This window comes from Phalacrocorax aristotelis, chromosome 3 (genome assembly GCF_949628215.1).
Source record: "Phalacrocorax aristotelis chromosome 3, bGulAri2.1, whole genome shotgun sequence".
NCBI lineage: Eukaryota > Metazoa > Chordata > Aves > Suliformes > Phalacrocoracidae > Phalacrocorax > Phalacrocorax aristotelis.
Window position 1 is genome coordinate 74,121,353 of NC_134278.1, and position 570,894 is coordinate 74,692,246.

Here is a 570,894-nt window from a genome sequence, read left to right on the forward strand (position 1 = left end):
CTGTCTTCCAAGATATGGTCCTCTCTACTGACAGCATCCTAAATTTCTTAGAAAACATGAGCATTTCTCCTATAAAGAGAAATGCATGCTTGCATTTCCCATATAGCGTGGTTGTGCCTGTGTACATGTATAAAAATTAGTCCCACTGTCCCAGAGGTTGTTTAATACAGGGAATTATTTCTTGCCTGGATATATATTTTTTGAAATATTTTATCTTGCTTTTAATCATTTTCACATTATAATAAGGCAGAAATGGAAAACTGCATGTCAAAGAAAGCTGCTTTTCTTTCATGGAGAAATCACTGTATCATACATGAATAGGAAAAATATTTGTTTCGTCTTACATTTTCTTGCCTTCTCCCCTGCTCCTGTCTGCAAATTGTTGCTTATGTACTTGAAAGATGAATTTTCCCTACTGCACGCAGAAAGCAGTCTGTAGCTAATATATTCATAGGAAATATTCATAGCATCCTTGAAATTGTTCATACTGCATTGTTGGAAATGCAGAGTACAGTTTTTGTAGATAGACTTAAAAAGAAATTGCTAAGAAAGCTTACAGACCAGCGCAGCACTGCCGCAACTGCCAGGATGTAGATAAAAGACAGTGTCCCGTATCTCTTCTGTTTGATTGGGCATTTCACAATGCTGATGAAGAAACCAAAGTGACTGCTTTGTGCTCTACTTCCACTGTGAGTGAAAGGAAAAAAAGATGTTTTATTTTACATAACCAATGACTACTGTGACTCTTGTGATTAATGTTAGAATACCTTTAAATCGAGGGGATTATCTTCCCTTAGAGTTTATGCTTTTTGTTTGTTTTGGTGGGATTTTTTCCTCCTCCTCACTCTATTACAACTGCAATCTCTTAATTATCTGCCTTACTAATTATTAGTCAGGTCTATAGGACTCCTTCCAACCAGACATTTTCTGATTAAAAGCTCTTTGCGTGGTCTTAATATCTATACATCGAAGTTTTTTAAAAGACAGACTAAAGATTAGTAAAATAAAGATTATGTGAAATAATCTGGTAGACGTCACTGAAAGTAACATTTGTATGGTGTTTTGCAGTGATTTTGTTAGTCTTATAATAAATCTCAGGGAGACAATCAAATGTTATGCATAATTTACATGAAAAGTTGATGTCTGCTGGGGCTACCTGCAACCATATTTTGACAGAAACCATAAATGAAGCCTGGGCAAGAAAACTTCAATCAAAGGACCAGTGTAGCCTGAGCAAAAGGAAATGCTACCACAGAAGTGGCAAGAACTGAACTATTTATCCTATTAAGTTCCTAGTGCACAAGTGTCCACACCAACAGAAATGGCTTTCCTTGGAACAAACCTCACACCCCTCTTCTTATTCTGTCCAACTAAGCAAACTCTTCTGTTTCGCACTGAAACATGTTAGCCAGGAGAGGTACACAGGAGTATAAACTGCTTCTCACCAATAAGAAAACTATTTCACCCTTCAAGTCTACAAAGAAATTTTACCAGTACTGGATTTAAGACAAAAACAGATGAAAAGCACGGTTCCAACTGTGTGATGATTTTGTACTGCCTTCCGTTAAAGTAATGAGACATGATTTATAGACAGAAAATATCTTTTTATTAAGCAAATTGATAATAAGCAGGGAAAAAAGCAGATAAGAATGAGGTCTTTCTGATCTAAAGACTAATCTGGTTTAATAAGAGATATTGCCTCCCTAAAAACCTTGCCTTGTTTCCTTTTTTTTTTCCCCAAAAACTCCAACATCCCATCTACATATCACCGAAGCAATTTCCACAGAGACTCAAAAGAAATGGTGAGATCTCTAATGGACCCACTGAAGGCTGTAATATGTACACACTGTTGGAGTCAAACTTCTCAGGAATTAACATTTTGTGGCTTGTTGGCTTAAGAGTAGAGGGGCAGATGAATATCCTGTTGTGGTGGAAAGACTTCCAAAAGCTTTGCAGAATTCTGTAAAAACAGCTTCACATTGCTCCTTCTCACAAAATAGCAGGAGAGGGCAAAAATCAAGTTGAGTTGTCTTCTCATGGATCATAGCTGTAGCCTAATCTGAAATTAAGAAATAATTGTAATAAAAGAGAATTGTGTAATAAATGGAGCAAATAATGACTAATCCTAAGAGTTGAAATTTATCTATGCTCAGTGGGGCATGCTCTCTCTGTTAACCATCATTGTATGAAAGCAAATGCCCATAGTACTTTAAGTATAGCCATGCAGTTTCGAAACATCATGAAAAATAAGTCTACTTCTAGGTGAACCGACTGTGTCATTCTCCCAGACTGCATACACATCAGTATCGTGTGCATCGCCTCCTGGCATGCTCAGCAGTTTTCATCCTGGGATAGACGTTACCATATTCTCGCATAGTTCTGCTCATTTGGGAGTTGAGACATGACATGCAATTAACTTCCAAGAGAAAGTGTTTAGACTAAAGCTTAATTACTGGGAGTACCGAAATCCATTCTTCTAGGTGCCACTGTAAGGAATGCTTTGAAAATCAGGATGTTAGACCAATAATGCCTTTCAATGGAAGTTTAGTATTTTAATATCTTTGGCTTGGGTTAGGTGGATAATTCTGCAAATATTTTGCATACATATTAGATTTCATACACTGTATATAATCCCAACCTACCTTAAGTTATAGCATGCATCTCAGGCTACAGATTTAAGACAATTGTGTTGAAATATCAGATCAGATGTCATTACAGCACTTCCTGAATAACACATTTCTCATTTTCATATATATATGTAAGTATAGGGTTGTTAAGCTATTTCTGACACAACACAACTCGGTTCATATAAAAATAAATGTTATGGCCTTTTTCCAAGCCACAGTGAGCTACTGGGTGATAAACAGTGCATCTGCAGAAAAAGAAAAGTTATGGTTGCATAGATGGAAATGAAAACCTCAGTGTCAGTTAGGAAGCTCTGAAATAGAATATGAAAGACATCAGTCATCTAAAATCTGTCCAAGGTTTACCAACTAACCAGTAATTACAAATTATATAGTAAGAAAAGAGACTTTGTGTATTACAAAAGAGGGAATGAGGTTGGACAGGTATTAGCTGCAAAATAACAAAGCAGCTAGAGGAAGTAATCATTCAGCATTCATAAAGATGACTCCTACAGAACTAATAACTACCTGTCTGGTACAAATAAATACAGAATTCCTACATTTTGTCTCAGTGACTGTTTATGTCCTCAGCTTCTGCCTTCGACTGTTTTCAGTACAGGAGGATCAAAATCCATGGAAGGTGTCCCATTAGCACAGCTTATATGTTGTGAAGCAACCTGTTAAATGTTGCCATAGGGTGACTGACAATTGAAAACAACAGCTAAAAGCCAGTGAAAAGTGAAGCTCCATGGGAAACTGTTGCACTGAACATTATAGTATATGCTTTGAGAACACTGGACTTTTTCAGGAAACTTGTGAAACTAAGTCCTCCTTCCAGATAACTTATTTTATATGATAAGAAAAGCTCTAATAACTTGTGTGCTTGAACAAAGTTGGAGGCTCCTGTGTGCATAGAGCTGAATAATGTCACTGACAGAGACAGATGTGGATAAAACTGGGGCAAAAGTCATCCTGAAGAAACTGGGGTACGTGGGAAGTTTTGTGATAGGGAGATTAATTTCAGAGAAAAAGAAAATATATGTATGCTATAATGCAAATAATAAAAATGAATCATATTTCTATTGATGCACACAAATTCTTCCACAAGCTTGAGTTGGGTTAATGATATGCATTCAAGCTTTTCAGTCAGTTAGTGGCATTACATGGAGTAAAGAGCTAGCTGATGCTAGGGGCGTGACATTGTAACTGAACAGTTTGAGTTTCTCAGTTACACAGTTAACAGCCAAAAATTTAGAAACTTGGTTCAGAAGCAGATCCCTGTGTCCCATATGTACATGCTGCCATAATTTTAAATAGCTGTTTATGTATTACTTCCTTAATACTCTATTCAATAGTGTAACAATTATGTATTTGCTTGGTAAAGGCGTATGATTTCTTGAGAGTGTGTGACTGTGATTTCTTCATGCTTAGAATCGTTTCATTGTTACTGCAGTAGCATATGTATTTTTCAGTTGCTTTCAGAACTTTGACTGTTGCAAATTCTCCCCTCAGTAAGGTATATACCTTAACCTTTTGGAGCTAGCCGCATTTTCCCTCTTTACAAGTGCCCAAGACTGTTGGGCCCCATATACATAAATACCGATCTTTAAAAAAAAAAGGAAAAGCATCACAGAAAAGTTTTCTTAAAAGGGCCTAAGACAGTGCTACACACCTTGCCTCTCTCTGCTCCATTGCAAAATTTTTCTCTAGAACCCAATCTAGCATGAAGCAGCTTGACTCTGCGCCTCATTAGAGAAGAGACTGACTGTACCTACTTCCGCTGCAGGTGCAGAAGAGACACCTCCACTGCTCCCTTTGGACAGTAACATCCTGACACGTGGTCTTGGCCCTCAGGGGCAAAGGACTACAAATGGGAGCAGATTAAAGGGATGAATTCTAAGATATTCAGTGGTAAGCAGTGAATTGCCAGGCTGAGGTAGTGATGCAAACGAACCTTCAATTTTATTTCGGATTTTTGTGCTAGATGAAATGGAAAGTGACATGGTTTTCTGAAAATGAGCCTGTCTTAAGTTGTTTCAAAAGTGACCTTAAAGAAAATTTCCTGCGGTTATTTCTTTCTTTTCATGACTCAGGGAAAAAAAATAGATATGAATAAAATTCATGTTTCCAAGAAGAAAAAAAAAGTTACGTTTTTTATATAAGAGAATCCGGTTGCAGACTTTCTTTGCCAAGACCAGATGAAGCCTGGATCTGCCTGGAGAGTACATATAAGGAAGACGACATTCTGGAGAATTCATAACCTACAAATATTCTTCATGACTAGACTTTTTTTCCCCACTTCATATCAATCAAAGCACACTGGGAAGTTTGAATGGCTTATGAGGATTCATTTCAGATAGAGTTGAGCTAGAGTTTTCCAAAATCTAAAGATTATATATTGAAATAACACCTCAGCAGTCTTCAATTTTGCAGGATGTTGATATGGATAAACAGGATGACAAAGTGAGAAATGAGTTCAAGACAGACATGATTCCTGCCAGCAGGACTCCAAAAGCTGCTTACAGAATGGCTAAACAGAAAAAAAGTTAGAAATAACATAATCAGTTGCCTATCAGACCTAGGGATCAGTGTAAGTCTGATAGGACTGCTGTCAGAATTGTTATGCTTGGGGAATTTAATGGCAGTTTTGTGCCTATGAATGATTACTGTACAAAAAAAAATTTAGACTGCTGTTCACTCTCACTCGGCACTGATGTGATAAACCATGGGCAGAATATGAACAGGGATTTGATTTCAAGTAAAAACAGAATGAAGACAAGAAGTTGTTACCTTGGGATAAGGCAGTTTCCAATAACCAAGAACTTGCCAAATGAGACATCCTTTACGCCTACACCAGTCCCTCAACTCCCTATAAGCATTTGACAAGAAACAAATAGATGCCTCTGGGTGGTCTCACCAAAAAACAAGAGGTGGAATCAGTATGTAATGAGTTAGACACAACTCCTAAAATGAGCAAGTTTCTCAACTAGAACCATTACTTTTGAGCTGAGGTAGCTAGGAGCTTAGGGGAGGCTGTGGCAGTTATGCTAAACCACACTTCTTTTCCTCTGTGCTAGCCTGATTCCCTGGGTTGCTACAGCGCTCCCCACAGAGGGGTAGGAGTACCAAAACCTGCAATTCAATTCTGTATTTGGCAGGTTGCCAGGGTGCAGTGCAGCGTGCTACTCATAGGGAGCTATGCTGTCTGAGAGATACACATATTGAAATACTCTTGCATTTTTGTGTCTGTCTGTCCCCTTAAGGTATTTGAGAATATCATCTTCCTACAGTATTATTACTGGTAACCTTACCTCAATTCCTATCATGTTTTTACAAGACCTATTGGTATTTTAAAAGTTTCAATTTCTATTTCAAAGGTAACTTAATCTTTCACATCTTCAGGTGTTAAAAATAATTCATTACTATGGATAAATCAGATTCACTCGCATGCGTTTTCATTTGGATTTAAAGTGACAGGTGATTAACCAGAGGCAAAAATAGTATATCATGGATTCTCCACAAATAAATAGAAGTTCTTGATCTTAAGTTCTAAAACAGTCTGGTTTTCGATTTAAAGCAGGTGGCAAGGAGACCTATGGAGTCCAGTGAGCCCTATAATATGTCAAATATCTCCATGACGGTAAACGCTGCCTCTTACACAAATAGCCTTTTAACACAAATAAGTTACCTAAAAACTCAGAGATTAAGTTTCTCAGCAAACCTGTTCAACCTTAGATCCTTGATCCACAACAGTATTACTACTGTGAACAAAAGCTAATGCCCAAGGGATGCTCCAGGGGTGCCCACTTCAAGTGTCAGCAAGATATAAAGAATAGGTCGTCGGGGAGGGCTATACTTTTTTGACAGGAAGGTCAAGCATCTCTTGTTCTAATAAACACCAACATGATGACACAGCAGCAAACTGACATCATTCCTCACACAGTGGTCATGCCTGGAGCGGGGAGCAGGATTCAGCCTGGTTTTGCCAGTCTCCCACTACAGCAGATTACTGTAACAGCTGAGAACCTCAGACCAGAGCTTCTTGGTAACTTGTTTACAAAATGGTAGAAACCCTCAGCTGTGCAGTTAGCTCATCGTACACCTACCTTCTCTGCTTTTTCTGAAGCCAACACCACAGAACATCTCTGAGGAAAATAAAGAGGACATGGCTTGGTCTCTTTCCTGCTCTTTTCCTTATTCTCTGCCTACCTGGCCGCTGTTATCTTGCCACATTATTTTCAATTTCTATGGTTTCAGTTCTTTCATACTGTTCCACTTCTTACTGCTACCCAGATAAGCTGAGCTATATTTCCCCTTCCCATTAAACCATTTGATATATTTAAGGCAGATAGAAAATCTGGCTCAACCTGATTTTGTTCAGAGCAAGAATTGTTAACATACTATCCTCACAGAGTTTGTTTTTATAAATTTAAGCTTTAGGGAAAAAAAAAGTTCCCATAAGGCCTGATTATGTAATTTGCATGTTTTGGATATATCTGTGACCCAGCAAAAAGACACAGAGGCTACTCTTGTATTCCTATTTACCATCAACTGTGCCTGTGACCTAACCCTTGTTCTTGGGGTTTGGCTTTTTTTTTTGTCTGATTGGTTTTTCACTGTGAATTATTATACCCATCAATTCATCAATGTAGTTGAGACTAAATAGCACTAGAGTGCATAACCACTGGCTAGTGCTGATAGCTTCTTTAAAAAAGAAACCTACTGACAAGTAAGATGGACTCATACAATAGAGAGTCCCCCGATTCTGTTGCTACAGTGTTTTTTTAGAGTACAGCTACGTTGACTATCTTGTATTTCACTGTTGTGAATTGTCTACGGGAGTATCTACCACCTTTCTCCTGCCCACCCATGAAAAGCTGGGGTGCTGTGGGCAGTGTCATACCTGTTCTTTCTCGGGAGTCACTATTTTAGCTATGAAATTCCTGGAGCTGCAGGCCACAGGGATTGCTGTTGAGGACAATCTGATAAGCACAAGACATGAACTGGTGTTCAATAAGTAGTAACTACATGAACAAAAAAAAGTCACAATAAAAGTCCTCATAATGTTAGAAGAATATTCAGATTGCAAAATCAAAAGTGAGAACTTCTAGAAGTTAAGCTAGACTATGCAGAACTTTTCATTCCTTGTGCATTTGCACTGTGATGTAGCTTTAATTAAATTATTGTATTTTATTATTTCCTGTCTCATTCAATGAGTAAGGAGTTACTCAATCTGTATGTATCCTTGCTATTCATAGTATAGCCTCTGGTCTTATTCTCCATGCATCAGTTAAGCCTAGAAAAATGTTTAATTTCTATATGGACACCTCTTGCATTTTAAACAGGTTGTTTAAAATGTATCACAATCATCAATAAATATTGTGTTTGTGAGAGTAGGCAACATATCCATTTTACAGGTAGGTAGAGGAGTCATAAAGAAATTCACACTCAAACAATTCAATGTGCCTGTTGATTTTTAGTGCCCAGCTACGCCTTGCTTTACCAGCATATTTAGTATTAATCCATTCAAATCACAGCTTCAAATTATCTTCTCTACTTGTATTAGAAACTTTAATTCCAGTTCATCATAGCTTGCAAACATTTATTTTTGGAGTGTTGAAATTCCATTAGCAATATATTTCTTGTGCATAATTTTCCAGATAAAAGAACTGTGAGGAAAAAAATCAGCACTACTATCACATGGCATCTTATCAACACCTGCGTATGTTGGACAAGTTGGATCTGCCTCATGGACCTGTACCTCTTGAGCTAACAGAGTACCTTATAGTAACAGCAAGTAATTTTTCTCTGCTTGCACCTACACTAGAGGGAGCTGGCAAACTTCACCATGGCGGCTTTCCACATGTATTTGCTGATGGTATCAGGGTGGTGCTCCCATGAAAATATTTGAAGTGCTTCATAAATATGGATGAGTTTCTTTTGTGAAACTAGACAGTATGAATCACCCCATTCCATAGCCAAGGAACTGTAATGCAGAGAGATGGCTTTTAAACTCCCCAAATTATTGGAAGTGTCCTTTACAATTGCAAGCACAGTTTTAATTATTCCAGAGCACTTAAATTTTTTCTTCCCCCCCCCCCCCCATTATTTCTAGGTAAGAAAGGCACTCCCACTGAAGTCAATTGTATTTGTGAGCCATCAGCACTTCCACTTAATATGGTCTCAAAGATCTCCCTTAGAGCACTTGAAAATTTGAATGGAACATGATCAGAAACCACTTATGCCATAGGTGTCATACAGGAACTCCAAGGTCAAGGATGGGAAAGAAACCAGTTCTCTGGTGTGACATCTGGCTACTTTGGTCATGAGGCTCTATGTTTGTTTTTTTTTACAGACCTTTGCCCCTGCCATAGACACTTGTTACACCTGCCACACCAGCCAATGACAGCAGGAATCTAGCTTGGATGCTCTGAGAATAATGTGAAATTGCTGGCCGGGGAGCACTTCTGTGCTTCTGAACACTAGTGTTCAAGCAAACACTATTGTTAGTGTTCAAGTGGGCACTAGCTGAAGGAGAGATGTGCCCCTGCCAGCACTCACTGTCTACTGCGGCTTCCTTTTACAAGATAAAAGTGAGCTGCAGTATATCCCAGCCAGGCCCTCTGCCTGGACAAGAGGATCTCACCCTCTCCATCTCAGTCTAGGCAGAGCCAGCATTAGCCCTGGTAGAAGGTTATGGAGATTATGGAGAACCCACAATCTCCAACCTCCTCACAGAGACGCCCAAGTTGGATGCCTGATGTTACACTCTAGCAAGATTCTACATTTTATCCTTGTAGTCCTTGGATGGGCCTGGATATAAATGAGCAGATGTAGCCCAACATGGACCTACCATGAACATACCAGGGCTGCTAGAAACAGAGGTTGGAGGAATTGTGAAGAGGAGATGGTTTTGGCTCATTTCCCAAACGTCACTATAATTTTATTGGCATTTAAGACCATATAAAGCAATATTAGTACCATATAAAGTAATATCATGCAATACATTATGATTACATTACTATGTAGTACTATAGCAATAGTGTCTTCTTTCCTCCAACAGCCAGCGTGGATTGGATGAGACCTCTGAAAACTTTCAGAGAGGGAGGTGTAAAAGGCACATTTGCATAGGCATACATACAGAGACACAATTTAATGCTTCAGTTCACTTGGGGGGGGGGGCAGATTTCTATCCCTTTGACGCTGCAAGAATTTTTATCTACTCATTTCAAACATATTTCTTCATGTTCTTTAGTGTGTGGTCTCAGTTGCTGATCCCCACTTGGATATTAAATAGTGAAAGTGGATACAAGTTGCCAGCCAGTGCTGAAACACTATTTACCACAGAGAGTCTGTAAGAGGGAACACTTTGTAGTTTTGAAGATCCTCAAAGAGGATGGCAGCTGTGACTCTCTACCCAGCATCAGCTAGCACTTGGTCATGTTGCAGTCTTCATGGTCAAGCCAGAGTCTTTGCAGGCCTGGTAAGAGCAGTCTAGCTCCTGACATCTCCCAAAGGACTCTCAAATGATTCCTGTTATCAGACATATTCTGTGTGCTAGCAGTAGCAGGCTGTCCTGAAGATGCAGATATTTCTTCTTTCAGTCTCTCCATCCCACCTCCCCTCACCCCCGGCCCTGCATTTAGACCAAGTGTATCTTCCCCATTTACAAGTATCTCACATTATGCTTTTGATGAAAGCTTAAGTTCATTATAGGATGGTGTGGATAGGATCTTTTACTTTAAAAATATAATATCTTTGGTATAACTTTAAGATCTGACTTTGAAAGGATATAAGACTGAGCTTCACAATATTTTGAAAGAACAGTGACAAATCAGAGTTGGAAGTTCTCTCTGAGGATTAATTATATATTTTTAATAAATCATATTAAAGCTGAAAGACTTTCTTAACAGACACATGTGAGGCAGAATTCTCAGTCCTTTTAAACACTGATGGAGCTCAAAGGACATACTGGAATACTGGAAAAAGGACAGAACAAAAGAAAAATTAGAAATTTAACATTGAAGATCTTCTGAGACCTCCCAGCAAAAAAAGTCAAGTAATATAGGCATCAGAGAGACAGAAACACTATCTTTCTGTACATAAACTTGAAATAATAGCATTAAATAAAATAATTCATTAAAATAAGTAAATAAAGATAAAATTAATGATGCTAACTAGATTTTAATCTAACCACACCATCTAACAATGAAGTAATGAAAAAATGAGTTGCCTCAGCCTAATTAGAGAAAGCAAAAGCACACTCAGCTCATTCCTTCAACCAGCCAACATTCATCATAGCTCTTCCTGTTCATCTCTGCTCGCAACAGCAGCAGCAATTGGACAGAGAAGGAAAACAGCAGCAGAAATAAGCAACCATCCCACCCAACACTGCTCTTTAATCACCCAGTGTCTGAAGAAATTAGCCGAAACACTACTGAAGAACTACATTTATATTTTCATTTTTGTAATTTTAATGAGCGACTGACAGGCTACTATAGCTTCAAACATTAATGGTTAGGCTTGCTACGTAATGGGTTATGTACTCCAGAAGATAAGATGGCCTGCATAAGCAGGGAAAAAGTGGAATTAAATATGAACTTTACTGGAGCTTTAACCTTCTTGAATATTTATTCATTTACTTGTCTCAAGAGAGCTGCCTGGTTTTCTTATTTTACCTAGATAGTTTAATTGTTTTATTCAGTTTTACAGAGCCTGGGTAAGACCACTGTCTTTTATTGGTGGAACTGTTTAGGATATTCTTTATTTATTAGGAGCAAGAGTCAGGACCCTTCTTGTAATTATCTTGCCCAGTTAAAGCTCTTTTGCTTCTCTCTTATTGATTAGGACAGGACTATTTCTGTCTAAATGAATACTGATTTGGGGGATCAGATATTTTGCTGCCCTTACAAGCAGGAGATATTCTCAAAAGTGTAACCTGAATGTGAAATGTTCCATATCTACAGGGAACACTATTGTTTGTGTTGTGTCCTATTTTTTTTTTTTTTTTCTTTTTTTACTTTTCCTGCCTGGAGTTCCTAGGACCTTAAGGCTTGTGCCTCTGTGCAGAAGGACCTGTGACTGTAGATTTTAGAGGCCCCCTCAGCAAAGCAGCCCTCTAGAAAAGCTGGCAGACATCTTTGGCTGTGTCACCACTAGAGCTTCTCAAAACCGGGATGTTTACAAGACATTTCTGTTCTAACAGACTGCAGAATTTCCCTGTAGCTCTGGAGGGTGTCCAGTTTCCTTTGATATGGATGCCGTTTTGCTGGATCAAAACCCTTGGCTCTTTCCCAAGAAGTTTTTGCACTTACTAGCCTGAATTAAATTCAAATCTTTGAACTGAAAGAGGTCCTTTTTCAAGTTATCTCAGATTGTGCCCCTCACCATTTTCTAATAGGAGGCAGTGGAGTCTCTCCTTATCATTGTTAAAACAACTGCACAGAGATCTGGGAAATACTGTATGAAAGCTACCTGGAAGCTTGTGTTAAAATGATCAGGCTGATGAATGGCCAGGGTCATTCTCTTCTCTCCCCTCTCATCCCCAACCTCATTACCATTAGGACTCTTGGTTTTGGCTGAGATGCAAAGGACCCTTTTAGAGTATTTCCCCCTTTTGCTCATGCCCTCTGCTTACTTCCTTCTGTAGCACTCTTCCATTAGAAATAAAAAAAAAAATATTCCTTTTTTCCTTTAATTAAAAAGTACTGAACAAGGCCAGCTCCAGTTCTTGCCAGGCATCAGTCTGATGATTTATACTGGCAATTTATCATCTGAGTCACTTGCCAGCAGGGACAACAGTCCCTGAAACTGACCTTTCATAGCAGGCTGAATTTCATTATGTTATTTTTCCAGTAACGATTCAGTTTTTAAGAGGAGAAGAAAGGGTTATAACTAGATTAGACGCATCTCAAACCCTCAGGGATCATTTTTACAAACTTAGCTATTTCTTTAATCCTGTCTAGCAAATAGCATTTACCATTCTTCATATTATGCATATTTTAACCAATATGAGTACCTAACTTCAAAATTATTTACCACCATCAGTGCTAATATCACTCTTAAACACAGAATATCTGAAATATTCTCACACTATCTTAGGAAATCTCAGTGAAAAATTTGGTTTAGCATACAAGGCTTGAATGCATCTCTCTTCTAAACCTTCTAGGTCTGCAACAGTGGCCAAGGAGACTCAGATGAAAATACTTTTTTCTAATAATTTCTATCACATCCTTCTCACATAGAAATAGCTACCCTCCTGATGTTCATTCAGTTTTGTCCCAGGTCCTCAGCAGAACCAGAGAACTTTGCAGAAAGAGAATAACTAGAAGGAACAAAAATTTTCAAATGCATTAAAACATCTGCTTGATGTTCAGCCAGACCAAGTGGATGGCAGCACAAGTATGCTTTTGTTTACACAGGTAGATAAGAGTTGGTTCACTCATCTTAGTATAGTAAGTCTTAGCTGGTGAAGAGAGGAGCCCAGTTCTTCAGCTCAAGTGAAAATATGCCAGAGAACTGAACGAGGAATATGGTGCAGCTTTCCACAGACACATCAGAAGATACATGAACTGCACTTATATTTTTGTTTTCCAATGTCCAACAAAAAACTGGGATATGGGGGAAATCTCAAAAAAAAAAAAAAAGGGGAATGACAAAATATATGAGCAAAAGCCTGAAATATGATTGTGGTCCACTAAAGATGTCGAGCCTGAGTCCTCAAAGCCTTCATTTTCCTTCACAGAGTGAGTTGTGTTTATAAGGAGAAGATTATACTGCCTTCTGGGAAAATGCAATCTGAAGTCATTTTTACGAAATAAAAGCTGCCATTAAGAGATTTTTCTCAGTCAAAGGAGACCACTTTATGTCGAAGTTTGAAATTAATGGAATTTTTATATTAGTTCTAACATAACTTAAAAACTCATATACAGACCGCTATCACATGTAGCATTAGAACATTCTCAGAATTAACCCCAGAGAGGAAATTAGATAATAATGAATAATTTCACCTGTAAGCACTATTGAAGATTAAACCCACAAAATTTCTTTATCATTAACTTTCTGTCACTGGCATGCACACAAGTACTCATAACTGCTCAGGACCATAGCTTGATGCCAGCTGGATCAGCTTGCCTATAGTCAAGCCTTCATGTCCCACAATCTTAGGTGTCTGCCATGTAGATACTAACATCTGAAGTGGTCACCTGAGGCTCCAGTTACTTTCACTTCCCCATCTTTCATTCACTGATAAAAAGGGGTTTTTACCACTTGATTCCTCTTTGTGTAAATATTATATGCTAAATTCTGTAATTTCTCAGAGCAAATATCCCATTTAAAACAATGTCTGTTTCAGTACGATAAGTTTTTAAATTTGTATAATTATTCAGTGATTAATTATTATGAGAAAAGTATGTATACTATTATTATGTTTGGTAAAATGGAATGGCAGTTTATGTCTATGTGCAATACTTGCATGCTGCAACAGATAACTACCAGCGAAAAAGAACAGATTTTACATACACGTATGGGACTGTCCTGGTTTCAGCTGGGATAGGGTTAAACTTCTTCGTAGTAGCTAGTATGGGGCTATGTTTTGGATTTTTGCTGGAAACAGTGGTGATAATGCGGAGATGTTTTAGTTGTTGCTAAGTAGCGCTTACACTGGTCAAGGACTTTTTCAGCTCCCCGTGCTCTGCCGGGTGCACAAGAAGCTGGGAGGGGGCACAGCCGGGACAACTGACCCCAACTGGCCAAAGGGATATTCCATACCATATGACGTCATGCTCAGTATATACAGCTGGGAGAAGAAGAAGGAAGGGGGGGACATTGGGAGTGATGGCGTTTCTCTTCCCAAGTAACCGTTACGCATGACAGAGCCCTGCTTTCCTGGAGGTGGCCGCACACCTGCCTGCCCATGGGAAGGAGTGAATGAATTCCTTGTTTTGCTTTGCTTCTGCATGCAGCTTTTGCTTTACCTATTAAACTGTCTTTATCTCAACCCATGAGTTGCCTCACTTTTACTCTTCCGATTCTCTCCCCCGTCCCACCAGGGGGGAGTGAGCGAGCGGCTGGGTGGTGCTTGGTTGCTGACGGGCTAAACCATGACAGGGACACCAGCATATGATCAGCAAGTGTCCCATTATGCTACTGTCATGCAGTATGTTTTCTCTCCACTGCTAAAGCAATCTGGAAATATATTTGCTTAGCTCTGTGCTCTGACTGTCCCCTTTATCACAGAGAAGGTCATACTACTGTTGTTCCTCTGCCCACAGCAACAACACATTTTTGTGCAAAAAGTACTGACATGATGCTGGTGATCAATCCTTTCCAAAACCTGCCTGCAGTTTCACAGATGTGACCGTAAGGCATCCATGGTCATTGTCATGGCAAGAACAGCTGCACCAAAAATATCCACTATGGAAGCACTTAACTACAGAAACCGGAGCTAAATAAAGTTGAGGAAGCTGGTTAGAAGGATATAAAAAAGGAGTAGCTAAGTGGGCAAAATACCTGCAGGGCGTTTTGTTTTGTGTTGAGTTTTACAACAAATACATTCCAAATATTAAAAAAGACCACTACAGAAGGGATTCCCTTCCCCTGTTCTCCTACATCAGTGTGGTTAAACAGAAGAATCAGTGAGGCTTAGTAGAGAAACAAACAAAAAAAAAAGCAATGTCCAAACAGAGAAAACTGAAAGCGAGTCATATGTCCCATGATTTGGTTGACTGAAATATTTTGAAGACCAGCTTATTGATGCTGAAAAAAAGAAAAGTGACGGCAGTGGCCAGAGGTCTACCAAAAAGATGATGGGCTGATGGATGACCAATTTGTAGAAAAAATAAGGTAAAGGTAAAGCAACAGAAGTACAGGTAAAATGGTTTGCATCTGTGTTAACATCTAACTAGGCTTTTTTTTTTCACCAAAAGTCTGAAGAAATTAGAATATATGATTGCTAAACTAGTTGCTGTGTGTGAGGTATGACTTCAGCTAACCTCGGTGCTGGAAGAATGGAGTATGACAAACTTGACACCAATCTTTTAAAAAATTTTTTAAAAGGAGCTTAGGAGGAACCCCAAAATTACAGACCAGTAAGTCCGATGTTGCTGCTGGGCAAAATGACAGAAGCCAAAGCAGAGAATGTAATCTGTGGACACATGAACACACACCATAAAGAGGAAAGAGTCACTGTGTCTTCTACAGTGGAGAGGGATATCTGTCCATTTATGCCAGTTCTCTCTCTCAGTATATAATTGATGCTATTTTTGTATAGGCCATTCTATGCCTTACTGTTGCTAAAATTTAGCTGTTGCTGGTTCTTGATTGTAACTGATGTCATTCATGTTCTGACAGTCCTGATGAGCTGTTCATATTTTCCCTATTCCCCCTAGGTGTACATGACACAAATCCAGATGATCAACTCATTGTTTTTTCCTCTGCTCCAAGAAAATAAATACATTCTCTCACACCCAAGAAACCATAGCTTCATGCTTTTCATTCTGATAATTAAAAAATTCTCTATGTTCTTCAGCCAAGGAATAAAAAATTCTTTGCAAGCTTAGAATGCTTCCTCTAGCTAATTTAAGAACATCAGGTGTTCTATTGTGTTTTTCAATTATCATTAGAAAGCAGCCATTGACAACTGCAAACTTTTATTTTGAGATAAGAAATTTCTGCCTCTGTAAACAATGACATTCAAAATTATGGTTTAGACACTTTGGAGAGATGTAGCAAGGGAGGGGAGAGTAATCATATGTTTGCTTTAGTCAAAAATAAACTCTAAAGAGCCATAAACTATAACAAACTGAAAGTAATTCTAAGTGATTTTTTGGTATGCATAAAATTGTCCTGAAAGTGAAATTCTGTCTTCAACAGGAAAAAAAGAAGAAAAAGAAATTTGAGAATATTTGTTTTTAGAAATTTGAAGTTCTAAAATTCTAGTTTTCTCATTAAAAACTTTTTCAAATATGTCTTTTTTCCTAAAGAAAATTCTTTGTCTTGAAATTGTTGAACAATTTTAATTATAATATTGTTTAAATAAATTAATGGGATTTTAGAAATTTTTTCTTCATGTTAGGAATTCTTACTGTGGTTTTCTTCCACTCATTTGGTGAAAATATTAACATCATCCCAAATAAAAATTTACATGGAGATTTCCTGAGCCACTTCCCTCGTGTTTTTCACATCTATTATTACTGTGATCTCAACATTAAAATAATCAGCTTATTTTTTATAATATTTATGTAATTATGTTTTGTGCTGCTGGTGCTTAATTCTTTATTCAGTTGATGAATGGTATCCATTACTATCTCTGTGAATCTTGAAGTGAAAAGATTTTGAAAAGCCAAACAGGTGGTGAGATACTGTTACTCCTTTATTCTATTTGAATTTATCTAAACATCCCAAGCCCTGTTTTATTTTCTGTGTAAGAAATTGGCATGATTCACTTCTTATAACTTCAAAAAATATAATCTCACAACACAGCATTTCTATTCATAATGTACAGGATGTATGTACCAAAACTGCTAGAGACAGTAAAGTGATGAGGGTAGCATAAGAACCTAGTAAGAGATGAATAGAATGAAAAAACCTTTATTATTTGTCTTGTTTCTAAGAAGAATTCTCTGTATATTCTTCAGAAATCTCACACTGCAGGTCTAGATTGTCTGGAATGGTCGGAAAGCGCATTTGCCTGTGTACTGCTATACTGTCACCCCTGTGCCTAGCCTTGGTAAACCTGGACATTTCCTCTGGCACAGGAGCCTACTGTAAAGGAAAAGGGGGACTCAGCTTCTCTGAGTCCAGTTTGAAGTTGCTGTGCCACAGGCAGTTAGGTGTTTCTCAGCCTGCCTGAAAAAATAGTCCTTATTTCCCGAAGAGAGCAGGAATACAGGTTCTTTGTTTCGAAAAATCTTTTTCCAGACTAAAGAAGGAAGGGAAGTGCACCACAAATGACTGCATGGAATTAAATTTATCTGCTACAGAAGGACTAAGGGTTTAGCAATCCCTTCCGAGGTTTGAGTCAGTGGTGGGCAGTGTCAGACTTGATGCTTGAATATCAAACTCTGACAGCTGGAAAAAGGAGGATATAGAATCTGTAATGTACCAAATTAAGTGTGACCTCTTATCTCACAATCAACTCAGATTACCAAATTAATGTTGAGATTATTGAAAAAGTCTTAATAAACCTAGGCTGCAGGTAAGCAGTAAGGATAATCCTTCTGCAAAGACAGGAACAGAGCAGTGCTGTGTACCCCAGCCGGAGAGTGTCTCTGCTCCCCAAACCATGACAAGGTGAAAGATCTGTAATCAAACAGTTAAGGGAGCGCTTGATAATGTTCAAGCACAGAAACATTGTGAAAAACGTGCTAGCCTGGTACGCAAACCATAAGTGTATAAGGCAGTCTTGCACTTAATTAAAACTAGGTAGAGGTATCAAGGCTAAAGTCCAATGATTTGTCTCAATAGGTAAGGCAAATTATACATAAGCAACACAAACTAGAAAACTGAAGGAGAGTTTGGGGCATCCTTTGGGAACAAGCTAAATAGGCCTCTACTCAGGAGCTCAATAATCAGTAAATACCTTTCCTGGGTGATGTTATTTACATCTTACTGAGCTTTCAAAAATTGTTTTAACACATGAGTCTTTCATTTAACTTGCATCTCACTGCAAAATCTTTATCAAAGATGTCATGCGATGCAACTTCTTTTAGAACAGGAGCTTCTGTACAGTAGAAGATGCACTTGACAATGGTATCTATGTTAGAGGTCTAGTTCTCAAACACCCTTCATTTTGAGCACTTACTTATATGTGAACACAGTGTGCTAAGTTCACATTTGTGTAAATGATGAAGGAAATTCTTGTTTAAGAACATGTCATGCCAACCTTTCCCAGGTACAAATGAATAGAGAGGTTTCAAAGCAATTAAAAATCAGTCTCAATAGTATTCTGTTTTAAAATGCCACCAGGGGTGTTTTCAGTCACTGCTTTTAACACTAGTTCCCCTGCTCTCTTTGTCTCTCTCTCTTTTTAATAAACATTTTGGTTGTCAAAATTGGCTTGGCCTGAAAAAATGCAAGTTTGCCCTGAGGACCAAGGAGAATTTTTCTGCAGAGTATAAAGTACATTGCCTGAACTGTTTCAGAGCTACAGATCATTAAAAATAAATTACTCTGTTTGAATATTTTAAAAGCCATTGCTATAAAGATTAGAGGTAGCTATCAGGCTTGTTTTTAACTTGGGAAATCACCATTAACAAGAAGAAATAATATAACCGGAAGCAAATGAGGACTTGTTTATAGTGCATGAAAGATTAGTCGGAGGCATACAACTTACACGGGTCATTTGTATAACAGGTTAATAAACATTTTGTATGCTTTTTTACTTGCCTTTTTATTTTTTTGTTTTGATAGAGGTAAATGGAAAACAACAGGAGTTACTTTTTGTCATACTTGAACAAAACTATATTTGTCCTGGCAAAGTCAACTGATGAATGAGGAAGGCTGGGAGGAAAACATTCTCACTCTCAGGTATGTAACTCGGTCACAGCTTTATTCCACACAGTATCATAATTAACTTGTGAAAATAACAGAAATGTTCATGCAAGTCATAAACCTTCCTATGTTCATTCACCTGCCCACGCAGCTGAGTTCCCAACAAGCTAATGGCATCTGTCTCTAAAGAATTTTGGAGAACTGAATTGCCTCAGCCCTCCTGGGGACAGCTTTGACTAGTGAGCATCATCTGCTTGGAAAAGCTTAGAAAAAGTACCAAAAAAAGAGGCATCTCTGCCTCCTTCATCTTCCTCTCAGCCAAGGCAGGGGCAGAGCAGGTCAAGAATCTGCAGGAGGCAGTGGTCCTCCCAGCAGGGACATCACATCCTCCCACCGCCTGACCCGACCGCCCAAACTGGGCAGGTAGCTACAGGAGTTACACCTTACCTGCCCAGCAACCTACTGCTTTTGAGTAGGCAGCACTGACACAGAGAGCAAGACACATATGTGTTGGAGCAGAGGCAAGGAGGAAAATTTTTGCTTGGTTTGCATCTAGTTTGTTTTCCAAGGAGGCAAATCTTGTCAGAAAAATGCAAAGAGATGTAGAGTGACAAATATGGGGGTAAAATTCATTCCCACTTTCCTGCTTACCCCTGGATGGAAATTAAAGTGCAGATAGTTCATTTTGTTTCTTTGCACATTTGAAGATAATAACCAAGCTGCAAATAGTGGGCTGGATAACAAAGATTTCTGACTATCTAACCTCTTTTCCTGCAGTTTCACATGAGCTCACTGCATATGAAGAGGCTGTGGTGAGAAGGCTCCAGCTTTTTGTTTTTAAAAAACAGTATTGGCATAGGCTCCCCAAAATAAAAATACTCATTTCCCAGTTCAATTGCACTGCAGTGGCTCTACTGCCCTCCTTCAGAGAATACTCTGGCAATGTCTAAAACCGACTTTTGCTGACTACTTTTCTGGTGTAAACCTTCTTTCTCAGTGAGGGAGCAAAAATGAAAGATCTGAAGACGATTTTCTATTTATTTTAGAGGCACAAAGTGATACTTAGACTTGTAGTCCATGCAGAATTAAATGTCACAGCAGTGCTTTTCATGAATGCTGCAAAGACTCTAGTTCACCACCTTCTCAGCAGAAGAGAGAAATTTATATTTGGATATTTATATCTGTTACCTTAACTCATTGACTTGGTTATTTGTAAGGGGGAGGAGAGGTGTCTTTATTGTTAAGCTCGTGCTCAAATATGAATGAAGAACCACATCCCCTTAATTCAGAAAATGTAGACAGATAGACAGACAGGAAAAGCTTCCTCACTACCTATACAAGGAAGTATCATTTTCTGGTAACTGTGGGGTTTAAGGCTCTAAGCAGCAACATCTACTGACATCTAGAAGATGCACACAGCTGCCCAGCTTTGCCTTGCCCTCTCCCTATCTGCACTGATGACAAGACTTCAGATATTCAGCTTCCTGAAATTCTGGTTGAGCATCTCTGACACAGAAGAAGTAGGCACCAAAGCTCTGAGGTTTCTTTATAGCCTGGCCTTATCCATCAGAAAAAGCACTTCTAAGCTCAACCCCAATTAACTAGTATCTTCTTTGCTTTTTTCCTTCGCTGACCACTGCCTTTCTTTACCTCCTCCTCTCTGTCTGAACAATGTGTGGGTAATATGAAAAAAGTTGGCTGTAGCATCTTTTGTTTCTAATATTTTGCTTCCCTGAGTTTTCTTTTTGAAAATTAAAGGCTTGACAATGCAAGTGACCAACATCTGAATGTGGGGTTTTGTCTCAACATTTGATAACCATGTGGAAGGGTTTCACTGTGATAGGATTAAATTTATTCTTGGCCTGTGGTTGTTCTACTTTTGTAAAATGAATACATACAAAAGTGACAAGTTATTTTAGGACAATCAACTTAGGTATGAGAATCATACTTGATTCTCAGAAAAGTATATGAATTTTTTAACGACTAGTTTAAATAGAGCTCTGTGCTAATAGCTAAGCAATGGGTATTACAAAATTGAAAAAAAAAGCACCTTTTTTTAAAAAAGGACAGTTCATATGAAGTGCTAAGTGAAATGACTAATTGCAGTGCTGAGCATTCAGAAAAGAAAGTACACCATCTTCCAAGGTCCAATGGATACCCACATTCATGTACTTTTCCTTGCCCATGCATGCTCTTTGGCCATCTCTTGAATACTCACAGAAGGGAAATATAAATAAGCTGACATGTATTCTCCAGCTCAAACAAGTTACTGAAAAACTCAGGACAGAAAAGGAGGCTTGTACAGAGAGACAATGTGGTGATTACTGCCTTTGGAGAAGAACATATGGGCTTATGTGATGAGAAGAAGGAGAAACTGCTAGCAGGGGAAAGGATATCAGCTTCGAAAACACTACACAGGGTAAAACAATGCAAGGAGTTACACAAGTGGTAAGGAGGTCATGAGAGGTGGTAAAAGGTGAAGTTCAAAACTAGCTACAAATGAACACAGATATAGGAGGATGGCATTATGAAGCCCAGCAGCTTGAATTTGATAGTTCAGTTGAGGCCAGAAGCCAAAGAAGAAATTCAAGCGTGGTTGTATAATTGCTGTGTATAAATATAAATATATAAATATAACCCATATTTATGTAGGGAAACATACAGTGTGTAAAACACCACACAGTAGTGAAGATAGAGACAAACTGAAGAGCGTGTGGAATTATGTGTCTTCAAAGAGATTGCTTTTTTTAAAACCTCAGAAAGGATTTAAATCCTCAAAACAACGCATTGCTAAAGTTGCCTATGGTATGGAAGTAACTAGGGTAATATATGTTTATTTACATAACGTAACACAGGCAATACTGCATGACTACTGTGTACCATTACAGCATTATAAGGCATCTGAGTCACTCTTATGTGCGGGCTTTTTTCTATTTCCTATTAGAAGTATATAATATCCTAGCCTAACAAGATCTATATTGCATTATATCCTCCTATATTATATAGGCTGTATTACAGACGACTACATGATATACTCAATTATCCTAAAACATGAAGTACAAAAGCTGAGAGGTTTATGAAATAGCTATTTGGCTTGTACAATCCAGTCTCTTTAGCAAAATTCTTTCAAATTTATGCCAGTCATGTACACAGAGTTTTTCCTCACGATATTTACTCTAGCAGAGAATGAGAAAGAAAGAGTGAGCTTGGATTTGTCTCACTTTTCTCTCTTCCAGCTTTATACTGAAACAGTAAAAAACAATTCAGAGTATTATAATTATTCTGCAGCCTTGGGGAAAAGCATATTGACCCTTTCTGTACAAGTAGTGGAACAGTTATGTCAGGAATGACACAATTCCATGCTAATGGTACTGGAGCAGTCTGCCATAAAAATGTCACCTGATCTTCTCAGTCTAGCATGGCACCCAATATCTCAGGCCATTATGTACATATAACTTCCAGCAAATTACTTCGGCACTATACCAAGGTGAAAGAAATACATCGGAACTTGTGCTTTCTGGAAAAAATTTTAAAAGCATCCTTTTCACAAAATCTAACCCTTCAGGCTGATAATACTGATGAGCTATTGGCGAAAAATGTGTAATATGAAAGATCTAATTCCCGTGAAGGGCACAGATAAAGCTGTTAAATCATTTGAAACATTAAGAGGTAACAGATTAATACACTGAAGAGTAAAATAATCAATAGGACTAAAGAATTTTATGGTTTGCTGTCCCTTTTTAGATGCACACAGCTGTTTGACATGCAGCTGTGTATGTGGCTGCCTGCTACCTCTACATATGAAATATTATGTCTCCCCAAAAGGCCCTTCAGTAGGCAAAACTGCTGGCATGCATGTAACAATAGCAAGAACGAGGGCATCACTCCAGGGCCTTTAAAAGCACAATTACCACAAATAACTGACTTGCTCAGTGTTGAAGTTAGAATTAAGCAAAAAATCCTAGGGATGGAAACAAAGGAACCGCCAATTTTTTGTTATTTCAAGTTCAAGATGGAGATAAAAGGAGATGCCCCATAACCGCCAGAATATGCAAAAACAGCAGGGGAACCTGGCAATAAGAAAAGAATCGGTCTTGCTGATTTCTTACAATTTTTCCACTTCAGGTTGCCCACCATTCAGTTCAGGCAATTATCAGTGGAGAAAGACAATGGAGAAAGAAAAAGTCTCAGACAAAAAAGGCAGTAAAATATGAGAGGTTGATTAAGTATCTTAAAATGCATTGGCAATGGCTGTGCTGAAGGAAAGGGATGAAACGTAAGTCCAAAATTCAGTATTTGTTTTGTGAGGCGCTGCCAAACCACTTTGAGATATAAGCAAAGCAACTACTGCCAAACTACTCTGGAGTACTTCCCTTTCCTAATATAATTGTGGGATGGGATACTTATTCCCATCTCAGTAAAGGCTGTTGAGTACAATTACGGTGTGTATACTTTGAGGGTATTTTCTTAGTACTGGAACTTTCTAATAAAAGGATCTGGAAAGCCTTGACCACTGCAGCATGATAATTTTAAAATATGGCCTGCAACTAGTGCCAATCCATGTCCTTTGGTTCAGCATTTTAAATACTTGATTTTTTTTCATGGAAAACTGGGCTGTTGAAGTTCTTTTATTTTCTTTTCTTCTTTTATAGAAAAACATCTGGTTCTTAACAATTAAAGCTCCACCTGGAAATGGTGAGGCACCTTGGCTGGTATTTGTTTCAAGAATAAAACACTCAAATTCATGCTTATGTTCAAGCTTCCATTACAATTAATAGAGACCTAGGGCTCAGTTCAGAAGCCTAAATGTGGACCTCTAGTGCTCTCTGAGTTACTTTAAGAAATCCAAAATACCCATTCAAGGGTTGCAGATACGGATGTAGTCAGTGGAGTCTAGCAAGCAATTCGGCTTTCCCTAAAGGATACGTGTAGGACCAAGTTGTTTAAATAAAGACACAAAGTGCCATTTAAGAAGACCTAGGTTACCTCTCCTGTCCCTCAGTCACCTATGTAGAGGTGCTCTGGTCTTTCATAGCTCCCACCTCATGTCTGATTATGTGAATGTCTCAGAAACTCTAGGGTAACCCAAAAGGCACCTCTCTCAGGGCAACTATCTTGCGTCCAAGACCTCCATTGACTACAGTAGGAGCTTAGATAGCTACCTAGCATGTAGACCCCCAGTACATAAAGATATTTTTTAGCGGTCATAGTCACAAATGGACTCTCCATCTTTAGTAGCTGTGGGTGGAAAAATCCTTAATTCACATAAATTCAAAATGCAGGCTCCTGAAGCACAGTACTGTTGGTGTGATCACACTTTGCTCGAATTTGATTTCCTCTTGCTTTGTTGTCTTGAAGACAAGAGAATTGGTAAGTGGCGTTCTCAGGACTATTTTTCACCTGAAAAGTGGTCCTTTTTTGTTGCTGACTTATACAAACTGGAGATATAAAGAAATGGCAATACTATTTGCCTGGTTTCTCTCAAACTTAGCCATTAGATGATTTCTGGACTAGCTTTAACTGAAGTATGTGTTGGGATTTTTTTTTAACAAATCAGGAAAGGTGAGAGTCATAGGGTTGGTACTCTTCTGCGGTAAGAAAAGCTGTCCTTAGAAGAGCTATCAGTGTCCAAGCAACAGCCATTTGTGTCCAAGCAACAGCCTCACTCACTCTGTTCTTTGACCTCTTCCTCTTAAGTGACTGGAAATGTTCAAACAATGACGAATAGGAACATAGTAAATCCCCTGAAAAATGTTGACATTGGTGGGGATGGAGCTCACAGTGTGAAGGTCAGGAAGCATATGAGACTAAACATACCTCAGGCAATAATGCTGGCTCTCACAGCGCTAACATCCACTGTGACATTAACAAGACAGTTGCACAAAAAATTCTTACATCCAGCAATAAATGATAACACAAATGCCTAAGGACAGGATCTGGGAGCTTCTTGGTAATCCATTCTAGTGCCGATTGTGAAGCATGTGCTGATACTCAGAACCACCACCTGTGCACAAAGGCAGAGCTAAGGAGATCTATCAGCCTCTTTTCTAAGATGGTTGTAAACAGAGGCTTCAGTAAAGTACCTTAAGAGCTATTAATTTTTATCCAGTGCCTGCCACTATGGCTTTTTGCAGTGAAGATCTACCTGACCTGCTGTCTCAGAGCTGAATACTATTCAGCTGAAATGTCAAGGCTTTGAGCACATTACAGGGGTTTTGCTTTGGGGAGTTTTCACCCTTCCTGGCTAAATTTTGTTGCTTCAATAACAGGGAGACAAGCAAGATTTTAGCAATATGATGCTGTATCCATGCAGATGTTTTTTGTCTGTCACTAATTCTAGCTCTGATGTTTATGCTACTTCTTCAAGCTAGTTGGGATATATCTAGGAGAGGTGGCAAGTATCTGATTCTATTCCTAAAGGGTTGTCGTTAATTATCAGCGGCAGATGAAGAGGTGAATTTTTGAGCTTCATTCCGAACACAGACCTGTTTGCTGAGGGTTTTGGAAATTTGAGTTGAGTCTAGTTTTACTAAGCAGGGTGATAGGACATAAGCAGTTTGAAAGGCTTCAGTAATACACAGCCTGCTACAAGTTTATTCTTTTTCAAGACTTCCCATAAGTTGTAATTTTATTTACTTGAGAGCCAGAGGCATTTTCTTTGAGTCGATCTCATTAACAGAAGTGAAGTAAACCAAACATAGTGGGGGCATATATTGCCTTTTAAATTGCAGAGCTCCCAGAGCCTCAGTAACATGGCTAGAAATTAAAGAGCAGAGTGAAAAATAAAAACAAAAACCACATAAAACCATAGAAAGAGGAGTCAAGAAGAGGGATGGTTTATTGGTCTTGAATAATTAACAGTTAAAAAAGGAAGGAACAAATCAAAAGAAAGTTAGTTAAAACTGGCGTGAATACTATATGTAAAGAAAGTAAAATAGCATCAAATACAGAATGTGTAAAGCAATAAGAATGAAAACCTTCCTGTTAGCACTCTATCTTTTTTTACATAAATATTTTAGAAAATGTTGTTATTTATTTAATCTTAGCATACCACAGCCATATAGACTGAACAAAGCAACAGAAAGCAGCCACATGCTTTTACCTATGCATGTGCTCTCTGCTTGGTTAATGTCTTCTTATTGTATTGCTGTTCTTCAGCACCACTGACTTTTTTCCACGAACAGTACCATAACCCTCCACATGACTCCTCCTCTTACAGTCACCAATGCTGTCCTACTCAATCCACTTCAAATTGCAATCTAAGGTGCTTTGGAACTGATAAGCTGCTGCTCAGTTCCGTTTGATATTGGGCTAATCATTCCAGGAGCACACAATAAAGGGTTTAACAAGTGGAGCACCACAAGACTGAAATGATGGTATAAAAAACATCTTGTACGTAGTGTAGTCTCAGGATACCAGTGATCTAAACCAGGTGCTCAGCTAGTCTCTCCCCCACCACAGGAAAACAATATTCCTAGCAAGTGTTTAGCTTCTTCCTAGAAATCCTTCTTTCCTTCTCCAGCATTTTCACTGTCTTCATATTTCTCTTATTTCTCTCAGGATTAAATTACTTTTATATCAGTTGGATTTCAAAAACCTTGAGCTCTTCTCCCTCTATATCACATATTCAGGGAAGGGAAAAAATATCTAGTAACAGAGTTATCATTTGAGAAAAGTTCTTTTTGTACAAACCAACAAAAAACCCAAAGTAAAGCACAGGGTTTTTCTTTGGAAATCCATCAATAGAGCTGAACCAATTAAGAAACAGGCCTGGATATTAATCCCATAATACATCTAAACATTTCTTTATGTTTCCACACACAAAGGGTGGCAAGTACCAAGAAATTTAATGCTGTGTACTTTAAACGCCTTCCATTAGTTATTTTTCCCTTCAGGTCATGCTAAGTGGCTTTACTAACAAAAGATTACAGTTACTGCACTTCTTACATTTCAGATAAGAGCTGTGGTTAATTAACACGTTGTCTTAGTAATGATCAACTGTTTGTGACAAGCTGAAGACATAATGTTTTCCACTGTTATTTTTACGATAACAGATGCCAGCAGTTTGATACTAATACTTCTCATACCATGAGTAGCACAGTAAGTCGCTTATTAAATGAGCACTAATTTAAAAAGACACACTGTGATCAAGTTTTAGGTAAACAGAACACTTCCTAAAGTTTAAAGAACCAGAGGAGAGGAAGATTTGGCCCATTTCCTGGTTAGGTTTGTGACTATTTCTTCCCCCAAAATTGACTTGACTGGTGAAAGGAAAAATATTCAGGTTATTCAGTAACACAGATTGCACTTGGTGACCTTGAGTCAATGGACACAGAAATATTTGGGCTTATATTCTAGCAATCTAGGTGAACATGTTAAGAGAGCACCTAATTTTAAATCAGTTTACTATGAGTTTACATAATTCTCCTATTTTTTCTGATTCTTTCCAGCTAGTTGTCACTTTGCAACTTGGTAACATAATATAGAAGTCCAGCAGAGCAAAGGCAACAAGAGATCTGTTCTTATCTTTATTCCTTAATAGTACATATGTACATTTAGTAAAACCTTTATTAAATTTCTTCATTACAATCTGACTCAGGTTTTCACTAATACACTTGTTGAACACTGACATTGAGTTTTATTCAAAAATGAAAAAACATTTTCCAAAAATCCAAACTAATTTCAACAAGGGGAAACGTAAAACCCTTGTCATATTTTTAATGCTTTTTTTGTGTTTTTTTTAATGTTGATTTATTTTATTTTAAGGTTTCAGTCACCAAATTATGGGAGAGAAAATACATCATATTATTTTCATGACCAGATGCATATCATATGTAATGCTCACTAACAGTTAAAATAAATAGCCTATGAATAACATACCCACACTGCTCCATGGATACCTAGAAATAAAAACTCTTGCAGAATGTAAAATGCTATACGAATCATTTGCAGACAGAAAAAAAGGGAATTCCATGAGCCCCAGTTATTAGAAGATAATACCATTTAATTTGGGATTGAGAAGGCACACATCATTTAAGACACTCCTGTTTATAGAAAGTTGGGATGACCTATCATAAGATCAGAGAGTATATATTTTCATATACAGAGTTCATGAAAATTCTTGCCTATATCTTTGTGCTATTTTTTTAAATTTAAATAATTTAGTGCAATCTGACTATCAAGACTACTCTTGGAATTTGCCGGTATGTCATTCTCCTTATGGGCTTCTACCGAAAATCAAATATGTGTAGGTACTTTTTTCAGAAGATATCTTTTTCTAAGTAAAAAAAAAAATAATCTGACCATGATTAGCTCTTCTGTGTTTCTGGAGTCATTAGAGGACCTTAAAAAGGTTTTGTTTATTCTGTTTAGGCATTTAACCAGAGGATATCTCTTTTCCGATAAATTATTTCCTTTCCTCAATTACGAAGCACTTAAAAGTCTTTGGTTTCATTGTAGTAAATCCTGAAGTTTTCTTTCCATTATACAGTATATCCTACCCACTAGATGAGAATTGCACAAAAAGCCTTTCAAAAGAATTAAAGGCAAAGGAAAGGAAGAAGCTATTTCCCACAAAGGTAATCTGTCAACTGAAACTAGAAAGCAGTCATAACAGGGAAATGTTTGTAGTAACCTGCAGACGCAGACTTGCTGCAAAGTATCTTTACTTTCTCCTCCAGACTATAATGAGCAAAAGTAAATGATCATTTTAGCTAATCATGCTAAATCCTCCATTGAATTTTGTAATTTTAACAGTGCTTTTCTGATATATGAAAAAAGTCAGGCTTGTAGGGCGAAGTAGTGGGAATTATCTTTTATGGAAACAGATGGAATAATTTGGGAAGGTGGACAAGGTTTTCAGCACTCAGAAGGCAGATGAGGAAGGTAACAGGTTTTACCTACTCTAACAGAGGTTTGCTTCTCACTTTATACTGTGTCATTTTCCTGATTCTCCTTTTGGAATTTTTCTGCTCAGCTTTAGCACCATAGACAATTGAAACCAGAAATCAAGTAAGACCTCAGAGAAAGGTTTTCAGGTTCTTACTTGTTACTGGTTGGAGCTGGTTCAAGCATGTTGTAAAAGCAACGTGAGAAAAAAAAATGTTTGAGTTAATGTACATTTAATTAATATGCAGGGACACAAAAGGAAAGAGGACAGTTATAAATACACACAGCTTCTGAAATGCCACATAATGTTATCTTTAAGTGGCTAAAGAAGATGTGTGAAGGCATAAAGGTCTCTGTAAGCCATATTACTAAGAGTTCTTTCCTATGATTTACATTCAGTGCTCTGTCACAAAAGGGTGCTGCTTACCGCAAGAAATCCTATGACTCAGAAAGCAAACTAGTGACTTGGGGTCTGGATTCCAGCATCCTGTCTGCATGCAGAATTTTTACCCTGCAACTAGATTGAGAAAGGTCAATGGGCAACAACAAAAAAAAGGAATTAATTAATTAGAACAAACAACAAAACTAGGATGGTAATTCACATTAATTACAATCATCCTGTCTCTTGCAGAGAACTGCAAGGGAGTTATTTTTTCTGTGAAGCATAAATTACTTTCTAAAACTGCCCTGCTCAGCCTTTTTAATGCCTGGGTCCCTTGCATTTTTATAAAGGATCCAGGAACCTCCAAAACTTTTCAGAAAATACCAAAGGCCATCCTGTGGGGAATTGTCATAAAAGTTTTCAGTTACAATCTAGTAACAGTTTGGTGAAATTTTCATATCTGTTTAATATTTTTATTTCCCCAATTTTGTTAGCATATTTGCAAGCAGGGGACTGTGTATAATGTAGCTCTTTATTTTGCTTGGAATAATTTTTGACCCATCTCCTGAAGACCTATGATTCCTTCAAATATAGGAAACAGGTCACAGTTTAAGAAGTACTGGTTCAGACACATTAAAAAAACTCTCCATTGACTTGACTTACTGGCACATCACCAGTTTTAACTTTTGTTGGCTGCAGCCAGAATCTGAAGGTCTCACAGGCAACATATTGCCCTTGTATGAGGATCATCCTTCAGCTTTATGCTTGGTTCTGTAGTGTCGATAATCAACCAAGTCATGGTCTCACCTTGCCCAATTCAGGTAACTTATCACACCCATGTGATTTCCAGCTATCATACCATTCACATTAGTATGAACGTATCATATGAATGAAAAAGACCTTCAGTCTTATTAACAGGAAAGCTTAATATTCACATAATAATAAACACATACCATGCAATCAGTATCTCAAACCCATACAATTGCTTAAAGTTTAATATGCAAGAAGTTGATTATCAGAAATTGGGAGTCAAATCCAATTTCAAACCAGCACAATACTTCTCTTCTATTTGAAACAGAAACTTCGCAGCTTGACCACTCAATGTAGATAACATATAGAGGAATCAGGAATTTTTACCTATAGCCATTTTCCATAATCTGAGGCTAATGTAATGTATTGGGTAAAAGAGTTACAAAACCTACAAAAGCAGGAGCAGCCAAATAAAAATATTGAGAACTGCCCCATGTCTTGAGCCCTGTCTTCAGGAATGGCCTGTGCAGAAATTCAAGTATTAACACGAAAACTGGTAAACAAGGGGAAATTACATCTGCATATTTCCTTTTACAACCTGTATCACTAGAGTGATCTTAGCTCTTCCAGCTCTTCCATTGCTTTTGGCTTCATCCAGGTGGCTGATGTCATCCTTCTTGTGCAATAGCATCAGGTAGACCATTGTTCACCAAAGCGATGTTTCTGCATTTGTTTTTAGGGTGGTTTGGATCTTCAACCACTGAACTTTGGGAAGCTGCTAACCCCTATGCACAAGCAATATAAGATGCAATCCTCCTGAAATGGTAGCATTTATACTTGTGGCTGTCTTTAAAAAAATGAAAGGCAATGGAGAATGAGAATCTAGTAAATCTCCAAGGCCATGAGATACCACAGCTTCACAATTTTCCTTCTGAAAATCCATCATAGAAAAGCGGCTTCTTTCATCATGCCTCAGAAAGTACAGGAAAAGAACTCTCTTTAAAAAATTCACTTTCAGAAGTGTCTCTCAAATGGAGGGGATACCTTCTTGAGTTTTGTCTAATTCAGGTACTAGTTCTTGTCTTGGTTTGTGCCTTCATCAGCTGATCTTACTTTCATTTTCATTTGGCTATGCAAGATGAATATAGGACTGTTAAGAAAGAAATTTTTGCCTTCACTTCAAAAACAAATTACTCTGAATACAATGCTGTTACAGTTTTACCATCAAATTGTTTCATTCAGTTTCTGCAAGATCATTGAAGCTCCACAGATTTGGTTTTAAAAGGCTGACTTAATTAATATGAACTGAAATTTCCATTACGAGCTCTAAAACTTCCTGTTTTCAAGTTAATGTTCTTAGATGAATGTCTGCTTCTTAAAGCAGAGATCATAAAAAACTGAGAAGAGAACAGAAAAAGAACAGTTAAAGGAAAAGCCTGCCACTTAATATTATTATGAAAATAATGCTTTTTAAACCTAGCTGAAAATAAGCACTAGTGGCCCTAAAAACCACCAGCAATGAAAGCTGATAAATGAAATCCCTCCCACTGTGTCAATATTTGTGGTGTTTTCAGGTCCTGAATAAGAAACAAAAAATAAAGTAACCACTTTATTGGTCGACCATCATTCTTCAAATGACAGCCTTGGATTTGGTGGAAATCAACATGAATCTGTCCAAAACCCAGGCAACTGTCTTCATGGTCCCTGTCAACCCAGAAACACCCAAGGTGGGGGAAAAAAGCATAACATTAGGGAGAGTTTCTAGGGAAAATATTTATATGGTGTTGTTGTGGCTTATTGTCAGGAGGAAAAACAGTACACAGAAAGGTTAATATTATAATTCATGAACTTACTTGACAAGTTTTCAAGGTCAGCTCTGAGATCACTTGTGATCAGTCGTACTTGCATAGATAGCTCTTCATGTCCAATTCTGCAAGTTGAGGCTTCCTAAGCAGACTGTCGGCCTTCATTGCTCCACACACAAGTGTTGCCCCTTTTACTAGTGGCAGAATTTAGAGGTTTTGTAGCCCAAAGGAGAAGTCAGTGACACAAAACCCTAGTTCCCACTTGAGTGGAGCCTGATGTGCCTTCTGCAGACTGCTCACAGGCATTGCCCTCTTTGACATCTACCAAACCCATGATGCCCAGGTCCTGGGAACCATCCCACTGCAGGAACTGCCCCTTCACAACTAGAGCAGGCAGCAAGCAGTCAAAAGTGATGCCTTGCAAACCTTCTTCATCCAAAGTAAAATGTAACATATTGCTTCTCAAAGCAAATGACAGAAATCTTACAATGCAGGTTTTCCTTAACAGCCCCACTGGGGGGCTTCACACTTGCACACTAGGAAGCTTGAAAGTGGGGAGAAAGAAGAGCAAATACTTTGGGATGGCCAAGTACTTCAGTCAATGGCAAGAATACAAGAGAATCAATCACATATTTGCTTGTAACAAGTTCATCTATACTTTTTCCTGTTATCTTGACACTCTTTGCCATTAAATAATTAACATATAAGAAGAAAATAAAAACTGACAAGAATAGCTGAAGAGAAACATAGTTGCCTTGTGAGGCAACATTAAGAATTCTTTCACAGGAAATGGGTGATGTTTCTTGAAAGTGCCACCCTAAAAATAAATCTATAGGGAAGGGGTCATCTTTACAAATTTGGAGTTACATGGATATCTGTAAATAACGGCTAGAATTTAACACAATTTCCCTCAAATGGTTTGTAAAATATTATGTCTAGTGCCACTTCCTGTCATCCTGTCTTTCTAATACCCACAGGAATAAATGAAGTTCAGTTAAAAAAAAAAAAAAAGTATGACCTAAAAGAAATTGCTATTAGAAGAAAGAAAGTTGCTATTAGAAGATGTGTGAAGCTGTTGCCAAATGATCTTTTGTGTGTCAGCCACTAACAGAAACTGCTAGCAGTAATTTACAGTAATAATGAAGAATATGCTGTAACTGGTGGACAGAGTCAGAAATAGCTCTTCACTGTCTCCTACACAGTCCCGTCACTGGATAGAGAGGCAGTAGTGCCACTAAGGAAAGTGAAATTCACTGTATGGGTCATTCGCGGTTATGCCCCAACACAAGTTGCTGGAGCCAATGTAACGGAACCCCAGCATGCTTCCAGCTGACCAAGGGCTAAATCAAGAACCCAAGAGCGCAAACATCACTTTCGGCACTTTGTTCCTGCTTGTACTGTATGACGAAGAAAATATACCTAGTTTCACTCAGGGGTCTGGTATAAACATAATCAAGTAATTTTAAGTCTGGTTGAAAGGAGGAAACGACATTTGCATTCATGAACTCTGCTTTATCTATCTCTGTATACAAATAACTGCATGCTAAAAAATATAGGAAAAATATGAAAAGAATGTTCATTTTCCAGCGAAAACATGTTCCTCATTGTTGAGTGACTATTTGATTTTTTTTCCTCTGCAACATAATAAAATTATTGGAAATTACAAGCATAAAATGGTTAGAGGATAAGAAATCAAAGACAGGAAGAGAATAACTGCTTGAGGCATAGGTCATCTGTTATGGTATAGAATGTATTAATACATTGACTTTGTTGTATATCTGAAATTTCTAATCTGCAAATAAGGTCAGATGTGCGTTCCCTTGAATTCAGGTTAATTCAGAGCACTGTCAAATAAAAAAAGATCTGAGAAGACAGAAAGCCCACAGTTCTACTAAGAAAAGGTTTTGCAGTTGCTCTGCATTGTCTATTGTCCATGGTCATTTTTCACACTGGAGCAAAATTCTGTCATGATAGGCAATACCTGCATCCCTGGGCAGTCATCCCTGGTTGTCTTCTGCTGTGATCCTCTCTTCCACCAAACAGATACTGTCTAATTCACTGTTGCCCTGCACTTTAACAGCTATTTATGCTTGTGCAGTCTGGCTGGAAAATAATAAAAACATCATGAGTGAAGGTAGGATTATGGTTTGGCAGTATTTTGCCTACCTTTGTGCCTGATGTAGCTTGTGGAGGAGAGGGAAGAAAGGGGCTGTGGCATTGCCCTGTCAAACACCTGGGAAGATCTGCCATTTTGGATGCTACTACTTAGTGTGGGAGGAAAAGGGGTCTCCTCCCTCTGCTGTTATTCACCCCTGCACTTTACAGAAGCGAAGATGACTATGCAAACAATATTGAACATCAGAACATAAGTCAACAGCTGTAAGTAAAAAGGAATTGAATTCTATTGGGAAAATATTGAGATGTCAGACTACTCAGGCTGCAATAAAATTTCTGCATTTGACACACCTGTCTGTTGATGTTCAGACTTACTGCCTTTGGCAAGAGGATTAACATTAGAAAACACAAGTATACTTAGCTGCAAAATTAATGTTTGTGTAGCTTTTGTTTTTTACCCCCATAAATTGATCTATTTGCCTTTAAGCCATTAACAATCAAGACTAACAAGCTGCTGTTTCTGATGTGCCTGGAAAAGCTTACCATTATTAACATGTAGAACATAAGAGATGCTTTTGATGCCATTTCTCATTTTTTCTTCAAGTTTACTGAGCAACAAAAGGCCACATTACCAAGGCAGCCATGAAGAAGGAAAGGGTGAGACAGCAAAAACGTGAGTGAGTGAGCGAGCAAAAAAAAGACAGACTCTGGGAAAGTAAGTCTTATCTTTGTGAATTGCACCAGTTTATCTGCAGCTCCTTTAACACACACACACCCAATATTTATGCTGGGGGAGAGGTGAGCAAAATGGCCATAAAGAAAAAGTAACATTGAGATTGCAATCCATTAAAAAGTCATTTATGGGTGGGTTGCAAAAAGGCCTGTGCAGAGGTATTAAACTCTATAGCTCCTAAAAGCCTAAACCAAAAAATCACTATAATCAATGACATTTTTTTCATCAGCTTCAGCCAGAGTTGCGGTATTTAAAATGACTAAATTTCTTCTTTCTAGGCAGCCTCCCAGAGCACTCAGCCATTCCTAATGCCAGTTCCAAGCAAAAATGTGATCGGTGCAACATACTCTGGGAACAGGTTGTTTGCACATGCATCCCATCATTCCCCATGAAGAACATGTGGCTGTCCCTTGCCTTTTTGTCCAGTGGATCTACATGTCTTCAGCTTTATTTCACTCTTCAGAATTTAGGGCTTCAATTCACTAGAGTAATTCAATGCTGAGTTAAGCAGCTACTTAAGTCTTTTGATCAAAAGTAACCGAGATATCAGTTTTAAGCTCTCACATAGGAATCTAACTTCCCACTGGAGGCTGCTCTGGTTGGAGCTGCCACCATTTGCGCTGCCACAGATCAAAGTTATCAGAGCATTTTCCACTGAATGCTTAATCTGCTTAGCCTACACCTTTAACACCTGAAGTTACTGCCTCAATGCATTGCACAAATTCTTTTTGTGGGAATAGCGTCAGAAACTTTCATTCCCACTTGCTTTTCTTTACTGATTCTTTGTGTTAAAGACAGCTCAGAGACTAACAACGACTCTATACAAGTGTATATGAACTCGCAGACATTACTTATATTAAATAAACTACTTAGTCTGCTTTTCATTATTGTTTCTACAGAACACAATTAATGTTTTAACTGTGCTAGCTGGGGCTCACATCAGCGTATGCTCCAGCACGCAGCTGTGTTTCCATTGCAACACAATTTTTAGTAGCAGCCAAAGTTAAGACAGGTTTTCCTCTTTCACTGATGTTTTCAAATGGTTTAGGATTTACTCTGGTCAAGCTTAGTCTTTGGTCAGTGGAATGCCCTTTTCTTCTTATAAAGCTTGCACTGCATTCTGCAGTCATTTTAAAAGTTACCGTTTGTATATTTCTCTTGTGTTTTAAAAATAGCCATCTGTAAGTTCCAGTTGTACATTCCTAACACTCTACAGACTCTGAGACTGCTCTGGCCAGCCAGATTTGTTGCGTAGACTATACTGACAATTAAGAAACACAGACAATGTAGAAAATTAAGCAGAGGGCTCCAAAAATTATAAATACCGGAATGTGTTTCATGCCTGTCCAACAGCTTCTGCCAGCTGGGACTGTGTATCAATAGTCCTGCACTGGATGTGCCTTTGATGCAGTTTTTCAGGCATACATATTCAAGCAGTTACGTATCTGGAAGGCTTTGCTGGGCAAAACATGTTGTCTCTTAACCGTTGCTCCAAAAAGTAGCCTGTTGTGGTTTAGCGGCAGCTCAGCCCCACACAGTCGCTCGCTCACTCCCCACCAGTAGATGGGGGAGAGAATCAGAAGGGTAACGCTCGTGGGTTGGGATAAGAACAGTTTAATAATTAAAATTAAAAGAAACAACAGTAGAAATGCAATGTAAAGGAGAACGAGAGGCACAAAGCCCCGGGGGAGGGGGAAAGGAGGGGAGAGGGGGAACGAACTGCCGGAACAAACCGCACGCGCCGCAGCCGCTCGCCGCCCGCCGACCCGACGCCGCGCCGCCTCCGTGCTGCCACTGCCCCCCCTCCATATATTGGTCATGGTGTCACATGGTATGGAATGAACCTGCCATTGGCCAGTCGGGGTCAGCCGCCCCCACCATGGCCCTGCCCCTCCCAGCCCCCCCCACCACGCGGCAGAGCGCGGGAAGCTGGAAAGGTAGCTGACCCCCACAGTGAGGAGAATTAACCCCTTCTCAGCCAAAACCAGCACATTCTCCACCCCTTATTCCATACCATTTACACCATGCCCAGGTCCCATATGATGCAATACAACCGTACCAACCACCACCCCTCCCCTTCCCATCCTTTAACATAATACACAGACATCATTCCCTTAGTTCATGGATCTTCCCTGTAAAATGTCCATTAAAATGTCCATTGAGTTCACCCAGTCCATGACTCTGGGCTCCATCTGTTGTATCAGTCTTTCCAGGTGGGAGAGATGGTGTGTGGCGTTGGGTTGCTGCATACCGAGTCAGTCATCGTTCCATCACTGCTGCACGGCTTGTTTCATAGTTGATCTTCCATGGGTTGGGAGGCTCGTACTCTGATATCATTGATACAACACAGAGGTGACACACAGTATTATATAGCAGTTCACATTGTGCCATTCAGTTCATTGACTGTTTTCACCCAAAATCAAATCCCCTTGAGGCACACATCGGATTTCTCCATCCTCCCGCATCACCCACCAAGTGCACCCAGGTCCTCGAGCAAAAGCAATCCCACGAATGGGTTTGCCTTTGCCGGAGGCAGGAAGAACCCAGACTGTTTTGCCCAGCATACTTTTTGTGTGCACTACAGGGACTCTATCCCCTTCCACAGTGTGTAGGATTTCTGACTGGGCAGGGCCAGCTCGCCTGGCAGATCCCCTCGTGTTGACTAACCACGTGGCTTTTGCTAAATGTGTATCCCAGTGCTTGAATGTTCCACCCCCCATTGCTCTCAGTGTAGTTTTTAACAGTCCATTGTACCGTTCAATTTTCCCAGAGGCTGGTGCGTGATAGGGGATGTGATACACCCACTCAATGCCATGCTCTTTGGCCCAGGTGTCTATGAGGCTATTTCAGAAATGAGTCCCATTGTCTGACTCAATTCTCTCTGGGGTGCCATGTCGCCACAGCACTTGTTTTTCGAGACCCAGGATAGTGTTCCGGGCAGTGGCGTGGGGGACAGGATATGTTTCCAGCCAGCCAGTCATTGTTTCTACCATTGTAAGCACATGGCGCTTGCCTTGGCGGGTCTGTCGGAGTGTGATATAGCCAATTTGCCAGGCCTCCCCATATTTATATTTCAGCCATCGTCCCCCATACCAGAGGCTTTACCTGCTTTGCTTGCTTGATTGCAGTGCATGTGTCACATTCGTGGATAACCTGTGCAATAATATCCATGGTCAAGTCCACCCCTCGATCACGAGCCCACCTGTATGTTGCATCTGTCCCTTGATGGCCTGAGGTGTCATGGGCCCACCGAGCTAGAAATAGTTCACCCTTATGCTGCCAGTCCAGATCCACCTCAGCCACTTCAATCTTGGCAGCCTGATCTACCTGCTGGTTGTTTCGATGTTCTTCAGTGGCTCGACTCTTGGGGACGTGAGCATCCACATGCCATACCTTTACAACCAGTTTCTCTACCCGGGCAGCAATATCTTGCCACAATGTGGCAGCCCAGATGGGTTTGCCTCTGCGCTGCCAGTTGCTTTGCTTCCACTGCTGCAGCCAGCCCCACAAGGCATTTGCCACCATCCAGGAGTCAGTATAGAGATAGAGCACTGGCCACTTTTCCCGTTCAGCGATGTCTAAGGCCAGCTGGATGGCCTTTACCTCTGCAAACTGGCTCGATTCACCTTCTCCTTCAGCAGTTTCTGCTACTTGTCGTGTAGGACTCCATACAGCAGCCTTCCATCTCCGGTGCTTTCCCACAAGGCGACAAGACCCATCAGTGAACAGGGCATATTGCTTCTCATCTTCTGGCAGCGTGTTATACAGTGGGGCTTCTTCAGCACGTGTCACCTCCTCCTCTGGTGATAATCCAAAATCTTTGCCTTCTGGCCAGTCCATAATCACTTCCAAGATTCCTGGGCGACTGGGGTTTCCTACTCGAGCCCACTGGGTAATCAGTGCAACCCATTTACTCCACGTAGCATCAGTTGCATGGTGTGTAGAGGGGATGTTTCCTTTGAACATCCAGCCCAGCACTGGCAGTCGGGGTGCCAGGAGCAACTGTCCTTCAGTACCAACCACTTCTGAAGCAGCTCGAACCCCTTCATATGCTGCCAATATCTCTTTTTCAGTTGGAGTATAGCGGGCTTCGGACCCTCTGTATCCCCGACTCCAAAACCCTAGGGGTCGACCCCGGGTCTCCCCTGGTGCTTTCTGCCAGAGGCTCCAGGTAGGGCCATTCTCCCCGGCTGCAGTGTAGAGCACATTTTTTACATCTTGTCCTGCCCGGACTGGCCCAAGAGCTACTGCATGGACTATTTCTCATTTAATCTGTTCAAAGGCTTGTCGTTGCTCAGGGCCCCATTTGAAATCATTCTTTTTCCGGGTCACTTGATAGAGAGGGCTCACGATCAGACTGTAATTTGGAATATGCATTCTCCAAAAACCCACAACGCCCAAGAAAGCTTGTGTTTCCTTTTTGCTAGTTGGTGGAAACATGGCTGCTATTTTGTTGATCACATCCATTGGAATCTGACGACGACCATCTTGCCATTTGATTCCTAAGAACTGGATTTTTCGTGCAGGTCCCTTCACCTTACTTTGTTTTATGGCAAAACCAGCTTTCAGAAGGATTTGGACTATTTTCTCTCCTTTCTCAAAAACTTCTTCTGCTGTGTTGCCCCACACAATGATGTCATCAATGTATTGAAGGTGTTCTGGAGCTTCTCCCTGTTCCAGTACAGTCTGAATCAGTCCATGGCAAATGGTAGGACTGTGTTTCCACCCCTGGGGCAGTCGATTCCAGGTGTACTGGATGCCCCTCCATGTGAAAGCAAACTGTGGCCTCCACTCTGCTGCCAGAGGGATTGAGAAGAATACATTAGCAATATCAATTGTGGCATACCACTTGGCCGCCTTTGACTCCAGTTCGTATTGAAGTTCTAGCATGTCTGGCACAGCAGCACTCAACGGTGGAGTGACTTCATTCAGGCCACGATAGTCTACTGTTAGTCTCCACTCTCCATTAGACTTCCGGACTGGCCATATGGGACTGTTAAAGGGTGAGTGGGTCTTACTGATGACTCCTTGGCTCCTCAGTTGGTGAATGAGTTTATGGATGGGGATCAGAGAGTCTCTGTTGGTGCGATATTGCCGCCGGTGCACTGTTGTGGTGGCGACTGGCACCTGTTGTTCTTCGACCTTCAGCAACCCCACCACAGAAGGGTCCTTTGAGAGACCGGGCAAGGTAGACAGCTGTTCAGTTTCCTCCGTCTCCAAGGCAGCTACACCAAAAGCCCACTTGTAACCTTTTGGGTCCTTGAAATACCCTCTCCTGAGGTAGTCTATGCCAAGGATGCACGGAGCCTCTGGGCCAGTCACAATGGGGTGCTTCTGCCACTCATTGCCAGTTAGGCTCACTTCGGCCTCCAATACAGTTAGCTCTTGGGATCCCCCTGTCACTCCAGCAATGCTGATGGGTTCTGCCCCTATATAGTTTGATGGCATTAAGGTGCACTGTGCGCCGGTGTCCACTAAAGCTTTATACTCCTGTGGGTCGGACGTGCCAGGCCATCGGATCCACACAGTCCAGTAAGCCCGGTTATCCCTTTCCTCCACCCGGCTGGAGGCAGGGCCCCTCTAGTCCTGATCATGGCAGTCACAACTCACTTCCTGTAAATGTGAATCAGGAGTCCCTCTATTACACTTAGAAATAAAATCTGCGCTTCTACTCCTCTGTCTGGGGACTTGCTCGCTGGAAACTGGAGCAGCAGCTTTCCTGGAAGAGCCTCCCTGAGTGACTGTTCTTCCTTGCAGTTCATGTACTCGTGCCTGTAGGGTCGAAGTAGGCTTGCCATCCCACCTCATCATGTCCTCTCCGTGGTCACGCAGGTAGAACCATAGGGTGGCCCGTGGTGTGTATCCCCTTCTTTGAGCCAAAGGACGCTTATTCCTAACAGCTGAGACACTGCTCTGTCGAGGTGGGGAGTAGGACAGATCTTCTTTGAGTTGCTGGACCTCTTGGGATAGTTTCTCCACAGCAGAGACAAGCGAGGAAGAGATATTTGTGTCGTAATCCCGGAGTCTATCTATCACCTCTGCCACCGTTGGTGTCTCGTCATCTTTCCAGGACATCACTGCCAATGAGTTTGCATGCGAAGATGGTGCGCTCCGTACAAACTTCCGCCACATGGGTCATGTGCACTCGGCTTCATCTGGATCTTTGGATGACCGTTGATCATCCAGGTCACCATAAATCACCTCAAACACAGCTAATTCCCTTAGATACTGGATGCCTTTCTCCATAGTTGTCCATTATCCTGGGCGATATGTAACATCTTCTTTAAAGGGATACCTTTCCTTCACTCCAGACAGGAGTCGCCTCCAGAGGCTGAGGGCTTGTGGTTTTTTTCCAATTGCTTTGTCAATGCCCCCTTCCCCAGAAAGGGATCCCAATTGTTTGGCTTCTTTTCCCTCTAGTTCCAGGCTACTGGCCCCATTATCCCAGCATCGGAGCAGCCAGGTGACAATGTGCTCACCTGAACGACGGCTATAATCTTTTCGCATATCTCGCAACTCACTTAAGGACAGGGATCCGGTGGTCTCTATTTCATTTATTACTTCTCCCTCCTCTCCCCGCGATGGCCCTGGTTCTTCATCATCCTGTTCTAAACGAGTTGATGTCAGCTTCCAATATTTCGTCTTGTGTATGGGGGCAACTGATACTGGTACGGGTTTATTTTCTGAGCTAGCTCCGGTACTTGTTGTGGGGGTTTGAGTGGCTGCAGTGCCTGTCGTCAGGGCTGGATTGTCTACAGTGCCGGTCACTTTGCATTTCAATCCAGAGACATTCTCTTCCCCCTGGGGGCACTGAATACTGTTGAGCAGGGCTCGGTATGCATGGGCCAGACCCCAGCACGTTGCAGTTATCTGTGTCTCTCTGGAGTTCCCAGCGTAACAACATACTTTCTCCAAATATTCTACTAGTTTTTTAGGATTCTGCACTTGTTCGGGGGTGAAACTCCAAAACACTGGGGGTGCCCACTGCCCTAGGTATTTGCCCATGCTATCCCACATGCCCTGCCACTCGTAACTATCAAGCCTCGGGGCAGATTTCTGGGTGATATTCTTAAGTTGCTTAGTCAAAACCAAAACAACATGCCCAAAAACTAACAATAAGTGCACCTTAACCACCCAAGGATGTTCAAGATACAAAAACGTTGTTGTAACAAAGGCACAGACATCATAGAACAAAGTTGCAAAGGTATTATTCTGTATTTCCTCCATATAAAATCTCTCAGAGGGGGAGGTATAATTGCTAATTGCCTCAACAAGGTGGTATCCGAAGTACAGTAACGGTTTCAGCAAAAACCCCAAATACCAGATAAAGCTGAAAACGAGTGTTTGTGTAACAAATCTTGTAGGCAAAACATTACTAATCACAGCGGAACACAGCAGACTCAACAAACCAACACCGATTTTTAACACCAGCTGCAAAAAGGACAACATGGTGCTGTGACCAGCAGCTGTTGTTATCTCCAACCCTTGAGCCCCACGTTGGGCGCCAAAATGACTGTTGTGGTTTAGCGGCAGCTCAGCCCCACACAGCCGCTCGCTCACTCCCCACCGGTAGATGGGGGAGAGAATCAGAAGGGTAACGCTCGTGGGTTGGGATAAGAACAGTTTAATAACTAAAATTAAAAGAAACAACAGTAGAAATGCAATGTAAAGGAGAACAACGAGAGGCGCAAAGCCCCGGGGGAGGGGGAACGAACCGCCGGAACAAACCGCACGCGCCGCAGCCGCTCACCGCCCGCCGACCCGACGCCGCGCCGCCTCCGCGCTGCCACTGCCCCCCCCCCCCCCCCCCCCCGCCCCAATATACTGGCCATGGTGTCACATGGTACGGAATGAACCTGCCATTGGCCAGTCGGGGTCAGCCGCCCCCACCATGGCCCTGCCCCTCCCAGCCCCCCCTGCCACGCCACGCGGCAGAGCGCGGGAAGCTGGAAAGGTAGCTGACCCCCACAGTGAGGAGAATTAACCCCTTCTCAGCCAAAACCAGCACATAGCTCCAGGCAGAAACCAGTCTTTGCTCTTTGAAGGTCCTAGCTTGGCCCAATCTCACCCTCAGAGAGATTCTCACCTTGCAGATCTGCGTAACAGGGCCCAAAACTCCAGAAGAAGCTGGTTGCCTAAGGGTTAAAATTATGCTTCTGTTAAGAGCCTGAGCCTTGGATAAAGTCTTCAGTTGCTTTTCAGCATTTTAAGTAGTAAGTTACTACCACGAGTTTCCTTTAATCTTCCAATCATTCAGTAAAGTATTTCCTGTCATTCTTATAGATGTTTATTGGCTTTTGTTTGCTGACAGCTTGTTTTTACACTGGTGCCCTTCTGAGATGGTCTTCCAGAGAAGGGAAGCTTTTTCTGAACAAGCTACTGGGATCTGCTTCCACAGCACTTGAGGTGACTGCAGTATGCTCTCTGAAATATATCGCTCCCATTTGCAAGCCTGTCTCAAGCTCATCCTCTTATGGAGAAATGAAGACATAAAAAAAAACTGTCTTTGAACCAATCAGTCATTGTATTCAATTTTCTCTTTTGTTGCTTTCACCATGTTATCAATTTTATCACAAACACTCACTCACATATATTCACTCACAGAAGTGGATGTACTCCTGAAGTATTTAAGGGGTTTGCTATACTTCCTTTTTTATGCCTAATCTGTCAGGGAACATTTACCAAAGAAATATTTTAGCTATAATGCAAAACTAGAACCAGTCCCAAAAGCTCCAGAGTGGAATATCGTATAAAAATGGGATTTTTTCTGGGTGACTCTGACAGTGAGTCTTCACTGGGATTGCTGAAATTAGAACACTGCAATTTTTGGAAAAGTTGAAATAGGATATTTGTATTTTTGCAGATTGTGTCTTTCTACTTGGTTCCAAGAAGTCCCAATTAATCTGCCCCTCATTAGCAGAGCCTACTTAGGCATAAATGTTTAATATGTGAAGCTTTAAAAACTTTTCCTTGTTTGGTTTTATTTTTAGATCACATATTTTTAAGGACTGAAATGTAAGAGAATCGAGACTAGCTGAAAAAGCTGAAAAAGCAAATGTGCGCTGGAAAAGATCAGACATTAACTTCTCCCAAAAGTACAGGGCAGAATGTGTTGGATTTTCCCATTTTGTAGGTACTGTTTGTAGATGATGGCACTCCAGTGAGCTGAAGCACTGAAAAAAGTAGATGCCTGCAAGTTTGTAGCATACTACTGTGAGTGGTATATGCACTGGCAACCTTCATGCCCTACTTGCCCGCCTTGTGACTGGATCAGGCCACTCACAGCTCTCAAAACCCCTTTTTTTCTCTGGAAACTAACGGACAAATTTTCAAAATGAGGAAGAAAATAACCTCACACCTTTACAAAAGAACAGGCCAGGGAATCATCAGAGCTTGTCTGCTACTCTTTAATATTAGTGTTTGACTTAGAGGGGAGATAGAGCTTATCAACTGGGGGATAACGTAAAAGATTTTCCCTTCTTTGATTTTGACAAGAACCTGTTTATGCCTCTGTGTATCAGCAATAAAGTTCCTGAAGGATTCAGGGCTACTGTCATGCACCGTCTTTCAAGGAGCAACTTGTGTTTAAAATCAGAAGCTCATCTTCATTCCTAAGTGTCACTGCAGCAAGTAAACATTAAATGTATGGGAACACTGCTTGGAAACACTATATATCAGTTAGTTGCTGGGAGTATGTTATAATACTAATTCGTAATTCAGAAGACAAATGTTTCCAGCACCATGTAGTAACTGCAATGTCAGCAATCCTCCAAAGAGTAGAGGGTTTTTGTCTGATCAGCTGCACAAGTTCAGATCACTGTCTCATAAAGTATGGTCTGAAGCTTGAATTGAGAAGGATCTCAAGATACGCTGTTGCACACACTGGGAAAATGTGTGCTCAGCAATCTGTGGGCTGCTTTTTTCTTTTTCTTTATATTAATTTTTGTTAATGTTGGCCAAACAAAAATTTGTATGTGACTGACTATTTTTCCCAGAATACAAAACATGTCTTCACGCTCAATGTTAATATATGTAAATACTGTATCTGTAACTGTTGTATGGGACAAAAGAAGGTGATCATCTCAGTCTACTAGTTTTCATATTCTCTCTGTCATTCAAGCAAAATTAATCTGGCTGGTTTGAGTTTACTCATCTATAGTCTGGCACTCAAAATACAGGAAATAACTGCATTTCTAAATTGGTTGCTGATTACTAAATTGGATGATAGTTACAAATATGACCCTAGTTAAATCCTGCTTAGATATGAAAATTAATTCAATTAACAGAACCCATTATGAAAACAATTCAGCTGCACTCCAAGTGCAGACACCTTTCTGCTCTTGATGATTGACTAAGCTCCGTTAATACAAGCTGCTTATCTCACTTGTACTAGTGTTGAATAAGTTCCCTCAGTAGTGTTCCTCTGATATAAAATCAAGCAAAAACATGTCAGACCAAGATATGTTGCATGCTTCTGGAATTGCTGGTGTCTGTTGTCAAGTGCACAGTGCAAGAAATTTCCAAAACTTGGTTTGCTAAACTGAAGGTGAAAATGTTTCCTTGTACTTTGTTTTCTATGGAAAGCACAATATTCTTTCTCTAGCTTCCACAGTGAGAGGACAGCATTATAAAGGACTTAGAAAATTAGGAGAAATGCAATATTCATTAAAATTCACAAGGTATTTACCATCTCTGCTCCAGCACCTGGAGTACCTCCTCCCCCTCCTCTTCACTGACCCTGGTGTCTGCAGAGTTGTTCTGCTCACATAGTCTCACTCCTCTCTTCTAACTGCTGTGGGTGTTGTGCAGGGTTTTTTCCCCACTGCTTAAATATGTTATCCCAGAGGAGCTACCACCATCACTGAAGGTCTCAGCCTTGGCCAGCAGCAGCTCCATCTCGGAGCCAGCTGGCACTGGCTCTGTTGGACATAGGGGAAGCTTCTAGCAGCTTCTCGCAGAAGCCACCCCCACTACCAAAACCTCACCACTCAAACCCAATACACACTGTAACTGAGAGCTACATTGCTATTCTGAGCGGAAATGTCATAGGCTTACCTAGCCTAGACTGTGAATAGTAGTCTTTCCAAAATCATGGTTCATTAAGTAATTTTTCTGTTGTTTTTGTTGCAGGGTTTAGTTAACAGTGTCTGAAACATACATCATGTTTTTCATAATAATTATGTTTCTTTCCATAGCTTCCAGAATCTGCCTTTCAACAGGCACTACATATATACGCCAAAACATTTTAAAATTAATGAATGTTCCAAAATCACTATCTCTTGACCTGAAAGTCTGGAAAAACAACCTATAATCCAGCCCTCCAATTGCTGTTATTGTAGTGTCATGTAAAACTGCCTTCAGACGGAAGAGGTAGATAGGAGATAGACAGAACCTTCCCAAAGGCCTCTGGGAATCTTCCTACATAGTCCATGTTGTGGTTTAACCCCAGCTGGCAACTAAGCCCCACAATGCTGCTCACTCTCTCCCCCCTGGCGGGATGGGGGAGAGAATAAGAAGGGTAAAGTGAGAAAACTCATGGGTTGAGATAAAGGCAGTTTAATGGGGAAAGCAAAAGCTGTGCGAGGAAGCAAAGCAAAACAAGGAATTCATTCACTACTTCCCATCAGCAGGCAGGCGTTCAGCCATCTCCAAGAAAGCAGGGCTCCATCACAGGTAACGGTTACTTGGGAGGACAAATGCCATAACTCTGAATGTTCCCCCTTCCTTCTTCTTCCCCCAGCTTTATATGCTGAGCATGACGTCATATGGTATGGAATATCCCTTTGGTCAGTTGGGGTCAGCTGTCCCAGCTGTGCCCCCACCCCTCCCGGCTTGTTGTGCACCCGGCAGAGCACGGGGAGCTGGAAAAGTCCTTGCCTAGTGTAAGCACTGCTCAGCAACAACTAAAACATCAGTGTGTTACCAACATTATTCTCATACTAAATCCAAAACACAGCACTGTACCAGCTACTAGAAAGAAAATTAACTCCATCCCAGGCAAAACCATGACAGTCCAGAAGCAGAATAATCAGAGGGGTGAAAGTAATTAAAGAGGTGATACTAGTTAAGGGAGAAAAAGCAAGGGAAGATTCTTGAGGCTCGTTTTTGCTTATTTGAAAGGGAAAAGAAAAGGCCTAGCAAACACAAAAGTAACACCAACGATGAGAAATTGGAAAGAAAACCTAACCAGACTGTGAGGAGTGCAAGGAAAGGTCTGAGTATGCTCGGAGATTGTACCTTGCCAATTACCATTCAAGCTGATAACGCAAAGGACTCCTACTTCTCACCAGGGTCCCATTCACCTCACTATCTTATTTTCCTTATACTTAGGCCAAGAAGAGCAAAGATTTCCAAAGACATACATGCAGAAGAAAGGCTAACAAGATCACAGGACAATCAGTGACATACAGTTAATCATTAGTTTGCAAAACTGGGCTTAAGAAACAAAGAGCTGAAATTTGTGTAGAAATGGCTAATCCTTCTGTATCAGCTTCTGTGAATGAGAAATTAAGTTTTTCAATTTATTTAGGGTGATCAGATTGAAAAATTCTTGCAATATTAATCCAGGTAATGAGGACAAAACAATTTTGTACTTGTCAAAAAAAGTAAAAAATTAGAAAGTATACAGAGTAAATTTTATCCTGCAATGATTTGCTGTTTCTAGTTGTGACATGTAATGAATTAACCTGGGGATCTAGCAAATTGGGAAGTAAAGAAAACTAATCTAATCTAAAAGATGTGTATTTCATAATGAGAAAAGTTAGAAAAAAACACTGCAGATAAAGTGAATAAAACACTTGTTTATTTATTTTTTAATTTATTTTTTCATTATTCAGTTATTTATTTATTTGACAAGAAAACATTCCTATTTCTTTAGGAACTAAACAAAAAGATAGTTGAAACAAAGCACCATGGCAGCAACATCGTCATTTGAATGTAAGGAAACATGAGCATCCTTTAGCCAGAAGACGTATAAAGTGTTTCCAATACGATTTTATGTGTGTGCATGTATGTACAACTATACGCTTAAACTAGTTGGGGTGTATGAATAACTTCTAGGAAAAAAAAAAAAGAAAGATAGATTCTTGAATTGAATGTAAGCAGAAATAAGATAGTGGACCGCACTGTAGGTACAGAAAGTGATCAGGTGGAGAAGGGGCACCACTCTTAGATATCATGAAAGATGTCTCCTTTGCATGCATTTCTTTAACTGTTTTTAGAGGAAGTTATTCTGAAAGAAATGAGTCCTGAGAAAGAATTCAAAGATTAGCAGGTAAAAGAGTCAGCAAGGATGTTCCAGGAACAGAAGGCAGGATGAAAACCAGCAACTAGGGTTAATAAAAACCTGACAAAAATATCACATTTTAAAGCATTGATGACCTGGGTATCTAAGAAACAATTCATGTTGCCTGTGGCTTGTGTTAAAACAAAGAAGCAGTTAACCTGGGTTTGAAGAGTGAGAATTATGGCAGCCTGATGTCTTGTTCCAAGCTGATACATCAGTCAAGGACAATAACAAACTATGGTCTTGGAGAATGTGAGATCTGAGAGCAAACTCCATTGAAAGCATTAAATTATAAAAGCCAATATCTCTATACTTGTGTAAAGGAAAAGTTTTCTTATCTGGTAATCACTGACTATGTCATAGAGATCTTTAGGAATCTGGACTCTCAGCTTTAGACCTATTAAACTTAGCCTATGATATTGTACAACATGAAAGATAATATAAGGAAGTGGTATAAAATAAATTTCCTAATTATTAATAAGAAATGAAGAATTGAAAGGTATTAAGAAATTGTTAAAACACCATTAAGAACATTAAGAAATGTTATTAAATAATACAAATAGAGCTCAGCAAAACAATAGTGAGAAATGCAGGCAGTACACGTATGCCCAGTTGGGTTTTAGCCTTGCTAATGAGTATGTGATTAGAAACCCCCGGAGATAGGAAGCAAGAATCAAGTTGGGCGTTTCCACAGTCAGAAAGTCAGTTCAAGCAGGATGAGCAGCACGTGGATTTATTTTATGTAGTACAAGATTGCACTGGATTAGGAATAGACACAATTATTCAATGATTATGTTAGCAATTAATTTGTTGCTGTAAGAGAGAATCGGTAGATAGAAGTAATACTCAGTAGATAGGAAAATGCTGATTCTTCTACATCAACTCTATAGAGAGTTTGGGTGTTTTATTTTTGCTATACTGAGCCTGTTCTAAATGTCTCCACCACACCGGTAGTTTGAAGCTCACCAAAGGACCAAACGCTCTTTTCGACCACTTTGTCACCGTTGAGGTTGGGGTGCATTTGATGTATTTCTGGAGCAAAGCTTCCAGTCAGTTTCCTCTATAAAGGCTGTATTTCACATGCATTAGAATTGTTCTGCAAACTGAACTGAAGCCAGGGAATTCACTTCAGCATCATGCTGCCACTCTGAAACAAAACACAGCTTAATTTACCTTACATAGAAGACAATTTTTATGCAAAATAAGACTGCACTTTTCTAGCAATATTCAGTTACTTCGTACAGATTAAAGTACTGAAAAAATAAAAATAAGAGGGCTTTAGCTTCAAGACAGTGTTCATCCAGGGTTCCCATCTACAGATGCCCTAAGACTTTCCATATAACTTCATTTCTACACTTTAATTAATTAAATAAGATCTGTTCTCCAAGGGGGGTGGCTATCTGCTAGCACTCTTTAACCTAACATTTTTCCTTTTCATCTAAACTTATGTTCTTTTTCTTTACCATTTTACATGTGTTCCTGGAGTTGAAACATACCATGACTGCCAAACTACCTGAGATATTCTATGTCTTATTTATATTGCATTGTTTTTTGTCTTCTCAGGTTACTGAGTTTTTCAAAACGTTACCTAAATTTCTTTTCTTGTAAAATTCCACATTCTTGAATTCTCTCTGTTCTCAGCTAATACCTGGGGGTAAGCAAAACAGACCTTTGAAACAGCAAGCCAAGCAATAACTTAAATGCATTTCCCCCACCACAATAGTGTAGAAAAAAGGATAGTTTTGACAACTAAATACTTTGTGATTTCAACTGCATTTCCTCCTCCTGTTTGTTTGGAGAAACGTACAGGTGTAAAATAGAAGAGCAACTGTCAGGAGACTTGTGCAATGACAAGTTCCTGCTGTCCTGTAGGACTATTCTCAGATCAGTCACCGGAGCAAGCTCAACTGAGTTTCTTGTGGGTTGATTGATGAGAAAATGCTGTCAGTCTTACAAGTAAAACATTGTCCTCAATCACTTTAAGAGAGAGCAATTCAGTTGCCTGAAGACATACAGCTGAAGGACACGAGTTCTAAGAGCTGCAGTTTTCTTTTTTAAGACTCAGAATTCAGGTTTAAGCCTACCAAAGACCAACTCCAAGGTCTGCCCAAGGCTAAAGATGAATGGCAGCAAGTACTGACCACTAACCACTGCTGCCAGGTATTGATGTCCCGAGAGGTCTTTGCATGGTCAGACTGATTGTGGTATTCAATACAAAAGGGAACTTTCTTCGAGGGCTTCAGATCCAAATTATTTACAGTAAGACCCTACTGGTAATGGTATTCACATGACAGCCTTAGTAAAGAGAAATAATTCTTAGTGAAAAGGAAGTTCTCTATATATGTGGGAGCTCAGGGCACTGATAATCACTTGTGCATAAAATAGACAAAAATATCTTCAAAAGCTGAATGACCAAAGTGATATCAGGTTCAAATCCAAAGGCTTATCTGCATATATTATTTCTTATTTTTAAATGTGCTGTACAGAAAACAGATAATGCAGATGTCAAAGTGAGAAGTTGATGGGATAGCTATTCCTTTTACTTTGTAATATAAAGCCATGAAAAGAGGAGTTTGCTTCAGAGGAAGAGCTAGACAAAGACAGTTTTTACATTTCTAAAAATGGAAAAAGCAGGTGGCTACAGTAATTTTAAATACTGAGCTTTTTTAGAGTTCTCTATGCCTCTCCAAATCATTTTTTGAAGTATTTTTGTGGTATGAAATGGTTTTTTGGTATTTTGAAGTTGGTTTTTAAAAATATTTTTCCATATTTTTGTAACAAGAGATAACTGAAGATTGTTTTTAGGGGATTTATTTTCAAATTTCTAAGATTTTTTTCCTTTTATATAATTTTTCCAAAGGTAAGCAAATCTGGTAAGAGAGAAATGTGAAAAGTGAACACTTTTATGACTCTCCTATTGATTTTTTTCTATGGAGAAATGGAGAGAAAACTGGAAAGATACTGAAGCAATAAAGTTCTTTGTTCATTCTTGAAATGGAGGAACTCTTCTTGTAATTTTTTGTTACTGCCATGTAATGAATATTCTTTGCAAATAAAAATCTTCTCTCTTTTAAATCAATTGTTATGTATGGCTTTTTATTCTATCACATACAAAGAATATGAAATATATAAATTTCCATTCAAACTTTTTATAAAATCACTACAGACATAAAAAGATAATAGCCCCAGTTCTATGGCCTTTGCATTTACAGGTTTGTATTATTCTCACAGTTCTCATTGCATTCAAGAACAATATAGGATCTTTCCAATGGATAATTTAACATCCATATGTCTGCACATTTTCTTATCAGAGACTTCTTCATTTATTAAACAAAATACAACATCATAATTCAAAGTAATTGACTTAGAATCTTATGAAGATGTAATTCATGTGAAATATTTAGCAGAAGCTTTCTCTACATTTTACGTATATCATTAATAAGTCTTATCTTTCAAAGAAATTACTAAACAGTTCAGTTCATTTTTGGTAAGTATCCTTAAGGTGTTATTTCAGAATTAACTAAAAAGACACATTTAAGACTTTTGATAGTAACACAGGCCTTTTCAAAATGTTACTTTAAAATCATTATAAGGTCAGTAAAGGACCTTAAAATATATCTTTTCCTTACTTAGAATATACTCTCTAGACAGGTTATCTTATTAGACTGAAAATACAAATACGTATTTACTATCATTTGCTTTGGCGTAGGAAATTCATACAGCTTTGCAAGACACAACTGACTGAAACAAAGTGTTTCTGATTCATGGGAAATTTCTGAGCTTCATAACTTTAAAAAGTGAAGTTGCTGTAGTTATTTTTAAAACCCTGTCAGCTAGATAAGTCTTTTTTTCTCTCAAAAATAGAGAAACAATGTTTCAGCAATAGTCAAAAGCAAATTCACTCTGCAAAAAGCTTTTGAGCTGGTAACATCCATACTTCAACAACAGATCTACCAAACAGACTGCTCTCCAAGCGGCCAGGTACCCTGACTGAGACTGGCTGAAAATTTATGAAATCTGATAAGGTAGGAACAAATGTCAAAGACCCAACAGGCTTTCTTTTTCAAGTTTTCCAATATGCTGTAATAGGAGTGGACTGTACTTTATATTCATCATGAAAATATTCACATAACTTCACTACATACTTAACTCTATAGGGTTTAGGGATGAGCTCTGTGTTTAACTTTCTGCTCACACACCCTCCATTAACAAAATAGAGCATACTTTCACTTGTAAACAGAACCATTTTTCTAGAGAGATGAATGTACAATATCACACTTCATTTCTCTAGCACTGATATCTGTTGCAGAACTCAGCACTTCTAGTGCATAAATGTAAAAATAAGGGTAAACTCTGGTGTTAATAATAATAAATAAATCCATGTGAAAGTTAGTGTTTGCTTCAAAGATGAGTAGTCATGTCCTAGCTCTAATGAAGCCAGCGAAACATACCTAAGAAATACACAATTCTGGGAAAAGAAGGGTTTGGCAATATAATGAAATTGACATAGCCAGAACAGACCAGATTGTCCTCATAGCGCTTCCACATGGAAATAGGAGAACCTCTATAAAACACAGTAAGAAAAAGTCTCATGAGATTTCTAGCTCGATTTTTGCAAATCCTAGGTAATATAGAAATCCTAGATGATACAGAAATTTCAAAACCATCCTGAGCAGTAGGAGGTTTATTATCCTTTGCAACAATTGCACCACCGCAGCTTATACTGATGACTTCCATGGGCAATTTTAAGCTTTGTAATTTAAGAAAAATATGAAAAATTACATAGAATTGAAAGGCCAAGAAACAATTTCACTCCAGGCAAAAGCACAGGAGGAAAGAGGAAAGGAGGTAGATTTGCATGACTGTATAAACCACTCAGGAGGGAACTTTATCACAGCCTCATATCTCCTCCGAGCTAACATAAAGACAGAAAAATAATTATTCCCAGGTGGAGAAGGAGCCACCGCTGGACACTATGTCATTTCATATGCAAAAGACAAACTAGGTGGGATTTAAAACATTTTGAGAGAGGCATAATCCTGCATAGGATTTTGTGAGAGGTCATCAGGGTGCATTATTTACTTTTCCGGCTTTTCCTATCCATGAATTGATTTCATTCTGCTTGTCCGGGCTCTGAGGGCACCACCAGACCCCATGGACCCTCCCCAGCCTCCTCAGGAGCCTTCTTCAGCTCTGCCCCCTATGCCCATGGCCAAGGGGACAGTGGCTTGTGCTGAGGTCACCTTGGCTGGCCCGCCCTCTGGCAACAGCTGCCCTCACCATGCCCTGGCATCATGCTCATGGCACTGCTCTTTCATCAAAGCTGGTCTCCAAACAGGGTCAGGCTTCCTGTGGGGGCAAGCCAGGCCAAAGTCAGTGCAAGCCAAGAAAAGTGAGAACCCAGCCTGACTCACCAAATTTTGCCATTGTCATCCAAAGAACTAGGATTCCACAAAGAAGATGATGTCCACAGAGCTGAATGCTCCTTCCCCATATCCCTGCACCCCAAAAAAGGGCTGCCTTTTCCACACTGCTTTTGGGAGCTCCCACAGGTTCATGCAAGCAGGGCTTTCCAAACTTATGATAGATTTCTGTTACGGACCCATGGTATCTTTCCAAGAAAGATGAAAATATGTCTAGAGAAGGAGTGTGTCAGGGTGCACATATGCAGGATCAAAAATATGTCTCTAGCTGAATGCCTTCCCACTCCGAGGGCTGCAAGGCATTTCATATTTTCATGGCTATCCTGACACCTTAAAATTGAAACACCTAGACTTCCCAATTAGTGTAATTTTTTTCCTCAGGTTATGATATCATAAGTAGGTTTGTTTTGCCTCAAAACCCATAATTAAATCTCTTTAACCTTAATGACATTTATCGGAGCTCCTCAATAGTAGAATTAAAATTTCCCTCTAGCCCAAGACATCTCTAATTGCCTTCATAGAATGGCAAGAATATAATAATATTCATAAAATAGCAAACATTTAATTGTTGCAGTATTGACTCAGGATTTGATTGTCTATAAAAGTTATCTTAAAAGAGTATGTATTCCTGAGTGGGGTCTTTCCTGACTCCCTACAAGCTAACACTGCACTTCCACAGAAGCAGCACAACCAACAGTAGCTCTGCTCACTGTCCCAAGGCGTTAATGGGATCAAATAATTCCACCGCAATAACAGTGAGCACTATGCAAATGAATGTTTTCCAAATGAATGGAATATTAAGGCCATTATGTTCTGACTATTAAGGCAATGTCAGAATTTTTTTTAAGTCTGGTATATAAATGAAGTAAACACATTTTGTTGTGGTTTCATTAAGCCACAAGAAGCATAAGAGCAAAACCAAGTAGCTTTTATGACTGACTCTGAGTTTCAGGATGCCCTTTAGAATATAGACCTGTCAAATTCCACCTGGACATTAAGCTTTACCAGTGAAAGATTTGTCAAAGTGGATTTTGAAAGACAATATTTTGGTTACAAAGAATTGGCTTTTCCAGAAATTTACATTATAAAAAATCCAGACCAGCTCTACACAACCTGCCCACTACAGAATAGTGAATGTGCTTAAAATATAACAGCGAGGTTCTGCCCTTGAATATGCAGGTATTTGTAGGAAAAAAAAAATCATAGCACTCAGAGGGAGCATGTTCTTTTAATTACAAGTACTAGTTTTAAGATCAGGAGAAAAGCATCCTATTCACCATCTTTTCTTCTGGGTCACCGTAAGAAAATCACTTTACTTCCCACATTCAAAGCCAGAACAACAACGCTATATCTTTGCAAACAGCTGCAAGATCTATTGCTACAACACACAGTATTTGACTTAAATATCAGAGCACTTTACTCAAGATGCACATCTTCAGAATCCTCTAGTTCACACTAAACATACCTAGATACTTAAAAAATGTAACAATGGGCAGCACTGAAGATCTTATGCAACCCATGGGTTTTATGGAAACACGGGACACAGAACAGGTGTCAGTGGCTGTTACCTGACACTCAGAAGGAGGTGGTGATTTGCAGTATCTTAGACATAGACATGGACTACACTTATATGTTAGTGTTTTGCTATGTCCAGTGGGCAGAAATGGGCTTGAAACTCCCCTAGTAAAATTTGCAACACCCTTACCTCTCAAAGTTGATCAGCACAACACAGGGAGCGAGTGAGCACAGCGAAGAAAATGGGAGTGGGAGTACTGACCAGGACTGATTTGGAAGTTGTTACTCCTAAAATGTAGAAGCATTTGTCTGTGCTAGAAACAGCAGAGGATCCTGCAGTTCCTGGGCTGATGGCCCTGCCTATGCTTATAGTGTTTAAACTTCAGTCCTTATAGGTTGACCAACATACTCAAAATGCATATAGCAGAGCACTCCACAGGACAAGAGATATCCTACATGCACTTTCCCAGCAAGACTCCGTCTCGATGCACGTCCAGCAAGCACAGCCTGTGACTAGACTAGTACACACTATACAAGGGTCCAACACAGCCCCTCAGCCTCTCTTTAGCTGGTGCTGCACAGCTATGCTCCCTTTTGCTGACTCTTGTTTTCCAGAGAAAATAAAGCGAATGAGGGACAAAGCCCCAGACAAGCAGCCCTGTGTTCCCGCTTTTCCTCCCAACACTTGGTACCACCATCCATAGCCTAGTCAGACAGAAAACATGCTGGGCAACTCTCACCTCTTGAGTATCTACCTTCTGGAGCTTCTGGCAGCTCAAATAACAGCTGAAGAGTTCCTCTGTGGGCTGTGAGGCACCCTGCCTCAGTAAGTTAAGATGTTCATCAGATCCCTATCTTCCTACTTGTCAGGCTCTAATTGAGTGACTGCCTGCCCAGAGCCTTGCAAGCTCTGCTTAGGCCACAGGCATGCCTTGCAGCAGTCTCCCAGCTCTCTGTTGGTTGACACGTAAATTGCTGGTTTTTTGCTGAGGACTGGCAGCAGTGTGGCAGGAGCTGGGGATCGAGCAAACACAGACAAGCAGAGAGTGGGAGGAACTCCCCTGCCTTCGCTGCCAGCTCCAGACTGGCCCTGCTTCTCTGCTGGGCCTCTGTGAAATAACAGAAAACTGGTGGAGAACGTCCTGCTGACTTAGGTGTCCCCAGTGCAAGGCAGGCACCTGAGGCCAGTGCTGGAGTACCAGCCATGCTTGCTGCAGAGCTAGACCTGCCTCATGATAAGAGCGAGAAGTCGGGCAGGGCAGGATGAAGGTAGGTTTGTGTCCCTGGCAAATGTCGTTGCATTGTGTGAGTACTAATAGTGACAACAGGTTCAAGCAGATAGCATGTGAAGAGGATAAGATTATGTGCATGTTTGTGCACTGGGAGGCTTGAGCATGCTACATGGTGGAGGATGGCTCATTTGGTAGTCCCACCAAACCTACCTGGGCTCTAATTTACTGCTGTGCAAAAATGTCACTGAGACACTGCTCCTCCACAAAGCAGCTAGAAATGAACCACGATCTCTGCAAAGCCTATAATTCTCCATTCCCAACAGTGGAGCAGGGCAGGAAGGCACGTGGTGGTTCTGAAATCTCCACATCGGGCTGCCGCATTCCCTCACCACTAGAGGCTGCTTACTGTGTTAGCCAGCTTAGGGCCCTCCATACAGAGTGCGTGTCCTTGATCCCCTCTGTCTCTGCTGTGATCAGCACAGGTACCTGTCTCAAGACATTTGCTAAAGCTGGGTTCCTGAGTCATGCCAGAGGATTGCCCTTGTGCAGCTGATCTTGCTTGGCCTTTGACAGAGAGAAAATGTGACTTTATAATCTGTGGAGAAGGCACTGGCCCAGCAGATGTTAATTAGCACCGTTATCTCTCTCTATACACATCGCATCACCTCACAGCATCCTGCTAGAGACAGCATTCTTCAAAGCCCACCAGGGCCAGCTTTCTGTGGTGTGAGGCCAAGGATGAGGCACACAGGCAGCTGGGGCACTGTGTGGGACACAGAACTACTTAGATATCTTTGGAGGACTGGAACAGCAGGGCACAGTCAGACCTGGCAGAAGTTGCATCTATGTTGTATTAATGGTCTGGACCTCAGCATGCCTTACGTTCTGGTCCTCACCCAGATTTCCCTAGATGAGAAGTACTTCCTTTACACAAGGATGGAACCGAAGCATAGACCAATGTGGATGTAGCACAGGACCCAGCATGAAACAGCAAACCCACCAGCACAGCACTGCTCAGCTATGGAGGACCTGTATGAGCACCCTGGGCTGCTGCGAAAGGGGACAGCGTTTACAGCTCTCTCACTGGCAGAGCCCCAGTGACGGGACACCCTGCTAAGATCCCAATGGAGCTGCAAGGGCAGAGAGAACAAAAAGCTTTGCAAAGGTCACTGTAATCTTTAAGGTGCAATTTTGGACAGATGTTAATGGCTTCTCTGAACTCATCTCAACTATTAGGAAGGTTTATTTTGAAAAGAGACCCCTGGGAGCTTTAAGGCAGGTGTTCTCACTTACTGTTGCTTTTACAAAATAAACCATTATATTTAATGCCCCTGACTGGATTAGCTGAAGGAGTCATTGTTTCCGTTTTGAATATGGCTCTAATGTCAAAGATCTTCTGGTTTCCATGAAATATGGTCAGGTGGTAGACTGAGAATTAAGTGCTGGGAACTGGAGTAGAAAAAGCATATTTTGAACCATCCAGCTTTTCACAGATAAAGAAACTCCATTTATTGCAAAAGAAAACTTTCTAACATTAACAAAGGGATTTTTATTCATAAATAAGGTCACAGTTTCACTCTTTCTTCCTTTGGATGGATCAGTCCAGTGTTTGCTCTGAATTCCCTGAGGAAGTCTTAATTTCCAGTTAATGCAGGGAATTGTTACCATACCACCCATCCAGTAAAGGGACTGAACCCTGTATATCAAGCAGAATCAACTAAACTGGAACAGAAGTTTTTCCATTGCTTTTTAGAATCTGAAGGTAAGTTATGCAGATAACCTAACTGCATCTTTCTCCTGTAACATGGGTGCTCCCTTGACTTCAGTAATTGGAATGTTGGAGAGAATCTAACTACAATTTTAAAATTAACTAGCTGAGAATTGTGGCACTGTACAAGTGACTTCCTCATAATTTCAGCTATACCTGTTCAGTAACAAATATTAACAAGTATTCAACTTGAAAAATACAAAAGCCTACATAACTGCTTTTTCCACTTCATAGTAAATATTGGTTCTGCAGTACCAGAGATGAGTTTTGTAAAAACAAAACAGCATCCAGAATCACAGCCTCTATGGTGGGTTTATATTTTACCTGGATAATATTTTATATGGGGGAATATTTTTACATATCTGAACAAAACTGATTTGAGAAATAAAGCCTTAAACCATTCGTCCTGCAGTCAATGGAAAGACCCCCAGCTGGCTGCTGTAGAGCCACCACAAACTGCATCCTGTGGTAGAGTCCTGACCTTGAAAGGAAATGACGATGTTTCACTTGCCAAAATGAAGATCACTGCTGAGTCATCCAGGTTCTGTTCAAGATCCACATTTGCTAAAGTTATGAGAAATCTGTGCTCGTGACGTAGAGGACACTGTTGCAGCAACATTTGTTCACTAAGGCAACTGATTGTATATTCTTTTTTGACATTTCGTGTCATATTTCCTGGTTTTTTTTTTCCACTTCTGATCCCAGGGAAGACATTCAGAGGCAATTCCTGGGCACCATAAGAAATCTAACTTACCCAGTGACCTCAGCGTTAGCAAGGCTCATTCTGGTTTTATGCGACCTAAGACCCACTGAAAAAACACCCCTGAAAGAAAAAAAGGTATGTCCGACTGACATCAGGACCAGGCTACATATGCTTTCCCACCCACAGACTAGAACAGGTAAGCTATCCTCAGTGGTTGCATTCTATTTACTACTCTTTTTCGTGAACAATATTGCTTCTGGGCTCTGTGAAACACCAAAGTGAAATCAGGTGTATCATCTCAGACAAAGCAACATCAGCATCTTGTCACACAAAACAGCAGTAGCCTGAGGCATGACACATATTTGTCACAAAAAGCTGAAATGGGAAGCAAAGATAAACTTTTTTGAAATGAAGGCTATTGCTTCACCCACAACAAATTATTAACCAGAAAAGGCTAAGAAAATGTTTTCCATTGGAAAAATGCTTCTTAGGAATAAAAAGTATGGAAATACAGTCATAACCTCTGGAATGAATCTTGCAGAAGCTAGACATTTCCACTTTTTGATTCAAAATAACTATAAATTACTTTCCTTATTTATTTGGAGCTAATATCTCCAAAGCTTATACCCGATTATTTTTGCCTGGAAAAATTATATGGACAGACCTATGATCCAGATTGTTTGCGTATCTTTATTCTATCTTGATCTAGAATAATGCAGAAATATATTTTTTCCAACATTTAATTATTTTCTAGAAGAAGCCCGAAAGTACAGAATCATATAAAAATTTCCTTTTCTTAAAGTTCATCAAATTTCATAAAAAATTGTTTTAGGTCAGTAATGAAATACATTCTCATTTTATCTGAGTTATTTTACCCAGAGCTGTCTACATATTAGTAGGTCATTTTCAATTAAAAGAGACTCTGGGAACAGTTCATGTACTGGTAGGAGCCAGAAGGGAAGGTAAAATCACAAGTGTATGCTGCTTATCGTGTCTGTAATTATACAAGATCACTTTAATCCCTAATATATTATTATTAAGATATATTAAGGAAATACCATGTAACACAGCTGTACAGAATCATTATTGGGCCAAGGGCTACTCATGAGAAAATATATGTACTTATATTTACATCTATTTGTACAGTGAATAATGGGTTTGATTTTCACAGAGTGTTGCAGCTCAGTTATGATGATCAGGCCCTCAGAAACTGATAAATAACTTAATTATGGCTGCCTGGTGGCTTTTGTGTAATAAACCAAGAAAACATATGAGCATATGCTTTTTATGTAGGGCTTATGGCGTGCGAGTAGCAGTGGCGATCCCTGGGTGGGTCACCACACTTCTTCCTACTTCTTCCCTGCTCCCCTCATCTTCGCTCCCACCTCAGCTATTGTCCGTACGGCAGAAACCTGCCACCCATTCCTTTCAGGATCCCCAAATCCTTCCTGGTTTTCCCTCTGTTTTTTCATTACTCTGAATGGCAGCTGCTTTCTCCATGTGGGCTGGGTGGACTACTGGGTGCCCTGCATGCATAAAGGGTATTTTCTTACCTGTAGCTGTAACAGCCAGGAGGCAGAGAACAGCAGGAAAACTCCTGAGCTAGAGCAGGTCTCTCACTCCACAGAGATGAGCTGTAGCCTGGCCGGTCAGGGCAGAGCACCAAGGGTGCATGTCCCATGCAAATTGCTGGTACAAGGGGTGGTGGTCAGTGATGTACAAACTGAGGTGACGTAAGCAGGGCTGCATGGTGGGGGCTAATTTATTGTTTTCATTCACCGTCTTTGTAGTAGATGGAAGTTACTGAAACTTATCATTTTATTACCATATTTTTCACTTATATATCAGCCTAAGGAATAGAGGTACACTTACCTGTGGGCAGTTTGACACATGCTTTGCCAGCTTACATGGGAACTCTGCGGAGGAGGAGAGAGAACAAATTGCTCTAGTGTAGTATTCCCCACTACAGCTGTTTACTCTCTTACTTCATTTCTATGCCAGTTTACCCTCCAAAGACACAATTAACTGATTCATCCGTAACAAATCCACAAAGTGACCTGTAGTTAACGAACAGCTTAGTTACCTGAAAGTGGATGCTATCTGAAAAACAAGATTCCTTTTGACAACCTGGGTGTGAGATGAGGAAACTATGGTACTGAAGAAAATAAATTAATGATTAGCACACTCAGGGACAACAGGAGCTTACAATTAAAGTTCCATGTGCTATAAATACCCACTTGTTTGAAAAGTTTATTTTAAACTTGACTTACAAAGCCCAAACTGTGTTGAAAGTATGCTGACCTATTTGCTGCTGCTTTGGTTCACATACTAAGTTATATTCTTTAGGCTAAACTCTTCCTCATTTATTGTCTCTTGTTTTACCGGCTGGATTTCCACATCCACAGGTATGTGACATACAAATAATTAATGCTTCTTTAAATATTCAGAAGCCACTTCCTGCACCTACCATCCTGTACAAGGAAGTGTATGAATAAAAATTTTGTCTAAAAATAATTTAAAATATATTTTTTTGTGGCAAAGAAAGTATGACTTGCCCTTTGGCATTTGAGGTCTCAGGCTTCTTATCCTCAGTTTTGAAGACTCCAAAGGTGTCTTAGCAAATGGAATCTGTGATGCTCATCTAATCTGAAGATTCGAGAGCTAAATTGCAAAATCTGAAGTGAAATCATCAGAAAGAAAAATCTAACTGTAGGTGGCATTATGGTTTGCCTTTTCTTCGGCCTTCTTCAACGTCTTTCAATGTTTAACACCCAATGTTATTTGCGTCTGGTTAGGGACCCTACTGCAGTTCTTCTGTTTGCTGGGTCTGAAACCTTAAACTGCATACACTGCGATGGAAAACAGCCCAGTAACTGCGTGGGGAAAGGCTCCTCTCCCCTGCTACAGAAGTGGTACTGCCTGGGGAAAAGGAACACAATTTAGAAGTCAGTAAAAAAACTCAGAAGTGCTTTTAAGGCAGATGGAGCTTTGGTCCCCCAACACACTGTGCGTTTCATCAGTGACTTGCTGGAGCATGATGGACCACCAGGTGCTTCCCTGGGTCAGAAGCATGGTCTCTCTTGTCTGTACTGTCTCCTCCACTATGGACTCTAAGCTCTCAGCCAGGAAAGGTGCTGAGAGTGCCGCCAGGTAAGTGTTATGACACAGGCTTGATTCCTTTCCACATGAGGACAACCCTGGCACCCCATCACCTGGGCCAGTGCTACAAGTATTACTCACCTCAGTTGCTGTCCCACCTGCCTTTTGGGAGCAGCCAGCTCTTGCTGCACACTGACAAAAACCTCAGCATTACAAGAAAAAGGGTGAGATGATTGACCATGACCAAAGAAAGGATGTCAGCTTCTAGGATGAAATAGATCCGAGCTCTGGATGCCAGGCTCACATCAGTACTCATTTGTGAGTCAAGCAGCCTTCAGCCATATGCGTCCTTTCTACATCTGCTCTGTGGGGTCACTTGGGCATCCCCCCAAGCTCACCACACCAGCTGCTGTGTACTCCTTCTCTGCGTGCCTACCTGTCTGCTGGAGCCAATTCACCTAGCACATATTCATGAGCTCTGCTGCAAAACCTGGGTGCTTGAAAACCCAGTGGTGTGACAGTCAGCACAGATATGCCTAAATGGCTTTGTGCATCTGGCATTTAGGTGATAGTGCAAGTGAGAATATGACTTAATTTGGAAGAAAATCAGAGGCATCAAGTAGAAAATTATTGATGTACAATGTCTTATTACTGCTAGTGATGAAACATTCATGAGAAAAGACTCAAACATTGATGTGTCAAGCCTTTCTGCTAATCTAGGACACACCATTAGGATTTGCTGTAAACAGCTGTCAACTGTTCCACTGACAACTTCCCTCTGCCCTTATTTGTAACACATCCATGATCAAACGCTAACACCCCAGACACCAGGGCAAAATGAAAGTTCAGTTAGAGCTGCGTAGGAATTTCGCCTGCAGTCTTTCAAGAAGGAAGCTGAGAGGTGATATTTGCCCAGGATCAAGCAGGGAGTCTGTTAAAGTAGTCCAGATACCATGAGTGCTTGTGTTAATGACCTCTTAGTTAACAGTCAGCAGCTTCATATTGCTCCATATGCCAGCCTTACTAAAGGCCTGATTAGCAAAAAGCAAAATTCAGAATTCTTAAACTTGTTGAGGAGTGGACTGGAAAGGCAAGGAGAGGAAGGGTCTAGAAAAGTCTCCATCTGTCTTGCATAAAAGCTTCCTTTAGCAAAGAAACAGAACAAAAAACTTATTAATTCCATAACCCTTTGCAGCAAAAATTGGTTCTGGCCAGAGTAGACTAACAGCAAATCATTAGAAGTAATTTAGATCAATTGCAAACAGCATTAGTTCAAATGGCTTTTTAAATTCACCTGAAATGTCTCCACTTGTATTCTGAGCCTGAATTAATCTTATGCTTTCCGAGATCTGCTGCATGTTTAATTCAAAGTCAGATATTACACAGAGTTCATGTGTCTGCACTTGTGGTTTTTTGGTAGGTTTCTCAGTGTGTAAGTCAGTTTTCTGGCTGCTAAATCTCCTCAGTAAAACAAAAGTCAACTGGGAGATATAACAGTTCTTCGCTTTTAGGGTACTCCAAAGGATAAATAGGACAGAGCGGCCATGGAGAGGCTGCCACTCAGTTTAATATTAGGAAGGGTCATTAGACCCTCTAACCCCATTCCATGTATACTACCAGTTTTCATTTGAGGACTTAAGAAAACACAGAATCTGCTGTTGTAATTTATTTTGGTAATTAATCATGCCTTCTGGTGAAAACAGGCTTGACTTTCACTTCTTGCAGTCCATCCTAGGCTCAACACGAGTCACAAAGGGCCACTTCAAGGAAGTTGTGCCACACCATACATGATTTGTGATATGCAGCTGTGAAAGCATTTCAATATGGTTTAGCATTCTTCAGAAATTGTTATACAAAATAATACATTTTTAAAAACAAACAAACAGTAATCTTTACAATTCCAAGAGTTATAGAACATTTTGATAGGAAAATAAAACTCTGTCTGAACAGAGGGAGCAGGTAAAGCCAGCTTGATTGACAGCTACAAAATAATTTTACTGCAACCTTTAATTCTATGGCAGATATTGCCAGTGTTTAGAAAGATCTTCAGAGTAAGTAGAGGAATGAAATCAGGTCTAGGGCTTGGGGGATTTTCTAAAGCATTGTGCAAATTTTGCACCAGCTTTCTGGAACAATCAACTGTTAACTGAGCATATTCTATACAACTCATAAGTGATTGCCAACGATAAAATTCTCAGTTGTAAGCCTAGCAATTAGAGATCTGAACTGAATAACATGTGCTCTGACTCCTTCATATTAACAAGTCTGTACTTGCAGTTATTTATGGATAGGAAAATTCAGGTCGATTTGAAAACCAACAAGATAAATCTCTGGTGAGACTCTGCATGTGGCAGAGCCACTAATGGTAGCCAGGTCGATGGGTGGTGATCAAAAGCTTTATTTTTCAGGATAATTACAGTAAATAGAGATATCAGCCGTTGTAATGCTACTGGATTCAGGAATACCTTTTCAGTGTACTCATTAAAGACCTGTTATACAAATAAAAAATCACACTCCACTTAATAAAACAAAATTATTGTTATCTGTTAAGAGGCCCAAATTCATGCCTAAATCATACTGGTTCCAAGTCACTTATAAAGTATGCCTACAGATAATCACTGTGGGGAACGAAGTGCAGAACAAGGAGGTGTATCAGAAGTTAAAGGTTATAAATTGGGTTGGTGATCAGAATGAACTCATAAGCTAAGGAAAGAGCTATCACTTCAGGTAATTCAGAGCAATTCAAAATTGCAACCTTCTGGAAATCTGTTCCATTAACAGAGCAATGGGAAAAGATGCCTGCTTGAAAAACTGTTGTGAGACTACGCAGTGATATGTGATTATGAATAATTCACTGTAAATATTTGCGGTGCCTATTTTAATTACAACAAATTTTAATTTCCCCCCCCTCATCACAGTATCCTTGTTGTAAAGATCCAAGGCTATTTGAATGCCTTAGATCTCTATTCCCACATCTTATTCCCTCCTGTCACTGCAGTGGATTAGGTCTCTTCTAAGAATGTTCTGTATTATTAATGATATGTTTTGACTTGTGAGACTTGACTGCGATATTTCAGATGTCCTGTGCGCTGGCAGTGCAGTGAGATGGTGGTGCAGGAAGAAGCTGGCTGCATTGCAAAACAGGATTGACAGAATCATACGTTACCCTGTCTCACTGGAGACTGGCAGTTCCGGCTGTTGGCATTAAAAGATGTTTGTTTCTCATTCAAACGGTTGCCTACATTAAAGCCCCAAGTACATACAAGGTAGTTTCCTCCCCCGTTGGACTAAATATGCTATTGGAAAGTGAAAGGATTTTATGTTTTAATTTTGGAAAGGTCCAAGAGTAGATGTGCAGTTCTTGCTCAAAGGCAAGCACCAGTAAGACTGTGTCCTGAGTGTATAAGACTCCCCCTATATAAGTGTATAAGTCCCCCTGCTTTTTCCACCTTTTTTCGCAGGAGCAGCACATGGTTTTGTACTGGGTCTCTACATGCGGAGCAAGCACTGGGGTTAACCAAGTACATTCACCAGCAGCAGGCCTGGCCCTGGAGTCCTCCTCCTCCTCCAGGGGACCTTCTACCAGTGGCAACCACTTCCCATCGAGCCAGAACTCCATACTCTCCTCTTTCCTTGCACACGGACAGCTGGCTGACTGGCTGAGTCACTTCTCTGCACATTGCATTAAGCACTTCCTCACTGACTTTAGAAGTTGGGGTTTTTCCCTCTAGTCTCCTCCAGTTGTATTTTTAGCCCTACTCCACAACTGACTTTCTGAAAATGGCTATTTATGAAAATACCTCAAGACACTGGCATCATCTGTTATGTGCAAGGTTGGGACCTAGTCAGTCGAAGTCCTGTCAAAACCAAGGCAGCAAGCAGGCTTTGTTTATCCTTCTTTCAAGAGAAAACAGAAACAAAATAAAAGCTGGATTTGGGGCTAAGGCTTGGATTTTCTTTTGTTGTCCAGGAAACAGTAGCATGGTAAAAAGAATTTAATAACTAGTCTCTGGGAACACAATCCAAGCTTAACTGTCTCTCTAAGACTTAACTCTAGTGGCTTTCTTGTTTGCAGCAAACTAAACCCAGCACAGCATTACTGCTGCTACCAAGACGTACAGGGACAACTTTTGTGGTCCTTCTACAGTAAAGCAGGTTACAGACCAGGTTTACAGGTGAGACAGTTTTGATGCATAGCTGTAACTAGGTTCTAAAGGACACAACTTGCTGCACTGATATTTGTGTTTATTCATCACCATCATCTGCTCAGAGCAGCTGCAAAAGCCAGAGCATCCAAACCCAAGTTAATGACTGATCATCTTTGCAGAAAGGAACTTCCCTCATTTACTCTTTGCCTTTGAAGAGGTAATAAAGCTTAAATCCCATTGTTGTCTAAATCCCATTTACCCAGGAAACAAATGTGGGAGGGGGGTTTGCAGCTAGGACTCGTTTTATTAAATTATGGAGCCAGAGCCAGAGCCTGAACTTGGACTCCTTCCCCAGTGCTACGGTAGTAACAATGTTCCCATAGGGAGCAAGGGTAGGAGCTGCTTCCTAGACGACTCTGACACCTGTAATGTCAAGTGAATAAAAGATGAAACCAACTGTTTTAAGTTTCATAAATGACATATCTATTGGCTGAAGGAAGATCATACCATGGTAGGAAGTGCAATTACCTGCAAGCTACAGAAATAATCAGTAATGTTGTAAGGGAGCAACCTCCCTTGGAAGGAAGAGGTATTGACTATGTTAAATTAGCACAAATCTAAACTCCTTTTTAATCCAGCATTGCTATGTAGTGTTTGATGTTTTCATATTTAACCTGAGCTTAAAGACAGGATATCTTGGCCATCAGCGTTAACCATTTAATCACAGACAAACATTCCTTTTGGAAGAAAATAAAGGAGAGTTGGCAAGAGAAAATAGCCTTGAGTTGTCCTTAGGTGACGCATGACCATATACAGATAAAAACAGTTAGGGTACTTCATCTGCGAAGACCATCAGAGACCAGCAAGGATCCCTGAAGAGAGGAAGACATGTGCAGAAGGATCTGAAGTGGAGCCAAGAGGAGTGACTTAAAGTCATCACACAACCGACGTAGATTAAAATTAATATGTATTAGATAGGTGGAATATGTATGAACTTATTGTATAAATATAATGAAGGAGTTGGCTTCAGTATGCTCGACTTGTGGAAAACCACCGAGCACCCACGGTTGTGCAACCCTGAAATAAATAAGCAATGTCTCTCCTGAGTGTGGGATTGATGACTGTACCTGAGGCAATGAATGTGAGGTACCATAACAAGAATTCATACAAAACCATATGAGTCCATATCAATGTCAATGATAAACAGAATTACGGGAGAAAAAGAAAAACAACCCTATCTGCCTTTGCTTGAGTTTCTCAGTGAAGTACTACAGTACACAGTACTGTGCGTTACAGCAAACTGCCTATTCCAAATTTCTGACTTAACCTGTTTTTATCAATTAAGGGTCGTCTTCATACCTTGCAGAGATGCTCCCTCTCCACGTTCAGGAGAAGAAAATTAACAGGCATATCAAAACTTTCCTAAATGTGGTTCATTTTGCAAAATAAATAAAACCCCAATCAAACGAAAGAACCCAAATCCCGCACATAAACAAGAAAAAAGTCCCCATTGCCTCAAGTGCTCTCCCCAGGACAGCATCTCATCAGGCAGAAAGTGGAGATGGCATGGGAAGTCACACTCCCCTGCTGGGCTCCTGCATGATAACCTCCAGCCCTCCTGCCACCTCGCAGCAGCCTGAGCTGCAGATGTGTCTCTCCCTGGCTCTCCACAGGCTGTGCATCGAGTGTGGTGGCACAGACGGGTGAAACGCGGCACGCACGGTTGAGCTGTCAGCAAGGCGCACTTCTTGTGTCCACCTGGTAGTGGTTATGGCCCATTCCAGGGGACAAAATTCAACGTGGCCTGCACCTCTGTGTTGCAAATTTAGGTGTGCTCTGTGAGGGAGCCCCAGGGACCTTGCTCCTAAAACCCTCCATGAGTTGAGGACAGGGTCAATCTTTGATGCCAGACATGCTAAAAGTAAGATGGCAAGCTTCAAAAATCACTAAACCTAGCATGTTTGCACTAAGATTTTAATTCTCTTGGTTTCACTACTTTGCACTGTTATCTCGGTTACAGCGTGCGTTAATTTGCCAATCAATTAAAATATGAAGAGAAGCTATCTTGGAAAATGTTTTAGACTTGAACTGAGAGGCTAAAACAATTCTAATTTGAGGAGATATTTTCAAAATACATCACAGTAATTGGAACAAAACTGTCTGAAATTAAGCCTACATTGGATATTTTTCACAAGTTTTACTTGCTTTAAGAACAATTATTTTTTTACTTTTTATGATAATTACACAAGTCTTCATGCTCAGTCAAAATCTCTAAGTGAGCACTATTTAAAGAAGAAACATTTATAGTTATATTAACCTGTAAATCTAGTTTGCAGTCTCTGTTTTAGAAAACCTAGAAGTTAGAACTTTATCATACCCAAGTGATAATTTGCATCATCCCTGTCGATCATCAGACTCTTTACTACTTCAATTCACCTGACACATCAAAAAGAGTGTCTTGAACAGCTTACTAATTTATATAGCTCCCATTCTGCTCATTCATCCCACTCCCCATGGCTATTGCTCTTACACGTAGCCACGACTCCCACAGAACGATAAATTAAGTAACTGACAATCAAAATAACCTTCAGCTATATCTGATTTTAAAGTTATTTTCTCACAACTCATTCTGTGTAGACAGTGTCAAGGGTTGGGGCAGCCAAAGGGAGACATCAGTTATTTGCACTATATTTTGCCCTCCCATCAGTATAAAAATATATATATAAGAAGAAAGTGACTGGCACGCACAGCAGCTCTCTAACAATCCTGTTAGCATCAGCAGAGCTATTAATGATACTTCATAAATATTTGTATAGCTTCACAGCAAAGTGTTCCTAGCGAATGGCAAAACCATTTCCAAAGGAAAGCTGAAAACTGTCCACTACCCAACCGTAGTATCCACAAACCAAAAACCAGGAGTAATGAGAGTCCTCTATCTGTAGCCATCGCAGAGGAATATTGGTTCCAAAGGCTACTACGGTGTTAGTCGTTTCAATGTACAAACAGCAACAGTCTTATGTTCTTTACAATATCTTATTGACAGGGGTCAGCAAGCACCTCAAGTAAGCAGAGTACGTGTTACACATTTTGTCAGCAGGGAGCCAAATGAAGACATAGCTTTTCCAAGCAGGATATTGGCTTAGCTCTGATGCTTACTGAGTAAGCCTGACTCATTTTAAGCATTACCAGTTGTCCTGGGGCTTCTATTACTATTATTAAGTAGACCCCGCACAAACCAGAGAGTCAAAACAAGAACTTTGCTCCAAACCATTTTTTCACATATGTATGTATGTGTATCATGAAACCATATGAAATACCTGGGATATCTAGCTAACATTTCAGTTGCATCAGAAAGTATCACATCTGGCAGTTCCTGGTGGAGGCAGCATTAGCAATACAATAGGAGCACTTGAGGACTCCAGGTAACATGCAGCTATTGCTTTACCTGTTACTTTAGTTTGGTTGAGTGCCGTTTTTCTGACACTTCCTAGGAGAGCGAAGCTATGCTGAAGGGGGTACACAAGGCTTTCACACTTCAAAATAATTTTTTAAAGTCACATGGGACTCTTGCCTGTGTTCATAATGGTAAAAAAATAAAACAACCCCAACCAAAAAAAAAAACAAATTAAAAATGCAACGCATTAAGTATTGAAACCCAGCTGACTTCTGCCGACAGTGTGACTAATCACTGCTCTCTGGCATTTTTGCACTGCTGAGTTAAGGGAATACAAGAGGTGACCTTCCTCCTACTTTACTCCCAGAAGCTTGCAGAGAAGCAGTACGCTTGTCTGGGCACAGCAGGCACTGTGAAAATAAGGAGCAGTGATGTTGGACCTATGAGATCATCTAACCAGAATGTGACTAACTAACTAATAGACCGTCGCTCTGCTGCCAGTGGAGTACTGGTGTTCCTGGTAATATTTGAACTGCAGATCTGGCTGCAGCAAGACTCTGAGATCCTCCCTTGCATAACCTTTACCGCACTTTGGTTCTCTGGGGTTTGCTTTTGCCTCCTGAGATGTCAGTGCCTGCTCAGCACATGTCCAGGCTCCTTTCCCATTGCCAGGTTCCTGTGTTACAAGTCTGGCTGTCTGCTTTCCTCAGACCAACCCTGCTGTGGCCTGCTGGGTACAGGCTTGGGAGCTCGGACCTTGTGGCATGAACCATGGCTGTGTACCCCCACAGCCATGCTGGACCCCGAAGGCCCAAGCACTGCCTTGCTCTGAGCAAGGAAGGTGTAAGCTCCTTTCAAGTACACAACGGGTGTCCTTGCTCTCTGCTCTTCTGCAGATTACCCACCCACACTCACCACTCAGGAATTTCTCATTTTAACTACAAAACTTAGTGTAATTCTTTCTCCCACCTGCTTGATAAATGTAGGCTTTCCAAACCAGAGCATTTTAAGCATCAACAGGTTCCCAGACACAAGAGTTTAGGATGAAACACTGGCAAGAACACGTTGCTCATATACAGTGAATAACCAAGGGAGCAGAAGGTTAGGCATTTCTTTGTAATTGTTCTCTTCTAACTCATTGAAAAATATCTCCCAGATGAGTTCTTCTACCTAAATTTCAGCACAGTAGATAATACAGTATCTAGCACAAATATCTATTACACTTCTGTTAGAAATCCTTGAATAACAGGGTTTATAAATAAAGGGGCTAACCTAACCTTACCTGTATCTATCCTCCAAAAGCATATCACTAACACAGAACAATAATCCCAGCTGTATGTTTTGAATTGTGGGGGTTTTTTAAGTCAAGGAGAAAAGAATTAATAGAAAATTAGAAGCCTTTACTTACATAGTCAAGCACAGATTGGTACACGTTTCTCAACTCTGCTTTATTGCTTTTGCAGAAACAAGTATTATGCAAAGTGTGTTCCCATCCATTAATACCGCAGGGCAGCTAGCTAGCATGGAACAGCTGGTTATACCTAAGCAAGGTGATGTTTCTCCTACGCCAGTATTGATCTACTGCCTTGGAAAAAGGAAGATTGCTTTTTTCTAAGCTCTAGTACTGGAGTGACCTGAATAACACGCTTCAGGTTCAGTCATCCAGTGATCACTCAGACCAACGGAGCCTGGTGGGCCTTGTTTGATTCATTGCACGTACTTCTGGCTCCTCAGCTTCTGCACAACATATAACAGATCGCAGCAAACAAACTTATTTCAGAGCTTTTAAAAATATGAAACCAGCACTTTATTCCAGCTTTAGAATGGCTCATCAGATCAGCTTTGCCCTGCTCAGGACACTGTTGTAACATTTTTGACACATTTGAGGCCCTGGAAAAGTGAAAAAAACCTAAACTGTCCCTAAAAGTGGATGCAAAAATACTATAATGCAAATACTTTTCTGCAATGTATGTCACATATAGTTTAGATGACGATGAGTGTGACATAGATTTTCATGGAACTTGTTTCAGATTACCTCTGTAATTTTTAGTAAATCTCTTCACAAACATAAATATACAATTTACATTTATGGACTTCAACTGTAAAATGAAATGGTATCTTTATGTTATACATGTATCATCCATACCCCCAAGGTAACAATTTTGACTTGATTAGACTACACTCAATGAATCTAGATCAGTGGAATTTAGACTTGCTAAGTTAAATTTATAACTGGTGAGGCACAATCTCTTTATCTTCAGTGACGTCTTTCACCCTCATCATCAGAAGTATGTTTCAGCAACCCTCAGGGGAATAAAGATCACAGACAAAATACAAGATAATCAAATCCAGCACCAAACTTTTCAAAATTAAGGGTCAGCTTCAATCAGCTGAAGCAGCATTACGATAAGCATTGCTAGTCGGGAACCCTCAGCACACAGCTCAGGGACATTGCAGTGCCAGCATGGTGGAAAAAATCATCTGACATTTGCTGAGAAAGGCAGAAGGCTCACTTACTCAGAGGCATGCTCTAATGTGAGTTTTGAACCAAGATAAGCTTTCCCAGACATCAAAACAGGGCTACATCATATATCTCCCATCTGCTTTAGTCACTGCAGAGACGCAGCTTTACTCTGCAGCTCAGCCACCAGCTTCTCACTTTCCCCAGAAAACAGTGAAGTTGTGCCAGGAGCACACAGGGGACAAAAATTTTGTAGGGAAGAGCAAAGACAAGACCGGTGCTACAAGCAGACAAGAGCTGTCGTGGTTCATACAAGCCCTGCAAGGGACTGTCCTAGAGCAGGGGCAGCTGGCCTGGGCCTCAGCTGTGAGGGCTCAGCCACCTCCCAGCTGTGCCTGATGAAGCAGCAATTAGCCCTTCGCTGGCTCGTTTTGCTCGCTCTTTGTTCTGAGGTTTGCTTTGGTCTGTGTGCAAGCAGCTCTTCGTGGGGATGGAGTTGATGGTGGTGCTAAGATGGGCCAGTGCATTGCCGTGAGGTGAGAAGGGTGATAGTCTTGGGGCCTGAGGGGCTGGGGAAGGTAGTGGGGCGCAGCCCAATCTGGAAGGGGAAGGGGACGGGGATTGGAAGGGGAGTGCAGAGGCTGAAAAGTGGGTTGTGTCTGTGTGGCAATGATCCTCCTCTTTATCTTTAGGAGACAGAAGGTGAAGAAGTGGTGTCTGCTGAGATATCCCTTATCTAAAACACTAGATTTAAAAGCTGAAAACAATTTGTTCCAACTGCAGTAAGTCCATGTTGTTTGTCACTATGGTTTTGGGTACTTTGTAGCTTCAGATGCCGGTGCTAGTGAATTGTAAGGCTAACTAACGTATAAGAGGGCTTTGTTTTGGTAGCTGCCTGGTCTCTTATAGGATGAAGTCAGAAGTAGATGATATACTCTTGGGGCCTCCAGAGATTATTTACTGCTGCAGGGCAAAACCTGATTATGTTCAGACTTTACCAGTAATAGATACAAAATAAATAGACTGTACTAAGATCAAATCATGTCAGATTTGTAGGTAGGGGGTGGGATTTGATAACAAATCATGTGGTTTAGGAATATTGTATTTTTTTCCAAAAATCCCTCTGGCTTGAAATAACGAGCTGGTAGGAATAGCTCCCCTTCTCTGAGTCTGACATTCTCAAAACTGAAGTCACCTGGGAGTACTTGTAGCTGTGAACTGTTGATGGTGTGAAAGCCAGAAAACTGTCTCTGAATCTAACTTACAGTACTGCAGCAATCAGGTCTGATCCCTCTTAAACCTCCCATGACAGTCAAAGGGTTCTGGTTTATGGCTCCTTTCAATTTAAAACGTGGATATTTGCAGTACAGGTGAAATTTATCAGTTTGTGTTAAAGTGAAGGAGGGGCTGCCTTTTCTATTGACTCTTTTACAACTTTGGTATCTTTCTCTATTTAAATGAGAGCTGCAGCTCACAGCTGACAAATCTGGCAATCCGTGAGGCTGTGCTGATACTGAGTTTCCCAAGAGCAAAGCAGAAGTGCAATCTGGCAAACCTTTCCTCAGCAGTTTTTTACTGAGTGGACTTCAAAGACTTGGGTTGGTGTTGGGCAGCCAGGGAGGAGAGTAGGAGGAACTGTAGGGCTGCTTGTGGTTTAAAATGGAATAATTTAATTTGTAACACCCCTGGAAAATAGCAGCTCTGTGTACATGTTGCTGTTACTTTCCCCTTGTTTCAATTAAAGGTGTCACAAGCTGGAGGTAGGGTGTTAAGTTCTGGCATGGCCCGTGGGGCATCTGCAAAGAAAGTTTTTCTGCCTAACAGTTGTTTTATGCTGTGGGGCCCAGGTGAAGACAAGAGCCTCACATAAGCAAGTTTTGTGCAGCTGGGCATTTTACAATGCAGTTGGCTTCCCCAGGCTTTTGCCTGATACTGCTTTGGACCTGACAGCAGCAGAAGGCTGTATCAGTTGCCTCCCCCTTAGCTTTCATTTGCCTCCCTCCCTCTCTCACAGGAGCATCCACATGACAGTAATCTAGCTTTCTGGAAGCTAAACTGCCTGAGGCAGGTTCTAGACTGAAAAATAATCTCTTTCATTTCATATTAGCACATCTTATGGCAATCAATTTTATACTGAAACACAAAATAGTTAACATATAATTTGTAGTAGGAATTGGGGTGTTTATTCTGTTTTTAATAATTTTATTATCCTGCTTATGAAGATGTTCTTAAAATCTGAAAGCATCTTAACTTTTTTTATATTGCCACCTCTTTTACATACTCCTGAATCACTTCCAGAAGAGTGACTGGGCTCACTTACAGCTGTGCCATTACTGCACCTACATGGGTTGAGGAAGAGGCTACCTCACTATCATTAATGGTGAAATTACAGGTGTGTGACATGGCATGCCTCCAGTTGGTTAGCAGTGCACCTCTCACGTATGAAGGTAGAAATAGATTTAAGTGCTCCATATCAAATGGGAATGGGTATATGAAAATTATACCAGTAATTTTGTAACTCTGGCAACCAGCATTCTTGGCTTATGCCACCCTTCCACCATATATTGATGTTCAGGATCTTCCTCTCTGGTGAAGAGGAAGGCAAAGAGCAAGAAAGACAAAGGCTAAAGAGCTGTTGTGTTTCCTGCATTGTGAAGCCAGATGGGTGAAGTGAAGGAATGCATTAGCAAGCTGGTGCAATGATTCAAATAACCAGAGATGAGGCTGCCTCTGTTTCTACGAAGCATGTCATTGAACAATGTGGTTTCATACTTCATTACTTTTTTAATTGTGTACAAAGGCTTATTTGTAGCATAAAGCCTTCTAAAAGACTAAATAGAAAGCTTTTTAAACTTAAGATACTTCCATAGACTCATAGAGTGGTTGAGGCTGGACCTCTGGAGGTCTTCTTATCCAATCCCCTCTGCTCAAGCAGGGCCACCCAGAGCCGGTTGCCCAGGACCATGCCCAGACAGCTTCTAAATATCTCCAAGGATGGAGACTCCACAACCTCTCTGGGCAACCTGTGCCTGTCGCACTCACAGTTTGAAAAAAAAAAAAAAAAATTGTTTCCTATTGTTCAGAGAGAACTTCCTGTGTTTCAGTTTGTGCCCACTGCCTCTGGCCCTGTCACTGGGCACTGCTGAAAAGAGCCTGGGTCCACCTTCTTTGCACCCTCCCTTCAGGTATTTATATATATTGAGCTCCCTCTTCTCTGGGCTGAAAAGTCCCAGCTCTCTCAGCCTTTCCTCATAGGAGAGATACTCCAGTCCCACAGTCATCTTGGAACTGTGTTCTTGGTAGTCCACAGTTACAACAGCTAGCATGGATGGTAACCCAAGCATCAGATTCAGGTTATGTACATGAGTCTTACAAACTAGTGAGCACTTAAAATAAGACAGACTAGCAAAGAGAGCTTCTAACATGCAGAAGCATTAAACAAATGCAGACAAGGAGTGACTGTTTTGTGGATAGTAGTAGACTCTAGTAGTAGGATTAATTTCTTTCTGTGGAACACCTGGATTCTTCAGTCTACACACCTGATACATGGATTTATGGGGTTTTTTGAGGTTTCATTTTCTAAATGAGACAAACTAATCTTTCTTCCCAGCCGTTGTTTCTGTTAGAGGAGCATCTCTGACAGTAGTAGTTGTTGTCGACAGTGAAGATTGTTTGGTCATTTAAACGTTGTTTGTATTTTATATATATAAATATGTATTTTTAATGGCATAAGAGAGTTTGTTAAAATGGGATGTGTAGCTACTAGAAAACTGTGCTAAATTAAATCAAGTCTGCATTTAAAATTTTTCATTCACTTCTTTAAATTACCTCTTTTAAGCCTCTACCTACCTGCTTGCAGAGTGATTAAGTGAAATATCCTGTAAATACTTTGACATAGGTTGCTAATCCTGGACTGCAGTATGTCATTGTGATAAAACTAAAAATATCTCCCAGATAGATAGAGGTCATAATTACTGCCATACTTCTATCCTTCAGTATTTGCAACATAAGAGGAAAAACTGGATGTATAAAGCCTCTGAGATTAATTCCTTAACAGAAAAGCTTTAAGTACCACAAATTTCAGGGAGAACGCCAAGAGTTACAAGTACGCACACAATACCAATGAATGGAAGAGAATCTAACAGTTATAAACGTCCATGGACACAGTACAATGTTTCTACTGAAGATACGGTAAGGTGTGTAAAAAGCTGGAGGGATAAAGCATACTAGAAGCAGGATCAGTATTACATTGTTTAGGCTCTTCTTGTTTCAGGGTGGTTTGATTATTTTTTTCTTTTTTTCCCCTAATATGAACATGTTGAAATTATTGTGTGAAGCCCTGTTGAGGAAAATATACCATGGCTATGAAATACATGTGGGATTAACTCCTCTGGATGGAAAATGGAGTGAAACCTGAGCTGTCACCTTTCAGGGAGCTTTGGTACCTGAATTGCTTGAGAAGCCAAACAAAAAGGTGAAGTCGCCTTTGTTCCTGTTGGCTGTCTGGAGTTAGATGTGCCTGTGTCTGGAAGGGGGCTGTTTTTGTAAAGCCTCTGATGTGATGGCAGGCTCTTCAAGTGCTTTTGGAGTTTGACCTACAAATGAGATGAATGGAGGGATGCTTGTTAGCCACTGCAAGTCTGAAAATGAGATTTCTGCCTGTTCATGGCTACTGTGAGAAATTCTTGTTTGGGCTTAAAGGCAGAATTCAAAGAGTGTGGGAAATTTTGTAATGAATCTTAATTTCTAGATGCTGGCTGCTCTCTGGCTTCGGTAGAGTCTTTGAGAACAACAGTTTTAGACTCTGGGCCTTACAGTGCTGATTAAGTAATCTTGTCAGTATAGTTCTTGGTGCTTTTTTTTTTTTCTAAGTATTTCTATGTAAAGGTTTGTAGCTGAGAAGTAAATACCTCAGAAATTAACTCATCGTTATGAAGTCCAGTGCCCTTAGGTCAGTGGGTTATAGGAAATCAGCAGTGACAGATGGCAAGCTCTTAATGCCTGTAAGTGAATAGCCAGGACCCACAGCTAGAGCATAGCTCTGGTTTTTAGAGTCCTTGTAAAAAGAGCGTCTCTGAAAAGTCTGTCCCTCTGATGCTTGATTTAATTTTTTAAAAATCAGATTTAATTTAGAGATTATATTGTTGTTGGCAGCACAAGAAAACAAAGGCAAAAATCTGGCTTAGAATGTCCTTAATTACTCACTGGCAACCTAATTTTCCTGAAATTTGGTTTTCACTGACACCTTTGCAGCTACATTAGCATTAAATCTGCTTAAGCCTGCTGAAAATGTCATAGGGACAGAGCTGGTTTGTGAACCCATTCCTTGACTCTTACTAAAAGTATGTGCAGTATAGTACAGTACTGGTGAAATACCAGGGGGAAGGAGGGGGTCGTTCCAGGCATGTGCTCAGGCGGGCAGAGCAGCTGTCTTCTGCCTCTTGTGCACTGCCTGAGCGAGGGGGTGGAGAGAGATGCCCCCTATTCCCGAGATATTTCTAGGATTTCTTGGGGGAGGAGGAGGATAGCAGTAAGGAAAATTCTAGCAAAACCCCACTTCTTTAGTGGATGCTGAAACTCCTTGTTGGAATTCTAAAGTGAATAGTCTAATATATGTGTTAGTATAGCATCCTCATAAATTTGCCTACCCAGCCCTGTCAAATCAAGATACTTTGGGAATCGAAAGGGCAATTTGTTCCATGACAGACCCTGTGCTTATATGTATAAAAGATGGCTTGTGATGACAGAAAAATAGTGTTTCTCACACGTTCCTACTCGCAGAGGCGTGAATACAGATTGTATTGACATTAAGCAGTAACTCAGGGATAAATTTTTAATGCGGAGCCAGTTCCTATATGGCACTCTAAATAGTAAGCTGAAGGCTAAACATAAATGTTTGCAATCTTCGATCAAGAAACTTCAATGGGGATGTGGGAATAGGTAATTGGCCAAATTATTTACTAACTTGGATATGAATGCTTATTTGGTGCGTGGCTCCCTGGAGCTAAAGGATGAGATAATTGCCCCAACCTTCAGTCTCTGCTGTTTCTCCTGCTCTAAGATAAGGGCACATTTCTAAGGTGATTATTACTTAATTACCTACATTATGCTGCTAATACTCACCAGATAAACACAGCTTTCCTTTTCAAGTGTTGCTGAGCAAGAATATTAAGTGGTCCTGGACTGGGGTTGGGGAAGCCCAAACTGGGATGTCCCCCTTCCCTGCCTCGGCCGGCAGGTGGCTGATGAGGTGGGAGCCCTGAGGGGCTGGTGGTGCCCCTCCTGCCAGGAGAGACTGGCCATGACCATGACAGGGAGTGAGCTCCATGAAGGTGCCAAGGCAGGTGGCCTAGGAGCCAGTTGTGATGGTTTTGGTTTTTAATTTTTATTTTATCATAGATAAATGTTTGGCATAACCCTGTCCTGTTATACACAGTTGTCTCCAGTATATATGTAAAATAAGTGAAATAATGTCATATCATCACCTATATTGCTTCTTCAGGCATTTCTTACTGGAAGAGTAGTCTGCAGGACTGAACTTTTAGCTGTATTTCATTATAGCATTAATATTTCTGATTTTGCCTTGTCACTTCTGCCAGTCTAGGAGAGGAGGGGAAATAGGTGTGGAATATCTTGGTTTTAATTACATCACTTAATCTAATTCTTTTGCTAGGTACATATTGTTTGAGAGAGTTATGACTACTGCTGTTAAAAACTAGAAGAAAAACCCCACTAATTTTCTTAAGCAGCTGTCTATATCAGCTATTCAGGCAAAATATATTAAGAAAAAATCACTCTCACCATTTAAGCTGTTTCCTGCATCAACTAAACTGCCATATTGTATCCAATCTCTAAGGAAACAGATGTGTTATAATCTTAATTTATCACTTGTCTTTCCTTTGCAACTGGTTTAAAAACTAACAAGTACATGCAGCGACTGCAGACAGGCTGACAGGCTTAAGCTGCAGTATGTATGCTAGTATATTTTTCAAATTGCTTTGAAAGGTGTGATTATGCCTTCCTGGTTTGTCTTATATTGAACCATAAAGAGCCTTAAAATCAACAGTGACATGAAGAGATCTCATTTGACAGTGTTTGTAATCAGCCTTTAAGAAATGTAACTTAGTGGTGTATAATGACATTGTACTCTTCATGAAGTTGTTACTTTAAGTCAAACTTTCCAAGAAGCTTTCAATGGGAGCGTTGCTTTGGGCCAAGAAATGGGAAATGTACCAGCTTTGTTGACTTGGTAGTAGTTTCTGAGGCATGGGAGATGTCATAAATAATAAAGTGAGCAACAACATTCACACACTTACAGAATTTTTAATTAAAAATCTAGGTGTGCTTTGGGTTTTTGGTTTTTTTTTTTTTTAATGTTCAAATGCTGATGAACCCTGAACACGTGAAGGGAAGAAGCCACCCAAAACCACATGCGAGTCTATACCTGGGGAAGCAAGTCTATTAAGAAAAGCAAATAAATGAGTGTGGCATTTTAGGAAATATTTATCTCTTAATCCCATTTTTCTAAATATTGTTACAAGTACTGTGACTCATAAAAGAGGACCAAAGTGTCTGCAATAACAAGAATGTACACAGTTATCAGCTGAATTTTTTTTGCCAAGCGCTAGCAAAGTCTCTATTAAGTAAGTTATCCTGGAAGGCAGCAGCCTCATCTATCACCTCCTGCCTTTTCCGTGGAGGCTTGTGTGTTGTCCTGAGGCAGTGTGCTCTGGCAGCAAAGGGGGGTCCTGGCAAAACTGTAATCCACAGATCAAAGGGAGTGACTGTTCCCTTTTATCTGGGGAGACGGGCTGGGGTGCTGTGCCCAGGTTTGGACACTTGGCTCTGCCCCTTGCCACCGACTGGGTAACACAAGCTACACTGTGAGAAACCAAATGAGAGTTCAAAACAAAAATAATTTTCTTTTACTAAAGCTATCATTAATTTTCCTTCTTCGGCAAGCAAGCAGACATCTTGGGGAGGAAAAAATACAAGTGTAGGCAGCAGACAGATGGATACCATGGTATATCTTGTTTGTGTACAAAGCCTGGCTCATATTTCATAGTAAAGTCAACTGTTATTTTGATGGTTTACTGCCATTTCAGCTACTTTTACTTTTCAGCTTGCAAGCACCATCTTTACGGGAACTGGGATTTAGGGGATGAAATAACACTCTTATTCTGCTCATGTTTCAGCCACTCAGGTCTTCCATTTGTTCACATCTGTATTTTTATAGAAAATTGATAGGCTCTGTAATTACAGCCTGCTGAAAGCAAGTAGGTCAGAGCTACGCGTTCCATTCCAGAGGGGCTGCTGGGACTGGAGAGACAGAAATACATCTGGACAGTTTTTCTTCCTGCGTGTCGCAGCCGTTCATTAGACTCATCACAACTGCTCACCAAAATACTTTGAGAGGTATTACAAGAAATCAGCCAAAGCATCTGTGTTTTAAAGGTCCCTCCCTACTCCTCTGTCATACTTCTCTTGGCAAAAGATTTTTTTCATGGCATGGTGCAAGCTAGTGCATTGGCTCAGAATTATGCTAAATTTTGAGGGAAAATTCTTTGGGGTGCACTGATGACAGTTTCCTGGCACAGGTGACTGAGGAGCAGAGACTCTGCTGGACCTTCTGCTCATAAAGAAGGGAGAAAGGGTAAGGGATGTGAAGGCTGGGGGCTGCCGTGGCTGCAGTGACCATGAGATGGTGGAGTTCAGGATCCCAAGTGGAAAAGAGAAAGGCAAAAAAACAGGATTGCATCCCTGGGCTTCAGGAGAGCAGACTTTGACCTGTTCGTGGACCAGGAAGACCATAGAGATGCTGTCTGACTGTGCAGGGATAGGGTTAGGAAAGCCAAAGTCTGGTGAGGGATATGAAAGATGGCAAGATGGACTTCAGCAAGTATCTCAGTTCCAAAAGGCAGACTGGGGAAAGCATGGGTCCACTGCTGAAGAGGACCTGGTGACAAAGGACACAGAAAAGCCCAGGTGCTGAACTCCTTCTTCATCTCAGTCTTTACTGGTAAGACTGCCCTTCGGGAAGCCCAGGTCCCTGGGGCCAGAGGGGAAGTGCAGTGGGAGCTGGTTGACGTCACTGCAAGGCCACTCTTGATTATCTTTGGAAGGTCATAGGAATTCGAGAAGGATCCCCAGGACTGAAAGACAGTAAATGTCACTCCAATCTTCAAGAAGGAGGATCTGGGTAACCCTTAACTTTCCCTCCTCTTGCTTGCATTCAAGTCAAGGATGTGGATTGTCAGTGGCAGTTACTATTGTATCTTCTGTCTGTTCTCTTATTTATGCCTGAATGTCATTTGTGGGTTAGGCAGCAGTTGCACATGGCAAGTGCATACAGAGAGGCGTAACGGTCCTGAATGACTCATGATAAAAATAATCCTTCAACATGCAGCGTGTCATGTCTAGTAAAGAAAAATCAATGGTTTTCCTACCTGTTTTTACAGGGCCAGGGTTACACTCTGCCTATTCTGGTTTGTAGTCACATGAGCTGTCCACTGGACTTCCATTTCACCTGGGTTGGGATCCAGAAAGGCAACCATTTGATCAAATACAGGAACCTATTTCCACATAAATTTCAGGTGGATCATTACAGTCTTTCATTCATGTGGCTTTTTTCCTAACTCCATTAAATCTAGCTTAAAAGACTCTCAAATTGTTGGTAAGGGATTCTGTCCCTTCCTCTATATTTTTTTCTCATTTTCCAGAGACTTTAAATCATAGTCAAAGAGGTGTCAGTTACTGGGGGGGGAGGGGGGCAAAAGAAATTCCGTCATGTGCAGAAGAAGTGTTGCTGCAATGCTGTTTTGTGGCTTTCTGATTTTCTTGTTTGTATTTTAATAACAATGTCACTTTTTCTAGCTGTAAAAACACCACACTAAAAATTCTTTATATTCTCCATTGTTTTCTTTAATACCAAGGTGGGATCTATCCCCAGAAACCAGATTTGTAAGCTGCAGACCTCTTGCTTTGAGCTAGTTACCCTAGCCTCTCTTTTTATAGTCAGGAAATAAGTATTTGAGAACTATAGTATCTCCAAAATAAATATTAGTTATTAGAGGTCAGAAAACTAGACATTTTTGAAGTGCTATTCTGGTGGTATAACAAGAGTAGCTAACAAGAGCATGAATAGTTCATATGTAAACAGTGTGTTTCAGAGATGACAATGAGAAAAGACAGTGCCTTGTTTTGGAGTTGTTTGGGTTTTTTTTTCCTGTGTATGCATTTGTCTTTGACTGGCACCTAGGAGTTCCGTTCAGCTCTCCTGGTTTATCATTCTGAATACACATACTACCATAGAACAGTGTTCAATTTAAAAGATCCCTTTGTGTTGGCAGTGCTGGGATGCCAGGAAAAACGAGCTGAATCAGCACACTCCTGGCAGCTCCTCCACTGGCATCTCTGAGAGAGGCGCTCAGGAAAGCAGTTGTTGAAAACACAACCTTCCCCTTCCGAAGGTGGCTGCGCGCGGCTGTTCTTTCTAACGCATAGATTTAAGTCACAAAGAGCGTAATTCTTGCTGGCACATCATGAAAATGTAAGTAAGTGGCACTAAAGACAGAAGACAGGCTCCCAAAGACACGTGAGCCAAGAAAGATTTCACCTTTTGCTGACCACAGGCACAACATTTGTGAGGAACAGAGCATATAGCTGATCACTACAGAGAGGTGTGTTTGCTTCTAAGATGGAACAGATCTCTTCCTGTTCAAATACGTTGTGTTTTTTTTTCCCACACCCTGCTGTTATTAATTTACACCTTGACTGGATTTGTAAGACTGATTTTTGTTGCTGTTGTGGGAACGGAATGCTCAGCCATATGGCATGACATCTTCATTTCTGCGTGACAGCAGACAGGATCCCTTACTCAGTCCTGCAGTGGTGCAAATGTTTACCTACAGAAGGGTTTTTCTTAGGGCAACTCTGTACCAAAAGTAGAGAACAAAAAAAATACACAGAATGAGCAAACCTTCGCCAAAGCACAATTTGTACTGTAAGTAAGTGTTTAAAATATTTTGGCCTGTTGCATAACAAAGCTTGTCTGTTACAGTAATACATTTTTAATTTGGTTGAATTCAGCTTCCTCCCCCGCTTTTTCAGCCATAGAAGTAACAGAAGAGAGGACAGAACCCTTGACACTCAGGGGTTAGGAATTATGGACATATTGACAGTTTGCGTCTGGGGCCAGTACCTCTGACCTAGTGGTGCTGGTGTCTCATAATTTAACTATCATCTCATATATTGAGATTTGAACATCAGAAGAGCCTTGTCTTGGTCCAAAACATTGCCACCAAGGATGAGGAAAAGGCTGAGGCTTCTTTGCCTCAGTCTTTAATAAATAGCCGGACCAGTTATTCCCATTCAGCCCCCTGAGCTGGAAGACAGGGACAGAGAGCAGAATAAACCCCCATAATCCAGGAGGAAGCAGTTCATGACCTGCTGAGCCACCTAGACAATAACAAGTCTATGGGGCTGGATGGGATCCACCCAAGAGTACTGAGGGAGCTGGCAGAGGAGCTTGGCAAACCACTTATCAGCAGTCCTGGTTAACAAGGGAGGTCCCAGATGACTGGAGGCTTGCTGATGTGATGCCCACCTACAAGAAGGGCTGGAAGGAGGATCCAGGGAACTACAGGCCTGTCAGCCTGACCTCGGTACCAGGGAAGACTAGGGAGCAGGTCATCTTGAGGGAGCTCACCAGGCAAGTCCAGGACAACCAGGAGATCAGACCCAGCCAGCATCAGTTCATGAAAGGCAGGTCCTGCCTGACCAACCTAACCTCCTTCTATGACAGGGGTGACCTGCCTAGTGGATGAGATCTACCTGGGCTTTAGTAAAGCCTTTGACACTGTCTCCCACAGCATCCGCCTGGAGAAGCTGGTGGCTTGGACGGGTGTACTCTTCCCTGGGTAAAACACTGGCTGGCTGGCCAAGCCCAGAGAGTTGTGATGAAAGGTGCTAAATCCAGTTGGTGGCCGGTCACAAGCGGTGTTCTCCAGGGCTCAGTTTTAGGGCCGGTCTTGTTTAATATATTTTGCAATGATCTGGACGAGGGGATAAAGTGCACCCTCAGTAAGTTTGCGGATTACACCAAATTGGGCAGGAGTGTTGATCTGCTTGAGGGTAGGAAGGCTCTGCAGAGGGGCCTGGACGGGCTGAATTGATGGGCCAAGGGCAATTGTATGAGGCTTAACAAGGCCAAAAGTGTTGTGTCTTGCTCTTTGGTCACAATAACCCCATGCAACGCTACAGGCTTGGGAGAGTGGCTGGAAAAGCTGCCCAGCTTTCCAGAAGAAGGACCTTGGGGGTGCTGGTCGACAGCCAGCTGAACATGAGCCAGCAGTGTGCCCAGGTGGCCAAGAAGGCCAACAGCATCCTGGCTTGTGTCAGGAGTAGTGTGGACAGCAGGAGCAGGGAAGTGCTCATGCACCTGTACTCGGTCCTGGTGAGGCCGGACCTCAAATACTGTGTTCAGTTTTGGGACCCTCAGAACAAGAACAACACTGAGGTGCTGGAGCGTGTCCAGAGAAGGGCAACAAAGCTGGTGAAGGGTCTAGACAACAAGTCTTATGAAGAGCAGCTGAAGGAACTGGTGGTGTTTAGCCTGGAGGAAAGGAGGCTGAGGGGAGACCATATGGCTCTCTCCAACTACCTGAAAGGAGGTTGTAGTGAGGTGGGTGTTGGTCTCTTCTCCCAGGTCACTAGTGATAGGACAAGGGGAAATGGCCTCAAGCTGCATCAGGGGAGGTTTAGTTTGGATATTAGGAAAAATTTCTTTACTGAGAGAGTGGTCAGGCATTGGAACAGGCTGCCCAGAGAGGTGGTGGAGTCACCATCCCTGGAGGTGCTCAAACAAACATGTAGATGTGATGCTTCAGGACATGGTTTAGGAGACATGGTGGTGTTGGTCTGATGGTTGGACTTGATGATCTTAGTATTTTCCAACCTTAATAATGCTATGATTCTAAGAAGAAATAATAGTACCATCACAACCCAAGAAGAGCTGTTTCATAGTGGACGTTCCCCTGAAGATGAAGCTCCAGTAGCAGAGGAACTTCTGCATTGATTTTAATTAGATGCATCAATCCTGTATCTTCTCTGAGAAAATGAACTGTGCTAGATAGTAATGTTTCTGCTCAAGAGTGTTTCGTAATAAAAATTTAAACATGCTGTCAACCACCCCATCTACTCTGGGCTGTGCCAGGAGGGTCTCTCCCCCAATGAGATGGATAGACATGCATTTTGGACCAAGAGCTTTTTGGTGCAGGAACCTAATTCTTCTCCTGAGAAGTATCACATTGGATTTATTTTGCTTGACAAGGTAACAGCAGAAGAGGCTGGTTAGCGCTCAAAGGAAAAGGTTGTGCCGAGAAGTGGGGGAGTGCTTACCCTTACATTGTTCATTGAGGACCAGAGGTTGCCATGCCCTGCCACTGACCTTCCCCAAACTCCTTGAGAAAAGCCCCACATAAGCTGGTAGGAAGCAGGTGCCACCCGGTTCACCCCTGGCAAGAGCCAGGGCGCTCATGGCACAGTACTGAAGCATGATTTTAAGCTGAGAATACTTTCCTCACACACGACAGCATTACAGAGCGCTGGCACTGCTACCTTAGCAATCAGGGTACAGGAGGCATAAGTTGTAGAGGTCAGCAAGTGTTCTCAGTGTCAGGCCCTGGTACTGATCCAGGCCCCACCTCTGCTGCTTTTAACTCTACAAACATTTAATTAAAAGGTGTACTTTTAAAAAAAGAAAGATTTTTGTGGTTTAATAGATTCTTTAATCTACCAGTCTCCTCCTCTTTGACACATTTATTGTTCTAAATGCAGACCTTAATTTGACTCAATATATTGCTATTTCTATAATTAAATTCCTTCTTAACTGCTGAATCAGTGAAATGCCAGATAAGACAGCTGATTTTTCCTTACAACTCATTTGTTAATCATCCTTTTACAAACTGAGGGAAAATGCCATTACTCTGACACATTTTACATGTGCTAGGGTTTGAAGAAAAATATTTTAATAAATATTAAACATGAAAACAGTGCCAACTATTACTATAAGGAAACAGACTTGATAGGGTTGAGGACTTTTTTTTTCCTCCTTTAAGTGCAGTAGTTCTAACACAATCATTAGGACCATTTGCATTAGCTTAATGCAAACCCCTAAAACCAGCACATGGTAGGGCTAGAAAGTATGTATTTCCTGAACAAATACCTAATGCTGTGTTTCAGCTGAGCACGTTGACTTAATGCCATCAAGACCTGAAGAATAATTTACAGTTCTAAAATTTGACAGGGCTTCATACATTATTGCTGTTTCATAATATGTATATATAGCATTTTTTAAATAAAAGCAGTCTGCTCTCAGTCATCAAATTTAAAATCTGTTGTGAAACTGAAAAGGATTCCAGACTAAATCGCTAAAGATGGAAAACTGGAGAAAATATGCACAGATTTATGGGGAGAACACTGCTTCGTCTCATTTATAAATGCAAACCACACTCCAAAAGTGCTAGCACATAGAAATGGACTACAAGAGCACTCCTGTGTTAAAACTGATCTCTTTCAGAATGAAGTTTTCAGCATTTAGCCATCCCTGAAGACCACAAAACTTGAAAGAACTCCGTACTTTTTTCTCATGTTACTGCAATATATTCCTTTTATTTATTATTGTCTCAGAGGAAGAATGTTACAATGTAGTGTTTGAAGTAGCATTTACTTGGCAGCAGAGGACAAAGGATGCATACAAACACAGGCAGAAAAACAACTTTATACATAACCTCATATCAGAACAAAAAAAAAGCCACCAAATTCACTACTGAGACCTCTTTTACTTATGTAGGGGGATATTTTTAAGGATTCTTTGCCTAGAGCATGATGTAGCTTGATAAAAGCGAAGTACTTTGCAGAGAACATAATATAAAGCTATTTCCAATACTACTCATGAAGATAGGTCTGAGGTAGAAAGGTGGTCATGGCTTTCCTCTTCTGCAAAATGTGGGTTTTTTTCTTCTCAAAATAACTACACTATTTTTTTTTAACAGATGAAGCATTTATAGGAGCCAGCATCTTCTCTTCCCACCTTGACAATTTTGCTCCACTCACGCAGGAGTAATATTTAGCATTTATATAGAGCTTTTCAGACACTAACTAAGCAAGCCCTACAACACCTCTGAGAGGTAAGTACTATCATCCCCATTTTACAGATGGAAAACCAGAGGCAGAGTGGTTAAATAATTTGCCAAAGGGTTCAGAAAGAACTGTCACCGGAGCCAACACTAGAATGTGGTCAGCGCTGTGCCCAAATCACTCCTTGAGCAGCAGCACCCAAGAGCGAATACTGTGGGTGCAGGACAATCTAGCTGGCAGGACTTCACAAAAACAGTAGAAATTCCTGACCTGCTGTCTTAATGTCCCCTAGCATTTTTTCGGTTGCAGTAGAGAATTTACAACTCTTCCAATACCATTTTGAGATATTTTTTTTTCTTCAGTAATAATTAATATCACAGTTTAGTTTCTCTCCACTATACATGAAGTATATTGCATGCAGTTTTACCAATTAAAAGTATGTCCCGATTTTAAAGCAAGTGTCCATGCAGTGTTGTAAACTCTGAAGGCATTAAAATCTCTTGTGATAATTTTAAAACTTGAGATCAGCTGATCAGTGACATAACCTTCCCTAATTAACCTTACGTGAAGTACATAAATAAATGATTTCGAAGATAAAGATGAGTTGCAAGATTACAATGCCAAAAGGTAATATTTAAGTGCATTGCAGTTTTGAAGAAAATGTTCCACTGCTAATAGTATTGGAAAGGGCTTTCTAATTGTCTCTTCATTTCCAAGAGGCAGACAAAACACTGGTGTGTGTTTAGATCATCAGAAGGGGATCTCATGGAAACCAGCTTTACTTCACAGACTGCAAACTCCAAAACTTGAAGCAAGTTTGGCACAGCAGGGAACAGTGAAGTTTTGTCTCTCAACAAAGTTGGGAACGATTACACTAACGCAGACCTTACTAAAAACAACTTAAGCTATCATCTAAGTCCTCTTTTTAGCTATCTCCTGATTCAAAATAAAGTAACACTTAAAAAATAATCCTCCAAGTGGAGTGTGTTGGCTGGAAATAACGAAAAGAATGTTAAAAATACTATCTTGGTGCACGAGGATGATGATTATGACTCAAAATGAGAATTTACCTTGTTTAATGGAGTTAAAATACTGTAGCTTTCACCCAACAGCAATTTTTGTTAACCAGTAACAATAATGCAGATTATGGGAACTTCATATGCCAATCCTGAAAACAATTCAAGGGTACTCTAAAATCCATGTGGTTGGATGGTTAGCATATAAATAATCAGTACAGAATATTAAATGTGTGAGAATATAACTAAGGGTATTTTACAACGTAAAAGAAAAGAGCTGAAAGGAATGTATAAATGTAACATTTTGCTCCAAACTCCTTACGCAGTTCTCTTTACGATTATCAAAAAGAACGTATATAAAGCCCCTGCGCCCCTTTTCCCGCGGCTGTATATTTATACAAATCAGTGACAAATACTCCACTGCTCATTAATTTACAGTTGCATAGAAAGGGAAGAAGAAGAAGAAGAAAAAAAAAAACCCCAATACTATAAAAACAACATCCTCGTCTTTGGGTATTCAGTGTTTTACTATTTCAAGTAGAACACGCAGTCAGAGCAAACAGCATGTTCCAGGGTCCCATGCAGCCTTCTGATGAAGTGGAACTCGCGACTGGTGGTTTGTAGAAAAGGGCTGTACTGCACATCAGGAAGCACTGGTCAATGTCCAAGTGAACGCTTCACATTGCCTGTCATGATGAGAAATAACCATGTCAGTACCACATTAACATGCACAGAGAAAGCTCTAAATACTCTGTGCTCAGTCAGTTAAGGACTCCGGTATCATCTTAAAAAACCACTGTACTTTAAAAATTTAGACGTATTAGCCCAAGACTCGGCAAATCACTGAGTCATGTAGTTAAGAGAAACCTTGTTTTACTATACTGCAGTCTTTAAAATTCTTGTGGAGTAAGGCCCAGAGGATGTTAGTCTATAGAGCAGTAAATATAACTTGTAGACTCTCCATGTTCTGCACCCATAGAAAAAAAGTTTAGGCAAGCTACTGTCCTATCTGAAACCTAAGTGGTAAAAATTGAGAATATACAGAGTCTGGATTTGGACTTGGCCCCTTCAAAGACGATGCTTATTTCCAGGCTCCTGCTTCAGGATTCTGTTCCTGAACAGACAAACGTGCCTCCTCTAATGGCACATTCCAAAAGGAAGGGTAGATTTGCAGTGAGACCATTTGGGAATCATCCTGTATTTGAAAAAATAATCAAATGCTTTTTCAGGAAAGTTAATATTATTCACTGGTAACACCAAAAGCTCTCTCTGTGCCTGCTTAGAGGAAGGATTTCTGGAAAATGCTAGTTTAATTCACTAATTTAACTTATCCAGAGACTGAAACACAAAGTCTGAGTTAACTGAGTGTGGGGCATGATTCATCCTATTCTCTTTAGGAATTCCTGTTTGGGAGAGCAACCCTACTATCCCAGATACTGCGGTCCAAGAAAGCCTTTGCACAGCAATACTTCTGAATTTTTAGATATTCATTTTGGGGAGGTCTGACCTTGCAAACTGCGGATTAAGGGACAAGGTGAAGCAATTTGGGGAAGCAGACTCTTTCCCTACCACTTAATTCTTCTCAAGTCTCACACAGCAATTTGTGGAAGTCTTTAAAACTTAGTTAACAATGAAAAGAACTCTACAATGACACAAGATTATGCCATTCTTTATTTGTCACCTGTGGACTCTAAACCTATAGCAAGTGTTCTTCCTATTTCTGTTACTTATAGCAGAAATTTAACTGGCCGTTGATACCAGTTAGACTTTCCAGTAGCCAGATTGCTGCTTTCGGTTTCTAAAGCGGTTGCCTACTGGGAGAAGGTATATTAATCTAATGCCTAAGATGCTGTGTGGCTCTCGACCTTCGTGCCCTGGTGCCCATAGCTCTTGGAACTGAACCAATGGACACCAGGACACAAGGAGATATGGAAGTCTTTTCAAGAACTAGTTTTGGTCTTGCAGAGAGCTGATGCTGGCTTAGAACTAATTGGCCCTGATAGATTTGGGCTGATTCCATCTGGTCAGCAACCCAGAACTGCACACCATAGTATCTCTGGTAATGCGTGAACTAGCAGGAATTGTCTATTAACCGGCATATTCCAGAATTTAGCCTTCCTGTTACACTGGTCTAGCTTCCAAATAGACCTCTAGGGAAAAAACACAATAAAAAAAACCCTGCCACTTGGCTTTAATGGAACTTTTACACTTTCTGTACTTTGTTTCCAATGGCTATGCAAGCATGTAAACATGTCTCATACCTGTGGTCTGCCAGTGAAACTTGCTGCAAATAGGAAAAACAAAAGAAAGTTAGAAATGTACATGGTTCTGCATCTTGGTAGTTTAAAAACAAAGGAATCTTTCTGTTCTTATGTAGTACATATTTTCCTGAAACTGGCTATCTTAAAAAAATCAACATTTAACTCGAAGTGTGTTGTAATGGTCTATACATAACTTTCTTTACAAATTTACTTTTCTTGTAACAAGTTTATAGCATCACGAATATATAGATTATATTAATTGTTCCTTTTTTACCATTTGCAACCATATAGATCTCTGAGTGCTGAATGATAATATAATCTGTTCAGAATGCCCTGGAACTCACTCGGATGCAAAGGCAAGAATTCTGCCCAGTGTTGCACACCTGCCTAGTTCTGAAGGCCAACCTCATAAACAAGGCAGAAAAAGAGGCATTATATCCATTATCAAAGGGTCTGGGGACCAAAAAAACCCCCCAAACCTCATTAAGAGCAGTGCTGGCCTTACTATATGAATAACTGATTCATAAGGGATATTTGGACTAAGTGGAATTGCTGATTTCAAGATTAATTATAACTTGAAAGCCATCAAAACAAATACAGCAAATAAGAAGACTGGCTTTATTTTACAGTCAAGATGGGATAAACATGACCTATGTAAGGCTCAGAGGCTCGGAACTGTCCTTAACAAAAGCTGCGGCCAAGGTAGGAGAGATCAGTAGTGATGAGGTGGTGGAAAAATAGCTTTTGTTTGTTTTAAATGTACATGATACATTGAACATAAGGGATGTTTGAATAAAATTTAGCGTGGGTATAATTAAAAAGGGTAAGAATATTATTTTTTAAGATCAGGAATACAGTGATGCTCTTAAAACAGATTGCCTAGGGAGTCCGTGGAGTCTGTGTGACTGGAAGTCTTACAGAACAGGCTGGACAACTGCCCATCCAGAAAAACAGATCCATCTCAAATAGCCACAGGAAAAGATAGTGGACTAGACAGTCTATCATGATCTCCCCCAGCAAAACTCATTGACTTTAATGCACTCTGTTGAGAAGACCAGACTAATAATCCTCATTCCAGGCTTCTAAACCAGTATGTGAATCTTACGTGGTTAAAAAAAATATACTCCTAGTAAATCTCCTAAGTAAGAGATATTATAGAATGACAGAAGAGCAAACATAGCTTGTACCTACTAGATAGGGCATACTGGTGTGGTTTGATTTCTACAGCAGCATGTCAATGACAAAGGGAAAAATCACATGAAATTTGAAACTGTGACTTCTTTTAATCCTAAATGCTCAGAAATGCTTCAGAATATGAGAGGATGTGGGGCCACGGTTTTCACTTGCTGTCCCATTCTCCCTCATCTGGGAATATTGTTTTACTGATGCTGGATTTTTTTTCCCCCCGTGTTTCCTGGTAGTGGAGAGCAGACATCATTATCAAGCTTGCCCTGACACAGGAATGCAAGGGAGTATTTCTGTAAATTTGCTGTAAATTAATTTGGGCCAAATGTCCAGTAGCTGCTGTACTGCTTATACATGCAAGACAGGAATTTGCAAAAACAAAAATTGATACTTGACTTGCATTTTCTCTACTGATTTGTATACATACACACCCTTGAGCTGTGGTGAGTAGCTCCGCTAGCTGTTGACTTCAAGAAGAGATGCTCCTTAGAATCAAATCCTTAATTTACAAAGCAATGGGCTCCGAATTATTCAACTTACTGAAAATATCAAAGGACTGCCTAAACAAAACCCTTTTTGCTAGATCCTAATTTGCTTTCTCAAAATGTGCAAAGTGCATCTTTGATGCAGTTCTTCACAGCCAAGCAATGTACATGCAAGACAGAAAAGGGGTACTTTAATGAAATTTATTTACAAAATAGAATAGAGTTCAAGCTCGATGCTTCCAAAAGGACTGGGCGTAAACACCCTCCCTCTCACCTGTGCCTTTTAAAACTGACCATCGTTATTAGATTTCATTTGAAAGAACTGTTGAAAATTTAAGAATATATCAAGGTTTTCACTACTGTTTTTCTAAGGCAAAAGAGCTGAAAGTGATGATGCATATGTATGCATGAATTTTTAAAAAAACAAAATACATGAATAACAAAGTGCCACTTCACCTCCCCTGCCAAAACCAACAATCTGTATGAAATACTGCTGGAACCAGAGAGAGCTGCTCACTCTTGTAAGTGCAGTGACACTCTGCAAGGAACAGGATCAGTGGAAATGTGAAGTATGCCTGATATAAGCCATGCATAGGAAACCAATTGGTTTTCCTTTTGATCTCTCTTTAATTAGACATTGAACAAAAAAATATCAACTTTCAATGCTTTTAAGCAGGTAAAGGTGTTATGTGCTGTGTTAACAGTTATTTCCTCTGGTCAATTAATGACTAGTTCAATAACTAGTTCAGGCAGTCAGGGTTGGGCTATGGCCCCTCCTGTTGTCTAAGGCCTTTTTTTTTTCCAAGTTATATTAGAGAAACAGCATTCAGAATTTCTGAATCTACATTCACTTAAGTTCTACATAGGTTTGTATCAGCAGCTAATGGGATTCTACGTCTCTTCTCCCTTATGTCGGCACAGCTGGAAATTCCTTATGGAGCTCCAGGCTTTTCTTATAGTGAATCACTTCCACTTAAAACATGAGAATATTTGCTTATTTACCTTCACAAATAGTGTTGGTTGAGGAACTTTAAAGAACAGAATTATGTAGCTTGCCTATCTTGTCAAGAAATCTGAGAGAAGGTTTTTTTTCCTAGTCAACACCACAAGAATTACCTTTTTTTTTTTTTTCAAAGACTGCCTCAAATTCAATACTAAGTCATATTTTGTTACACTTACAGCAGCAAGCTGGAAATGTGCTGTTGATTTGCTCCATAACATCTGTTAGATCTGTGTTGGTATCATGAGGTGGAACTAACAAGTCATCTGCAGATATGACAACAAAAGAGAGCAATGAATTTAGTAATGAGAGGAGAAAAAAAGAGTCAACATTATCAAAGTCATTCTCATCCAACCTTCTAGTTAAATACTCCTTTATATTTCAAGAGAAACCACTACCTGAAGCCTTTGTAACTTACTGTGCAGGAACTGTCATTGATAATTGCCAGCCTTGGGAGAGGAGGTGAAAGTTATATTACTGATTTGCAGCAGAACTCATTTCTCTTTTATTAAAGCTTAACAATTGCACCCAAGATTTAACCAGAAGAAATTGCCAAGAAGGAGCAGTATATAAGAATTTACAGTTAAAATAAAAGGTTTACAAGATGAGGAAATTATACTCAGTAGCTGCTCAATTAAAATTCTGTTCCATTTTCAAATAATTTGTCATGTAACTTTCAGAGCGAATACACCATTCTTTTTCTGAAAAAAACATTAATCTTTTGATGGTCTTTATCCAGTATGCACCAGCAATTTTGCTAGTGTCCTCCTTGCCATTTTTTTTTTTTAAATGCTGCTTAAAATTAGCCAAGGAAATGGTTAGGGAATACAACAGCTCTGTTCCTGGCAGTGTTATTAGACAGCACCTCTCATAAATCTACCATTGCATTAAATCAGACTCCAATAAGTTCCATGTATTTCCAGATAAATTAAAGTAAAAACACATGTCAATGCTGAATGAAAACTTTTCAGTATGCAAGAGTATATATTTCCTGTTTTCCATAGAAATAAAATAATTTTGTCATCTATGACACAAAGGCTTGAAAAAAAAACAGGGAGGAAATTGCACTTAAGATAATTAGAGAAAAATCTTTTCCTTTTTTCCCCTATTTTTGAGCATTCAGTGGTCTGTGGTTATTTCTGCTAATTCCCAGTGGAATTAGTGAGTTCTGATATTGGAGAATTTAAAATAATCTTTCAAGAGAGAAATCCCCCTCACATGCAGAGGCTGTATACTGGAAGACTCAATAATTCCTTAAGTCATTGAGGGGTGGGGTTATCAAAATATCAGGATAAGCAGAGGATACCCGTGAATTTTTAAAGCAGCCATCAGGAAGCTTCGATTACAAGCTTTGGACATTTGTTCCTGTATCTGACAGATTACTTGGGTGCATGTGTGTATTGTAGGACAAACAGCTGTTGGCTATTTCAGTCCAATGAAATCTGGTTCCCCTTTTGGTGAGGATTGATTTGCCCACTAAATTCACTTGCTCAAAATGGATAAGGCCAAGGAGTCTATGGACAGAAATCCATAATTCAGAGTTACATGGATTTTTGTGATACTGCAGCTCTTTGCAAGTGTGGGGAAGCAACAGCTCCAGCAAGTCTTGTTTCCAGTAGCATCACAAAGATCAGTTTCTTTTTATTTATGATTCTTTTCAGGAAGAGGCCAACAAAACTACTCAGCAGTCACCTGTAGACCCACACAGCACATTATCTGATCAAAATACTTACCTGTCTGATGAAACTGTGAGCTTGTCTCTTGCTCGAGTGGGTAGCCGAGGGCAGAGTGCTGGGGTGAAGCACAGGGGGAGGCGCCATTAACCCGGGCGTCTGACTCAGGCTATAATAGAGACAATAATACCCAAATTTAGATAAATCTTATCTATAGAATTTAAGTGTTGGCTTCTGTGCATTTTTCCTGCTCCTTTCCTTTTTTATGTGCTCTTTCTCGTTTGTTCTCCAAACTATTGAAAGTTGGCTTAGGTCTATACAACTTCTGGGGGGGAGAACCCTAACTGACAACACGTTAAAAGAAAATTTAGGCTTAAGTGTGATTCTTATGAGTTGATGGTCTTTTTAAAAACAATGTTCTGTTGCAAGAACACACAATAGAAACACAGTGTCGTGTACAACTCAAAGTTTGCCAAGGCTCTCGGTCCAGCTATGCAGAAAGACTACACAATGGTATCATTTGGGTTGTATATGTATGTACAGATATAGACATAACAGAGGACATTCAGCTAAGGTCCCCTAAGAAGCTTTACTAGGATGACTGATCATGCTTAGAAACAGCTGTTAAACTCCTTCACAATCAAGCTGAGTGAAGACAGAAGATTCAAGAGAACTTTGTTACATCTACAAAGTGGTAGCTAGACATTGCTCCTGCTGACGCTGATTCTCAATAGTGTAGAGGACACCAAATTTATAGGAAAACTATGTACTATGTAATCTCCAGAAAATTATTAGGAGGAACTGTGTTGTAGGCAAGTCTTTCTGGACTCTTAAATTTACCTGAAGAATTAAACACACAAGTTCCAAATTACATTTAGCTACAACCATGTATGTGCTGGAGATTATGTATAAGTATACATATATGGACATGAAATAAGAAAAGACCATAAGACTTCTTCACTATAACTGAGAAATATCAGAAGCGATCTTGTTCAGGTATTTTTTTCCCTCTTTTCCTTCCTTCTTGTAAGAAATCCTTTGAGGAAGAGAGTAGTAACACAGTATTTGAGCTCCAGAAGTCATTGCTCCGAAAAACAGAAGCACGTGAAACAGAATTTACACCTGAGGGAGTTATAGAATCTTAGCTAAAATGGTTGCCCCTATCATTTATCTTTTCGACTGCAAATCATCAGATTACTTCCAGACAGCTTAAAGAGCAGATTATTTAAGTAAACCTGTCAAAAGCAGATACAGAAGTAATAAAAAAAAAAATAATCTTTTTCTTTAGGATCTTTTTGAAACCGACACCGAACAAGTACCTATAACATCTATGAGACTTAATGTAAAGAGGTAATATAGAGAATGGCAGTTAATTTGCGCACAAGTTTGCTCCTTTGCAGAGCCTTAAGTGCGATATTTCATTTTTTGAGACAACTTCAAGGTAAAAAAGAAAATAAATCTTCAGCAAAACTGAAGACTGTTGTACAATGAAAGATACTTTTTCTTCCATACACAGTGGTAAGAAACAGAAGGAAATGTCTCCTTGAGCACTCAGCAAACATCTTTTTTCTCCTCCAAGTCTCATCTCTCTTTCAGCATGACAATACCAACTTCCAGCTCTGACAAAGAATAAATCAAGAAATACTGTTCTACATATAGAAGACAAAGAAAAATATAAATGTTTTCAAGCCAGCCAAGGATTTTACCATCAAGAAACTCCTATGGACAGTGAATGCCTATCAAGTAGTTAAGTAATTTGCTATCCTGCATTACACTTCAACCCAGCTACCGGGCCTAGGTAAAATGAGTGTGGTGCCTTTAAATAGGCCAAGCCTGGGGTAACCAACTCTGGATAATTCTGTATAGCCAGGAACCTCTGTTCAAGATGGTAAAGAGATGAAGCCAACTCTCCAAAGGTTAAGAGTTACTTCAGTACAGAACAACAAGGCTAACTCCAGCACCAGAGTGGCTGCTTGCCCACCCACAAAACAGATGGACAGAAAGAATTTGAATCATCCAAAATACAGACTTGCACCTGGACTGGATCTCTGTCCCTCTTCCAGCAGCAACTGTGAACAAATGGTGCAGAGGTGACTTGGGGTGGCTGAGGAAGGAAGATCAGTGCTGGTCTTGAACAAAACTGTGGTACAGCAACACAGAGACTAGATCAAGGATAGTGAGGCACTGTAAAGTCAAGATCAATTAGGATAGAAAGGCGATGCCTACGAACTGAAATGATGAGTTAGTAGTGAAGGTTATTTAGTACCACTTAGGAGTACAATTGCAAATGACAAAAAAACCTTGCACAGCATGAGGACTCTAACAGTGGATAAACTGAGAGCAAAAAAAGCATGCATGGAATACTTTACATTGATGTAACATATATTGCTGCAGCAGTCAGAATGAAATATTGCAGTTGGAATAAAAAAAAAATACATACACCAAAAACCTCACGAACTAAAACAAGAACCTAAAAACCACATGCTCTTCTAATCAGACGACAGTGTCCAAGTACTTCATTTTCATTTAATTATACTGGTAAATGTTACACTACACAGTTCCAGTGGCGGCAAGAACAAGAAAAGGCAAAACAACCCAAAACCCTCTTCTTCCAAAATCAGGATGATACAGTTAAGCAAATGAAAAGTGGGGTTTGGAGCAGAAAGGGAAGGGTTCTGGTAGTGGCATAAATGCCTTAATATAATAAATAGATACTGAAAAATGCAAAATCATTGAGGATATAGGTGCATGTATTTACATGATTTGACAGCTTTACTGGGACAGAACCTGAGGAAAAAAAAACAACTGTAGAAAATCATATTCTGCTTGACCCAGTTGTGTAACATCTACAAAATCTGATCACTTCCTTCATCGACCTCCTTCAGGCACCATAAAGTTCATGCCTTCTTATTCAAAACCACCTAGAAGACAGCCCTTAAGCCAGAAACCATAAGAAAATAGCCCCAAATGTTACTACACCCCTGTTGCTTCTTCCTGAATAAAAGCAGAGGGTTTGAGCACACCTCTACAGGGATGAGAGGGAAGTTTCAACTCCAGTGTCTGGGAGCTTTCAAGCTTCTTTTTTACGCAAAATCAAATAAAGATACAAAGGGACAGATAAGTTCTTCTCCAGAAAACTCTGAAATTGAGGGATTTTTCTGTGTTACAGCAGTTTTTAAAGCATTTCAAGTGAGACGCTTATTTTAACCAATTTTGATCTACAGCACCTTATTTAACTGTCCCTCCCTTCTGGTGTCTTTCCCAAAGAATAGCCTGAAGTGCTCTGTGGCTTAATGGGTAGATGAAACATACCCGTTCTTCCCTTGACTTCTGTTGCTTTTGGTAAAAAAAACCAACAAAACAAAACAGAAAACTCCCCCCAACCTCTGAATCAAAAAGGCCATTCCCTTTCCACATCCATTACAGATGTTTCTTCTTGTTCCAGACTTATTGTCCCATTTTCTTCTTATTCCAGACCTACTCTCCCAGCCACAAAAGAAACAGTCTCTTCTGCTCTTTTGATAAAACTCCTCTGCTTTCAGTTGGAGAGGGAGCTGCAGTTCCTATTTACTCTCTTTGAGAGTTTGATCGTATAGCCATTGACAGATGATTTTAGCTCCTGTTAACTTCAATATCAAATCCAATATGAAACCCTTATTCACTAGCTCAGACAAGCAGAGAAAAATCCAAACAGACTTTAAATAACCTTCGTAACAAGTCTTACTTCTACTTTGCACATGCATTATCTAAAAGGGCTGAAGACAGAAAAGTGTAAATGGATTTGGTTTTTTTTCTTCTCTGTATGATTAACATGTTGATATCAAAGTTGTCACAGGTCAGTTCTGTTTCACCTTCCTCTTTGGCACTATAATCAATCAGGCAGACAAAAATGGCAACATCGTGTGACAGCCACCAATCCTTTGGGCTTGCTAAAATAAAAATAGTATCGTAACCTCAGAATTGTTACCTGGAGGAGGCAAGCATATTTCTGCTAAAGCTGCTCCCCAAAGAATGTCGTAGAATGCTCTCATCTAGATTAAACAGTTACTACAGGGAAGTTTCTAAGTTTCATTAATTCTCTACCCAGATATCTGTATGTAGGCAGACTTACTCCATATCTTTCAGACAAAGAAGTCCCTGTATTTTCGATTCAGTGGCAAGTTACAAAGCTAAACAACAGTCAGCAGTCTGAGTGGAGAAGAGAAATGGAGAGACATTGTTGACAGAAGACAAACACAGATGGCATGAAATGCCAGTCACAGCAAAGAAATTGCTGTAAAACGATAACTATTATTACAGAAATTACAGAGTAGTTATATATTTTGACATTGGGACTTACGAGAATCTTCTACTCAAATCATCCATCTCATTAATGAGAAAAGGTATTCCTTATATCCACTACAAATAATTGGGCCAGCCAATAAAAGCAAAAGAAACAAATAAATATACTTAGATCCTCAGCTGGCTTCTAGCTAATGTCCTTCCTCAAGCAGTGAAAGAGGTAAATATTATCCACAGCTACATTAGAGAAGAGAGATTTTTAGAGGGTGAACGTGTTCCTGCTTTAAGCACTAAGCTGAAAGTGACTGTGGGTTTGGCAGAACTTCTGTGCTTCTGTTCTACAGCTGTTTCTTTGGAGATTTTACACCCCTCTCTGAAACACCTAATGCTGCCCACAGTTCTCAAGATATTTATTTTGTGAATGACTGTTAACAGTTGCATCAGTTGTTATCTTCCCTGTTAAATATTTAAGCTACTCAAATACTGATTAAAGATACTAGAATGACATTAACAACAAAAACACCCTGCTAGAGGGCTAGGGAAGCCATTGGAACAGATGCATCTTATTGCTATTCAGCCAAAACTGCCTAGAAACATGACAAAGCCAGTGAAACAAACAAACAAACAAACACACACTCTCATCACAGTGATAAAGATTATCATCTACAGTAGGAATTTATGCCATTTTGATACCTGGTTTATGTGATGTTTCTTGGCTTAGTTAAATCCTCTACTATGTAGAGCCTGAATCATGGAAGGCACGAATCATTTGCCTTACTGGACTCTGACCCAAACATAACAATTACTTAGGAGGAAACATTTGCACAAACTTCTCTTCATCATTCAAGCTTCCACACACGATATAGTACAAACTAACATTTCTAACAACACCTTGCAGATGTTGCTGCTGTTACTTTTATAATCTAGATGTGCGTACGCTGACTTAAAAAGCAGTCATTTCTTCCCCCAAAGAAACCCTGCAATCTCTAGCCACTGATATTTGCTAAAAGGCTCTTGCCTTCAGCATTACTTGTGAGCAGACCATTTTGCTGTAGCTTATCTGTCTAAATCTGCTACTCAAGAGGAACTGGATTTTTAATGGCATGAATTGCTCCTTTGCATTTTAGACATATCTTTGGCTATGGGTCTTTGGCATGCTAAGAAATATTTCAGTAACTCACCATGACAATAAAGAAACAAATTATTTAAGGAAAAATAGGAAAACTGAAGTCAAATACAGGCTGCGACTGGCACTACTATTTGGAATAGGGTATATATATTCTTCCCCCGCTTTTTAATTAATGAAAATTTTTTGCATACTTTTGTGTTATTCTCAATATGTCAGAAGTTACTACGATCACTCCAGCACTTGTAGTCATCTTGTGCTCATTTGACTTTCACCATGGTTTATACTAGACGGTAGGAAAGAATATCTCTTAATCCTAGAAATAACTAAGTGCAACAGACCAAGCTAGTGTGGTGAAAATATTTGCAGTAAAATTCCAGTGCCTTTGTTCCACCAAGAAATCCATCATGCAGAAACAACATGGGGGAAAGACATCAGCGTATACTTACCTGCTCAAGTAGCTGCCGTAGCCGGTGAAGCTGTGACTCCAATTGTTTATTGTGATCCTCCAGTATTTGCATCCTTGCTTCCAGGCGACCTTTGTGTTGCCTCAGGAGTTTAGCTTCAGCAATGAGCTCGGCATCTTCAGAAGCATGCTGAGGTGACACAATGGAGTCAGGAGGTGATGCAAGAGGGTTTATTCCTCTCCGAAGGTGTTGCTCCTTTAGTTGCTCATATTCTATCTGCAGACTCCTGGTATATTGAAAAGAGGAGGAGAATGATGACTTAAGCAAATTAAAGCAAAAAACATCCTTAGATCAAATTATGTTATCACCACCTCCAACTAGAGAACACAGGTAGCTCATACAAAGACAATGTCTTGACTGGGTTTGTGGGGAAAAAGCCTATAAAACAAACAATAAAGTAGAGGTGAAATGAAGGTATTTTATCACAGACCCCCCCTCTTCTACCTAACAGCATCAAACTGTGCATGACATATGCCTCGATATGTTTTTTCTTTTTTGTGTGTTTTTTTTGGTTTTGTTTTTGTGTCTGTCCGTCCCGCCCCCCAAATCATCCATCTCTTCTCATTCTCCAAGAACTGTACATGGTTAATGGATGGCTCAAACAAAAATGAGGTGACAATTCAGACACCAGGTAGGATGATTATGAGACCTTTGCTCTTCCTCGAGGTCAGCAATGATGCGCTCCAACTCTCCTCGCTCTTCCTTTTCCACTGACTTCAGTATCTCAGCAGGACTCTGTGGCTGACTCACAGGTGACTCTCCGCCCAGCGTCTGACAATACTGCTGGATAAGGGCATGCTCATCCTCTCTAGGGCAATAAAATGACACAGATAAAGACAGAGCAGTAAAACATTTATTATGTGAGCAAACATCTTTGTCAAGCTGAGGGTTTTTGTTTGTTTATGAAAAAGGACTAAGAGAGCAGGAATCTAGCATATAAGTCTCAGATCTGTGTGCCAGCAAATTGTATTAAAATTTTTATGAGTTGTTTCTAAACAATACACTACAAAACCCATGTAAACATACAATGCACAGGAAAAAGACTGATCTGTAGTAGTGTAGAAGACCAGCTTACTTTAACGTATGCATAAGGAACAAATGCTGTTGGTTATTTGAAAAGAAATAGTGAAAGCAAGAATCTGAGACAATATAAACAAAAAATGACTGATTTGGAAAGCCTTAAAAATAAATAAAACCAAACAAGCTATCTGATAGTTCCTTTTTTTTTTTTTCCATAAATAGGTGACATTTTTAATAGTCTTTAGAAAATAATTTTGGTGTTCTCAATTTACATAATAAAATTAGAGACAAAAAATCCCCACAGAATTCTTCAAGAAGTCATAGAATAATGAATTACCAAGTATCTAGCTAACACTCTGCACAGCACAAAGGGACTGACAAGGCTGCAAAAATAATGCTATAGGTTTTGAATTAGCATTATATTTCCAGTTTTTTTTCCCTTGTTTTGATATACACATGTGGTACCTTGAAACTGTTCAAGGGTAGCAGATCTCCTTACAGATTGAGGAACAGGAATAACCTATAACACTGTCCTTCTCCCGACTCACACAGAAATTACCTTCTGGTAAGGAGACACAGACGTCCTGACAGTTTCAAATATGCTATAATGTCCAAATGAGTTTGCTTTTATATAGGTGCGTGTTTCTTCCCCAGTTGCTGGCTTTTCTCCATAAGAAAAGTCAGATGGATAGAAAGTGAAGGATACCATGTCCTCAGAATAGTTCGCTTGCTTGCTTAACTCAAAAAGGATAAATCAGCAGCAGAAAAACATACACTAGTCATGGTTTTTAAGAGAGAAATTGCTGCAGCAGTATGAATGCTGAAGAAAACCTTGCTTAAATTCTCTTCTTTGCTTCACTACAAAACAGAGACTGCATACCTTACAATACTGTGAAGTACTGTCCCTACAAACTTTATACTAAAGATCATCTACAGTTAAAGCATGGTCAACAACAGAGAGAAAAACACAAGCAGTGTGTGTGTGTATATATATATACATATTCAGATATCATTTAGAAAAGAGACTTCTTCATACTAAAAATATTTATTGTGCTGACCTTTTCCCTACAATTGTTGGAAAGAAGCAGCTACGAATTCTGCTATTAAGTGATTGCAGTCTGACATAATGAAAAGTATTCTCAAGGAGAGCCTTTGAAAGCACATACAAAAAAATTAGGAAGTTAATTATATGCAAAGTATTTATTTTCCAAGTAAAAGCATAACGGAGCTTTTCAAGAGGCTTTTAAAAATTGCCTGTCAGTCAATTTAACATCTTTCATCACAAAAGATCCAAACGTACAGTCCCATTTGAATGAATAGTAAAACCAGTTATTTAGAAATGTATAGCCTGGAAGAAACAAAAGTTATTTCTGTGGTGACAAATGAACTATAAATAAGTGCATGCACAAGTAAAACACATCAGGTGTTTTACAGGCCATGCACATGGATTGGGATTTTTCTCAGAAATAAATTCAAGCTCTTGGGGCAAAGGGAGTAGATGCCTGTGACAGGAACAAATGAGAGTTGCAAACATACTGTTTGTGTAATGGAAGACCCTATTTTATCCTGCTGAACCAAGATTTTTTTGGTAGCTCAGTACATCAATACCCATTTAAAAGCATCACCAGTATTAGAAGCAAGCCAAAATAAACACAGATTTAATAAAAACTGATTCATGGGGTCTCTCTCTCAGAAAACCACTTCCATCATGCAGCAAAGTGATGTGGTTCTTTGTAGTACTGCTTAAGACCACCTTTTTACTGAAGACTAATCCTGTGGTAGAATGAACTATTTCTTCTCAAGGATAGCTATTCACTATCTACCCAAAGCTATCATGTGGTCTTCCACTTTCTGACTTGTCAACGAGATTTGAAAATCTAGACTATTATAATCAAACAAATGTGCATCAAGTAACACTATACGTAAAAAACCCAAACCAAAGCAAAAGAAAATTATAGCCGGTGACAGTTCTACCCACTTCAGAAGTTCATGACATTCTATTCCACATAAGTTCATTTACGACATAAGGGTTAAAAACAGTCAGGTATGAAGACATCTCCCCACAGAGCTCTGGTTACATATCACTTTCCTTCATCCTAATGTTTGTGATTTACTACTGGTTTGCAGGAAGTTTACATGTAAAATTGAAACAGGAACCTAATTAGTGAGTTCTTCCACTTTTAACAATGAGTTGGAAGTTTAAAGGAAGTAATACACATTCCCTCATTTCTTACCTGTCTCGGCTGTAGTCAGTACAATGCTCACAAGAAGAAACAACAATACTGATCTTCCCACACAAATGAATAAATGTAATGAATTTTTCATTCAATATAGCTATATAATTAAAATACAATTGAGGTTGCATGTGTATTTAAGTCCCTCAAAAATACAGGGGATATCTGACAGTGTTAGCTGAAAAACAAACAGATCAGTGTTCCTTTTTTTCCCATTACCTACAGAAAAAAGCCCCTAACTGCTTTCTCTTCTCCACTGCTTGAGTGATCTCAGGGAAACATGTCATCACTTCCTTTGTTATTTTGCATTAGTCAAAACTTAAGCAAGTACTAGTGCAGTTAATGAAGTTTGGACCAGGTCCTGATGTGGTAATGAAAACTCATAGTACTTCTCCATTGTACCCTTTAACCATCTTGGTAAAAAAAACCCAACCCCTTATAATTAAATTTTTGCCAAAGTGAAGTAATCCCTTTTGGGGCTTCAAACTCTGCTGTCTGCAGCAGGGATCCTACAGCCCTGCAAAACGTGACTGGAACAGCTGCACTAAGCTGGGAAGTGCTGTCAATTCAGTGTCACATCTTCAGCGAGCACAGAAACAGTGTGTTGAAGCAGACTAGAGAGAGAATGCAGCTTTATCATTCAGTTTCAAAACACTGTTTACATATTAATTTAAATGATACAGTGTAGCTACACATACAGCCTTCTTTTGTGCAAGGGTCTTGATGTTGATCACGTGAACTTTTCCTGACAAGTAGTTTAGTCTGGTTGTTTTAATTAGGCATCAAAAAGCTGCTCTCTACATTTTAAGATGATGAATTAATGTATAAACAACTATGTAGGTCATCTGAAATGGATTTTTTTTTTTAATAGGGCTCTGTAAAGCTGGATTTATTATATTTATTTGAATTCATTAAATCTGAAATTCTGTCAAGATTATACATTAGGTGTAACTTCATTTTTTAATGAAACTAATAAAGCAAAGAAAGAGTTTACCCAGTTAATGCTTAGATACTTTTGTCTGTATTGTGGTCGAGTAGGTGAGATCAACACAGCTAAATACAAATTGTTCAGGAAGGATTCTAGATAATTTAATAGTTTGCACTCCCAATTATTCAGTCCAGAGAAAATCTCATTTCTCTCCTCTCTCACTGGTTCAGAGTCTCAGAGTCTGCACAGGACAGACTGTCAATACTGACTGATCTTTTTTGGGGGATCACACCTTGCAACTGACAGCAGGCTGGAGGAAGTGCCTGATAAAAGAAGTCTTCTGAAGGAAAAGTCTATTTTTACGATGTGTTCCAGCTCTGGTCTGTCTTGCAAAATTACTGGTTCAAAAACCCCGAACCTTAAACCTGCACCAGCAAACCTCATGACTAATTAAGACAGATTCATTAGTAGCACAGGAGTCCCAGGGCAGGGCTTCACAATGACCTACAACATAAGGGAGTGACACATGCTCTATGGCACACACACACTTTCATTTTGAGGAACCGGGACTCTCTTTTGCAGAATCGGTGGAGATGGCAATCAGTAATCAAAATAAAAGCACAACATCAAAATAAATTTGTCGTCCCTCTTGGTGGTTATTCTCCTGGAGACCCTGCATGCTTCGAGAAAAAGCTGGAAGTACACAAAGTCCTTCAACAGCAGAGACTGCAGTTGCTTTTCAGCATTTCACCATAGTAGAAAGCAGTAAAAATGACATCCCAGGAGGTCAGACTTGAAAGAAGTATATCTCAAGGGAAAAGAACACCCCAACAAGGAAACCAAGGGAAATGGCCTTTGAGATATCCTGTTGTTTTTGTTGATATGTATTTTCAAGAGGTCTATTCCAAAGCATGCATTATGCATGGAGGAAACAAGAGTCAATGTTGCATATAACTTCCCTTGCATCAAGACTACACTGTGGAAAAAAAAATTCAGATTTCCTGACAACGCTTTTCATCAGTGTATTATTTTATCTGATTAAGGAAACTGATTGTTAAATTAGATTTCAGATATTAAGCTGTGGGTATTTGTGATCCTCCTTCACTGATCATTTTAATTTTTCCTGTGGCTGTCCATGTGCACCATGCATTCTAGTCCAAATAAAGTGTATCTTGACCTACTGGTGCTATAAGAAATATTAGAATAAGGTTCAAGAAGGTACTCTAAAATGCTTTGTCTTTACCTTACTTGTCCAAATTTTATCATCATGTGGAACTGATTTCTCATTGTGACAAGTTGCTTTTTAACCACTTACATCATGTCAAAGTATTCAGGTACTACATACTGGGGCTCCGGTTTGACTTATGACACACTGAGTGGCAATGCCAGCTGAAAGTACCACTGCTCTTCACTGCTTGTTCCTACTCCTGCACCCGAATGCACAGCTCCCTAACAAATAAAATTTCAGTTGAGTGTAAAGTGGCATCAACAGTGCTGCAGACGTGATGATGACTGGTGGTAATCACATTAATGAGAAAAGATCTCTTAGTTATACAGAAATTATTCATACGATGTCCAGTGCACTTAACTTCAGTATGGGCTAGATAGGATAGTTTGCACATACACAGGAATAAGAGGGTTACGTTCTTGTCCTATTTCCTAGCAAAGTTTTTTGCCTTTTCATTCTACTACACCATGATTTGTCAAATTGTGAGGCACAGCTTTCTGTTAGGAAAACTATTTATCATTCTTTGTTGCAAAGTCTTCAATTCTTCTTTATGCTCACCTTCAATTGTGAAGAGGCCAGTCTGCTTTTGAGACATAGATGTTTTTGCATGAATTAAAGCCAAAGAAAATTCATCACGACAGTCTAGCCTAAACATTTAGAACTCCCTAATGTATGGAGAAGATGACATCAAGGAAGAACATTTTTGTTCAATGTATTTCTATCAGAAAACCCATGTATGAGATCATTAGAATGTTTGTAAAGAAGCTGGACATATTATAGTAGAAACTATGACCTTTTTTTTTGCTATCTACAAATATTTTTCCAATTGAGGAAAATGTGTTTCTTTAATGGAATTCGCATACCCTTAGGGGAGGGGACGGCTAGAAAGGCTTAGTTAGGGAGACAGAAGTAGTCATAATGACACTCAAGAGAACAGGTTAGTTAAAAACCAAGAAGTTTCTTTGAATGTTTTTTAACCAAATGGCATATTGCAGAACATTCCTGCAAAAAAATTCACGATGTTTAACTGAAGGTAGAAGTTCTTTTCTTGTCATTCAAATGTAGACAACTTCTTACTCATACTCTTTGGAGCATGAAGAGTGTTAAAATTATTGTTGTCAAACTTGTTAACCTGACAAGACTGAAGCAGTAATTTTCCAATGTTAAGTGCAACTATGCCTCTTTTCTAGGTTCACAGTAAACTGAAGAACTCTTGAGAACTGATAAAAATAAGATTATGGAACAGAACTCCAATTGTGAGAACCAGAGAATTTGATTTCCAAACCAGTGATCGTCTCCTGACTGTTTGGAAGAATACCATAGGAAAATGATATTTTGCTCAGGTAGGTTTCCAGCATGGGCATCTGAGCTGAAAAAATGTGCATCCAAGTTTCAGATTGCTCCTTCAAATTCAGTCTATAAAGAGCGATTACACCATGCTCATTTCTATGTCGAACTGCATTTAAACAATAAGAATAACTATAATTCTAAACTCCTAATGTTCCATCTGTAGGTGACTTATGATCCAAACTGGGATCCAAACTTCATAGCTGTGTAGATCCCTGCAATAGTTTAACTCCAAGCTTTAAACCACAGTTGTTTGGAATTCTGTGAGTACTTTGGTATGTACCTTAACGAAAGCATGCATTATTACTTGCAAATAAAACAGAAGGTGCCATTTGGTACAGATGTTACTTCCTTGTCCTCCCTGGCCTCTAAATATCTGCATATTTTGTTTGTGTAACAGTCCCCTTTTGACAACAGGACTGAGAGCCAAATTCAGAAGTCCCTCTCACATATCGGTACATAAGTTCACCATGTTAATTCTTTTTCTTAAGATGAAGTTCACTTTTATAGGTGAATGGGGAAACTGCATTAAAATCAACAGCTAATTTTCCAGCAAAAATTAAGCGAATACACCCCTTTTTACCATTGGGATGGATGGCTGTTTGGTCTTTGTATATGAGTAGACTCATTAATTGCGAAATAAACAATTTGATCAAGTGTATGAGTATTTAGCTGCTTTCAAGTTTTCAGCTTTCCCTGCCAAGTAGCAGTAGTTTGCTGCCTTTTTTTTTTTTTTTTTGGAAGGGAAATGAAAAGGGAATAGTTTGGCTGCATTTCTGTCATTGGTGAGCCTAACAACGACAGAAACACATGAGAAGAATTACATATGAAAAAAGTTTTATTAGTTATGTAAATAGAGTTAATTAAGCAGGAAGGAGGAAACATTTAAAGATGATCACAAGTGCTTCTCTGAAGGAAAATTTTTAAAATCTCAAATAGTATATTCATGGGTAGAATAATTTCATGATTAGATTTTAAAACAGTAAATGAAAGTATTGAGAACAACAGCATTTCCTAACTAAAGCTGAACAAGAACAATTTCTGTTTCCTCTTTAAAAAGCTGATGACATCCATTAATAACTTAAAAGGGGGGAATCCTACTACGCTGATTTAACGAACAGAACTGATGATACACTGAGGTTAAAACATTCATATATTTCTACATTGAGAAAAATAATATTTAATTCATCAGTAATTTAAGGGGTTCTATGCTTTCCAGGTTCATCAATGCATTTTAATGAAGGCTTTTACCATAAAAGTGACACATAATTCAAAAAAGAAAATGGTGTTGGTAAAATTAATGTTGGACTATGTTTATATCCCCAAGTACAAACAGATCAGCAGCTGCCAAACTGAAATCTAAGAAAGTAGCAGCAACACTGTTTGGCTCTGTGGAACCTTCAATATAGATTTTAAAAAATTTTTTCAATGAGAATATTTTCCTGGGATTTCTCACAAACTATCGACCCACTCCATTGTCCACTTTGACATAGAAAGATTTCTTTTCTAATCTGATAAAAGCAGAAAAGGAATACAAACTAGAACCTATAGAACTGTGACTTTTTTCCAGTCATATGAAATGTCGTCCCTTTTGAGGCAGAATGGGTGACTAATTTAGTGTTCCCTGACATCATCAGAACATCACCAATTACTACAACTGGTGCTTGGAATAATGACATTTATACAGGCATCCTTAGTGTCATACTTACTAGCTAGTTCCCCTGGGTCTAAGTCCTGTGTTACAACTTATGAAGATTATACCATGCAGCTATAAGCAAAGTTCCTGGCAGCCTTAATGAGTATGAGTTACTTACACACTTCCTGTGGTGGAGCTACTGTCTGTGAGGAAGGAGCCATTGGTCCTTTCCATCTGTGCGAGCCTGAAAGGCAGGGAAGGATCATGACTTTCAGAGAACATGCTGCACAATTTAAACAGAAGCACTGTGAAGATCAATTCTACTTAGAAACAGCTCAGATATGGCAACCTTGGGATACGTAAATTGGAATCAACTCCTAGATTTTGTGACAGAAACCTATAATCCAGAAGACTTTTATGAGAAACTTGTGCTATGATTAACTAATTCTACTTGCCAAGCAACAAAGAACAAGTATATTTTCTATCTCTAGTATAATTATCTTCAGCACCACCACAACTCTCATGGTAAAATTAGTTAAAGAGATGTTTTTGCAGATGGTTTTCTTTTTGAATTTTGTAAAGCTGGACTAACAAAAGAGGATGAATATTTTTTAAATATAGCACATGCAACATCTGAAATTATGCTTGGCAAATAACATCACACTGTGGACAGACAAGTCTTGGACAACATCGGAAAAAACAGTGTAATTACAGGGATTCGTGGCCTATGGTTCTCATTTGGAAGGAATTAATCTAAAAGGACTGGATTATTACATTGTACATATAAGGCCATGCCACTAAAATTGCAGCAGGAATTTTCTGCCTATTCAGTTTTCTAGGAAAGATATACCTTGTTTACGTAAGACATACATAAAAATCTAGGAACGCTCAATGCCGTGCAAATACACTGGACTGCAAGAAACACAGCTATTTCCTTTACTATAAAGGTATCTTAATTTTACGTATGTTTTTGCAAGTGTGTTATGCATTATTGCAGACATCTTCAAGCTTCTTTTTAAAAGCACTGTGCAAGGCCCGTAAAGAAACGGGATCTCTGGTGTCTTTTAGCATGGAGCAAGCTTGCCCATCCGCACATTTGTTAATATTCCTCCAGGTTGAAGGAGGATAAACAAAAGCAAACACAGGATGAAGTTGTCTTGATCACCTCATCCCATCATGGCTCAGGTGGGACATTGTGTTCCAACACCTCTCCTGAAGGGCAGGACAAACTCCTAAGTAAGTAGAGACATTCAGACCATCTCTGCTCTGGGCCATCTCAGAGAGGTCTAGTTGATGTGAGTAACAAGAGTGAGTTAGATGCATACAAGTCACCTTTGTAATGCTGCTTAGCTCAGCATCCCTAAGTCTTTGATGAAACACCATTTTCAAAATCAGTCTTTACAGACTCTTTGTCACATAGGGAAGTAGTACAAACCCTGTATTTTTCAGAGAGGAGAGCCTGCCCTGAATCTCTTAACGAGCGAGTAATAGATATCCTGTCTCACAAATGCAGATTCTACCATGATCATCCTGTTTTCAAACTCCATCATTTAGTCAGGATTTGCTTGGCAGAGCATGTGAGGCCAGGAGACAGCCCTGATCACGGAGCAGAGGGAGACAAGGGAAGGGATTCAGAGTTGCCTTCAAGGCAGGATACAAACTGAAAGCTGTGAAAGGGAATTAGAAGCAACTCAGAGGTGACACAGCACAACAGAACAGGGAATCATGACTTGATTGCAGGTAGGGGGCTTTGTTAACAGAAAACTGAGAATTGAGTGTTTTTCAATCAGTGACAAAAAAGGTTTATAGAGTTTATGTAACTAGTTTATATGCAAAATCTGAACATAACAGATGCAACTAGGAAGCACACAATAAAAATCGTATGAAAGATACAGATGGAGTTATGTCTTCATTTCTTAGATTTTATTAGTAGAGGGGAAAAACACTTGAATAGCTTTAGAAAGTTAGCATATAGTAATTAGTATTTTTTAAGTTTGTGGTTTTGTTAACCAACTGCTGCACAGAGCAGGTATAGATTTTAGTTTTGTAGCCTTAGAGAGATACATGGTCCACCTTCTTCCACCTTCAGCAAGTCTAACCATGAGCAGAGCTGCTAAGAGCTGAGGCGGAGGAGAGGGAAAACAGGTGTTACACCCGGGATCTCCCTTGATATTTAGTGTGGGTCCAGAGTTTGTGCTTCATCTAGGCACAGAAAGCCACAGCATTCTGGCACCACAGGCTGAAAAAAGTACATAGGGAGACAGAAAATTCTCACATCTAAGTTATAGATTCAAAGAAATGTTGGGTGATTTAAATGAATTATATGTTCCAAATAATGGAAAAGCGCTACAACTTTGCCTTTGACAATGTGCTTTATACCACTTACGTAGGATGAAACTATTCATTATTTGGGGATGGAAGAAGAAAAAAAAAGGAAAGAAAAAACATGGAGGCTGACAGTAGGCAGCCCTTTAGGGTTAGTTTCTGCCCCGTTTTTCCCCTGCTACAAAGATAATCTGTTGGGTGTCCCAGGTATTTAACCAACTGTTTTGAATCTTTCTTATGGTGCCCATAAGTTAGAATTCAGTTAATCATAAGCTCTGAATTTTTATTCAAAAAGCTGAAAAAGTTAACATTGTATCTGCTCTCCACACCTAATAAACAACAATAAAAACACTGAAAGCAAACCCATGTCAGTTCCCATGGTAATATGTACCAATTTCTTTGTTGCCTAGAAGTTAGGTGTTTTTACTTGTTTTTGAGAGGGTACCTCTGGTTAGTGCTTAACTATCGCCAGCTCTTAATTGACAGAAGACTGTTCAATAAAACACAGAAGCATTGAGATGGACTTGGCAGAATCAACATTTTATCATGAAAGGACTAGGGTGATCCCCTAAAAGCCGGAACATAAAGCATTTGTAGTTATTATATGTTTTCTTAAAAGTCAATGGTAATGGGTAGTGTCAACCTATCATAGAAGAAAAGGAAAACCTGGGTCTAAAATCCTACAGAAAAAATTTATACGTCCAGTAAGTTCGGTTTATTTCCAAAAGTTAAAAATGAAGAAAGAAAAGGAAACCAGCACATTTTAGAAATAATGCACAGTAATTCTCCAAGTTTCCATTCTGTGTCACAGACAGCAGATTTAATGCATCTAATTTACATTTAATATGACCGTATTCAGAAGCTGATGATTTAAAAACACAGAGAATTACATCTTTTTACTAAATAATGCCCAGCCAGTAGAGTATATTAAAATCTGCAGGAATCAATCACGAAATGCAGTGTACCAATGAGAAACTGTGCATCTCTTACCTAGTAGCATACTGCTCTATCCTGGAGTGTGTGTCATCATGAAACAGCTGTGGAGACTGGGAAGGACTAGTTTACCAAAAAGAAAAAAAAGTGGTGCTAAAGCAATTCATGATATAGTCAACATTATTTTTAAAGTAAGTTAGACTCATGACAAATAAATACATTCACAATATTGCTGAGGGGGTTATTGCTTTGAGTCAGCCATGCCCTGTAGCTCATGCACATCGGATTAGCAGCAACTGAGCTAAAAGAGAACAACCAGTGTACTAAGCTTTCCAGACAAAGGGGTTCTGCATACTCACTCATATTGCTCTGGCCACATACTGATGAGAGTGATAGGACTGTAAGGAAGACAAAAAAAAAAAAGAAAAAAGGAGAGAAAGAAAGAAAGAAACTATGAAACAAAAACTTTAGTGCCATTTGAGCAAGAGAAAGCTGGAGAAACAAAATATTTTAACCAACAACCCGCCCAGATTATTCGAATCAGCAGCAACTGATGTAGAAGCGACAGCAACATATACTGCCATGTATCATGGAGAGACAGGAGACTGACTTTCATACTTAATTCTGTTAAATAAAAATAAATTTTTAAAAAATACCAAATCAGTGTTATTGGTTGAATCGCAGTACGTAAACCATAATCAGTTCATTTAAATTCTGCTCAAGTACTGCAGCTTTCTCTTTAAACTAATAAGAAAATATATTTACAAAAAAACTGAGGGGAAAAAAAACCCACCACCAACAAAAATACCCACCGTAAGTCAGAGTTCTCAATGTTTATTTTCCTACTGTATAGAAATAATCAGAGGTAAATACATATCATATTACATTCTGACACCTGAGTGCTTAGGATTCTTTTTTTTTTTTTCATTTTTTAATTTAAGGGAACATGTTGCTGAGTTTTGCCACCTGCAGGGCAGAGAACCAATACCAACGGTTTCCTCAGCATGATGCTGGCAATTTATGTGTATATTTCCCACATGACTGGACCAAGCGAGTTTCATCCTGACCTGTGATTACAGTTTTGACATTCCAATTTCCGGCACCATTGTCAAACTTTCATCACAGCAAAGCAGTTTTGCCTCCCTGTGTTGGTGTCATTTTGTTTTGTTTTTAAATACGGACCATCTGATGACTGCCCCAGTGAGTAACAATTTAACATTTGAATGTGCGTTGCTTCCTTAGAAGCCACGCCATCAATAATGCCAATTTTCAGATAACTTCCTCCCGTTTTTAAACCCAGTAATGAGCAGGCTTTGTTTATTGTAAAATGCACAGTCCTCCGGTCATGAAAACAGAGCACGGACAATGGCACAAGGCTGTTGTGTGCAGGCAGAGCATATATGTTGCAGCTTCACATTTGCTCTTGCTAGATAAGCAGTGCTGTGTTCAGATGATATAGCAGTACCGCAGACTCCAGGATGTCAAGAAGAGTCAATCCATGAAACTACTCCTAGCGCCCTGTCAACACATCTTAATTTTGCTCTTTTAAGAGTCTCCTTTGCTTACAACTACCAAGTAAGTAAATAAAGTGGAGCATTTCTGCCAGCACCATATGTAATACTATGGAGACACAGAGTTCTCTCTTTTATTAGGCCACCTGTGTTTCTGAAACCTGTAGGAACCTAATTAGCTCAGAGATTTCTAACTCCAGCAACTTTGAGATAATCAAATAAGCAGTGCAGTTCCAAAAGCCCAGTCTCCCTGAGCTATAAAACTGTTGTCTGTAAAACAGCCATTCAGCCCCCTCCAACGTTACCTGCTAAAGTCCATGGCTTTATGATAAAATGCTTACAAAAATCGAAGTATAAAATACCTTACTTTTTCAAAAACAGGCAAGACCTGCAAATAACGTGAAACACTACATAGAAAATAATACAGCACAAGGCTCTACAACTGCTGCTGATTATTTCTCGGGTTCCACTTCTTTGTTTTAATCGAATAGGCCAGTGACCCCAGGAGCAATTACTCTGTAATCAAGCTTACGTCTCCAGGTTGTCACCCTCCAATACTGTTTGCACAGGTAGGTAGCCAAGTCGGGGATGCTTTGCAAAATACTTCTTTGATCGGAATTTATTCTTGAGCACCTTCGTGAAGTCCCGTACATCTTCCCCAGATGTTGTCTTAAAAAGGGAAAAGAAATTAAATTGAGCATTGCTAAATAGCATTGAGATAACAGTGCTGCTACTGTCCTGATAAAGGATACATGGAAGAACTTCAAAATGTTAATGATGCTAAAAATGCCTTTTTAGCATCCTGAATTGTAGTACAGTAATAACAGTAATGCATCTACAAAATCTCTTCTATTGGAAAAAACAGCGAGGTTTCAAATTCCCAGCAATAAATGCATTGGATTTACCAATTACTTTATAAATTAGAGAAAAACCAAAACAGGTTCAAGTCTTAAGCTAAGCATTTATAACCAGTCTAACAAAACACAACAATTTAATTTATCAGGAAAGAAAAAGGCAAATCAGTTTGCCAGATATAAGGGGACACTCTTAGCCACTGAAAGTAATCTTGACTCATACACATGGAGCTTGTGACTTGCCCCACAGAACAAACCTGTAATGGCTCTGCTGAAAAAATACAGCTAACAGTAATGGCTTTGTTTAAAAAAAAAAAAACAAAGCTAACACAGCTCTCCGTGTTCATGAAGTGCCACAAAATACTCACTGCCTCCCATTCTATACCTAAACTGGAAAACTTTACCACCAGATGGGAGCAGTACATGCTAAACCATTCTCTGTTGCAATGGCCAAGTTTTTTACAAGCATTTTCTTAATTTACCAGCTCTCTTCCTTCAAGGTTTCTGCCACTATCTGTATCATTCCAGAGTATCTGTATCCCCCCAGGTGAAGTGCAGCCATTGTACAGGCACTGTTCAAAGGCACAGTCAGAGACAGGCCTGATAAGAACAATCACTGCCTGAAGTGAAACTCACAGACTAATTCAGTCCCCTCTTCATTACTGGAGGGTAAGACTATACAGAAATTAGCCACAGGATTCTGCAAGTCTAAATTTACAACTCCTTACCCCACCAGCAGCCTTTTTACCGGTCCCCACTGATGCAGCCCCTTCAAAACTGACAAGTGCTTAGCCCCGTCTCTCACCCCACATAAAATTAGCTGTGTTCTTTAGAACGGAATTAAAATTGACGCAACTGCTTTTAAAGATCTATTTAACTGGAAATAATCACAGCAATAATGGCAGTACTGCTTTGGTAATACTATTCAGTTAACTTCTGCTACAAAAGTAGGGATACAAGCAAAACATGCAGGCATAAAATACAAGGTGAAAACAGCAATAAAGATACCTGCAGGAAAAAACAGTAGCGCACGGTATGCCTTTAAAGTATAAGTGCTTACAGGCTGTACTGAGTACTTAAACAGAACGGTCCCCATGACATGTAGCAGTTACTATTAAGCATTTCTTCTTGCAACTGCAGTAAAGAAAAAGTGGCCATTGACTTCCTACATTAGCTGAAGATTTGCAATGGCTTCTACAGATTTCCAGCCCAAACTTGTAACAAACTACAGGCTGTATTTCTGTACCCTCTGCTTTGGGAGAAGCCTGTTAACGTAAAAGGATGCCGAAGCGGATGGGTATCCATAGGGAAAACAGAGTGAAAGACTTTTCAGTTTTGTACATTTTTTCCATGTTGTACTACAAAGAGGCCTAGGCGCAGGTCTGACAAACTACACTCTGATTTTATTCTCTATTGTCAAAACATAAAAATACTTCCCTATTCACCTATGTATTTTAATGTATGCATAATACATACAGTTACAAACTCTGTAACCCAGATCAGAAGAGCAATAAAAATTGTAGGTAATCAAACTGATGTTGGCAGGAGTTTCTCACATCTGGCTTTAACAAGTAACAACAAACTGAGTAAATTTGGCATTAAGAGGTGTTCGAACCCCTGAATTTTAATACAGGTAAATTCAGGGAGGGCTCAAAATGATTCTCGGAAAGCATCTACTCCAATCGCTGCATCATTCAAACACAGAACATTAGGCAGCTCAAAGGGCTGCTTGTTCTCACACACCAGTAACTCCAGCAGATGGAACTCTGTCCCAAGGCCAAGGATGAAAGTTTTAGTACCTACCCATTGCAGAAATAAATGTCTAATGAGCTGCCAAACTTTTTCTCTGGTATATTCTTTATTTGGTATGACAGCCTGACCTTGGAAAGTCTAATATGACTCTGTACTGACTGAGGACAATAAATACAGTGATATCCGAGCAGATTTGGAAGAACTATTTTAATTTACATGTAACTAAGATGCAACTCTTAGAAGTATTTCTCCTATGTTTTTTGCATATAACCACACTATACAACCCAATCCAATATCATGCCAAAAGAGGTTTACTATACTTTTATAAAAGAATAGCCAGGCACCGTTGTATAGAATCTATCTATTAAATTAAAGCCAACAGGTAGCTTGTACACTTCATTACATCGTGACATGTTGACTATTTTCACACAAGTCAATAGCATAAATGCCACCGTAGTTATAGAACTACTTCAAAAGCAAAGAAAAAAATCCTTTCATTCACTGAAAATTTCAGCCAAAAGATGATGTTTTCAAACTCCACTTAAAACCTCCGTTCTTAGAAGACAACAAAGTTCAGGAAGGAATGACTAAGATCCATGGCTGGCAGACATAAATAACTAAAAAAACTTCTGTAGCAGAAGGTCTCAAGGAGAAAATCTATAACAACTGAAAAACTGGCATTAGCACTCTTCAATATACCAGCCAAAAACAAATGGAGTCATAAATCACAAACTGAAACCAGATAAAATTCCTTGTAAACCAACGCAAATTTTAAAAAACTGGGATTTACATTGAAAGCAGTGGAAAAAACAGAATAAGCTGAGACATGGTTTTCATATCTAGGTTAAAAAAGCAGTTGGTATATATATTAGAAACAGAACAAGCCTTTGTTGGGAAAAAGTAATACCAAGAATGTAATAAAGCAGTTGGAGAGGACTAAAATAAGATATAAAAATTATAATAATCAAACACAAATATTAAAACATGTGAATATATAATACTTACAACACATATATATATTTATTTATATTTCTCACTATTCTCTTTTTTCAAAGAAAAAATACAGTGATAATAAAACCCAAACAATTTTCCATTCCGTTCACTGCACCTGCCTATGTTGAAAGGAATAGTTGCACCTAAGTCATCATTCTCTTAATTACATTTCTTATGTCGAACACAAAACCAAAGACATACACACAGAAACTGATTCCCAGAAGAGATGTGAACCTGACTAATGAACACTGCCACTATCCCCAGCCAGATTCTGTGCATTATAAGGAATCTGGAGAGAAATGTACACAGACATTCAATACACACAATAATCAAGCAAGTTCCAAAAAAATACATTTCGTGTAATAAGACATGCTCAGTGATCCAAAATTTACAGTACAAAAGAACATCTATGTCATTTAAAAGGACTTTAGTTTATTCTTAATAGAAGCCCCAGTAGACATACCTGAATTTGATACCATTTGATGCTCAACAAATGCTTCAGCTAATTTTAAGGTTTGGGGTTTAAAAACAAACAAACGAAAAACCACCCCAAAACCCAAACAAATGTTTTTACATTTCCATATTTTTATTTCTTGACATTTTAGTTATCTGTAACACTTGGTAGAATCCCTACCGTGAGCCTGACTGCTCTTAATGGAAAACAAAACAAATTCTTAGACCTATTTATGGTAACAGCTACAATATGCGCAGGTATGGTGATAGCTGCATCTTAAAGCAGCTGTCAGCTAGGTGACACCGGGAGGCTGGGAAAGTCCCCAGTGGAGGATATGGGGTAGAGACAGATACTTCATTCCTCTATTTTTATAAAAATTGACACTTAAGAATGCAACTCACCCATAAATTAAGCACTTGTTTAAGTGCATACATTCATTCCCATTCAACAAAACACCCACACTTTTAAAAAGCATTTCTTATTCCTTGATAGATGCATGACATAAGGTACCACAAAAATTAGGTTATTAAATATATAACAACTGCATTTATGGCTGCCACTGCCACATTGGCGATGTCTCCGCTGTGTAACATCGTGAGGATTACCCTTCTAGGACCAATTCTGAATAGAGGCATTTCATAGCAGTTTCTCACCAAGAGATTGATTATAAATTGTGTGCATATTTTAGTTTACTCCAATGAAATCAAGTTCTAATTTCAAGAATACCTAACTTACCTCAGAATTTCACAGAATTTAACAAATTAAATTGCAAAAGTGTAGCTGATCACATAAGCCAGCTATCTGAGCAACTCTAAGAGCGAGACCTAGAGGAAAGCATATTGCCCAGATGCTAGGTATAAAAGACTGCCCTGACCAGATACCTATTCTTCTCAAGGCAAAGAATAATCTCTGAGCTCCACAGCTGGAAGCAATGTTCTGCATGCAAAATAGTCAGGTTTAACCATTCTTGCTGCTTTCTTTCATCTTCCCCACAGAACAATCCCATTTTGATAACAGTGAAGCATCATGCTGGGTGCATTGATAAGCATGTCAAGATGAAACCACTGACTTATGTCAGTTTGTTGCTTATAAAACACTGAGGCTGCTTAACGTTCAGGAATGTATCTGTCTTCTCTGGATGTCAGTAGCAATTACATTTTCAGATGACTTACCTAGAGAAGTCTTAACAGGCACTATTGCAGATAAGCTTTATTGTGCCTGGAAAATAATTCCAGTCTAGGGTAAACTATCACTCAACCAAAAATTTCTGACTTCTTGCCTGTCATGTTCTGAGCTCTTTCAGGGAAATAGAATTCTGGTTATCTGGCAGATGAAGGGGTTAATCTTTGCTGCCATCATTTTGTATAGAAAGGCTACAAAAAAAAAGTTCCCAAAATAAGGAGCTGTGCCAGGTGAGTGTAGTGGCACAGAACTACAAAAATTGATTATACTTGCACTGAGGTCAGGAAGTAAGACTACTTGCAATGAGAAAATTTTCAGAACTGCTGATTTGATATTTGTACGTTACCTCAGAAAAGCTGCTTTTAAGGTTTTACTGTAGAATATAGGAGTTGTGAAGTGGAAACAGTTTGGAGAAAGAAAACTGATGCAGTAACTATTTCCATCTGAAATTCAAAGGACCCGTTGGTACAGAAAGCCATATTAATATAACACAAGTACCACTACTGAGAGACCTTCCATTCCAAAAAAGCTAAAAGTAAATCATGTAGGTATTTAATGTAAGAATATTCCTGATTAGATGCTAGGAAAACCTTACAGATTTTTTCACGTCTCTCAAATTCTACATTAAGAATCCTATTTCTCCATCTTTTCTGAAAAAGACTATTTAAAGGTGAAAAAAACCCTATAACAACTTTGCATTTCTACTACTTAGAGACAGTAATGCTTTTACTTCCTTACACCATCCATCTCTAAATCCTGAATGAAAGAAAAAAAGACAACGGAAGCCATGATCATGAATTTTTGTATTTCCAGCATCAAGAACACTAAAATGCAAGCCAGGATGAACGCTAAATGTCAGTACAGATTAGGATGCAATAACTACACAATTATCCAGTGTAAATAGCCCTATTCTGAAATTAAGAAGCAATTCTCACCTGATGCAAGTATTGTGAAACTCATTAAAATGGAGACTGGTCCCCTTGCAAATTTAATTTTAAAAACAGATTACTTAAGCCATTCTCCAAATTATTTTAAATTTAAGTAGAAGTAAGTGAGCTTCTGAGAAATCTCTTCATACCCTAGACTGAACTGCTTACTTGAAGACAATTAAAAGGTCTCTCCATCTGCAGCTAAGCTCCAGCTCCAAATGCCAGCTTCACTAATCAGGGATGCATTTTTTTTCCTAATTATTGCTAGTACTCTTGATATTAATGTATTAATACACATTAATAAAGTCTAGCTTCCCTTTCTTACTGTTAATGTGGTTTGATGAGTACATGTATTTGTATTCTGCAACACCGGCCACAAAAGTGACATTTTAACAACAACGGCCTTTCAATTTGGTTGAAAAGGTAGAGTAGATGCACTCTTCCTATTCAGGCTAACTGTACCATAATAGAATGGATTCTAAAGAATAATTCATTGGCCTTTGGTACCTTCTTTTCATTTTTTTTTAATTTAATAGAACCAGCTCTATGCTATTTTTGGGGCATTATCCCATTTAAACATATAAACCGTTCTACTAACTTACTGCAAAGAATTTTGCAATCCTTCACTGTTATATTGTGCTAAATGAGCAACAAATTAGCACACCAAACAGTGCATTATTACAAATAGTAATAATAAACAATACTGGATTCTTGTTGTGAAATCAATTCTTTATTCCTGACTTAATTCAGTTGAGATTAGCTAAAATGGATTGCATGTAGGTACTGACTATGGAAGTCAGAGGCATAGAAGTAGTCTGTTCATATAATGGGTCTTTTCTTACAGAAATGGAGCTAGCAGAATGTACTTACAGAAAGACCCAAGAAAACCTGCCACCCCCATATTCATCTTCCAAATTAATGGGGGGTAGTACTGGACTTCTAATTTTATGCATCACCTATATTATATGCCAGCTCTTTTATTCTGCTCTACTTTAAAGTAAGTGAAGGAAGGCAAGTGTATAGGAGGTAAAGGAAGGAAATTGGATGAGTTTAATCAAGAATGTAATCTTATTCCCCTTATTATCCCATAGTGGATTCACCTCATTCCTCCTGTATTTCATGGAAAGAAGGGACTTTTTCCTTGGGTCACCTTATTTTGCACTTAATATTGCTTTAGAACTATATTGTTTTTGCAGCAGGAACAGACATCTTCATTATAAGACAAGCTGTTCCTAGTTCCAGTGGCAGTGGAGATTCCAGCCATTTCCAGAATATATTTTTCTGTATGACAGTCTTTACTTGTAAACGAAATGGCTCAGTTACATAATGTGAACATGTTTAACGAGAACTGAAAATTCCTCTCTGATATCAAATCTGCTGCTTCAGACAAAACCCAGAAGTCATCAGAAGAAATATACCATCCTGTTCTAGGGAAAGTACCATACCCCATACTAGATATAATCTGTTTTATTCCCCTTCAATTTCCCAACATGTATTTGACTAATGCAATGGGAAGGGTATCTTATTACATGGAGCAGCAGCATTATCTATTCTGACACACCTTATGCCTTCATTTCTGAATTTTCTATAGGCTACAGATATTAACAAAGAACATTTCTGCTCTATGACCGTGATATAAACTGAAGATGAGTTTGGAGACAACTTTATGAGGAAAAAAAAAATCTAAGAAAAATACATCTCAAATATGTTCAGACTGTTCTGGCTACACTAGCTAAGGAGGCAAGTAAACAATCAGTTGTGGGTATATCCTTTTATTGGCATAACTGTTAATGTTTGGAAGTAAAATAAAACTCTATAGAATCACAGACTGGCTATGGTAGGAAGGAACCTCTAGAGGTTGTTTTGTTCAACCTCCCAGCTCAAGCAAGGCCATCCAGAACCACTTGTCAAGGACCATGTCCAGGCAGCTTTCCAGTACCTTCAAGGATGGACACTCCACAACCTCTCTAGGCAATCTGTGCCAGTGCTCAGTCACCCTCACAGAAAAAAAATATAATTTCCTGATGTTCACAGGGAACTGCCTGTGTTTTAATTTGTGCCCACTGCCTCTGGCCCTGTCACTGGGCACCGCTGAAAAGAGGCTGGCTCCCTCTCTTCACGTATTTATATATACTGATAAGATCCCCCCTGAGCTTTCTCTTCTCCAGGCTAAACAGTCCCAGCTCCCTCAGCCTTTTCTCTGCAGCCCCTTAATCATCTTTGTGGCCCTGCACTGGACTCTATGTTTATGCCTCTCTTGTACTGAGAGCCCAGAACTTAACCCAGTACTCGAGGTGTGGCTTTACCAGTGCTGAGTAAAGGGGAAGGACAGCCTCCTTGTTGGTGACCTTGACCAACCTGATAGCCTTCTATGATGGTGTGACTGGCTGGGTTGATGAAGGGAGAGCAGTGGATATTGTCTATCTCAACTTCAGTAAGGCATTCGACACTGTCTCCAATAGCATCCTCACAGGCAAGCTAAGGAAGTGTGGGCTGGATGTAGTGGACAGTGAGGTGGACAGAGAACTGGCTTAACAGAACTCAGAGGGTCGTGAACAATGGAGCAGAGTCTGGTTGGAAGCCTGTAACTAGTGGTGATCCCCAGGGGTCTGTGCTGGGTCCAGTCCTGTTCAACATATGCATCAATGACCTGGATGATGGGATGGAGTGTAACCTCAGCAAGTTTGCTGATGATATGAAAGAGGGAGGAGTGGCTGATATGCCGGAAGGCTGTGCTGCCATCCAACGAGACCTGGACAGGCTGGAGTGCTGGGCCGAGGGGAACCTCATGAAATTCAGCAAAAGCAAGTGTAGGTTCCTGCACCTGGGAAGGAACAACCCCATGTGCTAGTACAGGTTGGGGGCTGACCTACTGGAAAGCAGCTCTGTTGAGAGGGACCTGGGAGTGCTGGTGGACAACAAGTTGACCACGAGCCAGCACTATGCCCTTGTGGCCAAGAAGGCCAACAATATCCTGGGCTGCATTAAAAGGAGCGTGGCCAGCAGACCAAGGGAGATTATCCTCGCCCTCTACTCTGCCCTAGTGAGGCCCCATTTGGAGTACTGTGTCCAGTTTTGGGCCTCCAGTTTAAGAAGGACAGGGAACTGCATGAGCAAGTCCAGTGGAGAGCTACCAAGATGATCAGCGGACTGGAGCATCTCTTATGAGGAAAGGCTGAGAGACCTGGGTTGTTCAGCCTGTAGAAGGCTGAGGGGGGATTTCATCAATACCCATAAATATCTAAAGGGCAGGTGTCAGGAGGATGGGACTAAGCTCTTTTCAATAGTGCCCATGACAGGACAAGGCCAATGGGCAGAAGTTGGAACACAGGAAGTTCCACCTCAATATGAGGAAAAACTTCTTTCCTGTGACGGTGCCAGAGCAGCGGCACAGGCTGCCCAGGGAGGCTGTGGAGTCTCCTTCCCTGGAGACATTCAAAATCCGCCTGGATGCATTCCTCTGCCCCCTGCTCTGGGTGTGCCTGCTCAAGCAGGGGGGTTGGATAAGATCATCTCTAGAGGTCCCTTCTAACCCCCACCATTCTGTGATTCTGTGACCTTCCTCCTAACACAGCCCACAATACCATTAGCCTGCTTAGTGGCAGGGACACATTTCTGGCTCATGGTCAACTTGTTGGCCACTGTAGCATTAAACAAATTGAAAAAAGTTCTACTTTAACCATTTTGTATCAAAACCAACATATTTGACCATCAAAATAATGAAAAAACCCCCTGTTGTATAAATAAAGTTAGAGGCCAGGCAATGCTATGAATTATGCCAAGGATATTTCTATGCCCAGGCAGCAGGACAGACAGGACATCTTTTCATACTTCTTCAGTTCCAATAAGAAAATATTAGGTTGTATGTCAAGAAACATATCAAACTTGTAGCTACAGCAGATAAAGAATCTGCATTGCAGAGATATATAGGCTTTTATATTCAACACACCCATTGTTACATAAAATTCATATTTTGTACATGCAACATTTTCTCCCTTCTAAATATTTGTTGTAATTTCAAAACATAGCCTTTAAACAGCCAGTAAGTGTCTCAGGTAGGTGAGAAGGGACAAGAGGAAGCAGAAAGAAAAAAACCACAGTGACAGAATATAACAAAAATTAGAACTTGCCGAAAAAACAACAAAGCTGCAATCAACTTAAAAAATTCTTGAGTATGTAGCCTGGCATACCAATTTATCAATCAAATCCTATCATTAAGTTATAGAATTAATGAAGATAAGACAACATAACTGATGCTTTCTTCTGATAACAATAAAGTGAAAATACTACTTAATTGAATTTGAATTACGTTACAGAAGACACATTGGGTAGAAAAGAGCAGGAAAACACAGATAATAGAATCATAGAATGTACTCAGTTGGAAGACACCTGCAAGGATCATCGAGTCCAACTCCTGTCCCTGCACAGGACAACCCCAAATTCACACCATATCTCTGAGGGCACTGTCCAAGTGCTTCTTGAATAGCATCAGGCTTGGTGCCGTGACTGCCTCCCTGGGGAGCCTGTTCCAGGGCTCCACCACCCTCTGGGTGAAGACTCTTTCCCTAATATCCAACCTAAACCTCCCCAGGCACATCTTCCTGCCATTCCCTTGGGTCCTATCGTTGGTCGCCAGAGAGAAGAGATCAGCGCCTGCCCCTCCTCCAACCCTTGACAGGAAGCTGCAGACCTCGATGAGGTCTCCCCTCAGTCTCCTCTTCTCCAGGCTGAACAAACCAAGAAGTGACTTTAGCCTCACACAGTTTCTCCTCTAAACCCTTCACCAACTAATAAGCCCAACTACTACAGCAAAGGACAGTCAAATAACTCTGAATTTTTTTCCTAATAAAAGAATCCACAGAATCTTGTAACACTATTGGAAATCAGCTCTATTTCAGTTACATTCTGGTCTGAATTTGTTTTTCTGAGCATACAGATGTTTCATCACTGTTGTTTAATTTACATACCAAATATCCCATGAATTTATTTGTGACAGAGTTAAAATTCTTAAGAATATAAACAACTATCAAATAAAAAAAGTGAAAGGGGTATTTGTGTGAAGGAAGTTACCCACTCCTCCACTTAAAGGCTCCTAGAAACTTCCTTAGAACATTCCTTTGAAATTTCATCAAGAAAATACTGTGTTGTAAAATTAATTTTTATTAGCTAATGCAGGCAAACCTCTCACACCATTTTTTCCTTAGAAATTGACAATTCTGTTCATTTTTCTTCCAGCTACACGCCAATTTTTAAATATCCCCATAAAGAGTAATTACTCAGGGGAATAAAGCATGACATATTGCAACCACATTTTCATGACGTAAGCAAAATGTTGGACCTGAAAGCAAAGATCAAGCACCTTTAAAAATATTAAAGTGCATTATTGGAATATTAAATATTCTTTATCACTGTATAGCAATAGTAAAGTGAGTCCCTTTTCTCTGACATTTTCTCACCCTTATAGTGTGTGTATGTGCGCGCATAAGTACTGCAATTATATTCCAGCTTTGTTTTTACTAAGCAAAAATGAAGTTCTTCTCTCAGAGGTGGATACTTTACTAATTTCTACAGAACCCAAACACCGCCTACATAAATTCAGCAGCACTAGAACAGTCCCCGATGACTTTCAGATAGAAAGGCAGAAAGACAGGCCCCACTAAAGATATGAAAAGAAATCCTGGCAAAATATCTAGGTGACAAAAGACTACGAAAGAAATTTAGACCTCAAATAGTGCAAAACCAATCCCATACGAACAGTCAGTAAATTGGTACTCACAGGTATACAATACTCCACCATTGGGTAATGCAATTTATGCCCCTTTGCTGTACGGCCGGAAAAGAAACAGCTCTGACAGACATCATAGTTGAAATGTTTTAAGCTCCGGTACCTATGGGGACATTAAACAAAGAGATTAGAGCTTCCTAGGTTTAGTTCTAATATTTACTTGTTATTAAACCTCACAAAGCAGATCATTCTCTGAAATAGTGTCACGTGCTTTTCAGCAGCAGCAACACAAAGACACAGTGAGTTTGTTGGGATTAGCTTAGAAACCACCTTGAAGCGCACGGGAGTGCACAACCAGGACACGGCAGGGCCAACACTCGGCACAGCAGCAGACCCAGGGGCACCGGTGCCGCTGCTGCAGCGGCACAGGACACAAGAAACCCGCAGCCCTCTTAGTCTACTTCACACAATCTTCCTACACTATACAGGTCACCTCTGAGTTTTTAAAAAGAAATTCCTGCCTCGTATAGCCATATAGAGAGCCAATGTCAATCGTCTATTGCCCAAGTTGCTCGGAAGCAGAAAATCTTACAGGCATCAGCTTCAGAGATGGAATGTGAAAGGTTTATAATTCTCAAGTTCAAACTGATTTTAAACTATGTTGTTTTAGTTTTCTTTTCATCTCTCTCGTATTCAGATGGCATCTCAGAAAAAAAATTTCTAAACCAGACTAGTTTACTTTTCTGTGTTTCTACATTCAGCAGTTAGCTTAAATGTTTTTACATTATTCTGATGCTCAGAAATTCTAAACATGTTTCAGAAAATAAAACTCTTGAGAATTCATGAATTGTAAAAATAACATAAAATTAAGTTTTAAGATTACATTGATTTATTTACTTTTTTTTTTAAGAGCATGTACAGTTATAAACAAGCTACTAAATTTATACAGTATCTCTTGTATTAAATGTAGGTACCAGGAGCATGATATTTTTTTTTTAAAGCTAAAGCTGACTAAAGCAACAATTCCATTCCAGATTCCACCCACTGTTTTTTGTAGTATGGTTGTTCTGACCAGAAGAGGTTATATCATTTGTATGAAACTAAAATGAGCCAACTCAACCAAACTGAATAGCTACTGAGTAGCTGAAGTTTAAATTAAATTGCTTCCTGAGAGCAGTTTTCAGTACCAACCCACATTTTCCCTCTGACCAGTTTTATGCTTTGTTTTCCAAGACAATATGTGTCTATAAATGTAAAGGTTCACTTTTAAGGATGCCGATGCAACTGTTCATAATCTTTACTCAGAGCCTGTGTATTAAATCTGCTAAGATGCTAGATGCCTTTGTTGTTACAGATCTGAATGATTTCTACAATGAAGTTAGAGAATGAGCCATTCTTTTGTCTTCCTTTCTTTTTTTCTCTCTCTATGCCCCCCTTCTCCACTCAAAATATTTCAGTTCAGACAAGATTCATCAGCCCCAACTTAGGCATCTAAAAGATATCTGAGCTGAAGCTTTGTCACTCTAGGCTCCCTCAAGCCTTAATTAAGAAAAATAGGATGTTTAGAGAAATTTAATCTCCTCTTAAGACAGGCAACAAAGTTTGATCAGATGAATTACTTTTGAAAGCATTCACATATCTATATTTATAGTAAAAGAAGAGGGTTGCTAGCTCAATCTTATAAGACTGATTAAAGCCAGCATGCCTAAAGCTAGGCGAGATGAATCTGACCTCTGGATTCATATTATCATTCTTTAAAACAACAAAGAAGGAGAAACAGAAAGCATAGGGAACAAAAATTACTCATTTGACTGGATATCTGAAGAAAAGTCTTAGAATCAGTTACTAGAAACACTGCTTTATATCGTTCCTAAATAATACACTCGGCTTCATGACCACAGCAGAGGAAAAAGTTATGTTTAGCTCTAGTCCCTATTGTTTTTTTTTTTACCATCATTTTATAGGCTGGAGCAATCAATTCATAAATGCATGTTGGTTGTAACAGTAATCACACTAAGGGTACCAACTATCTCATGACCCATGATGATAATTCATAGTAAAAATCATATTGTTTAGGAGGATAACATGGAGTATATCCCTGGTGACATTTTTTTTTTTCTTTTAGAATTCACAGCTTCCTTTAAACAGATGGAAGTTAGATTACATTTGATGCTTTAGACAGGAACTGTGCAAGTCTCATCACAGTAACGTATCAATGTTTGTGCTAAGCAAGGAAAGATTGCTGTTGAAGGATGTTTAGCATTGCCTGGCATGAGTTAGTTTCCCAAGCCTTATGCAGGAGAGCAGACAGCCCGCCCACATTTTTTCTTACTGATCAGCTCCTTTTGGTCTTGTGCTTACAGAACACACGGGGTGCCTTTATACTTCATTTGCTACCTATTGGATCCACCAATGCCAAAACACCCGATGATAGCCTGCCCTGCACACCTGTCAGCCACAGGACCATTGGATGTCTAACAGCGGTACTGCAGGAGACAGAAATGCACTGGCACAGGCCACACTGTGGCCTCACCATGGGTGGCAGATCCCATCTTAAAGCAGGAAAACGGTGGGAAAACAAACAGGAAGAATTGTACTTGTTGGAAGATTTACAAGTGTGGATATTTTCAGAGAAACCTAGCACACAATTCCCCTTCTCTTACCTAAAGCCAACAATTGGACACTCTTTACAGATGTTGCACTTGGCCTGATGTTTTGCTGTTTCTGCAGCTGCCACACGGTGTAGAACTGGTAGCCATACCATAGACTGTGGTTCTAAGCGCATCCAATCTATAAACTCCTTTACAGTTATTTCTGGCTTATTGTGGTTCTATGGAGAGAAAAAACAAAAACAACATCCAAATTAAAAAAAAACAAACAACAAAAACCAACAACAAAACACCAACACACACAGAGAGGCAGATCTTCCTTAGAATTCAACAAAAAAAAAAAACAAAAAAACTGTGTCAATCCTTTCCGTGCCAGGTTAATGTAAAGCTACTTACAGGGCACAAGAAACAACCTCAATTAAAATACAAATAAAGAAAACAAGCTAGTCAGTAAGAACAGAAAAGTTTAGCCACACAGACTAAACAGCTGTGATAGTGGAGACAGATGGTAACAAATATGGAGTACATAGCAAAGGAGTAATGTGTTCCATAGTAAAGCCAACTTTGAACTAGAAGGACTTGAGAAAGAAGGGAGCATGAAAGGGAAACATTCTGCAGTTCAGACACACTAAAGACCTGGTTGTCTTTTGAATTAAGATTGATGCAAGACCGCTAAAAGTCAGTAGTCCTTGCATGTGCCTACTAATTGCCATGAGGCTCATGCAATTTTTTGTATTGTATTCTGAGCCCATGGTGTTCTTTCAAGTTAGCACGTTAAACAAAGACATAAATAAACAGGAAAATAAATAATGAGAGAGAAAAATCTGTCACTTATAGGTGATCACTGCAAGAATACAGCAGAGCTGAAGTATTAGTATGATTGTTTTAAGAAGCAAACACACTTCCACGTTCTTTTTTTTTTTTAAGTTGCAAGCACCAGAGGGGCCTAGCTTTAAAGGTACTATATTAATCAACTTTGTCAGCAGTAAGGCCAGAGGTCATCTTTCTGAGCTCACTGGAAGTAAGGGAACTCAATTTAAAATGAAAGTTATTCTTAAATGGTAACACATGACAAGAAGCAACACTAGGCTTCTTAACCTATTCACAGTCCAAGTCAAGTTTTACCAGTAAAAGGGAGCAGCATGAAAAAGAATAACGTGCTTGCCCCACCAGAAAAATACTTGTTTTCACTAGACTGAGATAACTCTGTCCTGCAGCTGCCCACTTCCTCTAAGCTCTCTTAATGACCAGGGACTGAACTTGAGCTATTCACCTGAGACAAGGGATGCAACCTCATCATCAGTATAATCATAGCATCACATGAAGTATTTCAACACTACCTCGACAGTACCCCTCACCCATATTTGAACAGCATAGGAGATGGGGCAGATCCTGGAGGGACATGAAGATCATTCCTCTGTGGCAGAAAAAGTCTGCCACTAACAAATGAATAATTTATTTCAGTATGACTTGAACCACTCAAGACCAGTGGTAGCTATGCCAAGCACCATCCCTTACCATCTGAAGAAGCAATGTTAAATCCTCAGAGGAATTTTTGCACGGTTAATTGGTCAAACCAACTTCCGTTAGTATCTACCAAATTATTCATGATCTGGACATACATTCTTCCAATTCCAGTCAGCTCAGACTCCAGAAATGAATCTAAAAGTTCTGAGAAAAGCTAGCAAAACTGAATTTTTCAAAGCACAGGATGAAAATGTAGAAATATCTATGACAGAATGGCAAAAGAAAAATGCTCTGAAAGTTCACTGTAACATTTAATGTTTGAGTCAATAAAATCAGAAATACTAAAGTCAGTAGATTTATATATGGATTAAAAATTCAGTATGGTATATATAATTTCTTACAATGCTCAAAGCAGCCACTTTCACAGAAATAATACACTCAAGCAGTATAGTTATCACTAGCAAGCAGTCGGAGCCTCAGGCATCCCTGACGAAGTCTGAGTTAGGTTGTGTTCCATTACAACATCCTCTTTTTAATTCTCATCTTCTTTAAACAGACAGACACTCCTTGCAGCCTCATTAACCCCCTGCATGTTGCGTGCAGCTGAACAGCAGGCTGTAAGACAGCTTTATTCCATGTTCTGATCTGCTGCATAAAGACCCAGAATATATAAATGACTATGCTTGAAGTTTTGTGCAACTGCAAGCTCTTTTGTCAGTAAAATAATGCTAAATAATTCCCTGATGCACCAGATCAAAAATTACTATCAACATCGTTCTTTTGTTCTGTTGAGATCACGACTTGTTCCAGCAGGGGAAAGCACGTTGTTCTCACAGTACCAGGTTGCTTTGAATGATGCAAAGCAGGATAATTGGCTGCTACAAAATTTTTAGCAGCTTTTAGAGCAGCCAATATTGTCAAAACCACAAAGATTTATATATTCTTTTTGCTAAAAAAGTAATTTGCTTGATCTTCTCCTAAACCAAAAACCATCTTTTACAGCTGCATTTTCACAATAACTTCCCACATTTAGTTGCCGGAACATATTAATTTCTTTTCAAAAACTCAATGGATGTTTTCAAATTCCTCACTTTTTATACCATGTAAAAGTGAATCTTAAGACTTCAGAAAGAGGGTTTTTTTTCACATGAAGGTCTTTGTTATCTTACCTGTTGGAAGCAGCTGCGCACGCTGGGTTCAATGTTGCTGCCACCAAAGGCTGCCACTTCCCCAAGCTGCCGTGGGATCTGGATAGCGTCATGAAGCAGCAGGCCCAGCTGCCTCTGGTCGCACATTTCTGTGGGGCCTGCCACTTCCTTGAAGAGATCTGCAACACCAACAAGAAGCACCGACTCATTTCATTTCCATGTACACCCCTTTTTGTTCAGTAACACTGCAGCTTGAGCTTTATAATTTTTGTAATCCAGACATGGTTACAGATGTCCTCTGTCCCATTTACAACAGTCTACCCTCATCTAATCTTGATTACTTTGACTATGTTTTCTTGGTCCACAACCATACAAATGAGAAAAGGAAGGCCAAATGAATAGAACTATACAGCTTCTTATGGCATCTCTTTACGACACTGTACGTTGCAGCTCCTGTTTTACCTAGGAGCAGCTGTATGAAAAAATAATAAAAAAAAGACACCACAAAAATCAGAACAGCTTTTTGTTCTAATCCACCATTACCACATTGCTACCCTGGTATTTACTAAGTTTTCTACGTTATCACTAGAGAAGAAGGAAATAGTATTTCAGAAATCCATATCTTATGCTAAAATCTATGCCATCCTTCAGCTGCTTGGGGACAGAAGCACATTTGCTCTGAACTGAGACTAGAAATTACCACAAGTCACAGCTGACCATGTGAAACAGCTTAAAGCAAGAGCAGCAGCCAGCAAGACAACTTTTGCTTAACATTAATCACATTTGCTTGCCAGATAACCATGTCTGCTTCCATGTACTTTCCCTTTTCTGATTCCCTTTTCCTAAGGTAGGTGTCAAGCCCTGTAGTATAAGCAGGCATTCTGGGACAACTGTAATGACAGAAAAAATTGAGGCTGAAAGGATCAAGAAAATTGTTCCAGATACAGACACTTATGGGGAAGAAAGATATTGCTTGTACCTACTTAAGAGGCACAGTAAAGCACTGAATTAATAGGCCTGTCTGCAGTACAGATAGTATTTCTCAAGTGTTTTCTTAACACATTTATTTGATTGGACCTTTTTAATTGTTAAAACTGACAACTAAAATTTTTAACGTGTTTCTCCCAACAACACTTATTTATTTTTTTATTTTATGAACTCTGTAGCTGCGTACATTAATATTTAGTCATGAGATTAATATCTCCTTAAAGTATCTTAAACACTGAGTTCATCTTAGAAATATTTTTAAATTCTGTGATTGGTATAAATTATAGAAGAAACAGAATTGAATTCTTTGTGTTCGTTCCAGATGGCTTTTACATTCTCCTTTTGCACTCAGTGGCCTGCTTGGATTAAAGCTCCAAGTAATCTTAAATGAAAAAAAATCCATTTATACTATTCTACTTTTCATGTTTCCTACCAGAACACACATTAATAGATTAGAAATAAGTGAAATTTGACAATTCAGTCTGACTGCACTTCTGATTGAGAAACAGACAAGCTTTGTTCAGAAACAGCTGAGAAACTCTTTTATTATACTCTGTAAATTGTTTTGCCCTTCATTTGGAGCAACTGTCAAACTTTGTCAGCATGCTTCAGGAAGTCTGGTGATACTTTTCTTCTTGTCAAAGGAGGTTGAGGCAGAAGAAAGGATTTTCACAAAATAGAAATCCAGCTGACTGAATTTTTAGTTTCTTGTATTTTTCTCGTCCCTTTCTTGCCTAGTCAAACAAATGCTACAGCATCCTCAGTGATGAGAAAAAAACCCTACAACCCTACAACAGTGGTGACAGAACTAGTACTACATGGCTGCAGGCTCATCTTGGCAATCCCAGATCCTGGCTAGCTTCTTCAGCTGCGGGTGAGAGTTTTCTAGTTCCTAAGATGCAGTTTTAAAAAAACCTGACAGGATTAAAAAAAAACCAAAACACCTGTTTTATTCTCTTTGCATCAATCTACAGTAGAAACTGGCACTACAAGAAGAACAATTAATTAACTGCTGTAGCTGGGAGGAAGATGAAGTAATTTCCCAAGCCCTAAACCTTCAGTTGATGGGGGAGCTAGTAAGTAGAGGAAAAACAATATGGCAGGAGAGGGAATAGGGAGAGTGATCAGCTAGGGTTGACCCACGTAGGAAATCAGCAAATACCTTCGAAGAGCTCAAACTCCTCTAAAACACTCCACTTAAAAACCAAATAAAAGTTAATGCTGGTAGCCTTGCCATAACCGATGAGTTTCCAAGTGCAAGGGAGTTCATGGATGGTATCTTCTTTTCCCAAAACCCTCAATGCCTTCAGTGTGACACACGGGAGGAGAAGCTCCTCAACCAAAGGCATGGAAAGCCAAAATGTTCTTGCTATCTGGCCTACCTCCTTAAAGTAACCCACAAGATGTTCCCTGCCAAAGGAGGCACAGTGAGAGCAGCTCTCAAGTGGCAGACATACGGGAAGAGAGCTCGTTTCAGGTCTCACAGGGTGCACCCAGACACCATCCTCGCCAGTGGGAAAAGGGACCTCGTACATCACCCACCAGTAATGTCAGAAGCCACAAACTCTTATAAATGGAGTTTGTTAGTATGTACGTATATACGATATGAATTTATACATAAAATACATTGGTATTGAGACTAAACTGTACAAGGGACTCTACCAAAAGGACAAGGATGATTGGGGAAGTCAAAGAAAAGATTATTCAGATCTGAGCCACAGGAAAAAACCAGAAATAACAAAAAAAATCAGTTAACCTTAAATTTAATTCAGCCTCACACTAGTATTTTGAGGATGACAGCCAGCAGGACTCAAACTGCAGCTCCGCTGGACAACAATCACCAGAAAATGTACTTACTTGCTGATATAGAAGGTGACACTTGAAAATGTTGAATAGTTTATTAAATTCCTACCAAAATGGTAATAAGATAGTAGTACGATGTCCATGACACACATCTTATGTCTTTTGCTGAAGTTGCCAAGACATCACATCACAAACCTAGCACTGTCAAAGCTCAACCATCCAAGCAGCTCCAAGGAATCCAGTCATAAAGACACCATAGTTACACTGGAATATAATTAAAAATATGCCAAATGGAAAATGTGCCATCGTCTCTTCATGTGCATTGTTACAAACAGGATGCACATTCTTTTTTCTTCCCCTTCAAAACCTACAAATCTACACACTAAATTTACCTTTCAAGAATATTTGGGATACTAAAATTGAGTGGTTAAAAATATTCCATTTTTCCACAGTATTCAGAAGTTCTGTAATAATGTATGAACAACTAGTGGTAAAAAGGAGTAGTGTTGTGTTTATTGTGCTCTGAGTATTTTTTAACCAAGCTACTATTTTATCTTTTGTCATGGGCACATTTTTTTTTTCCTTTTCCATTTTTTAAGGCTACTTCTCTACCCGCGAACTGAGTGGCACATCAGGGTCTAAGCCCAAACACTAGAATGCTGTCACCTATATCATTAAGCTGCTAGAAGTATATCCATCGTGCTTTTGATCAAAGACAACTGACTCTCACCCCCAAAATAGCCAGGAATGATGTGAGAGTTAGGTAGCATCAGAGATAATTTCCAATTGGTAGCTCACATGTGGCCCCCATTTTGGGGAGAAAGGAGAGCATAACACTGACACAGCCAGACCAGGTCATTGGCCTCGCCAACAAAAAGAGGCTCCAGACTATTTGTCCTACAAACACAAGTGTAACCAGCTCACAGCAACTCAATTACATTTTCAGGTCCATTTTTACTCACAGGAGCACCCAGCCATGTGCTTGAAGTTAAGTATGTCTTCAAATATTTTCAAGAACAGGCATTCTTTAATTGAGGCTTCAATGTTTCTTCTAAAGTAATTGGGACTTTTTTAAATCAGAGGTCCATTCTCATGCCAACCCTGAAGTCTAGCTTCTTAAAAAGAAGCTTAATTAAATTAAAAAAAAAAAAGAAATCACAGAAATTTCTCTGGCAAAATGTATTTTAAAAATGTCAAGCAAAAAGATCCTACATATACTGGAAATGAACGTACAGTTAAAAAAAGGCTCCCCATTAAAGAAAGAAAACAGAACAAAACTTTGATTTCCCTAAAAAGGTAAGACAGAAAGATGAAGGTCAACTGTACTGGTAAACTGAAATTGTCTCCTGTCAGTTCACCATATTATTTCATAAACCCTGTATCTCAGCAGCCCAGAAATTATGTTTCTTCAAGTTAATCCCCAACAGACTGGTCTCTGGGAAGGCTGAGGTAGAAAACACTTGAGCAGACAGTCTCATTAAGCATTTTACAAAAGATCAAAGGGTTCATCCAAAAGTTTTTAAAACAAAAAACTTGCCTGTTTTTCTACCAACTACTCTGAGAAGAGTTTGCCCCTCTAAGACTACCACATTTAAGGCATGGCCTGTGCTCTGCTAAGGTCTTCAACTGCAACCATAGGACGACTGCCACGCTCAGAGAAGCCTGGGACTGACAACGCTTCAGAAATGCTTAGAAGAAATATAGCCAGAAGGAGCAGTAAACGTCAGGATCTGGTCTGAGAAAGGTAAAAATCAGAAGGCAGGTAATTCATTTTAAGCACCCATGTTTGGGGTTACTACTCTTTCTTCCAAGTGGCATCTTTTCTTGAAAATACTTAGCATTTCCATTATTGTTTTCACCTAAGGATCTGAACGCTCAATAGATACGACAAAATTTCTCTCAACAGTAGATGATTAGTAGGATGTGACAAAATCAAAACAAGCAAGGAAGCTCACACCAAAGATCAGTCTGTGGCACAGCTGGTGCCAGAGGACCCCAAAACACTGACTGTGTAGCCACCACAGGCCTCCAACCAGTGCATGACACCATTCCTTCCTTCGTTTGGCAAAACTTCTTTGAGACTGAAAGGGTTCTTCTGTGACAATTTTATGGTTTGTAAGGACTATAAAGTTGATAATAAAGATATCAAAGCCTAGCCCACTGATCAGAATAGAAGTAACAACAACAACAACACACAGGATGTGTTATCTGACTATTAATTCTCTGCTTTGAGAACTGAGCAACTATTTCAATTTCAGATGTAATTCAGGTTGAAGTTGTCATCACTTGGTACAAAAGTCTCCTGAGACCTTTTCTGCACTAATTTTTTAGGACTTTTCACAGCAATCTTCAGGAAAAAAGCCCACCCTGTTAACACAGATTGTGCAAATCTGTAGCCACCATCGGCTGCCATTTTTATTTTGCTACTAGACACAAAGCAACAACATAAAAATTAATCTGACAGTTATTTCCTTGTTCTGCTTCAGTTCCTGTATTCAGTAATTGTATGTATACCAATTCATTACTGATAGCCATTTAATGTGAGTTTATTCTGAGGTTTGGAGTTTTTTTTAAACCATCTTTTCGTATGGTTATCATTCTGTTATCCACAGACTAATTCCTATACTTTATGAAAGCTTTTTATTTCACACCAAATGACACCACACATTCACAACTCCTGAATTGTCATTACTGAACAAATGTCTGCCTAGTTCTTTTAGTTATGGACTAACTCACAGATATGTCACATGACATAAGGAAACTCAAAACCCCAAAGTCTTCGTACCGGCTCAAGTTCAGGTACCAAAATATGTGCCAATGCGTAAGACACCTGTACTTTTGCTCAATGTTAATAACCAAGATTACAAGATTACCTAAGAAATGCTTCCAAGAGAGCAGAAATTGTTGCAGAGCTCCAATGGTACACAGCAAATACAGTCTCTATACGTTTTATATGTGTTTCTGAAAGGTATCAGGGAACTACTGCAAACAATAGTAATTTAAGATGATGTGCATAACATAACTGGCCATCACCTCTGATGCTCTTAATCTCTTGTTCTGTATTTGTCAGGAGGTTTTGCCACAGTTACTCAATTCCATTCTGCTCCTGCAATTGTTTTTGTGAAATATTTTTCTATTACTTGGTATTTCTCAAGCTTGTGAGATTACTTAAATCAACATAATTTAAAATTTCATTGTACAATTCTGGCAGGAAGCACAGATACTGGAAAACTATTTTCCATGTTTAGATCATTTTTTTCATAGACCAAAAAAATAAAATTGCTGGATATTAATGTATTGCCTTGTTTTATCAGACATATCAATCTGTTCCAATCAACACTGACTGACTTGATTTTTCCCTAACCAAAACATACACACAGAGAAGAGAACAATCAGTCAAATAGAATACTCTCTGGCTTCCACATGGCTACATTCTCCTTTGCTTTTGGGGAGTGCAATACTGTGCATTATGACAATGCATAATTGACATCAGTAGTTTCTGGTCAGTACTTTCTCTGTTGTCATGGATGATAATGAAGATGACAATTCTATTTTACTTACAAGAAAACTGTCTTGCTACAGGCATGAGAAATATTTTACTACAAATTTTGCTACAATGTGTGTTGTTATCATTATAATGACAGATATACATATATATAACATTGTGATAATGACAATTATGTAAAGTAAGCATTTTATAAAATACATTCTTCCTTACATCTGTACTTCTCTTCCAAAAGGCCCTTCGAAAGAGACATCAAGCCAATTTTCAGGGACTGCACTCGGATTTTTCCAGTTCGGCCGCTGAAATTATAAAGATAAGACCATTTAATACAGTTTAATTTTATTTCATTTCAACTCAAGTCTATTAAAAAATGCAAAGGCATTGGTGAGTTCTACTTTAAATACACTTCAAATCTCAAAACAAATTAACACTACAAATCACATTAAGAATGCTTCCCTTACAAAAGCTCAGCTCGCCTTCTAAGTGGTTTATACATGTCAAAACAGTACATATTACTCCAAAAGGGGAGACATTTAGCTCTGTAAAGCTCTCAACATGATTTAATAATGTGATATACACAGAAAAAATACATGATCACAGAGCAGGAAAGCCTATTACTCAGTGTGAAACACAAGGACTGCAAAATAAAAGCAACTTTTCATACCACAGTAATTCATTCATTTTTTTTCACTTCGTTTTTTCCTTTTATGTTTAAAATGCTCTGATATACATGTCTGTCAGGACATAAACAGCCAACCACACACAGTAATTAAATGACGTGGAGCTGTCGTTCTCTTTAAGCAGTGTGACTTCACGCTCATCTTGTCCAACATGAAGAAAAAAAAGAACGCCCAAACCCAAAAAACCACACATTAACCTTAAGCAAATTGAGAAGAAATAATGGGTACCAAAGCAAGTGATTTTAAACCTGCCAGACAAACACTGTTCAAAAAGGTACTAAATTAATAAACCCAGGATTCCTGGAAAAGGATAGTTTTAAAGGTCAGAAGATCAGTGCAGAACCATATCCTTAAAACGTCTGATGATTTCTTCTTTCAAAGACCAAAACATCCATAACAATTTCTCTTTAGATGAGACATGGCAAAAAAATGAGAATAGAGTTAAAGAGTATATATCATACACAAACCCCTGCATTTAAGGTTAGCTGGTGAAGGACCCAGCAAGTAAGATAATACTAAAATTAGTATCACCCCAAACATTACTTTGGTCCCTTCTGTCATGCAGAAGGGATAAATTACTTCTGGAGTGGTTATTAGATATCTCTTTCTGTCCTATCCATTCAACATATGGTCTGCTGTCTGATTTACTTCACAAATGTTGTGCTGAATACAAAATTATTAATTTACTCCACGGCTTGTGGTAAATTAGCTAAGCACCTTAGAAAAATTAATGCATTTGTCTTCACAACCATCACCTAATCTAGTGAGACTAGACAGCATTATCTTTCTCCATTCCACAAGCTGGAACACAGGTACAGAGAAATTATTGCTAAATTAATCAAACACACCCATTACTTTTACTGCCTAGTTTGAAAATCAGGACCCAATTTTACAGAATGTTATAAAAGTGTCACGTATTTTATACATTCAAGCTTAGCTTCCAATTACCTCTTTCAATCACAGACACTACATCATTCTGGCATACCTTAACATGTAAACGGCTTACTTTGCAACCTTGATAAAGTTCTTTCCCCATTCTTTCCTGTGTAGTGTTGTCTGTCTTTTAACTTTGTATTTAATGGAAAAAAACAAAGCCAAACATACACTTGGGTTTGATTTAACTCAGGACTGACTAGAGCATTTGTTTATTAAAAGGGAGAAACTCAGAAAATCTTTGCAGCTGAAAGGTCAGGGCACATATGTGGAGGCTTCAAACTTCTCCAGCTTTCAGCATATTGTTAAAGGGACTGAAAAACTTCGTTTGCATAATATGCATTTCCTCAGTAAATTATAGAAAGAATTACAAAGCCTGCACTATTACATTTTCTTAAAGAGCAACTTATTTTCCCCTAGTATTTTTCTTGGAAACAGCTGAATATTAGCACTGGATTTATATATACAATAAAAACCCCACACCAAACCTAAACAAAATCCCTCCACCAAACCTACAGAGGTTGTAGCATTGACATTTTCAATTCAATGGTTGAAGTTTGCCCAGCTTAGAGAGTTACAAAATCACTGAGGTTTGGAGGGACCTCTGGAGATCATTTAGACCAATGCCCCTGCTCAGTCAGGTAGAGCAGGTTGTCCCAGAACATATCGAGTCAGGTTTTGAATACCTTCAAGGATGGAGACTGCACAGCTTCTTTGGGCAACCTGTCCCACTGTTTGATCACCCTCACAAAAAAATAAATCCTTTGTTATATGTTTAAGCAGAATTTCCTGTGCTTCAGTTTCTGCTCGCTGCCTCTTGTCCTATCACTGGGCACCACTGAGGACAGCCTAGCTCCATCTTCTCTACTGCTCCCATCAGGTACTTATGCACATGGATAAGATCTGCCTGAAACTTCTCCAGGTTGAAGAGTCCCAGCTTTCTCAGCCTCTCCTGATACACCAGACAGTCCAAGTTCTTAATCATCTTCATGGTACTTCATTGGACTCACTCCAGTTTGCCCATGTCTCTCCTTGTCCTGGGGAGCCCAGAACTAGACACAGAAGCACTCCAGAAGTGTCTCACCAGTGCTGAGTAGAGGGGAAGGATTACCTCCCGCAACCTGCTGGGAAGGCTTTTCCTAATGCAGCCTGGGAAACTGTTGGCCTACTTTGCCACAAGCACCTGTTGCTGGCTCATGTTCAACTTGGTGTTCACCAGGAGCCCCAGGGCCTTTCCTGCAAAGCTGCTTTCCAGAGAGTTGCCCCCCATCTTGTACCGGTGTATTGGCTTGTTCCTCCTCGGGGGAGGACTTGGCATTTCCATTCATTGAACTTCAGGAGATAACTGTGGTCCCCTTTCTCCAGCCTGTCAAGGTGCCTCTGAATGGCAGCACAACCATCTAATTTCAGTGTGCTTACAAATGTCTAAAAATCAAGGCCTTACACTGGGAAGGTTCAGGAAAATTTTTAATGCTTGAGTTCATACAAAATTTATGGGTCAAGCATTTAAAATTAAGTGTCAGCCACTATTCAGATTCACTATAGCAATACATACATGCTTGTCAATTAATAAGACCACTTTAAGCAGCTCAGATATTTTTTGCTCTGATCCTGATGCATGGAAGTCTGAACCATTATACCTCTACTAACTGGTTGAGAGCAAAGTTGTCCATTCTCTCTCAGTACACCAGTGAAAGACAGTACAAAAATGGCACATTATTGACCTCTGACCTATCTTCAAGTGAAAAATGTCAAAATCATTATAGCTGCTTGTCAGAAGCACTTTTCTTGTTTACTAAAGTCCATTTGTCCTTCTTTCCCCCAGGCAATACAAAGCCTAAGGATTCATTGCCCTTATAGTGTGATGCTGACATTCTTCTCCTTCCCCAAATGAATGGGAATTTAATTTTTTTAGTGGGGACGGGGAGAGGAAAGAGGTGAGGGGAATGAGGAAATAAAGAAATCCTTGGGTTTGTAGGTGATTCCATTGTCTCTACATATGCACCAGGCAGGCTCTGGCCTATCTGCCCCACGTACAATGTCCCTGTCCACCTTCAACCACTGCCAGTCAGGAGGTGGCACAGAACCCAGAAGTAACTCAACTTTCACACATGCTAAAATAGGTGTTACAAAAGGTGCGCTCCATTTCCAGACACGGTAAGGAGAGTGCTTTGAAAGCATATACTACAGAGAGGACTAGTTTAGTGGGGAATCAGCTAACTAGATCATTTGATCAAGGGCAAGGGATGGTACCATGCTGCATGGGTAGAGAGGCTGGATTGGGATTGGAGCACATACAACTTTGTTGCATAGTTTGGACTCTCCATCCAAGCAAAGAGCAACCATTCAGTTGTTTCAGAGACCCAAGACAGCTGCAAATAATATAAAAAAAGCTACTCTATGTAAAAACTGATGACTGTCACTACTGTACAATAACATAAGCAAATGAAGGAAAAAGGGGTAAGCTAGAAACAGTTGTAGTATTGGAAGAGAAAGGGGAAACTTATAGTATATCTTACTACAGGACATACTTAAACTAGAGGATGCAGAAGAGAGGAGGGGCAGAAGAACAGGTAGCACACAGCTAACAGGAGCAGTAGACATGAGCCACGCCTCGCGAGTTCCCTTGCTAATCCTATAGCAACTGAACTCCAAACAAACGAAACAATTATGATCCAAACCTCACTGCCTCAGGCATAAGCTGTGTGGAGCACTTTGGAATCACATAATATAGTTTAGCACTACTTGGCAACAGGAATATCTCAGCTGCAAAACAGCATGCTAAATCCTGAACCTTCTGCTCAAACACCTAGGAAACTCAATGACAGACATTAAAGCAGGGTTAAAATTATCTGAAGGTGCATCTTTCCAGGAAAATGAGTTTAGCGAACTTTCCAAAAACATTCCATAATCATGAAACCGTCAAATGCAAACTTAACTCCTTTCTCTAATTAACAACCTGATACAGAATTAGGACCCCAAACTCCTTTAACACGCAAACAGAGTCTACACCATAGTCAAAACAGAGGCTTGTGACACCTGTAAATTGTAAATGTACTAATCAGGATATAATTTACATTAGATGGTTGAGTATAAACATACAAAACTCGTTACCAGCAATGGTATGCAAGTATTCTGTAGCATCGCAATGGCATAACCAGACATAACAGAAAACATTTTACCTAAGTGTGTGAATAACGGGAACACCAAAGGGATGAACAGTGATGGGCACAGCTGCACACAGGAGTTAGCCAGATAACAAGAAGTTGCCAGAAAGGGGACAAGATTAAGTACAAGAGATTGCAAACAAGAATACATAAAGATGACTAGCAAATCAAAAGAAAACAAGATAAGCATTATCAAGTCCAGAGGAACCCTATGTCCCCCGGGGTGGGGGGGCAGCAGCATAAAAACATCAGGCACTAGCAAGGAAAACTGCAGAAGTAAGATGATGAGCCCCCTTCAGTTCTGACTTCCATCAAAGAGCTGTCAAGCCTAGTCAATGTTGACACTACAATTAAGGACCTCCAAGGACAGCAGCTATCAGTTATCTACATAACCCAGCAGCAGGAGGCAGCCTAGTAGATTCTGACGGTCCCCACAGATGTCTCCCCTTGATCAACCACAGAGGAGTAAAAGGAGCTCATTTTCCTGCCCTACAGAGGACCATGTCCTTCCTAGAGCACTGCTTACTACTATCACAGCCTGCCAAGCTGCTCACGCAGCGTCCTCTATGAATGAAGACAACTATCATCGACACAAGGAATGCAACTGGAGTGCATGCAGAAAATTTCCATCAGCTACTGTCAAAACCAGGGCATAAAGTTAGGGCTGACTGAGCAGGCGTCTCATCCTTCTCATTCCTCAGAAGTTCACATTTTGCTGAACTTAACATGCTGGTAAGGCCTGGGATATTAACTCAACCTGGCGTTAGAATTTGTCAGGTGTATAAGTGCAGCAATACATAACAAAGCTGTAATTCTTCAGGGAGAACCTGGGCCATAGAAAACGATCAGAAATGACAGCTTTGATCATATGGAAAACATTAGCATATGTGCCATACCATAGATACCCTTAATAGATTAATGTGCCAAATAAATTAAATTTAAAAGAACGCATTATCAAAAGCATCCTAACATTACCAAAAAGGAGAAAAAAAAAAAAAAATCAAGAGAAGTTAAAAGTTGAAATACAAAAAGCCAGACAAACATTGCAAGACTTTAAAAACAGTGCATGTAAAAGTTTCTTTATGTACATTGGTAATTTTGATTGAAATAATGAGTCATCTCTCACAACTAGTATATGTATTCTATATTATGTATAGCAGACTAAAATATCTAAACCAACTAATTTCAAGGGCTGTTGAGTTATTCCATTACTACTGAAAGCTACATTTCATATAAACAATTTTTGGAGATTTTAGCAAATTTAGAAGTATATAGCCCAGAACTATAACCACCAGCTATTGCTTTTGGATGATTCAAACACAGGCCTCACCAAATGGTTTCACAGAGCAATTCCCTCCACAGTCATCATTTTACACTGTAACGCATTTATTTATGATTAGATTAAAAAAAAAAAATCTCAAGTAACCAAAACAAGGAGCTTTAACGTTGGCAAAAGTTTACCAGGCAGATGTTGCTGCCTGCAACAACCTTGGAGTCCTTGAGGGAGTAAAAGTCACCAAGTAAATGTAATGTTTCTCTCCTCCACTCAGCTTGAAGAATAAATCGTTCCTGATGCGTCAGAAAATACCAGAACACAACAGACTTGCCTACCATTTCTAAAAATAAATTGGTTCTTTTTAAGGGCCAAAGAAATCTGTAGGTAAGTCTGAAGAGCTACCCAGTTTGCCATCAATCTGTGCATCAGTAATTAAATCTCAGGTTAATTGCATGCAACTAACATTTTTAGGCAGTTTAACGATTTGAAACATTGTACACGTATAACACCAGTGCAACAAACAGTGGAAATGCCAAGACACAAATTAGTGCTTTCTTAAAGGCCAAATGAAAAAAAAGGCAGCTCAAAATTGTGCCGGTTCCTTCAGCTTTTTTTTTTTTCCCTGGACTGGATTTGAAAGGGGAGCAAGCAAAAATGCTGTAAAAGGTAATTTTATCTCAGAAAACCTTCATCCTCCATTAGTCAAAGTTTGAGTAAAGATTAGTGTCTTTCATCAGCTTGAAGAATCATCTACACTAATGCTTTCAACATAATAATCAAGGGAAACAGGAGCATGAGGAAACATTACTGAAAGAAAGGTTTGTTGATTACTACACGCATTTTAAATATGAACAGATTAAACAACTGACTTCTAACTGAAGTTAGGAAGCAAAGGTAAGATATAGAAAATATAATGGATTTGTGATCTGGAAAAAACCCAACCAGTAACTACAAAAAGTTATCTGACATTATTAAGTCTTTTATTCTAAATAACCAATAACATTTAAGTCAAGCAACCCATTTGACCTACTCCTCTATTTGCAAGCGATGTGTTTATTCACCCACAATACAGAGCTCTGCAAAATAAAAATAATTGCCATTTGATGGGCTCTCCAGTTTCCCAGCAGGAATGATGATGAGTCCAACTAACAGAAATGTTACTGTAATAAAAAGCAATATTTGAATGGCAAAGTATAATAGGCAGTCAGCACTTAAATGATAAATGGTACGTACTTTGTTCTCTTCTTCCCTCTCCTCTACCACAATATTTAAAATAAAAATAAAGTTAAATATCCAAAAAGTATAGGAGTACTGGTGTGTAATCCTCTGGGGGGAAAAAACAAAAAAAACTATGAACTGTTAGAATTTGGCACTGATTAAGTGAGTGAATGTAGTGAAGATAATACATACACCAAGAAGTAACAGCTCTCTTTTGCAAAGCCAGGTATAAGAATTTCTATCATTACTCAAGAAATACTTTCGCTCTTTCCATCTTCAAATGGGGAGAAAGGACAGAAATTTGCTAGCCAGCCTCAAGCAGCTTAGAAATTCTAATCTGTAACTCTGTGTATAACTCTGAACTAAAGCCCATATTCAATTAGACACACTGAAGCGACCACCCCATGTGTTGCAGTGCTGCATCTTTAGTCGGCTCCAGAAGAGTCCTGAAATGCCTTTGCTCAAGCAATGTAAGGTTATACCTTATAGTGAATGGAGCAGCTGATGGGAATCAAGTCTCTTCCCAGTTTTTACTACAGAAGGGAGATAAAAATAGTAAACACCACTAAGAAAAATGAGCAACAAACTCATGACTCAAAGGCACAACTAAATAAAAACAAACTGACTGTAGGTCATGCAGGCTGACATGGGGCAGATCAGAGAGGTCAGAGTTTGACATTCGGCAGAAGAAAGAAGTGTCTGGGGGCTCAGAAAGGACTGGCCAAAAGCCACAAGGGACTGCTGGAGTGGACTTCATGTCCTCTGAGACTCAGTGCTCTCTCTAGAAATAGCAGATGTGCACTTAAATAAACCCACAAGTTCTTCCTGTAAGCATCCAGAAACATTCTTGAGGCAAACTCACAATCCACCAGGGAGATCCAGCTTTGCTGCCAGGACCAGGGCACGTGAATTACATAGCACCAGCACTCAGAATTGATACAAGGCAGGAGCTGACTCTGCTGGAAGTGAACCAGGACCAGGACACCACTAACCCTCCAGAATCAGACAGGCTTTAGCACTGAGATCAGAATAACCACTATTTGACAGAGGATTCAGCACAGGGAGCTCAGCCGGGATTATGGCATGCAAGTAACTAAGTATAAAAGAAATAACAAAACTGTCCCCACCTGTGGAGAAATAGGATCTGGTATGAATGGCAAGCAATCTGGGAAATTTGGAACATTTACAGCAGGAACACAGCCAGTAGGAATTTACAGTAGGACCACCACCCAGCCAGTCGCTCACTCTCCCCCAGTGGGATGGGGGAGAGAATCAGAAGAGTAAAAGTGAGAAAACTCGTGGGTTGAGATAAAGACAGTTTAATAGTTGAAATAAAATAAATTAAAATAGTAGTAGTAGTAACAATAATAAAAACATACAAAGCAGGTGTTGCATGACAAAATTTCTCACCACCCACCAACGCCCAGCCAGTCCCCAGGCAGTGATCACCACCCCCTGGCCAGTTCCCCCCAGTTTATATACTGAGCATGACATCATATGGTATGGAATATCCCTTCAGCCAGTTTTAATCTGCTCTCTTGGCTGTGCCCCCTCCCCTCCGGCTTCCTGTACACCTGGCAGAGCATGGGAAGCTGGAAAATCCCTTGTCTAGTGTAAGGACTGCCCAGCAACAACTAAAACATCAGTGTGTTATCAACACTATTCCCCTACTAAAGCCGAAACACAGCACTGTACCAGCTACCAGGAGGAAAATTAACTCTATCCCAGCTGAAATGAGGACAGCAGAGTATCAAGTTCTCTACATTTCTTGAAATCCTTTCAGTGTTTCTTTGGTAGTAACATAAAAGCAGCGTAACATCGGTTAGTTTATCTCAGCAGGACAGTGTAAGAAAGATCTCATTGCAAGCAACTGCGCTTTCATTACCGAGCAAAAATATCAAAAGATATAACTTTTTATTAAAGAGCTTCTTATGGCTTTATTTTTTTTTCTATTATCATAGACACTTCCTGAAGAAAGTAACTCAGAAAAAATATCCAACAGTCCCATAAGTCTAATATTTTTGATAAGTCGCATGTGCAAAAATTAAGAATTCTGTCTCCATAGTTCATACTTCGTTAATATTACATTAAATTCCTGGGGTACACACTGTGAATAAAGACTTGTTACTTACCTATCATATACATTGAGTAGCCAGTTAAGACACATGTCTACACAGAGAGGAACGTTCACCATATCTTTGTGTTTCTCTTCAAGTCCACTGTAGATGGTAGTGAGACAGCTGATCACATCCTGGACACCAATCAGCTGGTCATTTTGACTCATCTTGTGCTGTTTGAAAACTTCACTTGTTACGTTCAGGTCCAACAGGTCCACTAGCAACAGGTAGAAAAAAAAAAAAAAAGGCATGAATATAGATGCCCACACAATACTTGTCATGTGCATATTGTAGCAAACACCGCAAACAATTAGCCAAGCAGCAGCTTTCATTTAGTAACATTATAGTGAAAAACTGTTCTCTGTGAGAAGTCAACAGCATTTTGGTATTATATATTTAAAAAAAAAAAAGAATGAACAAGAACACCATAGTGACACTGCACAGCTCAGAAGAACATTTAAAAAGCCACCATGCAGAGGATCCTAACTTCAGATGTATGCACACTGGGAGTCCACTAGGCTTAAAGGATTCTTAGCATTTACCATAGAGCAGAAACCCATTAAATGACTATCACTTTTGATTAAATGTAAAGCAAAGCAAATTCTTAGGTAACAATATTCTCTTAAATGCAGTAGGAATGTACTGAGGGCTGATTAACTGAATAGCAATTCCTAAATTAAGGGTAAAAAGCAAGCAGGGAGGGGCACAGGGCAATTATTCATTGTAGTTGTCCAGAACACAAAATGCTATGCTTTCATGAAAAATATTTTTATCTCCTTTATTACAGCATGCTTTCGATGAGCAGGTTGTGATGCTATAGACATCTTAGAGGTGACAGGGGTTTTGCCCCGAAAACCACAGAAACATGATTGCAATTGTGAAAATCTGTGTTTTCCATGGTGGAAATAAAAAGCTGTCGATGAGTTCTTCTAACTCCTTTTGCAAAACGAAGTGGAAAAGAGAAAACTTATTTTGGTGTAAAAGAAGGAATAGTAATGTAAGACAAAGACTGGTATAATCCTCAGTGATATATTTTGATAGAAGCAAGATCTTTAGCAAAAAAAATAGTTGCAATATATCAGTATGCTTACTACAGTGTATACAACATGAAGTTGAAGTATATTCTGAGCTCATACAGAGCTGTTTCTGGAGAGCCAGTAACACATTTACACTATAAATGTCATCTCTCAAAGGAAACGAAACATGACAATTCAGATGTGTTGTAAATTATTCTGCACCGATAATGTTAAATAAGGACCCCAGAAGGGCAGTCTGTACAAATCAGGCAAGTCTAGCTTGGGCTGGAAAATAAGTATAGCAGAAAAAAACAGGAGCAAGACGACACTAACCACTATGAGCAATCCTGTCAAGAACTCAGTGAGCATCTACCAAAAGATAAGGTTATAGGCCAAAAGAAGGTCACATTCCCAATCCCATTTCCTTCATCTACCCTTCCTCACATCACTGTTATACTTCCTAACATCAACTAAAATGAGAAACAGTACCCTCACAGTCCTTACTACTTCTCTCCATCACTGACACCTGTACATTCTGTTCTAACTTTACAGCATCAGATTTGCAGACTTTCATGTTTGTTTGTTTTTTTATTTTCTTATTCTCTAAAAGCCCATCTCTTGCGCTTGCAAACAAATGCCAGCCATGTATTTACCGAACAGGCAGATTGCTAACTGCAGCAAAATACCTTGCTATTAGTTTGACCTGAGGTATTTGGCAGTACACTGCAGCAGAATCTTCTACAGCAGCTGGAAAATATGTAATACACTGGGAGGAGGTTCACAGACACATTTAAAAACAAAAGCAAAAAAACACACACACAGTGCAACACAGGCTATTTTTTTGACAGGGGTGTGTGTGGGGTGAAGCCAAGTGCAAAACTATAACACGCTATCCAATCACATAAATATTGCATTCGGGAGAGATGGCCACTTTTCATGCTTTTCCTTCATGACCTACAGGGGGAAAAAAAACCCCAAACTTCAAAATTATTGCAACCAGTTTGGCAGTGATATTTTTTCAACCTGTTTTTGTAATGTACTTAATGGTTGGCTAAAAGCAGGTAAGCCGCTTCCTAAAGCAGATTGACAGCACCCAAAATCTGCCCTTTTTAAAGCCAGTGAAAACTTGGAATGTTTTGGAATGCCAGAAAGTTGCAGTCTTTGGGCTTGGCTTAGCATAACCATCCTTGCACTGGAAACAGCAATTCAACAGGCACTGGAGTAAGCCTGCTAACTTCATGTCTTGATCTGCCAGCATAAGATCTCAAATTCATGTTTCTGCCAAAGGATTCTAGAGGGAATTAGGAGAGGTACTTTCAGTATTTTCATACTAAAAGGAAGCTCTGCTGCTGTACTAAAGCAAATTAAGCAAAACTTACACTTTTGGATGGCACCATTCATGGAGAACAACCAGAGGAAATTACTTCCACCCCTGCTTACTTCAGCACTCACCTGGCTGAATGAACTTTGGATACAGGCAGTTATCCTGCCATGGTAAGGTCTACCCACTAGCAGCACCCCTGGATTGGGCTGACGTAAAGAAAGATTATTTTCTCATCACATTTCCGCTTCTGAATGTTTTTAAACAAACTGCGTTTATGCAGATGGGGAAAAGCTAAGCTGAGACTCACATGTCATTGCTGGCATGAGACCTACTGTACACAGCTTTTCATGTTTTTTGCAGTATCATTCTGCACCTGCTTAAATGTGCTGAATGACCAATCCTGCTGTTAACCAACAAGTGGACACAAGGGTCATTTCTTTCCTTTCTGCAGTGAAGAGGCTTTCCAAAAGGAAAACTATAAACAGAAACCACGTCATTCAGCAGAGTTCAAGCAGATGTGACTGACTTAGGGCCAAGTAATGACATGCAGTTGCTAATGGCAAAGTTGAGGCTGCTGTAACCCCACAGAAAATAGGCAGGCATTGCTATGGAGCTTTTGCATTAGAGAGACCTTGTGAATGATAGCAGTTCCTGCAAAAGACTGGATGGCTGAGGGAAGTCTACACAACTCTCCCTTTTAGTCCTGTGTGCCTTAATGTTCATTCTTTAGCTTTGTGCAGTTGATATTCCCACTGGCATTCCTAAATTTTAAATCACCTAGAGGAGCTCAGTGACTGAATTCTGAATATACATGGTGGTTTTGTTCCCTTTTTCCTTCCTAGTACTACACTTCAGTATCTGGGGCAATATCATTTCTTGAAAACAAGCTACAGTATGCTGCATGAGAATAAAATATTTGTAGTCAGGGTCTGGTGCTACATAGCTGCCCGGTACAACTGCAACATGGGATACTCTCTCTGGCCCCATTCTTCTCTGCCCCACATAATCTGAGACAGAAGCTAAGCATTTGTTCTTTCCAACCTGCAACTTTCCTCAGCTTCCTGAAAAAGAAATACACATATGTAGGTACATACACACATATATTAGTCTCTGCAGAATTTACTTTCCAAATAAACAGAACAAGATGAAACATGACTATTTCCCACTTCTAAAGGAGGGTGGGAGGAGTAGGAGGGAATAACTTCCCCACAACCATGTTTTTTTGACACTGACCAAGACCAAAGACTCAGAAAAGAGATTTGGCAACAGCAAAGTTTTCCAAAGTGCAGTTCTCAAATTACATACTCCGCAACCTGCTTGTATAGCACTAATACTGTGTTACCAGTCCTCACTGCAAAGTCAAAAATCTATCAAGGTGCAAGTGGAACTGTGTATCCTGCTCCAGCTGTGCCCTTGAAGTTCTCACCAAAAAGGCCTTTGTTGTTACACACACACTGCGGCTGCGACAGCAATTTGTCACATTTTACAGTTTACGATGACCTCATTTTATAGTGATTTGTTTTGACATTTTCTTTGCCTTAGCGCACAAGCCTTTCCGAAGTATTCTGCATCCACACATCTTTAAAAGCCATCCGCAGCCAAAATTACAGGAAATGCAACAGAAGACTAAAGTAACTCAGACCAGAGGATGAATGGCAGGGGCACAGAAGACAACTCTTTCCCTACCTTAAAACAAAACCACCAACAAATGGGTCCAGAAAAGAATTCTAGATAGGGCTTAACCACTCTTCCCTTCCTCAGAGAGGAGGTGCTAGCACATGCTGTGTTTTGGCTGTCTCAGCAGCCATTCATGGAACAGAATCAGGCCAAGAACCATCAGTCAAAGGGAATTTGACCTGTTCTACGGCAAGAAATAATCAGCTAAGAAAACAATGACAAAAGGAACAGCACTGATTATATTTTTGAAGGTGGTCTTAAAGTTGTGTCATCATAATGAGTTCCTGTTCGGAGACAGAAAATTGTTGTAGCCTTTAGCTTTGTGGCCTGCAATGTCTGTCTTAAAAACCCACAATGTTGGTTCTCACAAATCACACTGATTCTTTGTCAAATATGTGTAATAAAGACAAAGACTTTTTTGCTGTTGTTGCATCCCATGCGGCAGAGAGATGGAGCAAGCAAAGGGCTTCATAAATAATGAGGCAGACTGGATTTGTAAAGATGACAGTTTTACTCCTAGCTCTTTCGAACTGGAATATTCTCTTTACTTCTAAAAAACTTCCCTCTGTTCTCCGTTCAACCTCCCTCCCCTGAAACTGGAGACAATATTCAGTTTGATAGGAATGCACTTTTGAAATCTGTGAATGAGGAGAGCTAACCATTACAGTTATTACAGAAACTGATATATTTTGCAGTAAAAGCAAGAGCAGGAAGTACAATCCTCTTCAAAGCTTATAAGAAGCAATGAAAGTGAAGTTTGCTCTATACAGGTTGTTAGACAGTCTGTATGCCTGTCAGAAATAAGCAGCATGATTAGCACCCATCATGTGCAGTCTGTTTTTTCACTCTTCCCTGGGGAGCAGCATGCACAATGAGAATTTTACTTTGCTTTCTGGTTTCTTGATTTGGTTTTGATTTTTAGGTATATGTTGATGCATACTTTATACCCCGTGCACTGATAAGCAGAAAGCCTATAACGCTTTTGTGTCTTGCTGGGAGGTGAAACAATAGCCTTGGGTGGGACCATATCTCTTGCACAGAAAAGCCCTAGGCCATGCCAAAGAAATACAGTTTTTCTTTCAATACCAACAGAAAACCTTTCAAGGAACAGCTTCTGCTTTTTCCCAAATGTAAGAACTTGAACCCAAGATCACGAACTTGATTTGAAAGTCTGTGAGAAGCCAGCACAGTATATGAATGAGTGGCAAGAGGTACTCCCAAGAGCCTGTGCTGTCGCATGTATGTGCTCTACCTTCCTGCAGTAGCTAGCTAGCACCTCGGGCACAGCTTCATTTGGTATAATGCATATCTGAAGTCCAGCCAAGAAGCTACTGCCAAGACCAGACCGCTGTCTTCTAAGACTGGAAGGAAAACTAACACCTGGAGGGTGGGAAGGGACCTTGCTTTCTACAACTCCTTCCTTGCTTGCATCTTTAGGATGGCTTTGTCTTTCTTGTGTTCCTACTCAGACTGCAGTACTGTACACCCTTCAGGGCTGAAAAGTCCCTCCACAGCAAGGACTCGAGTTTAAACAGGAATATTTGTTAGCGTTGTACAACATTTTTATACCAGCTGTTTATACCTTTCTAAAGTTCTATGACCTTCACACTCATTCACAACTCATGTCCTTCCAAAATTGTCCAGTTTCTGTTTTTTCTACTTCACCCTATTTTCTTTCCAGTAGATGTGTGTTTCTATGTATTTTCTTTTCCATTCATAGTCCTAACAATTTTTAAAGTTAATATTCTCATTATCTCTACAACAATTTTGCACTTTCTTTTTGTACACCTTAATCTCCCCAGTTGTTTCAGCTAGTTTTCTTCTCCACACCCTCTCTTCTATGCCTTCTCACAAAATCTCACTTCCTTCTAAGCTTTTTGCCCGTTCAGTTATCTTCCTCGTCTCCATATCTTGCCTCTATCTGTAACATAAACAATTTCTGTATCATGACAAACTATTAGTTCCGTAAACATTGAACAGTTACAAGCCAGCTCAGCTCCCCCTAGGAAGTATCATCTTTCTTTTTCTCAGCCTGATTCTCAAGGACAATGCAGAAATACCAGTGGCAGGATGACTCCAAAGAGTACTCTGAGTCTGCGTTGAACAGGAGACTCCAGCAAGAGCCCAGAACCACAGTGTGGTACTTGCTGTGTGACTCAGAGAAGTCCCAAGTCCAGAGGCCAGGACAAGACCTCCTGATCCATCACTTCTGAGGCTGCTAAACTTTAAACATGGTAATCATGCAACTTGCTGCTGAATTAAACCATAATTGTGATATAATATGAAAGGCTTTTTTAAATACCTAGCAAATCTATAACAGAAAATAGGATACACAAACATGAACCTTGGAAATGAAGTAGTTTAGACAGCTGAGCCTACTCAGTAGACACCTATCCTTTCCTGCTGACGAAATCTGTGTGCTCGTCAGTATGGACTGTGGCTGAATTATTAGATTGCTTAAGAACAGAGACAAATGCCAACACAGGTCTGGGCAGAATATCCAATGTGCATACTAAACGCATTGTTATTTCCTATCTAAATTTAAGACCCTTCCCCACATCCCCAAAATATATATACATACTTTCATTGTTATAATATTTTGTTTTGTCCTATTAGCTTTTTGTGATTAAAATCTACAGCAATACTAACTACAGAGATCTGTATCTTTTCCTATTACACTTTGAGTGGCCTGATCTCCTCTTTAACTAGAATCCACACAGCAAGATATTCTCTCTGAGAGGGAGGAATATTTTCTAAGTTATATGTAGCAGCAGTAAACACACAAACCCCTCTAAAATATAATAAAATACCTGAGTTTATGTCAAAAGTCAGGGTTTTACCTCACATCATATCACATTGCTTTGTGTCAGCTTGTATCAGGAAAGTTGTGCAATAGCCAAGAGGTCCAATATTTATTTTCCTGCCACTTTTCAACGTATTCTTAGGGGGCATACCATTTCAACTTACCTGCTGCACCCCTTTTTCATTATTTCATTTTATTTGCAATAATGATAGCTACTATTGGCAATTCTTCCTGCCATTTTGTTGGTTGACAATCTGTCAAGGTTGTATACGGTCCCTTGTTAAACATTAATGTTGTTAGACTTAAGCTGACCCTCCCTTCCCCAAATACTGCAGAAAAACAATTTTTCTCAATGGCCAAACTCACAACACAGTGCTTTCTGCAGTCTTCGGATTTTGATGGCTGTACGGTAGGCAGAGAAGCGTACGTTGTTCAAGTCAGCTGAAACAGCAGAACAGAAATATGAGCAGCCCTAAGAAGAGAGTCCATAAGTTTCATTTACATATACATTTTGGAAGAAGTCTGATATCCCTTCTCTTCTCTGCAATGAATTAATAGGATATATCAGAATAAATAAAACAAACTGAGAAGTCAGGACCTCAGTCCAATCCACCTGCAGGGAAAGCCTCCTGACTCTGACAATCCAGGGCCTTCAGAGACTGGCACACCAGAAATCCTGGCACCATCTTGGTACATGTAATATACATACATGGAATAAAAGTTTTACATATATATTATGCAGTATCAAGTAGTTTCCAAATGCAGTATGTTTCTCAAAAATTTAAAAACTCCATCAGGCACCATACAGGAACAGGAGTGTAGCAGTGGTCACAGTAACAGAGAAACAAATGTCTTTTTAAACCATAATTTCTATGCCATGACTTTGTAAACAGTGCTTTGAAAGGGACAGTCAGCTAGCCATAAGCTTTATTTTAGAATAAAGCTCACGTAACAGTGCTATACCCTTTCACTCCTTAGAAAGGGAGATTTCACAGTACATGTAAATGTTAGCAGGGCATGTTGAACTAGTTGTACCATAATATGGTCTAACTTCTACTGATAGTGTAGCTGCTCTGATTTATTACAAAAATTAGTTCCCTGCAGACCAGCGTCCTGCTTTAAACATGCAGGCAGCCCGCATCATTGGACAATCCCTCATGGATTTAAGAGAAATAAGCAAGGTACTACATTAAAGTATAGGGTCAGAGCATATTGTTCAGAATTAAAATTGGTGAAAGGCAATAAACATGACATGATCAAGGCAGTAGGTCTCTTGCAAAGCGTGTCTCACCGCAAAGTGGGAAATGCTCTGTTACACACAGTTCATGGCAACTCAGATGTGGTCAGCAGACAAATGCAAGCTTTTGCTCATGGAATGAACATCACATAATGGTTCATTTTAAGAAATAAACTCACCTAAGGACTGGAAGAGATCAGTCATTTTAGGATGATCCCAACAGGTGGTCTGTGTCTCATGACTACAAAGGAATGAGGTAATCAGTTTCAGGCAACACACATACACACATAATGTGAAGGACAAAAACCCGAAGACATTCTGATTTTCTGTGTTTAAGTGGCAAGAAACCCTTCAACTCTTTAATTAAAATACATGATCTGTGCCACTCAGCTCCTTGATTTTTTAATCACAAAGTAGGTTTGACAATAGTCCACCCATATTTAACAGTATTTACTTTTGTTTCTAAGTGTGAATTTATCAGTTGAACTCTGATCCTGAAGCTAAGAGGCACACTGATAAGGTAAAAATGCAAAATGTCATGCTGCTGTAGCACAATTAAAATATTTGTAAAACCACTTTAAGAAATAAAAAGCTTTGAGGTTTTATTTCAGACTTCATTGCATATCTGAACATATGTATCAGAACACATACAACAGTTTTATACTTTACCATTTAATGGAAAGCCTGATCACTCTTCATTCACCTGATCAATACGTATCTTCATTTAGGGAGTGTGTTCTACACTAGTGCTCACAGAAGAGAGATTCAATAGGCAGCATTGCTTAACCCATGATTTAGCACTGCTGTTTTAATTCACCAAGGTTTCAGGTATGCAGATGTAGGGGTTAATGTGTATTATGTCAGGTCTACTGAAATCCCCAATTCCCTTTTGTCAAGCCACTTTTTACTTGTGTTTCTGAATATTAATTGCCAGAATGATTGCATATTCTTGCCTCACTTTTACATTTGAATTAGATTTGTAAGAAAATTAGAGAAGTTGTGTTAAAAAGATCATAGCACACCCTTTAAAGGTCAGTAATGAAAATTAAATTACGCTAGATTAGCAAATCTAACAATGATGAGCAGAGAATACTACTTATTTCACCTTTGTTTCTATTTAAAAACATTTAAAGCACACACCTTTTTTTTCTCACCTACAGGTGTACTTGGTTGTAAATAATGGCTTTAAATGGCACTTTGCCCTTAAATATAGTGGACTGTAGCATCTGTTGGTATATATAAATGGCTGTACCTCAGTGGGTGCTCAATAATTATATTTTTTTTTAATTGAGAAACCAACCAAGAATGAACCCTTTTATATGAAGTGATGCAAAACAAATGGGATAGAAGGTCCTCTTCCAAAGCACTACAGATACAGGGCAGGTACCACAAAAGGGAGGCATTACCCTTTGAGATACGCTAGTAGAAAGCGTGTGCATTGGGTCTCTGCACTGAGGATATGATCCCCACTTCACCATTGTGACCTTTCCAGCCTTGCGTATGGTCTAGGTCTCTACAGTCAGCTTCTCTCATTAGGCTTAACTCTCTCTGCCATGGGGCTCATTTGTATATCTGGCACCATCACAACTTTGTGATGTGTTTTTAGGAAATACATACTTTGTATTCAATGAATAATACAGTTGGTACAAACCCTCTTTTCTCTCTCTGTGATTATTCCCTAGGAGATGACTGAAAGGAGAGAATAGCCCTGGACACGATTACATTTAAACAAAAAAGAGCTATACAATGTGCAAACAAAAAAACATCTGTTAGACTTCCATTAACTCTGAAATACTATAGTAAACCAATGCAGAAGAACACTGAAGTACATTTTCACATCTGAACACATTTTCCTTAACTAAAACTACTATTTGGTTTCAGTTTGATAATAATATCATGTGGATTAAGTTCATGTTTCAAATTCTGAATGAGGTGGTCAAGGCTCTGATATGCTGAACTCCAAAGCTATGCCATACCAGTATCTAAAACAGTGTTTTTGCAAGTTTCTAGAAAGACACTTTTAAAACAGCACTACATTTATCCTTGTCCAGAAATGCCATTTCAAAAACAAGTAGCTTGACAATTATTTCCCTGGAAGGGGCACACCAATAAATAATCACAAAGCCAAGACAACAAAAAAGGATGCATCTGGATTCGGTGCTGTGCCAAGGTAAAGGCAACTGACTGTCCAGCATTCTCAAAAACCTTAGTATAAAAAACCCCTACTGTATTGTAGAAAGAAGATCATCATATACAACTTCAGCAAACAGGAACAGAAAATACAACATAATGACTTGTCGTGTTCAATTTATTTAATAACCTCATCTCTTTCAAGATCTAATTGCGATTTCAGCTTCTTCGTATTTATAAATCCATATGCAATGAGTAAGAGCTGATATTACCAATCAATCTTTTTCCTTAAATCAGGTTTCCAAGGTTCAAGAGCAAACAACAATTTCATTACTGAAATTGTATGCTTTAAGTACATAGTTTCAGCAGCAGTTTTATCTGAAAGACTAAAACCTGCTTTAATCATGACAACATACCATGCAAAAATATTTTTTTTTCTATTTTGTGTGTGCTTAACATGAAGCAGAAAAGAAGTGGAGATACCAAAAAATCTCTGTATCCTGCACTATCATCTTACTTCTCCACTGAATGAGGTAAATACTGGAATAGCTAAATTTTCTCTTTAGAGAAAAAACATAGAACATGAAACATATACCTATTAAAATAAAGACCAAAAATATTTTTATGTTTCTATTTTCATTTAAAAGAGAAATATATTTGTGTATGACTGTGTATAGACCAATGGGTTTTCAAAACTTATCACTCAATTCTCTTGTACACCACACATGGTAGCTACCTGCCGCTAGGATTATGTGAGGAAGGAGGAGTCATGAACATCATCCGGTGGGACAGAAGAAAGGCGAGAGAGAAGCTCTTCATCTGGGCTTGTTCATAATTACCCAAAAGTCAGTACTACCTGTCAGTGGTAAATGACTACACAAGGTAAATGCGATTATGTCAGCCCCATCCTAAAACACCAAGCACAAAAGCATCCGTAATGGCTGAGCAATCCTGTACATGGGTCTAGCAGAGAAGCGGAATGGGCTTAGAGTGAGTGAATCACTGGCTGAATGGACATTCAGGTCAAAGGAGGCAGCAACTCCACCGTTACAGGCAGTGCCACTTCCACCACTGAATATATTCCATGGATAAGCTTCATTTTTGAGATTGAAGATGCAAAATCCAGACTACTCTGGACAGAGCTGAGGAAAAAAATGTGACTGTAAATTTAAGAGCGCTACAGAAACTGAGGGAGAAGGGAAGAATCAGTCTCAACAGTGAAATTTCTTGAAGTTTAGTTTTGTTTGATAACAATTCCATAATATGTAGGGACTTTTATGTGGACACAAATTGATTTTCACAGGAAGAAAAATGGGTGTGCAGATAACCTTCCTACGCTACAAATAAAACTGTCAGATAAAGGAGTCACTTTATTAGGTGTCCAAATAGGAGGCATGGAAGACAAAGTGCTTTCTGGTGATTTGGTTTGTAAAGCAGCTCTTTGAAATAAGATCCATCTTTTCTGCTGTAGCTACAGTAGCTTTTGTGTTATTGATATACAAGACTAACGCAAGCAGATCAAGCACTGAGAAATGTGCTCAGAAACTTTATAGTTTTGGATGGTCTGTAATAGATAAGACAGACTTGATGAAATTGGGGGAGATCTTTCTGACAGGGACCTAATAGCTCCTTTTTATGCAAGCTCATGACATAGCAACCTATTCTAAAATATGCACCACAGTATTACAACTGCCTGTCAGTTATTGCCCAGCAAGTAAAAGCAGACTTGGATATTCCCCCTTCTCTGAAACCTTGCTCAGTAAACACAAATAAAATACAAGACCTCAGACCTACAAGAACAAGGAAAATGATAAACAGAAAATTGTAGGATTTCTTTGTATTTATTTCACACGTATATGTGAAAGATGTCATCCTTCAAGCAAAGGACCAGAAACTGCTAAACTGCTAATTACCAGAGCTGCTAAAACAAGGTAAGCAACTAAAGCGGTATGCAATTCATTCACAGAAGTGCTACAGTCATTTTCTGAGATTTCCAGGCAAAATGATTTTACTACATCATGAAGCGACCTCCAACTTGATTCCTCTGGAGGCCATAACTTCTGGTAAATCCCAGAAGGCAATTAGGTAGAATTGGATGGATTGTTTTCACCACAGAGACACAACAGGAAGTCTTCAGAAAATTCAGCCCTGCTAGCAGCTGCCTGCTAAGAATGTGAAGAAATGCCATTTTCTGTATTTTTCTACACAAAACAATCTGCAACCCCCAGTGACAGAAAACTAAGCCTGCAGAGAAGCTAATGGAAATCTAAATCTGGAATGATGCTGATGTTAGATAGAAAAAAATTAATCTTGTATGATAACTTGTGAAAGTACATGAGAAGTTGATAATTTTTAGTCACCTCACTGAGCTTTTGAAAAGACTCAAAACAAGCATTTAACCAAGAGCAGACGAATTTACAGTCTTCCCTCTCTGTTACAATTACTGTGGCACTTCTGTCCCAGGTCACAGCGATGCTCGTGCCGAGGAGCACCTTCTCTTTCAAGTACCCTACTAGCTCCAGGAAGAACTACTTGTAGAATGAGGTGATGTTTAACTTTGAGTGAACAACAGTTGGGCTCATTATTTGTCTTGCATGTAGATGGCACTGGAGAAAAAGAACTTTTCAAGGTCTGCAGAAGCTGAGCCTACAAGATTTCATTCTGCACAGTGGGTGGTGTAAGAAGGGATTTCTGCTACGACAGAAATTAGACAGTCTACAGGACAGTAACACAAGTGGTGTGAACATGTTACCTCTTCCCACATGCATCAATCAGGGAAGAATTAAAAGTGTGTCACTGACTGAGCCACAAGCGAATTCATTCAGTATTATTTTTTTGGTTAGTATCAAAAGACTGTTATTCAGAATAAGATCCTCCCAGGTCTCTTCTGCCAAAACTTCCTGACACAATATAAGCCACGCAGCAAAACGTGCATCCATGAATAGATTATATGGCAAAACAGTGTAATTTTTAAAAGCCTAAATGCATTTGTGTGAATTTCACTTAAAAAAACCCAAACCATTTTAAACAAGATATTCCAAATCTTAAAAAACCTACATACTAATGAAGTGCTTTAAAGCTGAAATGACAAACATTTATCTTTACAATCTGTTTCTTATCCATTATGTTTGCTGGCAGCTTTCTAATTATAATTGGCTAAGACAATCCTTGTTAAAAACACTTCCTGCCTGTAAATAAAGAGCTAAGAAATAGTTAGCATGTCATTTAGCTTATGATCTCTAGAAATAAGAGAACAGTCCTGTTGAAATGAACGGAGTAAGCTGTACCTCTCCATGTGTTTCAAGCTGCCCATGGAGTTGTGAAAAAAAATTCAATTAATCCTTTTTTGGCTTTTTGTCTACAAGAAAGAAAGCTAGAGACAGGTTTGTGGGATTTTAATCATTTCTTAGCACAGACAAGGCCTATGTCTGTGTTGATAATCACTCACAAATTCCACAAGAGCAGACACTGAAGCAGTGCTCTGGCATTATGTTAAGAAGCTTTCTGATCCTGTAGACATTTGCACAAAAAATTAACTGAAATCAGGATGTTTACTGATCATCAATGAATCAACAGGATTCAGAACTCTGACTTTGCTGCCCTGGCCAAATTCTAAATGGCATAATAACAACCCCACTTCATAAATATGTCATCGTTCTTTATCTAAATACTGTATATTTTCTTTATTTAAGCCCATTAGAAAATACTGTTTTGTGGTGAAAGAGTTAACATAATGCATTGCAAGGGTAAATGTATATTAGAGGTTGGTGAAGCAATTTATATACAAATATTGTGAAATCCCTCCAGAGAAAATGTACTACTGCATTTCTTTAATAGAAAACAAAGATCAGCACAGGAACTGGTAATTGAAGAAAGTCCCCAAAACTGAATCCTGTATTATCTCTTTCTGCAAATTGTATTTCCCTTAGAAGGGAAAACAAAATACTTCTTAATATTTCGAAGAATGGGATTATGGATACAGCTAGAACAAGAAAAAAGTTACATTTCCCAGTTCCATTAGTTCTCCCCATCTTCCCCAAACAGGTATAAAACAAACATCAGGAAAGGCTTCCTGAAGAGCCTTGAGAAATATGGAGAAGCAGAAAGTATTTTATTCCCGTCCCCCATAAAGTTGAACGTGATATAGGAGGAGATAAAATGGGATTTTTAAGGTGTTGGTGATGCTAGTCTCTTTGCAGAATTACAGAAAAGCAACCAGGTCACTAGAGAGTTTGATATTGATTAATTTAATGATTACACCAAGAAATTGCTCTCCCTGTGTAATGTCCTGCATGAGATTAAACTCACTGTGACCCGTTCTGTATTACCCTTTTGTTTTCTCTGCACAGTACTAATCTAATAAATCTAAAAATTTATAGCATTGAAAGGTACACAGCTGAAGGACACCTAAATTACAGTTAAAAGAACAACAGTAAGAAATGCCAGGGCAATTATGTTTTCTGCACATTCCTTTCAGTTCATCATGTATTCCTCAAAGACGTTTAACAATGACACAGTGCCTCCTTTATTCTTCTGTTTCTCTTCAGAATATCTTTATTGAAGTGCTATGTAATATAGGTTTTATTTTTTCATATTCTGTTACATAGGCCAAGCATGCCTTATTTGTGCGATTCAAATAGTTATAAATGAACAACAGCACAAAACTCTCCTCAAATCTCAAACCTTTGCAAACCGACCTAAGAAATACATATTCAACAGCAAGTTTGCCAAACCTTTGGTAATAAAAGTGTGAAGCCTGGACAAAAAGTGCATTAGTAAATACTGTGCCTGCTTTGCTGTATCCCGCTCCATACTGATCACTAGTCCCACTCTTTTTTATGAAGTATGAATGACTAAGCTTTTTTTCTTAACAGCATCAAGATTTCACAGATTCAGGTTTTTGTTGATTGAATTCTACTGCGACAGAGGACACTCAGACTACAGAAATACAAAAACTTCTATCAACTGTCATTAAGAAAAATCAAAACAGGAGGCAAAAAGGACTAAATAAAATCACATCAACAGAGGCAAAACCATTTGGGAAATTTGGTTTATATAGTAAGATAATTGAAGAGGAGAAGAGAGACAGGCTAAATCGTGTGGGTAGGTTCAGTTCAACCAAATATTTGCCATAGCCCAGGGAGCACACACCTTGATAAACTTGGGCTCAATGAATTATAAAATCCTTCTTCCAGCCAAGCAGAGTAGTCACTCCTTTCCAAAACACTCCAAATCCAGGCTGCCTCTGTCTGAACTTATTGGGCAGAGGGGTTTGTACACCGGCTTTTTCCACACGCTTCCATTACATCCCCAGAAAGGGCAGACATGCCAACTGTTAGTAAATAGGGTGCGGAGAACAAACTGCACTCCAAAGCCAAGGTGGTCTGCTGGCACATTAAGGACCTCTTTCTTTGAGGCTCCTTTCCATGCATATAGGTGCAAGTTACCACTGGCATCAGGAAACAAACAGAATAAATGCTGCTCCTCTGAAAACACAGACGCCTTGAATCATTTTGATATCCTCCTTACAGATTCATTGCTGCCTAAAGTGCTCCCTCCTGCCTTCTCAGCTGCAGCTCCCTAATTTCTTTTTAAACTCCATTTTCTGCGTGCAATAAACCTGCGATGAGTGCAGTATTTTTTTTAAATACTCATGTTAATAGAGGTACAACTACCTCATTACCTACAGCTATGTCACTTCTGAAATTTTACATTTCTCATTCAAGGACACTCACAAAAAGCAACCAAAATGAAATAAAAGTTATGAATTTATGGTTGTCTAAAAAGAGCGTATGTTTGGATTCAGAACTGAAGTAGCCTGGTTTCAATTAGCATTTATTTCCCTTCCAAAATTAATTTTAAAAGATTCTCATTTTTCAGCCACCAATCATTGAATCATACTTTTATTCTCCTTCTTCTGCTGTTTTTTTACCCTTACCCCATAAAATGAACAACTGGTACCTTGAACTTCCTCTCTGAACATACAAGTCTTGCTGTAAAAACAGTAAATATAATTGCTCTTGATTGATAGAGTTATTAAGACTGTTCCTGCTACTCGTGTTTTACGTCAAAGGCACAGCATTCAAAGAGGTTAGTACAATTAAACAAAAAGTAAGGAAATCAACCTAATCTTTGCCTCTTTCCCAGAATTTTTTTATATAAACAACCATCATTAAATCTTGTTGACTGTTCTCTTGACTTATATAACAAAAACTCATTTAATCACTCCAATCAAATAAGGGGTTTTTTTTTGTCAGCATCGTTTTCCTCTCTTCTTTAAACTATATCTGAAATTAGGGAATAGATGAAAGTTTAAAAGAATATTTAAAGCTAAGAGTACTTTCCAGCCTGATCAACCAAAGTAAATGAAGTTCAGAATCAGCTCTTTTCTGCTTTATTTTCCACAACTCTGTGCATTATCTAGCTGCTGCTGCCAAAATTAAGTTTAGATCAGTAAGCAATAAGATATGAAGGGAAGTGCCAGGGTCAGTCTGCTTGTCAGACTGTGGAGCTACTGAAATTCAGTATTCCTCTTCAAGCTTTCTAAAATAAATAAATCCTACCAGTTACACATAACTTTATTCTTCTTTTTCAAGACACAAGAATCAAGACATTGCTTCAGCAGCATGTATTGTTTTGAAAGTAGGGAAAGACAACTGGAAAAGCCTTCTTCGAGATGCAGTATTTAATTCTGTTGACTTCATTAAAGTCATCCTCAAATAAACCAGTGGTCTGCTTCTATAAAGGCCTCAACCCTCAGAAAACTTGCCCTATGCTTCTGCCCTTTTATCAAACTTCCTGTGCAAGACCATTAAAAAAGTTTGAGAGACACTGGGGTTTGTTTCTCAGCCCTGACTGGCTTCGTTCCCCAATCCAGCTCCAGGGAAGCCAACACACTACTATCAGAGCAACACCACAGTATCGGTGGATACTTTGCCACCAAGTTGTGTGCTTGCAGGATTGCACCTAGTGCACACACTGGAAAGACTTACTTTCTTCTGAATGAGTCATCATAAAAAAAAAAAAGATTTCTCTAAAACTGAACTCTGGCTGAGGTGGAACAAGGGATATGCCCAGAAACTAAAAACAAACAAACAAAACCCCAAAACAAAACACCAAGATGCATTATGAAGTATGAAAAAAAGGATATGCATATGAAATATTCAAGTTAAAAATCCTTTCTTTGCTCAGCACAGATCAGAAGCTTTAGCCGTAGTCCGTTACATCTGTTTTTGTGGTAGGACTATCCATCCTATCTCTATCCTCCAACTCTGAATGTACCCGGAAGCTCCACAGACCCCTCCACAGGCTAACTCACACGCAGTAAACACTCCCAACTTCAGCTACCAGCTCTGATCAGGTAGAGCAGGAATATGAATTGCCATCTTTCAATGCCCAATAAGGACATATCCACAAGAAAAAAAAAAAGTCTGTTTCAGGGTAGTTTCCCTCTTGCTCTCTGTAGTTTGATACTTCAGCATTTTCTTTGAATTACTGCCATAGGTGTGATCATTTTAATTGCACTGCTGCCTGAGTCCGGGCGGTCAGTGTGCCTCCACATCCAACCTCTGCTCTTTTCCCTTCCACTCAGGGCTGAGGGAGGAACCCCTCCTCCAGCACATCCCAGCCTTCTGTTGCCTCCTGCAAAACTTTTCAGCAGAAGTTCAAATGCTTTTATAGAGAATTCAAGGATCTTCACAGTAGGTTTCTCCTTTCTCTAGTTACCTACCCAGACCCTTTAAAAAAATTAATCTTCATATTACAGTTTAAAAACAACCGTCACACCTCAAGAATGGTGACAACAGGTTTGATCAACATAGATTTACCGTTACCTGCTTTTCAAAGTTCTCAAGCACTCATAAATTGCTTGAAACACAAAATGTGGCTCTCAGATTTATGACAGAGCAATACGCAATAGTACAAAGTCCTCACTGATGTTATTCTAGAACGAATTATCTGTAGCTCCAATTCATAGTCATCTTACCGACTTAAACCTGCTTTTTTTCCAAACTCAAACTGATAACAAACTTCAGCAAAAAGCTATCCTTCTGTCAAAGCTGCAATCTTTGACCTTTAAATTATTGGCAAACAGTACCTAAATAAATGCTGATGGAATGGGAAAACCCAAGTAAAGGACTGATCTAAGTGGAACACATCAAAATCTCCATACCTCCATGACAAAGTATTTCTTATTATCTTCAAAATAAAGGTCTTGACCATTCCTCTTGGTAACCAAGGTATTTGTACAATTTTTGTCAATATGTATGTTAATTTTACATTTATGTTAGTATCAAGCACTATAAAAGTTTCCATAAGGTAAAGAAAATGACAGGACAACCACCATGTATCCATTTCCATAAGAATTTTGCACAAAATGATGAATAGGATCTAAAGCTATTAGTCAGTACTGTTCTCTTATGGGTTATACATTTTGTATTTTTAAATACATTAAAGGGAAAAAAGCTGAACATGTACTTACCAGTTTATACTCTGGATGAGCTGCACACATAAAAACAAGCCTAGTTTGACTATTGATAGAGTATTACACTGGACAATCTCAGCTGTGTCATATCTGAGTGAGGTTTTTAGGTAGGGTTTATCATTGAATTGCTTTTACATATTTCTAAATTACACAGTATGAAAAGCAGTAAATATGAAAATATATAGTATATGCAGCATAACGCTATGTAGAGAAACTCTTAATAACTTTTCTAGTTACTACTTAGTACCTATGTTTTTCTGCCAGGTTATGGTGATAAGACCCTCTGTTATGCTTACGGACAAAAGAATCAAGGCAAACTTACTTGATATAATAGGGCACTTTGTTATGTGAAACAGATCTCTGCCATGGAAACTGTACTGAGGCTGAGGAAATAAAGAGAAGATAATTACTAGAAAGCACCTGTCAAAACCCCCAACTTTCTTTTTTAATTTATTTTACAATTAAAGCAGATATAATAAATTAAATGGGAACAGTCAAAATTTCCCAGACAACTTTCAGTAATTGGAAAGATCAGCTGGAGAAAACAACGGCAATCTATCGAGGTGGTTCTAGGCATCTATTTGACGCCAAGCTGGAAATAAAACAAACGCGGTGATTCTACTTCAAAGAAGGATAATAAATTCTGAGCAAGCAAGCTATCCATCCAGGGAAAATGAGACACTGGTTTTCCTACCTCCATAGAATTATTACCAGTTTAAGCTTTGAAAAGAAATGTTTTCACTACTATAATTAATGCTCTGCAACATAACTAAAGGAGACATATCAACCTTATTTTTATTAGTTACAATCTTTAGCTCCTATTTGCAACTGAAATTAATATTGATTAACACCGTATGACCAAAAAAACAGGCATTAAAACCTGCTTTTGCACTCCTTGCTGAACAGCAGTAATCTTTGCAGAATTTATGCAAGTCTGATATGTCAACAGATATCATCCATAACATCAAGAAGCCTTCTGCACACTGAGTTGCAAAAGGCATGAAGTCATACCTGACACTACAACTCTGCTTATCTAAAGATCCCAGGAGATAAAAGGGGAAAAGGTGTTCAGGCCAACAGGACTCCTGGTGCACAACTTAAAAGTAGCTATTTACTGAAGAACCATAGGTAGACGTATATGTCCTACCACAAATTAGCAGACTAGTGCCTGGTTAATTAGGGTTTTATCATAGAAGGAACTCACTTCACTAGATTCACTGTAGAAGCAGAGGTTGAAAGGACAGGTAGGAATAACTGATCATCACAATGCGATGAATTTGTACTGTACACATATGCCAACACTTCCAATACAGAGTGCCTACTCTTAGGTGCTAAGACAACTGTTTAAAAACCTGGTAAAATGCAACACAGCTTTGATCCACATTGGATCTTAAGTAATTGAACTCTCAGTTAATGTTATTTTCTGCAAGCACGGCCCACTTTAGAGCTCATTGCTCTTTGGGAAAAAAAAAAAAAAACATTTAGAAGTAACTCTCTCCTCTTCCTCTAAGACCTCTCAGGCTGCACCAAAGACTTACCAGCCATGTAACCCCTATCGGCTGGTGCTGCTGCATGGAGAGACAGGTCTCACCCTGCTCCCAGCTGGCTGTTCCCCGAGTGGTTTAACTGCTGTAACCTCTTCCTGGACCACACAAAATTTCATGGCTTATAATTTAAGAAACATTCATGTACTGAAAGACAGATTAACTGGGAAGCATATTTGGGAAACTACAGGAACCAAGTAAACCACGTTATTCAGATGGGGGAGGGGAGGGAGGGAATTGAGAAAATTTCATATCGCTATTTAAAGAAGAAAATAACATTTGCAATAGAGAGATAGGTTGTTACCCAGTATAGAAAAAAACATAGTAAAGGCTAAGTGCTCAAATAGAGATAGTTAACTAAAAAGTAATCCTTAAGCATTCATAACTCTGAAGAAAAAGAATTTAAAAAATCAACCAGATAGGTGAAGGTGGCCATCAGCTTTAGGGTTTCATTCTTTGCTGTTGCAGTTTGACACCTATGGTGGCTCCAGTACTACTACACTAATTATGTCAGCTAACTAAGAAGAAAAATCTGGCCACTGTTTGCTTAGGTAAAATTTATGTCCTATGACAGACCACAGAAATTTTGCGCTGACACAGATATGGACTAAACAAAATAATAAATTACATTGTTAATTATTACGGACCAAGCCATACTCTATTTATTTGGGAACGACCTTTCTAAAAACATTGCCAGTTCTCTGCCACACAGAATTTTGCAAAATGAAATCCCCATTCTTTTTATAAAATCAGTTTCTCGATGAAAACTGAACAGAGTAGTTATTGATTCTGGCACTCACTAGCAGGTCTGCAGATATTAGTAAGGCTGGACACCACTCAAGAGGTGCTTTGAGCAGGCCACATGAAGACCTAGGCTATTTGTCAGGGAACATGTGGAGTCAGCACTTCATGGATGTTCACGGATTTTTCTAAGAAAGCATACAAGAAACAGAGGGGAGTGGATCTTGGGCCTTAGAATATAAATGAATTACAGAAAAAACAAGTTACTGTTTCTAAAAGCAGGAGAGTGCAAAACAATCTTTTTGCAAAGAATAACCGATTATAAGGATTCATCTTTATCTGTATTAGGATGTGTAAAATTGACTGATCAGCAACTAACTTGCAAGGAGCTTACTCCCCATCTCAAAAGCACTGAAAAAAGAGCAATCAAATTCTGTCTAACACTGATGGGAGGAGAAAAATAGCTCAGCAAAGAGAGGGATCATAGATTGTAGTGGCCTACTGATGCTTCTTTAGCTCAGCCTCCTACTGCAGAATGTTTTAGGAAAGGAAAATGCCATATTGTTTGCTAGTCTTCAAAAATATTCTGAAGCACTTTCTTAACGATGGTCTAGCTGAATCCATGTAACTGGTGTTCCAAGAACTCCAACAGCGGTACTAAAGGCTGCACTGTGTCTTTTTAGTAGAGAAACATTACTAGCCACTGCCAAGGTGAAATCACTGTATTAAGGGGGCTTGAATCAGGGTGCTAGATAATCTCATCTAGGCTCCCTTCCCCATGAAAGGTTGGACCAGATGATCTTCTGAGGTCCCTTCCAGCCTGGGCTATTCTGTGATTCTATTAATCTGATGAACAGGTAGAAATAGGTGTTTTGCTAGCACAAATTACTGATTAAATGACAACTGGGAGCTAGTCAGCTGAACATGGTGTGATGGCAAGCTACGGTGTCTTGTTAGGATTTAGAGGAAGAGTGACAGGGAGGTGAGGTAAATTTAAAATAGCTGCTGTCAAATGAGCACAGAAAAAACCTCCCCTCTAATAAGGAAGTGCAACTTTGGAGATAAAGATTTGCACGAGACACACACATCACAATCTCAGTTTTAGGAATTTGAGGTTATTTTATTCAAACTACCACTATTTATTCCTCAGAGTTAGAAGTAATTTATGGCTCCTAAAAAGGTTTGAAAATTTTGATTTAGAATACGCGCTATTTCAACCTGTCAGGATAAAACCTTCATTTCTCCAGATTTAATGATTTTTTTTTATTACTTTCCTTTTGAAGTTACTTGTCCCTGACTTCCATTTAACAGACTTTATATAAAGTTGTAGGGATTAAGTTCTGTAACTCTTTCTAGTTTAAGGTCTTAAACCAGATTTTTTTAAAAGAAGTTTTTGCTGTAGTTTGCGTGAGGAAGAAGGTTCTTTGTTTTTAACAAATAATTTAAATGGATAACTGCATATTATTTGTTTTTGCAGGACGGCAGTACTTGGCTATAGCTCTTTGCGGTATCTACCAACATGCATTCTGGAAACTTTCCCTTCTTCACTTTTGTACGTAATGTAAACTGAATGTCCCCTTAAGCCTGGAGAAGATGCCCTAAGCAAGGCTGAGGCATGCTGATAAGGCACTGAATAGTCTCTCTGGACATAATTCTATGAATGCTTTATCCAGCAACAGAGCCAGTTCACCATTCAGTCTTGTGAATGCAATTATTTGCTGTGGCATGCTGTAAGACAAATCAAGGAAATGATCCAGGTCGAGGCAAACAAAACCAGCCAGCATTGCCTGGCAGGCTTCCTTGATTTACATGTGGACTTTCTCACTGCTTCTTCATCCATTGCCCATCCGACCCCCAGATCAGGGACCTGAACATTTGCATTGGTCCAGGTGAGGAGAGGTGAACAGCCTTAACAGTGACAGAGGAGTGATGTCAGGAACTTCTCAAACCAGCTAGAGTAGGGGAAACTGCATCTCCTCTACATTGCTTCCTAGCCTGTTTTAATTACAGAGACTAGACTGACTACTCTCCCAACAGTTAATCTGGTGTTTTTCAACAGTGCCGAAGATACTACTCTATCTATATTCTTTTTAGCAAATTATTACATAGGTGTACTGTCCAGGTCAAGGTTACAAGTTTGATTGGATTGGAAGGGCTACAAAGCCACTGTAGCAACACTATGCCATACCTGTAATGGGGTTTAAAACAAAACAAGAAAAATCATATACTTTTAAAGTTGTTTGTTTCTGTCAATTTAAAAAAAAAAGGACAAAGTGGCTCCAGAAATAGTTATTTTGCATAACAGCTGTAATATTTTAAATACACTGCATCTCGTTTACTGTGATGTTTACTGAAAAACTAGTTGTTAATTTAAAATAAGAACACGGTTGTCATGTAACTCAAGAATAAATCAAGGTTTATCTATTGTTTTAAATTACATTAGCTGTTTAGCTATATAGTGATATACAGCACTTGAGAATCTCTGAGACAGAGCTGCTCATTTTTATGTTCACTTCTCAACTCCTACAATCATTTTATCTTTATTATTGAAGCCCTCCGTTAAAAACCAGAGATCTGACTGGGTTAACACTTTGTATCAAGAGATCTGATGATGACAGATAGGCTAGAACATCAAGAAATCAACAGGGATCTTGATATTACAACCTACCTACCTGTAACAAATAAGTCAAATGAGAATGAGGGAGCAAAAGCATCTGCTTTTGCCCTCTTAGTACATGGGAGATTGTAGGCTTACATCCTTAAAATTGTCACTAAATAGAAAAAGATGCAAGGATGGGTCTCAAGAGGAACTGATGCAGGTTTGCTTTCCGCACCCCTTTATTTGAAGTTCCGGGAACGTATGACATGAAGCCTTTAATAAAAATAAAATATCCAGATAGCTCTTTCTTTGTGTCATCCCAGCAAGTGTGGAAGCAACAGAAAACTGCGGAAAAATGTAGCATGGGATGAGATGATGTTATGAACACAAAGATTCTGGAACAGCCCAGGTCAGATATTGCAGCAAACAGAGTAATGAGGGGCACAGCCGTAACCCAACAAGACATTAATAGTAATCCTTGAGGGAAGCATGCCAGTAGAATGTCAGTGGAGTTACGAAGATGAAGGACCCCTACAAAAATAGGGAGGTAGATAACAGCATGGAAGAGGAAATTCCTGTTTCTCAAGCTATAGGGAAACCTGCAATAAAGAGCAGTCAGTGTTTGAGAAAGCCATCATATCTCACATGCATCTATTAATTCAAAGAACTTACTGGAAAGAAAGTGCTGTGATGCAGGCCCAAAATCTCGGTGTGCCTCCTGTAACTGTTTAAGGCGATCCTCTACAGACACCTACACATAAACACACATACACAAAATTTACATTACGTTTACTTTGTAACACCAGGGCCATGATAATAAAAACACCTGTTTACATTTGTTTGTAGTTAAATAAATGTAAGTTATCTGTGTGTCACAGCACTTACTTGACATCCGTCTATTCAAGGCTACTTTTTTCCCTTCCATTTGCTTAAAGTCACATTCATACCTTGCAGTATTCTTGTTCAAGTACTGCAAATCAGTAATGAACAACAGTAGTTTCATGGTGACTACAGCTGACTGCTGAAGTTTCTGACCTCCTCCCAACCCTTCCATTGTCCAAATTTCCACAGTCAACAGGTCTCAATTTGACTGTATTTTTCTCACAGCTACCTTTCCAGCATGGAACCATTTTGGAATATACCACATCAGTGGCTGACATGACTCTCCCTGGTTTCTTAACTGAAACTGTACTAGCACACCCAGCAGCAGTTTGGCTGCTTAGTTAAATCAATCTGAGGGGACAAAAAAACCCAAACAACAAAACCCAAACAACCAAACAAAAACATACCCAAAACGCAAAAATCCCGCTACCAAATTGCATTCAGAAAGGGAAGGACTGATAGGACACATTAATAGTTTTGCCTCTCAGGAGCAACCAATTCAAAACTACTAGCCCAGAAGCTGATGCTCAGGTTTTGAAAATTCAGTCCCACTACCCTCAGCTTGAGAGGCAACAGATCCTCCATCCTTCCCCCAGTTCTTTCACACACTTAATATCACCCTTAGAAACTAGATAAAGAACTAAAGAGTAGCTGATTCACAAGAAGTATTTTCTACGAAAAAGACAGTGACAAAGTCCAAAAATTGATAAATGAATGCTAGCTAATGTAAGAAAATTAAACCATTTACTGTGAAACTGTGCACGAGTTTGAACTGTAATCAGGCACATTGATTTAACTTTCTCAGACTGTTTAAGTACAACTATCATAACTAAGCAACATGAGTCTCACAGCATACCCTCTTCTGTTGTATAATGCTGAATGTGATATTGCTTACATCTTGTTATAGCTCTACTAATACTCCAGTCACTGAATTCCCTGCAGAAACTGAACAGATTAATACAGTCTCCTGATTGAGTAAACTGCTGAGACAGCTTGAAAGGAAAAACTTTTGGTCAAGCCACAGAAGGAAAGACAGCTCCCTTTGCTGCTTTGGTACCACTAAAGTAACACCTTAAAGATAGAAATAATGAACAAATGGTCATAATGAATCTTTTAAGAGAACAGAAGAGAGTGAGAAGCATCCCTCCCCCTGCCCCACCTACTCTACACTTTCAGAAGAATACCTGTAAAAGTTTCCACCGCATATTAAGATCATCCAGTTGACGAGACATCTTTAATGATGGATAAAGGTCAAGTGGAGACAGCTGACTGGACAAATCATTCACTGTTTTAACCTTCAAGTTGATGGGAGCAATTTCTTCTCTAAAAGCCTAGAAGAGTAAGAAGCATACATTTATGCTTAACAGACATCTGAGCAGCACCAAAGCCACCATAAACTTAACAAGGTGCTGACTTGCCCAACATGGCAGCTTATCCTACACACGTGTACACAACTCTGAGTTCTCCAGCAAAGAAAGTTGAGTCAATATTCTTAACTCCTTCATATTAATCTTTAGAGAAAAACAGTATGAAATTTACTCAAATGCCCATATCCAAACTGTGCTCCTAAAACAATTTAAATAAGGTTTTTAGTGGTGCCAGAAGGCTTTAGATCTTTTCTTTCCAAAAAGAAATATGCAACGTTCTATCAGGAGTTTTAACAGCATACAGCCTGTCAAGTGCTCTTAAGAAAAAAATGTGTTCAGTAAATACAGTTTTCCAGTATTAAACAGCTGACAAAAATTCAATTTAAAAACTATTATTGAATTAGCAAAGCATGAAGGAATGTATCTTCTAAGGCAAAGTACAATGTTTTACCTGATTAGAACTGCAGAGTAAAACTATTGCAATGATTAAAAACGGAAATCAAATGGAACTAAATACAGTATTAAGACAAAATTGATGCAAGTTTTAGTTACAGTTGAAAAGATGCATCAAATGTCTTTCTTGCTGTGAGCAGTTAATTGTTCAATCCTACAAACGGCTTGATTAAGCTTCATGAAACAAGCCAAAAACAACTGGAAAAAAGATTTTCTTTGGACAATTCAATTATTTACCTCCCTTCAAAATCTCTCTCATCAGGCCCAGGAACAGAAGGCACCTACTGGTACGAAAGAAGCGTTTGGCTTCTGGACAGGCAGCAGGCCCCTATTACTTCAGCAGATGTTTCAGGTTTTCCACAGCCATGAAAATCTAAAAGACTTTACTCTTCTTTACAGAAAAAGCCATCAACATATGACAAGTCATTTAATATGAGAACAAAGAGCTATTCAGCATCAGCATCTTAGTGCTTGCTTTAATATCTATATTAAAATGTAAAAGGAGGTGCATTACTCTTCTCAAATCAACAGCAGTCTGGATATAAATCAGCTTTGCCTTTGTTTTAAAGATTTTTGTTCCATTAAACCTGAAAGTAACAACAAAATTTGGAGAACGAGGATGCTTACATTGATATATGTGAAATTAATGTGTTAATTTCATGACAGTCCAGAGACCATGTATATATAGAGAGAATGTTTGCAGAAAACTGTTTGCAGTCCATGGCCCTTCATTCTTCTAACACCAGCATCCCATGCCGAAGACATGGATGGTTAGGTACGTGATCCAAGGGTCCTCTAATGTTTTGCCATATTAATTCTTGAGCTTAAAAACTGAAAAGTTGTGTTTGTGAAACAGATGCTTGATGTTAACTGCTAGATTTGCCTGAAACAGCAATTTCCTCTACCTACGTGTGCATACCTACATGTTCTCCTGGAATCCCTGACACTCAGGCACTCCACCAAGCACCGTGCTGTTCCCAGCCAGCTTTCCTGGACAATGGTAGTTATCAGAAGGTATTCCTTCTTTGGGGAGCTCTGCATTACTGGGTCCCTACCCAGCGCATGCAGCTAAGCAGGGGATGACTACTACTCATCATGAGCAGCCATGACTTGGGGTGCTGAGCCCTGCATGGGTGTCCTGGAACCCTGGCTGCAGGAACTGGCCTGTCCATAAGGACATGATACAGTAGTATGTGTTCTTCACCTTGAAATAATCCTGAAGAGAAGCCAAGCTAAAGTAAAAGCAAATAGAATTTTTCACTCATACAAGCTAAAATAGGCAATAGATATGTGAAGTGTGTGAAAGTTAACTAACAGAAATTAAAACTATGTACCTACTTCTGTATTACCGAAAGAGCTCTAAGTATTTTTCTGAGAAGAAAGCAATACATGATGGCCAAGCTGATCTGACAGCTCACCACTACAAAAAGGAGGGGAGCCTACTGTCAACTGCTGGGTAGGTAACTGATTCAGTTCACTCCTACTCCAGTGTCTAGGCAAAGCTCCAGACAAACCCATAGCCTAACTATGGATTAGACAGTATTTCTAGGATGAAAATATTTAAATCCTAGAGCACAATTTTTTCATGTAATGACTGTTATATTCCATACACATCTGCAGCTTGCTGATCACCTGCTTATGCAATCACAGCTGACACAGCAAATGTGGTACAGTACTGGGCTTTAAAGGCTAGATCTGACGTCTCAAGAAAGAGCACTTAAAATTGTACATGAGAATTTAAGTATACAGTGTCTACATGTCTACCGTGACTAGGGGTAGAAGAATGGAGGGGTCTGACTCTCACACAGGCTAAATATTTCCCAGGAGTTCCACACTTACTGTAGTTTTCTCAATTTGATCCGGCAATGAATCTATGAGCAAGTCTCCCACAGGCTTCCATCCATTCCTCACGTTTTCAGCCTCCTTCAAGTCAGCATCAAGGTCATCCATGGCACACTGCAAATCTTTCAGTTTCTCTAATGCTTTGTCCACTTGCTTCTGCCAGATACTGGCACTGGCATTTAAGTTCTCCCATTTCTCTTTTACCTCTGATGACTGCTTACGCATAGCTTTGGCAATCCTCATGGCTTTCTCCTCAGGGGTCAACTCTGCAGATGGAAAGAAAGTTACAATGTGTATTCTTTCTCTTATTCATGTCTAGTTAAACAGGCAGTGCTCCAGAGGTACATGTTCAAGACAGTAAATCCAGAGTCAACAGATAAGTTATTTCAGCGGGTACAAGGTAGAAGGAAGTCCAACTTGCCGTAAGTGAAATAAACCTTAATCACTGCTGAAGCTTGATCAGAAGATAGGAAACAATTCCTGACTTCCATGTATTATGATATCTGCAAAGGTAGCTTAGTGCTGATTTGTTATTTTTTGAGGCATAGGGAGAGATCATTCTTCCCTACTAGAAACTGCAATAGGGAATCTGGGGACCATTTCATGTAGAAAGAATGAGAACAATGCTTTGTTCCTAGATCACCTACCACCACCTTTCTCCCCACCCCCAGGATGCCACTTCTCTTCCTATTCATTAGCAATAATCAAGGTGTACTGAGTACCACATGGTGAGCGGTTCTGCAGCTCTACATCCATTTTTTTGTGTTAACACCAAAGTCCTAGAAGGCGGTTTTAAATAGGTTTTGCAAATCTAAAAATGTTCAATGAACCTGTTGACTGAAAAAAAGACAAGTGTATGGTGAACTTTCTCACAAAGTTCAGTCTTACATGCCTACATTCCACATAACCTGGCAACCATGGGAATCCCATTCACATTAGCAAAGACCAGCTGCCACTGAATAAGCAAAGCCAAAGTGGGCACACACACAACCTCAGAACATAGTCACAGAAGATGATACTGATTATTTCAGTAAATTGCTTGTATTTAAATCCCCAGTCCCTGCTAAGTCTGCAAGACATCAGGCAGAACTCCATAGACATGCTTCAGACCTCTTTGACAAGAACTGAGTCAGCTGGTAGCTATTCTCTTCTCCACAACAGATGATTTCTGGAAACCAGTCAGGTGGTCTATCAATAAGAGAACATGCTGCCTTTCCTGGGTCTTCAATTTGAGACTGAGCAAGACCCAGACGGTCAAAGCTAAAAAGAAAACCCTCAGACATCCTCAGCAGGTCCTGCTGTCTACTGCTCAGACAGGCCTTCCTGAAAAAAGTCACAGGTAGCTTCCTTCACTAGGGAAGAGTTGCTTCATTAACAACAAAGCCAGTCTCACAGGATTACGCTTCTACATAACAACCTTGCAATTTCTGTAGGCAGAGAAGCAAGACCAGGGAACTTGATATAATGCACAAACCAGAGAACAAAAGAAGGGGGAGAGACACGGCATACACCACAACCAAGCCAACTGGCTTCCTATTCACTCCTATGTGAGACCCTTGGAAAAGGTTTATCACAGTATTCTTGTGACTAAAATTCAAGTGTTGTCCATGAATAAATTATACACAATCATACAAAGATGAAAGCACCATTTTTGTCAGAAGTCAAATGAAACATACAGTCTTCCATTTAGTGATATACTGCCTTTAAAATCATTATGACTGACTAAGCTTGGAGTTGCTAACTTGGGGGAGGAGGGCAAGAAGGGAACATACAAAGATTAGGGGTAGGAAGTTTTTGCTTTTCAAAGGCTAGTTGAATGTCAAAGTAAATGTACTGTTATGGTTGCAAAAGTTCGCTTACTATGCCTCTGGTGATATAACTATTGTTTCACAGCACCCAATACAGGAAAGCACACTGCAAGTAATTAATACAAAATAAATCATTAGAATACATTAATTTGTTGCTGAGAAAGGCAGGCATATTTTTCCCAAACATAAGAGGGAGCTGTCTGGATCAAAAACAGAGTTTCTGCCTACCAATTCCACATTTATTTTTTTTTTAAGTTTTTTCAAATCTTGTTAGCCCATATTAGTCTTGATACATGCTAGACTACAAATACTAGAAGAGCACATATGGTTGAGAGAGTGTTGCCAAATGACCCAACGTTGCCCAAAAGCACAAGGCAACTTGCTGAGAAGTGATTACATAGGAGAAAAAAGTACCACCAACAGTAACCAAAGGAAAATGGGAGGCAAGGACAATCAACAGGAGCCAACATCACCAAAGGGAGACAAATACCTACGCTGTAGGTTGCAGAGAATGTTTTCACTTCTAGAATTAGAAAAGCTCTTTTAAAAAACAGACAGCCATTTGAAGAAAGAGTGGAGCTGAAAGGGACGAAAGAAATTTTGAGCGTACCAATATATTTCAGTGACTTGCTGGGTGTCATCAGCTAGTCACTGCCCATGTGCACTCTGCCTGCAAAGGCAGAGGCTAGCCAGGCTTAGGGATACTGCAATGGTAAGGGTATATTTGAGAAGAGGAATCTGGGGAGGAGCAGTTGTGACAAAAACCTGCAATGCTTAACTAGATGCAAAAGGATATAAATTACATATGTAGCTCTGGGATACAGAGATATAGCAGTAACCCACAATTTGCAACACTGACAGACCAGAATAAAGATGAAGAACAAAGACAGGCTATGATAAATTGTACCTTGTCTCTGAAATTCCAGCAATTCACAGTAGAATAAACTACATCAGAGGACAACACAGTTGTGGGGTGATCTTTACCCCAAGTTTTACAACAGGTTTTAGAAAAAGGAAAAGAAATAAAGCTTAAGTTCTATGCAAAAACCTCAGATAAAACTGTTTTACACAAAAAACAACAGCTACAAATTGCTTACGTAAAGATATCAAAGAAGTTGTTACTGGAAGTAATTTTGGAATTATTCACCATTAATAATATACCATTGATTAATGAATGAGAATCCATTACAGTCCAGTGACAAAGGGACTGTGAACAATCTACAAGACAAGCTAAACTGCAGCATGTAGGAAAGTTGCACCTAGTGGCAGAGTTCAGTATCGTAGGATACCTCATAGGTTGAGGTATCCTGTGATATCCTATGTTACAACCATAGGTTGAGGACTACCAGGCCTCAGGAGTAAAGGCTGCAGGACTTCAAATGAGGATTAAAGGAGCACCTAGAGTTGAAACACTTTACGCAAGGAAAGGGAATACTGAGCTTCATTGAAACGGGACAGAAAATTGCAGACCCAGTGGAGGAAGCCTGCTTTGTTGGCATCTTGAGTGTGTGAATATAGGGGATGTTATACCCAGAAATTAGACTAAGTTATGTATATGCAAAGCTGTAATCTGTCATTTTTATCCAACATCATGTACTTGCATCATCCTTTACCTGTTATCAGAGCCAAAACCCACCCATTCTGCATGAAAGAGTAGGAAGTTTCTAAACTGGATTATTAGCAGGTCATGTAAAATGATCAGTCACTTGACAAGGAACATTCTGGAAACATTAGTAAGAGCTGAAAACCTTGCAAAACTTTTTGGTTGTTCATAAAGGTACTGACACAACAGATTCAACAAGTGTTTCTCACTCCAGCAGAAGCAATAACAAAAAAAAGCAGCTGTACCAATAAATGGGAATAGAAGATGTGAACAGCTGCCTGACATAATTTGTCTGGCCAGCTAAAACAAGGTACCTTTACTCATGAACAGACTAGTCACATTTTGGGAGTGGAAAAAAATTCCCGATTGACTGGGTTGATAAAAGTATCCCAACAGAACTGAAAACCGAAACATCTTTTAAGATCATTTGTCAAATCAGTGTCACTGTGCAAGGGTATCTGCCAAATATTCGATTTGAAAAAAATATCAATTCATTGCAAGACTGCTTTATTTTACAAAAGCCTTGGAAGTGCTTATAGATTTTCCTTAAAAATACATTTACTAGGGAAATAAAGCAACACACATGTTTTTGAGCTATAAAACCATTCAGCATCTATTCATTTAGGAGAGAAATACATATTGTGTAAGGTCATGTTTTCCATCATGAAAACCCAACTTATTATCACTTTTTTCCAAGCAGGCAACATGTTCTCCGAGATAATGGGTCAAATAGCATAGAATTGTAAACCTCATTAAAAAAAAAAAGTCTTAACAATGAGAAATTTCTTCTGTGAGTTTGGAATTTGTTTCACCAGTCTGTCATTACACACACTGACAGACCGAGTTCCTTTTTGCTGTGAAAAAATGCTATACAGTGGTTGTTGCTTTTTTGTCCCCACTTAAAAAATTTTCTCATTGATCAGCTGCTTCCCCCTGCTTTTTTTAATGGCACTTATTACATTCTAAGCAGCTGCTGAAGTGGAGATAAAGTAAGAAAAGCCTATATTCACTGGACCATCTGTTTGCTGGAAAGATATTAACTGACCTTGCAGTCAGGAAGAAAGAGCATGAAAAAAACCAGTCTGCTTCTGTAGTGGAGAAACCTTGATTTTAATAAGTATTTTTGGTCACAAACAAAGCAACGGAAGCACTAACAGCTTTTCTGTGTCTCTAGCAAAGACAGAGTGCCATGGAAATAAAACTTTCATGCCTGAATTTTAGTGTATAGCTTCCTTAGGTGCTTACATATATGGAGAATACTGACCCAGGAAAGTTAACAGTGAAGAAAATTCTTCTTGCTTAAGAATTTCTTTTACATCTCAAACTATTCCTGGCTCTAGCAGTTTTGATTTTAAGCAGTTTTGCTTGATCCTTATTATGTGGACTTGAACTAGTGATTTCTTTCCATCTTGCCACAATTATATTGATTTCCTTTCACTTTTGCTATATTCTTAATAAAATTTACTAGAACTGGAGCTGACTTCATGCCCCCTCCCTCTCCCATTATGTCAAATCTTGTGTCTTCCTTGGTTCAATCTTTGCAGCAAAAAACAGCGGGTGACACAAACTGTAATAATTACGAACACTTTCAGAGCATTTGAACAGACACAATTGCACCTTGTTAAACTCCTAAGCAGAAGAACCAAAAGGAGCGCTATCATTGCATGGTGAAATCTTTAGCATCGCTCCAGTGAAAGCATTCTCAGGGTTTATAAAAATTTGGACAGAAAACTTAGTTCTGATAGGATGGGAATAGGAAGTTTAACTAATAAGCAGCAACTGGTTAATGCAGAAACATTGCAATTAGTGAGGCTCCAAGCACCCAACCATGCAAGCATAACCCAGGATGTCACCTTTTTCTCCTATTCAAATATCTATTGCATATGTAATTAAAACAAAGAAAAAGCACAGTCATCTTCATCTTAGTCCATTTAGGTTTTCTGCTATCAAAACTGAACATTCTTCAAACCAAAGAAATATCATTAAATAAAGTGTGAATGAAGGAAGTCTCTGCAGGATAAAAGACAAATTACCTTTGGTCTGCAGAAGACAGAATTGCGAAAGCAGAGAAAATGAAAGGTGTTAACCTCATGTATGATGAATACTTCTGGAGAGGACCCAGAGTATGGGGTCCAGATAAAGACAAATGAGAACAATGCTAGCAAATATACAGATCCTTTAATAATGGTTGTTGATATTTCCCAGTGGGTGCTGGTGGGGAAGACACAGAAGAACAAAACAAACAGAAAATAGCTTCTAGTTAAAAGAGAAAATTAAGCCATCCCATAGCATCTATCTCCAGAAAACTAGAGAAGATTACAGCAGTCTTGAGAACCATGCATTTATCCAGCATAACCAGTGTAATTTGTCAATCTAATCAAAACACACAATACTTTCCACTGAAAACAAACTACCATTTTGTAATAAATGGTGTGATCCAAAGCAAGTTCACAATACTTTTGCACAATGGAAGCCCAAAGTTTGTGTTGCTCCAGGAGCATAAACCAGGTATGAATTCAGTTTAGGCTCATGCCAAAAACCAGAAAAATCCAAATATAACAGCGCTGTTATATCATCACCAAGCTACGACGTCTGCTTCCAATTCCTGTTGAAGGGAGAGTACTAATGGAGAGAAGGCTATCACCAGTGTATCCCAGTTACTCTGGGCAAGCAAGGAATTAATGCTATGTTTCTTTCCAAAGCACTGCGACTGCAGAGCGTAACAGGCCTTTATTTATTCCGAAGATCAATAAAGATTTTTTTTCTGGCACAGCACACATGGCAGGTAGCTCCTCAGTGAGGCTGCAGGAGACAGACATACATCCCCTAGCAGCATTTCAAAAACAAAACAAAGGCATCTATTTTATTCCAAAACAATACAAAAACAGAAAATAAAGACAAGTCAGGCAGCACAAAAGATAGGGCACACTGACTTGATGGTGTCCTATAACACCACAGAACTTTAAAACACCCATGGTTCTGAACTTCTATAAACCTTCTAAGCAATTTTCCTCAGCCTTTTTTCTCCTCTATACACTTTTTGTTTAATATTCTGCAATTTTCAGTTTGCTTTCTTGAGGATCATTTACAACATTTTTAAGCTATGCTTGTTCTAGAGTGTAAGGAAGGAATTTTTTTTCAAAGAAGGTCCTAAACTTCGACGTCCATCATGCATCCGCATTGCTAGTAGTGTAACAGAATTCTCTTGCAGACAAAGCTTTACTGGTTTCTGGAGTCTTTAAAACAAGACAACAGTTAAACTTTAAGAACACGGCTTCTACCTGGGAAGCATCCTCTGTTTCAGCTAAAACCAGGCCATAACATAGTATACAGGCCAAGAATTAATATAACTCTGCTTGTATCCTGAGGTCCTCATGGTTAAAAAAAAAATAATAAAATTAACCACTATGGCCTCAAGCCAGCCTGCTTCCAATACGCAGCTGCTAAAAATTCAGGCTTAAAACTCCTCTGAGTTTGCACTGCCCACCACTCAGCAAACAGGAACAACTACCTTGAACTTTACCAATATGACTCCAAGCAGGCAACCATGTAGACCCTACCAGAAGAAACTCAAGGTTCTACCCAGGTGACTAAACTTCTAGGGTGACTAAGAGATCTATTTGAAAAGGAGAGAGAGACTTAGTTTGAGATTCTCTCATGGGTAACTGAACACTTCTCTAACCTTATAAAGAAACTCTCAAAAGTCACAGGTGAATGAGCTCCAACTAAACAGAGGCAGCAATGTTCAAAATAGTGTAAATAGTTTCTGGGCATAATTCCACTGACCTCCAGCTGGCCGTAGCCTCTTTGTTCTCCTAAGCACTTCTAATTTTCTCACTCTGTCCAGCTGCATAGCAGAGAACAAAAAACTATGCCAGTGGTGTGTGATAGCTAGTGGACAGGCACAAGTCATTGGGAGTAGAAATGCTGCCTGATATATACATTAGAAAACAGTAAATTGCCCATTTCCAGTGAGATCTTCCTTGCTAAGAAGAAAAATTGTGGCAAAGAATTTATCTGAATGTGTTCAGTGGTAGGAAGCAAATAAGTTTGACTTTCATTTATGTCTGAAACAGGTGAATATGTTGTGTGTCTACAAGTTTAAATAAAGTATATGCATGTAATTCACTGATATTAAGAGATTTCTCTTATAACACATGATTTATGGGGTTTTTCTACACTTTCAATTAAGAGGAGAAAACAGACGGTAAATAATTATAAATGTGGTGTTTATCACAACAACCTTTGCTACCAAATAATAGCTTTCAAAGCTAGGAACCTGATTGCCATAAGAAAACTTGAATCTACTGAAGTACTTTGACAATACTGCAGACTCCTGGAAACATTCACTATTGCAGTGAGAATCAGTGCAGTGGTCTGTGGTAGTCTGCTAAGATGTTAGTTTACGTTATCTTCTAAAAAAAATTACCTCCACTTCTTCACTGCATCAGTGGAATTTTAAGGACAGAATTTCAGCAAAGCCGTATCATCGGTTCATTGAACCCTAGGGACAGAAAATAATTTCTGCTTTCCTTTGTGTTTTCCATGGCCTGTAACCTTGCTAACAAGTACAGGGATCTAAGAAGCCAGCTGTAACTATGCCACAGAGAATTATAATTAACATTTCTAGATCTAAGTTTTCTCCTATACCATGGACAAATGACAAAGCTAAAAATGTGAGCATTTCCAATTTCCTTATCCTGTCCACCTATAAAATTCAGCAGCTGACCTGCTGGTTTATCAATCGGCTCCACTGAGATGCTGAAGCAGCTCAAAGGCAAGAAGAATGTAAAGCTTGCTTTTTTGTGATGGAGCCTCCCTGCGGGAACATGACAAAACAAAATCAGAAGAAAAAGACAGATAGGAGAGACAATTAACTTAGAAGCAAGTTTCCTGGAAGCTGAAGAACTATCTTTGAACGTGCCAGTTACTCCACGGTACAGCAGAATGCCAGCACGAGAAGCATAAGGCCAACATGGGAAAGAAGAAACCAAGGCTTGTTCATAACCTGATTTTACTTTCTTGTGATATATTTGAAATTAACAAGAACACTATAGACAATAATGGGTTATCATAAAGCATCCTATAACAAATATTCTCTTTGTATGGAACAATAAATGTATGATTGCACAGGTCCTTAAAACAGTCTCGGTCAGTCAGGTTCAAAAGTGATTCTTATCAGTTTTCTCCTAAATCTTTCTCATTCCTCATCCTTGCAACAATGCCCTCCCTGGCACAAAAAGATCGGGGGGGGGGGGGGGGGGGGGGGGGGAAGTAGTGGATGGAAAGGGAGAAGCTGAAGAAAACAGAAAGCAATTTTACAACCTTTATCCTCATTGGGTTAGCTAACCCTCCCTGCCCTGCCACTACACAAGGTAAGAACTAACCTCAAGAAACAGTGATTTTTCCAATTACGTGATTATGATTTATAGAAAGCTTTTATTTGTTTTATAGAAGCAGCCAAAATGACCGTACAATGCTGTGTAGTGCTCACTAATATATTTTTAGAGCCAGACTGTCAGCTTACAATCTAAAACCATAATCCTTCCCCTTTAGCAACATCAAGTGTACTTCACTGAAGTTAATGCGTTAACTTTAATCTACTGCAGAAAATACCAGTGATCGAGAAGCTGACAGTAAATAAATAATTTAAAAAAAACATCTTAAAAGCCAACATAAGCCTGCAATCACAGCCTTCACTGAAAATGGTTAACCAGAAGAAAAACTGTGTGTGTCTGGATGTCTTCAAACCCAGAGATGCAGCTTTCTGGAGATCAATGGCATTACTTGTCAGAAAAAATTTACTAGACTGAGTCCTGGGTAAAATTTAACAGCTTATGATATAGAAGAGATCAGAGCAGATGATTCAAAGATGCCTTTTAGCCCGAAAGTCTATTAATCTACAGAAATTGTGACACCGCTCCGTGTGGGGTGCACGTGCCCGCTGCTGGCAGCAGGAGCTGCATGGGGGCCTCTGTGAGGAGAGGCTGGGACTGCCCTGTGCCAGGGACAGCCAGCCCCAGAAGACCCACCACAGGGCACAGCTGAGGCCCTCGACCACACTGGTAGCACCTCAGGGAAAGTGTATTTAAGAAACAGCAGAAAACACCAAAGGGAGGAGGAGGAATGAACAAGAAGGACAAACAGCAGAGGGAACACCAAGGCCAGAGGAGGAGGAGCAGCTCCACAATGGGGTAAATATTCTCCATGGAGAGTCCACACTGGGGCAGAGGAAAGATGTGAGAGGAAAGAAGCAGCAGATAGAAACTACTAGGCTGACTGTGGACCCACCACCTTCCAACCCTCTCATACCACTTGCTGCTCTTTGAAGGGACTGAGCATGACCTGCAGTCATAACAACGCAGGAAGGAGACAGGAATGAAGAAGTCAAGTTAAACCTGACAAAGGGAGGAAGAAATTTGTGGTTTTAATATTTGTCTTTTTGTTTCCCACTACTGAATCAGGAATTAAATATTTATTTTAAATTACAATAAATAGTTTCTTTTCCCCATGGTAAATCTGCTTGGCTCATAAGAGTAGTTTATAAGAGCTCTGCATCTGTCCCCATCTTGACCCATGAGCTTCTCACTCCTGTTCTTCCTACCATCTCTGCTTCCATCCCACTGAGGTGGAGGAAGTGAGTGAGCAGATGGGTGGGAGTTTGGCTGCTAGCCAAGACTAACCCACCATGTGCTCAAAAAAAGAAAGTCTATGGAACTACTGAGTGAAGAAGGAAGATGAAAATAAGTTCAATGCACATCTATGAAGCTTCCCAGTCTGAGCATATTTGATCAGTTTTCAGGTCTGATGACTAGGCAAGAGATACTCATACATCATTTCCAGACCATCTGCCTGGCCATTATTGTTAGGCAGTTTACCATGTTTATCTAATTCTATTATCACTGCCATCTGTATAGCACAATATAATAATACACAATAATTAATAATTATTAATAATTTATATAAAAAGACTTTATTATATATCTCATCATCTGAATTTTGCTCTTGCACTCTTAGTCAACACTAGATCATTGGTATCAACCCCTGTTAGAAAAATTAACATTTTACACTGGTAACATTTTATGCACTGACATAATTTGTGATAGGTGGCTCTAGAGCTTTTGAGAGTCTGTGACTTTAAACTTTCATGTGAAAGAATGAGCCAATATAAAGCGACTATTCCTTATTTTTCAGCTGCAAGCTTGCTTGCAATTTAGACCTACTAAAACATTGGAAATGCAATATATCAAATCAGTTTGAGTGTAAAGACAAATAGAATGTTTTCAGGAGTCAGGAGTTCAAAAAGGAAGTAGTAAGATACATTACAGCAGCTAAGGTACCAGAACTAATCACAGGGAAAAATGGTTCATCAGCTTTAATCACCAGCTATTTAAACTTTATCACAAAGTCAAATTAGGGAATAGGAAATTGCATAAAAACTTGCACAGAAATAACACGAAGTATGGATGCAGGAAAGATTAGTTATTTCCATTGAACAAACTTTAAAAGTTTGCTATGGAGTTGTACAGGAAGATGTATGTGAAGAAAAAACTAACTCCTGATCCAAGCAGTTACACTGTAGTTTTATAAATTATACAGACCAGTTACTCACATCTTACAACAATGGATATTTCTGTAAAAGTAGATTACTACCTTTTCCAAGAACAGTTCTGACATAATTAAAAATAAGATTTTATAATGTTGTAGCTTATATCAGAACCATAATTACACTGATATTTTGTATATTTTTCTATTTTGTGATTATAGGGGGTGAGGTGGAGGAAAATTATGACCTCCTTGTTGGTCTCTGATATCGACAAATATCTCAACAAATACTATGCCAATATCATTTCTAGGATAGGTGTGGTTTATTCTTTAGTAATAAGTCATCTGGTATGCAAATCTAAGATTTTGTAATTACTGCCTTCCTAAAGCGGATTCCCTTTACTTCTAATGAGATACACCACCGAATAGATTTATTTCTATTTGTGGAGTAAAACTTTGCAATAACAACATATATACATTTGAGTGTGTATCCTTGAACTACTATTTAGACTACATTTAAGGTGCATATGTTATCATGTTAAGAAAAAAAGAACTGATGACTTCAGTGTTTTGAATCAAAAACTGGAGAAGGAAACAGAGATTCTTCTACTTCCTCCATTAAAATGTGAGAACTTACAAAGCAGATTAGCAATACTTTGAGGCTAAATCATAGAAATAAAAGCAATCAGGATGTCGCCTGGAAAATTCTGAAGTCTAACCAAGTAATTGGGATATAAAATATGTACTAGAGACACGTAAGGCCTTTTTCTGTCCTTTTAACCATTCCTAGAAGAGAGTATTTCTGACCTGTTTTTGAATGCAAGCTCCTTCTAGGTTCCTCGGGCCCCTCAATTGGTTGGTCAGCAAGGAAAACTCGTGCCTGGTCCACAGCATTGAGAATGGTTTGCTCTTTATCCTTCAGTTCACGCCTCAGTGCCTTTTGGGAAGGGAAAGAACACCATTTGTAACTTGATCTTGTGAACAACAGATATTATACCATTTTCTCTGTTTTCACCTCTCTGGCCAGACCTGTCCAGGGAGTAAGTAATAGCCAACATATCATTCAGACTGCAAGGTAAAATGTAAATTTTACAAAACAGAAATGGTAAGAAATAAATTAAGGCTAGGAGGGTAATTTTTATGTGTTTATAGAACACAAGAAGGATGATGATGGTAGGTTTTAAAAACACTCACCTAACAGAAATGGAAACTACTACATTCAGCTTAAAAAAAATAGTAAAAATTAAAGGGTTTATTGCTATTTAACAGGATTGCTAATATAGAGTAGTTTGCTACAACAGACTTTTTTCTTTTTATTGATAGCTGGAATAACAGAAAATTGCATCTGCTGAAAACTCAGAAGATAATTACACAACTGCTAAAAAGAATTGTAGAAGTACTTTACGTCCCTTAGAAAATGTTACCTTTTATCTGTGTCTCCTATTTATTAATGTTTTCAAAACTTAGAAGAGATATAATCAGAAATTTTATGATCATAATACATTCTCAAAAAACCATCCTTCAAATTAGCAAAAAATATTTTGAGTCTTACTATGCAGAAACAATTGAGCCTTGTACACAACACAAAAAAAATTTTTCTTTAAGATGCTTTCATACTAATGGAAATTAATTTCAGGACATTTTGTTCTCCAGCAATTATAACTTTTTTTAAAGGGTTAAGTGTAACCACCTTTTTTTTTTCTATTAAAAGGGTGTTCATAAATAGTCAGCTGTGATGTTTCTTATAAAGCATTTTCTTCCATTCAATTTTTTAAGTATAAATCTGTCCCACCTAGAAGGAAACTGCTTTGCATGTTTTATTTATATTCCTTTCAACCAACAGAAACACAAAAGAAGACACTTCAAACTTTATTCAAATGCTATGTTTACTTTTTCCAATACATTTTTTAGCTCTAATTAAAAAATAAAGGTTTATTTTGCTGACACAATCTGCTCAGGCCCCATTCCAGCTCAAGAAAAGCAGTTCGTCAGCGTTCACAACATTACATAAAACAAGTGCTTTCCACTACAGAAAACTGTGAAAAACAGTTACCAAGCCTCACAAATACTACCTTACCCTTCTCATCAGTGAATGTCTTGATGCCACAAACAGAAAAAACACCTACCTCTTGACTTCAGCTCAGCAGGGGGCAAGTTGTTATTTTTCTCCCCTTTTCCCCCACTTTATTCCTTTATCCTCACCTTCCCAAATCCTTCCATTCCTTCTCACTCTACTTCGGCTCCAAAATAAATTAAAAACCCCAAACCCAACAAAAACCAATCACTGAAAATATGCTAACCTACATTACATTTAGGAGCTTGCATTATACAGTCCTATCTTCAGTAACCATTAACTATTGTCTTTACACAAAAAATGCTTCAGAACACTGTTATCTCTACATGCTTTTGTATAGCAAAAATAAAAATAAGCACCAATTCTCTACAGGATTCAGTATATAGTATGTTTAATGAGAAACAAAAATAGTCCTATGAAAAACAAGCCCTATTTTGTAAAAAAAGAAAAATATTTTTTTAAAGAAACTGAAGTATTGTAAAAGCAATATTCCTGAAGAATCCCTTCAAATCAGTATGTATCAATATTTTAATTTCACATAACACATTAGAATAAGACTGTTCAAAATCATCCATATTTTACAAATCATGAAAACATTCTCCCTGCAAGAATTTCTTTCAGGAAAGAAGGAAGACTGGAAGCCATTATCACTACTGTGCAAGTAAGGCTTAAAAATTATGCATTTAAAAAGCTTTTGGCTAGTAGAGCCTGTGTGGATGCATCATTAGAATACAGTCTTAACTTTTCATTTCAAAGATTTTGTCAGAAATAGATAGATGATTACTTCAGTGTGAAGTAGGAAATCTTTCTAGAATTGCTTTTTTTCCCCCCTCCATGCAATTTCCCAAAATTTCCAAAGCATAAAAGAAAAAATGAGGCTGACAGATTTTGAGCCTACTAAGAAATTTCAGCAGTTTGATATAATCTAGCGATGGATCTCTTTTGTTGTGTCTCTCCTGTTTACCTTCACATACTGTGTTCACCAATTTCTCCTGATCACCCTCAATAAAACTTCCATCAAGTTTGGCCTAAAAGACCTTGGATTTAATTCTCCGTCCCCCTCCATCACCCCTGCCACTGGAGCTGTTAAAATTGAGGTTGACAACACAAAGAGTTTAAGACTTCGGCCCATCAACTCTAAGTCATCCATGGCGTTCCTTAGTAATACATCTTGACAAAGAAATCTTTTAGCATGGAAGAAACCTTGCACATGAAATAATAATATTGAAATAGTTTAGGAGTAAAGACTCTCTTGAGCACACCATAGACTTGACTTCTTTCGTTATGGTTTATACGTTTTTTTTCTTATGCCACAGATGCAAAAATAATTTTTGGAACTCAGACTTGCATAACTTTATTCCTTGTTTCTTAGCAATAGTCAATATCTCCCTGTCTCTCTATTTCTGCCAGTAAACAACAACAGCAATGAGAGTACTTGATGGAAGAATAACCAAATATATCAGTAATACCCTCTTGTCCTCCCAGACAAACCTCTCTTCAAAAGAACAAAAGAGAAACTCACTTATAAATCTAATCTTGATCTCAAATATCATCTGACTTGAGTGAACTGAAGAAAGATTTCATTGGAAAAAAAATCACATCTACAAGAATGCCAGAGATTAATAGTAAATCATAAAAAGCCCAGCAAGGAACATAAAAGCTGCAACAATTAATTTGATCATTGTAATAAAGATTTTTATATAATACGAAATACAATCATGTATTTTGGTGTTTTATTTAGTTTTGCAAAAGATACCTCTCCAATGGCTACTCAGAACAGGCACACCTCTCTCAGCAGGGAAGCATATTACTGTGTCACTTCATTCCCCCGTTTCTCATTAAGGACTAAAACAGTTAAAGCATTTGTACAGCTCTGAGTGTAGCACATGTTTTGGTAGCAGGACAATTCTTTCCCTGTGGCTAGCTATACTTTTCAGGGAGAAAATCAGGAGAAAATGAATACTAGAGTTTTGGTATAGATTAAAAGAATAATAACTGAAGGTATGACAAAAGACTTGAGGGGCATCTCAAGACTTGTCACTGAAGCTGTCCTCTAATAAGGTAAACACACGGATACAAGTATGTTGTAAGTCCTGTTGGGTATGCAGATGTGAACACAAAATGAAAGTGTGAACGCTGAGCAGACAGCACAATTTTTTTCCACAGTATGCGCCTTTATTTTTCTAAAAGTACAATGATATTTTAAAGCTACAGTGGTTATACAAAAAGGGACTGCATGCAACTTTGGCAGTAATTCGTACCACCATATTTCATACTACAATTCTAAACTGTACAATTACTGGACGCTTTAGGTAAAGGTTTAAAATGCAAGCTTCACTTCCCTCAGTAATCTGACAGGTGACAGAGTACCAAATCCAATGTCTATGCTCCCAGCGGTTTTATTGCATTTGCAAATTCATTTTTTTCTTTGCTACATAAAGCAGGACATGGATTTTTAAAGATTCCTAGAGAAATCAACAAGAAACATTCTTGATTCTTGAAGGGAAAAACACCCTGGTAACCTAAAATCTGGTGTGCTGTTGCAGTGTCAATGAAAGAATTTTCAGAGCTGATCATAAGTAACACTAGCCACGAATAATTTAGAAAATCCTCCTTTGGGACCTTAAAGAATTCTTCCATGGTAGATGGACACGGGCTCACAAAACTACACTCTTGAAATGTTTTATACAGCATCACACAAAGCAACAACTGATTTTGCAGGTATGAGGGACATCCTTCAAGTTACTTGACTATGGCAGAGTAACCCAGGATGCCACTAACAGAAACCTTCTCTCAGGGAGGAGAACAAACAAGTGTTAGCTCTCTGATTTACAACCATTAGCTGACAATTTACTCTCCCCATTTTGATTTGTTCCTTTTTCAGTTAAACATATGTTTTTCCTATTATAACTTTGGAAGTTATATACCATTTATTCTGTTATACCAAGGTAATCTAACCCATTTGCCCTCTCTTCGTTAGAGATGCTTATGATTTCCAATGTAAAAACTAACTCTTCTTACATGCTAACAATCTTTACCTTACTGTCTGAATTCATTGTCAAGGAGTTTGCCTAAACCAAGGCCTTCCAAAATTTCTCTTGGAAATGCTTTGTAGCTGAAGCCTTTTCCACTCTTGAAAAATTAAAAAGGTAGAAAAACTTTTTCTATTCATGAATTTTTACACTGTTTAGTGTATCCTGTAAGCACCTATTTCTTTCAATTGCATCTTAAAATTATTTTTTGAGCATCGTAAGTGGGCTTCCAAAATTATGCACTGTTGATTTACAGCCTCTTTTTTCCTCTTTTGAATTGTACAGGCCTGTACAAAATTATTCAAGGAGCAGATCGGCTTAATAGTTCCAACAGATGAAGGCAAAGCTAATTTCAAAGAAAACACATGGGATGTTTCTTAAAAACAGAACGTATTTAAATCAGGTTTCATTATGCACTCTTTCAAGGAAGTAAAGATGCATGTTACTGTAACTCATATCAGTTTATCACATTGTAATTTTATGTGCCAATCAGCAGCTCCTGTAGCATTTAATTACTTAGTCATCTTTATTCTGCACCCAGTGCTTGAAAAACTCGTTTTATACACTAAAATGAAATGGAAAAATCACCCATGGTATATAGTTGGATGGGGAGAACAAGTAGGACGATTGAGAAAATTTGAAGAATGGGAAGAGGAATTGTTTATAAAGATCACACAGAGACCAAGGTTGTGACTGAGTCTCTGCCGGCTGTCTGCATCATTAAATAAGCACAGCACGTTTAAAAGCTGCTCCTTCATGACAGGCAATTTAACATATATACGTAAAATTTCAAAAGTAAGTATTTTGGCCTCTGGACACACTTCTATGTGAAAGTCAGTTTTACAATGTATCTACCCCAGCTAATACAGAATACATTCAAATAAAGAGCAGTATTTAGTCTGAGATGGTGCGTCTCACCATGTATTTACCTTTTATTAGCTCATACTTAATCTATGTGACAAGAGAAATAATGGAGGAAAATGGTGCCTAATATACAAGCATTAATAGCTGCAGACACGTGTAGCAAATGGGACCCCAAAGATGAGACCCAATCCTACATGTTCTGATAATCAGTGACCAACACCAGAATAAGGAAAGGAAGGCAAAAATCGGGGGGGTGAGGGAGGAAGCTATTTGCCTTTGTAATAAATATATATTCAGTATTTCAGAATTTTTTTTTTTTAATAGAAGAATCTAAACAGAAGTTTAAATTTTGGAGGTTTATCCCACATCACTTGCAAAAGTCTTCTCTAAAAGGACAAGAGACAAGTGAGTAGCAAGGGCTGCATTTTTTCTAAATTGCTTCTCAGCTTAACACTTGCTGCCTCTATTGCTAAAAGCGGCAATACAGTGTCCAAAGAGGGTGGCAACTACTAGGGTTCAACGTGAGAGTAGACCTGGAAGTCACATTCATAGCAAATTCCTTTCTTGCCTGCATGCATGGAGAGACTAAATTGACAAGAATATAAGAGCACACATGTGGGCAAAAGAGAAAATTAGGCTACGTATATCGGTGACCTTTTACCAGAGGCCAATAAACGTTTTTTATGGAGGAAATACAGAATGGCACCGTAGCTACTATCTTATGTAATGTCTCCTCCTTCATTACAACAACTTTTCAGTATCTTGAACATCCTTGTGTAGTTAAGATACATCTGTTGATATTGCTTTGGCAGGTGGTATCAGATCTGTCTAAGGTTAGTAAGCAAGTTAAGAATATAATCCAGAGATCGGTCCCAAGGCTCGATAGCTATGCGTGGCAGGGTATGTGGGAAAGTATGGGCAAATGCCTAAGACAGTGGGCACCCCCCATGGTGTGGGACTTCACCCCTGAACAAGTGCAGAATCCTGAAAAATTAGTAGAACGTTTGGAGGAAGTATGTTGTCACCCTGGCAATTCCAGAGAGATACAAATCACTGCCATGTGCTGGGGTCTGGCTTATGCCTATTGAGCCCTATTTAACACTATTCAGTACCCCCAAGGGAAAGAGAAGGGAGCTACTCCAACCCCCGTGACAAGCACTGCGGCCACTCAAACCCCCACGATAGACTCTGCAGCTACTCCAACCCCAGCGACAAGCACTGTGGCCACCCAACCCCCTACAACAGATACTGCAGCTACTCCAACCCCAGCGACAAGCACTGCGGCCACCCAACCCGCCGCGACAGATACTGCAGCTACTCTAACCCCAGTGACAAGCACTGAGGCCACCCAACCCGCCGCGACAGATACTGCAGCTACTCCAACCCCAGCGACAAGCACTGCGGCCACCCAACCCGCCGCGACAGATACTGCAGCTACTCTAACCCCAGTGACAAGCACTGCGGCCACCCAACCCGCCGCGACAGATACTGCAGCTACTCCAACCCCAGCGACAAGCAGTGCAGCCACCCAACCCGTCGCGACAGATACTGCAGCTACTCCAACCCCAGCGACAAGCACTGCGGCCACCCAACCCCCTACGACAGATACTGCAGCTGCTCCAACCCCGGTGACGAGCACGGCGGCCACTCAAACCCCCACGACAGGCACTGCAGCTACTCAAACCCCAGTGCCAAGCATTGCAGCTAAACCAGAGGACCAACCTGTGCCAGTATCAGTCACCCCTATACGCAAGAAGAAATCATGGAAGAGAAGGTCAACTCGTTTAGAAAGAGATTACGAGGAACCAGGGCCATCATGAGAAGAGGAGGAGCAGGAGGAACCATGTGTACAAGAAACGAAAACTACCCGATCTCTATCCTTGAGTGAGTTGCGGGATATACGGAAAGATTTTGGGCGTCATTCAGGTGAACACGTTATCACCTGGCTGCTCCGATGCTGGGATAATGGGGCCAGTAGTTTGGAATTATAGGGGAAGGAAGCCAAACAACTGGGATCCCTCTCTAGGGAAGGGGGTATTGATAAAGCAATTGGAAAAGGAACACAAGCCCTCAGCCTCTGGAGGCGGCTCCTGGCTGCGGTGAGAGAGAGGTATCTCTTCAAAGAAGATATTGTATTTTGCCTACGAAAATGGATGACCATGGAGAAAGGCATTCAGCATCTAAGGGAATTAGCCGTGCTTGAGGTGGTTTATGGTGACCTGGACGATCAATGGTCCTGCAAAGATCCAGATGAAGCTGAGTGCACACGACCCATGTGGCGGAAGTTTGTACGGAGCGCACCATCCTCGTATGCAAACTCATTGGCAGTGATGTCCTGGAAAGATGACGAGACACCAACGGTGGCTGGGTTGACTGATAGACTCCGGGAATATGAAGCGAATCTCTCTTCCTCGCTCGTCTCTGCTGTTGAGAAACTGTCCCGAGAGTTCCAGCAACTCAAAGAAGATATGTCCTACTCCCCACCAGTACGGACCAGTATCTCAGCCATTAGGAGTAATCATCCCTTGGCTCAAGAGAAGGGATACACACGACGGGGCACCCTATGGTTTTACCTGCGTGATCACAGAGAGGACATGAAGAAGTGGGATGGAAAACCTACCTCAGCCTTAGAGGCACGGGTACGTGAGCTGCAAGGGAGAACAATTACTCAGGGGAGTTTCTCCAGGAAAGCTGCTGCCCCAGTTTCCCATAAGCAATTCTCCAGACAGAGGAGCAGAAGTGCTGATGGCCTGACTGATCTTAACAGAGACACCCGTGATTCATATTTACCGGAAGTGAGTGATGAATACTATGATCAGGACTACGGGGGCCCTGCCTCCAGCCAGGTGGAGGAAAGGGATAACCGGGTTTACTGGACTGTGTAGATCCAATGGCCTGGCACATCTGACCCACAGGAGTATAAAGCTTTAGTGGACACCGGCGCACAGTGTACCTTAATGCCATCAAACTATATAGGGGCAGAACCCATCAGCATTGCTGGAGTGACAGGGGGATCCCAAGAGCTAACTGTATTGGAGGCCGAAGTGGGAATTCCTCACTGGGAATGAGTGGCAAAAGGACCCTATTGTGACTGGCCCAGAGGCTCCGTGCATCCTTGGCATAGACTATCTCAGGAGAGGGTATTTCAAGGACCCAAAAGGCTACAAGTGGGCTTTTGGTGTAGCCGCCTTGGAGAGGGCGGAAATTAAACAGCTGTCTACCTTGCCCGGTCTCTCAAAGGACCCTTCTGTTGTAGGGTTGCTGAAGGTCAAAGAACAACAGGTGCCGATCGCCACCACAACAGTGCACCGGCGGCAATATCGCACCAACAGAGACTCTCTGATCCCCATCCACGGGCTCATTCGTCGACTGGAGAGCCAAGGAGTCATCAGTAAAACCCACTCACCCTTTAACAGTCCCATATGGCCAGTCCGGAAGTCTAATGGAGAGTGGAGACTAACAGTAGACTATCGTGGCCTGAACGAAGTCACTCCACCGTTGAGTGCTGCTGTGCCAGACATGCTAGAACTTCAATACGAACTGGAGTCCAAGGCAGCCAAGTGGTATGCCACAATTGATATCGCTAATGCATTCTTCTCAATCCCTCTGGCAGCAGAGTGCAGGCCACAGTTTGCTTTCACATGGAGGGGCGTCCAGTACACCTGGAATCGACTGCCCCAGGGGTGGAAACACAGCCCTACCATTTGCCATGGACGATCCATAATGCTTTGGAACAAGGTGGAGCTCCCGAACACCTACAATACATTGATGACATCATTGTGTGGGGCAATACAGCAGAAGAAGTTTTTGAGAAAGGAAAGGAAATAGTTCAAATCCTCCTGAAAGCTGGTTTCGCCATAAAACAAAGTAAAGTTAAGGGACCTGCACGAGAAATCCAGTTCTTGGGAACCAAATGGCAAGATGGTTGTCGTCAGATTCCAATGGATGTGATCAACAAAATAACAGCCATGTCTCCACCAACCAGCAAAAAGGAAACACAAGCTTTCTTGGGCGTTGTGGGTTTTTGGAGAACGCATATTCCACACTACAGTCTGATCGTAAGCCCTCTCTATCAAGTGACCTGGAAAAAGAATGATTTCAAATGGGGCCCTGAACAACAACAAGCCTTTGAACAGATTAAACGAGAAATAGTTCATGCAGTAGCTCTTGGGCCAGTCCGGGCAGGACAAGATGTAAAAAATGTGCTCTACGCTGCAGCCGGGGAGAATGGCCCTACCTGGAGCCTCTGGCAGAAAGCGCATGGGGAGACCCGAGGTCGACCCCTAGGGTTTTGGAGTCGGGGATACAGAGGGTCCGAAGCCCGCTATACTCCAACTGAAAAAGAGATATTGGCAGCATATGAAGGGGTTCGAGCTGCTTCAGAAGTGGTTGGTACTGAAGCACAGTTGCTCCTGGCACCCCGACTGCTAGTGCTGGGCTGGATGTTCAGAGGGAACGTCCCCTCCACACACCATGCAACTGATGCTACGTGGAGTAAATGGGTTGCACTGATCACCCAGCGGACTCGAGTAGGAAACCCCAGTCGCCCAGGAATCTTGGAAGTGATTATGGACTGGCCAGAAGGCAAAGACTTTGGAATATCACCAGAGGAGGAGGTGACACGTGCTGAAGAAGCCCCACTGTATAACACGCTGCCAGAAAAGGAGAAGCAGTATGCCCTGTTTACTGATGGGTCCTGTCGCCTTGTGGGAAAGCACCGGAGATGGAAGGCTGCTGTATGGAGTCCTACACGACAAGTAGCAGAAACTGCTGAAGGAGAAGGTGAATCGAGCCAGTTTGCAGAGGTAAAGGCCATCCAGCTGGCCTTAGACATCGCTGAACGGGAAAAGTGGCCAGTGCTCTATCTCTATACTGACTCCTGGATGGTGGCAAATGCCCTGTGGGGCTGGCTGCAGCAGTGGAAGCAAAGCAACTGGCAGCGCAGAGGCAAACCCATCTGGGCTGCCACATTGTGGCAAGATATTGCTGCCCGGGTAGAGAAACTGGTTGTAAAGGTATGGCATGTGGATGCTCACGTCCCCAAGAGTCGAGCCACTGAAGAACATCGAAACAACCAGCAGGTAGATCAGGCTGCCAAGATTGAAGTGGCTGAGGTGGATCTAGACTGGCAGCATAAGGGTGAACTATTTCTAGCTCGATGGGCCCATGACACCTCAGGCCATCAAGGGAGAGATGCAACATACACGTGGGCTCGTGATCGAGGGGTGGACTTGACCATGGATATTATTGCACAGGTTATCCACGAATGTGAAACATGTGCTGCAATCAAGCAAGCAAAGCAGGTAAAGCCTCTGTGGTATGGGGGACGATGGCTGAAATATAAATATGGGGAGGCCTGGCAAATTGGCTATATCACACTCCCACAGACCCGCCAAGGCAAGCGCCATGTTCTCACCATGGTAGAAGCAACCACCGGCTGGCTGGAAACATATCCTGTCCCCCACGCCACTGCCCGGAACACTATCCTGGGTCTCGAAAAACAAGTCCTGTGGCGACATGGCACCCCAGAGAGAATTGAGTCAGACAATGGGACTCATTTCCGAAATAGCCTCATAGACACCTGGGCCAAAGAGCATGGCATTGAGTGGGTGTATCACATCCCCTATCACGCACCAGCCTCTGGGAAAATCGAAAGATACAATGGACTATTAAAGATGACACTGAGAGCAATGGGGGGTGGAACATTTAAACACTGGGATACACATTTAGCAAAAGCCACCTGGTTAGTCAACACGAGGGGATCTGCCAGGTGAGCTGGCCCTGCCCAATCAGAATCCTTACGTACTGTGGAAGGGGATAGAGTCCCTGTAGTACACATAAAAATATGCTGGGCAAGACAGTCTGGGTTATTCCTGCTTCCAGCAGAGGCAAACCCACTCGTGGGATTGCGTTTGCTCGAGGACCTGGGTGCACTTGGTGGGTGATGAGGGAGGATGGAGGAGTCCGGTGTGTACCTCAGGGGGATTTAATTTTGGGTGAAAACAGCCAATGAACTGAATAATATGCTGTTAATTGCTATATGATGTTGTATGTCATCACTACTATGGTTGCATCAATGGAATGTTATCATGGTGGGAATCTCCCAATTAATAATAATAGCGAATGTACCTTCAATGGAACCAGGCAAAGTGCAGCGGTGATGGAACAAGGACTGACATGCAACAATCTGACCCCATGCACACCGCCTCTCTGAAGGACCCTTACAAGAGATGAAAACCAAAGTCATGGACTAAATGAACTCAATGGACATTTCACAGGCATTCTACAGGGGTGTTCCATAGACTAGTGGAATGATAAATGAAAATCTGTATAGAGATATATATATATATTGTTAAAGGATGAGAAGATGGATAGGGATTATTGAATTTGTACTGAATAGTATGGGACCTGAGCACGATGTCAATGATATGGAATAAGGAGTGGATACTGTCATGGTTTCAGCTGGGATAGAGTTAATTTTCTTCACTCTAGCTGGTATAGTGCTGTGCTTTGAAATTAGCATGGAAAAAAAAAAACCTGTTGAGATAACACACAGACGTTTAGGCTGTTGCTGGGTAGCGCTTATACTAGTCAAGGACATGTCTAGCCTCCCATGCTCTGCTGGGTGCACAAGAAGCTGGGAGGGGAGGGGGCACAGCTAAGAGAGCGGATTCAAACTGACCAAAGGGATATTCCATATCATGTAACGTCATGCCCAGTATGCTACCTGGGAGGGGCTGGCCGGGGGAGGGAGGGAGGGAGCAATAGCGGCTCTGGGACGGGCAGCGTTGGTCGGCGGGTGGTGAGCGGCTCTATCGTTCGTGTTTCTGCGTTTTTTTTTCCTGTTTTCCCTTTCCTTCCTTTTCCCTTTTATTATATTAACACTATTGTCATTATTATCATAATCATTTACCATCATCATTTTATTGTAATCATTAAACTGTGCTTATCTCAACCCACAAGTTCTTTTGCTCGTCCGATTCTCTTCCCCATCCCACAGGGGTGGGGGGGGTGGTGAGCGAGCCGCTGCGTGGTGTTCAGTTGCCAGCTGAGGCTGAACCACGACACTTACTTAAGGCTTTTCCTTTGATTTATCAAAAAAGGTGCTTCAGGCCAGAAGGAGGGATATTTCCTCACTGAGACTATTTCTCCCTTGATAATTTCCTTTCCCACTCTGGTCCATGGATGAGAGCATGTGGTCATGGCTATTCAGCCACCTCTGTATATGCATTAATAGATATATAGTATATGAAAAATTATCAACGTACTTCACCATAGTACAGCCAAAGAGATAGAGGATTGAAAGTACGCTTTATCACCTACTGTTCAGACTTACAGACCTCAAATATGAAGCTGTTACTAACATTTTAAAAAAAAAAACTAATAAACTGAAAATCTCAAACTGCATCTATGTATTTATGTGGTGTCCCCTTAGTTAAGAAAGTGTAACTGACTTCCTTCTGAACTTGTTAAAGCAGTTCAAAAACGGTAAGGCTATTTTCTTCTTTTTCCTCTAATGGCATTTTAAAATCAGAAAAAGATGCTTTGAAGCCAGTTTGGAAAGTTTTCACTTACAATAACCTTGCAGAGACTTTGAAAGGACTCATTTGTCCACTAGAAAAGAATCCAATGCTACATCATAATGGCAGAGGTAAGCTTAATTTTCATCTAGATTGCATCAAAAAAGAGACATTAAAAAAGCTCTTCTTGAATAAAGAGTACGCGGCAAAACTCCTTCTTCAAAATTAAAATAAAAATTGTTTTACGCACAGTTAATGATCAGCCAAGAAAGAACTTCTCTAGTCTTTTCCAAAAGAAGAACTGCTGCAACTCCTGCATTCCCTAGTGACGCTACAGGATCTAAATCCAACTAGGGGTGAAGGGAGACACTGCTTAATTGAGCAAAGGTCACAAAAAATGAGGCATAATGATGGTCATTAATGTGTCTTCCAGCACCAATAACCTTATGTAACTGGATTTCGTATTTCCTAGCTCACTGAAATGAGACTTTGTCATTTGTGTTTCTAGGTCAATGATAACCAAGCCTGGGCTGTCCTGAGAAGTTTGCTGGACCCGACAGAGCAGTTTTACACACTAGAAAATGTGAAATGCTTCAGCTTTTTTTTTTTTTTAAATACGATTTGGAACTAACTGTTGGGGAAAAACAAGCAAACAAACCACCCCCAAACACCCACACTGTGGATCCCTGAGCTGTTGCCAAAGACGTTTTCTTCAAAACAGTTTTTCTAAAAATATATTATTTTTTTTATTTTACACAGAAGTAATCTGAAAAGACAGAGACCTCAGCATATTAACACAAATTCCCCCCTGAATGAACTACTGAAATCCTCAGTATTATAGCCATTCTGGATTTCTCCAAAAACTTTAGTGGAACCCTGTTGTGATGGCTTTGCTACACACTTAGCACATATCCATTGAATTTGCTTTGCTAGGTCTTTTTCCCTTCTTCAAGAAAGCCATTTTTTGAATATTCAACTCTTACTTTGTGTTTCACTGTACCAAGAGAGGAATCTCCTTTCCATGGCTAAGCTTTCTCTCTTATCAATGACAATATTGACCGTGACTGTAAAAGGGACAGCACTCTCTTTTATTTTGGTTTTATGTGCTCTAGTTTTTTACTGGAAAAAAAAAATAAGTACAAGTATAATATAAACAAAATAGAACAAAACCTGCTGGAATACAACGCCGCCTTTGCTCATCCAGCCACTTACTAAGCTAACTGAGCATATTTTGGTCTGAAGCCGTTGTAATATGACTGCTAAAAAAGGGTATGAGAATCATTAAAGTTGATGGCTTGAAACAAAAACTACACAAAAGAAATAGATTAAAACAGGCTTTTTTTGTCATTGCTATGCACAGGAAAAAAAAGTAATGTTTCTAGCAGTGCTTTTAGAAAAAAAAAATCTGTTTAACATACCTAATCAGGATTTAATATAAGAATTTCTACAGGTTGCACCCCAGAGACAGCAAAAATGCCTGAATCAGAGTGCAGAGTCTGACATAGAGGGAAGCTCTTGAAGCTTTCCAGTCTTCGCGTGATAGAAAAAAGCAGTATTTTGTTTTACAAAGCAGCAATCATCCTGCTAGCAGTGGAACCAATTTCCAAATGCCAATCTACTTGTGATACACATTCAGTTTTACACCAAAGGACTACAGTGTGCTTTTAGTGAAGGAAAATTAATCCCACCAACCTCTACTATGGAAACATGACAGCCATCCTGTATCAACAGGAAATGAACATGCAACTTCTGGTCTGGATTTTTCCTGGAGAAGACGACACAGTTCATACTAAAAGGATTAACTGGCAAGTTGTGACGTTAACACGCACGCTTGCTTTTAACAATTACAGATGAACAAACCTTCCATTTTAGTTCCGAACCAAACAACAGCACTTCAAAAGTTAAATATCCTTGAACACTAGGCCAACGTTCAAAATAAATGGGGAAGAAAACACCATCTACATATCATCTATACAGTCAACAGAAATATTTTCAGGATTTTTTTGTAAGACACAAACACACATACATACAGCTGTAAAACAGTTCAGTGTGCCCCAATGAATTATAAAACAGTAATATGCTCAATGAAACCACTTGAGTCCTACAGTTACCAATCTGCAAACACATTTGAGGCCAGACAGGCAGCAAGTGCTCTGCGTCACAGATGAAAGACCAGGGTATATAGTACTGATGTGCCCCTTGCTTCAGTAAGGGCACACCTAAGCACCAACCCATAGATAAGGAAAGCTGAACAGCAATTTGAAACTTCCCATTTTATTCTTGACTTCATTACTGGTTTTAGAAATGCTGTTGATGAGACATATTCCCATAAGAACCCAACAACTTAAAAATTAACAGTTTAACAAATATTGTGTTTCCAGTTATTCCTTTCAAGCATTCAGGTACTGCTTTGTCATTGACTAATATTGGCAGATTAGAAAGATGACAGGTTGTGTGATGTAGCAATCACTTCACAATTATTTTGTAATGTGTATATTTTTGTAGTTAACTGAAAGGACAGAACCATAATTAGTATAAAATCAATTTATACCACCTCTCCTGTCTCAATCACTTGAGCAAGACATGGAGTCTACTTTAATAAGGGCTTCTCCTTTACAGATGACCAGATGGCAAAAGTGATTTAAAAATCTGATATAAGATGCAAAGGCTTTAAAAGCCTTCTAATAACTATTAGACTTTTAACATTAGTTTATGATCTAGAAACCCTGAACTCCACTTTAAAAAAAACCTCTAAACATAAAACAAAGCCAACCAAATGGAAACAGTATATACAGGAAACCCCAATAGTCTCCTCATTCCTCCATCTTCAAAGCAGCCTCTTTTTTTCAGGAAAATTTGTTGGCTTCCATTCCTACCACAATTTTTTTATTCTAAAAATACAAGAGTAGCAACCTTTTACCACCTGTGAACTGCACTGAATATTTTTTTAATTACAACGTTTTAAAGAAAAAAAGGTTCACCAACCATGATGCTTTATATATGTGCGCCAAAAGGAATAATGAGAGACCTTCTGCCATTTTATGTGAAATATTGGAAAAACATCCATCATTTCTACTGTTATAAACGATTTTTTAGATTTTGAATACGGGCAGCATATACAAACTGAAGGCATCTCCTGCATAGAAGAAAACAAATGTGATTTGATGGTATCTGTGGAATTAGCATGCAAATGAATTGTCAGTAATTTTTAAGACAATTCTCCATTCTCTAAGTATATGGAATTAGTTCCACTATCTATGCAACTCTGGAAAAAACACATCACAGATTTTCATGAAGACCCCAGCTTCAAATTCTTGAAGACAGATTCGCTGAGAATTCTGTAATCCAGCAGAAGTATCATGGGCATTCATGCACATCTCTGACCGACAGAAGGTGGAGAGAGATGTAACCCACTCTGTTTGCTCCATTTTCTTTTGCCTAAGGCCCCAGCCTCTGCTACCGGCTCCTGTCAAAAACAGGACAACAGCTTATATGAAGCTTAGGGGCAAAGCAGAACCTTTACTCTAACATGTAAAATAACTGGTGTCCAGACAAAGGCGACTGACACTAAGAAATCAGCAAAGATGTAATGTCATTTTAAATTGTCTGCAAAAAAACCTCCGAACAACCCCACAGGAAAACATCGCTGTACAATGCCAAGCAAAGCATTGCTGTAAGTCTATTTCAAAGCCATTAAGAGAGATTATAGTGTCTAAAACAATCAACCTGCAAGACAAGGCAATATATCATCAAAATAAGGATCCTTCCCTTTCAGATGAAACTGTTCTGTAGAGCTATCTACAGAACAGAAGTTACATTTCTTCTACAGTCTTCAAAGTTTTACCTCCTTTGAAGAAGCAAAGGAAATTTGTGTCCTCGATGCTAACTTTAATTAGGTTCAAACTGTGAAACTGTGCAGTGCATAGCATATAACACTATAGCTTTGGACAAGTTTTACTACTCAGTTACATAAACCCCAACAAATGAGGTTATGGTGGAAACACTGTCAGAGGGTCAAATTTGCGTCTCTTCTTTCTGGGTAGCAAGTCGTACAGTTGTTTTTTACATCAGAAAATACTCACAGGGAAAGGTGGGGGAGGGATAAAGAACAAAAAATCATTTTTTTTAATACAATCTAAAGACGCAATGCCTCCAGCCTCACACAAGACACACAAAGTATTTGCTGCATATTAAATTGCTTATTACTTAATTTAGCAAGAACATTCAAATATTCTATTAGCACTAGTAACCACATATATCTGCAGAGTCTTGCACTATTTTCCTGCACCATGCAATGGTAACCATCTACCTCTTCAACATAAGAGAGAAATTCTTCTTTCTTTGCTTGCCAGCAACAGACAGGCTTGGGTTTCTTTAGCTTGTGTTACTACTGAGCACTGATGAACTGTCAATGTTAACAGCTCATAAGATTCTTGCTTCACACCAAGAGGATAATACCATTAACAAGTTGGGTGCTGCATTGTTGTTAAGAGCAGCTAAACTCAGGTCACCTTTTGCTCATTTTGGGTGATTAAAATTTCCCCTGCATTTCTTCAAACATCAATGGGACATGTCTAATATGTTTAGTCTCATAAACTACTTTACTATTAAATGGTACCTACCATATTACTGCTGAGGTCCTGAGAAAAGTTTTTAATAATTACAGTTCAAACTCCAGACACTCAAGAGCAACTTTATAGTATGCAGCACTATGAATATTCATTCAGTATATGAAGATAGGATGCACTTTGTGAGCATGCTCACGTCTCGCATACAAGAAAGGTTTCTTGTAACATAAGCCTCCTCAGCGCAAGTGTACATCAGGGTCCTCACTGATGAATTGCTATCACCAAAAAAATAGGTTGTACTACATTACATCACCTATGAATTATAAATAAGTCTCAGAGGAGCACCTCCTGTCTGACAGCTGTGTAAGGGGAAGAATATTTCCTTCTGAAGGAGGAAGCACAGGCACCAGAGCCCAGCTGAATGCTAAAGCAGCAAAATGTTAGAGACCAGTTGCAATCTGAGACTACCTCCTGTGTTTCTGTTCTGGTTTTGGGGTTTGGTTGTGTGTGTAGGCATGCATGTATGCATACATGGTAGAGGACTGCAACTGGAAATCCTTTCAGAAGCAGAAATCCCGTCAAAGCTAATGACTTCTCTTTCTTAGAAACAGTCACTTTGGTTTCTCTTCAGAAGCAAATGACCTAGACAGTCAACTGAAAAATTACTGGACAGTCAATCTGTCCTCTACTGATGGATTATCCCTATGCAGCAGAATACCAGAGTCTCGGGTACAGGCAGCAGAAGAGCAGCTACATGGGCTCAGAACAAAGATCCTGTGTCACCAAGACCAGCTGCAAAAGTCATGTCAACCAAATGATGCTCAAAGTAGGGGAAAAAAAATTACTGAGAATTATCAGAGCTCAACCCAGAAAGTTTTCACCTCTCAAACTACAATTCCTGATTTTGCTTGCACCATAATTTATCTCGTGGTTTCTGTTACATGCTCCTCTCTCCCTAATCATTTCTCTCTTGGTTATTTTAGATCACCAGGGTCTACCTCTCCCTACCTTGTATCTTTTTGCTCTCCGCTTTTCCGCTATAGCTTCCTGTTTTCAAAACTTTCTAAACTGACAGAGTCTTTGTAAAGCTTATACCACATATTTGGTTAGTGTGATATGACAGATTATACTGGATCTCTGGTTTTGGTAACTTCTCCAAAATTTCCTGTCTATGGATCACGTGCTATTATTTCCAACATCTGCTCAGCAGAGAAAAGTTACTGTAAAACCACCACTGCAAAAAATAAGCAGTGTTTGAGATAGGAAATATTCTACTCCAGACAGTTCTCCAGGCTTATTTGGGAGAGACACAAGAAAGGAATACCTTAAGGGCAACAAGACTGTTTCCCTCTGGTTAGGCACCTCCTTCAGCTGGTTCTAGTTGCCATCAGAAGTTACAGGAACATGAAAAAGCAGAACTTGGCACCTGTGCCACATCCATACAAGGCAATGGCATTAAAAAAAGAAAAAGAAAGAAAAAAGACAAAGAAAAAAGCAATCCCCAACTGTGATGTGTCACATATTCTATGGCAGAGCAGCAATGCAGCAGGTATCACAACAGAGTTGTGGTGGGTTGGGAGTGTGTGTGTGTATTTTAAGTAGCGGAGGACTTTCCCTCATCGTTAATCACACCAAAACCAAATGACAGACAGAACTTCAGCAGGGAATTTTAGCCCCTTGTCAAACAGCGATCACCAAACTTGTCACAACATGCAATAGTCTATATTACTTTATTAGTTTCACTTCTGCCTCCCCACAACTTGTCCAACACAACAGCCTTACTAGGTCTTTGCATTTTCAAATAGGTGATCTAATAAAGTCTCATAAGAAGAACAGAAAACCCAGCTGGACCGGGAAATTAAACTAAGATTAGCAAAAAAAATATGGATGCTTTCAGTCAACCCTACCAATAAGAAACTAGGATTAAGACATTGCTTGGCATTCAGTATAAAATTATTAATAAAAAACACTGGGCAAGCCTGCTTGAAAATTGTGTTCTGCAAATTGTGTTAAATCATCCAGTTACAGGGTTGTGCCCTCCTACTATTCAACTGAGTTCGTTATTTGACTTTAACTTAATCTGGTTTTCTTTTTTTCCCCCCCAGTGAAAAAACCTGAAATTCAAATAATCCAGGGAAAGTTCTTCAAAATATCCATGGGCACTAAAAAGAAATCTTTGCCTTATTTTTTCCCCATCACAAGTTCTTATAATAGCTGTTCGCATAAACCATATTCCTTGATTAAAAATAATTCTATAAGGATGATTAATTGTTAGTTTGGGAAAAAAAAGGCCCTACTGAACCTTACTGCAAATGTTGTCGTTAACTATTTTTTTTTTTGAGGACTACAAAGTGGTTTTCCATTTATGAGAAAGAAGTCATTTAATATAACTGGTACTAGTTTGGTGTCAATTAGTGGAAGAGACTAATACTTAAAAGCATGCTTCCATGAAGCAAGGCATATTAAAGTTAACTCAGACCCACAAATACTTTCCCACAGAAGGCAGACACCTCAGACAGATCACAAGACTTATTACTTATTTTTACACTCTCAATTTCCTTTCTCTGCTTTGTTTCTTACTGAAAAAAAAAAAACAGCTTTTTTAAAATCAAGCGCTTCAGGCAAATAATTGGAATATTTTACATGTAGTAAAACCAGCATCTATTAAATAGGATTTCTTTTTCTTTAGAAGCCATAAACAATTTCTCATTAAGAAGCAAAAAAAATGCTAACAATCAAACCACCATTTTTAGTCCTCGATGCTTAGAAACAAGCTGCATGCCATGGTAAAGATACCTGGTATCTTTACCAGATATCTTTACCAGATGGAGAGAAGTAGAAGCAATAAGTAAAATGCTTAAGGTATAAATAATAACACTGAGAACCAATACAGTGAATGTCATAAAACCAAAAACTAGAATTGGTTTTACCGACTGGATGCCATTAAGAGTAGCAAATGATGTTCTGACATATTGAGAGCAATATTTCACAGAAATGTAAATATCACCTTAAAGCCATTTAAAATAAAAAGTGAAAACGCGCAAACAAGCAGTGCAGCAAGACACCTATACACTGGCCCCTTACCCCAACAAACCCTTAACAAAAACTACACTATAAATACAGATTTTGAAAACAGTAAAGGAATTTCACTTTTATAGTTCATTTATACTGTTTTTAGTAATGAAGTGCTCTAGCTTCAGCGCTTCTAACTCAGGAAAGAAGTCACTGCTTTCTTAGAAATCTCTTCACATTCCTCTACAAGTATAATCAAAATGTAGTAAGTATGTTTATTTGCTATATATATAGCTTCTTTTACCACACACATCATCATAGTACCCAAACGTTTTCCAGGATAGCATCAAGCAATGATTCACATCTGCCCTGCATTTGTTCTTTCATTTTCTCTCTAGCAAGCAAAGTACCTTTGTTTTTACATATGTGGGGTTTTGTTTGTTTTATGTACTGTGCTGTGTTTACTACCAGCCATTCCTTCATCTAAGTTTACTCCACAACTTTAGATCCAGTGTTAATATAAACAACATCTTCCTTCTCTTCCAGTGCTGCTGCACCACCACCACGAAAAGCATAAGTAGGAAGATATGGGTAAAAAGAGGGTTTGAGTAACTGCAGCTAAGCAACTCTGCTCACCAGACTAAGAATCTCTTGGCAGCCAGAAACGTCAGATGGCATTATCTGCATGCTCACACAGAAGAGTACAAGATCATCAGAAAATCAACCCAAATGAGGCTGACCTATTGAAAACAAGTAATTTCACCCAAGCATGACTGCCTCATAGCTTCAGACTCCTCATGCGTTCCTCTCTGCCCTTACATATCACCTCCTCTCTGCTCAGCTCTGTCCGCTGCATCCGAGCTCTGAGCATCACAAATACAGCATGACAAAGAAAAACGCTGACTGCTTGCCCATCGCTGGTGTTGGAGAAGCTGCTGCATGGTCAGTTCCCATACTACCTGCATGCAGTCATCAAGCACCACTGCAGAATGAACCCATCTTGGCAGAATGACAACACAAAACTAAATTCTGAATATCAGAGATATAGTTTTCAAGGAATGTTTCATTGGGCTCCTTGCTCCAAGAAAAGCTAGTACCATCATAGCACATCACTGGGCACCTCTACCAGTGCTCACAGAAGAAAAGCAGAGTTTAGGATTTTTCTTTAATAAGCAGCGTGGGTTGGGTTTGGATATTTATTGTTACAAATATTAGTTCGTCTTCTAACTCAGTTTCTCAGTGAAGCCCTTTGACATGGTAGACTGGATATAAGTATGCACAACTATGCAAGCATCTTTTTGGCTAGCTTATATTTGTGTATGTCCGGCACTGATCATCTTGTCACTACCAAAGTTATAGTTTCATTTAAAATACACATAATGTTAAGGATGCAGAGTTAATCGAAGTTAAGGCGTTACAACAGCTTTGCTGCAGTGATGACAGCCTGACCATAAGCTTATGCATTCTTCCTCCTGCAACGTCCTTCTTTCTTTGAATGACTAATGTCAGTCAAATGCAACGAACAGGAAGATTTTTTCTGTATTTCCTTTACTACCTCATTGTTCAGAGAACAAGCCAACCACCACATCCATATGACAGAATAGGCAAAAATCCTTGTAACTTTTCAAGTTTGTAGACTCATTAATTTATTCTCTACCTCGTAAGCATTGAAGGTGCTTTTTTTCTAAAACATTCCTTTCCAAGTTCAGGAAATATAACAAAAATGTTACGCTACATTTATGAATGTGGCACTAAAATGAGGAATGAGGAAGCACCAATGCCCTAAAGGAAGTTACTGAGTTCAGGAAGGAAAAAAATCCCAGTACTTGTCTGAAGCTGGGCTCAGGTTCCTTCAGGTGCCTCAATCCCAGCTCTGCACAACTGGGACTGTACCCAACTCAGACAAGTGAGCACTGAATTTCAAATTCTGTATGGGAGTCATCCTCCTCCTCATATCCACAAAGTGAACTGAACAGAGAACATCTAAATGGAACAAAGTAATGCAATGTGAAAACTGCCCAAGTTTGTGTATGCTGCAAGAACACTACAACTGCTGTCAGCTAGATCACTACATAGGCTAATTTCTCTTACTGATAAGCTCATTCGTTACTATCATAGGTATCTGTGCTGCACTGCTGGATGGACGTGACCTATGCGTTATGTATGAAAGGAAAAACAGAAATAGTTTGATCATCAAGAACTCTCAGAAAATGGAGAGCTAAGACAGACTTTTTAAACGTTCTTCAGCAAGGGAAACGACTTCTGCCAGTAAGATACTATTCCCTCTTCGGTCTGGATTCAGGACCTCTCCACTTTTTAAAACTTCAGCAGTATGGAGCTTTACAGATTTGCCTGGCCACTGGAAGTCTGTCAGATTTTCAGTGCTTCCTACGCCTTCTACTTCTTCCCTGGGGAAGAAGCCTGCCACATGGGGTTGGTGTGCAGGTACCCAGCCGATGGCACAGCTTCTCTGCGGCTCTGGGTACAGCCACCGAAGCAAAGCAGAACGTGTAGATGATCATGCTTTACATGAAACTACTGTATAAGGCTGCATATGACTGCACAACTTCTAGAAGTCCCCCAAGGCCTCACATGCCAAATTCAACATCTACACCTTTCAACTCAATCCACAAAAGCAGTGCCAAGGACTGACATGGTTTGTGGATATGGGCAAGTCCCTCCCACACAGAGGAAGGCAAGGGCACGATGCCTGTTAGGCAAAGGTAAAGAAAAGTACCCAGATATTTGCCTTGGGGAGAAGCGACACTTGAAGTTTCTAAAGTGCAGGTTAAGTGGTGGTGCTAACAGACAGCTGTCAAACCTCTGAGACACCAGGAATTCAACTATGGGAAAGCATGCCAAAATACACAAAAAAAAATTGATTATGTATTTACCCATCTAGAATTCCAGTAGAAGAAAAAGCACATTGTTCAACTAAACCAACCTGGACCCAAACACCAGTTTAAGCTCACTTAGCAGGGATATTATGAGCATGTTCATTATTCCAAGAGTAGAGGTCCATATAGGGGATTTTATCATTATACGCAAGTATTCTTGGCTTTTTGGTTTTCTCCCTCTTCCCTCACTTTTTATTAATTCCAGACTGTGTTATAATTAGTAAATTTGTAAATATAGCCTTATATTTACAAGCAACAAGTGCACAGTTTCAACACATTCCAGTTTGTGCCACTCAAGTAAAAAAACCAAGCCCAAAACCAAAACCCACGTGCTTCTGCAGTTTCCCCTCTAGCTACTTACGCAGCACTCAGAGCAGCCTCCTCCAGCTTGCTTTTTCTTCCAACAGCCCAAAAGAGCATCACCAGGCTTTACAATGTCAAAGAAAATAACTAAAATTTAAGTAGTATTTTCTGTCAACTTCACAGGAGTAAATTAGCTCCAGGCACTTTTGACAAGTAACCAAACGCTGTTTCTGTCAGCTACATTTTTTGATTCAACCTTGAAATCATTAGCAATTTGGAGCTCAATTCTGTGTCCAAAGCATAACAGACTTAAATTTTATGATATTGAAATAAAGCCCTCCAGCCTTTTTGATGAATAAACATCTCCCTTTTCAGTGTATGTAATTAGAAAAATATGTAGATTTCTACATATGCTAAAAGCACTGTTGAAAATGAATCAATATATCAATAGTGCTCTACACAAGAAAGCTAAGCACTACCTCTTTTAATGGCTCAAGCCTAGAAACTTTCTAAACCTTCACAAATAAAAAAAATAAATACCATCCCAAGATCTCATTCATTTGTAGGATTAGTAACCACCTAGCTCTAGAAAAAGTCTAATGAACTTAGAAAACATGACTTCTCATATATGATATTTAGGTTACAACTGTTCAGTAATAATTTTTACTTCTGAAAGCATCCACACCCAGGGTGCTGGCATACACTAACCACAGCACTGATGTCAGCGTGACACACTGCACAGTGTCTCTGCTTCAAAACTCTAGATGGAAAGTCATGTGCAGAGAATGCACAGGGCATAACTGCCAGACACCATCAATAATTATCTAAAAATGACACCCTCCCCCTCCCTTGCATTTATTTTATGATAAAAATATTTTCACATCAGTCTTCCCTCTTTTCATATCAGGTTGATTCCAAGGTGAATGAATATAGACTGTATAAAACGTAGAGCAAGAGGAGAAAAAAAGAAAATTTCTACATGACCTAAGGTAATATTTAACCAAAAAAAATGTATTTGTTCCAGTAATTTCTTTAAAACTACCTCATTTACTATTCTCTCTTCTATTACTGCTAATCCTAAATTCGTACTGACCTGTTTCACTGACTTAATGAAAAAATGTACCATTAAAAGTAATGATTTGATTAAATCACTGAAGTCTCTTGTTGGAACTGAAAATTTTAATTTACACCCAAGTGAACCATACATTTATAACAGTACGCATTTTTTAATGACTCTATAAAATCATAAGCATCGTCCTTTCATTAATCACGAGATTTTACTTTAGATTTTAGAAAACCTTCAAGCATGTAGGTTGCAAACCAGCTGCTTCAAGGGAGAGGAAGTCTTCTGTGGTTTTTTTATTAATCTATTGTTTTACCTATATTAGGACTTTTCAACTAAAAAAATACTAAGTAATACTTAGTAATATATTCTATAGAATACTGTAGTAATATAGAACATATAAAACTCACTCCAACTTCAAAAGTGAAATAAATTTATCAGAATGTTTACTTAATGTTTATGGCTTTAGTTTACTACTCTCTCTAAAGCATACGAATACTTGATTGCAAAAACAAAACTGCCAATGGCAGTGTTATGAATCTAACTGGGAAGTATCATTGGTTTATTGTGTTATACCACTAAACATTGGCATAAACAGTTTTCGCTCCATTTACACATTCAAGAAGAAAGGTCTAAAAGGTGAAAATCATACTGTAAGTTACTGGCATCAGAGCTATTAAGTTCTTTGAGAAGACCTTTAAAATGCCCTCTCTCGCTACAGGCTGTGTCTGTTCACGTAAACAACAGCCCACATTGGCTAGAAGGTCAGCAGATCTATGCAGCTTCCTAAATGCCCCTGAAATCTGTCCTGCAGAGAAACAGTACAGGGATACCCTGTAGCAGCCACCTATCATTAGGCACAATCGTGCACCAGCGGTAGTACGGAATCTCTGACAATCAAAAACTAAAGTTAATCATTCACTGCAGAACCAGAAGAGGCTGCTCATGTCACAGAATTTACTGCACGTGTATTCTCTATTTGGCAGAGGGGGCTACAAAGCTTCGCAGCCACTTATAAAACAGTGCTTGCAATCACTTTATAAAACAGTCGCTTCACTACTAGCCCTAAAATAATGTTACACCATCATTAAACAACAAGACAGAAAGGACCTTCGAGAAATCTTTGGTTTTGTACAGAACGCTTTTAAAATGTCCTCATGCATTACAGGGAAGTAAATTATAAGATGAGCAACCAAGCATGTAAAATAGCTGCTTAGTAATAAAAAGGTGATTGTGAGGACAACATTGCACTCCTTCCAGAAAGAGGTGTCTAAAAAACCACCCCAAAACCAAAACAAAAACCCCAGGCCCCACAAGCAAGTAAAAGCCACCTCGCACAAGCAGACACTTTCTATCTAAATTACACCATGCTCAATAGAATTCAGTAAACTGTTGATATAAACAGTAAACAAAGCGATCTTAACTCTACAAGGAATGACTGCAGACACTGCAGGCCTACCAAGCACTCCACTCTCTAGAGGAATTGTACCTTATTACTGATGCTCAGAATACTCTCAAACCTTCTGATGTGGACAGCCACTGACAATACTTTAATGGTGCTAGGAAAGGAGTCATGTTACTGGCCTCACAAGATGAAGACTGAGGATTCAAATCTGATTAAAAGAAAAAAACTCAATCATCTTTTCCCTGAAACAACTAACCAGTCTCTAAATCTGTAAGTAGTACATAAGGACCTCTAGTAGCTGAAAGTGCAGGAGTGGGATGCCTAAACCCAGTATGACACATTTCTGAAGCACAGCACTGATCTTACTTTGCAGGAAACGTGTGTTAGCACAAACATAACCTCCAGCAGTTTTCCTAAAAAAAAAAAACAACCTCCAAATCTTTGAGCACCATTTTAGGTTTAGACACCATTTAGCTGCTCAAGTTGAAAGACCAGAGCTTCAGAAAACAAAGTTGAACATTCCTAGCAGTTTCTCAGCCTCTGAGACTAACCAGTCTGGATGAGAGAAATTCACGGAAAACCAGGTCAGACGATACAGGTGTATGGCAACTTTCTAGGAACACCTAACAGCTGAGATTAAGAGTTCTTGGAAAGAAAAAAAAAAAAAACCCAGACACACTCTGCAAGGTTACTTTGCCCATTAAACCAATACCTACCCTTTCATTTCTTCAGCACTCTAAAAGCGCAACAAAACAAAACGGGGAGAACTAACAAAAACACAAGAAAAAGCAGAATCCCATTCCCTCCCCTACGTTGTACGTAACATTCCGAAGCCTAGCCTTTAATCTTAAGAATCTGCATGAAAACAGGAGTGGGCGGCTGCCATGGCAACACAGTTATTCCAGTTTATTGCTGATGTTCCTGGGGTGGATTACTGGCTGTGATAACAAGGGATTGAGGATCCAATAGTTCAGGAGTTAACGGAATAAATATTCTCCCCTGAAGAGTCTGCCTGCAGCAACAAGAAGCAGGATCTAGATGAAGATATCCTAACAGAAAATAAGACAGATCCTTTGCCAGCCCATGCCTGCAAATGCAGACAATGTTTCAGAAGGATCCTAAAGTGACGGCAGTCTCTCTCTCACTGTATATTTAAGAATATGGAGTGCATCATAAACTAATGCTCCCATTCAGCCTTCTCCGAAACAATGATGCAGAGGGGACTCTGCGCTTTGAGAACACATGATGAAAGAGGATAAAACTCTGTAGCACTTCCACAAAATTCATATGGAAAAGTTATGTAAAGAGGTTCTTAAAAGATTTGGAGTAATCCCTGCAAACTCCATTCCATACCTTGAATGACAAGTGAACAGCTTTGCTAAATACAGTATGTTTCTTCTTACTGGTCCAATTTATCAAAACAGATCACAGAGACACCGAGGAGACCTGAGAAGATTCTGTGATCATACAGAAAGTGTCTCAGGCTGGTCTCAGAATGAGAAAGGTACAAGCAGGACAAAGTTTTCAGCTCTACCTAATACAGGCTATGAAAGTTCCTGAAAAAGGTATGGCAACGGCCACTGTATCATTGTGGCTCTCCAGTGGTTCTCTGCAGTTGGAAAAACAGATTTGCTGCTGCACCAGTGTTTGTTTCCCCTGGCTCTCTTCCTTTGGAAAAAACAGACTGCAGCAAAACAATATTTGCATTCAGAGAAATGTCCTGTCTCATTTCCTTATACCAGTCCATTTCTGTGATGCAGTGTGGGAGCTCATCTGTTGATGTACTGTCCTTAGGTTTCAGGTAATACCCAGCACTTTTAATGCAACTGAAACACAATCTTTTTTTTTTAAAAAAAACCCCAAACCTACACTATATTGAAATCCCTGAACACTTTTCTGAGCAGTTACAGCTTAGAAAAAATGTCTTGGGAGTTTCATTGACAGGTCTCTGAAGTAATTTGCTCAATATGCAACTGCAACCAAAAAAAAAGCCAATAAAATGTTGAGCATCATCATAAAGGACAAGACAAAAAGCCATTGTTTTACTACAGTATAAAACACTGATGCAACTTGATCCTAAGTATCACATGCAGTACCAATCACTACACCTCCATAAGGATATAGCAGAGTCAGAAGAATGCAGAGATGAACAGCGGAAGTACTTAAGGGAATAGAGCAGCTGTCTTACGAGTAGAGATTAAAAATGGGTCACCAGTATGCTTGTGCTCCATCACCTTCACTGGCTATGCACATGGCTCACCTTTGAAGGTCAGGCCACAGCCAGTCAGGGTCTTCCAGCTCAAGACACAGATGTGGAAACAGATGGTCTGGCAGATCCTAGTGCATCAAGGTGTTCTGGGATTTCATTAGCAGTAGATGGGCTACTACTAATAATGATGGGAGCAGAGTGGACTTTTGGGATGTGAGACAAGATGATACCGGAGAAAGAGGCACTAGACGTGTCGCAGCGTTTTAAGGGACAGAGAGAAATGCCGATCACTGTGTTGTTTCTGCAGTGTAAGCCTGATTTCTGCCACACATGTTTCCCTCCACAGCAGTGTCAGAATGCCCTTTTAGATATTTAAGGATAACTATAAATCTTCAAGAAGAATAGGCTTTATTCAGTGGTTCAAAAAGACCCAGTGAGGTCTTAAAAGTTTATATAGGAGTCTGATTAAAACAAACAAGATGCTGGATTCTCAGAAAAGAGCCACATGAGACGTACATACTGGTAAATACCTATACCAAAATGACAGTATTAAAAAGGCAACCCCACGGAAGTATTTTATTTATTGCTCTAAAAAGTGCCTTTTTTTCCCCCACAGTAAGAAAACCTGTTTTGCTCCACATTAGTGACAAAATATTTTTTTCTTTCATTGTCCAGGTTGTTATTTTAAGAACTGATCCACTGCAACTTTCCTGACTTATCAAAAGACAACCACACTTCTGGGAACAAGCTGAAATACAGCCAGAAGCAACACTTTTTCTGTTGAAGTTAAAAATACACTGCACTGACATCCTAACTGAACACTTCATTCTTTGAGCCATGCTTTTGTTTACACATCATTCTTTTGGAGAAATAGCCCAGGCGTGATACACACCTGAATAGTTCATGTAACACACAAATCAGTTTGTGTAAATGCTTAGCAAGCAATGGCTTTAAGTCAGACAGGTCCACTTGAGAACTCTCATTTAACTTCAGGCATTAACTACACTCTTCCTTTCCTGTCACAAAATATTCCCACACACAATTTCCACCTCTTCCTCCTAAACACACCTCAAAGAGCCTCAGTTAAAGCTTAATTATAGTGTCCTTGTATAGTACAATTTTTTGTACAGTACAATCTCTCTTTTTCACCAATAACCAAAGTTCAGAATTCTCAAATATGCAGAGCACTTAAAACTTCAAGAGTCCTTAAAAAAAACTCCTAACCATTACAAGTTTACTTAAGCAGCTCTCAAACTATTCAGCAATGCTTACTGACTAGTGGGGAGGCTATTTCTCCTCTTGATAGTGCATATAGTTTTTGAAAACACATCCTTACTTTGAAGAGCCACTTCACAGCAGCATGGTATAGAACCCTCAAGCTCCTGCTTCAATCGCACCCTTGTCCATCGGACCAGGTTGCAGCTCCTCCTCTAGGCAACGGCTCTATTGATCCTCCTCTTCCAACCACAGACCATTTTATTCTCTCACCCCCCCCAGCTCACATCTCAGTCAATGTTTCAGCAACGTAACGTAGCTGATCACCTCTACACAGCACAGAATTCCTGCATGCTTCATGTCTTATGCGATGAGATGTGTAACAAATTAATGAAGCCCTTTCTAGACTACAATTAAAAGCATAGACTAGAGCAGCACTGATATAACACCAATCTTGTGGTTCTTATAGTTAACAATTCCTAACATGGAAGCAGATTTTAATATAGAAAATATCCAAGAGAAACAAATCTAGAATAATTAAGTTGGAATTAGTTTACGAATAAGCCCTTTGCCCACAGTCAGGCAGGTGCACTGAAAGAGCACAGAGAAGTTAAGCCTAGAAAAATGTTTTTTCCTCACAGACTTTTCCTGCTGGTGAAGAGAACAATGGAATTACAGGCACCCTGAAGGGATAACAACAAATAGAAAGCAGCTTCTAGTTGGCTATGCGAACACTTTTGATAAAATGGCAATAGCCAAGTAAAACAGAAGCAAACACTTGCAACTTTCAGCATTTGATTATTTTAATAAACTAAATCTGGAATACGAAATACATAGACAGCAACCCCAAAAAGTTTAAAGAGTAACTTAAATATTAATGACCCATCTATAGACATAAAATTACCAATCAAACATTCACAGGTCCTTGGCCAATTCATTCTGAGCTCATACGAAGCTAAGTTAAGCATCTCTGATCCAAGGTGCATGCATTATTTAGTATTAGCTAGACATTTGTTCATTTATGCAGACAGATGCCAACAGGATTTATGCGAGAGGGTACCCATTTCTGCTTAATTTGAAATGTCCTGTTCTCTCCCTGAAAGCTAAACCACAGTGATTTATATAATTTAGGCAGTCTTTGTATTTTAGCAAAAGCATGCTTTCAAAACTACAGTGAGGAACTCTTCCAGCTGAAAAGAGAGATACAAAGCTCTCAGTGCATCTCTAGAGAACAAGGCATCTGTATCGCCTCCTCTTGTACACAGGCATGACTCTAGGTATTTCCATATACACAAACCTGCCCCGCTGATTTTTCACGGTAATTTTGTAGCTTTTCTTTTTTGGCAGAATAAGATATCCACGTAAGGGTGGTCTTTTAGGATTTTGGGGGTGGGGTGGTGGTTTTGTTATGGTTGGTTTTGGTGCGTGGGGGGCTGCATGGTCTATACAGCTGATCAAAATTTGCATCACACACTTTTAATTCTAAATGAATATTCCTAAGTAAGACTGGGAAAGAACAGAACGAATGGGAAAACCTGAGCTGGTAACAACAAGCAACAGTGACAAACAGGCATTATAGAAAAAAAACACTGGCAATAAACTCTGAAAAGGCCTTCACTTTCTTTTCCCTATAAGCCAGTCCCTGTGTCAGTACCTTTGCAGGTGAGTTTTCTACACTTCAGGAGTGTGAATGTAGCCTCAGCTACAGGTACACTCCATATAGAATACTTTTTAACTCAGGTACTTTTAAACTTCCTCTCAGCATCCCGAAGCATTTATGAATTTTCCAGTATTCTTAGGGCTGCCACCACAGCCCATTCTCAAAGACAAAGAAATTTTCAGAATAATTAAAATAGGAAATTCGTGCTTTCTTACTTAAGCTTCCTCTTGCCCTGCCCCCTGCAAGACAGAGAGCACAACTCAACACCCAGACAGGATGTGCTCACTGCTCAACTGTGCTTAGCATTTAGTATGTGATAAGACTATGAACCACTACAGATGACGGAAGTTTGGCTGAACAACAAAAATGAGTCAAAATTTATAAATATTTGCTACATCCCAAAAGATGTCTGTTAATCTGGAAAATATAGGCTAAATCTGTAGCCCTGATTCAGGTGACTAACATTGCTGAGGGTAATGTTTGTTTTTAAAGCATAGGAGGATGATTGATATTTAAAACAAAAACAAGTTTAAAAATCAAATTGCAAACCATTAATTTCCTTCTGTCCAAACACACCTCAGTAGCACAAAACCAACATGAGCTAACCCAAACTGTCACATAATACTGTACTCATTTATCTAGCAGTGCTGAAGCCAAGCACTGAGCGGAAAAGATACTAAGAGAGGGAAAGAGCAATACAATTAGTGTCATTAAGCTGAAGCAAAAAAGCCATCATTTCACATATCTGATGTGGAAAAAAAAAGTAGGTTAATAAGGAGAATAATTATTGAATAACTAGAAGCAAAAAGCAATGCTAATATAAGAAGGATAAGAATAAAGAAAAATAAAGGGCAGGAGATGGGACCGTCATTGGCGCACATCTTACAGAGCTGAGCCACTATTTCACCACTTACATTTTGAAGTACCAGCAAGGACAAGATCAGGTAAGCAAGCTGGAAATAAGCGTAAAGAGATCACAGAGAAGTGGAGATAAAGCGAGGTATTGAACCGCTCAATCTACACAAGAACAACTTCAAAGCAACATTCAGATGTGAAACCAAAGAGGAGAGCAGAGGCACCCAACCTTTGCTCAGGGGGACCTGGGGAGAACCTTTTCAAGGCCAGCTGATGTGGTGCTGCAGAAGCTCAACATGGGATCATAAAAAAGCAGTTGATTAAAAGTGAATCTTACAAAGAACATGGGAAACTTAGAAGGTTTAACATTTGAAGACATGTGGGCAAAGAAACATTTAAAGGAGTACCAGGACAGCCAGTGATGAGAGGCGGAATAAAGGGAGTATCCTTGAGAGTGAGAGAAATTAAGTCATATCTCTCTAATATTTATCTGATACAGCTGTACCTCAAATCTCCACTGAAAACTTTCAGCTTACCAGAGGACACATATTCTAAAAGGAGCACCTTAAATGCAAGCAAGTGATACCAGCCGGTGATACCCCCCACAAGGCACAGAGTGGCTGACAGTGTGGAATCACATATATTAGGAAGAATCAGCTGAAAGGACAGACTTGGCATAAGGTTTTGAAAAGGGAAAAAAATTTTTAAAAAGTCACAGGCATAAAACTTGTGTTCCTCAACCAAGGGCATCTTTATTTGACATCCCAACTATACCAACCAATCACTTAACTGTGCTAAAGATGTGGAATATGGACCTCTGGTGGGGTTTGGGCTTTATTTTGCTTTTTTCCTCCATTTTGCATTTTCTGCCTGAAAAAACCACAACTTTTCAGCTTGATGTAGTTTATTAGTAAACTGCAGCTTCAGAGAGGAATGAACAGTACCTGCTAAGGAACAGCAGTGAAGCGCTGCCATGAAGAATCAGACCAGACAGCTGTGATCCAGCTCCCCTCCCCTGGCAATGACTAATAAGCAACACTTCAGTAGAAAGTGAAATGCCACGTGCTGCTAATTCACGTTTGATATGGCACAGTATCATCACATGATATATGGGAATGTCTTGGTCCCTATCAAAATAACTGTTAGAAAATAATTGTCCAGTCATCATCTAAGAAATATCCACAGTTGAATACTGTGCTCTTGCTTGCGTAGGTGTACAAAAAACAAAGTGATGCCCAGAGTCACTTCAGCTTTCTGCTGTTGCAGACCATTAATACCGTTCATATTAAATACTGGACTGGGACACCTATATCCAAAACTGACAGTGACACTGCAAGAATATTGCCTTTTTGAAAAATGGAAGAATAATCTCTAAAAGCTCCTGAATGCACATATTAGAGTCCTAACCTCAACATATAACAAAATATCAATTATTCTTTAAACATAAGGGCAAGGACCAAAAACCTCAGAAGTGTTCACCCCTTCACACTGCTACAGTTCACCAGTGATCCAAAATAGCATTCAGCATCATTGTTCCTAAATTTTTCTACTTTGGAATGATGCATTAAAAACTACCATTTTATAAATTGATTTGAGATATTCAAATGAGAGGCACTAGCAGTATTATTTATTATCATATATATACTATAATCTAGCATGACATACAAACAAGCCCTTAGAAAATGACCTGTAGAGATCTATCACCTCCCACTGACCTCCTTCAAAACATATTTGGATCTGTTCCAGCCTTTTATTGCTTTTTGGCACTAGTAATCCACCATTTGATCATTATAAAACATTCACAGCAGATGTGCCTACAAACAGAGCATGATGATTTAAGTGGATAAGAACAGGAAGAGATGAACTCTCAAGAAACAAAGATCCTGAGTTTATGCTAATAACTTTATTTTAAAAGACTAAATTAAGGAGAAACATATGCAGATTTCCTTAAGCTCTTCTATTTTGGATTTAAGTGTCGAAAGTGCTGCTCACATCAAGCTACTTTTTATGCAGTTCCTCAAAGTATTTCGAGTATTTCCCAAATTCAATTTTTGTCCTCACTAAACACCACAGCAGAAGAGACATCAGTGTTGTGTTGGCAGAGGGCAACATAGTTGTTATGCAATTAACTGTATAAAGCTGCATTTGTTCTCTTTGCGTGTTTACACCATACAGAACAAATACAATGATAAGATGGAACCAGCTTCACTAGAATGAATTTGTCCAATGGCAAATACATCCTAACTTGATTACTGATCAGAGTTGGTGAGACAGACTATCAATGAATGTATCTTGTAGGTGCAACAGAGTGTTTGTTGTCAAAAAAATCCTCGGAATCAATACCCTATTATGTACAGAACTGGAACAGAACTAGCAAAATCAGAGAGCTGGAATAGCATGTTATAGTTACAACAGCACAAGGCATAGGTAAGTTTTAGTTCTCAAACAGTTTTGAGCTGTCTTTGCAGTATCTGCATGGGCTGGGGGGTTGCTATTTCTGATCAATAAGTGCAGAAAGCCACTTACATAGTTTCACTGAATTTACATTCAACACTGCTTTCACGATTTTTGTCCAGTTCTTACTTTTGTATGCCTTCCTTAACTTTAGAGTGAAACAGCTGTTCTACCTGGCAGGAATCAAAAAACATCAAGAAATACTGAAAAAATGTGTTTGGACTGAACACATGTACCAGAAATCCTTTAGATTAAATTTTATAGGGAGCATCTTAGTTGCGCTTTACTGGGCAAGACGGGGAAGAAAAGGTGCACAGACCAAGAGCTTTTTCTAGAAATTAGTCTCTAGGAAGTGTTCATCATTTCTCCCATACTCAAATTTTCTTCATTCTAATATTCACAGTAGCATATTTATCTATAAAACTTACTTTGCAGTGGTCATACTGTTGCTGTAAGGTTGGAACATCCCCTCCAATGGGCATTTGTTTTTTTAGTTCTTCATCTTTTGCATTCAGCCATTTGATTAACTCTTCCAAGGATGTCAGCAATCTGTTCCATTTCTCGGCACTGGCCTCCAAGTGAGTCCTGTGAAACAGCATTAAAGCATCTTTAAGGCCCTGAATAGCAAAACCAGCATGGGAATACAGTAAGTACATAAAACCGCTCCATCATTAAGACAGGGATGTTTCAAGTGTTTAATGGTAAAGCAACTTTGCTTTAAAAAAAAAAACAAAAAACCACAAACCCTCTACTTCAAAACGTTTTGTACCACAAATCAAAATAAGCAGAGGAAAAATGGGAGAACCCAGACAAATACGTACCTGATGCTTTCACTTATCTAAAACCTTGAACACTGCATATGTATGCAACATAAAGAAATGCTGTGTTTTGTTGTGACTCCACCACCGTGGTGCACAAAATACAAATGTCGTTTTGTGAACCATTCAGTTTCATGAACTACAAAACTGAACTTTCATGTCAGGACCTTGACTCTCCAGCAGTGAAATCAACAAGTTCTCCCAGCAGTGATCAACAGTAAATTGCCTGTGCTGCTGAAAATATCAGTGACACAGATTATTTAATACATCATCTTTAGTTGATAGTGAGTTACTAGAGAATTAACACAGTTGATCTGTCCCTCAGTTTAATTGACAAAAAAACCCAGATTCCACAATACCCTTTTCTATAATTTTCAAAAATACCTTGACTTGATAGCTTCTCCCTGCAGTGCCTACACAGCTGCAAGGAAATCTTTGACAGGGACCAGCTACCCTTCTTTTACTGCGGTCATTCTATGTTATACCTTCTTTTGAGACCACCATGCACTTAGTTTATACTAGTAAACAACAATTTCTTTCTCCACAGAGGTGATGGAGGAGAGTGAAGTCCTTTTCCGTGTAGTCTGAAACAAGCTCTGCACCTTCCTGCCCCACTTTTGACAGACGACTGAAATAAATTCTACTATCGTTTCCTACCTTTCCCGTTTCCTATCTTTTTTTTCTGATTCACTGTAGCTCACATCTTGAAACTTTTACCTGGCTTCTCTTGATTATCATCTCAAATGGCATTTGAGTGAATGTTTGGGACTGAAATGACGATAGTTGGATTGAAGGGGTGATGAGCTTCGAGGTTGATTTCAAGGCAAGCTTAGGTTTGGGTATGCTGGGATCTCCCAGTGATGCTAGGATAGATGAATCAAAAAAGCCACTGGGGGGAATACAAGGCGGGGGGAAAAAAAAAACCAACACATTTCTGAAAAGTATAAACTAACTATTTTTAGGAAGAACCACCTATCCTCTTTTATTCCATTCAGGAAAGCACTTAGGTAACTACTTGGGTGGGGGGAGAAAAAAAATTAATTACTTGCTAGAAGCTATATTTTACTGCCCACAGCTTTGTGCATCATGGTTTCTATCGTCCTTTATTGCTCTCATTGATACCTTTCTCTCAGCACTGAATTCAAGCTAGCTGCTCATAGCCCAGGCCTAAACAGCTGAGCCAGCATCCTACCCTGCAGTGAATTACAATCGAGCTATTGCATTTGTGGTTATAAACACAGCAGAGAAGGGCATCCTGCCAGCCTTGGTTTGCAGAGCAGCAACTCCCGAGTGAAACATACTGTCTCAGCTCTCCTGGCTTCTTTTCAGTTTTTTAATACTCCCTTAACCAGAACTACTTTCAAGGCAACCAACTTCTTCCCATACGGACAGCATTCACTCTACAGCAAGTCAGTACATAAGGTACCTGTTTCCCATTAGTTGGCCCCTGAAGCCCCCAGCCATGCACAGGGACACACTCCTAACAGCACAGGGTGGTCCACATACAATGTGGAGCTCCTCCTTTTCACAACTAGCTTGACATTCTGTCAGAAATTACCTCAAAAATACCAAGCTGCAAAGCATTACACATGTATGTTACCCTCAGGTGCTAGGTACTCAGAACCAGCCCTCCTTTCTGGAAGTGAACAGAGTTATACTCCCTATTAATCAGGCAGAAGAGAGACATTGCCCTCTCATCTAAGCCAAGGCAGCCCATATTTGAATCTACAGTTTTGCTGTTAGACCTACAGATTGTTACAAAAATAAAACAACCTTATGAAGTTCTAGAAGCAACCACAATTAAAGTGTTCTGATCTACAGCTTTTCATTTCACTTTGACAGTAAAATCTCTATTCATCATGACTTATCACCATATCTAGCACATTTAGGCAGCTCTCACCTCTAAAAACTGGCACTCTGAGGCTTCAGGTTTCCACTTTATTTAGTGGAATTCTTGTATACAAAATTAAATGGAATTTGGTAAGGGAAAAGAACCCCTGCAACTAGTTGCAGGGCAATTTAAGTGTGGCTCACTGTTAATTCAACATAAAATGCAATAATATTAATAGTGTAAAACACAAATTTTATATTAATGTGAATGATGTGGCATGTGATACTAGATTAAAATGTTGTCATTTACCACTAAGGAGTACCCATGTGCCTGCCAGATAAACGACAGTAACAAAATATCAATAGCTCAACTTGCAGGGGTAGAACGCTAAAGGGTGAAGAAGAAATGGACTACGCTAACAGGGGCTTTAAAATTCTTCTCTGAACACAAAGTGAGCTAACCTCTCTTGAAAGGTCAAAAAGATGTTAAGGGGGAAAAAGAAAACAAACCACACAGGCGAAAACATATCACATCAGCCTGCATTTTTCCTGAACGTTACCCTTCCAATCTTATCAGAAGCAATACTGAAAATGAAAGCAAGATACAGCCGCAGCTGAAGAGTAGACACAAGCATTCTATTCTCCTGGGGAGCAGAGACACATGCATTCAGTAAAGCTCATTCAAAAGCAAATGCTGCAGAGGAGCAAGAGAACTAGGATATGCTCCAATTTGCAATTCATGTTTAAATTTGTCATACTGACATTATCAAAGAAAGATGATAAACTATGTTAAAGTTCTGAAATGTTTCTTGAGCTTCTTCTGGCCTTTGTTTTGGAACTGGTACTTCTACCAATACACAACCTGCAAACAAAGCTTCAGGTGTTTATGCTTATGTGACAAATGAATTGGCAATCTCCAGGAATTCGCCAAGTCAAATGGTGGCTTAAGAATCTTCTCTGATAAAAATACAGTTCAGGTTTGAGCACTGGTTGGAGCAATATTCCCCAGCATCAGCCACCTGGTATTCAGAAGCATTCCTAAGGGCATCCCAGATGAGCCTGAAAAACACAGATGCTCCCAATCCCACTGACCAGGTTGAGAGCACACACCCCTTCACCCAGGCTGAATAAAATAATCCAGAAGAGCAGGAACTCTGACATAACTCCCCTTCTGCTGACCCTGAGATGCTCTCTTCACATCTGGACACCTCCTCAGCTTTTGCTTCTGCTATGGAGGTAACACTTTCCCTGCTGAGCGACAAGGCAGAACATGGAATAAAAGGATTGGTGGGTCGTCTAAATATAGAGAAGCCTTCTCTGTTTCTCCCACACTTTTACCTCCACCCTCCCACAAACACTAACTCCCTTGCACCTTCTGCCCCATGAGGAAAGAATATTTCCTAAACACTGGGCTTTAAAAGCCCAAAGCGCATAAATCTGCAGCTTTGTTTTCTTCCTGGGAATAAGATAATAAAGCGAGAAAAAGCGAAAAGCATTAGTAAGTCTACAAGTAATTTCAAGGAGAGGTATAGTCCTCTCAGGTGATGTCATAGTCACTACAAGTACAAATTTAAGTAGTTTCCATGTATTTAAAAATAAAAATGCATTTTTAATATGGCATTTATAAAATGCTGCTTTTCCAGTTTGGAACTGTCTTTAGTTACAGTAGCAAGGAAGTAAAGTCACCACAGTGACTAGCACCATCAGCTCTGAGGACTGAAGTGATGAAGAAAAATTAATACTATCCCTAAGGGAAAACAGTACTTTCAGCAACTTAAAGAAAAATATCAATGTAGTCAGAATGTACCCATAGCCAAAAATATTCTGAAAAGCTTAGGGAATTTTAATTTAGAAGCACTATCCCAAGCTAAAACTCATAACAAAGCAATCAGGTTTTTTCAGTCATCAGTCCTAACATCTAACATGCCTATATGTTCTCACAAGACTCATCCATACACTTTTGCTTTCCAATTCATCCTTGACATAAATCACATCGATAAAGCAAAAGTTGAAGGCTACATCAGCAGACTGACTTCACATCAGTTCTATGCTCTGTTATTTCCCTATGAAGGCTTTCATCACTCTTGCGCAAGTTAGAAAAGTGAACTTCAATCAAAGAACAGGGCAAAATAAATGAACTCAGAAATGCTATGCTCCTTTCAGTGGAAACTGAGATTTGAGAGCTTAATTTACTTTTCATAGTTGCTCCAGTATTCTCTCCTCTGCCTACCTTCTACTTGTAGCTCAGTGACACATGGCTGTGCATCATTGCAGGAACCAGCAGAGTAACACAAGCATTGCAGACATTAATGCTGCCCAGGGGAGGCATGTGCCATATCCATGCAGAAGTGAAAAGATTGGTCCCTGTTCAGAAACGCCAGTATTCCCACTTTTTTGAGCATTCCCTGCATAATTGCTGTCTCGGAACTCACAGCAGGCCAGGGTAAATGGCTTGAAGGCCCTTCTTTTTGGCCATCAATTTCTCCTAAGCTATGATCAACCCCAGGGAAGGTCAAGCAACTGAATTGTTCCTGCTAGAACTCCACAGCTGCTAAGTTGTTATCCTATAAGCATATTTTTGTCTTTCTCTCATGGTGACTTATTTGTGAGAAGAGCTCATAATAGCCCCAATTTAATAGCTCTTGCATTGAACTACTTGTATAGTGGGGCCAGTCTCTGCAAGCCCCCACACCAAACTGCTTGGTTCCTCTGGTTCAAGCTCTGCCTGGGGGCTTTCTTGGAGCTGATGTACCTGTTTCACTTAACTGTTTAGCATGTTGGTGATGGGATAAGTGGAGACAAAAAGTGAATGTCTCATTTTCCCCTCTATCTCACTCTTTCAAACTCTTGTGCCTGAATTCCAACCTTAACTCATTTTTCTGGTCTTTGGAAAATTTATAAGACTGCTCAACACTGTTTTGTTCTATTAAAAGAACAGTTTCCTTTAATCAACAAGCAAGCAGTTGGAATTAAAAGCTCTAGAAATTCTTTTCTAAGTAATTCATTTTAATGTGGAGTTTTAGTCACATTAATGAGTATGGTAATATCTACTTCCAAAATGATATTGCAAAGATTTTAACAATGTCTGCACTTGGGAGTCAGTGAGCTTGGCACTGCTAGGGTCAAAGAATTGTAAAATGCATTCTTTGATTAATATGTATTTGAAAACATTTCTTAATTTAATAGCAGCAATAAAAAAATTACTATCAATATGGATCAAAACACTTAAGATGCAAGTCCTATCAAAATATTGATTTCAGTGGTGAAAACAAAACCAACAACAAACCCCTGATTTTACCTCATGGTAATTGTATATTCATAGAATTACTTAATTGACATTGCTATCGATTTACAATAAGGAAAGATTCAACATACTTTCTGGGAAATTTAGTACAGATTGGCAAGTTACAACGGCGCAGCTCTGGAGAGAGAAGAACAAGTAGTTAAGCCTGCATGGTAAGCAAGTACACCAAGTTTTTAAACTTGTGCTCAGGGGTCCTTTAAGGAAGAAGACAGAGATTTCACTTCAATGCCGTGGTCATATTTCTCAAGTCTTTTAGAAGGCAGCAACTGTGCCCCATTCAAGTCTTGATGTTTTCATTACTTACCGGATGTTAGCAGACTTTGCTTTCAGGTCATTCCAGCGCTGGTTCATGTCATCAAGCCGGTGCTGGAGCAGGGCAGCTTCCTCAGAGTTTCCCAAGGCTTTCACCATCTTCTGCCTGTTCCCATCAATGCTTTTGAAGATGTCATTGTGGGCATCAATCTCAGCTTGGATGTCCTGAAATATCAGCAAGAAAAGTCCAAACATCTTAGTTCTCTAACTACAGGAAAGAAGAGCTTATTGTCATTAGCACTCCTAAGCATTAGGACAGAGCACATAGTCTGACTTTCTTGGGTGACTCTGAAAAGAGATGCAGAGGGGAAAACCTGAAACCCTATTAACATCACTATAAAAGGCCTAGCTTTCTTAAGTGTGAGAAAAGGAGTTTGAAGGTCAAAAATTGACTGTGAAACAGGACTTAGAACTATAAACACTAAGTTCTCCGCATGTTTTTGTAGCACTGAAGGTAACTGCCTACTGTTCTCCCACGCATTTCACACAGTGCAGCATTTGCAAATGCACTAGAAATAGTTTCCTGCTCAGAAATTACACAGATTCACCCTTAGATATGTTGTCTCTTTCCTCTTTGAAACAAAACGTTGCAGAAACCTTACACAGCCCAGTGCAATTCAAATTCTACGTAGTGCTTTAGGTCATATGCAATGAAAGCTTTTAACTAAAATCTACGTCCTTAAACTACAGCTAAATGACTACAGCTACCACAATTCTTACAATTAAATGACTACACCACGGCCTGCAATACATGGAGAGGTAGACATAAAACAGCAGGATGTATTATAATCTGAATTTCACAGTAAATATTAAAAAAAAAAAGAAGTGCTTGTGATTTCAATTCAGCTTACTTGTTCCTTCTCCCCTTAGAAATTAAACATTTTATTCTCTGATCTACCATCTGCCTCAAGAAACGCATTACAGATGTTGTCTTCATCTAACCGAGCACAGTATTATTTTTAAAACACATTATAAGAGCAAAAAAAACTTCCTGCATCACCACCAATGCTTTCTAGCATCCATAGATCAATGTATACTCTAATAGAGCAAAGTGAAGAGCCAGGAGGTGTACTGGCTGTCTCAATAGGATTAATCAGCAAAGACTGTGACAGGAACTTGATGCAGATGTAAACCAACTTCTTTTGCAAAGGAAGAAATTAAATAACTGAAATCCCTTAAAGGTTCTTATTCTTCCAGACAACTCCTCAGCAGTCTCCATCTGTCCCCAGGAGCAGGAAAGGAAGGGCCTCTTGTACCTCCCCATCCTCAAGACGTAGTCCTGCATCTTAGAACGGCTGCTTGCACATCTACAATTGATAGCTGGAAATTGTGGAAAAGTAACTACGAATCTGAGACAGCATGAAAGCTTTTTTCGGTTAGGCAAGAAAACAAGAATCAGTAAGGATACAGCTGGAGAAGTGTCGGGGGGTGGGGAGGGGCAGGAGGGAGGCATCAGCAAAGCTCTGGCTCTCCAGCTGAACTACTATGTGACTCTGGACAACTGCCTATTTGTTGCTCTGAGCTTTGCTGCTTTAAAACAGGTTAAAAGACACTTTTGCTGTCTTTAAACCATCCTGATAAAAACCGCCATCCTGCAAATAGATACAAGCAAGGGACAAACCCAAATGAGACAGCACAGTCATCAGTTAAACAAATCGGATGCTTATCTGAAAACATTTGCCGCTCCTGTCCTTATGCCTCCAACATGCAAGTAGACCCAGTGAAAACCAGCTCAAGTCCACACAAGCAGGAGATACAACCACTTACAGCAGTTACAGTTTTAATCGCACACTAATCTGTGCTACAAAAGCCTGGTCATGTCAATCCATTTCTATGCCTCTTTAAAGTTACAGAAGAAAACTTCATTGAAAGCAAACTGATCTCTAGTTTTCCATTCTACAATCACAATACTCATTCTAAAGCTATTGAGAACCTTCATAAAACCTTCTAGCTTTGATTACATTCGAGAGGACACTTACGCATGAACACTTAAAAATGTTTTGTTCAAAATGGGTTTGATTCTTGCATTTACCAGTCATCATGTTACATTGATTACGGCACAGTAAATCTGCCATTCGCATTCTTGAGTCCCATCTGCGATGGCCATGTTGTGACAACTCAGTTCAAAGAATCAACTTTGCTAATTAACCTCTCTTTCTCTTTTCTGATTTGCATTTTCCAGGCAAAATAAAAAGCACTGACAGATGATGGATAACTGAACAGAACTGATATTAAAGTTAACGAACACCAGTGTATCACAGCCCTCAAAAAAGAGGGAGAGAAATCCAAACAACATGCCCCATATGAATGTGCGTGTGGAAGAAGTGCACCAGGAAGATGTTGGAAGGCTAACAAGAATGACGGACTCCCTTCTTGTCCTAAAATTGCTGTAATTGGTAACAATTGGTAGCTGTCCTGGTTTTGGCTGGGATAGAGTTAGTTTTCTTTACTGTAGCTGGTATAGTGCTGTGTTTTGGATTTGGTATGAGAATAGTGCTGATGGCACATTGATGTTTTAGTTGTTAAGTAGCAGCTAAGTGTCCCTAAGTAGTGCTTACACTAGTCAAGGACTTCCCCAGCTTCCCATGCTCTGCCAGGGGCACAAGAAGCTGGGAGGCGAGGGGGCACAGCCAAGGCAACTGGTCCAAACTTACCAAAGGGATATTCCACACCATATGACGTCACGCTCAGCATATAAAGCTGGGCGAAGAAGAAGAAAGGGGAGGACATTTGGAGGGATGGCATTTGCCTTCCCAAGCAACCGTTACTCATGATGGAGCCCTGCTTTCCTGGGGATGGCTGAGCACCTGCCTGACAATAGGAAGGAGTGAATGAATTCCTTGGTTTGCGTTGCTTGCACATGCAGCCTCTGCTTTTCCTTTTCATGATATTGTTATTGTTGTTAATATCATTATTACTATTACTGTTTTGCTTTACCCATTAAACTGTCTTTATCTCAAACCCATGAGTTTTCTCACTTTTACCCTTCTGATTCTCTCCCCCATCCCACTGGGAGGGAGTGAGCAAGCAGCTGTGTGGTGCTTAGATGCTGGCTGGGGCTAAACCACAACAGTAGTAATCTCCTTTACTCGCTGTGTTATCGTAATCGTTCAATTCTTACGAGATTTGTAAACATATTGTGGTTGCCCTCCCCTAAAATTTTCTAATTTTGAAGTGGGAAGAACTCTATCCATTCTGTACATATCCCAAGTCATGTTCATTCTGATCTATTATTTCTCTTTCTTCTGCCTTTTTCTTGGTCATTGATTCTCCATGTTGTTCTCCATTGTCCTCTACGTGGCAAAAAAGGATGAAAAAAGTTGATTATCCCTGCTCAGGCCCCAACTAGGATTAACTCTAATAAGTGTTAATCCAATATCAATCTTTCAGTACTTTAAAAACAATTATAAACACTTCCCTATTATCACACAGGAGCTCCCATATCCAGAGTCACAGGGTCAACACACTACAGGATGCAGAGGGAAAAAAATTTCTGTTGCTTTTGCAACATATACAGGGGGACACAACCCTGAAACACTGTTGTTCTTGGCCCAATGCAAAGGAAGTCCGGGCCAGAGTGCTCTCTCACTGCATGCAAAACAAAGCAAAGAAAAACACCCAGCCCACCCCCACCCCCCAAAAAAGAAAAAAAAAAAAAGAAACCTGAAGAAATATACTGCAAACAGAGAAGGACTTTTTGCCAGCAGAAATTCACAGTTCTTACTCTAGTTACATAGCTTTATGAACTTAATTTTGGGAGGTATTACTAGAGAGGTGCCATATTTTGCTAGTTTTGCAAGTACTTATGTGTGCACATATCTGTTAAACTGGATTAATAATTTATTGGTATGAGGTCAACAGATCTGTTCACATGCCCAAGTGCTTGAAGGATTAAGGTCTTAAACTGAAGGAAAGCTCTTCAAGGAAATAATTAATCCTATATATAAATCAAGGTGCAAGTTTCAAAGTTTTTAAAGATAGAAAGGAGAAGGAATAACTAAGTGAACATTTATATATCTACTTCACCCTAGCCAGGCTCCTAGAAGATGGCCACTTTCCTTAAATTACTTTTAGGAATTAAGATCAAACTGCGGCCTATCTTTTTCACTTTGGTCTGGTGATTTCAAAAACACCCTCATCTCCATTCTGAACCTCAGACTACTTTACACCTCTCACTCTTTACTCCTCTCATGGTGGATAATTTACCTGCAGGATTCAAGCCCTCTTTTATGGTTAGATCTGATTTTAAAGCTTGTCTCCATAATAAGAAGCCTACTTCTTGCTTTAACTTCAATCAAATAAAATACTAAATTGTCATATAATGACAACTGAAGAGCACGTCTTCAGAGAATGTATAAATATGGTATGTGACACTCTATAACACTACAGATGGTAATTCTGAAAAGGACCCAGAGATGTAGCTTACTCCAGTCAGAGTTGCTACTGGAACAGCCCAATGGCAGACTTAGAGTGACTTGCTCCAGGTAAAAGAAAATGTATGACAAAGATTTGAACAGAACTAGACTTTGTGATTCTAATTCCAAGGTCAACCAGCTATCAAACTTTTTTCCCCTCCTTACAGACTGCTTAAACAGGAGACATAACTGTCTTTTGGAAACTATTAATCCTTTATAAAGACAAAAAAATCCTTTAAAAAGATTAAAACAAAACCAAGCACACACACTCCCAAACCCCGACCAAATCTACATCATTCCCTTGAGGATGGGCATTCTAGTGCCTTTTTTTCCCTGATTGATGAGTGCAGAGGGCCTCTAATTCACTCTGCAAGCCCCTAAGCTGTTAGCGTATTTGCTGCCACTCATGTTTTTTCAGATTCTATTTGTTTATACTGTCTTCATTGGCACATTGCCATTAACGCAGGCAAAATATTTTCCTCTTTAAATGGCCCGAACCCTTCTGTTGAAGGTAAAAACATGACTGGTAGAAGAAAACTCCACATTTCTGTGCCAAAATTGAAGTGGAAGGAATGATGCATTTTATAGCATGCAAAATATTACTATTCCACTCTCTCCATTAAGAATCCCAGAGTACTTGAGCTTTATGAAACAAAGATCTAAAACAGGCAAGTTATTTTCTTGTGAAAGATAAATAACAGATGTTCCTATCACATTACAGATTCTATTATCAAGATCCCTTAATCAAATTTTTACTACATATGACACAAAACTCAATTTTGTCTCTTGCAAAAAAGGTCAATAGCATTCTATATCAAATCATAACTTCATAGGGTTTTTAAAAAACTGTTACATACAGGACTTATCAATGTTTTACTCCAATGTTTTTCAAACCCACTATACACAGCAAAATTCTGTATTACACCCCAATTTTTAACTATGTTTATTAGGAAACAGAAATCCACTGAATTTCTATAAAGATCTGACCAGAAAGGAGGGAAGGCAAGTCCTACATGTGGCTTGTAGGAAACAGGTATGCAGGTCCAATGCTGGTGATGCTGTGCCACAGCACTAGCAGCTTTTTGTGTTGGCACAGCCTGCTACGTAGTTTTAAGCCCCAGGTACAAGCCACAAAACAGGCAAACTGTTGTGCCTTTTGAACCACATGAGCCATGACTCTGCAAGAGGAGTTTGTAGGGTTGAGGTTGATTCCTCATGAATGAAAAGTATCTTGAAAAACTACATTTTCCCCAACAAAGGTTACCTCCGGGGCTATTTTACCAGGACAGTTTTGTACTCCTTCCACCCAATACAAATCATGCCTGTGACTGGAACAGGACAGCAGACTTGGTGCAGGCACAGGGAATTGCAAGTCCCACAGAAATGACTACCCATTGCCTTCACTGACAATGTTCAAGTCAGCAAAGTCATGGGTACAGAAATGCTGCACTTGCCTCTTAGAGGTCAGGAATAAAGGTGATGACTGCTTACCAAAATATGTGCAGAAAACTCTTCCAGCTGGAACAAAAATGTCAGTGCCAACCTAAGGATATAACTCTATGCCACAGACATCAGCCAGAACATCTTTCTTTAAGGTCTCACAGCAGGTAGCAAGGGAATGAATTTTTTTATAGATATATATATAGCAGATTGTTTAGTCTATATTGAACCAGATACATTTTACCTGCTGCTGCCAACTGCCCCTGGGAACACTGCTGTGTTAGATGTTCCGTTTAGCCTCTGCTTCACTCAGAGCTTTTCACTTTTTGATGACTCTTAAGGTGGGAGTAAGAATTAGGGCATGATACAGGCATATGAAAGTGGCCATTGTGAAAGGAAAACAGGTTTTTTAATCCTTTCTTCCTCTGGTGTCAGAGGACAGTCACAACTTAAGAAAGCTCATCCCATCTGCTTTTCAGAGGCCTGCAGTGGCAGCTGCTGTTAAGCAATCAGTTATAATGAATTCACATTCAGAAGAGCAGTACACATGCAAAACCCTTGGGCAGAACTGCCATTATCATAAATCCACCAGTGGCAGAAGTGTGTATAAAGCCAGACATTAAACCTCTCTGAAGTGTCATACACAAACCACACCGGGTATCACTACAGCCACTGTGACTATAGTATAAGATCAAAGCAATTCATAAAAGCAATTGGCTTTAGATATGACAGAAATGTAATTACTACTTAAATTCTCAGATATTTCAGGAAGAAAAAAATTGGGGGGGGGGGGGGAAACTACTTTGGGTATTTTTCACATCTAATTTTCAAATGCTTTTACTACCAAAAACTTTGCACTGACACTTGAAGTTTCCAAAAAGCTGTCCTGACTTGCACTTAAACCTAATGGATAGTACCTTAACAGGTGACATATGGTGTGAGTAAGGATTCATTTCATCACAAGAATGATGATGCACTTAGGAAGGCTGAGAATGCCAGCTTGCCTTCAACAACCTTTGTGGCTCCATCGCATGGCACTGACTCAACATCTGAGGGGCATCATAAATCTATTAATACTAATTCCAGCAGTCACATAATTGCAACTGAACAAAGCCAAAGTGTCCCCGCCCACTCCAATGTAAAACAACTCTGCTTTTGCACAGGGAGGGAGGGCTGTGCAAGCTTCTGCAAATGCCATCTGGCTTCTGCATTACGACCACAGTAACAGCACTGGTAATTCTCTCCTTGCAACATATATTGACGAATCTAGAAAGCTGAAAGTAGCTTGCCAGCCATGATCGCTGTCATAACACTGTTTCCCTGGCAGCAAACTCCTCAGTTTGGAAGAACAGAATGGGTGTGTGGGGAATTACGAGAGGGAGAGATGAAGCACAGGAGGAGGAGGGGAACTTGCTCAAAAAAATCCAAACCAAAAAAAAAAAACCAAACAAACCAAAAAACCCACTTGCTAAATAAGCACAGATTAGAATTTGTGGTCGAAGTTCACCAGCTAAAATGTTAACTTTCTTCTCCAGCACCAAAGCAACCTCCTACATCATGATGCAAATTTCAGCACAGAGACAACAAAATGACACCATAAGCTTCAAGCTAAAAATTACAGCAGAGCTGAGAGACCTGTAAATTTTGTTTTCGTTGAGAATTGCTACTATCAATTCCTTTGAGACAAAATAAGACACTGGAATATTCAGAACCACTGGGGAGAACCTGGAGTTTGCAAATGCTAGGGCTTGTATGGTTCAAAACACATTAGAAACATTGGTTTCAAAAATTCTGCCTTAACCACAACATGAAGCATCTCGAAGAGTCCAGCATGTGTCCTAATCTTTACAGACTGGCAGCAGCAATTACAAGAGAAGAGTGAAGCCCAGCTGACAGGCTGAGAGCAAGAAAGGAGCAAGTGATCTACACAGTGAAGAAATCATGTCACAAATGCTTTCCACTGTTACTATTAGCTACTTTTGGAAGAGTCGTGCTGGCGGGAAACTGAACAATATCTGTCTTACCACCTCCAAAATTTGCTACTGTAGGAAAGTAAAAATACAAGAGTTTAAAAAAAAAAACCAACAAATTCAAACCAGTTTACAGTCTTCTGAGGACCCAGGCTTCTTATTATGATTTTGAAATTAACCAAAATAATTATACAAACTCAAAAGAAAAAAAGTAGCAGCTTAATTTTCTGATAATTTTAGGTTCATTCAGTAATACCCATTATACTACTGTTCTGGTGACCAGTGCTGATTTGCATTAAAAAACCCCAAGCATACTGAAGTTTGAGTTTTACGATAGAAAATGACAGAATCAGGATTTACAATCTGTTCTTCTGCTTTGTGACCACAGTATTTATGTTTTTTTAATCTTAACATGTAAATAATCTACTATATATTTTATTACAGACTCCTGTCTTAAAGGGCACAGGAAGTTTGTATGGAGAAGTGTTATTAAAAAACAAAAAGAAAAATATAGCATGCAAAGCCAAGCTAAGAATAGTTACAAACATACGATCCAGGTTTCACTGGAAGTGCTGACAATTAGATGAGAACAATCTGGTTTTGAGCAGTTTCATGTCTCGCTAATCAACGCGACCACTGCCAAGCCAAGCCTCCTGCCTCTCAGTATTACAGTTACCAAATGTCCTGGTAAAAGAAAGACTAACTAGCCTGAATAAAAGAAGAACAGATGAAATGATGGGAAAAGTGGTGTGTTCATTGGAAGTAATTCTACTTATAAAAGCCATCATAAGATCTTCCAATTTGACTAAGATAACATTCAACTAAATTCAGCACACTGCAGAGCACTTCCTTTATGCCAATAGTGAAGTAAGGTCACAGGCGTCCTGGAAAGTCCCCTTATGCACAAATTTTTCTATCATCTTTTGGGGGAGGGGGGGGGGAGGAGGTGAGTGGGGAGGGAAGGGGAGGAAGAAAGAGAAGATGACCACAATCAGAGCACATGCTCTAAAATTAAATTTTATAGGACCTGAAATGGGGGAAGAGAAGCAGCACTAGACTTCCATATTTGAGAGGGAGTCAAACAGGGGTCACAGGAGGACCTTAAAAGCAACAGAAAAAATCCTAAGTTTAACATCAATCTGCCCTTTTTATTGTGTAGTTTTCAAAGGCATAACCTTTTTCAACAGCATAAGTATATGAAACTGTGCTTATCATACCTTTTCAAATTTTGTCAGCAGCTCACGTAAGCTGAAGTTCAGGCCAATCATCATTAAGCGTCCCCCGAAGCCCACATTTTCCTGGTACGTCCTCCAAGCCAGGTCTATAGCCTTCAAAAGGTTTCACTCTTTTCCCACCTGTACCGTCTCAAAACTCTCCAAGAGCTCCTGCTTGTGCCCCCCTCTTTGGCTGTGTTCCCCCGGGGGCAGTTCACATAGCACCATTGCCACAACCTCCCTGTACCCACTCCTTCCCACAGGCTGGGCACCTGGGAGTGAGCTGCTGACGCCAGGTGATGCTCCTTGCAGGGTTAACCTGGCCCCATGGCACTGCGAGGATCTCCTCGTCTCCACACCTGGCCAGGACTGCCTCCAGCTCACCTCGGCAATGGCCTGCAGGCTCCAAGTGCTTCTTGCAGGCCTCAAACTCAATGTTTGGTCTCAATGACCCCGACCAAGAGAAGCTATACTCCACTGGTATATGATGGATGCAGAGAGTGGGGAAGAGGAGCATGTCCCTCCATGTTGCTCCATCCAAGGGAAAAAATACAAAGAATAAAAAGAAGAAAAGAATCCCCAGGGAAATTTCTGTTTATAAAAAGCACCAAAAGCCAGCTTTTCAGAGAAGTCAAAATGGATGAGGCACACTTCAGCCTAGGAAACACAGCAGCGTGACCAGACAGGAGGCCACTTCTCCTCTCCCCGCCTTCCTCACAGCTGGCCACCAGCAGGCTGGTGTTGCTACGGCAGTAACCAAGCCACCTCCAGCCCTCTTCCCTCCACCCACTTCGCCCAGGGGATGCTGCACCACCGAACAGAAAAGACCCATTAAAAGCAATCTAAAAAGCCACTTCCCTTTGTTTAGGAGAGGAAAAAAAAATCTCCAGCAAAGGAACCTACTGCAACCCAAAGCCTTTGCTGGGGATCTCCTCCTTTGGTCCTGTCTGCTCTGACAGCCATGTGGTAATCTATGGCCAGCAGTTGTTTATTATTGTAATCAGCATCCTCCCTTCCAGCAGCCCTGACGCTGCTCTGAAGCCAAGCACACTCCCCCTTCCTGGAGGCCTTCCCGCTGGAAAGCCATCGCCACCCCTAAGGCTGCAGAAACCCTGGACCAAAAACCCTCACTCGCCCCTTTCTCCTTCCTCTTGAAAAGCAAGGTGACTATATAGTCACTGAACAGGTTTTGGAGCTGTAAAAGCAACCAGTGCTCCACAAAGCCCACATGCGCCCGCTGCTGCTGCTCATGAGGGCAGACTCAGCCCAGGCAGATTGTTTTCATATGGGCCTTTGCTCGCCTGCAGGAAACCTGACACCCCAAGGGTGGCTACTAGGAGATCACTCCGTTTCAAACCATTCCCGCTGGAAACGCTGTGTGCATGTGAAGGCCTATTTAAGCCACTATTAATGCTTTCCGTACAACCACACGTAACTCAACTGCCAAAAACAGCTTTCGTAATGGTTGCCAGCAAGTCACAAAATGTATAATTAAAACCAAACCAACAACCCATCACTTGCAAAACCCATTACAACTATTTCTCCTATGACCGTGTTGGGTATCACGTGTGCTTTTACTTTCTTTTCATTTCACACAACTGTCATATGAAGTACCAATAAAGTCACCAACTGCAAAACTGTCTTTAAAATTCTTCTCAGCTAGTGGGTTACTGTGATATAGCTAGTATGGGTCGGGATTTTAAAAATAAACTCTGGAGGGAAAAAAAAATTGGCATTAGCAGGATTTTTACTTTTTATTTGTACTTTGCTGCCTGTCCCTGTTTTATGTGGGCATATTACACAAACTGTAGAAGTACTTGCAAAATAAACTGAGAAAAGATTTCCAAACAAAGGTGGCAGAACTAGACCAGCTTTACTGCACAACTGACAGGTCAGCACAAAACTGTCTGAATTTATTCCTCTGCTTATGGAAGCAAAAAAGCTCAATTATTAACAGGACAGTATCTAAAATCATGTTCAAATACTGTTCTTTTCTAAATTAACTACTTACAGAGGGAAAAAAACACATTAGAGTGAGAAAGCAAAACCATCCTGCAAGAAATTTAACTACAATCTCTATTTGAGAATCTCTCATTTTTAATCCTGTTAGACACAAAGTTTGGATCCTGATTCCTGTACACACTAAGACTTCTTTCTGCTACCCTTGCAGAAAAAAAACCCTTGCAAAACTGGAAGAAAACAGCATTTAAATCCACTTTGGAAATATTAGTGCATATAAAATGCAAGTGGGTGGGTATCAGGCTGCATTATAATGAGGCTTCATAACTCCAGGACTGTATCCAAATATACTACATTAGTTTTACGTTTATTCTCAGGCTTCATAAATGGATAATTTGTTTCCCAATTTTTCTGTTGTCATAAAAAAAATAATCATACATTCTAGATTTTTCAATACTATTAGAGCAAATGTAAATGCTCTCTGAGGTAGATAGGTACCATTTTGCAGAATTCTATAAAAGATAATCAAATATGTACATATATACACAATGCTGGACTAATGCTTCCAGTAAAATGGCTTTGAAAATTGTACTAAATAACACCTTTTTCAGTGGCCCTTTCACATGAAAGCACATTGCAGTATTTAAAAATACTGAATTTGTAGAAGAAAAATGAACTAAAATAAGCTCCATATTGACATATATTTAATATAGCCTCTATAAAGGCAGCAGTTCTGTAGACATGACAATGTTGGATCATAAGCTCCAGAAATACAGCATACCTTTTAAAACAGCTTTACATTACCCTATTACTACTAAAATTTTCCCGATCAGCTTTGTCGTAATTCTCCATAAAAATAACTCATCATTGGCAATGATAATGAGAACTACAGATCACACACAGATTAAATACTTGAATGCTAGAGTCCAAAGAAATTCACGTTCTGAAAGCCTAAGCCCTCATGCAAATACATGACGTTCAGCCGAAAATGAGCAGAACACCAACAGTGCTGTAACAAAGCCTCCTTCCAAAATGTTCTTGTAGATACTAAGATCCACAAATGGGAATTTAAGACACTGGAGAGCAATGTACTGCTGATGCATTCAAGGCACTGCTGCAGAATATCATGTGCAATGGAACTTCTTGTTATATTTTGATATTAGAGCAGTTGGTGCATTTTCTCACATGTCTTAAAGAAGAACATAGAACTGGATAAAAATAATAGAACCAGCTAACAGCACTTTATAGCCACTGGTAATGTTACCAATGGCAGCCTACAAAATGCAAGGACCATCAACAGAAAAGCACTTTTATCAACGGTAGAAAAAGGAAGGTCAGCACAGCAGCCTGTGACACACAACTATGAGCACATTTGCTAGCAACTGTTTTTAGGAATGGGTTCTGAACTACATGCCCTGCAAATCCAGGCTTAAGAGCCTCGTCATTTACCAAGACGCTTAATGCAGTGATAATAAAACTAATAGCAGAATTGTACATCTAAAAACTTAGTTCTATAAAGAATCAATTAAAACTCACCTACTTTTTATCAAGTAAAATTCAGAAGTAACTGAATGTTAGGCTACTGCAAACGAATGAACCAGCAGAATCAATGAAACTAAAACCAGGTAAGGATAAAGCAAAAAAAAACCTGTTATCCCATTGCCTCTGGAAGGAAAAATATCTGATCAACTTGGAGAGGATCTTACACACACCTCTAAAGTTCAATTTCAGAAGAGACAAAAGTCTTTCAGACTTTAATCTGCAAAACAAGATTCAGTATGTGCAAAGAGACTATAAAGAATTTGCTTCATACTTATGATAGTTTTCTTGTATTTTTGCACATCAACTCACTAAGCAAAATTTGACTTTGGGATACAAAGTAAAGAAAGGAGAAAAGTTTTTTTTTTCTAGAAGAAAAATGGAAAAATAAACAGCTGCAAGAACCTGAAGAGTGAATGAACCACATTGTTTATACACAGAGCATACATATATCTTATGTGACTCACAACAACGAGTAACAACAACAAAAAGATAAAAAGAATACTGTTTGCTTGTGTAACTCAGATGTAAAGGATGCAGAGGTCAATAGGTGGTTACAGCAAATCAATACATCCTGGTTTCACTCAAGACATGCAGCTTCAGGCAGAAGCACACACACAGAAAAAATCACTTGTTCAAAAGCACCATGGTATTTTCTCCTGCCTTACAAAATAGCTGGTGTCAATCTGATCAGACCAGGAGGGACAGCTGCCCTCTCCCTTCTACAGCAGGTCAGCATTTACAACACAGTTAACGCACAGCTCCAACAAGGCCAGACCTATGCTGAGGGTCACTATCAATTGTGCCCAACACCACAGTTTCACTAAGCAGAGGCCATCCAGCACAGCCTCACTGACAACCTCTGCCAGAAGGCAAATCACTCAAGCGACATAGTATCCCCAAGGACCAAGAATTCATCAACACAGATAGACAAATCAAGCTCTTACAACAACGAGAAACAAGTGGCATAAGACAAGACAAAAGTCACATAAATTCGATCACCTAAATTACCAGTTAAGTATCTATTACAGTGGTGATTGCAATGCAGATTATGAGTTACATGAAAGGGTTTGCAGAGTTCCTAGAGCTTAGAGCCAAGCCACTGCACCAGTTTGACTTTTTCTTCATTTCTTTAAGTCTAAAGGGTACCTGTTTGCCTTGGGAAGATACTTTTACACGGATCAGTCACATTCTGTGGTCTGTCCTGTGCAATATCTGCCATATTCAATGACAGGGTTCTGCATTAAGTAAGCACAGATAGACTGTGGCCTTCCTCAGAAAATGGGGTATGACACGAGACTTTAAATCTCAAGAAGAGAATTTGTCAGGATTCTAGATGAGATAATGTAGTCTTGGTGACAGGCAATGTTGCACTGCCACAAAAGATCAGTAAAGGACTGAGTGGTTTGATGGCGCGGGTTTTTTCTCCATCTTATTTTTAACTTGTTTGGACAACACATGGATTTCAGCTTTGTGAATCAACCATGATTTCCTAATGTTTTAGACCTGAATATAAGCTGTGTGTTTTTACTTCTTTCAACTTCCCAGAAAACACCCAGGCCTAAAAGCAGAACATTTCAAACATACTCAGAACACAAAACCCGAAATAATTATCTCATATTTGGAGTATATCTAAAAGAGATTACATGTCAAAGGGAAGTACCACCATGGCATCCATTTCAGGCATGGAGCCATTAAGACATTTACTCTACGAGAGACAGACTTAAATTCCACTTATGAGACTGACAAGAACATGAAGGTTTTAAACCTTATCCTAATAACAGGATGAGGGAGGTGGCAGGGAATATGGATGAAATCTGGCTTTCATGCCAAGCAGAAATTTCAGCATCAGGTGTTACTTCCTAGTTATTACTGGTGACTAAATAAAATGTTCCTATTGATCAGTCTACAAAGAGTTCACTGGGGAAGCCTCCTCCTAAGACTCTTAGTTGCCTTTCCTCCCAGTTTTCCTTCTTCAGGTATAAGATACCAGTGCTTACTTGCAATAATCACACTGGAAATCAGCCAGCCATGAGGCACCTCATGTTTTTTCTGTCTTTAATAGCATCTTTAACTCTGTTCTCTTTGTACAGAAAGAAAAGAAACAAGTTGTCTTAGATGTACTTATTAACATTTCTATTAAAAAGGGTGAAACTGAAAACAGGGTGACAGTCTAGTGGCGATATACCGTGACAGACTGCCAAAACAGCACACCCAAGGAAAAGATTCTAAAGGTTGTGTTAACCCACAGAGTAAGCATCTATTTCCCAAGTTAAAAACATGGGACTTTCAATATTTCAGGCCAACCTGAGAATGGAGTTTTCCTTAAGATTTTCTTGACTGTGATGAGAACAGTTTTCTACCTCCCTGACAGTTTAGTCCAAGAAAAACCTCATTAAAACCATGCATAATACATGGGACAATTAAATATACATCTTTAAAATAGTTTGCTACAAGAAGGGCTTATTCATATATTTATTACTTGGTAAAGGATACCCATCTCTCAAGGTACTAAAACTGATCAATAAAGAGTCAATTAATTTAGTAGTTTTTAGACATGTACTCCTGTAGTGGAAAGACCACAGAAATCACATTTTCATTTCAGAGTTTAGCAAAAATAATTGACAGAGCATCTTAAATTCTACAGTGCTATAGCAGTATCTGTGGATTAAAATCTCATTCAAATAACATAGTGCAGTTCCTTCCTACTTCTGAGCAATGGCATTAGACTCAAGTACCTAACAAGGACACAGTGCCATTACACTGCGTAATTTATCATTTTGCCACACTCCAAGGACAAGTAGCCAAGCACAACCTTTTGACTCAGTCTGCCTATGTATTATTTTACGCTCTACCTTGTCATATATTCTCAGTTAACTAATTGGCCTTACCTTGCAGGAAAGAGAAGTATTACCTGGATCTAGTTGGGTCTGGGGTTTTTTTAATGGTTTGTTTTGGTTTGTTTTGTTGTTGTTTTTCTTTAAGCCACTTGGGGTTGGACTCCCTGCATCAAATGCAAACTTTAATGTCAGCCATAAAATTTGCTTCAGCTGCAAGACTTTCAGCCATGAACCTGTAATTCTGTATTTGAATATTGGCCCTATTCTCTATTGAATATTCAAATTTCTGGCATAACAATTAGCAAGATAATCATCTGTATTTAAGCAGAGTATAAAGTATGTAACTTGTATTATTTGAAGCAACTTTTTGTCTATGAAGTCAGAATCCTTGTAACATTTATAAAGAGATGTGCTTTTCTATGAAATTCAACATGCCATAGTGGAAGAGCCATAAGAAAATCACTGTTGTGAAAATAGCAAATTGACATCTACTAAATAGTTCTATCAAACCACAGGGGGTCAATCTCCTAATCTGGCAAGAAGTATGGAAGTATACCATTCTAATTTATGAAAAAGGTGGAGGTTTTGTTTGTTTTCAAAGTTCACTAAAAGAAGATTAATGACCATGGACTACAGGGACATTCCATTAATGTTTCATTTAAATCTTTTAATGCTGTAGATACTGCATCGAAATGACAACCCATAATGCCCCATGAATCAAACTGAACTTTTTGCTGTTGAGTGGATAAAGAAAAGTAGTATCTGATGGGGGCTTACTTTAAAAGCCTTATGACTAATACCATAGGACAACCTTGTCTTCATCTAAATTATTTTTCAAACCATGTGATTAAATCCTAAAAACTGGTCATAAGATTAGGGTTTAAATGTTGTAGCCCAGAAAGAGTACTCATTCTTTTCACTAACTGTGTAATGATCCCCTGATCCAACTCTAAATTACGTAATTTAAACGAATAAATGATATTCCTTTTTACCACATCAGGTGTGTAATGATAGCACTGACACTGCCAGGTACACCTAATCATTGCTTAGCATCACCTTAATGGAGAACACAAGCAATTCAAAGTTTTGGAAAGTAACCCTCTAAAATGTAGTTGTAACTTCTGTGAAGTGAGGTGCTTCAAGATAGCTGTGTAAAGCATGTAAGAATGGGAGAACGTACCACAAAGACTGGAAAAGAGGGACAAGAGTGCAAAGAACTGAGTTTCCGTAACTCCTGCATGCAAGTCACACAGTGCTGTAGGTGCTGCTGAAAGCCCTCACCTGTTCACAGCAAGCACTTCTAAATAGGGAATGAACGGGTAAGAAACCACCTTCCTCCCACACACATGACAAGTAAGGGAGAAGAGTTAGTGTGTCTTTCAAAAGTTAGAGCAAATCCTTTTTTCCACTCAGCTGCTTATCCCCAGTACCTGGCAGGCATTATGATTTCCGCATTTATAACTGCCTCCAGGCACCCACGCTCCACAGCATACGATTTCCCTACATCTACAACAGTTCTGCTACAGCAGAGGCATTGGTGAGCCCAGCATGCTCATACCTGCTATTTTTCTCCTTTTTAAACTTTATCCTATTTAACATATTGTGCACATCTTTTCCCTGGAGCAAGCTCCCAGTGACTGCCCTGGCAGGTGACACCCACAGCATCTACTTTGTCCTGGAAAGACTTTGGACACAGTAGTAAGTTTGCATAGCAATCAAGGATTACAGAGAAATACAGTTACAAAACTAAGGAGAAAGAATTGACATCTCAAGCATTTTCAGCCAGCTAACTTGACTGTATTCCCTCCAGTTTACTAGCATGTATGTCTCCATCTACTTTTTAATGTACATTGTGTCTATTACACAGCTAGATGAATGCTCTCCATCATATTTATCTCAGAAGAGTCATCTTTCAAGATGAAGCCCTATAAAGAGGAAGCAACTCATCTGGTTATTACTTAATTCAGTAAATGCTTCACTGACAAGGAAAACAGTTAAGCTAAATTCCATTAATCAAGTTGCCACAAAGCAATTAGGACATAAAACTCCTGCATCATCATGGAGATGCATCAAGGAGAGCTTTGCATCTCATTGGGAACTTTGTTTCATTCCTTCTGCAAAAAGTTCTTTTGTAACAACAAAATCACCTCACACCCTCGCTCCAAACCACTGCTGAAGTTAGATTCGACACCATAAATACAGTGCATACTGCCTTAAATCCTAGTTTATAACCATGCTTTCTATTTGATAATTTATTCCAATAACCACAGTCAGTCTACCAGACTCATTTTATGGCTAAAGGCTACTCAGTACAAACCCCAGAAAAGCAGATGGATGCCAAAGATTAAGTCTGGCATCTGCAGACTTCACCTTTGGCACCAGTAGCACTACTGAAGTCAGCCCTCTGATTCCCCAAATATTAAAAAAACCCAAAACAAAACAAACAAAACACCCCACAACCCAAACCCTAAACATCATGTGTCCCCCTAGGCATGTTGCTAGGACCAGCTGTTTTCCAGGAATCCCAAACCTGTTGCAGGATGAAGGAGGATAACTAGAATGAATATTCTCAATATGTTCTCCAACTGAACAAGCTGTTGGCTGTAATTAATGTTTCAAAGCATACATCCATAGAAGGCTTAAATACTGGAGCAAATCTGTTTAATTCAGGAGGAAAGAGAAGGATCAGAGAGAACAGGAAAACCTTAATCATTCTCTTGTACATGCTCAAAACCAAAGCAAAGAACAAAGGTGAAAACAGGTTGTGCCTACCATCCCTGCCAGCCCCAATACCAGCCCTGCACAACACGTCGATGTGTGTAACGAATGCTCCTGCCTTGCTCTCAGGTGGCCACTGTCACCCCTTAGTCCGAGGTAAAGCAAACCCAGAAAACAAGGTGCTCGGGGGAACAGACATGTGTACAAGATGGGAGGCTCCAAGGGCTGTTAGCACGCTCACACAGAGGAACTTGGAACTTGCCACTGGATTTCTCAGGGCTACTGCTGCAAGCATGTTTTTCTTTTAAAATATCCCATCTGACTAAAGTCATTAAGCACTGAACCAGGTTTTCTCACAGAAGGTTTATCTTTTCTGCATGCTGTGCCATTTTGTCAATGGAGGGGCTCACATAGAGATCTTATCAGTGGCCTGTTGACAAAAGTAAAGAGCATTTACAATTGCAATTATGATAATATAATCTTTACTCTTTAAATAAAATGTAAGCTGCATTATCCATAACTGCAGCTTTAGCTCTGGCTTTAACAAGAAGCTTATTTAAACACAACGTGCTTAAGGCTTCTCTAGCCCCATTTTATTACTAGGTTCTTTACAAGTAACAAATAGGTTCTCCAAATTTATTCATGCAGAGTTTTCGTTGTTTAACATTGGTCAGAAGCTCCATTTCCACTGATTTATTGTATGCTTTTATTCTCATTTAACTCTCATTTAAAGTCAAAGACTCCACCCACTTTTCAGAAGCACCTGAGTTTGTGCTGGAGGAAGGAAGCTGAAGATTTGCACATAAAAGCATAGAATGAAGGTTAGAGTCAGCTTTGCAAGGACACAAGAGCACTAGGTCACCTTACAGTACTTGCAACTCAACCCACCTCGGCTTTTAATCAGGTAGTAACTTCTTGAATATAGCTTTGTTTTTTGGAGCTTCACACAAAATTGGCTGGCATTGAAAATTTTTGGTCAGAATACAGGAAAATTTCAAGACAGGGGAATTTTAAAAATAGCCACTTTGAATTTTCATACTGCGTTTCAAAAAAAGCTGGAACTCTGAAAACTTAGAGAAGGATTAAAACTTACTGAGGATTCAGATAAAAACTGTTTAACTGTAGGTATGAGTAAGAAAAAATATACTTGGCAGTCATGCTGCCCAAGAAGAAATAATGCATTATACATGCATTAGTGTTTGATCCATGTAGCATCAAATCCTGTTGGCCTTTCTCCATGTTTAAAGTCCCAATGAGGGGAGAAGGGGGAGAGAAAGCACACACAAAACAAAACCATAACAGAACAAGAATTTCTATTAAGTTGTGGGGGTGGGAGGACCCACTGCATATTCATCTCTGTGTGGAATAAATAAGTGCTAAAATGGACTTTCTACAGAAGACCAAGACAGAAAAGCAAGTGAACCAGTAAGGCCTGGCAGGTAGCACCCATGGTGAGCACACGCATTTCAAACACTCTAATCCAAACAGCTGTGAAGAGCAGAGACACTTGTCCCTTGCAGTTCCCCCACCTCTGGCAGGCAGTTGAATGAAGGCTAAGAATTTAATTGTCCGCAGCAATAGGTATTCCCAGAACTGGTCTCTTCTGGTGCTAGGGCTTCCACTTGAGACATTTGTGCCTAATCAGCCATTCAGTGACAACGTGAAAAAGGTTCAACATGGCAAAAGATAACTCACTGAAGTATGCAAAATGAAGAAAAGCCCTGTGTCTTTGGTATATTTAGTAGATCAAGCTATAAAAATTTCAGGGAAGAAAGAACGAGGCAACTGTGCAAGCTGTATTTCTAAAAACTTTCTTCATTGCATTTTGCTCGTCCTGCAATCACCTATAAAAATACACTCTGTTAATGGAAGTGACTTGTCCAACGTATTAAGCTATATTACTGTTCACTGGTTACTTTAAGAAAAGCTACAGTAGAAAACCGAAATTGACACTATGTTTACAATTGCAAGGTGAAAATTATGACCTTTCACACTGAGCCATTGTTTCCTTGAAAAGCAAGCAAGGGATATTTAGACATACCGCCCTTATATAGGTTCTTCAGGTCACTGGTATTTCCCATAGGTGCTAACTGTCATCACAGACCAACTCCAAACTGCTCTGTAGCACTCCTCAATAACTACCAAGAAATAAACAACATACACATGTTTGTGCATACATAGTCTCTTTCCTCTGTGCTTCTCACCCATACATAAAAAGAAGGTATGGAAAAGCAAACAGATTTGTAAAGGAACAGATTTGTTTAAAAATGACCTTGGATCATCTGTCAAGGGTGCTGAGCACTTGCAGCTCCCCTTGAGACCATGGACCTTAAAGGCAATAAGCATCTCAGCAAAGCCTAGTGTTTATATAACTAAAGCTAAAGGAAACATGAATGAAAGCCTGTCTGCAAGGAAATGAAGCCCATCAAATAATGATATCCTATAGCTCCAAAGAGTCACTGTAAATGACAAATGCTTCTTTCTATTGTGTCAGACACTTCCAAAAACAAAGAAACTTTCACTATTACTACTGCAACCTAATACCTGCTAAAGGAATCTCTCCCCTATAAAAGGGTTGTGCATTTTCCTCCAGTACTTAATAAAAGCCCTATTTTCTGATCTCACAGCTCCCTTGGGGAGTACTGCAGTGGCTCTGGCCATCACAGATTAAGGAACATGTGAATTTGAAACTGAATGAAGAAGTTCTGAGCTCATATTGGGGTCCTACTGGAATTATTAAAACATGGGGTAGTTCAAGCCCTGCAACATAGAAAAAATAACTAGCACCAGGGTCAGTCATTTTTAAATATAAATAACTTGAAGTAGTACATAGGCAACACCATCAGACATGCTCATAAACACTCTTTCATTCAACGCTACATTATATGCTGACAGAATTGCTGAACTGCAGTATTACTATACAACATCCACCAAACAAAATATATAACAGCTTCCTCAGGAATAGCAAAATACCTTTAAGATAGACCTTTTTTCTATAATGCTTAACATGTACAGCAGACTTCTATAGAGTAGCAGGAAAAAAGATTAATGATGGAAACAAAAAAATACTCATTTCTCAGAAGGAGGATTCAGGAGGGACAACAAAGTTAAAACGTTCAACTTCAAAACCCATATACTTGTGCAGAGATGGAGCTATCTTACAGGCGACCAGAAAATAACAGGCATCATTCATGAGTAATAAATTTTTAAGTTAATTTTCTCTATATGACTGTTCTCTCTCTGTCTTGGACAGCAGAGAGGAGAGCAGCATTAGCAATTTTGGTCTAAGGTCTTCAGGGAAAGAGGCTCTGCCCTACTTTGACAATAGCAGTTGCTGAGGCAAATTAGGTCTCTGACAGGGATAAAATGAAGTTCCACTGTTAGCACAAAAGAGCTCCCATTGATTTTGGCCTCTTTCAGCTGATGTAAATAATCAAGTAACCATAAATTTGACAAGGAGTAATTGCTGCCTTGTCCATTACACAGTGTACTAAAAAAGGCATTTAAAATCACCTTGAGCAGAGAGAAAAGGAGAAAGGAAAGCCGAGCTTGGACAGTTCTTCTCCTTCATTAAGCTCTATTCTACAATGTCACCTGCAACCACACAGTCATATTTCAGTGAAAAGGGAAAGAATTTGGTGGTCTGAGCAGTAGGTTTGAAATTCCATGCTCTGACAGGGTCAATGGGCGCTTAATTCTGCCAAAAAAAGGGAATTTATGAAGTTTCATTTAACCTACACACAAGCTCATTTGAAGCAAAGGTGATCTGTGAGCAGTAGACCCAGTGATGTGTGACTCCCAATAAATTTGTCTCAAGTTAAACTTCCACATGGCTTCCCTGAGCTCTGATGGGAGTTCAGCTTATGTTCTTGCAGCCTTTGTTAGTGACACAAGACTGAGTTTTGTTTAACCTCTTGTCCTGAAGGCATGGGACTTTTTCCACCAGTCCTCTCTATTTCAGCCTGGACTGCCAGTACTCCAGTTACATTAAAGCAGCCCAACAGGGCTGCTCTTTATCACGACACAGTTACTATATCCTAAGGCAGCAAACACTTTTCTCTTAAGTGACATGCAACAGGCGCTCCCCAAGACCAAAAATACTCGCTACTACACTCCAGCTAACATCCGTGTCTGAGGACTGTAGCAACTAAATGCATCTTCTCTGGACAGAGACTCTCACTACCACAACTCAAATTATTTTTGTTTCAGAACATGCAGATAATCTCTTGCCTGGATATGAAATTCATCCAGCTTCTGGAAAATTGTCAAAGTGGCCTTGCACAAAACGTGGGTGTCACCTTCCTAATTCATGCAAACAAGCATCAGGAAAGCGTACCCCCAAAAAAAGTGAGAACAACAATAACCTTTATTTCAAGCATCTACAGACTTCCAGACACCTTTTCTTCAAACAAATCTGATATCTCAAGTTTTGTACAATGATAAGCTAGTCTTTAAGTTTGCATACAGTAGAGGTGGAAATTAACACTTCATTTCCTACAGCTGAGTCTAAGCAAGACAATTCTTAGCAAACCTACAAAGGACAATCTCCCATAAAGGGGCTACATTCATTAAATAAGTGTCATTTTAAAAAAGGGAGCGTAAAGTAGCCACTTTGGTGATCTCAATGAAAGATCAAAATGTTATTTTCCTCATTAATTACATCATTTTGCTGGTGAAGAAAATGGCAAGTCAAGTACTTGCACATCTAAAATTAGTTTGGATTTGTTGTTACTTAATATAACAGTATTGGTGAAACTGCTAAAGGGAATGAAGGGAGAATCATAATCATTTCCAGAAAAACAAGAGAGCCATCATTATTTTATGAAGCATATTTAGGGATTTTTCATGATTTCAGAAGACTTTATATCCATTTTAGCTGTTGCCTCTTAATACCTCTTAGAAGAGCAAAAAAGTGGAAAAAAGCTGTACTGATCTCAGATGAGTTCAGGCAGTAATAATAAAAAGCACTTCCACTTGTCAGGGAAAGAAAAACAGTGGTTACACCAGCTTTTGTGCTAGAAAGCAATAATGTCTGAAAAACATTCAATTACAGAACATTTGAGTCTATAATTACAAATGAAATCTAAAGGCTGGTGAGGATCAGGGTACCAGGATAAAAGTCCACCAGACAAGCTCATCTGACAATTTACATATCCACCTCCTAAAAACAAACCAAACAAAAAACCACAAAACAAATTAACAAGAAAACCAACAAAACAAAACATCCAAGTTAACAACAACAAAAAAACACAAAACAAACCCAAACAAAACACAACAACAACAACCAAACACACCACAAAACCCCAAACACCACACAGCCACACCAGCTGGCACATCAGAAGGCACTAGGTGAAGGTATGCAGAAAAGAAATGAAGGAGTGGGAAGATAAAAGTGTGGATGATACTGCTTCTTTTTCACTGCTTGACATTTTTTTGTGAGAGCTTGTGGTATCTCAGGTCAGTCCCTGATCCTCAGGACGTAGCTATATCAAACAAGAACAATTTGGCTACTGCAGTTAATTACCACGTGCAAAGTACTTTGACATCTGCAGATGGAAGAATTGCTGCTATTGCTACTTTCATTAAATAAGGAGATGAGGGAATAAGATGCTCATGAATGCTTGCATACCAAATTTAGGTTTATTTGCTATGGTTTTGGTATGTCTGAAGAGGCGCTGTTTTGTTAGAAGACTTACAAAAGAAAGCAAAATTGGTCCAAGAGATTTTCTAATATCAAGAACAAAGGGCTCCAATGGAAGAGACCTGCAAGACCCACTGAACAAGAATGTAATTTATGAAGATGTATACCTTTCAACAGTGACATTCTGAAAAAAGACATGAAACCCAAACACTTAGTTCCCTGACCCTTAGAAAACAGGAATTTTTATAGAGTTGTTTCTGATTTCCTCTTGCATTTAATATACAATTTTATACTTTTGCAAGTATTACATGACATTGTATTGACTGTTTATTTGCTAAAAGTCAATACCCACTGAACACACACGACCCTTTTGACTGTTGCTCTCTTTTTTCCAGGATGGAAAAGATGGTTATGCCGATATATAGCTTTTCTCCTGCAATAAAAATAAAACATCCAAACATCACACCCATGCTGCATAAACCCCAATGAACACCATGTTTCCTATGTCACCATCTGCTGGTGTTCTGGATGCCTAGATAAGCATTTGGCCTTCTCAAACACCACTAGACTTTTTTTATCTTTACTTTTGTTTTTTAAATGGCTCTCAAAATATCCACTTGCAAAAATCCATGGGAACAACAGCAACACCAAAAAAAACACTTTCAAAATGCATAAAAATGCAAGATTGGTACTGCTTTCTAAATGACAGCCCTTGCAGACCAAGGTATGAGCATGCTTAGAAAAAAAAAAGATCAGATTCATCTACAATAGAGTCTACCATATGGCAGCTTTCATAAAAATGGGGAACCTGTGTTGAAAAAGCTGCTGAAACAACTGCAACAAGAAACTTGTCATGTATCTGTGTGTTAGAGGAACTGCGATATTGTAAATTAATAACTAAAAAGTAGGTATACTGAACCCCTCGAAAAATGCAACCCAGTGTTTTTAAGGTATCAAAGGTGAGCACGCAAATAAAGGACTGGAAAAGTGTATCATATCCAAAACTCAGCTGGCAGACCTTCAACCTGTTAAAAAAAAAAAAATTGTTGTATTGATAGCATCTATGCTATTCCTCGTAACAACAGTGACCAAACAACCTCTGTTGGGTATTGCCTGTGGGCTAACTTGGCTGAAATACTGAAAGTCAGCCAAACTGAAAAGCTAACTCTTGTTGAAAAGCACATCAACCTAGCAAAAATCTGCAGTGAATCACGGCAGAAATTATTTGACATGTGACTAGCACAACTTCTGAGGATTCATTTCCTGAATATCTTCAATATTCTTGAATATGCAAAATATCAAGTAATTATTGCTATTTTTAAAAAAGAAACACACTTTCAATCTACCATAACAATTTACAGATTCTGAAGAGGATTAAAGGGTTCTCTCACAGAGTTCCATATCGATTTTAGATTCTACATTCCAAAAACTTATCTGAGCTTAAATTCCACCTTGTTTATGCAAAATCCTTTCAATCATTCCTCAGACTTTGCCAGTACTGTTTCATTATTCATGTCTCTACTTAAAGATATCTTATTTTAGCTGAAGTTAATCCTGCTGATAATCAACAGCCTAACCAGATTAAGTTTAGTTTAACTGTTTTTAAAAGTTTTTTACCTATTATGCATTTGTTCAGTTAAACTCAGTTACAAGTGGCAACAGTGCAATTTTCCAGAGACATAATAGAAAAATGATAAAAGCATTTTGATGCAGGAGCTAAGAGTTGAACTTTTAACCTTTAAAACTACTGTGACCCTACCAAGTGCTTTTGCTCATTTTGGAAAAAAAATCCTCTTTAGCATTTGAAATGGAATAATTGAGTATATGATGCGGAAGCTGTCTGCAATCAGCTGTACCATAACTGTATCTACTACTCTGAAAAGAAATAAAATATCTTTTAAGGCACACTAGCATCAGTCACTGATATAAGTGGTCATGGAAATGTACACTTGGCATTATAAGACCTTCTCTGGACATCTCTAGCGCTTTTTTTATTTAAAAATACTAATAAGCATCACATTTGCGTACATTTCAGTACAGTCAAATATATTGGTCCTGTTGAACATTAATTACATTTGAAGAGATGCGCTTTGAATACACAACCTTTCATTGCTACAGGTTGATTGATATTTTAACGTATAAACCTCAAATACAGAGAACATTCCTCATCTAAAAAGATTTCACAGTTGTGCAGTCAAAAAAAAAACCCACCCCTGTATTTGGGTTAATAATGCCAAAACTTGTTTTTTAAACTATTTCCTCTTGATGCCATTTTCATCATTTGGTACTTGTTCAGAACTATTGTTGACTTGCATTATGGCCTTATACCAACACAGAAGCAGAACCTCTAGAACTGCTCTTGAAATCACAGTTCAAATGAGTAAGGGTGGGGTGGGGTTTTTAAATATTTTTAAATCAGGAAAGGAGTCTTTCCTTCTCCTCCACAGTATCTTTTATTTAACAACTGTTCTTCAATTTTTGGCAAGTGTAGCACTTTCATCTGCATATACTAATATTTCATAATAAATGAAAGAAAAATGAAGAATACAAATCGTGCCTTCTAAATTACTTGCAGCAGGCTTCACTATGTTCATTGCTCTCTCCCCATAGCACCAGTTAATGAGACTATTTTCAGCAAGTCAGAATTTTAGTAAATCACATAGGGGTATCTGCACTTACTAGGCTAATGCCAGTAACATGCAGAATACCAGAAGACTGTAGACTGTAGCTTTAGGTTGTCTTATTAACAGAAGCTCCCCATTTGATCTTTCCTTTAGTGAAGTTACCTAGAAAAATCTGCAAACTGAACTTTGGTCCAGGCAGATGCTCAGCAAGTAGGCCTAATCAAAGTCAATCTTATTGTGTGAGGCCCTCAGTGAGAAAAAAAATAATTTGGCTGGAGACTGGGCTGATAAGCGGCTGAAACTGCATTAACAGAGCAGAAAATCTGACTTACAAATTAACCTCTTTATGCTATAAGTGTCCACAGCCATCAGGGTCCATTGACCTCTCCCAGCATAGCAGCTGGCTGCCTGGCAGTGATCTCCTTTTGAGCAGGGACACCTCTCAATGTTACCTCTTGGGGCTGAGAGATCCCTTCCCTGACACCAGACATCAGTGTGTTGGTAAGTGACATTTTTTTGCATGCATGTAACATTTAAGATATGTACAGTAAACTTAAGTGATAATCTCTGTATCCCACACTAACTTTAAGTGTAGCACATCGTAGAGTATTGACCGCCAGTCCATCTGTACTTATCAAATATCTTATATACCTAAATTTACTGATTAGAACTCAATAAATTAACTACCAGCTCAGATCTAAGTGATCTCTGACCCTTCTGTGACAGCCACTAACATGCTCAATACTGGAAGACTGTAGCTTTAGGTTGTCTTATTACAGAAGCTCCCCATTTGATCTTTCCTTTAGTAAATGTTATCTAGAAAAACCTACGGGGAAAATGCATACAATTCAAAGTATACACTAGGGGTGCTAAAAACAGCCCAAATTAAGCATTGTACACATAGAAAGTATATCATATGACATCAAGAATACTTCTTTATTAATGGCTGTAGACTGAACTTAATCTTTAATAATCTCCTTCTCCCCCAGGTGTGCTGCTGCACTTTCTTAGGTGCCCTTATCTGTCCACTTGTATCAAATCAACCTATTTCAGACCAAGTTTTAACCATACCTTATAACACCGTTTAAATTTTTGCGCTCTGAGACACGCACACTTGAGTTGCCAAAACATACCCAATCCAATTCCATTAAGTTAATCAGACAGAAATGTCCTGTCTGAAGCAGCCACCAATTCCCATCATTTCCAAGAAAAGAGGAGGGATGAAGGCTGACTCATGCTATCAGAAAGCACAGATGATGGGCTAATCCCACGAGAGGTGGAAAAAAATGCTTTTCTTACAGTGATCACTTTGAGCAGCCTCCAGCAAGCATCCCTGTCTGAGAAAAAAGAAGCTGCCAGAAACACTGAAGAGAGAAGTTCTTACTAGAAATCTCTGTAAAAATTCTCTAGAGTGAAGAATGACTGGAACAGTATGAGAAACATTAAATCTAATTTAAATAAAAAAAAATCTTTCCAATTACAGTTGTGTTTACTGTATTTAAGTAACTGTATTAGTCTATCAAAATTATTTGGAACAAAACAAAAAAGCCATGCCAGATGCTATATTTTACTTGCTTTTCAAATATTTAACTCCCAACTTGAAGTATTAAATGACTCCAAAACAACAACAAGAAGAAAAGGTATATTTTGGGGACAAAGAAGTTTTATAACTATCTTAAGTAAGAAGTTCAATCTGAGTGAGATCCACTCTGGTATGCGAACAGTAGCGTTATTGCAAATGTACCCATTAGAAGTGGCTTTATGTTTTTTAAAGGCAGTGTAGTATTTTCTGCAGTCTTTCACTTACCAGTCTTAGTCTGGAAGTGAAAATAAAAGTATTAATCTCTAAGACATAGTAAATTACAGTTGAAAAAATAAAGAGGTATTTGAAGCAAAGGAAAACATGCTGTTTAACATTTTAGAACTTCAAAATATTTTCAAATTTCTTCCAGCAGTAGGCAAATTATTGGTCTTATTAGCATGGTGAGGATACTGTAGGCCACACAGCACATCAAATCTGAAGGAAATTTGAGAGTTAAGCAAGTGAGAGAAGGTTCAGGAAGATTGGTCTCCAGACAACAGAACAGGGATTGACAAAAAGACATAGAGATGACTAAATTGCACAGACAAATTAGTTCACTTAAGCTTCAAATCACTAACGAAATGAGAAACATCTGCCCCTCTTACCAGCTTCTGTTTAAGGATTTAAAGTCTCAATTGCCCCAACATAATTGTTATGTGCAATGTCCACTGAGCAGAGTTTTCTTGGCTGTCCTTTTCCTTGTTTAGCCACAGTGATTGATGACCGTGGAAGAGAGACCCTGCAGAATTTGGGGAACTTATTGACCTCAGGCTGGAATACAAATGCCTCTTTAGAAACTAACGGTGTAAGTCCTGTTTGGATCAAAACTGGGAAGACTGCACCAAACACCCCTAGGGGTGATTCCTTGCAATGCCATCTGGCAAGTGTGGGCTAAAAGAACAGCTAAAAGCTTCACTTAGAGCAGCTGGAAGCAAGACACAACGGAGACGAAGTGAGATCAATTAATAGGAAGAAAAGATGCAACTGAATCCAAGCCAAGAGCCCAGTATCACTAAAAGCAAGACTATTTCTGGAGAACATTGTTCCACTTATCCAGAAAAAGAAGCGTGGTCTGATATTTAAAGAAGAGTTATAATGGGGAAAAGTACAAAACGGCAGGAGTCCAAGACACCAGCTTGGAAAACAAAATTAAGGAAAGAAACACTGCAGCACTGAAACATAGAAGAGAAATTAGTCAAGTGGTCAAGTAACCAACTTTTCAAAGGAGTTTTAGAACAGCAAGTTACCCCTCCAATTGAAATACAAAGATATCACTTACTCTTTCGATTACTGCAGATTTAAGAAATAGAACAGACTTCAGCAGAGGAGTCTGTTTCTCGCTGATGGGAGCAGAATGGTTTGGGAACACAAAAGCAAAGAGAATGATGATAATGCAAGTTAATTCAGAGGAAAGCGTTTCCACCTAATAGTTATTAGCCATACAATAATGGTCTCTGTTCAGTCTGACCAATACAAACACTGACTTACCAACAATTTATTCTGTAATATAAATTCCAAATCTATATTTTCTACTGAAAAGAGCAAAAACTGCAGTCTGCCTCCACACTCTGCAAGTTATTACAGTATACATTCATGCACAATCCTGTGAGAACCTCTGGGAGTTTTCTTATCAGTCCTGCAGTACTGCATGATCTTATGATTCAATTCCCCCTTCAGAAAAAAATTTGCTTTGAAACTGACTGCAGAGAAAAGCAACAGCAGCAACTTCAAAGTTCTCAAATTAAACAAGGACTGCAGAAAATAGTTGTCTGCTTTTACAGATGAGCCCCCTCACCTAACTGATGCCTGTCATGAGGGCGTCAGCAAATATAACAATTCAAAGGAGAGCTACCTGTGATGTTTAATGTCTTTCTAAAAACAATTTATTTATTAAAGACCTTTGCAAATAAAAAGTTTTAAATAAGACAAGAAGATTACGAGGACAGTGTCAGTTCAGATTCTTCAGTCTTAACCACCTGGTCTCAGAATCCTTTTTTATACATATACATACACACACGTTTTTATTAAGTCTATTCATTGTAGCATGTTACTCAAAACCAATTCAGAAGTCATCCATACTTTTTTGTTTTAAAACAAATTAGGTTCATTATTTAATGAGCTACATGCTACAACCAAACTATTGGCATGAAAGCTGGGCTACCTGGGGCACTGATCTCAAAGGTCTTCTGTATGTAACACAAGTACAGAGGAAAGCATCTTCTTCACATACCACTGTAATAATTAAAAGACTGAGAGGAGCAAAATGGAAATAGTACAGAAGATGCTCAACAATGAAGCAGTAGAAACAGCTATCATACTGATTTATGAATTAAAGATAAATGGCAAAGAAGGAAGAAATCCAAAAGAGAAAAGGAAAGGCAAGAAGTAGTGGAGGAGGTTTTTTTTAATTATTTTCTACGTGGCTAAGTTTGAAAAAAACCAAACCATTATAAAATGCTACACTGCAAACTCTTATAAACCAAGTTATTGTGTTGGGAAAGGTTATAAAAATGAATTATAGAAATTATTGAAAACAAAAAAAATGTGGTCCTGCTCTAGTGTATTTTTTATTACACTTATTACTGGAAAATTTTACTATATAGCCTGGTTAGAAGCAGTGAATTTGCCAATGCCATTAGCCCACTGCCACATCAACTGATCGTACATCAGGATTTGTAAGAAGCGTATCAATTTACGACAGATCTACAAAGGTGGTTCACTGCAGCAAGACAAAACCAGGATTCAAGCAATTTCTGTATTTAACACACATTAGCCACTCACAGAAATAAACAGTTTAAACAAAAGTCAAAACTGCACAAAGCATGATTACACAAAACAGCTGTGGTTTTTGTGGGAGGAGGAGGGATCGTAATTACAGTAGCTTAAAAAAATAGCCTCCCTCTTTATTTACCTTGCACATAATAAATCTTTTTATAAAAAGAGCTGAACTCCGTTTTGGCCCCTTTCCTCGCCCCACCAGCACTTGGGTACTTTCACACCAGGGTACATTGCCAGCCCTGGAGCACCCCTGCCCCACTCCAGCCAGCCTTTCCTGCCCTCCCTCTGCCTTCAATGCAGGCTGGTAGAGGGTGGAAAAGTTAACAACGGTTGTGAGGAGTTGAATGACCCTACTGAGTGATGTCTATAGCAAAACAAAAAGTTGCTGAAGTTAACTAAACTGTTAAGAGCAAGCATTTTTCATTCCTGCCTATCACTAATTGAGGGAAATGTCATTTAGAGTTATAACTACTTTGTCAATGAAGAGAGAAAAAAAACATTACTGCTAATGCAAGATGTAGAGTGGAGGCGACAAGCATCTGCAATGGCAGCCCCAGACACTCATACTAGGGAGCAAAATCAAGAGCCAGAGCAGGAACACAACACTTGGAAAACAAAGCTGGCATTACAGATGAAAAGGAAAAAAAGAACATTTTGAACGCTCCTAATGCATTTAATATAAATCTGGAAAAAGTTAATAGAAACAATTGTTCCTTGTCACCGTGGAAATTCCATGCGTGAGCTTATGAATAATATTAAAAAGAAAAGACCTCTTTTAGAACATAAAATACAGTCTCACCATGAGCGATACAAAAAATATTTTGTGCTTTAGAAAATTATTCCACAGAATAAGCATTGTTTGAAGTGTGATCATATCTTCTGAAGCTCATAAGCTACTTACAATGTACCATCCCCAAAATTCACCTTCCACACGAGCATGCAGCTAAATGAACACAATATTTGAGTTGAACACGTTTTTGTCCATTTATGAAATAAATGCTTTATGTATTAAACATAAGGATTCATGTTTTTGCTACTTCTCCTCCCACTTTCTTTTTAAAAACAAATTACTTCTACTATTTTAGATCATCACATATATTCCAATGAGAGGTTGACATCAGTATAATATTACACCCACATACTTTGACTATGAAATATTCTTAATCCATAGAATTCCCCAAATGCCAATATGAGGCTTCCAAATTTGAGAGAGTCCTCAATGTATCATGTATCTGATGTTTCCTGATTAACAAAGTATTTATTCAGTGGTTGTCTACTTCATGGGAAACTGTTAATGCTATTTATCACCATAGTGTTCTCTGTTCAGTTGGTTTCTTCCTTCTCCTCAGCCTTTAGTTCTGGCTCCCCGTTCTCTCCATCAGTTTGTTTCCCACAATAAGCTCCTTAGTACATGCAACCCATCATACAGTCCAGCAGAGACCTAAACACCCTGTACAATAGCTTAGAGGGAAAGTTTTTCCATCTTCTAGGCCCATTTGTTCAATGCTACAGGCTCAGGCAGTACGCCTATTTTTCTCTTTCATTAGCGCCATCAGTGCCACACAGGTGTTTTTTTTCTGGTATTTTGCATGCTTTAAACATGTTAGATTAACCCCCCCCAAACAGGGCAGAGGCAGAAAAGCATGTTCAGTACATCAGGGATGTGTCATGACCTCAAACAGAAGCTACAATTTCAGTAATTACAGTATTTTACTCTATTTTGTTCTTAAAATTTAAGAAGAACTTATGCATCTCATGCAGAAGACCGGCCATCTTACATATTTCTGAACAGGTAATATGCTGCTCCTTTTTTCTGAACTATGAACTATCTAAGAAGCACTGCCTAGTTCTTAACTCCAAAAATAAGATTAATTATAGTGGATTATCACAAAGGAAGTTGTAGAAACTTCAGGATGTTATGTATTTGCTCTTATTTTGATTCAATCTTTCTCTGTGGGTATCCAGTATCTTTGAAGCGTTGGTTGCCACCTAGAGAAAAGCTTGTTTTCACCCACTGGACAGTCCTACATCTAATTCCAGCACTAGAGACTTACTCCATTATTCTCAAGTGAAGCTTGTTTCTGTATCATATAGCGCACCAAAAAAAAAAAATGATCTACAGATCATAGATTTGTTGGAAGTGTGATGGTTTATTGGGTCACTCAAACAGCAAACCATCTGGGAAAGGAGAAAATGAGTGTTTCAGTCACATGTCTTTTGTATCCTTCAGAAGGACACAAAACTCACACTGCTGCCGCTGTTGCCTGTGCGGCAGCATTGATCATCCCACTAGAAAACTGCTGCTCTGTTGGGCAGGAAAAAATTCTGCTAGAGAGGCTGGACTTCAAAATAGCTTTCATTAACAGATCCAACCTTCCATTGCTCTTCACATCTGTCTACAAGCATCTTTTCAACCAGCACTTCAGAAAATAATATTTTAAAGGAGAGGGAAGGAGACAGAGGGCAGACAGCTAGCGCAGTCTATACTACACAGCTAATAAGTCATAAAACAGAGCAGCATAAGTTTGGGCTTTCATTCTTCATTCTTCCTCTGAACACCAATCTAACAACCAATATTTCTTAAACATCAAACACAGACACCTCCACCCAATGATTACCCAAAGATGAGGGAGTAAGGCATGGTGGGTGGAACGGCAAAAGCTCTAAAGCTGACCTTTCTAACATGAATGAACACAATTCATCCCTTACCCTGGGCTGGTAACAGCCCCAGGTCTCAGCAGCAAGGTCCATGGTGGTGTCAAGCAAGCCAGCCAGCTTTGCACACTACAGCAGGTCTTTTGCTAAAGACATCACTCCCCACTGGAGGAACACAAACTACAGCTTGCCAAGCACTTTCTCAGTTCAGCTACAAGTAACAGCAGTGCTGCGACAGGAGGGGGACTGGACTCAGCACACCAGACTGGCTCTGTAAGTGAGAGGATTCCCCTCTCTCCTTCTGTAAAAACAAATCCTGTTAAAGAGATGAGAGAAACATCCTTAGCTAACATACCTCACCATTTGTGTGGCAGTTTAAGTTAGCTGAGGCATTCACTCTTTTCCAGAAAGGTAGAGTTGGTCATTCCACTTAAAATTTCATTTAAATCAGAAAACACAAAATGTAATACCCTGAGATATCACAGAAAGGATCTGATATCAAAGAGTCAGAATACAAGAAAAAAATAAACCTTCCAGTCAGGCTCAGATAAGAATACACACACACACTATATTTTCATGTGAGTTCACTTCAGCAAAGTTAACATTGATCAACATCCTTGCATTATTTAGCCTACGTGCCTGATTACCCTTGGCCACACAACCCTTTCCCGACATCATTGTACAAGGACAACAAAGAAAAGATCCACGGGTATCTTTGCACATCCTCCATGAGCTCTGGCTTTGAAGTACTGTGAAGCATTTGGAATCCAAGTGATATTAAGACTAGCACCTACACGAGTGTGTGTGTGTGTCTGGGAGGGTTCATACATAGGTATTTTTATATATGCATATATATAATATACTGTGTGCATATACACTCCCGTACAAAGTATGTATATCGGAGAGATACAGAAAGTTTTTGACCTCAGTATTTTTAAACATCTTCCATCAACAGGCCAATGTGTAGCTACATGCTTCCTCTGCGCATCCAGATTTCAGGTTTTGACCACAATCTTTAAACCCTAATTGCAAGATGGGTCGGTTACATCAATGGTTACTTCTTACGTTTTTAGACTTTGAAGGCAGCAAAAATGTCTTCTAATTCTTTTGTAGGGAAAAAAATTCTCTTAAAGCTAGGAAGACCACTTTCAGGGCCAGACTCACTTTTAAATTTAAGCCCACTAACAGTAAGCCAGAGCCTCAAGTCTGATCATGTTACAACTCTAAAACATGTTTATGAACAAAATCTATCTGTGCCTTCTTATTATTCTAGCTGCTGTTTTCTTTGACTTATTTTGAACACCTTTTGAACACCTGACATTTGATCTGAAGACTGTCAATTGATCATGACCAACTCTCATTTAAGAGACTTCAATTGTTGCCTGGAGATTTTTTACTTAAAATATATCTACTAGCTTTAATTTTATTGCAGCTATACATAAAACATGAGCTCAGATGGGCACTCTCATGATGGGCAGAAGAGGATTACGGTTGACAAATCACCTTTTCTCATCATAAATAGAGATGTTTTCCTTCGATTTAGCAAGAAGAATGCTTCCGAAAAACTCAACCCTGTGATTTTGTCCATTAACAAGTAGCAAGAGACAGTTATTCTCATATTTCATTCAGCTTTTGACTAGAATTAAAAGGTTAAGATGTCAACTTGTCCAAGTCATTATTTTAAAATAATAGCAGTACCCACAGTTCTCTCCATTTTGAAGCTCACCTTTCTCACTACCACAGAATTTAAAAGCCTCCATTGGTAAGGTTGCCTATATATACCCAAAGAGACAAAGTGATGTTATCGTGTACACGGGGGTGAGGTTGGGGGGGCTGGGGGGAGGGGGAAGTAGTTTTTTTAAAAAAAAAAACCAAACACACAAACAACCTCAAAAGACAATTTTAAAACTGTGATACTTAAAATTACTGCTGGTGAACCACCACAATGATTCGTAACTGACTACCCTTCAATCTTTAGAAACATCTCTGAAGATGTTCTTGAAAAAGTGTGGATAAACATTTGGAAATAACACTCACTTCCTAGAAGAAGGATGTTAATGATAAAAATGGCAGCAGCAAATACAGACTAAAAATAATCGGCCAAGCACCTTTCTGCTGTATCTTTATTTTGATGCAAAAAAAACCCCAAACCACCTGCTTCTTGTATTCATGTACACTGTTTTAAAGTTTCTTCATTCCTCCTGCCATACTGGGCTTATAGCATCTGCCTGCTAGGATGCAGAACTGCATGGAAGTTATACTACGAGGACCAGGTATCCTCTTTGCCCAAGTTAGCACACTTGGCAAAACCCTAGGCACACCACATGCAGAACTTCCGCCTTCCACATAAATTTCTCCTGAAGAATTCAGTTAACCAATGTCAAAACCTAGCTTGGTGGCCATTACTATTCACTTAGGAATCAGCTTGATACAATTTTATCAAGCAGCTTCATTAACAGCAGTTTCATTAATAGAGTTACAACAGGGACAGCACTTGCAGTGCTTTGGAGACGCAAACAGAAATTCAGCTTTCATAGAACGGCACAACCATTTAGGTGAAAGGGAGCTCTGCAGCTCAGCAGCTCAAGGCAGGGCTGATTTGAAAGCTAGGTAACACTGCTCAGACCATTGCCCAGTCAAATTTTTTCCCATCTATGCTCCACTTCTAATCTGCAGTTTATAATAACTCAAATTAAGAGAAGTTTTCCTGCATTCATTTTGTATTCTGCATTTTACGCAAAGACTTTTACCAAAGTCCATTAAATATACCACACATTTAAAATAACTTAGATAAAAAAAAAGTTAAGGCAGCAATGGTTATTATGTTTGCTGTCATCTTCCCCTCCTTGCACATGAACTACTGTAGAAATGTTTATGACAGAAAACACTGTACTTTAAAGATTATGAGTATGCACACAGAAGCAATTAACAAATGAAATGCCGTGGAAAATGCCATTTGAAAGATACGATCTTTTGCAAAGCTGCACCCTATAAGGCTATTAAAAGGAATGTTAGCAAAATCTCGGCAAATCTGCACTAAGACTACCATTCTTTTGATAATGAAGACATGAACAGAAATAGTTCATTTTGTTAAATAAGTGTGTTGCATATGAATGCATGAAATTTCAAGCTATATAAAATAACTTTTGCAAGAATACAAAGTAACAGCTTATTCGACAGTAAATGAGTTGCCTTGCCACTTCTACCATTCCTTTAGCAAACAACTTGTATTGTGACAATCTAGCATTACCAATAAATTAAGAACTGGTTCACTATGCAAAAACATAATTACAGTTCAATTTTGGACAAAATAATTCACCAACTCTAAATTAAGCTAATGTTCCCATTTCTACAGAACAATACAGCATGTAGGCATAGGGCTTTGGCACTTAAATATTTCCAGTGAACATGAATGGGAACTATTTTATTCACAGCATGATGTTCCTTTCAAAAATTAGCTGGTAAGACAATGCTAGCAGAAATCAAAAGTGGTAGCAATTAACATACCTATATTGCGCATATAACTAAGAAACTTACACTAATTGGCAAATATTATAAATTAAAGCTTCATTTGTTCTTTGAGAAACAAAATCAAGGGAAAACAACCAAATATTCAGCTATATAAAAATGCTTAAATCCCCCCCCCCATATTTCTCTAAAGAAATACAAGGTTTTAAATATAAATTTTTTCTTATGAAATTATCTAATTTACTCTGCAAGAAGTGAGCTGGTTCTAAATATCAGGCTCTATATCAGGCTAAGAACTGGAAGCCTCAGAATGAGAGCCTGCAGCATATCAAAATCTTTTGAGGTACAAATATAGTAAGTAATTTACATGCAGCATCACAAATATAGTACCAGAAATAAGTTTCTGAATAAATTATAAAGCTAAAGAATACACACAAGACTAGAAGAAGGAATCAGCTGAAGGCAACATGAATGAGCCAAGCAACACGGTACATATTTTATTATTTCCCTTCCTTTCACAGAGGACTTCTGGCATATTTCACTGCCGTGCAAGTGATTGATTCTCTCAGAAAACATGGGCATGTAGAACACAAAATGGCTGCTTAAAGCTTCTACCTAAAAATACAAATCCCTCCCTTCCTTGCAAAAGGGCAACGGAGACAACTGTCAGCTTCCACCATTGGCCAAGTTAAGGCCAGAACCCATTCACTGATAGGGAACAAGCAGGAGGGGGGGCAGCTCACTTCACCTACTCACCACCTGTGTCTGCCCAAACCTCTCAGGCAGTCCAGCAGTAATTTCACCCACTACAAACTCCAGTAATTGCAAGAATATTACAAGATTACTACAAATATTAAAATATCAACTCAGTTGATTAAAAGAGATTCCATCCAATTGCTATTTTCTTTCTGCTCGTATAGAAAGAATATATACTTAAGAGGGCAAGATGAATTAATTTCATGTTCTTTGCCAGTTATTAATTTTGTATTTCAGATGAAGTGAAGACATTTTAATTCAAAAAATACATAGGCAGTAAGAATTTCCAAGAAAATAAGGCTGGTAAGTCTGCTTTAATGACTTAATAGATATATTGTCCATTATACCAGCAGACATCTTAATCTTCCTCTCATTTCCTTCAGACATTAAAGAAAAATTCTAAATCAAATATCTGAACTAGCTTAGTTAGAAAGAAGGTTTACACAGATGTGAACTTACTCCTGTCGTGTCAGGAGTTTTATTTCTCTTCATTAGGCTGATCAATGTTGCCCCCAAAAATCAGTTTTCAGAAGATGTAAAATACTCTAACAACTTGGAAAATTTCTGTCCTTGCATATTACTTTTCTAAGAACATGTGTGCTTTCCCCACATGAGATTTACAACGTTGTTTCACAATGCTGACACACACACATACAATCAGCTTCCTAATGAAAATCAAAACAAACAAGACTAAGATCCAAACTAGCCCTTGGAGAATTTCGATTAATACACCATCCATTAGGCATCTGTTTCATTACACGATGCAGACCTCTAGATTATAGCAGCATTAATAACTGTCTACAGACTGAGACATTTACATGAGTTTCTATAATGAAACCACTATGCACAGTGCAACCCTTGGTGATTCATTTGGCCTTTACCATCACATAAAAGTAAATTCAATTTGGCAAAAGATTTAGATTTGAATAAACATCCCAATCTATCACTGATGAGTTAAAATCCTTGGCACTTCCTACTCAGTATTATTTCGATTTAGATGCACTGAAAGCAACGCAGGAGTGGGTGTTTCTTTAAAATTCTTCTTTTACCAACACCAACGCACAGGCAGCTAATGCCTTCTTTGCTTTCATGGGGAAATTAATATGTTTTTAATTGAAGAAGTAAAAGTTTGGGGTATTACAAGGTAGTCAAAAGGTTTTATTCCATCACGAGAACTCTTGAGCACTTCCACTTCATCAAGTCTTGTTGATCAGGTGAGCTCCAGCTGCCACGTGCTCACTCCAGAGCACCAACCGCTCACTCTAGAAAAGGACAGCACTCTGCGAAAGCAGCACAGGTTGCAGAAGGCGGCTCAGCACAGAACAAAACAGCAGACTTTCTGTGAGCAAACACGCCATGCCTACTGCCTTCCCCTCCAGCCCACACAGGGCTGGATGGGAAACGTCCATGATCAAGGCAGGCTTCACTCACGGTCCCCAGCCTCCCAGTGAAGCTCACAGGCACAAGAGAACCAGTAATCTGGCCTGTCAGGGGCATAAAGGGAACCTACTCCCTAGCAGTCATCTCATTACTAATGAGCCCAACCACTCCCTGATGAGAAGACTCATTTTCAAAGAAATTCCTCAGTGGAAATACACCCAAGCGGCTGTCGTGGCTTCAGATGCAAGCACTGTCTTCCTCAGAAGAGAGCTGAGCAGGGAACTACCACAGCAAAGAATTGGAGTTATCAGAACTTCACCTGCGTTTCCTGCACCCGTATTTATTCACTTCTTAAGTAGTCTTTAGAGTCAAAGTCCACTTTTTACAATCTTAGGAAGCTCAGCCATAGTTTTGCCAGAGAAAAACAGTAGTTATAACAAAAATCTCTTAAACTGGTAAAAGTATCTCTTGTTCAAAGAACAACTGCATATTTGTTTTTCATCATTATCTTGCTGTTCCCATAACTTATCACGAAGACATGCAAGTCTCTCCTTCGCAGTCAATAAATTATTTTCTACAGTCTATGGTTTCATAGTAGAAAAAGAGAGATGATTATCAAGGCCAAGATTTTTCCAAAATCATTATTAGTAATAAGGGAAAATTCATTCTATTTATCAAATATTTCAAAGTTCTACCTAAACATGGAGGAACTCAATCAATACTAAGAAAGCAGACCAGAAGACAGTAGCCAAAGTATTTCCACAGAATAAGTCTTTCATAAATAGGGCAACACGGGTTGATAAATGGTGGGCTTCGTTACATACAAGGCAGCAGAGAGAAAAACAGGAAGAGAAATTCATGATCCTATAAGGCTTTCTTTACTTTCAAATCCAGTCGGCCAACCAGAGCATTCTTTTATGTATAAGAACCCTTGACATAATTTCACAATAGCGTTATAGAAGTTTTCTATAAAAGCCCACATTTTAAAGATACCCAAACCAATCCTAACAGAGGTTGACCTTACCAAAATCACACAAAAGCATTTCCAATGTGAAGAAACATATTGCTGTAACTCAATTTTTCTGAGCACTTGGTTTCCACATGTCAGGATCTAAAACTAAAAACACTTCAAAATACTTTTCAAAATAACAAATGAGAGAAATAAATACATACACCTTCCATCCAGATGTACAATACTTGCAAAGCTAATGTGTAAAAACTAAGGTTTTGTTACTCCCTGGAAGCAGACAGCCGTTTTCTCACTGGTCCCCCATGGTCCTATAGAGTCAGCAATGAAATTAGAGAAAACCCCTAGAGGGACCAAGAGTCTGTTTATAATGATTGTCAGAGTCTAGCAGGGATGATTAATGTCAGCTGAAGTCATTTAATAATTTAGGAGTCTTCAGTGCAAGATATCCAATTTCTTATAGCAGTAATTAAGCATTCAACTCCTTTCTTGTTGTGTCTGTGTGACTCCTTTGCACAGTTTGAAGGGCAAATCTTCATTTTACTGCCAACCAGAAGAACTATTATCACTGTACCTGGACTCGTACCATTTATATTCTTCTTGCTAAACACAGCAAATGAACTGTGTGCCGGAGTTGTAGGTGCTCAATTCTTCCAGTGGTATCTTTTCTGGACTATGTGTCCCACCAGTATTAAATATCTACTGGATTAGAGGAATTTGTGGAAGTTGATATGAAGTTAGGCTAGTGCAGTAAGTACTCCAGAAAAACACTGCTTACCACATTTCTGGTAATTTTGTAATAGAGGTATTTGTAGTTTATAAAATCCATATCTCTTTAAGGAAGAAAAGAGATAGAATAGGATAATATGTATAAGCTAGTAATAAATTCCAATATTTAATTTGATTTCACAATCTATTTTATGTTGCTTATGCATGTATTGACAAAATCTGGCTATTAAATTAACCTTAAATTAGAATATTTCATGTTATCACTTAATACATTTCACACATTCATACTGCAGCAAAAGATGAAGCATACCCAGGTTTCTCTGAGGTTAATGCAACGGAATTTTGTGTTTTCTTAATTGGTTTCACATCACCACAGAACCCAGACTTAAAAAACATCAACTGATGTACTGCTTTCTTAGAAGAGGCTGTCTAAAGTGACAAGTTTTCACCCTATTAAAACACTAGTCTAAAACTTACTTGCAGAATATTTACAAATTAATACAAATCTTATCAGCATGCAATCTCTTTTCTGTTCATAGTTCGACACCTTGACAGCCTTTTTTGTAACATTTCTCTCACCGCTGCTCCTGAGAAACCTGGTAGCAATGAAAGGATGAGCTTCTGCTCTAAGTAGCTAAGTAAATATAAGCATGTCTCTCATTTGAAGGAGTCATGCTCACATTAAAAGTCAGAATCAAATCTTCGACAGCTGAACTAAGAGCACACATGGTATCAGTATCCCCCCTTCCCCACCAGAAACATCCATTAGAACTTCAGCTTCACACATGTTACTTTGATTAGATTCTTGGATTTCAAGCTCTTCAGGCAGAATGATCATCTTATTGAATAAGGGCAAATATTTGTTAGGGGTTCTTGTTTGTTTAATAAAAAAAACTTGCTCACACTAGTTTTTGTCAGTTTTGTCCTGTTGACAGCATTACATGTAAGCAGGGGTTTGTAAGGCAAGTTGTCTTTTCTTCCACTCACACAGTAACTCTTCTCTACATTACTACTAGTATGACTTTATTTTTAAACACAGAAGATCGAAATTATCTATAGAACAGAGTAGCCACACCAGTGCCTAGCATAGCAACCTTAAAAAGATTCCTATTTTAACTCACTGATTCACCTCAAAAATGCAGTCATCTTTGCTGCATCACATTGGTGGCATACCACCACATGATCAGTTAAAACATCCTGACCCTCTTCACCTGAGCCCTCCAGTTCACCTATGCAGTTCACACCATAAGTTACTATTGGTCCTCCAGTACACAAAATTTGTGCTATGTATAATTAAATGCCAACACACTGCTCCAGTCTTCAACTCATTTAGTTTTTCACGGAAAGTTTTCCAATTCTTGTCTGTATTCAGAACACCTCTTAGCATTGTCTCATCAACAAATTTAATCAGTGGACACCTTTTCAGGCCATGTTCTGCATTAAAGTATTTCCTCGCACTGTCCCAGTACTGTCCCCTGGATGAATTTCTCAAATTACCATCAACCACCCAAATACTTTCTTTTTTGGCAGAACTCCTCATCATTAACTTTTGATTCATATCTTACTAACTTATTTTATTAATCTAAAACAATGAAAGGGTGTTAGTAGTGTGTTATGGTAATATTTTCATCCACATAGACTTAAATACAGCAGTGAAAAAAACTACCACATTGCCCAAGTTTAAATCCTGCCTTTTTTCCCTTTTATTTCCTTTCTTTAAAAAAAAAAAAGAAAATCCTGTCTGACAAAACTATGCTCTGCTTTCCGTAATTCTACAGAATGCCCATGAATACGTTTGAGCTAGAAGAAAAGGATTTACACTGAAAACCTAAAGACAACTTATTTATATAATCAGCGGAAACACAATCAATCAAAGGGCTACCCAGAAAAATTAAGTTGGGTTCCTAAATACTGAATACGAATTACCCTCTCCTGCTGCTTGCTCCTTTCCGTTAACTACATAGGAGAGACTACGGTTTAGAGAGCATTCAGGTTTCTAAACATCAAATGAACAAGATTCTAGCATAGTCTTCTGACGGGAGTGGTAAGAAAAAACAACTGAGCAAACTATTAAAAAACAAGTGATACTATTTCACCAAGAAGCTATTCAAGCAAGCCAAAAGAAATCCTCTACTACACGGGATATGTCAGTATACTTTTCACTTTTTCAGTAGCTCATGTGCACAAATCTCAAAAAAATATTCATATTTGAAGAAAATACCAGAATTGGGGAAACTTTTTTGTGATACAGAATCTCCGACTTCAGTCTACAATTGAGACAACACTCAGACTGTTGCTGTGTTTCATCCTAAAGCCAAGACAAAATTATCCTTGTTTTCATTTACATGCTAGCACTTTCCAGGGTAAAATTTCTATTCAGATTATTAATTTGCATTATTACTTTCCTATGAAGCATCTTAGCCAAATACTAAACTGCTGTCATTAAGAAAAATGAGTAGTTTTAAGATCTACCTTCTCCGTGCACTGAACTGCAATAGGAGAATTATCAGAAGAATTTTTGTTCATTAAAAATTAGTTCCTGCATCTGAACTACTGAGACAAAGAAAACAATAGCTAGAAAATTCCCATGCTGGTAATCATGGCTCTGCCTTTCTCAGAGGAATCAGTAGATATCTTACTGAAAATATGGAAGAGAGGGAATACAATCCGTATAAGGCTAAACTATGCCTAAGAGAGCATTTCCAGAACTCGGTCTTAAATATCCCTTTTACCGGCTGCAATTTCAGTTTCGATTTCCAGCAATTCAGTGAAAGAGGTTACTCTGTCAGGTTGCAAATGTCAAGTACTACTAAAGACTCAAAACCCATGAGTCAAACATAAAAGCTTAATAGTCTTCTGTTTCAAGGGCTTTTAGGATGCACTTTGTTCCCTTTATAATTTCTTTTCCTTAATACTTTTCAAATAAAAAGACCCTGAGATTATCACCTAATAACATGCTCCCCAAGGAAAAGTGCAAATGTTCAGAAACTCACGATGGTCCTGGCAGTACTGAGCTCAATAGTAACCCAATTAGGAAAGGATTAACCGAAAATATCTGTGCATGCACACATCCACGCATTCTTGCTCCCCTCTGTGCCATAGAGTCCTCTGAGATCTACAGACACCAGGCTGGCTAGCAATTGAGGGCTCAGAAATTTCTTTGCTTGATAGGGTGTAGAAGGAATAGAAAGAGATACAAATACGCACCACCCCAGCTAAAGCAAACAACTGAGCAAGTTCAAAGAAGTTTTGTTAGCTTTTCTGTGTAACTTCATTTAAGAGCATAAGTCAGCCTGTAAGGAACAACCACCAAGGCAGCTCTAGCAAGTGAGCAATTCATTATTTATCTGTGCGTGCCTGTGCAAGCATTTCATATATCTATGCTGTAAATGCATTTCTAGATCCTTGCAAATCCTTTTTCTCCTTCCCTTCCGTGGCATAAACTGCTTTTCAGGCAGTTAGCTCACAGATGTCAATCGAAACACCTTTTACCTTCAGAGGACAAAAATAGCTTCCTAGCCTAAAGCATAGCAAAAATCCTGAAATCTAGATAACTTCAGTTTGACCCATTACTACTTCAAGGCAGAAAACAGTTTTGAGCAGAAACCATATCTTGCATTTTGAGAAGAACAAAATTGGACATTCTGACAATAGTCTGAACCAAATGTCCTGATTTTGGCTGGGATAGAGTTTGTTTTCTTCATAGTAGCTAGTATGGGGCTAAATTTTTAGATTTGTGCTGGAAACAGTGGTGATAACGTGGAGATGTTTTAGTTGTTGCTAATTTGTGCTTACACTAGTCAAGGACTTTTCCAGCTCCCCCTGCTCTGCCGGGTGCACAAGGAGCTGGGATGTGGCACAGCCCGGACAGCTGACCCCAACTGGCCAAAGGGATATTCCATATGATGTCATGCTCAGCATATAAAGCTGAGGAAGGAAGAGGGGACGTTTGGAGTGATGGTGCTTGTCTTCCCAAGTAACCGTTACTCATGACAGAGCCCTGCTTTCCTGGGGATGGCTGCATACCTGCCTGCCCATGGGAAGGAGTGGATGAATTCCTTGTTTTGCTTTGTTTGTGTGCACAGCTTTTGCTTTACCCATTGAACTGTCTTTATCTCAACCCATGAGTTTCCTCACTTTTACTCTTCTGGTGCTCTCCCCTGTCCCACCAGGGATGAGCGAGTGAGCGGTTGCATAGGGCTTGGCTGCTGACTGGGGCAAAAACACGACAGCGCTATACTATCAATTAAAAGTAATTAAAACTAACAATAGGAAGCCTGAAAATGTCGACCAAATACTTAACGGAGTAAGCATTCAGTCTCTTTATGGGGAAGGAAACTGCTTTTTACTTCTGCTTCTAAATAAAGGCAGAATGGGTGATTGGATGCTTCTGTCTTCTGGTTCAAGACAAAGAACAGGATACACAGCTAAGAATGTAACTTCAGAGCAGCTGCAAGAGGACAAGCTAAAGAAGCCAGTATGCAATAGCAGGAATCCTTCCTTTGATACAGTCTCCCTGTCCCCAATTATTACTGAGCCAGGGGGCTTCATGGATCAGACACTACCCAAACATGATGTTTAATAACCCTGACAGACTACATTTTTTTTCCCCCCATGATTTTGTCCAAATATTTCAAGTTCCTTTTCACATTTGGCCACTTGCAGAAATGAGTTCTACAATTTAATTATCTGTCATATGACAAGATACTTCCTTTTATTTAATAACTTGCTGCCTCATTAGATACCTCCTCATTCTCACGGCAGGAGACAAAGAACAAATCATTCCGTCCTCATCTTCTCTCTGCTATTCAAAGAGTTTATAGACTTCAATGAGATGAGTAAAAGCACATGGTTTTCCATACTGAGAATCATAATTTATTTACTTTCATCCCATTTGAAAGCCATCCAGGACATCTGATTGCTCTACTTGCCTTTCTCAATATCTTTTGCAGTTAAGTATATCCTTCTGAGTATAAGGCAAAAAGAAAAAAATTAACACAGTATCCAGTAATAAGATTTACCATGGGCAGGCAGTAGTGTAAATAATGCTTTCCATTTTATTCTCCTATTAGAAACTATTAATTAATTTTATTGCTGAATGAAAAACAAATTACTTTTATTCCTTTGCCTTTTTTGTTTAGACAACTTTGTATCTGAGTCAACACTAAACTCAAATCCAGAATTACCCTGAAGAACTTTTTTCAAGTGTAGCCAATTAAGATTCAATTACTGTTCATGTATAATTAGAACTGTTTCTTCTGACAGTCTTTCATATGCCATTTTAATCACCTTAGAAAGCATTATTCACAGTCCATTTTAGTTTCGCTGTCTTTATGCAAATGTGCAGCAGTACACTTCAACATCCCACTATTCATCATCTTTTCACAAATCCTACACTAATAGATTCAACCGTTAAAAGGTCATCTAGAAATCTAAACCAAAAGAGTCCTCCTTATACCATGAAAGCTTGAGGGGTTTTGTCATTGGTTTTTTAAATATAAAAACATCAACCACAGTGGCTTCCCCTCCCCCCACCCTTTTTTTTTTGTACAGGGACCTGTCATAGTTTTTGGTAATATAAACATATTGCTTTAACTGAATCACTTTATATAGTGGCTTTTTGACTCTAAAGAATTCTGACATATTTTTGTGGTATGGCATCTCTTCAAAAGCTTATAACTCTTTCTCAATATGTAACAGTTATTAAACATCTACTAATTCTGTTCCTTTCTATAGTTTTCAGCAGCATTATCCATATTAAAATCAGATTTGCTGGTCTAATTTCCAGGACACTGGAGTCATTTTTTTAAAAGCTATCATAACATTTGCCACCTCTCCATAGTTGGATATGCAGACCAAAGGACAAATTTGTACACTACAAACACCAGTTCAGCAATGCCCTGTAAGATTTGCATGAAAATCCTTGAGTAGATTCCTCATTATAGTAGTCTGGTCACTATACATTTTGATGTGACCTACTTACTAAAACTCCCATTTTGGGGGAGAAAAGGGCCACATAAAATAAATTTAAAAACCACCCCACCCACACCCACCCAAAAACAAAACCCAGCAATCCATGGGACACCACTGTACCTACAAAATAAAACTCAGACTGAATTAATTTCAAAGGAAGAACTATCCTAACTTGTTTACTCTGGAGTACCACTACCAGTGGCTGCAAGACAGCTGTTCTGCAGGTAGCAACGCTGCTCCCCAGCCTCCCGAACCAGCCACTTTCTTGGACACCTTCCAAGCCAGCAGTCTTGCCCACATGCCGCAGGCAGAAGTACCTGAATTAATCTCTTAATTAGTGACTTCTAATAGGGTCAGGCTGAATGCAAATAGATTTATGTTTCTGAAATATGGACCATCAGGTACAAATGCAGTGTTGATATCAAAATGCCTGTGTCAAGAGGAAGGCTAATGGCTTCTTTTTCACCTCTTGAGCTTACACAAGGAATGAACGCCTCTGAGAAAAATCTCTTCCATATCTTTTCCAAATTCCTCTCACAGGGTGATGCTTCTAGCTGATTTTGCAGGCAGTCCAGGCCAGATTATTTTGCTGCGTTTGTGTCTATTCCAGGCTCAGACCTCTGGTACTGATTCCCATTAATGACTTCCTCCTATTTTCACTTCAGTCATATGAGGAAACAAACTTTTGTACACATCTAATAGTGTATCTACCTCCCCCATATATTCATAGTTTTTATAGATACAGATGGATAGATAGCCTGGTTCTCTGGTTCTCATTAACAATAAATACAATGTCCTTGGGTATAATTACTGCTCAACTGTACAGCATCACAACTTTTTAAGTGTCAGTGACATAACCTATACTAGTCACGCGTACCTGTCACTCTATACACATCCAATTTACTTGCTCCAGAATAAAATTCGAACACTAAAACAAATTAGCTTTTTGGTTTTGTTTGGAGGTCTTATTTTTGCCTACTTTATTTACAAAGTACTTAAATTTCTTCCCCAAATCTGCTATTACTACATCAGGGGTGCACAAGGAGAGGATCCATTTTCCTTCAAACGCTGTTCCTAGGGTCTTAATCTATGCCTGGGTCCCTACAAACTAAGAGGGGTAAATAAGCTACAGGAGGAAAAAACCCCTAGGGTCCAGTGGGGCAAACCCACTTATTCTGCTCTTGCATTTCCTTGCTGAAGTGGTTACAACAGTTAATTGCCACTAGAGCAAGCGCTCTGTGAATTACGGCTATGCCAATGGCACTTACGTGGATGAAAGAAGAGCAGCTATGCTGACAGGAGACCAATCATGTCTGTATGCTTATTTGAGTTAAACAAAAAAACATCTTTTGTTTTGCCGTATAAAATGTAAAAACCTTAAGCAAAATAATAAAACGTCTCATTAAGATGCTTTATTGTGTCAAAGCATTAACACATTTTTTTCTTGCAAACTTTTTTTTTATATCTCCAATATTAATAGATTATGGGATCTCTAGTGCAGGTGCATTTTGCAGTGAAATCAGCAGGTTTGAGATACCAAAAAATAAGAAATTAACCCCCTCCCCAAGTCACCCCCAGCATTCCTTTCAAAGGACAGATGAGCACACTTTCTTTAGAGAATGGTAATTATTCAACAGAAACATTATCAGGTGTGCAGAAATTACATTTCTAAAAAGATACCTAGAACAATTGCTGCAGTTTTTATCTAGCAAGACCAGGACAAGAATTATGTTTGCACCAGGAGTATATGACTATGGAAAGGCTTCACGCTTCAACAGAAATAAAAACTAAAACTCAATAATCAAGATAATATTAAGAACTATAGTAACAAGAACATCAGTATATTACCCACACAAAAGGGACTGATTGTGATGGACAAAATTTAACAAGCATTTTCTTTAAGCTTTACTAACGTGGAATCTCAGTTTAAGTAATCAGATGCTTCCCTCAAGCATTTTACATTATATAGTGATAAATGTATTTGTTATTTTAACAGAAGTGTTATAATATGTCATCATCTTCAAGCTCTCCTATCCCTCTTCCAGAAAACGCCCACTTAAAAAGCACTCAGAAATAGCACAGTGTAACCTGCAATAAAGAAAAACACTTTCATAGGGGAACATTTGATACAGAAGTTATAACTGTCTTCATAATATAGGTCATCTTTCCAATGCTTGATTTAGTCATTTACCTTCACATAGCTACAAAGAAGTTAACGTCCACTGAAGCTCAAAATGAACTGAAGTCCAAATGAATTGACACAAGTAAAAAGCGATATCAAACAGCAGGGAAGTAATATGGCCTGCCAAATGACATTCCAGTATTGGAAAAGTTTATTTTCAAGAAAAACAGTGGTTTACAGAGCCGTAATAGCTCTGCTATTTCACCATGAAGTATGCACGTTCAAAGAAAACATCAGATCAGAGAAACTGTATATGCAGATTAAAACTGTGGTGTACAAAAATAACGTATAACAAATTATTAGTGAAATAACTATACCTTCCCCCCCAATAAATTACATATTTTCTTCTCATATAAATCTTGGTACAAAGCTCCCAGCTCTGGAAACGTGAAACAGCGCAGCTGATTCCAGATTTGCTATCTGAAGTTATCCAACAATATTTTAATGTAAGAGACATGGCCATAAAACCAGCACAGTCCTTAATGTTACCTGCAGTAACCATAAATCCTTTACTTTTGCTCATAATTTCACCAAGCTTTCATCATTCAAGCTAAAATGATCCATTTTTACAGTTGTTTTTTCCATTCTCCTAATGAACAAGAAAAATGTTTTCACCCTATTTTAAAAATAGTACTTAAAGTAACTATAGCAGCATGCATCAGAAGCAGTTGTCATCTCCTATCCATTTTGACACCACCAAATCACCATCACTGTTAAAACACATCAAAATTTGACTATTTCTCTGAGGATTTAAATAAATGTATCTATAAACAAATTAATAAGTAGCAGCCAGTTTGTTCCTGGCCAGAAGAAACTAAAGGTTTAGCAGCCTAAACTCCCCAAAACTTATTTCCATTCTGTATGTGTTTCAAGCCTGGGCACAGGCTTTCTACATGGAGTTGCACTAAGTTGAGAGTCAGGAGGGTGCCAAAATAAACGCTGACAGCTGGCATAGCAGGGAATAAGAAACTGATGGGGAGGTGCAGCATTCAGAAGAAAGGCTGGACCACATTGTGGAAACAACTGCAACAGGAAAAACATAAAGAGCAGGTGGGGAGAACGGAAACCGGATAAGGAACCTGGAGAGAAATTAGGACCTAAACCTGGTGCAACTGAAAGAGCTATAGACTGAATTAAGAATCCACAGCAGCAAGAGTTGGACATGCTGAGGAAGATGACTGGGATAGGAACCAACCAGCATGGAGAGAAGACAGGAACAGGAAGGATATGGGACTGGGAAGATTACAGTTGGAAGGATCAACATTTGCAGAAGCGAATGAACAAGAAATGCTGCGCAAAGCCTGCAACAAAAGACCCAGTATCAGCACCCACCTCTCAGTCACCTTCTTGTCAGCAAAAGAAATGAGTGCTCTAAAACAACTGGACTAGACCCTAAATAATAAGATTCCTCATGTTTGGATGCCTGACTTCATACCACAGGCACCAGTCTGCACACTGCCAAGAGCTTGCACTTGCAGATGAAGTCAGTGAAAGATGTTCCATGAACAAATACTTAATAAATGCAAGCACTCACCGCAAAAATAAGCAAGAAAGTATCTTGAACACTTCAAGTATCCAGAAGTTGTTGGACAGTTTCTCTATTTCTCTGTTTCTAATTGCAAAATTGAGGAAAGGTCACACCATTCAGCTTAGCACACAAGCTCATTAGTATATATGAAACACTTGGGTACTATAGTGCCACATAAAAAGTGTGTCTAACCAGTAATACTGCTCACAAAACAGAGTTCAAATAGCATGATCTAAAAAGGAATGGGGCCACATGTTGAACAGCAAGGAAGAAAAACACTGAGCAGGTGTTCATTAAGCAAGTACCAGCTTTTGCACGCCAAATGAAGCAAGAGGAAAGAGTGGAAAGATGGCAGAAGCATTTAATTAAGGACTGAATCATAACACATGCACACAAGGGAGGCAAATTAAGGTTACATAAGTGACCTTAACTGTAGCATCTCCTAACTTGAATATTCAACATGACATTATTAATAATGTTTTTCTAGTCTTTTGTGTGCAATAAATCACAGCCACAATCAGTAAGAAAAAAAAATTGAGTCAGGCCTCTACAGTCTTTCTTTTGACCAAAAAGCCAAAACAAGTGAAGCTGATGCTCAGACTTACCCTTCAAACTTACTCTGTTTCATTAGCACAAAGCTTGAATAAAGGGGCACAGGAAGGGAGAAGACAGGTCAGGAAGCATCAGTATTTCTACACAGAATATATAGGCACATGCTCTCAGGGCAACTTCAGAAACAAACCAGCTAAGTGATGAAAAAGCATGCCTCATATTCAAATCTCAGGAAACAGATCTGTGCCACTGTAGTACTATGGAAAGTGACATTCTTTATTGTATAACATCATTACATGATTACCTATCCTATCCATCTACTCGTGAATGCATACACAGATCTGCCTGTATCCACCTGCCTTGTACTTTGCACTTTAGATTAGCCAAAGCAGGGAACATACTTTTATTCTGTTTGCACACCACCTACCACGGTAAGACCCTGGCATTTTTGGAGGCTATCACGCTAACAGTGTCGTAAGAGCAATGCTTGTCCTCTCTGACTTCCATGGTCTCAAAACTACTGCTAGAAGAGTGGTTCTAATATGCTTCTTAGACATTAATGTAACAGGCAGACCGCAGTGCGATACAGGCCACATCTACATGAGGAAGCACAGAGTGCCACAGGAACAGGCCAGCGGCATGCGAACATTTAAGCTGAGGGCCATGTGCCCTCTTTCAGTGCCCAGGGCTCCAGGCTAGCTCTCAACTGGCCCTATGGGCTACATGCCTATGAGTGCCTGGAACATACTAGATGTGCCTTGGGACTGCATCTTCCAGTTGAGTTTCATCCGGAACAGTATTCTGTTTCTGCACTCTTAGTTGACAGGATGATATGAACCAAAAAGCAGGGACACACCTGCTTTGAGAGGTTTTCCTCAAGAGCGCATTTCTGATGTGAACAGAATCACTGATACAGGCAGCCGCATTCCACTGGCACTGACTGGCAGCTACCAGCTCCTGCCCTCTGCCCCACTCCAACTTCCCACACTTTTCAGGATCATTCCCTTCCTTAGTGGAACTTTTCAGGGATTCTAATGCTCAGCTGATAAAGCAGGTAAAGTATGAAGTCCTTTGTACAGAAGATGAAACTTATAAAACTTTTTTTTGCTGAATTTACATGTACCATCACCTACAGAAATAAGCCACATGCTTCCAAACAGTTATTCTTTGCATATGCAGCAATTACATACAACTCATTAATTTTCATGTGGGTTTTGCAGTACTGTCCAATTAACCATTTGAATGCCAGTCATCTTTATACGGGGGAAAAAATATTGAGTAAATAATTAATAAAATTGCAGGAACAATGGTTCTTGCTATCTTTATAACTGCCTACATCCCAAATTTCTTCAGGGATGTTAATATGCAATCCTCTTTTTCAGCCAGCTGAACAGATGGTGCTTTATTACTAAAAAAGGGGAAACAAACCCAGAGAATATTGAAAGAGTTGTGAGTTTACTTACAGACAGAAGCTAAAACAAAAAAAAAAAAAGAGAAACTATTTTGGTGCAACAAAAATAGAGACATTAACTTCTCAGGTGTATTTTAAAGGCAAAGGTTTTACATCTGTAGCAATTATACTATCCTAAATTTTAAGAAGTTGTTTACTCCCAGAGTGGCTCTGAATTCAATATTTAGCTGACCGGGGCTGGAAGTAATTGCTTCTAGAGGCTCTGAGGTAGATAAATAAAATGCATTAATTTATAGCACAGAATAATTCCTTTGTACATGCAGCATTTGGAAAATGGATAATAGCCTGTAATTTACTGAGAAATTATTCTTCACATAAAATGAGTAAAAAGTAGCAGTGCCACATGAGGCTGCAACATGTAGAGTACTTGCAACGGCACTAGGAAAGCTCGATACCACTAGCCTGAACTTCTGTTCTCAAGCACAAAATGCTCGAGGAACCATATTCCATAACAAGCAGTATTCCATGAGACTCATGATGATTCTCTTAACAACTGGTATAGTTTAAATGGTGTTCTCTATTGTGAACCCACCGTTTTCTAGTTACCATAGATGTCAAAGCCGTGGCTAAAAGCTGTTGCAGTAACACCGTGCAGAGCAACCACCTTATTTCCACCCAGCTGCTCCATAAAAAAAAAATCTCATGATCCTCTCAGTTACCTGTGACTACACTGTGACTTGTTTTAAATCAATATTGTTCCATCCCTCTAGGCTGTTTATGAAGTATATATATTCCTCATTAGCTGCCAGAAAACAATCCTATGTCATGTTTGTTTCCTGTCTTTAGCTGCATGCTTCTTCCTTTCTGGCCATCCTATTTCAACTCAATGTAATCGATAGGCCTAGCAGAACACTGTTTCTTCTAGGCTCAAACTAACACGCCCATCAAATGTCTCAATTTTCTTTTCAAAGCACTTTCACATGTTTGGAGACCCTTTCCAGTCTCCAATTTATATATTACACCCACCTGCCACATGCATACCAGGATAAGATTCCTCTTCCAGTGCACTAAGTATTCCTACTTACAAATTGTTGCTCTCTACTACTAGCATCACCTATTTTTCTTCTCTTGCTAAGAAAATAATAAAAAATCCACCAATAATGCATTTGCAACCTAGAAGAATCATACACTGCTTGTTTAAAACCCATTCTCTCTCATCATGTTTTACTACGTTTATCACTTGGTTTGATTAAGACTGCAAGTTCTTAAGGTTTTAATTTCTACTTCTGTAGAGTGCCATGCTTAACATGCACTATAAATGCTACATAATGATAATTAAAACTATTAATCTACTGCCAACAGAAAACTGCAACTGGATTAAAGTAGATTAATTTGTTCTAAAAATCACAGTCTGTTGATTTGGTGGAAAATATCTGGGATGCCTGCTGTACTTCTAGATTGGTTTGTTTTGTTTTCTTCTTATCCCATAGATTAACTCCTATAGTTTAGTACTTTGTTGTTCTCTGTAAAGAATCAACGATTACAAGAACTCAATTTTATGATAGATTAATTTTTCCAACAGATTAAGCATTACACCTTCAGCAACAGTGAACTACCTGTGCCACTTCTCACAGATACATGGTGCTATAAGCCAAAATACACAAGGATCTTTTGGCACAGCTGCCCAGCATTAACACATCCCCAAGCACAGATTATTCACAAGTGTCTGCAAATACAACAATGTCATTAACATTCTTGACCAGATAAATATTTTTGCAAGTGTGTGCTTCAAATGCCTCATTAAAACACCAATGAAACAACTGGATTTTAAAATCAGCTCTTGTTCAAGTTCAAGAAGGAGAGCAAGTCTCAGCCCACGCTAGTACCAGCATGGAAAGCACCAAAACACACCACAGGGCTTCTGCTAAGTCTCAGGAAAAAGTCGAAGCAGTGAAATCCACAAGCAGAAGACAGCCCACACACTCATGTTTAGCTGCTGCTGCCAGCTTATTACAGCAAACATCAAGGCAGTCTCCAGTCTCCTCCAGTCACTCTTCCTTTAACCTCTGTCACTTTTTGTGCAGAACACTTTCAACTACTCAGTGACAAGCTATCAAAGACTAATTAGGTAGAAAAGGATTTTAATAACCAGTTGGACAGCCTGAGTACTAAATTTTCTAGTTCTCAGGTGTGCTTCAGGCACCTTGCCCATCTTTATTCCAACACATACCCTAGGTTTACCACCTTGTCTTACAGATACATGCACACAACTGTACATATAGAACTGTATTCTATTTGTATATTTAATTCGACTCATCACCAAGGCTTAAAAGAACAAATTGGCCAGAAAATAAATATTACTGCAGAGTGTGATGAAAAAAAATTTACCACTTACAATCTTTAAAGAGCTCGCCATTATCAGACCTCCCAACCTCTGGAATCTCATTGCAGAAGAATTCCCAAATCAGGTCACAGCACAGACACCTGCCTGGCGTGGCATGAAATGCGTCCCCCCAGGAACATCAAAACTTAATGCAAGACTATAGCACTCGCTTACTGCCAGGCAGCACACTGCTAATTGGAGACTTCCTGAGCATTACCACCTACTGGCCAGGCACAGCTGCTTTGCAGAGCACACAAGAGGACAAACAACTTCCTGAGCCCATGGCACAGCAAACTCCTGAGGTGGTGTTAAATCAGCAAGAGGGGCTGCTATCAAAACAGTGGGCTGAAGTACGTGAGAGTGACTGCCTTGCATGCAAAGTCAATATTCTCCCACACTTAAAATAAAGATATGCCCGCAAATACACCTGAACAAATTAAAAGCTGCTTTATATATTTTTAGGTAATCATTTAAGACATTTTATTTTTATAAGCCCAGTCACATTTTCTTGATTAATATCATGGCTTCTTCCATACATCTACTGCCCAGAGATCATGACTCCTTGAAGAGCATCCTATGGCATGTCTGTGGTACTTGAACTTACTGCAGAAACTTTAAGTATTGCAGTTTGTAACACAGTTTAAGGTAAAAAGGTCACTGGCAATCCTTGATTTGCCAGCTGATCTGTAATGGCATGGCAAGAAACTCAACCAACCAGCACTGGATACACACAGAAAGGGAATACTGCAAGAAAGAGGGTGCCTACAACCACTTCACTATCCAGGTCACTGAGATGGTGCAAGAAAGACAGGATTCTTGTACCAGTCTCATCCTTTCAAGCAAGCTGAAGTAGCAGCAGTAGCTGTGGGGTGGCCCAGCAGAGTAAAGAATCAAGAAAGGCAATGATAAAGACTCAAACTGAGGTGCTAACACTAGGTAGGAGAAAAAACACACAACTCAGAAATAAGCTTTTTTTAATGCGTTAATAAAAGATGTAGAAAACCGCCCCCCAAATGCTAAACAGCTCCTTATCTTCAACAACTCTCAGGAGAAGTAACTTGGCAGTTACAATAGCTGCTATCCAATGGAACCAATGGATTCAATGTAAGATCTGGGAAGTAGAGAATAGGAGAAACAGATCTGGCAACACCTGCCTTTTAAAATGTAATCCCACTGCGCTGAAAGCAAACAGGATTTTGAAGACATCTCTGCTACTGAAAACTTCTAAAAACAGAGGAGCCACTAAAACTTTATGGAGGCTCTAACAAACTAATTAAACTCACTCACTGACAGTGCCAATAATTTTTTTTATTTTATTTTTTTAAACACTGATATGTAACAGACAACGTATAAACATGAAAAGACCGAAATTATTCTTACTTCCATGGAATGGACCAGGGCATGTAAACTGATGCTACAGGCGCCACAACACGGCTACCTACACTGCCTCGTGGATGAAAGTGCTGAATCTAGCATTGTACATTTTGGGCACCATCACAATATACATTATGTCATTTAGATATAGCTCTCACCTTTAATTACTCTCTCTGTGCTTACCTGTCTTAGAACAGACAGTACTTAATTTCTCACGTTGTTTTCAAGTTCCAACAACACTATGCAAAAAAGGGCCAAAGATCAACTTGCTTATGTGACACCAGGTCAAAAACTTTCAAAGCTTTGATTGAAACTTTGAGGGTAATCATCAAGACCTGACATTTGTGTAAAGACAGGCATGCTTATGACAAATCAGATGAACTAGTTTTACTTGGGCCACTGCAACAAAAATATTTCCTGAAAAGCTCCATATAAAAAAAATATAAATATTGCGTTCCGATACAATTCTAGGAGATTATTTTAAATTTAAAGGCAATATTCAAAATTTGTTTGCTGTTCACTAAGAAACAGGCAAAGACATCAAATCTTACTATTTAGTTAGTGATTAAACTTCTGATAAAATAAAGGACCAATAAAGTTTCAGTTGGAAGCTGGCAGATTCTCAATGCTTCATTAACCCATACTGACCAGAGGACATTTCCTCCATTCACTTCCTGAAAGTAAATGCTGTGATTCAAATTACTATTGGACTCGTTTATAAAGTTTCTTTTTAATAGGGGGGAGAAAGAAAACCAACCCAATTATTTTTATTTCCAAATATATCATTCACTTAAAGATTTCTAGGCAGAAACTTGCTTCTTGCTCCAAACCACTAGCACACATTTGCCAAAGGCTAATTATTTACCTAAACAAATGCATATGTGAACTATAAAGCATTTATTTCAAGTCTTACAAGCATCATTTCCTTTAGAGGAGTCTGTTTCACAAGGAAACTCTTTCCTTTACCAGAAATAACATGCCTTTAAAAGCTGCTATAATAACCGGTGAACTTCTCATATAAGAAGTAAAATAATTTGAATACAAGGGATGAAGGAGACTACCATGTCACACTTTTCCCAAGCCCTGATAGCATGCTCAACTCCATTCTCACCACAGGAGCAGCTCCAAGCAGGGATCAGGACTTGCTGACACTACTTAACTTTACTGCTTGTTAGGCACAGCCAGAACACCCACAACCTTCAATTTTTTCCCTGAGTCTTGTAACAGCCTGTTTTTCTGATAGGGTTCAGAGCTTATGACTAACATAAATAAGTACCGCTCATTAAAGACATGACAAGATACTATTGTGGATAACTCATCAGAAAAAAATCATTCAATAACAAGCAAGAACAAAATTATTTCCCAGTCTAGCCAGACAGACGTGATAGCAGCAAATTTTACATTATGCTTTTACAAACTAAATACAAGAATGCAGAGGTCTGAAAGAGCTACTCTCCCCGTTACTTATCAAATGGAAACATTTCCTCCCATCCTTCTTCATCACACAGTGGCACAAACACGTTGGATCTACAGCAATACATTAAAAATGCTAGCCTATCAGGAAACAGAGAACAAGCAGAGAGAATAAGAATACAAAAAATACATCTTTTCAGTGAATAACAATCAGACTAAATCATCGCTTATTTAACACGCAGGACAAGCAGGGGAATACTTGCTTATACACTTGCTTCAGGAGCCCTTTGACTGTTCTACTCCTAAAATGATCTGAAGAGATTCTGAATCAAGCCGACTTCCAGGCATTAATGCGGTCACCATTAATAAGTGTCTGTCTCTTCTGCTTACTTGCCTCTATCCACACACAGGCTTTTCTGTGCAATACCCCTTCACATTTCATCTTTCTCATTTCAGACCCTGACCCACAGATTTTCCTGCATTTAAATACTCTGAAGAGGCAAGCAGACCATGAGATGAACAGCAACACTGATCAAGACAAACTGGTATTTCCAATGTTTTTTTTCTTTTCTTTTTTTTTTTAATATTGCAAAGGCTTTTGCTTTCACTTACCAAGATTGCAGCAAAAATTAAGAATATTAAATACAAAACCGGAGTTCAGTAACTCTTCAGAACTGTTTCGTCATTGTCTACAGTTACACCTTATATATTACAGAACGGCAGGGTTTTATTCACCTTTTTGTTCTTTACTGTTTTATCTTGCTAAACTAAGCTTTGTGTATTAAGACATCCTGTGTGCCTACACATTTATTTAAAAACAATTGGCCTAAAATTTAATTTTACAGAAATTTTAGGAAAAGGAATTTCTATCAAAAGTCTTTCAGTTTAGCACCTACTTTCATCCAACACAACTGTCACTATTACTACTTTATGACTGGGAGGAAATTCCTAGAAATTCCTGGACTTTAGGTGACTCTGTCATCACATCTATCGGGGCTAGTAGGTCACCTACTATGGAATGACTGCTATCTAACTCTTGCTCTTTTGCAGGCGGACTGTTACCTATGAAACTCATGATAGCCCAATTATCGAGTTTTCCAATTTTGACCAGCCTGATGATGCCGCATGCCTAAAAGAAAGATCTTGGGAAAGGAGAGATCTCCTTACAGAAGCCAGGAGCAGTTGGCCAGAAAAAGGCACAAAAAGTTGAGGATCTGAAAGCACATGTATTAGTAACTCCTTTAAGATCCTGTGTTGAGTATTTATGTGACACATCGATAGGAATTGCAGAGCTATAATTCCAAAGGAAAAAACTAGTAATTTTCACATTTAAAATAAGAAAAGCTTTCAACATGTAAACCTATCAATACCTTTGGGGTGGTGATTTTGTTTTGGCATGGGTTTTTTTGACAAACAATTCAATCCACAGCAGTATCGCAGCTCTACTTGGGTGTTAAATCACCATGTTTCATGGTACAGTGGGAAGGAGAACTCTTAACACACATAGACATGACAGACAACATTTGGCAATTGTTATTCCACTCTGTCTTAATAAAAAGCCCTGCTTCATTACAGCTACAATTTATAGAAGGGGGAGGGAGAGGAGGCAAAGTTAGCTTAGATTAATGTTTTTAAGTGACTAGAGAAGCTTTTCCAAAACAAATAAACATTTACAGAACAACTCAACCCTAAATTCTGAAAGACTTGAATAATTTATTAATTTTTATTAAGGCTACAAAAATATAAATCCCTATCCCAAGGGAGACAGAATTATTATTAAAAGGCAAATTTTGTTAATCAGATGCTAAATAGTGACCTCCAGTGAAACCTCAAACAGAAGTAACTTACATCTATTTAGATGGTAAACAACATAGAGCTGATTTAATATACACATGCCTAAGACTTTTTTCTTCTTTATTATTCTTTTCAACAAGTTCAAAGAATTACTAACTGCAAATACTGTTATTTGAAACCAACAAAACAATAAATTAACTCTTAGTGTATAAACTAGAGAACTTAAATTGAGAAAAGAGCTAAATAGCTCTTAAGCTTTCCATATTGGATTGTTACTGTTGCATGCTGAGCTTTTTAATCATGATTTCACAGACCAAAATTTTATAACAGGAAATGCCAAAAATTCAACATAGCAAACTAGTAAGTTAGGCAGAAAATTAAGACCACCTCAAGTTGGAGGGGGGTGGTGGGGGGGAAAGAGTATTTGTCTCAAGTGTGGTAAATGTTATCTCCTACTGAGAATACAGAAAACAAATGAGTGTATAAAAGGATACATGAATATGTGGGAGGGAAAGCATCAAAAACAAAAGCAGAAAACCGCTGCCTTAAACCTGGCCAGACCCTAAACATCCACCCACGATTTAAAAAAAAAAAAAGGCCACAGACCAGAAGGGCTTTAAGAGGTTTTTTCTGTCCATACCACCCCATGGTTTAAGCCTAAGACTTCAGCAGGGCACAATCAGCTTTCTATGATTGATCACTTGTGTTATTCTCACACCCAGGAGCTCCATGGCCATCAAGTACTGCACAAGCACAGACTGAAGCAAACACAGAGGCCAAAGGCTGGCTATAGCCCAAGCAGAAAGTGAAACACAGCTACAGACAACCAGGGGTGTAAGAGAGACCATCAGTATAAGTCAGCATGAGGCACAGCAGTAACTAGCAGCAGTCATATTTTAGCAGAATAAGCTTTTCCAAGGTATTATAGTCCTTTATAAAAATTATGCCCATTGAAAAAAAACCAAGACTACCCTTCTCTGAGACACACCAAAAATTGTCTTCCAGCTTGTGAAGCAGAAAACACCCACCAGGAAGGTGTAAGAACATCAAAGCATTTTTATAGGGTATTTGCATAGTCAGGTTAATGACTTAAATCTTTAGAGTCTTTTTACTGATTATGTCTGATAAATTTATTTTTTCTTTATTTTCCCCTTAGTTTCATTGCTGGACTGAATTTAAACAAAGTTTCAATTACAGGTAAGTTACAAATCAGAGATAGACTGCATGCCCCAGAAGATGTGGGTATTCTCTGCACATCTGCAAGTATATTTCTCATTTAAAAGATCATTAAACTAGTCTTTGATTTTTTTCTATTATTGGGTTTCTATATTGAAGCAGCACTTGCCTTAGTGTTTTTTTATAATTTCCTAAACAGTTGTGCATGTCAAATTTCTATCATGCATTCCAGAAAAACCCAGTTGTGAAACTACCATATAGCTTTTTATTTTACAATTTTTAAAACAGACCTAAAAGATGATACAGTGCCTTCAAACGTTTATCAACTGCTTAAACAATCTGCTTACTACTAAGCCTTTCATAGTCTTTAAAGGAAAAAACGTACAATTTCATAATCCCTTTTAATTCCCTCCACTTCAATTTTCCGCGCTTAAAGTGATCAGAACAGAGTTTTTATTGTGTTTTGGTTGGGTTTTTTTTTAATGCCCGTTTTCCATATACCATTCACTGTGGACACATATGTTACGTTTCTGATTAGCAAAAAAATGTTTAAAAAGTGCCATCTTCCCCATTGTGGATGGAATAGAGGGACAGTCCCTGCCTACTTTTCAGTGCCAATTGGACACTGCATTTTAATTTCAGCAAGGTCTACACAGACATCCTTATATCACTGGCCCTTCTTGGAAGAGCAATAACTAGGTCTCATTACTACTAGGCATCATTCATTTCCACATTTACCTTTTAAGTATGAAGGCGTTGCCAAATCCTTAAGCTAAGATATAGGTTGACTTTGTTCCACACAGGTGTCTGCTTTCCAACATCATAAAATCAGTTCTTTTTAAAGTGGACACTTCAAAAACTGATAACGGTCTCCAACATACACACCAACTCCATTACTTACACTAAGTAAAAGGGAAGTCTGAGTATTGTAGAACAGGATAGCAGGGACACGTACTGCCGAGCAACTAAATCGAGTTATTTAGGGGTTTACAGTTAAATTAAAAATACACTGAAGAAAGTAAACATATATGGCACATATACATTTAATCAAGCAACTCAAAGAGAGGACTACCCTGCTCCCAATTTTCATTCCATGCTCATCCACTTTCCATCCTTCTTCCTTTCACAGAGAAGTAGAGAAGCAGATCGACAGTGCTTTAAAAGCCATCACTACATATTTCTGTTCCTTCCTAGGAGTAAAACACTACCTGGATATTTTCTGACCTCTAAATATAAAAATTCTAACAGACTTGTCATGCAAGTGCTACAGTCATACAGCAATTACTGCAGGTCCTCACTATTCAGTAGACTGAATGGGAAGAAGCTTGCTGAGCCCAGTCATGTAGCTGAGCTACTGTCTCACTGGGACAGAAAAGCCTATCCAAACAACTTCAGTGATTGTATTGAGGTCTCCATTTGAATATGACAAACCAAAGATTATCTTCTCCCAGAATATGTAATGTGGGTATGCCTAGATTATTGTTTTTTTAAAAAAAAAGCATTTACACCAAGCATCGAAACACAACATTCACTTTTTTTAGTCTCAGAAAAACACAAACCAAAAATGGGAGGTGGAGGAGGGGGCAACAAGGACAGTTCTAAAGTACTCACATCTGCTAGGTACACACTGTACATACAAAACAGTAATGCATTCGAAAAGCTAAATTCAGGGTCAAACCTACAGTACTTTACAAGAACAACAGGGAGAAGTAGCATGAAGTAACAGCAACCCTGAAATAGTTACCTTCTTTGCCTTTTTTTTTTAAGGCAAAATTGCACCCCTCATATCCTTCACAAACAGTGAGAAATTCGAACATTCAAAATATCATGTAATAATACACAATTCATGTTTAAGGCTCAGATCAGCCTGTTTGCATGGTCATTTCTAGATTCAGTTCCATACCGTCCTGACAAAGTCTGCTTCACTGTCTGTATTGTTAAGAAGGTGCGTCTGCAAAGATGAGCTGTTATTTTCCTTGCCAAAAAAAACCCCACCACTTTTTTTAAATTAAACATCCCACTGAGGAAATAGTTAATTTACTCTATAGATACAAAGCAAATAATTGATATCTTCCTGTCTTTATATATGAAGTTACTTTTTGAAAACAGTAATTTTACATTCAAAACAGCAGCAAGACTGGAAAGGGAAGCTATTAAAACATTACACTGAGAAGGAAGAAACGGTCAATACTTTACTTCCAATCTCACTAATGATGAATACTGTGGCCCAGATAATTATTTAACCACAGAGATGAAACAGCAAAATCCTGAGCTTCAACTGGCAAGAAGAGGTCAAAGGGTAATCAGGTAAGTTTGACTTACTCAAATTGTGTGGGTCTTACGAAGTTTGCCACAGAATACTTAAATAATACTAGGCTGTAAGTGTCTAAGAGCTATTAGCCGTTATCTCTGAGCACCAACAGAAGACGGCAGAAAAATGCAAATATTCTCTTTAAAGTAAGTAAAGGAGGAGGTAAGGAATTCACTGTCCATAAGCTTTATTTCAATTACTCTGAAAAAATAGTAAGCACATCATAAGCACCTTAAACATAGCAAGAAAATTAGCAACAACCAACATGATTTGTCAAGAATCAATCATGTCCGACTAACTTAATTTCCTTCAGTGACAGGATAACAAGCCTTGAGAATATGGGAGTGGTAGTAAGTGCCACTTATCTTGCCTTCACTAATTGTCAAAAGCCTTACAAGACAGTCCCAGATGCAAGCATACCTAGCTGAAAAACTATATTTAGTAGTAAACATTTCAATGTCATTGTTCATATAACAAGAGATTGCACAGGGACTTGTCTTGAGTCCAGTACTTTTGAATATTTTCATTAACAGCAGGATTACAGGAAAGAAATCAACTTACTAATTTTCACAAAGACAGCTGAGACAGGAGCAGCTACAAAAATGCTGGAAAAAAGAAAATTAGAAACAAGACTTGGCAGTTGTAAGAACTATTCTAGGAAAAAAAAGAAGGCACACCTCTAAGACAAATGTCCCATGCTGTAACTGAGTAACACCAATTAACACAGCAAACGCAATGTGAAAAGTGATGACCAAAAGGGTGGCACTGCAAAGAAATATCTGGTTGCTGCGTCATTGGGTCTCACGCTGAATGTAAGCCAACAAGGCTGATCAGATACGTTTGGAAGAGCAACACCACCTTTCACTCTGCTAAGCTCTAGCAAGCTCTGAGCGGACAAACTACATCAAGTTCTGGGCACAGAGTTTAATAAAAACTTTAAATGAACATCAAGTTATCCAGGGAAGAGCAGATTAAATTATAATTTGTCTAAAAAGAAGTGAGAAGGGACAAATCAAGAGTCTTCCAATATACACGTCAGCTACCATGGAACACACCCCCCAACTGTCAATTCACCACATACCTGAATTTAAGGTACCCTACAGCATTCTTCTCTCAGAATTAAATGCCAACAACAAAATGCTTTAACAGTAACGACTTGAAAAAGCTGAATCAATTTGTCTGAAAAGCAGCTGTAAAAACTGTCTTTAACAACAGACCAGACAAATATCCTTAAGTTCTATAGTTCATCTCAGCATTGGGCTAAGGGCTAAGTGACACACTGCCTTCGTGCTTTTGTCTGCACTCTTTCTTACCACTTGCATTATTCCTTTATGTATGACAAACATGAAGATACATCTCAAATGTCTAATGGATCCTTCTGTAGTGAAATTGTATGTACAACTGTCAATTCCTCAAATACAGGGGAAATATCTTCCAGAGTCACTCACTCATTATTTCAAACCTAAACTTGTACATCTCCAATGCTATTTATAACATCAAACGACCCTTATATACATACATAGCTCATTCATCATTCCGTACGCAAGCCAGAAAACTGGGGGTTCTACCTCAACTGAAGATATTTTTGACATATTAAAAAGTCAAAAGAAAATGATGGGGCAGAATCACAAGCACATGGCTTATTACACCTTTTTCTGAACTCCAGTTGCAAATATCATCTTCCTCCATAACACTATGCCATTTTATCAGACAGAAGTATGTAGCTTACCTCATTCACACATCTATAAAAATACCATGACAGACAAGACTGGAAAAGGAAGCAGCTTTGCCTTCTATGCACAGCTTCATTGTGATCACGCAGGCATGGTGCAATTTAACGCTTTATATACAGTTTAGCCCTAAAAGAACTTATATGTCAGTGGTGCCATCGGAAAACCTTCTGCAATATTCACTTTGCAGAGTCTCTTAATAATTATTAGTGAAACCAGATGACAGTAGCAAATGTAATGGAGGGCAAGATATAGGATACTGCTGCTTTGAAGCCATGGTACTTAATTTGAAAAATCAGGAATACGTTTTTCCAAAATACACAGCGACAAAACATTTCATTCTACTTTACATTTAGTGTTACATCTCCACCTACATCGCATCAGCTGGGAAGTGCCCATGGAGAACAGGGCTTCCTCCTCCTTCAAAAGGTGAACCCCAAGCATTTGTGTTGCCCTCCTGCGGAGTACTCTATAGGTGGCGTTTCAACGCATTAACTGTCAGACGACCATTTTGCAGATATTCATGGTTGCAAACATTACAGCTCAAGGTATTATACTACTAGTAATAAAATAAGTGTTAGTAGTTAGGTGGTATTGCTAACAAGACATGCATCTTAGTAGGCACAGCAGGTTTTCTTTAAAACAGTTTATCAACCTGCCTAGGACAGATTTTAAGGATTTGGTTTCTATACAATAGGAAATTTGAAAATTAACTTCTTCCTTCATGTGAAGGATTTATCACTCTGGTGACCAACCAGAAGGAGATCAGGGGATCTCAAAGAAAGACTACAGCTAAAGGCACGGGGAGGGAAGGGAACAGTAACAACTGACACCAAAGATAACAGTTTAAGATACCAAATCTCTTCTCCATAAGTAATGTGAAATAACTAGTGTTCTTGCCCTTTTTCCTTTCTCTGCTCACAAGAGCAGAACAAGTAATTTAGGTACAGTTATGTCTTTTCAAAAATAATCAAACTATCTGTCTGGCTACTACCACTATGATATTTTACTTTTGGCTTTGTCTTTATAGCATAAAATTCCAGCTCCACAACACCAACCTCTGGACTACATGAAGAAATTTGGTATAAAACCAACTTACAACCAGTTATCGCAAGCAGTTTACCAATCCAGCGTTTTACTTCAACTGATGCTGTTTCACCTCGCGTAGCATCCTTTCTTTTCTGCATGTTGTAAGTGCGGCATATTTTTAACTGAATCTATTGAGGTTTTCTCCAGTTAGAGGACCAAGAGAACAGAGCACTCAGTAGATGCTGGTTCAGACAAGCACACCAGAAGGCAGATGGGCACTGTGAAAACTGCACACAAGCTTTGTAGCAACAAGTGTTAAAAGACTGGCTTGGCCTCAAACGACACATTTAACATTTTTACTTGAAAGATTGGCTTACCCTTGAATACATGTTTAACATTTTCACTTAAAGAAGGCACCAGAAAAAAAATACTTTTTAATTTGCTTTTTATTACTCTCTCAGACAAAAGCTCATCGATAAACTAGGAAATTTTCCTGCAGGTATGACTGCTGCCATTACATCTTATCTTGCTGCTGCCATTTAGAGACCCTTCATCATTTCAACAGCTGTAAGCAAGACAGCTGTGCACAGGTAACAACACTCCTTCCAAAAATGGGACCCTCCTGGATGAACTACAGCACCACTTCAGGTTTGTTTTTTTTTAATATGCCAAATATCACACCATGTGTTGTCTCCGAAAGACTCTCACCACAGCCACTGAACTTCATTTGCCACTCTCCTTCCTTTCTACACTGAGAAATAAGTAAAAACAAGTAATATCAATGAAACCAGTACCACAAAGCGTAAAAGCAAGAGTTGGCAGACCTGGAACTGGCACACTTGGCAGGCAAGCAATTACAAAGGTGATGGGAAGGAAGTAAAATCGAGAAAAGGGAAGGGGGGGTCACCATTTTCTCTTGAAGAATGTATGAAAATTCATTTCAAACAATCACACAAAGGAAGTTGCCAGGAACCAGTTACAGTAACAGGGGAAATCAGCATTCAGATTTCCTATGGCTGTGATCAAATTATAAAGAATAAAATTAGCCAGAGAATATCAAATGGAATGGCACTTGATTTACTTTCCTTTGTTCTGCTTTCTTCCACTGAGAGAAATTAAAGTGTATTTTCTTTTACAAAAAAAAAAAGGCACAGGCAGTCATGGCCTGAGCATCTGCACAGACTTACAGCACAAGAGTAAAACAGAGATGTAGCATCTTTTCTCTGAGTCCTTTGCGCAACCCCTGACAGCCTTGCTGCTGGAAACAGTCAAATCACAGAAATTTGAAAAAAGACTGAAAAGGGGCTGTGTCAGAAACAAGTGTTAATTTTCTGTTGATAGAACTTTTAGGGGTCTGGGGGAATGGAAGGAAAGTTAAAGATAATCAACACAAATTTCAACACTTGATGAGGGTTCCTTACTCATTTGCTGAACTGAGAAATTCTCCAGAGCAGTTACTTCATGTAGCCTCGTCTCTCACTCTCCTCCTGCAGCGACACTAATGTAGTTCTACAGTAGAGTGCACCTCTATTCTCTGCGGTTTTTTCAGAAGAAAACGATTGGCTTTCACCTTAAAGCATCTACTAAAATGTTGCATCACACGAACAAAACAGACAATGCTACAGCAACTGGGCAGATGAGGGTTTCTGTAACTCAGTGCCTAGTCATGCTATTTTATGTCTTTTTGTCCTTCCAACAGGTTCATTTACTCTGGCCACCTTGTCTAAAATTCCCAGGCTCCCCTACAGACCGCAGCCTCATACTCCAAGTACAGTAATGACCGACTGCCAGCTCTCAATTTAACAGCGTGTTGACTCTAGCTTCAAAAACCATCCCAGGAAATCACCATTACGTGAGACAACAAGACCATGAAATTCATGCCATCATTATGAACTGTAAGCCAGCTGTTTTTCTTTCTGAAGTGTCTTTAATTTTATTTTATTTTTCCCTAAGTCACTACACAAACGTCATTGCCAAAGACTTATCTCTTGTAAAGATGCTGGGACAGTATCAAAGCAGCCATAAAATCTAAAAATACTTTATAATAAAATTAAACCATATTAAACAAGACAAGTGATTACACTTAGCTTTATGCCCTCAGCTTTCTAAGATGATCTAAATCATAGTTCCCTTTCACATGTCCTATGCAACTGGACTGAAGCCTGAAAAAGATAAGAGTTTAGAGCCTTCCTATAACTTCCCCAGCTTGTTTAAAAATATCTTGTATTCTGTTCTAGATCTGCCATTCAGAGAGTATGATAACAACTTCCAATTACATTTGATTCCCCTTGATTTCATACAAGAAAAAAAATAGATATGTTCTATACATATATGGCCTTCCTTTGTACTTGTTTCAAAAAAGTTTGATCATATATATGATACATATATAATGATGCACATACCACTTGTGTAGAAATCCTGCTTTTTCAGTAGCTTTATTTTGGGCTGTGGCTTGTTTGCTTCCATCTTTTTTGTAATTGTGTTTCCCCTCCTTTTGCAACCTAAAAACTGTGTAACATTCAAGCACTTCTATTTTCAAACTGGCCCTTAATTGCTACCACAAAGAACATCTGTAGGTTGTTTACACATAGACTGGCATAATTTCTAGCAGCTCTTACCTGGCATAAGAGACTTATAGTGAACATGCTGGCAGCCAAGTTTATTAAATATGCAAAAGTAACACAGTTAGAGGGCTTCGTTTCTTCTGGTTTGCAGCTGTTAATCTTTTACTTAGCCTATAATTTCTCTCTTTTTCTAGAATAACGTTCATTAAGCTTCAGCACAACCAACTTGAACCTCCAGGGAACATATACCTTCTCAGCAATGTACTGGACCTCAATGATGCTGAAGCCTGTATTTTGCTCATTAACAAAATCATCTTTGCCTCCTCAAATTTTGATTAGCAACGTTGAATATTAAAGGTAACATACCTAACCCCGTGCATCATACAGACATCTTAGACTGAAGCATAACCTTGGCTGATTCCTAAATTCAACTCTTAAAATACTAACCACAGCCAAAGCCATCTTTCATTCTTTTCTCACGTTTTTCATTGTTTACTTGTTGCAGGGGATCTCCATGCAACTGTTCTTTCAAGTTTCTTCTAGTATGAACAGATTACCTGTTAACCAAAATTTAGAGGTTCGTTATAGTTGCATAGGAAAACGTTAGCTGCTCTTCAGCCACACTACAAGATCATTCCACTGGAACGCATGACTGATCACTGCTACTGTCTGCAGATCAGCATGTGTACCAACAACTACTCATGTTCCCAAATGCATATTGTCTTTTATGCCACAGGAACAGGTCAGTAACCATAGACAAGCTCAATTAGCTGTTGTATTACACAAGCAGGCTAAAGTTCTACCCTCCTATTGCAGAAAACCATGCTCCAAGTTTTAGCAATGCTATTCCCTCTGACACATTTCCTTTACTGTATCGACCCTAATCCAGACCTGAAAATAACTTTTAGCTGGTACCTTCAATTTATGAGGCTGCTTTAGAAAAGGAAAAGCACTCCCAAAGTATAGAAAGCTAGTCTGTATTTCAGGCTTTTCTACTCTAAGGCATTACTGAACGATAGTTTAAATTGGAGACTTTTGCACCAGATAAAACCTGCTAGTCCTCAGAACCCGATCATGACTTCCAAAGATTTCTCTACAACCATGAAATCCATGGGGTTATGAGGTTTTTTTATTCTTTTCCAATTAAAAATAACAAATATTGGCACCATAATCCAAAAGCAGCCCATATTTTTTTTTATGCTGTTTGCTAAGAATGACCCCCATTTCAGTCACACAACCATCAGAAACACTTGCAAAATGCATATTCAGGTTTTGCTGTCAGAGGGCTAGTTTCTCTCCTTGTGGCAGAGGTCGTTACCACACCTCTGGAAAGCAAAAAAGGAGAGTAAATACTCTTGTTTTCCTCTCAGACAAAACTGCTATGCTCTGCTCATCCCATAGAGCCTAAGCGGCCTGAAATCCTGAAGCTTATCATTTCAACAGTAAGACAGAACTCAGTTATCTAGCGAAAAGGGGGTTTAGACAAAATAAACATTTTTTAAAATATTCTAACCTAGTCCAGAAGTAGTAGAATCCATGTGTTTCCTAACTCTAAACAACTGTAACCAAGCCTACATAAGGGCCTCAACAGATCAGCTTGAACAGAGAGAGGGCTCATGGAAGGTCATGTCCAGATCCAAATTCTTCAGTAAAAACCTCTCAATTACCTCCCCTATTTTCATTTAGAAGCAACCTTATATAGAGGAAACAATGTTTTGTTTCTCCATTATAAGGGATGAGCGTCTTCCACAATCCAGTTATTTGGCTAAATTATCTACTTATTTATAACAGCTGAATTGTTTAAGACTGTTTTCCTTACTGAGGGCTACAAGAAGAAATTCCAGAGCTAGTTTATCGCTGCACTATTAGGCTATATGAAGTGAAAGATATGGCCTGCAAATAGATATATAGCTATTTCAGTGAGAATATCTGAGGGACTGCTGTTGGCTCCTGATGCAAACACATAGCAAAGAAGTGGAATTCCATTGAGAGGCTTTTAGTTTTTCTTTGTTTCTCCCCTCTTCCAAAAGGGGAAAATGTTGTCCTTGCTAATAAAAAAAATGCGGGGGTGGGGGGTGGGAATATTTTGTGTAATCTGTAACTTATATTATGCCTTGGTCCTAATCTCAGAGGAACCCAAACATTAAGAAGTGGGTAGCTTTCATTTAAACACTGAAGTTTAAAATTTGCTTTCAGTAACAGAGGAAAGAGGAGAAAGACATTTGTGTTTCAACTAGTTTCCAGTGTTGGAACTTGCAGCAAATGAATACTTCTCTTTGTAGCAAACAATAATCGAATACTAACCAAGAGAGTTACAGTATTTGATATGGAACATTCAAAATTAAACATGAAGGGTGACTGATTAGTTCAGGGTTAATAATGCATTCTTCCTTAAATAAAAAAAAAAAAGAAAAAACCATAGTTCAAATTGAGTCCAAAGATGGCAGGTGACAGAAAGTAGCGACCTCAGATGACTGTTCTGGGACCACATCCCAAAACCCAGCACAATTAAGCACTAACCGGTCAGCCATCTCAGCACAAATGCCAAGAACTGAACAAGCATTGAAAATAAAAATCTCTGCCTGTCCCCAGGAAGGATGCTCTCTTCAGGTCAGAAATTTGAAACACCAGAGCAGAGATGACAGCACTTCCCCTATTAGCACAACACAGCCCACAGATACAAGGCTCAGCAGCAGCTGAGGAGCATCTACAGTATCAGCAACACCGATTTGTTACTTCACTTGTAGCACCTACCATATTTCCCATACACCAGAAACGAGCAGTAAATAGAGTTCCACTATGACTATGAAAAATTGTTTTCTTTAACAAAACACAGGATATCAATTATCAGGAACACCATTGACGTCTTCCCACATCCAATTAACCAGCTATAAAGTATGATGTAAGTTACTTCTGCTTTGAAGTAGAATGCTTTGCGGCGAAGTATATCAAGAGTACCAAGCATGAAAGTGTCACAGGGCAGCCAGAGAGCCATGCAAGTCTGCAAGCAGTAGATATGAAACGGGAAGCTCGCAGGGCAGCTTTTGAAGATGAAGTCTCATGGAAGCTCGTCTTGATTAAAAACAGAGGGAAAGGCAAAAGTAAGGGCAGGACTCTTCTAGAGTCCCTGATGACTAGCAGCAACATGACAGCTTCAAATGGCACTATCTTCCCAGGTTTCTTAAAAATAAGCTCAAATGATCTACATGAGGCAGAAGACAAGAAAGATGGTCAGTTCTCAAGATGGGAATTGGTGAAACACTATGCTGTTTCAGGCACCTACTCCTCCAGGGTTTCATGATTTAGGCAGGGTAATTGAGCCCTAAGGGATAGATGGGAAAAAAAGTCCTCCCTAAAAAAGGACAGCAATCGAAAAGCACTGTGGTAAAATACTACAGTAAGACTGTCTCATATCAAATATTGATCCAGCTTCTGTAAAGACGTGAAGTTCATGGAAGTTCATTTTTCCATTAATCCTACATTTGTGCCTTAACAGAACTAGCCCATATTTTCTATGCATTTTCATTCTTGCTGCAATAACAAAATATTTGCAGCTCAAAAATCAGACTTGCCTTTAAACGTAAGAGGATTCTAAAAGCATGTCCTGAAACACTTCACTCAACTCCTCTCCCCTCCATTTCTTCCTTCCAAAATACTACTGAAATGCTATTAAAAAAAAGTTATATTTTAGAACCCATCTCCTCTCCTGTTAAGCTGCATTCTGCTTGCAAATAGGAATGACTGGTGCAGCAGTTAACAGTACTGAATTTACGAAGCTTTATGTCCTCTCCCATTTTGTTTCTCCTTGTTCACTCACCTTAGAGAAACAATTTTGTTTCTAGAGAAGCCTCATACATTCACAGAGCACTACATCAGTCCTCTGTAAAAAGCATTTACAATAAAGTACCCATTTATTTCACAGTTTCAATTGGCACTAATCATAATTAGACAAATGGCAAAACAAAAAAGTTACATTTAAGTCAGCCTCATCACTCAAGATGTGCACAACCTTTCTCTGAAAGTGGCTAGCAGCACATCCTTCTTTTTGAGTTTTGAAAACATCATCTGAAAATGCAAAAGCGGGGGCACGTTAGATGACAGGAAGTTTTATGCTATATTAAAGTGCCTTCTCATCACAGCCACAAAATTCAGATATGCACCAAATGCCTGACTGTACCACATTGTTACCATTGAAGTTACATGACAGCAAAGGGATTCACAAATGAACACATGCTATGGCTGTACAGCAGCCTCATAGCATGCCCAGATTTGTATCAAAATTCAGCATACTAGTAAGACTTTTTCACGCGGGGTAAAACCATGAAGTTGCTTTTGATAGGGTGTAGGCAGTCACAGCTAAAAACTGCTGCACTATAGTTTTAACTTATAAACTAAGACTAAAATAGTCAACAGGGCACTAGCACAGCGAATCATAGAAAATCACAAGTTGGAAGACCTCTGGAGGTCACACAGTCAAACCTGCCAATTTCACAAGCCAATTTCCAAGCTAGGTCTGGCTCCTAAGGACCTTATCCACTATAGCTTTTTAGTACCTCTAGAGATGAAAATACAACAGCCTCTTTGGGCATCCCACTCCAGCGCTCAGCGACACTTGCCGTGCAGAATTGTTGCCCTTCCACCCAATCTTCCTGCTGCATCTTGTTCCCATCGCCTCTTTTCCTTTCACAGGAAAGGAGAGAAGACTCCATCTTCTCTAACAACCACCCACCAGGCAGGCAGTAACAGCATTTGGAAACCCCTGGAGCCTTCTCTCCTGCAAATTAAATGATGCCAGCTCCCTCAACCTCTACTCCTACGTCACATGCTCCAGCACCCAAGCGCCGCACTAACCCCAATCTCTCAATATCTCTCTCGCAAACTGGGGGCCTGAAAACAACTATGTTATTCTAGACATGACCCCATGAGCGCTAAGCAGCAGGAATAATCACTTCTCCCTATCTGATGGCTACCATCTTGCTCAGACAGCCTGTACCAACACATGGGGTTATTCTTTCTCAGGTGCAGGAATTTGCTTTGGGGTCTTGTGGTTTTTTAAAAACCTTGTGGGGTTCCTTGTCAGACCATCCCTCCCACTTGAGGATCCAATGAATGGGAACATATTGACTGTTGTTCCACAATCTGGTACCATTCACAAACGTGCTGAAGGTGCACTCTATCACAGTGTTTCAATTCATAACAAGGCTAAACAGTACCTTGTCTCAGTCCCAACCCTTGAGGAACACCAATGGTCCAGCCAGTTTTCTTCCCACCTTTTTGCTCATCTATCCTGTCCACATCTCCGCAATTTAACTATCAGACTGTGTCAAATGTCTTTCTAAAATGAAGATCAGGGAATACTATTGCTTTCCCTTCATCCAAAGGGACAGCAACAACTCCCTCACAGAAAGCAGTCAGGCTGGGCACTCTTAAAATCCATGCTAGCTCTCCACAGTTGCCTTCTTGTTCTTTTATGCTTGGAAATGGCTTACTAAACCAAACCATTGCTTGGGGACTTACTAAACATTTTCTTTAAGGACTGAGGATGCATGGCTTCTTGGGAAGAGAGACTTAGTGAGTTCTTAAATCTCACGATCAAGAGGTCTTCCCAAGACTTTACTACAAGCTTTCTCCTTGAAATTCTGACCATTCCTCTCAGTTCCATCTCCAGTCACAACCAGATTCTGCATCTGTGCCAGTCACTTGACCTCATGAACCAGCTTATCCCACTCCTCAGGAAGAGGATGGGGGTTCTCAGAATCTTATGTGTCTCTAAGTTACCAAAACAAGAACATATCCCCCCCAGTATCCCACTGATTTTTTTTACCAGATGCCTCCAAAATTCTAAAGGGAATCAATCATAACCTGTTAACAGTTAACAACTGACATCTTGCCTACACACCAAAGCCTCTAACTGTCCTCATGTCACTGAAACTGCGTACAAAGGTACAATTTGATACCAATGAAGAATTAAATTTGATTATAGCTACTATATTTCCAAGTTGCATTTCATTTGTTGTCCATATTTCTAGTTTTCACATCTTTTGACTTATTGGATAGTTATTTCCAGCCTTCATCTACTTCTTTTTAAAGCCATTAAAAGCTTTCTCCCTTCAGCCTTCCCATGGCTTCTGTAGTTGCATGATTATTCTATAATAAATGCCAGAAACAAATCAATTTTCATCTCCAAATAATTGGGAGATGCCTATCACTTCAAGTATTCTCCCACCAGTTTTCAGCTTTCTAATTTCTAATCCATATACAAAAAGAAATGATACCCATATTCATTTTAAGTGATCATTGACTTACGTGCATTCCTAGCATTATCATTTTGGAGAAACATGAATAGGCTATCTTGTTGCACTTTAACCTCTGTAAGTCTTCATCAGCTGTACGTTAACCCTGTCCTGCTTACCATGCACTCAAGTCATGTTTCATCCCACTTCTCCACATACACTATCTCATGAAATCACAACAGATACCTATACTTGTACACACTCATTTTCAACACAAACAAGGAGCAGGTGTTTGGAGGTGGGGTGGTTGCCATTTACATTTCTGAGTTGTTTTCTAAAAAGGTAAATCAAACTCATCAGATGCTTATCATTAGATATTATTTACTAAATCTCCCGTTTCAAAACAGCCATTTTTTAAACACCAGTGCACTTTTAGCCTCATTGTGTTTCAGTAGATAACAGATGTTATATCCAAGGTCTGGCCTCCTCCCTTCTATAAGGCTTTATGGTAGATCTAGATCTAATTAGAATGTCCCTTGTATTACCTGAACAATATTGAGAAGCCCAGACAACTTCTCTCATCAAAAAAAAAAAACCTGCATAATTTAGCAATGCTTTTGATGACAGAGGCACTGCTTCATCTTCCAATGAAGAACTAGCTTAATACAGTAGCCTCCTTCAGGACATGCTTCCAAATGAACTTGTTCTCACTTCTACTGTCCAATAAATATGTACTACATTGCTGCTGTAATGTCCCCTCTTCATTCACACTTGATAACATGTATTTCATACCTGAATGCGATCAAGTGCCAATGATTTATTTTCTAAATCAACTTGAAGTCATGTAAACATTAGAAAACTCATCTTTGTTGAATTCATTGGCACCAGGATTGACCTACCCATTTCTCCCAGCCTTTCATGCTTTCTTTGTCCCAACCCCCATGACCTTCATGTTTTTTCAAAATTTCATAGGAGCAGAGCTTTTGCTGCTACTCTCAAAATTCAACATAAATGTCCTCTGGAATGCAATCACCAATGTCACAGCAGAAGATTTTGGCTGACCCCAGCATTCACTGTGCTTTTAACTTTCTGTGCTTTTATAGATTTAAAACTACCCATTAAAAAAAAAAGGAAACAGCTGAAAATGAGAGAGTTGCATTATAAGTTATGTATTCATGAAAAAGAACCACAAGACATGTTTGTCATGCATCATTTCTTTTCACAGCTGAGGAAGTCAGGAACACACCTAAGTTAGCATGGATCATTTCAAGAGTGAAGACCCACGTTGGATCAGGTTTGAGGTTAAGTGTTTTATGTGAAGGGGTTTGATTTATTAATTTATTTTTAAAGAGGGTTCTTCTCAAGAAGTCATCACAAAAGAAATGAGATAATACTCTCTTAGCTACTAGCTATGTTCCTCAGTCTGTCCTCCAGTGGCTGAATGCTCCAGTCCCTGAACGCTAGCAATGTGTTTCAAAAATACCACAGAAAGCTCCACAAGTAGGATACATATTTCAAGGTAATCATTTACCTGTCTGACAGATATGCACTATTCTTTCACCTATGTCAGGGAAGTTAGAAAAAGCTTCCCAATTTTCTACTTCATTTTCAGGATTAATATTGTAGTTCTGGTCTCTCAGAAGAGATATATCGATTTGTACCTTACCATGATTTTTGATGTTCCCAATAAAAAAAGTCTGAATTAATTCTTGTCTGAGCTAGTTCAATATACCCAATAGAAGACATTCTTTAGGGAGCAATCACATATTAGCAAGAACACAGAGCAGATGACAGGCCCTACAAAATGTATTTCTGGTTGTTCACTCTGAGTGTCAAATTATTACAAGAGGGTTATAAACAAAGCTACTAACAACAATAAAGCAAAACTTATTACACATTGTCCTTTCAACACAATGTTAAGTGTACACGTTTTGCCCTGGTATGCCACTGATTTCAGTGTAAAAATTTAAAGTAGCAATACCAGTGAAAAGTTACATCTGGCAAAACTCACCGTGGTATAAAGGAATTAGTGAAAGAAAGAGCAGCAAGGGAAGAAATACCCTAAACCTTGGATTTCCTGTTTTTCAGCAATGCTGTTGTATGTCAGAGTGTTTATTTTTGTTTCAGCTTTTAAGAAGTTTGCAAATTGAAGACTGTGCATGCTGAGCGCTACTGTTACAGAGCTGCTAATAAGAGGATCAATTATTACTTTCCCCAAATCAGTTCAATAAAGTCTTGTTTATTCTTTTATAAACAGTGCAGTTTTAAACACTAACTTCAAGAATTTGTCTTAAATATTTCATTGGCACTCTGTTATGCTTCAGAGGACACTTCACATGAAACATTTAGATGCTAGTTCATGAAGCAACTTCTCTGTACGCAATGCAATAATTCATATACTCAGTAGTAAATAACTTCTCTTTGGCAGACCTGAACTATATTAGTGCATCCGAAGACTTCACAAGACATGTACAAACTTGTGAAATTCCAAAGACAGAAGTATATAGAGCACTGCAAGAAGTCCTTCCTGACATGCTGTCATAGTTGCTTTTAATTTGTAATTTCCATACCATTTTCTCATCTAAGTATTAACATTTCCATCACCAGACTCCCATATATCACTGCCTTACATTGACACCTGCTGGAAGCGACTGGGATTGTAAACCATTCTTTTTTTCCCCAAAACCAGTGTCTGATTTAACTCTACAGGCAGACCAACAATTCTACTTTCAGTACACTAAGCACAGGCATCTGAAAAAAAACTAAGCCATGTGACCTTTTAGCAAACAGAGAAACATACAATGTGTAATTCTAAGGTACAAAAAAAATCCCAAGGCTATCACTGCATAGATTCTCAACTAGAAAGCATATTTTAATAACAGACTTTGAGAAGATTTTTTTTTTACTAGCCGTCAGGTAGATTTAAACTCAACAAAGTAAGTATCCAACCATTTACTAGGCTCTCAGGCAAATTAGAAAATTATTATTACTGGAAGAGTTACCAAATATCTCATTTGACAAACATTGTTAAAAACAACTTATACACAAAAATGTGACTAAAAAGCTTTTAAAGTGCTTTTAGTTTCCTAGTGCTTATGAAAAGGCAATTAAAAACTATGTCTTTACATTAATGAAAAAAGATTAGCCTTGTTCACAACAGCAAACAGGGTTGCTTAATGATAGAATTGATAAAGACAAGAATAACTGAGGCATGCTTGTTGAAATACCTTGTATGTACACAAACTATGTCATTCCTCATAACGAAGCTACACCTTTTAGTACAGCTTTGTAAACAGAAACACACTGAAACATCCATTTGAAAACAATGTCATTTTCCCCATATGCCAGAACTACTTCTATAAGCTTCACTGTTATGAATGAGATAATGCATTATACCCTTTTCTTACTTAAACTCTACTACAGAGGTGGGATCTCTTTCTTGATGTCCTTTTTGTATTTTTCATAATAGAAGACACATTTCAGATTGAAGCAAGCGTGAGGAGCTACAGAGGCTTTGCTTCATCATCAGAACAACACGTGGTCATGCACTTTGGTTTTCACAAACCTTGCATGCAAAACTTAGGCATAGCTTCACCGAAAAACAGGCAGTTTAAGTATCACAAGCAGCAAGAATAAAAAGCAAAAAAAAGAAAAAACCACCAACCTCCCAAACAAACAAAAAACCAAACAAGTTCAAAGGCAACGAAATCTAATTTCTATAAGGTTATGTAAGTATACAGGCGAAGACCTCTCCAATTTTATATTTTTCCAAAGCTACAAAGCAGGATCCTTATATTAAAGTCCAATAATACACCACTGTATAACCATTCCACGCAAGCAGTAACAAGCACTAACACCGCAGCAGTATTAACTCATGGACTTTACAGACCAGTTTGAAAATTTTTTTTTTTTAAATTCTTTCCATCTGATGAGTGATCAACCTACTTGAAGATTTTTACTAGGTAGCTTAGATCATCACCACAGTACTTAAAGTTCTGAACCACTGAACCTGTGCAATAAAAAAGTAAACACAGTCTTAGTGGAAGCAGAAATAGTCAGCCACCAAAACAGGTAACAGCAAAAATACCAATATGAGTGACAGCCTACAACACCACGCTTTTCCTTCAACTTATCCTTATTTATCTCTGAAAGAACTCTATAAATACAGGCAGGTGAAGTCAAAATTTCGTAGCTATGCATCATTCTGCTAAACTCATTCCTAATTAAAAGTTTCATAAAGCTCCAAAGTGAAAACACTGGGTAGGGAGGAATGCAGTTATGCTACATAATGGGTACCCAGGAGTTAAAGTACTGCATTCACCAAGAATTAACCAACTCCTCTGGAAAAGGAGATGTGGTAGTATTTTACAAACAGTAATTGAACATTAATGGTTTCCTTCCAGACACTTAAGCGGTAGGCGAGAGCACATTTTTTTAAAAAAATGTATCACTCTGACAAGCCCAGGGGTTTTTTGTATTTCATTCTAACAAAAAACACGCACAAGAGCACGGCAGGCTTTGAAAACACACAGGATAGCCTAGATACTTTTGACACTCATCCCATTCTTACTTTCTTTTCTTTTTATCAGAGCACAACAGTAGTTAGCATTAGACACACTCAAGATTTAGGACTTACATTCCTTACCTTACAAAGCTTCTGGTAACGGGGAGAAGAAACTGCCATCCTCTGTAAACGATGCAACAACACCACAACTTTCTGCAGAGACGTTCTCACCACAGCCATCATTTTAAGTTTGCCACACTTCTGAAGACACCTCAGAATTTGCATTATAAATGAAGAGCAACTATCATTTCCTCCCGGGCACTGGACAATGATTTGCCAGCTTTCTGAGCATGCTCTCTTCCAGGACTGCTTTTGCGAGCCACAGGCTTTATATGTTTCAAAGGCAAAGGAGGTTGATATAGCATAAGTTTCTCTCCCAAAATAACCCCACGAAGCAAATGCAAAAAAAACAGCCGTCACGGATTCTTCTAACCAGTATTGCTCAGCTCTGCTTGTGCAGAGGGTAAATGAAGTTGTTGAGCAGCCGAGCGTCTGCCACCGTTCAGGAGGGCACTAAATAGCCAGGAAAGGTTATTAATTTAAGCCTGCAAGCTGCAGGAACAAAAAAGGAATTCCTTCAGGAAGACGGCTCCAGTGTATCACAACAGTTGTTCTCCCCTAGTAGCTGCTTTCTATCGGCAGACTGAGCATTTGCTCCCTCACTCTGGGAAAGGATGCTCTCGCTCTCAGCCTAAACGCAGCTCTGGCAGAGCTGTAGAGTGAGTGAATAACAGACTGTGCTATAAATCTTGAGAGAGGAGCAGAGGAATACCTGCCCTAATTATATCAGCCATACGTTAAAGGCTAATAAATCACACAGGCGCTTCTCAAAACTAGATTACCTAATACAAAAGGAAAAACCATGGGGGGTAAACCTCTCTGCTACGAAAACTCTTAAAGCTAATTTAGTCAAAAGGATCTCAAAGGAGTCTCACTTGTGCCAGAAAGTAGGAATGTTTTTCAGGAGCCATTTCCGATTAAAATCTTTCCCTGAATAACTTGTTAGGACAAGAAGGGATAGGGTTTTGACAAATTAAAAGCATACACTTGTGCCATCACCCCTTTTTCTAGACATGCTTGATTCCAAAGAGCTAACATCATTTTGATGGTTTTCCCATGACAAAGCAGAATTATTCAAGCCATCTAAGGATGGCAGTAGGATGATCAAGAGCATGGAAGCATTCTGCTACCAGTGAGGCATTCCCAATGCAGTATAGCTATTTCTTTTTACTTCCCAATGTGTCACGATGAATCTACCTAAACCTGTATTAGAGGGGCTGCTGTAACAAAGGTTCAGGGAGGCCATTATGACCACAGTAGGTGGTAGACACTATTACAAGTAATCATATTATTTAATGTGCATATTGCCAACATGAACAGGCACATAGACATTTCAAGCACATCAATCAGCACAGTATAGAGGCACCAACTACAGGTAGCATGACAAGTTCCTATGATCCTAGAAAATGCATAGCTTAGATGCCAGTGCATTATACAGTGGTTTCTCTTTTCTCAGATACTTTCCATCCGAGGGAATGAATGCCAGGTGCAGGTTCTTCATACAGGATGTTTAAAAACTCTTCCCATCCAATTCTGCTAACACAACCTTTTCATCCTTATTTTTGTAACTGAATCAATACTTCTACCAGCCCTCAGGAAAACCCCTTTTACTGGTACTCTGTTTTGTTCCTGATCTGTCTATCACCAATAACAACATCATTTTGAAGAAACAGAGCCTTCATTCTGCTCTGTATATAGAAATCTTAGCACGTGTATTCTCCACCTTGCCAGATTCACCTTCCTGCCCGCCCACATCTCCACCACTCACTTGAACCATTCCCCTGTACTCCATTGATCCACACTTATATCTACTCTTCTTTCCCACCATAAGTCTGTCCCCTTTAACCTACCAGCTCTAGCCTACCATCATTAGCTGACATGCTGTTAACCGAACATCTTTTGAGGAAACCTATGAAGCAGCACAAGTGCAAAACCACTGAGGCAATCAGAAGTAACTGTACAAGAGCTCAAACCTTGTCTGTGTAAGATAGAGCCCGCAAGCCTACACCTGCCGCCTCCTTTCATTTCTGTTTTTTTCCTTCCCATCTAATATACAAGTTTGAATCAAGCAGCAAGACAAAGAGAGCCCACCACTAGTCATCACCACTAGTTGATTCTAATTTATAACAAAACAAAATTTTGAAATTATTTTTAATGCCTTTACATCTGTAGCCACAGGACTTCACACACATTGACCCAGCATTGCTTCTTACTATTTCCTAGCTCATTTCCTGATTCTTGCTTCAAATTCGGTTTTGACTTCTTTCAGGTGGCTGCTAAATGTTTTGCAAGACCGACTGGAGTGTTTTGGCACTAACCTTAAAGGAGAGTCTTCTGCAACATTTACATACTGAGAGAATAAATTGAGGAGACTGATACTATAATTGTGAATTTCCTCCTTTTCACGAGGAAATTGTTACAACACTCACATTATTTGGATAGTACTATTGCTAGTCTCAGATGTTGCAAAGGAAGGCAAAACAAGGCTTCACCAGTGCCCAGATCACCAGTTCCACTGTAGAGAGGTTTGAGCTGCTGCCCAATAGGTCAGCCCCAAAATTTAGTGGAGGATAGTCCTCCTATGCACACACACAGATGCCAGTTTAACAGATGATCGTATTTTGAAAATACATGACAAATAACAATTCATCATGTTTTGTCTATGTTCAGCACATATTTCACCTAGAATTTATCACACCTTAAACTCATAGTAAAGTTCTACTCAATGGCCTTGGGGACAGAGGCATCTCCATACAGAGCAGAGAAAGTCATAAGCCCTGCATTCTTCTTATAAACATTTAGAAGAAATACTTCTTTACATAGTCAAAGCACAAAGAGAACATTGCTATTTTATACCACACAACAGAAGAACAGGAAGTTATCTTTGTTTAATCAGATATTAAGCTTAAGAACTTGCAAAGGAGTGGGTTTGATTTTTTTTTCAGGTACAGCAAGACATTAGAGTTTCATTTTGTTTTAAGAAGTTCATTTCAACAAGTATTTGAAAAGAGAAATGTTGATTTTGGAGTGCTTGCCACTGTCATGATATGAATGTCTTCAGTTATATTTAAAGTGAGCTTGAAAGATGATAGGGGAAAAAGTTCATTTCAGAAGCCATTATGCTATGACAGTCTTTGACGTGCTCTACTTAACTTATTTGGTAGTTGGAAAAAAGCTCACAATATTGTGTAAAGTCATGGCTAAGTGATTATGCTTCATGTCCACAACGCGTAGAAGCATAGAGTCACAGAAAAAGACAGAGGTAATGGTATTCTGAACAAGTGGAGGCCATGCTGAAGCACCTACGTCTACCTCTCACTGCTTACAAGGCATGGTCAAGAGCTGTTTATAGAGCTTCTCCACACAGCAAGCAGTCTTGCCCAGCAGTTCTCCCCTCACACATCACAAGTCTGGCAATTTTAACCAGACTGCAGCACAATGAAGGAGGGAGAACAATCTTCCACAGCCAAGGTGCTTCATAGCTACATAGAGTCAATAAGCAAATTGTGGAATAACAGCTTTATCTTGGTGTGATTGACTACACAGAATGCAAGGCAGTGCAGAAATAAGTCTGCTTATGAACAGTACTGCCTCATGTTATCAGCCTCCCATGGCCCCCATTTTAGCTCTTCCACCTCCACTACAGTAGTTATTTGGGCTTTTTTGCCCATAGAGAGTATAATATTAACTTCTAAGTGTTGCCATTACAGACTAGTCTCAGCATTTCATAAAGAGCCACACCTCTACAGCTGAGTTACCTAACTGACCAGAATTACATAAACATTGGTGAGTGACATGTCAGCTTCAACAGACACAAGCTTCCACAACATATTTTTCTCTTCCTTATGATTACAGTGAGCAGCTTGCTATCAGATACTTTAAACTGTCTCATTTAGATTTAAACTGTTTCATTTAGATTCAATGTATATATGTTCAGATTAACAGCACCATTGAAAGCAGTGCTTTTTTTTTTTTTCATTATAAGTTGTTCAAACCCCATGAATTTAGACTACAGACGACATTATTCCAAACCCACAGTGCAGGATTTAATAACTGATCTAGCCACCCAGTTCTGTGCATAGCAAAATAACTGTGGTAAATAAGGCAATCTGAGGAAAAAAGTATATTAAAACATTCATGAGAAAGATGACACATGAACAGTGTTCACATCAGGTAAACAGGACAAAGGAAAGTCATGTATCACAGAAACACAAAATCCTTTTAGCCAGTTATATTCAACCTTTTGCTGCCACAGACCCAAAGATATTAATCTTTAAAGAGCTGTCAGGCCTCCATACCCTTTCTTCCTGTTTCCCCTCAATACACTGTACCCTTAATGCAGACTGCACCCAGCTCCTCCCTCTACCTCCTATGTCCCCAAAGGAGATGTATGAGATATGCAAAGGCAGGAACAGCCAGATGATATGGTACTCAGCTAGTCTGTCCTTCTTCAACAGGGAGAAGGGATCTCCCCTCTAGATTTTAGACAAGTAAGGGTGTCCATATATTAAAAAGGACTGTAAGTGGTGTCAGTCTCCTGCTCAGTTATTTCTCAGGTTTCCAGTCAGTGGCCTGTACAGGAAGGCAGGCCCGTTGGGGAGCTGCCCTAGCAGCAGGAGAGGGAGAAGAGATGATCTATGCACAACAACTTTTTGGATTGTTGGAAAAGCAGGAGGAAGGCAGCAGGCAGGGATAGGAGATAGTACAGACCATGAGGGCTTGCTTGGAGGTAGGTAGATTAATTTGTTTGGTTGGACAAATCACACAACACAACTTGGTTTCACCAGGTATACAATTCCTGAATACAGTCACCCTCCAAGGACATATAAGAGCCCACAGTGCCACAGATGTCCACAAAAAAAATGTATTTCAAACCTCAGGAAGAAAAATCTACTTCCTTCACACACCTGGCTTCTAAAATACTTGTTTTTAAACACCTTCCAATAGGCTGCAAGTTTCCCCACCCTATTAGATAGCTTTCCTTTATAACATTTGCCATTGAGAAAAACATGAATAACAGCAGTATTATTTAGTTTCTCACCTGCATCTGCCTTCTGAGTTCCCTTATGCAGGCACTGTCCTGAGCAGTGTTCTCACGCTGGGATGCATCTGCTAGAACATTAACCGTTGTCTCTGCCTCTTGAAGCCACTTGAGGAAGCTCTCCAGATCCTTGTGTGAGGCCTGTACTGTCTTCAGCTCTGTCTCCAAGAAATTCTGCCTATCAACAGCTCTGAAAACAAGACAAGTGTCAGAATGTTTCCCCATAACATACAGCACTACATACATCATAATGAGACTTATCTCTATTAAGAAACCATACGTCTGTCACAGCTTGTTTTATCATTATTTATATCACTGTGCTACCCACAGATGTTCTGAACCAGTTATAAATGTCACAGCCTTTTTTAAAAAGGCATGTGGAAGAAACAAAGCTATTAAAACCTAGCTTTTCCTTTTTGAGTACTACCATCACAGACTTACGCTACCGCAAATGGTAGAAGTGTTTTTCCCACGTGTGAAAAGAGTGAATGTTCTTCCTCATCAACAAAAACAATTCAGAGTAGAAGCACTTAGAATTTGGGGGATTTTTTTCTTCTCTTACAGGAAGCAGAAACATTTCCCTAAATTTGTAAGAGTTAAAGTGCTGAGGGATGAAAAATCAAATAGCTGGTTCTTTCTGCTAAAAGACAACGCTTTTGACACTATCACTCAAACGGAATAATACACCGCCATCATAACAGTCAAGCCATGCTCAAAATGCTTAAATCTAAAAAAAAAGTCTGGCAGAATATAGCCCAAATTTTCAATCAATCAACAGATCTCTAGTTGGTACAAAACCAAAAGGTTTTGTTTGTAAGAGGATTTTTTTAAGATGCAAGGACCCCATTTAAAACATTTAGATTATATTGGTGGTAAGCAACTTCAGAAGATTTCCTAGAAACAAAGATCACATTATACTCCTGTATAACAGAACTGTTTCCTTGTCATTGAAAGGAAACCCAGATGGGAAACTGTTATGAGTCAGCAATTTTAAAAGCTCTGATTGACAATGTTAATTAAAGCATGACAAGCTAAATGTCATCCATTTGAGGCTGTTATTCTGCAGTATCCCTTTTCCTAAAATCAGGGCAAAAGAAACAAGTCCCATACCAGCACACTGAATAGAAATCCCTAACAGGGTAAATATCTAGAATGCTGCTTCTAAATAAGTAGCAAGTTTTCACAGCAAGCACTAACCACGTTGTAAGATAAATTGATATTTAATCTCAAGAAAGACAAGACCAGAACACTCAGCATTTGATACTTTCACATAAATTGAACACGTTTCTCCAGCCAGGCCTAAACTTGTGTCTCCTGCCTCCTCCTATTCTGCTTAGGCTTTTTTTCCTCCTTGCCATTCTGTGGCAACAGTACTGCTCACCAGTATAAGGGAATTGTTGTGTTTAGAATCACGAATTTCAAAAGCAGTTAAAATATTCTTTTTAGAAAAGAAGCTGCACATGTTCAGTACCATTCAGGATGATGTTTCAAAGCAGGTATTCTGGTTTACTAGCATATCAGAAAAGACAGATGCAAGGAAAAGCTGCCTTCCTTCAAGGGCAGTAAGAAAATCTCATGCAACCCCAATTCTGCCAGGCTTACATTCTTAAGTATTAGCATAACCAACTGAATTTTCCAGAGATTACTTGCAAAAAAGATAGTGTGGCAACCCCCACTTTAGGTGCTTAGGTCTTATTGTCACTTGGTAATAATTCCTTTATCCACAATAAGACTGTGTGAATCACTCCTGACTTCGCGCTTGCCCAAGTTTTGGCTACTGGCAAATGCCTAGCAGGGCAAGAAGTCTTCATTCTTGCTTCTCGCTTGAAGCTCTGGAATGCTTTACCCCTCTTGAGGGAAAAAAAGAAAAATTAGCGTGCTAGGGATCACAAATGGTTTGATAGATATTGCCTAGAAAAGATAACAAGCACCAGCTCAAAAGTTAGAGCACACCAAGGAACTGCAAGAAAAATGTAAGGTAAAAACGGTTATGAGCTTTGACTTCAAAACCCTCTCCCTCTGCAGGGATTTCTTTCCTAGCAGGGGGTTAAGGCCAAAGGTGGAAGAACAGGAGTGACAACAGGAAGAACAGACTGGTAATAAAGGTGACCTTCAAAGAAAAAGAAATGCCCCAAAGGATGAAACACTAAGTGACCCAGATCTAAGTCTAAGCACTGATGTACTAGACAGGAATTGAGACAACCTGAACTTTGTAGCTAATAACATTCATTGAAGAATGTCGTCTTCAGCCAGAAGTTTTAATTTCTCAAACTTTCTGCTTGACTGAAATTAAAGAATGAAATCCTATTACAGTCCCACTGCTGTCATGATATTTGAATTAAAGCTGAAAAATCATTCCTTTCACTAAATACGTACTCCAGCAGTATATATTAACACAGATTTACAACTAATGTTCTAAGATTATATGGATGCTTTCAAAGAGGACCTGTATAGCAGTAGCGAGCAACGCTTTTACAAAGCAGACGCAAATACTTTCATTTCCTTCCAGTAAAGGCCACAAATGTAAAATAAAAAGCGATGGCAAATTCTGTACTGCAGATTAACGACTACCCCATGCTATAAAAAGATGACTCAGATTTTCAAAGGTTTCTAGTACAATTAGAACAGCCTCAAAGGACAGAGGGTCCTTCCAGGATATAAGAATTAAATGTAAGGAGAACCTGGAGAATCCTTTACAAATGCAGCTAACTTCACTTAACACAGTGATAATGGAAAAGGTCTAAGCAGATTCTATCTGCAAAGACACATCCAAGAAAAAGAAACAATGCCAAGCTGAGGAACTTCAATCTTTTCATGCCAACAGTTTAAAATAAACTCATTCAACTTTACACGCCATGACCTCAGTCTTCCTGGTAGTGTTCTTGTGCTATTCAGGACTGTGGTTCTCCCAGGTGATGTTACTAAGGTCCCCTTCCACAACCTCCAAGCATGGGAACAAACTAGTATTTTAAAGCATTTTGTTATAAATATATATCTGTGCTTATAGAAGCCATAGGGCCACACGTATGCTCCATGTACAATCCCTGCACGTCCTGAGATCTGCCACATGAAGTAAACCTTGTCACTCAGGTTCACTAGTATTTCTATTTATTGCATTTAAAGCAAGCATAAAAACATTCATTCCCTTGAAAAGGTGCTTTCACTGCACATTCTCCCCTTTTAATTCTACTCCACTGCTCCATGGGGTTATGTTGAGCAGCTCCACGCTCTGGCTGCCCACTGGCTTTTGGAGTTCTCCTTTACATTCTCTCCCTAGTTAAAAAACAAAGCAGATACTCATCTTCCTAAGGCTGCAGACTGCAAAACGGTAGCCCCCGTGATAATTGAGGAGCTTCAATTATACACAGCAGAATACAATTGCTTATTATTCCAGACTTTAAGCAGATTCAAAAATAATTAGAGGCTTCCAGGCAGGAACTCTTCTTGCTGATCACCTGCTCTGAGTGGTGGGTAGTTTTATGCCAGTTCTGGCCAAAACACTGCAAAGTTTGAATGTGAATGAGACTACTACAGAGCTTTAGTCTACTGTTACTGCTAATCCAACAAGGAGCTGTTGCCCCTCACTCTCTAATTGCATCTTCATCCCCAGATGTCATCATTACATTCAGATGAAGTTAATGCAATTTTTGGAAAAATTACTGGTTTACTTTGAGGATAGAAAGGATGAACTGATGGTGAAAATGCTGCAGTCCCTAACGTTAATGCAAATGAACAGTCAGGAAGGGCCATTTCAGGAGATGACCTCATCACATGACCTACTTCAGAAAAAGTAAAAAAGTAAAAAGCTAAGGAAAGTTTTGTCATATACCAAAAGCCTTTCCCACAGTCTACTGGAAGTTTTCTAAAGAACCATGGAAAGAAGTTGTCCACATCAGAGAATTATGAACTGTTTTGCTCACTTAAAAATCCTCTTAAGTCTCAGAACATTTAGAGACTAACAAGTTTTTATTCTCTCTCAAACGATCACATCGAATGAGCCATACAAAGTTTTGCCTATTTTGTACCTCACCTCTCAATGGACGCAACCAGGAAGCAAGCTGCCACATCAAAAGCACAAAATGACAGAAGTACCATTTTCCTCCAAAGAAGGATAAGATGACATTCTACTCTGCTTCCTTCATCACCTGCCTTCTTGTCACTGCAAAGTTCTCTCACTCCCCAGGATATAACATCCATTTCAGAGGCTTTATTATCTAGGAATTTTATTCCCTTCACTGGCATCTCATTACAAAAGCAGTTGCTCCTTTTACATGGGCACATATGCACGCATACATACACAGACTTTAGTTATCATCTCCCCAACTGCCATATAAACAGGATCAATTTTCTCTTCCGTCCCTCCAACCACACACCACATCAACCTTTAAGCTGTAGTCAGACACTATTCTAAATGTTAATTGTCTATCAAATACTAAAAAGAATTTCTGCATAGATTAGATTACCTTGCATGAAAAATGATGTATAGGGACATACCATATTTTCCTTATGGCATATTTGCAAATATGTATTAACAGAGGATGAATAGGACAAAGTTTCAAGTAAGTCTCTGGCCTATAGCTCAAGTATTTTCTAGATGGGGGTGCTAAAAGCACAGCAGTCAGGAACCCAAAGCGCAGCCCCATTCAAGGAAAGTTTCCATTAGATGAAAGGCCATAATGAATTAATGCATTGGAAGACCAAGATGAATACTTACAGCCTTATGAAAAGAAAGCACAGCAACAAACTACAAATACATAAAGCACACCAGCATCAAGGAACAGGAGAACTGTTCCAAGACACTTAGAGAATAATAGCCACAGGCAAACCTGAGACCACAGAGAAGTGGGTTGGTTTCTTTCCCCCCCCACCCCTTTTAAGAAACCACCACAAAAATGGGAAGTCATCCAGAAGCCTCCCATGGTGAACTGTGGGAATTTCCATCATCAAAACTCAGAACAACTGTGACTAATTATCCACAGTAGCCCTAAACACTGCAATAAAGCAGAGATGAGACTGCAATACACATACATAGGATACAAGTTTAAGACACAAACAGCTACACAGAGTGAAACCTTGTAATTACCTTTGGTTCAGATTAACCCAACAAGTGTTCATTTGGTCAGTGGTTTCCTTCACCCTCCTTGTGTCATCATCACGATACTCTCGAAGAAGTTTATTAGAAAGATCATTGAATGCAGCTACCGTGATGTCACCTCTATGCAAATCCTGTACTAACAGCTAAAAAGCAATTCCAGAATGAGACAGAGTAAAATAAAAATCAGACTATTTTTCATGTTATGCATTATAAAACCTTCCTTTTTAACTTTTTTATTTTGAAAGAAAAAAATGTGCATATTTTTCATTTGGAAGAAAAAATCTTAAAGAATCTACGGATGCTAACTGTCCTGACAATGAATGACTCAACACACAAATAGGTGAGGAAAAATTATATTTGCTAGAACCACTAAAGGCTAGAAAAATCCTTTTCTGTGTTTTACTAGCAACAGAAGTAAACACCTCCATATTTGTAGTAGTACGAGTAAGTTTAAATTATCATAATAGTGATATAAGCAGCAGCTAAGTGACATAAATTAAGTGTGCAGCATGAGAATTTGATTTCATTGTTTTGTGGGGTGTTTTTTTTTTGTTTTGAAATGAAAAAATTCATTAGAAGTGTTTGCTTATTGCTGCAGGATATTCATAAGGTGCCTGGAATTTACAGAATCCTTAATTCAAGATTATTTCTAAATGAAAAAAGTATATTTGCATATATATATGTCCAGTTGTATTTTACAATCTCTGTACTATACGTCTGGGCACAGGCCTACTTTCACTTAAGAAAGCAAAGCAGACCTAATAGTCCATTTCCAATCCCCTGTTCATGTAGAGAAAGACAACAAAAAGCACACAATCTTACTGTTTACTGAAATAGCTATGGATCAGTGAGGAATTCTCACATACTCCTTGCTTCTCTCCATACCCAGCTGCACCCTTCATGTATATATATGCATGTATATATACACACACACACTTTTTTAAACCCTGTTATAGCCCTGTTCTAAATACTGCGCTGGTAAGAGCCCCTCCTCGCTGATTTGTCTCTTTAGTTCTCATCCTGTGCCACCTACAGCCTGCCCTTTTTCTGACAGTCACCAGGACAAAGGACATCAGACTTATTGATTTATCACAGCAGGTTTGCTGTGATTTGAGAAGCAGCAAAGATTGCATAGGATTGGAAAAAAAACAAAGCATTGAATATGCCTGGCACCCATCAGAACTGAAATTCAGGATGACTTTAAGTAACTTGGTCCATTCCAGGATTTGCTGAACTACTGTTAATACATTTCTATGAAGTAATATGTGCTGTATTCTGTGGCTGTATAATTAAACTTTTATTGGTCTGAGGTTCAAGCTTTTTGCATAATATAATTTATTTGATGTTACACCATACTCATTTCAACTACACTTCCAAGAAGACACACATGTACACATACCACCTGTTTCCTTCTCAGAAAGTGATTCTCAGGAAGTCTGATGTATTAAAATAGAGACAATTTAGAATATATCATGCCCAAAAAGAGACAGAACTGCCAAATCAGTCCTCCAACTAAACTGTATATTAGCACATCAATTGAATCCAGTAGCATTACATAGACTGAGGAGTCTGGTAGGGAAAAGATAAAAGTGTACATGGTCTTACTTTGTTGTCTGAAATCTGTTTGGCAAGCACCTCTTTCGGGGCCTGCAGGAGGAAACGCAGGCGGATCTCACACTGCTCCATGAGGTGTTCCATTTCTTGCCTTTGCTCATCCCACTGCATGCTGTCTGTCAGCATGTATTTCAGCTGCTGCTGCCGCACCTCCACACCATGCTGGGTATTGTCCCACTGGTTCTTCACCTTCTCCACTGTGGAGGACAACACAGAATATGAAAAACCTGAGGCAAACAAACAAGTAGCTGTAACTACCACTTAATTCTCAGGACAAGAGGCAATAATATGATTCATTCTCAAATACAGTAGTTTCCATGTTGAGTATTTTAGTTAGCTATGTAGTTTACACATTCACAGGCGCAAACTAAAAATACAGGTGTTTTGCTACCTCTTGTTTAAGCAGGTCAGCATACAGGTAACAACTATTATTTTTGCTATATTTCAAAGGCATTATTTTAAGTACAGACATGTGGGAGGCAAATCTGCCACAGCTGCACTGCAGAGATATGCCAGCAGCAGCGCTCCAAGGAGCACAATTTTAGGGTGATGGCTATACCAGCAAGTAATCTTTATGCATCTGCAACTTAAAGCAGTACAAATAAACAAATAAATACTGTCTAGATCTGGATAGCTTATACAAAGTGAACTAAGCTTTCCAGACACTGTGTCGATGGCAGTCTAGTGGCACCTATAACCACAATTTTGGCCAAGGTAGAAACACTCCAGTCATAACCTACTTTGGCACTTTCCTTCCACTACAGGTTTCTACAGGCTTATGTAGATTACACAGCAGAACAGAGAAGTTATTGATCACACCCCATTTCCTTCCAGTATCCCGTTCCCCTCTCAATAAATAAGAGCTACATTAGATGGTCGATTAACAGGCTTTAACCTTTAATAAGCAAAGGGTGAAAAAGACAACATGACAAGAGCCTAGGACAAAAAAAACCACCAGCATCAGGGAAAGCAGTAAGTCTGCCTTCAGAGAAAAATTAATAGCATCATACCTTGTTGTTAACACTTACAGACCATTAAAAAATCCTGTATTACCTGAAAAATCTATAGAGGTGGAAACAGGTTTCCCTATTACCTGTCATGACAGTTATTAGGAAAACATATCACTGGAACTAAAGAGTTAAAAAAAATGTAAAAAGCAAACAAAAAAAACTAAGCTGGATTTCTTGAGTATATCTGTACTCTGAGCAACAAGAGGTAGGCAGTAACACATCCACTATATTTATCTTACCAGTAAGTATACAATTTTATTAGAAAACGAACACACTTAATACTCAGGTCACTTCAATCTTCCATGAAGTAAAAATGCCAAAGGTTGTGCTTAAGCTAAAACCACTTAAGTGAACTTTACCCTTTGCATTTTTTTTTAAACCTTTTACAATCATACAAAACCATTAGGCTTGATCTGCTTGGGAAGATCTCTTACCTTAAATACATTCAACAATATTTTGTTTAGTTTCACAAAGCTCTCAGAGATTGTGGCAGCAAAGGCCACTTGTCAGAGTAACTGTATTACTGGTGGACAGACCCAATAACCTGGGCAATATAGACCCATCAATTTCCACCCACAGGCAACTTCTGGATTATTTTTCAGGCATAGCGTAGGTCATGCTGAACGAGAACTTAGAAGAAAGCTTCAGTAACCCAACAGCAAATATCAATACGGGGTTTTATTATTAAAAAAAAGATGTTACTATATTGGACAAAGAGTACATTTAAAGGAAACCAGCAGCTGCTGGGAGAGATCAGTGGTTTCACCAAAACAGCAAAAGCAAAAACAGCAGGAGTGAAAAAAAGGCTATAACCGTGTGTGCTGGCTAATGAACTGCAGAGAAAAAATTTTAAGTGTTTAGGCCCTCCCCACAAAGCTGGAAGGAAAAAAAGTATCCCTGAGAAACAGCTACCTGCAATAGCAACTTCACTGAAATGGACAGATATTTGATGCTTACATAGTAGTAGTAGTATTATAGAAAGAATATTTCTTGATATATTTTTCCTCTATTGACAACTAGGTTAGCTTTACTCTTTGCACTGTTGATATATTTCCCCTGCCTTCAGTCTCCACTGAAACAGGACAGAGAAATAATGACATTCTTGGTAGCATCAGCATTCAGTGGGTTCAATAGGTATGTTCCTAGAAAAAGTTGTCAGGGGCACCAGTCTGGTATCAAAGGTAGAAAGACTAGAAAGAATTCCCGATGAGACAGTGTTTTTAATTCCCAATGTCCATGCAGTAACTGGGAGGGAAGTTCCAGAGAAGGAAACTTTTCTCTATTTCTGTGCTCCTAGCTATTTGAGTAATTAGACTTCATCTAACAAGATACAGCAGGCTCACAGGAATTTGTAGGACATTGGTATACTCCCCTCAGTGTTTAAACAACAAGGTACATAAAGTAGTCCCAAGCTTCACTGTTCTTCAAAGGGCAAACATTTCTTTACAAAGGTCAGTTACAACAAAACCTTCAGTTCTCATGCTTCATGACAGGTAGTAAAATCTTCATACACATCTAGGCTATCTACAGGAAGCTTCATCCATGGCAGCATACACAGCTTCTCTGTTCCCACCTTGGATGGGCAAGCCTAGCCTATAAGGCAACTCAAAATTTCAACACACAGATCCTTTATTATTTTTTCACCTTTTTTGAAGGATCAAAAATGTTTTATGACTGACCAGATCTCCCCTTGTTGAACGACTCCCATGGACTACAGTTACCATCCTCCCCCAAGTTTCCACCTGACCCCTAGTTCTGTGTGGCTGCAAAACTCAGGCCCTACAAGTTGCTTTAGCTTCTTTGGATCTTACTTCCCTACCAACACATAGCTCCCGTGAATCCTAGACAGCAGATGCCATCTCATCAGACCCTTTAACATACCTGTGGGCTTTCTATCTGACCCCATTATTATCTCCAGCAAGTCTTATGGACACCAAAGAAGTTCATGTAGATGTACCAAAGAAAAACTACATTGCAGAGGAGAACGTAAGGAAATACATCATTCCATTTTTACTGCTGTGATATTGCCTGCTGCATGAAGTTTATAACTTAGCAAACAGCAAAGCTTAACAGTTCAATGAACACATTGTCCTTTAGTTTCTAATTCTGTCAGTTTTATGTTTTCTTTCCTTAAGTACAGGTAAAAAATTTTCAAAAGATGGTGGGGACCTCTAAACCGGAAACTCAATTTTCAAGTACATATCAGTGATTTAAAAGTTCTACTAACTGTCAGTCAACAATTTAAAAGTACGTACACCAAGTTGTTGTCCTACGTCTACATGTTCGTGCTCTTCCCTAACTGTCCAGCGCATCATAGCTTAACAAAAATAAAGATACACGATCAATTTCTTTTATCTATCGATAAAAAAAAGTCTTCATACCTGGGTCTATGAGTGTCAAGTAACTCAAATTCTTCATAAGATATTTTGAAATCCCAGAAAAAATATTTACCTTTGTACTTGAAAAAATGCCAGTCAAGCAAACAAGTGGCAATTCTTGTTCCAGGAATTTTCATTAGCCTTCTAGAGTGAAAGCCACTTAACTGCTAAGTTTTAAGTTTGTTCAAGGAAGGCAACTTCAGCTAAGCTCAAAATCAAGAGTTTAAAAGAAAGATATGAAGATTATTTTTTTTTTAATGGCATGGAAATACTGTATTTGCAAACACAGAATGGAGAAACTTACATTTTTCTGTGATCACTGTCCTAATGTCTGAACTGGAAGTTTTGTTTTTCAAATTCTGAGCCAATGTAAAAACAGAATCGAGCTGAGGGTGCCTCTGGTCCAAATCTGCCTTTGTTACCTGTTGAGAAATAGGATATGTTTTTTTATGTCCAAAAAGCAGAGTTTAGTTAACATCATCTGTATTACTTGTAGATAAAACAAAACATGTGTGTGTCACCACAAGCAGATGGCTGTTCCCATCATTATTGTAACCCTTGAATTGTCACAGTGTTATAGCACTGCATTGAAAAGCAAAAATATTCTGATTTACAGTTACTGAAAATTGAAAGGTGAAGGTTAACCTGTACAAACCACACAGTTACCACAGTCGTCGTACAATATTTTCCAGTATCTTTTTCATTCTCCCTCTACTTATTTTCCTCTTACCAACCTCTGATCATTTATATATGAGGGGGAGGGAGGCGGGAAGAGTGAGAGAGATGGAGAAGGAAAAGAACATAGAGGAACAATCACACTATATATTGTATAAAAAAACCATAGTTATTTAACTCTGGCAATGTACCAGAATCCCATATTACAAGTATGATACAGTTAAAAGAAAGTATTTCCAAAGTTACTGTACATCACATTATTCTTTCAAATTCCAGATTATGTTAGACACCCACAGAAACAGTTTTGCACTTGTTTAGCCTGCAGCTTTTACTCTACAGTTACTCATGTTAATTGATATCCAGTCAAATAAAATGAACCTTAATGGCAGCATATATCTCAAATACAGCCCTTAGTCATGGCTCAGCATAGCATGAGCCATCAACAGAAACAAACGTTTACATCATAAGTGTCTACGTTACAACTTTTAATCATTTTAGTATGTCTCTGGAAATCAGTTTAACTACAACACAGCAAAACTCATTAGAAACCACTAAAGAGTGGATCACAAAGGTCACCCTCCAAGAAAATATGAAGCTGCTCCAAAGCCTTCAGCAGCGGCTATCTACACATTCCTCAAAAGATGTCATTTTCAGGAGGCATTCTCTATATGCTTTAAAACAAAACAAAACAGCAGTACCTAGCTCACATAGGGACACAGGAATTAACAGGAAATAGAGGGAGAGGACTGTAATAACAACAGCTAACAACAGCATTTAAAATATAATTTTCAAGTGTATGCATTTACTGCAGGTTTTTTTAAAATATATGTAATTTCTTTACTGAGTGTACAAGCTATTAAAGTGTAAGCCAATTTTCCAACCCACTAGCCTTCACAAAAAGCACATACTTTCATTCGTGCAATAGTCCGATTGATCTCTTCAGTATTTCCCACGGTGACTATGTTTGACTTGAGCATCTGGTCAATCAATACCAACCAGTCAGCCAGCTCAGTTGTAGTTTTATCCAGATCAGCAGGTGCAGAAAGTTCCAAAGCCTGCTGACTCTGACGAGGAATTTCCAATGAAGAAGATACTAGCACCACCTTTTGGACATCTGAAACAGAGTTTGGGGTTTCTGTTAAAGAAAAAACTTATGACCACACATGCCGTTGTGGGAATTACAGGGTTTCTTTTGAAATTCCTATAAATAGGCAACAGCATCTACAGAGAAAACACAGAAAAAATATGTAATTGAGGCATTGTCATGGTTTTAGCTGGGATAGAGTTCATTTTCTTCACTGCAGCTGGCACAGTGCTGTGCTTTGGACTTAGTATGAAAATAATGTTGATAACACTGATGTTTTAGTTGTTGCTGGGTAGTGCTTGTACTAGTCAAGGACTTTAAGCTTCCCGTGCTCTGCCGGGTGCACAAGAAGCCGGGAGGGGAGGGGCCACAGCTAAGAGCGGATCCAAACTGGCCAAAGGTGTATTCTGTATCATGCAATATCATGCCCAGTATATTAACTGGGGGGAGCTGGCTGGGGGTGGGCAGAGATCACAGCTTGGAGATCAGCACCGGTGGTCAGTGGGCAGTGAGCGGTTGCATCACTTTTTTTTCCTCCTCCCAAGGTTTCATCTCTCTCTCATTGTTTTGTTTTTCATTTTATTACTATTATTGTTATTACTGTTTTATTTTAATTATTAAACTCTTGTTATCTCAACCCATTAGTTGTCTTTGTCCCATCCAATTCTCTCCCTCACCCCACAGGGGTGGGGGGGAATGAGAGAGTAGCTGTGTGGTATTTAGTTGCTAACTGGTTTAGGGGCTAAACAACAACAGGCATTTTAACCACCAGAAACTAAGTAATCAGAAATTCCTTTTGCCTTTTTTTTTTTAAGGCTATTATTTCATTACATGCCAAAGACTCACCCAGACGCTGCAGCCTAAATACAAAAACAAACAAGAAGAAAACTTGCAAAGGCAAAGTGACCTGAAATCTAACGGAGTGAAGATAAAACACTGACACAAAAGGGAAATTATCTTAATTAAGCATAAAAAAATATATCCTTTATTTTAAGATAAATGTCTAAAATTGTCTTCGTCATTTTTGGTATTATGTGGCATAAAGGTTTTCCCCACTCTTGGCTCAGAATTCACTTAAGCACAAGTAAGATGAGCAACTCCAACAGGTACTTCATGGACTTGGCCCCACGCAACTGTCCTAGGAAAGGACAGATGCCCGCTAGTTCAGCCCCATCCTCTTTCTCTTTTTAACCTGACACTGCAAAGAATTGAGGATGAGCGGAACAGTAAGATTCACTCCAGAAGCTGTGTTTGGTTGTGTTCTAGTTCCAAGAAAACATGAAGTTAAATCAAGTTGGAGCACGAATATTACACACTTGCCTCAAGCAAAGGAAAACAGGAGCTTTATTTAACACCCTGCATGAAAGGAAAACAAGCTGAATCATGGTTTTGAACGGCTTAAACAAAAGTTGGGTTTCCTCCTTTAAATTTTGTTTACTGCTGATGAATTGAAAAAAAAGAGTCAATTACTCAAGTTCAAGCTGCAAATTCTTTCAGGCAAGAGCTTTTTTACCTAGTTTTCAAGAAAGGAGACCTGGGCATATTGTTTACACTCAGTATCTGCTGATCTGCCTGCAACAACTTGAAAAGACAGCCAGCATCAGCGTCTGATACAAGAACATATATTGAGACAGCTTCCCCTACAGATTCAGGACAATAAGTATCTAGCAGAAGAGAAAGACTTATGTCCCTACTGAGCTGATAAGTGTAGAATGGCCTTTATTTATAGGACTGCAGAGAATCTGCATGCAGGAGATACTTTACAAATCATTAGCTGTAGGGAAAGCTTCTAGGGGATCTTAATTACTAAAATGCACTGACCACAAGGCACAAATCCACAGGAAAACAGGCAGTCAAACATAGCTGTATTGGTTTATTATTCTGTACCTAGTACACTGGCTTCTGATGAGGAGGCCCAAGCTTTACTAAAACATTCTTCCATTTCAAAAGTCTTTGGGGAATCCCCAAGGAATCCCCAAATCCTGAACTGCAGAGTGACTTTTTCCCTAACCAAATGTTCCCCCTCTCTCCCATAGTAACATGAAGGTGGACCCAAGCACAGCGATGGGCAACATTCCTTATTTCCACTTGTCTAAGTTAATGGGGAAGGTTTTCCTTTCTGGATTATTTTTGACCATAAACAGGATTAAACTCAATACAATTATGCACAACAGAAGGAATCGATCACTCACCAGAAGGCTTTATCTGTGTAACAAGACAAGACTGCCCAACAAATGCCTCCAATTCTCGCATTCTGTCAGGCACTTCTCTGAACACCTACAGCCCAGCAGAGAGTAATAAAAACAGTAAGACAACCTACATTAACAGCAAAAACATAACAACTTATTAGGAGACAAAATATTCTACACTATGCTTACTACAATGGCATGCCTCATATTTCAATGAGTTTTTTCAAGATATCATTTAAAAGCAACAAAAATGCCAAAAGGTACTCCGAGTGTTATTTCAATACATTCCAGTGTCTTACCTAAATCTTGGAGAGAAATAAATGAACTGTTGTAGATGGGTTGTTTACATGGTTTTTACTGCCTAAGCAAAGCTATGACTTATTATTTGAGTACACTTTGAAGGAAAGACAATGCAAAGCATGATTTGTGGTCAGCAGTGAAAGGAAAGTAGAGAAATAAGGAATTAATTTAAAACGAAAAAAATGTTACCACTCAACTACTGTAGAGAAGACAAATTTGCATACTTTGCTTTTTAAGTTTTTAACAGGTAGTGATGGAAATGCAACAAACAAAGCCGGGGGGGGGGGGGATCTCCATTTTCACGGCTAAGTAGGTAAAAACAGATTTCTTCTTTCTTTGCCTGAACTGCCAGAAGCCTCTTTATCCAATAAATTCTTACCTCCCTGATCCGTAACATAAATCCCAAATAATTCAATTCCTTTTCACTTGGATGTCCAGGTTCCGCTTCAAAAAATCCGGTTTTACTCCAACCATTGAGGTCTTTTCTCATACACTTGCCAGTAAGATTGAACACTACAGTTTCTATATTACAGCAGTTATAAGGAAGAATCCCAGACATACTTAGTAAGATTTTCCCACTAAGCTTTACCACAGATTTGTTTCTTTTCCTCTTAACTGCTGCAAACATCCAATTTCCCTATACAGCAAAGATTTATTGTGACTCTTTCAATTTCAAATTAATATGTTAATGTTTGCATCAAATGTTTCACTTATTTTTGATCCAGCTGTTTAAAAGAAACCCAATACAAAAGAAAAATCAATAAAAACACTAAGCTAAACAAACTCATTCTGATGGAAAAATGTCCACCAGTGTTTTAACATAGACATGGATCAGGGCACATTTCAGGAACATGCCTGCATGGCTTCCAAGACATTTTATGTACATGTCACAAACATGGAAAGGAAAACAGCTGTTCTGAGTACATCACCGTATTTTCAATTTCAGGTTCCCAATGCTGAAGAAATGCACACCTTATTCCACCTCACATTGAGGGACTGCAGGCAATCAGAAAGTTTGTCTTTTTCCTGAAGATCAACATTTTTATCCAAAAGCACTTCAGGTTCAGTTCTGTTTAGCCATTCCAGTTTGTCTCCCTGTACTTCCATCTCTTCACTGAAGACCTAAATGGGACAGAAGAGTTTTAGACTGAAGCAAAATGCGTACACACTCAGAGAAGGGGTGAGCGGGGGAGCTTTCCTTTAACTCCAATATTTTGAAATTTCCCTGGAAATAAGTAAACAGAAAAGCTTCTCTTGGTTTCTATGCTCTACCTAGAAATTATTAAATCATTTATTCAAATATCAACATTTATTGCTAACTGGAAAAACCCACAAGACTGCAAATAGCCAAGGTACCTATAGAGCTTCATATCATGCACACTGATTCTCACCTCACAAGATGCTATCACCTCTGGATGTACCATGTGCATCCAAAAATGGCAACGCATTACCAAAATTGTTGCCTGCATTTGTTTTCTAAAAAAAAATTAAAGCCTAAGGGCCCGCTCCTGACATACAAGTACACAATAGGTCACTATAATGTAGTTAAGGAAATGTACAAAACAATGTTCAAAACTAAACATAACCTTACAACTGCATTTTGATCAATGTCCCATAGCCTTCTTTCTCTTTAAACTTGAGTGCAGGTCAGAGCCTGCAACAACAAACAAAAAAAGGCAGCTTATGCTTGGATTCCCACTGTGCTATCACTCGCCTGTAGACCAGTAGACCACAAGCATGTGGAGGAGGAATCACAAATTTTACCTTTAAAGCGCTAGAATAAAAAAATAGCAAGTACACATAACATTTGTCTACCCCAATATGTGTACTTATGCCTGTTAAACAAGCATGATGGAGGTGTGAATAGTAAAGTGACAGGAACACAGGTCTGGAAGGGAGGTCAGAGTACCTCGCGACAATAAGCACTATACCAAACAGTAGCCTTCCCTAAGTTTTCAAGGGTCTACCTTAAATTATATATTTTTTAAAAAACTTGTTATGTCCTTTTTAAATTGGAGGCTACTCCAGAAGCTTTACTTAGAAATCTCTCATTCCAAGACTGTATTTATTCCTGACTGATCAGTTAACATCTGTTATTCAAAATTCCCTAATACCAACATTTAATAATAGCTGATCTTCCCTAGGCTTTCTTACTCTCATCATCACATCCCTTCTCATGGTTCTTTATCTGACTACAAAAAACTAGGCAAACTCCTTGTCTCTCTGCAGATGATGAGTTCCTCATCAAAAGTCCATCAAAAGTCCAGCAATCTTACTCAGTGTCTGTAAAAACTGAAAATTCACCTTTCCTTAATACACACATTCCTGCTCTCACAGGACCAAAGTGGTACTGAGTAATTCACTACCAGTGTTTCTCTAGCAAACTCTGCTCTTCCCCCCCTTATTCCATTCTACCTTTCACTTCAGGCATCTATATCAAAGTAAACAAGAAAAAAATTAAACTTTCAAACAACATGAGGTAAACAAAACTGCAACCACTTTACATGATTTATATATATTTGTAGGAAGCTCAAGCCTTTCCACCCAATACGATCTAGCAGAGGGTTGGGTTTTTTAATTACAAATTTTTAAAAATTGAGTAAGCAGGTTTGTTGGATTGACTACTCCTTCCGTTCTTTTAGTGTTCCAGAAACATTCTTTCACACATCCTACAAGCCAAATACATTTTGGTATCAAAAGCAGACCAAAAATAAACATGGAAAAATACACACATGCATATGCACCCAAGATACTTGAAATTACCAAAACCCTTATAGTTTAAGAAGCAGGTTAAACAAAACCTTTCACGTGCAAAGTAATAAAGATGCCCAGTAAAACAGTGATACTTACAATTTTAAGCCTATCAGCCTTTTACTGAAGTTTTGACAATTACAACGTTGACTAGGGGACATCACCTCCCGTGAAATTCCACTTACTAAATTTTATTAGCTGTACATGCATTTCTCCCTTTCTAATACACAGCCACCATCTTCTGGCTAGATAACATATCTACATAACCCAACTTCATTATGAGATGCATCTTGCCTGTGTAAGTAACCTCACAAAACACTGTCTCACACAGCCATAATATTTTTTGGCTATTTACAAAATGAAAATTCCCCTCTCCGAAAGCCCTGTCCTGGAACTTTGCACAAGACGCATGTGCATACACGTATACACAGTAATCGATCTTGCCTGTAACTCCCGCAAGTTTTCTTCATGGTTGAATGTAAATCTTGTGTCCAGAGCATTTTCTACATTTTCCAGCCAGCAACGCAGTTCATCAAGCTTCCTTCTGTACTCTATCAGCTGCTGATCCTCTCCTTTTAGCCTGAAGAAGGAAAACAAATAATCCACATGCATTTCTGCAGTGAACACAGCACATCAGTCCTACATTACTTCTGATGCAATAGTGTCATATGTTTTTCAGTTGTTGGAGCATTTTAAAGGATTCATTTTGGTATTCAAGAGGATTCCATCCTCATCATTAAAATGCAAGATACTTGCAAATTAATACTATGAACTTAAAACCAGACAAATTTCAGTTCCAAAGTCACAAAATAGACTTTTAAAAGTCTGCAGAAAATATTAAACATAAGTGACAGTATGACATCTTCAGGCCTAATCATGGTAAAGCCACTACAAGGCCAATGTTGGCGAAAATATTAAAAATGTCCCTAAACCCTCCAAGGGGAAAATTCCCTAAATCACATAAAGCTTTAATTGAACCTCTCAAACTAAATCATTAAGAAAAATCTTATTACATTTCTAAATATCAGGAGATGTTAAAAATGTATAATTATATAAAGAGCCTCCAAAAATAACTATTCATTCCTGGGATTTATCCTTACAGATTTTTTAGCAGTAAGAATAGAGGGGGGACCTTATATTCCCAGATATGCTAAAAATTTGTATATTTATCTCAGACAGCTTTGCTCTTTGATCTTTTGCAGTAAGTTCAAGGCTACTTCAAAATGGATTCTCATTTTGTTCAGAAAATACTCGTCAGATGGATTCAATCATTGCAAACACAGACTTAAAGATCTTATTTATAGTATTGTGGAAATTCAAGAACAAGTGTTTCAATTAGTGTATCTTTGACAGTGCAAAAATTGAAATCAAGGTAATGTACTTACAGTTCAGCTTCAGCCAGAGAAAGTAGCTGAGTATTTCTTCCTAAAAGAACTCCGGCTTAGCAATGAAATTATTTTTAAAACAAAGAAAAGTTTTGTGGTTGTCATTGGGTGGGTTGTGTTAAACACAAACTCACTAAGCAGTCAACTGCAGGTGTATTTATGAGAAACTGGTTCTAAAAGACAGTTCAAAACACAGAGGTCAATGCCATAAAATTCAGATTAATGACAGCATGCAATAGAATGCACTATCTATCCCAGAGTCTTCTAAATGGGAGCCTCCTCATCGCGTCTGGTCACACATCCAAATTTCTGGCTAACTTATTACCTCTGTTGTCTATCCATGACCTCCACAGTGATTGCTTTCCAGCGTTTATTCAACCCCGCCAGCTTCTCCTGCAGGAAGCTCCCATCTGTAGCAGACAGTTTCTGTACGATCCCTTCCCCAGTTCTGTTCAACGCTGAAACACTGCTCTGATGGCTGCTGACTCCCTCTTCAAGTTCCTGTCAGAAACAAAATTCCACGCGGCTTTTATATTACTGACCTAAAGTGACTTTGATTTGTGGCTCATAATATGCAGGATGAATCCTGGGTGCATATTATTTTATTAAAACAGTCACTTATAGCCATCTTACTTAAAATTGGATGCTGCTGATTGAAGTTATTAAGAGTCTGTTGTTGAATCTAGTTCAATTTTCTAATGAGGGTCATAAAAAGATGATGACACAGAATAGGCTGCCGAATACTACTTAGGACCACAAGAATTCATTCAAATCATCAGCGCTAGAATCCACACACACACTTAATTCCTTTCCTCTTCATGTACAGCACTTTCTAATAGTGCTAACAGATGGTATGACTTTTTTTTAAACCAGTTCGTTTCATAACCTATGCCCCTGACTATTTCTGTAACTTAACAGTGTTTTAACTAGGGTAATTATGGCTGTGCTGCCCTGGTCCCCAGACATCACAGAAAATCCATGAAACCAAAGGAAGTCAGATGTCAGGATCAAACCTACAAAAAACCTTACATTGTTAGTAAAAATTTCTTTGCAACTACATCAGGAGTAAGATGATTCAAGAAAGAGAAGGGAAATGCCATAGAAGAAAACTCCAAGGAGCAACAAGGATAAAATACAAACTGTATGTTAGGGAGAACATACATTTCTTTAACAACTCAACTCTTGGAAAATCATTATTCCCAAAAGAAAAAAAAAAATCTGATCCTTGAAGTTATGTTTTCTTCTCCTTATTTAAAAGGAAGTAAAGTAATTTAGCTAAACAGAAAAGACTGCTCTTGATAATGATGAGCTAGAAAGACATCAGGGAATTAATTTCCAGAACTGAAGTCTGAAACAATGAAACCTAGGACATCTGTAATTGGAATCTTTTCTTCTAGATTGCTTGTACAAGGCAGGATCTTACAAAGTCATCAGTTTAAAAAACTAATTTGCTAAGTTATAATCAACCATTGTTGGAGTCTGTTTTTTTAATTATGAGTAGGAAGTGAAATAATACACTGGATTTCTTAACCGACTGACATACTTTTAAAGCTGTAGTGAAACTTAAAAACAAAAATTATGCCAACCTTTGAATTATCAAATTATCTCAAACCCATCCATACTAAGAGTCATGATAAAACCCCACACTATAGACAATAGGCAAGATCTTTCAAGAAGCATTTTAAACTGCAATCAAAAAATAAATTTAAGGGTTACCACTTTTTAAAGTGTAATTGTACAGCCTCATTTCAAATATATATATCTATACAGAAAACTAGAATTTTAGACAAAAAAATCTAGACTTTTTCCAGCTTGCTCATTTTCTACACAAGTCATACATACCTGCTGATGCAGCCCAGCTGTCTGCAGCTCCAGGCTGCCATCTGGACCACGGGCATCTGCTAATAACACTTCAGCTTCTGTTATCCAGTGGGAGAGGTCATTGAGATCACAGTGGAACTGCCTCCACACCTCAATCGCTCTATCAAAGCAACTGTTTGAAAACAAGCATTGAAAAATTATCCAAAACCTTCTGGTGAAAAGGCTACAATTCCTACTCCAGTGAGTAGAAACTTTCCTTGCAAAACAAAGGCTAGCATGTAGCCTGGTTAACAAAGCCCCAGTACTGAAGGCTTCCTGACATAGTAGCAGCTGGTAAAAGCCAACAGCACAGACTGTCATTAGCTTCCAGCTGAAGGAAAAAAGGGCAGTCCTAAGCAAACTTTTGTTTCTACCACTTAAAAAATAAAGATTGATTAGCTGCATCAAATTGGTCTGCAGAACCCTTTTTTCTTTATTATGAAACGGTTCAGATATCAGACAGTGTGGAACATGAAATATGATTAATTGCTCAGATATCTTTTTTTTTAAACTCAAACCATGGGGTGCTGGTGCCTGGAATCTAATAAGTGAAGGAGATTTTGGTTATATAAAACTGACTGTATTAGCAGTGGGCCCGCAGAAGTAGGTCTAGTACAATTTAATCACACAATAATTTACCATGCATTTCATTGTTATTACCATCCTTGCAGCCTCAAATTAATGCTTAGCTTAACTTGAAGGGCAACATTTTCTACCACTGAACAAGCTGAATTATCACAGTCAGAAGGTTGTTTTTAACTAAAATAAGAGTTCTACTATGCTAACAAACTAACAAAACCAGCCTATGAATGTGAAATAAGAAAACCATGGCAGAAAGACAGTGAGTGGCTTGCTTTATATTTGCTGATTGCTAACTCTGTTAGCACTATATAGCGAATAGGACAGGCAGATGTCTCAAAGGACACAGGACTTGAGAAAAACATGAAATCTACATCAGCACCAACAGACATTCCAAACTAATAAAAATAGTCATCTTTAAAGTCATAGGAGGCCAGGTTGTCTGCTCATCAGAGGACCCTCTAATATGACAGAGGAAAAAAATCCCATCTGCACCCCATTATTCTTCTCTTAAACAATTCCAACAAGACTCCAGGGTTACCACTTATATACAGATGCCATTTGAAATTAGCAGCATAACAAAGATATCCAAGCCCAAATTTTGAAGAGCTACCATTGCACCCATTTTCTTCGCTAATTAAATCCAACAATCCCAGAGTTCCTAGTCAGATTCTTTTCATGAAAATTCTCTCATTTTTATCAATACATCATATTTCTTGGCACATACAGAGCTTTTTTGTTGTTGTTTTTTTAATCTCCATGTAAGCCAATTCTAATAAAGAGGAAAGCTTTAAAAATTTCTACTTAAATTTTTCTGACCCTACCTCCTAGTTCTACTATTTCAGTTTCCTGCACACATCTCAATTCAATACACTAGAACAACATGTAGACTGACCCCAAATCTCATTCTCCTTTTATTTCTCAGGTACATTTTAGTCTAATTGAACATATTGTCTCACAATAATGTCTCATTCCACACTTAATGAAAAGAGATAGTCTAAGAACTTCAAGTAGTTTAAAAGACTATTTTATTATCTTTCATCAAAATGAATGTTTCTGAGGGAGTTCAGACCACTTTTTCAGAATCCAGAATTTTGGAACTTTAGAGGAGAACACTTCGAGACACAAAGCTTTACTCCTCCTTTTTTCTGTTGTAAGCCTATAGTTCTACCAGTATTTTGAGCAACAAGCGAAGTTTCACTCCAGTTTTGAGCCAGATGCACATGCTGCTGTTTCACTACAGAGTATCTCAGCTGAAAGATAAAAGTACCAAAGTCCTGCCACTACAAGCACCAAGACTTGGCTATTCCTTGCCTCCTCTGCAGGAATCCACTTGCTTCCAGACCACCACTCATTCCCAAGTCACCAACACTTTTAGCACTGGAGGAAAGCCCATGACAGAAGGAGCAGAACTAGCAAACCAGCATCGTTACAAACAGCTCAACAAAACATTAAGCCCATACACATACGCACAGAACACACCATGCATTTTACTTTACACGTATGTTCAAGTCAAACTGAAGTCAACTGGGTTTAGTTGAACACAAAAAGCTTTGCTAAGTACAGTTTAATTCAACTTGCCCTTGGCTGCATCAGAGCTTTTATCTAAAGGTTTAACTACGTAGCTGGCACTCAATCACAAAATCATTACTACCTCTGAAAACTAAATCAATCTCTCACCACAGACTTCAGATGCTGTTTCTACTAATTCTGTCAAAATCTCCACCCACTCCAGAAATAGAATAAAGCCAGAGATTATTAAGGAGATACCTTAATACTTAGGGCAACACTGGAAAAAGCAAGAATAAACTTGGTTAAAAATTCTTCTTAGTAACAGAAAAAATACTAATGCCAAAATACAGCATTTTAATATTAATACTAGTATTGTCTTCATTAATCAAAGTATATTCTTCTATTAAAATTTTAGCTTTCTTTAAAAATTGAAGTTTAAGTAGTAAATGAAGTTATACTCATATTTACAAAAGGATAATATTAGTTAAAGATTTTCAATTAAGTAACAGGGTGGGGTGGAGGAAGGCATAACTAAAGCTTAGCACACATCATACCTATGAAGACAACAAAATAGCTGCAAGCATATAAATATGGATGAGCACCAGATTCTGGATCAGTTGTCTCCAAATACGGCAGGTGACCACAGGCAGCCTGCAAGAGCACAGAAAGTGGTACCCAGCTGGCACCACTGTGTTTTCAAATTAAAAAAAACACCAGTGAAATTACAGTGCCTGCCAAGTTATTAGAAATCTTGACACTTTACTGATCCAGTGGCCCAGAATTTCTGGAAGTCTCTGCTTTAAAAGTACCACCAACCAATTTTTACATTCTTACCAGTGCTCTGAGAGCGCGCTGAAAACATCAGCTTATGTGCCATACACTTCCTAAAAACACCTTTTCAAAATACACTGCCAAATGTGTTTGATATCAGGTATCTGGTGCTACAAAGTGAACATGGCCAGACATTACTTTATGCTCTACAGATTTTCTGCATTAACCATTACCTTATATCACTATTAAAAAGCAAATACTGTAAAAGCAAATAAACTACAGTATGAGCCTTTCTATTAAATTTAAAGTTTCATGAAATCATTTTCACCCATTAAGGTTTTTTTGCATAGCAGCAAACAGCAGTAGGCACTGAGATTGCAGCGTGAGTACCTTCAGTTAGTGGTAACTTCCTGAACACATACTTTCATAATTTCACCATTTCCAACCTACAACACTTTTCCAAGTTTGACTAAATGGTTTTTAAACATCTAAAGATGTTTCAGATAGTAAGGCATTGTCAGTTTATAGTATCTTCTGTAAGGGGCAGAAAGAAATCACAGCTTTGTTTCACTTCCAAACACACACACACTTTTTTGGCATAAGTGAAGTGAAATTACAGCTATTTGATCTTTGTGGAAAGGAAATAGTAAATATATTCTTCTTAAGCACTGATTTCAATAGTCTCTTGCTCTTTAAACCACAAAATGTTCTAATATGTTCATCTCATCATCAGTTATTTACAACAAAGATTACTGGCAACTATCATACATGCTATATTTTAAAGACTCCATCCTTTCAAACGCCTTCCCTTCTTCAAAAGCAGCCTGTGTTAAAAGATTTCCTGCTCAACATCCTTCTAGAACTTTGCTTTGTGATACCTTTACAATTTTTCATAAACAAACTATTTTATTTTATAAAGTAAAAACAGTCAGCTTCATAAAAGCACTCAGCCTATAATTTTTATGTTAACTGTTTCAACATTCAGGAATTCTGGCAGGTATTGTGTAATACTAACATATTAAAGCTGATTACTCCTAAACTCTTTATCTTCATCATTAGGGTACATTTGTAAAACGCTTATATTCAAGTACATAAAAAATTTACCACTTGGTCACAAACAAAACATCCTTCACTTACCACTTACGATCATTGTACATTCTATTAATTCTATCCCATTCCGCATTCAACTGGGTTAGTGCATCTCCTATTTGTATCGCCTCAGGTCCAGAAGCTTCTAATATAACATCAGGCTGCTTCTCGTGTATGACTGCGATTTGATCCCCAAGTTTATCCAAAATATCTTTAATGTTCTGCAAGCACAGTAATGACATAAGCCGTTAGCAAAGTCAACACCAGCAAGAAATAAACACTAAAAGGACAGACCAAAGAGTAATCCCTTCAAAACACTATTCCAAAAAAAAATCAGCATCAGCAGTTTACAGATTAAATCAGTTATAGTAACTGAACAGGCCATCACACCTTTTTAAGCATGTGCCCTTCTCAGGTTTTTATGAAGGGGATTAAATATTTCATACATCCAATCTGTTCGTGAGTTAAAGGGGCACGCCATACTTCTCAAAACAGCAGTACCTTCATTATTAAACAAATCTGCCCCTGTGTCATGAAGACACTGTACGTATTTCTTCAGGTAAAAAAAAGGGCCACAAAACGTGACTTTGTTATGCTTCACGTAACCTCCCAGATCCACCGAACTGCAAAAGCAGTTTTAGATTCAAATGACAAAGTTAAAGCCATCTATCTCAAATATCAATGAACTACGATGTGAAAATACCTTTAAACCTTTAAAGATGCTGTTGTAAGACTGCCTTGGTATTCAGAGGACAAACAGCCCACGCAAACAGTAGAATTTACTTATCTTTTTGAATTTAAAAGAGTAACACTTCTAAAAATTCTATACTCTGCTATTTGCTTCTTCTGAAAAAGAACTTTAGAATATACCAAGACTTGAAAATCAGATGAAAGACCTGCACCAAAATGAAGTATTTTAAGCCCATCTTAACATAAACACTCCTAATTGCTCTTAAGGGAACACAGAAGCACAGTAAACAGGGACAAGAGAACCTCATCAACAAAAGAAGAGTCACCCACTTGTCAAAGGTTGGCATCATTCCCCTATGCGCTTTTGAAAACTATGCCAAAACACAAATATGAAAAATGAAAGCATGTCCACAGCATAAAGAAAAGCAGGTTGGAAAAGTGGACTGAAATTCTGAAAAGCTTTTAAAGGACCTGTATAACAGCTGCAGAAACAGCTGATCTAGTTCTAGGTGAGAGGCAAAGCCTGACTACTTCAAATGTAGGGGCACATGGACCCACTATTCTTCCCAGCTCACAGACATACATCTACACTGCACCACACCATGTGCAATTCCCAGCTCCAATGGATATTTTCTGTGGGAACCTCTATATCACGCTCCTTTGCATGCTCAAAACTAACTAGGACTCAGACTTCTACATACTTAACTCACATTTGACAGCAGGACTCAATAGTTTCAAACATACTTTCTTCACCCCCTTTTGGAGAAGGTTAAATCCTTAACTACTTCCTCATCAGTAATCCCACAGGCAAATCCTCTGCCTGGCAAGGAGAAGTGGGAGCTTAAAATTAACAAAGCATCAATATGTGCTCAATCAGAACAGGTACCATTGTATTGTGACCTCATATATAGCTTCATACAAAAGTTAAGAATCTCCCCTTCTCCCTCTTCCCATGGGAACAACTGTTTTCACGACACAGAACAGCAGCTGTATTAAGGAGACTAAGCAGGTCTGGAATGAAAACAACAGTTTCTCCAACAAAAGTAGTCAAACCCTTCTCCCCAGAACTTGCACCCAGCTTCCACACTGCTCCACTTCGTATGCAGATTCTGCATAGAAGAAAAACTAGCCACCAACTGCCTCATTATTTAATTTTCAGTGCATATTGATCCATCATATACTGAGCACAAATACAAATACAGCTACACAGTCACTAAGGTGGTCTTTTTTTCTTCTGCTATTCCCTTCTCCCATTCTTCCCCCTGAATATAATACTTAGGCATACAGTACCTTCAGTGCATCTTCCTGCATTGAAAAATCCTCATAGATGCCAGTATTTAGCTCTGGTGCATTCAGCAGCAGTTCAACATCAGCCATGGCCAGCAAGACTTTGTTGATTTCAACCAAGTATTCAGCTGAAAAAGGCAAGCTCCTTACTCCTGTGGCAAAGTGGCCTTTTAACCTCTGCTGGACAGGGATTGCCTAAAAACATGAAAGTTCATTTTGTATTTCAAAGAACAGGCAATTTTATGAAAAAAAAACCTAAATCATTAGACTATACTCCAAATAAGTACTTTCCTACATTAAAAGACAAACCAAAGGCGTTTCTAGCGAAGTTACATAAATTCAGAAAGCTCTAAGTACTACAGAGAACTGTTTCTATATATATATAAAAAAAGTTAGAAAACAGTAGATATCACAATGACCCTGTATTATTCCTTATTAAAACTCTGGGGAGTGGGAGGGGCACTGCTGTTTCTCTCACTTTGATCCTTACCATTTCCAGAAATTACACTTCTTGATCAAGTCTGTATCTAGCTGTGATTATAACCCACTGCCTGATTCCTTCATCATCAAGGACTCCCAGAAGTTACCAATTTACTTAAGCAGACTTTTTTTCCTCTCCACATTCTTTTCAATAAACATCCCCACCCACATTTCCCAACCATTCTTTTAAAATTAATTAGTGCTCCAGCAGGACCACAATATGCTTTTTGCAGCAATAAGAGGCACCAACTGCTCAAGAGCTTGGCAATTGTTATCTGCTCTGGCTGTAAGACCAGACTAACTAGCCAAGTACCATATTAGCAGATAAGAAAACAGGATCAGTAATCTAATGCAGCTTGTTCTTGGATTATAAAGGATGGCCTGAACCTAAAGCATTAGAAAGCCAGCTGCAAGAAACTATACTCTGCCATGCCTGGCAAAAGTAGCAGAGGCAGGTGAAGTGGAGACTCTGAAGACTGAAAGCAGTTTTTTCCTGAAAAGGTTTCTTGTCCAACAGGATTCCATTACCATCTCTGAAGACAGACCTGTTCTTTAAAATCAGCAATGAAAAAGTAAACCCACCTCCAAATACTGAAGAATTCAAGCAACTTCTAAGCCATCATCCTGTACTCAGTGAATTGGAGTCAAGCAAGACAGACACTTGACTGTATGATTTACTAATAGCTGAGGATACACTTAAGAGTGAAGAATAAATGTGTTTGCAGCAATTTCAGCCAGTGAATTTTACTTTGCAATTAGTCTGGGCTGGATGCAGACATGGAAATCGCTAGCACAGCAGACAACCAGGAAAATATTAAACCCCACTAACAAAGTTGTTTGCAACCACCTATCTGTATCTTCTTCCCCTACACATTTCTAAGAATTTCAAATATGCCACTCAAATTAACTGGTATCTAACATATGCAGCATGTGTAGTTTAAAAGAAAAAAGGTCTGCAGTGGAAAGGTATGTTCACATATTCATTCAGGATTTCTTCTCATGCACTGAATGCTCCCAAGGATTTGGGGTTTTTTTGCTGGTTTGGGGTTTTTTGTTTTGTTTTTTAAAGTAGACAGTCATCCCTGTATAGAAACCAGGGGTGCACTTGTACTTCTACAAGACCTTTACCACCAAACATGGTATGCTTTCAGTCATTCATTGCACACTGAAGAAATAGGAAGTACAGGCACATAAGCACAACTTGAGTCGACTGAAAACAAGTATTACAGACAAGCATCATAAAATACTCGGCATTGCTTTTGATTCAGTTACAGAAGAGCAAGCAAACACCGCAGTAAAAACCATAAACTCTTCCACATGCTTCAGTTACAAATCCGGCATCTTGGTCCCTGATGCTCCTCAAACACGTTTGCTTGAGGCGCTGTGTATATTTTGCCAGCTTCCATTGCTGAAATTTGGAGCAAAAGCCCAAGGCTGAGTCAATGGCACGATTTCCTGTGGAAGGAGAGGCCCCAGCTCCACAGAAATCAGGCAAAGCTTGTACCACTCAAAGTATCTTTTCCCCAGCAATGTGGAATAAGCCTGGGTTTGAACACCAGGATGCCTGCTGCAGCACTGCCACCTGCAACATCTTCACAAGGTGTTTTCTCTCTGTCATGGTTTAGCCCCAGTCAGAAACTAAGCACCACCCAGCCACTCACTCACTCTCCCCACAACAGTGGGATGGGGGAGAGACTTGGAAGAGCAGAAGTAAAGAAACTCATGGGTTGAAATAAGAGCAGTTTAATAAAGTAATAATAATAGAACATCAATAATAAAATATTATTCTCATTATTGTTATTAATTCTAATTATAATATATTACAACAACAAAAGAGGCAAAACCAGAGGGGAGGGGGTGTGGAGAATAATAATTTTAAAAAAAGAAAACAGGAAACACCAAGTGATGCAGCTCCTCACCGCACACCGACCAACAGTCACCATGTGCCCCCAAGCGGCAATTGCTCCCACCACAGGCCAACTCCCTCCAGTTAATACACGAGGCATGACATCCTATGACCTCGAATATCCCCCGACCAGCCCAGCTCAGCTGTCCCGGCTGCACCCCCTACCTCCCGCACCCAGGGCACAGTGAGCTGGAAAAGTTCTTGACCAGGACAAGCACCACGTGGCAACACTTAGCAATGACTAAAACATCAGTGTGCCGTTGACACCATTCCCACACTAAATCCAAAAACACACCACACCAGCTACAGCAAAGAGAACTAACTCCATCCCAGCCAAAACCATGACACTCTCCGTCATCCCGCAAGTCCCATTCTCACACAGGCAACAGCCCAGAACCTGGGCTTCACTCAAATGAACAGGTCACTGGACTGCATTATCTTCACACACATTGCTTTATCTCCCATTAGAAAAAACTTGCACAAGATCTAAAACAGCATCTGTCGGCATACAGCAAAGTTGTTTTGCACTGACATATACTGAAACTTTCTCTTCCCCAGTAGCACAGTCCTGGGCCAGGTTGCTGCTCTTCTGCAAAGCAGTGAATTCCTCCTCGTGCCATTCCTGCAGAGCACACCTCGTTAATAATCTCCTCCAGCTGCCTCCCATCACAGAGATGATGCTTCCTGCTTTCACAACCCTCCTTCTTAAAGGTGAACATATGTAAGTGTTATAAACACATTAGTGCTCTACTACAGCCGAGTTTTAATTGTTCAGCTGTTCTCCACCTTGCATTGCAGACTGGCTGCTTCTACAATGCAGCATAAAGCACTGAAAAAAAATTGTAAAAGTGTGACATAGCTGTCTCACACAAATCAAACACCTAAATGTCACAAAAGCTGATTTTGTTTTTGGTTTTTTTTTTTAATTAAATTGAAAAAAACATGCAAGAAAACTCTTTTCTTAAGCACCCACAAAAAGTTAATCAAAGGTTATTTAGGAGGAGATCTGACTGGATGACTTAACTCTTTTCTACCTTAAACATGCTCTGTCACCACTGAAATTATTAAATTTGGTCTCTTTAAATACTAGGGAAAAAATGTAGGACTAAAGAAAAAGGTGAATACTCATACTAGTGTACATCGTATAAATAAGGCCTCTCAATGACAGCTGATAAAAATCATTTCAATTCAGTTGTCAAATAAAATTGTTTCCTCCTATACTTAGAGCCTACTTTGACCTGCAATACAGAATTGGGTTTCAGATTTTCTTCCCTTTTCCCCTTTTACAAATAAATATATTCTGAAACAAAATCTACCAAAGATTCAACTCAAGGAGATACTCTGACCTGCTTCCAAGTGGATTTTTGGAAAATACTGCCCAAGGAATTGACATAACATTAATTCCACTTGCTTGCTTAACTACATAAACATTTTAGCCAGAAGTGTTTACCCAGTCTAATCTCAGATCACCACGTATTACTTACCATCTTTGCAAATAAATACTCTTTTGATTAGAAATGGTCACTTTTTAGCCATTCCTTGCCCCTTCTCTCTCACAATCAAAATATTTCATAGCCGATTTTCTAAGGAAAGGCTTTCCAAAGCTAAAATCTCATGACCATTTTATTCGTTCTGGGTTGATTAATGTGGTCGGTAAGTAACATATTTGTGGGCAATGTAGTTATCGGTTCATATTTAAGTAATGCAGAACCTTCCCTATCAAAGCAAAATAGGCAAGTGTGCTTTCTTCATTACAGGACTAATACTTCAAAAGCCTTTAAGATGGTGTCTGTTTCAGTTTATACGAAAAACTGCACTGTGCCTACAACAGCAAATTCACTTACCATATGCAAAATTATCGTTTTCACTTCAAAACAGTTTTCTAAAACCTTGGAGAATCTCTCAGGAAGTTTAGTCAACTAATTACCTCTGCAATTTAAGGTTTAATTTTTCTTCTCCCTCATTCCGAGCCAAGTCAGAATAGAGCAATTTAAATGAATACTAAAGCAAGGTTAGAAAAGAAGGAACTCAAGGAGATACAAACTTCTAACGCAGGCTTTTCTAGCTAGCGGATTTGTGGCAAAACAAGGGTTATTCAGAAGTACCTGCTATGCAGAAGGGTTACCAATATTTTAGAGACACTTAACTCCATAATCCCTAGAAGCACACATGATGAGAAATATTTATGATCCAGATACTTCCAGCAAATCAATACACAGATATATATGACCTTCAAGCACTAAAGTCTTCTCATCCACACTCACTTACAAAAAACATAAATAATGTGTTATGTAAGACCTTAATTGGAGCCTACTCCCCAGCTTGGCAGCTGAAATCTTTCTTTCCCTCCCTTTTTATTCATTTCAAGCACTAGTTTCTCATCCTCTGGTCACTGCACCTTCCTTACATCAAGGTGAGGGGTTGAGCCAGCCGCACACCAGTGTGTCAAGAATTCCTTCAGTGCTTCTCAATCCTGAGAAGAGATGAACAAAAAGCACTGCTATTTGCTACTGGGTAGTCTGCGGGCCTTAGGGTTTCCCTTCCCCCACCTTCATCAGACATCCCTACTGACTAAAGGGGGAAGAACGTTCAAGCACAGGATAGAGAGTAAAAATTGGGGAGGGGCAGTTTCTGTTACAGAATTTTATCATTAGGGTGCTCCTGGTGCTGAGGGTAAGTCAAGTCTACTGGCTCGAAGAAAATTCTGGAACGACTGTGTTAATCTAAAATCATGATGGTGGAGATATTTTTGAACACTTTCTCCCTTCAGAAATGAATGTTCCATACCATTTCTGGTATTCAAGATCAATTAGTAAAGCAGGTGAGAGAACAAGCCATATGAGTAAAATAAGGTCACCTGAGACAGGCTGGTTTACAACTCAAATATCAGAAGGCTAGAGGCACAGGAACATGAAGAAAAAGCAGCAGCTTCCAAGTTTCTCAGCAATCATGAAAACTGCTGTGGTCTCTTCCTGAAAGCCTAGCTGACTCAGCCAGACTAGAAGCCACATCTGGAATATAATGATATTTTTACTCAATTTAACTGAGCAAACACTTCTCCATCAGTAGACTATTGTAACTGCTCTGGTAATCCGTATTTACATGCTATCCTGCATTCAGCAGCCAGATACCAAGATGCAGTAATCCAGGAATGGATGCAGCAGCACCACGGATTAGCTGCAGTATACCCCTAAAGAAAAGGACTTTATAGGAGGCAAAGGATCTTGCTTAGAGAACATTAGGCAGCCTGCAGTGAGATGAGCAGTGACAAGGAAGACCAGCCTGTGGCATAACTGGACTGCTCCCATTAGCAAAGAACCATCGAGGTGCACCTTTTTCCCCTTTTCAATATGGTAATTGATTCACACAAAGCAGCTGATGGTCAAACAGAAAAACTAAATCATATTGTATTACTTCAAATGTGTATGGATCCCCATTTCCTTGGAACAAATTCCCTGGCATCAGTCAGGCCCCAAGGAGCTTGTGTGCAAGTACCATGGTACACCAGCAGTGACTGCTGGAGACCCAGCAGAGCAGTCAGATGTCAGACAGTTAAACAGACCCTGGGGTCGTCTTTGCTGCCCAGCTCTGCGCGGGAGGATTAGAATTTCGAAAACTCTCTCTAAAAAGAAGCATATTTGAAAGGCTTACATTCATAGCTGATACTGAAAAGCCTGCGTGATCAAGGAGAACAGACCACCTGCCATAGGTCTACAGCTATCACTGGCAGCTGAAGCCTCACAGCACTACAGCTGTGAATGAAGAGCACCGTTTTATGATTTTGTGGTGTGAGCCTCACAGGGAACCAGAGGAACCAGAGCATTTTACCCCTGCCTCCAAGTTAATTGGAGCTGGGTTAAAAAGTTACAGAGCACTGAAAAAGAGATTGATTGGTTTTAATTATGAAGCTTCATACGCAGAAACTGAGAAGTACTTGACAGATTGCCTAGCCCCCAGCCTGGTCCAAGAAATTACTTACTGCTTCACGAGGTTCCTCACGTTAATATTTTAGGCAATAGCAGTAATTACCATGCAGCCAAAGTGTTTTGAAGGATGAAAAGGAGAAATAAATTTAGAAAACAAACACCAAAAAACCCACAAAACCACCAAACCACAACAAAACTTAAAAACCCAAAAACACAAAACCACACACAAAAATGAAAGAACAACCAAAAGTCAAATCACACCACTGAAAGTATCTGTACCCTCAACAATTAAGACATACAGCTTTCTGGGCAGTAAATTTTATCAGACCCTGACATCCTATTAAATGAGTTGTGAAATTGTTTGTCAAGACCTGCACACACACATTTTCACACAACCTCTCATCAGAAATACTTTAAACTTTGTCGTTTTTATTAATCATCATTGTATACAGTAATATCAATCACATGATGGTAGTTATCACTCCCTAAGCACTTGAGGCAGTGAAAGGCAGCATCCAAGTAGTTACAATATCCTGACCACAGGATGCAGAGGCACTGAGTTGAAGCCTCAAACGAGGCTTTTATCATACCTGCACCAACCAGACACTGAATCAGGCTGTTTGAGCCAGGGTATCAAAAAGAACTAAGCATAATCCCCATGAGCAACACTGGCAAGAGAAACGGTCCTGATTCAACCACACTGCCCAGATCACACTCAGAGACTTGGGCCTGACAGCTGGGGTATTTTGGGCCTATGACAACTATGCGAAAATCCCAACCAGAATATGCAGATAATTTCCTACTGAAAAATTAATGCTGTCATTCTGAAAATGCTTCTTACGAAGAAGGTATCAAAAGCACAGCTATAGAACCCTAATACATGAATCTCTAAAGCTCATACTGTTCACTCTGTTTGCTCTAAGAAAAAAGTCTCATTTACCTGTAGTTTTTGTTCATCCTCCACACCTTGCAGCCCTGACAGACGGTGCTCAGCCTCATCCAGCCACTTCATTAGACTGTCATGTTCCTTCTTATACTGGGAAAACACTGGAGAGAGTTCTACCACCTGCCTCCTTTGAAATGACCTGCACTCCTACAAGCCAGTGTATTAGGAAAATATGGTTTAAGAAGAGGGAAGTAGCGAACAGAATAATCTTATTTGTTTGAAAAACAAAAATACTTGAGGGATTCATTTGAGGAAACAATTTCCAAAACATGCAATAGTAGCCCCTTTTTTTTGTACATACCTGTATTCTATTTATCTACACAATCATGTAATCAAAGCCAGCCTGAGGGTCTTACCCTACCGTTGAGCTTCACCCCACCCACTCTATGATTCAAACAGGTGAGCTAAAAGGAGTTTAAGACTATAGATTGCCTTTGTTCTACACAAAAGCATTTGTAATATGACACGTGTATGAAAGCACCACAACATACTACAGTCCACAATTGCTGATAACACCCTCTATAGCAAGCAGAAAGAATTCAGGACCAGACTCACATTCACACAAACTTCTTCAGCTGAGAGCTCAATGAACATGTTTGTGTATGTGTCTATGTAGTCACTCTTCACACAGCCTGGTGGTGGAGACAAACCTCTGCTGGAGGGCCAGCAAAGACAAGTGAAGCAAATGCCCAACTCTCTGCACCCATCTGTGTTGATACATATAGGGTGGCCCTCTGTGAAGCTACGAAAAGGACTTTAAAACTCAAAGCCACTTCCCCAAAGCTTTGGAGTGACAACACACCTGTTTTGGAATTGCAATGATTCAGAGAGTCAGACTGTGTGTACACCCATTAAACTCTTCCCCAGACAGTCTTATACAGTAAGAAAAGTCATAACTGGGTTGTAAGTGGGATACCAAAGGGAGGACTGCATAAATGAGCTTTAACTATAGTAACTGTCATAATCGTACCTGAACACTGTTGTACTTTTTCTGCAGAAGCAACAGCTGTATGCGGATCTTCTCTCTCTTATGTTCCTCCATAGGATGCTGTAACAACTGCCCTCCTCTCTGTAAGACTTCTTCAATCTGAGCTCTTTCCTGATCCAGCTAAAATTACACAAGTCTGTATTACCTATAGAAAGCTCTGCTATGGTTTCCAATTTATTACCTGCTCAGATATTAACAGTAAGGGTAACAAACTGTGGCTTTATTATCCAAATGTGAGCCAAACTCAAGCAGAGATTCTCCTCCACAAAGACCAAATCCTAAAATCAAACTTGGTCATTCCATAAACTTCATAAAGAGATGTCCTGCAGGAAGCTCACTCAATGAGCCAGCAGTAGGCAGCCCCAGCAAGAGGGTGCTACAACTTCAGCTCCCTTCTATTCTAAACATTCCTTAACAGTAATAAGCTCAGAGCAGAACAGCAAGAAAACAAAAACATAATAAATATAAAAACAGCACAAAGAGAAGGATATGTTCTGTAGCAATAGGTCCTTCCATAGAGGCATTTTTGAAAGTGTTTTCTGTAGTATGCAAGCCATTTTCCATAGACTTATACTCAGCTTTCCAGCTCAGTTTATAATATTTCAAGTGCTTAAAAGGAAGGCAGATAGGGTGGCCTGGCCAGACTTTACCCAATGTTGTAGCCAACTTTTGTGGATAAGATGCAAACGTAAGTATGACAGTTTTATACAGGAGAATAGCAGAGCCCAGATAAGAATCTACAAAAAGATAAATTTTGTTCCAAGGTCTTACTTGGACTAGCTATGAGCCATATTATCACCTCATCCCGCAAGCATCCACAGACTTAACCTATACACTGTGATTCACTATATCATACAAATCTAAATTTAAAATTAAAAAAGTATCTACTCAATGCAATAGAGGCAGAAAATTGCCAAATACATAGTAAGAGTCTCGGCTGCATTAACTAATCATTTCAACACAGGTTCAAATGGTTAGATATGTAGAAAGAAAAAAATTTTGCACCTTATTACTTTTACAGGAAAGATTCCTTATAAACAGCTACTTTGGGTAGAAGAGAGAAGATAAATGAAAATCAAAGTTCACTACCTGAATTACATAAAACCATGAGTGATTCTGGGATTCTATGGTGAAAACACAGAGTGATGTATGACCAATTACTCTCAGTGTACCAGCCAAGAGGCAGCAGCTATGGGAAAAGTATGGGAAAATTGTGTAGTGCTTCCAACAACCTAGTAGTTCCCTCCATTTTCTACTCCTGTCTTAAGAAGATTTTCTCAGAATAATTCCCCCTCAAAGTCTGGAGGAATGGACAAAATAGAAAGGGAGTTAGCCAGTTATTTAATTCTTCCATTGCTTACAAACCTTTTCATCTTCCCCACTCAACTCTAGATGCTTTTCCACAACTTTTAACATATTTTGTATATCACACTCAAACTTTTCCAGGTCTGGAAAAGCTACTCTGACTTCGCGGGGGTCTGACACGACAGGAAGTCGTTCTTGTCCAACAAGCATCTGCAAAGCAAAATAAAACTTTGTTCAAGCTGAAAATTTAGTCTGAGGTGTCACACACAGTTTAATGTTTTAAACCAGTTCTCCTTAAATAGGCATACCAGTTTGTAGGACCATCAAATATCAGCATTAAAAAAGCTGCAAGAGTTGTTTGATCTAACACAGAGTTAGCTTGGACACAGTGCTGATAGGTGTTACCAAGCTTCTACCTTCAAACTTCAATCTGAGCATTTTGGTCTCAAAACAAACAAAAACCTCCAGTCACATCAGCTTATATTCTTCTGCAGTTCATGTAAATACGTACTGCAATATGTACATTTTCCTGAATCTTTATACACAGTCATGTCTAAGTTTTCCTTTGCAACTCAAGTCATCACCTGCTACTCAGGTAAAAAAAAGCAGTTGGCCTAAACTCAGCTTGTCCATTTTTTTACACATAAATATCTACACTTAAGAGACTCAAAAGCAGGGAAGTGCTGTTCTAACAAAGTTCTGTCCCCTAAAGCTATTTGCCATCGACCCTCCCCCAGCACGTTTTGGGGCTTGCTCATCCTCACCTTGGCACTTTTGATGTGCTGAGAGACCTTCTCAAAGTTACGGTTCAGTTCTGCCAGTTTGGGTTCAACAAGCTCACGGCATGACACCCCCCGACCATTCATTAGGATGATAGCCTGATCACGCACATTATCCACTCGAAGACTAACATCATCTAATTCACATGTTAAGCGCTAGTAAGGGAAAGAAAATGCAAATGGTTAGCCTAGGGAAAAAATATTTTAAAAACCCAAACAACAACGAAAAAAACTCAGGCAGCAAACCTGACTACTTCATTTAGAAGCCAGAAGCGGTTACCTGACAGCAACATTTCCTACCTTCACAGTCTCCTCCTTTTTGCTTGCTGGCTTTTTCTCAATCTCATCCAGCAAGGCTTCAGCCTGATACAACCAAGTACTTATGTGGGCAACATTTTCATCAAATATTTCCAGCTGGCTCTGATGATTCTGAAAAAAGATGAGAAAAATGTAACCATGTGAGAAACTTAACATACCAAACACACACACACACACAAAACCCCAACACAAAAACCAAAAATACTGACACAAAACAACACACACTAAAATGACCCCTGCCAAAGCCACCATTATGAGTAAAACGGAGATCAATGGAACCAAGTCTTATGGGTACACCTCGGAAAGGAACACTGAAAATTAGATTGTACCTTTCACCTTTGATAAGTATTTACAAGAACAGTTTTTGTTCTAGACCCTTCGATATTATTGTTCCTAATTCATAGAAACAGAAATAGCTGAGGTGGTTTGTCTGGCTAAATACAGACAGACAATGTGTTACAACATTACAGACAGACCACAGCATCCCAGTTGACTAAAAAAACCCAAAGATTTTTTCAATTATCACTAGCAGATACAACAGTATGCATTGCATGCTGGGTTTTTGTTTTGTTTTTTGGGGGGATGGGGGTGGGGGATGGGGGTGGTTTGTTTTGTTTCGTTTTTAATTGAAAGGGGATTACACCAAAACCTACGAATTATAATAGTCAAGTTTTGATATTTTACTAATTACATCAAAATATTTCTTCCTCTTAAGAAAAGTCACCACACTGTACACATATTAGGTCTGCTTTCATATGTAGTCAGAAATTGTAACATTAGGTGCCACAGACAGAAACAACACATTCTGTGTGACACAACAAAGCTATCACATTGAGAGAAGTACTATCCTGCTTAAGCACTGAGCTTCTTCGCCAGAAAAAGGGTAGCTAAGCTTTGATCTTTTAGGCTAACAAAACAAAGGGAGGGGAAGAAAGAGAGAGAAGGCCTATACTGCTCTCCATATCAACATCAAGAAAGTTATATCTTCACCTAGTGAAAGAAAAATTTAACCTAACCAAGTCTGCACAAAAGACAATACTTACCACCAGACATGAACATAACGCAGAAGCAGTGGATCATCCTTACAGCATTTACAAATAAGGGTAAGCTACCTGACTACTCCTAAAATGGGCATCACTGGATTATTAAACAAACAGTATGACCTGCAACAGGCACTGGACAGGATGCACAGGATCACCATCTAGGTATACACAGAAGTTTCCATAGTGTCAGCCCGTATCAGGGACTTCTGAATGCGGATTGTCATAACTAGCTGAACAACACAGAAATACCTTAACTATCTGAAAACAGTCTGATACTAGCACCAGTTGTAGACTGTTTAACGTCCATTTAGCAAAACTTGCAGCTTTAGGCTGTAGAATACATTTAGTCTTCCATTTATGCAGCCAAACAGGCACTATTGGCCTCAACCTTGTGTTGGCATTCTCTTAAACACTTGCAGTTATGGGCTGTCCTAAAGAGCAATGGGCTGACAGAAGGTCCCAAGTGCTTTGCTGAACACCACTAGGAAGCTATCAGTTGGCCATTAAACAGCCATCATCTGGGTCTGGAGGAAATCTATTGACACAGAATACTCTGTTGATGCTGGAGCTGGCACAGAGGTTTCTTTCAGGCTGACTGAAGAGCAGCACAGACAGCAGCCTCATGGAGGTAACTCCTTGTGTCTTCTACTTATATAAATAAATTCATGAGCTTATAGAAAATTACATAGAAAACACAAGCTCTAACTTCTGGGCTCTAGTTAACCTGTTATGAAACAAACAATACGTCCATAAATTGGAGGGGTTTTCACCTCATTTTAATTTGGCAGAACCAGCTACTACCAGTTAGTGAGTAAACCCGCTAGCAGTTTCATGAATGCTTGTATGCCCTGTAACCCCCTCAGTCTATGTGCAATGGTAGATGCTCCCTTTCAGGATAGTTTTGAAAGTTACTTCTATGCACTAGGGTAGCAAGAATTGTATTAAGAGCTAAATAACAAATGGACACAAAAGGCTAGCACTATTGGTGCAGCAGAAGAGAAAGTGATAAAACATTAACCAGGAAGAGGTACAATGAGATAAATTTTAAATAAGGACAAAAGATTAAAAATTTTATGTGATGATATAAGGGGTGGGGTGGGACAGGAAAGAAAAAGGGATTAAAACAGATGCATGAAAGATGTTCACTGAGCATATGCTGGATTTTCTATAGAAAAGAGGAATTATACCACAAAGTCTAGGGAGAGTAAGAACCCAGAAGAGTCCTAGCACCGAAGCCAGTAGAAAGGCAAAAGAAAAGAAAAGTTTAACAGTTTTATTCTCTACAGCTAGGCAGGTCATTCCCACTAGGTCAAGTTAACTGCCTGGGATATTTACAGTTTCATCACTCTCATATCCAGATTCTGCATCTTCATCTCCTACCCACTGAGCAAAAGCCACTACCACCATGCACATGGCACCAATGCCCGTCAGAGCACCTAAAACACTTGCAAAACACTTTCCAACCTTCCTCATTGTATATAACCCCATGACTCACCTCTCCATCTACAGAGTAACCAGATACCTATTCTACATTCCTTTCAGTCCACTGAGGCACCGTGGAAGCTTCACATCACAGCAAAGTGAGACAAGTAGAAACTGCAACTGCTCCAAGGGTGCGGAGGGAGAGCCACCCTGAACATGTGCAACTTACCAACAAGGTGTCACACCAGTCCTCAGTCCAGGTTCGAACTCTGCTCCAGCCAGCATTAAGGACACACAGCTTCTCCTCCAGGGAAGTCTCGCTCCCTTCCACCAGAGCCTGGAGTGCAGTGCAGCTTTCTGTGATGCTCTTCAGGTCAGCTTTCCTCCTCTCCAGCTCTCTCAGCACATTCTGAAACAAGATGAGCCCTTAACACAGCACATTTCTCCCAGTGACAAAGGAGTCAGATTTTTAACCTCCACAGGAAATAAATATTATCATAGATGATCTTCACTTGAAAACAAAAAAAAATCAAACCAAGTAGAATCACCTTCCATTTATACTCATTCTCTGCAGATAGCGATCTCTCTTTTGAGAGCGCGCGCGCGCAAGAGCACAATGTAAGTGCCCTGAATAACTTAGCTTGAGACCTTTCTGTTTTGTGGTTTTATGGTATCTTCACAGTTCCTTTTTGTTATGTAGGTAAAGGAAACGCATCACATCACATTATAGGTCCAATTTTAAAAGGTTCTTTTCTGTACTGTCAAGCACCACAGAGAACTCAATTTTCAAGAGACACTTTGGATTTATACGTATCTTTTCCTGTTAAAAGTACTTTTACAGTTGGTAACAATGAGAAGAGTGGCAGGTCAAGGCTGACTTTTTTTGAGAACCCCCACCACTCCTTACTCTATATGTTCAATTCACTTGCTACACATTACAGAAGCCCTATTGTTATATTACTTACATGTAGATACGTAAATGTGTATCTTTAGCTCTAATATTTTCTCCAAGTCATCTCAGATTTTAAATAGGGATTTTTTTAATCTTAAAAAAAATCACCTGCTTTGAAGGAATGTACACTGACATACAAATTAAGTAATATACTGATATTCAAGAGATGATATATGGTTCCCATGTGGAAAACAGCACCTCTTGCCATAGAAGATCACTGATTATTATTGATAACACCTGGCTATTTAAGAAAGCTCTTTGATGTCAGCGTACAGTGTGTAGAAGAATGCAGTTAATCACAACTATTGTCTGGAGCTCCTTGAACATCTTATCTGTGAAATAAATAACTTGTTATTTTATCACAACTCATTATCTTAAAGACAGAAACAAACACTCAAGTTACATTTTAAAATTGCTGCTAGAAAATCTTAAGACAGGAAAGACAACTGTGCATGCAAAGGGCTTGTCCTCCTGGTGGTGCAGCTTATGTGTTCATGAACTATTTGCATCGCTTACAAATAGGTAGTAAGTATGCTTCAATAAGTATTTACAAGCTTGTTTGGAAAGAAATCTTAGGGATTCTGCCACAGCAGAAGTGTAGTGCTAATAATTGCTAATCCCAAGTGAAATGGGTGAGAACAGGTTGTAATTAGATGGTTTTGTAAGCTTTCAAATTGTAAGATTGTACACAGACCTATTCCAAAAGTAAAAAGTGACAAAACTGGAAATATCAGTAATGCTGAACTGTATCAACTAGCACTTACTGCTCACTGCAACTATCACATATACAAGTTTCTACAGTGTCAGATACTTTGCTTCAGAATAATTATAGTACATTCACCTGCTTCCATGAAAAGTTCTAATTTACAGGTGAAAGAAAATAACTAATTACAGGAGCTTTTTTGTAAAGTCACAATTTTGAAGACAAAGCTGTTTCAATAAATAGTTACAAACTCAAATTTTCATTCAAAATGTCAATTAACTTTCAATTCGCTCTGGTAGTAAAATATGTGACCCAGCCCAAAATTATATTTGCTGATATTTAAGAGTATTATACTTATGAACTGTGTTAGAGATACAGTAAGTCACTGAAATACCTATCAATACTAAATATGTAGTAATATCTTTAATATTTCACTGGCCATTTAAGTTTGGGGCAAGATGCCAGAGATGAAACAGATCAGACTCAGTAAAGTGACTGAATGTGATCTACTGAATCTACTAAAACTTCATGATGCAGGAGATTTAGGAGCAAGGTACAGGGATTTAAATTCACAGCCACTTCTACATAGTATTATTATAATGTTAAAAATTTATTCTACAGGTATTTAGAGCGTGCTTACTTTGGCCCAGGCAATTTCTGAATCTAGATCAGAAAGCAAGCTCTCTGAAGTGGACTTCTGCACAAGCTCAGCCTCAGTGGTAGCTAGCCACTCTGACAAAGAAGCAGCCTCTTTCTTCATTTTGCGTGCCAGCTGGGACGCTCTTTCGAGGTCTTGTTTTCCTTCTGTCACCTTCAAAAAAAAAAAAAAGAACAAAATTAGATTTTAAAGACAGCAGAACCAGAAGTGCTAGCCAGCTAAAATCCACCCGAATATAAAAAAATCCTTCCATCTTAAGACTGTCTTACATTAGGGAAGGAACCTGAAAAGAAAAATAATTTATAAACACCTGCATCATATTATACAAAGCGGAATATGTAAAACTAGAATAATTTAAATTAAAATACATTTAAAGGAGACAAAGAAACCTGCATACCAACTTATTTATAGCTAGTAATCACCAAATTGATGTTTAAACTTTATTATGAACCTTTAACTGAAACTCAAGGGGATACAGAATTCAGTCAGTCACACAGGTAAAATTCAGTTCCTTCTTGTATTTTGATAGACCTGCAAGCAGGAAGCTGTAAAGAAAAATTTCACTGAAAATCTAATCTGCCCTTGAAAACATCTCAGAGAAGTGAATATGAAATCTGATGTTTGCTGCAGTATAATCAGTTCTGTGCCACGCTGGCTACACAATTAGTCTGCTCAAACCTTACAGACTTGAGAGTAAACCCAACCATAGCAGTCAGAATCAATTGACATTTCGAAAAATTGCCCTCTGTCTTCAGCTTAGCATTTGCATGTATTTATTCAAAATAATGCGATCTCTGAAGATCTAAAAAATAAATTCAGACAAAATCGTAACATTATACTGCAAATAACTCTGCCTTTCTATCCTTTCCCAATTTCTTTTCTATATGCTAGCTGAATTATACACGCACAGATTCCACTAGAATCCACACGTTCATGAACAATCTCCACTTTACAACAATGTTTCCTAGGGTCCATTTCAAGATATTCCAGCAGTGTAATCTGGCCACTTATCTACAGCTTCATTCACAGAGCACTGAAGAGGGATGAGTCTGCTTGGAATTCTGTCTTAATTTAGGTAGGAAGAGAATCCCCTGCCCCCTAAGGGTTTAAACATATTTAAACACTTCACTTTGATAAGCAACTATTCAATTACTAAGAAAATTACTCAAATCAATATTTAAAGCAGTTCATGGGAAATGCAAGTTCGCCTGCATTTTCTGTTTCATACTGAGAGCAACCCTTTAGCTGAATTATGATTAGAAGCTATCATGACACCTCCTAAAAGAATTTACATGGACTCAAGCTTCTCATAAGACAATCTGACAGTAAATTATCTTGCAGGCTGGTTTACAGACAAGAGAAGGTACAGCAGTGCTCCAAGACTTAAACAAATAACAGGCCAGCTTTGCTGGAATGCTGAAAGCTCTGTGAACCTTCCTTTCTTAGAGGCTACCTCCCCCCTTCGGGACACTCTTGCACACCTACAGGATTGTTATGTGTAATCTTTAATTTCTCAGCTGATTGCTCCTGGATGTAGCAACTCGCCTACACAGTATCAGCTTCAGAATCAAAATTAAAACAGCATCTGACACCAAAACAATAAAGAAGGGAATTTATACGCAGAGGTTCATATGTGCATTTGTTTCTTACCTGTGCCCCCAAGTCATTATAAAGAAATTTCAATGCTGTCAGTTGTTCATCCATCCCTTTAGGATTATCTGTCTGTTGTTTCTGTACAATCTGCCTTCCTGTCTTGATGACAGTTTCAACCTCCAATTTCACCTCACTGAGGGTCTTATAGAGTTTCTAAAAACACAAATATGTATATTGGTGATCAGTTTCTAGTCCAGGTTTTCAGGCTTTGCTTCATTTGGGGACCTGACCATCAGATTGCACTTAAACTCTAAGCTATGGATCAAGATCAATGTCTGCCAAGAAGATATCAAACTCCCACCGCTCAATATTTTATTCTGTATTGTGATCTGTACTTGATCTTATGTGCAGAATGTGTTTTGTTCAAATACGAAGAACAAAGCAAACTCACCCCTGGAGTGATGCTTCTCCATAACACAGGGTGAGCCAGGGAAGGGAGTTTATAAAAACTCAGCTGGTTCCACCACATCTGTGATCAACAATCCACTACTTTTATGACCACATTCTCACCCAGAAGAATTAGAGGTTTTTAGTTATCAGTTGTTCCATTGGCATTTTGCAGAGTTCTAGCAGTTCCATCAGGACTTTAGGCAAGAAGAATCACACCCCCAAGCATGAGTTAAGAACACTGCATACTTACCATGCACCTGTCCAGGTGAGCTTGGATTACATCTGGGTCAGTATCTTTCACATCCAAGACATGAAGTTCTGCTTTTACACCATCCAACACCCGCTTGCAATCCAACATGCGCTGCTCAAAATTGGCTGGTTTCTGGAAAAGCTGATATTTCGTAGATACTTCACGGAGTTTTCTCTATTTTAATGAATTTTACATTATTAAAATATGTATATTAAACATACCATGTACATTAAAATATACATGTTAAAAGATTGTTTTCAATTAATATCTGCACTTCAAAAATAAACATTTAAAGCATCTCCCCCGCAGATTCTAACCCACCTCATGCCACCACAACTCAGTATACATGGCAACACTATTTGCTGAGCCAAATTCTATCACCTATTCCTAATCTCCATAGGTGCAAGACAGCTATAATCTGTATCGTACACTTTCAAAATACCTATTCTACTAAAATAGAGACTATCTGACTTTCAGCATTTATCCCACGATACTTATGAAATTTGAAATTCTGTATTCAATTCATCTAGTGTTGCTTGCTTCCTAATGAAAGCATGTGAAAGGATATACTGTTTCCTTCTGGGGTTCAGTTGACTGCACCAAACGATTTACAGGCTGACAACAGCAGTATGTATTTCAAAACCAGAAGCTCTTCACATCGAAATTCTTAGTGCAACTCTCATTTTTACCTGCAAAGCATCCAGCTGAGTTCCACCACGGGGAGACCTGCATTCAGGAGAAGCAGGAGGGAAAGAGCGAGCACTTTTCTTGAGCTCCTCTAAGGTGGATTCATGAGCTGCAATCTCAGCTTGAATTTTCTGCCACATCATAGAAAGAGGAAAACAATATGTTAAAAAATTGCTTACAGAGAGGGGAAGAGGAACTTGCTTACTACCTACTACCCACCAAAAGTAAATCCAGTCTGTAAGAGTTAAACACTACCAGGTTTATTTTAAATATTCTGGCTCTGCTGATAGCTTGCTAAATTGAAAGCCGTTAAGATTGTTATCCAATACAACCGTCTGAAAACAGGAAAACAATACAAATCACTGAAGATATCACCTAGTACGTCAGCACACGACTGAAGTGAAGCCTTCATGAATTACTAAGTCTAGGCTGAGCACTATCATGAGATATTTCAAAATGTTTCGTAGTGAAAAGCTATACTGGAATACCTGGGCCTCCTGGGGCATCTGAAAGGCATCTACTCTATCAGTCAGGTAAGATGTCAGCTGTCTATCCAGCTCCACTAAGTTTTCCTGCAAGACCTGCAACATGTGGTCGGTTTCTCGCATGGTCTGAAGCTGCTGTTCCAAGGCAATCTGACGGCTTACTGCCTGAGTGGGACAGAAAGGTAAGACAAGATGGAGCGGTAATTCAATATGAATTATATCAACATTCCTCAAAGTGGGGGAGACACCCAAAAAAATCCTAGGCCAGGAGGACTGTCTAAAAGGAGCAAAAGCAAGCCCTAGAAGGCAGAAGTTTTTCTGCAGCCTGCTGCAATTCATACCAGTAACTGATAAACAGTGGCATAGGAGGAGAGTTCTGCTGCTAGATATACAGGATAGTGAGAACAGGTTTCCTATCACTGCAGGAAGAAAGTATTCTGTTAAAAACCTACCGTTTCAAAAACCAGCTATGCAATGGGAATCACGACTTTATAATACACTAGAGATCAATATTGTTTGATGTGTAAACTTGCACATTTTCTTTCAAAACAATAAACTCTGTCTTCCTGTTACTGTGTGAAAACAAAGGTTCACAGTTCCTTCCCTCTATTGTGTCCCCCTTCAAACAGCAAAACTTTTAAGTTCATCTGAAATGTCACTGCTTGCATAGGAACACAAATTCCCCACTCTAAACACACACACAGACCAGTGGGTGCATATATACACACACATAGATGTGGAAAGTTGTCAACAGCCCAGTCTGTCAGCCCTGCAGCTGCCAAAGCAGATAGTTTTTATATGGCAATAAAGTACTATTGTAACAGGAAAAACAACAGTGAATGCTAACTTAAATGACAGCATGTAGCCCCCAGCTGAGGGCACTGCATTCATGTTTCTCATTGTAATGAGGATGAACTGAAATTCCCTCTATGACTGCACTTTGGCAGTGACAGAAAAAACACTCCCATCCTACAATTTGGCAGGGGCCTGTATTACCAGGATACAGAACACAAGTTACAGATTTATGCAACCTGAAATACAGCTAAGTCTTCCTCTACTTACTAAATCTAGAAAATATTAGACCGAAGTACGAGAAAAGGAAGGGGACAACATAATAGATGGGGAATGAGAAAAATGTTTTCCTTCTGTTCCTCATTTCAGTGTAACTTCTTTCTAGCTATTTGAAAGAGTGAAAATGTCACTTATTCCTCATTTCCAGTTAGGGAGCAGCTCACCAGTATTTACAGCATTAGAAAGGGAATATTAGCCTCAGTTACTGAGCTGTCCCCCTTGAGATTGGAATTGCCTTTTTGTCAAAGGTACCTGGAAAAATACCGGGGGTCCCTACAGTGCAAGGGTGTGCAAGCATGCAAAACAAAACCTGACTCAAGTCAGGAAAAAAAGCATCTTGCTCTTAGGGCATTATTCCAAATTGAAAACAGCTGACAACATTGTCAAGGTTTTTCCTCCTTTCCTGTATTGCAACCCTGCATCTATGAATTCAGCTAACAGGAATAATTTCAGACCACTGAGCTGAAAAACTCAGTCCACTTCAACCTTGCCCCCAAATTCTTACCAAGTGACTCAGTTCCTCATAGCGGGCATTGAAAGCCTCCAATTTTTCACTGATGATATCATCAAGAATCCCTCCGTCGATTAGCGTCTGCCCAAGTTCCCGAATCTGGGTTCGATTATCAGCTGGATGACGCAGGACTGATTCCAGGGACTAATTAGCAGAGAAAGTTTTAAAGGTCAAGACACTGAATATTAGTGCATTTTCAGAGGTGGAAATCTGGCTGCATACACAGAAGCTTCACACTTCAAATGGCTTGAGAGTGCTCTAAAAGCATGAATTAGTTATGGCTTAATCCACAATGGCACAAGACAAATACAGTGGCCGTTTTGCTTTGAATAATTAAACTTCACAGCACTTCTTCCCTATTCACATAATTTCATAGTATAGTGCTGGAAAGAATTAATCAATTTACAGAGACAGGAGAGAGCATACAATTTTATCATGGTACCAAGTACCGCACAATCACATATAGCACAATTCAGCTTTTGGTGGAGGATCTTACAAATACCCATTCCAGATTCAGAGTAATATATTAATTTAACCTGGAGAATCAGAATATTCAACACATTTCAGTATTCTATTGAAGTATAGAATTTATGCGTTTTTTTTAAACACAGCTGTCTGAAAATTTACCAATCTGATAGAATGACTACCATACCTCAAGAGCATCATTGACAGCACCCAACTTATCAGGCAGATTTTCTGTCATTTGCACCCTTTCTTCCAGATTGTTTAGCCAAGCTGTTTCTAAATCAAGATACTGAAGCAGCTCAATCCAACAGGACCACACCTCCTAGGAGCAACAGAAAAAACATAGATTAGCCTAAAATGCCAGGCATAGCTCATATACCCTATGAACAGCTTAGAGAAATTATATTCAAGACATTCACCTAAAATGGACAAGTAGAAAAAATTCAAAAACATGCCATGGCACAGTAAGTTCTAGACAGAAAAACCTGCAATTATAGCAGCAAGATAAAAAGAAATACGCAAAATACACACCGAAGTTTCTAAACTTACACTAAAATTATCACTGACATCCAGATTCTTATAACTGTTTTGAAATGTTACAAAATGCATCCACCCCTCTTGAAAGGTAGGGCATACACGACCTACCCCAAACTATAATCCAAGTCACATAATTGCCATTGTATTTCAACCTTTAATCTCTGAGAAGTTTCTTTGTGTCATTTTAGAAGATCCACGGATGGGTAACAGAGCTGTGAGACAAGGTCATGTATTTGCACAAGTGTTGATTACAATACAGATTATAAAAGGAAACTCAAATTGCATCTCATGGACTCCAAAGATGTCATCTCAAGGGAAAGTAATCTTGGAAAGGAGCAAAATGCATTTAAGATGAAACTACTGGATTCAGTGACAAAACTGGACACTTTCAGTGTCCTTCTCCGTTCCTCTTGTGCCACCTGCCTCCGTTTTACTAAGCTGAGAGCTATCATTCTTACCTCCAAAGTGTGGCATTTCCCCCGGATCCGATTGCACAGTAGCTGGTAGTTCTCCAGCACAACGTTCAGCTCGGTTGCCAGGTCCTGACCGCTAGACGGCACTTTGGCAGCCAACATCTTGATGTTGTCTTTGAGAATCTTCACCCGCACCTCCTTCTGCAACACATCTTCCTTCGCTCTCTGCCCAAAGAAATGTGTTACACAATCAGCCCTCAATTGCCATACGATCAGTTATTCACAACTCAAACCAAACATCAGCAGTTGAACATCAGAAGTGCTGCTGCCGAAGTATTCCTGGGACTGAGCACAACAAAACATGGCATTAATTTACTAACAATCTGAATTCCATGCAGGTGTTGAAAAATCATATTCTATTAAATATGGACATATTTACCATTTATGGCTTCTTCATTAAAAATCCATTACTCAAAGCAAAAAATATTAAGTGCAGTGCTATTTACATGATAACATACAGGTATGAAAAAGAGAAATGAACCAGAAAAAAAAAAAAGAGGTTTGCTAAAAACAAGCATATCGCAGAGAAAAAGGTTGGGTGAATGTACAGAAGTTATGAGTCTCAGAGCTCAGTAACTATCTCCCAAACCTATAGAGAATAGATGATGTAGTTACCCGGGACATGTGCAACTACGAAGTTGGGACCTCTCCCACAGCTGTTGGATATGCTAGAGGAACATGCAAAAGGGAGAACCAGAAGAATTCTGTCAACCCAACCGCACTCAGAGGAGCTTGGTAACAAATATATAGGATAAGCACAGTACAACTCCCAACACACAGGTCTGAAGAAATCGTATTATCAGTTGTTTAATTTTGCCCTAACCAGAATTCAGGAAGCAGAATAGCTGGAAGACAGATCACGCAGACCAGTCCAAGCCTGTGTCTGAGACAGCTGGAAGGCTTCAGAAATAGAGACTGCCTCATATCTAATTCTTTTGAGATTTCAGCGACAGTTTTATGAATCTAAAGTACCTGTGCTATATAAGGCTCTGCACTTTATGGTACAATGTAGTACATGACAGCATTATTGTTGCACAAATTGTTTGAGATGTCTTATGAATGTAAGGCAATAAAAAAATGCCTGCTAATGGAAGGGCAAAAAATAGAAAACTCTGGGGAACATATTTTATGGCAGTATTATCAAAAACCACCTAGCCTCATCTTAAACTTATTCCTTCATATGCAGCAGGAGTTCCACTCTGTTCAAATGAAAGCAGAATTGGGCAAGCTCAAAAGTTTTTGAAAACCTTATGCAAAAATGTTCCTGGTCAAATATACACAGAGTGTGTTTTCCCAGTCCTAAAGGTAGTCCCAAAATAATATTCTTACTGCAAATGAAGGAGGATATGCAGGTGTTACAGTAAGCATACTGGCTCACCAACATATCTGCCAAATTTAAAAGTACAGAATATAATCTGGATTTGAAAAAAGGTAGACATGCTCAAAGTCTCTCAGATTTGCCAATGAAAAGAGTGTTCTTTCTTTTCCTAGCTTGTGTTCATCAGGCTGTCAGACTATGTGATCTCAAATGCTTCAAAGGACATGAATATATTAAAACACTTGAAGACTGCTTTAGAAAGCTCCTCCAAAAAGAATTCAAAACTTCAAATATATTTGTCAAAGCACTGGTAAAGGAGAAAAAGAATTCTTTTTTGTGCTCCATCAAGTAACAGTATAGTGGACACTCATTTAAATAATGTGCATATAAGCCAAAACATTTGTGAAAATATGCCTGAACCCTCAGATTTAAAATCAGAAATATTTTTTACTCTGTACATATATCCAAGAAAATTATCTATTCAACTGGTAATTTATAATGAGAAAAATAGCTCCTCCTCCATTCTTTTTGGCCACCAGTCCCAAAATTAGAGAAGCAGGGATCAGGACCACTCTTTACAACAAATGGGGAACACAAGATAACCTTACAACAGAACTATTTTAAGCTGTTCTTCTAAATGTGGAGTTGTTATATCTAGGGGGCAAGAAACTGAGGCCCAACAGCTAGAGGCAAAAGAACAGGTTTTCACAACCACTAACATAGACAGGTATGATATCACCTTTCCTTTCTTTCTTTCCCAAGTTTTTTCTCCTGCAACAGCTTTCCACATTTTCAGTGTTTAATATGCTATACATCGCAAGCCTGGCTCAACAGCTGTGCAAGCTGCTATTCATTATGAAATCCCTACCCCTCATGGCCAAGTAGAACATCTGCTTTTATGGTTTGTGCTTTAAAAACAGAAATTCCAGAAAAGCAAAGCTGAAAAGTACCACTAATCTTGTCATGACCTGAGCTCCTTTCTACATAGGTAACAATTCCACAAAAGGTCAACACCCAAAGCCATTAAAAATTTTGTTTCTCTTTAATCAGGTCTCTACAGTGACCTGGTATTTCTGACCTTCATTTCCTCCACCGCATTCTCTAGCTCTTCAGGAGACTTGTATTCAAAATCTTTCTCCAAATATTCTTCTTCAGCTTGGGTCATCCATTCTTGCATCTCTGCCAAATCCTTCTTCAGATTTACAGCTTTTTCCTGACTTTCAGACAGGCGATTTTTCTGACTAACGATCTAGAATCCAAGGTGGAGAAAGGAACAGCAGTTTTGTTACTTAAATGTCCTTGTATACATGAAAAAACACAAGTCTTTGTTAAATATTTTGATGGTAAAATGTTTTTCAGGCCTTTTTAATTAACAGAAGACTTCTAATTTTTACACATACACAAACAAACTCATGATCCCTTTTTAGCAGATCAAAGTCTAGAGGTCATAGAAGAAGGAAAATAACTGGGTTTTTTCCTCATTGCGTGTAAACTGCTAACAATCCCTAGAATAAGTCAGACAGAAGAAACCCTCTTCTGATCACAAGTATCATATAGTTAGATCTATCTTTATACAGAGCACTAAAACACCTCGCTTCCTTCCACAGCCCAGGCAATCTGCATTCTCTATCAACAGCAAGGTTCTCCAACACAGATGCTCACCAGGCATTGCAACAGAACTACGTTTCTAGAGACAGCAGAAAGCCTCCACCCAAAAGAAATGACCAAATACAGACTGAAGTGGCAGTCTATTTACAGCCATTCATTTTTAAAGCTGCTTGGAAGAAGGCAGAAATTACACAGGGCCAGAGTAATATTCCAGATTTCAGGAACAACAAAACAAAAAAGTCAGACTACCCTCCCACCCACCCCAGAAAGAGCAGAATGAGGCAAAGAGAACAAATTAAATTTTAGTTAAAAACAATTAATGAGTTCACTGTGCTCCTTCCAGTTAGGTACCAAGAAGTGCATGTATTTGAACAAAACTACTGTTACACAGGTATCCCCTAACTTATTTGCACTTCTGAAGGATTCACTGGGCCAACTTGGATTTCAGCCACTTTGACAGTGGAACAAGTAAAACGTACTTATCCCACTGTTTCACTGCTTCACCTCTTCACCATCCTACCAATGCCACACAAGCGAAGAAACAGCTGCAGTAACAAGCAAGCACTAGCAACATACAGAGAACTCACCTGTTTGCTCAGTTTCTCCCACTGTGTCTGGCAGTCCACTAGCCTAGACTTTGCCCAAGTATTTATGCTTGCAATAGGCTGAGCTCTTAAAGCAGACTCTACTTCTTTCATCTCTTTCAGTGATGGTTCAATTGTCTCCATTTCATTGACAAATATCTGAGCACAAATCAGAGAAAATTAATGTTGACCTTTAGCAAGACATTACATAAATTTCTAGGATACCAATAATTATGTAAGTTTTAATTATTCTGGAGAAACTTTAATAAAAAAGCAGATTAATGATGTGTTCAATACAAGACTGTTTAAAACAACCCTTCAGTGGCCCAAAACGCTAGAACTATGCAACTAAAAAACAAATTGCAGCTTGCCATACACAGAGCAAACATTCTCACATGCCACGTATCAACACCAGAACAATCCAAGTTTTAAGATTACGTGCATTAAATACCCTGATGTTTCTGGCAAACTTCAGATTCGTTTGTTTCCAGGAGAAGAACACATTTGAAAGTACTCTGTAATTTCTTAGTGTAAGATTAAATTTTATACATTTGTGATCATTATGTGCCACTAGCTAGGAAGAAGTCTTATTTGTAAGGCACAAAATTCCTAAACCCTAGGATTTTCAGAGTTTTCTGGTTGTTTTTTTTTTTTTCATTGCCCTTGGGAGTTTAATGGAGAAAGCACTTTTTACTCACAGATTCAATTCCCTAATCACAAAATTGGGAAAAATATATAAACATTTTCAGAGGAAATAGTATCAACTTATGAGTATTTGTAAATATGGCGAAGACCTTTGAAAAGTACAAAGTGTTATGGCTACACACATGGAACCAATTAAAATGTTCCCTGAAGAAAGGTAAGACAGTTTTTCCGGCACACTTTATAGAATATGCCATAGAGAATATTTAATAATACAAACAAAATGATGAAGAGACTCCTCATTATTTATTTCAAAAGATTCTTTAAATTAGCAAAACTCACCGTGCACTGGTCAAGGTGTCTTTGAAGTCCTTCAGTATCTCCTTGAACAGCTTTTTCTGTCATTAAGAAGTCTTTCACACCATCCATCCACTTCTGAACAACTTTTGAATCAGCCTAAATCAAGTATAGTATTGAAGACTTGATACAATGCCGTGACAAAGAATGTATGGCTGTTGCATTTCAACTACGAGCCGTGCCAAAAGAATATTCTACAAGCTGCTAGTATTGCCTTGGTTTTGAATCAGACCACCTTTGGTTTAAATTTTGCTTTTGGTTGTTGTGGTTCCCCCACAGTTTCTCTGTTCTCAAATTTATATGAAAACTAAATTCACAGTAATGATATTCTCCTATCCATGCCACAACATCGTTTAATTGACACTGTGCTGCTCCAGGCTATCTATCACACAGAAACACAGGATCAGATAAGGAGGCAAGCATGGCTTCAAGAAGTATGTGGTTACCCTTTACATGAAGGACCTGGCTGAAGGCTGGGAATAGCATTTTTCTGACAACAGAAACCACGTACAACTGTTTCCACCACACTCAGTCGAGACACATTGCACTCCAAGGAAAACAGAGGGCCCTATAGAAACATACGTGGGGAGAAGAGGAAGGAGTAATGCTAAATACACTTGACAGGTAGAAGCTATGCTGGGAAAGCCTTTTGCCTTACAGAGAAACGTAAGTATAAAAGGAAAATACCACAGAGGATTGGACTAATGACTCAAAAAAAACCACCTAGCTGTTTGAGGCCAATAGCGCCTACTGTACCCACTAGAGCAATGCACAGGGGGCAAAAAAAAAAGTAGATACATACAGTTTCAGAGTTATCTGACCTAACATTTGGCAGCTGCCTTATATCCTGCGATGAGGTGGGAGGGGGGAGGGAGAGAGGAGGGTTGTCACCTCCCTCCCATGCAGCTGTGAATGTTCCCAATCACCCTTACAAATAAAACAGAACAAGGAGAAAGTTTTACGTTGTCACGGTTCAAAGTGAGTTATGTGGTTGTTATTTTTTAATAACATAGTTGGAGGTTTTTTAATCCCCATTTTTGGACTGTTTGGTTGGGTTTTTTAAGAGATGGCATCTTTTTATTCCAGCACAACCTTCACAGAGCCCTGTTATTGAGAAGCCGAGTCAAAACTCATCAGCTTCACCTTCTACTCTGCAGGTCATCAAGGAGGAAACCATACGCTTAAAAACTTTGCAATAACTATTCTTTCAAGATCAATACATTACACACTGCTTCTCAAAAAAACTGTCTGCACTAATGAAAACCCATTAGACTAAAAACGTGTTTATTTTTAGGCCAATGCTACCATTAGAGGTCAAAGTCATGACATTTTCTTAATTCTTTTCCCATTTTGGGGGAATTTCCTGTAGCTGATTAGCCTGAAAATCGTTTTCCAAAAAACAGACCCCAGGAGGCTTAACAGTGAACCATGGCTTAATGTAAAAAAAAAAAAAAACAAAACAACAACAAAAAAATTTATAAAGGCTGCCATTTGACAAGGCATTTTAGCATATACCTAATTTAGCTTGCTTACAGTAAACTACTTACATAAGCAGCTGAAGTGAATTAAATGGGATTACTCACAAAGGCACACATTTAAACAACTTGCCAAATCGCAAGTCAAGCCTACAGAAGTTTAATGCAGTAAATGCTCTTGTACTGAGCAAATAATTAGCAATGGTCAAATACCCAGCATAGGTTGTTGATGTACAAGTTCTAGACATGAACTAAAACACTGGATCAGTTTCTAGAATTTATCCCAGGCAGGAATAAAAATCAAATGTGCTGAATTTTAACTTGTTCACTCCCAGAAAAACCACATGATGTACAGCCATGCAGTAGATTTAAAAGAACAGAAAGTAATACATAATCAAAGACACATCAAGCCATGTGTTAGAGGTATGATAACAGAGAATACAAGATACTGAAGTTTTCTTCTAGAAAACACAAGATGCAAAACTGATAAAGTGAGCCTTGTCTATTTTTTCCCATTTCATGACTTATAGTCTCATAATGAAACACAAATCATGTCACTAATGCACGTGCAGTCAGCTTGGGGGAAGCCTCTGTCACATCACAAATCACAGAAGCGCCACCTGAGCAACAGGACCCACTGGCAGGTCTGCCACTGACTTCTCAAGGACAGTTTAAGGACTGTTCTCTTGCCTGCTCACTGTTGAAATGAGAATACTTAGGTTCAGTTTCTTTTCAAAAACCTAAATGTGAGGAGCACTGTTTGGGGAAATGCCAGTTTTTAAAGGTGAAATAGAAAAAAGAAACATTACAATAAACCAACACCTGTGTATATTTGCACATGACCACATGTTCTCCAAGGGTTGCCACTCACTCCTTTTTTCCTTTTCTCCCCCCTTTCAATTTTTTTTCCTTTAATAACCAGACATTTCATCTTCTCTCTTGACCAAGGAGACGCTGCCCAGCCATTCTCCAAACTAACCTTGTGTCTCTGGCATCACATCTCCAGTAGTGACCCATTCAGTGTCTCCACCAGGACCATATATCCCATCTCCCATATCAATCTTTCTTGCAGTGCAAGTTCCATACTCGTCTGTTCAATACCACCCACAACATTTTTATTCAACTTGCTCCACATTATCATTTTTATTCATACAGAGCTAGACTACAAAAGGTTCTGTATAGATTAGTACCACTCCTTCAAAATGAAAAATCAGAGAATATAGGTACATAAGAACATAAGATGACTGTCCATCCACTGACAGCTTTACAAAGCATTTAGAAAACACAGGAACTGTGTACTTATAAATTCAGTTCATGGGGAAACACCCCTAACTGCAAGCCTCCAATTTCTACAGATAGCACCACTATGTATTTCTTCCATTTTCAGTTATTTAATAACTACTTCCATTGTTTCTCCTGCTTTAATTTCTTTTTCAGCTTCTGTACTTCTTTTCAAGTTAACAGGAAAGTTTTTAACGTCTCACTTAGGACAAAATTCTGTTCTCAGATCTATACAACAGCAAGCAGCTTCAATGCTTGGCTTTCCATAGCTCTTCAAAACTCCCATGGGCATAAAAATCTACTGTCTTTCATCAGTGAGTGCTTTGTATACATGGTGGTACCAACATCACTCTGGACAGCTATGGAGAACAGGGCACTTCACCTTTGGCTGAAAGAACTGAGTAATTGATTACTAATTGAAAACCTGACATGTTAATACTGCACACATGTGCCCTACTCATCTAAACATTAAAGAATCATTTTTCAGGAGCCACTCTTCACCTAGTTAAAGCTGTGATTTAGGAAAGTACGTGCATATAGAGACCGCTCAACTGAACATTACTCAAATCCAGAAAAAGAAGAGTTCTGCACTTACAAGAAATTAAAGGGGGGGGTGGGAAAAATGCTGCTAAATCTGATAAGTTAAGGAGGTCTTGCTCAGTGTAGCTACAGATAATCAAGGCAACTGGGAAGCTGCAGTCATTTGAAGACTGATAGAAAGTTGTTGCATAAAGGACATTGAGGCAGGCTTACATGCAGAATATCTATTCTGTCATGCTAAATAACTAATAAGTGTAACCAGAAAGAGAGGAAAGAGAAGGAAGCATGGTGGGATACTGCACACTTAGGTCAAAGTCAGCAGAAAAATTAATGAGGAGGTGGTTGCTGGAAGTAATCACCAAGAGCTTGGCTAAGCCTTAGAAGTTAGTTTGTTTTAGACTCCTGTACAAGCCAGCTCACTTTGGGCAGTCAGCTCCAACTGACCAGCAGCATCAGCTCCTCCACAGTTGCACACCATCCCACAGGCTGCTGCAAGTATCTACAGAAGGATGGGTTTGAAGGAACCAGACTAAAAGCAGAAACTCTTTCAGATGTAAGTGCACAAGCACACATATTCCTGGAAGTGTTTAAGGGGGAGACGGGGGGGTGTGGGATAGGACAGCTTTTATCTTTATAATTCAGGTAATACAGCCTAACAATATTACACAAAAGTGTTATGTAAAAGAAATATACTTTTTTCCCTCTGAAAACCCACAATTACTCCTCCAATTCATAGGTTGGTTTGTGGCTTCCGTTTACAAGTTCACTAGCCTAGTCCGGACTACCATACCTATGCTATTCATACACACCCACACCCCACAGCCCCCATACACACACTCCTAGGAGTAGCTCATGTCCTGAAACAATTAGCAAATACCACTTTAGGAGCAGGAGCAAGTTTTTCCCTTCAGCCTTCTTCCCCTAAGTAAAACGTTTTATGGGAGCACAGGTACACACTCTGCTCTTAATTGTCCTTTAGTTACAATCTGTTACCCCTACTATGACTTATTCCAGGATTTTGCTTCGGTTTTTGGTTTGTTTGGGTTTTGTGGCTTTTACTACTTCTGAAACATAATCAGCAATGGCTTGTCCAACTATCACTGTAACATCATGCAAGTCAATTACCTGGTCTTACTAATATAAATCTCAGTTTAAATGCGTGTCTGTACTCGAGTAGTCAACTACAGATCCTGTCTGGCTTAAAATGTAAAAACAACAACAAAACAAAAAACCCAAAACAATAAAAACACCACCACCACAAACACACCAAAAAAAAACACACCACAAAACTAAAAGCCACTTAGTCTGAAGTCTGAATCCACTATGAAATAGAAGAACTGTTTTCTGCGTCAGAGGGAGGGGAGAACAAGATTGAAAGAAGTTGGGGAGTGGTAGTGTGCACACATGGCACCAATGTTCTGAAGAAGGTGCACACAGCAAGTTGCTTATAAATTGCACGGTACATGCTCTACCCGAGCCAAAACCAGTACAATGCTCTGTTAGTTGGAAAATAATGTAAATTATTCCACACATTAACATGTTTAATGCATGTGAAAATACCAATTTCTGTTGGCTAATGTACCTGTGCCTTCATCTTGAGAGACAGAGAATCTCTAAAAGCACCTTCTTGCTTTTTGAAGTTTAAAATATAATATGATAGTAATATGAAATTTATTTAAAGTCTAGTTAAACATTACTCGAGGAAAAAAGACACTATATTTGGGCTTTTATACTGCTCTGAGCAGCTTATACTTTCAAGCTGATACTGAAGAATGGTTAGTGCCTATTTAACTTTTGGGTCACAATCATACTGCCATATGCTAAATCATGATATATTTAAGTTTTCGGTTTGTTTTTTTTTTTTCCCCTCTCCTCAGAGGAATATAAATAGCCCAGAGAAGGGACTTAAAGCAAACACAGAAAACCCATCTATCCAGTAAATACTGAGTCAACCTTGGCTAAGTTGTTAAGCACTATGTCTCCCCTCTATCAATGGGTTGAACATGTGAATACCCTTGCTTTTAAAAATGAAGATATTAAAACACTGGGATTTTCTCTTATGCAGGATTTCATATACATTTTATATATATATATACACACACACACGAGTGTTGATTAATCTTAATTCTTTAAGTCTCCTTCCTAACACTTCAGAGGCCATCTGTTGGAAATGGAAAACTCAATATACCGCAACATTTTCTTTACTTCCTTTTTTAACAGGCTGTACTAACTCTTTATTTCTGTTGACAGAAATCCCACTTGAAGGAGCAGGTTTTCTGTAGCAGGTATGGAATTTCAATTTCAGATGTCAAACTAGTAAGGCTTTGGGCATCTGACACTGACCACAATAGAGGGCACTCAGCCCACACTGGGATCAAGCCTTCAACAGCACAGCTGACATACCCTTGACTTTAGTGTAACCTTTGGTTCTGGTATTAAAATGAGAGGAACACTAAATTTAAGTGAAAAGTAATTAACTTAATTAGATAAAATAATATCCTGTGCATGTTAAAACTCCTCTGCTACCCTGCTATAAATACATCATATATGCTTCTAGCCTCTGCCCATCAACTTTTCACTTCTCTATCAGTATCATCTGGACTTCTGCAGAAACACAGTGAAAGGGCTCTAAGAAACTGAGTTGTGTAACAAAAAAAATCCTTTCATTTTACCTCAAATATTCTCAACTTGGATGTAATTTCCTCCAATAGTTTAACATCTTTGGAAATCTTGAGCTTTAACTTGTCCCAGTGTCCCTGCACATGCTTGAACTCTTGCGTGTAGACATTTTTTATATCCAAAGCAGCATGTTTCTCCAAAGCCTTTGTTTCTTCAGCAAGTTTATCCAGCCTGGGTTTTTGGGCTTCCAGTGTCTCATAAAGAGTCTACAAAGGAGAAAAAAATATATATATATGCGCTTCCAGTATCTGCCATACAACAGGTACACACCTACATACAAGTACAAGTACATCAAAGGTTTTGCTGTACAGAGCACAGATTCAGTGAAGAGTGATATTCCAGTTACCTCAGTTATTGCAGCAGATACATCCAAACAACCCTTTAAGCAGTAAAAGCTGCAGCTTGCTCTACTGGAACAGTAGCAGATATTACAGAATGGGCTGTAAAGCTTGGCCACATAGCTAAACACACCCAGGCACCTATGACTCCCCTGTGCTGTGCAGTACTGGCACTCAAGTAAGCAAAGCAATGGCTACTCTACACCGCAGTCGCAAAAGAAACCACAATGTAGACATACCAGGACCTCAGGTTTTTTTCTTCGTTCCCTCCACAGATATATATATATATTTCCTTAGAAAGAAAACAAACAAAGCCCACACAAACAGGCTGAATATGTCTTTCCGAGTTTCATAAAGTAAAATTATTATAACATCTAGCTGCAATGAAAGCTCTGGATACTTGAGTTTTGAAAGCTACTCATCCAGCTCGAATACAGCGAGGACACAATCTAAATACATTCACTATGGCATTGCTGATCTGAAGAGTCACTTGAGCTGGAATAGCTAATTCCTAATATTAAGGAAAATTAACAGCTGAAGGTATAAGCCAAGACACGAAGAAATGCTGCCACTTCATTAAAATGGTTGTTCTGGTTATCCTGCTTAAAATGTGCTTGAGAGAGAAATCTGGAATGAACACATGAAACCATTACTACTTTGCTAGTATATACATTTAATGTGTACATGTGGGGTGCGTTTGCATGTGTTTTACTGTGTTTTACTGAGGAAGAATCCTCTTTGATATGTTTATGTTCAATTTTACTTTGTGTTTACAGGAAATAAACAGGATGAAGTGTACCATTTCCTCTAAAAAGATAGGTAGCGAGGTAGCAATGAGACTGGGAAGAGGGATATATCTTCCCACAAACAAGAGCTTTCTTTGCAGGGGGCCACAGACTGAGTCAGTCCCTGGCTTGGGTCTATGCCTGAAGCACTTAGCAGTGCCTGCTACAGTGCAGAAGGAGCTGGACAGTCCCAGGTCCACAAGCAGCTCATCATCTACAGTTTGTTCCCATCTCCCATCACATTCTTTAAAGCTCCCACACTGGCATGGTATGTCCTTTCAAGCTAATTAGTCTCTGAAGAAAAAAGGGAGGAGGGATTCAGGCAGAAGGAGGAAAAAGACACGCCTCCAAAGACTAAACACCGTTGCAATTCAGCCAGCAGATGGACAAGAAAATCTCTGCCAACTTTAAACAATACAGAAGCAACATTAAAAGAGAAAACCAGAGAACTCCATCTTTTTTTAATCTAGTGCTTTCTTTTTTGAAGCAGCAATACCGAGCTTTTAAAAATACATATTTGATCACTGTCTACTGAATAGACAAGGAAAGACAGACACTGCCTCTCCCAGCCCACCAACTAGAGTTCAAGAGTTCCTCCAAAGTCACCTGCAGCTCTTTTATGTCACCACACAGGGAAAAATACATGTTTCTGAATTAAGCATGATTCCACAAAAGCAAAGTGAGACAGTGGAGGGGACAGGAAGTATTTAGCTATGTTTTTTTAATTAAAAAAAAAATCAAAAAAAGGACTGGAGATGCATAATTCTCTCTCCTAACTCCAGCCCTGCCCCAGTAACCAATATTTACAAAGCAACTGTCACCCATAGATTTTCTTTAAATAGCCTTTATAGGCTCATAATACAAAATAAAATACCATTTCTACTGGACAAAATTTGTGCATCGACTACTTTTATGGCTTGCAAGCACTGTTTCCCTTTGAAAGGCAATCTGGATGCCACAGGGCTACAGTTACTCTTTCACAGCAGTCAAGCAGGATGGATTTGTTCAACAGCTGAACCTCAGAGATTGTTTAAGCAGGCACCCCACGTCTGGGTAGGCTATACCCAGTGCTTGAAAGAGAGGACCACAAACCTGCACGCCACAGCCTCAGCGGGAGGGCGGAGGCAGGGTCAGGGAGCCTGCGCTGCCGCGGGGCAGGGACAAGGGACACGGCCTCCCCAGGCCAGCACGCCTGAGCAGGCTGGGCACGGGCATGGCTGCTGGCAGCTGCCGTGCAGCTCAAGCAGGGAGCGCTGAGAGGCAAACCCCAGGGGAGGAAAGGGCAGGCCCCGGCTCCTGGCTTTCCTCACAGCCACGCTCAGCGGCAAAGGAGCAGACCTTGGATCAGGTCACCCACCCGATCCAACCAAGCTCCTAGGAAGGAGGTGCTTGTGGGACCCTGACAACCATTTTGGGGCTCCTCAGCACAGGAAACACAGGCACCCTGGGGAGAGCCTGGGGAGGCTGCCAAGGTGGTCTGAGGCACTGCAGTGCTCCAGAGGAGGTCCATCAGAGCCCTCCCCCCGCTCAGCAGCCCCAGGTCTCTTGGCCTCGTCTCCTGGCACAGGCAGCAAGAGAAGCTGTGAAGTCTGCAGTCTCGGAGATACCCAACCCTCACCTGGACACGTCCCTCAGCAGCCTGTGGTGATCCAGCTTTCAAGCAAGCAACCCCGAGAGGCCACTTCCACAGACTGCTCCCTAATCGACTTCCCTCTGAGGAACATTTTAGTTACCCCACTAAAAACAAGGTAGGAGAAAGGAAGATGACAGTAGCTGGTCAAGCAACTCCCTTGCTCCAGTGCAAAAGTGGAGAGTTACCTTTGCCTGCTGCAGGGCCTTCTCAACTTTACTGGGGTCACTCAGCCCGCTGGCGATGGACGGCTGCTTGCACTCCAGCTCGCTCAGCACGTCCTTCAGCCGCCGCAGGGAGTCCACGTAGTCCTGGCTCGGCTGGCTTTCTGTCTCTGGAATCGTGGAGAAGAGTAATGGAATATAATACAAGGCAAAGGAATAGACAAGGGACCCAAATTAAGAGATGTAAACACAAAGCTATCAGAATAATTTACAAACAAGAAATCATGTGATATATACTTGTACAGTGAACCCTGCCGAGACCCTCCAAGCACTAAAAAAACTCTTCTGCTGATGGTAATGTTTCTTTCCTTTAAAAAAGTATTAAACATATGCAATATATTTATTATATTCTATATAACACCTATTTATATAACATCTCACCACCACCACCCCCCAAAAAATAAATTTAAAAACTCAATCCTATTTTTAGAATTTTCTTACACACTTAAGCACGTAAATCTCTTAGGGTGAGTACGGTGGTGGAATCATTAGTACTTGGGCTTTTGCATGCCTAAATCCCCACAGTTTAGTATTTTTCATTTTAAAATAAGTTTTAGACAGGGCTACTCTTTATATGCAAACACACCAATATCTACTATATATAGAATATAAAGTATAGTGTATATAGGAGTCATCTATTACATATGAAGTTAAACACACTATAGTAACTATATATATAAAATACTAGCTTATGTATAAACACACATACATAAAATATTAGTGTAGTATTAGGGTTTGGAGCATTTTTTCAGTTTTCTATATACACACAAATATAGAAAAACAGCATCTTTCAGCCTGCTGTCGGATCAGAGACACTGTCTGGGAAGACTGAAAAGAGAATTAAAGTTTGGATGGAGTATCTGCTTGCAATCTTTGACTGCATCTCAGATTTTGTTCGAGCAGCCCTCTGTGGAATCCCAGGCGGGAGGCAGCACCTTACTCTGGCATTTCAGAAAGCAGTTTTCTACATCTGAGGTTTTCAGACAAACAGGATTTCGGCTGTAGGAGCCGTACTGTGCTAAGCACATTCTCTGGCCCTGGATTGCTACGACACTTCATCACTGCCACAAGTGAAACTTAATCTAAGCCTTGTTCTGACTCCCCAGGTTACTGTCAGAACTGTCAAACCATTTATAAACTAAGGAATGACCCAACATTTCTAGAGAGAATCGGTTATCTGTTTTCCTCTTCTCCAAAAGCCAGGATCAATTTACTGGTAGGAGAGAAAACAGAATTCAGTAAAAGCAAATAGGTGTGCTGACACTGAACTACAGCAAATCCTAAAGGAAAATAAAATAGTCAAAATAGCCTCCCATTGTGACTTAAGTTTTTTGTCAATTCCCATTAAAAAATGCCTGTAGGGATGGGGCTGAGTAGCCCTCTATTAGGGAATTTTCAGAGGCTCAAAGAAGAGCCATGGAAGGAGCTGGCAGTCAAAGCCTGCCAAGTTCACAAATGCTCAGGTGTCACCACTAGTTGTTTCTCCCCATTATACAGCTCTGGAAGTTCTTTTACTTTACAGCGATTAAAACGGTGCTGTAAACAAACAGCTGAGAACCTGAACTGACATTTCCCTCTGTTCTTTAGTAATACACGATCTGCAGAGAAATCATAATGCAAGAATACACAAATTTAACATATTATGATATAAGTTGTTTTTACCAAGTAATAACTGGTTCAAATATACTAACACCACCTCAAGTGATGTGTAGCATGAAAGAATAAGGGGTATTTTTGTCATATCATGTAAAAATTAGCAAAATACACAATACCAATAAAATTAATTGAAAGTACATGAACTCAGAACAGTCATAAAATAATCATTCCTCGCAGTAAGAATGAAAGCACACCCTGTAATTTGAGCGTGGCAGGCAGACACATTATTCATAGTTTTCTGCATGCATATAATCAAAGCATGCAGGTGTTGTGCAACACATTATATAGACAGCCTAACAAGTTAGTAATTGACCCTATTTTTATTACACACCAAATAAAGCGATAATGCTCCTCCATTTGGGGCCATTCGCAAAAATCTTTCTTGTATTCCTCAAAATGAAAACTAAGAAAAAATCTCCTTATATGCCTGTGCTCTTGCTATTCAGCTGTAAAATATCAGAGCTACATGTTTTGGGCACTACATTTAAAATCCTTTAAAAGCCAGCATGACTGGTTTGAATGCTCATAATGAAATTTTTAATGCAACAAAAACCTAAGTATAAAGTGCCCTAAAAGCAAGCCAGATTCCCAATCACTTCAAAGATGAAATTTCCAGAAGGAATTATGTATGACTAATGTGCTCAAATCTGTGAAAAAGGATAAATTTCACATGCACACTTCAATTTTACAAGGTTCTCTTAATCTTCCATTTTTCATTTCCAGCATTATTATTTATTTGTGTAAGTGCCAGAGACAAACAGCTTTTCAGACTATATTAGCAAAACATATTTAAGGTGGATAATTCCTCAAATGTAGTTTCAGGAATGTTGCATCCTTGCATAATGACTTTTAACACCATGGAACAATATATTTTATAGTGTGCACAGAGGAGTTCATGTGAAAATTCTTTCAGGTGAATAAAACACTTGTCAGCCTGACCCAAAACCTCCCAGAATCAGTAGGAAAACTCTACCAGAATTCAGTGACTTTTCAATCAACTCAAAACAGGAACAATTAAAGAAAAATCAGAACGTAAGTATCAGAAGGGGTTATGTTAAAAAATATATATATATTTACCTTTCTTCAGCTGCTGGTGACATTCCTCTAGTTTCTGACGAGTCAGCTTGAAGTGATCAAGAAAACCATTCAAGCTCTCCTGAATGAAGTCTGGAGGCATGGGCTGAGAGGTGAGTGCCTTGCAGGTGGCTTTCAGGTGTTCCAGCCGTGGACTCAGGCTTACAAGATGAGTTAACTCCCGCTGGGAAAGGTTAAAACCAGAAACCAAATCTCACACTTGCCTTGTCAACACAAGGATTTTAGTAAGCTACTGCAGCACAGCTCCTAAACATTACTAGGGTAACATTGTTGAAGTATTGCTGTGACACAGGCACCAAAATCTTCCCATCAAATCCAGTGCCCTGGATGCCTCAGAAATTAAGTTAGATTATTACTGACTAGGCTAAGCAACTCTGGGGTATTCTGTGTTCCTAACAGCTTCCAATCAAAATTAACAAGTTTTGCCAGACTTACCTCACATAAGTCTTTCCGGACTGCTGAGGGCTGGGATGCTGAAGTAGCATCATTTTTAAGCCATCCATCCTTCTCAATTAGAGTCTTTTCAAGCTCACTTATTTCCTTAAAATAAGCATTTATATCTTCCTGGTACTTTATCTTTCTGGCCGTTTCTTCCAGATGTTGAACCACATCTTTCCATCCAGACAATATTTTCTCTACCACACTTCTTATATCCACTGTAGAAAGTCCCTCTAAAAAGAGCATATAAATTGTTATATTAAGCACAACACATTCTGATTAACAGGTGGTTAGCCTTTCCTCTCCTCAGATACAGGTGCACAATTGCATTAACATGCAAAATGCTTTGATTCCAAGTCCACTGTCCATAAAACTGTACTCATTACTAAGTGTGTTTCAGCTTTTTATTTCCACATTAATAGTGAGATGACGAGTGAGATATTCCACTCGCCACTGCAAGTTTCTGACGCAGATTCTCTTTCAAGGTACCACCTTCTTTTTATGAGGATATTTGGCTCATTGAATCTTAACAGTTCTGTCATTTAGACCAGGGTATAAGGAAGAGATTCACATGGAGGGCTCTGTTGGCTGCACCGCTTTAGCATAAGTGGAGCCCAGTGCTCTGGTCTAGGGCAGCCAGCCACCTTCTCAAGGGCACTTGAAGGTTCTGCTCCATAGATCCTCCCTGTGCTTCACACACTGGCCACACACTTGGCGCATCTACAATACAGGAGCACAGCAGCTGGAACCACCCACATAAGAGGAGCATGCACATAATGATCAGTACATGCCCCAAGATAGAAATGACTGTATACATATGCACACCAGTGCTGTGCATTATTCCACATAGGTGTAGCTGGGCCTAGTTTTGGAGAGAAGGGCTGTCATTCTGAGCTGGACAAAACATACTAGCAGACCATAACAAAGCCAGAGACTGTAGATTGGTTTGTATTGGCAAAAAGTAAGATACAGAATTGCTTCCTAAGTGTTTGCCATCTTAAATTTTGGGATCTATAGAAAATAACCAGGTTTTGAACTATGCATTTCTCATTATGCTCAATAGATACTGGTTTCATAGCCATGGCCTATCACAGCTGGAGGAGTTTATAAAAGAGAGAGACAGGGAGGGAGGATCTTTGTCCAGGTCTGAAGACAAGGAACAGCTACAAGATTTTAGAACCCAAACTCCAGGTCAAATCAGTGGCTTCCAGCCATCAGCTTCAGGGCAGTGGAACCCACTGTAAAAAACTTCAGCTGTAGTAGGCAAGGAGGGGAGGACTGGAGACGCTTAACAGACTGGGGCATCGGGCAAAGGGTCTGGGTGGAAAAAAAAATGTGATGGCTGGGAAATCCGATAGAAATCAGCACTTTCCAAAACAGATGCTGGTCAGTGTGCAGGACAGCGATACCATCCTTTTACCTATGCGAATGCTACCAGTCGTAGCAACTTCACCAGGAGCCAAGTGCATAGCACATCTAAAAGACTGTCTCTGGGTGATATGAACAGCTCTTTTATGGAGAAAATCACATTTCACTGATGGAGTTTCATCATATTATGAAACAAGATTTTTGGCAAGGCTTGAAGATCCAGCTTTCACTGATGTTAATTATAAGCTTCCAGGGATAAGTGTTTTAATTGACAATCAATCACTTTCTCAAGCATGTAGGCTTTGCTCTTGCCTTTGAGCCATAAATTGTGACTGTATCATCAAAATATACTGACAGCTTTTACAGAAGTAGAGAAAACTATTAATAAAGAGAGATATACACACATTTATCAAGCCTAAATTTGGTTTCAAAACTTCCACTTTAAGGTTCTTACATGTTAAAAGTTTATACTTAAAATCTCCACACAATTTAAAATTAAACCAACTCCTTCCCCCAAAAGTATGTAACAGCCATTTTAAGAAAATATTTCTATGTCAATAACAACTACTCTTAAAAGGTTGCAAATGAACTCACACATTAAGAATATTAATATTGCTTTTCTATAAGCTTTAATAGAAAAAACCACATATCAACAACTAGTAACAGTAACAATGACCAGTGTGTCTGAAGGAAAGAAAATAGAGGGAGAGGGAAGGAATATATTGTGATATGTAACTGGAAATAGTATGTTTCAGTATTATTTCCTAGCAACTCATCTGACTAAAAATCACAGAACAGAAAAATGTTCAAGTTGCTTACCCTTTCCCGTTTGATCCAAAAGAATGTGTCCACTTCGTTTCAGTTCATCTAACTTTTGGCTTTTTTCAACCCTTTCTTTTTCAATCACCTACAAAGTAAACCCCAAAAGAATACAGGTTCACAGAGTCATTTTTCTTGACTTCCACCCCTGCCCCCAGGTAACACACATATTTTCCCACTACTACCCAAAATACATTCAATTTTTCTTGGCTACAGCACCCTCTAAGATGTACGTTAGAACTGTTTGTTCAGAAAACAAATGCAAAAGGAGACAGCTCTCACAAGTACCAGGCAAGCCAAGGACTAGAACACCACCTCCATGAAAAAATATTGTTAAAAGGGTTGATGATCCTCCTATGTGAAATGCTGGGACACCAGCTAAAACAAGTCACTTGTGATCAAAAAGTCTGATCAAAATTCATATTTAATATGAATCAGTAGAAAAAAATACTTTAAACAATCCCTTTGCCTCTACAGTCTCTGCTGAGATTTCCAGTAGAAGGGAACAACCACCTGTTCCCTAGAAGTCCATTTAGCAAGAACTATAGCATGTTAATAATCCACATTCAAACTCTAGTGCTTCGCTCTCCTTCATAAAGAAATGGTGAGGGAAACCTTATGTGACTACCAATATTTTTAGAGGAACAAGTTCCTCCCTCAAGGCATACATGTGGGTCAATGCTCCTGTGTGAGCCAAGACACAGAGCACATCCACGGAGGAAAGACCGGTTCCTTGGCTAGAAGGCCACAACTTCAATATCCTCTGAGATTACAAAGTATCTTCAAATTTAAATCTTTTTGAAACTTATGTCTGAGATCATTACTCTGGTTTAGACTTGCTACAGTAAATTCAGAAGCAGCATGTATTTATTTGCACAGTTGGGAAGAACAAACACTGTCCTACCCACTTAGAGCCAAATCGTTTAAAACCAGTGCTGTTCATGGGAACCTGGCGTTCATTGTGGAGCCTGTTTTATAAAGAGCTACAAACATTCACAAAGACCTATAAATAAACTATTAGGAGGGTTGTTTTGGTTTTTATTTCCAACAGTACTGCCATTCCAAATTTTCCTATTGGCACCATTTTAGACTATAGCATTGAGAAGGAGTCTCCTTACAGATACTTGTAAGTATTGTATTTGACTTCAAAAGTAGGTTCAAGTCCTGCTAAGGCACCACTAAGCCTTCATTAACAAAGCATGCTCAAGGAGCAAAAAAGACAAGAATACATTCCTGAAGCAGAAGGAACAGAAGATAAAATGGTTATTTCATGGCTCCTGGCTTCAGGGTCCTGCAAAATTATGTATTCTGTCTTTCAAGTCAGTAATACTATACATGAGTTGTAACTATCAAGTTTCTCCAAAATTAATAGAGTGAACAATGTGTCCAAACATTGTAACAACGGACCACTTTGGACCCTGGGTGGTACAGTGTGTGCAGAGTGTCCCAGCATGATTCAAGGGGCCTCTGAGCAGCCCACCAGTTCATCTCTGCCAAAATTATAGAAGTGGTGTCAATCAAGTCCATCTCCAACTGTGAAACATGAAGTCAAAATATGCTGCTTAGTTGAAAAGATAGAAATCCTGAAGACAGACATTTATCAGATCTCCAAAAGAAACATCAGTAATACATGTTTTTAACATTTCCTGTGGATTGTGCAACCTGACACCAGCAAGTTTGTGTACAGCTGGACAGAAATTTCCATGTATGTCCAGATCTGAAACTAAAGGACTTAATCCCCATGAAGCATGTGGATCAGCCCACACCTCCAGCTGACAGCCAGCTTAGAGACAAAATATACCATTCACCGGAACACACACTACCTCCCCATTTTACCTTCAACTTTTCTTTCATGTTTGAAGTCTCTCTCATCTTCTTGTACTCTTTGATGTCTGTGGCCTGAATGGCAGATTTTGATTTTGAAATCCAGTTCAGGAGCTCAGCACTTTCAGCCTCAAACCTGGTTTAAAAGATCAGACAATTTTGGTGGGTTTTTTGGTTTGGTTTTTTTTTTGTCATTTTTACCTATTCAGTCACTTTGTCTAAAGAACCAGAAGTCTTAAAGCTCAGCACATTACTCAATACAAAAGAGCAAGGCTGCATACAAGATTCATGTTTCTCATACTACTACTCACAGGCAGTAAGACAGATAGACTTTCAAAAACCTGCCATAGTAAAAATTATGTCCATGGCATTACCCTTTGGGAGCAATTTTTAAATTTTTTTGTTACATATTTTCATGCAAACTATTTCTGTTTTTTTTAATATGTCACAAAAGATCTCTCAATGATGAGTATTTTGAAAGCAGTAACCTAAACTTCAGGAACAAGACAAATAAGAATTAGCATTCTAGACTGTGTAAAAATCTGCAACACTCTTTAGTCTGAAGGAAAAGTTAGCAGCTTCAGCACTCAAGGCAGTGACAGTGGACGAACATTTCTGAATGCTTAGCTGACTAAAGATTAGCTTATAGCTTAAGATTCTTGGCTACAGTTGGACATATCTATACTAACATAACTTATGCCTAAGACCTCTAAGCTGCAACCCGCCACCACCAAACAAAAAAAACAAACAAAAAACCCCAACTCCCAAATTAACCAATACCACACAGACCTTGAGAGAAGGATAGAGATACTGTACAGACCACATTACAGTTATATTACTTAACATAGTGTAAATCCTAATATGGAGTAACAGCCTACCAACAAATGGAGAATTCACTGTCAGTTACTCAAAGTTTTCATGGGAAAACCTGCAAAATTCTATTTACTAACCATTTTTTGTTTTCAACATAAGTAACTGGAATCAGGCAAAAGATCAGATAGTTCAACCTATTTTAACTGACTGTCCTTAATACAGTTTGAACTCTAGGAAGAAAGAACACAGATCAGATCACTTTTGCTTTCAGAATCTAAAATAGTTTCTACATCCCATGAGAGAGACAGAGCGAAGGGACAGACGGGCTGCCAACTGTGCTACTGCCCTGGGACACCCATATGTACACACCACCCCCAGCCAGGGCTCAGAGGGTCTGACCAGGGTCCTCGAGAGGGTTTGGGCAAGTTCCTCACCCCTTTAAACCTCCATTCCTCCTCCAGAAAAATGAGGAGAACAATTCTTCACTGTGCGAACACACACCATGCAGCACAGCAACTCCCTGCTCTTGATGCAGCCGTCTATCCTCTCCCTAAATGACCTACTAAAGGGTTAAACTAGTGACACCTCAAAGAAATGCACATTTTCTCAGGCAAGCACAAAAAGCGAAATGATGAGCACACATAATTTACCTTCTTGATTTATCTTGAAACCATTCCTTTAGTTTTAGGTATGCTATTTAATAAAGGCACTGCAACACGTGTTATTAAGTACTGTTTAGCCTAAAGACGACAAAGCTCCAGGGAGACCTTATAGCAGCCTTCAAGTACTTAAAAGGGGTGTACAGGAGAGATGGGGAGGTATTCATCAGGGAATGTAGTGATGGGATGAGGAGTAATGGTTTTAAACTGAAAAAGGGTATATTTAAGTTACATATAAGTTAGATATAAGGAAGAAATTCTTCACTCTGAGGGTGGTGAGGCACCGGAACAGGCTGCCCAGAGAAGTTGTAGATGCCCCCCTCACCCCTGACAGTGATCAAAGCCATGCTGGATGGGGCTTTGGGCAACCTGGTCTAGTGGAAGGTGTCCCTGCCCACAGCAGGGTGGTTGGAACTAGATGGTCTTCAAAGGTCCTTCCAACCCAAATCATTCTATGATTCTATACATGCAAATCAGTCAGCCACTCCAGATATACTTGTGAAAGGAGACATCACTGTAATATTGTTCTTATTAATAAACACCCGGGAGATAGAATAGGTTTCTGAGCCTTTTTTTGTGCAATTTCTCCCACTTCTCCCATATATTTTATAGAGATACTAAATAAATAATAAATCAAAATACTTGTCACTTTCACAACACTTTTTAACCAAAGATGAGAAGATGTTTTTCCAAAAGAAAGTCAATATAATTAATTCTATCTTTCAGCAAAAGAACTGAGGTACAAAGGACTGAAGACCTGCTTTTTTTGAGAAACACCACTCATTTCCCTTTGAAATCAGTGGAAGCTGCAGGCTTTCTGCTGCTCTGAAAACAAAGCTGTACACAATATTTCCTTCCCGGTCCCGAAACTCAACCTCACAACTGGAACTTAAATTCTCCTCACTTGCAAGACAGAAGAGTCAAAAGCCAAGACCAAGAGACATGGGTCTATGCAGTGTCTAGTGAGAAAGGGAAAATGGCAGTGACATATACTTACTTCTTCTTTGCTTCACTGTCCCCTGGGATTTGCCTTTTCTTTGGGGGTGGCGGTGGGGGCAACTCCTGTCTGGATTGTTTAACCGCTACCTGTTCCTTCAATGGTGGTGTTTCAGCAGCAGTCTTCTGTGAAACCTGTGACATCCCTACGCTTCCTACAGCTTGAGTTACCTATACAAAATAATTTAGCAGAAGGGTTAAATGCCATTTCTAATACAAACTAAATTGCTTTTGCGTAGTTCCTTTCATCCATCAGTCAAAAGCCCATTCATTCACTCCTACAAATGACCACATCTAGCCATCATGAAGCACCTTTATCATAGATGCGCTCCAGAGAAGTGTCATTTTTCTCATTTTACAGATGCAAACCATGCTTCAAAATTCTAAGTTCAACTGGAATTCCATGCCAGTCCAAGTGAACTAAGAATCTACAAAATAGATATAATGCTTATCTTCTTTTATAATTGCTTGGTTTACAGAAACAACCAATCTCCATTGGGTTTATTAACAGACACTGCTATATTTTATACTCATACCCCATAAAACCAAGCCCAAATCTCAGAAAGAGCTAATAATACACAGTGGATTTGACCTAAAAACTCACTTAGGTCGATAGAAACCTTCCACACTCTTTAACGAGTTATAAAGTAAGTCCCATGGGTATCAACCTGTAAGTTCTAAGTATGTGCTTGATATTTAGGGGGAGCAAATGGATGAAGACAGGATTTGGCACTCTCCAGTGCTTTGACTCAAACACAAGAACAAATTAAAGCCACATGGCTAAAATGGACCTCTACTCTGACTGCACAACTCATTCACTATACACTAAATGGATCATGAATCAGTGCCACAGCCTTCACCATAATAACATTTTAATATCATAAAAAGGAACATATGAGTCATAAAACTGTCAAACAAAATTCTCACAGAAGCCAGCAGGAGTTCTGTAAATAAAAACATTACCAAGCACTCAAAATACTAAAATAAACATTTAACAATCCAGCTTGGCTATCATCATTACATAGCAAACAAACAACTACTCTATTTTCAACAGATGAGAAATCATACTCACAGAGCATAAAAGCTTGTATGACTCCCATTTATTTATCTATTCTGGGTTTTGGGCTTTGTCTTTGTTTTCTTTTAGTATCAGATTTAATCCAGTCCCAGCACTCTTATAATGTTTAAAGGCATTTGCATTGATTGATAATACATGGCAAGCCTGCTTTACTCATCAGAAAAATGAGGCTTAATCTGTGTGAGAAAGGAGTAATAGTACTAGTCAGGTTAACAACTTGGGGTTTTGAAGACCAAGAAATGCAGACAGCTTTGTCAGCAGATAAAGTCAGCCCCATGTGAAAGCACTCACCTACCTCCCTAGCCTGATGCCAAGAGCTTGCCTGGGCTATTTTGCTGACAATATCAATGAGGTTTGCGTACATACAGACATCTAAACAGCTAAAGAGTAACAAAGCTTTAAGTACCTGGTTAGAGTAATCCTCTAGCTTCTGCACCAAACTGTCCCACCTCTGAGTTAGTTCTTCTTGATCCTGATCGATTTTAGCAGATGTTCTCCCATTCCCAAGGATCTGGGCCACATCCTGACCTAGCTCATTCAGCTGGTCTAGTGTTTGCCGTTTCATACCCATGTCCTCTTTCAAAATCTGAAGTTAAAAGAAAACATTAAAAGATGACACCAAGTATTCTGCCACCCCTTAGCTTTTAATTCTGGGGGCGGGGGGAAAAGTCTGCTACCTGAGCCAGATGCATCATAGGTTTCAAAACAGTTCTCTTGTATAACAAAAACACTAACAGACACTCTTAAAAAGAGTACATCCCTGAAACAGCTCCTGGAGCAGTCAGCAGTATCTCTTGAGTAACAGTTACAAAATTGTTCGTTCAGGTACAGGCTGCACCAATGTATTAAAATATAAAAACCGCAAGCCTACACTTTGGAAAACACTGGCGGCCTGCAATAAACTCCAAACCCTGTCAAAAACTCAGGATAGCCATTTCAAAGTTTGGCACACCACCAACCTGGAATAGCCATGGAGCAAGTTGTACGCATTTTTTTTAAAATCAAGTGAAAATCTGGCAAGGGGAGAGTATTACCCTGGCTTCCAAAGCATCATGCATTCACAGCTCCTAATGGGGTCAACCTGGTAATTTGCCATTCATTTAGTCTATGAGACTTGACAGGGTAGGGCAGGATAGCGATACTCACTGCTAGTTTTCGAACATTCACACTCAAGTCTGTTTGATCCTTGAAGTTGCTTGTCTGGACCTTACTCAAAGCCTCTTCTTTCTCAGTTAACCAAGCTTTCAATAAGCACTGCAGATCATAAGAAAAACAGCACAAGAATATACCAAGTTTGTCAAACAGCTATTGACAATTCCTTCTTTAAGATGTTTCCATTCAAAGCACAGTTCTGCAGTCTTTATATGCAGGAATTGCAGTTGGCATTAACAAAAATAGTACATAAAAGGGGACAAAAAAAATCAGATCAAAGAACTAATTTCCAGCAAAACAATTTCAACAAATCCATTTCTCAATATATCAGAACCCCCCCTCCCAAGTTATTCATAGCAACCAGGCATCCACCATAAAGCTGACATAGGACCTATATTTAATTCTAATATAAATTATATCAGAATATGTACACTTTCTTTCATTCTCCACCCTTCTTCCCCTGTGATTCAAAACCAGCTTCTGTGAGCAAATGTTTGTAACGGCTACACCACTGGTAATTCAGAGCTCTTTTAGTCCAGGCAACCGGTCAGACTCAGCTATTAATCAGTCACCTCCCTGTTTACTGTACTTACTTCCAGTTGCAAAATAACTTCAGCAAATACTGTCTCATTAACTGCTGAAGGCTGGAGTGGTCTGCTCTGGATAGTACTAACTCAGGGGTCTTGAACTTTTTCCACTTTTTTCTAGGAAACCTGTGTCACTTCTCTTCAGTTACACAGCACTCCTGTGGAAACTCTAGCAATGACTGGCATCAAGTATCAGGATGGATTTTATACATTTTATATTACATTACAACATACTGCAGCTGCTGCACAGCCACCTCCATAGACTGTAACACCCAGCTCTCTGTCAAGCTCACTTGCATAGCCACTGGCACGCTGTTACTCCTCTGGCTTAACATAAGTAAATAAATAAAATTATACAGCAAGGCAGACCTTTTTGTTCTTTGAACAACACGCTTTACAACAGCCACTTGGCTCCTCAGCCTAGCTGTATATTTTTGGCATTGTCCCAGAACTGACTACAGCAGCTTTTGGGCCAAAGGGTTAAGGCAGTTTACATTGCCAGTGTAAACCAAAACATACAGACACCAAATACGATGGTGGAGGAAACACCACAAGACTGAGGAACAAAATTATAACACCACATACTCTCTGGGAAAATCACGCTTGCGTCCCAGCCAACATATTTTATGCATAAGAGGAGCTTAAAGCCCTTCAATGTATTCTATTAATTTCTGCTAAATCAGCAAAGATAATTCTCCTAGAAAACTGAAACATAATTATCACAGTGCTAAGAAATATCTGGCACTGATTGAGGAATTTGTTTCCTGAGTGGTAAGAATTGTGTTGACTTGGCAATGTGGTTTCCAAAAATTTTCTAGGCAGTCACAAAAAGGCTGATGCATCACTGCTGCTCATCTCTCCATCTGGCTGGGCAAAACAGAAAATAGTACCTAAACGTTTTAGTTACTTTTGTGTTAAAGTGTTTGTATTTAAGTATTTCCAAATCATAATTTTTGTAGGTCACTTGATAACTCTTGAGGACAGAGAACTGTAATTCAAACGTGTTAGTAATAAATGCATTGTTCAGAGTTGAACAACGAATACAAATATAGGCTGATCTAAACCACCTAAAACAAACTTCTATTTCTTCATTACTTGCTGACATTCTACATTAAACAAACACCAATTAGTTTTTTTCCACTTTTACACACCAACATAACTACATACAAAATAAAGGCTGAACACAACACAACTCCAGCAGGAGATGACACTCAAATATAAGGGAGGAAGAGGACAGAAACACCCTCACATGGGGTCAAAACTGAGAGCACTTGAAGTCCGTACCTTGACTTACAGAGCAAGAACTTTTGAAGAATCCTTATTTCTCAACTCAGACTTATCTTGCCCAAGAGTTGACAGAAAACATTAGTGCACAATCTTCTGTATGTACGTACAAATATACCAATGCAGTATTGTGAAGAAATAGATATAAAAATAGATGCTTGACATTGGATAAACCAGAATCTGAACCTTGGGTCCAAGCTCACATGAGCTGCGAATTCATCTTATCAATATATTGCAAACAGATACGAGCGAGGTCAGGGAGAAAGACATATGCAACCCAAAAAAATGCAGACAAAACATCGCTGTCAAAGAAACCACACTGTAACTGATAGCAACAGCTATATCAGCATTGTTCTACTTCTTTCAAATGTCTAAACAATCTGTGTGTAGTGCAGAATTCAAACTATAGCTTAGAGAGATAAATAACATCATTTAAGAAAACAAAACAATTTAAGTAAAACCTTCAAAGGAAAAGCCATCAAATATTTTGGGCTGAGACACAAAACAAGCTCTAGCACTAGGCATGCAAACCTAACACGTAGTCGTGCTACAGTATTTTTTATGCCATCAGTTAATCTGTGTTTGAGCAATACATTTAATAAGTAAAACGTGTAATATCAAGGCAAGAAAAAACTCACAATGCCATCTTCCTCACAATTCAACTGTTTCCCTAAACTCAGCAAAATGAGAAACTGCATGCTTCGCTATATTGACCAAACCTTTGATGTTGCTGATTTCGGAAACAGTATTGATTAGTTGATTGCACAATTGTGTACATGTATCCATGTTGGAAGCACATATATCTTATGTATCAAGGCACCAAATAATTAGTGATTCATTGTCATTTTGCTGTCATGGATACGACCTACTACTAAAGGAGGGTAGGTTTAGAGTGGATATAAGGAAAAAATTTTTATTACGAGGGTAGTTGAACACTGGCACAGGTTGCCCAGAGAGGTGGCAGATGCCCCATCCCTGGAAACGTTCAAGGCCAGGATGGATGGGGCTCTGAGTATCCTGATCTCATTGAAGATATCCCTGCTCACTGCAGCGGGGTTGGACTAGATGACCTTTAAAGGTCCCTGCCAACCTAAACCATTCTATGATTCAATATTCCTACTTCTTGGCCATTTTGCAAGCTACCTCGGAAGTTATTCCATAAGGAGTTATAAACTATCTTTCCTAAACTTTGGAAAAGACTTCTCTTGCACTGCACAGCTACTCTGCTTTTCAAGAAATGCTGGGAACCCAAACAATACCACAAAACCTAGTTTTAAGGCTTTTTCCTGAGAGCTCTTAAACCCTACTAAAGGGTTTGGGGTTTTTTTGGTTGGTCGGTTTTTTCTTCCACCAGTCAACCTGTCACTCTGGGTAACTGAAGAGCTACTAACCTGCTCTTCCAGCAGCTCCTGCCACAAAAGCTGAATTTCTTGCAACTTGACTCGTCGTTCCTCAGTCCAACGACAAACTGCTGTCCACCGCTCACCGAGCCTCTACAAAAGCAGGAAACTCATGAACATTCGCAAGCTTCACAAGGAAGCTCAAAAAATCAGATATTGAGAAGCGTAATTCCTACTTCACAACCTCTTTCTTCGTTATAGCTACCTCCAGGCCAGTACTAGCCATTGTTGTATTGCACAAAAAGCTGGAGGTTAAAACTTTCAAGAGCATTCACCTATGGCCTTACCTCTGCTCTTGCTGAAGTCAGTGAGCTATTTTATTGGCTTCAAAAGGAGTGAACAATGTAGCGTGTAGCATTCTGTTTCAATAAATTCTCTTTCACAGTCGCTATACTTTAGGTTACAGCCTAACTTCTGACGAAAATGGGAAAATGCTTCCCACAATATTCCCTAGGTAAATTGTGCTTAGGTCTTTAAATATTTTCCCCAGATTTTAGCTTCTTAATGAAGAATACTTATGTAAAATGAGTTGTACTGTGCATCTTCCCATTTTAATGAAAAACTGCTGAAAGGATACGTTACAGAAGTGCTGAAGTCACTGAAAAAGTATTACTTTAAGTTACACTCTAGGATAAGCTGTCTTTAAACACGAAAATGTTGATTAACAGTTATATGCAAAGTTTTTAAGTGCCTGCTACTACAGTTGAAGGCAGCTCTAACTTTTTACCTGCAATTGTTCCTCCAGAAGAGCTGTTGCACTTTCCCCACTGCTTTCATCGACAATGACAACCATGTGCGTTAGAGAGTTTACCTTCACCTGTTCTGTCTCTAGGTCACTCTGCAGGCTCTAGAAGAAGAAATTTGAGGTTACCGACTTCAAATACAGTTGCTAATCTGCTATTTTGGCCACAGTGGCTAACACAACTACTATAGCAAAGTACTTCAGATTCAACAGTTAAGCACAGATTTTACCACTGGGAATCACTGCACCTTTTAAATAAATGTAAGCAAAAGACTGCTAGAAATGAACCCAAACCTATCCTGTTAAAATGTTGGAAAACACAAAGGAGTGCTTTAAGCTGTATGCACCATACTTCACTAGGAGAATCATGATAACTGCATTGACTTTCTATATGTCTTCTGTTACAGGTAAGTGAGCTTAAGTGTTTCTACAAAAAGCTATTATTGTTAATAAGCAAGTATCATAGGGCATGCCAAACAGAAGAAAAATCACTACAAATTTGTCTTTTAATAGTTGACGATAATTCTTGTATCAGTGCTATAACTGATCATCATGTTCAAATACAGTAGTCAAAAACTGCAGAAAGCATACAGTTCCAATTAGTTTGAAATAATCCATAGACTTAAATATTCATACAACTTCGAGAAGAACATATTCCATGGTTACAGCCTAGCTCTGAAATATCTCTGCAAGATCAATATGCCTTTATAGTACTGTAAATATCACTTTTCATCCCAGAATATCCTAAACTACTCCACGAACAACACGCCTCAAACTCCCCAGACTTTGAAGACAGAGGAAAGAATGCAAATGTGGGACAGGAAATTACACAGACTAAAAATACTCTGCAGTTCTTGCCCTGTGAGGTATGTCCCATGCTGGGAAGAAGGTCAAACCTCAGCACTGAGTACAAAAACCAAAGCTACAGCCATGACAAGTATCAAAAGGCCATCTTTCTCCTTAAAAAGGGAAAAAAACCACAACCAAAACACTGCTGGACTCCCATCCGGAAACTTAACTGAGAGACAAACCACATCCAAAACGTGTGCACAGAGAGCAGTGCCTATGCACCCCCTTAGGATGTGATCTCTGTAGAAGCAGACACTGTAATCAGTGACTTGGGAGGTCCTTCCTGATGGTTTTACCTCCCGCATTATTTCAATCTGCAAGTCTCAAGGATGCTTTAGCAATGCCTGCCAGTTATTAAAGGCAAGTTTGTCCACAGTAAAATTTCATACTGTCCCTCACACCAATGATTTACCTGGAGAGGCCTCATTTCCTGCATGGAGTAAGGGTAATACAGTTTCCTCTACAGGTTTGCTTCCTGCATGAAGCAAAGGTAACAGTCTCTGCTATAGTCATCAGTGCTCAAGTGCTCAGTTAAGAAAGCACTTCCAGAAACTTCCAATTCCTTTCTACCCCACCATCATCCTTTTCCAAGCATCAAATTCAACCCCTCAGCACACAGCCATATGACTTCTGACAATCAAATTTCTCAGCTAAGGAACCCACCAATGTACAACATCTGAATACTTCTCCCATACGTATCCATATAACAGACGAAGAGATTTACTTTATGTTCTTCCAGCTGTTTTTGAAGGGACTCCAAATCTTCCGCTAAGAGCTGAGATTCCATCTTCTGAATGCGTTCTTCTGTGACTGTCAGCCAGTCGGACAGCTGCTGCAACTGCTGCTTCTGGAGCTCCATCAGCATGTCATGCAGGCTGCAGGGGGAAGCACAGGCAGTTATTTCAGAAACAGTTTTCCCGAGGAAAGAGGCTAAGTTCTAATTCCTGTAAGAAAGAAGCAAGGCCATTCATTAATCAGTTTGCTACCATCAAATAAAATTTTCACCCTCAAGCTAAGGAACACAGTTAAGTATCCTTGTTTCTTTCTCAACACAAAATATCAGGGATTGTTTCTTGCAATAGGGATTTGCCACTAAGCCTCTGCTGAGAGCTGCAACAAAATGCAGCTTCTCCCTTGATGCGCAGCTCTTAGCTCGAAAATCCACAGGCGGGAAGAAATTCTTGTAAGTGCTTTATAGTTGTGTAAACACACATAGCTATCCATGTCTACTGTATGCCTTATTGAGGAATTTAAACTACTGAAACAATATTAAAAACAAATTAATGTAACTACTGCATGTAAATACTATATATTTAGTCTGCCACATTTACATAACAGTCACAAAATACTTATATAAGAATCCAAGAAAGCCCAGTTATATTGATTTCTTCCGTTTCACCTCGGGAAGTACGAAGGTGGATTTCATGTCACAAACTGAAAGTTAATTGTGAAAAAAAAAGTAGTCTTACAAATGGATGCAAACCAACTCCTCCAAGACGCAGTAAGGACCAGAGGTCAGTCCCGCAGTTCTAGGAGAGGCTGTGCGGCACGACTCACCGGGATTGCCTGTCCATGCTTTCCACCCTGAGCTCCTCCCAGCGGGAGTTCAGCAGCAGCATTTGCTCCTGGATCTCGAACTCCTCTTCGGGTGACAGACTTCCCTGGGCCACCAGCTGATTTCCAGCCTGCAGAACACTGCCCACACTGCTCTGGTGCGCAGTCAGTTCCATCATAAAACTCTGGAAATGGTACAACCAGCCACATCACTGTGATTTGTGAGCTCCTACAGGAGTTTATGAATTTGTAAATGTCCTAATAAATTGTCATGTTTGAAACAGTGCTGCAGAGTGAGCTGGCACCAAACACAGAAGGCATGGCAGACCTGTTCCTCTCTATGATAGAGGATTTGCCATGAGCTGCAAAAATTCTGAAGCCAGTAAAATAAAATTAATGTCGGTGGGAAAGAGGTGACCATCTCAGAGAAAAAGCTATGTGTAAGAAGACAGCCTTTGAACAAATGCACCCAGAAAATAAACTAACTCACCTATGGCCAACAGAACATAAAACAAGATCTGAAATGTATTGTAGGAAAGTAAATAGAACCCTATGAGTTAATAACATTAAAATTTTACATATTTACTATAAATCTAGAACACCTCTCCCTTTGGTTCACGGCTTTAAAACTGCAGCACAAGCAGAAAAAATTATTCATACTGATCAACATTCAGATTTTAAATACTCTTGTATACAGTAAGCTGACACAGGATAAAACTAAAACATCTAACATGACACTTGAAACTTAGCAACATTATAACATTTGTTCAGACTTGGAACAGAACCAAACAAAGTAATTTGGAAACAACAATAATTTGAAAGCAACAACACAGGTTTCTGAAATAAACTATGCTAATCATGACGGGGAGACCACTGAATGAAATGGACATGATTATCAATTTCAGCATTGCCCTTATTTAACAGCAAGTGACATAAGGCTGACCAGGCTTTTTAGTAGTTGGCAGCAGAGAAGCACAAATCAGCCTGGATCAGACTGTCTTTGTATTATAGATACCAGTGAGCCAGCCACCGAAAGCTGATTAAAAAAAATATGTTAAAGTTTCAAAGCATGCTCCACTAAATTCTCCTAAACAGTTCTCTTTCAACTTGAAGAAGCTATTATTTCTCAACAAAAAAAAAACCCACAACCAAAACCAAAAAAACAGAACCCATATCACATTCAGTTAGAGGTACTTTTCATTTAGAAAAAGCAAGACAAAAAGAAACAGAATGGCATGTTTTGGATAAAGGACTAGGAAATTAAAGTTCTGCAGCTCACACACACAAAACCCAGCAAGTGATTTTTCAAAAGCAGCTTACTTCATGCGTGGAAAATTGCTCTTTGACTTCCTCGACATCACTAGATATTTCTTCCTGTTCCCGAAATGCATCCTCAGCTGACAGCAACCAAGTAAGGACTTCTTCCAGAGCAACTTGGTAGCTATCCAAGTCCATGTCCACCTCTGTCACCGTGCTGGGAGTGTCTGCTCTAGAACTGCCCTGCTCTTCTTCAAGTGCTACAGCCTAGGCAGCCAAGAGAAAAGTGGTGTCTTGGAAGTGCACAGAAAACACCTTGCCAAATGATACTAAAACTAGAACAGCTGGAATCCCTTTTAATACTTCATAAAATGTTAAAAGTAATCGCTGGATACATTTTAATGAGAAGGGCAACAGTTGTCACTAATGAACTTTAATTTTAAAATTAAAGAACCTGGATAGAAAAGACAACTTTAGTCTTGCTTTTTTAACAGTGGATCTCGCACCCAAACAAAAACCCATCGCTACCACCACAAGTCCTGCAGCAAACTCGGTTAAAGATTTTGGGCCACCTCTCCAACTTGCCAAGACAGAGAAGCAGAAGAAAGAAGCATAACACTGATGGAACTTTCCCTCAACATGCAGGATTTTGTACAAGAGTCAGAAAAGAAAAACAGAAGAACTGAAGTCAATCACAAAGAAGAGGCTATGACTCTTCCTATTTTCCCAGCCATATTGCCCAAGATAGAAGGCATGTTCCAGAGATACAACAAGCCTGAAGATCAGCTGAAATTATAACTCAAGAAAAGCCAGGCAGACTTTGATGACAAACATACCTGCTGCATGTTGAACTCTCCATCTTCACATTCCTGTTTGTATCTTCTTGGAAGGGTCTCCACTTCCCGGATGTCTTCCATAGTGACTTGCTTAGGAAGGACCTCAAACAAAGAGGTTAAGTACATAATAATAGACTTTTTGTCTGGAAGCTGTACAGCAACATCTGCATCAAAGAAAATATGGGGGAAAATAAGCGAAGAAGCTGTTTTTCTAAATCATTACTTATAATACAGTTAAGACTTCACACAGTGTAAAACACATGTTCTCCTGTTAAGTAGCCTTTGGTAAGCTTTAAGTTAAAATGCCAGATTTGACATATGTTAAAAGAAGTATGAAGCAGAAAAAAAAAATTTAAATGAGTTTTCTACAAATTTGAAAGTGTATCCACATTAAAAGGCATGATCTTTTTGAAGTAAGAGCCCAAACCTGAAGTTACTGAGGAATAAAATCTGTTTGGGGAAAATTGTGGAGCATCTCCCAACCAGAAATTCAGTTCAGGGACAGCATCCTGCATAAACACTTCCACTAATGCTCTACCCCCAGTCCCAGCATTGGTCAGTTTATTTTCTTACTTTTCATACAGAAAAGTTTCACCGACTCTGGTTCACTTCTCTCGATTTATGGGTGCTACCCACTCAGCTAACACTTTTGGTTTTTTCCTAAGTGGTGCTTGAATCTATGAAGTTTGAGACCTTGTCTTACAGAATGACTCTTTGGAGGCTTACTTCAGAGTGCCAGCTCAGGATTTTAAAAAGGAGTCAAAAGTCTCCTGGTAACTTCCTACACAGTAAGTGCTCACAGCACTGGCAGCAACTGCTACTCAGTGTACATATAAAGAACAAAAGATCATGAGCTCTTAAGCTATCCCATTCTACATAATCAGGATCATTAAGGTTGGAAGAGACCTCTATGGTCATTAAGTCCAACCATCAACCCAACACCACCATGTCTCCTAAACCATGTCCTGAAGTTCCACATCTACACATCTTTTAAATACCGCCAGTGACTGTGACTCCACCACCTCTATGGGCAGCCTGTTCCAATGTCTGACCACTCTCTCAGTAAAGAAATTCTTCTTAACATCCAATCTAAACCTCCCCTGATGCAGCTTGAGGCCATTTCCTCTCATCCTATCACTAGTAACTTGGCAGAAGGACCAACACCCACCTCACTACGACCTTCTTTCAGGTAGCTGTAGAGAGCAATAAGGTCTCCCCTCAGCCTCCTTTTCTCCAGGCTAAACAACCCCAGTTCCCTCAACTGCTCCTAACAAGACTTTTTCTCCAGACCCTCCACCAGCTTTGCTGCCCTTCTCTGGACACGCTCCAGCACCTCAGTGACCTTGTGAGGGGCCCAAAACTGAACACAGTATTTGAGGTGTGGCCTCACCAGTGCCAAGTACAGGGGCACGATCACTTCCCTGCTCCTGCTGGCCACACTACTCCTGACACAAGCCAGGATGCTGTTGGCCTTCTTGGCCACCTGGGCACACTGCTGGCTCATGTTCAGCCAGCTGTCGACCAACACCCCCACGTCCTTCTCCACTGGGCAGCTTTCCAGCTACTCTTTCCCAAGCCTGTAGCGTTGCATGGGGTGGTTGTGCCCAAAGTGCAAGACCCGGCACTTGGCCTTGTTGAACCTCATACAATTGGCTTTGGCCTATCAATCCAGCCTGCCCAGGTCCCTCTGTAGAGCCCTCCTTTCCTCAAGCAGATCAACATTCCTGCCCAACTTTGTGTTGTCTGCAAACTTACTAATAAACAATGAATAATGCTCTGCTTCGTCTGAAAGGCACAGACCCTTGCAATAGAACTCCTACCTAAAATAAAATAAGGTATCAACTTCACCTTCTGTATACTGTCTCTGAATGGTAAGTCAATCTGAACCTTAATGTCTAAGAAGCTGAAGCATATGCATCCACAGACATACCCTTACCTTACAATTTAAATTCTTTTCAACTCAAATTTAAGGGCTTGAAACAAAGTATCACTGCACAGAACTGCTGGAATTTGTCTTCACAGTAAATGTTAATAGAAGACATTTCTTTCAAGAGAGCTCAAAATAGCTTCTATCAAGTAAAGTAACTATATCCCACCTTCAGGATCCAACAGTTTCTCAATTCCCAAGTGGTTCTTGGCTATGCTGAAAGCATGTTCCAGTCGCTCAACTGGGGACATCTTTGTAACTTTATCCCAGCTGAAAAGCTCAGGTCTAAAAGTAAAGACAAAACAGGAATGAAAGCAGTAAATTTTATCTGAAGAAAAATTCCATACCATACGGAATGTGAAGTTACAGACACAAAGGCAGCTACCTAAGTAACAGAAACATATATACAAAATATAAACATAGGTGCATATACACAACTGGATAAAAACAAATACGTGCCTTCTTTTAATTAGTGAGAATCTGGCAGTCAATTAACTGACTGCATGTCCACAGCAACATCCACCTTCCATTCTGTGTTCTACATGTATACTCCTTGACTGCAACAGGAGATTAAATACTAACAAGAAAATAAATTCTGTGCTCAAAATTTAATTCAGAACCTGTTTTCTTCAACTGTTTCTTTCACAGCATTACTGTTACTACTTGCTTTCTGTGTCAGGCTCCAACAGGTAGATAATCAAGAGTCACTTTTCCTGGAGAGCCTCATTCCAAACTTGATGTGGCTCAGTGACCACCCCAGACCACCACAGCCAGGAGCAGCAGCGGTCTCCACCCCTGCTCACTCACCCTGCCCCACAGCCTTTTTCCCCCATTTAAAAAAGCAAACAAAAAAACACCCCACACCCTACAAAAACCCACCCCATAACAAGTGCTCATGAGAGCCACAATGCAAATCAGACTAAGGAGCTGATCAATTTACAGTGCCAGCAGCCTTCATCTCGCATTAGCATTAACCAAACCAAACCTCCAGCCCAGCTGTGCACCCAAAGCATACCAGCAGGTCTCAACAGGAAATAGGGTCAGCAAATAGGGCCCCCTCCTAGTGGTACCTACACCGACAGGGCATGATCAGCCTAGTGCTGCAGCAGCACAGCTGTAGGACAGAGCCATTAAAATACTTTCCATTCCCCTCTAAGAGTGGCTTCTCATTAAAACACTGCTATTGATCCTGTGCTTTATAGAACTTGGGGAGGAAGAGGTGGGCTTGCCTTTAACTCTTAATACTTAATTCAGTTGTAAATTGACCTGAGAGTATCCTTTTAACATCTGTTATTACACTTTGTGAAAGGAAGGCCATAAGCCAGCAGGGTCTGCGAAGCAAAAAGCCAGAAGGTGGAGTGAACAGGGAACAAAGATATGCAAAGAATCCTGATAAAATACTACCTTCATACAAGAAGCAACAAGAATAACCACACAGATTCACATAAAGCTTTAGCAGAGACTTGTTGAAAAACACATCGCAAAAAGTATATTGAATATGTACTACCTGCACACTGCCATGATAACACAAATTTTAATAAAATGCATCTAGGTATTTACCTATGAGCAAGAAAATTGTACCAAAGAGCAGAATTCAATTCAAAGAGGAACTAAGCTAATATTAGGACATGAAAGACCAGCACAGTAAAATGTTTAATGTCTTATTACCTCATAATTTTATTAAGTACTGCAAGTGTTACAGAGTTACTAGATATTATAGCCAGAGGTAGCACTGCTAACAATTGTTGATACATAAAGAGAAAAGCAAGCTACTAAACCTCTTAATAGGACGCACAAAAATTCTCCTATATCAACTGTCATATTAAGCTAAATTAAAAAAGCAATAATTGAAAATGCCCCTTAGGCACAGAAGCTCTACTCTCTGGGTAAACTAAATAGCTTTGCTATCCTGCTGCTTCTGCAACTTGCCCCAATCCCCCTGTTCTTTGCAAGTGCCTTTTAAAGCTTCTCTTTCAAAGCCGACCTAAATTTAAACCCAGCTCAAGATTTCTCAGAAGTGTGGGGAAAATGGCACTTCCCTAGCTAAAGGGCTACTGCCCAGGGACAGCAAAACTGAATTCAGACATGCTGGCAGCTGCCAGACTCCCAGGAAGACAGAGTAAAAGGCTCAGAAATCAGCAGAGCCAGGTAACTGAGAAATTCCAGGAAGCCAGAGGAAAGCACAGTTAGCCAAAGTTTTCAGCAGGGGCTTTTGCTACTTAACAGTGCTCTGAAAAGAGCAGAGCTCAGACTTCAGATCCTGCAAAGCCCAAGCACGTAGTCACAACGCATAAGGACAAACAGGCTGAAGCCAGTTTTGCTACCTCTCCCCTTCTGTTTCCCTCGGGTCACCTAGGTCTCAATTGTATCTAAAGCTGGCGCTCTCTCCATCAAAGCTTCACACATACAGCAGCAGAACTACATCACTACAGGCAATGATGCTGGTATGAAAACCATCAGTACATCTCACACCATCCAGAGAAGAGACTTCGTAATACTTCTGATAAACTCCAGAGGTGCTTTTGCTAGTATTGCTCTGCCTTTACAGAACAGTCCTTCCAAAGTTTCAGGAGCCCTCAGTGTGGTGCAGGTACACCCCATGCATCCTCGCAGGCTGAACACAAGCCCACTCTGGTCTAAAAGGCACATACATGTGTCAGGGCAAACCTGTCCTGAAGCCAGCAAGCCTGTGAGACAGTCTTATTTCAGTCAGCACAGGCTGAACAGGAGCTTAAGAGTGGAGAACGGCAGGCTCAAAGTGAACATATGCTTTTGCAAACCCGTTGTATCTGCTGGGTATAAATATTCTGGGTGTTTGTAAAGTATTTGCCATGACAGGTGGCCAAGTCTGGTTAAATTCTAGATATTATCATACCATTACCATGTTAAAATGGTTATTTATGGTTAAGAACAGTCAGCCCTTGCAAAGCAATGAGCTGATTTCATTTAAAGTACACTGGCTTAGAATGGATTGCCCAGAAGATGATCTCAAAGAAAACTTAAGAAAAAAAAAAAACATACACCACCAAAGAAAACAACAAACAACAACCGGTATTAAAGTTTCACAGGAGTCTGTAATGGTGATTTCTTTAGACTATCAAGGAGTTCTCAAAAAATCAGAGCACAAAAGATCTGTGCAAAGAAGCTTTAACAGCATTCCTTATAAAGTATAATGGACGAACTAATGAATACGCTACAGATACCCGAAGTATTCTATTACCCTTTGATTATTCTGCTCCACAGTTCTCCTGAAATAACTGGATACATTCAAAAACTAAGAAAAGCTACAGAGCCTGTCTTACTCATTCGTTTTGACACTTCTGTATCCTCCTACTGAAATGATATGGCAAACTCCAAGTGAAGAAATGCTTCCCTTTACAGAGTGAGGAGGGCAGGAGGAAGGAAGTACAGGGAAAGGAGGCAGTCAATGCCCCGCATCCCCGAGACTCATTCGGCATGTTCACTGTATAATGCATACGAAGTGGGATGGAAATCCACTTCAATGAGCATGTGCGCACGAATGTGCAGGAACTGAGAGCGTTAAACTGCTGCCTTGGCTCCATCCTTGCAAGATTCTGGCAATATCCCTCCACTGTTATTGTTACCACAGCAAAAAAAACCAAACAATGAATCACCAAAACAGGCTAGAAGCTGCCAAATGCTCAAGCATGAAGACATGAGAAAAAAGCTGCTTACTTCACTAGGTCTAAGATAAACTGTTTGCTACTTACTTGTGCCTGTGGATGACAGCATTAAAGGCGAGTCCATCTGCCCAGCTTGTGGTGAAGTTCAGAACGTTGACCTGACTGTAAGGTCTCGTGGACTGCCGAACCCAGCTCAGCAGGATCTTCTCACTGTTGGTCTGCTGCAAGTCTGACATTATGTTCTTCATTACATCCTTCACCTGCAAGACAGCAGCAAAAACTACACCTTACAGACGTGTTCCCCACTTTTCCTCCTTACAAAACCTTTGAACCAAGCTATTTCACAAATTGTGAAAGGGTCTTTCCCCATGAACAAGCTATGAATCAAACTAACCCCTCACATGACATTTAGGAATAAGAGTCTTTAGGCCATCTTTGCACACTACCGATTACAAGACCCAGTAATGCTTCATGTAATGACAACACATTACTCTTACATTAAGGTCCTCCCGCTCTCCTCAGTTAGGCCTACACTAAGTGTTTTCATTGCCTTGTGCTATGGTTCCACCAGTAAGCAAAACCCAAAAATACAGCTTGCACAGGTCTCTGCAAGAAAAGGCTATCTGCTCAGCCAATAAAAGTATGTTGCTGTTTGGGTACTGTGCATAAGCATCCGCCAAAGTCCCTCCAAGTGAATTCAATGATCCTCCCAGGTACCTGGATAAACCAGGAGCAATACAATTTATGAGACTTAGAAACAAACCTACAGAGCAGCATAAGATGTGAGCCAAACAGCTAAAAAAAAAACCTGCTACTGGAAGTGCTTAAAAAGCCTTGAGGAAGGAATATAAATACAATGCTTCAGCCTGAAAAGCCTCTCTGCAATTAACACCAGCAGGAACTGAACTGAGAGACTGACTATAACTGAGCACATACGAGAATACTGTCGCAGGAGGCAGCCAATAGACAGAGCTCAGAAACCAAACACTGGCCGGCCTTTATTCACCAGCCCAAAACAGAAGCAGTATTTTCTGCCGCCAAAACCTTGGGAAGGTTTTTGAGAATCCCGGCAGATTATTGGAAAGAGATCTCACAGCAGCTTCTCACCTGCCAGTGCAAGATAATGCTCCAGAGCAGCCCTAGGGTCAGCTTGTGATTTCCATCGACGATGTCAGTTCCTCCAATATTCACCAACTCCACCTGGAGAGGTTGGATCAACTCTACATTATACACTGTTATCACAGCTTCAAGTTGCAACCCCACCCCACATTATTCCTGGCTGTCCAGCCACGTGTTATCAAGTGCTCTGAAATAAAAAGTAGTAAGACACAGAGAACCAGAGATGACAAAGTACTGTCTATCTGAGTTTGTCATGACAACTTCCTAAACATGACAAAAGATGGTACCAAAGAAGATACTCCACTGGAAGAGCTTTATCCTCTCTTCTAATATACAGATGCATACCAGCAGTCAACACTGACCAACAGAAATGCAAACACAAAGATTCTGCTATTAAAAAAAAAAAGCAGTTGTGCTCCTAGACACACTCAGATAATGCAGAGCTATGAAAACCCTGTAACTAAGAATAAGTTTGTCCTTTGCATGAACCAGCATCCAAATGGGACAAGTTTATACAAGGAAACCAAAAGCTCAAGGGAAAAATAAAGTTTAAGTTTCCTATATGCATAGGACCCCATACAGACTCGGTGATGGTCTAATTGAGATAATTAAAAAGATGAAAATAGAGAGACAAAGAGATTACTTTAAGCAAGCAAAAGGAAAGGAGCAGCTACCCATTCCTGCACCAAGTATTTGGCCCTCAGAAGTAGCAAAGCTCAGAGCACACCACCAGATACTCACTCAGTGCTACTTTAGAGTCTGAACTGAATTGGGGCATCAAGTCTCCATTCAGTCAATACAGAGAAAGCAGCACTAACTCTGAACCACCTTTTGGAGGGAGCCGACAGCAGCATGCTGTATTAGTCACCACCATGCCTATGGAAATTGGGCTTGGAACAGCTGCCTATGGCAGAGGAGACAGATACCTCCCTGGGCGTATGTACACATATAGCAGATGCTGCAACGCACTCCCACACAGGGCAGATGGTGGGGCTTCATTCTTGTAAATAACCTGAGCCAGGAACATCCTCCAGCCCCCAGGGCAAGCAGCACAATATATTTCACCTCGATGGGGAAGCTTTTTTTCTCCCTTTCTCACCACTGCTCCAAAACAGTGTTATCCACAACGCCTACCAGAAACACCTCCCAGACTGCACTAACTCTGAGAATTGTATCTGGGCATTGCTTGGGATCAGAACTGGTCATAGAGACAAAATATGCACCAAGGAGCTGGTTCGCAATTAAGTAATACAGGCGATCACAGGACAGTAACAGAGCCCACAGTCTGGCTCTCGGCATCGCCTGCTATGAGAGAATAGACAAGAACAAAGTTTCATCTTGTTTTAGAGAATATTGCTGATATATAAGAATATAATGGTATTCCATGAATTTTTCCTCTTATCATACAATCATGAATAGCTGCAATTCTGCAAAATGTACTTGTAGCCTCACTACTTTCAGCTATCATCTTGACAATTTTGAGTTCCCCATAGGAAAAATCAAATCAAAACCACATTGTGAGATTAACATGGAACCACAAATTATACTTCAAAGTACTAAGGAAGCTTGTGGATGGTCCTCTCCCAATTTTTACAGCAGCTGGAACAGAATCTTACAGCGATACCCTTTGCAAATACTGGGCATGTATTTTAAGAAAATTAAATTAAACAGGCAAAAACAGGCCAAAAGAATCACCAGTATGGATTATTATTAAACACCACACTGCAAAGCGCTCTAGAACACAAGGAGCAGAAAACAAAACTAAAGGTCAAGGGCACAAAAATAAAACAATTACATTTCAAGAGGTTTTTTTACCTGTAACAGAAGAAAAACACTGAGAAGGGGTAACAAAAAAGCTTCACATTTTTTAATCACACATCAATAATAACGATAATGCAGTCTTCTTGCTATCTACACCATAAAGGAAAATACTCCACATGTCCATTTTTGTATTTAATGATTGTGAACTAAATCAATGCTTTGCAGGATGCAGCCAGCAATCCTCTAGGATGGTAAGTGCACTACTGACACTTAAGCAAAAGATGATAAATAAAAGAAAGCTGGCAGTAGACAGTCAGTCCTACTGACAGTACACTGAGATTGGCTACATGGAATGATTTCCAGTGGATTTTTTAGTGATTTTTTAAGACTTGGTCCACAAATGAAAAAGTTGAAATTCATTACTTAGAACCATTTTGCTCATCAGATGGGTGAGGTTCACAGGATCAGTTAAACATCTACACCCTAGGCTTGTCTGATCCATGCAATATATATTTAAACACTAGTATAAATTATTTCACGTTATGAATATTGTATAGCCCACAAACTCTCAGGCAACAGAATGCAGGTTCTTCTCAGTGAATGACTTTTTCCCTTCATCTTAACACACACACATTTTCTAATGAAGTTAAGCAGTAGGTATAAATCATGTACATGACCTTAACAACCTTCAGCTAACTAACTCCATCTGTTTACTTCTAGAAACCCAGATCCTGCCAGCTTAAGGAAGAACTAATTAATTATTGTAATCCAATGTTACTTCATTTATTATCTTCATAAAACAAATTGATGCCAGGCTGGAAAGACTAATTATTTAATCAATATTTACAGTACCTCAAAGAAGAAAAAAACAAACAACCCACCACTAGACTTTGGCTACTTCCTAGAAATATGACATTAGTCCACCAACACGGACATGAAACTGCAGTATTTTACAGCATACGCGTATCACTCTTCAATCAGCAGTTTACATAAATATGTCAGTGCCTTTTTGCATTAGATGTATTTTATTGCCAGAATGTTCTTATGGAGTTATTTTGGTGCCCTACCATTCAGAAATAGGAATTCTAACTGTAGAGAGTACACTTATCAGGAATTGTTCTTCAGGGGAGAACTAAAATCACTTTACTACAGCACTACTGACTTCCATGCAGTAAAACCAAAAACAAAGTACAACAAACTATTATTATTCTTCTTTTTCTTAAAGAAGGATTGGCGTTGGTTTATTCTTCTGATCAGTTACCAAAGCTCCAAATCAGAAACACTCAATACAGATTGACACAGAACTGGCAGATGTCAATAGAAAGATTCTCCTGGATATTGAGAGCAGGACACAAGAAGAGAGACAAAACCTGTCATACCCTTACACTTTTGCACAACTTATGCATCATCACTGGAAACTAGGGGTTTTTGTCCTGCCAGGTTCACGAGCTATGCACAGCAGAGCTTCAAGTCACCTTTGTTTTGGGAGCTGAACACATCAACAAAACACAGTTTAGTTGATAATAATACCATTATTAAGTTAGCATTTTAAGATGTCACAAAATTGCCAGACACTGAAATTCTATATCAGACAAAGAAAACTAATACCAGTTTACCCATCTTGCTGAATTCTCATTTTAGGTACCAAAAATCTTTATTCTCTGATTTTGAACTCATTTACACAAAACAATAAATTGAAGAGTCTATCAAAAAATTGCAGAAAAGCATGCTCACATTGTTCTGATGCAAGACTTGTAGTGCCCGGTTGACATTATTTAAGGCATGTACTCGTGTAGAGCCCCGTTCTTTAGGCTGAAAATAAAAAAAAAGTTAGTTCTGATGGGAACAGACTGTAACTTGATAGACCAAACAAAGAATAGATAGAGCAAACACCAGGAAATTTGTCTTCATTTTCTCCATATTTTAATTTTTTTTTGTTAAACAGGAACAAAAACTAAATAAGATCATCCACAACAATTCCGAAATGACAACTGGTCAGAACATTATTCCTCAATTCATGGCACAGGACAAGCCTTGGATTCAAAATGTGTTTCAGTTCATCTTTGGGACATGCAGAATTTTTATTCCCAGCATCTACAGAATTATAAACTGGCAATACAACAGCAAAGTGGGAGTTCCCGGGGAAAATCTGAGGGTTTTGAATGTTTGCCAGAGTAGTTGAAATTTTTTGGCTCCCAAGAGGGAACAGGCAGCAATTTGTTTTTCTGGCATTGAAAGCCTACTAAGTTTTTGCATACTGGGAAGGAGTTACACTTCCTGACTTTCCCTTCCTTTTAATATCAGGGAAAAAAATAACCTACTGCAACTCCTGACAATACCTGCCACTCTATTTGCTTTTAATTTCTGCAATTTAACTCCTGTTGCAGAACACGACCATACTGCAAGGGCATGAAGTTGAAATTGGAACACTGTAATCAACAGAATTAGAAACCAAAAAAACCCCACTCCTGTTGTCTTCAGTATACTTCAAATCAGACCACAAATCATTAGAAGTACTAGTAAAATGCACCTGTTTAAAAAAACAAGGCAAGCTTGCAAGGTGAAATTTTAAGTGGCTGAAGGTTCCCCATAAGGTAAATAAATGAATTTTAGAATTACTATAAATAGTGAAATCAATTCAATCCCAAGTGATGGCACAGGTTTCACTATGCCTCATATCTTTCTGAAGAGGCAATATTAGCAGGGAAAGAGTTTTCAGCTACATACACACTTTCCCAAACAAGACTTGAGTAGTTTTCACCCCTTGCCTATCTGTAGAACAAAAGGATTTTTCAACGGAGATGCAGATTTTTTGTATTGCCTACTAGCTGCTTTCTTTTTCTTTACGGGATCTTTCATGAGCTTATTACAAAAAAATCCACAGGTATCCAGGTAAAGGATGCTCTTCCAGATCATCCAGAAGCAGACCTTTAAAAGAGATCTATTAAAAGTCTACACTATGCAAATAACACTCCTGGTTTTACATGCTTTGCTAAACTGCATGTTAACCCTCAAGAGAGGGTTACACAGCTAACTTCAGCCTGACCCTATATCCCATGAGTGGGGTTCATGGGAATTCCACTGGAACTGGAGAGAGCAAGTACACACTACAAGCAAAACAGATTTTTAAATAAATAAAAATATCACATGCCACAGTCTGGTCATTCTGTTTTGTTTATTTGTTGGTTTGTGGTTGTTTTTTTTTTTTAAATCAATGGGAATATGACTCATACACATTTCTCTTACCAGAGGTTTCCCTGTCAGACCCTCCAGAAGGTCCAAAAGCTTCCTCCCATCTTTCAGATCTGTGAACATGTCTTTAACTGGGGGCTTCCCACTCTGCAGAAGAAACAAAAGCAGTAATAAAAGTTGTGTTTTAAGCAGTGTTTAAGAGCCTCACTGAAAAAAGGTACTTCTCCCTTTTTATCTTTCAATTAATTTTTATTCATACTGAATGTAGTAAACAAAAGCTAGGGGACTGTGACAATGATCAGGAAGGTACCTTTCCCTTCGGTGTTTTTTGTCTCTCCACCTCTATGCTTCTGTGCATCAGCAGCCTGAGAAACCAAATCAGCGCATCCTGGCTCACCTTAGAGTAGATGTGTTAACAGACAAAGATGGCAAAGAAAAAAAAACTTGCCAAGTTTGAGGAATTGTTTGAGAAAGAACGCTTTGGTCTGGCTGCATCTAAAGAAGGAAGAAATCGGGGCTTATCAGAAAGAAGCTATTGGGACAAATTCTCTCAGATTTGAAAAAAGAAAACAAAAAAGGACTTGGAATTGAGCCCTGTGTAAGGAGCTGCCGCTCTTCTACACAGACTAATAGATCAAGAGGTGCAATATATATTAAAACAAAATAATCCTTTCCTCTACCTTGGAAAAAGAAGCAAAATATGACACTCCGAGCTACCCTAAATCATCGTTTCTAACACTCATTTTCTTTGGGGTGGAGAAACCCTGTACAAGAACGGTGGTAAACGACAGCAGAATCACATTAACCTTTTCCTTGCTCCCTTTAATCGTTAACTTTCTTGGGGTCCAAGAAGAAACACATGGGAAAGTGCGACAGGGCAAGGGGAGGAGACGCAGGCAGCCAGCAACTAAGTGCATTTGCTTTGTAACAGTCATTTGATGGTTGCCAGGAGATCAATTAAGCTACTGCTTTCGGTGTCTCTTTGAAGCGCCAATTTAAGAAGAAAAATATTTTCTAAAGAGTACCTAAAAGTTCAATATTGCCTTTTTCTACCACCTTGGCTTTATAACATTGCTCTTCAGAAAGAAGTCTGCCAATGGCCCATCTTACAAGACATGAATTAGCTGACATAGATCTCCTCTATCTTCACTTACCTCTTCCTGTTAGTAATTGACAAATGCTGGCTAACAAATCAAAAAGAGCGCTGAACTGCCCACTGAACCCCATTTTCTGGCAAATATCTGGTTTTCCAAAATTCATCAGGGTTTTTCTTAAATATCCACTTTAATTAGATTTGATACTACTAAAACTACTCACAAGAAATCAGAGTTGAATAGCTGCAAAGCGACATTTTCATCTCCTGGACAGAAACATACCTAAATGTAACTCATAGTATCAATGAGCTAAACAGTGGCGAGAATGATCATATAACTAAGGTCACCTCTTAAAATACACAGAAGCTAGGCCCAGTGTCTGATATTAGTTTTGCAATGATTTTTCCTGACAAATTTATTCTCCAATTACTTTTACAAGTCATGCTTAAAAACGTGTATATACATCTGTTGACGCATACTTAGCTAAAGGGTGTAGAAAGCTATGAAGCTGTCAGACCAATACCAAACAGGAATATTACCCTAAATATCAGTGTTTGTTAACATTCTGCCACTACATGTTGCCACTTCCTGAGCTCAACCATACACTCTTTCCAGCACAGGAAGAGACAAGGCTTTCCTCCTAGCATGTGCACTTTTCAGAGACCATTCAGGTGCTTTGCTGCTATGTAGCAACTTCACCAAAAACCTTTGGGGCATGCTGGAGCAGAACAGGAACACCCAAGAGCAGATTCAGGGAAGCCTCTTGTACAGTTTATGGTGTGTAACGGGATAAGATGATCCATAATACAATTACCCCAAATGTCATCAAAATTTAGTTTACATTTTATATGCATCTCCACAGAGAAGATAGTAAAAGTATGTTGGTACATGCATGAGGAAGCTGTTCACGTGTCCAGAAAAGCAGATGGAAGGAGCTAACAGAGGTCTCACTTGATGCAATACAACTCAAATGCTCGTTGTAAAAGCAAATACCTGCCAGCCATTGAAGTGCGAGGTCTCACGAACACAGAGTAGAAGGGGAGGATCACTTCCCTGGACGTGCTGGCCACGATTCTTTCTATGCAGCCCAGGGTACAGTTGGATGTCTGGGCTACAAGCGCATATTTCTGTCGCATGGCGTTTTTCATCCATTAGTATCCTCAAATCCTTCTCCACAGGGCTGCTCTCAATCCCTTCATACCCCAGCCTGTACTGATATTGAGGATTGCCCTGACGCAGGTGCAGGACCTCATATTTGGCCTTGCTGAACTTCATGATGTTGTCATGGGCCCACTTCTCTAGCCTGTCAAGGTCCTTCTGGATAGCTTCCCATCCTTCTTGTGACTCAACTGCACTGCTCAGCATGGTGCCATCTGCAAACTTGCTGAGGGCATGCTGAAACCTACTGCATGTCATTGATTAAGATACTGAACACTATGGGTCACAATACGGACCCCTGAGGGACACCACTGTTACCGATCTCCATTTGGACATTGAGCCATTGACCGCAACTCTTTGGATGCAGCCTCCAGCCAATACTTTACCCATCTAATTGTCCATTCATCAAACCCATATTTCTCCAATTTAGTGACAAAGATGTTGTGAGATACAGTGTCAAAGGCCTTGCAGAAGTAAGGCCTTTATAATTATATTATCATTATATAATTAAAACAATGCACACATGTATAACAGACTGATAAGACTAAAATGAGAATGCTATAGCTATATTCCCTCAAAAAATTTGTTGCCTTAGATCCAGAAACTGGAAAAAAATTTAAAAAGGGATGTGGATCTGCTGAAAAAGAAGAAAGATGACACCCTTATTGCACTGTATTAAATGAGGCAAGAGCATACAACCTTCTTTGTTTCCCATCGCCTCACTTCACATGCATGAAAGACTTTCCACTTTCAGACATTTTGACAGGTCTTGGTACATTCCAGCCCTACGCAATGCACCCTGCTATCATGGTAGAAGTAATTCAGACTTACTTTCTCAGGAAAATGGTTTTCCATCACTGGCCATCAGAGCACCACATCTTGCTGTCAGTTTAAAGAGTCAGCAGAAGAGGATTACATTATTTCTGCAATGTAAGCTACTCCTTCCTTCTTTAAGTGTCCACTATCCTCAAAACAGAGACACAGCAACATGCAAAGCTTCTGTATTTAGTGAAGTCTAGCAAAACAGTCTCTATGGGAAGGAGTTCAGTTCATAGGAAGCACTTCCACAAGTGCAGGGTGACTGAAGTTGGCTAAGAAAGGGCTGTAGCACACACCCCACCAAGCCCATCGCCACCTCCACTGCAGCACACCTGTCAGGAAGGCTGAAAACCTGCTCCTCCAGCTTCCCACACCCACCTGAGGGACATGCAGGAACCTGGTGGCAGCAGCCACCCAAACAGCCCCAGCTGTCCCATCAGGGCACAGAGCCAGCCCACAGCACTGCTGACGCAATGGGAGAGGAGACTCTGCATGCTGCATCCTCCTCTGCTCACACTGCCGCTTCCCAGCTGTGCATTTTCCTCCCACCTGGACACACAGGATCTGCTATTTGAGCCACACGGTCTGGTCTGCAATCAGGAACACCACTGCTCTGTCCTCCAGAGCACACTGTTGCTAGATCCTGCCTGGCTAGATCCTGTGATGCAGCTGGATAGCAACGTGTTGTGCTCCAGGAAGTCTTTTACCTTCCTTCAGAGAGAACAGCTATCTATCCTAACTTCTGACAGCTGTATGACTCAGTTTATTAAGCTTATAAAACTATTTTCAAGGTCCTTTCTAAAACAGCAGCCCAAGGGATGGTCCCCTACAACCATTTCCCAAGCAAAGACAAGGAGTAGCTTAGGGCAATGCTGGCAGGACGGCTATGCATGCCCTCCTACACCAGGCATTGGTCAACCCAGAGCCAGGCCAGGCTACTGCCATCAGCACCATCTTCTTGTGTGAACACAAACGTGGAGGCCCCATCTTTTTGTTTGTAGGACTCACCACTGAGCCTACTGGGGGAGGCTGCTGTGGCAGCACAGAGGCAATCTGGCAGCCACAACACGTGACCACTAAGGCTGGACCTACGCTTCTAGCCTGAGAGCCTAATCCAAACCAGTGGGTCCACGAGCACTCCAAGCCCTGGCTCTGACCCACCACGGGGCACAAGATGGGCCCCGTACAGACAACGCTGCCCCGAGCTGCACTGCGGTGGAACAGGCAGCCCTGGGACCAGCTCTGTGCTGGGGCAGACTGGCATGCTGCAGCAAGAGCTAGGGCTCTGTGGGAGGGCAGAAGGCATGGGGCATTGCAGACTGCTTTCCTTGCCATCCCTGCCCACGCTCAAACCGCTCACACTCCTAATGTCCAGAAAGCAATCTGGCCTTCTGAAAATGTCTGTATGCACAGATATATATACACACACAAATAAATATATGTATCTGCAGTATATGAAAAGCATATACCTCTCTAGAGTCCTGCCTGATATGCAGTATGCTAAACCAACCTAAATTTCTCCTCTTTGGAAGGGACAATATTTTACTCGCTTTCTACATAAAGACTGCAGTTCAGCCTCCACCAGCATCCTGTAAGAAGCAGCTGTCCATCACTGAGCAAAATGGATCAAGAAATTTAAGTATTTGCCTTGTAAGACTGACAGTGACAAACCACACTGAGCCATTCAGCAAGGGCAAATTGCTAGTCATGGTTGCATTGGTAAGTACTTAAGGAGCAGCCTACGTTGCACTAAGCACTGTACAAATATAAGGCAGATAACGGGTCCTTTCTCAAAGACAAAATAGGGTCCAGTATATACTACAAAGACAGTATAGAGGACAGGCAGGGACACACCACATACCAGGAGAATTGTGCCGGTTCAGGGTGTAAAACATTCACATCCCCATCCCCCTCACTGAACACTTATCGGTTAACGGAGGGTAGTTTTTCTCACAGCTTTGTTTATGTTTGCTACAAAAGCAGAAAAAAGCACTGGCAGAAACCTCTTTCCCTCTGCCTGCCCGAGAGGACTTTGCCAGCAGAGCTGCACACACAGAATTGCTGTAGTAGAGACAAGGGCTTGATAAGACAGACAAAAGAACATAATTAACAGACTTAACTTAGTAAGAGGCCACGTTGGTTCCCCAATGCTTTAAACTAGCATGATTCATTGAAACAGGCATAAGGGAAAGAGGAAGAGGGAAGATGAAAGGGAAAGGAAGGCAAAGCAAGAGAAAGGAAAGTAAGAGAAACAAAAGCTGAAGGCAGCATGTAATCTGGGGCCAGGCCTGCTTGTACTCTCAAACTGTGTGCGGTGGCACAGTTGTTATCCACCATGGGACTCATGCACGAGGATCAGAACCAGATCCACCCCATTACATTTATTCCAACGAACATTTTGGTGCCAGCCTTTGCATTCACATGAGGTGAGGGGGAGACAAAGAAAGAACTTTTTCTGCTGTGGATAACTAAAGAACACTTTTCCTGTTGATTCATGCCTCATGGGGCAGCAGCAGTTTCTGAATTATCTTTGAGCTGGAGACCAGATGCTAGCCATACGTGGCAAGAGCAGTCACTCTAGGCATCAGCTTTACATGTTCCAGTGAGACACCAGCACCCTTTGAGAAGGACGGCCCATGCACAGTGATCTCACAGCAGCAGCCCTCACAGGCCTGTTGGCCATCTTTCAGCCCCTCTACCTGGATCAGGTTTAAGAGGGTGACTCACACTTCCTTGTGCGCGTCTAGGATTACTTGCAAAGAAGGGTCACCCAGGCCAGCCAATATGACTGTGCAGAAATCATTCCTTCTCTTTGCCAGAAAACATTCACAGGAAACAGAGGAAGATATAAACAAAATCCAGACCAGATTTTAAGAGTCATCCAAGGCTATCAAACAGTAGAAAGACAAGCCATCGACATTTACAGTTTGTTTTACTGAATCCACACAAGGCTGAAAGGCAGCAATCTTACTTGAATATATTTTACAGTAGAACATTAACTGTCCCTTTATTACTAATAGGGAACTGTATCAAATATGGCCAAGTTATTGAGAATTTGTGACTCCCTTTAATTCTAAGACAAAGCCTCACTGTTTTTTCTAAACACAAGCTATTATTTATCATAGCTATTTATGTTCTTTGTATATTGTTCTTGAACATGGAATTACATGCAAATTTAACCATTAAAGAAGTTCTAATGTCTATCTAGTAGTTTAACTAGAAATATGCAGTTCTCTCTTATGTCATCAGTTACCTGCAGCAGAGAATTTACATGTTTTTAAATCAATAGTTATTGAAGGTACATTATTAGACCCAAGTCTTTTCCAACAAATGAATGCCAAGGATATATGAAAGTAAGAGATAAGCCACCTCTATTTCACATCCTCCTCAGTGATACTGATTAAGACCTCCTAGTGACAACATTAAAGCCAGGATGAAAGGTCCTCTCAGTTTCACAGTAATGCATGCTGGCTGTCACCAGGGAAGTAACCATATTGTAAAAAGCACACATATGACTTTCACCAGCCACTGAGGGAATGCAGCAAACAAGTTCTTGCTGCTCAGAGCAGTGCTGGGGAAAGCCCTAGTTGACATTTAGGTCATCTGCCACCTCAGAAACACCAACACACCCTGAAAGGATATAGGAAGCAGTATGTCTTGATTTTCCATCAGATCCTCTGATCTTCCAATGTCACTTATAGGAAAGTCAGAGTTGTTTTTCTGTTAATTATTTTTAACCATCAGATGACTATTTTTAATGTCTAATAAGATACTCAGTAAACAGGTCAAAATAGTAGTAGAGCCGCAAAGACCCATTTCCTCTCTTTCTTGAGAAGGGGACAATACTGAACAGGTATTGAACCATCTACTTAAGTTTAAACTCCATTACAAACAGTAGGAGTAAGAATTACACTTCATCATGACCAAAACAGAGCAAGAAACATGTCAAGTGCTGCTACATCATAAGGCCAGCACATGGGAACTCAATGTGGGAAACAATTCAGAAAGCAAAAAGGTCATTGCAAAAAGTAAACAACTATGTCAACAAATAATGTTGCCAAATTCTAATTTAAGACCATAGTCATTGTTTACAGAAGTATTTTTATTAAAACCTGATACTTTTTTTCCATTCTCCTTCCACTGACATGCAGGAGTTATAGGAGAGCATGCATAACTACTAGCTGTACTGTAACAGATGTATTTTAGTTGAGTACGCTCTACTCTATGCTGAATATGGCTGAGCAGGTGTGGCATGCCTACACAACACTAGTACCGAAACTATGACTTCAAATACCAAGTAAAAAGAGATCAATAAGAAGTTACAATCACAGGAGGAACACACCTTATAGACTGAATTATATATCACTACTGGTGCTTAAAAATAATTACAAGCAACTAAATATTTAAAACTCCAGGCTAATGAGAAAAAGAAAAGTAAGACTCAACACTGAGATGAGTGAAACTGGACAGTTTGATTCTACTAGATGACAGACATGAGTTTAAGTAGCAGAAAAGCTAAAGATAGCTTAATCCACAGAACACCTGAAATACTTGGCTGACAACAAGATAGGAGGGAAAACATAAAAAGCAAATATTAGACATAGCAAGGCAGCAAAACAAACGTAAGGCATCAGCAACTCTCTATGGATGTATTTTTCTCCCCAGTGCATCTATTAATGCATTTACATAAGCTTACGTTATTATAATATGTTTAATGTAACAGTACTAACCTCAGCTTGCAATTAAGCCTCATTATGTATCATTACCAGCAGGGGCAGTTGGAACCATACTTCTTATCACTGTCAGTTATTTCTCCTGCAAGACTGGAAGGTCATCTTTTTCTTCCTCCCCGCACCTCCCCCCCCCCCCCGCCTTTTTTTTTTTTAAAGCCACCTAGCTGCAGATTGTAACTTGATTCCTTTTAAAAAAAATCCTGCTGATGAGGTTGATTATTGTCTTTATTAGCAATTAACAAGTGAAGGGGCAGATTTGTTTCAGTGCCTTTACCAGATTTAGCTCTAGTGCCTGAGAAGGTCACATAAACACAAATACCCAAACACTCCAATAACTGGGATGATCACAGAAACCATGAATCAGTCAAACTCCATCCCAAAGCCCAGAGCATTAACCAAAATCAACAGTAATTACAGTCCATATGAGTATTCGAAACCTTGAAGTCCAGCAAGGGAGATGCTGTGTGCACCCTGTTCTTAGAGCAGAAAACAGCAGCAGTTGAGAGGAGGGGAGAAAACTAGCAATCTCATACTATAGCTAGATCTGGGAGAGATCATTAAATGCTTTGTAGTATTGCTTTTATGCTATAAGTTAGTCATCCTTACCGTATCTCATAACTTAGAGAAAAAGATTTCTTTTCCTGCATCTTGGTTAATTTACATCCTATTTGACCTCTTCCCAGGAGGGACTAAGTAATCCAGCAAGAAGTATAGACTAAAAATTGAATTTTTCATGTCCAGTTCATACGACCACTAATTCTTCTCCACCCAGGTTGTTCCTCAGGTTAAGGCCAATTTTTTATAAGCTTTGGCTATCTTTCAGTGGTTACATTTTACAGTTTAATTCAGCAGTGGACAACAGCAGGAGGAATAAGACTGGAGAATACTTCACCAGTAGTCAAGTATTTACTAGTACTACATATACCAGTAGTATGTGTGCTCGTGCCACAAAAACTGAACTGGAAAAAGGACTACAAACCCTCTTAGGTGATGTCTCCTTGGACAGATAAAATTGCCTAATCAATCTTTTTGATCTCTCTTCTTGCATAACTAATACATTAAACTCCATCATTCTCCTTCCCCCCAAAAAAAAAATCCCTTCTGAAGTGTCTTTGGCTTCAGGTATCTTGGGTCATGTGAAATTAATTATCTTGAATAAGTATGCTTTTGTCTTTCAAAAGATTTATCACATTTGTTAAGAGTCAGCAGTGGAGCAGCAAAATGTCTTCAGAAGCATAGGGTCTGACATTTATTATTATGGTAAAACAACCCTTCCCTTCAAGGAAAGGAGAAATTTAAGGAGCAAAGATGGTGGAAAAGACATATGCAGCACACCACCCAGGAAGTTAATTTGCTAACTGCAAAGTCTTATCTAATGCCTGATATAATGGGGGAGGGACTGTTTTAATTTTAAAATGCATATAAAGCCATCACAATGCAAAGCACTCCAAATACAGCTCACCAGTTTGCTTCCTGCCCTGCCTTCTCTCATCTTTACTTTATGTGGTGTCCTTCCAGGGGAGGGGACCCATCAGAGGAAATGCACAGGAGCCTCAGCACCGAGCATTTGCTCTCTTGCAGGCTAACCTGGAGCTCAGCCCTGGAGAACACGGTCTGTTCCCAAGCTGCACCTCAGCTGCTTCTTTGCACTTTAACCCTAAACTGAAATGTATTTTGGAAGACCACAGAGCAGGAAAGAGTTTAAGATGCTGTAGAAGTATGGGAGGTCTGGCTTCACTCAGGCTGGCCGGTCCTAGCTCCTAGCCCTGCCAGTGCTGCAGCTGCTGGCCAATGCAGATGTCAGGGCACCAGCACAGGACCTGGAAGATCAGGATCACAGAAACATGCAACAAAAATGCTGCAAATGCAGAAATAAGACACACAGACATCCATAAGAATAATGAAATTGAGAGCTTAGACTGGAAAGAGAGGGGAGTACATGACAAAAAGGGAAGGGAGGCACAGCTCTCAGGCATGCAAGGGTTTTGAATGCAGCTCCCAACACCTTGGAACAATGCCCCCAGCTGGCTCCTGTTCAACAGCCACCCATACCCAAGACTTACAACCTGCAGTGGGTGGGTGGACAGAAATCCAGTGTTCTTTTCACTGAATACCACAAGCATCTCTGATGTTTTATGTACTTTTTGCAGAGCACAGCCTTCCTAGCAATAAAGTGTTTGTGCCATCCCTGTGGGAAAACTTCCCAAGTGTAATGAAAGCATGATTCCTTGGAGAAAAGGAAGAGTCTCAGTTTGCCCATGCTGGGTCTGTGAGCTTCCTCTAGAGTGACAGAACTAAGCTCTGAAAGACTGACAGATCTGACTCCATGCGTCTAAATTAAGAGTTAGGGCATCATGTTTCTTGTGTTGACTCTAGGTCTACCTGCCAAGTTCAGGAACAGCGGAAGAGGACGGCAACTAATCTGAAAGCAAACTTGGAAAGGAGTACCCTTGGAAAATGCGAACATGAAAGCCAGCAAAGACTGACTCCTGCAAGGAGATAGAGGGCAAGGCTAGGACTGTTAAGACAAAGAGAGATGCAAAAATAGGAACGACCATACAAGTGTCAAATCCTGTAAGGGCTGCGAAGGTGAGGAGATGTAGAGTGGGAGAAGGGGAAAGGAAGGACAGACAGAGCAGGCCTGGAGCTTTAACAAGAAAAACTGGGTCTTACTGGGTAAGCAACTAAGTGACAAAGACAGAAGTGGGAATGAAATAGGCAGGGCAATCAAAACTCCAGATTTGCTGGGCAGGCAAGCTTTGACATGAGAGGGTGTAATAGTGAAGGGGGGGAGGAAACAGGGTCAGAAAGTAGGACTGAAGAAAGTAAAGAGAACGGGGCAGAAAAAAATACTGTACTTGCAGGGTCTAAAGTGGGACACAACTCCTGAATCCCTCAACATGCCTATCAAATCTTCTAGAAACCTTCTAGAGTTGCAAGTGCGAGTATCCAGCCACTATGCTATGTGATTATCAGCCAAAGTGTCAGAGGTCTGTGTGATGGATCTACAAGTCCCAGGCCTGCTAATATGCCATGCAAATAGATACAGACTGAAACTATTTATAACTTTGGAAAAGTCAAAACTGGGGTTGATTTCAAAATCTTTGTTCACTCCCCTTTTACTTATGTGTAACAAAAAACATATGGTTAATGGAGAAGTTATCCTGTGGACCTGAATTCAAACTCTACTTTTGGCCAAGAGTTTCCCCTGTAACTAATCAGAATCATTTAAAGCACAATTTTACAGGTAATCGCTGTGTGATTAGGAGACTTCCCTAGATAAGCCCAGTCCTTGCTGACACAGGCACCATCATCTTGTGGTCCCTTCTCTATGCTGATCAAGCTCCACCTGAAAACCTACTAGATATTTTAGATTGTTTGCTTGAGTTTGCAGAAGAGATGAACCCTCCGAGCTCTGTCATAAGACTCAACAAGAGCTCTGATTTTTAGGAAGATATTACAGAAAAGTCAAATGCTCTGGAAAATCTAACCCAAGACTCAGATTTAGCACTCAAAATTAGTAACTACTTCTGATATTTACCTTTATTTGCAACAGCTATACACACAGAGGACAGTACTCTTGCATTGCAGAAAGGTGTTCTGAGAATACAGTCATTAATACTTATGAACTGGTAATAATAAAAGAGGATAGAAAAAGAGGATAGGAAACAATTTTAGAGTGTTTGAAGAGCATACGTTAACTATCCATACAACTAGATGCCTTAATTGGTGGGCTATACCACAGAAAAACAGCTAAATCTGAATCTTGAAATTAGACTGGACGGAGCAATAGAAAGATACAATAAGGAAAAACATTATGGGGCTTAATATAAAGATAGGCTGAAATGCTCTGTATTGAAATTCATTTGAATGCAAACTTCCCTACTGGTTAAAGCTTGGTAAAATAGACTGTCTAAAACTTTTATTCCCTTTAACAAAATATCCTTACTAGACAACCATCATAGGCTTGTGAGTTGTCGTGCGTATGGCCCTAAGGAAAAGATTCCTACAGTAAGTGCTGAGGCTTGGCTGAGTACATTTATTGACCTTAAGACCCCATCCTCTTTAAATATGCTTGTGCCTTCATTTACAAAAACATGTGCAAGTAAGATGCATTTTGTTCTAGAATGGTTCAAATGAAGAGCACAAATATAACTTACTGTACTGTGAACTAGAAAAGATCTTACTGAATAGGTGCCCAAAGCAGATACAGCTACCTCTGAGCATACTTGAGACACTGTGTTTTGCTGATCTACCTGTTCTGATGAGAGAAGGGAAAGACAGTGCTCTTTCTCTAGATCATTTGTAAAACCTTACTGAACCGATTTACATCAAGTTCAGTGATTGAGCGCATTATGCGACTGCAATGCAAGGATTTTTTTGTATGCTAAACTAGTTTATAGAGGCTCAGCTGTTTACTTTTTATTTATGTGTTTAAATGAAGAGCAACTGCAATATAATTAACATGGAACAAGTAAAATTCTTTGAGTGAACTTTGCAATTTCACACAAATTTCCTCAGTTACTATTTTATTTTCTGCAGTGTAAGTCAGGTTACATTTACTCAGCCTCTAGAAACTCTCTATCCTACTAAGCAGCTGAATCAATCTAGTTCACAGAAAAGGAATTTTAAACAACCCAAATGACTTGGTAAACGCAAAAACTTCAGTAAGACTGAAATCAGCCTTTTTACATTTTCAAGGCACTGCTGAAACTAGAGACTTTCTTACATGAGGTGATTTCTACTTAACACCAGCAATTTCCTTGCAATCTGAACACGCCACTCTTCATAAATCTGTGTCTTGTCAGGGCAAAGTAGCCATACTCAAGTTTGAATTGTACGTGCAGTAGTCAGGAGTATGTCCTTTTATACGAGTCTCTAATCATCAACATGGCTTTCATAGCTTCAGGTAGTTTAATGGGCCATGAAGTTACAGAGTTACTTCAAATCCAGTGAGTATCTGGCCATACCCTGTGGCAGGGAAATCCAGGAGCTGAGCAGGATCTGTCTGAATACATAGTATAAAAGGAAAAGCCGCTTTATAAAATATATCCATGGGTGTATAAGTATGAGGACTAAAACCAATTTTACCTATTCCAATACAATGTCCATAACACACACACAAGCAAGTCACATAGCACATTCTCAGTATCACTGTCATCTCTGTGTTCATGCCATCTTTATGCCAGGGCACGTCTCTACAAACAGGCCTTCCTTTCTCACCACGTTTTCACTCCTTACGTGATCCTGCCTGCCTAACCCTCCTCCTGCAGGACCACCTCTCCTCCCAGCACCAGTCAAAAGCTGAGTGTAGAGCCACCAGTTACACACACACACTCCTTCCCTACAGGGCAAACTAGCCGAGAATGCATTGGATGAAGAGCAGGATATCAGCTTTCAAGCAAAACAAACATAAGCCAAAGTGAATCAACCAAGGCCACAAGCCTTGCATTGCCCAGTGTCCTGTTGCACAGGAAGGGAAGGAAGGTAAAAATTTCTTACGCTGCTGAACAGGAACCTCAGAAGGGCAGTGTTCCAGAGGCAGCCATTCATTGGTATAGCACTGTCGTTGATTTAAAAAAAAGAAAACAAACCAACCCCCACCACCACCACCACACACATCCTCCCTTCTGTATTTTGTCTATTTCACATGCGTGCCCTGCTTCATTAATGGAGTGAAAACTAGTAGTTATCCCACTTGCAGCACCATACTGGCTAAAAAAAAAACACAAAACACGTGAGCTTTCTCCGATAATAGCCCAGGTTCCTTCACACAGTCAAACTATGAAGTAGGGAAACTTCCCACAAGCCACCGCACTCCTGGGCAAAGTGTAATTTTTCACTATCAGCAGAACAGCATAAAAAGCAGGCTTTAAATAGCAGCCCAAAGCAACCACTTCCTTTCTCATCCCAAAACATAAAACAAGATCCTCAATAAGTTTCAAGTCAGTAAAGAGAATTAAAACAAGAAATGTAGAGCATGACAGTCAAGGAACACTCAAAATGAGCAAGTAATTATAAAAAATTTCACAGTCAAGACTTAAGTAGCAACACCAGGTGGCTTCAACTGGAGGGTTGCAGAATATTTTGGATGAGTAAAGCTGACTCAGCGCCACTGAGAATAAACACAGCAACTAAGGTTCAAAATCTGCTGTAATGCACTCAGAAAACTGCATGTAAAATAAACTGTATAAAGTAAGAAGACCAAAACCCAGACACCATCATGCAAATAGCTATTTTATGTATTAAAAATAGAATCTTTCATTTCTTTTCTTAAACAAGACACGGTATCAAATATTTATGTGCATGGGGAAACAGAAGGAGCAAACATTACAGTATTTTATGTTTTCATTACACATTTTGACATGTTTTACTAGGAGTATTCTACAGGAATAAGAGCAAAGTATATTTAACCAATGTTCTAAACAGTGAACAAAACAAAATAAGTAGTACTTTCAACCCAACATTACCTTTGAAAAACGAGCATTTATCCATTTTGTAAAGGTCTTTTTCTGTACATCATTATGTTCATCTGGAGAGAGAAAATAAAACAATGAGTGAAAATGCATTCTTAATCCTAGACTGCTCAAAACAGATCATATTAAACACTGTTCTGACTCAGTGGGAGGACTTTTTGCCTGATCTGTCAATCAAGCTGTTCAAACCACTCAAAGTCTTTGCTACTTCGTGTCACACAAATGTTTCATTCAACTTTGCTAGCAACCACAGCAGCTCCTTTGCATTAGAATCAGCCTCACAGCACCTCCTGGGTAGGATACCGATGCATTAAATTCACAGGCTTCCCATCTGGTAAAGAGCAACCTACGAAACCACAGGTTCTTAATCAACACGCTTTGTCAACACCTTTTGCCTGGATGCATTACTCCAAAAGCTGCTGAGGTCCTTATTCAAGCTTCTGATGCAGATAACCGTCTCCTTCAGTACCCGGCACAGCAACCGCAGTATCAAAGCTGCTGAAGTAACCCTGGAAGCACTCACATCCTCACCCACCCTCAGCCTGGTTTTGCACCTGGGTTAAAAACTGTATTAGTGATCAGTCACAGTCAAGTTCAGCTAAAGCGTGGAAGGAGCTCAGCAGGCCTTCCCTTCAGAAGCCCCAACTGGTGTGGCACCAAACTACCAGCACCTAGGGTCCAAGGCGCAGCCAGAAGGACCCAGCAGGACAAGGAGGAAGGAAGGACAGACAAGCACCTATAAGGCAAAGGAGAGAGAGGGAGGAGCAGCAGTGGCCTCCGGCTGTGCAGGGAGAAGACAGCTTCCCAGGGTAAGACATTTGGGAGTCACCTGCAATTTTACAGAGTCTGTTCCACCAAACCAGGCTGAGTCACCTCCAGCACAGCTCTGCCTGTATCACAGGACACCTCTTCGGTGAATTGCACTGAGCAGTGCTAGGGGCAAGACAGTGCCTCATCACCTGCATGTAAATGACAGCAAATTACCTGCTGACAACAGACCAGGCAAAAGAGGTTGGCCCACCATGGGTTTTCAAGCCTGCTTGCTGTAGCCAAGAAAAGACACATATGCAGCCTAGGAAAGATTTTAACCTCCAAATCCATGCAGCAGACTGCAGTCAAGGCAGGCAGTACCTTCCATGGGGCAAACTCAGTTTGACAGCTGCAGCCCAGATCATGACCTCCAAGAGAACTTCAAGACTCCATGAGCTTCTTAACAGACCAGCCCAGAGATATGCTTCAGGCACTCACAGCACACCACTGCCCAGGATGGTCTCAAGCAGAACCTCTCAGTGGCAGCTGGCACCAATTTTTCCAAGCCCCTTACAACACAGCATACCACCACAGTGTTCAGACCATCTGTCCCTGCGCTAGGATGAAGCCCTAAAGAAAACCGGATGGAAACTCAAGTGTTCCACTTTATGAAATCAAGAAAAAGAAAAAAATATACAATCTCAAAAGAAATCAGATTAAAAGACAACACTTAAAAGATCGTATGCCTCAGCAGCAATTGCGACTCTTGTACAGTGAAGTTTTACCTATAAACTCCAGATGTTTATTTTAAAGAGTCATGGAATACTACCAGAAGTTTCCTTCAGTAGATGACCTCAGAATTTCCTCTTTCCTGCCCAACACGCATCTGAAAAGATGTCATCGATGTCAAATACATCTAGCCAGAGATCTGTTACACACAGCCTACAGGAACAGTGGAACAATCAACCAGGTGTTTATGTCCATTAGGTAAAAAACAAGGAATAGCAGTAGCAAAGGCTCAGTTCAGACAAGTCCCATTGGTAAGAAATGAGATGTCACAACAGTTAAAAGACTTAAGCTTAAAGAAAATGTCCATTTCAATTTAAAGTAAAACCTCAGTTCTGGGATCCTTTTAGACTCTGGCTGAAAAACCTGCTTAAGAGTGCACATCTGCTGCAACATGGCAGCCAGCAGCCATTATTTCAGCCTTCTGTGCTTTTCCTCTTTGCCGTTCATCTAAAGCTGATCCAGCATAGCCTTCACCCCGGTTGCACCTCAGGCCCAACCAGAAATCAGACAGCCCAATGCAGAAAAAGATTTCTCTCAAAGAGTTTCAAGATACCTACAGTGCACACACAGCAGGCCATGCTTAAAACATCTCGTTGAAATTCAAGGTATTATTCTGGGGGAATACAATTATCTGAAAGATCTCATTAACCCTGCTCTCCTCCCTCAGTGAAATAGAGCACCTTGCCATCAAAGACAGATAGGATCTACCAGCAGGATACTCTCCAAGTACCCATCTCTCAGGAGACTGACAGGGTCAGGATTTAAACTCCAAACATACTGAATATATTTCCCCTCCAAGTGTTATTTTGGGAGACAGGAACAGACCAGATTATTAACTGCCACAGTTTGGCCAAAGGGCTAGGTTTGTACAAAACTCAGTCCCAGACTCTGTCCACCTCTTGAAAATGTCTTCCATTTACATTAACTGCAAATACGATTTGTATTCAATATTTAAACATCCTTCTCTCTCTTTAAGTGTCATTTAGTAACCTTTGTCCCTTTTTTGCCAACATCTCCAAGTACTTATCTATGTACCAGGTCACTTTGCTAAGGCTCAGTCTGCCTTCTTCCTGCCCTAAACTTCCCTATGTGAGAATCAAGAAGACTAACCCCAAAGTTAAAATGTTCTTTTAACGTACTTACTCGTCAATATGATAAAGGCAAAGCATGAAGAGAGGCCCAAAATAGTTGTATTGTTGTCCTTTTACACAGTCAACAGTTATAAAAAGGGTCATAGAATTATAAGTGCTGTCACCTGGAGCTCTACACACCCCAGTCTTGGGGGGCTCAGCCCCTTCACAAGCACACACACAGGAGGAGGTGACAGCTCTTCTCAGCATTACACCAGCTTCAGCCTGCCACGACTCCACCAGCCAGCCTTGTGCCTACTCCTGCTCCCACCAGACCTCAGGTCCAGGCTGTTTAAGTGCTCATGCTGTGTGCGCTGCAGTAGCGTACGTGACATTTACTAAAAATCCAGCCCCTTTTCCCTCTTTTCAAAAAGAAGGTTTCCTAGGAAGGGGAAAAAAAACAGCTAACAAACCAAAACACAAATGACTTCAAACACAAACATTGTAGTCTTTAATGGATATAGAAAGAATATTAATGTATATACCCCTACTATCTCTTCACTATCAGAGCATCCTTTCTACTTCAGTTAGGCAAGGAATCAGAACCCCAACTCCCATCTTCCCAAAACATTCTGCTCAGTTATAAAACCCATAGATGACACTTGCCCAGTCAGACTATGCTTACATGTTTGCTTTATAAAAAGCCTCTGAAACTAGGATTTTTGTAATTGGCCATTGTAGTAGTAGCTAGGGTTGCGTCAAGCTTTCTGCTATTAATCCTTGGAAAGAAGTTGTAACCAAAATTCTGGTGCTTTGTTAACAACAGCGACAAGTTATTTTATCCGTCACATTATTTTTCTTTAGAATCTTATGAGTCTGTAAAGCTAACCCCCAGAGGCTGGCATTATGATTCAGATAACAAATTAGCCACATTCAGTCAAAAAACAATATTACCATTCAGCAAAGCATGCTGTACTCCAGCCAGTCAACTTCTCACGAGACATTAAAAATATCAGCAAGTCACAGACCAGTGAGAAACAAATTCATCAAGTCCCTGAAACATTTGTGTTTCCTTTCACACTGCCGCAGCCTGATGACAGAAGCCAAGGACTGACTGGGGGCCAAATTCTTCTTCATCACCTACCAACGGTTTCCTCTGGCCAACATGGCTCTGCCTGCCCCCCAGGCGCTTAATGGACTTGTAACGGCCAATGTCAGAACAGTTTGTTCCTTTAAGAAGAAATAGAAAGAAACCTAAACACACAGAGAATTAAACTCTTGTGATGACAGAGAGAAGAAAAGCTTCCTATCCCGGATGTGCGTTTGCTGAAGCCTGTTTCTGTTATATGACATGATATATGTCCCTGCAACTGGAGTAACAACTCGCCCTTGTGATCAGATGCCCAGCCTGTGTCCTGGCATTCAGCTGCCCCCAGGAATCACTTTTATAGCCTTACATACCTCCTCCGCCCTCAGCATTATCCCTCAATTGTATCGGGGCAGTTTGAAACCCCAGTTCAAGTCCAGTTTATTACCTTGTGAATATCACATTCAGGAGCAAAAAGGAATCTACGTGATCTAAAAATAGAGGTAATAGCAAAAGCCTCACCAGATTGTGGTTTGCCCTTTACTCAACCTCTGCTTCATACTGAGAGCCAGCTTTCTTATTTCCCCAGAACGCATTACATGCTTACATGACAGAACTGTGTTATTTAGTTTTTGAAAGACGAAAGTTATCACACCCAGAACAGCTGGCAGAGCAGCACTAGAATGAGAGTTCCCTGGAGCAGCATACAGACTGGCAAATAGAGTATGGAAATTAACCGACCATTGCAGCACAAGTTACCAAGGGTCATCTCATGTTTTAACACTTAAAATCGCCTTCCCCACCTCATTATTTAAGTTCTCATTTAAGTTCTCAGAAAAGGAATTTAGAAATAGAAGAAGGAATTAGCCTGTGGGTTTCAATTAAGACACTTGGAATGTTACAAAGTTAGAAACATCCCTTTGCCTATGCCTTTAGGCAAGCAAGAGTATCTATCATAGATACCGCCCTACCCAGAATTAGCACGCATCTGAAACCCTGACAACGTTAACGAAAAGAGGGGAAAGTTTTGTATTCTTGGATGCAGGATTTTCTGGATAGAAAAAGCATTTTGAAAGTAACTATCTTTGTCAAATTCAGATTAATTCACATATAAAAAGACAAAATTTGAGGATGGAAACCAGTGTGGTTTGTAACCCCACTAGCACAGGCAAAAAGCCAAGCAAGCCACAAAGCACCAGAGTTCATGACCACCAAGCTCACAGAAGAACCTCTGATGCTCATTGGGACTACTGGACCCTGAGTTCATTAACAGAGAATAATCTTTATGGGCAGCCCTGAGGTTTTGGGTTGGGTTAGGCTTTTTTAAAGGGGAGGGTGTTGGGTTTTTTAAAGAAACAGAAACCAAGAGTTGAGATCGTTCTGAAGATTTCTTCTTCTCTTGCAACACCATGGTAGAACAATTGGCTCCAGCAACAAGTAATTTGCTTGTACGTTTTCACCTTTGCACTGCAACTTTTATTTCTGCAGTCAGTGGCAAGCGCAAAGTTTTCCTCCATTATTTCTCCACCAAACTGCAGCAGTTGGGCAAAACCACAGTTATATTAGTGTCTCTAACAAAAATAAGTACTGATGCCTGCCTACAACAGTCACATAAAATGTAGCTGCCCAATTTGTAAATTCTCTGTACAGCCCAAGCTATGAAATACAGGCATTACAAAAAAAACAAAATTCAAAAAAAAAAAAACTTGCACCTCACTCCCTGGTGTTTCCCAACAACAGACACCATCAAAAACAAGACACCACAGACAAGTAATGAGGACCACCCCCTGGTTCTCACTGATGCGTGCTGTGAGTCTAAGCTAAATTGTATTTACTTCACAATTAAAAATCCCCCAGCAACTGATAAATTAGAAGGCATCCTCACAGCTGAAGCAATATTAAAATAGCTGTTTCCATACCTCCTAGAAAAAGCAATCTAACACACCACGCTGCTGGTCTCAGCACATTGGAATGATGTTTAAGAGGAACCTAGAGAGAACAGCAAGCTCTCATGAGACAAAAATAATGCTGTGGCACCATGCACCAGGCCTGAAGACCCATGCAGGTCAGCCAGTGACCCTGCTGTTTTCACGGGACAACAATGCAAAACAAAGAATTGGAAGCAAAGTGTCCTGACACCTACGTGGAGCTGCCCTAGAGAGTCGCCAGGCGCTGTCGACCCCACATTTCACTCCAACAGCCTGCAATGGCTCCCTAACATTTAGTTAAACCAAGCAGCATCAGCTCCCAGAGCAAGACAGCCCTGGGAAGCCTTAGTATGCAATACAAATATGTTTGGGCACGCATTTCACGAACTGCCAGTGATCGCACACCAAGGTTTGAGGCTGGAAAAATTTGTCAAAATCTTTGGTTAGAGGGTTTCAGCTATCAGCCAGTGCACTGTGGAAAAAGAGGTAACTGGAATAAAGGTATTGCAAATACCTCTATGATGATAGACAGTGGATTGGATTATATGCACCCCATAGATATCAAAGGACAAACTTCTCCCACAGGGAGAAGACGCCCACATCATCTCCCTGAGGTCCCAACCAACACGACTGGCACATGGAGAGAAAAAGAGAGAGGTGGGTAACACCTGCCCAAAATCTGGCTATTAAGATGTTTCCAAGTACATAAACAGGAGGGCACTTAAAGAGATAGAGTAAATTCACAGACACAAATAAGAAGGTAGGAATCAAACTAGATTTACTACAGCTCATATTGTTATGAACACAGATTAGGTCCCTGTGTTTCTGAGCCACGACAAAGAAAACAGAAATGCTTTCCACAAGTTGGTGTTAGCCATCTGCTCTTTTTTTCTCTGCCCAAATTAGAACTATTACTAGGCTCGCGTGCATTTGTGGAGGTGATTCACGGGCTATAAGGTCAGAGGGATCATTGTGATCATCTAGTGTAATCTCCTGGCATAACACAGCAGCCTTCCCCACAAAAAGCCCATCTGCATATCATAAGGAAGACACACAACCGATGTCAGAGACTGTGTGCAGGCCCAAGTAAGCAATATTGCTTGGACAGAAAGGGAAGCCAAGCCATAAACTGTATACATGCAAGTATCACTCTTGGATAGTTATGGTATCAGGTATCAGTTATGGCAGAGTTTCAAATCAGGGGAACAATCAACCTTGTTTGAACATCTTCAGGAAAACAATGTCCACAGTACAAAAGATAAAATGTTGTTTTCCACATATGATTATGTCATACTCTGTGGCAAGCTTCCTTAAGAAAAGGAAATCTTACACATAAGAGTAAACTTTTTCAAAAGTTTTCATAATTGCCTGGAAAAGCAGACCCAATACGGCAGAAGGAAATGCAATAATATCCCAGAGACAACTTTTCACAGGTACTGTTAGAGGTGCAAAATATTCCATGCATTGCTCTGGCCAGAGCTCCAAGTTTGTGTCAGACTGAGAAGGCTGACCTGCTATATGCAATAAGGACAAGTGGCCACATTTCAGGTGTGTAAAGACAGTAGCACTCTGCAAAGTTCTTATTCCCAACACTGAGCTCCTGCCCCCTCATATTCCAGAGTCTTTTACCCCAAATCTGTTTAGCCAGATGTTTTCCTATCTTCCTTTTCCAAAAAACCAAAGGCTGCAATCCCAAATCCTCCTCATCCCCTATTCTCTGCCTTTTCACACTCAAACATTAAAACCTTCCCTGATCCATCCCTTCAGAGCTGCCTATCTTTTTCCCAGACTCCTCCATCCATTCCCATGCCCATCTTGTGGCAAATCTCCCTCCACCAGTCTGTCATCTGGACCTGACCTAAACCTTTCTAGTTCAGCAGTTTTTCCCTACGCAAATAGAAACCAGCTCCTGAGATGCAAACTAATATATCATCTGACTCCTACATATTATTACATGCTCCAATTTCCTAAGAAATAGATTAATAAAGGTTGGCTTCCTATATAGTAGTAGAGTCCCTTCATTATCTTAGTGGCCCTCCACTGGCTTCACTTCAGTATGTTCACGTCTCTCCTGTATTGGGGAGCCCAGAACTAAACCAAGTACTCCAGGTGTGGCCTCACCAGCGCTGAGTATAGGGGAGCATGTCCAAGAACATGCAGCGTGCCCGTGGTAAAGAAAATGGATGAAAGAAAGGAGGTAAACTCCTGTTTCACAAACTTGCCAGCATCTAAAGCTTAAGTCACTTGCTGTAAAGCTGCTCACTAACACAGTTTCACCTAACAGACTACGTACTGGAAGGCTTCTACACTTTTCTGTGGCCAACTTACAAACATAGACTAACACATTAAAGTTCTTCACAACCAAGACTCACACCAAGTCCTGTTACTCTTACAAATCCCAAGTGTTGCTTGCCCAGGAAGATAGAAGCAGGGGAGAAGCAAACCCCAAATACAAAGTATTCCTCAACTCAGAACCGTTGCATGCTGACCTCAGCAACAAAGTTGAGCCCAGTCTATACAGAAATCAAATGGGCAAATGAAGTTTAAAAAAAAGCATAAACTGTTTGCAGACAGACTAAGTCTGAGCTTCATTAGCTATTCCATTATTTTGTCAAGGATCAGAGTCATGCTGATGCCTGTAAATTATTTACCTCAGCCTATTAACCTTTGTAATTTACTAAGATGAAGCCTGACGTATAGAATGTTTAAAGGAAGCCCCTAAGATTCAGTTGGTGTAGTAATGCTCTAAGCATAAAGGAAAAGGAAGCAAAGAAAATTAACAGGATGACCAAAAAATTTAAATGCAAAGTATGTTAGTGCAAACCACAAATACTCTCATTTCTATCCCTAACACACTCCAGCAAGTTCATTACAAAAACAATCACCATAAGTTAACCTGCTCTTACCTTCACACAACCTACCCAAAGTAGGTTAAGTATTTTGTACTGTCACCCATCCCTAGTGATGAAGATTAAGCAAAAGGCATGTCCATTTCTTGAAATGGATTGAGTATTTCACTTCCCAGCCACATTCGTTTGCTGATCAAGGAAAAAGAAATATTACACCACTAGGGAAGGGAAAAACCTTTGTGCAAGAAAACATGATGCTACGCAAAGCTTTGAACACTCAGAAATTACTATTCTTTCCCTAGAGGGAAGAAGGAACACAGTCATAAAGGTGTCTTATTCAATATCTTGTATTTAGTGAGATACTTTACTCGATTTCTCTTTTATTCATAATACCTTAATGAGGAAAGAATCATCCCTCCTTACAGTGTCTGGCAAACATGAGAATTTTCTTTTGTCATTTGATCAGAAGAGCAGTAGGTCGAGGCACTGCTACTCCTATATCCTAATTAAACTCAGTTTTTCTTCCCTGGTTTAGACATTAATTAGGTCCCAAAGTTGGACCCCCTCCGTGATTAACTGCTCTGGAAGTACATAAATTCTGTTCGACAGTTGCAAGATAAATATCTGGAATGCACTTAAACTGGTATTTATGCAATCGAACAAGCCACTGATCACGATCAGCATGAGCCCACAGAAGACTTCCCCTACTTCAGTACATACCACTCTAAAGAGTGTGACCAAAACTGAAGATGATACAGGAACTGAGCAGTCAAAAAGGAGAGCAACACAAGTTCAGAGCCCATCGAGACTTTGGCATAACCTGAGCCAAGGTATTTCAGCAGCCAATTGTTTAGGCAAAGGATTACGCATACACATCCCAATCCCTGTGCTTTTATTATTTAATGACCAACTTCTATGAGGACTATGATGAAACCTGTGCAAACATGGTGTTTGAATACTGCCACTCTAACACATCAGATGGTTTTGTGAGGGCACGTGAAATTCAAAACAGGTACATCACCTTTACCTTCCTAGAAACTGGCTGTACAAAAAGAAAGATCACCTAATGAAAGCAGATAACTACAAATCAGATTATTACTGCTACCTCCGGCAGCAACTCCTGTAGGTCAGTCATATTCACAGGTGTAATCCTGACCTGGGTGCATTTTCAGAAAGGGTTCTTGCACACCTTCCTGGCGCTAAGGAATCAGGCACTGTGCAGGCTCAGGGTTCATGGACCTTGCGCAACAAGCAGCTGCCCAGCTGAGGCAGCTCAAGAGCCTCAAGTCCCCAACTTTGTTTCACTGTAGGTCAACCTCCCTGCAGCAGAGCAGATGGGTCTATGCCTTCAGGCTGGAGTTTTCAGCCAGAATATTGCTAGCCTAAGTACCAAAATTAATACTGGTAACCACCAGTGAAAGCAAGACAAATGAGGGCACTAGTATAAATGGGCTAAAAAAGCAGAGACAAGCTTATGGAATTAAGAGTCCACAAAAGGATGGATATAATTTATGGCTTAAGAAATACCTGAACTGCAAACCACTGGAAAGTAAGGTAGAGAAAGTACCACTGATGATGTGCTTGTGGAAAAAGTATAAGCACATGGCATCTAGCTGTGGCACCACCACAGGTACCATGCCAGGCTAAGCCCCACACAGCCCTCCTTGCGGTAACCTGCTCCCCTGAGCAACCAGTGCTAAATCCAACAGGAACTGTGAATTCCAAGCACCCAGGTTGAAGAGATGTAAGTAGCATAAGCCAGTTCATCAGACCAATTTCAATGCTGAAACAGCAAACAGAACATTAAGAGACTAGTTCAGTAACAGTGTTCAAATCCTTTTAAAACCAGACCTGCCAATGCACCTTTGACTTAACCAGATAGCAAGTGCTTAGGAATTTCCCCCCCATCAAGAAAGGCCTTTGTATCTTTGAATGACCTCTAAAATGAGAACTAGCTCGCAATACAGGAAGAAACACTGTGAGGTTTAGTCTGACAAAAGTTTCTTATCACCAATAGGCATAAGTCAGCATCTAAACACAGGCATACACTATTGAGTTCTGCTGGCACAACTGTATCGGCTTGGCATATGAAAAATATGCATGGACATCACTAATAACAAGGCCTCCTCTGGCATAGCCAGAGCGGCATGAAGTAAGAGCCTTTGCTGGCTTAATTCACTAATTTTGAGGGAAAAAAAAAAAAAAAGAATATAACTACATGGCAGGTCAACTTTTTTCTGCCAGTAACAAAGGGAGGTTATAAAGCAAAGCAGCAGCAAAACACAAAGTACAAACTCTGTAGCAGACAATATGATTTTGTATTGCATGAAATGCTAGTTTCCTCAGTTCAAAGGTTTATCTTGCAACTAAGAGCGTTTGATCTGAGATATTTTAATAAAAAAAATACTTACACCTTTCCAGTGTCATACTGGATTAAAAGCAAGATCAGCACTTAACCCCCACCCCAGAAAAAGCCAGGACAAGATCACCATTGCTGGATCATACAGTGCAAGAGGGAATTTCTTGCAAGGCTTTCATGGCCCTACCCTCACCCCACCCCAGAAAGAAAAATTATTTGCAAGTAGCATCAAATAATGTTTCCTATTATAAACAATTAGTACTGAACAAGTATTTCCCAAATCTCCCAAAAGAAGTACATGATATAAGGACAGCTAGAAGAAGAGCTGTGCTTAAAGGCAGGGATCAGTACGACATCCCCCTCTGAGGTTGCTGTTAGCACCTTATCTGCACATCCCCAGCTCTCCCAAGAGCCAGCCACCGATTTGCTTCTTCAGACCTGCTCATGTAACTGCTCCCAAGAACCAGCCAGCTCTGGTGAAGCAAAGCCCAGTTCCTCCAGTGCATTTGAGGAGGTTGTGAAGGGTCTGGATTAGGGTATAATTGCTCAGACATGAAGGGTGAAATAAGGGAGAGAAAGGACATGGGGATAAGGCAAGGATGCAGTCCCAGAAGCATGCAAAAAGACTGGCTCATTATCAAAGAAAAGCAAAACTTATGTCATTCCCCAACGGGATTAAGAAAATCTTGCTTTCTACTTAACATGTATTTGCACTTCTTTAAGTGAGAAATATACTATAACAAAATAACTTCATGCACATTTACAATAAATTTCAAAGTCTCAATAAAATTATGCACATAAGTTACGGCAAACTACAAAGCTTGGTAGTAAAAAACCCAACAATGCATTTCACACTCTTCAGGCTATGCAAATAGAAGTAATACTTTAATGGAAATAATAAAAGGAAGATTATTATTTCTGAAACATTAAAATAACATTACCATCACAGAAAGAACAATTGGTATGAACAGGGTGAAATACAACTACAAAATGGAAGTCATAGGTCATCTCCTGAAGACACTGTAGTCCTCACATGCCCTGCCTTTGAATCTTTACTTTTGTATACTACAAACTAGGTGTGGGGAAAGCGTGGAATGCATCTAGAAAGTACTTTTTACCTCAGCTTTAGATCATTTTCTAAAAATGTAAAGGCAAAAAAAAGATTTACTTTCAACATTCTGCATTTGTAACTATCACAAGTAACTTCAGTACTTCTGCCAGTCTTATCTGCATCACTCAAGGGAAAACTAAGAGCAGTAAGATTGATAAAATTTGCTAGAAGCTGTGACATTTCACTTTTTACTTTGCAAATACACTCTGAGTTACCACATGATCAATTTCAAGAGCATCACACACTTTCACCTTGATTAAAGAAAAAAAAAAGCAAACAAAACCACCACAAAAACTACCCTTATAGCAGCTCGTCATTCTTCACACGTTCTTACTGTGTAAGGGGTCAGAGAACCTTGACGAAGTACGTAGTAGCCCTGATTTAGATTTTCACCAAGGTTTCTTCCCCCACCTAAATACAGAGGGGCAGCACAATGAATCTGGAGTACTCCGTGACCTTAGTTCATTGGCAGGCAGTTTTTCTTAATCCTACTCAAGTTCACAGCACTGAATTTGCAGTGATACACAGATTGGGCAAAAATTAGGTGATTAAACTGATTGGGGATAGTTAGTACTTTTGCCTTCAAAGACAAGCAGAGGGGAGGATATGGTACATGAGATGTTCAAAAAGTCAGCTAGTGTCTGGCTGCTTTGTAATCGCCAAATACTTGTGACGCTTAATGTTATAATGCCTGCAATTTAGTCAGATTCCATTTTCCACCTACCTAAGTCCGAAGTTGCTCTGCTTTAACATAACATCTTAACTGGTTAAGGTTTTCTACCGTATTCATATTACAATGGTTTAATATTAACAGCTATTCCAAGAGTTTTATACAGCTGTTTGTTCCTTTGGACAACAGTCCCAAAAACCAAATCACAAAACTATTCAGTTTAAGAAACACCAGACATTTTCATCCCCAATGCAATGATATAAGAAGTTTAACACACATAACATGGATTAGACCTTCATAGCTGCAACCACACACACATCTGCAAGCTGGCATAGAAGGACCACACACATTTTGAATATCTCCGTCACCTACCTGCTACTTGTACCTACTTGCTCTTGTGCTCAAACAGCACAAGAAATATTATGCCTGTCCGCTATGCTTGGAAATGAAAATTCATGTTTGAAGGGTAGCTCAAGTGGCCAGATAGTCTTCCCTTTTTTATACAGTCATTCTACTAAATATTGCTATCATCCCCTTCAAAGTTAGAGTCCAGCTAACAAGGGCTCTGAAAGTGCTAAGAAGGGACCAGACTGGAATATTGCTTCCTGCCTTTATCCTCCAGCATCTTTTTAGTCCAGCTAGAGACTGGCAAAATCCTTCTTGTGAAGCTGATCATGCAGACTTCTGTTTATTCAGAAACAGAATCCCCAGGTTTTTGAGATGACAAGTGAAAACTGAGTGACAGGAAAGAGTATAAAGGAAGGGTCACCAGGGTGCCAAAGAGAGGACAGCTAAGGAGAGCAGAAAAAGGAATATATGTGAAGGTTTTTGCTCTCAGAAGAATTAGTGTGACTAAGAGCTGACTTAGCAACCTATTATACTACTTCAAGTTTTGCTGCATTTAATTACAACCTACTTCATGCAAGAGGCTTGTCTTCAGTCCTGCAGAGATAACCGTACAATGGAAAAAAATAACAGCTTGCCAAAGACTAAACAAATAAAAGCTCAGAAACTTCAGTCTTGTCTATAATCAGAGTCACATTGTTCCACACTCTATTCATGTCACAACGCTTCACTGTTAGTCCCCAAGTCTTCACATGGCTATAGAAAGGAAGAGCAAGGAAGGGTGACTACCAGCCTTCTCACCCTTCAAACGCAGAATGACATTTGGGCTCAGTAACGGAGCGTAAGACAACTCAGAATTCCAGCTGCCAAGCTGTACTACCTACCTGTACCTCCTGGACACAAACATTATGGAAAAAACAGATCTTCCAGAAAAGAATGAATTTCTACCTTTTTGTTGTCTACTTTTAGCAGGGTGGAAAGAGCCGTACAAGATGGCAGTGTGTGAGGACACTCATTCTTGGAAGAGGAAAAAGAATTACAAAAGACTAAGTGAGCAAGGATGAAACATGGATGTTAGTATTTATCATATCATCTCCAACCCTGTGACACAAGTTCAGCACCTGGATCATGTCAATCTCCAAACCACAAGATAGCAGAATGGAATCTGGGGAGGGAGAAAGATGGAGACAGAAACCAGATACAAATTACAAGTTAAAAAATTTTAGAGCTGAGAGATAAGTACAGAAATGTCATATTATAGTAATATCAGGAAGGAGTGGATGAAACAAGATAATGAGAAATTGAAGAGATTTATCAAAGGACTTCAAAGAGGTAGTCATGCATAACAGAAAAGGAGGAAAGAAGGCCACACACAAAAAACCCACCACACTGTTAGGAATACCATAGTTGAACAAAGTTAAAAATAAACCACCACATCACTTACCCATACCAAGGAGCTTTCTCAAAAAAAACCCACTTTATTTCACAACAGACCTTAGTATTTCAGATCTTTATGTTTTAGCTCTTCCTGCACTGCATAGTTGGTTTGTTTCTTGCAAAGGTGAAGGCTCAATAATTCACTCATGCTGGTACGAGAACATGACAGAGGAATGAGTATACAGAGAAATAAAAAGTTGCCATGATTTATTAGACATGAGACATTTCCACTATAAAGCAGTCAATAATAAAACAAGTCAATCAGATTATCTAATTGCCTCAAAAGTCTTCAAGAGCTACTGCTAAGCCAGTAAAACATTTACCACACCTGCTGGTTCACAGGCTGCCTGAGCCATTTTACAGACACTTCTACCAACTTTAGAATCAACTTTGCTCTGCTCCCACAGGCTACGCTATGAATAATAAAATGGCTACAGGTTTGTTCAGCATCACATGTGATTTTTAATTGAACTGGGATCAGTGGCTGCAGCAGGACTGCATGCTAAGCTACCAAACTGATGAAGAGAACTAACTTTTCTAAATTCCTCCAAACATTGATAGTTTCTGTACACACTTGGGCATGTTTGGTTCTGTTGTTTGGTTTTGGGTTTTTGAGGGTTGGGTTTGCTCCCCCCCCCCCCCAAATGGCTAAAGTGAATTTTTTTTAGGCTAGCCAAACTGTCTCCTACTTTACAGGTAAACGCTTAGCACTATCAAAACAATAGCTAATTATTTACCTGTGATGACTCTGCCATGTATAATGTTCAAGGATATTCTTGAGGACAATGTTATGAGGACATGTAAGTTTTGCCACCGTGACCTGACTCACCTCCATCACTCTGGAGAGCACCAGTTTTGAGGCATGCAGTTTTGTGCATGCTGCAGAGGGGACAGGAAACAGGGCAGTGAGCAGGAATAAGGGACACCATGCCAAGACATCAGCAAATGGGGCTAGAAAACATCCACTACTTATGTTGACTGTTGACGCCATTAAAAACAAAGTAGTGTTTACACACAGAGCAGCAGAGCACTGCACTTGCTTAGAAGCTGATCAGGACTGTTTCCAAGATGCTGCAAATATTTAATGCAAGTCTGCTTACCTCAACATGGGTTTCGCTTGTATTGGTTTTAGAGTCACACACCATAAAGGAAGGTACAAGGAAGCATTGTCAGCCAAACCCTGCTGCCACAAGCACTGGCATATCTGCCAAATCATATTTTGAATTATTGTCAGATAAAAAGTTTGTTTCAGACCAAGAGTCCAATTTTACCATCTGGAAATTGTTGAACCATAGGTTTTTTCAGCTTGTGCTGAGGGTTCACTGCACATGACTGTCAAGAAAAGCCAGCTTTTCTCACAAATAAAAACACAATTCTATTTGAAAACATAATTTAAATAAGCAGGGTTTTTCATTCCCATTAGGGGAGGAGGGCAAGGATTCAGGACTGAAGGAGTAAAGTTGAGCCTGGGAGGAAAGGGAGATGTAGGGAGAAGGTGTTTTGTTTCTCACCACCCTATCCCATTTAAATTGTCAATAAATTAAAATCATTTTCCCTCACTCAAGCCTGCTTTGCCTACGATTAATTGGTAAGCAATATCCCTATGCCTACCTCAGCCCACAAACTTCATCTTATTTTCTCCTCCTGCCTTGTTGAGGAAGGGGAGTAAAGGGGCATCTGGGTGGGCATCTGGCAGCCAGCCAATTTCAACCCACCACAGGGGTCAAACAGCAAAACTGTTTTGTGGAGTCAAAGACAATATTAACTGCAATAAGGCATACTTACTGCCATTTGTACTGAAAAGTGTTTCCCCATAGCTCAGGGAAGAATGTCAGATAAGATAGCAAACTAGTTTACTGGTTTACTTTACTAATTCTAGCTCAAATTCTGAGGCCAACACTCTTGAAGCTATATTTATTGCTATAGGAAAAAACCAAACCACCAAACACACAAAACACCAAACCAGAGAAACAAGATGGATGCTCTACATACAAGCATATGATAGCATTGCACACTATCACTCATAAATCATTTGATTCTAACAGTGAATTAAACAGCGCTGTTTTCCAATATTCATCCCTTGCCAAAAAGAAGTCTCAGAAGGATAACATATCTTGCATTGTCAGCAATATCTTGGTTTCTCTTTCAATTGCAAAATCTGTAAAATGACTTGGTTAAAACAAGCACTTTCTGCCCCATTCCCCTTAGTCACTGGTGGATAGATTATTCAAACAAAAACAGCTCCAGTAGGAGGCTGGTGCTGTACATTGACACAGGAACAACAGACTGATTATTTTCAAGGATATGCCACTTGACTACATTAAAGAGAAGACTGAAACTACATCAGAATTAACTAAAAGCTATGAGAGGTATACTGCAATTGGTTTAATCCTGTCTAGGTATTAGCACTTGCAACTCTTGCTACTAACGTTAATTTTCATACAATCAGTTCTGTCCACAGGGCAAAACCAAAACCAATAAAATACTTGCTTACATTTAACTGCCCAGCACACTTACTGCTTGCTTACTACAGCAAAGTACACTACCAGTAAGTATCACTTAGTACTGAAGTTCTTCAACGACATTTTCTCTCATTTTTATTAAGCTGAGAAATGAGCTTAATCATTGTGGGAGACCCTATGTGCATTCAAGATTACTAAACAAAGGGTTAAGGCATGCTCTCACAGGAAAGTTCTGTGCAACCCACACTTGGACTTTTTTTTTTTTTCCAAAGCTACTGGAGTTACTTCTTGTAGATTAGATAAGGAACACTCAGGAGACTTCAAGGCAACAGATACAGGAACAATGGTGAGACATCAGGTGATGGCATTTTCTGCCTTTTACAGAGTGCTAAAAATCCCCGCATATAACCTTCAATCCCAATTCGTCATTGGCAAGCTGAAGCTTAAAATTTATTTGCTGAAAGAATACTACAAGAATTAGTAACAAATTATTTGGTAAAAAAATATAATGCAAGACCTACGTTATAGGAAACTGGAGAAAATAAAATGGATGTTATTTAGTTATACAGATTAGTTTTCAAATATTCGATTCCAAGAGTACATTTATTTCAGCAACTAAAAAGATCATAATCTTATTTGCTTTCTGGGTTAGAAGCGGAGAAATAGCAAGTAACTTTTTAGAAAGGGGTATGCCTGAGATTTTACAGAAACCTGTATTTAGACTATGAGAGGAAAAAGTAGCTTTATTTAGAGGGGATCTTTTGTTTTACTTTCAGAAAGTATTGACTTTACTATCTCTTTGCTACCTTAAAAGCAGCAGTGGAAATAAGTCTTTTTATATAAGGAAAACATTTAGGTCACACAGGCCAAGTAAATATTGATTTTACTATAGCCGAGCTGGGAGCAGAGTGTTAATTTCAATGGTCTGCACAGAGCAGTTTATGAATTGCTTTAAAACTATTTCATGTTACAAGGTACTAAACTAGCTAAGAACCTTTTAAAATAATCTGAAGGTTGAAGTGATTTAGCTATACAACTCTAGTAAGGGAAAAGTGTAGCTGAGAGAAGAAGTAGTGATATTAAGGACTCCACCAGCTCAGGAAACCCAGCACAGTTTTCTCTTCCGACCCGAGGCAGTCCGTCCTGAAGCCTGGGTTTGGGGGGACAGATGCGCAACTCAGGGTCAACCCCGCAAAAGTGCTGGGCTGGAACCAGTCACCAGAACAAGAGGGGGCAGGCAGGAACGAGACCTGCCTGGTCATCACACGCTATTTCTTTACGAAACACTTGATGCTCTCCCCCGTTAGCCAGTTCACCAGAACAACGGGGAAAGCGTGATCTTTACATGGTCACAGTTTCAGTATCTGTCCAGACCTACAACTGAACATTGCATCTACATACTACAAGTTAGCATATCTCACACCGTAATTCAGGTTAGTCAGACCCAGAACAGTTAAGCAAGCCTGAGCAATATTTTGCCTCAATAAGGAGCTATTTCATAACTGCAGTATGAAATCCACGCTGTAGTGAGATTTTGCAAGACAGATACAACCATCCTGCTTCCATCTGCACAAGCGATACTAAACACTCTTAACTGTCAAATATTACAGAAAGCTGTCAGTGCACACTGCTGCGTGCCAGGTTTGGTCTGGGCAGGCACGGGGGAAAGCTGTTGACTGTCACCCCGCACAGCGCGGAAGTGAGCCACCACGTTCCCGAATTTCTGTGGAGAACCCTTGAACCGTTTGTTCGCTGTTTTTCTGAACGCCTAGGTAGAAATTCATCTCGGCACGTAACAAGTGTTAGAGTACAAGGCATCTCCTTCCCCTGCGGCACAAGCGCACTTTTTACCCACTGGAAGGATCAACCAGGGAATTACCACAATTTGCTTTCTCAGCCACTCGCTTAGCAAAGATTAGAGCGTGCTCCACCCAGACGCCACACAAATTAGGTCACATAGCAGACCATACTCCTGCCAATTTCTGCCCTATTCATCAGGGACAAGGGCAGGAAGCATATGGAGCCCTCCAGTTAAGGGTCAGAACATTTCAGTGAAAACATAAAAGTGAACCAGCAGCTGATTATTTCACTGGCCAGAGGGAACATGGTTTCTCCACATGGCAGAAGTGAGTCACAGGCACCACTCTGTCCAACACAATGCAGAGGGGCACAGCCTGCATCCAGCAGCAGAGCTCCCCTGAAATTTACCATAGAGACAGTACTACTAGACAACAGAAAAATATTTTCCACTTTCTCAGTACACATGTGTATTTAATAACTTAATATACATAGGAAGAGTTTAAAAAAGTCCTTCAGAACCTGAGAAACAGTTCACATGAAGACTCAAAATGTAACTATGTAATACAGTGTAATTACTATTCTTATGCATTTCATCTACAACTATGTTGTATTTCAGAACACATCCTTCATCACCTTTGCCGCCAAAAAGGAAGTATACCATTTTCATGTGTTTAAAAGCCAGAGCTGTTTCAAATCAAACAGATGAGGTCCAGCATAGCTCTACTAAGCAAACTAACCAACCCAGGGCTTCACAACTACTTACAGTAACACGAACAATAAATATTATTTTTACTATTGTAACAGCTTGTGTTCTCATGATTAAGTAATTTCAAGCTGCTATCAGTGCACATATCTTGTGGGAACACAGATTAATTCCTGCCCACCTGAAAAGAAGCTTTTCTTTTGTAGGCAAGTGCTCCTGGGATTTCCAAAGGGAGCCTATCTGAGCAAGAAGGGAGACCCAAATGGGAACAGAAGCTAAACACAGGGTTCCAAAAGACATGCTGTCAAACTATCAGTTTGTAAAATGCCTCAGTCATGTCATTGCCATTATTTCCTACTGCTATTAAAAAAACACTCCTTTTAATCACTGGGGCAGGGGCTGCACAACAATTAGCTCACATAATAAAATGTAAATTGGTGTCTTTTGCTTATGTTGACAACTGTATGAAAACACAAAATAATATGTAGTGGCATATTGCTAAAATGCGAACACAGATTATTCAACTACTGCAGAGTGCTTTATTGGCTTCAAGAGTTGACATTTTACAGAAACAGTGCCACAGGGCAACCCCTTTCAGAAAGTTTTACAAGACTGGCATCTGTTAGCACCTCCTTAATACAGGGTAAGTAGCCTCCCCTCAAATGACACTGACATCGGTCTGGGTAATGAGGCAATTGAAGTAGAAAAACTAATTTAAAAAATGATCACATTAAGTGCTGCTACACTGATATAGTATGTGTATATATAAATACAAAATAGCCCAATAGTTTACCTGGAACAATTTCAGAAGTTTTCCTGGAAGGATATAAATTACCTCCCACGACAAGGAACAGCAATGAACAAGGGAGCCCATTTGTGTGAACATCTGAAAAAAGTACAAGATCCCTTCTTTTTTTCCCCTCCCAGATAAAGATCCAGCTTTGGCTCCAGTTAGGCACCACGTAGCCTGCCAGTGCCACCACACTCGCAGCACCTCTCACTGACTTGAGAGCTTAAAAGGTTATTAAGAGACAGACATTTATAGAGTGACACCCCCCTAGGTGAGCTAAATTATTATTTAGTATGTCTTAGGCCATAAACCAATCTGACGAAACATGCTCGTGTTGTTTATGCTTCAAAGGACAGTGGAGTCTTACTCATTTTGGCTTTACCTAAACTAATCCATTTACATTCACATACTTTATCAGACACAAGCTTCAACCTCCCTCCAGCCTCCACCAATTCTCACAAGTAGCAGCCAACCAACAAAACCAAAGCTGTACCTCTGCTGACACTGTAGCATTTACAGGCAAATAAATGACTCCTAAACCTTCTAGCCAGAGAGCTGCACACAAGGTGCTTCCTAAACTTCTCAAAGTCTCCCTGTTATTTACATTCTGGATTTGTGGGAAAAGCAAAGGACACGAAGAAGAAACGATTACAAATACATATCCCTCCCAGCTTTTCCACCCATTTTTTCCCTACTTGAATATTTCCAGTACTGCATCATTGAAAATTCTATCCTCTCAAATGGAGAAAGGCTTTCTCCCCCTCCTCATTTATTTTACCTTTAGTTTTTCCTTTTGTTTTTCCTTCCATGCCTCTCACCTTCTACCTTTTTTCAGATTTTTTTCTGAAAAAAATAAGCAGGAAAAATCCTGCTGCTTGGCTAAGAAAAATTATAATTGCATGATATAAATGCTTTTAAAAACAGAGGGTTCTCAGCTCATAGGGAGTTAAACAGGCCTTAAGAAACATTCACTAAGCCTCAGAGCTTGACACCCACCCACCCCCATTATCCCATAGATGAACACTTTAGGGGTTTCACAACTGCAGTGTTTACCAGTTAATTGCATGGCTGGTTGTAACACTTTCCAAGTTTTTGCTCTTCTGAAAATACAATAAAAGAAAAAATTCCAAGAAATAATCCTAAAAAACCCACTGATACACAGAGCCAGAACAAACATGTTCCCTGAACAATTGGCCCAGGTTAAAACCCAAGCAAACTGATTTTCTCCTACTTGTAACTTTCCAAGAGTGATCAACTGCAGCTGTATTTCATTAGCAGGTTGAATACATGCAGATTTTGAAGAGCACCAGCTCTCTCCAACCTGTAATTTAGTTAGCTTTCCAGAGTCAGTCAAAAGCAACTTCACTCACTTTTGACATTTTAACAGAGTTTGGACTAGGCCGCAAAGGAAGAAGTTCCTGCTCTCAACTACGCTGGCGTGTATCCAAATCCACCTCATTGTTCTAGAGGCAAAAATGAGACCAGAGTCCCAGCCCATCATTTTATTCTAAAGTTAGCCGTTACACTGCTACATCTTAAGAGGATTTTAGTTTCTCTTTCTAAAAAGCCATATTCAGACTCCAGCTTTGTACCAAAAAGAAAACTCACATCAAAAAAATCAAGTCATATGGATCAAGTTCTCTGTTGATCAGCAGGTTCTGCATCCATGAAGTTCTGACACCAATTCACAAAGTAATCAGCCCCCATCTGTCAGTTACTCTAAACAGCATAATCACAGGTACCAGGAAACCTCAAATTGCCTTTACCCTGCTAATCTAGCTTATTTGGCCCTGGTCCGAAAACAGCAGAATAGTCAATCCATGTAATTTTAATTGGGACAAATGGGAAAGGATGGCAGAAAGAAAAGGGGAAAGAAACATCTCCAGTTTCTTCTCCTCCAAAGCACCCCTCCCCAGAAAATATACTTTCCAAATTACAGGAGCTCCCTAGAGAGATCACCAAAATGGAAAAAAAAAGTGAGGGGTGTTATACAGTGATAAGTATGTATATTCGAAAGTCCCAGAAGACACAGGAAGCAGAACTGCAGAGAATAAAAATGCAAACACTGAAATTGCCACAACTTATTGCCCCCAATTTTCTTGAACTACGCATGAAGACTTTCGATCAGACAGAAGAGCAATAGAACTCATGCCACGAGAAAGTTATTATAGGTGAAAGGGAAGCCCACAACACAAGCATTACCAAGAGGATCTTGCAGCTGCAGGGGTGACACAGCCAGGGCTCGCACAGCACTTGCAATGGAGCAGCACCACAGAAACTGCCCTTCCCTGGATGTTTCCTGCCATGCCTCCCACAACCTGCTCCTGTCAGAGTCGCAAGCTTGAACAAAGTTAAGAAAAGCAGCTTGCATCAGGTGTAGAAGAAAAACAGACCCACGTGGCTGGATCTGGATCTTTTTATCCACCACAACCTTGAAAACATCAGTAAGCATGCACTCACCCAGCAGAGGGTAACAGGTCTGCCTGTCGGTATTCTGAGGCACAGCAACCTTGTACTTAGTCCACACAACTTTTTTGGCTGTTTGAAGGCTCATGATCAAGCTCACTCTTTGAAAAACAGGAAAGTGAAGATGCAGAGGAAGTACACGCTAGTACCCACGCAAGAACTGCATGCTGGGATTCAAGGGGGAGGGAAGCACTGGTTTTCCTCAGAGGGTTCAACACATCCAGCCACACAGTGACTGACAAAACCATTCAGGAAACAAACCTTTTAAGAGGCTGCACATAAACAAGTAATAGACTTCAAGCTAATTAAGGCTTTTTTTCTCTGCAAAAATAGATTAGTATGCTGCTTTACTACCCCTTATGAAAACAGAAGCTTTCAAAGCATGAGCAAGTTAAATTCTACATACAGAAAACAGGAAAGAAAGCGGCAATTTTCCTTTTCTGTTGAAATCAACCTCTCTGGTTGAAAGCCACACTCATTTTAAAAGTCTTAAGTACTTTTAATATTTACTTTGCAAAAAGCTTGCAGTATTACCATAACACTTTTTCCACACATTCGATAGAATATGAAACAGCTCTACAAGGTAAGCACCCACATCTTTTAATGGCCTTCAAGTAAGCACAAGAGTTTACCACAAAATTTCAGCATAAAAAGGAAGTTCTACAAATAAGCCTCCGTGTCAAAAATGACATGCCTAATCAGAGTTTGTGATTTCCACTGGGCAGTAATTCTAAACAGGACCGACCACAGCCCAGCAAAGCAGAATGTTAATAATGCAAAGCTATGATAGCATCACAGTTATTTTACGAGTCAGCCTTTAAACTGTGTTTACCACCGAAACAGAAGGCGAATCCAGTCCCTCAACCTTCAACATCCTGTTGCCAACTTTATGATCAAATTGAGAGGACTCCGAATTCTGTACTTAAAGACACGCAATTCCAGATTACATGCTTTCGGGTATTGAACTGTACAGAATTCCAATAGTCACAAAAAAGTAATGCAAGAGGAGATCAACTATAGCACGGAAGTACAGGTACTACGGCCAGGAGTTGTGCGCAGGAGAACTGGTTTCAAAAAGCAGAAAGACAGATGCTATTTGTCTGTCTCATTGTATTATGCTATCAGACAACTGTTCTAAATACATCCCAGCTGAATAGTAATGGAGATGAGAGCTAGTTTACTGTGTCACATACCAGACAGGCATTGGGGGAGGTGGAGGTGAATATCAAGATAAGATTTTTTTTCCTTAAACTCTCCTGGGGGCAGAAGTTAGTCTTACTTTTTTTTTTTGTGGGTTGGGTTTTTTCTTTGTTCAAATTTTAGGAATTTATCAAAGTTGAAGCCCAAAAGATATGCACAAAAGGAGTTTTGTTTCCATGAATAAGGGCAACCAGACATTCAGAGGGCTAAACCAGACATCTGTATCCAAACATTTCTGTGGACCACAAAAACAAGAGCAACATGGAAAGGTAGAGTTTTAAATCTAGGATTCCTATTTTAGAAAGAAACAACTATGATGTATTTTGCCATAGCAAATACAAATATAAACCTTACTGTGCCAAGCACTTCACAAGCACAAAACAAAAAGACACTGCCAACTCTACCAAGCATATGACAACAATTAGTGGAGCAGCCATGCACATATACCAGAAGTCTTACCAAGAGCACCTGAACTCCTTTTTTCAGGTCTGGAGACTGGTCTGCATTCCCCAAGAGCGCTCTCCTGTTGATCCAATATGTCATCTCACCTTGGTCCCTGCCACACCAAGGTAAGGCCCGTACACAAATGAATTAAGACTGTCTATCAGATGCCTGCCAAACATACAAGTTTCAGGAGGCAGCTAGTTTGTTACAACACTCCTGGGTTTCCCACTCCTCAACAAGAAAGGGTGGGCAGCTAGCGAGAGCAGTTAGAGAAACACCGATCTCTGACCTTCCATCGGTCTCAAACTTCAACATGAAGGTATTAGAGGGGCTGAGTGAAACCGCTCATTCACCAGAGAGCTTCCAGAGAAGCTCAGCTCTCAAGCTCTGCCTGCCATCCACAACCACATCGTGCACATTAGAGAAACCACTTTTATCTAACAGCAAGTTTTACTTAGCAAATCCAACATTTCAATAAGAATATACACTGAGAATACTTATTAACTTAATAAGGGGGGTTGTTTGTTTTTAGTTAAAACATAGCACATCTCTTGCCTAAATGGAAATAGATTATCATTAATTAGTTTCATCTCAGAACCTATCGGCAAAGAAGTTCGCTTTAGGGTGGCAGGAATAATTTTTAAAGCAGAATTTAAGAAGTGAAGCTATGGCCTCTGCCAAAATCTAAAGTACCGGGTGTGAAATCCATGCATTAACCACAAGAGCTGATAAGCAAGAGAAAAATGGAAGCTTTTGGGGGAAAGTAATTTTTGAAGAGGATTTTTTGCCTTTTTTGAACAAACTCAGGAGTTCAACACACTAGCACATTCTCTACCCATAAGCCACTTCATTCATTAGGAGAAGATGGTCTTATTCCTACTACTACCATATTCAATAGGCCATTTATTTAGCAGCTCTCTGACTGGAGTATGTGCTCTCTTTTATTCACTCTGGTGTTGACAGCAGTAACCAAATTTTGTACATACCACTGGCTCTATTATAGTTCAACAGCAGCTGGCTGGCTGCCTAGTCTTCTTATCATCATGCAAGATAAAAAGACCAGCCAAACAGACCAGCTGAGACTACAATGAGAAGACAGAAGAAGAGTAAAGCCTAAATTGAAGTCTAGTAAGTAGAAATCACATGTTTTTATGCTTACCCATGTATTACAAAGCATGGAGAATAAGCTAGGCTCAACACACAGCAAGCTTACTTCAACAGTTTTCAGAAGGACCGGAGTTTAGATGGCAACTCAGTCCTTGTGGAGGAGAAGGACTGAACACCACACTTCATATGTGAAACACCACCCATCAGTAGCTCAGTCCACGCAGCAGGGAATGAGAAAGTGAAAAAGCATAGTGGTAGAGGAAAAAGGGAAAAAGAGGGGGGGAAAAAAACCCAGGGAACTGTATCTGTTCATTTGAAGGTGAACTCATAAGTACTCAAGATCACTTTTCTATCACAGCCCCAGCACGTATGAAGTCAGTGCTGGGTTCAAAATAAAATAAAAGTTCACAGAGGCAAACAACAATGGGAACGGAGGGCAACATCCTTTAATTATAAAAAAATCCCCTGTATGCAAGGTAGTCTAGAATGAGATTGGTTTCCATTTCTTCTTTGCCTTCTGGGAGCCTTCCAAGAGCCTTGAATGCCTTGACTCTGAGAAGAGGAAACTGGCTTCTTTTTCACAGCCTCCCTCCTCCTAGGTTTGTTCCAAGTAGGCCCCAGTTAACCCTGCTCTGAACTTCCACCTTCCAGACAAGTCTGCAGAGAAAGGCTTGTTTTATGAAGGGAAAAAAACAGCCTAGATGATTTCTTATGGGAACAGAACAAGGAGATGCAGAGTTCCTCCTTCACCTTCCAACTCCATCACACACAAACCAAGAGCCTTCTCCTCCTTCCTAGAGGAGGAGCATACTCTTCTGTAGGGTTCCTGCACTACCTTTCTTGCCCTACCCTTTATAACACTGCTATAATGAGCTTCTAAGTTAACAGCTTCTCATGCAGTGGGATATTAACACCCCATAATTTTTTTCAGGATATTTTATTTCCACCACAACAACATGACAGGACTTTTTTTCACTGGCCTGACAAACATGTTTTGAATTAACAGGCTACACAACACTTGCTTGAGCAAGCAAATGAGGGTGCTTAGAGGGCAATGCTAAGAAGGATGCTGAAAAGGTCTTAAACAGAAAGTCATGTTTCAAGTGCCTGTTGCATTTTGATGGAAACTGGTCATTAGGTTAACCTCTACTTCCAGGAGACCAGCAGCAACAGCAACCTCAGACTGATAACAAAGAGGTTTCTAGCATTTCTGTTGAAACCTCCTTTCACACAGCAGGTTTGTGTCAGCATAAAGCTTTCTCTTGAAAGGGGAATTACCAGTACAGCAACTGCCCTCACCACTGTGGAAGAGAAACATAGTTCTGAGTATGGCAGCTGTTGGAGCACTGCAGTACGAATAACAGATACTCTCAGTGCTCACACAGGCAGCTCCAACAGCAAACCCTTACAGCATGCAGCGCTTCAGCCATGCTAAACTTCAAACACACAGTTCTTGTTAAACAGCATGTCTGTGGCTGCTGCAAATAGCCAACTGACTCATCCTGCAGAAGAAATAACAGCAGCAACTATGGATAACAAATTGTGACACCTTTCAAGAATCTCCACAATTTTAATTACTCTTTCAAAGTTTTTTGGGTTTCGGTTTGTTTTTTTTTTTGCGGGGGGGGGGGGGGGAGCGGAGTGGGCGGCGGGGGAGGAATCTGTTTGTCTCTTGTATAGATACTGAAGGGAATACTTTTAATGTGAAAACTGAGAAAAACTGGGGCACACTATTCTTCCAAAAGTGTTGTTTACATTGTAGTTGTACCTGTGAAACCCAGCCACAACACACAACCAGCAACCCCCTTCCACAAAACATCCTGGGCAACCTGTTTGCAGCAGCCCAGATGAGTGACAGCAAGTCCACAGGAGATGAGAAGCAAAATGCAGAAGGTTCCTCCTACATTTAAGATGCTGAGCAGACCTCCTGAGACAAGGTTCCTGCCCATTCATGGGCACCTTCATAAAACAAATCCCAATCAATCTGCGACAGATGCACAGCTCAGCGCTTGCATGCTTGTATGCTGGGGTGTAACATGTATGGTAGCAGGAGCCCAGCGCTGAGCCCCGAGTGGCAGCATGCAAGCCCAAGCACAGGTGAGGCACCATCACTTCTGACACTCACCAGGATTTCTGCTTGGAGGGGCTGGGCTTACAGTTCTCAGTACCACTTGCCCTGGCAGAAGGCGTTAACTTTCAGACAGGCATTCCCCAGACTGGGGAGCCTGGGCTCATCAGCCCAGCAGCCAAGAAGCTGGAGAGAGCTGCTGGTGGGCAACTCCACCCAGGACAGAGCACTGTCCTCAGCACACCCTGTAGTAATTGGGAGCTGCTGCAGGAAAAGGCACTGCCTCCCAAACACATCTCACTCCCCTCCCCTCCACACACCAGGATGCAATGCAAAGCTTGGGAAGCAGTGGCTTAAACAAGCATATGAATAAAAGAATTTACTTGTATCTTTTCCTGTCGCTCACTTTGTAAATGCCAGTTTGCACCTCCAAGAACAGAAACATCTAAAAGCTGCTTTCTAAATTGCACAGGGATTTTTTCTTAGAAAGTGACTTCTGATACATTCTTTTCAAATTAGAAGATACAGGCAAAGGAATGGGAAACCTACAGGATTTCATTCTGAATTGCAGTTATGTGGGTTGATTTTGAGCATGCTTCCATAGGTATCCATTCTGGCTTATGTTACTTAAACGTACTTCTGATAACAATTGCTGGCCAGGGTACACACTAATAAAGAACAAGAACAGTCCTGTCGACAGCAGAAAAGCAACCCAGAATATGAAATACTCACAGCCCTACAGCAGACAGCCCCTGTGTGGAAGGAGTCTCTTCCTCCCTGCCCACCAGCTACAGCAGCAAAGCACCAAGCACCTTCTAACTTTGGGCACCACCAAATGGGTTGAAGGAGGGACTAAAAGCTCTAGATGCAATCCTCCTATCCATCCTCTGTACATATACACACATACTATGTATACACACTCTGAACAGCAACAGACCTTCCTAAGCCACCAGGAGCAGCCAACCCTCCCAGCTCTCCCTCCCCATGCAGACAAAGCAGGGCTGTGTGGAGGCACTGGGGTTTGCCGCAGGCTGGGCGGAGGGGAAGGACAGGGCACAAAGCAGCAGCCTGGAGAGCAGCTCTGGAGCAAGGACACAGGCTTGCCAAAGCCTTCAGGCCTTCGCTGCGGACGCCTCTACCAGCTAGTGCTGCAACCACAGCCTTCATTCTGAAAGCTAAAACCCTCATCTCCTACTGCTTGGGGGAAAGGAGGGGAGATAATCACAGTTAAATTTATCACAGGCACATTTCAACAGCAGCGCAGCCAGAGTGACGACTGAGGCATTAGTGGTTAGCAGAATGCCACCAACAACTGCAGCTTCAAACATTTAGATGCTTGCTTTTCTTTTTTAATGCCCTGCAACAACGCATGGGTGATCAGATAGCACCCTTTGAGACATTAACTCTTCAGCTGTACCATTTAGAGCACACCATTTATTTGTGTACTGCCACTGAGCTATCACAAATATATATGTTTATTATCAGTCTTATTTAAATTAGCATTAAATTTCTCCCACCCAGACAGTCTACTTCCCTTCCCATTTGCAACAATGTATTTTATTCATCCTTTTACAAAAGCCAGAGGGCAGAGAGAGGGACAACATTGTGCAGAGCTGGTCTGCTTTCCACAGGAACTGTTAACAAAGTCCTTTGGACTTCCCACAGTCACCATGCTGGGGATGGAGAGTTTTGCTCACCAGGAAGAGGGATCTGCAGAAAGCCAGCATTAGAAGCCCCAAGTCTCCCTATTCCTTCCTTGAACAGAAAGGATACTGTAGAGAGTTCAAGCTAAACAGGCTGCCTTTTCCTAGTCCAGAAAGCTGAAAAACAGTAAGAAACTATCAGAGGTACCCTAAAATCAAGCGGAGAAAAAAACCCAAGTTTGTTCCCTATGGTTATGTAGCTGACCATACGCTGCTCAGGGACACCTTTCCTGCAAGCAGCTTCTTGTCCATCAGCACATTTTGACAAATACATATGAGAAGTTCAACTACTTTGTGCTGACTGGAGTTAGTCTTGTAAGAATAAATACAGCAATTAGAGATAGAGGACAGAGTTACACAAATGCACCTCCAGTTAAGCTCTCCACTCCCCAGAGGATAAGCCTGTCTCCTGCCAAGGACCCAAGGCAAGCATCTCTTTCTGAAATAGCATTGCAGTTATCAGTCAAAAAAAAAAAAAGAAACCAAACCATACCTACTCAGCTCGGCACAGGAAGGCTGCGCTGGGCATGCAGGACCTGGCACAGCAATGCAGCACAGAGCCCAGGCGCATGCACCCAGCCAAGGGCCCAAAAGCAGCACCGCAGCCCCTGGGGGTCACACATTGCCCAGCCACTCTGTTCCTTCTCCTGCACGATGCCAGAGCCACACCTCAACATTTTTCAAACTACAGAAAACTTATCTTAAAGTTACCTACTCTGATGCCACAGTGTAAGTCTTTACTTTCATGAAACACCCCTTTAGCAAAAGGAAAATCACCCAAAAATCCTCACACAAAACACATGCTCCAGCTCAATCCTCTTTAAAGCCTCCAGCTAACTTGACTTACTGTACCTCTTGTTAATTTGTCTCAATAGTTAAACTGCACTCCCTGCTAAAAGCTTACACATCAATTCACAACCTTTAGCCACTGATCTCCTTTTAACAGCTACAAATTGCAAATCAGTGTATGTTTGTTTAAGGCTGCCAAGGCTGCAACAAGACCAAAGAGTATATTTCAATAGATAATCCAACATCAGATGTTTTGGTAGGTGTAACACTCTACACAAAGACTGTGTTTTAAAAAAAAAAAATCATTGCATTGCAGCTGTCAGATACCAAAAGTGCGTAATTAAAATTATTGTTGAAATTATTGGCCACCTTTCTCCCCTCCCTCACCAATTAGCAGAGCAAGAAAAAGAGGTACAACCATGTCCTTTGTTAAACAACAAGCCTAGTGGAACCTGCAAAATAACTGATTATTGAACTAGTCGGAGGTCAGTTTACAAAGGACCATCACACAGCAGCTATGGCAACACAGAGCCACCATGCTGCACTGCCAACTGGCAATGGGAGTCAGGTAAGAACAAAGAGCACAGCAACAAACAGCATCAACCTGCTTTCTTAGGGACACAGAAGCAGGGTTAAAGCTCTCAGAGGGAGGGCTCTTCAGTTTAGCACAGCGTTTCTGTGTATCAAGGGACAAGGGAAAGAGCGTGGAAAAGAGAAAGCACATAGTACAACTGAACCATTACCTAGAAAGAGAAAAGACCCACACAACTAAACACAAAAAAAATTCCCAGGGCTCTCTAAAAGTAACCACACACACCCACCCCTAAGCCGAGATCCCACAGCAGTGAGAAGATAGGTGCACGTCCTTTCCCAAATAAAGCACACTCTCTCAGACCGCCTGCCCAGATTTCCAAACCGAGGCTGGGGTCCAGCCCAGCCCACACATCAGCTGAAGAGGTTAAGTAATAGCCAGGTTAGCAGGCACCTCACGGAACTCCACACCAGCTAAGGAAATATCACACAACCCACCAGTGTGTACCATCGGGGGGGCATGGTTTAAAGAGGACCAGGCAGCAGAAAGCAGCTGACAGGCAGTAATTTATTCAATTTTTCAAGCCAGCAAAAGGTTGCATGCTTACACCCTCGCTTGCTTTCAAGACATTTTCGGCAAGCTTTCTGTGCATATCCTTTGCAGGCTTCTGCCAGGTCAAATGGAAAACACTGGGCTCAGTTATTTAAGCTCAAGTGTGTGGAGGAGTAATTACCAAAGCTCCACTGGACAGAAGGATTGCATTCTTTTATTCTTCAAATGCCACCACCCACTAAGATATCATAATAAAGCTCCCAGAAACCTTCTAAGCAAAGCCAGCGTATACTATGCAGAAGTTAGCATGCAACCACACAGTACTCATCTCAAAAACTCCATCTGTACCTCTCAAGGTCCTATGGTACAATGATGAGCTGTTACTGCTGCCACCACCAGTATGGCTTTTGTCACCACCAACGTAACCAAGCGTTAGTTGAATTTAAAGCTTAAATCACGTGAAGGTTGAGATAGAGGCCACAGGTACAGCAAGTTCCAGGAAGTCTTCCTGTGCAAGACTGACTGGCAAATCACACACATTCCCAAGCTAGAAAAATGAAGCCCCAAAACACAATTCCTCCTTCACAATTACTGTGATACAACACACAGAGCACAGCATTCCCACATAAATATTTAACATTTAGTCAACAATATACATGTTTACTAGCCGATTTTAAAGCAATGTAAGGGTTAAATACAGATGCACACACTATACTAACAACATCATTGGTCACCTTACTGAAGTATCATACAAACTTGAAGTGTGAGCAGGCACAGTCTCATCCACAGTCTAAACCCCCCTCCCTATTTTGCACTATCAGTTTTGAAGCCATCTGACATTTACTACAACCTTACAACAGGTTCAATAAAATTTCACATCACTTTTACAAAGAAAAAGACAACATTTTAAAGCTGAAGCCTTTAAATTCAAAGGGAGAAAAGCAAATACTTAAGTGTCTTATCCCTCATCCCTCCCCTGTTTGACTAAACAATTACTCCTTTCATGCATTTTAAAAATATATTTATAGTGAGTACACTATGGATGATGAGTACATGAACATATAATAAGTAACTTTGAGGAAAATTTTTTACATCAAAGTGGATAGACTGAGATTCTGAAACACCTCACACCATCCTGGGTGTTCAGGACCCTCACTCCATTCAGCAGATGGACTTCTATAACCCCACAATCTCCCCAGCACGCGAAGCAAAGTGCTCCAAACAGCACACCATGTTTGGCAGTTTGTTCCTTGCTTTGTCTTGTCTTTCCTACTACCCTGCTCACTTTTGTTGTTGCTACCAAGCACTGAGCAGGTTCTCATATAGTTATTTTCTTACCAGCTTAACTTCTCGTTGTCAAGCAGCAACATGGTGCTACTGAAAAGCTTGCCTCGTTTCTCTCTTCAGGCCCATTGACACAGAGGCAAAAGCCACTTTAACTTCACAAAGCTAATACTGAGGCAATTTGTATTAAACTTGTTTAGAGGTGTACTTTTAAAGTCTTTATAGGTTGGTAAAACTCCAATATAAATAAAGGAGAACAACAACAGAAAACAAACAAGTTGTATGGCAGTTGTAACTCACTTGAACAAACACAAACGTGCAGCCCTCCAGCCTCTTTGTTACACTGCTTTCAGCTTGCCCTAGATTTGAGTTCTCTGTAATACCTGTATTCAACCAGGCATCAAGACTGTGGTCATCACCAATAATTTAATATCTAACTGTACTATTCCCACAGTTATATTCTTATATAAACTTTTATATAATTTATGCAGTTCCCCCATTCTAACAGTACTAGTTTAAGACAGTTGTATGAATGAAGCATTATAAAACTTCATTGCTGCTTTGCTTTTTTTTAAACTCTGTACCATATTCATAGAATTAATATTTTTTTGTTTTCTTTAATCTGCTTGCAGGTGCTCTTGTTTGTTTGATTTTAAAAATCACTTTGAGCTCTGACACATTTCACTCCCTATAACAAAGTTTGTCTCAAAAAACCAAAAATCACTTTCTAATGCCAAAAGTACTTCAGGTGAGCCACAGAAAGAAGTCAACCCCCCACTACATATTATCTTCATAAACATGTTAGGGAAAAAAAGGGGATCCCCACAATAAAGACCTTTACAGCTTAGATTGCTAGATAAGCAAGGCAGTTTAGGAGAAGACAGGCAGGGTTGAGAAACAGACTTCATACAGATGCAATTAAGTTGTTTGCGATGTTACTTCGAAACAAAAACCAACAACTACCGACCTTTGGTAAAACTTGTGCTACCGTATGGGAGGCCCTGGGTCATTGGGAAGTAGGCCTAGTCTAGATGCAGCCAAACAGCTGCATTACCCAGCAGTTTTTAGAAATCTGCTTTGACCCTAAATCCTCTATATCCAACTAATTGCCCCCAGCCCGGCTGTTTTCCACCACCTATCTTTCTCACCAGTTGCCTCCATAAACTCAATTACTCCTCCTGCAAACATAAACCTCACTACTATTAAGAAAAAAATAATCAGCTCAAAGCAAGTTACAGTTCATTCAGTCTTCTCACTCCCACATGATCATCAGATGCTGTCACACTAACAATCTTGTGCCTCCCATTCCACCATAATTAACTTGATCCTCCTTGTTTTGTTCTACCCCTGGGCTATACAGCTGTTAATCAGATCTTTGATTTTGACCCTCCATCAGGAGGGTCAAAAATCAATGAGGCAGGCCAGTTCATTGCATCCTAGTACAATCTCAGTGAAGCAAGCATAAACCCCTACCAACACTGAAAATAAATACTTCAAGCCCCCTGTTTTGTCTCTTGCATGCAAGATCAGGCAGCTGGAACAGAGAAGCAGCAGAGAACCAGACATGCCCAGGGTCAGCACCAGGTGCAACCACTAAACTCCTCCCACCAGCACACAAAAGCAGGTAGAGGCAAACATATGGGGGGACAACATTGTCACAATAAACATAACTTCTACATTTCCCTCTGACAACATTTCAGCAGCCTGCTAGACCATAACTCATTGCCACCCCCAACACAATGTTTCTGGCTAAGCCCAGCTCTTCTACAGAGAGTTTTGCCAGCTCCATCTGACAAACAAGCCCAGAGAAGCACCCAGGGCCTGTCCCAGCCCTCACTGCCTCCCCCTGTGGAATTCCTCCAACACATTTCAAACCATGTATTTCAGTATTTGGTAGAGAAGGAGGACAGTACAAGGATACGTGCCCAGCTGTAGACAGCAAGAACTTTGTGACTACTACAGGAACAGCTGGAGCTCCTCCTAGTTACTATCATGACCATTCATTCAATTCCCCACACCCTCAACAGCCAGTTCCAGCCAAAACCACCACGGGCATCTAATGATGTAGTTGGTTTGTCATTTGTTCCATTGCTTCAGAAAAACCAGTCTCAACAACAGCCTACTTCCAAACTAAACCCACTGCTCCAACCAGGAATTCTGCTGGGAAGCCATGCCAGGGCAGCTGTGATGACAGGAGGGAATTCCTCAGGTCTCGCTTCTGAGCCACAGCATCTGGCCATGACCAATCCCACGGCCCACCCACCCCTCAAAGCCCAAGGATGGATCAGAGATGCAGTGAGCAGGTCACGGAGCTTATCTGTACGTTTTCCCCTACCTAAATCCCATCTTCTGTTACAGAAGAGAAGAGCCAAGAGATTTGTTATGTACAAGCCATGGTCAGGTTCTGCTACTGCTGCTGGGGAGTAGGAAGGTTCGAAGCAGCAGCAGCAATCCCAAAACCACACAGGGCTCAGGGTGTGGAAGTGGAGAAGGTGAGCACTTCCAATCCAGCCAGCTGCTTGCAGAAATTATACAGGGCTCCTGTGGCAATCAAAAGTTTCACAGCTTCAGCAAGGCTTTTTGTCTGATGGTAAAAAGGTCAAACTTTATAAATACGCTTCATGGCTAATACCACTATAAAAATAAGGAAGTTTCCACTTCATCTGTTTCAAATTTCTCTAGCCTAGAACTTCCCATTCCAGCATGCTGGCAGTAGTCTATGATCACAGGCAGCTGCAACAGGCTTTCTTCACTGTCTGTGAATTAAACAGATATTAAACTCTAAAGAGTGCTGCATCATCCTAGAAAAAAAAACACACCACATATCAGGATAATGTTAGAAAGGCTTGGTAAACATCGCCAAGTACAAAATAGCAATCTCATCCACAACTTCACAGAAACACAACAGAAGTGTTTCAGCACTGTCGGCCTGAACAGAACCTCTCCAAAGTTATTTTGGAGTAAGCCAAGTGTCCTTCAACATAACTCAGATTAGAAAACATGTATTGCCAAGATCCCCTTCATCAAAAGATCTTCTAGACAGATCACCAATATCCAAGTACCTTCCACCTAAGTGCTGCCAAGAGTTTAGCCCTTTAAAGTCAATCTCTCCCCCTTTTCTGGCACTCAAACAGTGCCAGTAACAGCAAATGATTGACAAGGAAGAAGGGAGAGGAATGGATCACCATGCATATACATCCCTTGTGTCTACATACAAAATCCATTACAAAAGTGGAAGGTAGGCAGACTAGAACAACTATGTCTCTCATATTTGCATTAACAAGTTATTGCTAGACCTTTGACTAGGATTTATGAACGATGCCTACAGGAAAGGGAAGGAAAAATCATAAAGCAATTATCTCTTGTCTAAAACACTGAGCATTTGCTAGTGAACTTACAACACATTACAAACAGAAACCACAAGGAAATCATACACACAACACTTAAAGGCTGAGTGAAGTTTTGATTTCGACAAAGCCAAGCTCACAGGAGCAAGCCCAGCACAGCCATCAGCACAGAACAGTGCAAGCCTCCCCAGCAGGGTGGGGAGCTCTTGCTGAGAGTGAAACTAACGTTTTCCAGCAAGTTCATTGAATCACCACTATCCCTGCTCATTCGGTCGAGCACTTCAAACACAACTTTCACACTCATATACACAAGTAAGAGGGTACACAGACAAGGAAGGAGTCAGAAATATTTGGAAGGACAGGAAAACATAGCTAGGAATTTCCAAATTCAGACCCTGACCACCAGAAGAGACATAGTATATCTTGGACCAAGTAGAAAAAAATTACCAGCTTTCCTCCAGCAGAGTAGGAAGGAAGCAGTGAATCTACCTGCATCTCCAGAGTCCAGACGCCAATGTCCAGACACTGCATGCATAAAAGCAAAACTGTGGATGTCAGAAAAAGACATCCATGAGATGCTTTGGGAATTAACCTTACCAAGGATGCAGAGTAGCTGAACTCAACATCCATAAATAGTTACGAGAAGTCTCTCAGATTACTTTTCATTTGAGGTATCAGAGATGGCCAGGAACAGGGAGTGGGTTGGGGTGGAGGGGAAGCAGGAAGGAGTGGCAATAAATGTTATTCCACGGAGGCTGCATATCTGAATTCCCTCAGTTTTTTGCCTGAGATGCACTCTTTCTTGTCTGTACCTGTTACATGAAGTCTCTGACCACGTGACGCTAGCATTCAGCAGCAAGAATGTCTTCTACCACTTCTCTTCTGAATCTCTCTCCCCCCATATGAGCCTTCTTCTGGATGACACAGAAGATTTACCTTTAGCTCAGTTATGGCATTGCTTATTTTTAAAAGTAAGTGAATAAGCAAGAATACATATTCTCCACATGGTGTTATTTCATTCCAGAGGAAAAATATTCCCGTCACAACCTAAAAAAACTACCATTCAAGTCCAAACGTAAACGGGGGGGGTGGGGGGGGGTAGATGGAAGAAGCAGACCTGTGCTTTAGTACAACCTGAGGATTTACCATCCTCCCAAGCAACCAACTGGAAATACCTCATTAAAGACAGACTTCTAACCACCTCAGATCCATGCACTGTTGTGTAATTATTCTTAACTTGGAAGGGCTGCGTAATTTCAGGATTTTCACCATTTCCAAGTAGAAGTCCCAGAAGGGAAAGTATATGTAGGTCTAGGTATATATGTGTGCACAGGCATGTGCATCTACATACACCTGTCTCTTATCTTTAAGCATACACAGCAAAGATGACAAAAACCCAAACCCTATTGCACCTTGTTCCATCACTTAAAAACACTGCCGTATTTTGTGGCTCTGCTTCTGTATATCAGGAAGAAACATTCAAGCTAGGGGTGTGTAATTACATTTTTATTTACTTTACCATTCATTTTATGAGGGGGAGGGGTAGGAACAGGAGCCCTTTTTAAAATGTCATTCCCTGAGGGCTGAAACTCATGAAACTTTTTCAGAAACTCTTTTCTTCCCTGGAACTCTCTCCTACCCATTCCCCATCCCTTACAGTAACTTCAGCACATACAACCCATCACCTTGCTTATCCCAGACTAACGTATGTAGTATTCAGTATTTTATTTGAGCCATTTCTGCCACTTAGCAGAAATCTTTTTTCATTTCTCACAAAGTTAGTCATAGGTGACACCTACATACTCAGTTACTGGTTACAACAACAAGTTATAGGAACACACTAGTCTTTGAAAGCTCTACCTTCTTTTGGTTTTGAAGGCATTAGACCACATCTGCAGTGAGAAAACAGAGAAAGGAGCAGGAAGTCAGGGTAAGCTTTTTTGTTTGTTTTCTTTTATGATTTGTTTGTTTTCTTGAAAGAGACTAGGCTATAGTGCTAAAGATCAAGGCTGATTTTCCTGGATGTTCTTGATAATTCCCCTTACAAAGGCACAGATCTGAGCTATAGATAACCTGAACATTACATGCATTTGTCAAGCCCAAGGTCTGTGACAATCAATAGTGCAGAAGAGAGGCAAAGACAACATAAATTTTACAGTTTTCCCTTCTGATCAAGCGAGAATGAAAAAAAACACACTTTTGCAGCATAAATAGGCCTCATCCGCAGAGAAAACAATTCCTTAAGAATTGATAGCTACTATTGTGATATGGTGGCCCAAAATTATAATTATAGCATAAAGAGGTCTTTAGCACTTCAAATTTCACCTGTATGTGCATGCTAAGGAACACCCTCCCTTAGGTGGATCTGTTTGATAGGGCAGCTCTGATGTTAGGGGCTGCATAGGTTGAAAACCATAGTCAAGAAAAAGGTTAAACCTTGCAACGTACACAGGCATTCACTGAAGGAACCCAAGGCAACAGCACTTGGACTTGTAACAGGAGAGATGAACTATTGCAAGCAGTTGGCTCTACTGACAGATTGCACCCAACTGACTTCAGGATGTTGTTGAAAAGTCTGTGGTCCAAGAAATTCCACCAAATAGGAACCAAGTTCAAGAAAACTAAACACATGGAAAGTTACAGCTGCTTCTTCACCCTCACCATCTCTCAGCAGAAATAACTATAAGAAATAACAAGGTGGGGGCGAAGGACAAAGTAACAGAGGGCTAGAATAACACCACACTCAAGGAACAAAAAAACTAGCCATACTAAAATTCAGTACCTAGATTAGATCTAACTATGAAACAAAACAGGTGGTTCTTAAATAAAGTGGATCCAAATTCATTTGCAGGTATTTTAACCACACTATAAGCACACAGCTTCTATCAGCCAGTTCCATCACCCAATACCTGTTAGACAACTGCTTACTAAACACTTCCTACGTTATGTGTAGAGATTGCCTTTATTTTTTTCAGCCATTGTGCTTTTACATTAAGTTGGAAGAGGCTTTTAAGGCATTTCAAGCATTTCTACCTACTCCCCATTTTTATGCATCAACACTGATCCTCGTGCGCTAGAAAGCTTGCCAAGAAGTCCTCTCTTGGGGTTAAATTTTAACAGACCATGTTATATTCACGTAGGTCTGGTTAATGAAGAAATGACTTGTGGAGGGTATAATATCCTGACCTTCTGTCATGAATTCTAATTGCTTACAGACAGTTAAGCTTAGCCCTACCTTCCCACCTGAGAAGATCTGCACAGATGATTTCTCTCTCAACCTTACATAGCACAGCTCGCATTTCATCGACCACCTTGCTGTGCCCATGAGTTACCTGCCACGCATCCTGTAGTGGGTGAAGAGAACAGTGGGACAGGTGTGACCCACACACAAAGGAACCTAGGGAGGTGCTAAGATGGAATTACTCCACCCTTACCCAACTGAAGAATTCCACCTGGCAATGCCACTGCTGCCGTATATCAAGTGATTTCCAACTACCAGCCGTGATGTTCTGATTTTTATGATCTCCATCACTCTTCTAGATTTGCCAAACTTTGTTCTTCAAAGCAAATTATTCCTCGTCCCCAGCACAGGCTCCTCCTCCATCCAGGCAGGTTGCCACAAGAGAACAAGGCCATTCTAAGAAGAAAGTCAGCTCAGAAAAATTAAGGAAAGGAAGTGAGCACTCTTCACATCTTGCCATAAAATGAAGAATTTCACTTCAACTGGAAAGTGAGAACTTTTCTTTCTACAGCACATTAATGCCACTAACAATTCAGAACAGACCAACAGATTTATCAAAGCTGAGGACAACTTGCAACTTATGAAAAACCTTTAATAAGGTCTACAAAATACAACTGCTTGAATTTCAGTGAAACGTAGATATCTATCAGAGGAGATACAAAGCTTTTCCCCTGTATAACCATTTTTTAAAATAAAGGTCTGATCAAATAAATGATAATCCACTACACAAGACTCCTTTGCAAAATCACATGCTGCCAGATTCAACTCTCAACATCCTTATTCAGCACATTTTATATGTCCCGTTTTTTTAATGTGTTCTGCACTATGCATGGAGCAGCTTGCAAGATCCTGAAAGATTTTCTGCCAAACCTCCTGTACACCATGGTGTTAATTCACCATATAAATATTCAAAGATACTCTTGACTAACTGCTGTAAGGGAACACACTCTTCTGTAGCTACACAGCTACATTCATGCTTAGCTCACTGCACTAACACCCTACCCTGGGATGGAAATGCAAGATCAGTGTCTACAAGTTTTTCCAAGAATTCGACAAAGTTCCACGAAGGCAGGAAAAAAAAAATTCCAAGAAAAAGCAAGCGATATTGGTCACCCAAGGACATTTTTATCCCTTGTTACTTAGCTGCCTAAAGCAGGAACCCCAAAGTTTTCCTTGTAGACAGAGTGTAAAGCTCATTGGCTACTGCTTCCACATTTTTTACCCAACAATCCAAAAACAGACCTGAAAAATTCATGTCAGGATGAGTTTCTATATGAATAGTTGCAAGGGGACAGATGGAAAGGTGACCACCCTATGCTTCAATAATCCCTCAAGTACTGACAAAAAACACCAAAAGACCATCATGAAAGCTTAGCATGTGACATCCCAGCTAACCACAGAAGCTAAACAAGGCTAAAGATAGCCATCCACATCTTCCACTAATGATGACCAGGTCAAGCACTATATGCACATCAGCCCAAAGCTAAAATAAGTTTGGGAACGGACAGGCTTGTCGTTCACTAAACACATTCTGGGAGACAGGAGTAGGCATGAAGGAAAAAAATATCAGATGCCAGTTTGTTCACTTTTCATCCATTGTCAAGAGGCAAATCTTCTCATTTTAGGGATTAAAAACCAAAGAACTCAAGGCCAAGGTGATATTTTCACCATTATTTCACCTAGCTTCACATTATATAAATATATTTTCCTTGAGGATGTAATTTTAAAAGTACTCTTGCACATATATATTCTTACTTGAATGGGAATTTAAAATAAATCTTCTTCAAAACTAAATATGTGGCTATTCATATTCAGTTTTTTATTCTACAGCAGGAAATTTGAAATAGGACTTCAAAAAATTACTTAGAGCTGAGAGGACTTGTTCAACTAGTTCCACTTATGAAAAAGACCAATTACAATCATCAGATCAGGCCTTGATAAGTTTTTCGCAAAGAACAATCCACTCACCTTGTATTAATACACCACCCTTCATTATTGAGATATAATTAAACCTGCTTGCTCTTACTCTGCAAAAAGTGCAGAGCACTATTTTGCTCTGGAATGGTAAAGCAGCAGGTTACCTATTGATGCCACCAATATTTAAATAAACAGCAGATTATTACCTATAACACGCTGGATGACTCTGGAACACATGATCTGGCTGACCCACCCACCCCTCAGCTGTATTCTTGGCCTTCCAAGTCCTGCTGCAGAAGGAGGTAGGGAAAAAATGTCTAAAGACATGTTAAGAAAGGAATTCTATATATAATAAAAACTTTATCTTGTCCCCCTTGATTAAGATAGTCAAAGGATACCTTAGTTAAAAACAGTAATTTAAACAGAACTTCTCTTTTGTTCCTGTGCTGTACGTTAATTGAACACTTATGTCTAAAAATAACAGTCTGCAAAATAGCTTTATAACTCTTAACTATATCCACCTTACACAGAAGGGGCAAATTCTACATCATACTCTAATTGTCACTGAAATTAGATTTTATAATTTGCTAGACTTTCAAGAAAGGCTTTTATGATACCTTGCCGATTCCAAACTGTAGCAGAGTTCAATTTATTCATCCAAAAGGAGAGGAATAAAAAGGAAGAAATAGTATATTCTCTATTACGTATGCCACAATACAAATACAAAGCAGACAAAAAGACAAGTCTCACACAATTCACACACATTATTTTTCCCCCACTTATACCACGCTGCATCCCAGATAATAGATACAGATCAAAATCCATCCCAACAGCCACAGATTCTCACCGAGATCAAACATAATTAATTCAATTGCTTTTTAAAGACTTCCAGTAACATTAGTTATCATAATCACAACTCATCTACTCTGTCAGCTGATAACCTTTTGGCTCTGCTAAATTCAGGAGAGCCAAGAATGTATTATTTCCTTTTTCTTCATTGTACTGTAAATGAGCGTTGAACCCCAAATGTCTACAGCCTCTTTACATTTTTCTGGCAGCACAATAGGTTCTTAATAGGATAGCGAGTTAAGGTCCTTTTCGAGTGCTGGAATAGTATGAAAGGAGCCTTATTGCAAATGAGAATACCAGGCAGACATAATATCTTATGAGGAACAAAAACCCTTTTTCTGCCTTCTGTCCTCAATCACTAGGAGGAAAGAAACCAATTGTGTGCATTTTGGTATAACGGGAAAAAAGTGTCAGTTCAGTGCACATTAGGACCCAAATCCATACGACTTTTCAAACTTTAAGTATAAGGAATTACAATTCATTTCACAATTTCTCTCCTCCCTCCCATGCCCACACAAATTATGCAGAATACTTTCATGATCAGGTTGCACTAGTCCTAGGCCACATAAATTTTTGTTTCTCATGGCCACTGCAGTACGTGAGCATCTTCCAACAGTGCAGTACATCAGAACTCATGTTCTTTACCTGCTTCCTTCTTTCCCCAAGCAGGAAAACAGAGTTCCACTGAACCTTACATTTTCATGTATTTTTATGATACTTGTCTCCCCATACAAGTTAAAGCCAGAGACAGCAGGGCCAAAATAAGAAGCTATAACAAAAGGTGCCGAGAACTAGTGTGGTAAAAAATCAATAAATAAGCAAGACATTCCTAAGGAGTCTTCATTTCTCATAGTCAATTTACCAGATCATGTAGTCACAGTCAATTTTAACCACCTGGCTAATGGTTGCTGCTCCATCCCAGCTCCCCCTGCCCACTGGCAGTAAGGCAGTGCTGCAGAGGAAAAGAAGCATCAGGACTTCCAAGACAACAATCAGCAGTAAATTCCAAGCTTTCATTTTTCCTGCCCAAATCACCCTAGAACCAAAACCTCCATGCAAGTTCATTACCCAGCACGAATTACTGTTTCCTGGCCAGCTCCAGTCGCAAGATTTGCGGTCATCTTAGTTTCTGCAAAGGCTTTAAACAGATTTGGACTAGTTCAGAGAGGACTGAACTGTCAACCACAGACTTCTACCTGAAACGCAATTTAATCACCTAAACTAAGGCCACTGAATCCTTTAAGGATGAATACAACAGCCCAAGACCTCTTCAACATGGTACTGGAAAGAGACAGAGAGTAAAAGCAAATTTGACATGCCTACAACAGGTCAGAGTTTCTGGGACCCTTCACTGTTTTCATGCCAGTTTCCTCAGCACTAAAGGCACCCTGCCCAGTTAATAGACAGAGAAACCACTACATCACATGTGATATTTTGCCCAGAACACCACAAATACATTGCTGTTGAATTATGTTCCCTATTCGTAAAGCCACAAACCATGGGATGCACCAAGTATTACACGCCCCTCTTCCTCTTCTACCCCAGTTCCTGTTGAAGAAAATATATTCTGCCTCAGAAGTGGACATTACATGATAGAGTGATCCCTGATTTAACCCAGTAACCCTTAATTTAGGTGTAGCATCAAGTGAACCAGTGAGAGACAGTTTCAAGAGCAACATTAAAGTGGCTGCAAGAAGCAGGGGCTACTGCAGTGTGAAAGTGCCCTGGGGCAGAAGTACCACACTCACATTCCTCTGTGGGGCAGGTACCTTCCACAGCTGCACTTACTGACACAACACACATCACACAATTCCTGTGGGGATTTAGGAGCCCCGGATGACAGCAACCTCACCCAGGAATTCACCAGGAGTCAAACATCAACTACGCCAACCACAGCATGCCACATCATTCACTTCACGTGATTGACTACAGCATATAAATGAACGCAAAACAGAGATCATAAAGCTAGGAGGCATTTGACCAGGATAACCCTGCATAATGCCCCTACGAGCATACTTGCCACCTCCATACCAGATGCCAGAGCACCACCAAGCCCAGCTAACACAGACCTGCGCATACCCTGCATCAGAGCTTAGCACCCAGCAAACCAAGGAAACAGCTCTCCAAACACATCCCCCATGTTTCCTCCAGGAAAACATGGACTCAAGTTCTTGCCAATAACTCTCCTCTATATACAGCCCTAAGCTTCCCTTCTTTCTAGACATCTCAGTTATCTGGACTGTGACACAGACAAACTTCATGATCATTATCTCATCTGGGGTAAATGATTACAGCAAGAAATACCTCTTTTTCCTGCAGTGGGCTTTTGTTCAAAAGTTTCAGAATTGCCCCTGTGCATAGGCCAGCCCCTGTTGCAACACAACGGCTGTTCATCATGATAATGCTACGCTCTTGCAGCCATCAACAGGAGTGGTGGCTGGAGGGCTGCTAAAACCAGCAACACAAGCATTTGTTTTGGTTGTTTTATTTTTGGGAGGGAAACGGAAAGCAACACTCCTTTTCTCTAGCTCTTGATTGGTAACCTTACAATGTCTTTCTCCTTGGAAAAGTATCAAGGCTCACTGAAAATCTGCTCTTCAGCTTAGACCAGCCATCTCTCAGCACCAAGTTTTGGTACTGTTGTCTCAGTGTCAACTTCAGCAGACAAACTTCTTAACTGCTTTTTTGGCCTTAAGCCTTAGACACTGTCATCAAGCAGTACATCTGTAGGGCAGAAATGCTTGCAAACGCTCTCTCCCCCAGAACGTGTTGGGATTTGCCTGACCTATTAAGAAATGCCCTCAGTGCTCTCTGGCCCCTCACGCTCTTCCTGGCACATTTTGTCACTGTGTGATACATCAGGAACAGCCACATCTCACCCTACGCTGCAGCCCTGTCCTTAGGGTAATGGTCAGTGGTTTGAACCCTCTGAAAATCTGAACTGGCATTTCAAGAGCGACAAGTCAGCATGAGGGATTTAATTAAGATGCAATTACAGGAAAGATGGGCACCATCCCAAATCCCTCTCCTCCCACCCATGACTGTATTTTGGAAAAAGTGACCCCGGAACATTTTTCACTGTGCTTGACAGCCAAGGCCATGGGCATGGCAGGGGACCAGGGTGCTGCAGAGACTTCAGCTGAAGAGAGGCATAGCAGATCTCTCCAGCCACGCAGCAGTTCTGTACCCTTGCAAACCACTCGCCAACCTTAGCTGCAACTCAAGCTGTTCAATTAAGGTTTGAGGAAGATGCCTTAAAATATCTAGGCCCTCTGTAGGGAGCCACGGTCTCTTCCTCTACCCAACCACTCTGGCAGCTCCAGTCCCCTGGAGTCTCTCACCCAGCACCCAAAGCATTTTCTGATCTAGGCCCCAGTAGTAACTGCCCCCAGTTCATTTTCCACCAAGTCTTCTCTGTACAAATATTCATACAAGTGCCCCTGCAAACAACTCTGTCTTCAGAGTCATCTTCTGTGAAAATGATCTAGATCAGCAGCTAAATCCTTGAGGAACACTTTTTTCTCCTCCCTGCAAATGCTCACCAGGCCAGGGAAATGAAGCCAGAGAGGCAGAGTTCAGCAGGAAAAAAAAAAGCATTAAAACATTTTCCACCTGTTTCACTAGATTTTCAGATTATCTCATCTAGTCACCTTCTGTGCACAGCACAGAGGAAATGCTGCCTGAAGAACAGGAGCACGGGGGTCCCCAGTTGTCAGCACACAGCCCTGCCAGGCGCCAGGGCATGTCCTAGAGCAGCGGGAGCCAGCACTGCCACATCAGTCCTCCCACCCTTCCCTCGTACTGGGATGAGTGCAGGAAGGAAAAAAGCCTCTCCAGCTCTTTTGCGCTTCCCGCAACACACTGTGCGGCAAACACTAGGCACTCGCTGCAGTCTTCCTCCTACTGGAAGGAAAGCCATGAAGCTGAACAATGTAGAGGAGGAACAGAGCACATGCACACAAAAAAAAATTTAAAAGTAACTGCTGGGAAGAATGGAAGTATGATTTTCAAAAAGCAAGGTTTGAGGCTTTTTACTTTATTTTGAGTAATTTTTAACTGCATATCATGTTCAAAAATTATCATCCTCATACTTGGAATTGAACAGGGCATCTATTTTTATATTATTCAGTCACAAACAAGACAAATGATAACAAATCAATGCTACAAATAACTACAAAGTGGCCCTGGCTGTAAATTAGCTAGGTTGGCCATTCTGTGTTGTCACGACTTTTTACATGAATCTGATTTGTATGTGCCAAAACTGTGTAAAACAGACCATCTCAGACTCAAGATCCCACATTTTAACTCGTTACTCCAAAGCATTTTTGCATCTTCTTTCAACCCAAATTCTGCCAGCCCAACCAGGTATATACAGCAAGGCAAGTTTGCACACTCAGGCAAAGAGCAGGCTGTTGTATTTTGTTTAACACGGAGACTCAAACTGAGAGGTTTAAACATCCCAGTCTCACAACTGATAGCAGACCATCATTAGTGATAACAGGAGACAAATGAGCAAAAAGTTTGCTTCTGCCCAGTACACACTCTTCCAGATTAGTCCTTCTATTCTGGGGGCTGCTTGGTTTATACTGCATGACACATGAAAAACAGCAATTGTTATCACCGACACTCTGTCCCACCTGATGCCTCAGACAGGACCCTCACCTTCCCCACTACACCCCTAGCATTAACTTCACTGTTTCTCCGAGAGGGAATATGAATCCCCGACTAGCAATCGGGGGTGATCACCCACCAAAAGCAACTCATTTTGAGAGACCACCTACTGTTCTTTCCTCACATTACACCTCCTCACTTAAGGAAAGCAAAAACATTTACATGAACACAACTTCCTTTCTCTGCATATATGATACCCTATGACACACAAAAAGCTCTGTCACACCACAACCATGTTGTGCGCCTGGCTCAAAATTAAGTGATCTTTTAAACCAAGAATTTGGGGATTTTCAATTATGAAGGCTTTTTTTGGTTGGTTGGGTTTGTTTTTGGGTTTTTTTTAATCAGAAAGAGGTGGGTTCTGTCTCTGCTTTTTCTTCATGGAGATGAACACACCCAATACTGTTAGTCACTATGTAAGCAAAGTAACTTCATCATTGTTTAAGGATAGTAGTATTTAACACTGCCTGCTGAGAAGAGGAGGTTATTACCATACAGTGACAGAAAACCTGCTCCAGAAGATTACAGGTAGAGGAGAAGGTCTCAAAGTAGTCAGGAAATTCCTAACTCGGAAAGATAAATAGCCTTCATGACCTAGTATGGAAATTATTTCCCCTCTTAAAACAAAGATGAAGAACAAAATACAATTTACATGGAATTCATTAACTTCATGTTTCCTAAGTTTTAGGAACCACTTCATTACAGGCCAAATAAAAACCTTTCTAAACAGCTGCTTTAGATCAAAAACCCATGAAATTTGGTTCTTCTCATGCCTCACTTCTCTAGAGGAGGGTCTACATAAAGACCCTGAGAAGTCAGTCCTGAGACCTAATAGCACAATCTCATGCTCCCTCCTGCTGTGCACATGTAGGTACAGAAGAAAGATGTAGATAGTGCATTAATCCTTTTGGCATGAAAAAAAGGCATTCTGCCAAACTCTGAAGAGGTGTCATTCAAAGAAAGGTTCTGCTATAGGACTGGTAAGTAACAGATACCACTGCAGCTGATGCAGTGGTTACTGCTCCCCTGCACCTTGAGAGCTCTAAGTCTTGATGGATCTAGTTTTCTTTGGATCAGAAAAGACAAAGGAAAGCATCCACAGGAAGACATGCCACAAACAGATGCCATCATTTTCCCAATACCCATAAATAGAAGAAAGTTTTTCCCAGTAGAGGTATGATGCACCTGGGCATTTGAAGCTTCTCACTATAGCTAGAGTATGTTTGTTAAACTGCACCTCTACTCAGTGTTTTTTATGCATTGCTCTTCACCTGAGGAAGAGGAACAGGGAAAGAGGGATCTGGCAAGGCAGCAGCACAGAACGACAGGTGAGGAGACTGGCATCTACAGGCTCTGTAAAGCTCTTAGTCTCCTTTCCTTTAATGCTGTTTTTCCTATAATCAAGAATGAACTTTCTGTTAACAGCCAGAGGGCAAATAATGAACTTTAGTTTTAATAGCCTTCAAAAGGGAAAAAAACCAACCCCACACATGCAAAGTGGTATGACATCTGTGACAATGGGCACAACCCCATTTGAGCTCTTCCTTCCTCTTTCCTCTGTCCAATTTCAGTTGTGGGGTTCAGTATAAAACTCACTTCCACATTAATACAACAGTCATCACCTGGCTTCTCCTATTAAGATAGCAGCAAAATCTTCCAGAAATTATGGCATGTTTCATGGCTTTAATAAATTCTCAAATGCCCACTGAACCCAGAACAGCATTTTTGTGGTACACATTGGTGGGGGTTTGGGGTTTTTTATTGTTGGTGGTGGTTGGGGTTTTTTTAAAGTGTCCTTTTGTCCTGAATTATCTCAATATTCAAATAATAATGGTCAAGTCGAGGCAGGTGGAAAAACAAAAATTAACAGCAGAGGAACCCGCTGAACCACAGCCTCTCCTAAGGCACCCAGACAACAGTCAGAGGCCGGAGCACAGAATCCCGAGGATGAAACAAGGCTCGTGGTCCACAGCCCACCAAGAACCTGCAGCAGCCTGGAGCATTTGCTTCCATCCTTAGTGCACCAGAGAGAAACTGCATCCTCACCTGCAAGTACCTGGGCACCGCACAAGACTGACACTCTGCCAGACAGGCTATTCTTCTGCTTAGATCAAAGTGTGGAGGTGCATTTTTTGAGTAGAAAGACCAGAGCAAATACTTTACATCTGTACTGTGACCTTTAGTAACTCTCAGATTAAACTACTTAAACTTATTCCAAATGAACAGTGTGTTAAATTAGCTTTTTTACAAAAACGCTCAGTAAATCAAACCAGCAAGCTCTAAACTGGGCCTTACAGCCAGGTCCAAGAGAAAAATTCCTGAGCAGAGAGGAGAAGCATTCGTAGCAGAAAGATTACACACCACCGCCCCAGAGCAAGCAAAACTATATTCAGAAGGAAACTGCCAGACTTTCAACTTCCACTAAGGCTTTTCCTGAAGAAAGAGGTACAACTTTAACACAATATGTTCCTGTGAATTTCCACAAGAAGCCTCATCCAAGAACAAGATGTACATGTAGAAACTAGAAAAAAGAGAGAGCAATGAACTCTTTGGAAATTATTTATGCTGACCATAGCTGTTCATTGTTGAGTTAGAACAGAAGTTAAAGCATAGAAAGAGGGAATAAAAAGGTCTCGGTCTGTTGGCATTTAAAAAGGAGAATAAATTAGTATTAATACAATCATATTTTGTATTATAACTATTAAAATAACATAAAAACCAAAAGGCTTCACCCTATTGCCATCATGCTCCTGTAAAACATTCAAACAAGTCTCCTCTATTCCTTATTCATGCGCAGACTACTCTTCTTTGCTCATCCAGGATAGCATGGTAAATTAATAACAATAAAAAAAGCTAGCAAAACATTTCAGAACTTACCCATCACACCACTCTTCTCCGATCAATCATTTCTAACATAACATTTTAGAAGCATATTCCACCTTTGGTCCTCTGCCATGATCTAAATTAGGAGAGCAGCAAAAACCACATTTGATGCTAGGCTATAAAAGCCAAGTACAAAGGAACTAAAGTTACTTGTGACATGAATTACACAGACCCCACCAAAGCATGTTGTTTCATGGGTTAAATGCACGTTTCTCCACAGTTAAATGTATAAGCCAGTGACGGTCCAGGTATGGCATGATGATATACCAGGGGAGGTTTAGGTTGGGTATTAGGAGAAGGTTCTTCACCCAGAGGGTGGTGGAGCCCTGGAACAGGCTCCCCAGGGAGGTAGTCACGGCACCAAGCCTGGCGATATTCAAGCAGCACTTGGACAACACCCTCAGAGATATGGTGTGAATTTGGGGTTGTCTGTGCAGGGACAGGAGTTGGACTCGATGATCCTTATGGGTCCCTTCCAACTCAGGACATTCTATGATTCGATGTTTGTTTAATTCCTCTACAAAATCTCTCAGGTTTTGGATGGAGGGTCCTGTATTTTCCACAAAGCAAGGGGAAAACTTGAAGTCCAGAAAGAACCTTCATTACCAAAAATTTATGGCTGAAAAGCATTGCTGCACATTTCCTATATTGATCCTCAAAATGACCTTAAGAATATATATCCAGTTTCTGTCATATAGCCACATCCTTTCCTGCCACCATGTATTCAGTGGTTTTGAGCTAGAAGTTGGCCTTTTACTGAAGCACAGTCACCCTATCTCCCACCAGCTGAAGACTTAGCAGCCCTTCACCACTTCTTCCACACACAGTAGTGAACCACACCCCTGAAAAAGAGCTAGGCTGCTAGAGAATGCTTCTCTGGCACTGGAGCTGCCTCATTACAAGAGAAACTACCAGTGAGGCCAGACAAAGCTCAAGTTATTCCTCTCCAGGATGTCAACGTGTTTAATGCATCTGTCCCACACACTCAGATTAATGAATACCTAAAAATGCAACATATTAAAGAGTGAACACATTTCTGAGCATAAGAAACCTTCACAAGAAGGTCAGCGCCACGGTTGTAGATGGGTCCCCACTGATAACCAGCCTCCCCTGCACTGCTGGGGCTCACATCCAGAGCTGGTCAGACAGTCAGAGGGAAGACACAGCCCACAACACTCGCAGAGAGACTCAACCCTGCCCTTGGCAGAACAAACTGTGACTGCCTGCACCCATCCCATTACAGCTGACCATCTTCCACCACTCTTCCCACCACCAACCAACAGCCAGCCCAGCTCCAGCCTCCCCAGGTGCCCTTCACAGCCACATGAGAGTCTGCTGGCTGCTCAGACACACACCTGGAGTCACAGCTAGCAACTGTACCAGCCCCAACCTACTGGTCACACTGTTAAGTGACTACAAAAGATAATTGCAAGTGTTCTTACTTTTGTTCAGGTTTTTTTTTTTTGGCTCCACTCAGGGCTGAGTCCAACTTGGTTCCAATAATCAAATTAAGCTTTTCTTTTTACTCTCTCCAAAGGCAGTATCAGGTGGTTTGGATGTCCTTTCAAAGAAGAGGCCCAAAGATGTCATATCCTAATAAATAAATAAATAGCAGTCTCTGACTCCTCCTCCTTGACAGCAGATGTTTCTACTGACTTTGCAGCTGCATATATTCACAAGTCAGTAGTTTCTTGCCTCATTCCCAAAACTACAGCTTGCAACAGAGCCATATCATTGTCTTCTGTCAAACCCACATGTGCCAGAGGGCTCTTCTATTTCCTTAGCCTGTTATTTTTGTCGCTACCTTTAAAAGTCACAGCTTTCTTCTGAAGATATATTGTCACTTTCTGAAATTACAGCTCAGCTCACTTCCCCATTTCATTCCAGAAACACACTGGGGGAGGGGAGGAAGACATAAAACAGACTTCTGACAAAGTATGGAGCACTAAAAGTTATTCTTCATCAACACAGTAAGAAGTCAGACAACGCAACTCCTCCCTCCCACCTCATGATGTTTAAACCCTGTTATTCATTCTTCAGACTGTTATTAAAGCATCCAAATGAATTCAGAGTTCTCCCCAACTTAATGCTAGGGGCATCTCAGCTCCCAGGATGGGTGGGAACAGCTGCACTCTAATTGTGTGTTTTCCTTCGAAGGAGATACACCACACAACACATGAAAAGCAGATCGCGCGGGCTCTGAGCACAGGAGTCTATGCTGCTACCTGGCAGCACAGCAGCTATACTGTCCTGAAACGTGAGGTCAGTTGGAGCCCACATGCTCTTCACCTTCCACACCTACGCTAAATTACCTATTCCAGTCTGTCTCCCCACTTACTCACATTCGAATGATGCTAACAACACTGCCCTACTCCTCCCTGCTCATCAGAGTAAACCCCAGCACACACACCACAGATTCAGCTAGGAGGAATTGTCAAAGTGAGGAGGAAAAAAATTAGGAGCAGTTACCAAGTGGTGTTAAGACAGCACAGCTAATTCTTTGCTAAGCTGCCCAGTGCTGTGAACGTCAAGAATTTATTTGCACATGAAAGTATTTTCATGATACTGTATGAGAGTCTTCCTTCTTCCCCTAGAGCTGAGGGAAGAACAGGGGGACAGATCCTCAAATAGCGCTAGGGGAGCTAGAGCTGGGAGCTTCACATTGCTCCTGGTCCGCCCATCACCTAGGAACCACTCCTCCACAGGATCCTCATCAGTGGGGGTGTCCCACGCCACCAGCAGCTGCCTCTCCCCACCCTGACTTTTAGACCTGCTTAGAAACACTTAACACACTACACGCGGTGCCTCACATAGCAGCTCTTGCCCAGGGTTATGGCTTCATTTCCTGGCAGAGCACATGCAAATCAATGGGCTGCTTTTATGGTTCGGGTTTGTTGTGTTTTTTTTTTTTCCTCCCTGAGGAGCCTCAATTTCTATTCCAAGGCAAAGTCGTGCTTCAAACACACGGAGCAGCATATGTTATTTCTTCACCTACCAGTCAAGGGACTAGAAGAAACCAGGCTGGTACTTATATATCTGCCATTTCATAAATGCTAGGCAATACCCTGGAACTGTCTTCACTGCAGCATCAAATCTGCACCCAGCAGACTGCCCAAGAAAAGGAGGCAATACAGACAGAAAGGAGCCAGGCAACAGCAACCTAAAGGTTTAGTTTTGGAAAACAGTCATTTTAGCAGCTAGAAATAAGGAGCAGCAAACTTGTCGCTTGTCTTTAACACGTTGTCTGCACACACTCCGCACAAACGTTTCTGAAGAGTTCACACAGTGCAAAACCGGCTGCGCCAACTCCACACCCACTTGACAGAATCCTAAGGGTCTGCCTGCAACTATAACGACTCCTGGCCATTTCACACCAATGGAGCCGAAATGACGAACGAGAAGCAGCACGTTTGGCCTGTAGCTATCTGGCAGCGAGAGGCATGACCAAAGGAACTGGTTCCAAAGGCAACATGTGGCACTGCAGGGCAGGGAGATCCCGGAGCAAGGGGGCTGCTGGCCAAGTAAGCATTGCTTCATGGGGACAGACAGACAACAGCAGTTCTCAGAACAAGCCTTGTCCAAGAACTCCAAAAAGAAGTTACCATTTCTCAAAGCGGTCTTTCAGTCAAATTTAATGCAATTAAAAATGAAAGGTAGATGAGGAGAATTAAGTTCCCCTCAATTTAGACAGGAACTCATATCTTAAAATGCACTAGAGACAGAGTAATCTTCCAGAAATGTTTTTCCTGTCATGTCTTACTGTTTAATTATATATTACCATTCCAAGCTACCATGACAGATTTTAAGTGAGTTTGTCTTTTTTTTCCATAATTAATCATAGCAAAGGCTCATCTGTTCTTCAAGCCCAGTGATGACAGCGCTGTTTTCACCACTGTAAGGCAACCATCCCACAGCATTCCTTTCTGAAAGCTATTGCAGAGAGAAAAGATCACCTGTCTGCACAAAATGCCTTTCAAAGATACAAATCAGCTCCATATACATTACTTCTACTACAGGGAAGTGAAAAAGGGAAAATTGCCTTTCCATAGCAAGGAATCATACACATGCACAGGCACAGCCCGGGCTAATAATGTTAAATAAATGCTAATTATAAATATATATACCCGATGTAACCATCCGGGAACAGTATTCTACCCCTTAAACATCACTCAGAGCCATCAGCATCCACCCCTGGTGCAGGAGGAAAGAAGGCAAAAAGACACTTGGTTCTTCTTCAAACCTAAGGCAGCCTCCCTTATAATTACCATAGCCAACAGTTATTTTAAAGGCAGCTTTGGTGACCATCATATTCTATTCTAAGTGCAGAAGATGTGTCTTCAAAAATAACTCGTAGCTACATGTAGATCAGTGCTAACAAACTATCTAATCAAAGAGACACATCCAAAGCTGAAAACAATAAATGCTAATAGGACAACAGAAAGAAGTTATTTCCTTCTTGTAGTATCACAAGTCACAAAAGTGAGATTACTGGGAGGGGGTACGACACACAAGCCCCTCTTCTGCTTTGTTAAAAAGAAGTATTTATCACTTATAACAACTACAGCATATAGCACGTTCATAGAAAGTTTTCTTGCTGACAGCTGAAGCAAGAAGTATTTCCAACATAATCAACAACATCCAGGGATCTCCATTTAAAGTGTTTTATCCTCCTTCCTCTCAGTTCAAGCTCTCCAAAGGACAAATTAGATACTTGGAAAAATTACTTTTTCCCCATCTGTGAAGTCCTGCAACTCACACCCTTTTTTTGCACAAGCAACAAACAGAAATCCAATCTGCTGATAATTGATTTTGATCGCTCTACAGAGAAAACTATGATTTTTTTACAGTTCTCCCATATCCTTCACATGGTATGCTGATCACTTCCCAGTTCAAATCATTAAGAAAAAAATTACATAGCTTGTTCTGTTCATAAAAACAGGCATAGATGGGCACCTCACAGCCCTGAGCAGCCATAAAACTTCACGTGTCTTATTAAAGTTACTCATAAGAGAAACTTTAGATCAAAGCAAAGTTTCCCGTAACCAATCACTGTATTAACAGTGCCACCTTTATGGCTTTCTAGCTGCTTCCCAGTTTTCCAAAGCAAGGTAACTAAAGCAGCAATGACTACAAAAATGGACAATATATTCAGTTTGACAGCTGCTAAAGGCTAAAGTTTATATCTGTATCCAAATATTCAGAAACATTTTTACTAATACCACTCTTTAAGGCCCGACCTCCGAAAGATTCTGGCATTCCATGTGATAATTTTCTTCCAAGTTATAACAAAATAAAAGATTTAGCCATGATCTTAACCATCACTTTTATAAGATTAAGATTTTAATAACCACGATATCCTGACAGCTTGGTGATCCATTCCAAAAAGATGAAGAAAAACATGTGGAAAGAGACGGACTGACAATTGCTGGGGAGAGGGAGATCTTTGCACAGGACGTTATCTCTCTCTCTCCTTTTATTTAGAAGGGAGTGAACAGTTTTCAGTGTTTTAAAGTTTAAAAATGCAAGGAATAATATGCAGTCAAATCAGTTAAAGATTTTCACCCACTAGAAGTGGGTTTTGTATTTAGTTTATTAAGAGTGAAATTATTAAACGCATATTAGCATGCTCTTTCTAATTGAAGTGTTAGAGATTTCCCATATCACAGGTGATGAACTCAGAAAGAAGGAACAGAATAACAGCCCGTTTTCTAAGACAAAAACTAGAAAGTGGAGATCCTAAGCCTTGTCTGGTTCTGCTCTCTGTAGTCTCAAAGCCCAAACAGACCCATAGCTTCCCCAAATATTAGTAAGTTTTAACTTAACACTTCTACTGCACTCTGGCCACTTACACTGTGAAGAACTTCCCCCCCGCCCCCATGCTGGACAAATCTTCCCAGCAAAAACCAACTCAGTTTTCCTTTCTAAGTATCAAAATTAGCATTCTCTTCCCCAGATATATCTAGGAAAAATGGAAGCATAGCTTATAATATTTTTTCCCCAGTCCTGACAACTAGCCTTTAATTTACTGCCATCTGTACTCCAGGAAACTTCAGCCCTTTCATTAGGAAATCCCTCCCACAGGTTTACTTGTAGGGAATGGTTCAGATCTGAGCCATGTAGTGCAGAAATTAACTTGAAGAAATCACACATCCAGATCCAAACCAGCGTATTATTTAGAAAAGATGAATTATTTAAGATCAATCTTCACTCGCTATTTTTAATTTAATGCACAAGTCTCTTAGCTTTGTTGGTATTAGAATATACATCACTCTCATTCACAGAGAAGAAGAAAGTTAAAGCAGTTGTAATAGGAGATTTGCAATCTTCTGCCCTAACCAAAACAACAGAACCAACTGCACAATTTGTTCATCCAAAGAAAACCTCAAATAGAGCCATGTTTCCTCAGACATCCTACACAACTGTAGTACTTGCATACAAACTGTCTGCAAGCCGTCCCCAGACTCAAAGCCCTCGGAGGTGCTGACTACACACTTATCAAATAAAGTTACGTCCAGAGGTTTCAAAGTAACAGCAGAAAACGTAAACCCGTACTACAGAATTTGAGATGAAAAACCACAGGCACTCCCGTTTCATAAACTGCACTTGCAGAAGTTAATAGGAAGACTGCCTCCACCAAAGGTGTCACTCCTCAGAAAAAGGAGGTCGAAGCAGCAAGCTATTCAAACACCACCGGGATCCAGATTCAAACCCACATCCTACGTAATCTGACATATCAATTCACCACCAAAAAGCTAGAGTTTTTAATGCACAGAACATTTAAGGAACACACTGCTAGGTTTCCGATATTGAAGGAAACTCTTGACAACAGGAGCATTTGGCATTTAAAGAGAAAATAGAGCCTCTGAGACTAGAGAAGCGAGCATCCAGCCTCAGGCCACAGCACAAATTTCTATCAAGGTTTCAAAAACTCACTTCTGCCCCTCCAAAGACTCCCCCAGCTAAAATGAGGGCACCTCCTCACCCCCCAGCATCCGTCAGAGCCTCAGAAGACCAAAACATAGAACCATCAAAAACCCCCCACGTTTTTCCAATAGCTTTCAGATCTGCTACATGAATGTTTTGCTAGAGGAAATGCCTGAGCAAGGAGCCATAGACAACTGTTTTACATTAAGGAGGAAGCAGTTCACTGCACGAGTACTACACGGTGTACTTTTAGGAGGTGCAGTATTGCGGCCACAGTTGCCATTTTCAGTGTCTGAGAATAAACACAAAAGCTGCCAATGCTAGGTTGCATAAGAGCACTTAAAGCACACGGTTATTTACAAAAGCCGAGGTAATTATAATGCAGGAGGTGGATCCCAAACAAGCAGACTTGACTAACACTGTCAAAAAAAGGAAAAAAACCAAAACACAACAAACCCACAGAGATCTACAATTACCAGCACTTAATTACGGGACAGCTGCACGAACAGCCTCAGTCCCTCGCTGTACTACCAATATACGGCCAAAAAAAACAGTTGGAAGAACGTTCTGTTTAAAAATGCAAGCTGATGTCAGAAGCTACACGTAGAGGGGAAAATAGGAAAACGCCGTTTCTCTCGAGAGCTCACCTGATCTGGACTTAATGATATCGCTGAACTCGCTGTGTCCCCCGCCGGGTCCTTCCTCCGGATCGGAGACGCGGGCCATGCTCGCGGGCCGGGGTCCGCCACGGGCGCAGCCTAAATCCGTCGGGAGAGGGTTCTCACGGGCGGGGGGGGGGTCCCGGCTCAGCACCAGCACCTACGGCGCAGGACGAGGAGCGGAGAGGGACCGTAACGCCACGGGCTACCCCAGGTGCAGCCCCGCCCGGGAGGCGCGGGCCGGGACCGGCGCTCGCTGCCCCCCGCCGAGGGACGCCTCGGGGGATTTCACAAGCGGGACGGCGCGGAGGGGTGCTGCTGGCCGGCTCGATCCCTAGCCACGAAAGCAAAGCTTCAGCCATCCTCTGGCGACAGGGGCCCCCACGCCCACCAGTGCACCCCTGGGGGGGGGGTGGGGGGAGGACGGGACGCGGCCCTTGCAGCGACACCGCCGCCACCCGGGTGGCACCAAACGGGACATCCCCGCGTGAGGGGGGCGGCGAGGCGAGGGAGCCCCGCTCCCGCCGGGCGGGGCCGTGTGTCCGCTAGGAGGGGGCCACGGGCGGGCGCTCCTCCGGCCGGCCCGGGGGTGGGAGGGCCACGTGTGGGAGAAGCCACGAAGCCTCTCTCCCGAGCGAGGGGAGCCGAGCCCGGCCCCGCACACTGCCCCGGGCAGCTCCCGCCCGCCGCCGCCCCCGCTCCCCCGGCGGGGGTTTTGACCCGGCGGGCGGCCGGGCGTGCCGGCACCTCCTCCCGGCTCCCCGCGGCCACCCCGGCCCGGCCCGCCCGCCCGCAGGTGCGCCCGGCCCGCGGGTGTTACGCCCCCGCCCCCCCACCTCTACCGGCTCGGAGTTGGGGAACAAACTTTCCGCCCCTCCCGGAACCCCGATGCCCGCCGTCTGCCCGGGGCTGCGGGGGCACCCGCCGCCGCCACTCACCCCTCGGACACGGCGGCGGGAGGCGGTCCCGCTTCCCCACGGCTCGGCACGGCTCGGCTCCTCCCCGCGCCCCGTCCCCCGGCGGCGGCGGCGGCGGCGGCGGCGGCGGCTCCCGCGGCGCTGTGCTGCGCTGGCGGACCCACAACTTTCTGTGCCAGCCGCTGCCGTCCCTCCTCCTCCTCCTCCTCCTCCTCCTCCTCCGCCCCTCCCGGCCCGCGGCGGCTCCGCCCCGGCCCCGCGCCCCCTTTGTTAGCCGGGCCGGCGCCGCGGGTGCGGGAGGGCGGCCCCGGCTGCGCGGCCCCTTCGCCGAGGGGGCGGGAGGGGCGGGGCTGCGCCCGCCGCCGGCCCCGGACGGGACGGGGCGGGGCAGAGAGGGGCGGGGCGGGGCCGGCCCCGCCCCTGCCCCGCGCCCCTGAGGGCCCCGCCCCGCGGCGGGGGCTACGGCGCGCGATCGGCCCGATCAGCGCCCCTCCGCCTCGCTCCGCTCCTCCCCATGGCCTCACCTGCGCGCTCCCGCCGCTCCCTTCTTTTCCTTCCCCCACCCCCAAAAGGCGCGGTCCCGCAGCGCTTCGGACACGCGGGCAGGGCGGGGCAGGGCGGGGCTGGGCGGGGCTCTGGGGCTCCCTCGCTCGCCCCCCGTCTCTCCCCGTTAGGCCCGAAGTCGCGCGGCGAAGGAGCGTGACAAAATCTGAGGGGCGCAACGGTGACAGGGTTGCGAGCGGGAAACGCCCCTCCCGAAACTCACCCGGGTGTCCCGGCCTCACCCCACGGCGGGGCGCGGCAGGCGGGGGTCCCGGCGGCGTTAGGGGGCGGCACAGGAGCGGCGCGGGTCGGTAAAACTGTGCTGCGCGGGGTACCTGAAGTCATTTTTTATGTATGAACAGACACGCACAGTTAGTAAAATATTCAGCTCGCGCTAATTAATTTATTACCGCATTTGCAACCTGGGAATGAGCACACTGATTTTTGCTCGGGCAAGCGACCTTCACTCACCCGCGCTGCAAGGCCCTTCCTACAGCCCCCCACGCGTGTACGGAGCGCGTGGCCCTTATTTATCTCCGTGAACATTAGTCTGAGTGAAGTTTCAGAGATACCAGAGAGGCGCCGTAGCCGAGCAATTGCTCAGTGCTACCTGCCAGGCCTCAGCCGTCCGTCCCAAAACGTTTTCAAGGTTGGTTAGATGCATTCCCAATGCTGCCTTAATAACTAAACCAGACGCTGGCCAGCAGTCTGCAGAAAATAAGCTGTGGAATTTATTAGCTAGAAGAAAGGAGGAAGCCCAGGCTTGGCAGCACATCCGTTTTGTGTCTCCAGGTGAACAGAAATTGGTAGCAATGAAATGAGGAAGATTTTTCTTCAAAAGTCTTTTTTGTTACCCGTATACAGCCCGTGAGTTCACCAGGCACTACAGTTAATAATAAACAGCAATTATGTGCATCCTAGCCTAAGCTAACATTGACGTTTACCCATGCTTTACTATCATCTCTCCCGGGGGAAAAAAAAAAAAAAGCTCAAAGAAAGAAAACAAGCTACCTGTAAATTATCACTATCATAATTCTAACTGCATTTAACATTTTTTCCTCAACCTTTGGTCTGTGCAGTACGTGGGTAACACGGACTGGGACTTACCGTTTTGCACCCCAAGGAGACAGGGCCTTGCGGGCAGCGCGATACATTTCTGCACTTCGAAGAAGGCCCAAAAATGAAGACGCAACCTTCTGACCATTCAATAGATTTCCTGGGTGATTCAGTGCGAATTAGTTAATTCATCTTTGATCGGCTTATTACAAACCGCTGCATGAAGTCATTAGCGGTTCTTACTTGTAAAAAGATAATAATAAAGTGCCCAAAGTGTTGCAACGACTGAAGTTGTGAATCTGTTGAGAATTGCAGATCCTGGATGACCAACACCACAAAACCGCCGTTAGCGATACCTATCGCTGTCGAACTGTAAGGCAGCGCTGAGCAGCAGGCTGGTTTTGTTGGAAAGGTAACGGTCTGTGTTTATGCCTGTTTGTTTACGTTATACTGATAAACCTGTACTGTGAGCATAACGTTTGCGCTTGGCGGAGCACCCCTCATTCCTTGCCTTCTGCCTTGCTGCTCTTGACCGCACAGATGGCTTCTCCACCCCACCCCGTGCATTCCCCCTGCGTGCTGGATTTTCAAGGCCCAGTGACGAACAACCACCCAAATACTGGAAGCCTGGAATCCAGATGTAACCCAGCTGCTTTTCATACAGGTCTTCCACAAACAGGACGAGAGACGTACCGGCCCATGTAACCCGGTGCCCGCCCAAGAGTCAGCACAGACGAAAATCGTCATTTCTCACTGCCGGCTATCTAGCAGCGGTGGGGGGGCCCGGAGATCCCAAAGCGCCACGCTGCCTTGGCTAATGCAAAGAAGCCCTAAGTGGAAGAAAGGCCTTTCTTTTGTAGGCTGCGGTGAGGGGATTAGTCATTTCACAAAGGTTACCCAAGACCGCTATCAGGTAGCAATAACTTTGATTGCTAAAAGCTGCAGTCAAGCTGATAAGCGGGAGCAGAGAGCTGGTATATCCCATTTCAAACCAACGTGTGTAAGCCCAATGTCCTGATTTTTATAGTCTTGCACTGAAAGCACCTACAAATTATTTCTCAAAAAGAAACACACTTCAGTATAACCTTATAGCATTTTCTTTTTTTCCTCCTTTTTCCTCTTTTTTCTTGTTTGGTTGGGGTTTTTTTTCTGTTTTAGACAGAAGTAGCATCATTATCTTTGAGCTGCAGAGCACCAGCAGAAGGGTACTAGAATGACGAGGCTGCACACTACCTCAGGGAAGCAGGAAAATTTTCTTCCTGGTGTGTTTCAAACATACCTCTCTCCAGAGCCGTCCTTGCTCAGCTGCTGATCAAAGCCTGAGTTTCCCGAGCCAGTTATTTAGACTGTATGCTTCTCAATGCAAGGATTATAATTTTTATACCTGGATTTCTAGGCACACATCCCTCAGGGGAAAAAGAAACACCCTAATCTTTAATATTCTGTACGTGTGCATGCTTCAGGTCTCTCTAATTTTGTATTCCAGTGATTGGCAGAATTAGAAAATAATGACTAGCACAATTTTAAAACCAAACAAAGTCTCCACCCAGTTGTATTTCTAAAACCTACATCCATTTACAAATATTTTGGTTGCTGCAGGCCATTACTGTTATGTGGATTGTGCGGCACAGTTTGCCTTTCTGTATAATGCAGAATAAATGAGGGAAAAGAGAGGAAAAGTCCATGAACCCCTTCAATAACGTTAAGAAAGGAAAGGCAAGGGGAATACAGAAAAAGAAACTGTGAAGAAATGGGCTGAGATGATCTGCAGCCCTTGAACTTTCACCAAAGTAAATAAATACTGTATTCCTTCGTGCATGAAAACAATGCCATTGTGAGGCTCTAAGCTCATCTTACCTTGTCTCCTTGTCTTTTCTTTGTTCTTAGCATTTCTGTTTTTGGAATACACAGATCATTGATAGGATTAAGATATGACTAGGAATTTCATGTATCTCATTACCTTGAGACTGACTGCTATAATAATGCGTGTGCCCATTCATCAATGTTTTGTCATGTTTTCAGAAAACTATTCCATATTCAGAAAGACACGAGATACCAAATGGATTGCTTTATAAGTAAAGTATCTTTATTGTCCCTTTCTGCATACCCCATCATGTTGTCACTCGCAGTTAACAGATTGGGCAGGCTGTTACTCAAGAGACCTTTTTTTTCCCGCAGAACTTGCATCTGAATTCAAGGAACAGCTCCTTGGTGCTTCGGTGCATCGGTGCTTTGGTGCTGCACTCTTACTTACTTACGCGAGCCCCTTACTATTTTCATTCTCTCTTATCCAACGAGAAACATATGTAAAAAGACCTCTATGTGTTCCTCTTGTGAGGAAAATGACCAAGTTTTTCTAAAAGCTTGTGTTGGTTTTATCTACAACTCCTTTGGCAGTACCTTTGAAACACTTCAGTACACCAGGCAGACACAATTAGCGTGTTCCTCTCCCTTTCTTTTGCTGTAATCTAAGTGCTTTAGAGTTATCTTCATTGTTCAACTAATTATCTGATACTAATATATTCTAAATCAGCCTTAGCACAATTTTTAAAGGTGGGAGAGCATTTTCTATCCTCAGCTCCTTAGTTTGGGATCTGATTTTAACATTACATTTTACTTTCATTCCCAGCTCAGCTGCCTTTGTGTGTAAGCTCCTTTCAAACTCCTCCAGGAATTAGAGCCCGTTTGTGGCAGGCACTGTAACGTATCTTAATAAATTCAAGACCGCTTTGCCACGCAGACGTAACCATACATCAGGGGCAGCAGGTACACAGTGCGAGAGGGAGGGACTGGGGCAGAGGCCAGCAGGCTATCGTGATAAATATGGGACACCTGGGTGCAAGATGCCCTCCGAGCAAAAGGCCCATCACCTGCACCGCCGCAGGTCCACCTGAGTGTCTGCGCGTCACCGTTCTGTGCCCTCTTCCCCTTTAACCTAAACAGAAAGCAGTGTATTCCCCTTAGCGTACTTCCATTTCCACAAGTTGGGGTCTGTATCTTCAGTAGGTTCTCTCCACTCTATTTTTATCTCATTAGATTCGATATATCTATCGATTAGATCAGATTCAAGGGAATATTGTGTGCATAAAATACACTGGAACTTCGTATCTTAAGTTTCAGCAATTTTTTATAGCTTCATTATAAAACCCAAGAAAATGGCACTGCATTAACAGAAATGCTGACATCCCTTTAGCTGCAGTGACATTAATTGAAACTACCATAATTTATCATCATTCTGAAGAATATAACCTCTAAAAGTACATTAAATAAGAGTGCATTAATGAACAATCAGAGTAATCAATTTACCCTCCCAACATAACTCTCTTAGCTGCAGCAGAGGATTGGAAAAAAGACCATCAACAACAAAAATGCCTGTGCAAGACAGAAACCTTTGGCCAACACCATGAGGCAACCCTCTGCAAGGGCAGGTGTGAGCTGTTCGTCAAAGTCACTCCTAACACAAGCTGCTTTCTGTTTGTTTATTTAGCCTTTCTGTTTATTTCTTTTGCTCTTGGCTATTTTTTTCAGCGCCACTCCATTCTCATTTGAATAGCCTATGCTATTTGTTTAGTGGCTAGACACATAAATACCTAATGCTTGTACAATTATAGGCTAAGTATGCTTTTTCAGCAAGTTTATCAGTTAGGGGTTAGAACAGGGAACACAGCTCATGAGTTAACAAAACATAGAAGCTCAGGTAACTTGCTTAGTTTTAGTAACTTGGTTCACCCTTTGCAGAAGGGAAAAAAATACCACCTTCCATCATAGGCTCATTATTTACTGAGAGACATAGTATGATAGTTGGACAAAGACAATTTGGAAGCGCTTTAAAAATGAAAGCACTCATCACTCTGCAAAAATAGTTATTGATGGAAAGTACGGAAAGGGTGTTTCTTTGTAAAGCCTTTATTTTAGGCATAGGCAGTGGGAGAAGGTGCAGTTTATTCTCACCAACCTTAAGACGCAATCCCTTACTATATGTGAATCCTCCCAATATGGAGTGAGTACAAACCAACTCAAACACAAAGGAGGAATGAAACAAATCAATTTTTCACAATCAATCATTACTTTTTACATTTGTTTGCCTCACTTTAGATCAAATCATATAGGTATGTGTCACTGTGTCTTTGCCATTTCCTCTTAAATAATCTATGTGAATGCTTTGTGCTTGACCTTTTAAGAAGGTACCTAATTAGATTTTAAGGTTTTATATATAAGATTGCACAGGTTTTGCCATACCTGCCGCTGCGAGCGTGCCCTTGGAACCTCCGGGAAGCCCCGCTCTTAACTAACTCTGTATGGGTTTACAAGACTACCATTAGCCTCCTATTTCCAAAACATGTAAAGCTTTTTTATTGTGCTGAAAGCCTAAATAACTTTTAATTACCACCACTGAGTGGGTTCTTCTTTCCTTGAAACGACAAGGATTTTGGCTTTTAACTGAAGTCCCCATGATAACATTAGATCTGAACATTACAAATGTGTATATAACTTTTTAATTCTGAGGAAATGAATGGCCCTTTTAATTCAGCAGAACAAATCACGTAACTAAAGTTTTATACCTACCAAAGACTTTAGTTACGAGTTTGTTTTGCAGCATCTCAATTTTCTGTGGTGACACCTGTAAAATGGAAGGAGATGCTCTGCAAGCTGTGGCACCTGACGAAGCCCATTTGTAGATCTCTCAGCTGCTGAGCTAATCTCACTCTGCACTGCTTCACATTTTCACACTCGTGAGGAAAATTCGGCCTGAATGAGGTCAGTTTTCGCACGGTACTTCAGCTAATGGTTGAAATAATCCTGACCAAAGCTTCTCATCCCCCTCCCGAGTTGCTCCTGGAGAGGGCACCAGTGGGGGTGTCCCCAGCGAGGCTGGGGGCAGCGATCAGCCGCTTTGCCTGGCCTCCCCGCTCCCCATGCTGCCGGCTGGCCACGACGTGCTGGCTCTGCTTCTTGCTAAATCTCCCCTGCATGAGCAGGAAACCTTGGCCGCCCCGTTAGGGCAGCCTTCTGTCTGCTTCGTGCAGCTGGGGCCAAGACTGAGGTCTGAACCTAGTGAGTGTGGCGGGTTTTGCAGAGGGATGAGTACTCTGAATTTCTTTTTTTAGACAGTGGGAGGTTCTGAAAGGAGTGCACCATTAAGACTTTCAGAAGCAATGGGGAGCCACAACACCCAGCATGCCAGGCAGTGCTGGCGGAGGTGAGCTTCACACCTCAGATAGGCAGGATCACGAACGGTGCCCTTGCTCTTCCCACACCTGGCACGGGAATTACGTGTCCAGCTCAAGGCAAAGCATTTGGCTCAAAGTACACAGGTCTTAAAGGAACAGAAATTTTCCAAGAAACGTTTGCTGGTTCCTTAAATTATTTTGCAGCTAGTTAAATAACTGCTGTGCTAGAAACTCTGCAGGCAGTAATTATTGCTCCATTTTCTTCTATTAGGCAGTCCTGAACTGAGCCATGAAAATTGCTTTGAAATCACAGCAGACAAAGAGGAAACTTTTGGACATCATTTATTTTGGGATGTTCCAAACCAAAGCTATCTTCCAAACCAAAAAAGGAGTCTAGCCTTGCCAAGTCCTTAATCACTGAAACGAAGAAAGAGACCACAAAACTGAATGAAAAGATGATTGAAACAATTTTTCTACTCTGAAAAAGCCTTTTTTGGAGTTACTGTCAGAAGAAAATAAGGGAGCAACAAAACCCCTTAATACATCACTGATGTATCTAACTGGAGGTGACTCGCAGAGGCCAAGTGTTTGAAAAGGGAGCAATGTTGGAGTTTGTCCTTGCTGGGACAGAACTCACACGTGGGCTTTGCACTTCAGAAAATAAAGCCTTACCGGCATTTCCAGAGACACTTCCAACCATGTGAGAGCAAGAATCTTCTTAAGAGTATCCACTATACTACGCCATTATAACACAAATGTAACACAATATCCGAGCACTTACGCTTCAAGCACTTACAGACTCATCTTAAAAACATTTACCAGGTACAGGACGACGGTATTATTTACAGCACAGAAGTACCAAAGGGCTCGCTCAGTCAGGATCAGGTGCCATTGAGCTCGACAGTATGTAAACACAGAGCAACCAAGTCCCTCAGCCATACAGCTTGTGTCTGGCCCAGGACAGAAGATATGTTTTAAAGCTCTGTGACTGTGATCTGACAAATGCTGTAACAATTGTTAAAAAGTCCAATGTATATTTAAAACACAAACGCATCCAAGCCCTGGCAAATGCAGAGTTTAACTCTAGTCTGGAATATGATGCCGTGAACATGAAAAAAAGACAACGGTAAACCAAATTGGGAAGATAGCTCAGAATGAAACTTAATTTTAGCAAATCCTGTGGAACTTTCATTTTGAGAGTTAAAAGCATCTGTCCTTGCCCTGAAGTAGCAATCATCAGCTGGCAATATTTTGTCAGCATCAGACCAGAAGCAGTCCTGACAAGGGATGTGAGGAAGGGGAGTAGAGTAGAAAACTGGTTTCAGTGAGTATATGACGTGCTAGGGATGCAAGTTTTGCTGAAGAGCACAGTTCCCAGCAAAGACCCCTGCAGGCTCACCATCCATCCCTCTCCCTTCATCACTGAGTTTGTTTAAAGTGTTTGTGTGTACCAAACTCCCTGAGACCCGTTCCTTGGACTCTCTGGGTGGGATTCAACAAACACGTAGACATCCCATTTGAGCCAGCGACTCTACAGTCCAAGGCACCCCTATGTCTTATACCTGTGTGTTTCTGCCCTCCCGAAACACACTGACCCAGCTGACGCTGCCTCTCAACCCACTTGCAGCCAAGCTGGTGGCAGTGTACCAGGAGAGATGCTTTTCCTCCTGTTTAATCCATCACGTTTGTTAACTTTTTCTTAAGCAATCTTTAAATTCTTTCTTTTTTACTTTGAAGGGTGTCCTCCCTGTCATATGCGTGGTCCTGAAGCCCACACAGTACTATTGAGTAGTATTTCTTTCTTTGGGAACTGGGAGAGTTTACTTTTCCACAGAAAGAGCTTTGCTATTTTGAGTGTGGAATGAGGTGCATGACTGCTCCTGGAGGTCCCACTCCAAAAAAGAGAGTGAAGAAAAACCTTGGATGTCTCCCAGTGCAGTGCTGAGCCCAAAGGGGTCTTCTTTGCCAAAAAGGATCAGTGAAGCCTCAATTATACGTTCCTAATACAACACAGAGAGAACTATTAAAGCAGCAGGCCCTGAGATGCATGTTATGAGATGTCTACAGCCCACCACCCTGACAAATGCTGAGATAGATGTGCTGCAAGCCAGACTGCCTCCAGCTGTGTTTGTAGCAAGGTCTGCAGGGAGCAGGAACAGCTTTGAGGTGACCAGCTGATAGAGCTAGAAAACCAGGCGAGCTCTGGGCACATATGCATCTCATCATGTCCTAACATTTTGCTGTTTCCCTGTGCTCTACTACCTACCCACATTTGTTACTTCTTGTCAGGTAAAAGCTTTGGGCCGCTTCAGTCCTGTGTTTCAGCAGTGCTCAGCACCTCAGCTGCCAAAGAATGTGACTCCTCCGTCCTACGGTTACACCAAGAGTCATGAATAATAATACTGGGGATGCGTGTGTCCCTGTTACAACTGCAGGTCAGCTAGGCTTTTTGTCCTATGTTCTCTATATGTCCTTGGACATAAATTGTAATGACAGCAGGTCAAAAATACGAAACAAACATTTAAAGACCACGATTCTTAACTTAGATGCCATTAAAATATTCTGCCCACCTGGAACAAAAGATGATTCATTTGTGAAAACTGATGATTTATTTATAAAGATGCAAAGTGCAAAGCTGCACCCAGATCTCAGAGCGAGAGAGTGAAACAAGCAGTGTGTTACGAAACCCTCCACTGACACTCGCAGAAGACAAAGTATGTGGCAGAGGGAGAAACACAACAGGCAGAGCATCCTGAGCCCTAGAACAAAGCCGGTAAGGGTTTCTTTGGACTCTTCCATTCCTGCCAGAAATAAACCGCTTGAATAGCTCTTTTTAAAATAGCTGTTGGCCTCATTTCTAACATTATCAAACGCCACAAATCTTCCAAAGGGCCTTCCTCCATTTCCCCACTCCACATCATTTTCCCACGAATGCCTAAGCCTCGGTTTGTTTTTAGGAATAACAACCAATAAACAGAGGCACAGTAACACTAGCAACGAGAAAGAAACGTTACCAAATTCAAATATGAAAAATGAAGGAAAAACTAAAATGTTTTCAACAATGTCTGAGGAAGCCTACAAGTCCTAGGGCTGATCCAGAAACTCTGTTAATCTGGGGATTCCTTTTCACCTTTAGGATACACTTTCAAATTCAGCCAAAGCTGTTACTAATAATGTAATACGAATTTTGTGATACTCTCCCCTACACACATTCAAGATTACACCATTCCAGCATGAAATTTGTAACGAAACAATACAACTTTATTTGTAGAGAGCTCTGCATTCTCCTTACAGGGCCTCCTCTCCAAACAATAACTGTGCTCAGCCTGGTTTCTGTGCTGAGCTCCGAGTTCTTCCTGAGCTTCACTTGGTGCACTGAGAAGGGAACAAAGGGAACAACCAGGGAAGCGGTGAGGATCCCAGAGTCACCACCCCCTGGCCTGACAGCAGCAGCAGCATCTCTGCATCTCTTGCAGATAACATGCACAGTGGGATGGCACCAGCCCACGCCCTGGCCTTACTAGGTTTGACCCAGCCCATCACTAGAGCCTTTACCAGAGTTAAGCCTGTACTTTTTCTTTCCTTTGCAGGAATTTTCCATCAACTGTTTCAGCTGGAAACCATCCACCTTCCTGCATCAGGAGAGGCAGAAAGTGGTTAGGGAGAGTGAGCCCCAAATGCTGCGCAAAGCTTTGTATTTGCCAGATGCCCCAGTAACTTTGCCAGCCTTCCTCAGCTGCGGGGTACAGGGTCTCAGAGCCACCAGCAGAGCCAGCCACTCACTCTCCCATCAGAGAGACAAACCAGCCAGAGGAATTGTTCCTATTAGCATCTGTAATTCTGATGCCTAAGAAGTTTCCACCCCTCTCACACTGGCACAAAGAGGCTTTTCACAGAGGTCCAGATTGCCTCCGGAACCTGTCCTTTCTTTAGGTCCCTTAGGTTTAGTCTGGGGAAGTCCGCATTTTGCCAGGGGGCTCTAAGGGAAGAATTTTGTCAAAAAAACATATGTTGCAATTCATCCTCAAAAGGGTCTACTTTCTGATTCATTCAATCTTCCCTGGAGATTAACTTCACAGACCCAGCTCCTTTGACCATGCATGATTTACCTTCAGACGATATTTGCCTTTTACAGCCTTTGTGATCTACTTTGTTCCTGAACAGCTCAATTACTTTGGATTTGTAGAAACAAAGACAAGACAACTTGTAGGGCCAAGCAGGTACCTAACCAGGCAGTTCTGCAATGGGGCTGAGCCAGAGGGCAGCTGCCAGCTGAGCAGACACTTCTCACTTGCATGTTCCTACTTCATCTATTTCTCCAACACTGCTGTTCGGCTGACTCCAAAGCAAGCTGCTTCAACACTAAGGGGAGCAGTGGGAGAGTGATGCCAAGGGCAAAGAAAGTAAAAGCATTGCCCCTTTTGGCCACCAGTATACCTACTCAAGCATAAAACTGCACCACGGAAGAAGTATGATGAGAATGAGAGCCCAAAGCCGATGGCTGAATGGATCCAGGCAACAAAACTAGTGGTGGCGACCTCAAACTGCTCTTGTCTTCGTATATTTTCAGACACAGGAAAAAGATTTAGTAACCTACACATTGGTATCCCGTCCTATTTAGCCACCCAAGAAGAGGTGACATATGGGGCTGAAGAGACACCTAAAGCACCCAAGGCATCTCAGGTGACAGCACAGGGCTACATTTAGGCAGCAGAACCCCACCTGAAGCTTCAGATACCAACCTAGAGCTGTCAAACACCTTGACTGGACAGGACAGAGCAAAGTTCTCTTGCAGACAGGGGAAGGGCCACTGCCTCCATGAATCTGGTTGCTGAGAAACAGCAATATTATCAGCTGGTAACAACAAGTTCCTCATATTTTTCCTACCTATCAGGCAATGGTTTCTCTCTAATTCTACCGAGGAGGCAGATACCTATTATTTCTCTGAACTGGAACAGGCTTTCTCTCTCTCCCTGCTTATTTATCTGTAGGCAATGGGGCCAGCTGCCCGCACAGTATTATCTGACCCCGCTTTTATAGATTTTCCATAGGAATATAAATGCAGTCAGACTCCTCAAGAGGCAGAGATATCAAATGAATAAGATAGCACTGAGTCCATGTCACACACCTCTCTTAACCACATCTGGCACACACAAGGACAGCACCGTATTTAAGCAAAACCAATAATGAAGTATTCGGGGCACGGAGCATATAAAGTTATTTGTAATAGTAATGTCGGTGGGATGGCCTAATGATAGAAAAGGAGCAAGATTTGAAGAGATGTGAAATAGATTTTATTGGACCAACTGATACACTTAGGAAAGGTAGACAAGTTTTCAGGCTCAAAAAAGTCAGGAAGCAGTTGCTGTCATGACAGACCAGCATCTGGTACGGAACGCTGACAGCAGCAGTATGGAAACGAAGGGGAAAAGCATTACGGAAGAAATTATCCAAAGATTATCATCAAATAAAAAAATCCTGCATTATCATGATGGGATAACTTGGGACACTTCCAGAATTTTGCGATCCATGCACATGCGTGATGAAATCGATACTTTTTTAAAACAGTCCTGCTGTTACCCTAAGAGGAATTGCTAGGATGGTTTCTAGTTTAAAATTACAGTGCAGCTAGAAAGAACTGCAGCTCTAAGATGATTTCATTTTAGTGAACTTGCCATTAATGTTTCACCTAATGTAAGCCAATTTTCTTCTTCACTTAGGAAACTGTATCCTTTTGCATTCCGTATTTTATTTGATTGCACTAACAGAACTTTATACCACCCCTTCAAATCAGTGATGCGTTTCTTTTGTACAACAGACTGAACACCTGTCTCTTTTATGATTATATGATTGTATTTTTGTTAAGAGTAAAATAAAGTTAAATATTAACTTGGTTGGAAGAAATACCTTTAAATCAGAGGGACAGTAACATATAGTTCCATTGCTTATCTCATTTGCGGATTAGAAGTCACTCTCACGCTGAGGTTAGTCTGGGTGGGACATTACAAGTGTTTGAGCCATGAGAACAGCATTCTTCATATAGCTGTTTTCAGCTAACACAGTGGGTGGGATTCCCAGAGGAAACTATCAAGTAGCATTACCGTATGTTAAAATAACTTCAGTTTAAAGCCCCAAAACCTATAATCATCGATAGGACTCTGCCTGAAGAACTGAAGTGCTTAGGAAGCAATTGCTTCAACGACAAAATCTTCACAGCAGCAGGCATCAAATGTTCATGTAATCAGTACAAAAAATAAGTGCAAAACGCTTTATAACAAGTATAAAACAAAAATAAAAGCACGCTGATGAATGCAAACAACTACCATGCAAGGTAATTATACAAATTACATTCTGGCTATCCTTTCCACAGAGATATCAGGGTTTTATCATATTCCTCCCTACTGATCTTTAGAGATTGGACATGTATGGAATGCAAGATGTTTTTATCTAGAAGTGTCAAATCCCTTAAAATACCCGACCTTTGATCTCTCTCACCTGAAATAACAGAACTTCTGAGACAACAGCTAAATTAGCATTACTCGTTAGCTATGGCACACTTGCAGTAACAAATGTATAAATGTATCACAGTTCTGAATGATTCAAAAAATTATGCAAGTGTGAGGCTTGGTTTGAGAGTGGAATCATACAGAATCAAGTTTTTTCAAAGATGGGAAGTTAAATTCCTATTTAAAAAAAGAGGCAAGAAAGTTGTGTTTTGTAGGACCGTCATCAGATCCTAATTATGCAGTTAAACAAAGTGCTGTGCATCTGTATTTAAAATGTCATTTATAGACAGTATTTAGTCTAAACCTTTAGATTTTCTTGAAAAAGCTTCCCTGCAAGTACAGTATTTAGCTAAGTTGGAGAGGATATGCAAAAACAGCACTTGATCTTGACAGCTTTGGCACATGTGCTTAGGCATTGTCCATGACAATTAGGCATATGAGAACTCGATACGTGTAGGCGTCACATGCCGCAACACCACCCTTTCTGCATGCACTGGCTTCTGCGATTCCCAGCACCACCTGCCTCACACTGCAAGGAAGGCAAACCTCCTCCATCGCTCTCTACTTGGCAAGATATTTCAGGATCATGGCAAGGGCTGTGATGAAGAAGCTGGAGGCACGGGGCATTGGAAAGGGTAGGATCAAATGAACCACAATGCCCTCGACCTGAAGACAGAGAGGAGGGGTCTGGTAGTCGGCAATCTTTAAGCAGCTGGTCATCTACCAGAAGCTCCCAACACTCAGCAAGAGATGATTTTTAGTATGATACAAGAAAAAGAGGGCTACATGCCAGGAACAGACATTCCTCTGGGAAAACAGCAGATTTGAAAACCTGGGAATGCTATATTTAAGTGCAAACTGAGAGGGCTCAGAGCCTGGGTGAACGAGAGACAACATCCACGAGTCACAAGAGAAAATAGACAACCTCCCATAAATAGTTCCACTTTTCGTTGAGTCTGACTGGTTTGTTACAGCCCTCGGGCTGCTCTCTGGCTCTGCATAAGGCGGGACATGCCTGAAGCTCTGCACGATTCCCAGACTTTGTGCCAAAAGTCTTCAAACACAGGCAGCCTTCAGACCCCCTGACGTGTGGCCGTGCAACCTTAAATCATAGACGATGTTGCCAGTATCACCTTCCCACACTCTGCTCCTTTCACCCATGAAGTAACTAAAAAACATGAACTGTTCACTAAGGCTGGAAGCTTGACAGTGCTTTCTGCTCATGACCAGACCCTGCCGGCCCTCCCCCCAGCTTTCTGGGCCGTCCGGGCTCACCACGAAACTGCTGGACTGTCAGAAGCTCCTTTAAACTCCTGGGCCATCTGCTTCCTGCACCTGAGGACATCCACCAGCCAGCAGCCTGGGTGGCCTCCGGGCAAAAAGGAGAGGGCAGATCAACATGACAAAAATGAATGCAAACCATGGCAATGAAAGCACCATTTAAATGGGTGAATTCTCCCACTTTCGTGAGAGCAGGGTCATACAAAAATTGAGCAACTGATACAAAGCACACTAGGGTTTTAATTAAACCTCTCCCACTAGCCTGCCTGGAAATCTCTCCCCAGGGATGGTAGCTAAGCCATGGCGTTTGCTTCCTGATGCAAATCCCCAACTGAAATACACTTCTGCCACCTAACTGAGAAACAGGGGCTTGATTCAGCAACCGAACCACACAGAGGTGTAACTCCTAAAGCACGCCGTCACATCACCCAGCCTGCCCACCCTGCTCAGCTCTGCTCTTTGCTCAGCTCTGCCCCACTTCTTATATAGGAATTTCTCGTACTTGTGGAGAAGGTAGCATCGTTGACTGTGATCCACTTAATTCCTTTCAAAAGTTGTCTCTGCACCTATAGACTAAATCTGCAGTTTAGTGCAAGGTATCAGAAAGGATACATCAATCCTCTGAAATGCAAAACAAGCAATGGGGAACAGAAGAATCCCCTCTCAGAAGCAGTGCAGGACGTGGATTTGTTTGACCACTCAGGACCTTCCCCACCCTTGGCCAGCCCACATCCATCTCCATTTACCCCGGGAGGGCAGCAGTGGGCCCTGCCCTTGCCAGGGGCTGAGCGTTGTCTGCCTACCCACCCACTGCTTCCCGGGCAGGCTGGGCTCTGCTGCAGCAGGAGGCTTCCATGAGGGTTTCAAAGAGCAGTCAGTATTTCAGGGCCCCTACCCACTGTGTAGCGTGACAGTGCCTCACCACAACCAACCTGTTTTCCCCCAACCACTGTTTTTTTTTTTCCCCTCCCATTGTGCCCAAGGAACTCAAGGAACTAAACTCCCTGCTGCAATTCCTAGGCGTACACAGCATGGTACAAGAGCAGGTGGAAAGCACTGCAACGCTGCTTTGAAGGACCCAGCCCAGGATCAGGGACCTGCATAGGTGCCCCCAGGCCCATAGCCCGCTGGGGCCACTGCAGGCCCTACAGCCCCAGGAAGGGGCCCGGCTGCTCCGCATGAGGCTCTGGCAGCAGTGCTGTTTTGCTGCCCCTGCACAGCCATCACGCCCACAGCAACGCAGTGCCGTCACAGCCAGCCCTGACTGAGAGGCTGGGTACAGAGCAGTCCTTCTCCGGGCTCATTTTGCTTTGCAATAGCCACTTATAAAATGGACACTGCCACTTAGCAAAACACATGAGAACGAACCAATGTGGAATACTATTTCACTCCTGAAGAGTTTATCATAAATAAGTCATCAAATTAAATCTGCAGTCCATCTGAGTAACTGAGGAGTACGACTTTCTGTTCTGGCTAGATTTAAGGTCCATCATCTCACTAAATAGCATCCGTTTAGGCAGCACAGTTATGCTTGATGAGAAGCACTCCTTTTAGAAAGTTTTTCTGTTACTGCTAAAGCTCATCTTTGGATGGTTCTCTTTCAAATCCATTTAATAATATTTGTCCTGGAAATAAACAAGGTATTCCCCAAATATTTGTACTAGAAATTGTTATCCCTGAATCTTTTTTTTTCAAATAAAGGCTCAAATACAGAATGCAGCAGCCAAGTGAACACCACACATTTTAATTTTTGTAAAATGTAGAGAAAAGGAACCAAGTGTTTTTCCAAAAGAAATCACCCGGTCAACCTTGCTAATGCAAACTGGGCCTTTGTTTTCCCAACAGTCAAGAGTTAATAGTTGTATTTAATTTATCCCTTACATAAAGTCATAGCCAGGCTAGTTTTTACAACTCTAATGTTCCCCAAAGAACATGCTGTGATTTAAATGATTTGGAGGCACGGGAGAAGGGCTTTCAAAAGAGTTTGCAACCTATGTCTCTTCTTCTGCAGAGGCTAACTGCTTATGCATAATTTCATTTTATCCATACAGATTTATGACCCTTCCCATCACATAACAGTAAGATGCATCTTACAACATTCCTGTGAGATAGGAAAGACACTGTAGTCCTGCCCTTGCCCTGGAATCCCCCATAGTTATCCTGTACTCTTTACGGGCCTTAATAGACCTTTTTTTTTTTTTTTGCCTGAACTGCTTGTATTTTCAGTTTAATTTTGTGCTGGTTTGAAGATCAATAGCGACGCTGAGGCACAGTAATTTTAAGTGTATAACTATTGCGCAGATGCTACAACGTTAATTATACAACCAGGCTTCTGCGCCTGTCCAAAACTCCAGTGCGAAACAATCTGCTTACACAGCGGCAGCAACAGGATCAGGATCCATGAATTTACAGCCACGAACACTGGCTGCAGCAGAGCTAATTGGGTATATCCTCAGAAGTACACCCCATACAGATGCCTTGCTATGGGAAGTCAGCTACCTTGTTAAGAATTAACTAAGTTATATTGTTTCCCATGGATTTTCACACAGATGAAACACAGGTCTTCAAATTGCTTTCTCCGACCCCCTTTTTTTAGCTGAATGTATGTAATGAGGTAAAAAAATAAGATGAAAACATACAGTCATTTTTTTATAACTAATTTTTTACAGTTGCCAAAGTAATGACCTATGGACCTGAGCAGGTCACTGTGAATGTTAATACAGAGGGGTGTCAGGAATGGTGATTCAGAAAGATAGTACCTGACAAACTGGTTTACAGATAAATAGCAGTTGGCAACTTCTCGGTCAGTTCCAGTTCTGAGGTTTTGCCTGAGACAAGTGGAATTGCTTTAATTAATTATGCCAGAATATACTTATTACCTGGGAAGCAGGCATGCCAAGGCTGTTAACGACAAACATTTCATAAAAGGAAACAATGTACAATGCAAAGCATACACAGCACAGTTTGACAGTTAAGATTCCCTTGATACAGTAACTTTTGTTAAAAAAATAAAACATTCTGAGCTAATCAACATTACAATCTAGGCCCACTCCTGGCTATGGACACAAGTCTGTTAAGGACTCCCAGGTGAATATGAGGCATTGTCTCTAACTCCGGCCCTGGAGGACCCATAGAGGCTGTGGGTACCACCATGCACCTAAGATCTCCTGACACAGTCTCTGCAGAGCCCAACCTCAAACAGCAACACTCTGAAACTCTACTTAAAGAGGCATAGGAAAAGAATCTCTAATGACAACAACTTTTGTTTTTAGAGCATTTTAATGACAGTTCTGAGATGCCCAATCCCACCCCATTCTTATCTCATATTTCAGAACACTCTCAAGTTTGTTAATATTTCAGCTGGATAAAGACACCTACTGTCTTTGTCACACAGGTCCTTTTTCTTGTGTTGATGGCTGAGCTCTCTCCCTAACAATTTCATACAGAGCAGAAACCTTATCTCATCCACGACATCCCTCTGTACTGCCTATTGGGAGGCATTAACTGCTTTCTCCTCTCAAAGAAATTTGGCTCATGCATTTGTACCATACAATGCTTATCTTACCCGATAATTCTGTTTTGCAGAAAAATATTTTGTTCAGAGGGGCTGGGCAGGCAGAGACATTACAAAAACTGGATCCAGTTGCTTTCAGTATTTCTTCTTTACTGATGTGTCAACTTTTGGGGCAGGTCACCCAAATGAATGCAGTACAACAGGTTGGGCATGTCTTAGTCTGTTTGCAGTCACAGAACACTATAGGATTTGTTAGCTGGCATAGATATAACCTGCACTGTCACAGTGCTATCAAAATACAGATTGTGGAAACCATGGCTATTAAGCTAGCCACATAACAATTAAAACTACATTTAGCCAAGAAATCAGCTCTTCTCACAGCAAAGCAAAAAAAGAATCCAAAATATTATGATAAAAAATAGAAGTCATAGTAATTAAACAAATCAATTCTTTCTGTTCTGAATACAGTAACAAAAGGATTTGGAAAGCATTACATAAATGGGATTTCTGAACTATGCTGACTCTTTCCAATTCCTTGTTCAGAAGCAGCCCCTGGATCGAGGGCAAGGAATCATCAGCCACAGCCAGTAAGCAAAGATCATTCAGGAGGGAGACTGCTAACACCTATGTAAGCACAGGAATAAGAATTTTTACCTGTACATATTGGGTTGCCAGACAACAGCACTTGGTGAAGGTGAGTGCTATTAGTTGCATTACCTTCCCTCAACTCAACAGACACATGTAATTTGTTAATGCTATAGCTCCCAGACCATTTTAAAGGGAAACTTGGATCAAATTACAGTAGTCTAACCTGCAGATCATGAACTTCAATCATGCTACCAGAACGGTCTTCCAATGAGTAATGCTCTAACAGGACTCTGGCTTTCAATAAGCTAAGGCCAGACACAGGTGCTCATTTCTTACAGGAAGCTAACTTTACATATTTATAAACAAAATATTGCGCACCCATGGCCTTTATTTGGACAAAAAAGTTTCAAGACTCACTTTCAGTATCTAAAATGAAGCACCTGCTCAGATCTTTGCAGGGATTTTACTCTTCTCTCAGCTGAGCCCTTGGTAAAACATGCATGGCAGCAAACCCATTTATCCGGTGGGTGTCCTCGTTATGTTATGGCGTTTGTAGTTCCTTCATTTTATTTTGGGATCTTTAGGAACAAAAATCTAGGCACAGAGAAAACATACAATCATTTAAGATTTACAAGCAGACCGATCTGTAAGTTTGAGGTAAGTTTAAACATAAGAAAATGCCTTAAACGCAAGAAAATACTTTAAGACATTAGGAAGAAATTTTTTTTACTGTGAGGGTAGTCAAACACTGGCATAGGTTGCACAGAGAGGTTGTGGAGTCTTCATCCTTCAAAACCCCCCTGTTCAAGCTGACCCTCCTCTGAGCTGGGGGGTGAACTAGATGATCTCCAGAGGGGCCTTCCAGCCGCTGCCATTCTGTAATGAATAAAACCAGTTAGTGGATCTGTACGGTCTGTGTTAAGAAGCCCAAAGTACATCAGAAATTGTCTCAAATTCCTCATTTCTTCACAGAAACATTCTTATAATGAGATAATTTCAGAGATTAATTTCAGATTCAAGTACCATGACATTAATTGGTTGGTTTGCTACATATTACTTGACAATCAAAGACTGAGGGATGCAAGACAGAAGCAGTGGGAAAGTACAGTACAGCCAGGGCAGCGGAAAGACAGTGTCTCTGCCTCTGTCAGCAGCAGCTAACTGCTAGACCAGCTGGATCTGTTCCTCGGTATGCACATAAAAAGCAAAAGGGAGCGTGTCAGAAAACAGCAACAGAGATGTAAGACAGAAGAAGTGGAACTACAATGCATATGCACATCAATCATTAAACATGTATTAGCTGCAAAACAGAACTCATTAATGTAGTCCGTACTTCCCACCAGTGATTCTACTCTCATATGGAAAAGTTTGCAACATGATGAAATAGCAAGAGACAGGTGTCACAAATCCACCAAGTCACATGGTCAGGGGTAATCTCTTGCCAAGAATTGCATGAACCACTTCAGCAAACACTTCAGAATGAGGCAGATGAGGTCTGAAGGAAAGATCCTGTAGCACTTCCAACCCAGAAAAAAAGTCACAGCTGGGAAGACGGTGAAGGAGAAGCAGCAATCAATCAAGGAAAATGAAGGAACCTGGAAAGCGCATTCCTCTCCTAAAATCATTAGAGAAAAGAAGGCATTTTTAATTGCAGATTTAAGAAGACCATCTCCAGAACAGTGTGCACAGTTTCTATGGTCTTCAGACAGAAGCTGCTCCCTGGTAGGAAGAAAGAATCAATTCATTCAGGTAAGTTTAATTCAACAAAAAAAAGTCCCAGAAAAATGCATGTTAGTGTGCTTTAAGCCCTTACCCTAAGATCCCAGAAATCTTAACTGCTGCCTTCACGTTACGGCATTGAAGGCCCCTCATTTAGGAAGTGCTCTGGTGAACCCTGCTGCTGTAGTGTAAGTTATTACTTGTCTGCTCGGTCCTTCTTCCAGAGGCTACTGCCGGCACAAGGGAAAACATTCCCAAACCAGAGGTCATCGGTGCACAGACCACTCTTTTAACGCTTTCAGAAACATCCTTCCGGAATAATGCTGTGCTGATGTAAAGTGCTATCACTGGCATATATTTCTCCTGATGGGAGGAGCTGGCAAATAGAAATGCATACCCACAGCCCTTAACTCCAGTGCTCTTCCAATGAAGGTGGCTTTGAGCTAAAATGCCAGGCACTAACTGGAACAGCTGAAGGGTGGGCACCTGCTCTCTTCTGATGGCTGTGTTAGGCCATCCTAACTCTTGGAGAGCAACGCTCAGGGTAACGCTGGGGGTGATGATGCTTTAAGTGACCATGACAAGACTTGCAGGGCTCATCTGCAGTCATAAGAGTAAACCTACCTCCATCAGCACTTTAAATTGCAGGCTTTGCACTGCAGTCAGTGATATGCAGACCCTTGTCCGTTCTATCAACACTGCAGTCAGTGTGGCTGAGCTCCCCATACTACCACAGCGTAATTCCCCCGAGTTTGCTGCTTGGATTGAACTAATCTAGCAGAAAATCTCTCCTTTCCTCACAAAAACCAATAAAAATAGTTAAGCAATAAAATGTTGCAAGGATCTGTTTGGGAGTGTGTGTTGTAATGCCCTGGAGAAGGAGGCAGAATTAGCTAACATTGCTAATGACACTTGGTTGCTGTGGCTATCAAGTCCAACAGAAATGACTGTAAGAAACTGCACGTTAAGATCAGACACAGTCAGCAGATGAACAGCCCAGCAGCTGTTGAAAATGAACCTGTATAAAGACACATGTACAAACATTGACACAACTGTCTACAGTGGTAATCTTTGAACAAGCATCCTGAGAATGACAAGAATCCAGAAAACAGCGTCTACACCTCTTGTTTTTACCACAGAGGCCCCAAAATGACAACAATTCAAGAATTAAAGTGCTTTATATGCAGTTATTCCCACTAACATAAGAGACTGGCCTTACTTTACAGACTTCAAATTAGTCTGCAGTAAGAATCAGAGGGATTACTGATGATCCTACATACATCATTATATAATAGACAAAGAACTTCACAGCTTTTTTACACTTTTTTCCTCAATATGAGATACTGGTCACTGGGAATGATGGAAAAATGGTCTAACTGAAGCAACAAATGATAGGAAGCATGGCTTCGCCAAGTGCAAGTCCTGCCAGACCAACCTAGTGGCCTTCTATGATGGAGTGACTACATTAGTGGACAAGGGGAAAGCAAAAGATGTGATCTAACTGGACTTTTGTAAAGCCTTTGACACGGTCTCCCACAGCATCCTTCTCCCTAAACTGGAGAGATACGGATTTGATGGGCGGACTGTTCAGCAGATAAGGAATTGGTTGGACAGTGGCATCCAGAGGGTAGTGATCAATGGCTCGATATCCAGATGGAGACTGGTGACAAGCGGCATCCCTCAGGAGTCCAGTACTGTTTAATATTTTCATCAATGACATAGGCAGCGGGATCATGTCCATCCCTCAGCAAGTTTGCAGATGGCACCAAGCTGAGCAGTGCAGCTGACACACCAGAAGGATGGGATATCATCCAGAGAGACCTGGACAAGCTGGAGAGGTGGGCCTATGAGAACCTCATGAGGTTCAACAAGATGAAGTGCAAGGTCCCGCACCTGGGTTGGGGCAACCCCCAGTATCAGTACAGGCTGAGGGATGAAGGGATTGAGAGCAGCCCTGCGGAGAAGGATTTGGGGGTACTGGTGGATGAAAAGCTGGACACAAGCTGACAATGTATGCCTGCAGCCCAGAAAGCCAACCGTATCCTGGGCTGCATCAAAAGCAGCATGGACAGCAGGTTGAGGGAGGTGATTCTGCCCCTCTTCTCTGCTCTGGTGAGACCCCACTGGTAGTGCTGTGTCCTGATCTGGAGCCCCCAGCACAGGAAGGACAGGGAGCTGTTGGAGCAGGCCCAGGGGAGGGCCACAAAAATGATCTGAGGGCTGGAGCACCTCTCCTACGAGGACAGGCTGAGTGAGTTGGGGTTGTTCAGCCCGGAGAAGAGAAGGCTGCAAGGAGACCTTATTGCAGCCTTTCAGTAATTAAAGGGGCACTATAGGAAAGATGGGGGCAATCTCTTCAGCAAGGCTTATTGTAACAGAACAAGGGGTAATAGTTTTAAACTAAAAGGAATTTTTTTTTTTTAAATTTTTTTACAGTTAGGTTGGTGAAGTGCTGGAACAGGTTGCCCAGAGAAGTTGTGGAGGCCACGTCCCTAGAGACATTCAAGGCCAGGTTGGATGGGGCTCTGAGCAACCCCATCTAGTTAAATATGTCCCTGCTCACTGCAGGGGTGTTGGACTAGATGACCTCTAAGGGACCCTTCCAACCCAAAGCATTCTATGATATGCTTCTATCACACACTAAAGTGTCACTGGGGGCGGAAAAAAAGCTGCTGTAAGTTTTTAAAAAGGATTAAACTATACTGAAATATCACCTAAATAATATTTCACCAATAGGTTGCCTTCTGTTTATGAAGTGAGACACAATTTTGAGTTAAACTACGCCTTGCTGTTTTCCTATAAGATCCCCACCTTGTTCAGCACACATCACGTGGTGCTTGCTCGCTAACCGGTTATTCGATACTTTCCAAGGTCTTCACAGGTCAAAGTGTGGCTCCATACCTTATTTATTTAATGGTATTTTCCAAATTCATTGGAAACTCATATTCTACTCATGGGCTTGTCTAACATGACCAGATTACATAAGTGCCTATCTGAATTATTCACAAACAAGAATGAATGTACTTCATAGCAGCCCATTTTGCAGATGGTGTATTTCTATTACTTCCATTTCACACAATGGGAAATTGAGGTATGGAAAGATTAACATCAAGTATCTCCAATAACTTTGACTGCTCAGAGACACGTAATATGAATTTTTTCAGAGACTGTTTAAAATACAGGTGATACATTGATTTCACCTGTGATTGCAGAAGCTTTGCATTTCTGCAAATCAGACTGAGGTGCTCAAGATGGATACCACAAAATAAGGAACATGAAAACGAGTGATTGCTGATGAAAAATCTACTTTAGCTGTCTGGCTCCTCATCAGACAGGAAATATGCAGTGGCAAAAGAAACACCTCTGGTTCGTCAATGTAGCATTCAACTGTCTGCATACGAAGCTCTTCTCTTATTCCAGTTTCTAGCACTAGTCAGTATACTTTTCCCACTTTCTTCAACAGATGAGGCAAGGATCCTGCAGATAATGACCTTGTTAGAAAAAGAACTCATCCACAGAATGGAGTCCAATGGAAAGCAACATTGTCTGAACTAAAGGCCAGGGTATAACGAATGCATGTAAGAATGCCAAACTGCAAAGGCAACCACCAATAATTCATGAGGGTTTAACAACGAAGCTCTTAAAAACAAACAAAGAAAAAATACCTGCTCAATAAAATAAAAATCTTAAATCAAATCACAGTCAGCTCCAGCGCTGAAACACAGTACGCCACCCTGCCACTTCACCTGAAATAGAAACCAATAACCCCAGCAGATTATCCTTTTCTTTCTGGAGAAGCGTAGGAAGGGGTTGGGACATACTTGTTGCCAGCACATTCTATGGATATTTCTTGAGAGCAGGGAAGGTTCAAAAATCTTCTGTTCCATTCCAGATCTGCAAGTGCTCTAACAAGCCATTATAAAAAAACAGGGAACACAGCTTCACCAAAGGACTGAGGGAAGTTCTCTGCAAAAGAAATCTCTTAATAAAAGGGCTGCGTCTGCACCAGAAGCATTTCTAACGAAGAAATCCAGTTTCCTATATCGCTTTATCATAAAAACTGTCTTTTTTTTAATCTTTTGGTCAGTAATTACTGTTCTTGTAAAAACCGCCATTATTTTTACTTTTCTTTTTTCTTTCTCACAATGATGAATAGCTGCCAATCATTCATCCTGTAACTGACATAGCCGGGACCAACTTTTCATCAAGATCAGCACTGCATCCACAAAATCTACATGAGCATTTATTCTAAGTACAAACTTGCTCATAAATGACCACATAAGCAGGATTACACAATTTGTATGCAAAGATGTGGGTTTCCAAGGGCAGCAGTTTTCCATTACAACGTTACAGGTATAACGTACATTCAAACATGCCCATTTTTACTAATTTGTACTTTAATCAGGAATAGGAACTGATGTTTACTTAATAGAATACTTGAACCTGGCAGTACTGCTTTTTAATGAACACTTCTAGAAAGCGTGGTATGTTTTGCATTTACAATTTGACTGTGGGAACAGTCAAGAAAGACAATATATGTATTTGCATTTCCTAGAAATTCACCACCAGACCACATCTCTCTCCCTAACTCCCTCTTGACTATCAGATTTCTGTTTATATCATGCCCACATTTGTGATGCCAGATCATCTTATGTAGCATGTAATAAAATATTCTGCCTGAAATATTTCACCTTCTATTTCATACTGCATTGAAGGCCCATGAGTTGTGATCTCTCTCTCAAGTTTATCCTTTATTTAGTCCCTATCATCACGTGATATATGGGGACTGAAAGTTCAGAATAATCTTTCAGCACAAATTATTGGGAACAGGGTGGCTAAGGACTACTATATTTACCTGTATTAGAATTTGACCAGGATGCTCTTGGCAAACACTAATATTTTAAAACGTGTCAGTCTGCGCTTGATTTGTACTTCCCGCACTTTCAATATACTAGAACACAATGGTACTACCCTGTAAAAACAAACAAAAAAACAAACTCAAACAACAAAACCATGCTATAGCAAGTTAAACACTGCAACATGTACAACAACTGCTACATCTGTCCTGCTAAAATAAAACAAAGCCAGCAGGTTAGCCTGAAAATCCTGCTCCCTCATTCCGCTTAACTTTTGGCTCAACCCGTCGCACAGTTTAGGGTGCAGCCGGCTCTAGGGACCATTCCCCGGGAGCAGGGTTTGCCTCCCTCCACCCTCCGGGGTCGGCCAAGGACACCTCGGCAGGCTCCACACCCGCACATGCACCGGCACCCCGCACCCTAGCGCACGCTGTACTCACCCTCGCCTCCACCTTGTAAAAGCACTGCGACAGGTTGGCAAACAGCCTTCAAAGTAGCCAAAGCGCTTGGAACTGGTGGGCGGGGGGGGGGGGGGGTGGAGGGGGCCGAATTACACAAAAAAATTACACACAAAAAAACCCTAAATTAGGCTTTCGAGCAACAAAATCACCACCCGCGGCCGACGAAGCCGGAGGGCTAACCCCGCCCGGCGCCCAGCGCCGCGCCCGCCCGCCCGCGGCCGGGGGACGGCCGTGCTGCCGGAGCGCTGCCCGGCTGCCCTGACGCTTTCAGCCACCGCTAGAGCCGGCGCGGCTCCCTCGCCAGGCACTCCTGTGGAGAACCGGCGTCAGCTCCCGCGACGAAAACCGGGGGGCGGCGGCGGCACCCACCCCACCCCACCGCGGGCCTCCCCCGGCCCTGCGCCCGGGAGCCTCCGCCGTGCAGCGGCGGGGACGGCAGGGCCCCGGGGGCGCCGCTCACCCCGCCCTCGGCCCCGCCGCGCCGCCGGGGCTGTGTGACACCGCGGGGTCCGCCGAGGCCCAGGCCCGGGCGGACCGCCGCACCCTCTCCACCCCCCAAAAAGAAAGAGAAAATGTCTAAAAAACACTCTTCAAACTTAAGTTTGTGAGAACAACTTTAAGCTAAGTTCGGCTGTTTAAGCGGCGCCCAGCGGGCCGGGTAGGCCCGCTTCAGCTTCAGCCGGCCCAGGCCTCCCCTCGCCTGCCGGCGGGCGCCGGGAGACCAGCGCCGCTCCCCGCCCCTCGCCCGCCGCAGCCCGGCGGCTCCTGGCGGCTCCCCGCGGCGGCGGCTCCCCGCGGGTCCGGCGCCCTGCCCGGCAGTGGAACCGGGCTGCGGAGAAAGAAAAGAAAAGAAAAAAAAAAACCAACCGAAAAATAGAACTTACCAGGAGTGGGGTTCGAACCCACGCGGACATACGTCCATTGGATCTTAAGTCCAACGCCTTAACCACTCGGCCATCCTGGTGCAGATACCGGCACGGCTCCCGGCCGCTCCTACATACAAGGCCGCGCTCCCGCCCGCCCCCTGCCCGCCGGCGACCCCCGGGCCGACGCGCGGCGACCCCGACCCCGCCCCGCACGCGCCCTCCCGCCTTTACTCCCAGCGCGGGAGAGCGCGGAGCGGCGCGCGCTGGCGGCCTCTCGCGGCGGCAGCAGGAGGCCGGCGGGCAGGGCTGAGCCGGGCCGGGCCCGGTGGGGAGCCTCGCCTCGCCTCGCCTCGCCTCGCTTCGCTTCGCCTCGCCTCGCCTCGCCTCGCCTCGCCCCGGCCTGGCCTGGCCTGGGCCCCTCGGCCACACCGCATCGGGCCTCGGCCCTCTCTCCCCTCCCTCGCCGGGCTCCCCGCCTCTGGCGAGCACGAAGGCCCGAGCGGAAGGGGGGGAGGCGCGCGGGCCCGGCGGCGGCCCGCCCCCGAGGGGGTTGTTACCGGGGGTACCTCTTCCCTCGCTAATAGAAAGAAAAAGAAACCAAACAAAGTCTAAACCTATCAATTATATTCAGTTAGGAGGAAAACACTGCTGAGGAAAGATTTCTTGCCGATCACGGCGTGCCAGGCCCGCGGGAGCGCCCGGTGCAATATCCCCGTCAGTGCCGGCGCGGGGACCTCCCCCTCCTGCCCCGCACCGGGAGGGGAGAGGCAAGGTGCCCCCCGCCGGCCTGCCGCCCCCCGCCGCCTCTGCCGTCCCTTCCTCCAGAGGCGCGAACGCGCACCCTCCGCCCCACCAAACTTCTTCCCCCCCCGAGCCTGTCCCGAGGGGTGGGTGCGGGCGGCGCCGGGGTGCGGGACCGAGCCGGCCTCCTGCAGGCAGAGGGGCAGGCAGGGGCCCGCGGCCTGCCCCGCAAGCGGAGCGGGGGCACGCACCTCCTGGGTGTAGGTGGCCCTTTGTAAGGGGTCCGGGCCTCCAATTTGCGGGTGCTGGTGGTGACCAACCTCCTCAGCTGTCAGTGCTGAGAGACCCTGGGTGTGCTTGCGAGGGGAAACGCTTCTTACGCACAATGAAAGTGAGTTGTTAACATTTTATGTACGTGAAGAACAGACGTGAAAGTCACACCTTCTTTTTCCTTAATTTCACTCACGATGGAGCTCGTGAATGAAAGAACTGCTCTTTGACTGAACTTACCACACAGTATCATTTGCTTGAAACGGGCATCGTGCCATAGCTAGCATCGGTCTCCGTTCAGCAGGGTTCTGCCTTTCAGCAAAGTGCGGAGTAGGGAAATATCAGTTAGGTTATCTCATTCCCTGTTCACATCTAACAGTAAAATGTTACTTTTTCCTGTTAAGACGTCGCACCCTAACAATATATGCCCTGTAAGGTAAGGTGTGACGGTGGAGCTGTCTTCGGCTGGCTGCTGCTGGCTTTGGCTCAACTACTACAAAGGCACTATATAAATATGCTAGAAACGTGGAAGAAGATAGATCTGCTATTGCCTTCTTCCATATTAGAGAAACAAATACCATGGCTCCATGTGAAGATCACATTGCTTCAGAAATCAACTGTAATCACCACATTCTATTAAATCTATTTATGATATCTATTAAATTATATGGTTTCCTGCCTTCATATCTGTGATACTTTACTAGAGATAGGAACAGAACCATGTGCAGCTCTTTCCTTTTTCAAATCAATTCCAAGTATCTCCTATGGTTCAAAAATCTAGAGAACCTGTTTTGTTTTCAAGAAATTCTAAAATACAACTTGGGCTGTGCATTCTAAACATCCTCACTGTACGTTAGATTAGAAAAGCAGCAGTTTAGCCTAGCTACTCAGTTTAGCCTCCAGAAAAAAAAAAAAAGATATCTGGGTCTTAAACAAAGATCTCTACCTTTCCTTTGAGAAGCTTCTCTGAAAACACCTGCCAGGGAGATGCCTGCTCAACTGTGCAAGTGTGTCCATAGTCCGGGTCCCTCGCATTGAGGTAGCGATCGTTCCACTGCCATTTCTCTAAAATTAAACCCATGTTTCAAAAAAAAAAAATCCCAGAAGGTGAAATGGAGACTCATACACATATCCAGGAAGTTCACCACTATGTACCATAAACCTTCTATTTTGTAATAAGGGATTATTTTGCTCTTTTATATTTATGCAAACATCTCGTACATTTTTAGGAGCAAGGTGTGCCTGTTTGCCAGTTCTCCTCTCTCCTCCTCAGAAAGGGCTGAGATTCATGGGGGGTGGGGTGGGTGTGAAGCTTCCACTGCTTTCAGTAGGCAACAAAACCAAAGTTAACAGAAGCCCTAAAAGCTAAAGCAGCCCCTCACATTTTAAGTACTTCCCCCTCAAACCCAGCTATAGGGTTTGTCACATGAGAGGAGAGGGAAAAAAAAACCCAACCCATAGAATATGGTACGCACATCTCCGTAGGAGTCACGCTGACTTTCAGAACAAAAAGGCGGTTTTCCTTAGGAAGCATGAAGATGTCCATTCTGCGGCTTCTGTTATTAGTATGCTAACATATTATCAAGCTAGTTTTATCATCTTCTTCCACTCATCCTGTGGAAGTCTTTACAAATATAGTGTGATCAGTTTTTTTCAAAAGTCTGTTTTTAACTGTGACTACGCAATTTCATGGGCTGGCAAAATTTGAGTTGTTACACAACTGAAGGATAGAAAAACCCCCATAGTATTAAGCAATGAACACGTTTGCACGGAAGAGAGTGATTTCTTGAGTTACTGGAAGTAATTTTTTAAGTGCCTCTAATTTACAATGCGACTTAAAAATAGTTTTAAAGGGACTCAAGCTGGTATTTCAATAACTCTCAATTTCCTCCTTGCAGCGACAGCCTTAAGTCAGGAGAGAAGGTCTACAATTACCTTTTCTTCATGCTTTCACTCGCTTTCCCCGTGCCTCAAATCAGACTAAAGATTTGAATATAAGCTTTGCATATCTACTGATGAAATCGTCAAGATCTCTCAGAACTGCCAGAATAGATTTGATTTTTTCTTGCAGCAGAGAACAATCTTAGAATGTACGAAACTAATTTTTCTTGGGTTTTTTTTTTACAGGAAAAATCATGATAAGTCTATCTCAACATGCAACACATTTGATTTACCGTGGCAATAAATATTAGGAGGACTTTTTAAAGGCATTGTTTAATCTACTTTCATCAACTCAGAGTTTAGTCCAGCAGCTTTTAAGCTAAATTTTGACGATGCATGAAACTATTCGGAGCTGCTGATTCAATGTACAACACTCTGCACTTTCAGTTTTTCTTATGAAATATTTTATTGCATCTGTAGACATACATATGTGCAAAAAAGAAACTAACAAAAAAAAGTGTACACATTTTTATCAAAAGCATCGGTGAGTGCTAAGAATATGCAGACAAAATGAAATACATATTTTATTCTTCATTGGTTTATGCCCATACACTGACCCTCGGAGGTTTAGGGTATTCCTCTACAAATGCACAGTTCCACTGACTTGAATGGCAGCACCTACAGAGTAAACAGCTTTGTCTTCGTGAGTAGCACCAAAGCAGTAGTCATGGTGCCAGCTCAATACCCTCCTTTCTCCCACTTCGAGTTTGAACATTGGGTTGTTGGAGAGGTCCTCAGGCAAGCATAATACTGACATCATCAGGACATCACTGAATATCAAAATATCTTCTAGTTTAGAAGATTGGTGTTCCTCACTCTTCCATCTTATCGCAGACAGGTGCTTCAGTGAAAAGTTTCTGAGAAGAGTTATCTGTTTAGCCTCTATTTCTGTAAAAAAGCCTGTCTGGCTAAGAGCATTTCCCACTAGGATAGAAAAGCTTGGAAGCTGAATTTATTTTGCCATTTGGCTATATCAATATAAATAGTAAGAAATGTTTGGGTGTTTTTTCACATAGAAAATTAGTGTGCAAAAGATCAGAAGGGAAAAGTTTTGTTGCAATTAGTGCAGGAAGATGGCTATGCGCATCTCCCGAGGAAAACTCCCAAATGCAAAATATTTGAAATGTTTAAATATATTTATTAAAATAGGTACAAATAGGATCAGCGTTTAAAAAAAAAAAGTCACTAACTTCTGAAAAAATGTCCTGCATTAATTCAAAGGATAGCAATAGATCACAGTGTATCAGGAAGCCACCTAGAAATACTATAGTTGGAAAACCTCCAGAAGCAGGAGCTATAATTGCTCACCAGATCTTTTAAGAACAAGTTTCACTGACAACACTCAGTGGTTTCCAGGGTTGCAAATCTTCTATTCCCTCCTCATATTCCAAACCTACTACGCGCAGACTCCCCTCACAGAAAAGGAGTGATTACTTCTAAGCTTGAAAAGAGCACTGAAATGACATTAAAATGTTGTTTTCTTTCTTCTTCATGTGTACTGAACAAATATGTCTATTTCCTTTCCCAGGTGGAGATTTACTAATAATGGAGAAAAGTTGTAGTTTTTGTACACTGGTAAAATTGCATGTTAATAAATTTAATCCTTCATGTTATTCAAAATAGTTAACAAAAAATCCATATTCAATCAATGCTTATAAAAAAATAGAAGTCTATTGACAGGATAATCCTTCCACTAAAACTGCTTGTGTGTATGGGCCAGCACAGGAGACCCTAAAATGCTTTCTCCACCCCCTAAATGTTGTCTTCTTACAGGTGCTTCTGCAGAAGGCCACTGCATGCATCTCTTCTGGCTGAAGTGTTAATTGGCAGGAAAAAATGTATTAGCAGCATAAAAGCATGGCAGTTTTAAAATTGAGAGTACAGACGGTGGCTCAATTTAAAAGTCAGTGAGGTGCCTCAGTGTTGCAGTGCTTCTAGCCACCTGGACAAAGTTGCGGGTACTCAAAATGGAGAAAAACAATCACTTGCACACAGAGCAAAACATGCGTGTTATCATTTAAGATGCAGACACTTCTGCTAAGATTCATGACAGGTGGAAGTCAAGTTGAAATAGATACTAGTTCTGTGTCCTGCTCCTGCTGACAGCCTCAGTATTTTGTCAAATAAACAGAGCAAAAATCTGTTCAAGTATTTGCAGCAAGCAGGCTGCAAGCTAGTTAAAATGGAAACCTCCTGATTCTGTGGTGTATCGTGTCACCGCAGGCAGTAAGGCTGCACCGCCTGCAGACTCACTTTGACAAATAAGAATAAAGTTACATCTTGAAATTTCTTATCTTCCCTAGGCTGAGTTATCAGCCCATCATTCATTCCTCTTTCTCGCCCATCTGAAAAAAAAGTATTTCTGCAGAGACCTTCTTGCACCTCTAGTTACAGCAACCGAGTACATTTCAATTAAAAATAGATTAAAAATAATTTTATCGACATTTCTAGGAGCTCTCAAATAGAACAGCCTTCAGCACATTTAGGAAAAAGGCAATGAACAAAACCAACTGCAAAATAGTCCTCCCCCCATTTCTAGGGGTTGTCATTATAGAAAAGTCACTGGAAGGAACGCCTGATTTGAAGACATTGGAGTTGGTTTGTGATAGCTTCAGTGGGATGGTCACCTCCTGCAACAGGATAAGCAGCAGCAGAGGATTGTTCTGAGCGGGTGTTTTCTCCTGTATTCCAAAGCTTTTTTCACTTGCTCTTTAGCTTCTCCTACGTAGTCCTCAACGTTTTGCATATTTATCTCAATGACATCGAAGGTGTCTGCCTGTTCCTCCACTAGCAGGCCCACCTGCAGAAAAAGTTCGTGCACTTCCTTAATGCGACCTTCTAGCCTCACCAGCTCCTTATGACGTGTCTCGATTTCATTCAAGGCTGAGCGAGCCCCCTTAACATCTGACAAGAGATTCTCAGAGAAGACATCCCACTTGCCTTGCTCAATCATCTCCTCAATCTGGTTGCCAGAAACATCTTTGCCCATGATCTCTAGCTGCCGCTGAATTCGAATCTTGCAGTTCTCCCTTTGGTTCATCTCTGTCGCGTTGTATTCAAACATAGCTTCCTGAAATGCATGCATGAGGTCAACGTAGTGGTTCTTCGCTACCCTGGCAATGACAGACATAGCCCCGTATTTTGTTATTGCATCTTCGCTGAAATCTCTCATTATCTGGAGTTTTCTGTGGATGCTTTCTCCACGGGCCTTGATGTCTCTGGCAATACAATTAGTATCTCGTTTGATGCTACTAAGGCGGCGCATGGAAGTAAGGAAGCGTGTGTTTTGCTTTCGGAGCCGCTTGACGTCCTCTTTTAGGTGGTCATTTTCTGTCCGGATGTTCTCTATATCTTTATGAAGGATTTCCAAGGCATAATCAGTCTCATAAAGGAGAACATCATGGGGTGAATTTTCATCATCCTCATTATCAGAAAAATGTTGGTTGTGTAACCTGGCAAATTCACGCAGCTCATTTAGCCGGTCTTTCATCCTGCCTGTAAAACAGAGGCACAGGAGGAAAGAAGTTTAAAGTAAATAAAATACTGGTTTACAAGGGTTGAAAGTTCATCGCTAATAACTATATCATAGTTATAACTACATCATAGATGACATAACTACATCAAAGATAACCCAAAAATACCAGATTTTAAATTTGTGCCATGGTGATAGATCTCAGATCCAAAACTCTGGTGCTAGAACACTCTTCTAGAAATTACAAAGCTTAGAAACGAAAGAAGTACAGGAGAGAAGACAACAAATCCTGAAGACATATCCAAAAGAAAAATAAGACAATCCCCAACCCCCAAAAAATGCCAGTCTTCCACTTCGAGAAAAAAAGCACACTCTTGAGCAAATGGTGGGAAGCCTTCGGCTATCGGTATGTGTAGATGTGTTAGTAACTGGACGCTTCCCACCACTGCTCACTAGAGAAATCTCCTCTAGGTCTTGACCCTTCATTACACCAACTTCCCCAAATGTCACAGGTCCTCTGTCATTCTAAGCTTGCTTTTCCTGGGAGAAGAGCAGGAGGCCTCTCAGAAATGGCATTTAACAATACAGTTGGAAAAGAAAAGTTTTGGGAAATGGTGTGGAAAGTATCAAGAGAGAATTGGGGGGGGGGGGGGAAGGAAAGGCAAGCGTTGAGGATCTCCAGATGCCATCGACCATAGTGTACCAGGCATCAGACAAAACAAAACAGTGATAGCAGCATTTTATTAAGTAAAACCATCCACCCAACCCTTCTTTTTTGTAGGATGGAAACATTCTGCTGAAGGAATAAAGTAACACTGTTGTTATAGATCAGGGTCTGTTTTCTGTGTGTTTGCCTCAGACGTACTTAACTACAAATTTCATGAAAAAGCCACAGAATGAGTAATCTGTGCAGACCAGTTAAGTGGTAACAAAACATGTCTCCTTTAAGTATGTTGTTTACTTAAAACTCTAGACCTGAAGTCTTTGCAGAAAGTGAAATCTGAAAGCTTCAACAGGAGCCCTGCAGCAAGTGTTACAGCAAGCAGGAAGCTGAAAATTTCCCCCATCACAAAAGCTGTACATCCCATGACCTCATTTAAATTAATAAGAAAAAGAACCAAGTTAAGAAGCAGCACCAAGCAGGACATCTCCAGATCTCTGTGTTTGGAGGATTCATTTTTGTTTTTCCAGGAATTAAAGTATCTTCACAGCATTTACAAACATGCTATCCACTGTGAACGACACATCCCTTCATAGGATCATCAGTTATTCCCAGGTTAAGAAAAGTTGCATGTGTACGTACCCAGTATAATAGACCTAGATCTAATGCGAATTAAAACTGCAAGTTTATAATCCATTTCATGGGATTGTTAGATGTGTTAAAGATGTTAGGGAGGAGATGGGAAAAATTCCATCACAGACACAGCGTCTTGGGCTTGTATTGTTTGTTGGGGGTATATACTGGTCTTGAGAAGTGTCTTGATTAGGATCACATTTACATGGAAGTGAAAAAGTGAATTTCAACTGAAACCAATTCTTTTACAAGCAATGTAAACCATGAAAGTCCATTAATAGCCCAAGAGACGAGCTTTCATTCAGGAATCCATAACATATGAGATCATTGTTTGAATTTAAAACATAAGCCACATAGATTCAACCATATAAAGAAGCCATATAGAGGAAGCTTTAGGAAATGAAAGGTTTTCTACCGCCTCCCTCAGCAATAATAAAATCAACACTTTCACCTCATATCACAACGTCAAGATGAAAAATTGAAAAATCCCCATCTAAAAGGAAAAAAAAACCCTGTGTGGTGCAGCTTAAAAGCCAGGTTTACTCGGTTTTAAAACTGTATGGCCAGGTTTGCCTAGAGGCACTGAGCCAGTGAGAACACCTACCCTTCTTGTCTGGAAAAAGTGGACCATTTTCTAGACAGCACGGTGGAAAGGGAACAAAGGCATCTAGCAACCTCAGGATTATTTAGACCTCTTCTAATCACTAACTGTTTCTGAGATGCTTTTCGCCTGAAATGTAGACGTGGCTCTGAAAACCAGTCACGTTGCTCATCTGACTGCATTCCTGACTCTTACTGGCTTCCCTGGAGTTGATGGTCTTCCCACTTCTAGTCTGATCCTTGAACTGGCACGTGTTGTGTTTTGCAGTTTATTCTTTTTGTGTTTAGCCCCTACCTTTGGAAACAGCAAACAATGTTTTTGATGGCTTTAAAATGACAATCCACAGCAGCAAGGTACCGTTTCTGTAAACTAAATCATGTGTGTGCAGGACTATGTTGCCCTTGTGCTTACCGTTCCTTGACCTTGAGGAAAACTAAATTTCATCAGCCTTCCACAGAGAGCAGATTGACAACTGGCTCAACAATAATTACATTTTATTTTCTGTTCTTTCAAAGAAAAAACAAACAGAAAACCACATTGAGTAAGAGCTACTGCGTAACTCATAGTTTTGTAGGAATAGGCCTACCCTTCCTTCCCCCTACCCTCAAAAGCATGACTTGCAATTTATCTTTCTCACCCACAACTATTTTAAGGTGTTACATAAAAGAAAAACTAGGAAGAAATGGCGAAACAAATACATGATAATTCACAACATGAAAACACTAATGCTGTAATAAGTTCATGTGTATACTAATTCTGCAGCATCTCTATTTTTTAATACAACATGAAAGGTTAAAAAGTCAAACACTAAAAGAAGAGTAAGGAGCTGTCAAGTGTGGCCTCAGATTGCACCATGATGTTGCCTACACACAGGAAGATCATGCAATTAAACACTGGCCCATGTCCTATCACTTCCACCAAGCCTCTGCCTACAGTCTGTATGTGCTGGATAAAAGTTGTACGATCTAAAATCTAACATTCACCATTCAGTTCATTTGCTATGTTATTATTGTTCATTTCCTCAGGGATTTCTCCTGTGAAATTTCTGGAAAGCTCCATAAACTTGTACCAGTCTTCTGGGGGAGGGCAGATCTAACAGCCCCATCCGCAGACACAGGTTTCAGCCTGGAGTGATTAAGGACAACACTGTTACTCTTGATGAGTTCTGACGCCCACTTGAGACACCTGAAACACAGTTCTTTGTACCTGATATGTTCAGAAGTCAGGTCCTTCTAACTTTGGTCGCTGCTGCAAGCCTTAGGCACTTTGCTGAGTACAATCGCGAAGAGACAAGATGGACATCAGTGAATGAACACATGGATCGAGGTCACTTGTGAGAAGCTCATCTCCAATGAGATGTACAGCATCACTCACGATCTCCGTGATCCAGCAGATCCAGTAGCACCCAATTCTAAATGTGAACAGAGGGATCAAATTACAGTTGCACTGACAATCTTCAACCCAGGGTTGCTCTAAAAGCCTACGTTATTTGAAACTACATACCAAAACTTACATTCAAGGTGGCCAACATTAGCATCTTTTAACTCTGCATTGATGACTTGTACCTGTCAGGGTAATGGTTCTACAGCTGAAGTGATTGCTCTTTTTGTCCTAACAAATGGATGCCATCTCTTCAAGCCTGACTTCAGAGCCCTGCAAAATCAGGGACTTTTTGACATCTTCTCTCATTCTCCCTGAGTCCTGTCTTTTTCTCTCTCTTTCTAAAGTGCATCACCTAGCCTGCTTCTCACTTCATTTTCAAGACGCTTATCTACTTGCAGTGTCTGGACAGGATGGAGGACAGGAAGAAAATTACTTTCTGCCTGTATTTCAGCATCATATTAGGCCACAAACACCACAAATTGCAGAGGACACTTATTCTGCTTTATGCCAGAGCATGCTCAGTTACTCTGTAGGTTAACGTTTGTAGTATTTGGCCAAAAAGATCTGTGAGGTTCAAAAAAATGATTAGATTTCAGCTTCCTTGAGAACCCTTTGCTCAAAGAACTAGATCTTCCCAAGAGAAGGACAATAACTTTCAAGCATTTCTTCCATAGTGTCAGGGGCAGAACTGACACTAAAGAGCTGAAACAAATGAACAAACAAGCATGGGAGAGCAGGGGGGAACAGCCATTTGAAAAACTTCAGCCTGACAGATCAGTGTTTAGAGTTGACTTCCTTTATCAGATGCTGCTGTTACTCAGGAAAGTTTGCATCTACTTACATGTTGATAGGATGTTGTTAGGGATAGCCTCAGCACTCAATCTTTAAAATGAGCAGCAATCTCTCCCTTAATATAAGGCCCAGTGCAGCAGTAGAAGTTGGGCTCCCTGGCTAGAAAGCAGCTCTTGCAGAAAAGGACCCTGGTGTGCCGGTGGACATCAAGTTGCACATGAGTCAGCAATGCGCCCTTGTGGCAAATGAGGCCAGCAGCGCCCTGGGCTGGAGTACCAGAAGTGGTCGAGGGAAGTGACCCCTCCCATCTGCACTTCGGGGTCCACATCTGTAGTGTTGTGTTGGTGCTGGGGCTCCCCGGTGCAAGAGTCATGGACACACTGGGGTGAATCCCGGGGAGGCCACCGAGATAGTCAGAGGTGCTGGAGCACCTGACGTAGGAGGAGAGGCTGAGAGAGCTGGGAGTGTTCAGCCAGGAAAACTGGAAGCTCAAAGGAGATGTTGTTACTGTCACCAGCTGCGTAATGCAAGGGTAGACCCTTCAGGGAGGTGTACAGCAACAGCACGAGAGGCAACAGACACAAGTGGAAACAAGGGAAAAGCCAGCCACATCGCAGAGGGGGAAAAAGGGAAAGAAAAAACTTTCAGAAACACTGGAAAAGGTGCCCAGAGAAGTTTTGAATCTGCATCCTTGAAGATATTCAGAACTCAACTGGACATGGTCCTCAGCAACCTGAACTACCCGTGTGTGTTTTGAGGGGGGCTGGATCTAGTCCTCCAAAGGTCCAGTCTAAATTGTTCTAGTACTCAGCCTTAGGTCAAAAGTTTGCTAATTTGAATATGAGCGCTAAATATATTCAAGTACTTGCACAGGTTTATTTAAGATACATCTAAGATATTCGAATATCAAGACACCCACTACTCTGGAGTATCAGCCCCAAGTGTATAAAAACCTTAATTCTAAGAGTGTGTGTTTTAATAGATTAGCTGTCAGTTTGATTTTATTTTAAAATACTGTGTATATTCAGACTGGAACATGTACTTCCATGTTTGTATTTTGGGACTAGATAAATCTGTCCTTGTAAAAACCAAGTTCCTTCTGCAGTCCATCATGGTGTGTACACCCAAACACACACTCACACACACAGGAAATACAGGCCAGGTAATGACTACGGAGGTTACAACTTTGAAACCAGATACCCACCAAGTATGGTCAGCTGAGGACATGTTCGCTACTCATCTCTTCATGTTATCATACTACTTCTTGGTATTAATCACCACAATGATTAGCTTTCCCATGATGCATGAGGAAAGACACAAGCTGTCCTGTTGCAATAAGACTGCAGCTCCACACAACTCTGCATGACATGGGATTTCAGACAGGAAAGGAAATCCACTCTGAAAATCCAACACTGTGCATATACACAAACCCCCTTTCTGTTAGCCCCATGTACATACCAATAGGAGTCCTGCATAGCATATTTCCATTGCTGTGCTAACGTTCTGCAGCCTGCTATCTACATAGAAATAACTTAAGGATGAAAAGTTATTTCTACAGTAACGAACGAGTTGCACACCTGTATTTATTTCAGGTCTAACATTTGTGTATCCACACCACTGAGTTTAGGGACAAATGGTGAAATAAAGCAGCAGTTTCAGCACAGCATCCATATTTCATCACCAGCAGCTGGGAAGGAAGCCAGTGTACACTTTTTCTTTTTACAGCATTCGTAAAAGGCAGTTAATACCAGCTTGTGGATTACCAAAAGTCTAGTCAGTAACCTTTTCGGCCTTGAGTAGGACCTTACAAGATGAAAGTTGTACTGCAGTTGAAGTAGCCTATTTAAGGAACAACAGGTATTTCAAAACAAGCCAGCTAAAAATTATTTCTATCAGCAGTTCTTTTCCTCAGAAAGTCCTTTTGTGCTCCACTACGAACCCACATGGATCATCCTGCCTCTGAATGACATGCGCTCTTGGTTGCATGACACACAATAGATGTGACCCAAGAAACAAGTGGTGAACAATTAGGAAAGAACCTGCTCCTAGGCAGAATTACTTCATAGCCAAGTGTGCGTCAGCACATTCCAGTAGCTTCCCACACTGCTTGTAGGGGATGCAGTGCTGATGGAAATCCACTCGGACTAGCTGAGTCGGACACGCTCCATTACAAGGCAAATAGCGTGCTGCTGTAGCACAAAAAATGCAAGTCACATATAGGTAAAAGAAGTGTTAAACGCAGCTGAAGCCTTTCGTTTAAGAGTTGGAGTCTCAGATTTAATCACCATTTTCTAGTATCTTCCTGTTTTGGAAACAACTGTCTTAGAGCAGATTTAATAGTTTTGCCTGCTATCTGTTGTCCAAAAATAGATTTGACAGTATTAATTAACTTGGAAAACAGACTATTGTTTACAACAGGTTCTCCTCTTTCCAAAAGAGCTTCTAATTGACTCATAGCAGAGTGCTAGTCATCTTTTCAGACCAAACTGCCTGTCTCCCCAGTCATGCCCATCACTGGTGGAACAGCAGGCTCAAATTTCTCAAATCACTCCTCTTTTTTGTTTTTTTTTTTTTCTTCTCATCTATAAGAGCTCAAGGAAGCACCAAAAATCATAATCTAATGATTAGAACAGATTGCCTTCTGGAGCTGTTTTAAGATCACATCTGTGTATTAAATCCAATATTATAAACAATGACAGAGATCAGCATTTAAAAATCTTTTTGTGGCCTCACTGAAAGGAAGTTATCTTCTCTGGAGTTTCTTGGATTGGGCAATGTTTAAAAACAGACAAAATGTATTCAGGATTGAAAATAACATCAGTTAACACAAAACACCAGTTACAAAACTACAGAAATCCAGCAAGAAGCCGCAAAGGTATCTGAAGACTGGTAGTGAAGACACTACCCAGTTCACACTGCAGTCTGAGTACAGCAGAACACCTCCTTTATGCTTTCTATCACCCCAGTGAGAAGTGTATGCGGTTGCAAATATCTCAGGGCTGAAGTGTCAGCCTCTCCCTTGGTACCAGATCAAGTGATTTACTATAAGGGATATATGCAGAGAGGTAGGGATGGCTCCATTCTTTGCAGGCTATTTCTGCAGTTGTCTGAATCTCTAAGTCTGCAGTGCTTCCCTTCCTACCATAAAGGCTAGGAAAGGCCTAGGGGAAAAAATGAACATTCAAGTAGTTTGTTGCCTCTAACTCAAAGTAATGAGGCAATAATTGCGTGAATACTGATAGCTTTGGAGGTTCTTTGACTTAACACAGATTTTTTACCAGTATTCAATATCTTCACTATAAAGTAACTCAAGTTTTGTACCACAGCATATTGGAAATTCAAGGATCTAGGGTGCATCTCATACCTCCTAGAGGTATTCAATAAGGTTAACTATTTTGGTGTTTTCCACAGACTGGTTATCAGGTTTTCCAGACACCAGTATCAAAACTAGGAGAAGCTGCTGGCACATATTAAATGCACACAAAATATGCATTTCATTTTTCACATATATGGGAAGAGACTGGCAAAAAATTCTGAAGTTTTAACTTGTTATTACACAGTAGCACATACTAAGTAAATGCTGCTCTTGCATTGGAGAGGACAGCATGTTGTACATAGGTTGACTGCTACTATTTACCGGGTAGTCTACATTTTCATTGGAGAGCTGTGGATCACCACTGACAAGTGTTCAGTCCTGGATAGAAAATAAGATGGATTCACAGTATCTTGAATTTTCCTCAGAAGTCACACTAAGAGCAACTGGATATAGATTTGGCTTTGTTTGGCTGGGGAGCCCGTACCCACGCTGTAAATAAAAAAAGTTTCTCCATCTTCACTACACGGCCCACTGAAAAGTGTAAGTCTTCAACTGCCTTGTCTGAACCCCTTCCCAAAATTGCTGACTCTCTCCAGCAGTCGTCGTGCTTCTGTATACGAACGGAAGTTAAGGACAGGAAAGGCTAATGTAGCCACTTCCTTTTCCTAAGGGTGCTAGAAACAGAATATATCGTTAGCAGCTGCAGATATTGAAAACCTGCTAAATCCTTGGAATCCTTGAGACCTGTGAGCTGACTCCGATCGGTTTTAACATGCACAGCTTGCTAAAATAGTAGATGAACATGCACAGGACTGTATTTTACCCAAGGAGGCGGGGAAGAGTCCCACCATCGCTCCCCCTTCAGTGCTTTTCAGTACATGCAGCGCACTGTCGGCTAGCTACTGCAGCATGCCCGTCCTTCCTGCCATAGGCAAAACTAAGGTCTTCAGGTAAGAATTGGCCTGGACGGAGACAAGGGGAGTGTGAACTGTACCTCCATGGGCTTAGCAAATAGCTCAGACGGAACCATACCACTAGCATAAACAGTGAGATGGCCATCCACGCATTTCTTGGCAATTACTACAGCTCGGCATCGTTATGAGTCACTGCGCAAGGAAATCAGGCGACGGACTCACAGGCAGTGCTGTCACTACAGTGCCGTGAGTATATACATTATCTAATTAATCACCTTGGCTACCCTGAAACACACTGGCTCAGCAAAATAGCTATGTACCTAGCACATTAATATAACTAATATTGCTACCACACAGTGGTATTTATAAGTGATTATGACATTATATTGGCATCCAAGTAGAAACATGAGGTTGCATGTGATCATCAGTCAGAAGCAACATGTTCTACAGACATTTTTAAATTAGCACAACCAGCATTCCTTTTTAAAATACACACATATTTAAAGTTCGCAATACAGTTTTACAATCTGAGATCAAGTACTCTAAAGGGATTTTTTTAAAGTAAAAAGTTTAATATGGGGTGTTTTATTGGTACTTGTTCACATGGGCCAGTACACATGAGGCTCAGTTCTGGATCCTACTGCAAAATCCATGCAATTGGACCAAAATAGTTTCAGTCAGGAAATAACCTCCACAGCCACACATGCATACCCACAGCCTCAGCCCCAGGACATGTCAGGCACTGGCAGGCTTTATGGCAATTACTCTACACTACTTAGCAGTCCGTGGGTGTTTACAGGGCCATTCAAAGTACCAGTGAAGTTGAGACAAGATATAGAAGTAATTATGGACACACTGGCCAGTGGTACTTAGAGGATATGTTTCTGACTGGGCATATCCAAAGCTCATGCAAGGTTTATTCTTGCGTTCAAAAATAAGTGGTTTGTCACTAACACAAATACGGCACAGAGGAAAGGCATGGCAGGAAAAGCAGGATAATTCAGTACTTTCTTGGCTTTTGGGAACGTGAGTTTGTCAAGAATAATCTTGGCAACTAACAGGTTAACTGTCGTAGTAGATATAGCAAAAGCTGCACGCATGATAAGCCTTCTGCAGTCAAGATATGTGACATCATTCCCGCTGTGATAAACTACAGAAATACGGTCTAGATGAGAAGTGCCAAACACTGTGTGATAGGCCAGATGAGATTTCAAGATGCCTGACACAATCAGCAAAAGCTATCAAAACCGATGTAGAAACTGAACTGCATTGCTCCCCTCATGCAAAGCCCCATGCCGGCTCCCCAAGGTGGGTTTCCAGGAGCCAGTCCTTGGCAGGAGTAGCGCTGCCGCTCACCTGGGAATGATGTTACTCACCAGAGATGGCTCATGCGGGGGCGACGTCTTGGGGGGCGGTCCAAAATGCAAGTGTAACTAGAAATGGCTTCTCTGCAAAACTGCAGAAAAATGGTAACCCCACATTTGGTGCTGAGATGAGCTTATTGGATCAAATTAGCATTGCCTCAGTAATTTCTGCACTGTGCTTTGTCATCCCTGCACTACAGGGATGACCAAAGAGTCAAAGAAAATTGATGGGCCAGATAAAAGATAATGGAAAGTGTAACTGGTCCGGCACCTTCATACTTGGCACAGCAGTTGTCTCCTCACCGTCAGAACTGGTTTTGAATATGCCAACATTATGATTGGTTTCTGTCACACTCAGAGATTATCCTTATTTTCCATCAGCAACTTGGAGAGCAGAACCAAACATGAGCCTGTACAGTCTCCAGGTGACGCTGAACTGGAAGGAAGTGGAAGCAAGCATTTGGTGGTGGAGGGGAGGAGAAATTATGGGAATTTAAGATGATCTTGGCAAATAAGAGAAGTACTAACAAAAAAAAAAGTAAAATAAAAGGAAATTCAAGAGAGACGAGCCTGGTATGGAATAGTATGTACCAGTAATCGTACTAGGAAAGTCAGAGCATACTGGGCACTGTCTCCAAACAGTTTAGAAAATACAACCCTGGATGAAGAGGAGTTGAAGGAATTACATTCATTTCATGCAGAAGACCAGGGAGAGAGACACAGCACTCTAACATATAAAATGAATTTATAAAAAGAGAAATGATCAGTTTGCTCCCTTTGTTGACATTGGAAACACATGAAGTAAACCATTTGTTTCACACAATAGATCTATGTTGAACTAGCTGTGACTAGCTGAAAATCAGACCATTTCTCTGCGGGAGCACTGTGGGACCCTCTTCCTTAGAGGACAGAGAGAGAGGCTACAGAAACCTCTCTCAGGTCTGGTTTAGGTGTACTGCTACAATGCACCGAATGGATTAGGCAACGTCTTACAGTCTCCCCATGGCCCTGCATTTCCATGACTTGTTCGGTGCCCTCGCTCCTGGTCTCAGCATGTGTCCAGCACAGGGTACGTGTGAGCACAGGCCCACTACCGTGCTGGGGAGCAATTTGGGTGACTCTTTTCACCTAGCAGATTCTTTTCCCCCTCTATTATTTCTGCACCAGCAGCAACTACCATTTCTCCCTTTTGGAGCAGATCATGGTTACTGTTATAATATGATGGAAGGTGTCAGACATAGAGCCTAACCCCGCAGCACCCAAAATCTCCAAGACTTTGATATAATACACAGTTGTGTTCCATAGCATCATGTTTCTCTGCAGTGCCCAGAAGATACTGTTATCATATTATCCCCATTTTAATGTCTCACAGAATCTTATGTACCATACTTAGCTTCTTCATGAAGATCTCTTACAACAACAGAGGTTGACTTGCAGTTTTAGTCTCAGCCAAAACAGCAGATACATTTGCCACATGACTTAACATTCAATTTCGGTTTCAGAGCAGTGGTCATACAAGGCAGTCCGTGAAAAAAAAATAAGGTGAGAAGAAGGTCATCAAAGGTGCCAGGCATCTAAACCATCCTTTCCTAAGGTTGATCTTTAGTTTGTTCGTCTGTTAGACTTTTGGTCTGTTTTGAATAAAAAAAAAAGTTACGCTCATCTTGTAGTCCCACCACTTCCATATAAAACTATGTAAATAGCGAGTAACACCATTGGTGAGAAGGCAGCATCCTTCAAATTGTCTTAAAAAGTCATGTACTGCCATCTGACAGCTTAAAAACGCGGTTCCTAAAATACGATCCAAAGAACAGGAGCAAGAAGTATGAATGTCTGTTTTAGGCCAGTCATTTCCTTTCCTGGTATCACAGTTACATGCATCATGTTATTTCAGACATACATGGGTACTAATTCTAACTGGTAGGAAAGGAAATTAATATCAATTAATAGGAAGCAATCAAAGAACGCTAACTTTGGTACCCACTCGCAGATCTGGCCCTGATGATGCCCAAGAAAGGAGTAAAAGTTATATTTTGCATATAAACCCGATTTTCTACAAAATCGACTCTGAAGCTATTCATAACCACATATAAGCGTATTCATAACCACATATGAGCACTGCGAATGAAATGTCAATACTCGTTAAGCCAGACAAACGAGGCAGCTAAAAATGCAGCCACCCGTCGGGACTGGACGAGGAGACTCCTATTTGAAAGCGCCTCTGGTTTTCCCTCACCCTGCGCAAAACCGAGCCGCCCCCTTTGCCCCTCGAGGGACCGGAGCTACCCAAGGGCAGCTAAGGCATCCCCAGACCCAAAAGCCCGGTCTCTGTCCCCTGCCGTCCCTTCTGCCGCCGGGCTTCAGACTTCCCCTCTCGACTCAAACGGGGCAGTTTCGCTTACTCGTATGCAAAACCGAGCTGCAAAGCGCTCCAAAACCCCCGCGGCCCGCCCCGCCTCGCCGGCAGCGCTGGGCTGCGCTGGGCTGGATGCCGAGCACCGGCCACGCACCGGGACTCCCCGCCGTGTCGGGGCAAGTGACGGGCTGGCCGCCCCCGCCGGAGCCCAGCGCCCGGCCCAGAGCTGCCCTCCCTCCCGAAGGAGCCGGGGAGCCCGGCTGACGCTGAGCGCGCCTCGGGGGTACGGCAGGGCTTCCCTCCCGGGAGGCGACGGCAGCCCAGCCCGGCCGGTTCCTGGAGGGCAGCGCCGTCTCGCCCCCCCGCATCCCGGCAGGTACTCACCCCGAGCAGGAGAGGACAGTGCGGGACGGGACGGGACGGGCTCCCCCCACGCCGCTCCCCGAGGTGCCGCTGCCGCCCCGGCGTCCGCGCCGTCGAGGCAAGCACTGGTCCCCGCGAGCGTCCCGCCCCCGCCGCTCGGCGCACCCGCCTATTGGCTGCCAGAGCGGGGTGATTTGCATGGCGGCGCCCCGCCCCTTGGTGGGCTGTCAATCACCGCCGTCGAGGGGCGGATGGAGGGGCGGCCGCGCAGGCTGGGCGCCCTTCTTTTTCCTTCTCGTCCTCTTGCTCGTCGTCTCCCTCCCCCTCCGTCCCCTCGGGGCGGCGCCCGGCTCGCACCACCTCCTAGTGGGGGGAAAGTCCGCCCCGTGAGTGCTGGGAAGCGTGGGTGGGCTGAGGTTGCCCGTTTCTTCGCCGCCGTCCCCAGGGACGCCCCTGCCCTTTCTCGCCCTCGCCTCCCCGGCGGGAAGCGGGGGCTTTCCGACCCCCGCCGCCTGCCTGGGAGCGGGGTGACGGGGCGCTCGGGGCCTGCGGTCAGGCCCCGGGAGCTGAACCCGCGGGGGCGGTCGGGGCACGGCGGCGGAAAGAGCGGGACGGGGGCGCGTCCCCGCCTCGCCTCGGCCCCGGCCCCGGACCCCCGGCCGCTGTTTGATGCAGCACCGTCTGTCCCGTCCTGCCGGCCTGAGCCGTGTGTGATGAAACAGGACGTCAAAGGAGCTGCTGGGAACGTAATTAAAACAACGTGCTGCTGCCTAGTGCGGGCAAGCAGAGGGGTGCGCTTTGCGCGGTGCTTCAGGGTAAGGGTCAAATCTAGCACGGTTTTGGGTGGTAACTTCGACTCTGATAACTTAGACCATTCCTGGGAAAAAACCCACCTTCCCTGTCATTCTAACTTTAAAACAAAACAAAACAAAAAAACCCCAAACAAATAAACAAAAAAACCCAAACAAGCCAACAACAAACCCACAACTTCAGTCACACAATTTTTAATACACGCTAATAATACACATTAATCAGCCACACAAGTAGTTATAGAGGTTGTTCAAGTTGTCCTGAAATAGGAAGTTTTTGCTTTTCCTGAACATTTTGGATATGTATTTGGGTGTACTTTTTCCCACCTTTCACTGCAAAAACATTGAGACAATTGGCACCTGGAAATTTTAAAATACAGGAGTTACTTTTTTCTTGGTGGCAAGTAGCAGCTGAAAGAGCAACTGTGCTTTCCTGAGCCACTGTCAGTTACAACAAGGCTCCAAAATTTCTCTGACATTGCATCAATCCCATCCTGGGCGTGCCGAGAGAAAATTCTGTCATGATGGAGACAGTTGCAGAGGCGTAGGAAGCTCCCCCCCTCCTTATTTTCTATGCTGTTGCTGTGTCAGGAAAAAACCTTAAGCAATAGGTGAATACTTGCGGTTTTATGGTTAATGGTCAGTTAAAAACATATCTGACAGAGTGGCTCTTTCTCCTTTGAAAATTCAAGACTGTACTGCAGGGTTCTTCCATGTAGAGTCTTTGCTGGGATTTTTCTCTTAGACCTTGGTGCTGGAATTGGATTTAGGTAGGTGGATCCCATCGGTCCTCTAAAACTACCAGAGGGCACTGAGTGGGTTTTCTCTTATTTTGCAAGCTGCTGCTTTGTGACACCAGCTGCGGCACCCCCAGCGCGCGGGCAGGTGGCTTTCTCTTTGCCACTGGACCGCAGAAAGCAAATGGGCCTTAGAGCTGAAAATAAACCTGCGTGTTAATGTAACTTCACGGGTAATCAATGATACATTCTGCTTTGTATGGCGTGCAACAACAATTACAAATTAACCTGCTGTTGCTGCTGCACAGGCAAAGCTATGGGTGCATTGATTGGTGTGTCCGATGACCCAATCAAGAGCGAAATGCTCATTGAGAAACATCTGGTATCTTCCCTACAATTTGTGAGGCGGGTGTGGAACACCAAATAGATGAACGGCAAGTCTCCGCTTTGGGAAAGACTTTAGTTACAATTTCGGTAGCTGAATAGCAGGCAAGGTAGCAATATTGATAAATTATTAACCTTCTAAGAAATGAAATGGAGAGTGAGAGGACTTTATTATTTCTCTAAATTTTGTCCCATAGATTAGATGAGGTTAAAGAAGGCTGAAGACTTTCAGAGACAGCTAGCTAATTAAGCTACATAAATAGGTAGCTAACAAAAATTCACCATTGACAAACAAGGACCCTGAAGTGCTTGAGCATATTATGTCGCTAGGTCCTACAAAGGGTGCCCATGTGCACGGTCTTATGAGAAACAAAACCAGATCAGTCAAACAAAAAGACTGTTGTGTCATCATACATACGAAAGACACTTGCTTTGGATTATTATGCTCATTTCAGTCACTTTTGAAATAACATGAACAGTGTAGATTGATAATGAAAATGATTAGCCAGAGAAAAGTGATTTGCCCATAAAAGAGATTTAGAATTTTCAGTCTTATCATTTCATCCTCCCCTGAGTCCTGAGCAGCCTTACATACAAAGCTACAAAAGTAACAAAGTTGTGGGTTTTTTTTCACTTTGTACTGTGCCTCATTATATGAGAGGCAATTAATGTCATTTGCCAGCGAACGGACACACTCCATTTATGCAAATAAAGGCAGAATTCGTTAGCATAGGCATCACTGATGCCAATAATTTTTTTTTAAAGGGGTTTGGGCAACATAATGGGCAATACATCTGGAGGCAGAAAGCCTCCCTTTTAGTTCTTTTTTTCTCTGAAGAGCTGTTTTTTTTTTTCCTGAAAGACTTCTAATCTTGACCTGGATCTTGACTGATGGCTTCAGAGGAGCCACATTGTACTTCCAGTTTCCTCATCTCTAGAAAGAGGAAAGGTGCAATTACTTTCAGCTCCTATAAATGTGTAGTCTCACGTATGTTAAAATACCTTGAGGATGTCTAGTGGTTCAAGGATAATCCACAGAGCAGGGGGACCACCCATGCCAGGGAGAGCCCTCATCTCTCTGCTCTGGTGCCTGATGCTTCTAATCCAGTTGCCTACCAGGATAATGATGGAAGAGCCTGACTGAGTTTCTTACAAAGCCCAAGAAATGAGAAACTAGATGGATGCAGATTTCTCTTTCTTATCACCCACCGACATCTCATGGCATCTGGGAGTTCTGGGGATCTCAGTTTTGGGGAAGAGCTGTTTCACCAGTTCACTTATATTTCCACTTCCAATTCCCCCTGCTAATCTACTATACAGAAATACCCCTATGTTTGTCTCAAGTTTACCCACGTGTACAGAACAGTTTGCACCCATACACCTGTACCAATTTCAAGTATGGAGTTATAGTGTTGTCGATCTATAATAACCGGCACTTGCCCTGGTTTCAGCTGGGATAGAGTTAATTTTCTTCATAGTAGCTAGTATGGGGCTATGATTTGGATCTGTGATGAAAACAGTGGTGATAATGTGGAGATATTTTAGTTGTTGCTAAGTAGTGCTTACACTAGTCAAGGGCTTTTGCAGCTCCCCGTGCTCTGCCGGGTGCACAAGAAAATGGGAGGGGGCACAGCTGGGACAGCTGGCCCCAACTGACCAAAGGGACATTCCACACCATACAATGTCATGCTCAGCATATGAAACTGGGGGAAGAAGAAAGAAGCGGGGGACACTTTCAGAGTGATGGTGTTTGTCTTCCCAAGCAACTGTTATGTGTGATGGAGCCCTGCTTTCCTGGGGATGGCTGAACACCTGCCTGCCCATGGGAAGGAGTGAATGAATTCCTTGTTTTGCTTTGCTTGTGTGCGCAGCTTTTGCTTTACCTATTAAACTGTCTTTATCCCAACCCACGAGTTTTCTCGCTTTTACTCTTCCAATTCTCTCCCCCGTCCCACCAGAGGGGAGTGAGTGAGCGGCTGGGTGGGGCTTAGTTGCCAGCTGGGGTTAAACCACAACACTTGTGAAACTTTTACTAAAAAACAGAGCAAGTTGCTACCAGTCCAGTTCTGTAGCACAGAGCCAGCTCTCAGACACATATAAAAGCCACGTACGCTTTTCTGGATGTGCACTACAAATGAGCTCCTTTTAAGCTAGAATCAGGTCTGATGTAATCTAGCGCACACTGATTCAATGACATTACTGTTTCATGGTCCTGGACAAATAACTTTATATTAATATCAACTTCTTTCTTTTTAACCTCATGGATCATTAAGTGCTCCTGAAATTAAATGGTTTATCAATTGACAAGGCGAGTGAAAGGAGACAAGGAGACACTGATGCTAGGAAACTCTTTCACTGTATTCATTTCCCAGGAAAACTGAGTCTTCAGCTGCAGTACTTCCACCTTGAATAAGGTCCATCAAACACGCCTGCTCTGAGTTTCCTTGTAGCCTCTGACAAAAGCTACTGACTTTACAGAACAGCTTCTTCACACAGTGCTGCTGATGTAAAGAGATCCTTTTTGGTTGCATGAGCAACAGGCTGCTGAAAAGAATTCAGAAGCCAAGTGTCTCCACAGTTGGCTAAATCCACCTAAATTCTTTGTTGAAGCCCATGGAGTTATTTGGGTTTACAAGGGATAACATAGTGCTTTATGTATTGAGTCCTGCAGATGTTTTTCTTTTTGTTTTCCTTTTCTCTCCGCATTAAGAAGGAAGAAGGCTGTTAGAAAAGGATGGAGTGCTCAAAGCTGTACAGATGCAATTGCTGCAGAGTCAGAGGATGCCCAGTGCTAGGGCCACCTCTCTTGCTTATTTAAGAAACGATTTAACATTCTTCTCCAATTATGCCTGAAAGGCTCGCGAAGCCAGCCCTGGGTGTAATGCTCCTGAACTCCTTGTGAACCACAAGGATCTTGGTACCCGTGGGCAGCTTTGAAGGTTCATTACCCATACATGAGTTCTTAAAGAGCTGCTAGTTATGGTTGTATTAAATGCCAGATTGAAAGGACAGGAGATAGCCCTGGGACTTCTGTGGATTCAGGAGATGAGGGCAGGTGCCAGCATGTTTTATTAAGCTAGTAACCGCTCCCTGAACAAATTCAAAATATTTTCACATAACGGACGTAAACAAGCATAGCTAACTGGAGCTGATGGAACAATACTGATTTCTGGGAGCTGAAGGATTGATTGATTATCAAGTAAGCCACTGGATTTCTCTGCTGCTGTCACAGCTTTTGAATGCAAGAGTACAGCCCCTAAGTATAACAAGGATCCTGTCACATCAGCTGGCCTAATGAAAAGTATTGCCTAACCCTATTTCTACACTTCAGTAAAGATTTGTATTCTAACTCCTGTTATCAGACAGGAGTGAGGTATCTCTTCTGTACATCTGCATGCCCATAGATAAAGAACAGTTAACTTCTGCTCTATAGGGAGCGCTTTGTAACCTGGCAGAGCAGAGACAAGGACATCTTTATGAGAGTCAAGAGGGATCAAAAAGCCAGGCCAGGAAGACACATAGCAGGAGCTCGGGGTATAGTTCAAAAAACTGCAGATTCTAGGGGCAAGTTCATATTGCCAAAAAACTACATGCCCTGTTTTTCCCTTATCACTACTCTTTGAGCAGAAAATAGCCAGGCAGGTGTGAAGGCAGAAGTACTCAAGGGGTAAGAACATCCAGGGGTTAAAAGCCTTAGAAGGCTTAAAAGGGTGTGTTAAAGAGTAAATAGACCTTCACAAAGAAAGCCATCAGAAAATAAGAACATTTCTGTAGCTTTTTGGAGCATCCTTTTCAAATCATTAGTCAATCAGTGAAAAGGTGTTTTCTAAAACCCACCAAGTCTTGATGAAATAGAACAATTCTATCCTAGAATTGTGTGAGCATAGATTTTACAGAGCCATGTTGATGGATCACCTTATTCATTCTACTAGTGCTTTTCAACAAGCAATATAACAGTATTCATCCAGAAAGAAGTGGGGACCCTGCACAGACTGCATGGCGTGTTCCTTTACCATGTGGGTTACTTGCCTCCTAAGGCACGCTGCACAAGTGGAAAACTTTCAGGTGGCTTTGTGGCTAGATCTAAGTGCTTTGCAGTAGACCTACCCAAGGGTAGGTTGGTAGTGATGTGTTACAGGTCTAAGAAGAAAGATAATAGCTTTTTGGTTAGCTGGAGGTGAGGGAAGAATCATTTGGGATCATTTAGCTGGGAATACACAGCCAGGGAGCAATACATTTCACAGCACAGTCATGACCAATTGCTGCCTAGAGTCCTCCGTGAATGGCAAGGCAGATGGTATATAGGCAAGTTATACCGGACACAGTAACAGCAGGACAGATTTCCATGGAATGAAACAAAGTCATTGCTAATGTTTGCATTTTACAGGGCAGTGTTTTAGCTAGAAAAAGATAAAAATTAATGGTACGTGTCAAGGTAGAGGATTATATGTCAAACAATTTGCAAAACTTATCTGAGAAAAGTGAAAGCTTATATTTTATCTTCCAAACCTGTCTGTCGACTGTGGCAAGGATTTGGGGAGGCACCTGCTATTGGCCACACTCCAAGCCTCATATTTAAGAAATGCAAAGGTAGAAAGTACTGGGGGCACTGAATATCTCTACTGTAATGCCATGGGAGACCACAGGTTTCCTCTCATTTACCCCAGTGATGGGGGTAAATGTACCTCTGTACGTGAAGCGTCTGTACATGAAAGTGAGTAAGGCAGAACAGCAACTTAGTATCTGCACTGTTTTTATAAAGCTACCGGCTTTTGATGGATGCAGCTGCCTTGGTGGTTGGTTTCAGAAAGATCAAGCCTGACCAAATCTGCAGGAGCCCTGCCTGGGTGAGTCCCAGCCACTGCCCGCCCTGCCCAGCTGGCTCTGCGCTCAGAGGCAGGGATGGGTGAGAGACATTCTGCAGCAGCCAAGGTGTACAGTCATATTTTCATGTGAAGCAACTATTTCCTTCCAATTAATTGACTGTGCATCCATCAGGATGGAGCTGGACATTGGCACTGTTACACAGATCCCTTAATGTCCGGATCTTTGAAAGCATCAGATGCTGTCCTTTGCATTTGCTGAGTTCATAGCCCAGTGAGCAAACTGATGGGGAAGTCCTAACAGATGAACCAAAACCAGAGCACACAGCTTCTGTTCCAATTTATCAACCTAGAGAAATATTTGGTCTGAAAAATGTGGGTTTATATATATATATACATACACTTTACAAGTAGCATCTCTGTGTAGGTTGTACTTTACTATGGCAGATAAGGATTGCACGGTGCATACATAATCAGTTCTTATTTCTTCCATCCACTTTCAGCTTCAGTGATGCAACCTATCCTGGCTATGCTTCTTTTTTAAGCTGGAAAAATATCTGCTAGGAATAATTCAGGTATGGCTGATTTTAAATTGAGGTGGGGAATGGATTAGATGACTTCTTGAATCTTATTTTAGCCTCATTTTCTAAATCTTATTAAGATGTGTTAAGGTGTACTTAAGTATTTATTGAAATACAAAATATTAAAATACACTAAAACGTAAGACTACAGCTTCAGATGGGGTAAGTCGGTTCTCCAAAATTCATGTCAAGGGTTGAAAGCATGTATTTCTTGTTAAGCTAATAAACTGTTACAATGACACAGTGAGATTCTGAGAGATTACAGAAAGTCCATTATTAATATAATATTAAAAATATTATAAGAAAAATCAGGTAGCTCTATTTTTAGTCCTGAGAAGTGGACTCACACACCTTTTTACTGAAAATAAATGTTTCTGGAAAGATACATCATCTAATATTCATGTGTACCATGCCTGACAGAATAAGCCTTGCTTCTTGGCCAGTCCCAAGAGAAATGCTACATAGATGGGGAATAAGCCCAGAAAACAATGTTACACACCCTTGCGCTACATGGCCTTGAACCATTGGTTTTACTGCAAACCTGGTAGTCAATAATGGCAGTGTTACACACATATCGGTAAGAAGGATGTTGAATACAGTTTCTGTCTTAGAGAACACATTTTTACAATATGATAAATAAAAGAAAACCCAACTAAAATATAATTATGCAAGAGAAGATCCTACATAAATAATAATTTAAAATACTGTTCACATTTAATATTAACTGTAGAGCATATACAATTGCAGTAAATACCAATTTGCTGTGGATTTAAAATCAAGTATAGCTTAACAACATAATTCAACAACAGATAAACAAAATTAATCTCCTGAAATATCCAACAGCAAATTTGTTTAAATTTCACCAATAATCAGTACTCAGAATACGTCCAGAGAAGAGATTCTATACTTCATTTCCATTCCAAATAACACACTGAATACCTGCATATCAAATTTCATATGCTCACTACCCGAAGATGTCAGGAAATAGACATGTCAATTTCTGACGAAAAATATTTCTATCATATGACGTGGCAAGAAAATTTTCCAAGTGATGTTTGAAATCTTGCCATATCTTCAGCTTTAGTGACAGTTAAATTAATTATGTGTAAGATAATCCTTCTTTACAAACACCTTTCTCTCCTCCTTCATTTGTCAAGGGGATCAGGTCACCTGCTCAACTGATGCTGTGCAGTCCCCTCCTTTAAACCCTAGAGCAAACATGGGTGAGGGGGGCAAAAGATGCACTGAGATAACAGATTCCTTACATTTCCACCTCTGGCCACCTTGGAATGCACGGTTTTCTTAAGGTTATTCCATTACCTATATGGCTTTATTCCTCTGTCTCCCTCTGACTGGATTCTCCACATAGGATTCAGCTCCATATCAGTCACAGAGAAGATCATCATTACTCTTGCAATTCAAACTCACAGCCAATTTGTGGGACTGTTCTGGTCGGTTAGAATGTACGGGTGTGAGGTTTGGAAACCTTAGTTACACTTTGCTTACTCTTGGGAAAGAGCAAGCTGATAAATAACCCTCCCTGTTGCTGTAGAGCTGCATGACCCAGAAAGTACATAATAGGTACAGGAAGAGTTCTTGCTCCTTTTCCTTTCCTTTTGTAAGAAAGTAAACAGTTTTGGGATTCCCAGTATGAGGAGGATGTAGATGAACTTGAGCGAGTCCAGCAGAGAGTCACCAAGATGGTCAGAGGACTGGAGTGTTTGACCTGTGAGGAAAGGCTGAAGGAACTGGGCTCATTTAGCCCAGAGGAGAAAAGATATAGGGGACCTAACAGCAGCCTTAAAGTACTGAAGAGGAGATTACACATACAACCCAAGTGTATCGCAGGAGAATGAGAAACAATGCTCATAAATTGAGATAGGGCACATTCAAATAGGATATAAAGGAACATTCCCACTCTGAGGGCAATGAAGCACTGGAACAGGAGATTGCTTGCAGAAGTTGTAGAATCTCTGTTCCTGGAGATTTTCAAGATCCAGTGTCATGGTTTAACCCCAGCTGGCAACTAAGCCCCACCCAGCGCTCACTCACTCCCCTCTGGTGGGACGGGGGAGAGAATTGGAAGAGTAAAAGCGAGAAAACTCGTGGGTTGGGATAAAGACAGTTTAATAGGTAAAGCAAAAGCTGCGTGCACAAGCAAAGCAAAACAAGGAATTCATTCACTCCTTCCCATGGGCAGGCAGGTGTTCAGCCATCCCCAGGAAAGCGGGGCTCCATCACACGTAACAGTTGCTTGGGAAGACAAACACCATCACTCTGAAAGTGTCCCCGCTTCTTTCTTCTTCCCCCAGTTTCATATGCTGAGCATGACATTGTATGGTGTGGAATGTCCCTTTGGTCAGTTGGGGCCAGCTGTCCCAGCTGTGCCCCCTCCCATTTTCTTGTGCACCCCCAGCCACTCGCTGGTGGGGTGGGGTGAGGAGCAGAAAAGGACAGGACTCTGTGTAAGCACTGCTCAGCAATAACGAAAATATCCCTGTATTATCAACACTGTGTTCAGCACAATTCCAAAACATAGCCTCATAGTAGATACTGTGAAGAAAATTAACCCTGTCCCAGCCAAAACCAGCACACCTGCCTGGACAAAGCCCAGAGATGCCTGGTCAGAAATCAGGTTCACTCTGCTTTGAGCAGGAGATTGGACAATATAGCTCCTCAAGGTCTCTCCTGATCTGTGATTCTAATGTGTTCCAAAATCAACAGCTGTAGAGGCCAGATCTTGGCGCTGAAAGATGCCTCTAAATAGGAAGTCCTTAAATTCCACATCCCACAGTGCAGGAGCAGCCACTCACCATCTAGTGCCTGTTACTGCATGAACAGTGTCTGAGGTAGGCTTATTAGCTGCTAGAGCAAAGCCAGCTCTTCATTAGTCAACATTCTCACTGCAACACACCTACATTTCATTTTAATCTTGGTTACCCATCTACTGAGTTTATTTTCCAGAGATTTGTTGTTTCTAGTGATACATATCTGAAGTTCAACCATTTGTAGCTTTCTTTGAAAACAAGTCTGTCTTCGTTCAGGTGTCTGGGTAGCTCAATCTACCTACACTCTGTCTGTAAGTGCAAGACATAAAACACGCTTGGCTGGCACCAGCTGGTCGCCTGACAGCGTACATTGCCAAACTGATACGGGATTATTAGGTGCTGAGGTGCATCCAGGCTGCTTGTGACTGGTCAAAGAATTTTAGGAGGCAGTTTAACAGTTTAACAAGTGTTTGCAATATATTACAAGTCATAAGAGAGATTGATTAGACACAAGCAAGCACTCTCCAAATTCTCTTACACACCCAGTAACATCAGCCTTCAAACATGTACTACACGGAAATTTTCAGAGTCTTATTCCCCGGAGATGAAAGGAGATAGATGTGCCAGTTGTTTTCAAGATGATTTTCCAAGTAATGTTAGAAACCCTGCCATACATGTGGCTTTAGTGACAATTAAATTAAGTTGGTGGACTAAGCTAGGGTTTCAATTTATGTGACAGCAATGATAATATTACATTACGTTTATAAACTATGTTCTACTTCAGGCTCTCTAAACCAATTTGCAAGCAATTACTTTAAAAATACTGCTATGTTTATTGCTACCCATGTATTATAGATAGGAAAGAAATCACAGAAAGCATCAAAATGCCTACAGGTGTACGGGAAGTCTCGATCTAACTAGAAGTTGCATCCAAATCCCCTGAGAGCTAGTCATCTCCTTTCATGAAAAAATTACAAGTCTTTTCATGTCTCTGCCTTTTTTTCTTACAGGTATTTTGTTTCTCTTAAGGCTTATGCCTCTACACAGCCATCTTTCTACTTCTCTTCCTTAAATAATTTCTTAGGTGTGAATGCTATCAGTTGGCATAGAAAATACTATACGCTACTTAATAAGAAGTCTACGCCAGTTGAAATTAATTGCCAAATTCTGCTTTCAGTGAAGACAATGGAAGTTTAACCATGGCCTCAAGTGAGACAGGTCCAATATTAAAAAATACAGGAAGCATGAGACTGAGGATAGGCAATGGGCTGTTTCGATACTGGTATAGAGGAGAATCAATATGTAACAATCATGTCCAGGTGAGTGTATAGACAATGTGTGTCCTCTAGCCAATGCCCTTAAGATGAGAACGAGAAAGCAAAATGAAATTAATTATACAAATGCTCAGGCAGCTGGCTTTGGCAGTTAAAATATGTATTTTTGATGAATGCTTCCCAGATCCTAGAGACAAGCCCAAACTAGCCCCCAGAATTCAGATACGTACACAACTGCAAATCACAACCAGACTTGTGGTTGTCCCAGCTTCCTAATGAGCTGACCCAAAAATCCCAACACTGATGCCCCAAGCCTTGGGGAAGTAGGGGTCCACACCCAGATATACGTGTAGCAATCCAAACCCAATACTACCACACATCTACCAGACATGTTTTGCTCTAACACACCTTCGTTAGAGCACTTTTCTTAGAAAAAAACTACTGTCAAAGGTCTGCCTAAGCCCAAAGTTTGTTTCTTTTGAACGCCTTTAATAACATTCAGGAGAAAACTGTAAAAAAGAGCTTGAAGGTGACCTTTTTCTTGAGACAACCCCCTAATAACCAACAGCTGTGGGATTTCTGGGATGGAGTTTGCATTTGAGCAGCTGAAAAGATATTGTCAGAGCCAACGTACAAGTTGTTATTTGTATGGAGCATATTAGTAGAGGTACTTTAGAAGTGTATTCAGATGCACACCCCCCCACCACCACCCTGGCTCATCCTGGCCATACAGAGTTTCATTTTGGTTTGGGTAAGAAAGTGAAAATTTTCAGATTTGCTATAGAAGTGGTAGAACTCATTGGAGTTAAACATATGACTAACTCTGCATACAAATCTCAGAGGAGCTCCACAGCATACAGTGTAAGAAGGGTGAGAAATGTATCAGTGTGAGTCTGGGCTCAGCTCAGACTCTGCTCAAGGACGTAGGAGGAAACAGAAACTTAACTGACAATAAAATTTTCCAGAGGGCTAATTTACCCAAAGCAAACCCTTATGGTAATAAACAAGTCTCATCTAGAGATGATGTGCTGAGCTGAGTCAGTGAAAAATCTTCAGGGAGAGCTGGAGGCACTGCGGGGTGGTGGGCACAGTGCAGTACCAGCAAGGAGCCTGCTCTGCCACCAGTTCAGTGTGGGGCTTCTGGCAAGGGATTTCATTGCTACTTCTGTCAATGTCCTTGTCTACTCAATTAGGCTCTAGTATTTTTCTTTCTTAGTACAGCTGTCAAGAGTTAGTGCTTGTAGGATACTATACAGTTCTCAAAAGAGAGACTACTGCACTTCATAGTATGTTCTATGAAGGAAACAATGACATCCATAGAGTAGATGGCTGCCCGCAACAGTGTTTTTTCTCTAGGTTTATGGCTAGCTTTTCCTTAAAGCACAGTTACATGCTTCTGTTTCTTTGGCTGATAGAGCATCGGCCTAACTACTCTCTCTCAGTGCAAAGGCTTTTCTAATTCCACTTGAGCATCAGATCTTCTGTGCTAAAAGGCATTTCTTTTCCTCCTACAAACAGCAGCCAAAACAATATACCTATATCTGCAGGAAGATTTTGGCTTACGATTTCTATGTCACTGTTTTGGAATGCTACACATACACAAAAGATCCACCTTCTTTCTTAACCCTCACTTACCATTGAAAATAGATTATTGCTAAGTCCTTTAAATAGGGTAATAACAGTCCCTTGAAAAGATGAAAAGCACTGATGCTGGGTTTTTGACTTAAGTGAGGATCTGTTAGGATAGTAAAGGTGACTGTTCTTAGAAGTGAGGGAAAACACAGGTTTCTACCCCCCCTCCACCATGTGAAGGAAGAAACATTTGGCCACATCCCAGGGGTTGTGGGAGAGAGAACTGAACAGCAGAGCATTTCAGAAGGAGGCATTCCATGGGTACCATGGGAATGACTCAAACTGTAATTAACTATCCCTGCTATCCCAAAATACAGGTGTATGTGCATTTGGGAATGAGATGAGTATCAAATTGCAAATTGAGTCACCTGGCAAGCTTGTTTTACCCTTTCAATTATGCAAGCAAGTTTGTGACTCAGCATCTACACAAGTCTCTCCTCCACTGACAAGACAAATCAGTTCTGTGGCTGAGTCAGTCAGAGCAGCCCTTTTCACAGGGATAAATTCAGCAGGCAGCCACAGTATGGAAAAGATTATGGAGCCTTTATTCTGTGCGCAGTTACCTATGTGAGACAGAGTAAATATATTTTAAAGAAGAATCATCTTCAGCTCATCTTCACACAAGGAACTAGTTAAAAGGGGGATAGAAAAGCTGTCATGGGATTACACTGATCAGTGTTCATGGTCCTTTAACTGAAAGAGATTAGATTTTCTTTCCAATAGCATTTTCTGTTGCTACTGTTGTGTGTTCATCCCTTGCTTATAAAAATCATCCGGCAACTTGCTGTAATTGCAATTGTAGTTGAGAGATAATTTCTTTAATTGTCTTTGACTTTTCTTCTAAGGGTTGCAAATAATTTCCTATGTTTCAGAGTGTGACAAAGGTGGAGTTGTCATGCCAGTTACAGGCAGTCACAGACTCATGCACACAGTGGCACGGGAATCTCTGCGCCCGCCTGTTCCTGGAATGCCGACATTTTTTGCTAGCACATCTGAATCAACAATAATCTTTCCTTACCCTTCAGGCTTGATCTTTTTGAGGTGCCAGGTATGAATGACTGTTGCCAATGGCCTTAGCACCTGAAATACCTAACCCTTAACACCTACTGAGAGAACCTTTAGGCTGCATTTGGCGCTGAAAGTGAAGAGCCCACTGGGTAGATTGCACTTCCCTCTCTCGGCCTGTAAGAAATATATCCCATTAGTCCTGTTCAAAACCAAGTATCTTTACACCCATGCCCAGAGGTGAACCTCGCCAATAGCCACGTTAGTTGATATTACAATAATCCCACCATGAGGCCATGAATGAGGCCCCACAGGGTGAACTGCAGTATAAACACTGTAGGAGAACGCCTTAGCCAAGAGGAGCTTATCGTTAAGTTACGAGGCTGAAAAAGATAGGAAAAAGGGAACAGAGAGTTATGGTTTGCAAATGTTTTTATTTCATACTGAATACTGATACGTTCCAAAACACAAAAAAAGGGTTTCAATACACAGCTCTACGTGAGTACCAAATTGTCTGTTCCTTCACAACAGCTATTCTGAGATGCCTCAGCCGTTTTCTACATAATGTACGCACATCCTGTTGGGGCTCTAGATCACAACCCCAGTGCCAACAGTTTTCACAATGACTGGTGCTTTTCCTAAAGCCTCTGTCCCTGCAGCCATTTGAGCATGTAAACATTTCAGCTCTGCTTTTCTAAAACTAAGTACCATCAAAAATCATACAAATAAAAACTTTCAAACATTTATGGAGAAAAGCAAATACAGACTAAGTGAAATAGAGAAGCTCAAAATGCAAAAAGGAAAAAAAAATAAAGCAAAAAGTATATGTTACTTAAAAAAAACCAGCAAAACCCCCACCATTTTAAAAGCTTATTTAAAAATTTCCAGATTCAGGTGATTTCTGAGTGTCTGGGTTTGACAACACTTTGTCCACCAGTTTTTTGGATTTTGTCCAGTTCAAGGTTTCTTAGTCTGCATGGTGCTGAGGAGGTGGGGAGAAATACCACAGTCTAAAACCGATAACATCTTTCTGCTGTACTTCTTGCATATTTTTGCTTTCCAAAATAAAAAATTCTCTTTCAAGCTCTCAAATCACGTGGCAGAATGCATAGATGGGATGGCTATCATCATACATTATTAACATTGTCCAATCCTGACTATAAATACCTTACTTCCACTGGCTTATTCCTTGCCAAGTCTCAACACTCTTGGCTTACTTTTTTATTTTGAGGATCTGGTGAATTAAAGAATTTTGAGCTTGTGACAAACAACACATTCCCAAGAATGAAACCAGCAAGCAAGAAGACATTTATCGTGAGTTATCAAGAGCTGTGCTTTGAATATATAAATTTCTATGTGGTGCTTGGTGTTGTGAAAAATTATGTTCTATCTGCCTTAAAGGAAATAAACAATACTTTGATAGAGCTGAAAGTGAGATACATTGCACAGCCTCATTAATGAAAGCTTTATTTCTACAGTAAATGCAAGAGGCTTACGTACATTTCTTATTTCAGATGAGGAAACACAACCCAAGCTGAGAAACAAGTGGTTAACTGGCAGTTGCTGGTTTGCCTTCTCCTAGAGATGCACAGAAGGAACAGTTATATTCTTCCTTCTGTAATGGTGCTAATTTCCTAAATATCCCGCTGCTCCCTCTTTCCTTTGCCGTCTGCTCCACGAGCAATCCACAGCCTGAAATTCCATAACATGAATTAGTATAACAGACCCCAAACAGACGAGCTGATGACTCCCTAATATCAGTAGCTCCATACTCTCCTGCTATGATTTTACTTTTATGAACTGACTCACTGTGTGTTGACAGATGAGTTTTGCCCTTGTGCAGAATACAGACGATAGATTTTTGTTGAGATAAGGATGATGACACCAATGTCCTCTGTGCTTGCTGCAGAGTGGGAGGTGAAATGATGAATACTTTTGCACGTGTGTGTAGGGGGGAAGCTGGAGGGGAAAAAGACTGGTTACAGATAGGCTTCCTTGTACAGAACATTTTTAAGTACCGTTCTGAAGAAATCAGTATTTTTAAAACATGATACGTATGTGGCAGACAAGAAAAGAAACAGCTGCATTAAGCAGCTTCAAGAGTCAGATTTAAAAAAAGGAAAGTCACCTCCTCTGTCCTCACTCTTCCCTGAATATAGAAGACAGCGATATACAGATCTACTCAATGGTCAGATCAATTTCTTCTAATTTAAGCTTGTGTACGCTTCTGATGTCTTCTCTAGGGCCTATTTAAAGACATAAGTTTCATCATTGCTACTTTCATATACCTTATTGAACACAATTAATAGCTGTATTAGTCACGACAGTTTATCTAGGGTGAATGAAGGGAAGACACCCAAGAAAAGTGTGGGCAGAATACAGGTGCATCTTGGATAGCCCCATATTCTTCCCTAGTTGTGTTGCATTTACTACTATTAATTCATTTTATTTTAAAAAGCATGACAAGAACAAACCTTTCCTGTTAGAAAAATGTACACGGACAAGCAATTTCAATTCACCTGACAAACTGTTGTTAGCTCTATTTTTAGGCCGAAGCACTAACTAATCACATTAGTGGAGGGCTTTTTCTTTTCAAAGTGATGACTTTGGAATAGAGAACTTCCTCCTAAACAGCAAGGGAGAGCTGCCTCTCCCAGATCTCTGCTGTGCTCTTGGTAGAGGTGCTGCATCTTCTCCTTCCGCACCACATTTCTCAGATCACCACATTATTTCAGAGTCCCATCTGTAAGCACTGTACTAGCGACCCCTGCTGTGGCTCTACTCTTAGGGTGCTCCTACACCACCTAGGAAATTCTCACTGGCATCTAAATTAAGCTAATTAAATTGCGGTGCACACCTGAGGCACATAGCTGTTATTCAAACATATACAGAAGAAGGAGTATTGTGCCATGGTAATATTCACAAACAAGGGATGAAGTGTGAAGCTACTAGGCCAAATCTTTGCACTCCATAAGCTGCTCGTAGGCAAGGGGCCATTAGTGCAGGTCACAGATCTACTCAGTTTGATAGAGAACGGTCTAACAGAGGGTCAATTGACCTGATCGGGACCTTTACCTTTTCACTCTGCCATCATGAAACAATAGGGTACTACAGACTACATTATTTTAGAAATTATTTAGGGAGTTTTAATAAAGCTTAGTGCATAACTCTGGCAGCATATGATGCAACAAAGCCAAAACAAAAATACCCTAAAAACATTGAAACTGACATTACAACTTGATTTTCAATCTAACATTTTATTTCCTACAAGCTGCAAATCACTCAGTACAACAGCCTCCTGACCCAAGTTTCAGTACACTACAACATATCCAAGCCTAAGCATGGCACTGCCCATCATTTATATGATGCCTGCCCTAAACCTTAGGCCAAGATAATTTTTCGACAGTGAATTTCTCCAGTTGCAGTATGATTTAAAATAATGATTCCCTTTTCCAGATAGGAACATTGACACACAGCAGCTTGAAGCATATCATTTCAGTGGTGCGATACACAGTATTGCTTCTTTTCCTATTTTTTATTCCATGTTCTTCTTATCTGCTGACTTTGGCAAAGTCAGACGCACAACCCTAAAAGAACCTTTCAGATATTTGAGTATTTACACACTATGAAATCAAAGCAGTAGCAAAACATAGTTTCTAGTAGTGGAAGAAAGTTTAAAACTTAACAATGCTTGCAGGGACTGTATTTCCTCTGTCTTAGAAGCAGCCCCAAATGCTGCAGGTGGTTGCAGCGTGAAGGCATATTCTTACACTAGAGCAGAACTACAATTCTGCCTGCAAGGAAAATAAATTAGGGGAGCTTATGCAAGACAAGGCGGATATAGAGACTTGCTTAAGAAAAAGGTTTTTTACAGGATCTCTGAGAAAAGCAGCAAAAAGTTCTTCCACCTGTTACATAGTCAAAATAAGGGCTTCTGGAGGCTGTTAATGTTGGTAGACTACAACAGCATTTGAAAAAGTGCATACATTACAAAAAGGCTTTCACAGTGCATGTGATGACACAGGAAATCTGAGGGGAAAAAAAAACCCCAAAACCCAGACCTTGCAATTAAAGAAAGGTAATTTTTGCGGCCTGAAGTTTCTAAGTGGTAATGTGACCTCTGCAAATAATGATTTAAGAACCCTGTTACAGCAAAAGCAACATATTTTTAAAGAAATGCATACTTCTAACAAAAAAAGGTTATTTCCCACATAAAGACATTAATTTCTCATCATTATTTAATTTCTAGCACCATTCTTTCCAGGCTAATGCAATCTCAAACATTTTTTTTCTCTGAAATCGTATTTGTAGGATAAATCAATATAGTGAAGAATAGAGGAATTTCTGAAAAAAAAAAAAAAGGCACGTGTCTCCATTTTATCATCTTTCCGGGTGTGTGTTGGATTTATCTATTAAGATCGTTGCATCCCTTTGTTGGTGGGGCATTTGTGTCTTCACTCTTCTACCCGAAAAGTCAGTAGGAAATTTAAAAACTCGGTTATATCTTGCAACAGACTGTCACTCTGTCACTCTGTCTTTGTTGTCCAGCGGCCTCCTCTACCCTCTGTCTACATTTTGGAGGAGGAACGAATTATCCCCGCTTTATGCAAGACGAATTTGTGCAAGTCCAACCCTGACACCTGGTGGCCGCTGCCGTTCATGGCACGCTCCTGGTGACTCGGCCATTTGAAACTGCTTGAAGTAATATGGCTTTGCTCTCCCAATAGATTATTTCAGCACTTAAATCAACACATTTATGTGAATTCCATAAGTAAGCATCGGTTGTTTCAGACAATAATTCTATATCAACATGACTTCAGAGACCAAGACAGGTATGAAATATTCTGATAGTTTTATTTAATGGTATTCAGTGCAAAATGCTTGAAATAACCTAAAATGCTAGATTATTCAGGAATCCTAATCGCACAAGCAAATTACCACTGATTGATAATTCTCTATATATATAGCTACATCTGTGCACATACGCATACTTACATACATTCTCTCCCTCCCCCAAGTCACTTATATTCCTAAACTTGAAATGAAAATGCCCAAGTGCAGGCATCCATTTTGCACAGACCTAACAAGAAGAACAAGGCCCAACAACAGACTTTTTTTTTGTGCAGAAGAAGAAATTAAGATAAAGTGAATATAATTGAATATAATTCTTTAAAGCTAGCAGCTGAAACTTTGTATTTTTCAAGTGAAACTTGAAGTTAGGGAATATTGTAAACATTTGTTACTTGTGTGTTGGCTGGTAATTTTACTACCTATTTTTTCTTCCTTGTATTGGTAAGCTTGTCTGGTTCTCTCAGAGGAGTTTGTGATCAAAGCCAGTATAGAGTGAAGTTTTGGTACATGTTTTCCCAGAGCACTGGATACATGAATGCAGTGTTTTAATCTGGCCTGCTATCAAGTTTGCTGAAAATTTCAGGTTTACACTTCCCTTTCAGGCAGTTTTTTTGAACTAGAACTCTTAATACCTGTTTGGTTTAATGCAACTGTTACTCCTAGAAACTCCTGCAACAGCTGCAATAAATGGATAAGCTCTGGGCATCTTTTCCATTCCAAAGACTGATTATTTTTTAATCAGTAAATCTCCTGACTTAGAGTTTCCAAGATGATAACTTCAAAACAGCTCTGAGATCAGCCCTATGTGTCACTGTGTTGGCACTGAATATTTGTCAAAACTTAGTGTCCTTCAGACTGTCCTGCTCTTTATAAAGACGCCATTTAAAAAAGAAATGACTGCTTTCCCATATTCAGAATACACTTTTCTTTGTCTTTCTATATAGCAGCATGTATAGAAACTCCTGAGGAGTTGTGCTTGCTTGTTTGTTTTTTCTTTCTTGGTCTCTCTGGAAGCAACCACAGAATGCAATTGCTGTATCCAGCTGGGCAAAACTGCTTCCTGCTAAGTAAGCCTTGATAGCAATGACTCAACAGATCCTCATAAAAATAATAAAAAAAATTATAGTCCTTATTTAGTTCTTTGCACTAAAAGGTAAGGACACTTTGGGGCATTGTTTTGACGTTGCTTTCTGCAGCCTTTGTTTCATAAGATGCTTGCTTTTAAACAAGGGGCTTAATAATCATCCGGGTTTTCACAGAACATTTCTGTGGATTTCTTTTGACTACGGGGTGTTTACAAGAGGAGGAAGAAATAGCTCAGTGTCCTATTGGAAAATTTCTGGCAATGTGTCTTTCCTATTTTAAAACAAGTGATTAAAAACACTCCTATCATATGAAAGCATGAATCATTTGATACATTTTAAACTTAACATTATGTAAGGCCTTGGAGAGAGCCGAAGAAGAAAGTGTACTTATTCAGTGGAAGACAAAATTCATGTCAAGCTCCACTTTGACCAAACAAGATACACAATGCAATTTATAATTTCTGTGGTTTTTATATCTGCTTGTGAGTTTAACATTCATGTAAAATACTACCTGCACTGTCAAAAAATCGTTTAAACAGTAATACTTAGTATTGGCTTAAATCCCTTGACCCTGCTCAGTTGCAAAGCCTGCCTGAGGAGAAGTAACTAAGAGCTCTGTGCCTTACCAAGGAACATAGATGGGACCTACAGTACTTTTCCTCATCTGCACGTAGCAGAAGTAACTTTACCAAACTACTTATTTTGGGAGGACCTGCAAATGCTGTGCACTTCTTTAGCCTTTCTCTATATGGACTACCTCTATGAAAGTGACCACAGGAAGTGCTGCATTGGCCTCTGACCAAGCAAAGGGCTAACGAAAAGGGAGCCTTGGGTTGCTTTTAGCACTGCCTGGCTATCTTTCTGTTAGCTTTTTCTTTCTTCACAGGCAGACTTCCTGCGTCACTTGTTTTGGAAGGAAAACGGAGGCACAGTTCACACAGTGTCAGGAGCTGAGCCCTGAAGTGTGCGCCTCAGTGTTTTTAATTTCTTGTTTTATAAAGTCTCCTGGCAAACGGAGATTTTCTGATGTTCCCCATGACCTAGGTATTTCATAGCCAGATTTGACAGTTTGCATGCGAATTAAGCAGTAGCTACAATATTCAAAGCCATCTTTGCTTTACAAATTGACATCAGGCTTGAGGCTTTAATGTGACGCTTGAGGCTCTGTCAGGCATCAGGCTTAACTTCAGGCTCAGCCTTGTGCTGGTCTCCAGAATATGGGATCCTGAACTAGTCGCTCATCCACAAGTACGTGCTTTAAAATAACAGAATCACAGAGTGGTAGGGGTTGGAAGGGGCCCCTGGAGATCGCCTTATCCAACCCCCCTGCTTGAGCAGGCACACCCAGAGCAGGGGGCACAGGGGTGCGTCCAGGCGAATTTTGAATGTCTCCAGGGAAGGAGGCTCTACATCCTCCCTGGGCAGCCTGTGCCGCTGCTCTGGCACCCTCCCAGGAAAGTAGTTTTTCCTCATGTTCAGGTGGAACTTCCTGTGTTCCAGCTTGTGCCCATTGTCCCGTCCTGTCATTGGGCACTATTGAAAAGAGCCTAGTCCCATCCTCCTGACACCCACCCTTTAGATATTTATGGGTATTGATGAGATCCCCCCTCAGTCTTCTCTTCTCCAGGCTGAACAAACCCCGGTCTCTCAGCCTTTCCTCATAAGGGCGATGATCCAGCTCCTGATCATCTTGGCCGCTCTCCACTGGACTTGCTCGAGCCGTTCCCTGCCCATCCATAACGATATTGGAGCTGTAACTACCATTTGATTAGTGAATTAGAGTAACCAAACCAGCAGTAAATGACCTTATTACCGATCATATTAACATGTGACCACGCCAGCACCCGTCCGCAGCCCTCCGTCTCCCCCCGCCCCGGGCGGGGACCGCGCTGCCACGGAGCACCGCGGCAGGAAAGCGCTGACCGCTCGGTAAGGTTTGCCTTAATTTCCGTTCAAAGCCGAAGGCGGAGCCGTAAATCCCCGCTACCGCCTCAAGGGCCGGGCGGGGAAAGGAGTGGAAAGGAAAGGGGTCGTGACGTCAAGCCACCTCACTTCCGCTCGCCATTTGGCGCCGCGCTTCATCGCCCCCGCCGCCGCCGCCGCCGGCATCGCCATGACGGACCGGTACACCATCCACAGCCAGCTGGAGCACCTCCAGTCCAAGTACATCGGGACGGGCCACGCCGACACCACCAAGTGGGAGTGGCTGGTGAACCAGCACCGGGACTCGTACTGCTCCTACATGGGCCACTTCGACCTGCTTAACTACTTCGCCATCGCCGAGAACGAGAGCAAGGCGCGCGTCCGCTTCAACCTGATGGAGAAGATGCTGCAGCCCTGCGGGCCGCCCGCCGACAAGCCCGACGAGTCGTAGCGCGGCGCCGCCCCGCCGCCCGCCGCCGCCCCGCGCGTGCCCGGCCCTCGAGGGGCTCCGGCGGGGAGAAGCCGCCTGAAGTGCCGGCCTCTGGGCAGCCTCGGCTCCCTTAGCTGTACAACCGTGCGGATTTTTTAAAATGGAAAATAATAAAACCTACTGGGCATTGCTGGCGTTTGGCTTGGTGGTCTGCTAGTGAGAGCTCTTTGTTGTGGAGGAGCGGCCGTTACTCGGTACTGCGCGTTTCCGTACAGCCGCCTGAGGTGCGAGTCTCGGGTGCCTCACGGAGAGCGTTGTCCCTGCGCCTGCTTACCGGGAGCGTGTCTTGGGGTGGCGGGGGGGGGGACACGTTTGTTGGCACTCAAAGGGTGTGATTTGTTAGAATTTCTCGTGTGGGGTGGTTTGTGGTGCGGCATCAGTCAATTGCTTCTGGTGCTTTAAAGCTGCAAAATGGCTTCTCGTTAAACACTGTTCTTTTGCCTCGTCTTCCTCTCACCAGTGCTGTGAGTTTTCCAAATCTTGATTCTCTCTGTTCCCGCCTAACTACTTTTTTTCTTTTTTACTAATGTTTTCTAGCCATTTAGATATTGATTTTTTTTCTATGGTATCACACTAAACAAGTGTATTAATGTGGGGTTAGACGCTGTGACTATGGAATAAGTGGTGCAGAGGCTAGGGAAAAGCTAAACCATTTTGCCAGATGACTTCTCCAAATTTCTCTTTCCTTCCCAGGAGGAATGTAAGGGTTACTCACTGCTCCTTTGACTTAAAATGTTTTGAGGTGACACAGTCTTAGATCAGACTGCAAACTGAACTGATGTTGGTTTTGATCTGTCACCTAAAATAGATTTCCTGGTCACTTGTGGTAAAAATTTTGAGTTCTAATGAACGGGAAGGCACCAGGGTAAAACTTAGAGATACATTGCTTGGAGCAATACAGCGCGCTCATTCCTGACGTGGACCATTGTAACTGTGGGCAGGTTTGGGTTTGTTGGGTTTTGGGGGTGTTTTTTTGTGGCAAGTTGTTTTTTTCATTGGAGAGGAAAGTTCAGGGTTTTCTGATTCTGTTAAGACTGTATGCAAGCTTACCAAGGACTTTTTTCTTAAATCGGTGATCTCAAAACTTTTGAGTGATAAACTTCTCACACTCTCTTAGTTCTTTTAAAACTAAGCTATTAATAATTCTGTAATAAAGTAAGAAAAATTGTGCAAGCTCCTGAGGCCACGTTCAGGTCAGTACATCCATTTTCTGAAGAATTAGAAGACGGCCTTTTTCCAATTTTGTTGCACATATTGAGATGAAGGCAAGGGTGAAGTGGTCCTAAATAAATTTTACCTGCAGGTTTTGTGGGGAACTACTGCCATTTCCAATAAATGGTGGGGATTTGTAGAAAAATCCTGCCTTTCACTTTTCATGCAAGCTGGTGCAGGTGATTTGAAGAGCATCTGTTCCTCACATACTGAGGAACGTGGCTGAAAGATTTTCCTTAGCTGAGTTCAGACACTTATGAGTGGGCACGTAATGCAGTCCTGCAAAAATCAAGCAAAATTTGTATCTAGATTAAGCAAGGTTCCTGTTACTATTATTCTTACTAAAAGTTTGTCTCTGACCAGATCTTAGAACCTTGCCTTTTCCCTGTACAAACCGGCACCATACTTAGTGAAGAAGGGTGGCGTGGGAGAGTCCCACCGGGAACACTGCTGTTCCTGCTTCTCTTGCCTTACATGCACCATAGCTACGCTGTCCAGAGAGAAGAAACAACAAAAGCATCAATCATATTATTGCATTGCCCTGCGAGTAGTTCCGTAAGGTGTCTGTCTTGTCTGCTGGCGGCCAACAGCAGCTGGCACATGCAACAGACAGTTGATCTGCAATTAATTCACTGATGGCAAGGGAGCTCGAGCCTCAGTGCTGGGACTTGGGAACTGGAAGAGGTGGAGTGAGAACACAGATGCTTTTAGAATAGATGGAAACTGAAATTGCAATGTTTTGTGAAGACGAGTCTTGGTTCTCTTACATGGAAGGAAAAACAAACTATGCAACTTAATTCACTCTCACATAAATGAGAACTTAAAAAGTCAAGAAAGATTTATTTGAGTATAATCTGCTAGTAATTAGCTCTGTCCATGGATATTCTCCATACTCACAGTGTGTTTTAAAATGTGCGAAACAAGAATATGACACATAAGTAAAGATTAATGCCTGCTTGTAAGCCAGCTCTTCACTATAAAGGCCAAACGGCCTTCAGGGGCAAGTCAGAGTTCCATGGTGAGTTACCTTCCTGGTTCTGCTGGGTATACTCGTGCAAATCCTCTGTTTTAGCATGGTTGGAAAAGGTTTTTAGACTGTCTGTACTAAGTAGTAATTGTGCAACATTACAAACTCTTTCTTAAGAAATACAGAAAACCAAAGGGAAGCTAGAATTCCTAAGAATTCAGGGCACACTTGAAGAGAATTGGGAGGCACTAGGGAGTGTATTTCTGGACTGTGGTATTTCTCCTAAATGCCACAGCATTTTGAACACCAATGAAGGCAATGAACTCGTTTACATTTCAGTATTGGAAAGGGTGAATTTTCCAAAGAATACAGTTAGTTACGTGCCCCACCTGCTTTTTACCTCTACCCCGACTGAAAGATGAAGGGTACTGTTCGCTGATAAATTGGCTTGATATTTGCATTATGTTCTTTTTATATCCAAGCAGTATGGTGTTAACTGAGCTTCTTCCTGTGATCTCTGGCTCATTTTCATGAGTTTCTGTAGCTTAATTTCACATAGCTTATATTTTTCACACTTCATACTATCTCCAACGTGATGTGCATTGTATTTGGTAAGAAGGAATTTCACCTGCTTTTGTTCTGCTAGTTAATATGTCTTTGTAAATTCTCCAGAGAGTACAACATACCTGCACTTTTAATTAAAAAACTCTAGTAGATATTGCATATAGTATTTAATGACTGTTTAGCTAAAAATAGGATACTGAAACGATATTATCTAAGAGTTATGAATACAGTGAGAAGTATGAGAATGGCAGGTGAAAGGAGAAAGGTTTGCTTCTAGTGCCTTAATTATAGATGATTCAAGAGAAGAAGAACTGAGCTTACAGACTCATACAGAAAAAGCATGCAAAGCTTCATGCTAAGGTGGTTTATTTTGCTTATAAATGGGGTATACTTATTCCAGAAAATACTACTGTAGAAGTGCACAACCACCTTCATTTTTAATGATGTTTGTTACCATTCTCTTGGTAATGTGGCTGTCTTTTACACCAGGTAGTGTAAGTGTGAGGATTAATAGTGATTTTATAAATTAAGAAATCTTGGCAGTTTACTCACTTTCTATATTCCAGTTACTTTTCATTAGAAGTGATTTTTTTTTTCTTTGCTACACCAGAGGGCAGCAAATCACGCTGCTCTTCAGCTGAAGGCACAGATAATTGATAGAATTGCATACTATTGTGCAAAGTTCCTTTGAAAAAAATAGATGGATACTTTCAAAATTGCAAAAACTTTCCAATTGGCAGAAATACTTAGCTTTTTCCAATGGGAGAGTTCTAAGGTTCAAAACATATACTAAACCTTTAATTTGCCATGGGTGAATAGAGCAGTATGGGAGCCCTAGCACAGTGCCGTAGCTCCTGTGATTCTGAATACTTTCTTTTTTTAATTTTCTGTTTTATCAGAATGGTAGCAGTACATTAGTTAAGCTTTGCACAGTGAAACAATTGCACTAATAAGCTACTTCCTGCAAACTAAAACTTGGGCCACTTCTTTCACTTCAGTCTTATTCAGCATAAAAGGTTTTTTTTAGGATTATTTGCATATTGTAAGCATTCATGGGCGATAACATTTGTAGTCTGTTTTAGCATCAGGATTTTAGTTCAGCACCTCAGATAATTCCTTTCTAAAGCTGAGCTATCTTAAACATCACTGGTTTCCGAATCCTTGTTGGTCAGAGCTCTGTTGGTTCTGTGCTGTTGCACAGCTAATTCTGTAGATTTGCTAAAGCAAAATGAAAAAAAAAAGCCCAACGAAAAGACAAAAGACCTATTCAGTTTCATAGTACACAAAGGGGGCTTAAATGTGCGTTTACAACTTTTTCAGTTGTTTCTTGGTCATTAAAATTTAACCGTGAAATATTTTGTTTTAATACTAGTATTATAATACATTCATAAATCTATGCTCTTGTGATTTACTAAAAATGCATGCTTTCCACTGCCCTGAAGCTAGCTTTATTGCCCAAAATATCTTAAATACATTAACTTGATAATTACTTTTTATTGCAGTAGCACGCAAAATATGCTGGACTTGTTTCCCCCCCCCCCCCCCCCCCCCATTAACACATACCAGAACAGTCTCTGCCACAAGTAGTTCATAACTGGAATTTATTTTGAAACCCACCTCAAACAGCTGGAGTAGTCCACCGCAGATATGTCTACTCAGACTCCTTGGTTTTTGTGAAAAAAAATTTAGTCCAGAGAATTGGTACTCTGATCATGGATGACTGAGAGTTCAAACTTCATGTAAGTTGCAAAACAAAAAAAACAAAATCAATTTGGAGGTGATTTATGTGAAATTAGATGTTTTAAACAGGTAAATCACAACAGTATTTCCTTGGGTTCAAGCAAGGCAGAGTTGCCCCATGTGTTCTGCGGCACAGCTGGCTTAGAAGCTCTTCACGGACTGATGCCTGTTGGGTAATGCTGATATAGGTGCTTGTGGAGCTGCAATGTAAATCACATTGATGAAAGGGTGTCAGGATTAAACTTGCAAAGTTAGGATTTGCAAACATCCTACAAAGTCATGAGGTTATGTTTAATGTCTCAGTTCTCTCATCAGGTTTATAGCTTGACCACACACACAGCACTGGTGTAAATGAGTAGTGAACTGCTGTGGACAGACTTGAGAATAACCAACTGGATGCAAAAAAGGCTTTAGTTGCTTTTGCTAAGGAAGAAAACCTAACATATTTTATATTCTGAGCCAGAAGTTATTACAATCTGCACAGAAACTATGGGATAATAACCTGCAGGCTGCTATGTAATTGGATACATGCATAGCTAAGCACGTAAAGCCTAAAGGTCAGACCGCTATAATTAAACATCAATCACAATGCACAAGAGGGCAGATGTGAGATGGCATAGGCAACCAAGTCTTGCATTTCCTCATGTTTAAGTAGAATGTAAGTATTTTTCTTTTAATATAACATTTAAAAAATTTGCTTTCTCTTTTTAAAAAAACGGAAATTAATCCTAGTATTAACCATCTAGTGATTTTCCCATCATGCATCAGCAGCTACACTTGATCTTCAAATTTTTAGTATGCGTCACATACTAAAAATGTAGTATTTTGCTTATTATCTGAGCTACAAAATGAATGGAGAAGCCAAAGGCCATGTAGAAGAGGTGGAATGTTTTTGTTAAATGTAGTTTTCTAAGAATAAGCAGTCAACTTCCAACGTCATGTTCAGGACCTAGTTAGTATTAGTTAAATTTGAAGCACATTTCTTCCCATACCACCTCCTCTGGTGATAGCATGGACCCAGTATTTAAATACTCATATTGATGTTGTTATTCTGACAAAATTTCCTGGAGGAACAAGAAACATTAGGAAAATGGTGACTTTAACGGTTACTGTCTGGAACTGAACTGGAACAAAAATGGAAATATATAAAGTAACCTCTTTCACCCGATGCCAGTCCATGTTTGCTTGGGGAAAAAATCTGATCTATCAAAGCAGCATAGTGGGTACCTTTCAAGCTCAGCAAAATAGAGAGTACTTTGTTTTTATCTGAAAAAGATCAAAGCAGTTGCTAAGGTTATAGGGGTGCTCTCAATGTTTCTCTCATGTCTTTCTAGTGCAGGGTGTGTGACTATTACTTTTTAACTTTAAAAAAATGGTTTCCTGGTTTGTGTTGAAGGACATAACTGTCCTTCAACCATCCTTCAGCTGTATCGCTGCCAAGACTACATTGCATGTAAAACATTCAGGCCTTCAGGTGTTACTTCTCTGATTCCAATTTTGAAGAACAACTGTCGCATGAAACTCATCAAACGAGGGAAAAAAAGGTTGAGGATGCAAGCATACATAGCACCCAGTCCTCCTTGCCACTTACTTCTGCAAAAAAGTCTTCACAGTAGTAAGTGTCTGAAAGCAGGCTCTTCAACCTATGGAATAGCAAACCCTACAAGAACTAGAGGAAAACATACTTCTTTAGTATTCCTTTCCTCTTTCTGGTACATCTATAAAGCAACAGTCTGGTGAAAACCAAACTAAGCTCTTTCCTGCTCTCTTAGTATGATAGCATGATTTCCTGACACACTCTTGTGATTGCAGGTAAGGCTGGTGGTTAGCCTTGGGCTGAGCTGAGGCTGGTGCAGGATTTTCTGATCTTTGCAACATTCATGTTTTATGCCCTATTTGGTACAAATAAATATGAAAAAACAAGTGGGTGATGCTGTTGAATGGAGAATAGTAAATGCTTGTGTTTTCTGTTTACTGCTGACAGGGGTGTACTAGTATAAATAATTTCCTGCTTGGACATCTTGAGTGACGCGCATGCATATTCAGGACTTCCTATATTAAAAGGCTGAAGGTGCCTTTGGCATTACTAGACTACTGTTCGTGTTGGTTTAAGAGATGACCATAATGAGAACAGCTAAGCTCACTGCTTCACCTACAGCTGCTCGACAGTGGGGCTGGACTCTGCAAGGTATCACTGGGTCAGACTTGGTTGAGCAGGGCCTCCATGGGCTGTCCTGAGTGTGACAGACCCATCCACAGACTGGGAAAGTGACTTTTGCCCATGCCAGAACTTTGGCACTTTTCTAAGGAGCTGCAACAGTCCTTTGTACAAGTGTTGTTTAAAGAGCTATATGCTGCTTCTCACTGCTTGTTAAAATGTTTTCCTTCTAAGACATTGGTTCTGAAGCAGCTATTTGCAGGCAAATCTGTGAGCAATTTAACTTGTTGTGCTGCAGAGCTAACTGCTGCTGTCCTGGGATGACCCTGGGAAGCTGGAGTGAGCAAGTGCCTTGGCAGACAGCTTCCCCCCGGTGCTCTGCCTTGTGATTTTATTCCTAGTATTTTGACTGCTTGTTTATGATGAGGCTTTAAGGGAAAGAGATGTTCCATATGCTCATCAAGCAAGCCACAGAGAGCAACTAGGCCTGTGGGATCTCAGCAGAGCGTAGGATGACTGTCTTAGTGGAAAGTCAAGACTTGCGGCAGTGGCAGGCCACAGGCTGGCCCTATGAGGCTTTGCTCGCTTGCAGGCTAGTACTTACCAACCTGAGCAGGGCACTTGGGTATTTGGTCTATTAGTCATCCAGACCTGGATCTTATCCAGCTTTTGCCATCTTTGCTGGAGCTTCCCATTGAATCACAGAGAGAGCTTCAAGTACTCAGCATCTCTTTGGCTCAGGCCTTAGCTGACTTCTCATCTCTGCTGATGAAGTCTTGTACCCTGCTCTTGAGTCAGGTGAAGGAACAAGAATATGTGTCTTTGTTTTGGAAAAAAGCAGATCCATAGTGTAGCTGCCTTTACCACAGACTTACGTGGTGAATTCAGACATCCAGCGTCACAGTAGCTTCGTGATAACTAACCGGTCATCTCATCACAGTGTGCCTTATGGACCACAGGGATAGTTTCAGTCAGTAAGCAGAGATGAAGCGCTCCAAGCTTTGGCAGTTTGGCACACTGAAGAACTCAGAGATAAAATGTTCCCCTCCCTGTGAGACTGTTCCAGATTAGGGGCAATCCCTTCTCTGCTTTCACTCTTACAGCCTGCTATCTGTACATCCTCCCTGTCTAGGCGCTTTGCAAGCAAGGGAGAAGCCCACAGAGGGCTTACAGACCATTCAGAAGAAATGTGTATGTGAAATTAAGTGGAAAAGGGGGTCCCCTAGGAAAGCTGATGGGATAAGGGCCAGGGACATTTCCTTCCAGCTGCATGGACTTCATACCAAAATCTTGCGGCTGAGAGCTCCAGAACACAGGCCTCATCCTGCCAAGGCTATCAACTCTGGCCTGCTGTTTCATTCTCAGATATGGGACATTGTGCAGATGAGGCAATGAAAAGCCAGACTTAAAACTCTGATAATTAATTGAAGCATCACTCCTCAGCACATGCACCTCACCAGTGAGACCGCCAGCACCAGCAGGGAGAAAGTGGGCTGGAGTTAGTGATGTACGAGGACTGTGTGAAGGCACTGTCTTTTGAGTATGATTTATGTTTACTAGGAAGTGAGGAGGAGAGGGACAGTAGGGTTAAGGGATTACAGTTCTTAATAATTCTTTGAGGAGAGATTTCATGCTCCCCATATGGCGGTTAGTTATAAGCCTTTTGCTGAAAGCTTATCTCCCCCACCCCCACCACTTCTCCAAGGACACTACCAGGAAAGCTAACATTATGAACCAGGAACAGAGCATTTTTCTTGGCAAAGCTGAACAGAGAACTTCAGGACTTCTCTACACAAAGAAAATAAGGGAGGGCATGAATACAAAGTAAAATGCTTTTTGCTGGCTATTTCTCTGTGGGGATGCTCTTTTCCTCCAATAAAGACATCTTAAATTGAAGGTAAGGACTCAGGAACAAGTTACTTGCAGTAAATTAACCCTGAGGACACATCAGCTGCTCTTTAGCTAGTGCCCATTGCATATCCTTACTTCTGTGTTGAACAAAATGCCTTCTGCCTCTTTCCTTGGAGGCACTTTCCTTGCATTGCTGGGGCACTGCAGGAAAAAAAAAAACCCAAAACAAAAACAAGAAAACAGGAGGAAACCCCCTCAGGCGGCTGCCACAAATTAGTTAACTGCAGTGTGCGGCAAGTTTAAACCCTGATTTCCCTCGCTGAAACTCATGTGTCTTTGGTATGAGCCATTTAGGAAACCAACTGCAGTAATTCAGGATAAGCCTCTCCTGAATTAAGAGATTAATGGGTGCCTTGGCAGACCTGTGTGCAAAGGGCTGCAAAGAATTTACCAGGGCTTTGTAACTTGGTCCTGAAAGCATAGGGGATGGCAGCTAAGACAGCAGGGAAATCCTTGCTTACAGGCATCTCCCATTTCTCCCGGGTGGGCAGGTGAGAAGATGGCTCAAGGGACCCAGATTAACATACCCATGAAAGAATACTTCCCTTCATGTATGTCACAGCTTCATCTGGTTGCTTTGGGGGGTGTTTGGTGGGTCATATAAAGAATTTTTCTTAGGAAAATCGTAGCTGCTGTCACAACCAGAATGTGCCAGTTTTGTTGTTTGCCAGGTGAGGAGGATCTGTGGGCTTCCTTTGCCTCTGTAGGATGCTGTGGAGTGTTTCTGAGGGCTCACCACATCCCTGCTGCTCCTGTGCACCCCACCAGCCCTTGGCTTACCCCACTAAGCTGCAGACACCCACCTGAGGCACCTGAAAGCCAGTGGTCAACCCAGTAAATCTTTTATATCGTTGGGAAGGGATTCACACCTCGTAGGGTGGCTACAGCCTTTAGTGGCTTGTTCCTTTTCACTGCTGGTTGAGCCCTCTCTGACTTGCCTCCCACTGAACTACCACGGGGTGTGTAGGGTGAATCGAAGGAGTAACTGGGTTTTCTCCAGTTTTCTGCTTGGTTTGGAGACCATCCTCATGTAATTCTGCAGCTCTGTTTGCAGGTTTTCTTTTGTTACCTGCTAGGGTTTAATCATAGATAGCTGTGTCCCACCTATGTTAGTGCACAGGAGGATTAAAGAAAAGGGTCTGTTGCTGCTGCAGTAAAGGAGACGGCATTGTGTGGCTGAATTCCCGGGGAGCGGACCCAAAGTAACACTGTTTTCCCCCACACTGGGGAAACAATTAATTCCAGGCCTCTCTGTGACCTCCTTCACATATCACTTTTAATCACTGTACCCCCGATGTCAATGGTTCTCCAAGGCAAGAAGTCAATGCTGAGCTTGACTGTTTTCCTTGGTGTAGCCTCAGTGCAGGCCACTGCATCCCCCTCCTTACTCAGTCTTCTGTCTGTCCTTTCCATCCTATTTTTCCCCTGTGAGCAGCCAGTTATGCTGTGACACACCACCCACAGCAATAGCACTATTTTGCTACTGTTTGATATCCCAGCCACGCAACACTTCTTCCTGGTACTGATACCTCAGTTTCCTTCTTTTAAAGATGTTTGAGGAGAAAAAAAAACCAATCTTACTTCGGCAAAGTCTATTAGCCTATGAATAATTGCTCTGCTTTGGGCTGTCAGTGAGCAACTGGCTTGTGTCAATTGCCCAGAGGAATAATTTGGGGAAGACGGCAGTTCCAAATTAATTCTATATATGCACATTTTGAGATATAAATCCAGACTGGAGACCTTCCAGAAATGAATTCTCCCCCACAGTTGCTATGGCTAGAGAAAACAGCAAAAGGCCATCCGTGGAGTTTATAAAAGCAATCTAGATGGGGAGCAGTAACTCTGAGCAGCTTTTCTGTGGTGCCACGGTCTGTCTCATTCCAGGTGGTGTTAAACCCACATGTCCCTGTTGCAAGGTTGGGCACCGGCATGATGTGCTGGAGCCTGTAGTCACCTGCTGATGTACTGACACTCCATGTGTGTATGTGTGTGTGTATTATACACAGACTGGGCCAGCAGTTGGATAATGTATTTTTAAGTGCTACCCCTTCCAAGTATCATCTTGGCACACTCCAGATGTCTATCTTCACTTGCAAACCAAAGGAAGACTGATTCGTCTTGAAAATACGTTTTCTAGACACTTTAAAATTGCAGCTTACGAAAACACACTCCTCCCAAGGATGTTTCTTCATTTATCATTTCACATTGTGTAGATGTTTTGTGGATATGCCTTCTTGTAAGAACACTGCAACCGCTTGTCGGATGTGCCAGAAACAAATACGTGCCAGAAAAAAAATGTGAAAAGGGCGGGAGTTTGCACCACGGACAATGCAAGAGCTCGAGCACTCTGAAGCAACAGCAGATCTTGTCCTTCTGTTTCTACCCTGCTTATCAAACTAGTTGATTTAACATAATGAGATTGTTGTACCTACTGGGAAGGCTACTCACCATTGTGATTTCTTCTTTGTTGCCATGTGTACGTGGAGGAGGACCCTGAAACACTCATGTCTGCTTATTTTCAGCTTCAAATCCTTCCTTAAAACTTCTCTTTTTTATAGTACTCCCAAGAGACTTGACAGTGATTAGATCCTGAGTGAGATGGCCACCTCTTGGGCTGTCTCCATTTCTTCATGCTCTTCCTCATCTCTCTAGAGTTATTCCATGCCCATCCCATGTTGATGGTTATGGGTCTTATTTGTGGTATTTGTGTAGTTGGTTAGATGGGCTTTGAGCTACTGGTTCAGTAGTGGTTTATGTGTGTCTTTCCTTGCTCAAACATACCACCTAGTTGCTTTGTACTTCCCAGTTGCTCAGGAATTCATTTATCAGCAGGGCAGATCTTAATGCACAGAGGTATGATGAGCTGGGCTGCCACCATTTGCGATGATGTTGCCAAATGGGTTGCAGACCCTTGGTAGCTGGAAGCCGTGGTCCCCAATGCAGGAGCAGGGTGACAGCCCTCACATGGTGGGGCTGGACACGCACAGGTTGGGGGCTCCTGCAGCTGCTGGCCTGCCAGCGCCCACCCTGCCAGCAGTGGGGCCGGAGCCAGACCTTAGGCAGCTCCTGAGCTGCTCATCCCTGTGTATCCGCTGGCTTCTGCTGTGCCTTGGATGGGAGGCAGGAAACCCCTCCCCTGCTCCTACCCTGTTTCCATTTTTGGCCTCTCCAGGGGCTAACAGGCAGCCAGGGGTCCTCTCCTCCAGCCCTCCACTGCCAAGCTGCCCATGCACATACTGTGGCTGAATTCAGGCACTGTGCTGTTAACAGAAAGCTGACAACATAGCTGAGCGTAGAAGGTGACAGTGCTATGGCCCCAGCAAAATGTAATGTGTTGTAGCAGGCCTTTTGTGGGCTCTGCCAGGGTAATACCTGAGTGCATTAGGACACCCTTCTTCTCTCATGGAAACCAGTTTGTTGCTTAATGTGTTCCACTCAAGGACAGCAATAAAAGAGGTTTCTCCTGCTATTCTTCCTTATTGTCTCTCCTCCTTCTCTTTTCCTTCCTCTTCATCCTTCCTCCTCCTCCTCTCCTTCCCCTTCTTTCTCCTTCTCCTTCTCATTCTCATCCTTATCCTCCCCCTCATCCTCTTCCTTCTTTTGTCCTCCTTTTCATCCCTCTCCTTCTTTCTTCCGCTCCTTCTCCTCCCCATCCTCCTTTTCCTGCTCTTCATCCTCCTTTTGTTTAATCTAATTGACCCTGACAAATGTCAAAGCAGTCTCTGTCATCTTCATGTGAAAGAAGCCTTCTTTTGCCCCCTCCATACCCAGCCAGTCGCCACCACTGCCACCACTTCCCTGGTGCACAGAGTTGACGCATCCCCTCAGACAACCAGCAGTTCTGTAGCCACTGATGTCTTCTCTGCACCAGGATCTGCACCATTAGCTGTCTGAAAAGAGGGCTGCCCTGCTCACAATTCCCACCTTTCTTCCTCATACATGCATAAAACCCCTTTCCGAGACCTGCAAAGTTAGCTCACTGGTGTTTCCAGCTTCCTGCCCTGAAAACAGCCCCGTACAGGCTTCCAAGCCAGCAGTACAGTTTTGGGTGAGTGGCAAGGGGAGGTTGTCCTGAGCAGCAGCGCACCCTTGCCCCTGTGCCTTTACCTTCTTACACAAGTAGGATGGAGGATGGTTCACTTTGGCGGCCCTTGACCTTCTCCTGGTACCTCCTGGCTGCCGGCACACCCTGGGAAGGGGAAGCTGTAGCTGGAGGAAGGGGCAGCCAGGGCTCCCCAGCTGCGGGACAGGTGCAGGCTGGTCCAAGGTGCTCACAACAGCCTGGGATGTGCCAGGTGGCAGGAGGAGGTGGTGGATAAGTGCAAGGAGAGCCCCAGGCTGGTGGTCGGAGAGGTGTTCAGCTGCCCATTTGAGCACTTCTTCGTGCTGCCCATAGCTCTGTGCCGTCCAGACCTGGCACTCTGGTTTGGCCTCTATGCGTCAATTATCTACATCTTTGCTGAACAGCATCTAAGGGAGGAAGTTGGTGACACAGACCTTGTTGACAATCCAGGGACCCCCACATCAGCAATATCTGCTGGTCTCTGCTCCTGCTCCAGTGTGCAGAGAAAAGAAGTTGTTAGCCATGAGCAATGCAAAGCTTCAAGGCTCTGGGGTGTTGCCTGGGGAGCTTCCCCTGGCCTCAAAGAAACTTTAACATTTCAACATGCATTTTTGTTCACTTCAATGAAATGAAAACATAAAATACTGAAATGTTTTGTGCAACGAGGTATTCCAAACTGTTTTGCTTAGGGACAGTTGAAACATAAAGTTTATTTTGTAGTATGACAGTTCACACCAAGTGAATAAAATGGAATACATCATTATAAACCCACTTGAAATAAAACACTACGATCCATTTTAAAACTCTTTTGTTGACGCTTTGATGAGGATCAGTGCATTCTTCTGAAATATTTCAAGTGTAGTTAAGGCATTTTTCTACTTCAATACTATTGTCTTGAAAACTTGACCGTTTTCATTTGGCCTAGAGCGTTGCCTCTTCCTGCAATTTAGCCATTCACCAGAAGGTGGAGCTTAATGCCTTGTAAGTGAACTAGAATTTAAAGAATTTTTGCAAAGCCCGCTGGATGCGAGGGCTTGAAATGGGTTTTCTCTCCTCCCTGTTTTGCAGAGGAAATCCTTCTGGAACAGCATGACAGCTCCCCAGGCCATAAAACCCCAAACTCGGGAGTCTTAATGGTCCCAGCCTGTCTGGTTCCAGCACAATTTCATTAAGCCAAAGTATTATCACCACAGACACATCAAAGTCAGGAATCCTTGTATCACGAATAAGAATCATTGTGTCCGTGGAGATGCTACTGGCTTTCTTCAGGATTACTGGGAAACTAATGAGTGGGAGAGAGAGGAACGTTCACCTCATATTTCTGCCCCGGTCTCAGCAGGCGCCTAGCGCAGTCCCTGCATAGCTGCGGGCCAGAAGCTGGTCAGCTTGATTCCTGGGTGGGAGGTCGTGATGCTGTGCTCTGTGTGCCTCTTGGCAATCTTGGGCTCACATGAACTCTCAGGAAGTCTCTCTCTGGCACCCAAACCACTGCTGCCTTGCAGTGGAGAGTGCTCGTGTACTGAGTTGTTAACTCATCAACTGCAATCGTTACGCTGCAGTAGCTTTTGGATAGCATGGACCCAAACCCCACAGTGCCTCAGGGTCAGGTGTCTCTGATATTGAACCTGAATCAGTTCTCTGTGAGGCCATGACAGAGCAACAGGGGTGGATGAAGTGGCCTGCAGTGACCTGTGTTATTAGGATGCTTGTACAGCAAAGGGCTGCACGAGAAGGAGCTTTCTCATGGTTTTCTGCTTAGATACACAATGTTGCTTAAGTCCACTCCAGGTCATGCTACGTGATGTTTAGGTAGATAACTGGAAGCTGGTTAGCTTTGGCTAGCTGCTTAATGGATGTGCTCAGGACTAAGACTTCATACCGAACAGTACTTGACCGAAAAACAGCATGTCCCTCAAATTTCCTCAGCTGTGGTTTGGGAGGAAGGATAGCTGCCTTCCCTGCATGATGCAGGGATTGTTTAACTCAGAACAGCCCTTGTTGATGGTCCTCTTTTACAGGCCAGAAAGATACAGTTTGGGTTCGGATATCTTCAGTGCAATTTCATTTAGATCCTTTTCTTAGAGGATGTGGGCGGGATGAGGTCTTGACACCTTCCCTATTTGTGAACTTTCTACTGAAACTGAGTGACCAGAGCAGCTGCTTTCTGCAGTGGCACCTCACACAACAGCCACAGAAATGTCTTTTGTGGGTCACACCAAAGTTTCACCTTGTTGTGGTGAAGAAATAGACTCTACGGAGAAAATTAACTCTATCCCAGCCAAAACCATGACACACCTAGATCAGTGTCCTGTCTTTGGCAATGGCCAAAGGCTGATGCCTAGGGAAGAGGATAAGAATAGAGCAAATGTATAGTAATTGTTCCCTGCAGTACTCCTCTGACAAGCAGTGATTTCCAGCTGTGGGATTCATTGAACTGGAGATGATGCCTTTATATCTGATTACCCTTTAGGACTTTGCTCAGTTCTAGTGGGCAGTTTTCCTAGGCCCTGTTTGTCCTAAGGCTAGACTCCCATCATCTCTATTTAGAGAGAATTTTGAAAACTGTTTAGCTGTAATGGACCCTTTAGAAATCGCTTCAGTGTTGAATGCATCAGGTTCCTTTAGTTAGCCATCTAGACGCTGGCAACACTGATTAGTGAAGATTCGGTTCTTTCAGTTTTACACCATTCGAATGAATGGTGCAAAACCATTTGCTCAAGATAGCAAAACCCAAGAGAGGTGGACAAAAATTTGGCCTATCGACTCAGAATGAGTGGTGCAGTGGCCTCTCGTGAAAAAGAAATGATAAACCATTTTCTGCATATTCTATTTCAAAACAATAGTTGTATCTTTATTTCAATTAGTGTGTGGTTTATTAACAGTGAAGGTAGTCCCACTGCATGTTCAAAACATTCCTCTCTTTTGCATCCTGAAAAGCAATCAATAGACTCATAGCAATATTTGGCACTTAGGAGAAGTTAACCACAACTAAGAGTGAGGTTAACATGGCAAATCCACTTGCTCAGGAAGTTCTTGAGACAAATCTGAAACACAGTGTTCCTGCCTGGCAGCAGAAAACAAATGAAGCATTTTTGTTAGCTCTTAAAATGCCAGCATTCTCATGGGGAAAATTGGTTTCTGAAAAGAATTTGCGTAAAAATTATCTTTGTACCCACTTCCCTAGAAAAGAGTTGGTAGTCCTTTATTTTCATAACCTCTGTGCCAAGTATCTCAACTATGAGGAAACACTGAGTTCTGCATCCTACTTGCAGCAGTGGTTTCCCTTCAGGCAGCCTCTTCTCCTGCCAGAAAATTGATGCCAGTTCCCCTTGCAGTACAGTTTGGATGGGGTACTGCCACCCAGTGCAGCCCTGACTCTGAGGCACAGCAGCTCTAGACCTTGTTAATGCTGGTGCCACCAGAGCCCAGTGGAGGTTGAGGTCTTGTTCTTCTAGGTGTTACACAGCAGGACAAAAGAGATGAATCCTTCCAAGAAGTGCCTACAGGCAGAAAAAGGAAAGACATACAACAGCCAGTCATTGGAGATTGGTGAGAAGTCACCATGATGTGGCAAGAGTCTTTCAAAGGTGGGTGCCTGTGGAGGTAATCTAGATTACCTGCAAGTATAAATGTGAAGGGAATTAGTTAAAATCTCATCTCAATCTATCTGCATGGGTGTTCTAATTCAAAGAGAAGATGACTCAGTTGTTTAAGCCAGTTTCACTTCACAATTTTTGTGAATTTTTCTGAGTGTCCCAATGTGGATAGGCCATGGTACAACTCTCTTTTCCAAGACAGGGCTAGAGGAAGGAAGGACAGAAGGAGGAAGAGTCACAGAATCCCAGAGTCACAGAATCGTAGTGGTTGGAAGGGACCTCTGGAGATCATCTTGTCCAACCCCCCTGCTTGAGCAGGCGCACCCAGAGCAGGGGGCACAGGGGCGCATCCAGGCGAATTTTGAATGTCTCCAGGGAAGGAGACTCTGGGCAGCCTGTGCCACTGCTTTGTCACCCTCACAAGAAAGAAGTTTTTTCTCATGTTTGGGTGGAACTTCCTGTGTTCCAGCTTGTGCCCATTGCCCCCTGTCCTGTCATTGGGCACTATTGAAAAGAGCCTAGTCTCATCCTCCTGACACCCACCCTTTAGATATCTATGGGTATTGATAAGATCCCCCCCTCAGTCTTCTCTTCTCCAGGCTGAACAAACCCAGGTGTCTCAGCCTTTCCTCATAAGAGGGATGCTCCAGTCCCCTGATCGTCTTGGCCGCTCTCTGCTGGAGTTGCTTGAGCAGTTCCATGTCCTTCTTAAACTGCGGGGCCCAAAACTGGACACAGTACTCCTAATGTGGTCTCACTAGGGCAGAGTAGAGGGGGAGGATAACTGCTCTCGACCTGCTGGCCACACTCCTTTTAATGCAGCTCAGGATACCATTGGCCTTCTTGGCCACAAGGCCACAGTGTTGGCTCATGGTCAACTTGCTGTCCACCGGCACTCCCAGGTCCCTCTCAACAGAGCCGCTTTCCAGTATTTCAGCCCCCAGCCTGTACTGGTGCATGGGGTTGTTCCTTCCCAGGTGCACGACCTTGCACTTGCTCTTGTTGCATTTCATGAGGTTCCCCTGGGCCCAGCTCTCCAGCCTGTCCAGGTCTTGCTGGATGGCAGCACAGCCTTCTGGTGTATCAGCCACTCCTCCCAGCTTGGTATCATCAGCAAACTTGCTGAGGGTACACTTTGTCCCTTCATCCAGGTCATTGATGTATATGTTGAACAGGACTGGACCCAACACAGACCCCTGGGGATCACCACTAGTTACAGGCCTCCAACCAGACTCTGCTCCATTGATCATGACTCTCTGAGTTCTGTTGTTAAGCCAGTTCTCTGTCCACCTCACTGTCCACTCATCCAACCCACACTTCCTTAGCTTGCCTGTGAGGATGTTATGGGAGACTACCAGGAAGTCATTCTGCTTTGACAGTATCAGAAACGAGAGCTGAGTGCCTTGTTAAAGAGATGAGCCCTGAGTAGAGATGAGACCTTCACAGCAATTTTTCACAGGCAGAAAGTCTATATGGGAGAAAGCAAGGTAATGTCAAAGGCTGAAGGATGATAGAGGCTGAGAATGGTCACCTAGGGAATGTCTGAAAGGTGAAAAGAGAAGCCTTTGATAAGGCTTTGACAAGGAGTCAGGAGGTGCTAGGCAGCAAGAGGGCAAAGATAGAGTTAAGAAAATGATTTAGAGTAACGCTCTGAAGGGAGTGGGTGCAAGAGCAGACAAAACTGGAAATGAGTCGTCCCAGGCCAGGTGTCTCAAATAAAAGTACCTTGTCCCTATGGCAGAGTAAGAACTTCATCAATGCAAAGCTGAAGGGTAAAACACCCTGAACAACACAACTGCAGAAGAGCTTTGCCAAGGTGGTGCTATACTGTGTTTCCAAATTGGTTCTTCAAGTGTGCAAAGCCATCATACATTGGAAAAATCTTTCTCCTGAGGCAGCAGCCGCAGAGCTGTGCCCTTCACAGCATGGTGGTCTCGTGTTCGGCAAAGCATCCTCCTTGTTACCAGGCAGAGCTGGAGCATGTTGGTAGCATCTTCCAGTCCCATCTGGCAGCCCCAGCTGTGCCTGGGGGGCATGCTGCCCTCCAAGCTGTCCCCTGTGAGATCAGTCAGGCAATGCTGTGCCACTTCGGGGCCATCCATCTGAGCCTACACATCTGACAGAGATGATAACTGCATGGTCAGGGAAACCTTATTTGGGCAACGAGTTGCAAGAGCCAAATATCAGCAGTGCCTGCTGCCGAGCAGTGTAGCAGAAGTACCCGGCTCTTGTAGGGTGGCATCCAGGGCTTGGGCCAGGGATCTGGCCTTCCTCATGGTCGTGGTGACAGGAAGACCATTCATGAAGAAAACAGGCACGACCATTCAATGTTTTGGGAGTTGGCTTGTGCAACAGTGGTATTGTTTCCAGTCGCCAGGCTGACATGAAGATTTAGGCAATTGGGCTGCTTGGTGGCAGGGCTCTTTCTGAAGAGGAAGGGGAAGCACAACCATCTCAGTGCTGCAGGAGACTTGCTTGAAGCATGTGAGGAAACAGGGGGGCTCTGGCTAATTCCTGTATACAAAATGAGTGGGAGGGAGGAGGCCTTGGCCAGGATCCCCCTTTAAAGCTAGCTTTAAATAGTCCGTGCTCTGCATGAGTCAGAGTGTATAATAGGTCTGAACGATACTCTGTCTTTATGCTTATCGTGGAGCATTTTGTAAAGCTCTTTGGGAAACCTTGACTTGAAAAAATATATAACAATAATTTTTTGGTGGGACGGGGAATCATATTTTTGGGAAGATCTGTTGACCTCAAAAGAGTTCATTTGTTCTTCTTATCTATCTAATTAATGAAAAGTCATGTCTGGTCAACACTTTTTCAATTATCTTTTTAAGATCTGCAACCACAAATAACTCCAAATATTTTAAGTCTTTATGAATCACCCTAGAGGTTGAAAATCTTTTATCTTGCTTCCAAATGTCAGTAGATACACCCACAGTTAATTCCAGGTATTAAATACCACAGGTTCAAAGTCTCCTAACTCTGCAGATCACCATCTGCACTTTACCATGTTTTTGGGATGCTGTTACTGAGGGATAACATGACCTCAATGATGTGAATGGCAGCAAATTTATGGGGTCATGCTGTGTAGCAACTGGAAGAATTAGTCTTAACTAGTGAGATGCCTCTCTGCCTTGTAGCTGACAAAATCAAACACTAGTTTGAAATTCATTGCATTGAGTGCCTGCCAGAAAACGCAATGCGATGCAGTTTATTTGAATTCCAAATGGTCTGAGTAGGGCTGAAGCTGGAGTAAACAATATCCCTAAAAAAAACCACTGTGAGAGCAAAGAAGTTGCATTTATTAAGGAAAAAGTAACGCCAAGCCATTGATCGATCTTAGTTTTTTTCTTGCCAAACGGACACATTACAATAGCCTGCTTTTTTAGCAGAAGGACCACAGAGAAGGAATATGCTCTACTGCTGTAAAAAAATAGTTGTCTTCTTACTCCTAAGTTTCCATGAACATGAATTTCTTGGAGGTGACTATCAGGAGCAGGCTGTCACTTGCTCCCTGGTGGGGGAGATGGCGAGAGTGAGGGAAAACGAGCTTGGACAAATCTCAAGTTTATAAGGGTCCAGCAGACTTATTAAAGTTGGGAGTTGAATCCTCAGAGGTGCTCATCTTTGCAAAGCATGCCTGATCCTCTCATAATCCCTGCAAGTGCTGAGCCTGGTAAGAGCCCTTTCCTCACAGGCCCAGACCTCCCTGTCCCCAGCTCTGTCCCTGTTCCTGTTCCCGTTCCTGTCTCAGTCCCTGGGGCTGGCAGCACAGGAGCTTCCCTGTAATCACCCCTCTGAGCTGCTGGCCATGGTGTCACCAGGCAAAGAGGAGCAGCAAGTAAGGGCAGCCCCACCCGTGTCCTCAACGCTCCTGATTGCTGGCAGAGTGCTGTAGCTCCTGCTGTAGGAGTTAAGAGGAGAGTGAAAATGGGGGTCTAGAAGTCCTAAACTCTCTGTCAGGTAGGCAGGCTGTGCTGCAGGGCCTGTTCACACAGCTCAGATGCCATCTACCCCTTGGTGCTATGGTGGAAATCACCTAATTTTGGCACAGTGTCACAAGTCAGGGGTTCATTCAGACCCGCAACCAATGTCTCCACTTGAGGCTTTTCTCCAGTGCAGTGTCTCAACATTACCACCAGCTGCAATATGGAGGAACAAAAACCATGCAGGAACTGCAGCTTTGAAACTCCATGTGCTTTCCGGTTCAGTGATCTCCTGTTGTGGGGGCTCAGTGCAGAGGGATGAGGCATTTTTTCCTGCTCTAGCAGCAGCCATGATTGTGTCTGATTTGGAAGGACCCGTGGTAAGAGCGGCCAAGCTGACACACTTTGTTAGACTGCTGCTTGCCAAGATTAAGCTTTCAGGACTGTTGTGGTTTAGCCCAGGTCAGCAACCAAGCACCAGGCAGGCACTCGCTCACTCCCCCCTGGTGGGACGGGGGAGAGAATCGGAACAGTAAAAGTGAGGTAACTCATGGTTTGAGATAAAGACAGTTTAATAGGTAAAGCAAAAGCTGCATGCAGAAGCAAAGCAAACCAAGGAATTCATTCACCACTTCCCATCGGCAGGCAGGTGTGCAGCCATCCCCAGGAAAGCAGGGCTCCATCACACGTAACGGTTACTTGGGAAGACAAACACCATCACTCCAAACGCCCCTCCTTCCTTCTTCTTCTCCCAGCTTTATATACTGAGCATGACGTCATATGGTATGGAATATCCCTTTGGCCAGTTGGGGTCAGCTGTCCCGGCTGTGCCCCCTCCCAGCTTCTTGTGCACCCGGCAGAGCACGGGGAGCTGAAAAAGTCCTTGACCAGCGTAAGCACTACTTAGCAACAACTAAAACATCTCCACGTTATCACCACTGTTTCCAGCAAAACTCCAAAACATAGCCCCATACTAGCTACTACAAAGAAATTTAACTCTATCCCAGCTGAAACCAGGGCAAGGACTCAATACTTTGTGCTGACAGTGAGCTTTAGCAGTTGAAATGGTCTTGAACCAGGTCAGCCAAGGTTGATTCTCTCATGGTGCCCATCATCGATGTTCACGTCAGTTAGTTCTTCTCCTGATAGTCCTCAGGGTGTGAACATTGATGTCCGGGCATAAGACTGGCAGAGGTCAGCTTCAGGCAGTCAACAGCGCCCAGGTTTGACAAGCTTCAGGGCTTGCTTCATTTACCCACCGTTCTTTTCAATGAGTTGTCAGTCCCACGGCTGGGCTCAGGCTTTTTTATTGCTATTTTATTGCTGACTAGTTGCAGTGCTGAAAGGTGTCTGGTGAAGCAGCAAAGGCTACAACTCTGTGGCTGAATTACATTAACTCAGTCTTGCCAAGAGATGAGGAATGGGGAATCATGCCATCGTGTTCTTACACTCACTGTTCTGACAAAATCACATTGTAGAGTAACACAGTGCTATCTCCATATCCATAAACAGTCCAAGGAAAACATTCATTTGCACTAGAAGCTGAGGCTGTTTAATGGGGAGGAGCAGAAATCTCTTACTGACACCCACGCTCAACAAGTCAGATAATTAGTCTCTATATAGGCAGAGTACGGGAAAGAGAAAATGGAGAATCAGGATTTGGAGGTGGATGTATTAATTGTAGGAATAACTGAGAGACTCCTCCAGAGGCAGACCGATAAAAAGGTGAGAAAAATGACCAAATGAAAAAATCTTAGAATAAATAGGCTGATATAACCATCTTCTGGAGGAGGCAGGCTGGGGTGCTATTCCTTCCAAAAGATGTAACCCCACAAACCCCCAGCTCCCAGTGCTCTCTCACTGTAAAACTATTGGTCTGAATGAAGCCAACTGCAACTGCCCTGCTCGCGCTGCTCTGCTTCATGTGGTCGCCTCAGCCTGCACCACAGCCCTCTTGGCTGTGTGGCCTGACCAGATGTCTGAACAGCCATTTTCATGGGGTTTGCTCTCTGGACCAAGGTGTGCTTGCACAGCACGTGCAGACAGAACAGCGCCTGCTTGGGGGAGAAGATAACAGCATTTGATGGCACAGGGCTGGAAACCAAACCGCCTTGCCTTGGCTTTGTGGGAAGGAGGACCTGCTAAAATGGAGCACAACAGAAGTAGTGCTGGGCATTTTGCCCCTAAAAGTCAAAACATTGGCATTTCAGTGAGGGAGATGGCATGGAAAAGACATGGTTTCAGACATAAACAACTCAAGAAGCAAGGAACACCAGCTCTACGGCTGCCTGAAAAACCTTAGTTGCTCCTTGTTTAAGTGCAGGCATTTGTTAATGACATAATCTCCTCTTCTTTCATTTTTGTTTATATGAGTCTACCAGATGGGCATACAAGAATTCAGACTGCATTGACATTCATCTGGTAATTTCATTTAATTCTAACTTAATCAACATTTCAGTTTCTTCTGACAGTGTTTTTGAACCTGTACCTAGAATAATTTTATTATTAAAATAATGGAAATCTTTCTTTTGGTTTCTGTGGGGGGTATTAATTAACAAATACAGTAAAGAAACTGTTTACAGGCAAGTAAGAGCCAGAGGAAGAGGCAAAATTCAGCAAATAAATTATTGACTACTAGTGATTTGCCCATAACAAACACATATCCTACCTGGTCTTCTTTTTGAAAAATGAGCATTTATTTTATGTGATGCAGCTATCTGTGCTTCTCCCAACCTGTGCACATGCTCACGCTGAAACACGGCAACGTGCAAGGAAGAGGGCTGGTTACCAGGCGCTCATAGGAGTTTTACATGGCTGGAAGGCATTTCCTGGCTCTCTTTCAGCCTCTTTTCTCTCTGTTAGTGGCCTTCAACAGAATCGTACACTTCAATTCAAAAGCATTACATGACTAATATGCTTAAAACTGTTTCTGTTCATCTTGAAGTAAAATAGATGCTTAGGCTTATGCATATAAATAGTCCTTGCGCTTTGTGCAGGTTTAATGTTAAACATGCAAAATGTTCACAGGACAAGGGTCTCAAATTATTTAAAAAAAGATGTGGAGTGATGATCGCCATTAGAAAAAAGTGGTCAGGAACTCCCTTACCAGTGTTTAATGCAGCATTCCTACTTCTGTAATGTAAAATAAAGCAAATGTCACCAGAATTTAGTGAAAGGCTGCTATGTTTTCACCTGGATCCAAAGCTGTGACTGCCACTTGTGTGGAAGCTAGCTCCTTCGACACTTGTCACAGCAGATGTGACTTTAGCTGCTGGGTGCTGAACCATGCCTGTATCACAGCCCATGCTGCCACATCCATACCTGTACTGATGCTGGGGCCGGATCCTGCTTGCTTATGTCCAAGTGAGCTGCAGCCCATGCTCCGGATTGTGGAGGAGGGAAACTCTCTGTACAGAACCCTTGAGGTTGCTTATAAATATCTGGGCAATTTGGCTTACTAAAATTCTTCTTTTACATGCTTCTCTCTGTCTGTCTCTTCCATTTATAAACCTGCCTCTGCAAAGTGGTGGGATTACCACTTCTACCCCAGAAGCTGCAGCTATCTTCCCTTTGCGTTAATGACAAACATTCTGGAAGTCAAGAGTGAAGAAGTTTGTTTGCCGAGTGCAAAAAGCTGTTTCATTAGCTGGTATAATTAGCAGAGCTCAAAAGAGGATGAAAGGAGATGAGGCAAGGAGCTCTGCTAGGTTGTGCCAGTTGAGGACCCGCTGCAATGAGTTTTTAAGAAATCCAGAAAGCAAGCTGCTGGTATGCTGCATCATCTTTGCTTGGGGATTCTCCAGCATACAGTGATTATTTGTCTGGCCCCATGTGGCATTTGCATACACAAAAGAGAAAGTATCAGCAATCCCAAATATCCCTTGTTTTGGTTTGGGCTATAATTTAATCTTAGATGTTACACTAATGTCAGATGGCTGATTGCAGAAAATGCCTTTCCTGGAAAAAAAAAACCCAAAACAACAGATTTCCACATTACCGTAGGAACAAGTCCATACTCATTGAAACATTGTATCTTGGTAGTTTCATCCAGGCGGACGGCTGCACTGCTGCATATTCAATCCTCTCTCTCTCCTGGATGCGCTTGCACAGGGTGGGCTGTCAGGAAACAACTGAAGGAAACATCAAACCTTTCAGATTTGTGAACTCTGCAAGGATTCACCCTTTCCAATACATCTATATACCATTTTCCCTCCAGCTGGAAATTGCAGTGTTTTGCCCTTTTCAGAGGTATTTTAAAATGCTATTTTAATGGTATTTTAAAAGCAGCAAGTGGGCTTGAGCCTGCTGAGTGATGTCAGCTCCCATGGAGGGTGCCTGTGTTGCCGCTGCCACCCATGACCAGCCTGGGGGAGATGGGGCGGCATGTGAATGCTGGAGGGGCATGCTAAGGCTGGGCCTCCTGCCTTGCCAGGTACCCTTTGATCCTGAGAGCAATTTCACATGTCCCTGTCGGGGATTACTGGCACAGCTATGTTGTTCAGTATCTACATCCACTGCAATTCCCAAATGGCCCCGTGTTCGATAATACCTTCCTCAAACAGAAATGCTCTTGCTACAGATTTTAGGCAGGATTTGGTTTTCTGTAGTGCTGAGATCCCAGACTCTAATAGATCTTTACTCGGTTCCATTTGTTAAAACTTTTGACCCAAATATTCAGATCTCTCAGTCTGGGTGGCTTTGTTTCCCCTAGCTGTCATGCCTTGCTAGTGTAGTTTGCCTTCTCTCAGGAATAGCTGCTTCCCCATGTGAGAATTGCATATGTAGTTAACTAGTTGGTGTTCAAGTCAGCCCTTGACTCATAATCCAGAAAAAGCCTTTAAAAGTTGCACTCAGGACGCAGGTGGCATTTCATGTACAAGGTTAGCTAAGCTCAGTACACCACTGCATGACCGACACTATTGCACTGCAGGCTCCATCCTTGAGGAGGCCCCTCATGAAGGGGAGAATCAAAGCTGAAGAGGGATAACGAAGCAGTGATGCTCAAGCAACAGGGGCAGCAGGCAGAGCAATGAGGGGAACAGTGAAAAGTGAGAAGAGGAGAAAGTTACCAATATTGCTTGTTTCAATGTGGAGCCAACAGGCTACAGCAGGCAGCAATATACTGAACATGTGGTATTACAGATGTGACCCACCTTGAGCTGTCTGAAACCCTGTCATCTAGAGACTCCCTCTTTTTAATATGCTGCTTTGTTTTTAAAACCCTCTCCCAGGCTGTAGCACTCAGGTTCTGGGAGGAAATACTTCAGGAGTGGTGAAAGACAGTCTTCTGCAGTCTTCTGGAGACCCCCACAGCTAAGGGCTGGGACTGGCTCCCTTTGCTTGCCACGGTGTGCCTATGCCGTCGCGCAATTTGGCTTCCCGCTTCACTTTTGGGCCACCTTGTGCATAGCTGCTCAAGTGTCAGCCTGCTCTAGGGCTCCCGACCGGGATGCAATGGTCACCTTGCTCTGAAACAAAACCCAGGTGCAGTTCTGCAAGGGGCTGCCCCATTCCCAGTATGGATCAGCTGGCACCAGGTTTGGCTCCCTGTGCCCCACAGAGTCCCCCAACACCACTCCCACTGTAACATCACCAGGGCATGCAGCCCACAGCGTTTTTCTATGAAAGCACCATTCAGCTCGTCAGTTAACACAGTTATCCTCTCATTTTGGACACCACGAACTGATGAAAATGCACACATGTAACTGCCAGGGCCCAAAGGAGACTGCGTGCCCACTGTTAGCAGCGCAGACGGTGCCTGTGTGCTCCCGTGGGCAGGGGGTGCCTGAGCAGCTTGGGCAGGAGGGCTGGAGCAGTGAGCGGGACCAGAGTCCCTGGAGCCGGTACGTCCAGTAGCAGAGGTGTAGCCTGAGACTTCAGATCCGGCTCTGTGCCAGTCCCCCACGTCTCAGCCACGGGGCTGTGCAGCAGCATGCCAGGATGGGCATCTGGGCAGAAGCAGGTGCAGAGATGGCACCTGCCAGATTCCTGTGTAAAGCCTGCCCATGTTATTTGCCTTTCTTTGAATTGTGCTTTTACTTGTTTTGTCTGTTTGTTTGTTGTTGTTTTTTTTTTTTCTGACAGGAAATGTGGTGTATATTTTTCCCAGTCCCTGCAGAAACTCTTGTATCTTACCTCTCCCTTCATAGCAGGCAAGAACTGTAAGGCCCCCTTTTTGATTTTTTTTTTTTTTTTTGCCTAATTTCTGCAAAGAGGACATTGTTGTGAAAATACGGGTCTCCTTCAGTGGTGCAGCCAAACGTAGATGGGGGTTGGAGGAAGTCAAAGGAGCCTGATTGAGAAGTCTAAGACTGGACTGAAGCAAATCTCCTGAGCAGATGTAAGTACAGAAAGAACAAAAGATGATACGAAGAAGGAAAGACACTGTGTAGAAGTCCTGTACAGTCATTCATATTCCAGCTGCAAGGTGGTGGTGGGGATACCCCCGGGCCTCCCCACTCCT

At 40.5% G+C, this 570,894-nt stretch overlaps 3 protein-coding genes, 2 long non-coding RNA genes and 1 other non-coding gene across 18 annotated transcripts; 2 read left to right on the top strand and 4 right to left on the bottom strand.

Annotated features, from left to right (window-relative positions):
* Positions 1–86,466: 86,466 nt before the first annotated feature.
* On the bottom strand, positions 86,467–476,875 carry UTRN (utrophin). 6 transcript variants are annotated; one of them, XM_075088021.1, is made up of 76 exons: positions 476,583–476,875; positions 475,633–475,743; positions 418,853–418,914; positions 404,633–404,725; positions 403,121–403,198; positions 399,614–399,706; positions 398,594–398,766; positions 395,032–395,147; positions 392,936–393,099; positions 392,163–392,366; positions 390,846–391,027; positions 390,013–390,163; positions 388,425–388,544; positions 387,689–387,790; positions 384,421–384,528; positions 383,681–383,860; positions 382,198–382,367; positions 379,741–379,864; positions 377,905–377,992; positions 375,715–375,950; positions 375,262–375,442; positions 372,493–372,638; positions 369,545–369,757; positions 363,562–363,675; positions 362,581–362,736; positions 361,464–361,634; positions 359,053–359,232; positions 358,245–358,379; positions 357,587–357,736; positions 356,014–356,175; positions 355,528–355,656; positions 354,839–355,012; positions 354,196–354,351; positions 352,528–352,698; positions 350,462–350,641; positions 347,750–347,878; positions 347,435–347,605; positions 346,731–346,880; positions 345,348–345,485; positions 344,372–344,524; positions 337,123–337,314; positions 335,191–335,363; positions 331,174–331,324; positions 329,657–329,832; positions 328,391–328,526; positions 326,168–326,317; positions 324,899–324,983; positions 322,531–322,736; positions 321,252–321,369; positions 317,551–317,756; positions 315,934–316,088; positions 310,851–311,040; positions 226,850–227,022; positions 221,022–221,178; positions 186,270–186,399; positions 174,504–174,772; positions 172,029–172,175; positions 170,635–170,713; positions 165,401–165,461; positions 154,646–154,707; positions 153,596–153,670; positions 146,425–146,626; positions 137,232–137,317; positions 130,745–130,902; positions 128,163–128,329; positions 125,551–125,662; positions 114,143–114,279; positions 112,459–112,497; positions 112,157–112,222; positions 109,020–109,085; positions 101,098–101,256; positions 100,431–100,674; positions 94,635–94,743; positions 93,081–93,167; positions 90,232–90,254; positions 86,467–88,656 (listed from the first exon to the last, which is right to left on the bottom strand). In XM_075088021.1, exons 2-76 carry the CDS (start codon positions 475,709–475,711, stop codon positions 88,648–88,650), a joined length of 10,437 nt encoding a protein of 3,478 aa, XP_074944122.1. In that variant the 5' UTR covers positions 475,712–475,743; positions 476,583–476,875; the 3' UTR covers positions 86,467–88,647. The 6 variants fall into 6 exon arrangements, with proteins under 6 accessions (XP_074944122.1, XP_074944121.1, XP_074944118.1 ...); XM_075088020.1 differs by having other exon boundaries at positions 475,633–475,804; positions 476,583–476,773; XM_075088017.1 differs by lacking the exons at positions 475,633–475,743; positions 476,583–476,875 and adding an exon at positions 441,469–441,625.
* A 326-nt stretch (positions 476,876–477,201) lies between these two features.
* On the top strand, positions 477,202–478,446 carry LOC142055780 (uncharacterized). Its single transcript, XR_012660045.1, has 2 exons — positions 477,202–477,475; positions 478,184–478,446. It is a non-coding gene; the product is annotated as an uncharacterized LOC142055780 (long non-coding RNA).
* Positions 478,447–492,841: 14,395 nt separating this feature from the next.
* LOC142054860 (uncharacterized) lies at positions 492,842–503,608 on the bottom strand. Of its 8 annotated transcripts, none has more exons than XR_012659690.1 (7): positions 503,487–503,604; positions 503,141–503,456; positions 502,236–502,307; positions 501,795–501,911; positions 500,761–500,905; positions 500,605–500,685; positions 492,842–496,096 (listed from the first exon to the last, which is right to left on the bottom strand). It is a non-coding gene; the product is annotated as an uncharacterized LOC142054860 (long non-coding RNA). The 8 variants fall into 8 exon arrangements; XR_012659688.1 differs by lacking the exon at positions 492,842–496,096 and adding an exon at positions 499,828–500,416 and having other exon boundaries at positions 503,487–503,603; XR_012659687.1 differs by having other exon boundaries at positions 500,605–500,905.
* TRNAL-UAA (transfer RNA leucine (anticodon UAA)) lies at positions 503,138–503,220 on the bottom strand. The gene has a single exon. It is a non-coding gene; the product is annotated as a tRNA-Leu (tRNA).
* Positions 503,609–507,564: 3,956 nt separating the features above from the next.
* Positions 507,565–522,029, bottom strand: STX11 (syntaxin 11). The gene is made up of 3 exons (XM_075088023.1): positions 521,951–522,029; positions 512,648–512,852; positions 507,565–509,569 (listed from the first exon to the last, which is right to left on the bottom strand). Exon 3 carries the CDS (start codon positions 509,562–509,564, stop codon positions 508,698–508,700), a length of 867 nt encoding a protein of 288 aa, XP_074944124.1. The 5' UTR covers positions 509,565–509,569; positions 512,648–512,852; positions 521,951–522,029; the 3' UTR covers positions 507,565–508,697.
* A 21,858-nt stretch (positions 522,030–543,887) lies between these two features.
* Positions 543,888–544,421, top strand: SF3B5 (splicing factor 3b subunit 5). The gene has a single exon (XM_075088024.1). It carries the CDS (start codon positions 543,992–543,994, stop codon positions 544,250–544,252), a length of 261 nt encoding a protein of 86 aa, XP_074944125.1. The 5' UTR covers positions 543,888–543,991; the 3' UTR covers positions 544,253–544,421.
* The last annotated feature ends 26,473 nt before the right edge of the window (positions 544,422–570,894 follow it).

Excerpts from the sequence above, each read along its gene's own strand:
- UTRN (XM_075088017.1), bottom strand. The coding sequence starts at position 441,562 with ATGAGCCTTCAAACAGCCAAAAAAGTTGTGTGGACTAAGTACAAGGTT. Across the intron at positions 399,707-403,120 it reads AAGTCTTGCATCAGAACAAT|GTGGAGTTGGTGAATATTGG; the intron begins GTGAGCATGCTT and ends CAACCTCTCCAG. Across the intron at positions 347,879-350,461 it reads ACTGGTGTGACACCTTGTTG|AATCATCAGAGCCAGCTGGA; the intron begins GTAAGTTGCACA and ends ATCTTTTTTCAG.
- STX11 (XM_075088023.1), bottom strand. The coding sequence starts at position 509,564 with ATGAAAGACCGGCTAAATGAGCTGCGTGAATTTGCCAGGTTACACAAC.
- SF3B5 (XM_075088024.1), top strand. The coding sequence starts at position 543,992 with ATGACGGACCGGTACACCATCCACAGCCAGCTGGAGCACCTCCAGTCC.